Genomic DNA, 456,877 nt, shown 5'->3' on the forward strand with positions numbered 1-456,877 from the left:
CGTACTGCAGCAGCCACCACCCAGAAACCTGGTTTTTTCCACTCCAGAAAACAACATCCTTGTGCCCTGCCCCTATTCAGCAATGGGCAGAAGATAAGATGATTGCTTGGGGGTCTCATTTCCCTGCAAGTTTCAGATCTGCTTTTTATCATGCACACAGACGTGAGTGTTGGGATGGTGTTTGTGGACTCTAAGAAGTGTATGGGGAATGCCATGGCAACGTGGGGAACAGTCTGGCCTGCTAGAGGGAGGATTTGTTTCTCAGTCCAAGCTTGAGATAAGAGGCTATAGAACTTCCTTCTCTCTCAGCTGGCGGCTCTAAGGGAAACCACCACCTGTGTGCCTGTGACTCATGTGCTGAAGGACTGGGGTCTCTAGCTGAAAACTGGGAAATAATTCAGGCCTGCCCATGAGTTAGAGTGGGCCCAGACATGGCTCTGTTCCAGCCCAATCATTTCAAGTACAGGCCTGGCCATGGCTGAACATAAACCTGAGAGAGCAGAGCTGGACCCACCTCTAAGCTGTTCTAGAAGCTGGTTTGGGATGTCCCATTTCACTGTAGTAGCTATCAAATACCATGCTTCCCCCTCCCCTCGCTCCTGCAGCCAGGGCCTCAGAACCAAAGAAACATTCTTCAGCTCCGTCTCCCATAGGAAAGGACTGTGTTTCTTCAAACCCTGCTTGGCCCAGCAGAAAAAATGGTGCCTGAGAGACTGGCTCAGGTTCAGAACCAGCAGCGGTCTATAGGGCGGGAGGGGTGTCTGCAGGCACGAAAACCCACAGTTTGTTTCCAAGAAGAATGATCCACATGATTGCAAACACCGGTTCTCACTTGGGCATCCTGCTGCAGCCAGAGCAGACCAGGCAGCCCTGACTTGTATTGGTTGGTTTTTTAAAACTTGCTTATTTGTTTTGATTCGTTTGGAACAGGGTCCCACTATACAGGCTAGGCCGAGCAGGCTGCCTCTGGGGTGCCTCTTGGGTGCTGCGGCTGTAGTTCTGAACCTTCAGGCTCAGTGACCTTTCTGTTCTTTCGTTAAATTGGGCTTGTGGTGGGGAGGGATCTAACGAACCAGTTGGAGGGGCTGGAGAGATGGCTCAGCCGTTAAAGAGCATTGCCTGCTCTTCCAAAGGTCCTGAGTTCAATTCCCAGCAACCACATGGTGGCTCACGACCATCTGAAATGAGATCTGATGTCCTCTTTTGGCCTGCAGGCAGACACACAAGACAGAATATTGTATACATAATAAATAAATAAATATTTATTTATAAAGCCGGGCGATGGTGGCGCACGCCTTTAATCCCAGCATTCGGGAGGCAGAGGCAGGTAGATCTCTGTGAGTTTGAGGCCAGCCTGGTCTACAGAGCTAGTTCCAGGACAGGCTCCAAAGCCACAGAGAAACCCTGTCTCGAAAAACCAAAAATAATAATAATAATTAATCAATAAATAATTTTTTTAAAAAAGAACCAGTTGGAACAGTTCAGAAGCCTACGACATAAAGAACTTTCCGTATTCCTTCCCACTCATAGAGATATATGTTTAGACATTGTCTTAGTCAGGGTTCTATTGCTGTTTAGAGACACCATGATGACTGCAACTCTTATAAAGAAAAACACTTAACTGAGGTTAGCTCATCATTCAGAAGGTTAATCCCTTGTCATCATGGTAAGAAGCATGGCAACATGCAGGCAGACATGACGCTAGAGAAGGAGCTAAGAGTCCTATATCTTGACCTGCAGGCAAAAGGAAGTGGTCTGTGTCACTGGGTGTAGTTTGAGCATAGGAGACCTCAAAGCCCACTCCCACAATGACGCCACATCTCCTAAGAGTGCCTCTCCCTTTGGGGGCCATTTTCTTTCAAACCACCACAGACACTCACATTTTGTTCACATTCCTCGCACACAGATAAGCATGTTCAGTTATTCCTGTCTGACTGACCCTGGGTAATAACAATGTTCTCAGTGATCTGAACTTTGCTTGTAGTTGTGTATTTCAGACTTCTTCCTGATGGACACATTGAGATTCTACCTCTTCCTTGTAGTAGTCTTTCTCTGTACCACCAATCCCAAATCATGACAAGAGACTTATTGTTAACTATAAACTATATAAGCTTAGCTTAGACTTGTTTCTAATTAGCTCTGATAACTTAAATTAACTCATGTCTATTAATCTTCATGCTACCACATGGCTTGTGGCTATTACCTCTCCTTTTGCATGTCCTACTTCCTCTCCAGCTCCTCTGGCAACCCCTGCACTTAGATTCATCTCCCCTTCTTTTCTCTCTGCCAGGAAGTCCCACCTAACCTCTTCCTGTATAACTATTGGCCATTCAGCTCTTTATTAAACCAATCAGAAAGCACCTTGGCAAAGGCACATCTTCACAGTGTACAGAAAGATTATTCCACAACATTTCCTCTTTCAATGGTCAAGGATCATTTATTAAGTAACTACCCTGCGCCAGACCTTGTAATATGCATCCCAAGCGCCTACTTTGTAAGTATTCCCAGATATGTGCCGTGCTGCCTGGGGCTGCTCCACTGCTGGTGCTGAGGGCCAGATAAAAATGCGTATTTGGAAGATGAATCAGAAAGGGACACAAAGCAGGAATGTTCTCAAGTCAGGAAAAAACTCCAGAGATCATGATCTGCAGATAGACACCATGCAGTCAGTTCTCAGTGGGTTGGACCATTTCCTGATGGTCAGACTTCCAATCATTCTGTGTTAGTGTAAATAATACCACAGGGGACATCTTTATGCATTCATGCCTCCACACTACTGTAAGTGCACCCAGTACAGAAATAACTACAAGATAAATTGCCACATCAAGGATGTGTGTCTTTATACTGTATATATGTAGGAAGAAGTGGGAAGAGGCCATACATGTATTTAGGAAAGTGTGCATGTGTGTACACAGTGCGTGGAGGTCTGAGCAAAACCTCAGTTGTCATGCCTCAAGCATTGTCCACTTATAGTTTTTAAAACTTGCATGCCTATTGCTGTTTTGTAAATTGGCATACAAAGTAGGTTCATTTTTGTTTGTTTGAGACTGTCTCTCATTAGCCTGGAATTTTCCAAGTAGACTAGACTGGCGGGCCAGCAAGCCCTAGAATTCTGTCTCTACCTCCCAGCACTGGCACTAAAAGCATGAGCCACCAAACTGGCTTTGTTTTTTTTCATGTGAGTTTCAGTGATCAGACTCAGGTCTTTGATTTATCAAGTGAGCAATCTCCCCAGCACTGTCTTTATAGTTTTGGTAGATATTGTTAAATTTTCTTTGGAAACAGTTGATCAAATTTATGCCCCCATAAAGAATAGGCCAGGTATGGAGGAAAATCAGAAGATTCACAAGTTAGAGCCTGGAAAACTCAGCAAGATACTATCTCAGAATAGTAAAATCAAAAGGATTGTGAGCATAGTCCAGCAACAGAACCCTTGTCTAGCATGTGTGAGGCCCTGGGTTAGATCCCCACTTCCATAAGGAAGATGAAGGAGGAAGAAGAGAGGCTTCTTCATGTGCAGGTCATCCTGATCTTTAAAGAAGGCTGAGTACAAAGGGAATAAGCAAGAACCTTTCCGGCAAGAGCCAACAGAGAGCTTCTGGGTCATCACCTCCTTAAGGGCGGCCATAGGATCACAGCAGGACCACAGTAGCACAGAGAAAAGGCTGGAAGAGAGGGCTCCATCTTTTCTTCTATATCTTCTCCAGGTATCACATGGCTGATGTCCTCTCCTCCACAATATTACTCAAGCAGAGTGCAGTAGTCTCTCAGTGCCCCATGGGGACTAACTTCAGGCCCCTTCGCTACAACCCCAAATTGGCAGATGCTCATGCCCCTTACATAAGCTGGCCCATGGCAGCATCCTGTGTGTTTTCGATCCCCTCTGAATTGTTTATGATCCATAATGAGATATAAGTGTTGTATAAACAGTCACCGTGCTCTGCTGTCCCGGGATGACAAGCAAAAATAGTCTGTGTATATTGAGGAAACACCATTATTCCCTTCAAGGCTTTTCAATCCTGAATTCACAGACGTGGAGTCCATGAATGTGGAACCTCAAACATGACTGCTGACTGTATTTGTGCCAATATTCACTGTGTACTTGCTATCAGTCCCCAGGACCCTAGGTTGGCAGTACTTATGTTTCCACAGAAGACCAAATAAAATCTGCACTTCCTTCATCTTCATACCCTTACCAAGGAATCCTGTCCTCACCTCATGAAGTGTTCTTCATCATTCTGTTGTTTGTTGGAGAAAACCAGATTTCATGTGTGCAAACATTACTTTTCCTTTTTATTTGTAGAACTCCCTTCTTTGGGCCACCCAGATGGCTCAGCTGGTACAGGAAAAGCTCCTTCCTCACTGTTTGCTAAGCACAGGGCACAGAAAGATGAGGAAAAGCAGATTCAGGCCCTTCACCCAAGAGTGCTGTGAAGTGGAGGAAGCAGTCACCACTTCCATAAGCTGGTCGATAACTCTCCTCTGCCAACTGTGGTAGGTGTCAGGCCAGCCAGGGATGGATCTGGCCTAAATGGGTGGGGGCTGGGAGGTGAAGGCCAGGAGAGTGTGCCAGGCAAGCAGATATCCTGGTGAGAGGCGAGGAGCCATTGGAGGGGTCGGTGACATGAACAGATCTGGGAGACACTCAGGAAGGAAAATCCCAGTGGGGTGAGAAGAGACCAGGGTTTGGAACTCTTGGGTTCTGCTTCATTGCGGGGCCCTTTTCAAAACAAGGACGTGCTGGAAGCGCTCCAGGTTGCAGGCTCTGGGTGCAACTGCTCAGCTCCATATCTGAACTTATTTGGACTTTTCTGTCCCAGCTTTTCCATCACGCAGCTGCCTCACTTGAGTCACCCTCCTGGACTCAGGGTGAAGGTGACTTCCAGGGAGGTGTTTATAAATTCTTCTTTAAAAGCAGTGCAAACTCCTCATGGCTGGCTCTCACATCTGCAAAACCTCGTCCAGTTGTCCATGCATCTTGTCCCTGTCCCACTTTTCCATTTTATTCTGCTATTTTCTAGAACAGACAACTCCTCAGAGAGTCCAGGCCAGGAACCTGGAGTTTGGAGAGCACAGCTAGCTGTGCCTGGCTGTGACTGCCTAGCCAAGCAGATCCCATCTTACAGTGCTGGGCTCCTGGGACGCAAAACCTAAGAGTCACTGGAGAATATAGTGGATCAAAGTGAAAACAGCTCTGAAGAGAACATTCAGGAAGGGATTGCTTCTCCCTCTCATGTGACTCGTTCAGACCTGAAAGGTGTCCAGAAAACTTTGCTAGCCTAACATAAGTCTGAAACCCGAGCTGGTTTGGAATGCATGCCTACTTTATCTTAGGGGTTTCCGTCCTGTGTCTTCATCAACCAAGAGGAAGGCTCGCGAACACTGTGTCCAGTGGACGCTGGTGGATGGATGGTTTGAAGACGGTTAGTCTCCCATCTGCCCCTCATTCAGTTTCTTTGCCATAAGAGATTCTTAGAGTAGGTTCAGATTTTGTATGGTATGATGTGCGTGCATGCTCACGCACCGCCATATCTGGCTTTGTGGGGGTGTGTGTGTGTCAGGTGTCTGAACTTGGGTCTTCATGCTTCTGCAGCAAACAATTTGCTGCCTGAGTCATCTTCTTAGCCCCCACCTGGGGAGATGGAACTTTTGTTCAGGAAGGAGAGAGGAGAAGGCTGAGGGCCGGTGATGCGACTGACCCCTTGGCTCCCAGATGATTCAGTTTTAGCAAGCTGAGCTTCTGAATGGAACATTAAAGGTATAGTGCTATGCCTCCTGAGAGCTAGAATAAAGTCATCGGTTTGTCATTTAAGAGTTGGAAGTAGACTTATTTTCAAAGCTGTATCTCACCCCTTGCTTCATCAACCTTATGAGACTTCTGAGTCCTCCTAGGGTGGCAAGTTTGTGGTTCTAATGGCCTCCAACTCTTACTGCGCTGCAGGGTTATCTAGATGGGGCTGCGCTTCAGAATTCACTAAACTATGGTGGGAGCCTCCTCCACCTTGCCATGCGTGGGAGGAGGCTGAGACTGCTCTAGACCTCAGAAAGCCAGAGAACAAGGCAAGGGAGGAGGAGGCTGTTAATCTCATCAATGGGGAATGCATACATGAAGTCTGAGAAAACCCATGAGGCACTGAGGCACCAAAAGTCAGCCCTCTTGCTGATTCCCTGAGGATAGAAAGGCTCTATGGAGCCCTGGGGACACAGTGACATTCAGTGATGAATGTATCCTCACAGGCATCCTGGCCCACATGGCTCAGTTTTTCGCTCAGCCCCTAGGTGATCCTGGTTTCATCTGTGTAATGGCTAATTTTGTCACATGATTCCATAGACCTTCCTGCTCACGCTTCTTTTAATTTTGATTAAAAGAGTAAAAATCAAAAGATTAACTTTTAATTTCATTTAATTTTTACTTTCTGTGGTGCTGGAGGTTGAACCTATGCTAGGCAAGTGCTTTGCCACGGAGCTACCAGCCCTGGTTCAGGTACCTATAGCCGCTCAGGAGGACCCAGTATGAAAACGGCGCTGCTTCTTCCCATGTCTTCCTCCTCCCTCTCCTGTAGGCTGCGTCTTTGGCTGCCTCAGCCCATCGCACCAGTCCTTCGGCAGGTCCTGCGCTAGGCCCAAGGAGCTAGAGCTGTCCCCTCCTACAGGGGTGCAGGGGTGAAACTGAGTCACACCAGAACCCACATTAGAGGCGGAGGGACACAGATACCACTTCCTGTTTGGTCACAGCATCTCATACTGGCGTATCAACAGACACCTTGTTAAACCTTGTTAGCAACCACAATAAGCGGATGTTTGCTTTTCAGACTGTGAGCTCTGAGGTCAAACTCTGGCTCGGAATTCCAGCTCTGACACTTCCCAGCTGTGTGATCTTGTGCCTCAGCTCCCATATCTGTAAGCAGGAAGCGGTACCTGCTTCCGAGGGTTGCCTGGGAGATGGTTTTCATCGTCATGGGTAACACAGAAGACACACTGCAGTAGCATTTGCACATGGCACATGTCTGATGCCTGACCAGGTGGCTTGGACCACGTGAAGCAACAGGAGACTTGTGCCCCAGTCACAGCCATTTCACAGATGAGGCTCAAAGAGGGAGAATAATTTTCCCAGGTTGACAGCACTAGCACATGGCCAAGCTACGCTTCAATCTCATACGTGGTCCTAATCCCACCTTCCTGATGCTGTCTACAGATGATAAAGAAGAGTCCGAGGAGTCCTGCGGAGGCTGAAGGGAGGGCAGGCTCAATTGGCAACACGCTTACAGTGCAGGCAAGTCTGAAGACCTGAGTTCAATACCTAGCAAAAAAAAAAAACAAACCAAAACCAAAAACCAAGCATGGTGCTACATGTTTGCAATCCCAGTGCTGACAGGGTGGAGTCTGGCAGATCCCTGGACTCACTGGGATATTCGGTAGCTATTAAAAAAAAAAGCAGGAAACTAGATAGAAGTAAAAAAGATCATATTGAGTGAGATAACCCAGACCCAGAAAGACAGATAAATGTCAAATTCTCTCTCTCCCTGGAGGCTCCTGGCTCTAAAGCTTCAGATGTATGCATATAGCCTGGAGTAACTGCAGAAACCAGGAAAGAAAAAGGGGGCCATTTCCAGGATAGGGGGCTGGGAGCAATAGAGAGGGACTAGCAGGGTGTGGGTGGTCTGATAGGGGAAATGGGAAAGGGGGGTTCTCTAGGGAGAGGAAGGGAGGTAAATACTGAAGAAGGTGGGGGGGGGGAGTAAAAGAACAATACAGACCTCAGAAAAGGCCACAAGGAATCATGCTATTAACTATTTACCTAAAAGAGACTATAATACACACGATTATAACACACACACACACACACACACACACATCTATGTGTAAATACATATATATGGTTTTAATAAGCTTTCCTCATCTGGCTGACAGGATTCCCCCCAAAAGCTAAAGATCACCTAACAAAAATGCCAACACCAGACAGGAAAAGCCCTCTTTAGAGCTGTTGCCCAGGGCTGTCCAGGAGACTCTCAAAACATACAGCGCATTGCTGTTGACCTTGGTTGCACATAGAGGAGGGAGTTACATCTCTTCTGCTAAAGACACCGTGCACTTCTGAAACTGGGCTCAGAAGCCCTGAGCTAGAATTGACCTGAATGCCACCGTCCTGAGGGGAAGCTGGACCCTACATGATGTTTCTGGAAGTTGAGGCAACTTACATCATCCAACTCACAAATGTGCCACTTTGTGCCTGGAGAAGAGATGTGCTTACACAGAACACCTATGTGTCAGCCCAGAGCTGGGGAAGGTCTCTGTTCCATGGTCTCAGTTAATCCCTACTAGAAACCAATAAGGAGTGTGTGCGTTATATTTCCCATTTTCCAGACAAGCCTATGTAGTAGGAGCTGCAGGCCTCTTCCCACAGCCTGGCTCCCCGCTGCCTGGCTAGCTTATGCCCCGAAATAACAACACACAAATTGTATTCATTTAAACACTGCCTGGCCCATTAGCTCTAGCTTCTTACTGGCTAATTACATCTTGATTACCCATTTCTATTAATGTGTGTAGCACCCCAAGGTGTGCTTACCGGGAAGATTCTAGCCTACATCCATCCTGGGTCGCAGCTTCATCGCGTCTGCCCTGGAGAGCACAGGCATGGCGTCTGTCTGAGGCATCTTACCTCACTTCCTCTTCCTCCCAGCATTCTGTTCTGTTTACTCTACCGACCTATGTTCTAACCTATCAGAGCCAAGCAGTTTCTTTATTAATTAACCAATGACCTTCCTCCATCAAGCCTAAGACTCAGAGAAGTGGAGTGCCTAACCCAAGGCCACACAGCTCCGTCAAGGCAGAGGCAGGGCTCCAATTGGGGCCTTTCTTACTGGATTTAGGTGCCTTTTTCTTGTACTAATCCAAGGCCCACCAGTGCCCAGACACCCAGGGATATCTTCCCACAGCCTTTTAAAGTCTCAGCTTTTGAGACAGTGCTCCTCAGAAGCAATGGCTCCAGGTTCCAGGCCCAGGAGAGGCATCTGTGGAGCCTCCATCTAGGCTGCCTTCCTGTCAGCGCTACAGTTTGTTGGGTTGGGGGTGGGATGGGTGGAGCAAATAAAGCTCCCTCCCTCCCCAGGGAGCCATCCATCTGAAGAAGAAGGAACCAGTGGAATTCCTGGGGTGGCCCTGGGCAGAGCTGGCAAAAACCAGAGCATACTCAAGACTGTGCCTGCCCTCCAGTTCTCTGCCTCAAAGAGCTGCCAGGTGGCACAATTCTGGCCTTGTATGGACAAATTCTCCTGCCAAGTCTGGCTTTGGAGTGAGAGCTCTCTATTTTAGGCCCTAGGGTGGCACTGATCTCTGTCCTTGGTTCTCAGTGGTACAGTCACCAGCCAAGTTCTTTAATGCAGCCATGGGGTAAGGGGTAGGGGGCTGCTTAGCCTGTGAGCCCAGCCTCAGAGAAGAGGGGAAGAAGGAAGAAGAAAGAAGGAGGAGGAGGAGAAGGAAGAAGAAGAAGAAGAGGAAGAGGAGGAGGAGGAGGAGGAAGAGGAAGAGAAGAAGAAGGAGGAGAGGAAGAGGAGGAGGAGGAAAAGGAGGAGGAGAAAGAAGAAGTAGAAGAAGAAGGAGAAGGAGAAGAAGGAGAGGAAGAAGAAGAAGAAGAAGAAGAAGAAGAAGAAGAAGAAGAAGAAGAAGAAGAAGAAGAAGAAGAAGAAGAAGAAGAAGAAGAGGAAACCAAAAATGTTGTGTTTACAATAGCAATATCACAACTAGCTATGATTTTCCTGTAGGCACCAAGCTACTAAGGGCTTTCACAGGATGTTCTCTTTCAGGCTGCAGGAAGGGGAACAGCATCCTCATTTGCCTTCATCAAGCACCTTCTGGAAACTGGTTAACTGGCCCAAGGTCAACAAAGAGCTACAGAGGCAGTTGGCTCACTGCCAGTCAATGAGACTTGTTCAACTGGTACCTGAGCACAAGGGCTTCATCCTCCCTCAAACTAAGCCTTCCATCTCCACCAGGGAGCTCCATGAGGGGCTTCCTAGGTTCCCTGAGTGACAGGCTCAGGCCTAGATCAGTCACTCATGCTCCAAGGCCAGAGCTTGCCCCTTCCACCCTGCCTTGAATGTCCAGCCAGGCCTGGGGCTGCTGGGGGAGGAACCCTGGGGAGGTGGAGGTGGGGCAGGGACCTTGAGTCTGTGCTAGCAGGAGGCTGTGGGGAGTATACTGAACAGTCTCCCTTCCACTCCCACTCCACAGGTGGTCAGAGTCCATTCATTCCAGATTGAGGGGTTAATAACCTGAGTTCACATTCAGCATGAGTCCTCTTTCCCCTAGGCTTTCCCTGCTTCTCATGTAAAACAAGGGTAAAGAGGCTACTCTCTGGTCCAGCAGTTAAGAACATGACATATAGCCAAATGTCCAGGTTTGCCAGAAGCCTGGGAGTGTGGGACTTTCTGTGGGGGAAATGGGAGCGTCCTGGGAAATCAGACCAGTCGGTGAGCCCTGGCGGATGTAGTATGCAAAGCACGAACCTGGTCCTCAGGGAGAAGGAGATGACACCCCCCAGCTGCACAAAATCACCGTTGCTGCCACAGTCCCCGCCTCAGCTGCAGCTCCCTTGGATGCTCCTGTCTTCGCTGCAGGAGGTTTGCCACCCAAAGCCCCCAGCCTGTGAGAGCAAAGCCTGGGACTGCCCTCATTGCCCCCCCCTACAGTGGAGCCCCTTTGTCCTCGGAGCCCTTTCCTCCTACCCTGCCGTGCCGGGCTGGGTGCCAACGGTAATTACAGAATCACTTATTCACAGCCGGCCGCACGTGCAGCGGTAACTAGGCAGCTAAAGGGGTTGGAAAGCTTAGCAGCCAATCAGGGGGAGGGGTGCTGAATGGGACAATCAGCTTCACTAGGTGGGGGGGACCCCCCCAGGACAGGAACGATGGGGACTTGTGTGGGGGAAACCATTCAAACAGCTCCCCCACTCCCTCTACAGCTGCCAAGCACAATGGGGGATGGGGTGCACTCTGGGGTGGGGTGCAGTGGAAGGAGCAAGCATAGGGCAGGCCTACAGAGGAAAGCGCTGTACATCCAGGTCTTTGAAGATAAGGCCCGCCTCTCCATCAAGATGCCTCCATAAAAATTCTGCCGGTCTCAATGTCCTTTGGTTCAGGAATCCGCCCTTTCCAGGAAGCCTCCCCCTGACAGGAAACTGCACCCCCTGAACAGGAAAGATTTCTCCAAGTCATGCTTGTCCCCATGGAAAGCCTTAGCGCATTCCCAGAGTTCTCAGTAAAATGTAGGCTCCTCGTGCGAGGGCGCAGGGCAGGAGGGCCAGAAGCTCCCAGGGGCTGCTGATACTGGGCCGGACTTGCACCACAACTTGGTGAGAAAGATCCCTGTCCATCTCTGGGGACAGGGCAGGTTTAGACGGGAATACCCCGTCATGAGTCTGTTGTGTGACCTGAGCAAGCCTCCCCCCAATTCTCAGGTCCTCACTGTGCTGATACTAAAAAGAGGGGCCTTCCCACCTGCCCCCCAAGGTTTGCCTGAGGTGGATGAGGAAACTGCAGTGAACCTGACCTTGTGATGAGCAGAATAACCTCCTGGGGTGGGGGTGGGGGTACCCTCAGTTTGGCTCCAGAGGCCCACGAAGCCTGAAAGTAGGGGTAAGGGACACACGAAGTCAAATTTCCCAGCAAGCTGGTGAAACTAATTTTCTCCCCTCTTATGGTATGTGTGCAGGGGGTACGTGTGTGTGTTCGGGTGCACATGTGCACATGAAAGCCAGAGCTCAGCCTTGGCTCTTGTTCATCGGGAGCTGTCTACCTTGTTGTTTTAGTCAGGGTCTTTCACTGGGACCTGGGCTTTGAGGCTAGGCTGGCCCAGCAAGCTCCGCAGAGCCACGTGCGTTTGCCTCCCAGCGCTAGGACTGTGAGCATGAACCACCTCACCTGACGTTTCTATGGGTGCTGGGAGTCAAACTCATGTCGTCACACTTGCATGGCAAACACTTTATCTAGTCCTCACTTCTCTGACCTCTGGAATACAATCCATCCAATCCTGAGCATTTGCGGATGAGTGGGTGGAGCCACCAGCAAGAGGGCAGCCGGGGTAACCCAACTGCTCCCTCGGACTCCACCCCAGATGGCAGACTGACCTCTTCACTCCTAGCTCTCTAGCCGGAGTCAAGGCCCAGCCCCTGGCTTCCGGTTCCTTTCCACCTGCAGGGTCTGCTACACTCCATCCGGGGGCTTTACAGAGGTCGGAGGCTGTAGGGTGCAAGGCAGAATTTGCTCGGGGTCTTGGGTGCCGATTCTATTGTCCAGGGCATCTTCTAGGACAGGAGACCAGCTTTGATCTGTCTGCCTGCACCCCTCTCCTCTGGCCCAGAGTGGGAGCGGCTCCCCACTGTGGACCCAGCTGAGGTTCTTCCAGGCTTAGCACCCATAAGCCCTACTGTTTTCCCGGTGTACTAAGCTCTGAACGGAGGTTGGGTCAACTCCTGCGCTGTTCCTAGGTAGAACCTGAAGTTAAATTAGATAATGTGCAAAGGTTGCTGGTAAGGTGTGCGGTGGAGAAACCACGCCCACCTTGTGAGCAGGAATGGCAGCTGTGGACTTAGTCTTGGGGGGTCGGGAGATGGGGGCGTTGTGAGGTAGGAGGGAGAAGGTGCTGACAGCTTCCTAATGAAAGACTAAACTTCCCAGCTTCCCTTGCGAACTAAAGTCATTTCCTCTCCTATTCGATTTAACTTTCAAACCAAAAGTCACTACTATTTGGATTAAGGCTTCATCCCAGCCCCTGGGCACTCCTATACCCAAGGAGTCTGGAATGTTTGAGTGGAAAGTCCCACCCCAAACCTCCCTCCCCTGGGCAGTCCAGACTCCACCTCCGAGAAAGCCTGCCAAAAGGTGACCCCTCCCACAGAGAGGGTCAAGACCACTCCCACAGGCCATTTAAACTGCCCTCCAGAGAACCGAACATGTAGTTTTTCCGATCTTCCTTCCTGTTCCCATCTCCATCCCTGGGGGGGGGGGGGGGGGGGCACGTGGCTGGCATCCATTAAAACTGTGCTTTTTCTGATTCGGTTTGATTTGATCTGATTTGGATTATTGTGTCTGCGGAGAGGTTTGTTGGGCCATAAAAACTTTTCAGCTACTAGAGAGGATGGCTATCACCATTTTATTGGCGAGCAGTCTAAGGCTCAGAGAGGTTCACTACTGTGCCTGAGGTCACATAGCATTCAGAGTCACAGAAGATACCTGCCCTTACCCAAAAGTCAGCAAGGGCCTAGGAGTGCCCCTCCCCACCCCGACTGGCAGCTCCCAAGAACCAGTGAATGATAAACCTTAAAATCACCCCTGGGACACAGTCCCTCCAGCAGTGAAGATCAGTCAAGCAGCGAACAGGGGGAGGCATTTACTGAATGGTCTGAAGGCCGGAAACCCTTATGGCACTTTATGGTAGAAACCACCAAAAGCTTCTTCAAGGAACATCTCCCTGAGTGTAGATTATTCCTGGGGTTCTGGTTGTTAATGGGATGTAAGTGGGCATGTTGGCATGGGACTGGGGAGGTCTGAAGGGGATAAATCTTTCAGAGTCAGGCATGGGGCCTCTTTCTCCTGCTCCCCAGAAAGGAAGGAAGATCTATGAGGCCAGGAGCATGGGGGGAGGTTGAGGGGGGGAGAGCAGGACCCTTTCTCTAGCTCCTTGCCTACAGATGAAAAAGAGAGAGGGCTGGGCGGTGGTGGCGCACGCCTTTAATCCCAGCACTTGGGAGGCAGAGGCAGGTGGATCTCTGTGAGTTCGAGACCAGCCTGGTCTACAAGAGTTAGTTCCAGGACAGGCTCCAAAACCACAGAGAAACCCTGTCTCGAAAAACCAAAAGAGAGAGAGAGAGAGAGAGAGAGAGAGAGAGAGAGAGAGAGAGAGAGAGAGAGGAGGAGGAGGAGGAGGAGGAGGAGGAGGAGGAGGAGGAGGAGGAGGAGGAGGAGGAGGAGGAGGAGGAGGAGAAGGAGGAAAAGAAAAGAAAAACAGGACAAGGCTGGAATTGGAAACTCATTTCTCCCCCTGGCTGGCCACCAAGGCCCCTTCCTGAGCCATTAATCCTTGGAATGAGTCTTCTACTGTGGAGAATGGGTAAGTGTGTGCTGCCGGGAGAGGGGAGGTTGAGAGCCCCTACCCGTTAAAGTCCCTTGGGGGAGGAGGGGAAGGAGTGTGAGAAAGGGCAGGGCTCAGCTTCTTCCCACACATGAATTCGCCTGCACGCACGCACACACACACACACACACACACACACACAGAGAGAGAGAGAGAGAGAGAGAGAGAGAGAGAGAGAGAGAGATCTAACCTACATCAAAGAGGGAAACACAGTGTGTCCTAAGCAGCGCTGTGGCCCCATTTGATCAACAGTGGGCGCTCTCACTGTTCACTGCTGTAACAACATATGTGCCATCCTGACATGAACAATGGGTTTATTGAGTTCAAGTTTCAGGTGTTTCAGCCCACAGTTCTTTGTCTCTGGGTGTCACAGCAGGGGAGCATGGAAGAGTATCAAGGAGAGCAGGAAGCAGTGGGGGGGAGAGAAGATACTAGATTACTAGATGAGGTTTAACCTCCCAAGAAGAGTTCTAGTGACCCATTTCCTCTGGCTGGGTTCTACCTCCTCAAGTTCCTACCACCTCCCAGGTAGCAGCTGCAGACAGAGACCAAACATGCAATATGTGAGTCTGTGGAAACAGTTGTGGGTAAGCCACGGCATGCATGCCTCCTTGCTCTGTAAAGGATGGCCCACCTCATGCAAGAGCCCGCAAAGCCAACGAAGCTCCAAAGTCTAAGGTCAGAGCCCACGATGACAGCATCTCTAACATCCTGCAGTCTGCATCTCAGGCCTCACTCATACCCTCTTCAGGGCTTCCTGAAGAGAAGAATTCTGCCCCGTGACACACGGCCTGGCTCCCAGGCTTTCCTTTGAAATATTGGTAGAAGCCTCCATGACTCCATAACTTGAATTCTGCATTTGATGTGGAATATGCCAAGGTCTGTCACCAGCAACAACAACAGTTGGACCATAGTTTTCATAAGCGGCCTGGGGATGTCTGGGGTCAGTGTTGAGTACAGGGGAATGAACTCTGGGGGACAGCTTCCTAGTTGAACACCTAGACAAACTTTCTTTTCAAAGGAAGTATTTCAGATGAGTTTAGTATTTGATGAGTGGAGTCTATCCACTTCTTGAGATATCCTCAAGGTCTCTTTCCTACTCCCTTAGTGTCTGAATGCAAAGCACTCCGTGTGTGTGTGTGTGTGTGTATGTGTGTGTGTATGTGTGTGTATGTGTGTATATGTGTGTATGTGTGTGTATGTGTGTATGTGTGTGTGTGTCTGTGTGTATATGTGTGTGTATATGTGTGTGTATATGTGTGTATGTGTGTGTGTATGTGTGTGTATGTGTGTATGTATGTGTGTGTGTTTATGTGTGTGTATGTGTGTGTGTATGTGTGTGTATATGTGTGTGTATATGTGTGTGTATATGTGTGTATGTGTGTGTGTATGTGTGTATGTGTGTGTATGTGTGTGTATGTGTGTGTATGTGTGTGTATGTGTGTGTATGTGTGTATGTGTGTGTGTATGTGTGTGTGTATGTGTGTGTATATGTGTGTATGTGTGTGTGTATGTGTGTAGGTGTGTGTGTGTGTGTATGTGTGTGTGTATGTGTGTTTATGTGTGTGTATGTGTGTTTGTGTGTGTGTGTTTAGAGATTGACTCTAGGTGCCTGTTCTTTATAGGCTAACACTGACTGCATCTCTATCCCTTTTCTTTAATTTTGAAATTGAGTCTCATTTGGCTGCTCAGGCTGACCTTGAACTCACTCTGTAGCAAGCAGAGCTTGGCCCTGTGATCCTCCTGCTTCTGCCTTCCAAGGTGCTGGATTACAGACTTGCTCCACTGGGCCTGGATGGCTTTTTCTCAGTCTTTTCCCAAATAATGCCCTTGTCAGCCCCAACTTCACATAGCCTTTTCTTTCCCAACCACAATGTTCCTCTTTTTGCCATGATTTTAGTTCCTGAGTGTTATGGAACCTGGATAAAGCAGTCAGCAATAAGCAAGCCACGGTCTAGGCACTGACTAGTGTTAAAACTTCCTCCATCCATTCAGTTAGCTCACCATCTTTAAACTCAGCCTCCACAAAGTCTCAGGACACGGACAGAATGTGAACAAGCCTTTGCCCATCCCAAAGCTCATTAGCACAGTCCTTGCTGTTCACATTTCCATAGCCATCCTAATCCTCTTGGATACCGTGAGAATCACTCACAAGCCCTGCTCTTAATATCTCATGACTTTATAGTTTATGCCTCCCAGCTTCTTCATGTTCCTCCCACAACCTAGTCCCAAAGGCTGAAGAACTATATATATTCAGGTTTACCACAGAGATGATCCCACTTATTTGATACCAAGTTTTGGTGCTTGAGACTTTTATGTAGCTGTGACCGAAATGCACAGGGAACAGATGAAAAGATGGTTTACTTTGACTCACGGTTTCCGGGATTCCATGTCTTTGCCTCTGTGGTTCCGGGCCCATGATGAAGGAGGACATCATGGAGACAAGGCTGTGTGGAGGAGGAGGCCTCGCAGTATACAAAGCAGACAGAGCTGAGGGGACGAAAGAGCGGGCTCCCAAAGCATAGGTGTGACCTTTGCTCTAGTTATTTTACAGTTGCTATGATAAAACTCCCTGACAGAAGCAACTTACAGGACAAGGGTTTGCTCTGGTCACAGTTCAGGAGTAATAATGTCAAACTTCGGTTTCTGTTCCAATGATAAAATTACGACCAAATGCAACTTGGAAAAGAAAGGGTCTATTGACCTGCACTTCCCTGTCACGGTCCATCACTGTGGAAGTCAGGGCAAGAACTCAAGGCAGGAGCCTGGAGGCAGGAACAAAAGCAGAGGCCATGCAGGAGCACTGCTTACTGGCTTGCTTCCTATGGCTTGCTCATCCTCCTTTCTTATAAAGCTCAGAACCACCTGACCAAAGGTTGCCCCGCCCCCAGGGGTCTGGACCCTCCCATATCAATCATTAATCTAGAAAATGCTCCAGAGAGATGTCTACAGGCCAGTCTGATGGAAGCATTTTCTCAATGGAGATTCCTTCTTCCCATGTATCAAGTTGACAGAAACTTGACCGGCATAGATAGAGTCCATTAGGGTGTGGCAGACACGACAGCTGTCAAGGAAAGTGTGGTGGCAGGCAGGAGACTGGTTGGTCACATTGCATCCACACTCAGGAAGCAGAAAGTGAACACTGAGTGGGGCTGGGCTAAAATACGTGCCCCCTGCACCCCACATCCTCCAGTGGTTCCACAGCCTTCCCAAGCAGCGTCACCAGCTAGTGACATGGGAGCCTGTGGGAGACACTTCACATTCAAGTCACAACCTTCAAGGCTGGTCTCCAGGGACCTACTTCTCCAGCTAGGCTCTGCCTCCCATCGCTTCCTCTCAAAATAGCACCACCAGCTGGGAAATTAAGCATTCAACATTCAAGCTTTGAGGGACATTTCATATTCAAATCACAGCAACAAAATAACCATGGACAGACAGCAGAGAAGCCCCCCCCCCACTCCTGGCTGTAGTGAAGGGAGCTGGGCTTGCTGATCTGACTGTGCTCATTCGTTAAGCCATGCTTGACTGAGACAACCTAGACAAACCCATAGCCGCAGCTCTTCCTGGCCTACTGGGCAGACAGAGAGCCAGCTGTTGGTTAGTGTAAGTTGGGTAGTTTAGTGTGGCTGGTGGGGTTGATTCAGTATGCTTCTTGGGGGCCTGTACTCAGAAGCCTCATAAGTTCAGGTCCAGGCAGCATGGTGTTCCCTTTCTTAGCTGGGCTGGGATGTCTTGAGTGATGTCTGTGCTTCTTGAATGGTCGCAAATGCTCAAAGACCTGTCTGTGGCCTTGGCACCATCTCGAGAGCTACCACGATGCTCCTGGCTGGATTCTGAAAGGGCTCTCTGAAAACTGAGCCTCTCTTTCCCACAGCCTTTAGGCAGTAGTCAGACCCTTAGCTCTAACCCTTGTTGAATTCAACAGCATCATGCAGCCTAGGTAGGCACCCTGGAAAGCTCCCCCTTTGCCTGCCCACCCCTCTTCCTGCCCACCCTTCTGCCTGCCCACCCCTCTTCCTGCCCACCCTTCTGCCTGCCCACCCCTCTGCCTGCCCACCCTTCTGCCTGCTCATTCTCTTCAGCCACACATCAGACCCAAGAATCTCAAGAAACATAGGCAAGAAAGGATGCACCACCAACTTGCCTAATAGCCCTTGATGGGGATGGGGCGTGGGGAAGAGGGTAGGGGATGAGGGGGTCCCAGAAAGAGAGTTTTGGAGGTGCTGCAGTGATCAGGGAGGGAGCTGGTATATAGTGGACAGAAGTCAAGGCTGCTGCAGATTGTGACATGCAAGTGGAACCTCCCCATGCGTGGCACAGCCCATGCACTTCTGGGTTCTGTTTCGCAAACTTGAGCTAGGTTCTTCCCCAGCCATCCGGTCCCAACAGGCTTACAGCGAGCTGAAGAGACTACGTATCTGAAGTTCTATACTGCCAGTCTGGGAACCACACTTAGGAAAACACTGCGGAGGGAAGGGTCTATTCTTAAATATCTGAGCCTAGAATATCATTCTATTTTACTTCTAAATGTATTTAATTAAAACAAATCTGAGACAGTTTTGCTATACAGCCCAGACTGACATCACAAGTTGTGATTCTTCTGCCTGAGTGCTCCGAGGCCTAGCAGCGCATTCTTAGACCCCATCTTCCTGGTTTGTGTGCAGCAATGTAGATCAAGCCCTGCGTGCTCCTTAGCAGGAGCTGTTTCCCAGCCCAGAAAGCACAGTCGGGCCTCCCTGGGAACACAGCTGGAGACACTTGTGTCCTCAGTTTCACACTCTGTACTGTCTGCCTGTGTGGCCGGGATGGTCCCCAGAGGAGCTCGAGGGCTGTCCAGATTCAGACTATAGCAGGTCTTCAGGGCAGTCACGCTGTTCGTGACAATCTTCAGGTGACTTGAGTGGATTGCCTACTGCTGAGGATTAATGAAGGACATCTCTGGATGTGTCTGGGGGGACGTTTCCAGAGATGACTAACTCAAAGTGAGGGCCACGTCCCACGGTCTGGGAGCCTGGATGACAGACTATAGAGGAAAAAGAAGGAGGGGGGATGGCTCACTGAGCACAGCACTTGATGCACAAATACAAGGACCCCACTTAAGCCTGGATGAGGTAGCACATGTCTGTAATTTCAGTGCTCTTGAACTGAGAAGGGAGGCAGGCAGGAGAATAGCAGGCCAACTAGCCAGGTCTACACAGTGCCGAATAACCAGGGCCTCTGCTTCAGATGAGTTGGAAGCTGAAGTCTTGCTCCTGTCAGGAGATATATATTTTAATTATAGCCAAAGAAACGTAACACAGAAAGTGACCCAAAATTTTAAGAGGTGGGGTGTGACCGGAGGAAGTGTGTCACTGGTGGTTTAGAACGTACACGTTGCCCCGGTCGTGCCCTCCCACTGGGCTTTCCCACTGCTATGAGGACCATACCTGGAACCTCCGTACCTGCCCCATCTCTACGCTCCCTCTCACAGTGCCCTAGAAACGACAGCAGCAAGGAGTGGGACCAGGGTATCAGAGTTAGGTTTTCTTTTTTTTTTTTTTGGATTTTCGAGACAGGGTTTCTCCCTAGCTTTTGGTTCCTGTCCTGGAACTAGCTCTTGTAGACCAGGCTGGCCTCGAACTCACAGAGATCCGCCTGCCTCTGCCTCCTGAGTGCTGGGATTAAAGGCATGCACCACCACCTCCCGGCCAGAGTAAGTCTTAACACCCTTGATTTGTTCTTTTGGATATTTTAGTCATGGATATGCGGAAGTAACTAATACAGATGATCTCCACAAACCCCAGTGCATGGCCTCCTCACCTGGTGCCATTTTCCAGGTGGTATGTGTTAGCCAGCGGGGCTTACGTGGCCATGTAGGGCCCAGAGCCAGGCTTTAGGGGCTGCTGTTCATTTTCCACAATCCCACTTGCTCTTTCTGCCTCTCCTCAGAGATGGCAAGAGCCTCGGCCATGGTGCAGCCGTGAGACGGGGAGAGGCAGGCTTCGGCAACGGTTCCATGCACAGCTGCCTGACCAGAGGTGCAGGAAGTCCCGGGAGACAGCCTCTGCTGTGGATTCCATTTAACTTCTGCTGTATTAGAACCGCTCCTCATTCTGTGATCTCATTGCTGAAGCCCAGGCCAACCGATACATTCTATAACACTAGACCGTAGTGACACTCAGGTCATTCCCGATGAGGTGGCAGCAGGGACAACGGGGCAGGGCCTCTCTCTTCCAGGGGAATATGAATATGTTACCTTAATCACACCTTTCGCCTGGGTAACCTGAGGTTGGCCGTCAGATGTATCTCAGCACACACACTGAAATTTAGTCACCAGTGTACGTTATAAAACAGGGTCTCCAGGAGATGAAGCCTCCGCTGTCTGTATCAGGTGGCTGGCATCTGGGGAAGAGGCTGCGGGGCTCTGCTGCAGTTTGATGGGCATGGCCCCCATGAGCTCATGTTTTTAAATATTCAGACCCTAACTGGTGACACTGATAACTAGTACAACATCTCAGGCCCCCCTTTCCATCTGTCCCTTCTGTGTGACTGTGGACACAATGCTCATCCCTTTCAGAGGACACAGCAACCGGGTACCATATTGGAAGCAGAAAACAAGCCCTCAGCAGGTGCCCAACTTGTATCTTGCTCTCAGGCATCTCAGAACTAAGTGACTCCCTCAGAGGACATTTGCTAGGATGGTGGGGGCAAACTAGGACCGGAGGGCAGGGAGAGCCCGCTTCCACCTTCACCTGCAGGGACGCGGCAGCTCCAGTGATCCTCATCTCTTTTGCACAGATGGGTAAACTGAGGCACATAAGGAAAAGGCCACAGCCTAGCACAGAAGGAGGTGGAACTCCAAGTCAGGCGTGCTAGGGTCAGAACTCCTGCAGAGACGGGTAAGGGAGGCAGACAGGCAAGAAAGCCATCTGGATTTCTGGCTGAGTAGCAGACAGTTCTTGGGGCTTCTGTTTCTCCTTCTGGTCTGGGATTCAGACTGCAATCCAGGGGACAGCATGACCTTGACTTCTAGCGTTCTGGGTGGTCTGGTTTCTCTGCAGGGAGCTAGGTGAAACTTGAAACAAAGCCGGCAGAGAATGCAAATGGCTCCTGCTCAGGAACTGGCTGCCTTCATTTCCACTACTGCCTGGTGACAGGGTGCTGTGCCCCCTGGGATTGCAGGGTGCTGAGCCAGGACTACAGAGGCCTTGCTACCTGCCATTTCTGCTAATTGAGCTAAGATATCAGTGCCTGATCCACCTCCTTTGAGTCCCTGACCCTCATCTAGGCTGAGTGGGGTTGTAGCGCCTGAGCTTGGAGCCAGGATATAGTGGCCCATAGGGTTCAGACCACGGGGAAGGGAAGGGCAGTTTTGGTGAGCTCATCCTGTCAGCAGAGACCCATGGCCGCCACATGGCCCCAAGCAGGAAAGGAAACAGGAGGCCTCTCAAAATAGACCAGCTTGTGGTTCGGCTGCATTCCCCAGCTCCCACCATCTGGCCGAGCCTGGGCCGGAAGAGAGGCAGGGGAGGGGGGATCCTGTGTATGGATAGGTTCCCAACGCCTGGGGAGCAGATCGCCCACCATCCATACCCAGCACCTTCTCCTGCCAGGCTTTTCATCTCCTTTGACTCCGGCATCAGGCAATATCACCAACGGCTCAGTTAACGGAGGCTCAGAAAAGTCAAGAGACTCATCCAAAGCCACACAACCAGGAGGAGACAGAGCCAAGGTGGCCCGAGTCCAGGGCTGAGTTACCCTCACAGCCCCTGCAGGCTACCTGCTACTGTTGGTCTGACGCTTTGGGGCCGCCTCTGACCTTAGACCAGATCCAGGAGAAGCTGGAGTATGTGACTCACCATAGAGGTCAGTCTTTGGTCCCACTTGCCTTAGGAGTGTCTGTGACAGCCACAGCAGAAATGGATAGGGACAAGGAGGAAGAGGGGCTTGACTCTCCACAGGCCTTGCCGGGGTATCCCTGTGTGTATTAAAGTCCTAATACAAACCCTGCACCCCACAGGCCCATCTTCTACTCCAAAGCTGGTCCCAGCTAGACCCCTACTTCCACCCTTACCCATATACCACTGGCATCACCCAGACACCCACCACAATCACACAAGCATCCTCCCTCACCACCTAGGCAAACTGGGGCCTAGCTAGACTTCCAAGTTGCCCTGAAGGGATGGTGGCCAGGACTGTATTCACCGTTTTCCCCAAGGGGATCCTGAGGTTCAGGCAGCTGAAGGTTGTATGGACGTGAGACAGACAGCTAGGATACCAGTCTGTTCTTCATGCAGTCGCTCAGTTATTTACAGGGAGGTTGCTGCTCCCGGAACCGGAGCTAGGCTGGTCACACAGAGTTGTCTCTGTATCCCAAACCCCAGTGATCAATCCATGGCTCCAGCTTTTTCATGTAGTCACTGGCTCCATTCCCATGGGCTAGCCTTGATTCCACTACTGGGACCAGGTCAGGAGAAACAGAAGCCCCGAGAGCTATCTGTCATCCAGTCAGAAACCCAGGACCCTCTCCCCAGAACAATACTAGTAGCCAGGCCTGGCCAACCTCCCCAGGGTATCCTGATGGCAGAACTGTCTGGGCACCAGGCATCTGGAGGCTTTCTGAGAAGGAACAGGCCCCTCGTGGACCCAGATCAGAGGCAGGGAAGGAAACAGACGGAAGGAGAAAGGAGGAGAGAGATGAGGGAAAGGAGTCAGAAGACAAAGAGTTGCAAAAGAAGACGTACAAGAAAGGGAAGCAGGAACTGTGAGCTCATGCACTCTGCCCAGTCCTCAACCCAGATGAAAACCTGTCTTGGTGACCTGTCTTCTCAACCCAGCAGCCAAGAAGAGGCACTCAGAGCCCACAGGAACCCACCAGAAGCGGTGCCCTAAGGCTGGGGCAACCTGGGAGAGTTTTGGAAGGGAGAGTGGTGTTTGGGGATGAGACTCGAGGCTGTGGCTTTGCTTCTGTATGTCTGGCCAGGGCAGCTTCCCCTTCATGAGAGCTCTGGGCTGTACAGGAGGCTAGGAAGGGCAGCGGACTTGTGAAGAGGTTGGAAGGGAGTACCCAGGGAGCAGCACAGACTGGTTTGCACCTAATCCAAAGACCAGGTCAAGGAGCCAAGGAAGAGAATGGGACCGCAACACTGAACCAAAGCGGGCAGAGTCTGTTGTTTCAGAGAGGGTGCATGGAACACCTGGCTTGCTGTGGACACCTGTGCACTGTGGAGTGAGGTTGCCTTCCATGACTTCCATGAGCTTGGTTTTCTTCTCTATAAATGGGGGCAAAACAGTGCTCGCCCTGCAGCGTGAGGTTAGATGAGTTTAAAGAGCTCAGCGGACAACACTGTAAATGGTTTACCAAGTAGGGCATTAAGAAGGCAGAGGCAGACCAGCACATGATGAGTGGTCCTGAAAAGTTTAACTGGAGAGATGGCTTAGCAGTTAAGAGCGCTGTTCGCGGCCCGATTGTGCAGAGATCCCGAGTACCCGGGTTCGATTCCAGCTGAACTCACAGTGGCTCGCAGCCATCCGTTCTGAGCTCCTGCGCCCTCTTGTGGAGTGTATGGGGAAAAAAAAGAAGGCAGAGGCAGGAGAATCTCTGTGAGTTCAAGGTCAGCCTGGCCTACAGAGTGAGTTCTAAGATACACAGAGAGACCGTGTGTCAAACAAACAAAAACAAAACCAAGAAATTGTTTGCCATCATTTACTGTTGCTTAGCCACCATCTTTGCCGATGTTGACACAGGCCAGACTCGGTATCTGTCACTGGAACTGTACGAGTAGTAAAGATACAGTCCAGTGCTCCAAAACTTCACAGCCAAATGCTCAGAGCAAGTCGGAAGGGAGTTGTTTGCACTTTAGTATAAATTACTGTTACATCCTCCTGTCCCTTGTGAAAGGGACTCACACTGCAGAAAACTGCAAGAGAGGCCACTTGTCAGGGAATTCACCCATCCTGTTTCCTTTCATTGGCAAGGGATGGAGGAAGGGTTACCGATCTGACCCCTGAGCTTCCACAGAGACTCTTCCAGATTCTGGAAATTCCCTGCAGGAGCTGGAGGAAGAAGCAGCTGTGTAAAGTTCCTGCAAGGAAAAGCCTCGCTTGCCCAAAGTGCGCGCTTCCCACCTTGCCCTGTTTCCACCGTCTGCAGGGCTTCCACCAGGAGCCTTGAACCTGGGCTCTCTTGATCTGTTCTCTGCAGGGCTGGTTTGGGGGAATTGGCTAGGCCTCTGGGCTTTTCCCTGCTTGCTTCCCACAAATCAGAATAGTCCCTGGTTCTGGCCTGAGTGACCTTCCAGTCTCAGAGGGAGGCAGAGCCAGCCAGGGAACAGGACTGGTGACCCAGATTCCACTTCCTGCCTTGCCTGCCTCCATTCCCAGACACCAGCTGCCTGGCTGGGTCGGCAGGAAACCTCACACAGGCCTTTGCTGGAAGCCGTGGCATCAGCTGCATGCAGCCTCTGACCTGGGCACCTGCAGTTCTTTCCCATAGGCACTGGGTCCAGGCTGGGCCACAGCACAGGGCCAGACACCACGCCTCATCCAGCCACCACTCCCTTTTCACAGGACAGCAGCCCAAAGTGAAGCAACAGCTGGCCTAAAGCTACACATTGGGAGGCTGGCTGAATTCACATTTGCCTGGTCCAGCACCATCTGTTCCACCGGCTTTAGGGTAGAGATTAGAGCCCGGATGGCTGGTAAGGGAAAGACTCTCCTGCTGGATGTATCCCTACAGGTACTGAGGGATATGGCCATAGTTGAGTGTGGGCCTCTCTGGAGTGGTACTTTCTCTCGCTCTTCCTAGAGCCTTCCCACTTTCTCATTTTCCAGGATAGCGAGGCGAGGGGACACGGCCTGCTGTTCGGCCACAGCACCTTGTCATAGCATAGCAGACCTAGACAGGGTTCCTGCACTTGAGAGGGAAAGAACCAGCCGGCCAGCAAACAAAGGAACATAGTACACGGGTTGACAAAGGGAAGCAGAGCTGAGGTACATCTGGTGGAGAGAAAGGGGGGTGGGAGGCTGGGGTCTTCCCTGACTCTGAGCAGGTGACATTTAGGCTGAGCCCTGAAAATAAGAAAGGATGAGTGAAGCCTGGGGAAAGAGCTCGTCCAGGCAGCAGCAGGTGCAAAGGCCCTGAAGTAAGTAGTTTAACTCTGTCATCTAAGAGAGGCCAGTGGGTGTTCCAGTACCACGGGAGAGATCTGTCAGGCCAGGGAAAACTGGTCTCCTCCTGAACCAGAGGTTGGATTACCTCCTAAAAGCACCAGGAAGCTGGAGAACATTCATAAGAGAATTTCTGGGTCTGTGGGGCGGTGGTGGCGCATGCCTTTAATCCCAGCTCTCTGGAGGCAGAGGCAGACAAACTCTGTGAGTTTGAGGCCAGCCCAGTCTACAGAGTTAGTTCTAGGACAGCCAAGAGAAACCCTGTCTTGAAAAACCAAATCAAACCAAAATAGCAGTAACAAAAAAGAATTTCTGGGCATGGTGGTTGTCTTTAGATTATACCTTCCTTTGGATAAAAGGGTTAATGAGGGTGGATGAGAGGCAGAGGCTGAGAGATACTAGGGGCAGCTTGGAGGTGACTAGAAGCAGGCTTTCTGCAGGGAGCTTGAGCTGGTCGGGCGACCTGGCTTGCCAGAGGACTCAGTGAGCCTGAGAGAGGTATACAGATGACTCAGGTTGTCCCATGTGGATAATGGAGTGGATGCCTGTCCCAAGTCTGTGGAAAGTGAAATGAAGCCAGCAGATAAACTGAGTCTGGACTGCCCTGTGCCGCCCTAGGGTCTTGCTGAGCGAGCTAACTGCAGTCATCGCGTTATTTATGCCTTCTCTCGTTGCTGTGCCACCCCCCACACACACACAGCTGAGGTGCTGACCAGCAGGCACCAGCCTGACCTGACCCCTGGTTCTGTTCTCAGTGTCTACTGAGTCTGCTGGAAGGGCTGGTGAGTATTTATAAACAAACAATGTGCTCAGAAACCAGAACCAGAGTGATGTCCGAAGCCAGCCCCAGGGCCTGCCCGCTGGTCCCCTGGGAGACTCTGCCCTGGGATTGCACTTTCCTCTCCGCTGCTCCGGCTTCCCAGCTTCCTGCCAGGAAGCGCAGCCCCTGGGCATAAATCTTTAACTGGAACTACCTCTCCCAGCCAGCTCCTGTTTGCAGCAACACTTTGCCTCTATTATCTTGAAGGGTGCTTCAGTTCACCCTGGGTGGCACACAGACAGGCAGGAGGCATCAGAGAGGTGCTGGCACAGCAGGAGGGAGCACAGGCCTCCTGTCACCTGCTCCATAAGGACACACAAGGGTCTAATCACTGCTCCCCCAAGGACGCTGTATTTCAACAGTCCGCAGAAAAGTGTCTCAGAAGAAGAGACACAATGGGCAGGTGCTGGAAACATCAGGAAGCTATTCCTCACAGCTCCCCTCCTCCCCGGCTCCAGCAGAGGCCGCCTGCCTAAGCCTGCTTCCTGGTATATGTAGATGGGGGTCCTCTCAGGAGACCTCAGACTATGGAAGGAAGGATTCTGGCCTCTTGAGCATGTTGTAAAGACTGATCCATTCACAAGCTCCACCTCCAACCTAGTCAGATCTCCAAGGTCCTACCTCCTAGTCCCACACCCTTAGGGGGTAAAGTCCTGATGGAGGAATTGGGAAGGGGACAGGAACCAGCCTGGAGCTGAGACTCAAGGACGATTTACAGACATTGTAATCATTGGCCCAAGGAGAGTGCAGGGCGAGGTGGGGAAGGCCAGGGCACCCAGGCCAGGTAAGGAGTGAATTTGAACATACAGCCTTCTCGACCTTTGATTGGCAGTCCCCCAGACGCCTAGCCTCCTGTCTCAGCCTCCCAGGTTCAAGCATATTCCATGCTACAGGCACTTTCTTTCCCTGATAATTCCACAACTGCCAGAGGCCCTGATGTATGGTTCTCAACCTTCCTAATATTATAACCCTTTCATGCAGTTCCTTGTGTTGTGGTGACCCCAACCAGAAAAGTGTTTTCATCGCTGCTTCATGACTGTAATTTTGCTACTGTTAGGAATCATAATGTAAATATCCGAGTTGCGGGATGTCTGATATGGGACCCCCGTGAAAGGGGCATTCAACCCCAAAGGGGTTGCGACCCACTTGTTGAGAACCACTGCCCTATTGAAAACTGTTCACTGGGCTACACGGGCAACACTAGGGCATCGGTTTCCCCCTTTGACAAATGGGGCATTGGATACAATGTGCCCAGCCCCCTGCACTTCTACAAACCCGAGTCTCCCTCATCCCCGAAGTCCAGCTCTGACTGCCCACAGGATGATCCGAAGACACTGAGATAAAGGGGTTGCAGAGATATTCTTGGCAAAGAGCTTGCTATGCTTGAGCAAAGAGCTGAATTTGATCCATGCACCCCACATAAAAGCCTGGCATGGTGTTGCTTGCCTATAATTTCTGCACTCAGAAGACAGAGACACATGGAACCCTGGAGGTAGATGGCCAGCCAATCTGGATACATAGATGAGCCCCAGGTTTAGTGAGAGACCCTGCCTCAAAAACAAGGTGGGAAGTGATTGACCTCTGACCTCCACACACATGAATCCACAGACTCACACACATACAGTCATGAAGGTCTCCCGTATTTCTGTCACACCACAGCTATCCAGGGCCTCCAAAGTTGGCGGCATTGAGCCAGGAGACCACTCTAGTCATTTCCCAGCAGACACTTGCCACCTGCTCCCTTCACGCAGGCCCGTGGCCTCATGCCTAGAACAGTTTCCCTCAGTTGGGAAAGGCTGTGACAGGATCTAAATCTACTTGGAAAACCCATTGTGTAACTCTGTCCTTCCGTGGAAGGCACGTGGCCACCGGGAAAGTCAGTGTGAAGGAGCCAGGACTTTCTTTGAAATGAATATCTTGGCAAGACCTACCAAGAAATGTCCTTTGGAACGTCACTAACTCTAGGTCACCACTAACTAACTCAAGGCTGACAACAGTGTCCTGATCTAGTATCCCAGGAGACCAAGCCTCATGGGGGTCATTGTCAAGTGAACACAGAATTCTGGGACATGGTTGTCTACCCATAAGCCTTCTGTTTGGACCTAGAGGGGTTCTGAGTCTGTGGCCCACCACTGCGTTTCCTCCTGAGACCAGAAGGCCGTGTGCTTTCAGGAACTACTGAAAGATATTCTGAACCAAGTCTAAATAAAGCAAGCAGCGTGACAGGGAGATGGAAGGGAGGTTTCAATAGCGAAGCCACTCACAGCGATGCTTCCTTAGAGCCCAGGGTGCCCTAAGGACAATGCCAGAATTGTATCCTTGTCTGGAGTAATGGTCATATGTGACATATACCTACTGAGTGCCAGCCAGGAACAGGGCTGGAAATTTATGTTTTCTTAAGACTTTCATAAACAAGAAAATGAAGGTTCTGAAAGGGTTAGGAGGCAAGAATCCCAACCAGGACCTGGTGAGTCCTTTCCTGCCCCACACCCGTGATCTGCTGAGTGAGGACATTTGCAGAACTGACCCAGGCATGACAGCTCCATCTGCTCAGCATTCCTTAAAGAGGAACGTGCCCTTGTGATCTCAGACCAATAGCACACTGCGATTCCCTTCCCACCATCCGAGTGGCCATTCTCCCTGCCCGGGCCAGCTCCCTCCACCCCCTCAGGCTCCTAGAGAGCCTTTTCTGTCCCTCTCCACAGAGTGCAGCTCCCCAGCTCATCCTTCGCTAAGCCATCCTTCTCTTTCTCCCCGCAGCATTGGCCGTCACCCAAATGCATCTTACGTCTCCACTCTTCAGTCCTGTGTCTCAGACCACACTGGACCTCCATGAAGGTCAAAACTGCCTCTCTGTGCCAAGGAATCTGAGTATTCCAAATGTATGCAATGAAATCCTCCCTGCCCCCTCTCTATGTAGCCAAGGACGACTCCTTCCCCTCCTCCTCCCATATCCCAAGTGCTGCGAGCCCAGGTGTGTGCCACCAAGCTATGTGAGGGATCAAACCTACAGCTTCAGGCACAATGAGCAATTACTCTACCAACTGATTACATGCCTAGCCTCTCCTCGTGAGGATTTCCTGCATCCCCAACTCATATCATGGCCCCAGTAAAGGCAGAGCCCTAAACCCCTGACTCCCAAGCTCAGGTTAGAGGATGGAAGTCTGTATGCCAGGCACAGGTCTGCATAGGCACAGGTCTGCATAGGGCCCTGCAAGATGGCCAGAGGCACACACAGCAGTGAAGAAAGAAAAGTGACCCATGCAAGATATCTATAAAGATTCTGAAACCAGGGAAGCTGTCCAGAGGGCCAGGGCAGAAGGGTTGGGGGTTACCCTGAGAAGTCCTCCCTTCAAAGTAAGGAGCAAGGGACAGGCCAGCTGGGGTCCTTGAAGACTGCAACTCTCAGGTTACAGTTAGAGAAGGTAGGAACTAGAGAATTAGGAAGACGGTTTCTGAGGCCCCCACAGGGGAGTCGAACATGTTACTGACGCGAGGCTTCATCTGTGCTACCCCAGCAGATGGATTATAGCCATTGAACACTTTCCAAGTCACAAACCACCAAAACCCATCAGTGGAGATTCTGTCCATGCTCGGCTGCTTGGCAGAGGGAATGTTCCAGATAGAGGTGGAAATTGAAAAGATGAAGGTGTTCAGGACAGGGGGAGGGGGAGAGGAAGATGTTGGGCATCGGAATGTCGTCAGCCTCCCTCCCAACCTTGTCTGAACCCACCTTATGAAAAACACCATAGCCACCTCCTTTCCAGCCTGGGCAGCCTGCCAAGAGAAGATGCTAAGGAGGCAGGAAGCAAAGGGCCCCAGAGCTTAGCTCAGGCAAGCCTCCGGGACCTTTCCAGGAACACTTCCAGAAGGCAGAGTCAGCTTCCTCCCCGGCTCAAACCCACTGTGGAGGAGCAGGTAGAGAGGCAACCTGGGAGAAAGTTTCCCTTCTACAAGCAAACACTGACTGAAGGTGCTTGTGGCGGGGCTTTCACAGTTTGTTTTCAGCAAGAACTTGTCTATGGCAGCAGGGCCCACCCCTACGCATATGCCATGACTTTTAGATTCCGGCCACTGGGTCTGAGGGTCTCCGCCTTGGGCTCTCCCCAGCCACCAGGAGGGTCCTTGCCAGTACCTGAATCATATCTGAAGCCTGTTGAGTTCACACGTCCTCAGACCTGGTTCCTGTCAGTGACCAGCCACCCATTGACCAAATCTCCCCCACTTCTTGCCTTCAGGCAAGAGAGGCATTTATTTATCACCTTGTGTCCCAGAGCCACCCCTGTCCCCAGGGAGACCACACAGGAAAGACTTGTTTCTTTCCTGATGTAGGAGGTCCTTCTGTATATGTGTTGCTTTTATTGGTTGATGAATAAAGCTGTCTGGGTCAATGACTTAGCAGAGTAAAGCCAGGTGGAAAATCCAAAGTGAGAGAGAGAGAGAGAGAGAGAGAGAGAGAGAGAGAGAGAGAGAGAGAGAGAGGAGGCAGAGTTAGAAACACCATATAGCTGCTGAAGGAGTAACATGTCACACAGGTAAGCCACAGCCTCATGGAAATATACAGATAAATAGAAACGGGTTAATTTAATTGCTAGAGATAGCCAGTAAGAAGCGTAGGACATTGGCCAAACAATTATAACTGATAGTAAGCCTCAGAGTGGTTATTTCTAAAGCAACTTCGGGAACGGATGAGCAGAGAAAAAACCTGTCCCAGGGGACCAGCAGGATGGAGAATACCTCATGCTACTCTTTCCTGTCTCCATTCCCACCCATTCACTGCCTGCTGACATCCCATCCACAAAAGGCCACCCTCAGATTCCATCTTGGATTGCTGTTGGCACATCTAAAGCATCTGAGGGGCTCAGTGATAGAGACAGTGAGATCTGGTCTCATGGAACCCTGAGGCCACCCTCTGCAAGCCAGGTGACTTAAACATCTGAGTTTCAATATCACCATCTGTTAAATAGAAGCCGCAATAATAACACCTCCCTTGAAGTGCATTGCAAGGACTGAATGAGACGATTCAGATCAAATTTTTACAGGACCTGATACTTTGCACGTACTCAAAACTGAGGGGGGAAATGACAAAGGGCAATTATCCCTAATAAACAGTGATCATCAAAAACATAAATTATCAAAAACAAGGCAAAACTACCTTGAGGAAGTTCTGGAAAGGAAGCAAATGGGTGCTTCTCAAAGGTTAAGATGCCCAGTAGACACCCAAAGACACTTACCTGGGCATCAGCGGTCACAAATGAAACACTGAGAGAGAGACACTTCAAGCAGAGGAAGCTATCTAACTGGCAACATTTCTAAATTCTTCTTATTTTAAATATTCACGAGTCTCTTTAATTGGGCACTCACATTCCAGTACTTACAAGCAATGGGTAGTGACCAATGAGAGTAATTGAACTGAATCAATGTCCCCTGAGCACTGATCATGTCTTTGTATGGGGGCCACGGCCAATATTCTCTAACGCTCATGTGAAATTGCCAATGACCTATTACCAACCAGATTCCCATTTAAGCCTTGGAACACCCCACTATCCCTGCAGCCCTGTGTTTTTCCTTTTTATCTCTTTGATGTCTATGTGTATTCTGTGATTGTGTATTTGGTCTTGCAGGTATAAAAGTATTATGACAGGTATGTAGAGGTCAGGGGACAGCATCAGGAGTCAGTCCCTGCCTGCCACCTTGTTTTGAGGCAGGGTCTCTCTTAATTATTTTTTTCCTCTGGGTATACCCAGCTAAACTGGGCCATAAGCTTCCTATTTCTATCTCTCATATCCTCCGAGTTACAGACACACACTAATGCTTTAAGTGACTTCTCGGGACTTGAACTTTGGTTCTTATTCTTGCACAGCAAGCTCTTTACCCACTGAGTCCTAGCCCACCCCTATACCTTCAATGACCTTCTCTCTTTTTTCTTCCCGCATTCTCTCAGGCAGTGGTCACCATAGTTCTCTTTGCTTCTATGCGGTCAACTTTTTAGCTTCTACATGCAAATGAGAACTTGCAGTATTTATCTCTCTGTGGGGAATGTCTTTAATAGTTGACAATATCCTGTAATAATAAAGATGCAGGGGGAAACAGACAGCTAGGTAACATATGTATGATGGACTGAAGAGCCGGCCCAGCAGCTGAGTGCTGACTGCTCTTCCAGAGGACCTGGGTTTGGTTCCCAGGACACACATGGTGGCTCACATGTAGCTATAACTCTAGTCCTGGAGAAATCCATGAGCACCAGGCATGTAGATGGTACATGGATATACATGTAGACAAAACACTCATTCTTATCAAATAAATAAAAGTATATGATGTGTTTATTATATTATTTTATATATTATTACATTACATATACGCAGTCCTAGACACCATGGTGGAGTCTAGATCAACAGTAGAACTGTCAGTGAAGAAACATAGTATGTGTATTGTAAACTGACCATTCAAAGTTATTTATGTCAAGAAAAAAACTGAAAGAAGAAAAATGCAGGAGGAATACATTACTAGTTCTCGCACCCTCTCTTTCCCTGCCTTCTCTCCTCCCTCTCTCCCTCCTCTCCTCCCTCCCTCCCTTTCTTTTTTCCTTCCTTCCTTTCAGAGCAGAATTATCCCAGGTTCCTAACTCAAGCAATGCTCCTGCCTTAGCCTTATGAGCTGCTGATAAATATAGTCACAAACTACCATGCCTGAATACATTTAAAAATATTTTGGTAAGTCTCATATTTTTCATAATAACCAAATGTCTCACTTGTGTTTAGAAACAAATCCCTTGACATTTAAAGAGACAGTATCTTGGGAGTGGTCCCAATTAGTCCCAGTTCATCTTTTAGGGAACAGAGTGAGAATATTCTGGAAAATGTCCACTTTACATCAATATGACAGCATAGAGGGTCTGTAGATAGGTCAGTATTTCTGAATGATGGTAGCTTTTTCTTTTTTCTTGTAGAAAGAGCTCAGGACTCCACAATCACCAGGGACCTCAGCCCCAGCTGCCAGATGGATGCCATGGCATCTGCTTCCACTCACCCTCAGTCAGGTTAGTGAAGTAGATACCATGCCCAGTTTTACCTTGGCCGGACACAAGCTACCTTGAAGCCATTCACGAGACTGCCCTTGAACCCTTACCCCGGCTGAAGCACAAAGCAACTGAATCCATCCCTCTGCAGGAATAGCAATAAAATCAGCAGCACCCGATTACACTTACAACCTGTAGTCACAGGCTAAGAGCCGGGTCAGATCACAAAAGCCCTGAAACTCCTTACCGGACCAGCTGACGCGGGAGCACACAGAGGACACGCCAAAGGACACACATCTGGGAGAAGAGCAGCCTTCCCTTTTATTGGTAGAACACCCCACCTTCTCCATCCGGGAATTCCACCCATTTTGTGTGAGGCTTTGAAGTATCAGCCAACAAGGTATTTCTTCAAGCTCAGTGCAATCCAGGGAGTATGACTCACTGAGAAGAGATGGACAAGGAAACAGCCAGTGGAGACAAGCGCACCCTTTCTGGGCACAGGATCCCCTGGGAGGTGTGGGAAGAAGGGATCCTGAGCGTGAGGACACTGAAGAGGGCTGTCTCTGGGCCCCAGCATCTCAGAAGAGCCTTTGCTGATGCACACAGCAACATGTATTAACTTGTGGTGCATGAAGCCTTCTGTCTACTTTGCGCTGGGTGGTGCTCACTGGGTGCAGGCTGCTTGCCGAGCACACACAGTCTTGGGTTCCATCTCCAATACCACATAAACTGGGCATGGTGGGACATTCCTCTAATTCTAGCACTCAGAAGGTAGAGAAGAGCGGAGGTTCAAGGTCATCCTTGGCTACATAGAGATGTTGAGGCTGCTTGGGCTACCTGACACCTTACCTCAATAAAGTAAAATAATTTTCAAAATTGGTTGCCTTCTTAATGATTTTTCAAATTTTTTTATGTGCATGGGTGTTTGCTCATGTGCTGGCCTGTGTACCGGCTGTATGCCTGAAACTAGAGTTACAGATACTCGTGAGCCACTGTGTAGGGGATGGGGATTGAACCTGGGGCTTTATGCATGTAAGGCAAGCACTCTACCAACTGAGTAACATCCCCAGCCCCATTCCTATTGAATTTCAAGAGTGCCTCAGACAGGTGGTGGCACAAAGACAGTCCCTGACCAGCCTGAAGTCGAGCCTTCATGACCATCGTTACTTAACTCTTATGTGTGGAGTACATTCTACATGTTATTGATGCTTGATGTCACTAAGTCCCCCTACTACTCTGGTCACCACAGCCCAGTCTTACAGATATGACTTAGGGAGAGGAAGTGCCTTGCCCAAGGTCACTCAGCTGATTGGAATGAGATTGAGTTTCAAATGGGGTCTGTCTGAATTTTCAGAGAAAGGGGACTCCCGAAAACTCATTGAGATCCCAGTGAGCCCCATACCTTGGACTTGTCTGGCTAATGTGAGAGGGTACCACGGATTTCCGACTTCAGAGGTCAGAGGGGTTCTCACTGCACTAAAGACACTGGGTGCCTGCCCTCCACTCCCAGGCACCAGCAGAAACCCAATGCCTCACGTCTTTTGCCTCAGGGGCTGCATCTGTCTCAACACAGTCCCTTCTGTCACCTCCAGAGCCTGCAATGGCAGTGGCCTCTTAGCTGCTGTTCGACTCTTTGGTCCACGTCCTTCTGCCTGACTCATCTCCATATAAGGATCATCGTAGTGACATCGAGCACGGAGAATCTCAATTAGCTCTAATCCTACCTGCAACTTTAATTCCCCTGCTATCGTATGTCACATCACTCTTTAATTCCATCACTCACAGGTTCTGAGCACCAGGCCCAGGGTGTCTGGGACTGTTTTTCTGCCTACCACATTAGAAGTAGCACATTCTTGAGGCCCAAGCTAAGAGTCTGACTTTCATGTTTGAGTCAGGATAGAGAAACTGGCATCCTCACAAAAATGTCCAAGAGACTGAATCACAGGAGACACGTGACTTATCATGGTGGTAGAACTGCTTTTTCAACTCAAATAACTCGTGTCCTGTTGCTGCTGGCATCAGAAGAACCCAGCATGAGGGTTGCTTATTCATGAGCACCCATGCAAATGATAGATCCTCATGTGAGATCCTCAGACTTGACAGACACAACACTATAACCTGCTCATCAGAACACGGTTCCCAGGCACATTCCAGCCTTCTTGCCCTACCTCCCCTGTCTTCTGGGGTGGCCACGTACATTAGTCTCTTTTCCAACAGTGTAATGTAAAGCCTAGGGGACTTTGACAGAAAGGAGATCTACCTATGATGTGGGAGTGTCATATATCAATCTGTTGATTTCATTGGTTAAGTAATAAACAAACTGCTTGGGCTCATAGCTTAGAACATAAGTGGGGGGAGTAAACAGAACAGAATGCTGGGAGGAAGAGGAAGTGAGGTAAGACACCTCAGAGAGACGCCATGCTCCCGGCTCCTGGGCAGACACACGAGATGAAGCTCCGACCCAGGATGGATGTAGGCTAGAATCTTCCCGGTAAGCGCACCTAGCTGTGCTACGTAGAATATTAGAAATGGGCTAGTCTAGGTGCGAGAGTTAGCCTAGAAGAGGCTAGATGGGCTAAGCGCTGTTTAAAAGAATACAGTTTCCGTGAAATTATTTTGGGTAAAGCTAGCCGTGGGGGTGGCAGGGTGCAGGGGACGCAGCCCCGCTGCTCCTATTTCAACATACCTAGCTGACGGTTCTGGAGATCTGAAAGCAGGATGTTGGTCTCTGCTTCATTCTGGTGAGGACCCCATGGAGGATAGCAGCAGTGGTGGGACAGGAAATCAGAAAGGGGGAAGGGCCAGGCTTTCTCTTTTTCTAACCACTGATTCAGGAGAGAAGAAACTCGGGGTTTCACAAGAGCTATCTTAATGTCTTAGCACTTTCCTACTAGATTTCACCTCCTAAAGGCTCTGTCACCTCCTAACACCATCACATTGGCAACCAAGATCCTTGCTGACACACACTTACACATAGACACACACAGACACACACAGACACAGAAACATGCATGTACATACACAGACACTTAGTCACACAGTCACACACAGACACACACACACTCACACTCACATAGACACACACACAGAGGAGAGAGAAAGAGAAAGAGAGAGAGAGAGAGAGAGAGAGAGAGAGAGAGAGAGACTAGTCCCTGATGACTCTCTCACCATAACAACATATGAAGTCTGCCAACCAACAACCAATGAAGATAGGCATAAGCGAAAGACACCATTCCAGGACTTGCCGCAGGAAGCCACTTACAGATGGCATGTCTGCATGTCTGCCCTTTGCCTGGAAGAACCAAGCACCCCAACTGGAAAGCGGCGTGCTTCAGGATGGAACTGGAACTCCAGGTCACTGCTGGAAGGGGAGACTCATAGCAGATGTGGTTTTGACTACTGTACCAAGGACAGAATTCCACTGTGTGTGCCAAGGAGCCGTGGCTGATTGTTAGCCCAGTTCTCATTACCATAGGAGACCCTTAGTCTTCTAAATCCCGCTAAACTTTCCAGGATGACTGCTGTCATGGAGCTGAAGAGTGAGCATGCACTGCAGGTAGAGAAATGGTACCTTGTCGGTCCAAAGGCGCAAAGTCTCAGATGTGACACAAGAGGCTTCCAAGGTGCACTGTGATGACCACAGACAATGCCGTGCTGTGTAAGTCCCTACCGTGGGCCCACCTTGTGAGTTCTCATATATGCAAACATGGTACCCATGTGTGCTGACAGTTAATGTGAGCACATACTAGTTTCATCATATCCACATATGTCATATCATTCTGCTGTCAGCCTTTAAGGTACTTACTATCTAATTGTAATAAACCAAAGAACTCAGTATCTTGCATGGGCACTTATCACCTACATAAGTTCTCATGAATGAACGATCCTCATGCTAGGTCCTCCTGACCCCAGAAAGGATAGGATGCAGGTGTTTTGAATGGAAATGTCTCGGGGAAAAAAAACCTGTCTTCACACCATGACCATGCCTTTCCTGTGATTCAGTCTCTTGGACATTTTTGTCAAGATGCCGGCTTCTCTATCCCGACTTAAACATGAAAGTCAGACCCTAGGTCTGGGCCCCAGGAACATGCTGTTTCTCCTCATGTGGTAGGCACAGAAAATGTTCACCGACACTCTGATCCTGATCCTTGGAGACGGGTCTAAGGAGAGAGCTCTGTCAGTAAATTGCTTGCCTTGCTGTGTTCTCAGAATCTACCTATAAAAAGTCAGATGTGGCGGCACATGCTTGTCACCCCAGCAACAAGGAGGTGGAGCTGGTAGGATCCCCGGGGCTCATCGGCAGACCAGCTCAATTAGCCAGCCCCAGGTAAGTGAGACCCTGCATCAAAAACAAGGTGGACGATACATGAGGAATGACACTGGAGGCCACTTCTACCCTCTACAAGTACACACACACACACTTTTCACAAGATAGTAAAAACGAAAGCTACTTTGCAGTTTGCTCTGTCCTTGGAAGCAGACTGGCAGTGTCTCTGAGTCCTTCTAGATCTCCTCAGCCTTATAGATGACATCACATTTCCCCCAGGTAAGGCTGTCCCTCAGTTGACACTGCCAGTCAGCCCCTAGTGAGCATTTCTGATCACCCTGATTTCTGGTGATGTATGATGCTGTCACCAAGGTCACCACATACGTGTCTGCACAGCCCGTGCGGTGTGTGGAAGCTTTGCTGCTACAAGATGGCCTGCTTGGGACCAAAGTCTCACACCTGTCTTTATTGAAATGATTCCCATCCCTCCCAGAACAACGGCTGTGAAGGCTTGTCATCTAAGTGTCTTTTCTGAGTCTGTACCAATGTCACCCTCTGGGTGGAAGTGCCCATTTTCCCACTGCTGCCAATACTAGAACCAACATAGTTGTACCATCTGTCTCCACCTGAGAAAGTAGGAACCAGTGGTTCACTTGTGTGGGGGTGGGGTGACACCACTTGTGTGTCTGTGCGGGTGGGTGCCTACTCTTTAAGGGGGAAGAAGACTAGCAGATTGTATTTCGGTTTCCATCATCGAATCAGCGTTATTGAACCATAGATTGGTGCGTGGGGTGGTCATGAGGGCCATCCATACTAAAATCACTCAAAGGGCTATCACTGACCCATAGTGGAATCCACGGAATTGCATGGTCACTGCTTCCGGGACTCGGCCTAACTTTCCTGCTCACGGAGGTGTAAAGAAGGCCTTGCCCCCTTGCAGGTCTGCATCATTTGCAAAGCAACCATTTAGTGGCTTCTGTGTGCTAAGCACTAGCTCTGCACTGGGACAGAGGGACACTGAAGAATGCCGCTCCTTCCCTCCCTCCTTGTTAAAAGCCCATGATTCTGTTCCCCTTGCCATACAGCTCTGTCCTCCAGCCTTTTTCCTACCTGAGGGTAGGGTCCTTGCTTGGCCCTTCTAACCAGCATGGTCTTGTGTCCTGGGTGATCTACCCAGCAGGATTGTGTGGCCTGATTCCAGCCAGTGTCATACCTAGCGGATCCAAATATGAGGGTCCCAAGAAAGCTTACTTTGTGACTAAAGGGTGATACAAGATTAGCCTTCTCTAAACTGGTGCAGGAGCTTTGACACTGTGAGGAAAACAAGGCCCGTCTTCTGAAAATAGCAGAGGAGAAAGACAAGACTTTCTAAGACTTGCTTGAACCCCGACGAGCATCTCTAAGTCAGGGATTAACATGCTCCCACAGGGACCAACCCTAGACACGTGATGTGAGGTGGTAAGCAATTCTAGATAGCGAAGAGTTCTGTTCCCACGACTTAAAGCATGCTTCTTATCTTCTGGCCCTCACTCAGGTGGATCTGAACACTCTGAAGGATGAATCCGGGTCATCCAGGCAGACAGAACTGCACGTGACCACACACTGCGTCTTCTGAAAAAGCCGAACTCAGCTGCTATGGGGAGAACTAAGAGTAGGGGTGGGGCTGAGGTGAACAGCGGGGCGTGATGGAGAAGACTGCACAGAGGATGTAGTCTCTCATGGATGCTTGAACGCCATCCCAAGGGACTAGAGAACCACTGGGGATTCTGAAGGGGGACCAGTTGGAAGCCTTAGGTTTCTCTAATTTCCCTTGAGGAGGTGGCCTCTTTCATCTCTGTCCTTGATATCCAGGGGAAAGGCTCTCTGTGGCATTTCAGGTCATCTTATGTGGTTCCAGACTTTGTAAGGTGACCCTCTTTGATCTCACACACTCAAAGGTTAATAAAAGCAATACAAGTGTCTACCTACAAATGATGACTAGATAGACAAAATGTAGTACGCCCACTCAGTGAGAAAATACTCACCCCTAAAAAATATTTTTGATACGCACTACGAGGTTGATAAATGTTCAAGACATTATGCTAGAAGCCAAACACGCAAGGAATGGCTCCTGTCCTGTGAGGCTGCTAGCATAGTCAGCCCTGGAGACAGAGAGCAGAAGAACAGTTTGGATCCTAGGGGCTGGTAGGGGGTGAACGTGATGGTAGAGTTTCAGCTTTGCAGAATGAAAACTGTCCGAGATGGATGGTGAAGATGGCTGCCCAGTGACATGAGCGGGCTTGATGCGCTGCGTGATGATCAAGTATGTCTTCAATGTGTACATGCCCGTCCAACTTGGGACCATCTCTGGCACAGTCTACCTGTGGCTGTCCTCCAGTCACCTCCAAAGGGCCTCAGCCTTTCGTGGGGACACTTAATTAACTCCTAATGCCTGGCTTAGGTTGGGATGGGTCATTCAGCCTCCAGGTTGGCAGCCTCTGTCTTCTGTAAAGCTGCTGAGACAAGCCAGGCAGAGATAAGGCCCTTCCAAACACCACCCCTCATCTTCAGCCCAGGCAGGCCGACAGCCAGGCCTCTGCACACCACCTTGCCGCCTTCCCACCCATGCTCAACCTGCTTCCCTGACAGCCGCGCCTGGTTGGGGGTGGCCCGCTGCAGGGAGAACCCTTCTTTCCTTGAAAGGGGTCTAATAGCCTCCCAGGCAGCTAGGAGAGGCCACGCTATTCAGAGGTAACCCCAAAAAGTCTGAATATTGATGACCTGGGTCAGATATGACAGCAACCTGTAGCTCCAAACTAGGAGAGCATGAGACATGGACACTTCTACCACCTTAAACGGTTACTTCTCGCTCTTGATTCTGACTCATTTCAAACTCAGAAAATCAGGGAACGGTCACCTCTGTCTGTGCCCACTGCCTGGGTAACACGGACTTAATGTCCATTGCATTTCAGTTTCTCTTATTTCTTTTCTTGTGTGTGTGTGTTTGTTTGTGTGTGTGTGATGTGCTGCAGCTGCACATGCACATGTGTACATGTATGCATGTGTATGTGTGTGTGCATGTGTGTGTGTGATGTGCTGCAGCTGCACATGCACATGTGTACATGTATGCATGTGTGTATGTGTGTGCATGTGTGTGTGAGATGTGCTGCAGCTGCACATGCACATGTGTACATGTATGCATGTGTGTGTATGTGTGTGTGCGCATGTGTGCATGTGTGTGTGATGTGCTGCAGCTGCACATGTGTACATGTATGCATGTGTGTATGTGTGTGTGCGCATGTGTGCATGTGTGTGTGATGTGCTGCAGCTGCACATGTGTACATGTATGCATGTGTGTGTATGTGTGTGTGCGCGCATGTGTGCATGTGTGTGTGTGTGATGTGCTGCACACGCACATGTGTACATGTATGCATGTGTGTGTGGAGGCCAGAGGTATTTTGAGCCAGGGTCTCTCACTTGTTTGGAGCTATTCAAGTTGGCTAGGCTGACTGGCCACTGAGCTCCAGGGCCCTGCCTGTCTCTGCCTGCTTGGTGCCGGGATTACAAGAGCATGGTGCTGCCCTGTCTAATTTGTTCCCATGGGTGCTGGGGGCGGCACTTAGCTCCTCCTGCTTGCAAAGCAAGCACCTCACTAACTGAGCCACTCCTCCTGTGTTACAGAAACACAGGAGGAAAGTGATTTTGTAACCTCATGCACCTTCTTCCCAGGCAACTCCCCAGACACAATCTCAAAGGCAACGAGTCCCAGCCTGCGTATTCATGAGCAGCTTGCTCCGTGGTCTTAGCGCCTAGATTTTACTCTAAGCCTCTGTTTGACATCTGTCTTTCCCATCCTGTATACCGTACCTGCCTTGACCGTGTGCAACAGCTTCATTCATTTTGAGAACTGTTTAGTCTGTGACATGTCTGTCACAGCTTGTTATCTGAGGATACCATGGAGGTGGGAAAGTGCTGAGGCAGGAGGCTGTCTGGCTTCATCCTTTTGCTTTGCTTTGTTTTGTTTTGTTTTCTTTGTTACTTCTACCATATGCAATTAGCCTCCTTTTTAACATTTTTTTAAAGCACACACATACAAATTTGTTCCCCATGGATCCCAGAGGTCATACCATGTGACCATTTCCACACCGACCAGCAAGTGTGATTAGACTCGGTCAATTTTGCTAAATGGAAGGATGTAGAGTATTGTTGTTGTAGACTTGTTGCAGTACTTGGGGGGCTCAGCATCTTACCAACAAGGCAGACCAATAAAATTCAGGGAGTTTAGGGTCTGTCTTTTGGAAGGCTGGACTGCAAGGACCTACTTATGCTACAAATGTAACTGCTGCTCCCCCCACCCCCTCCCCTGCATTGGGACCTTCTGTAAACTATTCAAATCCCTTACCTATGTTTCTTGCTGGTTGAGAGATAGCCTGTCATTCTGGACATGATTTGCTAGTTCCCCAAATTTCTTTGCATCTGTGGTACATCTTGTTTTCTGGTATATGGTGTCTCTGTCAAATAGAGAGGTTTTTTTGATTGATTGTTGTAGTAGGAACTGCAGGCCACTTCCTGCCTCCCAGCTCCCAGCCACTAGCTAGCTTTACCAAAAATAATTACACGGAAACTGTATTCTTTTAGACACTGCTTGGCCCATTAGCTCTAGCCTCTTACTGGCTAATTCTCACATCTTGATTAACCCATTTCTAATAATCTGTGTAGCACCACGAGGTGGTGGCTTACCGGGAAGGATCTTAACCTGTGTCCATCTTGGAGAGGAGAGCTATAGCATCTGCCTAACTTCCCTTCTTCCCAGCATTCTGTTCTGTTTACTCCACCTACCTAATTTTCTGTCCTATCAAAGAACCAAGGCAGTTTCTTTATTAACCAATGAAAGTAACACATAGACAGATGACCCTCCTCCATCAGATCGTAATGCAAGAGTCAAGATATAAAGATAACCCATGTTATCTCCTGAAAAATTTTTTTTCCTTTTCCATTTTCATGTGTATAGTGTTCACACACTTATGTGTGCATGTATGTGTAAACATGTGTGTGCATGCAGGTTTTACATGTTTGGAAATGCAAATGTGCAAATGTGGAGGCCCAAGGTGGATGCCAGGAATTATCTCCATTGCTCTTCCAACTTATTGAAGCAGGGTCTCAGTCGAGCCCAGAGCTCACCAATGTGACTAGTCTTGCTAGCCAGCTTGCTCTGAGGATCCGTTTCCACCTTCTGTGGCTGGAATTACAGACAGATCATCATATCATCCCATAGTTACATGGGTTCTGGGGATCTAAACACCAGTCTTCACACACATGAGTCAAGAGTTTTAGCCACCAAACCAGCTCCCAAGCTCCTCAAAGGTTTTAAATCTGCCTGGACTATATAACTAAACGTGATCAGTAGGTAACAATTTGTATTGTGTGTTTCCACCTGGAGAGACACTTCTTTCCAACAAGACATCCCCCATCCCTACTACAATGTCTGTCTACCCTTCAAACCCTCCCACACTGTACACATCTGTTTCTAGGGTCCCAGCCTGGTTCTACTCTGCAAAACACAATGCTTAAATCTTCAGTAAATACTCGTGTCTTGTATACAATATCTCCATTTCCCCCCAGATGGCCTTTGATTTTCCAGGCTGACTGTTCTTCAGTATGACTTTTCACATATGCTGATATCAGAGACATAAACTGTCAGCCCAGCCGCAGGGCCCAGGCTCCCATCTTGCCTGTCTCCTCTCTGGTTCTCCGGCATTGAACTAGTTCCTCCACTTGCTTTTTCCCTGGTTTTCAGTTCTTAAAATAGAATCCCCCTCACAGGGCCACTGGGAGGGCTGATGGGTTAACAATGTAAATAATTCCCCATCGCTAGGTAATTTGTGAACACAGAGCTAAGGTGATTGAGGGTGTACGCACTGATGTCAGCCGTCCAGACCACAATACCCTCACCTTTCCCTCGTTGAGACAACAACAAACCTCCTTAGGATGAAATGTGACATGGGGAGGTCAGAAGCAAATCACAGCTTATCTTGTATCCAGCAAACCCAGATCAGTGCTGCCTAGTGAAGAAATCAACCAGGCTGGCAGCCAAGGCCCACCCGGCTCTCCCGAGTACAGCTTCCCCCCAGCCCCACCTAGGGGAGGCAGCACACAGACTCTCACAGCAGTCAAGATGCTTAGCACACTTTGGGAGCTGGTGAGATGGTTCAGCGGGTTAAGAGTGCCTGCTGTCGGGTCTGCTGTGGCGACCTGAGTTCGAGTCTGGGACCCACATGGTAGAAGAGGACCACAAGTTGTCCCTCACAGTTCTCTGTACACCCTCATCCACAACATCTCCCCCCCACACACATGTTCTCTGTACACCCTCATCCACAACATCTCCCCCCCCACAGTTCTCTGTACACCCTCATCCACAACATCTCCACCCCACAGTTCTCTGTACACCCTCATCCACAACATCTCCACCCCACAGTTCTCTGTACACCCTCATCCACAACATCTCCCTCCCCCCACACATGTTCTCTGTACACCCTCATCCACAACATCTCCCCCCCCACAGTTCTCTGTACACCCTCATCCACAACATCTCCCTCCCCCCACACATGTTCTCTGTACACCCTCATCCACAACATTTCCCCCCCACAGTTCTCTGTACACCCTCATCCACAACATCTCCACCCCACAGTTTTCTGTACACCCTCATCCACAACATCTCCCCCCCCACAGTTCTCTGTACACCCTCATCCACAACATCTCCCCCACACACATGTTCTCTGTACACCCTCATCCACGACATCTCCCCCACACACAGTTCTCTGTACACCCTCATCCACAACATCTCCCCCCCACATGTTCTCTGTACACCCTCATCCACAACATCTCCCCCACACACATGTTCTCTGTACACCCTCATCCACAACATCTCCCCCCCCACAGTTCTCTGTACACCCTCATCCACAAGATCTCCCCCCCCACACATGTTCTCTGTACACCCTCATCCACAACATCTCCCCCCCTACATAAATGTAATTTAAAAATGTTAATGTTTAGTATTTTTCTATAACCCTGTAATTCATGTTTCTGTCTTGAATCTGCTTTGTTTAATGTTAATACCACTGGAGTGTTCATACATTGACTTTATCCTGCATAGAGCAGGCGAGGCTCACAGAGCACAGACTGTGATATGACATCGCTTCACCGAAGAGCACGTGCGTGAAGATCAGGTGCAGGTGCCTGAAAACCTCCATGAGTTCTGTGCCCTAGCTCGTGCTGCCTCATCCGAGTTCACCCTGGCCCACGCCTGAACACAATGCGTGCGGTTCTCTCAGGTTCCAGCACTGACAACTTGATTACTGGAAACAGCCCGTGGTGTGGCCCTGTTTTTGATGCTGTTGCTTTGGGTGCCCTTTGTTCCTCCATAGCCCTCCCAAGGTGTGTAAAACTCACTGTGCTGATAGGGCACCAATTTACTATATAATTGGATCTATTTGTTTCACTTTTAATTCTAAGGATTCATTCTTTTTTTAAATATTTATTTATTTATTATGTATACAATACTCTGCACCAGACCTCATTACAGATGGTTGTGAGCCATCATGTGGTTTCCGGGAATTGAACTCAGAACCTTTAGAAGAGCAGGCAATGCTCTTAACCACTGAGCCATCTCTCCAGCCCCTAAGGATTCATTCTTGATTTTAATTTAGTTTGGAGTCTAGAGAGATGTCTCAGCATTTAAGAGCACATACTACTCTTGCAGAGGACCCAATTTTGGTTCCAGCCTATGCACAGGGTGGCCCACAACCATCTGCAACTCTGGTTTCAGAGGATGCAATGCTCTCTTCAGATCCCAGACATTGCATGTCACGGTTCACATACATACACTTAGGAGGCAGAGGCAGGTGGATCTCTGAGTTCGAGGCCAGCCTGGTCTGCAAGAGCTAGTTCCAGGACAGGCTCCAAAGCTACAGGAAAACCATGTCTCGAAAAACCAAAAAAAAAAAAAGGTTAATATCCCACAGAATTCCTTCTAGAGAATAGGGCTGAGGCCTTCCCCAGTCCTTATTTTTTTTTTTAAATATTTATTTATTTATTATGTATACAATATTCTGTCTGTGTGTATGCCTGCAGGCCAGAAGAGGGCACCAGACCCCATTACAGATGGTTGTGAGGCACCATGTGGTTGCTGGGAATTGAACTCAGGACGTTTGGAAGAGCAGGCAATGCTCTTAACCTCTGAGCCATCTCTCCAGCCCTTCCCCAGTCCTTATTGCTGCGCAGTCCTCCGTGGTGCGACATGCTCGGCTCCTTTTACAGCTGACAGACGTTGCATTCTCTTTTTTTTTTAAGATTTATTTATTTATTATGTATACAACATTCTGCCTTGATGTATGCCCACACGCCAGAGGAGGGTGCCAGATACAGATGGTTGTGAGCCACCATGTGGTTGACTGGGAATTGAACTCAGGACCTCTGGAGGAGCAGCCAGTGCTCTTAACCTCTGAGCCATCTCTCCAGCCCCCCAGACGTTGCATTCTTTCCAGCATTTTCTATTACACATAATACTATTTAAAAAACCAGACTTTTTGTCCTTTTTCAAAATTTTGCTTGGAAGATTTTGCTTTGATGATTCCCAATAATCTTTTCACAGGAGATACACTTCCAGGTGGACATCTGTTCCACTGCACCCCTTAAAGGAGTAATTCAGAGTAATTCAGTAACTCACCAGCTCTGGGGAGTCGACCACAGCCTGCCACGCCTTTTCCAATAATGTTTTTCTTTTTCAGTCGTTTTTGTATTATGAATACCTAGAGATATATTTGATCTCTATTTGTTTAGAATTACTCAGGCTTTCAATTCCAGGAGCATTTCAGCCAATAACTTTTCAATTCCCAGCACCCACATGGCAGCTCACAACTGTCTGTGATTCCAGTTACAGGGGATCTAATACCTTCCCACCAACTTACATAAAATAAATAAGTTAAATAAATTTTTTTAAAAAATTGATGAATTGGTTTTCTTCTCATATCTTGTGGGCCTGGGGATCAAACTCAGGATGTTAGATTTGGTGGCAAGCTTTTTATCTGCTGAGCCACTATCTTATATTTTGAAACTGGGTCTTCCACTAAACCTGGAGCTTACCATATTGGCTCGACCTGCTGGCCAGAGAACTGCCAGGACCCCTCCTTCCCTCCCTCAGCACATAGGCACTTGCCGCCATGCCTACTCTTTACATGCGTGTTGGGGATCTGAACTCAAGTCTTCATGCTTGCACGGCAAGCACTTTGTCCACTGGGCCACCTCCTCAGCCCATCTAACAAAGGCCTGTAAGAAGAAAGAGGCTACAGAGTACAGGCACCAGCAAAGTGCTTGCCTAGAATGCAGAAGGCTCTGGTTTCAACCCCAGTACAAGAGGAAGATGAGGAGGAAGAGGGGAAAGAGGAGGAGAATGAGGAAGGAGAAAAGGGGGAAGGGAAGAGAAGGGCAAACTAAAAGATACAGATAAAGAAAACCATTTGGAGATAGAGGTAGAGCCAGGAGTCTGCCTATGTGCCAAGGAGTGCCATGGATTCCTGGCATCCATTAGGAGCCAGGAAAGAATCACAGGGTAGATTTCCCTCAGTCTTCCAGGAGGCACTACCCTGCCAAGACTGGACTGACAGCAGCCATAGCACGCCCAGCAGCTGTCTGCCGCAAAATCAGCGTCTGTGTGAGTCTTATCAAGTTCACAGTCATGCATCCTGAGAAGGAGGTCTCTGCTTAGCTTTGCCTTGAAGAATCTCAAGATAGCCATTCCACAGATGCTTCTTGAGCCTCCGCCATGTGCTGGACACTGTTCTCAATGCTGTGGATCACAGTGAACAGGAGAAATGGAGCTGTCTCCAGGAGCGCTCATTCTAGTAAATGTCAGTTCTGTGGCCTAGAACTTCAGCTTTCTTGAATTTTTCATGTTACAAGGACTTTGTACATCCACGCAGAAAAACCATGGTCAGTTCTGGAGTGGAAGGAGATTCATTTAGTGAATAAAGAATGTAGCATACTGGTAACAAGCTTGCCTAGAATGAAGGAGGACTGGCTTTTAATCCACAGAACCAAGAAAGATGGCCTCAGGGGTGGGCTATCCTGGGGGACTCTTCCCCGAGTACCCAGAGATCTCTAAATTACGTGTGTGTATGTGTGTGTGTGTGTGTGTGTGTGTGTGTTAGAGTGCATGATGTATTCACATATGTAAGTGTGCATGTGTATTTGTGCACACACTTATGGAGACCAGAGCAAGATACCAAGTGTTCTCTGATAGTATCCTCCATATTTCCTTGAGACAGGGTCACTCACTGAACAGGAAACTCTCTGTTCCAACTAAGCTGACTGACCAGCAAACACTCAAGCTCCTCCTGTCTCTGCTCCTCAATGCTGCAGTTACAGACACACACACACACACACACACACACACACACACACACACACACACACACTTGGTTTTGTGTATGGGTGCTGGGGATTGGAACCCAGAGCTTCATCTCGCAGAACAAGTTCTCCTGCCCACTGGGCCATCTCCCCAGCCCCAAGACCTCATTCTTTAAGAGAAGATGAAACAACATCCTCATCCAACATCCCCAGAGATATCAAGGGCTCTGCCTCTTTTTCAATTTCATTAAGTTTCTTTTTTTCCTAGTCTGGGAGTTCCCTTTAGTACCAAATGCAATCAAATTGCCCTACTTTAGCACACACAGGGGTCAAGGGAAGATGAAAGTAATTTTTAGATTGTTAAGAGATGGAGTTTCATTAAGATTACTGTTTAGAAGTTATTATTTCACACGCTGAGTTTTCTTTCCCAGTCTACACATCAGAAGCCACTGAAGAGCAGGGTGTTTGTGTCTAAAAATACACGGCAGATAGACATAGAATCCACAAATGTGACACACAAGTGGTGAAGCTGCTACTCAAGAGTCATACTGTGCACAAGACACGCAAGTTCTCCACTGCCAGGATGAAAAGGGTCCCCACTCGCAGACTTGGCTCTGGCTGGGCTCCTCCCAGGCTGTGTGACATCGCCTTTTCTCTAAGACATTGCATGTCAAGGTCTAGTACAACTGGAAGACCTTGGATTAGAGTTTATATGAAATAAAAGAGCTGGGTGGCGGTGGCGCATGCCTTTAAGCCCGGCACTCGGGAGGCAGAGACAGGTGGATCTCTGAGTTCAAGGCCAGCCTGGTTCTACAGAGTGAGTCCTGGGACAGCCTAAATAAATAATTAAGTTCATCGTAACGTTAGGATTTAGTGTTGCTTGAGTCGGGCTGTGGTGAGAATGTGAAGTCGTCCCCCCATGGAAGGGGCACATGGTCTCGGCTCATGTCACTGTGTGCGGGAGGGAAGACTACAGAGCCTCATTAAAGGAAATGAGTCACCAGGGTGGCCCTGAGGCTTATAGCCTGAGTGTGGATGCAATGTGACCAGCCAGCTTCCTGACCTCACCGCCATGTCTTCTCCATCAGCCATAATAAACCCTTTCTCCCTTAAGTCGACTGTCTCCGGGTGTTTCATCACAGCCACAGAAACATAACTAAACGTATTGGAGCCAAGGCCCGGCACCTCACAGCTCATTCCGTGATTGGACATGGCCCTGGATCTTCCCCACCTGACCCCACCCCCGCTCTCTGCCCAGGGTACAAGTGGCCTTTAACTTTTAGTTAGTGTTCCCTCACTACTTGTCCCTGTGCTGAACCTGATATGGAAGCACTTGTCCTGCATTGACCAATCTAACCAAACAGCAAATGACCTGATTCCTAGATCTGTCTCCTAATCCCCCCGGGTTTATCCCTGACACCTGTCATTACAGGTGGGGTTAGCCGTCCCTGGAGGTGGAAGGTGTCTCCTCCAGATAGCCACAGGACTAGGCAGCCAAAAGTGGTTGTCAGTTTGAGCTGCTGCTGAGGCAGCTCCTCTATCTGCAGGGATCACCAGCAATAACTGATCTCATAAACCTCAAAAGCAAGGACAAGAATGTAAGCAACTTGTTGCAGTGAGCTATTCACCACCCAAAGATTCCCTTTATGGGTTTCCAGAATCCCAGGGCTCTGTCATGGAGCTGGGGATGTAACACTGAGCAAGGGACAGCATGGGATGCGGCTGCATGAAGCTAAACTGAGATCCATGTTGAACCCTAGTGTCACACCTAGCTGGTGTGTGACTTCGGATGAGAGCTTTCCTTTTCTCTGAGCCATCACGGCACTGAACTTTACAGTTAAAACCTCTGTATGGGACTCCTGGGAAAGCCAGTGTGGGGGACCGAAGCGAAGCAAAGGGCCGGCGACTCACACATGCAGTAGGCAGTGGGGCTCCAGTGAGCACCTCTTCAAGTCAGACAGATCCAGGAACTCCAAGAGAACCAGTAGCAGACAGCTGTCTGTTGTCAGGGACTTCCAAGAGCACCAGGGTAGACAGACGGGAACTAAGCCCGCCAGTGACCAGCTGTGGAATCGCAGCAGAGCTGACTTCTGAGGAGAGGGTCAGCGGTCAAAGCTATGGCCAGAAGCCAGGGCCAACCATGGGGAGCACTCAGGGAGGGGAACTGTGTCCTGTGCTATCTCTAGAATGAAGCTGCCTGGTGAGGAAGGTGTGGCAGAGGGATGGGTTGAAGGCAGCGTAGAGATAGACTCGAGTAGATGATGAATCCGAGTGTGATAATGTCATCCGATGAGATGACGCCCAGGGAGCCGGACCCAGGGAGCCGGACCCAGGGAGCCGGACCCAGGGAGCAGGACCCAAGGAGCAGGACCCAGGGAGCCGGACCCAGGGAGCCGGACCCAGGGAGCCGGACCCAGGGAGCCGGACCCAGGGAGCCGGACCCAGGGAGCCGGACCCAGGGAGCCGGACCCAGGGAGCCGGACCCAGGGAGCAGGACCCAGGGAGCCAGACCCAGGGAGCCGGACCCAGGGAGCTGGACCCAGGGAGCCGGACCCAGGGAGCCGGACCCAGGGAGCTGCTCACGGGTCTGCACCTTCACACCTCATACCCTGATTTTTGGATTACATCATTCATGCTGGTCCCTCTGGGTGCTTTACGTCCCCGATATGTCTCCCCTTTCCCTGTGTTATACTCATTTCCTCTGTCTCACTGTCAGTCACTGGGGAAATTTCTGTCATGTTCAAGTCAGAACTCAAAGTCTGGAACAAACAGATCTGGATTAAGATCTGGATCCATTGATTATTGTTGGTGTGACTTTATATTAGACATTTCCTCACTCGGCCTATTTCTTTAAAAGTTAGTTTATGTATATATGTCTGTCTCTCTGTGTGTGCACATGTATACAAATTATCACAGAAGAGTGTGTCAGAACCCTTGGAGCTGAAGTTACAGGAGGCTATGAGCCACCTGATGTGGGTGCTGGGAACCAAACTCGGGTCCCTGTAAGAGTAGTACGCACTCTTAACTGCTGAGTTAATCTCTTCAGCCCTAAACTTATCTCTTCTTCGAAATATAGAAATAATGCTAGTTATTGCACAGAATTAGTGTAATGAATTGATACATGTAAGAATTTTAAAACAGCGCCTGGCACTCACATGGTAAATGGACAATAAACATTCCTGGTGCCCCAAGAACTTTATATGCACCAGCTCAGCTACTTCCTGCAGAACGTTCTGGTTACCATTATTTCTGCCACCTTAAAGGTAAGTGTTCACAGCTTAGGGAGTGTTAAGTGGAAAGCTAGAAGTGAGGACTTGCAGACAGCGAGACACAGGCACAGGCTCTACTCACAGTTCAGGAAGAAATGGAAATAGCGGTGGGCGTCCACTAAGTACGAAACAACTTCAGCTTTAAGATAAACAATGATAAGGAGCTGAAGCGATGCCTCTGGTAAGGTGTTTGCCATACAGGCATGAGGACCTGTGTTCAGATCCCTAGAACCCGTGTGAAAACCTGAGCATGGCAGTTCAGTCCTAGCACTGGGGAGGCAGGGACAGGCAGATCCGGAGGGCCTGCAGAAATCAGTGAGCTCCAGGCTTAAGGAGAAATCCTGCCACAGAAACTGTGGTAGAAAGGCCAGCAAGGCAGCTCAATGGGCAGCCCTGCAAACCCGGGGTCCTGACGTCAATCCCTGGACCCACATAAAGGCGGAAGGAGAGAATCAGCTCCACAGCGGTGTCCACGCGCATGTGCGCGCACACATACCAAACAACAACGCTACGCACAAATCAACGATAGGAACAATAATATATTAAACAAGCGTGAATCATGAGCCCACAGTGATCTAAGTCAACAAATGAGCAGTCTTCACTGTGTCCGAATGCTAACTAGCACAGTGAGGGACTGGGGTGGGGCTTTTAAAAGATCTCTGGTTAGTGGCTGGAGTGATAGCTCAGTGGCCAATAGTACTTGCTGCTCTAGCAGAGGACCCAGGTTTGGTTCCCAGCACCCACATCTGGTGGCTCCAGTCCCAGGGAGTCCAGTGCCCTCTGGCCTTCAGCGGTAACTGCACACATGCGCTGCATATAAACTCATGCAGGCACCATCCGTGTACAGGGTAAGTGTCTGGCTAGCAAGTCTCATAGTAATAACTGAGAGAGAGAGCGGGAATTGTTGACGAATGCTAAAGCCAGGGGGTGGATTTTGGTGAGGACTGAGATCCTATACACTCCCCAAAATGCTTATTAGTTACACTGGGTAAAATCTTGACTTCAGAGTAGCAAGTCACAAAAGACCCCACAACTACAGGTTTAAAGCTACCTGCATCAGCACTGAACAAAGCTACATCCTGTGCCTCCGGCTTCAGCACAACAAAAAGCATGGGGAGTCCCTGCTGGATTGATTTTACTAAATCCACACCAAAAATGTAACTGTGACTAGTTACCATACGCACCAAAATCTAACTGTGGCTAGGACACGCTAATATGGGCCCATTACACCACATATAACTGGCTCACATTCCTCAAAGTTCACGAAGGTCAGCTTACCTAGCATCTAAGTGGTCATGTGATTCTGGGCCAGGAAAAAAAATGATATTTTGCTATATGAAAACATGAGTGGAGCAACCACCTCCTGGTGTTAGATTTACGCTGATTTCCTGACTCTTGGGTGACTATGGGGAAAAGTCCTTGTCTGTAGGAATACACTGAGGAGTGAAGGAGCCTCACCTCTGCATCTGCCCCTTCAATGGCCCAAGAACCAGGACAGTGATGCATGTGTGTTAAGATAGATAGGTAGGTGATAGTGGGGAACGGGCATTTGGAGATCTCGCGGCAGGGCCCACTTTTACACCCTTTAACAAATCCGGAATGATTTAAAAATGAAAAACTATTCATAAACCCAATCAAAGCAACTTCTTTTCATCCTTATTTGGAGAGGGAACGGGGAGAGAGGGGAAAGAGGGAGAGGCAGAGACAGGACTGGCAGCCCAGCCTCTGTGTGGACAGTTGTGTTTCCAGCAGCCCTGCAGGGTGTTGACAGAGAAGCCTTGCTGCACTTCTGGCCCTGTTCCAGTGAGGGAGGAAGCAAGAAGCGGAAACAGTGAAAGCTTGTACAGCCAAAGGGCCTGTTCCAGGCTCTGTGATAGGGAAGTGGGGAGCTGGCTGAGCAGAAGGGACGCTGGGACAGCTGCTGGAGTGCGCTTGCCTGAGTCCCAAGGACCAGGCCCCTCTCTCTCCCACCACAGAGGAAGGTAGCAGGAAGTGACACAAAACTCAGCTTTGAGTTTCTATTAAGCAAGCCCTGCTCTGGGTAATTTACATCCATCACTATGTAACCCTAGCCCACAGAACAATCACCTTAGAGATAAGGACACCGGCTTAGCTAGGGGAGGAGAAGGGGCTGTCCAGAGCAGGAGCATGGAAGAGACCAGCTCCCTGGCCATCATGCTGAGTGCCACTCAAAATGCTGGCTGAAAAAAGAATCTACAAAATTAACCAGTGACTATGGAACTCTCAAAAGCAAAAGCCAAAAGCTAAATGAAAGCAAAAACCCAAAGAGGTGGGGGTAGGGGTGGGAGTCTCGCGTCAGGTCCAAAAGAAATTCAGGACAAATGACAGTCTGTGGTGTCTATTAGAAAGCAGACGTGGACCCTGGCCCCAAGGATTCTTCAGTATCTTAACTACCAGTGGCTCCTCTCAGCTTTTCCCACCCTGTCCCCCATCCTAAACATCTCCAGTTCTTGGGTCTCCCTTCCCCTGGCTTCGCATTCCTTTATAACCCTAACATTTCAGCTATGTGCTGTCTGGGTTCCCTCTCTTTTTTGTCTTCCTCTCTTGCTCTCCCCCCACCTCTCCTCTCTGGGCCCATCCAGTCTGCTGGCCATGCTCCGTGTACTGCTTTCTCTTTCCGCTCTGAACTCTTACAGATGCCTCTGGCTGTACCCCCACTTTGTACATCTGGTGCCCGAGCCCTCAGTTTATACACCTGCTGACCTGGGGACATCAGCAGCATAAGGTGAGCCTTAGCTTTGTTTCCCGTGGAGATGAGGACACAGCAGCCAACAACCAGAGCTCATGAGCACTAGCAGAAGTCCCAGCCCTGACACTAGATCTGTAGTGATCTCAACTGCCAGCATAGAGACAGACCAAGGGACAACCCACTTCCATGCAGCAGCCCCTCTGAACTCTCCCTCCACAGGGATCTCAATACAGAACTGAGGGCAAAAGCCATTCTCTGAGGCTTCCTAACCCTAGCGGCTTTCAGCGATTTTGAAGTCTCCATCCACATTCCTTGGTTAAATGGAAACATCTGAAGCTGAATTCTTGGGTTTAAACAGCCCTCCAGAGACTTTTGTAAGAATGTGGAAGAAGCTAGACACTAATTCCCTCATTTCCTGGAAGATCAAAATGCACAAAAGTAACAGGACAACACAGGTTCCATTCTTTAAGTTAGAGAGTCAGACCCAGAGAGACTGGAGCAAATAGGGTCTCACAGAAAAGACATGATAATGGGATTATTATTCACACAAATTTGGGGCAGACAGTGAAAGGTGGGAATTGTAGCAAGCTAGCCCTGGAGGGTCCAATTAAAACAAAAACCAAGCAAAAAGCCCTCCAGCATATAGGCATGCCCTGTGGCTGGCAAGGAGCAGCTTTGGCGCTGGCACTACTGGCGCTTTGATCGCTATAGTTGCAGGGGTGAGGGTGGGGTTCTATGCACTGTAGGACACTTCACTGTCAACTCAACTGAATTTGGAGTCACCTAGGAGACACAGCTCTGAAATGTCTATTTGCAGAGAAGAAAACCCGGTGGCACCATCTCATGGATTGAATAAAAAGGACAAAAGAGAAAGTGAGCCAAGCATCCGCATTCATCCCTGTTTCCTGACTGCGGGGGACACGACCAGCTGCCCCACAGTCCCGCCACCACCACCATCTCCAAACTGATGGACTATATACCCTCAAACCATGAGCCCAACCAAGCCCTCCCTTTCGCAAACTGCCTTTGGCGGGTGTTTTGGTATCGTAATGAGGAAAGTGATCAATACAGCAGTGTTCTGCCCAGTAGAGACTGGCGGGGTGAGCCCCTATCCCAAACTGCAGCAAACAAACAGAAATGACTATACATTGACATACATCTTTGAGGATAAAGTTTCTCAGGTTGATAATCTCTGCTGTAAGATAAAAATCCAGGTCCTTTGGTAATGAGATCCTGTGGGATATTTGTACGCTGTGTGAAGACATATTGCTGTGGTTGGTTTAATAAAGAGCTAAACAGCCAATAGCTGGGCAGGAGGTATAGGCGGGGCTTCCAGGCAAAGAGGAAGTAGGAAGAGGAATCTAGGCATGCAGGAGAGACACCAGAAGACAGAGAAGTAGCAAGACATTCAGGAAGAGAGGTAACAGCCAGGAACTCTGTGGCAGCACACAGATGAATAGAAATGAGTTGATTTAATTTGTAAAAATTAGTTAGAAACTAGTCTAAGCTATAGGCGGAGCTTTCATAATGAATAAGAAATCTCCATGTCATTATTTGGGAGTTGCCTGGCAGGGCAGAGAAAGACTTGTTACAATGAGACACACTATAAATCTGTGAACACCAGGGAGGAATGGAGAAAACTTACTTTGGAGGGTAGAGTGAGACTGCAGGGGCACAGAGAACAGATCCCAGAACACACTGACTGCTCTTGCAGAGGACCTGAGTTCGATTCCCAGCACCCACATGACAGCTCACAGCCCTCTGCAACTCCAGTCCCAGAGGGTCCAACTGCCTCTCCTCTTCTCCACGAGTACAACACACACCTGGTGCACATACCTGAAAGAGCTTCCTACAAATAGTGAGCCGTGAACACACAACTCACAGGCTTTTAACTTTCTAAAGTGAACTAGCGTAGACTAAAGCCAAAGACACTAAAGAAAATGGGTGGGAAAGAGCACTGAGCCTAGCAGATGGAAAACATTGGCCAGAAAAGGAATCGTAACCATGGATTAGATGAAAGTTCCAACCAAATAGTGTTCAGTGAAGGAAAAAAAAAATCAGCCATAAAAAGACAATTGCTTCTGTGAGGGAGGGCCACAACAGAATTAGAAGCACAATCAAGGAAACAAGAGAATGCAGGGAGGTGGCTGAGGTGGAGAAGGTGCCCCTGGAAGAGATGTGAGGACAGATAAAGAATGGCACTTGGAAGCATTTAGCTACGGCAATGATATCGGGCTAGAAATAGAAAAGGAAATACAATGGGGCAGAATGAGGACAGTGTCTGTTCTTAATTCCTGTGAAAATTACACGCGCAGGGAAAAAAGGACAAAGAGAGTCAACATATACATAATTAGAATTCCTAAAGAATAAAAGCCAAACGACGAAACACAATACTTAAAATAGAGTGGAAAGAGATGTTCTTGAAACCAAAGATCTAAATCTACCTGAAAGGCACTGTGTGTGCCAGGGACTTTGACCTAGAACAGCCAATTCCAAGACTCTTCTAATAAAATGATCAGGCTTAAAGGGAAAAAAAATCCTTTGACCAGTCAAGCCAAAAAACCAAAAAGGGAAAAGATCAGGCTGGTCTCCACGGCAATCAGTGCTGCACAGGACTCCTCGGGTGTTCAACTATTGTACGTCTTCTTCGCGTAACGACTGCTTGAGTCCTTTATTTTTTTTCTTAACTATTAAAATACAAATTTTGTGTGTGGGTGTCTTGCCTGCTTGTCTATGCACCAAATGTGTACAATACCCATGGAGGCCAGAAGAGGGAACGGACTGTGAGCCCCGCTGTGGATGCTGGGAACCAAGCAGCCTGTGCTCTTGACCACTGAGCCATCCATCCCTGCAGCCCACTCCGCCTACTTTTACTAGGATTGCCTTTTGCTGCAGAGTTGTAAAGGTTTCCTAAACATTCTAGACACAATACCTTTTTAAATATATGACTCGTAAATGTATCTTCTCAATTCTGTGGATTGTCTACTCATCTTTTTTTGTTTGTTTTGTGTCAGGAGCCAATTTCCTCCTAAAATCATTACAGGAACCATCACCCTGGGGAGTCTGCAGAGATCCCCACACCCCTAATTGTGTTAAGAATGGTTCTATTGACAAAGCCTACCCCACACCCAAATTGGCTGTTAATGAGAGCTATCTGTTAGCGGAACCCACCCCGCATTCTAAACTATCTAGAGAACTAGGTGTGTCAACTTCCAGGCCTACTGTGACTTGACCGAAGATAACCTCCTGCCTACGTGACCAACGAGGACCATGTGACCAACGTGAACCACGCGGCAAGAGCCCAGAACCCTGTGCCCATCCCCCAACTCTTTACTCTATATAAAGCTATACCCCATCTGTAATAAACGGAGGCTTTGACAAACTTTGCATGGCCTTCTTCCTGTCTCCTAGCCCATATCTTCCAGGTAGTGCCTCTCCGTGACCCTGGAATAACTGAACTGCCAGGCGGGCTACTAACCCTAGACTAAGTAACCCGCCAAGGCAATCGACAGTGGCGCCCGAACCAGCGACTCGGAGCACGGTCAACTATTGGACGACAACGCGCAGTCCCGGGACAACAAGAAGAAAAGAGAAGGTTCTGCGGCTGTAGGACTCGGACAGATCTGCAGGACAAGGTAGGCGCAAGCTCACCGTCGTTCAAAAAGATATGGGACAGTCACTTTCAAAGGAAGAGAAATTCATACAGGAATTTAATCAATCACTCAGGGAGAGAGGAGTAAGAGTCAAAAACAGAGATTCATATGTTTGTTTCATGTGTTTGCTTTATGTGTTTGCTTGCGGGCTCAAAAGGGAGTCCCTCGAGATGCGAGAAGTTAGGGTACAATTCACACAGCTACGCCTGCCAAGCAGGCTGGCTGTTAGGGCTAGAGAGCCTATGTCTTTAACCCCCTGCCATATGGAGCAAAAGCTGACAGGCAGGTTTGCTATACAGGAATCTAGACTCAAAAAGCTGCAGCTTCATTCAGGACAGTAAATATGCTTCTTTTCCATTTTAAAAATCTTGCTTCTTGGTCAAAAATCTTTAGTTTGTAGGTATATAAGTTTATATCTAAGGTAGATTAATTTCAGTACTGTGTTTCTGTAGGAAAGTTTTAAAATCAAAGATTGTGATATATTCAGAGGATTTTTAGAATTGTTTAGGCTATCCTGAGTTTTTATTTCTTTCGTATAAGGTTGGAGATTGTTCTTTTGAGTTCTATATTGTTCTTTCGAGTTCTGTGAAAAGTTTTGCTATAATTTTAATGAATATTTACATTAAATCTGGGAGTTCTGTGAGGAATGTTGCTATAATTTTTAATGGGCATTTACACTGAATCTGTAAACTTCTTTCAGTGAAATTGTCATTTTTGTTGTGTTTCTTCTGCTTTCGCAAGAAAGTAGGGGATCTTTCAAGATTTAAAGTTCTTATCCTACAAGTTTTTCTGTCTGTACGGCCCACTCTTGGGTGGGAGTCGTATTGTTTCAGCTTGAGGTCCTTTCCTGCTGCCAGGTGTGGCTTCAAGGTGGAATGCTGAGACTCAGGCCTCTTAATTAAATTTATCAAGGGCCGGAGTTATACTCTAACAAGTGATAATGGTTAAAAATAAAAAACATTTCCGCCTTCACAGGCAGAGATGACAGGACCCAAAACTTCTGTCCTGCTTGCTTGGAGTTACTCCAAGATATTTTGTGGTATTCATGGATATTTAAAAGGATGATGTCTCATTTATCCTAGATGTAAAAGAGGTACATCTGGGTTATTTTCAGATTCTAGGCTATGATAAAATTGTTCTGCTATGGGCATGGCTGAGCACATGTCCTGTGGTTTGGTCAAACATCTTTGTATTTAGGCCCAAAAGGGGTATTGCTAAGTTTTGAGGTAGATATTTGCCTAATTTTAAAAAATAGACAGAATGGGGATCCCTCAGTGCTGGGGAGACTCTCACTTGGGTCTAGGGATGGCGTGGCCTGGAGACCATCCTTGCTGAGGTCGCACACGTGGCCTTGGTTGGTGGGGGAGGAGTTCGACCCCCAGTGACCAGGAGAAAGAATTTTTTGAGGAAAGGGGCCACACCGCAGTGGTCCGGGAGGGTCATAAATTCCAAAAATCCTGTGGTGGTCTATGGAGGACAGCTCCCTGCCTCTCGGGACCACTCCCAATAATCCGCTAGTTCCTAAAACAGTGCTGTGATAATTGCAGCTGGAAAACCTGTTTTTCCAGGTTAAGGTCTGGCTTTGTCTTCAGCTGGTTCCTAGGGCAGTTCCTAGGGCTGAAGCGGCTAGCCCTGGATTTTTGATTCTTCTCTTCCTGCTGGGAGAGTCTGGGTTCATCCAGGTTTTTCAATACTAGATATGATCCAAAAGTGGCTGTGCCAGTATGCACTTCCAGCACCAGTTTACACTTCCAGCAATAAAGTTTTTTCTTTACCCACATTTTCTTAAGCATAAATTGTTAATAATAATTTTTAATCTTGGTCATTTCTACAAGGATAAGATAAAATCTCGGAGTTTTGGTTTGCATTTCTCTGAGGGCTAAAGGTTGTTATGTTTGAGCATTTTTAAGTGTCTCTCAGTCATTTTTAAGTTCGTCTGAGAGTTTTCAGTTTAGGTCTATAACAAATATTTTTTGGATTAAAATTTTTATTAACTAATTTCCTGAGTTCTTCATATATTTTTGGAATGGATTTATGATAAGTAAAGATCTTTTCCCACTATATAGTCTTGTTATATAAAAGTTTCTCAGTTCAGGAGATTTATGGTTTCTCCAAATGTTTATGCCACTGAGGCTATGTTTGAGATGTGGCAAAGTGTGCTTCAAAAAATTTTTCTCTGTGAGATTCAACATAATTTTTATATGCTAAGGCCTTTGGCTCATTTAAACTTAAAAAGTTTTGTACATGGAGATGGATGTAGATTTATTTTCATTTTTCTACATGTTGGTGTCTAATGAGGCCAGCATTATTAGTCAAAAAATGCTTCATTTTTCCATTTTCCTATCTGCAAGGCAGACTTAAAACTTAAGAGGAGGATAGCTTATAAACTTTTAATTAGATATACAATGGTTAAAGCCCTAGTTATAATATTCTTATGGAAGACCTTGAGCCGCTAGGTAAAATTCTTACAAAAAACAGTTTCCAATAAAAAGCTTAAACAAGCTGCCTAACAGGTATTCAAGCAGGTAAAATATAAATCAACAGGTAAAGTATACAATAATCAACAGATACAGTATATTAATTATAATTCACCTATGACAAATGTGTATATTAAATGTAAAACTTATTCTACAACAGTTTTATAAAAAAATGCTGTTTATGGCTAAACCTTCTCAGTTTTGCCAGTTAAGATATTAAACTCTTAATTTAAAACAATAGCCTGTCTAATACAAAAGGGCAGGATAAAAGCTGGAAAATGGCTTTACAAAATATTGACTATGATTAATATTTCTTATACTAAATAATAGATTCATTGATAAATTTAAGATTGATTCCTGGACAATTGTCTTTGCTCAATTCAAAGGCAAAAACAATAATCTTTTCCAAGATCACTGCTACAATTCACACAACTGTATTTTGCTAATGTTATAGCAAAAAAATCCCTTAAAGGATTTTATGCTAAATTTTACAAATGGCCTTTCCAATGGAAAAATTGCATATATGGCTAATACAAAAAAAAATTGTGGAGTGTAACAAGGCTCCTTGAAAGCAACTCATAAAAAGTTGCAAGCAGATCCTAATGTAAACGGATCTGGCGTGATAACACCAAGCTAACCTTTGCTAAGGCAAGGTGGAAAGGTCCTTGCAATGCATTATGAAAAAACCCGACCTATTTATATTTGGGGTCGAGGATATGTTTATGCTTTTTTCACAGAAAGAAAATAAAAGCTGGATCTGATGTCGAGGCTGCAGATGCCCACAGAGGAGTTCCAGAGGAGACTGGGGAGAGGTCCTTGGTCCGGCCTTTCCTGCCCCCAAGGAGAGGAGTGACTGATAACAGAACCTGCTACCCCACTCTGCAGGGTGTCAATTCTGCCCCTAGAGAGTCTAGGGAGACCCGCCTGAGATAAGTGCCAGGATGTGCTTCAGATAGCTGAATCCTGCTCACCTCACCCAGAAATCCCACCTGTCCTGAAGCACTAATGCTGAGCTCCTTCTGCAGTTTGAATTCTGGTTTGCTTTAAAACTAAGATGCGGACTAAACATCAGACAGTTTTAATCTTTGGGACACAAAACTCATTTTAATTAAAATATTAACCTCTCTTCACTTAAGAAGGGGAAAGATTAGGGTTCCTGTCACTGTTGCTCAGAGACTGGAACTGGTGGTATTTGGTAACAACTATGTATGTCATTGTGCTCTTACTGCAATTGACCTAATGATATTTGTAACTGCTTATAGATGTTGGGAAAGGTTTGACACACGCTGTAAAGTGTTTGGGTTTAATGCATATGTTAAAAAATTTAGATTTAGATCCCTTTTACACTGCCCTAATTGTTGGCAGGCAGCACTCATAATCTTATTGTGGAGTAGGCATTTAGGAAGGAGGATACCTAAGGCCAGATAAAAAGGTGAATACTGGATTTGGAAAACGCCCTTTCTTGTCTGGAAGATGGAGTTATTGGTGCCCAAAATTATATCATTATATTTTGTTTGAGGAGCTACTCACAGTCTTTTCATTAATGATAGACACAGGGGCCCAATGACGGGAGTTAGTGTGGACCCTCGCCTGAACAGCACACCATACAGAGGCTGTACTGGCCGGCTCAACAATGGCATGGTGCCAGGCACGAGGAGTGCCCTCCACATGGCCTAAGACAGGGTGACCTGTGATCTGTTTACTTTAAATCTCGCTAGATACCTTTCATTTGAGGAGCTCCAAGGACGGGTGACTTGTGGCAGGAAATCCCCCAACCTAAGACAGGATACTGGGAATCCTAGGACGGGTAAGGGGGATAAAGACCTGGCCCCCACTCCACCTAAGAATCATAAGGCACCCCTCTGTTCCCAGGAGAGGTAAATTGCTTCACCATTCGAGAGGAGGGTCTCTCCTTGTCCCAGTCCCTTCTCCTTTAGATCTGACACCAGGTTGGACTCTGACCTGATGCCCTTCACTTAATAGCTGCCTGTCTTTATAAAAGAAAGGGGGATCTGTCAGGAGCCAATTTCCTCCTAAAATCATTACAGGAACCATCACCCTGGGGAGTCTGCAGAGAACCCCACACCCCTAATTGTGTTAAGAATGGTTCTATTGACAAAGCCTACCCCACACCCAAATTGGCTGTTAATGAGAGCTATCTGTTAGCGGAACCCACCCTGCATTCTAAACTATCTAGAGAACTAGGTGTGTCAACTTCCAGGCCTACTGTGACTTGACCGAAGATAACCTCCTGCCTACGTGACCAACGAGGACCATGTGACCAACGTGAACCACGCGGCAAGAGCCCAGAACCCTGTGCCCATCCCCCAACTCTTTACTCTATATAAAGCTATACCCCATCTGTAATAAACGGAGGCTTTGACAAACTTTGCATGGCCTTCTTCCTGTCTCCTAGCCCATATCTTCCAGGTAGTGCCTCTCCGTGACCCTGGAATAACTGACCGCCAGGCGGGCTACTAACCCTAGACTAAGTAACCCGCCAAGGCAATCGACAGTTTTGTGTTTTGAGACAAGATATCTCTGTGTAGCCTGGCTGTCCTGGAACTCACTCTGTAGACCAGGCTGACCTTGACCTCAGAAATCCAACTGCCTCCACCACCACCTGGCTTACTCATCTTCTTTTTAAGGCACCTTTCACGTGTTATTTATTGGTGTGTGTGTGTGTGTGTGTGTGTGTGTGTGTGTGTGTGTAGGTCAGAGGACAGTCTGTGAAAATCAGTTCTCTCCTTAAACCCTGCAGGTCCCAGAGTTGGAACTCAGGTCATCAGGCTCAGCGGTGTTGGTGCCTGTTTGCTTTCTTGAAGGAATCTTGGATATATGAAAACTTTTAACATTTAAGCCAAGGGCCTGCCATGCAACCTAGGCTGTCCTGAACTCTTGGTGTTCCTGTCTCCATCTCCAGCATGCTGGAATTATAGATACATGTCACGAGGACCAGCAGAAAGATTTTATTTTTGATTAAATATGAATTCTATGTTGTTTTCTTTGACTATTTGGACATCCTACCATTACATCTAAGACGCTCTTAGGCCATAAAGACTTGCTCCTATGTTTTCTTCTAAGAGTTTTATTATTTTAGTTGTTATATTTTGAATTTTGGACCCATTTTGAGTCAGGTTTTGTACATGCCATGAAGCAGGGGCCCATTGTCAATCTTTGGTCTGTGGATGTCCAGTTGTCCCAGCACCACTGATAAACATCATTTGCCAGTTGCGTTAGTTACTTGTCTTGTTATGACAAAATTCCTGACAGAAGCTGCATAAAGAAGGAAAAGGTTTATTCTAGCTCACAGTGCACAAGTACATCATGGCAAGAGTCATGGTGCTGGGAGCTGGACGCGGCTTGTCAAATTTCATCTGTAATCAAGACACAGAGAGCCATGGAAACTAGACAGCTGACTCTCTCCTTCTGTCTGGCCCGGAAGCCCAGCCCATGGGATGGTACTTCCCACAGGGAGGATGAGTCTGTCCACTTCAGTTAACCTAGTTTAGAAAATCCCTCATACATGCCAGAAATTGTTTCCATGTTGATTCTAGAGCCTGTCATGTTGACAAGTCAAAATGAACCTTCACACCCGTCCAATGGCCTTGGCACTTTGCTGAAACAATTGACCAGCGACATATGATTTTACTGTTGGTCCCTCAGTTCTATTTCCCTATGTTTATTCTACCAGTCTGTTTAGACTGCTGTAGCCTTTTGGTAATTTCTGGACTTGAGAATTGTCTTCCAACTTGGTTGTTTTCAAGATGGTTCTGTCTACTCAACACTCCTTGGAATTTACATGGGTCATGGGACTAGATTTTCCATTAGAGGGTAGGTATTAGAATGCTAGAGTTGCATTGAATCTATAGGTCAACATGGAAATTCTAGACGTTAACAATATTGGCTTTCCTAACCAATGAGCGTGGATCATCTTTCCATTTACTTAGTTATCCGTAATTTCCTTCAGCCATGTTTTATAGTGTTCGGTGATTTACAGTTACGTCTCCCTAGTTCAATTTATTCTTAAGTATCCTATGCCTTTTAAATGTTTTCTATAGTAAAACACTACAACCAAAAGCAACCTGAAGAGGAAAGGTTTATTTGGGTTTACAGTTCCAGAGAGACAGAGTCCGCCATGGGAGGGAGGGGGCGGCAGGCAGCAGAGATCACCCCACAGAGTCCGCTATGGGTGGGAGGGGGCAGCCGGAAGCAGAGATCACCCCACAGAGTACGCTATGGGTGGGAGGGGACGGCAGGCAGCAGAGATCACCCCACAGAGTCCGCCATGGGTGGGAGGGGCGGCAGGCAGCAGAGATCTCCCCACAGAGTCCGCCATGGGTGGGAGGGGGTGGCAGGCAGCAGAGATCACCCCACATGTTACACAGAGAGCGGAGTGCTATCACAAGGTAGGTTCTCCTCTTGGCTCAGTTTCCAGGTTGTCCTTTGCCAGTGTGTAGAGATGCACCTGACTGGGGATGTGGTCCATCCATTTTGCAGCTTTCCCACGTGACTCACTAGCTCGTAGTTTGTTGTTTCTGTAGTGTTTTCTACACAGGCAAGCCCGGCATCTCTGAGTGGAGATGGCTCACTGCTGCCTTTACAAGCTCAGTGACTTTTTATTTTTATGCTTAATGGTTCTAGCGAGAATGGTTCTAGCTGTTGTTCCTACTGGTCACACCAAGAGGCTTTTGGTGGCTCCTGGCTTTGATATTAGAGGTGGGGTTTTGATAAAGGCCTTGAGGAAGTTTATTTCCGTTACCCCTTTGTTTTGTTTTGTTTTGCTGAGACTGGGCGATGGATTCACTTAAGTGATCTTTCTGGATGAATGGGGAGGTCCCGGTGACATTTTTTCACCACTTTGTTCTCTTGCTGGAGTGTAACACACTGGTTGTGCTGTTCTATGCTAAGTCACCTTTGCATTCTGGCTGCTTGTGCCATGCAATTCGTTCAGTAGCCATCGGGTCTGGTTTGCAGGGGGCTTTTGCACGTAGACGTTGAATTGCAGTTTTCTCACGGTGGTTTGGCTTTGCTTTCAGGGTCTTGCTGGCCTCCTGGCTTGAGCTGAGATGTGTTCCCTGGCATTGTATATTTTGGGTGATTTTGAGAAAAGAAATGGTTTTTCTTGTTCTTCCCATGTTTGGAAGGATTTCCACGGAAGCAGACTTTTCTTCACTGGGCGTTTTTCAACTGTTAATTCAAGGTCCTTACTTGTTAGAAGTGTACAATTAGGTGGGTTTCTATGGCGAATGAGATTTTTTCAATTTATCCTAGTGCAAGGGATGCACCTGACTGACAAGCATTTCACTAAAGGGTATTTAAAAGGACAGCAGTTCAAGCTGGGGCAGGGGATACAGATGGAATTGAGTTTTGTTGTTGTTTTTTTTTTTGGTTTGTTTGTTTGTTTGTATTGAAACTGTGGTTTTAAAGACAGCTTAACTTTCTTATTGTTTTTTATCAAGCTATCCATTTTTTCCCGCTTCCCTTCTACCCTCTACCTTGACCCCCATGCTCCCAATTTACTCAGGAGATCTTGTCTTTTTCTCCTTCCTCTGTAGATTCATGTTTGTCTCTCCTAGGGTCTTCTTTGTTTTCTAGGTTGGTTTTTAAAAACACAAATTTCATCTTAAATCTCAATTTATTTTTAGTTTTGTGACACAGCCTCATTCTCACACACACACCCCAAATAAAGGTAAGCCAAACTAACCCAAGAGGTACCCCAATACTCTTAGGAGGCTGAAAAGCAAAGTCAACCAGACAGATAGAATAATTAGGAGGCCAGGATTTTATTGGCAAACAAATGTGATCCAGGCTAAAGAGCAGTAAGCACAAAGACAGGGATTTATGTAGTATTTCAGAGTAGCATCCAGATTAAATGCAAATATAGCTATAGTTGATAGCTGCACAATAGATAACCAAGTTATCCCACCCAACATTGACTTCCTGGAGGTCAGCAGCACACAGTATCCACCTCTCTCCTGCTGGTCACAGGGAGAAGAGAGAAAGCCAGTGTCTCTGGGGCAGTTTGGCAGAGTAAGAGGTTTCTGCCCCGGGGGAAAACTTTCATCTTTACCCTAAAAGAGCCCAGAAGAGCAGGTAGCTTATCTCACTCAGTAGTGCAGGGAGCCATAGTCCTTCCAAAGTACAGTTTGGTGAAGCCAGGTTCTCTCTGGTCAGGCTTGGTGGTGCACGCCTGTAGTCCTAGCATTTAGGACATGAGGCAGAAGTGTGAGCTCTAGGCTAGCCTGGAATACAGAGTGAGACCCTATTTTCCTTCCTTTTTAATTAAGAAGAAAGAGAAATGGAAATATATATGAAAAAGAAAGAGAAAAGGAAGTTAAATAGGGAAGGAGAAGAGAAGAAAGGAGAAGGAAGAGAAGAGTGGTGTTTTGAATAAGAATGGGCCCCATAGGCTCATATATTTGAATGCTTGGCCGCCAGTTGATGGAAAAGATTATGAGGTGTGTATAACCTTGTTGGAGGAGGTGTATCACTGGGTTGGGCTTTGAGGGTTTAAAAACCCACACCATTTCTCCCTCCCTCCACTCACCCATCCATCCTTCCCCCTCTCCTCCCTCTCTCTTTGTTGCTCCATCCCCTATGGATCAGGTGTAAGCTCTCGGTTCCTGCTCCAGCACCACGCCTGCCTGCCTGTAGCATGTTTCCTGCCATGATGGTCACAGACTCAAACCCTCTGTGGCCATGAATGCCCAGGCAATTTATTTTGTAAACTGCCATGGTCACGCTGTCTCATCATAGAATAGGACAGTAACTAAAACAAGAAGGAAAATGAAGGTGGAGGAAGATGAGCAGTCCCCAAGTTACTAACGCAGCCCATTGCTGTACTGGTGGAGGAGGTCATAGGCCTGTGTGGTGGCTATTCTTGGCTGTCAGTTTGACTACATCTAGAATAAACTGCAATTCAGAAATGGAGGGCACACTTATGATCTGGGTGTTGAAGCAGGAAGACAATACGCCTTCAATCCCGATCTTGAAACTGGATGACACAGACTTTTGATCAGGATCTTGAGGCAGGATGAGATACGCCTTCAATCCCGATCTTGAGGTGGGACGGCACACCTTTAATCTGGACCACACCGTCTACTGAGAGCCTGCATAGGGACAATGGAAATGGGAAAGGGTTGTTCCTTCTTCTCCTGTTTGCCCTTACTTCGACAGCTTGTCCATTCCTTCGCTGGCCTTGGAGCCTACTTTTTCAGGATTCCATCACGGACAGAAGACCAGCTGAGATACACATCCTCATGGGACAGAGAAATTACCAGAGTCTTGGACTTTCCATTGACAGCTAGCCATTGTTGGACTGTAGCCTGTAAGTCAGTTCAATAAATCCAGATAGATAGACAGAGATTCTGTAAGTTCTGCAACTCTCGAGTACCCTGCATGTCAGTGATCGTGAGCCTGGATCCAGTGTGGCAATTATCATTTGCACATATGTTCTAGTGAAGAAAATCTGCGATGGGCCAGGGTGGGCTGGGAGCAGGTTAACTTCATGACTCAGAAAAGAATAGAATAGATTTTAGAAGCCCACTATCAGTACCTACCATAGCCCCTGCCATGGCCTCTGCTTATCTGCACAAGTTTTTCTCCCACAAATAGGGTACACATGACCCTTCCCTATGGGCATCCAACTAAAGTTCACCCAATGAGTTAAGCCACAGAGTTGTCCATAGGCTCAGCTATGGTTCTTCATGAGGATGACTTATTTCTTTGTTTTATTGTGATTTATTTGTTTTTATTGGCCTGTTTTCTAAGTAGAAAGAGAAAGAAGGCATGGAGTTGGACGAGGAGGGGAGATTTTGGAAGAGACAGGAAGAAGGAACCATGATCAGAATCTACTGTATGGGGAAAAAAAATATTTATTTTCACTTCTAAAAACAAAAACAAACAAAAAGAATGATGATTGCCTTAGGGTTTCAATTGCTGTGAAGAGACACCACTACCACAGCAACTTTTATAAAGGAAAATATTTAATTGGGAAGGGGCTTGTTCACAATTTCAGAGGTTCAGACCATTATCATCATGGCGGGGAGCATGGTGGCATGAAAGCAGGCATGGTGCTGGAGAAGTAGCTGAGAATTCGACAAATTACAGGCAACAGGAAGTCAACTGACCCACTGGGCAGTATCCTGAGCATAGGAAACCTCAAAGCCCGCCTCCACAATGACACACTTCCTTCAACAAGGCCTCCACATCTCCTAATAGTGCCGCTCCCTAAGAGATTATGGGGGCCAATTACATTCAAACTGCCACAATGACCTAAAAGATAATCATGTGCCCCACCCACCTGCCAAGTAGACAATGGTGCATAGGAAAGGAAAGCCATGATAAATACTCCTGTTCTAAAGAGGAGGCATACATGGATGACACATGTTGAAGCCCATGTGGGTCCAACACAGATAATTATCTTCACTAACTGGACTGAAACGGAGTTGCGAGGAATAATCAGACACAACTTACACAGTCATCATGGAAGGACATCTCAGGGTCTTTCCTCCTCATGATCTCCCAAAGATCTCCCACGTTTATTATTCAAACAGTTTATAAACCATCACCTCAATTGAGCGGGGAAAATACATTAGGCTATTAGGTAACCAGGTGAATGGCCTTCTGTCATGTCTCTGTACGCTAGCTGTCACATAGGCCTCAATTAGCATCTCTATAAGACATCCTCCAAATTACAAAAGAAATAAGCACCAAAGATCCTGACCAGCTTCAGCCAACACCTCTCCTCAGGAGATCTACATTTATAACAAAAGAAAGAAAGGAGCAGTACATCCTTGCTATTGTTACGCAGAGACAGCTTGTCTGCAGAGCTACATGACCACCTCAGATCACCTCAGATGGGGCCTATGGCTTTTGTACCATACCGAAATATGGGCCTACAGACACAGGATGTTGCAGGAATGGTGGGGACCCTGCTGCCTAATTTTATCCCCTGGAAGGATCTACCTTGTCTGTCCTGCTCATCTAAAGTAGATATCAAGAAGCATGTCTTCCTTAGACACTGTTTGGGGACCCACACAATTGAGAGACTTGGTAATACAGTTGAGAAAACAATTTCCTAGACACTGCTAGGATCCACTCAGATTCTCTTCCACTCATTCTGCGAGCCAGGAGCCACACGTGTGCCTCTTTCTCACATAACTTTTATGCTGACTTCATTTCTGCACGTCCTTGCTTGGCCATACCCTCCCCCTCTCCTGACAGCTATTTTGAAAGTGCTGGAATAATAGGCTCACATAAGAAAGCCCCTAAACTATGCTTTGAGGCTGCATCCCTCTCATGCAAAAAAAAAAATGGTGGTAAATATCTTTGTCTATGTCACAATGACAGAGGCTATATTAATGATGTCATTTATTAGACAGATTTAGTATGCAAAAGTAATAAATTACAAATAAATTGTCATATTTCTTGTGACTTTCACCAGGTCATAGAGAATAATCTCAAAAACTTTCAGGAAGATAATTGCTATAGAAAACATTATCAGGCTTCAGTGGAATTGAAAAAAGAAATTAATAACAATCCTGTTCTGGTTATTTTTTTGTGGATAATTTGACACAGTCCAGGGTCATCTAGAAAGAAAGAACTTCAGTTGAGAAAACATTCCCATCAGCTTGCTGACAGTCAAGTCTGTGAGGTATTTTATTGATCAATGATTGATGTGGAGGACCCAGCCTGTGGGCGGTGTCACCCCTAGGTTTGTGGTCCTAGGTGGTATAAGAAAGCAGGTTGAGCGAGCCATGAGGAGCAAGCCCTCAGGCAGAGTTCCTTCATGGCTTCTGCTTCAGTTCTGATTGTGGGGCACATGCAGGGAAGATAAACTGCAGAGGCAGGAGGATGGGAAGTGTAAGGCAAGCCTGTAAACAAGAAGTTGCAAGAGATCCCGCGTTGTTTATTAGAGACCAACTGCAAGAGATGCCAACATCCACCTCACCCCCACTCTATCCACCCCACCCCCACTTACAGTGGTGGACTGGAATCAGAAAAGCAGGGCAAAATTCCCACTTGGGAAAGAAAATTAACAGGAAAATGGGGGAGTCGCTGGCAGAGCCGCAGACCAACCTGGCCTGCTTCCTGATCTGAGAAAGAAGTTGCCTGTTTGACCAACTCCATTCTGAGACTCTCCTTTCTCTGTCATCTTCTGGGGCCACAGCACCAGCAAAGAGAATGTTAGAGGACCTGGCCTCCTTGGGAGTCGGTGTTGGTCACTATTTCTTATTCCTTTATTCCTTCTTGGACAATAAAATTCAATCAATAAAAACATGAAGTGGCTCAGCAGGTAAAAGCACTGCCCACAGTCTAAGCCTGATAACCTGAGTCCAATCTCTGAAGATCATATTTGGGACAGGCAGTGGCCAGCATCTGTAATCTCAGTATCTCCTAAGGGGAGGAAAGCAGTGGCCTTGAACTCTTCCCAGGCACCTTGGAGAAGCCCTGCCCCCAAGACTTAGCTCCCTCTTCCGCTGCACCAGGCACCCGCATTACTGGCCTGCTTCCTCGGGCATGGCCACAGTGAGGCCTGTGTTTCTCTCCTAGCCCCTCTCTGGGTCAATGACTCTACAGCACATCTTTTTCCATCATCTCTCAGAACTGCTACTTAGAGACCAAACTAAGAACCTGGGGCAAACAGAATCTCAGTTCTGTGCCTGTAGGTAGGGACCTTAGCTTGAATCAATGTAGGTTCGATACCCAGTAGGGTCTAATTAAACTGTGATGCAGATCCATGTGCACTGACACTAAAGGCCGATCCGTTCTTCCAAAATGCCCGCCTGTAAGAGGGTGAGCTTTGCCCTACAGTGAACAAGTATTTCCTGAACAGTCAACATCAAATAGTCCAAAACAAGTAGAGAGGTGAAGCGTGCCTCTAGTGCCAGCGTGTGGGAAGTGGAGGCCTTGAGCGCAAGCTCAAGGTTATCTTCAGCTGCATTGAGATCTGAAGGCCACTGGGACAAATAAGATCCTCCCCCTCTTCTTATCACCCCCCGCAACACACACACACACACCACCACCACCAAACATATGAAGTTCATATGATGAACTCGTGGCTTCCCTGCTGCCTCCCCTCCATGTTCATTGGTGTTTTGCCTGCATGTATGTCTGTGTCAGATCCTCTTATCATGGGGTTGCAAACTGCCATGTGGCTCCTGGGAATTGAACTCAGGTCCTCTGGAAGAGCAGTCAGTGCTCTTAACCACTGAGCCATCTCTCCAGCCATCCCCACTACCTCTTGAGTCACTTAAGCCCAGTTAACATTAGCTGGCACTGGTTCCCGCCAGTGGCTCAGCAGAGTGCCAGAGGAATGGGTATGGATCCTCCAATATTCCTCCATGTGCATGAGGACCATCCCTGGAGACACTCACTCCAGGAAGGCCTTCAGTGAGGTAGATGGATCTCTCAGACTCCTGGAGTAAATGGCTCTTAGGGAGGAAAAGAAGACGTGGTTGAAGAACTGAGACAAGAATTAGTGGAGCTGTAACCTCCTGTCCTCAGCCTAGCTCAGGCTAGCCCAGCCTGACAAGGGCAGCAACTAGTATCAACCACAGTCGCCTCCCAAGAGTGAGGCCCTGGCAGCTAAGGGCGTGTCTGTTAGGCTTCCTGCTACAATAGAGCTATTTTGAGTGTCATGGTGTTCTCAGGGGCTGGGATGGGGATAAAAGCCCAGTCACTAGCACCCTGTGTCTGCCCTCCCGTCTCTGAGCCGGTAGGGAGGCATCCTTTCTCACTTGTGTGCATATTTTGTGTTTGCTTCGTTTCCTCTGCTTTCTGTCTTGCAGATAGTAGGGCTGCACCAGATAATGTGAGAAGAAAAGGGGCATTTCAGATCCTAAGTGGGCCATGTGCAGGAAGACAGACAGGCAGGCAGGCAGACAGACAGACCTCCCCAGACAGACAGACCTCCCCACACGCACACTTTCTAACCCCACCACTAGGAGGCGCCCGAGCACACAGATATGGCTACCTCTGAGCAGAGTTTGTATTTGTTCTCCGATTTAGCAGTCTGGCCCAGGTGAGCCATAGACTAATGAATTCTGCAGTTGGTCAAGGGCTGAGTATGAGTACCGGCTCTTCTACGCCGAATGTTGTTTGTTACCGCGGTCGCCCCCTGCCACCCGGCAGCACTGCTACATCTCTAGCTGGGAGGATTTCGGGTGTAGAGTGTGAGGCGGCGACAGAGGAGCCCTGGGAAGGGAAAGTAGACCCAGAGTCAGAAGAACCTGCATCCCTCGGCTCTCCCTGTGGTTTCTTCCTGGCTGCTGTGTTTGTTTCCTACTCTGTCAACAAAGAAAGACCCAAGCTGATAAAGGGTGGGGATGCGGTGGAACCTCGCCGCCCTGCTGGCTCTCCCTCCATGGTAGCCTGAGGAGCCTAGAAGGAAGAGACCTGATTCACCCAAAGCACAGGTGCACCGGGCACTGAGCTGAGTCAGGGCGGAGTGAGGGGGTGGGAAAGGGGGCAGGGAAGATTCGCTCACCCGCCGGGACAGCGAACGCGCACCCACACGCACGCTCTCCCTTAGTTCAAATATCCCAGTCCGACTTTCCCATTGTTGGTTCGGATTCGGTCTCCTACTGTCTCCCAGGACTTCCCCTCCACCACCACCACCACCACCACCACCACCACCACCACCACCACCACCACCACCACCACCACCACCACCACCACCACCACCACCACCAAGAAGTCATTGTCAGGAAAGGCCAGAGAGTGCTAGGTGACCTGGACCTCCCTGGGAGGTCAACTGCACAGAGAGCGCTCTCCATCCTCAGAGCACCAGCCTCACGTCTCAGGCCATGTGGAGAGCAGACCAGGATGGCAGGAGCACCCTTGGCCGGGTGAGGACCCACTTAGGTAGGCAGGTGCACCAAAGACGTAGCCTCACTCTGGAGACGGAAGTTTTCTGGGTTATCCCCACTTGGCCCTCCCTGCCCCTTCCTCATCCATATTTCCTTCTCCTCTGCTGTCCAAACCGGACCCCTAAGGTTCAAGAAGTCCAAAGGCTGGAAAAGTGCACTGTGTAAATATATTGACTTTATTTGTGTCCATTCGGACGCCTCACAGACAACATCCAAGTAAAAAGACCGTTAAATAAAACGCCTTCAGCTATTGCAATGCAAAAATAAATATCAATCCTTCGGCTGCAGCAGCAGGCGCGCTGCGCCCCAAGTCCCCTCTGCCAGCCCAACAATTATAAAAAGTGTTCAGCGAGAGTGTCGCGTGAGTGTGAACGGATGTGCGCTGGGGGTGGGGCACAGTGGAGCGGTGTGCAAAATCGGAGTTGCAAACCAAAGGCTTTGCAGCGGCGACCCCAGGGTCGCGGCGAGCCGACGCAGCGCGGGCTGCCTCCCGCGCACACTCACAGCAGAGTTCTTACTGGGGAAGAGTTAAAAAATAAACATTTACAAGGGCAAAGAAAGCGACTCCCCTCCCTGGCGTCCCCGAACGGGCTCCGGGGCTCCGGCGTGTCCTCGGCCGGGCAAGAGTCAGAACGAGCGAGGAGTGCAGATCCCCGGTAGTCCGGGCCGCCTCGGGGTGCGGGTCCCCTCCGGGTGCGCCCGCTGCTTTCTGGCGCGTGGTGGCGGAGCGAGTCCCCAAATCGGCTGCTGCCTCACAGGGCCGAGTCGGAGTCGCTGGAGTCCAGGCTGTTCCTCAGTTTGCAGCTGCCGAGAGGCTCCCTCTGCAGCGACAGGCTCTGCGTGCTGCGGCGCAGGCACTCCAAGCTCTGCAGGAACGACTTCTTGGCCTTCTCCTCCTCCATCGGGGACACCCCCTCCTCCTCCACCTCCTGGATCTCGTCGAAGGTCACCGGCTGCGTCTTGAAGCGGGACTGGCGCGGCCGCCGCAGCCGGCCCTTGCCCTTGGGCAGCTTGGCGGGCCGCACGGGCTGCGGGAACTCATCTGCCAGGCACACGAAGTGCGGCATCACCGCCTGGTAGTTGGAGCAGATGCCCATGAGCTCGCCAGGCTTGGCGGCTGCCATGGCGCCGTCGGTGGCTGCGGGGCCGGGGGGCGGCGGGGCGCCCGGGCTCTCCGGGGGCGGCCGCGACTCCGGGGTCCCCCGGGAGGCGGCAGCCTGAGGCTCTCCGGGCGGGGGATCCAAATCTGCTGCGGGGTGGCGGCGGGCCTCGCTGGCCCGAGCCGGCGCTGCCGTGGAGGGATGGCGGGCGGGCGGGCCCGTCGGGGGACGCGGGATTGTGCTGCGCTACTCCACGGCGCTCCTGGAAGCTCCCTGCAGCTGCTGTCGCTGTCGCCGTGTGCCTCGCGGCGGCCCGCCTCGTCACTTATATAGCCCGCCTCTGCCCACACGACTGCGAGCTCGGATGACAGCGAATGCCATTTAAAGCGTGCGAGCCCCGCGCCCTTCCGCCTGACGTCGCCCTCCCCGCCACTCTGGGAAAGTAACGGCCCCTTTCCCGGCCCCGCCCGCCGGGCCCCGCCAGCCACGCTCCGGAAGGCGCGCCCCGCCTGCCGCGGTCCATCCAGCGTGAACACCCCGCTGCTCAGGGACCCTGTTACCCGGACCCACAGAACTGGGCCACCGCTGTCGGTCTTGGGACACCCTCAGACTCATGTCTAGACTGACCCGAGTGGCCGCGGGGTTTCAGGTCGCTTCCCCGGCCCCCAGTTCCAATCACTCCGGAGGCGCAGACGAGGCGCAGACTTTTCTGCCTGGAACCGTGCCAGACGCACTGACTACAGGGCAGCTGCTGGTGTTCGCAGCCAGGACGCCCGGAGCTGAGCTCCGAGAAATGGGCAGGCTACTGAAGCCCTGCCACCCCCCTCCCCAGCCACCTTACAGTACGGGGGGGGGGGGAGGAGGGAGGGAGGGAGGGAGGGAGGGAGAGAGAGAGAGAGAGAGAGAGAGAGAGAGAGAGAGAGGCACGCTCACGCATGAATACAAACACGCCCCATTATTCCATTCCAGTTCTTCCCTACATGCTTTTCTCCTCACTCTCTCCACCCCAAGTCCCTCTGGCACCCCCATTCATGAACCGCAGAGTGGCACTTGGATAGGGAACTAACAACAACAAAACAACAATAATAGCTCCCATCTGGAGCACTCTTTCTATCAGAGCCAGCCAGCAAGCTCCCTGTACATACATTATCTTGTTCATCCTCCTAACAGCCGAGTGGGATAATTAGTATTCCTTCAATTTCACACGAGAAAAGGGAGGCTCGGAAGGGATAATTAACTAGTCCACTAGAAACGATGGAAACAGGTAGGGTGAACTCCAGAGCCCAACAGTATGGGTAGCATTTTCAAGACAAATCCCACCAGTGAGTGAAACAAGACCTTGGAAAGAAGGTCACAGAGCAGCCCTTGCTCAAGCTCCAAGGCCCCAGGAGGTAACTCTTTGCACCCTGCCTGCGGAACCAGGATGCTCATGGCCTCTGGCAATAGAGGGTTATCAGTGGGGTTTGGCCTGCATATATACCCACTCACCAGTGTCTTTTAAGAATTTGTGTGTAGGTGGTGGTGCACTCGGTAGGCAGAGGAGACAGATATCTGTGAGTTCCAGCCCAGCCTGGTCTACAAGAGAGAGTCCCAGGACAGGCAAAAAGCTACAGTGAAACCCTGTCTCCAAAAGAGGGGGGGGGGAGAATTTGTGTGGGAGCTCAAGAACTAAATGGGAGCAATGGTGAATGAGAGATTGAGAGGTGGAGACCAGAGGATCAGGAGTTCAAAGCCAGCCTGAGCTACATGAGTTTGTCAAGAGACGGAGAGAGAAAAAGAAGGAGCCCATAGCTTCCATCATAAAAGTTGCATGGGGGGGGGCATGAAAACACCAACAGAGCAGGTGGCTTAAAGGCAATGCAGAGAAAGAGGTGTTCAGGGAAGGCTTCTTCAAGTGGGGGGCACTCAGCCAGCACCTGACAGACAATTACAGTAATGCACTGAAGCAGGTCTGGTTGTGCATCAGCTCATGCCAACCACGCCATGTTGTCTTCTCAGCAGCCTTGGGAAACCAGAACCTCTACCAGGGTTGCGCGCATGCGTGAGGAAACAAAGGCACAGGAGAACTTAGCCACAGCTGGTCAGCAGCACAGCTGAGATCCAGGCATGTGGCTCCCATGTGCTCACTCTTACCCACCACACTGTGGGGAGGGGTGCCAGGGCGGGAAGAAAGAAAGCCTTTGGCGTCAGGATTCTCGGCATAAGGCAGCCCTGGGTGAGGGCAGCCTGTGAGACTGAGCAGGAGAGGATGAGAAGCGGGGACAGACTCTGAAGGTCTTGAGGCCATGCGGCAGAAGCGGAATTGCATCATGAGGGCATCAGTAGGGCATTGAAGGGATTTCCTCGGGTTGATGTTTTTCAAAGCTCACTCTGGATATTGTGAGGAGAGAGGCGTGGGAAGGAGCTGAGGAACTCACTCAATTGCCACGTGACCTCAGACTGAGACCACTAAAGCCTTGCATGAGGCCTGAGGCCACGGAGATGCAGGAAAATGTTTTGCTTTGGGATTTGTCTGAAGATGGGGTGTGGGGCAAGTCATAGGGATCAAAGCTAACTTCTCAGCATTTGGCTCCAGCAAGCGTTCAAGGGTACCGTCGACTGTCAGGGGAGGGGGAGTGCCATGGTAGAGTCTGCCAGCTGTCCATCAAAACTCACTTTCGGCCCGGGTGGGACTTGAAATTATATTATATCAGATCAAAATTATATCAGGTGAAAGAGCAAAATCAGTTTGCATAGTCCTTAAACTTGAGGCCACTGTTCTTTGCATTGATTTAACACAAGTTTAGCAATGCTCGAATATCAATAGGGGTACCAGGATGGGAAAACTGTCCCAGAGGAACCCCCTCAAATTCTAGTACTGGCTTAAACAGCTACTGAGGAGTGGAAAGCTGGGGACCTTTGTTATGATGATCACTGACATCATGTGTGGCAATTTGGAAGTCAGACCGAATGCCTACTGCGCCTATGTAATTCTAGAAAGATGGTTGGGAAGAACACACACAAAAGCCATTTGCATGAGTTGGCTGCTTGTTGCTGCTTTTAGCAAGATATTACAAGAAAGAGATTGGCTGGCTCGCAAGAAGAGACAGGCAGAAATAGAGCCCAGAAAACTGATATCCTTGGGTTGGAAAAGCCACTTAGACATCCAAAGGGGCAGTGATCAGACCTTGGCCCACAACCTCTTAGAGCCTTCCTGTTATGCCAAAGAATAAGGCTTCAGAAATGCCTCTGGAGCCAAGTATTTGATTAAAGGTGTATTCCAAGTCTGTCATTTCAGATGTCCGGGGTAGCGGGGTGACTGTCATTGTAAAACAGTAAGAAGTGATGGGTTGGCCCAGAAAGTCAGTGACTGTCAGGAAAGGAGTGCTGGGTGTGGCTAATGGTCACATGGGACTTTCTAGAACCAGATATACCTGAAGCCAGGTAAGGTTCTAAAGGAGTTGGTATCTGTGGGAGCCCAGGATGGACTGTTCTGCATAGTGTGAACAGGCAACCAACTGCCAGCTTGGTCAGTGGTCAGGGACACAGGGCAAAGGGGTCATCTATACAGAGCTTCCTCCAATGGTTCAGAGAGGCTTGGCCAGAGCCCTCTAGTTATCCACACAGCTAGGTACATCCCTCAGTGTCCTCCATGTCCTCCATAGCAGGGGTCACTCGGCTGAACTGCCATCTGTAGAATGTACCCCATCTGCCCAAAAGGAAATGCCTTCTGTGGCTTTTTTCTCCCTCTGGCCAGAACAGCAACGAAGATACCATGGGAACTTCATGTTAAAGGCAACAGTACCGCCATTAATCTGGGTCCCTCAAGGGTCCCGTGGCGCTGAGCTAGCTACTAGCATGAATGTTCCTCGGGGCTGTGAGAAAACAACTGCATATTTTAAAGCTCTTCTAAGGTGGAGTCTTTACATTGACATGGCATTGCTTCGGAGAGAGTCATGACCTGTCCAAGTGGAGATGCCAAGCAGGGATGGGGCTTAGGGGAGGCCTGTGGGGCGGGGGTTCATCAGGACTGAAGGTGTGGGAAAGGCCAGGATAGGCCTACTCTGGGAGCAGGGCCGGGGTGGTCAGTTGGTCAATAAACGGCTTGCTATCCAAGCGTGAATCTCTGACTTGGATCCACAGAACTCACGTCAAAGAGCGGGATGTGGTAGCATATGCTTGCAACCTCAGAACTGGGGGCGGGGTATGTGGAGACAGGCAGATGCCTGGGACTCACTGGCCAGTCAGCCCTAGGGGCGTGTCAGGTCAGTGAGAGACCCTACCTAAAACAAGGTAGATGACTGCTGAGTCAGACTACTGATGAGCTCCAGGCCAATGACAGAGACCGAGAGAAAATGTCAGAATCTAAGAGAAGGGTTCTCACCGGATGGGAGTCCAGGGCCTGCCCTAGCCTGGCTCTACCATAGACAGGCCACCTGGTAGTCTGCTTCCAGCTGCTGTGCCTCCTCCACAGTGTGAAGCAAGCCTTCCTCCTCACCTTCCTCAGGGCAGCCACTCAGCCACCCTACCCACCTTGCTTCGCCATGGACCCATCTCCATCTGGGAACTCTTCCTATTCGTTGTCTCATTGCTTCTCTTCGTCCCGGGCCTTCAGTGCTGGTCACTGCCTTTCTCCAGCACCCAGGACGGAGCTGGCACACAAAGGGGCACCTAGGTCTTTTTTGCAATGGACAACCATGCTTTCACCATTTCCTGTGGCTCCTTGCCTCTGCCAAGCCTTCCTTTCTAACAGGAAGCTCTCCTGGCTCCAAGTTCGCAGCCAGGGGCAGCTACCCTGGACTGTCCCTCTCTACCCTCAGATGGGGATTTCCTGAGCCTGGCACCGGCAGGGCAGTGACAATAGCGAGAGAGGTTTGTGCTTCACAGTAAGCAGCCCAAATTAGCCCCGAGGTCATCCTTCTTGCCTGGAGACTGCTCACATAAGCGTCTAGGAATAACAGAGAGGATGGACAGATGGGATTTTCCCCTGAAAATGAGGACTGTAGCATGGCTCAGTGGCAGCTTTTGCCCAGCATTCTTGAGTTACAACCAAACAGCAACAACAGTAAGCAGCCGTCTGAGCTCCCACACTGCCCTAACTCATCCACAACTACCTCCACCTCAGGATGGTGCAAGAACTAGCTCCACCAATGGTGGCCTTTCTGCACCCCCCCCCAACCAAGAGTCGGCTGCCAAGGGTTACTACCAGGTCTGGAGGTCACACAGCTAGAGTCCTGGTCCTGCTCTGCCATGGACTTGTTCTGTCCCTGGAGCTGGTCATGCTGACTCTTGGCTTCTCACCTGGAAAGCCCTAGTAAGTCTGGGGCCAATGGTCTAAGTATGGGCAGGTCCTCAGAGAGCCCCGCACGGGTTAGCATGAAGGCAACCCCCCACCCCGGTTATGATCTCATGCTTAAGTCTTTCCAGGCCTGTCTTAGTGAAAGATATGCCAGGGATCTGGGAAACCCCCACTGCACAAGACATCTGGGGCTCTGTGTCTGTATGTCCCTGCCTGACTCACAGCTTGGAAGTCATAAGTCACGGAGATCAGGTTTCTAGGGTGGAAGTCCTGGTGTTGGACTGTATATCGGGTGCTGCTGCCCAAAGCAGGGCCCAGGGGGCTCTAGGGACATTAACCCATTATTTAATACTCCCCAGCTAGCCATCCTCCACAGGCAAAAGATCCAATGCCTTCTATTAGTTCATTTTTTCTTAATTTTTCAAAAATTATGTGTTGGTGTATGTGTGATGTGTGTGTTGTGGGCGGGGCTAAAGGCCAACTCAGGTGGTATTCCTCTGGAGCCCTCCACCGTGTTTTGAGACAGAGTCTCTTACTGGACCTGGTGCTTTCTTAGGCTGACTGCCCGAAGAGCCCCAGGGATCTTTCTTTCTCCACCTGCCCTGCCCTGGAATTACAAGCATGCCCTGACTTTTTTCCCCCCATGATGGCAGGGATCAGCTTCAGGTTCTCGTCTTGTGTGGCCAGCACTGCACTGGCTGAGCTCTCCAGACCATTTTGGTTTTTTGATACAGGATCTCATGCAGCCTAGACTGGCTCAGGATGACCTTGAACTCCTGATCCTCCAGCCTCTGTTTCCCAAACACTAGGATTCCAGGCTTGTGCCAATGTACCCAGCGAAGCCTCCTGTTCTGTCACAAACATGGTGGCAAACCTGGGGGTGGGGTCGCCCACTGGAACTGCTCAGGTACTGGACACGAACATGGTGGCAAACTTGGGGGTGGGGTCGCCCACTGGGACTGCTCAGGTGCTGGATTCCTGCTGCCCACTGGGCTGAGTTTGGAAGGCGGGGAACTCTGGTAGGGGACATTGTCTAATTTACACATGGCCTTGCTTCGATGCTCTGGGATGGGGTAGTGATTGAAGAGGGTACAGGATAGTCATCTTCTTGTCAGGGCTGCAGCCCTGGGCACACAGGGGGACGCAGCAATGGGCTCAGTTGAGCATTTACCACGCGCAGACTCTGGCCCCTGCGTGGTAAGTTCATCATCTCACCTAATCCACCCTCCGGACTCCTCTGAGGGGTCCTAGCACCTTATCTGACTTACAGATGGAACCATGTGTGTGTGTGTGGGGGGGGGAGGACTTGGTATTCTTCCAGGGCCTGCAAGTCCTGAAGCAGGAACTCAAAGCCAGGTGGGTGTGCCTGACTCAGGAACATGCCCTTGGTTTGCCCCAGCTCACCTCTCCTACCGTCCTCTGCTGACAGAAACTAACACGAGACCAGAAGTCAGCTGTCTGGGCTGTGACTTTGAATCTGTTGTTTTAAGAATCTATTTCTAAGCTGCAGGGTCCCACCTGGGAGGTGAGGTAGCTACTAGGTCTGGAATCTTTGGAGGAGGGTACAGTGACAAGGAGAACCATTTGAAGAAGCAGGAGCTTTTTCTCAGGCCAGAGTGGCCAACAGGCCAGGCGTGGCTGAGGGAGAAGCCCCCGTCCACAGAGAGCACATGAAGTAAGATGGCAGCGCACAGACAGGGGCCTCTTCCTCCATCTCCTCCACTGTCCCCACCCACACTTTGGCTCCGGGGCAGAGTTAGCTTTAAAAAGCCCTCATCAGGTCTCCATCTATGCTCACTGCTCTGCTTCCAAGGAGGCTCTAGCATGCTGCCCCAGGGTGGTAGAGGGCAGGATGTGAAGGTATCTCAGGAAGCCAAAGCTTCCCAGGCCCTAAGAACACATGGCAGCTGAAGAAGAGGGCCAGAGTGACAGCTCCTGAGTCCCTCTTCTGGTTTCCCTGGGTTTGGGTGAGAGTGTCAGGTCCCTCCCAGTGCCTCCCGAACTACCCTGGCACAGACCTACTGTGAGCCATAGCCTTGGTAAGCTGCCAGATCCGCCCCGCTCCCACTTACTCTGAAGTCTTCTCAGAATGGGTCTCAGGGACCTAGGTACACAATGAGAGGCGGTATTTCAGATGGGCTGTCTGGGTCAGTCTGTACTTTGGGATTTCTCTAACCCAGCATGTGTGGGTTTGTGTGTCTCTATGCGTATAAGTGCTTGTGTGTGGGTTTGTGTGTCTCTATGCGTATAAGTGCTGGTGTGTGGGTTTGTGTGTGTGCACATGCATATGTTTGTGTTTGTGTATATAATGTGAACGGGACATAAGAGGAGTGAAAGGGAGCAGACAAGCAACAGACAGGATGTTTTGGACGGCCATGCCTCCCCTGGTCACACCTCCTCTCCCACTGGTGCCCACTCCACCCTGCAGCAGGCCCTTGGCACAAAGCCCACGACTTCAGCATCCCTAATAACTGCTTCTCTTCACTCAGAATTAGCACTTGTCTGGAACAATTGGGAGCATAAAAAGTGCTTCAATAATTTGGCTGGAGGGTTGCCATGACGATACTCAGCAAGCTCCAAGAGGGGGTGTGAGTGTGCCCTGAACAGCCAACAGGCAAAAGAGAGAGGGCAGAAAGACACAGAGGTTCAGAGCAGTGGGGAGGAGCTAGGGAGGCCTCAGGGGAGGCCTCAGGGGAGGCCTCAAGGCAGACCCTCAGTCCCCAGTGGTCCTCTCTTAACAGCCATGAGCTTGCTCTCTAATCTGGGCTGCACTGTTCCTTGAGCAGTGGGACGCCAGCTGCTGACAGGCTGCAGGGTTAGCATGCAGGGCAGCGCCCATCAGGTGAAGTCCCCAAGAACACCAGACTGGGGTTGAGAGTTGGACATTCTTGGGAATCCTGGGAGCGAGCTCAGAAAATTCTGAAAATCCTGCCCAGGCTGGGGTCCAGCAATGTTTGTGGGAGAAATGAGAGTTCATGTCCCTGCTAAGGGCCTCTTCCCACCACAGTTCATCTCAGTCCAGTCTCCACCCATCCCACAGGCCTGAGAACCAGTGTCAGGGATGAAGGGCTACACATTCTTGAGCTTTGCAACATGGTTTCCCCTCTGCCACCTCAGCAAGACAAGGGAAGCTTTGCTATCTTCTGAAATGGAGCCAGAGAAGCCTACAGAGGAGAGGGGAGTGGACCAAGTCCATACAACGTGCAGCAGGCAGGGTGGAGTGAGGATGGAGCCCAGCCCTGGACTTTACCCCAAACCCCACTGCTCCCTGGGAGCACAGGCTCCACCACCCCATCAGTACGGATGGGGACACTCAAGCCCTGGGACATGCCTCAGCTTCCTAAGGCGTTTCTCTGCCACTGTTGGACCGTGAGCCAAAAATATGTATTCAATAAAGCAAGCCCTGATGGCATTTTTATGTCCCCGGATGGAGTACTCAGGAGGCTGGGGCAGAAGGATCACTCCTGTCCATGAGGCCGGGAAAAGAAGGGAAACACGGCGAGATCCTACTGAGAGGAGCAAGGAGGGACACGGGAGGGAAGCAGTGGCCTTGCTTTGGAAGTCCCTTGGCTGTCAGCAAACTAAGCAGAGCGGAGCTGGAGCCAGGACCACAGAGGCAGAATATCAGAAGCTTTCCCAGGCAGAATCAAGCCCCTATTGTCCACGACAACCTTAAAAACAACTTCCACTGTCCACACAGTGGGGCTTGGTAGGTCCCCCGGGCCCTCAAAAAGCTGATGTAAAACTATGGCTATGTATATACCCGGAGCCCAGGAAGGGACCACCTTCCAAGGTGGGGAGAGGGCACACCTGCCCCAGCAGTGTGTAGATGACAGAGGTGTCCTCGGCACACAGCTACTTCCAGCATGCAGAAGGAGGCACAGAAGCCTGGTAGACACCAGCAAGCAGGACTCATGTGACCTTGGTACTGGGTCACAGCACAGGGCTGAGCTGCAGCAGTTCAAGCCGGCCTCCCCGCACGTCCTGATTCTAGTGCTCGCTAGAAGGTTCTTCTCGCTATCCTGCGATTGTGAAGCCTCTTGCCTGTTTAATCTCTGTTGGGGGGCATTTATGGGGATCAAATTAGGTAATTTATAAGAACACGCTGTAGAGAAACCTGGGCCCTTATCAAAGGTGCCCATCTTAATGGAGCCCACAAACTCGGGTTGGAAGGATGCCCTGCTGTGTGGTGTGCGAGGCTGACCCTGAGAGGAGACACTTGGCCAGCCTTGTACTCAGCGGCTGACACATCCCGGGGGCCCAGAGCTCCGCACCCCCACATGTGTTCTGCTCAGGCTATGGGCACCAGAAGCATCTGCTATGGCCAGGTCTCTGAGCTTTCAGGATGCAGGTGTTGGGGACGGGGCCATTCTTAGAACACCCAGCTGGAGCAGAGGTATATTCCTCTCTTATTCTCCATGCAGGAGCAGCTGCCACTGCTCTGGCCAGTCCTTTGGAAAGAAGAGAAATGAGGTTTTCCTGAGTATTGATCTCAGGTCTGATGCCAGTGCAGAACAGCGTGTGCCTGCCATGTCCCCAGAAATCTACCCTCCCGGGTGAGGAATATTACCCAAGATTTAAAAACAGAATCAGAGTTGGAGGAAACTTCCAGAGACTACACAGCCAGGCAGAGGTAGGGCTGGGGTTTGAATCCGGGCCTGTAAGATCCAAAGGTCTATGGTGACAACAGGGCCTGCCCAGGGACGGTGTGTGTGGAAGGTGAGGGAGAAAAGGGAGCTGGCTGGGCTTCAGGGAGGTTTTCGAATCTCACCTGTCAATCAACTGACATTGATTTTCTCATAGCAAGAATGAGAGTTCAGGGGTACAGTTGACAAGTGTCAAGAGTGGAGAATGGTGTGCAGACAACACCCACGCCCACTCCTGCCCTCCCACGGTTATGGGAGAGGGCACAGGGTTCACTCACGCTCAACATTGCAGACAGCCACCTGGTGGACAGCCCTGGGGACATCAGACAACAAATTCGGGTGGGAGAGTAGGCTCTTGGGGGAGTGCCGCAGCAGCTGCTCCATCTGGGGAAACTGAGACCCGAGATAAGCAGAGGACCGCTTATCAGGAGCCAGGGACAGGAGTTCACACGGCCTGGTTTCTCAGTGTTCTGTAGACACTATCTGCTCTGCTAACTACAGCATTGCACTGTTCCTGGTCTAAATGGGGACAAATCCAGTCCTGGACTGGGCGAAGGACAAGGTGGGAGACAGCTCTGGCTGCTGTGACACAGTGTTCTCCAGCATCTTCCTATCAGGACTGCTCCTTCCCAATCTCTGCTAGATTTTCCTCCTTCTTGTGGGTGCGCTCGGGTTTAATCTTCTCTTCACTTTCCCTCTATTGATGTCCATGATGTACCTTCCCCCTCCTGTGGCCACCACAATGTCCTTTCAACAGACCTGAGAGAGGCCTGTCCTAAACTAGCATACACAGCAGCTGTCCTGCGAAGGTGAACCCTTCCCAGAGCCCCACAAGCTCTGGCCACCCAGCCCCAGGTATGGGGCATCCTTTCCTCCACACCACTCACTGGTTCACAGAAGCCAGAGCAGCAGGCAACAGACAGTCATTGTTTCTCTCAGTTCCTGCCACCAGCCTGGCTCACAGCTAGAGAGGCTGCGATGTCCTAAGTGGGGGGGGGGGGGCGGCTGAGACTGGATCCCAGGCTGCTGGACGCTGCCCTCTTCACCACAGTTGCTGGTAGCCTTTCCTCCCAGGTTCTCTGATGACAGAGGACAGTTTGGGGGGAGGGGCTGACTCCTACTTCACACTGTAATGAGGAAAGATCCCTCATTCCCAGGAGGCAAGAAGATTTGAGGAGCACCATCCACCCCTCTCCGGACCTGACTTTATTGGAATTCTACCTGCTGGTAGAGTTTGGGAGAGGCAATCTGTGGGGTGCCGGGAACCCACCCTCTCTGTCCGCCTCTCCACTTGTGACCACAGAGAGGATGGAGCATTCTGAGAAGCAACTGCAGATATGCTGAAAGGCTTGGTTACAGGGAGGCTGCACAGTCCCCATACTAGGGAGAAGGGCGCTGCTAGATTTCCTCAGCTGTAAAGTGATGATAAACTAGCACCCTGGGGTCTGGGAGAGCACTCAGTGCTGGAGAGACAGAGGCGTGGGCTCAGGAGCCAAGGCCATCCAGCTTTCACACGCATGTGTACACGTGTGTCTACATGAGCACACACACACAATAGTACCTCGCGGCTGCTGTGAGGATGAGTAAGTCAAGGGTTAACACACACACAGACACTCGCACCTCACCTATGTAAGTGACATTAACACACGTAAAGCACTTCACAGGTGCCTGGTGTTCCAGACTCTGTGAAAACTGCCACTTGCTATGATGTCCGAATTGAGGTCTCAATGAGAGCAGCATGTGGGCTGTTTGCTGTCCACCATCCTGCTTCCCAGTGCCCAGCCCCACAATCTCCAATCAGAAGTGACTAAGAGGAGAGACAGCACCAATTCTTCGGGATCTCCGCTACCGCGCGGGAAGTGCATACATGTACACTGTCACCCCACACCGCATGGGAACTGCACACATGTACCCTGTCACCCCACACCGCATGGGAACTGCACACATGAACACTGTCACCCCACACCGCATGGGAACTGCATACATGAACACTGTCACCCCACACCGCATGGGAACTGCACACATGAACACTGTCACCCCACACCATGGGAAGTGCATACATGTACCCTGTCACCCCACACCGCATGGGAACTGCACACATGTACACTGTCACCCCACACCATGGGAACTGCACACATGTACCCTGTCACCCCACACCGCATGGGAACTGCACACATGAACACTGTCACCCCACACCGCATGGGAACTGCATACATGAACACTGTCACCCCACACCGCATGGGAACTGCACACATGAACACTGTCACCCCACACCGCATGGGAACTGCACACATGAACACTGTCACCCCACACCGCATGGGAACTGCATACATGAACACTGTCACCCCACACCATGGGAACTGCATACATGAACACTGTCACCCCACACCATGGGAACTGCATACATGTACACTGTCACCCCAAACCATGGGAACTGCACACATGTACCCTGTCACCCCACACCTCATGGGAACTGCATACATGTACCCTGTCACCCCACACAATGGGAACTGCACACATGTACCCTGTCACCCCAAACCATGGGAACTGCATACATGTACACTGTCACCCCACACCATGGGAACTGCACACATGTACCCTGTCACCCCAAACCATGGGAACTGCATACATGTACACTGTCACCCCACACAATGGGAACTGCACACATGTACCCTGTCACCCCAAACCATGGGAACTGCATACATGTACACTGTCACCCCACACCATGGGAAGTGCATACATGTACCCTGTCACCCCACACCATGGGAACTGCATACATGTACCCTGTCACCCCACACCGCATGGGAACTGCATACATGTACCCTGTCACCCCACACCGCATGGGAACTGCATACATGTACACTGTCACCCCACACCGCATGGGAACTGCATACATGTACACTGTCACCCCACACTGCATGGGAACTGCACACATGTACCCTGTCACCCCACACCGCATGGGAACTGCACACATGTACACTGTCACCCCACACCGCATGGGAACTGCATACATGTACCCTGTCACCCCACACCATGGGAACTGCATACATGTACCCTGTCACCCCACACTGCATGGGAACTGCATACATGAACACTGTCACCCCACACCGTGCGGCCACTCACCAATGCTGGGAATGAGAACTAACGTCTCACAACCAAGGGGCAAGGCTAAGTTCACTGTGAAGCACACAGATGTGCAGAAAAAAACCACTGTGACATGTGGGCTCACCATCTCTAGCTTATGAAGTTATAAAGTGTTTTCTTTTCTCTTTCTAATTTCTTACAAAGAGCACACACTCCTTTTGAGGTAAGGCGGGAACTAATTTTGCAAAAGAAAATACAAGCTACCTCGGTTTGTTTTCATTTTTATTGGAAGAGATTGTGTCTCCCTTTTATCTGTGCACCACCGCATCTGACAGTCTCGGGACATAAAGGCCCGATCGTGAACGAAACCCTTGCCTGACATTGTTGTAACTACCAGGCAGGCCAAGGCATTCAGTATAGGGTGTAGAAAAGGCCAGGCAGCAAGGAAAACAATGCAGGGAAGGGGGTTCATTAATCAATGGGTGACCTGCTTGCAGGACCGGCAGATGTCAAAGAGTGACCTTAATGGGAGAAGGCAGTGGGGTCCTGGGCTCCAGCCACAGGTGTGCACTAGACCAATTACCTGGGGAGCATGTGGTGGGGCGGCCAAGGGCCAGCTGAGCATCAGAGCCGGGCCACTTTGGCACCTGAGAGCCAAACCCTAGAGGGTTTAAGTGCAGTCAGATTTTAATATGATTAGTCCCACAATTTTCATTCTGGCCATTCTCTGAAAAAACCTCCCCACCCCCACCCTTGAGGACTCCAACAACAGCACATGCAGGGTCAGGGGACACCAGGGAAAGGGCACGTTGAGAGGGTTAGGAGGGCATGTGAAATGTACTTAAGAGAATTGCATTACAAACATGTATGTAGCATGTAGCACGTCTGATGTCAAGCCTTTCAAGACTCTAAGAGGAGGCTGAGGAGCTGAGGAGACTGAGGCGTGAAGGAAGGTTAGTTAGTTAGCTGCTCCTAGGAAGCTCTGGAAGGGCTGAGCTGAGACACAAACTCAGGTGGGAGTGACTCTCTTTACCTCACTCCCCACAAGAGCTCTGCAGTGGTTCGTGGTTCTATCTATCAAGAGGTGGATGTTGGAGTGGGGCTGAGGCTATCAAGATGCTCCCTAATTCTGCCCTTGCAGTCGGCACTGTGGCTGTGAGGCACACTACCCTGCGAGGTGAGATGGAGCCACCTGGTTGGTGCACTGTGCGCACCATCAGCACCGATCCTTGCAGGGCTGCGTCTTAGGCGCAATGCCCCATGGGGCTGCTGCGTGCTCCTTCACTAGATTACTGGGAGTGGCGGATGAAACCTGCTACATCCCGTGCTGCCTCATTCCCTGGGTGACTTTGGAGATGGCATGCTTTATACATCAGTCTTCTATTCAGTGGGGACAGTAGTCTCTAAGCTATAGTAGCATGACTGGCGCCACAAGGGGAATGCATATGCAAGAGCTCAAAGCTCTGGCTCACTTCCCAGAAGCCTTAGGGGCTTGGAGTTTCTCTTTCCCTCTCCCTGACAGTGAGGGAAGGCTGAAGGCTAAGTTTCGGGGGGGGGGGGGGGATGAAGTCCAAGAGGCAGTACCCCAGGAGGCTCCTAAGGGAGCCGGCCTCTGCTGTGAGGCTCTGCTCCTTTCCAGTCTTGCCCTGGTGGTCCCGCAGTAGAAACATCCCTGGGTCTAGTTTAGGGAGCCCGAGGATACTCTTCACAAATCATCCCATAGTCGCTCCTCAGGCAGGGAGGATACAACCTTCTTTTCAGATTGGCTCCAGCAGGGGCTTTTCTTCCGGCGCGAGTGTGGCGCTGCTGGTGAGGCTGGTACCGGAAGAAGCCCGGCAAAGGTGGAGCGCCTCCCCGCGCAGCCACTCGGAAGGGCGAGGTATTGCGTACTCCAACTGGGGACCCTAGCGGCGGTGAGCTCGTCACCACACACCCACAGCCTTCCTGCGGTGGGAGGCTAATTGCAGCACCGGTCACGCGGCCCTCCAGCACTCGCGTGGCCCACCGCTGCCTCCTGCCTGAGCCCAGAGTCTTCACAGTATGCAAGACACAGAAGGCAAGGACCAGTGACACCCTCAGGAGCTCGGCAATCACCTGACTCTGCCAGTGCACAGCATGCCACGGCCCCTGTGCCTCACTTTCCCAGGGCCTTTACAACAAATGAACAACTCACGGGATTGCTTTTAGTCAAGCCTGACGGAATGTGCCAGCAGCATACACTCTGAGCCCCCTTCCCCTTTCAGACTACAGGATTTGTCTACAGAGTCAAACCAATGGGTCGGACTGAGGACCAAGTCTCTGCTTCAACAGTGGCAAATTCATACTCCTAGACTCTGGCTTCTGCTGTGCTGGCTACAAGTGCTGCTTGCCATACCTGCTTCCTTGTTGGGTTCCCTCAAACCGCCCAACCCCCAAATTATTCATCAACACCGGGTTCTGATGACAGGCAGGGAAATGCTTTTGTAACAGTTCAGGCGTGGGACTGCTAACCCAGCTGGGGGCAGCACCATTATTAGTGTTCTGCCCTGATAAACATCAGCGTCATTTGCCTACCAGATCCAGGCCTCTTATCTAAGAATGGATTTCAGCAGCTCCAATCTGTTGGATGAAGTGTGTGTGTGTGTGTGTGTGTGTGTGTGTGTGTGTGTGTGTGTGTAAAGGGCAGTTGTGAACTAGTCCCTCGGTGAGAGCTTGTGGGTGGAATCATGTATAAGGATTTAAACAAACAGAATACATCACTATGGAAACAACAGGTTTTTTCAAAGGAACCGTTAAAAAATAAAGTAATCAAGACTTCAGATTCAACACTCCAAGTGTTTATGACCAGAAAAGGCAAAGTGGGTCTTAGATACTCTGCAGCCAAGAAAAAGCTGCCAGAACTCAAGGAAGAAATATTCCCAGCAGAGCAGGAACCCATCATCTGTCAGGCTTCCCCCTGAAGCCTCAGAGGGGAGCACTCCCTGCAGGCCTACTTAACTCTTTCAGGGTTGCTATGACATGGCTCAGCAGCCTGGGCTCTTTACTGATGGGACACAGACGGACCTTCCATGCATCAGAGCAGAGTCAAGGCAATGAAGGTAGCAGAACAGAGTCTAAAGGGCTTTTATGGATCAACTGTGACCCAAATCTGCTGAGGCCCTCAGCTGAGCTAGTGAACCTGGACCGAAGTGAAGGCCCTCTGCACTGAGCGTCACACTGTTCCCCTTCTGGGGTGAAGCCCAGTGGACCCGCCGCCTGACGACTGCAGAAGCGATGCTCTTACGATGCCTCACACTTAGTTTGGACATCATCGGGGTTCCCGCATGTACTCAGAGACGACAGGAGAAACAGCAGGGAAAAACACCCATCTGTGGAACTTCTGAGGCATATCTGCTTGGATATGGTTAGGAACCACTTGCTAGGGATGTTGTCCAAGGCTGTTTCTAAATTCACCACACCCAGCCCCCACCAAAATGAGTTTCCCCAGCTTAATGACACTGAGTTCAGTGGGCCACAGCTTCCAACAAGATGATCATGTGGGCTAAGAAGACGTGATGCAGGCATCTGCCCTGATGCACAAGAAGCCGGAGACCACAGGCGGCCTGCAGCTGGCCATGGCCAGCTCTGTGGGTTGAGGGCTCAGAGATTTCACTTCAGGTCAGCACGGGTGAGAAAGGGGACATCGGCTTTGGAATCAGCCTTTAAACTTGTTTCTATCAGCACAAGTCCTACTAAGACACTTCTCAGGGACTCTGCTTCTTGTTCCCACAGCAGAATCGGTATGGGGAAGATGAGGTGATGAGTAGAAACTCAGGACAGGACAGGGCCTGCAGGCTACTGAAGCTCAGAGAGCAACAAAGGCAGAGCCTACCCCACATGCTCAGCTGCATACTGGCTCTGTTCGTGTGCAGGATCTGCAAGAGGCTGCTGCGGCTCTGAACATCACCATTCCTAGCTACACCCAAACTCTCTAGTTCTGCTTGGCACTGCAGACGGCACAGGGTCCTATTGGTGAGAAATAGCTGGCACTGGGAGCACATGAGGTCTACAGGAAGGGCAAGCAGCTGTGACTTCTGCTGTTGGCCTGTGAAGCCCAGGTGGAGGCCCAGGCTGAGTAGTCTGACAGCGCTGTGTTGAGTGCAGTCAGGTAACCCTGAAGCTGGAAGAGATAAGGCCCTGCGATGAGAGGGGATGCTGGAAGACCCGGAGCCACCAGCCAGTCTTTTTATTTATAAGGAAGAGAGGAGGATTTCCAGCTTCAGTTATCAAATTCCTAATCCGAGCTGACCACACTAGGTTTTCTTGGCTTTAACTGGAGAACAGCTGGGAATTAGGGGGCTTGTGCTCACGGTGAGTCATCCCTTCTTCCTAGGAAGGCTTAGTATGATGCAGAAACTCTAACATAGCCGTTACAAGTTCTTATAGAAGGAACTATAGATATTAAAAAATCAGACTTTGATACAAGGAAGCAGGGAGCTGTGGGAACACAGCGTCTCGTCAGGCTGGTTTCATCTGAGCCCCGAGTGAGTCTGCCCAGCCTCTGGCACCCGTCCATGTCACGGGATCATCCATGGAATGGAAACAGGATAAAAACCCAGAGTAAATTTCCCTCCCAGGACGGGAGAGAAATTCTATCTAGCCCGCGTCCTACTTTCATCAGCGGACACGCACTCCTCCTCTGGGTTGAGTTAATAGGGTACATTGCTTCCGAGCCAAGGCCAAGGAGTCATGTGTTTTCATGATGCAACAAGGGGCAGCTACCCCTTTCTGTTTTGGAAACCTTGTGACATCACAGGCTAACCCCTGAACTTGGGCACCCAGTAAAAGGGAACACTGAGTCAGAAGAGCCTTAGTCACAGGCTTCGGAAAGCTATGGTAGAAAGACCATGAGGTCACCCAGGCTATTCCCTGCAGGGCTGATCTGATTCTATCTGGTTTGGGTTTAAATGGCTCAAGGAATTCTCCAGGGAAAGCGAATCTATTGGAACAGCTGTTACCAACTGGACATTTGCTGTTCTTCAACCAAAATTTCAGCCTGGTTTCCTGACATCCAGTTATTCATCACTTCCAGGAAACAGTGTTGTCTTTCCAAGTAGGACTGCCTGGAGTGTAGACAGGAGCATGCTGCCTCCTTTCTTCAGAGGCCTGTAGCCTGAGTGTGCCCCAGGAAGACTGACAGCTGGGAGACCCAGCTGAATAAACAGGGTTCCTGACCATGCAGGTTTCCATTACAATAACACAGAAGTCAAGGAAGACTTCAACACTGCCCCGAGAAGCCACCTCTGTTTGGGTTTCAGCAGCTGTCTGCCTGTGGAAGGCTCCAGAGTCGCTGACATGTATTTACAGTCTCCATTTGCTAACGTCATAAGGAACAAATATGTTCAGAGTTTTCCCAGAGGCACAAGGCCATTTGTATTTCTTCAAATTAAAGGGGGAAGGGCAGCAGGAAAGGGAATGATGGACCAAATCATCTGTGAGCACAGTTATAGCAGTGTTTAATTTGCCTAATGGTAGCCCTTGATTTAGAGATTTGTCTCAGAGTAACCGTTTCCTTCGTAGACATGCTGGCAACATGGCTCCCATCCAAAGGAGGAGGACCTGGGAAGCGAACTCCACAATTTCCAAACAGCCACATCACCAGAGTGCATGGAGAAGCTTCTCAAAGTGCTTCCAGGAATGGGGGAGGGGCTGCTAGGTGCACAGCCCCCATCTCAGTGGCAACTTTGCGGACATGTCCCATCACCAGGTGCTCCTCTGGGGTCTGGATAAATGGTCCGGAAGGTTAGGTTTACTCGCGGTTCTCTGGAGTGGTATTCTTTGGGCACGCGGTGCTAAATGGAAATATTAATAGTTGTCCGGAATAAATACACGTGCATTTTTTTTTAGTTCAACATGATTTACAACTTATTTATGAAGATATGGAAATAGCTCCATTTTATCCCTGTCTAAACGAGCAGGTGTTCTACAGTCCCGTGGGAAAAGGTCTCCTCCTTTGAAACAAAATTCCCTGATCCCTGGCAGCAAGGCATCTCCACCCTTTCTAATTGTGGCTTCTATCTAATGTGACCTACACTGACCTACAGTAGTTGTTGTGAGTCCCAAGATGGCAGCCACTAAGATTTTTACAAGTAAATTTGTGCTAGTCATATTTGAGTGGTCAGCACGCACAGTGGCCAGAGGCTGCAATGGCAGCACGGACGTGGACCCCTCTATCACTACAAAAACCAACCAGAAACCTCTGCTGAGGGGTCTGCTCTGACCGATCCCCTGGGTATGACATCACGTTATTGCTACTTGCTCAGTGTAAGCACTCGCTTCCCTCCCTACGTGTACTCTGAAACAGCTGCTCCTCAGTAGGGCAGAAGCTCCCTCCAGAGAGAAACTGGTGGTAGTTTCAAGTCCTCACCTGCCAGTCGGCTTGTGTGGCTCCTTCCATGATTAGCAAGGTCCCGTGATCCAGTGGTATCTTCACTCTTTCCACGTATGTATAGTCTCCATTCTCTTCCTAGAAGACAGCAGCCATTCCACTCAAGTGTTTGTTCATATGGTCAAAATCAAGAGAACCTGGAGGCAGTTCCTCCTCAGCCAGGCTGTGGGAGCTTGCTCTGTCCCTTGGCAGCCCCTTGGCCTTAAGGCAGCTAGCTATTTTACCTCTCTACTCCTTAAGGAACTTATTTGTGACATGGGAAAGAAGATAAAAGTAGTAGCATTTGCTACACGGGGCCAGTCTGTGTCTTAGATGATGTGTGTGAAGGACTTGGGGACCCGCAGCAGGAAGAACTAGGTAATATCGTGGAAGTCACTGCTCCCCAGGATGTTCAGTCCATCCTGACCTAGGAGGGAGGTTCAGATTCACCTACCTCTGCTACACAGTGCTACATTACATACTGGGAAGAAATTGCCTTTGATCAAGGCATGCTTCACCTGGCAACAATATGCTAATTTACTAATTCGTAATTATTTTAAAACAATGTTTCTCAACTCGTAATGCTGTGACCCTTTAATACATTCCCTCATGTGGTGGTGACCCCCAACCATAAAATCATTTTTTAAAATATTTATTTATTTTATTATGTATACAACATTCTGTCTGCGTGTATGCCTGCAGGCCAAAAGAGGGCACCAGACCTCATTACAGATGGTTGTAAGCCACCATGTGGTTGCTGGGAATTGAACTCAGGGCCTCTGGAAGAGCACACAATGCTCTTAACCGCTAAGCCATCTCTCCAGCCCTCCATAAAATCATTTTTGTTGCTGTTTATTAACTGTAATTTTGCTACTGTTATGATTTCTGATGGTCTTAGGTGACCCCTATGAAAGGACCGTTTGACCCAACCCCATAGGGTCGCGAGCCACAGGTGGAGAGCCACTGCTTTAGAACTAACCCCAGCTCTCCCCTTAGCTACTCTAGGTGTTTGGGAGATGTATTCTCAATAACAGGAATTTCTCAAAGAAAGGCGTTCTGGCTTGACTTGGTCAGTGCTGTCAAAGCAGCCTGGCTTTGACTATGCTTTTGTCTATGCTTTTGAGAACGGATCACAAATCCTGAGCACAGTGGAGAGTTCAGCTCAGTGCCTTACACTTATAGCACACCTGCGAAAGAAGTCAACAGGTGGTTTGCTCCTCTTTAAAGCGCTGGTGCAGCGAACAGCTTTCTGGCTTCCTGGCTCAGTCACTAAGAGTGAGAGTCAGCCTGGGTGAGAATGGGACAGACCTGAGCTTCCTGCTTTCTTCACTTCCTGTGGGCAGAGACAATGGGCCCATCCGGCCATCTGCCTCCCTTCCATGCAGCGGTTCTGTTTGGGTTACTGCAGGGTTTACTGTAGTGCGAGTCTGTTTATGTTTATTACTGCAGGGGTCTTTCTGAGAACTTAACTGTTTACAATGATTTCCCCAGGAAAATCTAAAATCAAAACAATACTGAACTTGTACAAACAGTCTACGTTCCAGGGCCCAACCCTTGGCAGTGACTTTGTCAAGGACAGCCAGAATTTTTACAGACAGAAGACATAAGCAATGTTTGAAACAACTTTCGATTGGTTGGCTGGTTTTGTGTGTCTGCCACCTTTTCTCTTCCAGGAATAAGTAAGCAGCAAACAATGACCTCTTGCTGCTCAGTCAAGCAGAGTGCACACTGGGAGTGGCCCTGCCCATGGAGGCCCATGCCCACCTCCACATTCACCTACCCTTCAGAAGGTAAAAGTTGGTGCTTGGAAAAAGTATGCCAGACACAGGACATAAATGCCTTGCTAGAGAAAAGAAAGCAAAAGAGAGGGTCCATTCTTCACGACATCAGAGGGTATCAAGGCTTAACAAAGACTGAAAGGCAGGTCTGCTCAAGTTAAAACTTGGCTGGAGGCAGAAGGATCTCTCCTGCTCTCTATAGTATCAGCGTGTGTGTGTGTGTGTGTGTGTGGAGGGGGTGGGGAAGAGTCAACATGGCATGAATCTGTAACTGTATAGACACTATGATGAGAGCGAAATGACACTCAGAGAAGACTTCACACCACATAGGGCAATTCTGAGACCTTCTAGAACATCCACAACACTGCGGGGAGGTAGAGGTGCTGAGAGCAATGTGGGGGTTGGGAGTGCACACTATAATTCCATCTGGAACCATGAAGTTGACTGCATCTGAGGCAAAAGAGAATTCTGCATGCAAGAGGCCAGCACCAGTACTGACAGGAATGAGCTTAGCACATGCGCTCTCCACTTGATACTCTATAATCTAAATTCTTCAAGGAGACAAAGTTTCAGGCATATTCTGAACACAATATTCAGCACAGCCACTAGCCACACCAAAAGACAGGTCCTTGAGGGTGAGCATTCACGTGGTGCTCAGCATGTGGTCAGAGAGGTAATACTGCTTCTTCCCTGTTTGTAATGTATCCCTCCTAACACCAGCGACTTAGAAAACTATTCCTAATTGCAGGAGATGGGCAGTAATTAAGGCAAGTGTGGTGGCTTGAAAGAAAATAGCTCTTAAAGGAGCAGCACTATTGGGAGGTGTGGTCTTGTTGGAGGAAGTGTGTCACTGTGAGGGTGGGTTTTGACGTGTCTTTTGCTCAAGCTTCCCTCAGTGTGACTGTTGCCTGCAGGATGTAGGGCAACTCCAGCACCATGTCTACCTGCATGCCTCCATGCTCCCTGTCATGATGAAACTGTAAGTGAGCCACCCCAATTAAACGTTTTCTTTATAAGAGTTGTAATGGTCACAATGTTTGTTCTGGGCGATTTGGGGAGCAGGGGCCTCATCAGAGAAGTTCGTTCATAGCTACCAATGGCTACATCACCTCTGTGACCCTCTGCTGTACCTAAGCAGGACAACAATGTGCAGCTTAAGATGAAAATGTCTATCCCTGCTATTAGCTAAAAGAAGCTTCCAGGCTAACAGTCCACCTATGGGGAATTATTGGTGACTGTAGATGTTCTGAAGTTTTCCCACTTATTGTAACCTAATAAATAGAAGGAAAAGCCACAGGTTGCTTATTTTTCTACCCTCACTGAAGAGAACCCTCACTCTCCAAGTACAGCAGTTCATCTGGATGCTCGGGTCCTCTTTCCTAAGGAATGCTGGGGCTCTGCACATTCCTGCCCTCATCCTAGTTATGTTCATTGCTATGTCATTGTTGACCACATAGACAGAAAACCAGGTCATTTCCTTCTCTTAAAAAGGTAATGCACAGGGCTGGAGAGATGGCTCAGCCGTTAAAGGCTAGGCTCACAACCATAAATATAAAAAGGTAATGCACAGTATAGAATTCGGGTTTTTCAGGTAATCACCTCTTTCTTGTCCTAAAGGGTGTTAGAAATTTCAGCCATCATTACTTCAAAACCTTCACATTTTCTTATAATAATACATCATGGCTCATGTTCTAACTTTTCAGCGTCAGTTTTGCCACTCACAGTTGGGGGAAGGGCTGTGTGCTGCTGTTGGTTAGAAACACTCGTACTAGGGCACATCAGTAGATGGATGCTAAGTGACGGAGGAAGTGCCAATGACACGCAGACCAGAGTTCACACGCAGTACTCCATCTATACATCACTTCCGCTTCTAATGGATGAGCACTTGGCTGTCTTTAAATAGTAACAGTTCAAAAATGCTGCCATGTAATATTGCTTTGCACAGCATCTTCTTTTCTTGACACTCACAGATAACATTTGACCATCTGTGTGCCAGGCACTGGGCACAGTAGTGAAGATTAATCCATTGTAAGACTGAGATTTTAATACCCCAGAGTTGCTGATCTGCTGCTGCTGCTCTTTGTAAAGGACTAAGAAAAGGTTACTCAAGCAGACTTGAGGCGAAGCATCACTAAACATAATACCTTGGGTAGAGTATTAAAGATGGAACACCTGGGCAAAGGTATGACCTTTAAGGAGCTTGAATATGGTGCCAAACTGCTTCCTCCAAAAGCTTCTGGCAGTTGGTAATTCTAGGAGGAAAATATGGCACTACTGATCTTCTGGTGAAGACCACCCATTGCTGGTGGTGGGGAATGAGGAAAGGACAACACAAGGAAGCAGCCAGCTCCACATTCCCCATGTGCACACCGCTGTCGCCTCCCCCACTGCAATCTCTGTCCGCTATGCTGTGGGGTTAACACTTTCTAACTCATCCGTGACTGCAGACACTGAGCTGGCAAACCGTTCACCTTGGCGTAAGTGTGGCAGGTACTGTCCTTGTACCCTTCTGCCTTTAAAACTATTGTTTGATGTCAGATAGCTCAAGAGTTTCTGGTCATGACTCAACTGACCTTTCTTTGGCCTCTTTCATTGGATTTTATGCTTAGAAAGGCTTTTTCCATCCTGAGGAAAGTTAAAATATACAACTGCATTTCCTTAGGAGAAAAAAAAGAGCTCACATTTTTAGACTTAACTCTTTAAACTACATTTTTGTTTTGTGAGCTTTTGTTTGTTTTCCATGCTTTTGGAGTTGGGGAAAAGGGGCGAGGTTTCATGCATGGCAAGCAAGCACTCTACCCCTGAATTACCCACTAGATCCAATATTTCTCATAACAATATCCAAGTACTGAATGGAAGGCTTCCTGCTAGGCTTGTAGACAGGTTTAACCATGCTGGTAGCATGGTGGAAGTGGGCATGTCGGGCACTACATACATCACACACAGCCATCACTAATCCTCAATGCGAACCCACAGGGAAGTTCTATCCATTTCTCATAAGCTCGGGGAACTAGAATGAAAAGCTGGCAGGAGGCAGGGCAGGAGGTGGGCACAGACCTGTGAGTGCCCAAGCCCATGATCACGTCCCTCACAGCTTTCACATGGTGAACTCCTATCCACAGTGCCTCCTCATGACATGGCACGTTCACCTTACAGGAGGGAGCCAGCACCTTCGAGGAGCATAAAAGACAGATGCAGCCGGGGTGACAGAGCAGGCAGTGGGGACCCCGAGGAGCCCAGTGTCTGCAAACTGGGGTGAATGCTGATGCGGAGCAGCCTCTCTCACTGTTGCCCAGCACTGGCTCATCCTCTGGCTTTTCTGGGGAAGAAGCTAAGTGGGGATTTTATATGAAATCTCCAATTGGAAACGTGGGCAGTTAATTTAGTCTCTTTAAATACACTGAAGGCCACACCTAGCTCAAGGTCTTCTCAGCGAGCTGCTGTAGGACCTCAACCTAACTGTCCTGCTTCAACACCAGTCGGCCTGACTAGTCTGTAACCTCCCAGAGCCAGCTGTCATTGCTGCTCTTCCTTGACCCCTTTCCCCGTGCCACACTCTACTCTGTCTTCAGATATATATCGCTGTATCCCCCACAGCAGAAAAGGCTCCCCAGTGTGTGCTGGGCTAACAGCAGAACGTCTGGTACTCTACATCTCTCTGAGCCCCCGAAGAGCAATTAAAGAAAACTCTCACTTGTTACTAGGACCCTAATGAAAACAAGACACAAATGAGCAGAAAGGGCAGTCAAGGTAAGCGCCTGCTACCTGCTTCTCCTGTCCCAAACTCAAGGACGCACTGGGCACATGGCAATCGCTAGTTAGCACACTGGAGGCATCAGAGGAGACTCACAGGCTCCAGCGGCCCTGGAAGTCCAGACAGTACTTAACAAGGAGGTACCAAGCATGCCTAAAAGGCAGGCAGATAATTCAGGAGAACAGAGACCCACACAAGGAATCATGGGAACACCGTGCAGGCCAGGTGTAGATAATGCGCACACCCGACAGCCTGGTGGTGGGTTCCTTCCCGCCCATTTGTCCTGGCAGCAGCAATGGCCTTTTCTGAGCTACTAAACCAAATGACAGAAACAGCTCAAGGTCAGCTCTGAGCTCCTTTCCCTCTGTTCTCTTGTCTTGGAAACGACAAATCCCACTGCTTTAGTACTCATTAGTAAACTATTACTAAGTTCAGCAGTTTCTAAGCCATCCTGCAATAAGGTGACGCTATGTCTGTCATCACCTTATTTGTACAACGAGCACAGTAACAGCAATAACTTGAGATTCAGGAAAGAAGGGCAAAACTTTTAGAATGTGGCCCTGTAGACAGGCAACATGATAAATGACATTTGTTATCAGAGCTTCAGCCGGTGGAACTCAGGATCTGGATGACGTCTCTGACAACTGAAGCCATGTAATGGCCTACTTTACATGTGTAAGTTCCAGGCATCATAAACCTAGCATGCAGGACAAGAATTCCTGGGGCTAGAGATTAAGAACACTTGACGCTCTTGCGGAGAACCTAGGTTAGGTTCCCTGCCACCCACATGATGGCTCACAACTGCCTATAACTCAAGTTTCAGGGGACCCTATGCCCTCCTCTGACCTATATAGGCTTGGCATGCCAGTGGCATGTGCACATACATGCAGACACTCAAAACACAAAAATAAATCTTGAAAGGACCTCTTTACAAAAGGATAAAATCGAATTAAGAAATCTTTCTTATACTACCTAAGTTAACAGCAGCACCTCCATCCACCAAGGAAAAAAGCCAAAACCATGGGAGCCATTCCTGATTCTTGCACCCACATCTGAAACACTGGCAAGTTCTGCTGCTTCATCTCTCCAAACATTCCTCAAATCTACTCTCTCCTCCTCCTCCCATGGCATCTGGTTCAAGTTAGCAGCCTCCCGTTGGGTCTACTGCTTCCCAGGTAGTCTATCTACTGCTATTGCCTGCCCCGCTGTTATCCACACAGAGCCACAGTTATCCTTAAACATGGGAACAGATCACGTCCCAGCCTGCACCGATTCCCACTGTGCACAGAGTAAAACCCACACTCCCTCCAATTGTACAGCTCCTGGGACTTCCATCTTTCTCCTGCTCAGTGTCATATCCCCAGAGCTAAGCACAGTGCCCAACACACAGTAAGTACTAAGTTAATATCTGGTTGGTGGGGAGGAGAAAGTTGGAAATGCCACCACTCCTAAAATTACTATCTGGCATTGGGGCAATGGGCAGAGGATGATACAGAATGGGGCTGAGAGCACCCAGGGAATGGCAGTTTTGGGCATTTGGATATGTAGTAAAAGAGCCTGGGATGAAGATGTCACCGGGAGATGGATGAAATCTTTAGACATTTCAATGAAGAACTAGCAGCAAGACAGGGCGGAGGATGGTGCATGCCAGCATTTTTGAGGCAAGAGGATCATAAGCTCAAGGCTGTCTTGGGCTACATGGCAAGATCATGTTTTAGAAAAGAAAGAAAAAAAGGAGAAGGAAAGAGTGAGAGAAGAAAAGGAGGAGAGAAAGAAAAAAAAGGAATCAGAAAGCCAGGACAGTGGCATAGTAACTATAGTCTTTTTGGGGGCGGCCGGTGGGGGGGGGGGTGTTCAAGACAGGGTTTCTCTGTGTGTCTTTGGATGTCCTGGAACTCACTCTGTTGACCAGGCTGGCCTCAAACTCACAGAGATCCACCTGCCTCTGCCTCCCAAGTTCTGGGATTAAAGGCATATGTCATCATGCCCAGCTGTAACTATAGTCTTAACAGTCTAAAAAGCTGAAGAACGGGGACTGAGAGTTCAAGGCCAGCTTGGGCAATATTTTATCAAAAAAGAAAAATAAGAATTCAGATCATTTAGACACTGATTTGATGAGAAACAGGGAGCAAAGAACTAAATATAGCATTAACCTGGCCAAGAAATTAGTGACACAATCAACAGAAATGGATTTCTATGCAGTGCATTGTTGGTTTTTTTTTTTTTTTTGAGAAAATAATGACTCAAACTTTAAGGCTGAATTCGGAACTTCCATGTGCTGTTATGAAGTAGAAACATCTCACAAATGCAGAGAAAGTGATAGCAGAACCTGGGATGAGAGATTGAGAAGCCGTTCTCCAAGGCTCAGTCGAGGCATGAGATCTGAGGACCTCCTATTTGTTTGCGTATTGCTGCTTAATCAAATCAGTGCTGTGCACTGGGGACACAGTGACAAGACAGAGGCCTCCCCATGTGGCATTTATAAAGCAGGAGAAAGATAACAGAACCAAAGATAAGCTCTAACATCCTTATTTAATCCATCTTAGAATGTCAAGAAAAACCCCAAAGGAGATAAGAAGTAACGCAGAAGGTACATGACTAATCCAGAGAGGACAGGATTGTAGAAGCCAGGAAGAAAAAGACATGGAGTTTCACACCGCACAAGGTGGACAGCACTGAGCAGCAGTGCGTGAGGCGAGGACAGCTGGGGAGAAGCAGTGCTTTTGGCTTTAGATAACGGCATCCACACACTTCTAACAGAGTAGGGCAGGGGAGCAGATGTTTCAAGAGGGACGACACAGACAGTTCATTCCAACCAACCTTACCTCACTTCTCTCTTCTTTCTTTTATAACCTCCCCCTTCCTCATTTAGAATTTTCTGTGTGTACAAGCGCATAGCCACACAGGTGTATGTGGAAGTCAAAGGTCAGTTTTCAGCTTTCGCCGTATTGAGGCAGTCTCTGTATCTGTATCGCTGTCTAGTTTCAGTCATTTCACTCCACGCTAGCTGGCACATGAGCTCGCCTCCCACCTCTGGAATCTGGGGACTGCAGATGTGCATCACTGCATTCTAAAGACAAGCTCAAGTTGTCTGCGGGTCAACCATACTGGTTGGTTCAACTTGCATGTTTGCTCTCTTGCTCCCCTCCCCAACAGCCAGCTCTCTGCCCCCAGAGGGGCAGTGTTGGGGGAATTAGTCCGGGGGCCCTGAAGTACTCTGCCACTCAACTACACCTCCATCCTTAAATCTGTGCTTCATAACCAAGAGCAGCCAAGGCGCTGGAACATGGACAGAAGCAAGTAGAGCTTCCTCGACATGACAGCAGATATAATGGAGGCCCCACCCCTACCAGCTCTCTGGTAAAACTGTTTGCTAAGTATATTAAAAGTTGCTGCTCCTTTTTTCCCCCCAATCTGCAATATTTTAAACAGTAAATGTAGCTACCTATGTGCTAAGGCCACATGTCCCCCTTTTGCCCTACCTCCCAATACATGGCTATGCCAATAAAGGCCCTTTCATCAACAATACCATTCCATTGCAGCTGGTTTCCCTACAGTGTTTGTTTCTATTACCTGTGAGCACCTGGCTGGCACTGACGCTGCTTCATGGGTCAGGCACACCAGCAGCAATACTGAATGCAGTGGTGAAAAGGGACCCCACAAAGACATCTCTGCAGTTATTCTGCTCACTCACCTCACAAAGGACAGTATCCTGGGCATTGATCCGAAGCACACTACTTTAAAAACAGAAGCAGCCCCTCTGAGATGAGATCTGAAAAAGCAGAGCTTTGGACCACAGAGTTCAGTGGTTCAAAACCAACCATTTGAAGTTCTCTTGCTATATACAAATGTCTGGAATTTTAGCAAATTTTTTCTTGGTTTTTGGCATCCGTTAGGTTTGAAGGGTTCTGGAGAGTAAGTGAGAAAAGTAAGCAGAAAGGGCAGTGGGTGCAACCAGTTACCCCACTCCAGGCACTGATCTTGCGGGACCACACCAGTGCCTTGATGGCTCACAAGACAGTCTGGCGGCCCGAGCAGTCCCTGGCTGCAGTACAGTTCTTTGTAGGCAACAAAGCAGAACACTGCAGCCCACACCAGCAGGCAGATCCCTGGCCTTCCTCCTCAACCAGCCATGCTAGAAGGGAAGCATTCGCTGATGGTGTTTACTATTCACATTTATTGTTGGCACAGTCCTGGGGGTTGGGTGGGGCAGGCAGTTATGGAACTGAAGCAACAGCAAGTTCAGCTTTTCACTCAGAGCTGTAGCCACTCGAGCTACTGGATGTTGCCTGGAAATCTGAAGTTAGTGATGAGGATGCTGTTTTTAGTGACACACACTTCCTAGAGATGCAGTCCAAAGGAAGTGCTATCAGCCCAGAAATAGCCTTCATCCTCTGAGAGCAGGAAAGCACACAGCTGCCCGGCATGCAGCTGACCACACCACTCCAGAGGTGACCCACCAATAGCAGAGTGCTTGTCCGCCCGGCATGCAGCTGACCACACCACTCCAGAGGTAACCCACCAATAGCAGAGTGCTCATCTGCCCGGCATGCAGCTAACCACACCACTCCAGAGGTGACCCATCAATAGCAAAGTGCTCGTCCAGGCTATTCCTGGGCATGACCTGACCACACACACCTCACACTTCCTCCTGCGCCTTCCATCACATCCTCTGGCATTCCTGTTCACAAAGAGAAAGGCTGCCTACATCCTCAACCTGAAGGGACCCTCTTCCTCCTCATCCTAACTGAGACCTAGCAGTCTCCAGAAACACAAACATCCCCTGAAGCCCTCTCATAAAGGAGATGGTCACCTCTCAATCTAGTAAGGGTAGAGAACCCCCCCCAACACCTGTGGACCACTGCTGCAATATCTCCTTAAACATTCCTGCTCCCTCCAACTCAAGTTTGCTCTCCTCTGTCTTCTTTTCCCTTGGCCCCAGCTGTAAACAACATCTAATAGGCTCCTCATTGGCCTTGCTCTGCTCTTGCTCCTTCTAGCTTGGGCTCCACATAAGAAAAGCACTGACCATTTACAGCATTCACCCAGAACAAGTTCTGTTCCACACGTTCATTGGCCTCTTCGTGTACTGAAATGTCCTCCTTGAAGTTCCCAAGAGTCTGCTGGATCCAGCCCTGCCCATCTCCCCTTCTCTTCACCTACTGTGCTCCTCATGCTGGCTCACTGTGCCCCAGGATGGGACTTCCTATCTCTTCCAAAACACTAAGTCCCTTTCTCCTAAGTTATACAGCCATCCTCCAAGAAAGAATCACCAGAACCCTCAGGAACAGAACAGTCTTAGAGTATTGCAAATAGTAGGAAAAAACTCTACTGCTCTGATAAGGCTTGAAGGACAAATTTGCTGGCAAACTTCATGCTTAACAATGGCATACATGGAAATACAATAAATTATTTTGGAAAACATGGTTTTAAATCCAGGAGTACAGAAGAGGAGATGACTGATAAGGCATGAGATACCAAGTCTGGATCCCCATTATCCATAGAAAAAGCTGGGCATGGCACCATGTGACTGCAATCTCAGCACTGGGGAGGCAGAGACAGAAGGATTCCCTGGGGCTTGTGAATCATAGTCTGGCTGAATCAGTGAGTTTGTGTTCAGTGGGAAACAGCGTCTCAAAAGATAAGGTGGAGAGCAATCAATGAAGTCACCCAAAGTCAACCTCTGTTTTCTCCACACATATATAGACACCCTTCCCCAACACTAAAAACCAAACCAAACTACTAAACCTAGGGTTGGCAAGATGGCTCCTATCATCCAGCCTGATGATATGAGTTTGATTTCCAGGACCCACATGGTGGAAAGAAGAGAACCAACACACTCCTAAAAGTTGCCACCGATCTCACATGTGTGATGTGGCACACACATGCCCTGACACATACACATATCACTGACATACACACATGCATATGAATGTAAATGAAAAGAAAACCTCTAAATCACTTCACTGGGCATGGTGGCATACCTATAATCAAACACACAGAAAGCTGAAGCAGGAAGATCCAAAATCCCAGGTCAACCTGGACTACACAGTGAGAGGCTTTACAGATAAACAAGCAAAAGAAAAACTTGGGAACTAGTTATTTCCAGAACATATCAGGGCACAAATTGTGGATGAGGCAAGGTCCCAAGGAAGCAAATGATAATTCCAAGTCTTCCAGAGCTTCAAGTCTGAAGGTAATGTATCAAGTCCTACAGGGCAATGCTTCTTTCTTTACTCACCCTCCCAGGCACCTTTCTTTTCCCACTCCCACCCTCCAAGGAGTTCAAAGCCCCTCACTATTTCTGAGCGGTGGCTGCCCCGTTCTTGGGGTCCCACTATACTCTTACCACGTTTACTTTTTTAAGCTCCAGCACAGCATTTAGAGTGGCTCAAATCCACTGACTACTCCAACAGCCCTCTTGGAAAGGCATTTCAATGATTCCCTTGAACTTCCTTTCACTGGATGGTGTTTGAGAAGAACGCGGTCATCAGGGCAGACGCCTGGGCGGTGGTCAGCTATAATGTCAGCCCCTGGGGGGAGGCTAACTGTGAGCCTGAGGCCAGGGGAGTTAAAACAAGCAAGATTCTGTCTCAAAACAATTAAAAGGACAGATTATGATAACTAAAAACTATAGCAGAGGGGCCACTGCCTGCGGTGGAGGCTCAGTCACTAACTTTGAATGCCACACAGTTCCAGGCTGTCCAGCTTCCAAGGTTAAGCCACTCAGTGCTATAACATCTTAGATCTCAATATCTTCCTTGTTTTCTAACGCTCTGGAAAAAAAATCAATATTTATGATCAAGATGACTTTTTAATTCTCCAGTATTCCCAGGAGTGAGTATATTATAAATCATTTAGTGAAGTGTGTTCTCAGAGACTCTACCATTAGTCTTGCTTTTGCAGCCACCCCCTCTGCTGTGAGGCACACCCTTCTTCCTTGCCGGGAAAAGGAATGGCCAGAGAGAAGCCTCTTTTGCCTCAACTCAATCATCTCAATGTGGAGAGAAACCCCTCCTACAGGCACGATTCAGCTGATCAGGAAAAGAGCTCATCCAAGGTAATTTGCTACAAAAACAAGGCTTTTGGCATCTAACCCTCCAGTGCATCACAAACTTCCTGCTATTATCTAATAACCCCCCAGCCATCACCGTTTCCACGGTAACCGACAGAGAAATAGCAGCCTGCCAAGCGCCTTTTGTAGCTCCTTTTCTAGTTTGCTCTTCTGTATAGAATTAGTTAGATGGGGAAAGAACCAGGCTAATCTTTGCAAACAGGAACATGATGTAGTCTGGAAAGTACAACTGGGTTCTGGATAAGTAGTGCAGAAAAGCTTTCAGAAACCCACTCTGATAGGGTACAAAAGGTCTTTTGACGTGGATTTGCTAAGTTTTCCCTCATCTTTGGACAGGGCAGGCTGGTACTGGCCAGTTTCTGATTTAACCCACACCAAAGGAAGGGACAGGATGCAGAACAAGACAAACAAAGACTACTGTGCCCTTTGTACCTTACTGCCACTAGAGGAAAAATCAGAGTCAGACTCCACAGGCTGGGAGCAGAGGACAGTGAAGGAAGGATGGGCACCCTGTTCTTCCATGTTTAATCCTGAAGACATGGGCTCCACAAATCAGAGGGTGTGTAGGGACCAGAGATCTCCTTCCATGTCAGCAAGGGAGAAACTGTTTGAAATAGTGTGTAGAACATAGGGCAGCTTTCAGAAGATCAGTAGCCAGGCTGATCTAGGTACCAGACTGCAAAGCAAGCAGCTGTTACAGGGGTGGAAGAGTCTGAATTTGTTATGAAAAAACAATTCTCTTTCTGGGCACGGTGGCAAATGCAATTACAGCACTGGAAAGATAGAGGCAGGAGGATCAAAAGTTCAAGGCCATCTTTGTTAAGTGAGATCCTGTCTCAAACAAACAAACAAACATGCAAGAAGTCTTTCAAAGTAGCCCCCAAAGGCCTCTGTCTCAAAATTCCACAGATAGGTGAAACACATAAAATCTCTTGGCTTTTATTTGCTTCAGATGAGAAAGCAAATCAATGACAGCTCTCATCCGATAGGTCAAAGCTAAGAGGAGCGTAGAAAGCTCCCTCCTACAACCATCCTGTTGGCAGACAGGAAAATCACAACAGCAGTGACATTCAGAGACAGGTCCTAAGAGTACTGCAAGTCACACTCCACGTGCCACACAGGAGAGTGACTGATCCTGTTTAACTTCGGGCTGTGAGTCATGAGTCTTATTCTCTGAGCCACCACCTGAATTTAGACAGAAAAGTAGACAAAGATTTGAATAGCTGACTCCCTTGAATCCTTCAGGAAAAGGCCTATTTGCAATAAGATGTATGCCCTGAAAAATATTTCCATGGCTGTCAACTCAAAGTAAGGCTTCTGCATTTGGTTACTTTTATGGGCTCCAGAGTTTTGTAATCTGTTAATGAAGTCTGAGTGAGTCCTCCAAAGTTTAAACATGTGCTGTGTTTACTCAAGTGGAACTTCTAGGCTGTAATCACCAATGTGTGATTATAATCTCGAAAACAATAACACTCAGCTTCTCCATCTTAAACAAAAGTCAAAATTGAGAGTATGTACAAGAATTATGCCAAATTCAATCCCAGTTGAAATCAGGCCAGAAGTCAAAACTTACTAGAGCCAGTAACCTGGGGTACTGACTGTTTATGTTTCTTCCCAAACTCATTTCCGCAGCCAACTTTATTTCAAGACCTCAGATAAATTTTCTCACTTACGAGATGTATTATGTTCCATTAACTCAGCTGGCACAGCTGGAGTCCAGGGACACCGAGGGGACTTGATCTCTTCCATCACTCCAAGACCTATGCTTTCCCCAGGTTCCTGAGAACAGACTTCAGAAAGCCTAAGGAGGCAGCCTCAGTGTGGGCAGTCTCTCTTAAACAGAGATTTGTTGCACACGGCCACACCCAAAAACAACACTGTATGTGTTTGTTGTATTTGCCGACCAACCTACAACATAACAAATTACTACCAAGACGGAATTCTAGGCCACCATGTGCTGGGCTTTTGCTTGGTTTGTGGTGCTGATAGAACCGGGGCCTTGCTCATGTGCTCTGAGCTACAGCCCTAGGCCCCGAGACAGGTCTTTCTATGAGAGAATGAGGAGCCCTGTGCTGGGAGGGCGACAGTCAGGGTGTTTCTGGGCACCAAGGCACTGTTAATGTTTAGTAGTTGGGAGCCATATGTACACTGAAACTAACTACCCAGAAAGCATACTTTGGGGATTCTTAAGTTCCCACCTATACATAGGCCCCTAATTTTTTTCATAATTGGGTGGTGCTGAATGTATGTGGGCAAACTGAAACACTTGGCAACAAAGCAAGTAACTGTGAAGAACCAAACAGAGAGTGACACCAAAGCTTCCAGTAAGAGAGCGAGGGGAGCTGCATATCCCCTACAGCTACACCTGCAGCCCAGGACCCACCGGGAAAAGGGATGGGGCTCACCGTCTGCTTGAGAAGAGGGTCTGAAACACCATCAGGCACATAGAGCTCCCCCGCTATCTCTAATATCAGAGTCTTACACAGGCAAGAAGAACTTTTCATATGTGCCCCTGGGATTCAAGCGCGGGCCCGTGTATAGAAGTGTAACCATGTGTAAAAGACACCAACAAAGGCCAGATACTTGGTGCTCAACTCACACTCCCTAGTCCCCAAGAAGGCTGCTCCCTAGTTTTCGAGAAGACTGCTGGAGAATATATGGTCATGGTTCTTACCTTGGTGACTGAGAATGCTCTACCAACAACAAGCAAAGTTTAGGTGGAACCAAACTGAAGCAAAATTGATCAATGGAACTGATACCAACAATTGGAGTTTGATGTTATATGTGCCAAGTAACTCAGTATGCTATAAAACAGCACGCCTGGAAACCCAATGGCACTGCAGCCTGCATGTCCTGTTAACCGCATTCTTACAGAAGTATCTAATGCAGAGGAGACAGGAGCTCTGAGCAAGTCAGGAGGACTGAATTAGGTCATAATCAAAACACAGCCTGCTGGCCTTCCACACTGATGGGGCCTGATTTAATGATGCGAGCTGAATAGCCGGAACTCTGGAATCAGAATGACTTAGTGAGTTTCCTCTCTTGGAGTTTCTTCTAGTTTTCTTTCTTTGTTCTAAGGTTCCCTTTTGATTCAAAACATTAGGGCAGGACTTGAGGATCAGTAGTTCTGAATCTTTCTAATGACATGTAATCTACATGAGAACTAGGGTGAAAACTGAAATTAAAGTTAGTTTAGTCACTACTTTCCAGCCTCAATTTAGGCACACTACTGCCTGAGAATCTGGGTTGAGCTTCCTCTCGCTCAAGAAGTCACAGGCTCACACACCCTTTCAGAAGAAGACTAGAAGACAAAGAGGATTTGCATGATGCTCCCTCCCAGAACAGAGGTATGCCACACAGTCAATTCAGGGCCTCTTTCTGGAGTTTCTGGAGTCTCCCCAACTCCGAGTCACCCTTCTGTGACTCTTCACACACAGCATGAGAAACAGGTGCAATCCCTCAGATGCTTTGCATAGGACTGGGACTGTCCCTCCTTTCCAGCAGTGGCACTGGGCCCACAGGACCTGGTGAAGGGGACAATTCCTGCTGGATAAACAAATGCACGAGTCGGTACTTTGGAAGCCACACATTTGGAGGAGGCAATCAAATGAAAATGTTTCACCAATGTTACGTACTCCTACTCCTAATCCCAGAAAGGGCGGCTTTTAGGAGGTCAGGGAGGAAAACATGTGTTTAAGGCAGAGAATACTTACAGGTGGGGGTTTCTTCCTCATCTCAAAAGTCCGAGTGGCACCAAAACTAAGTGACGCAATGACCGGGCAGCTCCCCAGCGAGGGTTCGTCATCACTGTGCCAGTCCACACTGTCCTTCTCGTCCCGGTAAAGATTGCACAGCAAGGAGTTGAAGGTGTGGCCAGTGTTCTCCTCAATGCGGCTCTTCAGAGTGCACAGCACAGGATGCCACTGGCAGCAAGCCGAAGCAAGTGCAGGGACAGGCACACAAGGCACAGTAGGCAGGCATGGGAGAACAGAAAAAAAAGGCAAAATGAGCCAAGCTCTGAGCAGGGCAATGTAATAAACAGAAGGCAGAAGAGTAGAGTAGTCTCCTCCCTCCGTCTCTATGCTGAAGCAAGTAAACCTCCTCCACTGGAGTAGGAAAGCACTAAATCTGAAGGCTGGAGCCTGTCCACCCTCTCGTCTCTCTCGCATCCTCACAAAGTGGCCAACGCCAACACGCTCAGGGTGGCTCTGGAAAGGCAGTGCCGTGCTAAGTGGAGCAGTGAAGTGACAGCCAGTGAGTCCACACACTCAGGCTCAAGTGAAGAACAGGAGCGCTCTCAACTGGGTGCCTTCCATCCATCCTATTCCTATTTTATCTCAACAATAGATTTGCTTTCTTGAAAAATAATTACTATTAGAGTAGCTAGCTTCCTAAAAAACAGAACCCAAATCTTTGGCATGGTGGTGTGAGCCAGTAATCTTAGCATTCGGGAGGCTGAGGCAAGTTTGAGGCCATCCTGGTCTAGGCTATACCAACAATCATAAGCGGTCCTTTTCTTTTCTCTAGAATGGGACTCAGAGCACACTCTTAGAACTGTAAAGTTACAGACTTAACCATACTGTGATGTAGTTTGCAGTGTGGCCACGTACACAGGAAGTTACTGTGACATCAGTCACAGGCTGTGTGCACTGGCTCCACGAGAGCTCTGTGTCTTACTAAATCTCAAGAGCCCAGCACACACTTTAGGACAGTGGCTTTCAACCTTTACACTACCAAAATGATTGATGTCCTCACTTTACTGTTGTTGATGGAGCCAGGAGCTCACTATGTAGCTCTGGTTGGCCTGGAACTTGCTATGTAGATCAGGCTGATCTTGAACTCACAGAGATCTGCCTGCCTCTTCCTCCCAAGTGCTGAGATTAAAGGTGTGCACCACCACACCCAGTCTGAGCCTTCATTCTTTTAGGTTATAATTATTGATATTTACTATATTAAAATTAAAGCTGAACTGAGAGGGGTGATACATGCTATAAAGCCAGGGAGGCTGAGGCAAGAGGATAGAGTTCAAAACTAGCCTGGGCCATACAGCAAGACCCTGTGTCCAGATAAATATACCATTGGCAATTCATTCAAAATGCAACAGCAAATCTGCATAACTGCGTATGGAAAATATAATTTCAATATAAAACTGTGGTGAGAGCGGCTCTGCTTTGCACACGGTCTACACGGGAGGCAGCCGGCTCCTCTGCTTCTGCACTTACTCTGCTAACATTAGCGCACAGCCCTGTCAGAGCAGCTCGCTTTGTGACTGCATCCAAAGCTCAACCGTGGAGGATCCCTTGAGGTAGCCCCACACGGGATCTGACGCTATCTCAAACTTTTCTTGTTTTTCCAGTGGTTTACATCAAAATCTGAAGGGATCTTTACCCTTGCATGGTTTTTGTCACCTGGGAAACAGCAGTCACTGAGTCACACAGACCTGCTAAACCTTCGCGCATGTCACCACCCAGTCACGACACTGTAAATACTGTCACTGAGTTCACCAAACAAGTCTAGGTCATGGAAAAATCCAGGTTCACAGCGATGGACGCTTAGTTTCCCCAGAGTCTGGTTCCCGCTTGGAAATTCAACTTTTATCATTGACAACAAACCCTGGCCACTGTTTTCACTAAAGTGAAACTAATTTCATTTACTGGTGAGGAAATATCAGTCAGATTCTCAGATCTGACAAAGAGGTCTGTTGGCCACCTGTTTTATATAAAAGCCGTCTATGGGGAGAACAGCTTACAACTCAATCACACTCAGTTTCTAGGAGATACGCCTTATGTATTCTTTCAGTTTTATCAAATGAACTACTAAGATGTACTTGAAATTAGTTTGTTTTTTTTTTTCGTCTGTCTGTTTTTTTAAGACAGGGTCTCTCTACATAGCCCTGGCTATCTTGAAACTCTCTCTTTGTAGAACAGGCAGGCAGATCTCGAGGTAAAAGCACTCACTACTCAGGCCTGCAATAGTATTTTTATTTTTAATTGGAAAAAAATTTAGATTTATTTTCACCTTGTATGTATGTGTTTTTATTTTATGAATGTGTTTTTGCTGGCATGAATGTATTTGTACTATCTGTGTGCCTGGTGCTCAGAGGTCAGAAGAGGGCATCAGATCTCTTAGAACCACAGTTACAGACGGTTGTGAGCAGCCACGAGCATAGGGAACTAAGTCCAAGTCCTCTACCACGAGCAACAAATGCTCTTAACCTCTGAGCTATCTCTACAGTGCCTTATCTTTAACTGTTGAGATGACATTCTTTTATTGTGTGTGAACATGTGCCCACGTGTGCACAGCAACCAGTTCTCCACTTCCTCCATGTGGGTTCATGGGATTGAACTCAGGTCACCAAGCTTGGGGGGAGGGGCGGTCAGTGCCTTTGTCCACTGAGCCATGTTATGGGTGCTAAACTGAGCATTTTGAAAATCCTGGGTAGGAATGTGCTGCAGTGGGGGCACAGCGGTCACTGGCAGTTTGTGGGAGGTGCCCCCCCATTCACCATTTGCATTTCTATAGCATCAGAGCAAATGCTACAGTTACAAACACACACTCTTCGTCCTGCTGTGAAAACAGTGCAGCACCTGCGAAAGCTTCCTGGACCCATGGAATGTGCTGCAGGAAGCTTCCGGAAGAGCCTGCAGTGACAGGATGGGCACTCAGAGGACAGTGCAGTCCTGGTCTGCCCCATCCCCGCCACAGAAGCACTGCAGCACAGCAGTGTGAAGCCCGCATGAAAGCCAGGCCTCTCTGTGCTTATCACATCACATCTACTAAGCAGAGGATTTGGAGAAGAAACAGAACTCAGGTCAACAGAGCAAAACAAGAAGGTTATTAAGTTGGCCCTTGTTCAAGAGAGCAAATTCTAAAGTGAAATCCCAGCTACGGCACAGGCAAGCTGTGCTTCCTGCCCACCTCCCAGCTAGAATCTACCTTCACAGAGAAAGAGAAAAAGCAGATGCCTGAATTACACATCTAACAAGAAAACAAGAATGGAAAGAAGATGGCTCTAGAATGTGACTGTGAATCTCATTAGCACTTGCCTGACTCGCTTGGGACTCAATACTGTGACAACATCAAGTTTGCATTATGTTTCTAAGTGGTATATGGTTTTTTCTTGGCTATTTTTGGTAGTGAAGTATAGAGAAAGGGAGACATGGGATGGGTAATGGAGGACTAATTTAGACTCTAACCAACTCTCTAAATAGAGATCCTTTAGAACTGAATGTCTAAATTAAAATTAAGCGTCATCTTGCTGCTCAGTAAAGGCATTGTATCCTCAGGAGACATCTGAAGGACAGTGGAGAACGCAGCAGTTTCTAGAGTGGCTCAGTGACACAAAGGTGGGCCTGGGTCTCCAGAAAGGTCATGTCGGTGGGACTTGCAGCTGATTAAGTTTTAATTTACTTTATACATCAGGCCCAATATCATTCAAAGATAAACAAGTTTCAAGACTTACATCTAAAGCTGGGCATTGTGGTCATGCCTCTAACACTATGGAGGCTAGAATATCAGGATTTTGAGTTTGAACATCTTTAGCTAGAGAAATTTGAAGTCAGCCTATCTATCTAATGAGGCCTTGTCTCAAAATAAATGTATATATACTAAATACATTAGCAATAAACATACAAAATTCCATGATAGGATTATAATTTGAGACTCTTTTGTGTGCATGTGTTTGCACATGTATATGCTTAGAGACCAGAAGATAACGTCTAGTTGCATCCCGCAGGTGCAGTCCGGCTCTTTCTTATTTTGTCTGATGCAGGATCTTTCACTTGCCTGGAATTCACCAAGTAGGCTAGACTAAGTGGCCAGTGAACTTCTCAGCACTGGGATTCCAAACAGGGATTACTGTGTTCTTCCACCTGAGACTGGAAAGTGGGTCTCAACTCGGGTCCTCAGGGCTGTGCAGCAAGCACTTACTGGCTGAGCAATCTTCCTAGCTCTGTTCTGGCAATCTTAATGTCCAACAAGAGGCTTGCTTGAATAAATTAATGTAGTCAAAGACTATGAAATATTATACAGGCATTAAATCCATATAGAATATTTAAGACTTGTTAATGATATATAGTTAAGAGAAACAGATAATTTTTCATTTTTATTCATTTAAGGGGCTTTGGTTTGGTTTGGTTGGTTTATGTTTTGTGGTGCTAGGAACAAAACCCAGGGTCTTGTGCTGTTCAACCAAGCCACTTTTGTTTCTCCAGAGAAGGGTTTATTTCAAACCCAGAAGCCCTCTTACATCTTCCTAAGTGCTGAGACTACAATTTCAATAAGGGTGAGATGACAATTTCAATAAGGGTCAAAAAAGATAGTCAGTGAAAAAAATTCTTTTGAAAAATTGTTTTAAAAAAATGACTCTAAAGTAAAAGACAATATCCAGGAAGGACCGTGTGGCTTCTGTGTACTCTAAAAATGGTGGTTATTACGCCTAGGAACTGCCCCCAACAGACATACAGCAATGTTGACCAAAAAGAAAGCTGACTGAAAGACAAGCTGGAACACAATGAAGAAGGGCTTCCCCACAGCCTGTTTAGCTCCCAGCTTTGCCACTGTGGTCATGGACAAGCAGGTGACGAAGTGGGGCAGCTTCTGTTGCCCAGGTCTCCAAGTCTACTCAGAGAGAGGAGTTTCCCACCTTCTGCAGTCACAGCCTGCAGCCTGCCCCAGGGAAGAGCCCCCATGGCAGTTTCCCACCTTCTGCAGTCACAGCCTGCAGCCTGCTCCAGGGAAGAGCCCCATGGCAGTTTCCCACCTTCTGCAGTCACAGCCTGCAGCCTGCTCCAGGGAAGAGCCCCATGGCAGCAGCCACCGCCTCTGCGCAGCCACACTGTGCTCACGTGTACCGGGGACGTCAGCACACAGGACTTTTGAGCTTACAAGTTGCTAGGGCTCTAAAACATGTCACACTTCTGTGTGTCCAAATGAATAAGCAAAACTCCACTTCTTCAAAGTCTCTTTCAGTAAAGCTGAACATTTTTGCCGAAGGCAAGAGTCCAAGAACTGAACTGGGAGCGCTTTCTTGGGCCTCGACTCTAGCCTTTGACAAGCTTATTTATAGACCAAAATATCTTTGTCTACTGACATGGATTTTTTTTTTTTATGAGATAGGGCTTTAGTGTGTTGTTAAGGCTGGCCTTGAACTTATGATCACTCTGCCTTAGCTTCCTGAGTTGTAGGACTGCAGGCATGTTAGTACCATGACTGCCTAGCTATCATGGAAAGCTTCAAAAACAAAAGGAGCACTAGAAACAAGGCCAAACAGCAGTAAGCTGGAAGTCTGGAAACTGTACCCACAGAATATAAATATAAATTTAACAAACCCCAGATTTTTTTTCACAAGTAACAACAGAGCTGAGAAATGGAAAGGTGCCCTACCCTCACTGGCCAGCTGTAGGGATGTGCTGCACAGCAAAACACGGCAGTGTTCACACAGGAGGGGCGGGAGAGGCAGCTCATCCCCGACCCTGCACTCAGTCCCAATTCCTCCCGTCCTCTGAGCTCACTTACAACCAGGAGCGCAGAGGACGAGAAGCGGGCGGTTTCTGAGCCAGAGCACTTTCTGAAGCAGGAGCTGTCATATGCTTCTCTGAGCGATGACTCTACTACTCAACACTTAGACCAGAAAACCACACCAGTGACATCATTTCAACATACGTGAGGATTTGGCTCCATAGTGATTCTTGAGTAAGTGTAAGGAAGCTCTCCATACCATGCTGTAAGTCTTGGTTGCGGATAAGTTATATCTAAGAAAGAAAATACAGGGCTCTTGAGATGGATGCCGTGGTAAGGTGTGCCCACACTGGAGGAGAAGTGTGAGGAACACAAGGAAGAGGAAGACTGACCCAGTCCCTTCCTCAGGATATGGGAGGTGGCTAGCGGACGCTGGAAGGGCTACACAGGAAAGACATGCTGGCAGGGACAGCCTGGGCAACAGCTCTGGGGAGGGAAAGTGTATGATCTGTTTGTTTCAGTCACAGAAAAAAAAAATCTCAAAAAGCAGAATATGGAGCCTGAGCCATGTGAAATGGATTTGTAGTAATAATCCGCTTGAAAAGCAAGAGAACCTAGTCATCTATATATGTCACGGCAACACTGTACATGTCCTTCTGATCTAAAACAGTGGAAGCAACTGTAACACAACCTGCTTTTGTCACACGTGGATGCTATCTAAACTGTTTTAGAGAAGTCAGGGGCTACCATCTCTCCCCAACAGACATCGGTCACAACAACAAGATTAACACAGGACTGAGGACATGCAGCTCAGTAGTAGAACTTTCTAAACCTCTAAGACTGCGTAAAGCCTTGCATTTGAACCCAGAATTGCTAAAAAAAAGGAGTTGGGGGAGCCAGTGTTCATTAAAGGACACACACACACACACACACACGTAGGCATTCTGTTAAGCAAGTATCATGCATCATTTTATTTAATTAACATGAATCTTATAATTTATGTACTATTAGATAAATTTTAAAGATAAGAAAACCTAGAATTACAGAGCCTCTGAACTGTAATTTGCTCAAAATTAACAATTACTTGGAAAGCTAAAGCAAGCACCCAAAGCCACACTGTGAAAACTCCTAGAGTAAGGAAGGCTTCCTTAAAAAGGCTCCTATTCTGACACCTGTGTTTAAAAAAAAAAAAAAATGAAGCCAGTTCACATGCACTTTGTCTCTTTCTTCACAAGCAATTCAAACTGGCTCCAAGTCCTAGGGAAGGAGCTTATGTCAGAGCACAGACGCCTCCTAGTGGCCATGTGAGGTAGCACAGGCATTGCAGGAGCAGGGAGAGCAACAGTAAGGGGCAGATCAGAGTAAGGTAATCAATGGTGCTGCATCTTCACAAGCTCAGGAGAGGGGACATTGAAACTGAAGGAGACTGGCTGACTCCAGTGAAAGGAATGAGAAAACACAAAGTCAGTAAGTAGGACTTCAGTAAAATGTGTGCCAAATGGATTAGCAAAAAGAAAGCTCTGGAAACTTCTATAAAGAAGGAACAAGCACCATCAGAATAGAGAAGCAGTTAAAGCGAAAGGGAGGGCATGTCAGGCTTTCTTGGCTCTCTGAGCTCTTGCCTCTCTCTTGTCCACTCTCCCTGACCTCTGGGTCTCTGCTGGGCATGACTTCTGCCCGGCACACTAATTCCTGTCTGTCCCTTAGGGAGTCTTGGCTTTTATCCTGTTTGAGACCAGCTATGTTAAGCCGATGCGGGGAACTGCAAACATTTGAACGGGGACTGTGCAGCAGCAGCTGTGCCCAGAGGCCTGCTTACCCTCTTTGATGCCCATCCTCTGTTTCCAGGGGACATCCTGACAAAGGCGCTCCAGTATCCAGTCAGCTTCCTTCAAGTCCACGAAGCCAGGATATAAACACACCCTTAATGCAGAGAGAGCGGTCATTAGCGGAACTACACAGAAAAGGCGGACTGAATACTGGCAGAGTTGACTAGACTTTCACTTTAAAGGGCAGATGGAGCTATTTTCCTTCCATATGATCTTCACATAAAATAACACACTCCATTTATGGCACCACTGAAGACACACGGCCGTAAGAGGCACACGAGGCTTTCTAGAGTTCTGCTTCAAACAGTGTTCAAGATACCTTTCTGCCCCGGAGAGAGGAGACAGAGAGTACTAGCATGGCTCTGTTTGGAAACATTGGACAGGCACTTAATGTCCCTCAGTTTCCAAAAGTGTAACCTAAAGATGACATCCATTTCATAAGGTCACTATGAAGAGGAACTAGTAAAACGTAGAGGTCAAAAACTATTTTTTAAAACTATATCCATTAGAAGACAGAGACTACCATGGCTATCAAAACAAACATACCCAAATGAGGTTTCCTTTTACTAAATACATTCTCATCCTGTTACAGATTCAGCTGAAAAAGTCATTTTGTATCTCTTCCCTAAGAAAAGCCTAGAAGTGCACTCTCCTGCAGTCTTGACAGCAGCAAGCCCTCAGAAGGTGCATGTGAGTTAGAAGACCCAGAGACCATCTAAAACTACCTAGTTAACACAAGACCTGGCTGACCAGGACAACACAGCTGGTCTCGCATCCTGGCTGGGAAAGTCTTGCTTCATAGGGCAGTGTCTCGGATAGATGGCTGGTTTGCTTTGTTGTTACTGTTTTTGTTTCTTGTCAACCAGACACAATCAAGGGCCATTCGGGAAGAAAGAATCCCAACTGAGGACTTGCTTCCGTCAGACTGGCCAATAGGTGAGTCTTGACTGACGATTGGGGTGGGAAGGCCCAGCTTACTGTGGGCAATACCATCCCTGGTCAGATGGTCCTGGGGTGGCTAAGACAACAGATTAACCCAGGAAGAGCAAGTCAGTAAGCAGCATTTCTCCATGGCCTCTGCTTCTGTTCCTGCCCGACTTCTGTGACCCGGGAGTTGAAAGGTGGAGCCATCCCTTTCCTTCCCACATTGCACTCAGGAATCGTATTTATCACAGCAATAAAAAACAAAGATTGGGAGACTCCAAAAGGGGTTTAAACAGTAGCCACACCAGCCAGTTTTACAGGGTGCTCTATATCCAGAAGAGGATCCTGTTAAGCAACTTTCATTTGTCATTTCTGATGTAATTGTTAATCTCATTGGTTTATGGTGATAGTTAATATACTGTGCATTAAAATATTTTTAAATAGTGACTACATGTAACATATGTATAACTTTACCTTCTTATATATATTTAATATATATTTAACTTTACCTTCAATTCACCTTAATGTGGCAATGTAACACTATATAATGAATATATACATAGTTCATGAAGTGCAGCAATAAATAATAAAGCACTCACTAAAGACTGGAGCCAGCTCTGGCACTAAGCTACTGTGAGTGGCGAGGGTGGAGGAAAAGGACTGTCTCTCTGGGCTTGGCTTCCTCGTGAGACTGTGGTCACAACAGTTGCTCTAACAGTCAGAAGCTGTGAAAATGTTCTGATGCTAGAAAGAGTTTGTAAAAAGGAAGTATTACCCGAGTCTTGTTCCTTAATAAGGGGAGGACAATTTCAAGAGCCTATAACTCAGTGACAGCTGCAGTCACCACCAATGAGGAGTCACCTACCTCGACACACCTGTGGGTGACAGGCTGATTTCATGCACTCCCTCCCTGCTAAAGAAGCAGAGGAAAAGCACGTGTCAGTGTGAGGCAATGGAATCCACCCTGTTTGTGCCCTCCCACAGCCCTGACTCGTTAGGATTGGTTACCTTTAGAGAACACTAGGAGGGGGGCATAATCTCCACCCTCCTCCTCAACTGCTAGACAAGGGGCAAAACGGTGGCACATCATTAATGGTACTGGGAACAGAACCCCGATGGGATCAGGCCATGGGGACAAAAGCGGGAGATAATAACCTCTGACTCTACCCCTCTAGGTTTCACGCATGATTTAGGCTGATAGGATCCAAGAACCAATGGAGAGTTTAGAATGAGGACTACAGCCCAGGGGGCAAGTGCACACACCTCAACACCTAGAGCATCTGTTACTTTCAAGGACAAATGTCTAGTGAGTTCTTCCTCTGGGTAGAACTCCTTCAGTGTCCCCATCACTGCATTCATGGTCCTTGAGACCTAGACCTCTCTTCTGACGACTCCCACAGAGCCACCATCCTCAGCAGCAACCGCTTGCATTCCTTTACTACAGCACTATAGGAGTTTCCAGCCCATGTTTCTGTACGCAGGAATACTTCCCTACCGGCCAGCAGCCCCTATCCAACTCACCTCCCAGTCTGGTGCAAGGAAAGCTTCTCACTTCCCCTACAAAAATCTCACTGCACCTCACCTCTAAAACTTCCCTGACCATTAATTTGTGCAGTAACATGACCCATCTCACCCTGTGCCAGTATTAGATCTTATGTACAAAATTACAACTTGTTTAAATGTCTATTCTATTTGTTAGATGTGGGTCTTTTAAGGGGCAAAGAGTGGCTTATTCTCACACCTTACACACAGCGGATGGGTGATAAAAGCTTGCTGAATGCTGGGCAGAGGTGGCACATGCCTTTAAGTATTTGGGATGCAGAGGCAGACAGACACATCTCTGTAAGTTCAAGCCCAGCCTGGTGGGCAGAGCAAATCCCAGGACAGGATCCAAAGTTACAGAGAAACCCTGTCTCAAAAAATAAAAACCAAACCAAACAAACAAACAAAACTTGCTGAATTTAATCCAGTGTGGAAAGGTGTGAAACACAGACATACAGGTGCAAGTTTCATGGCAGAAAAGCAATAGAGCACACAGATCATTTACTACTTTAAAGGTTTTCCTATCACCTCTCTCAGGGGCCAGTGGTTCCTGACCTCTGCACTAGGCTCCTGGGCAGCTGACTGAGCACAGCTAGCATTTATTTCTCAAGGACCACATTCTACTATGGAAGTTGTCTAAATAGATTCCGAGGATATAAATACTGTGCTTTAATGAGATATACAGAACTGTATCTAGAAACTCTCTCACTCCAAACATGGAGCACATTTCTGGGAACTGGCAAACAAAGCCTAGGCGAGTTAACTTTGGACACAGCAAGGCTGAGCCCCGAACACCTAGGGAGAGATGCTGTGACATTTCCCTCAACTTTCAAACTTAACGACTGCATCCCTCCCTTTTAATCCCAACTGTAATGGTTTCGTGGCTTTGTTCTCTCTACCACCAAAGGAGGTGATACTGCATAGGTACCGTTCAAACAGTCAAAGACTAGTAGACCTAAGCCGGATTTAAGTGACTTTACTACTAGTCCTTAACATACAAAGAAGAAAATCAAATTCTAGAGAGATGGAAAGAACTCAGGACTAGTTATATAGCTAACTAGTTGCAAAGATGTGTCTAGATAATTACTGAAATTATGTTGATATTCGTGTGAGTTTCAAATTCTTGTAAAACCAGTCTACAAATATCTTTATAGCATAATAGACTGCTCATAGGCAAGAACATCCATCTAATGCTAATTGCTAACATAAAAGTATAGCTCATACTGATAGTTTATTTACATCAGGTGGAAAGTGAGAGGCAGGAGAAAAGAAGCCAATATATCTCACACCTGCTTTGGAAAACATTCCAGACACAAATGAATATAAGAGGAACATTTAACATTGATTAAATTGCTCAGCACCAAGCCCATGGTTTTAGTACATGGGATGCAGGGTCATCTAGTTCACAGCAGTTTTCATAAGGACTGCTAGCAAAAGGGCACTCAGGGCTTCCCAGCAAGCCAGGCTACAGTGACTCAGGACAATGTCTTTTCTGTACCCAGTCTACTCTTCCAGAAACCAATGAAACGGGGCCAGGAAATCAACCCCAGAGTTAGAATTGAATGTGCAGAGATCTTGCTGTGTTTTCTATACCATCGGTAAACCCAGGAAGTCTCCTCAAAAGATCAAGTTCAACGACTGAGGTAGACTATTCCTTCCAGCCATGTTCTTTTTAAAGGGAAAGTCATAGAGGGAAAGACCCTGGCTATGCACTTCACTGTGGGCAATGCTTACTTACTCAATCACTCTGGGTTCTGGGACTGTACGCACAACCTGCAAGGAAACAGGCAGATCTGAACTCGGGGATGGTTCCCAAGGGTCAAGAATAGCACATACCTCTCATTTCTAGCCAAAACAAGGCAGGTTTACACCCATCCTTTTTCCATCCCACCACCACTACCCCAACAAAGCATTGTTCCTGTAGTTCCTAGAACTATGTCACACTGGCCAGATGACCGAAAATGTGATACAATTAGAACTAGTCAACTTTCCCGTTAGCCAGACACTCTGCAGAAACCTTTTATTAATAAAAAAAAGACTTTTTTTTAAAGTAGAAGATACATTCTAAGAGGAGTTTTGATAATTATTATATCAGCAGTTCTCAATCTGTGAGCCATGACCTCTTTGGGAGCTGAATGACCCTTTCACAGGGGTCGCCTAAGATCATTGGAAAACACAGATATTTACATTACAATTCCTAACAGCAGCACAGTTATGAAGTAGCAATGAAATAAGAGTATGGTTGAGGCCACCACAACATGATGATTGTATTAAAGGGCTGCAGCATCAGGAAGGTTGAGAACCGCCCATCTATATGTTTGTTACTATACCAAGATCCCTAACTTTTAAACTGTATTTTTTCATTTTATTATTCTTTTAAGTGAAGGGGCTGAGGAGATGGCTACAAAAGCATGAGAGACTAAACTCAAATTCTCCACACCATGTAAATGCTGAGTGGGTGCAGAGGCTTATCTGCAATGCAGAGCTCGGGAGGTGGAGACAGGGAACTCCCAGGGCAGGCCCGCTCATTAGAACAGTCTGTATTCAGCTGAGACCCTGACTGGATATAATGTGGGGAGCAACTGAGGACAATACCTGATGTCAACCTCTGGCCTCTGCACACACGTCTATAGGCACATACACATGTGTACCCATACATATAAACATGCATTTGCATAACACACACATGAAAATAAAAAAAGAACTGGGAGTTACTTCAAGAGAGAGCACTTCCCTAGCATACATAAGACTCTGGGCCCGCCCTGCAACGCCTTTGTCCCCCCAAAACTGAGTCATCTATGTTTTTTACATTTATTTCCTATGGGGCTGGGGGCTAAAAAAATCAGGCATTTTGGTATAATCACTGAAATTTCAGAAGGATTTTCTGTAACAATTCTGAAGAGAACATCATTATAGAACTGTTAAAACTTAGCTAGATAATGCAAGCTCTTGTCACAGTATACCATGAAGCGGTAGCCATGGTACAGCTTCCCTGCCTCTCCCCCCATCAAAAAAGACAGAGGGTTTGGAGGGAAACATGGCCATGCAATGAGGACAGAATACAAAGAATCTTCAGGCAGATAAGAAAACCAAAATAGTTCACATTTCATTATTATTAGACTCCTTTTGTTCTGCTACTCTTAAGTACACCCATTCAGCCACCGCTGCGGCACTGGCTCCAGAAACCCAGCTTTTGTAAGCACATCTCTGTTACCACTGAAGGAGAAACAGCAGTTTACCAGCTGAGGCTCTTGGAACACAAACTCTCTGTCAGGCAGCTGCTTCCTCCGCCAGGCCTGCCCCGGTGTCTGGGGAAGATGGCTCCTACCAGTAGTAGCTGAAACAAGAGAGAAGGGCCTCAAACAAGAGCCGATAAACCTCCCTGAAGATGACTTATGACCCCAAAATGTAATTGGCAAGGCAACAACCAGGCTCCACCCACGCTGAAGGTACTGACTAAACAGGAGGAGCCAAGTTAATGCCCTTAGCTCACCATCGACCAGATCAGACAAATGCCAGGCATTTCTAAAGAAAACTGTGAACAACCAGAGTGGGCGTTCATTACAGAGCAAAGGGTAAAAACAGGACGATGGCGGCTGTCCACACCCACACAGTCCCTGCAGGTTCTTGCCTGGCGGAGCAGCCCAGGCTCCCTGTACTCGGGCTCGCCGTCTTTTGTCATCCATACTGAACACAAAGCTTTCTGTTCTGAGATTTCAGAAGATTTCATTCCTGAGTCAAACCATGGGATGGTTACCTGTGTTCAAAAAGAAATGAGTGCTTTGTTAAAGACTGTGAGAGCCTGGCCTCCTAATGAGTAATTAAAGCCCTTTTGGTCAGAAGAGACAGCACAACAGCAGATAGAGCGCCTACATAAATCAACTGTCAGAAGCTGATTCACTTGGACTGCTGGCTATCACAGCACTTTCTCAGTAGGCAGTCAGTCTATCACACATAGACTGTGCTATTCATATTAGTCTCAAGAGCAGAACACGCCCCTTAACACGAATATTGAAAAACAGGCCAAGTCAGGTGTGGCGGTGCTTGCTTTTAGTCCCAACTCTCAGGAGCCAGAGGCAGGAGATCTATGTGAATTCAAAGGCCAGCCTGCTCTACAGAGTTCCAGGACAGTTAGGGCTACCCAGAGAAACCCTGCTTCAAAAAGCGGGAAAAAAGAAAACGTCAAGACCCAGCTTCCTCATGCATTACTGCTTACACTGGTTGTATGAGCGTCCCCAGAAGTTTTAAAAGTAGACATGACAGAGGAACCAGAAGGACTTTGGCCAAGTGTAAGAGAAGCACAAACAGGCAAATCCTACATGACCTCACACATAAAGACTGAAGAAAGCTGAGGCCCTAGGAGTAGAATGTGATTCCTTGTGACTAGGGAAGGGGGCTAAATGGGAAAAAGGACACTGTGGATCCAAAGTACAAAGATTCATTTGGACAAGGTGAGTTTTACTGATCTACTGCATGAATAATAACCATAAACACCAAATCCTGGGTATTTCATAGTTACAAAGAGTAGATTTTAAATATTTCTGTCACAAAATGGCATGTGAAGTAATAAATGTATTCATTTTGTGCTCTTTCTATATCACAAGCATGTATCAAAACGTCACAGTATCCCATAAATACATACAAGAATTTGTCCACTAAAATTAAATTTAAATTAAAATCTAAAATATTCATATCCCACTTTCAAAACTATGATTTAGGAAAGATTTCATTTCTATGCTTACAAGAAACAGAGAAAGGTAAGATGCTAATATATATGGGGAGCAGAGGTTTAGTGACTTACAAAGTCACTCAGAGAAATCAATACCGACTAAAAGTTCAGCTTTTATCAAGGCTCAGCCTTAAGCTAATCAAATCCCGTACATTTTCGCCCACTAATTATACCCTGTGGCAAATACAGAATACAGGAGGGTCAGGACACATGTTCTGAATTTATGAGCCACTTCTTTATGGGTCTAGGAAAGCTTCAAGTTCCCAAAGAGAACACAGTTATATTAACGCTCAGCCTACAGATCCCCAAGCCCCATCTCCTAGACCTTCTGATCCACAAGAGTAGATCTGGGTTCGGGGCTCCATGCTTATAAATCTCCTTAGGTGATAAGAAGTATGGTTTACCAGCACACTCCTGTAATCTCAGCATCCAGGAAGCCTGAGTTAAATACTGAGAGCCTGTCTCATCAACAACAACCTATATCAGGTAGAGACACGAAGAGCCTGTCAGCTGCCCCAAGGCGTTAATGAAACGATCAAATCCAACTCTCCAGCAGAGCGAGATGTGCGAAGGAAGCCCTCATCTCTGAGGTCTTAAAGGCATAAGACGAGGGTTAGCGGGGGTCCCCAAAGGCCTCTGACCAGAGCACCTTGCTGCTCATTCACACAGGAGCGATGTCATTCGTCTAGGGCAACTGCTGAAAATCAAAATTCTCAGAGCCGTCTGAGACTTACTCAGTCTGTGGAGTCCCTGCCACCCTGGCACCCAAAGCTTGAAACCCGTAAGAAGAACAAGGGCTCTGGCGGTAGCGGGAACTTGCTTTGAATGCAGATCTGTCCCACCTGCAAACACCGCGCCAATTGACGTTACCGTCTGAGCCCCAGCCACTCCTTCACAAGCAAGAGCTGAAGCCAGCACCGCCCTCGGGGTTGGGGTAAAGAACAGCGGGGAACAGCCTGCTGATGTGACGGGGAAGCTGGGCTCCTTTCCCTAATTCAGACCGACTCCCTTCCAGCCGGTGGCCTACGAGCAGTCCTCACACGCGCCGCAAGCCAGGGCTGGGCGCGCGGGACCGAGCCGGCTGAGCTCGCGGAAACTTCCCAGCTTTCCCGACGCTGGGGAACCTTCAGCGTGAGGTACCAGCTCCTGTAACGCCCAACCACAGGCCGCGCTGTCACCTACTTCCTCTTACGTTAAACATTGCCGCCGCTTCCGGTGTGTACCCCGGAGTCCGGGTCACCCCGTATTCCTGGTGCCTAGAGGGCCGGGTGGAGATGCTGAAGGGAACCAGATTAGAATTGTGGACAGGCGCGGGGGTTTAAGACGGCCAATGTGAGGAGGAGGTAGAAATGAAAATGAGTCTCCAAGGCCTATATCCCCAAGACGGAAGCTCCCGAAACTAGTGCTGGCATCTTTGGTTTGTTGTGGAAAGAGCAACCATAGTATTCCGGAACTTGGTGGACGGACCCGGGAGTTGGAAGGACTCGGATCATAGTGTGTTCAGCCATAGAATTCCCAAGTGCTCCATTTCCTTTTTAAATGATCATAGTTCCTGTTAGTGGGATTAAATAAGATCAAAATATCTAGAACACTATATAAATTTAATTATTCAAGATGGCTCAACGTGTCTCCTCACGCATCCGACCTCTTGAGAAGCATCTTTAAAGTTAAGCCCTTGTATCTTACAACGTAACAGTACTAATTGTAGCACTGAATTAAATATTTTCTGAAAGGTATTCTCTAAAATTTAGCCAAGCATGATCATTGCCACAATCTTTGAAATAAGCCTGATACCTTAAGAGTAGCAATAATGACCTTTTAAGGAAACCCTCGTCTGACTAAGAGAATAGAATCTCGGTCCTGGGGAGAACTAGCCTTGCTATTGGTTTGTGTCAATTACCTGGCCAAAGGACTGCCCCTAGGAAGGAAGGCTTGCTGTAAGCAACACTAAAGAGATAAGCGACTTTAATAAAGTCCTTTAATGAGATACTGTGCTTCACCCCTCTGAATTCCCACCCTCTACCACAGTCTCTTACAGAACATGGGCATAAACAAACATAGCTTTCTTTTTTCTTGCTCTTTCTGCTCTAAGCATGCTTCCTGTCACACTTCAGGCTTCCCCCAAAATTATGTGCATCTTCAATGCTTCTCTTTTGCCATGGTCTCCCCTCCCCCTTCTCCATTATCTTCCTCTGAGCCCTGCTGGATTTACAACTCACCTGCCCTCGGGTGTTTTTTTCTTTTTTTTTTTTTTTGGTTTTCGAGACAGGGTTTCTCTGTAGCTTTGGAGCCTGTCCTGGAACTAGCTCTTATAGCCCAGGCTGGCCTCGAACTCACAGAGAACCGCCTGCCTCTGCTTCCCGAGTGCTGGGATTAAAGGCTAAAGGCGTGGCTCAGGTGTTTTTCTTTTAAACAAATAAATTGTCCTTGAACTTCTTTTTGAGTCCATTCTTAAATTCTTTTCCTAATGAGACTAAAACACCAGGAGGCAACCGCAATTCCCCGGTATTGATACTAAATAGTGCTTGGCTGTAGCAAGCTCAATGTTCCTGAAACAATGTATTGATATTGCTGCCACTTTCAAGTACAATTTTCAGTGCATCTATTTTTTTGTTATACTCTGTGACATTGAGAGAAAAATGATTTATCCCAGAACTGAAAAGAGAGGCAGCTGGATTGTAATTTTTACTGTTTTTTTCTCCATCACCTAGTAATCATTTGATGCCTGCCTCTGGCTCAGGAACGCTTGATACATCTCCTAAAGGGTGTTATTTCTTTCTTTTTGATGATTATAGTTTTTGAACTGCAATAGAGATTCCTGGAATGAAGTGCTTCTGAAAATACTGATTAGCACCTAGTCAGCCTCTAATGGAATGTTTTTAAAAATCAGCCCATGACCTGTTGGCATCTGAAATCACAGCACTTTCTTTCATTTCTTTTATAATATATTATTTAAAACAATTTTTTAAATTAAAATTTAAATATATTTTGTGATGGTCTTCCCATCTCCAAAGTCCTTCCAAATTCTTTCCTCATCCCTACCCACCCAGCTTTAAGTTCTTTCTCAAAAAACAGAAACTCAATACAAACAAAACCCCCAAAACAAAAATAAACCAACACCAACAAAACAAAACAAACAAACCCACCCAACTGTAGCCAAAAAGCAAACAAACCCTGTAGGGCCCATAATACATTGGTTAACTATCACTGAACATGAGTTCATGATATACCCATTGTCACTTTATTGGAGAAAATAGACTTTCTTTCTCCCAGCATGTATAAATGATAGCTCAGTTGTTAACCTTTATCCTAGTGGCTATGTTTCATCCATCCATCCCTCCCTCCCTCCCTCCCTCCATCCATCCATCCCTCCATCCATCCATCCAACCATCCATCCATCCATCCATCCATCCAACCATCCATTCATTCTTTTGTGTGTGTGTGTGGGAGGGGGTGTTTCACTACATACAACAAAATGAAATATAATAAAACAAAAACTTTCACATGGAAGTTGGACAAGACAAACCAACAGAAGGAAAAGGACCTAAAAAAAAAACCCCACAAGAACCAAAGACCCACTCAGGAATCCCCTAACACTAAACTGGAAGCCATAATATACACGCAGAGGACCTGGTGCTGACCTGGACAGTTCCTGCCTGTGCTGCTCTAGTCTCTGTGAGTTCATACAATCTTTGATCATGTTGGTTTAGAAGACCTTGTTTTCTTGGTGTTCTCCATCCCCTCTGGTTGTTACTCTTTCCATCTTCTCTTCTGCAGGGTTCCCCAAGGTCTTCAGGAATGGATTTGATGGAGATATCCCATTTAGGACATCCAAAGTCTCTCACTCTCTTCATAATGACTGTCTGTGGGTCTCCCTCTGTATTTGTTCCCATCTCTGCAAAGGGAAGCTTCTCTAGTGATGGCTGAACACGGCACTGATCTATGAGTATAGCAGAATATCATTAGGAGTCATTTTATCTCTACACTTATTTTCTTATCTTAGACCAGTATTAGGTTCACCAGAGGTTCCCAGGATATCTAGTCTCAGGTTCTTGGTCACCATCTCATGGGGTGGACCTTAAGTCAGTTCAGGTACAGGTTAATTACTCCCACAAGCTCTGTGCCACCATTGCCCTAGCGAATTTTTTAGGTTGTGGCTGGCTTGATGTTTACCCTTTGCTTTTGATAGCCTGCAGGGTACCTTTCTGTACCAGAGATGCTGAAATGTAGGGGTGAAGGCTCACTGTAGATACCAGGTCAATATCTCCATGTCCAGTGAGTTGTGTAGGCGTTGTCTTCAGCAATGGGGTCTTGCTGTCAGTTTGTGGAGAACACCCTATAGTCTTGGCAACAGTTTGAGTTATTTGGGGATTCCCATTGGGCCCTGTTAGCCAACAACTCAATTAGATGTAACCACTTCTCAATTCTCAATACTGGAAGCTTCATTGGTAAGAAAAGATGGCAAATTGGGGTTCTATCTCCCCCATAATTTGGAGATTTCATTTTGATCACCTTCATATATGTATATATTTTAGGAAAATTTTACTGTATTAGGTTTCCATTCTGCCCCTTGAATGCCCCATAAGTTTTCAGTCTCTTTCAATATTCCCTTCCATAATTATTTCTTCCTGTCTCTACTTGACCTTCATAGTCCAGCCCTCCCCCATTCATCCATAACTATATATTCTATTTCTCTTTCCTAGTGATATCTATCTTTTCCTTCTAGTTCCTTAATCTATATCCACCATCTGTGGTTCTATGGATTGCAGCTTGATTATCATTGACTTAACAGTTAATATCCACATATAAGTGAATATAAACCATATTTGTCTTTCTTTCTGGATCTAGGATAACTCACACAGGATGATTTTTTTCTAGTTTCATCTATTTGCCTGCATATTCCACGATGTCATTTTATAATGGCTGAGTAATACTTCATGTTAAATGTACCACATTTTCTTAATCCATTATTCTGTTGAGGGACATTTAGGTTGTTTCCAGTTTCTGGCTATTATGAACAGAGCAGCAATGAACATGGTTGAGCAAGTGTCTTTGTGGTAGGATGAAGTATCCTTTAGGTACATGCCCAAGAGTGGTATAGCTGGGTCTAAGGTAGACCAATTACCATCTTCCTAAGCAGCCACCACACTGATTTACAATGGCTGTAAGAGTTTGCATCCCCACTCACAATGGGTGACTGTTCCTCTTACTCCATATCTTCACCAGCATAAGCTGTCACTTGTTATATTGGTTTTAGCTATTCCAACAAATGTAAGATGAAATCTCAAAGGAGTTTTGATTTGAATTTCCCTGATAGCTAAGAATGTTAAACATTTCTTTAAGTGTTTTTCAGCCATTTGAGTTTCCTCTATTGAGAATTCTCTGCTTAGATCTGTACCCCATTTTAAAAACTGGGTTATTTGTTTTCTTGATACCTAATTTCTTTAGTTCTTTATATACTCTGGACACTAGCCCTCTATTGGGTGGGGACTTGGAAAGAATCTATTTCCATTCTGTAGGCTGCTGCTTTATCTGAATCATGGTGGCCTTTGCCATGCAGAAGCTTCTCATTTTCATGAGGTTCCATTTATTAATTGTTGATCTTAGTGCCTGTGCTAATCGTGTTCTATTCAGAAAGTCTTTTCCTGTTCCCATGAGTTAAAGACCACTTTCTCTTCGATCAGATTTGGTGTATTTGGCTTTATGTTAAGGTCTTTGATCCATTTGGAGTTGAGTTTCGTGCATGATGATAAGTATGGATCTATTTGGATTCTTCTACATTCAGCCATCAAATTTGAAAAGCACCATTTGTTGAAGATGCTGTCTTTTTTCCAGTGTGTGTCTGGCAACTTTAAAAAAAATGTTTTTATTGAGCTAGATATTTTTCTCCCCTCTTTTCCTCTCACTTCCCCTTCTACCCTCTCCCATGGTCCTCATGTTCCCGGTTTACTCAGGAGATCTTGTCTTTTTCTATTTTCCATGTAGATTAGATCCATGTATGTTTCTCTTAGGGTCCTCATTGTTGTCTGGGTTCTCTGGGATTGTGAATTGTAGGCTAGTTTCCTTTGCTTTATGTCTAAAAGCCACTTATGAGTGAGTACATATTATATTTGGTGGTCAGATAGGATGCAGTGTGATATATCAATTTTCTTGTACCTGTTGAGATTTGCTTTGTATCTCAGTATGTGATCAATTTTGGAGAAAGTTCCATGAAGTTTTGAGAAGAAGATCTATTCTTTGTGTTTGGATAAAATGTTCTGTAAACACCTGTTAGGTCCATTTGGTTTATAACTTGAGTTAGCTCCAGCATTTCTCTGTTTGGTTTTGTCTGGATGACCTATCTACTGGAAGACAGTGGGGTATTGAAGTCTCCCACAATTAGTGTGTGAGGTTCAATATATGATTTAAACTGTAGTAGTGTAACATGAGGGGCTAGGCTGGCTTGTTGGGGTTTTTGTCCCACCCAGTACCCCACAACTGTTTAGCCCCAAAGAAAATCACACATAGGTCTCCATAAATTATAAGCTGATTGGCCCATTAGCTCTAGTCTCCCACTGGCTAACTCTCACATCTTGATTAACCCATTTTTCTGATCTATGTTAGCCATGTGGCTCAGTACCTTTTTTCAGTGGGGCAGATCACATCCTGCTGCTTTGGTGGTCTGGGCAGGAGTGTGAGGAATCAGCTTCTCCTTCCCAGAATTCTCCTGTTCTCCTTGCATCATTTCTACTTCCTGTCTGGTTTTCCCGCCTATATTTTCTGCCTGGCCAATCAGCGTTTATTTATAACATGATTGACAGAATACAGACAACTATCCCACACCATAGTAGTATTTCTTTTATAAACTTGGGTGCCCTTGTATTTGGAGCATAGATGTTAAGAATTGAAATGTCTTCCTGATGGATTTTTTCTTTGATGAGTATGTAGTATCCTTCCCTATCTGTTCTAACCAGTTTTGATGTGAAGTCTATTTTATAAGATATTGAAGTGGCCACACCAACTTGTTTCTTAGGCCCATTTGCGCTTGGAATATCTTTTTCCAACCCTTCACCCTTAGGTAATGTTTATCCTTGATGCTAAGGTGTTCCTTGGATGCAGCAGAAGGATAGATCCTGATTTCTCATTTATTATGTCTGTCTATGCCTTTTTAATAGATAATTGAGATCATTAATGCTGAGAGCTATCAATGACCAACAATTGTTGATTCCTGTTATTTTATTGTTGTTGTGTGTGCATGGAGGCTGCCCTTCTTTTTATTTTGATAGCCTGGAATTATTTATTTCCTGTGTTTCATTGGATGTAGTTTAACTCTTTAGGCTGAAGTTTCCCTTCTAGCACCTTCTGTAGGGTTGAATTTGTTGGTAGATATTTCTTAAATTTGACTTTGTCATGGAATATCTTATTTTTTCCGTAATTTAATGCTTTGTGGGATATAGTAGTCTGCGCTGGCATCTGTGGTCTCTTAGAGTCTGTAGCACCTTGTCCAGGCTTTTCTGGCTTTTAGAGTCTCCATTGAAAAGTCAGGTATAATTCTACTAGGTATGCCTTCATATGTTACTTGGTCTTTTTCCCTTGTAGCTTTTAATATTCTTTCTTTGTTCTGTATGTTTAGTGTTTTGATTATTATGTGCCAAGGAGACTTTTTTTCTTGTCTAATCTATTTGGTATTCTACATGCTTCTTGTACTTTGATAGGCATATTATTCTTTGGAGAAATTTTCTTCTATGATTTTTTGTTGAAAATATTTTCTGTGCCTTTGATTTGTGTTTCTTCTCCTACCTCTATTCCTATTATATTTGCACTTAGTCTTTTCATAGTGTCCTAGATTTCCTGTATGTTTTGTGCTAGGAACTCTTTAGATTTAACATTTTTATTGACCAATGTATCTTCTGTCATGTCTTTAATGCCGGTAAGTGTCTTTTCCATCTCTTGTATTCTGTTGGTGATGCTGACTCTGGGGTTCTTGTTTGAGTTCCTAAATTTTTTGTTTCCAGATTATCTTCATTCTGTTTTTTTCAATTTTATTTTCATTTTCAGGATTTTATTGAAAAATTTTATTCATTTCCTTCTACTATTTGTTTGTGTTTTCATAGATGTATTTAAGGAATTTGTTTCCTCTTTAAGGACCTCTATCATAAAGGCTGTTTTAAGGTCTTTTACTCATGCTTCAATTATTCTGGACTATTCAGGAATGCTTTGGTAGGGTTGTTGGTCTCTAGTTGGGACATATTGTTCTGGCTGGTATTGATTGTTAGTTTTTTGTTTTGCTTTGTGTGTGTGTGTGTTTTTAAAATTTTGTAGACCAGGTTGACCTCGAACTCAAAGATTCACCTCCCTTTGCCTTCCAAGTGCTTGGATTAAAAGCATGCGCCACCACTGCCTGGCTTGATTGTGGGCTTTTATTTGCTGTCTTTTAGGCTTCTGGGGTTGGGAAGATTGTAATTCTAGGTACTGATCTCTAGTCTTGTCTTTGTTGATTGGGTGTTTCGTTCCTTGGTTTCTTCTGTTTCCTCTCTTGTTCGTAGGAGGGCATGGTGACTGTGTTGCCTATAGGAAAAATTTGAAGTCCTGCTAGGTGTGGGCACAGAGTAAAATGTATTTCTTGGTTTTGGCACCTGAGACTTAGAAGTGGGGATGGGCTGAAGGCAATGGAGGTGCTTCATAAGAGGGAGGAGATCAGAGTGTTCCACCAAGATCTACTTATTTCCCTGGGAATGAGGTCAGAGAGTGAGGAGAGGCCACAGCAGAAGGCATGCTACAGAGCTTGGGAGGAGACAGCAGATTGGACTTGAAGAAATGAAGGGAGAGTTGAAGATCAGTAGTTAGCCTACTTGCTTCCTTGGTCAGAGTGGCCTGTGTGTTCCCAGGGAGTGCCTGCAGGAGCTGGGAGCTGGGCCACAGAACTTTAAAAAGAACAGAATTGACTTTAATCCAGGTACTCAGGAGACAAAGACAGGTGGATCTCTGAGTTCAAGGCCAGTCAGAGCTACACAGAAAAACTCTTTCTTTAAAAAACAAAGCAAGCAAGTAAACAGACCAGAAACACACCTGGATATGACAGCACATTCCTGCAGTCCCAGCATTTGGGAGGTAGAGGTAGCAGGATCATTCTGAAGCCATGTAGCTAATTTGAGGTCAGCCTGGGCTACCTGAAGGTCTAAGTCAAAACAAACCCAAACAAACAAAATGATTGCTTGAATTTTTATCAATGCCCACAGTAACAATGTCACATAGAAAATATGAAAACATCTGGACCACTAGTAAGATGAGTAGTCAGTTCTAGTTTGACCAAAACAGGCTTTCTATGCTCATAGTTCCTGAGCTGTGTAAGTTTATGGCATTAGAAAGATTTCTTCATGGTCTGGGCATTTTCCCCTGGGTTTCAGTTCCTCATTTCTATTTGAGTTATTTGTGTGGCATCTGAGGAAAGGTAAAAGAGGCTATAGGAGAGAAAATGAAGATGTGACCATTGCCATCTAATCCATCCTCTATTTCCTGGTCCAGAAGACCAGAACATTTCCCCCTTGTCATCTTTCCGGTGGGCAGAATGCTGTAGGAACATTAAAGGAGGCTGGGCCCATACCCTAGTCCTTGTTCCAGTGTGAGCGCAGCCAGTCATCTCCATGCCCAATGTTTGACCAATTATGATATTAGTTGAAACAAAGAACTTCTAGGAGTAGCGGCCAAAATCCTGGCCTCCATTTTCACAGTGAACAGACATGACCCGTCAGTTTCTAGACTTCATGTATATAATGCAAATTGATCTAAACGCCTATATTCAGTTAACGATTACATTTTTAAAAGATTAAATTCCCACACATTTTAGGACCTGGACTCAGGACTGAAGTTAAGGTCATCAAGATGGCTCAATGGGTAAAGTACTTGCTTGTCCAAGATTGATGACCTGAGTTCAATCCCCAGAAACAGCGTAGAGGTGGAAGACAGAACAATTTCCACAAAACTGTCTTCTGATTTCCACAAATATACCTCCATGTTCATTCATATCACACACATATTCACACAGGATTTTGATGTGGGAGTGATTTCTTTCTAATCTGTTGCTTTTGTTGGTTAATTAATAAAGAAACTGCCTAGGCCCATTTGATAGGCCAACCCTTAGGTGGGTGGAGTAAACAGAACAGAATGCTGGGAGAAAGGAGCTGAGTCAGGTAGTCGCCATGGTTTGCCCACTCCAGACAGACACAGGTTAAGATGCTACATAGATTATTAGAAATGGGTTAAGAGGCTGAAACTAATGGACCAGGCAGTTTAAAAGAATAGTTTCCATGTAATTATTTCGGGTAAAGCTAGCCGTGCGGGCGGCTGGGTGCCGGGAAAGTAGCCCGCCGCTCCTAAGACAACAGGATTTAACAAAAAAACTAAAGCTATTTCCTCAGAATCTAAAATACCTCTGTGGTCTAGTAATAAAAGTTAGTAAAAGCAAGAGATTGTGGTACTCATGTGAGAATTGGAATGACCCACGACTGCTTCAGCAACCATCAAAACCTTGGAAGAATGGGATGTGGATGCCTATCTCATCCCTATTTAAACCATCACTGACGGCTCACTCTGTGTTGAGAGATTGCTGTACTGAGTCATGAAGAGTGGGTACTGGGTTCCCTGGATAGTGAAGACACTTGACCAGCAATGGGAAGACTTGTGACAAGGCAGTCTGGGGGAAAGTGAAGTGGGTGACAAATAACGAACATGTTTGTGTACAGTGTGAAGGCTCAACAAAGGCCTTCCCGCTCCCTGTAGAGGAGGTTTTTATAATCACTTGATACAGTGACATGCCCTATCAATGCCAGCCTCTTCTCAGGCCTGTCCAATTAGTTGTCTAAACATAGACACTGTGACAGGGATGGAGGATATGTATGGACTCAATGACATGAATTCTCCCTGCCAACACTTAACTGGCTACTGCTACTATTTCAAACCTAATCTGCAAATGTTGTGACCCATTATGGAGTCCTCCACATGTCACCATGCTCCAGGCAGCCACCAAGTCACTTGGCGACAGAATGACTACGTGGCCCCTTTCCATTTTGATGAGGATAGAGGCTCATTCTCACTGGAGTGTAAACACACTCTGGAAACCTTCCTGGCCCATACTGCTTTAGCCAGCGAGACCATCTGTGGATGCCCAAATGTCTTATTCACCAACGGCATCCTCAGGGTATTTGCAGCTCCTGATCAAGGAAATCACCTCGCAGCAAAGGAAATACACCAATGGGCTCAAGTCCACGGAATCAAATCCCCACCACCTAGAAACAGTCGGGCTCTCTAAGAGGGTGTGGAGGAGTGAAACAATATTCCCATTGAGTGGGCATGTAAGACTGCCACCTGGCCATCTTGGGTTCTTTATGTCACTGAACTGAAAAGCAAGGAAAAGCTCTATTCTTTCATCTGAGGTGACTGATCCCAATTACTGGCGGAATTTATATTTGCCGCGTAAGTTTTTGGGAAGCACTTAGTATTTTAAGAAGCCATCCTGGTCAGAAAAGGATTACAGATATGCAATAGGGACATATTCAGACATAAAAGTCCTCTCAATAAGACACAGTGTGTTTAAAAAATGTACATAGACTTGGGAGAGAGAAGAAAAAAGAGTAAAGAGACAGTAAATGTAATATTATTTCGGGACTGAGCAGCAGGGAACTAACTAGCGGCCAGCTACACCATCAACTGACCCAGGGCTGGGCTGTGCCAGCTCTCAGCTCCAAAACCACTGTTCCCCATCTTGTGTGCACACTTCAGCAGCTCTCCCTGCTGCCTGGCCTAGGACTGAGCTTCATTAGTGGAGGGGCCTGCGGGAGAGGCTTGTTATGGTTTGAATGTGGAATGGCCCTAACCAAGCAGAGGTGTGCTTGAATACACCGTCCCCAGCTGGGGGCGCTGTTTGAGACGTAGTGAATCCTCCAGCAAGTGATGCCTCACCAGGAGACACAGTCTACAAGGAGAGGGCCCTTGAAGGTTAGTCCCACCTCCTACTGTGCTCCAGTTCTCTGCCCTTGGCTTTGGAGGTGTGAGAAGGCCTACACACACACTCCCAGCACTATGGAAGGAGTGCTTCCGCGGTCATGCCTTACCTACAGTGCTGACCTGAAACCCTGTGAACCAGAAAATTGATCCAGAAGAAATCTCTTCCCCTTTAAGGCATTTCTCTGTCAGGTGTTTGGTCTCAGAGAAAACTAGCTAATACAGAGCTCTCCTCTCCGGTCCTGGATACTCCTCTGTCCTTGGTTGAACAGTGTATCCCCCAAATTCACAGTCACTCAAACTGTGAGTGACCTTATCTCTGAATAAGATCTTTGCAGAAGTGCGGGATTTAAGATGAGGGCCTATGGGATCAGAGTGGGTCCTACTCCACCTACTGATGTTCTTTTAAGAGGAGACAGAGGAACAGAGAGACACAAGAGAGAAAGCCATGTCTTAGGGTCACCACTGCTGTGATTAAACATGATGACCAAAAACAACTTGGAGAAGAAGTGTTTAATTTGATTACATTTCCACATCACAGTCCATCATCAAAGGAAATCAGGACAGAATATGATGGAGGAAGGTCATTGGTTAAAATAAAAGAAGCTGCTTGGCTCTCATTGGTTAGGAGATAGGTGGGAGGAGTAAACAGAACAAAACGCTGGGAGGGAGAGGAAGTGAGGTCAGACTCGACAGCTCTCCTCTCCAGAGCAGACGCCTTCAGAGAGACACCATGCTGCCCGCTCCAGGGAAGATGCACGCTATGAAGCTCCGACCCAGGATGGACATAGGCTAGAATCTTCCCGGTAAGCGCACCTAGGGGCGCTACACAGATGATTAGAAATGGGCTAAATTAATATGTGAGAATTAGCCTAGAAGAGGCTAGATAGAAATGGGCCAAAGCAGTGTTTAAATGAATACAGTGTCTGTGTAATTATTTCGGGGCATAAGCTAGCCGAGCCGGGCAGGCGGCTGGGGTGTTTGGGGACGCAACCCTGCCGCCACCCATATTACTACAAATGGCGCCCACGTGATGGACTAAACCCACTTAAAAAACCTGAGAAGGCTTAAAAATAAGGAAGAGAGCATTTAACACAGATTTTTGCTGTTTGTTCGTGGCGTGCTGTAGAGAGATTTCCTGATTCGGCAACAGCAGCAGAAAAAATGCTGTGTCATTTCAAAGCGTGGCTTCCTGGGGCTGTGCCGCCAGTGCAAACTCTGGCTTTATGTTTGTGTTCCTGCTTGGGATCAGAAGGAGATTGCTCTGAGACCTTGATGATGACTCAGAGCTCCCCGCCTGCTCCTGGGAAGAAGGCAGAATCAGGCTTAGGCAGGCGGAAGAGCATGGCAGATTCCTGCTGCCATACAGAGAAGTGTTTTTAGACTGCGTAGTGCTCTGCGTGTCAGATTTGGATGTTTACTTGGATGAAAAGAATTTCTGTGCTGCACGCTCAGTCTCAGAATTAAAGTGCTGAGTGCAGCTCCTACCTGGTGATGGAGCTAGCACAAAATGGTACGTCCTCCATTTTGAAATTTTCCTGACTCAGCTTTAGCTGCAAAACCCTGCAGCTCATTAAGAGGTCCTGCCACGAAACACTTAAACGGTGTTGACGAAAAGCTGAACACATGCTTTTCGGTTTTCAGCCGTAGCAGGAAAAAAGCTGCACCATTTAAAAATGCCGGCTTTCTGGGCCACCCTGCCAGGGCAAACTCTGACTGTTTGAGGCAGGAGGGCCGGCTACTGAGAGAGGACTTGAGTGTTGTCTGTTGTAGCTCGCTGGCTGGCAGGGACCTTGAAACGCCATAGAGGTGTGGCTATAAACAGGGCTGCAGCCTGTATACCCGCCATGAGGCTGGAAAGCTAAGGAATGGACTGGATCTAGCTGGCAAAGCCATGCCTTTAGTCCTACTGATATTGCTTGGTAAATTAAAGGCTCTTGTGGTCAGAAAAAGAGAGATATACAGTAAAGAGAGATTCAAAGACAGAAAATTTCTAAATGGTTTAAAGTGTGTTAAAAATATATAAAGACTAAAAGTTAAAATTCTTAAAGTAAACCTCTGTGACTTCAAGGTGTGGTAGCACACGCCTTTAATCCCAGTGCCTAGAAGGCAGAGACGAACAGATCTCTGTGAGTTCAAGGTGTAGTAGCAAACACCTTTAATCCCAATGCCTGGGAGGCAGAGATGGGCGGATCTCTGAGAGTTCAAAGACAGCCTGGTCTACAGGTCAAAGATATAAGCTCAAAAAGCAAAAAGTTAATGTAGGAATGTCACAGCTTAGATTCTTAAGTGCCTAGTGATTTAAAGGCGCAAATCAAAAGTGCTCCTGGATAGTAAAAAATTGTAGATTCACAATAGGACAGATTCAGACCACTAAATGAGTCACACTGTTGGATGAATGTACGTAGGCTTGGGAGAGAGAAGAAAAAGAATATAGAGAATAAAGTTAATGGTTTAAAAAAAAAGGTAAAGTCTTTAAAGAGACAGAATAAAGTAAAGTGATAGAGTAAAAATAAGCCGCGTAAAGATGAAAAATTCACAGAGAGTCTGGATTCTTTGTATTATTGTGTTTTCTTTAAAATTTTTGACTGTGAAGGAGCTAAGTACAGAGAGACATTTCATTATATGGGCTGACAAGTGGAACCAGAACGGATATCATGAGGGTGTGATTTCGGAGTTTGGATCTAAGGATATGATGCTTTGTAAAGAAGTTTCTTATTTTGTTTTCACAGAGGATGAGACCCTGTTCATTTCTTCGATTCTGATTTGGTATGATGGACCACGTCCTCCTGAAGGTTTGCTGTGAACATCTTCAGAAAATTGCTTTGCTCAACTGCCAACTGAGATGAAACTAGCACACAGGTTATACCATGAAAGACCTAATTAACGACGCCCCCATTCAGCAGGAAGCAGTTTGGAGAGAAAAAACTGCGCCCATGTTCCCAAATATAGTTTATAAATGTTCTTTTACATTTAAAGGGGGATATGATATAGACATGAATAATTTGCATTAGTATAGATTTTGCTTTATTGATAGAGATTTACGGTCAATTTTGTTATATGTATAAATGTTTCTGATGTAACTTTTACTTGATAACTGTTTTGTTATATGTAATTTTGCTATGTTAAAGTTAAAGCCTTTTTTGTTTAAACCGAAAAAGGGGAAATGATGGAGGAAGATCATTGGTTAAAATAAAAGAAGCTGCTTGGCTCTCATTGGTTAGGAGATAGGTGGGAGGAGTAAACAGAACAAAACGCTGGGAGGGAGAGGAAGTGAGGTCAGACTCGACAGCTCTCCTCTCCAGAGCAGACGCCTTCAGAGAGACACCATGCTGCCCGCTCCAGGGAAGATGCACGCTATGAAGCTCCGACCCAGGATGGACATAGGCTAGAATCTTCCCGGTAAGCGCACCTAGGGGCGCTACACAGATGATTAGAAATGGGCTAAATTAATATGTGAGAATTAGCCTAGAAGAGGCTAGATAGAAATGGGCCAAAGCAGTGTTTAAATGAATACAGTGTCTGTGTAATTATTTCGGGGCATAAGCTAGCCGAGCCGGGCAGGCGGCTGGGGTGTTTGGGGACGCAGCCCCGCCGCTCCCCTTATTACTACAAGAATATTCAAGGCAGGACCCTGGAAGCAGGAGCTGATGCAGAGGCTGTGGTAGAATACTGTTTACCAACGTGTTCCTCATGGCTTGCTCAGCCTGCTTCCTTGCATACCCCAGAGCCGCCCGCCCAGGTATAGCACCACTCACACTGGGCTGGCCCATCCCACATCAATCACTAATTAAGACAATATTTCCACAGACTTACCTATAAGCCAATCTTAAGGAAGCATTTTTTTTTCAACTTAGTTTCCCTCTTCTTACCTGACTCTAGCCTGTGTCAGGTTGACATAGAAACTCACTCACTAGCATGCCATGAGGAGAGAGAGGCTGTTGTGATACCGCCACAACCTAAAACTACCAGAGGCCGCAGAGGGCAAGGAAGGACATCTGTGTTGAGGAGAAGCACCTCCCTGTTCTGGTCTCTGAATAATTAAACTTTGTTTCAACTACCCCACCTGTAGTAATTCGTTTTGGCAACTCTGGCACACTAGTGCCTTCCCTGAACTGATGCTGTGGGAATCAGTTCAACATCCCAAGTACCACTATGCATTTCCAAGGCTCACCTTCAGCAAACTTCTCTGCCATCCAGCAAAACCCGACCATATTATTCCCAGAAACCGGAGCCAAGCCTGATCTGTTTCTTTTGCTGTTCTGCCAGTTCTGACCATGTGTGCCCGAGTCTTCAGAGTTCTTCACCCTGCTCATTAAGCCCTATAATGGTTAAGGATGCTGATATTTGAGCCAAGTTCATATAACCAAGGCTTTGAACTAGTCCAGAATGACCTTGAACTCCTGGCCCTCAGGCTTCTACCTTCGCAGCGCTAACGCAACAGGAATGTGCCATCACGGCCAGTTTATATGCCTGGGATCAAATCCAGGCCCTGCATCTACTGACTGAGCTACTCACCAGTCCCTAGAAAATTACCCTCCAGTTACACTGTCCTGTCTGTCGTACTATTGGCTTCTATCTTCTGTCTGAGTATTCACTGTGACAATGACTTTGATCTCAGAGGTTGGAAGCAATGTTTAACAAGTGTCTGGACCAGAGCTGGATTTTGCAAGTAACTGTCTTGTCTGTGGCTGGGGTCCTCAGTTCCCACAGCCCTCACTGTGTGTTGCTCTGTTCCTCTCTTCCCAGTGATTACCCTATGATAGGTCACTTTGCTTCCTGCCTTGACCCTCATTTGAAGCCAGACTTTCTCCATATGCAGCTGAAAAACCATCTGCATCAGGGCCACGAGGGGAGGTGGTAAAAATGCGTATTACAGGTCGGGAGAGAGATGGCTCAGCAGTCAAGAGCACAAACTGCTCTTCTAGAAGACCAGAGTTTAATTCACAGCATCCATGTCAGGCGGCTTATAGCCACTTGTAGCTCCAGCTTCAGAGGACCCAGCACCTCCAGCTTCTGTGGGCACCTGCACGTATATGCATACACTCACACATAGACACATATAAATAATTTAAAATTATGAAAATATTTTGTTAAAAAATCCCTATTACCTCCACTCCTGAGCCCTAGATGAGGAGCTACTGGCAGGCAGTGACTGCTGGGAAGGGAGGCACTCTTCTCTGGGGGTGTGGCATGAGTAGGTAACTCAGACCTTAGTGTGAAGCACAATTAATAAAAACTTAAGAGAAATTGGGGTTCAACCTGAAGATCCAAAAAGCAAAAGTCAGTCACTGTCTCTTAGCGCAACCTCAATCCAAAAATGGCAATCCTACCTCCAGGGATCTTATTTTATAATCCTCTCTAGTTCTGGCGTAAAAGCGGGCACCACTGGGATTGAAGGCAACTAGCATGTTACCATTCCCTGGTCTGTAAGGCTGACCAGTGGGGCTGTTTACTCTCAATCTTCAGGCAAACTTTATTAAAATACATTTGAAATGCTACTACATTAGTGGATGTGCATAGAGCAGCATTAATTGAGCTGCTCAGTGTGTTTAATCAATTAGTTCACTTGTTAATTAGTGAACGAAAATGAGGCTGGAGAGGTAGGTCAGCTGTTAAGAATTACTGCTCTTGCAGCGGTCCTTGGTGTGGTTCTCAAAACCCACACCAGGTGGCTCACTACTGCCTGGAAGTCTAGTTCGGGAGGATCCAGCATCTTTGCAGATTTTGCACACACACATGTGCACATTTAGGCATTCATCACACACACACACACACACACACACACACACACACACACCACAAAGACAATACATATTTTTAAAAGAAAAGGAAAGACGGGTGGATTGCTATAAGTTCAAGGCCAACCTGGTCTACATAGCAAGTTCCAGCCAGGGCTCCACTGAGAAACTTTTTTAAAGAAAGAAAAGAAAAAGAAAGAAAAGGAGGTCATTACATTGGAAAGTAGTAGATATGATGACCCAGGGTGAAATGGATAGAGAGGAATGAGGAGTGGATGTAATTAAGATACATTGTATTCATGGATGAAGTACATTTTCAAATAACAAGTTTTTAAAACTTCAGAAAAATTGCCTATTCCAGGCCCTGTCACAATTTTGGTCAGTAGTTCTGGGGTGTACCCAGCAATCTGCATTTATGACACTTGGTGTCAGGTTGCAAGCACCTGCAGAGTGCTCTGTCCATTCTGAGGCTGCTTGGTTTCTGCTGCAGGAGACCAGTTTACTCAATTTCTATCCCAGCTCCTGGCTGGAAAACAGAGAGATGCTTCAAGGGCTGCTGGCTCTTACATATGGTTCAGAGTGCGCTACATACAAACCTATTTTCAGAAGCTGATTTTCACACCAGAGTCTTGCCAAAACTCCCTGTTTCAATCGCTTGTAGCATGCGGAGTGCCTGCTGCTGTACTCCTGAGAAGTCCAAACCAAGGAAAATAATGGCACACTATGTTCACAGCTGCCAGGGATGCTCCTGCATGAAGACAGCCCCAGCTCGAAGGACTGTAAGGGGATCCTGCTGGCTCGGGAGCAAGTTCACTGTGAGGCTTTCAAGTCTGCACCAACTGCAAGCAAGTGTGAGGGACTGAGGGTGTTTCCCCAGACTCCAGCAGGGAGTGGAGCTGCCAGTGCAGCACGACTGTAAATGCTGGAGAAACAGACAGAGCCCCAAGCTGCAGCGAGCAGTTAACTGTCTCTTTGGATGTGGAACTGTGGAGAACGGACAGGGAGATTCGGAGGGGTAACAGCGGTCATGAAGGTTTGGTGGAGGTTTTACTTATGTTTACTAAATTTAGTGTGTGCGCACGCATGCGTGAACACACATGTGGAAGTCAGAGGACAACTTGTGGCCAGCAGTTCCCTCCTTGTACCATATGGGTCCCTGGGATCATGCTCAGGTTATCAGACTTGGCAACAAGCACCTTTACCCACTGAGCCATCTCAACAGTCCCAAGAAGGTTCTAGAATAAGCGGCCCTAAGACAACTCAGAGATAACTCGGAAAAATCATCCCCCAAGACGTCACGACCGCTGGCCGAGCTTGCTGTAGGCTTGGAGACTGAACTATCAGCACATCCCCCATCACTCCCAGTCCAACCCAACAACTGTACTAGGAATTTTAATTGACTCCTATGTCTCAATATACTTACTTAATACACCCTTAAGTAATCTTTATTCACAAATTGGTCTCTTTTAGTGATTCAACCTAAAATTTTTTGACTTGAAAATGGTGTAAAAGTGGTACGAATACAGAATGAATGATGCTTTGGATTCTGAATTTTTACCCTTTTCAGCACTAGTGAATGTCGTATAGGATGTCATGAGGTTGAGCAGGGGTCACAACCCACAGCTGTGTCTCCAGGGGCAAACAACCCACAGTTGGTAGTGCACAGGTCAAAAGCAATAAAGATGTCCTTCAGGAAGTGGTGGGGCACCCGGAGAGTGATACCAAGCATGGCCTCAAAAGATACTAAGCTTCAATGCACGGTGATAAAGCGCAGCCAGGCTGAAAGGCTACGCACTGTAGGGTCCTGCCTACATAACACTCCAGGAAAGGCAAAATTCCAAAGACAGTAAAAGGGTCAGAACCAAAAAGTTGATTGTGGAGGAGGGGACAGATGCTTAGGTGAACCACAAGGGATGTTCAGGGAATGGAAACCATTGAATGTGACATGACAGTGGGGGGAACATACGCCACAGTTAGCTGGAATTTATAGAAAAGGGTGAACCCAACGGTGAAGTCCTTTAGTGTAACAACATAATGTTGTCCCTCGTCAGTCACAGTGTATCATTCTGCAATAACCCGTGGGAGGAAGGGGCTTTCTGGGAACTCTTCTTCTTGCTCATTTTCTTGTAGGACTAAAACAGATTTAAGATGCACCCCAGTAATTGTGGGAACAGGAACTATCTGCTGTGTATTGGGTAAGTGTACCCCAAAAGCCTATACTTTAAAGGCAATCTTGAGGGCTCAGGGAGGTTCTAGGCGATGGGCCTGGTTGTAAGTTTTCAGTCACAAGGGAATTTGGTGAGGGGTACATGGGGATGCTGGCACCTACTTTCTTCCTGCTGACTTCCTGAGGTGACCCCATTCCTCTCCACAGCCCCCATCATGAAAACTGCTCATCCCGAAAGCAATGGAGCCAAGATCACAGACTGTAACCTCTAGAGCTGTGACCCAGGGGCTGGAGATGAGTTCAGCCGTAGACAGCTTGGCTGGTGTGCAGGAAGCCCTAGACTCACCTAAAAGAGGCAATTCCCAGACCCACCTAAAAGAGGCAATGGGCGTGGTTGTGTATATCTGGAATGCTAGTGCTGGGGCCAGTGGCAGGATTTTCGGAACTAAGGCAATCAGAAATTCAAGGTCATCTTCTCACGCGGCTCTAGAGCAGCCTGAGGCACAAGAGAAAGATTGGGAGTGAAGCTCAGGAAATGGAATGCTAGCCTAGCACGCCCCAAAGCCCGGGTTCCACGCCAGCATCGCATAAACACGTCAAGAGAAGATCAGAACCTTAAAAAATTAAAAGAAAAAATTGTGGGGGCTGGAGAGATGACCTCACAGTTAAGAGCACTTGGGCTCCTTATGTAGGGGACCTAGGCTCGATGCTCACAACCACCTGTAACTCCAGTTCCAGATGATCTGATGCCCTCCTCTGGCCTCCTCAGGCACTGATTACAGTTCTACATGTAGGCAAAACATCCATACACATAAAATAAAAATAAAAATTATTAAAAATTGTGGGTTAGGTAGTGGTGGTGAATGCCTTTAATCCCAGCACTCGGGAGGTAGAGTTGGAGACCAGCTTGGTCTATAGTGAGAGTTCCAGGACGGTCTCCAAACCTACACAGAGAAACCCTATCTCGGAAAAACCAACATAAATAAATAAATAAATAATATTGTGAATGCAAATAAACTTTTCCTCTTTTCAAGTTGATCGTTTCATGTATTTAAAGTTATTTTTACAGTAACCGAGAGTGGCTAGCCAAACATCCAATCTGTAAGAACAAGGGCAGGGAGAGAGAAAAGAGGAAGAACTCCATGAGGCTTCTGGCAGGAGTGGCAGGAATCTGCAGCTTCCGCAAAGTTAGGCGAGGACGAAGGGAGGGTCTCAAGGCCCTGCCAGTGCCAGCTGGAAGCTCTTTCTGTTTCCCCTTCGGCCTCTGCAGAAGTCTCGTTTCCACGTGCTGTTTTTATTATATCTCTATCAATACCCACCAATTTAAACACAAAACAAATAATTGGTCCAGACCCAAATCCCTGCAAAACGAATTAGTTAACACTCTGAGCATTTTAATGCGAGGCTAGATTCACAAGAAACCAGTCAGCTCTCTAAGGGCCAGAAGACTCACTAAGCCAAAAGGGGAAAAACACATTAAGAAGCTGAAATCAATGGGTAGTGAGAATAGGAACCCAGTAGCTTCCCCTGAGAGTACTGCTGAAACCCAATGTGGGGACAGGAGACTAATTACAGAAATCTCTAGAAAGCATAAGAGCTGAGCCGAGACAGTTAACTCACACGGGGATGGAGTCGTGCCAGCTTGTCAGAAGCCCCAGGCTCAGAAAAAGAGAAAGGAAGCTTCGAGCTGCAAAGGAACATCCCAGCAGAGCCCTCGGAGTAACACAGTAAGCCAAACAGGACTTGGGACAGAAACACAAAATGATAGGGCTGGGAAGATCATAGCTTAGCCAGTAAAAGTGTCTTCTCCTCTTGCACAGGACCCAAGTTCCATCCCCAGCACTCACATCAAGAAGCTCACAGTCATGTAACTCCTCCTCTGGTCCCTGAGAGCACCCCCACACATGTGGTGTGTGTACATGTGCATGCATGCGGGCATGCTTGTGTGTGTCCCCCACCCCCCGACCACAAGAAAGACAAAACAGGACCATCAAGATGGCTTAGCAGGTAAAGACACTTGCCAAGCAAATTTAGTGACGAGGGCTCACCCTCTGGGAAGCACATAAGTGTGGAAGCAGACAACCAACACAGCAAAGCTGTCCTCTGACCGATGCACACGCCCTAGCGCCCACATCCCGATGTGTGCTTCAGTGCACCCCACCTGATGTGTTTCAAAACGCTTTAAAAGCAGCGCACACACATGCATACACAGCAGACACCCCCCCCCCCCAAAGAAAACAAACCATGAAAAACACAAATGCTGTATTTAGAGTGGGAAGCATTAAAGCTACTGGACCTGGCGGGTGGTGCACGTCTGCGAAATCAGAGGTGAGGACAGAATTGCTGTGAGTTTGAAACTAGCCTGAGCTACATAACACGCTCCAGGCCAGCCTGAGCTACATGCAAAGGTCCTGCCTCAAAATGCTAAAAGCCAACAACAGACATTAAAGCCATTAGAATTGCTAGACATAGGTGATAAGAGTACCAACATATTGTTACATACACAATGTACACTGAATTGCATTTGTTTATTATTTTTTTTGGTGCTAGGGATGGAACCCAGTGCCCCACCAATGCTAAGCAAATGTTCTACCACTGAACAGCCTCCCTTCAACCCCTGAAAACTGAATTTTTAAAAACTGAAAGATTTAAAGAAATATTTTTCACAAAATATATTTCAGTGATATATTCTCTACCCATTCAATTTTGTGTTCTCTTGGGAAAAAAAAACAAGAAAATTCAAAACAAACTAAAAAAGGAAAAATAAAGTCAGTGATAAATACCAAAACAACACACACACACACACACACGTCTATTTTGTGAACAAAAGGGTTGGCCTAATAAGGAAAGTAAATGTGGAAGAGAACCAACAGTTTAGAAAACCAGTGACCATAATTGGACTGAAAAGCTGTGACAATTAGATCCAGCGGCAGCAAGACGCGTGAGGGGATCTGAGAATGTGTGGACCAACGGCAGGAGGAAGCCTTGGCAGTGAGCAGGAGTCTCAGATGGACATAAGGAGATGATGACGTCCGTTCACCTTTCAGAAATGAAAAGAGGACAAGAAACTGGAGAGATTTCACACCAAGCCAGCTGATAAAAAATGGCACACTCTGATGCACCTGCATAAAACCTGGAACAGCAAGCAAGTCAGGTGTCATCTCTCTGATAGTGAATGCCCGACTCACAGCGGAGCTGGGGGAATCCCGGTCTTTTAAGATATTGTCAGAGATGTAAATCACACTACTGTTTGAAATAATACCAATAAAGAAAAAAGTGATGCCAATTTATTAAGGTCTGGGGTGACAAGGGAAAGGCATGTGAGGAGCTAGTAAACAAAGGAGTTTTTATTTATTTATTTATTTATTTAAGATTTCTGCCTCTTCCCCGCCACCGCCTCCCATTTCTCTCCCCCTCCCCCATCAAGTCCCCCTCCCTCGTCCGTCCGAAGAGCAATCAGGGTTCCCTGCCCTGTGGGAAGTCCAAGGACCACCCACCTCCATCCAGGTCTAGTAAGGTGAACATCCAAACTGCCTAGGCTCCCACAAAGCCAGTACATGCAGTAGGATCAAAAACCCATTGCCAGGCTGGAGAGATGGCTCAGTGGTTAAGAGCATTGCCTGCTCTTCCAAAGGTCCTGAGTTCAATTCCCAGCAACCACATGGTGGCTCACAACCATCTGTAATGAGGTCTGGTGCCCTCTTCTGGCCTGCAGGCATACACACAGACAGAATACTATATACATAATAAAATAAATAAATAAATATTAAAAAAAACCTCATTGCCATTGTTCTTGAGTTCTCAGTAGTCCTCACTGTCCGCTATGTTCAGTGAGTCCTGTTTTATCCCATGTTTTTTCAGACCCAGGCCAGCTGGCCTTGGTGAGTTCCCAATAGAACATCCCCAATGTCTCAGTGTGTGGGTGCACCCCTCGCGGTCCTGTCCTGAGTTCCTTGCTCGTGCTCTCTCTCCTTCTGCTCCTGATTTGGACCTTGAGATTTCTGTCCGGTGCTCCAATGTTGGTCTCTGTCTCTGTCTCTTTTCATCACCTGATGAAGGTTAATATTCAGGAGGATGCCTATATGTTTTTCTTTGGGTTCACCTTATTTAGCTTCTCTAGGATCACGAATTATAGGCTCAATGTCCTTTATTTATGGCTAGAAACCAAATATGAATGACTACATCCCATATTCCTTTTTGGGTCTGGCTTACCTCACTCAGGATAGTGTTTTCTATTTCCATCCATTTGCATGCAAAATTCAAGAAGTCTGTTTTTTACTGCTGAGTAGTACTCTAATATGTATATATTCCATACTTTCTTCATCCATTCTTCCATTGAAGGGCATCTAGGTTGTTTCCAGGTCTGGCTATTACAAACAATGCTGCCATGAACATAGTTGAGCATATACTTTTGTTGTATGATAGAGCATCTCTTGGGTATAATCCCAATAGTGGTATTGCTGGGTCCAGGGGTAGATTGATCCCGAATTTTCCGAGAAACCGCCACACTGCTTTCCAAAGTGATTGCACAAGTTTGCATTCCCACCAGCAATGGATGAGTGTACCCCTTTCTCCACAACCTTTGGTGTTTTTTATTTTAGCCATTCTGACAGGTGTAAGATGGTATCTTAAAGTTGTCTTGATTTGCATTTCCCTGATCGCTAAGGAAGTTGAGCATGACCTTAAGTGTCTTTTGGCCATTTGAAGTTCTTCTGTTGAGAATTCTCTGTTCAGCTCAGTGCCCCATTTTATAATTGGGTTGATTAGCCTTTTACTGTCTAGTTTCTTGATTTCTTTATATATTTTGGAGATCAGACCTTTGTCAGTTGCGGGGTTGGTGAAAATCTTCTCCCAGTAAGTGGGTTGACTTTTTGTCTTAGTGACAGTGTCCTTTGCTTTACAGAAGCTTCTCAGTCTCAGGAGGTCCCATTTATTCAATGATGCCCTTAGTGTCTGTGCTGCTGGGGTTATACGAAGGAAGTGGTCTCCTGTGCCCATGTGCTGTAGAGTACTTCCCACTTTCTCTTCTATCAGGTTCAGTGTGTTCGGACTGATATTGAGGTCTTTAATCCATTTGGACTTGAGTTTTGTGCATGGTGATATGGATCTATTTTCATTCTTCTACAGATTGACACCCAGTTTTGCCAGCACCATTTGTTGAAGATGCTCTCTTTTTTCCATTGTATACTTTTAGCTCCTTTATCGAAAATCAGGTGTTCATAGGTTTGTGGGTTAAAGTCAGGGTCTTCTATTCGATTCCATTGGTTGACTTCTCTGTTTTTATGCCAATACCAGGCTGTTTTCAATACTGTAGCTCTGTAATAGAGTTTGAAGTCAGGGACGGTAATGCCTCCAGACGATCCTTTATTGTATAAGATTGTTTTGGCTATCCTGGTTTTTTTGTTTTTCCATATAAAGTTGATTATTGTCTTCACCAGATCTGTGAAGAATTTTGATGGGAGTTTGATGGGGATTGCATTGAATCTATAGATTGCTTTTGGTAGAATTGCCATTTTTACTATGTTGATCCTCCCAATCCAAGAGCAAGGGAGATCCTTCCATTTTCTGGTGTCTTCTTTAATTTCTTTCTTCAAAGACTTAAAGTTCTTGTCAAATAGATCTTTCACTTCCTTGGTCAGAGTTACCCCAAGATATTTTATGCTATTTGTGGCTGTCGTGAAAGGTGATGCTTCTCTGATTTCCCCCTCTGCTTCCTTATCCTTAGTGTATAGGAAGGCAACTGATTTTTTGGAGTTGATCTTGTGGGACAGTTTATTTTTATGGGGTGACAGATGTGTGTCACTATGGCTGGCATTTCCACACAGTTTTTAGGGGGAGGAACTTAGGACCCTGGCTTGCAAGGCAGGCTCCTTATACTAAACCATCCTCCCTAGGCCAGTCATTTTTATATAAACATGTGTGCATATAAGAATCATGAAAATATCAATACATGGGACTTTAAAAACAGAGATTAGAATTTTGATTCACAATCATATATAATCACAAAAGGGCTGCTCTTAAGTCCTTATGATGCAATAGGGCATTCAGGGACCAGAAAACTGTCAGCTGGATTGGGCTCCAAAAAGAGATCAGGAAAGTTTAGGAGTGAACATCAGAGGGTACTACATACAACTTCCAAACTAGAGACAGAGACAGAACCTAAGCAAAAGTGGAATACGCTGCTGCAATGAAGTCAGCAGAGGATGGCTCAGCAGGGAAGGGTGCTTGCTGCAAAGCCTAAGGATCTGAGTTCAACTCCCATAACACACATGGTAGAAGAGACTTGATTTCCACAAGCTGCCTCTGATGTTCACACACACACACACACACACACACACACACACACACACACACACACACACGTAAAAAAAGAAACCAACAGCACAAAATCATAGGATTCTGTTGTGGGAATGACATTTCTAGGAGATAATCTCACAGAAAACTCCCTGCTCTTTTGGCTCTTACAATCTTTCCACCTCCCTCTGCATGATCTCAGCACCCAGGTGCAGGCCTCATGTTGTACATTTATAGTCCTGTCAGGGCTCCACAGCCCTATTTGGGTTGGTTGTGGGATTCTGTAATGGTCTCTATTTGTTGCAAGTGAAGTTTCCTTAATGAGGGGTGAGAACTATACCTGTCTGTGGGTATAAGGACAAGTATTTAGAATGGAGTCAGGGACTAGGCCAGTTTAATAAAGTAGTATTTGTAGGCACTCTTCCAAGATCCATGACTTGAAATAGCCCCAGGTTTCCAGTATCAAACCTAATGTCCCTCTGGTTGAGAGGCCTTAAATCCAACAGAGAGCTGGTGGTTCCTTTGGAAGCTTGCATGACTTCTTCAGTAATCATGAAAGCTAGTCCTCAGGGAAGAGGCTTTGAGGCCAGACCAACTTGGGTCCTCTGGTTCCCGTGTGTATATAGGGTGGGTATATGGTGACTTCAATAGTAGGGACCTACCCTTCACCTCCAGGGATCAAGTAAAGGCAATGTCAATAGCCTATGGTGTTTCAGGACTGTCACAGACCACTCTGACCAAGAACTCAAGAGGGATTCTTGTGCAAGGTGTTGGGGTTTTGTTGGCTTCTGGGGAGAACACTGTCAGTCTGGATGGGGAAATTCCACTTAGTTTATATAAGGGAAGCATACGGACTTACCTGTATTATAGGTATTTTTAGGTATAGTTAATAGTATGATTTCTTGCGAATTTTTCATATACCCTTACTGTTACTTAAGGCTCCCCTCCCTAATTAAAGACCCCATATTTTGATCATATTCCCCATTATCCTCTATGCTTTTCCAGCTTCACTGAACCCCTCTTCCCAAGTTGTCTCCTAATTTCATGTCCTTGTGTGTGTCTCACTGAGTTTAATTAGGGGCGCATGCATGAGCATGGATGGGAGGTATTTGCTTAAGAGCAGAAAAAAAAAAAAAACCTCCCTTAAGTGCATTCAGAACACTTAAAAAATTGGCCACTCCAGGACACAAACCAGTTCCAAAAAGTTTCTAGTGGGCAGAGATAGAGGGTGGACTCGACACTTGTATCCGTTTCCTAGGGCTACTATAACATTTTATCGCTCCCTAGAGCCAGAAGTCCCAAGCCAGTACTACAATCCAGAAATGAAGTTGTTAGCTGGTCCTTTATCTTCCAGAATTCCTGGGGCATCTCTGCTCTGCGGCTCCAGCAGGCACTCCGGCCACTGCCTGCACGGCCTCGCTGCCTCACACCCACCATCTGCTGTCACCCGTGTCTTACTGTGACTGTTCTTAGACACTCCCTCAGCACCCCACCCCCATCGCTCTAGCTCAATATTCCTTTTTCGTTTGTTTTGATTTTGGTTTTTTTCATGACGAGGTTCTCTGTGTAGTCCTGGCTGTCCTGGAACTAGCTCTGTAGACCAGGCTGGCCTCAAACTCACTTTAATTTCTGCCTCCCAAGTGCTGAAATTAAAGGTGTGCACCACCACGGCGTGGTTCCAAGATTTTTAACCACATTTGCAGAGACCCTTCGTGTAAGGTGACTACTGTTCAGAGTGGCTGAGGTGTCATCCAGCACACTACAGCAGTGACACACTCTATACCATGCCAGGTTCTTTGTACTCAAAGGTAGTGCTTGCTGCTCATCAAGACAGGAGAGGTGCTTTTTCCACGTCGAAGGGGGCAGGGCTGAGTTAGAGGCACCAGCAGCCCTCCTGAGCTTAGCAGTTTGCAGCTCCGAGCTGTTAACCGAAACTACTACTTAGCTTTCTATTTGAAATTCCCGATTTACAGGAAATTCACAAGCACAACAGTTCACAAATACTTTTGTCTAGATTCTCCACGTTAACAACGAACTCTGTGCTGCCACTCCCTCTGCGGGTTTCAGTGGGTTTTTGGGAGACCCAGCTACACATACCATGTTCCGTTCTCCTTGAAAAAGATAACAGCACACTTAAAAAGTTACCAAGTTACCAAAGTAGAATCATCCAAGCTCAGGAAGCTAACTTATGGACCTTCACTTAAATCTTACCTGTGGACTAGTGTTCCACTAAAAAAGAAGGGATGTAAAATAGGATCCAACCCCGGGCTACTGCATGCTGCACTCAGTGGCCAAGTCTCTCTAAGTCTCATTTGAAATTCGCAACCTTTGGCGAGTATAAACTCATGAGAATTGTCTGAGAGACATCATCTCTGAATACAGTCCAGGCTGGTCCTCAACTTGAGAGCCTTGTACCTCAGTACCCCATGTGCAGGGATTACAGATGTACAATACCATGCCTAGCTCGGGCCAGAATTTTGGAAGAATATTCCTTGACTTACTTTTCCTGCTACTTCTTGACTAGCTTCAGGTTATGCATTATGTAGGTGTTATGTAAGTCTTTGTGCACCACAACAGGATGAACAAATAAAAAGTTGTCTTAATGGGGGCTAGAGAGATGGCTCAGCAGTTAAGAGCAATGGCTGCTCTTCCAGAGGACCTAGGTTCAATTCCCAGCACTCACAGGGTAGCTCACAGCTGTGTAATACTCCAGTTCCATGGGCTCTGATACCCTCTTCCAGCCTCTTTGGGCACCTGGCAAACACAGGGTACACTGACATACATTCAGGCAAAATATCCATACACATAAAATAAAAATAAAAATTTGTCTTAATAATGGCAATATTAAAGTGTGCCCCCCCTCCTTTTGAGATACCTTGCAAAAATAAAAACTTGGGAGTTGGGTGTCTTAGGAGAATATAGGAAGACTTGGAAAGTGACAATAGGAAGCAGATATGATACTTCACGGGTTGTATGCATGAAATTCTCAAAATAAGAAAAGTAATCTTGCTATATAGCCAAGGTATAGTGCTAGGGATTCAGTTCAGTGGTAGAATACTTGCCTAGAATGCAAGAGGCCCAAGGTCAATCCAGTACCAGCCAGAGGAAAACTATAAAGAATTAACTCAAAAGAGCATTAGGTGTGGCAGTGGTAGTTCACACTTATGAGGCAGAATTAAAGATCAAGGCCATCCTCAGCTACAAAATGAGTTTGAGGCCAGCATGGACTACATGAGACTTAGCACATGTGAGAATACAGAGAATATGAAGCTGCCAACAGAAAGCTGGATACTGTAACTACAAAATGCGCTTCACTGTTTGAATGACTTCTAGTACATGGTTTTACTAAAACTTCTTTTCAAGGCACTTACTGGAGATGTATATCTTCCTGTCATACTGAAGTAGCTACAGCCAGAACAGGGGAAAGAGCTGCGAAGGGATTTCCCAGCTGGGGTTACAGCTACCTTCTACCTGGTTATAGGAGACAGATTTTGCACCCTGCAGCATATCCTGCGTGTAGATCAATTCTTTTCTCTGTCTACAGGTGCAAATCTGCCACCTCTCAACCAAAACCACCAGAACAGCCAGAGTGGAAGCACACAGAAAATATCACCCAGGCTACCAGTTCTATAGGAAATGATGGGGGGAAAGAACAAAGATATGTAAATGTACCACATTTTCTTTATCCATTCTTTGGTCAAGGGGCATTTAGGTTGTTTCCAGGTTCTGGCTATGACAAACAATGCTGCTATGAACATAGCTGAGCACATGTCCTTGTGGTATGATTGAGCATCCTTTGGGTATATATCCAAAAGTGGTATTGCTGGGTCTTGAGGAAGGTTGTTTCCTAATTTTCTGAGAAATTGCCACACTGATATCAAAAGGGACATACCAGGTTGCACTCCCACCATCAATGCAGGAGTGTTCCCTTTACCCCACGACCTCTCCAGCATAAGTTGTCATAAGTGTTTTTGATCTTGGCCATTCTTACAGGTGTAAGATGGAATCTCAGAGTTGTTTTGATTTGCATTTCTCTGATGGCTAAGGGTGTTGAGTATTTCCTTAAGTGTCTTTCAGCCACTTTAGATTCCTCTGTTGAGAGTTCTCTGTTTAGGTCGTTACTCTATTTTTTTTTTATTGGATTATAGAGTACTACACAGCAAAAAAAAAAAAAAAAATAACGACATCTTGAAATTTGCAGGCAAATGGATGGATTTAGAAAACATCATACCGAGTGAGGTAACCCAGACCCAGAAAGAAAAATATCATATGCACTCACTCATAAGTGGATTTTAAATATAAAGCAAAGAAAACCAGCCAACAATTCACAATCCCTGAGAACCTAGACAACAATGAGGACCTTAAGAGAGACATACATGGATCTAATCTACATGGGAAATAGAAAAAGACAAGATCTCCTGAGTAAATTGGGAGCATAGGGACCATGGGATAGGATTGAAGGGGAGCGGAGAGAAAGGGAGGGGAGCAGAGAAAAATGTAGAGCTCAATAAAAATCAATAAAAAAATAAAAGAGAACAAAGATATACTTTTCATAAAGCTAAATGTATCATATCTAAATAATTATCCTATATTCTGAGATTATTTGTTCCTAACTGGTCAATGCTAGAATACTTTACACAATGATTTTAAGAGCAGATAGCATTTTGTGTATGTATGTTGGGGGTGGGGACGTGTTTTCCTAGCTGGTGAAACTAACAGCTTGAAATACTGAAACACTTCATCAATTAATGTTTTAAAAGCAGGTTTGCTGGTCGTTCAAACGAGGAATTGCAATCTGTGCACACAATGATGGTCCTTGCATATTTCACAGTACTGAACCCTTCCTAGTGACATCCCTGTGTATATCTTGATGCTTACAGTCAGTCTTAGCTTACTTTATGGCAGTGTAACTGGGGCTTTAGTTTCCATCATCAAAAAATACTTTCATTCAATACCAGTTACATCATTTTTTATTAAAAGCATATATATGAATTCTAATGGAACACCAACTTAGAACAAGGCCATTCCCATGGCCCATCACTACCATAGAAGGAGTCTGTCGGGTGCAGCGCAGACATGAAGAAGGCTGGGTGTCCACGCAGGCTGCTCCTGGATCCCAGTGGCACCAGAGGATGCTGCTGGTCTTGATGTACACTTCGACCTATTTGCCTTTACATTTCAATCATATTATACAGTGCTCAGCATTTACATACATTTGAACAGAGAAGACATAAGATGTGTTACAAGGATGGCATGTGTGGAGTTATATGTCAGAAAGAACTCTGTACTTCGATTCTCTTGATGTCATTAGCTACTCTAGAGAACTTTTCCATATAAATACAAGAGCTGGGACTTACATTTAGAAAACCTTAATCTATGTAAACTGCATTGTGTCCACCCATAACAAATCAACAAAGCCCCGTTCCCTCTAATTTTAAAGAACAAAAAAGTAGCTAGCCCTTACACTCTATAGTAGGTTTCAGACAATACATAAGGTGATCATTGGCATGCTGTCTACTTCTGTCATTCTGGGACTTGTTCCTTTCTGTCAAAGTGTTCTCATTCATTCAGCAAGAGCATATATACTCAACTTCAAATTACTCCTGGATGTATCCAGAATTCATATTAAAAGCCTCTAAAAGGAGCTTGTTTTCCTACAATTATGCCAACATTTGGCCATGTTAGTAATTACTGAAACAACAGTGGAGATTCTGGGAGCAGACAGCACCCTGGGTGAACATGTACAGGTCCAAGCATCTGGCCAAGGGGCTCAATGACTCATCAACACTTAGTTCCTCTTGTTTTTCTTCAGATTGCGACTCCGCAAGGACTTGTTTACACCCATCACTATTTTAAAATAAATCCAACGAGGCAAGATTGAATTTATTGACCCCTAGGGAAAGAAATGGGGAGATACATAAGCACAGCCCACAACTGAGCTAAACCGAAGCCGCCTGTCAGCCATCTTTCATTTCTCTACACTATTACTTATAGAGATTTAAAGTTCTTAAATATACAGTTTGAAATAAAATATAAATTAGTCTATTTTAGGATTAAAGACATGTACCACCTTGTCTGGCAAAGTATACATCTTGATTCTAAGAGATCAAACAGAAAGAAAGGTCCAAATTGAAAAATATGTTTAAGATCCAAAAACATACATACCATGAGAGCATGGACCATATACCCCATGGTCCGCGACTGCAGACCCACCGTTTTGATTGCAGACTTCACAAACGTCTCTGCAGAGGGCTTATCCAAAGTTGGCTTCCGTATTTTCGCCAGTTTTGTAGCTACAAAGTATGGCAGGACACTCTAGAAAGGATACATACACACACACAAACAAAACAAAACAAATCATGCCATTAGGAAGGCTATCAACTCACAACCGAGGGTGATGATGCCTGACCGTTGGTGGCAACAGAAGAATCCTCATGACATCTAGAGTTTGTATCTTTAGAGAGAGGGAAAGACACACTGCTGTCTAAAGTTGCCTTCACAGAACATATAGCAGCAAAATCATCAACTGTAATACAACGACCTTGGGGCAAAATAGAATTGGAGGCCGGGAAATAGTAAAAATAAGCAGAAACAACCATTTCTGAGTCTTTAAAAGGAAAGCAGCGAACAGAGATATGGGAGCCGAGGCTCAAAACGCCTTTCCGTCCTGGTCAAGCGGGACTGTGCTCTGCAGTCAAGCATGAGGTTTCTGGTGTCTGACGGAGAGCACTGCTCTACTCCAGCACTCCTGGGGAATTAAGTGTGTTATCAGCTTTAGTCTCTCAGGGAAACATGTCACTTCCCTAGCTCACCACTTCTCATCCTTCATGTCCTCACATCCTGTTCCTCAAATCCCATAAGCTGCTATTGTTAAGACATCTTTTTTGACCCTAAGTTTGGGGAAGAGATAGTGTAGTAAGAAGAAAATACCCTGGATGACAAAAGTCGCACACCAGGACAGGTGTAGGGTTGTGAACATAAACATGAACTTTTCATGTACAAATGCTAGGTTCTCCATTACATATGCACCCAGTATTTTGGGTGTGACAGAACACAAGGGACCGCCATCATAATGACTCTTGGACCCATGATGAGAGGTACCTTCTGTGATCCAAAAGACCTCAGGAGTACAGTAGTTCACAAACACTTGTTGCCATCACGGTGTGAAAGAAGGGATGAATATCGCTATCTAAGAATCGCTATACCAGGTCAAGATGTGGTTAAAATGAAAAATGTTCATACCATAAATAAAGGTGAGGTCTCTCCACACTTTGGATTTCTTTCCTGCTGGGAGTGGAAGGAATGACCCTGCATCTCTTTGGCAGTTTGCATATAAATATATTTTTTAAACAATTTTATATTCTTCTCACTCCCAACTATAAGTCAAAGAATATAGCTTATAGTCCTTAATGTGGGAGTTAAACTCTAACCATACATTAGGAGTCCAATTCCTCATATCTGGTGCGACTCTCCGTCTTGTTCAGCCTCATAGACTACGTTACTATCACTAGAGCACATCAACAGCAGGGCGGCTCTGATTATGTACTTTGGCTTCTGAGGATTTATTTATTGGTATTATTAGTACATTTGTCTCTTTTTTCAACGAGTAAAGTGTTTTATCCATTTTGTTCCGTCAGTATGAAGATAGACTAGGCCGTCTCAGGCTGATGTGCTGTGAACTGTGGGTCCAATTGTGAAGTTCTTTGCTCACCACCTGGAAGAGCCAAGCAGGGCGGAACGGTGTGCATACAACTCTTGACACTAGGTGACAATATGCATGTGCACAGCTTCCTCATCCTCCTGACTTAGGCTTCCCGGTTAAAAGACTGAGAAGACAGTCTACGCGGGGCGCTGGGGTGTCTTGAGCTCCAGTGAGGCCAGTCTGTGACTAGGCCTTTCACCTGTGCATAACGCTTTGCACCTTTCTCTCATCTGTTTTTCTCTCTCAGGAGATGTAAGCGGCATTCACTGGACTATTTTGATAGTGCAGAATTCAGTTGCACTGCCTGAATGAACCACATGGTGGCACCACAAGATAATGCATGGATTTAGGGTTCAGTTAGCCTGTGGTGGGGTTCTGAAGGAGCCTCCAGCTACGGGAGGCAGGGAAAGACATGCGTACTTGGGAATTTCTGGTCAAGCTATATTTTCCCAACTAAGAAATGGAAATTCTAAGCTGGAAGGCTTGCTTGGGCACACACCTTGGATATACCAATGTGCCCAACAGTGGCCTTCTGAAGTATGAGGGGTGCAGAGGTGACAACCGCCTTGGGACTAAGCCCTAAAGGAAATAGAGGGTTTAAGTAAGAGATAAAGGAACAACAGGATCAGAAGAGTTGTGAAGAGCAAGGCACTCCCGGGGAATTGCAAGGACTCTGGCAGGGTCCAAAGAAAACAAATCCAAGCATGGGCGAGTCTAGCACACGATCAAAAAGAGTGCTGTATCCACCTCCGTTCTCAGGACCAGGCAGTAAGGAACAGCTCATGTGAGGAGCACTGAAAACACCGAGGCCCTGTCCTCTGAGCCAGCATTTGAAATATTCTGAAGCTTAAGCAAGATCATCTATCTCAAAAGCAAGCCCATTGATCTAGCTGTGAAGGATACTAAAAGGCACATGCAAAGTATAAAAATGGAAAAGTACAGTGTTTATATCAAACCACCACCAAGGTAAAGAAATGCCCAAGAAACAGTAGTTAATCCATCCTCTACCTATGCAGGAAAGCATTATGGGAAACAAAATCAGAAATATGACTGTACTTCTACAGAAAGTTTTTCAGCAGAATAAAACTGAAAAGCCACTTAAGCTCAACCAATCACCATTACAAATTTTTCCCTTCAGAAGCAGCCTGACCCTGACAGCCACAGCTGCAGGTGACTACCCTAGTCTTCAAATTAGAATCTCAAACTGGAAATAATTAGTTAGGCCACAAGACAGAGCTGATGATGCTATGGCTCTGCACAGCTTATTAAATAAAAGTCCCTGCAGACCACAGCTTGGTATATTTGTTCCCCTATTCCCTGGAGTAGATTGCTTAGACTGTGGTCTTCACAGAGCACATGCTCTAGAATCTTGGCTCGGGGCAGGAAAGACACTATAACCAGATGCCATGGATTGTGGAAAGAAGATGGCCTAAAGACACATGGCAATATGTTAAGAATCTAACACCGAGTCTTGGAACTTCACATGGCAGAGCCAACTGTGAACTAAATAAGGCTTCTCAAACCTAAAAATGGTTAGAACTTTCTGTGATAACGCTTTGGGAAAATGTGAACCAAGGGTAGCAGACTTTGCTCTTTGAATAAGATTCTACATGTGGCATCTAACTGTGTTAATGTGCCTTCTCCAGGTCCGTGGGGCTCCTCCCTCCCTGATAGGTTCCTTACCTTTCTTCTGGTCCAGCAAAGTAAAGAAAGTGCATAGCAAAGCCAGCTCCAGGGCAATTTCAGCATTAGGCTGACAAGAGTTGGCACACAGTCTTTTGTTTTATTTCTTGTCCAAGTTGTATATGATGTATGTACTTGTTAGAAGAGTGCATGTTCAGATGTCTTTCTTTGATTACTCTCCACTTTTACTTTTGAGGGCAGGGTCTCCTGTTAAGCCTGAGGCTCACCAACAGGCTTCAGGAATCTGCCTGTTTTTCCTTCTTTCCCCAGAGCCACCAAACCCAGCTACACTTCACACTTAATCACTGAGCTATCTCTCTATAGCTCTGGGGTTCCTATGAGTTATTTTTTAAATCTGTGTCTTCACCTAGAGAACCTTTAGGATCAGAAGTTCCCCAGAATACCTGAATGACTAAACACATATCATATAGTTCAGCTATTTACATTTCTCTACTGTGAGCTTTTCCATATAAGCCCTTTTGACTTAGTGGCTACAAAGAACTTAAGACAATTCTAGAAGATGTGAGGTAAAGAAATCTTTCTGATGATAGATTTGTCTGCAATGGAAATAAATTATAGCATTTCAGCCCAATATTTTGTGCACAAAGAAAATCTTAGATACACTCTGGGTACTACTGCTCCTACAAAGAACCTGCTTTCACACAAATGGAACGTGCATGCTAATTGTACAAAAATGGAGCCCCCAATTTTACAGACAAATGTGCACTGCACTGATGGCAGAGGCTTTATCTGAGTTAGGTTATCAAGAAAGACCGCTCAGATAAGGTCATATTTGTGTGATGTCCCGACATTCCACAGGCAGAGGCTAACCCAGGAAGATCTGACTGCAGCCAATCCAAGCACCGTGGGTACCAAAATGTAGAATTTTACTCTGAAGGACATGAGAAGCTTTGGTAGAATTTTAAGCAGGGAAATGAAATGACTGGCTTTGCTTTACCAACTGCCTACAGTGAGCAGACAACAGACTGTCAGCAAGGACAACAGTAGAGAGGGTGTTCTAGTTAGTGTTGCTATTGCTATGATAAACACCATGACCATAAGCAAGCTGGAGAAGAAAGCTTATTTCAGCTTAGTTATAGCCAGTCCATCATCCAGGGAGTCAGGATAGCAACCCAAGCAGGGCAGAAACCTGGAGGCAGAAATGCCGAAGTCATGGGGGAACACTGCTTACTGGCTTGCTTCTTATGGCTTCCTCAGCCTGCTTTCTTACAGCACCAAAGACCATCAGCCTAGAGGTAGCACTGCCCACTGTGCGGTGTCCCCATCTCCAGCCCCCATCAATCACCCATCAGGAAAATGCCTTACAGGCCAATCTGGGGGGTCAGGGGAGGCATTTTCTCAGTTAAGATTCCTTCTTCCCAAATGACTCTAGCTTATGTCAAGCTGACAATCTAGCACAGGAGGCCAGATAGGGAGGTAGTTCAGGGTAAGATACAGTGGCAGCTGAGATTAAAGGAGCGGCAGTGATGTCACACCTCCAGGACAGACTTGACTTGATACCCAGTCAGTGACCCGATGTCTTAGAGAGACAAAGAGGCAGTAGGGTAATAGCAGAGGAAATCAGACCAGCCTGAGCTCAAATCTGGCTTGCTACATCCTATCTACATGACCTTGATCCAAACTTTCAATCCCTATCCAAGTGGGAACAACTGCAGTTCTTTTCTCTATTGGGAAGGGAATCAAATCAATAGGCTCAGTGTGAGGGTTGAGCCCTAGCATGTACTAGCAATTCTCTTCTAAGTTTTCTAATGATCAGAAGCAATGATTTTGCCAGGCGGTGGTGGCATACACCTTTAATCCCAGCACTCAGGAGGCAGAGGCAGGCGGATCTCTGTGAGTTTGAGGCCAGCCTGGTCTACAATAGCTAGTTCCGGAACAGGCTTCAAAGTTACAGAGAAACCCCGTCTTGGAAAAAAAAAAGGATCCATCTCAATCACTGTACTCTATGAGAGGTATAGAAACAGGAAGTTCCAGGGGAAAATCTGCCTGTGGAGGATTCATCTGCTGAACACACAGTACTCCTTTCAGCCTTTGTTATGTAGATCTTCTGGCAAAGGGCACAGGAAAAGGGTCAAGAAAAAGGCGCATTGCTGGCAACAATGGAGATTTAACTGGTTGGAGTCCATTTTCTCCAAGCAGGCACAGCTGTGTTCCCAGTAGAGTCCTGTATCACTTTCCATTTCTACCGGACTCCATGTGCACTGAGAACGCCCGTCATGTCTTCTACCATCAGCAGTAATTACCCAGGAGGATGCATGCGGATTTCTGTTTTCAACTTCTGTAGCCATTTCTCAACATTCAGATTTTTGGCTCTTTGAAGCCAATAGATTCATGATTACTATAAGCAACAACAACAAAATCTGAAGTTTATTTTTTTATCTTAATTTGTCCCATTTGCTTTAAATCTCACAGAAGCCAAATCCTTTTTGATTAAAAACATGTTTTAAACTGAATTAACTATCAGCTCTCATCACAAAGACCAAAGCGCTGGAAGGCAGCAGCTTCATGGAGTATGGAGCCCAAAGGGTTTCTTCATGGTATTAAAGAAGATTTAAATGGTGTATTCTTTGGTCTTGCTAAGGATGAGAAAAGTCACTTCCACTTCAGGCCGGCTGAAACCCACAACTGTGCTCTCCAGGTTCGCAAAGTCCCATCCCACTTTCTCAACTTTCCTCTCATACAAGATCAGACAAAGTAAATCCTAGGGGTCAATTTCAGTTGGCAACCGATTTCTTGGTTTACAACACTTTAGGATCATTTTCCCGGGCACAGGGAGAAAACGTGTGTGGTGCAGACATCTCCACCACTGAGAAGCAAGGCCTGCAGACTCACAGTCTTGGGTTTACATAAGCCTGGCTCAGTAACTTCCTACACTTTCTGCACCTGCTGAGATGCACAAGTGCCATTAGTTTCCACAGCACTGTGACACCAGGGAACCACCACAGCCTGTTTTCTTGTTCCCCGTTTTTCTTGCTACTATATCCCCAACTGTCATTCCAAAACTCACACTCGCCATACTTCCTGACTGAAGAAATGTGAAACATAATACACAGACTCTTGCTTTGGGCCCACTGATGGGTGAGATGTTTAAATGTCTTCTTCCTCTGAGGGCCTTGAGGCAGGGGTTGTGAGTCTTATTTACTTTTGTCACCTCACTGACAAACAGCAGACACCCACTGACTTTAAGCAAGTCATACAATTGTTAATTTTTATTTTCCAATCTGCAACATGGGGTCAGGTTAATATCAAGTTCAAATGAGGAAATAATGAGTGAGCATAAGATATTATAGATACTGTATAAATTCATGTTTCTTCTCTATACTTACTATTACTTCCCAGTTTTTGATGTCTTTATATGTTACATCTTTCATCCCATTTGTCTTTAGAAATTAAGGCTTAAAGCAATAGAGAAATTTTGCATAGGTCAGATGACCACCGAGCAGTGACAGTGGACTGCTGACTCTGCGCTCAGTGTCTTTTCCTTCCTGTCTCTAAGTATACAGGTGATAAATGAGGTTTGCATAAAACTAGACTGGACTAAGAGAGTGTTGAAGTCACCGTGCTTTCATTTTGACTGTGGCTTTGAAATGACTAAATCCAGACGGATTATCTCTTCATAAGGCAAGTTTGTGAAGAAAGAGCATAGGGTGCTAAATCTAAGGTAAACTATGTAAGAAGTAGGATATTTGCATGTTTTAATGAGTCTCCCCACTGTTGGCTTATTAGTACCACAGACAGAGATTTCTGCTCTCCTGGGTGATATCCTAAGAAGGACACAACAGTATATTTCTTCTGTTGTGGGTAGAAAAGTATAGCCTGAATCTAGCCAGGTATATGTATCAGATGAGCCCCAAATAAGGGATACTCAAGACAGAAGAGTGGGGAGGAGTGCACTGTTCTCCCAAAGTGTCAGTGGCATGGAAGAAGTGACAGAGTCCTGGCTGAAGGAAACCCAAGAAATAGGAGAATGGAATACCTAATTCTAGACTGAATGCTTTGCTAGAGAATAAAACATTACCAGAGCAATGGCTGGGAACATAGCTCAGTGGCAGAGCACTTGTCTAGCGCTTGCCGAGAGCTTCTACAATCCCCAGCACCAGCTAAACACAAGAAAACGGTACAGAGGGTGACAGAGCTGGGCATGAAGATGCACGCTTGCAATACCAGCACTCCAGAGGTAAAAAGACAGGAGACAGGAGGACTGAGTTCAAGGTTGGCCTGGGCTATATGAGAACTTGTCTCAAAAAGTAAATAAATGAACAGGTAAAAAATCGACACAGATGATCTATTCAATAACATTATTTCAACATTCAATCACAAGTTGTTAATTCTATTTTGACAATCTTATTTTTAGATGTCCACTCATGAATTTGAGGCAAACTGAAACAATATATGCAACTTACTCTCTAATGATAGATGGAGTCAAACAATAACAAAAATGAAATATGGGCAAATACATGAGGGTGGTATTTCTTTGTCCAGTTTTTATTCCTATAATTTAAAAGAAAAACTTTAAAATTATCTATAAATCAAAATGACTGAAGAAGGAGACCAAGAGGACTGTGAAAGCTGAGTTTTGGTCCCAGGTATTTCACACTTGCTCAGCATTCATTGCCAGTGACTACAGGGCAGACAGGAGCCAGGGACTATGGCCCCTTCTTGTCAGTTAGACTGTGGGTGAGTTTTTTCTTTGAAGAATATATGCATTTAAGTTCCCTTTGCCCCTTCCCATGGGTCTTCAATTGTAAGAAAATAAAAATATTACCAACGCCGAGAAAGCAGCTCTGTTTAGGAATACACTGCAACCTGGCTTTAAGAAGGCAGAGGCAGGTACATCTTTGTGAGTTCAAGGCCAGCCTGGTCCATACAGGAAAACAATTCCTCAACAAACAAACAGCCACTTTAATGAGCAGGCCAAGGAAAGGCCATGAAGCAGCAGACAGAGGCATGAGAGGCCCAGGGAAGAAGGGAAACAGGTTGAGTGTCTTTGCCTGAGACACAGACTGAAGGCAGATGGGCTGTGATCTGAGCCTTGACAAGGCATGGACTCCTAGGGCTTAGGGACAAAGGGCACTTGGAGGAAATGTGGAACAGACCTAGGAGTTAGCCATGGGTCCTTCAAAACATGAAGAAGACACCACACAGTCTATTCTAGCCTGAACATCGGTAGGCAAGAATGCTAAGAGCCTTATGGGGTTTGAATTTAATACTAAACTTCAGGTACAGCCACCTGAGGCCAGTGAAAGAAGCCACCGTACCCGATCTGGGTGTGAATGAGATCACCCGAGAAACATGGGATGGAATCCAAGGTGGAATAAGCATTCAATTCCCCAATCTGGAAGACATATGCCACCCAGAGAAAAATGGGTAAGTTTCAGCAATGAGCTCTTTTTGCTTCATTCAGTGGCTTGGGACTTATTCCCACAGTAAGATAGTCATGCTTTTCTTCATAAACGTGAGTTTTCTTTTTCTTAACAAATTCATTCTAAATTTAAATCTTAAGAGAATCTTAGGAAGAAAGACGATGATGGATGAAATTAAATAATTTAAAAATCATGAATGGGAATAATACAAGCTCATCAAAATATGATATTTCAGAAGGCAAACACTAATGTACTTCGGGTGGTTGCTAGTCATATCAGGCTAGTAATATCAGGCACAGAATCCAAGGAAACTAGCTTTGAGGAAAATAGGTGTGAACCAAGCAAAGGTTACCCCCAGAACTGCTTTCTGTGTTCTCAAGGCAACACTACTTCATGTCACTGGAGTCTTCAGGGTACCAGCCAATGGACCTTTAGAATTCCTGTAGAGTCGCAGTGGGGCTTTAAAATGACTAAATTCTCCAGAAAGGCAGCACTGTAACACTGATGGCACAGGAACCTCACCTCTTATCAATGTTACTGGTTCCCCCCCACCACCAAAATACAATCTACAGGGTGATCCCAGTTACCAGTATTACAAATGGTATCAACATGGAAAGGCATAAAACTCAGGATTCTACAAAACCCTGTCCTCCCCAATGTAGCCTATAATTATGGGGAGCTGAAAATTAAACAATACCAAGTCAGTGGTCCGTAGATATCCCTAGGAAGTAAGCTAGGGAGAGGGCTTGGAAAGATGAAGGAACATTTGCCTTGCTCTTCCTCAGGATGGGCGGCTTAGCTCCAGTATTACTGAAATAAAAAGGCTTAGAGAGCACAGCTAGAGAAGTGTGAGGCCCCTCCTGATTATCTGGCAACAAACAGCCTAGCACTTCCTGGTTTCATCATTTCTTGAGCATAGATGGGTAAAGTAGCCTAGGGTGAGAACAAAGGCTTTAACAGCAAACAGACCTGTATTTTAGTCCTAGATCAACATGGAAAAATAGGTTAACTGTCTTAGCCTCTATCCCCACATTGGGCTATGCAAAAAGAACCTAAGATGCTACACTAAGTGATCTGATCACAGAAGACCAAACACCGAACGGTTCTATTCAGAGGATGGACCAAGAACAGGTATCACCAGGGAGACAGAAAAGAGAACAGTGGTTGTCAGGGGCTGGGGGAGAGAGAAGGGAAAGTTAGAATGGTGGCAGTGACGGCTCAACAGTGTGAATATGCTCATGCCACTGAACTGCATGCTTACAGATGCTGAAAATGCTATGTTCTATGTTATGTATTTCCTACCACAATTTTAAAGAGTCAGTCAAAATAAACCATGAGAATAATAATAATCATTCACAAAAATGATGCTTCAATTGCTGACATTTAGTTCTAGTTCAGATAGCCTAGTTAAAAATTTGAGAGGCTAATTTTTAAAAACCTAGACCTAGGAACATAAGGGAAAAGAAACCATGTCTCTAAGGGAGTGCTCACGTCACAATCGCTTACTGAGGAATGTGATTTTCTTTCGTTGCCAAGACAGCAACTGTTGCTGTGGAAACCACACAAAAACAGGGATACTTAACTGAAACAAACTCCACTCACCTGCACAAAGATGCCCTTGCTCTTATACTCCTCATGGAGGCACTGAGAGAAGAAATCTACAAAAGCCTAGGAGAGAGGTGGGAGTGAGAAAGAAAACACATATATTACATTAATCTGCCTGGAGTGTAGCCATAGAAACAACAAAATAATAAATTAACCATTTAACACTACTGTTTCTAGTCATTCCTTTCATTTCAAATGCAGAAGAGATAAAAATATCTTAAAACCTCAGGAGGTTTTTCTACCATAAATGACATTATCTTACCAAATTTAATATTTAACCAATTTTGACTTAATTATAAAAGGTTCCTCCCCCCAGAAAATTATCCCCCAAAAGGAAAAAATTCATTCTATAACAAAGGATATGCTTCCATTTTCTACTTGCCATTCTACCAGAAACCTAGAGTGAATTCTGTTCAGCTCTGTTTTGCTGCTGGGTCCTGTGACACTGCATGATTTGAGAAACCCATTTGTAAACTGTGCCAGCCACTTTTCAAATGTGGACTCAGTATCAGGCTTAAAATGCCAAGTTTAATGACAACCCAATGATGGTTTCTATTGACAACAGTCTACCTCTGTGGAGAACAAACCAAATACTGGAATTCTAACACAAGATGTCATGTAAACTGCTGACAGTGTGTGTCAGCCACAGAGAAGGCAGGCAGATCATGGGGCTGAGGGGCTGTACCAGAGCTCAGAAGACAGGAATGACTGATTTTCCTCATGTGAAAAGGAGGTGTTTTACACTTTTCCTTCTCTGACAAACAATAAGTTCTTATAATGTATTATGATTTGCTTATTTTCCCCTAAAGGCTTACTTAATTTCAAACAATTAAATGGTTGTTCTTTTCCCTTCGGAAATGTTTTCCATGCCTCAGTGAAGTATCTGAAGTTGAGGCTATTGGCCTGTAGGCAGGAGAAGATACAGTCAGTCTAAATTATGATCCTATCAGCAATGTAAGGAAGTGAATGACAATGATGTATGATGACACAGAGTAGCAGAATTCTAGAAAACATGGCAGAATATTCACACTGCTGTTGGTCTATTTCTTGTCTGCTGAGTATATGTGTGGTGCTGGCAGGATGCAAGTCCTTGTTCATGTTACCAACACTCTTGACTTTAGACTCATTAGTATTAGGTTCTATCACTTGGGCAGACTGGTTTAGGCTAGGTCTCTATGGAAAGCATAAGTGTCCCTGTTAAAATCAGCAAACTACCAGGGAACAAAATCAGTAGCTGTGATACACTGGTATTCCACTTATAAGTCTACATCTATCTGTGGTATTCCAGAAACCCATGTGGGGCACCTTGCTGTCCTTCTTGGTCCGCTGGAAAACTACCAAGCATAGCATTTCAACAAAGTTGAAGCTATAGTAACTGCTTGGACTAAAAGTCACCCCTCAGCCTTATACTGGCTTCATTGACTGCAATGCTTTTCACCTTGGTAGCAGAGTAGATGGTCAACAGTGGAACTGGGAGCATGCCGCTGGCAGATGAGATGTTGAGAATCACCCCTTTAGATCTAGAATTGAAAACACACTACATAAACAGACGGAAATTATATGCACATTTGCTTGGGAATCACAGTCAAGACAGAAACAGAGCAACAGGGCTGCTGCTCTCACACACGTCCCCCTGCCGCTCATGAGCATGTGGCATGTCTGGCTGGTGAGCGAAGCATAATCCCATGAGCTAAAAATAGCTCTTCTTTACGATGAGCTCATTTCCTAGTCTAGGAATCCAAAGCATGACTGCATCTGCGAGATGTCTCCTTTAGTTGTGCCTATACTCTCTGGAGTCCTCTGTGGACACAGCATTAAAAACTCTCATTCACACAGTGGGGATACTGCAGGGTGGAATGCTTGCCTAGCATGCAAGGCACCGCAGTCAATCCCAGCAGAGCCAAAGCAAACTGACACCCACACAGACACCTCTGCTCTGACATACTGTCACACTGCAACAGTCCATTGTGTATGTGTAAACACTTCCCTCTCAACAAAGTCTTGAGCTGCTAGACAGCAAAGCCTACTTTTGTTCCCACACAAATCAAGTATTTCATACACCTCTTTATAGCAAAGGTGACAACTTTATGAATTCCCTAGGCTGTGAGTTATCGGGCAAAGAGCTACCTTGAAAATTGCATCTCTGTACTTCATTAACTATATTATATTGCCAAAAGATGAAGTTCAACTTTTCCTGTTCTTTTAGAGACTATTGAAAGTTAAGTCAAGCACCTACCAGGAATGTTTCTACAGATAAACGAAATCAGTTTGTGAAAAGCAATGTTCTAGAGACCCCAGCTGTTAGCAAGCACATAAAGGTTCAGCAAGGTGTAGAATTATAACTTTAGGAATATGAAAACTAGCTACCAACTTGCTCTCTCAAAGGGACATTGGGAATGGAACCCAGGGTCTTATGGATGCCAGGAAAGTGCTCCGCCAGCTGACGTAGGCCCCAGCCCAGCCTCTCTTCTCTAGCTACTGAAATCTCACCCCACTGCCTCTTGCTCACACCTCAGCTTCCTTTCCTTCTACATAGTCTGCTGTTGTCCTCTGTCTGGCTTTCTATTCCTAAGTCCTGTTTTTTCACTATTTCGGGGAGGGAGAAGACCCCTTTTATGTAAAACAGCATAGGAAATATGATTAAATGGCATATATGAGTTATTTTGGACACAAATCCGAAAAGAAATAATCCTCAAAGGTCACGATTCCATCTGTCAGCCTTTAGGCAAGATGCCACTGCAACCATTGAAGGGACTGAGCCCTCTGTTTCATATGTATCACCAGAGACTAGTCAACTGTTTATACAACAGTCCTTATTAGTAACACACACTTTCCTAAGCAGCAAGACCCACTAACACCTTGGTGATAAAAATAAAATTTCAAATTTAAGAATGATATTAAGAATTTTTTAGGTTGGAAGTGGTTAATGTATTAGTACATCATCCTTATATTGATATCTTTTTTTAAAGGCAAAAACGGATTTTTTTTTTTTAAATCAGAAGTTAGAATTCAGGCCTTTTAGATAAAAATAATAAACTAGCAATAAACACCTAGTGTTTTCAGCTAAAAGAAATTCCTTTGATGAAAGTGGAGCAAAAGAATCTTTTATTACAATCAAAGATTGTCCCTTGGATAAAAATGGAATAAGAACTACATCTTCAAAATTATCATTTCAGTGTTGAAAATATTCTCAATTAGATTGCGGTGACAGCTGTCCAGCTCTGAATATGCTGAAAATGACTGGAGTGTACAATTCAGACAGATGTGTAGTTCACATGTAAAATAAGCCAACATATCTGTGAAACACAAGGAACGTCTGTTTCTAGTAGAACACATGGCCTTTAGGATGGGTGGGGTTCCAATGAGGTGGGTGCACAGGGCTACAGCTGCTCAGACAACCATGCTTCCTGGGTAGCAACTCCACCCTCACAATCACTCCACAGTAACCTTTAGCCAGGAACTTCTCCATCTCAACCACGCAGTGGAAGGGAGAGAATGCTTGTCTGCAGCAGATTCAGGCAATGCTGTCCTTGACGCTGCAGCCTGCCATCGCTGCTTAGAGCCAGACGTTCTGTTACAACCATGCTGGCTGGGGCGGCTGCACACCCTTGAACAACAGTCACATCTTTCATTCTGTTACCCACAAATGATGTGTAAGGTTGAAGGTAAAAGGTTAAAATTTCATGCTATGGCTTCAGTAGAGAAAAAGTCATGTAAAGATAAAAGCTCTTCTCCCATTTTATAAAATAACATCAACAACCTAACATGTCACAATGATACAATCATTCTTTTACTTACCTATTCTTGAGGTAACTAAGATCTTTGTTTCTCAAATATTCTACTCTGACTGAAAATGTGTAGGAGCCGAAGAGATGGGTTGGCACACTGGATATTATTGCAAAGACCCGAGTTCGATTCCCAGAACTCACATGGCAGCTCACAGTTATCTGTAACCCCAGAGCTAAAGAATCAATGCCTTTTCTGCTACATGTGGTGTACAGACTTACATGAAGGAAAAATATCTTTACATATAAGTTAAAAGTGAATAAAAACCCAAAAGAAGAAAAGGAAAAGGAGAAAAGAAAGAAAATTACTAGTGTGTAGAGCTACAAAGTCAAAATTTTCAAATACTTTCACAAAAAACAAAGTACTTATATTTCAAAATACAACAAAACATATTTAAGACTGTCAAAGTACTGTATAAAATGAGAATGCACTAGATGTGAGTAAATACACAGCCAACTCATAATTGTGTCTAAATGACAGCAAAGAAAGCACCCCACCTACCAATCTGCCACACTGTTGAGATTATGCATACTTGTCTACTAAAGACCTTCCTATGACTGCCAGTAACAGCATTCAGATCTCTCTCCTCCAGGGAAAAACTATTCTATTTCATTTTGTCTGCACCCCAAATCGAACACTAGTACACCCTGTCACAATCTTTGTAAGGTATCTCCTTATGCAGAAATGGGGTTGAATATTTGGGACTAGGGGGTATAAGGGCCTCATCTTTACAATCAACTACTTTGTCTAGCTCTAATCCTTCTAAGCAGAATTAGTGACGTTAAACCAGTTTCCATGGCACAGCCAGGCTCATGACAACTCTGTTCATCAAGCAGAAGGGCAAAATAGGCTACGCCTAATTGCACACAGAGACAAACATAAGTCAAGCTGGTTAATCTCTCACCTTCTAGAGGCTTGGGAATAATAGAAGGACACTAAGAATTTCTTTGAAGGTCTATTACTGAAGACCCGTCTTGCCCATACTTCGACACATTTCCTAGTTTGTTGTGACATCAGATAAACAAATGAAGAAACATTTTCTGTGGTGCAATATTCATATGTGACCGCGCCGCTTACTTGCTAGCCATCCTGTGATGGTGACTTGGAGGTACAGGCCTCTGAGAAGCTACAGGAACCAAAATGCTGCCGAAACAGCAGAACAATCAACTCCACTTAAAGACACACCTCTTCATCTCCACAGTTACCTCCTTTTTATTAGTCCTCCTAGAAGCCAGTCAATAGGCTTGTCCGGTCCTATAAAATTCAGCATCTTGCATTTACAGCTTCCTTACAGCTAAATTCCCTAGGATTCCCTTAGACTTCGGCACTTCCAACCCCCGCAAGATTCCCTTTAATTGTCACCTGGATTAAAAAAAAATTGCCAAGCTTTTGTTCTATAAATGCCTCACTATTCTGTCAGGCTCTGTGGCATCCCTGTCGTCACCTCTATGAGCACTGTGGCTGTGGAGGAATAGTCTCTTTTGAAAAAGTCAGATTCTGGCCTGACTCAGGAGAGCTCAGCATTGCCCCACTCTGCAGCAGAGGGAAGAAGGGAGGAGAGCCAGGGGTCAGTGCGTGCACACTGCTAACCAGTCACAGAATTGTGAGATACAGACTCCATCTCAGTCCTATGCAGTTCCACTACACATGAGAGAAGACAGAAGTGCACTCTTGCAGGGTCATTACAGAGTTTTCTAAGCTTAGACGGAAAATGGAAATTGGTGTAGACAGTTCTCTAATTAACTCCTAAGAACACAGAGAAACTATCAAAACAGAGCTCAATGTCAGAAAAGAATCATGAAACATGGGGTCAGGCATACAATTAGAACCAGCAATCAAATGCTCACACTATACAAATATTGCTTTGTTGAAGAAAGTTTGCAAACATTTAGCACATGAAAGAGAATTACCTGCCCTAAAACACCATAACATGTCATAATTCCACCTTAAGCAGTACAATATGAAAGACGCTATTTTTAGCCTTTCCACAGTTGTTATGGCAACCACCTCTTGGCTCCAGCTGTACACAATGTTTGTAATTCCAGGGAAGTAGAGAGAGCAAGTTTCCTGATAATGTAATTATGCACTTTCTCTGTGTGTCGGTGATAATGTCAGTCTGATTATTGATGCTTGTTTATTGATAGTAGGTTGGCTATAGTTCTAAGGCTTGGAAAAATCTCACACATCAGAGATAGAATCACTGAAAGGGAAGAGGGCAAAGAAACCACCAACAAAGGGCTCCTTCTAAAGGGCAGCGTTCCATTCTAGCTGCTCTTCACACCTCCCCAAAGTGGCCCGTCCTATGGTGGCTTCCATAGGATTGGTATTCTCACTGAGTAAGAGCACTTGTAAGGAGTCTGGCATTCCTTATGGACTAGGTAGAAAAATAAGGGAAAAGAAATCTTTACTATGATAAATCATGAAGTTACAAAGTTAGGGGTTAATCTATCACTCCAGTCAGAACATACTGACTAATATACCTATTAACTCCTAAAACTCCACTTGACATGGATGTCCCTTGTGCTAACACAGAGTACTGATTAATAAGCTTTACACATGTCTAACTAGTCCTTGGCCAGCACCACAAACACCACCACCCCCTCTATGATTCCAGCTTTCCACAGCTTTTATTGGCTTTCTACTAGGTTGTTTCTCAACGTCAGCATAAAAGCAACTTGAATTCTTGAAAGACAAGGATTGAACTCATTTGGATTTTCCAAGCTAAGCTCTGCTGGATGAACATGAATTCCCCTCTTCATGCTGGTCTTTCATATCCAATGTCAGCTGTAATTGGTGGCATTGCCAGGTCTAGAAATGGCCCTAGATCTCTAGATCAGTCTCTAGATCTGCCTCTGCTTCATGTGCTTCATGGCACCCCGTATCACTGAGTCCTCACCTTCTGCAGACCTAAACAGGGTGGAATTACTTTCAACTAATGCAATGATCTGGGCTTGCCATTCTACGGATACAAGACTTTCTGCTCCAGGAAATGACTTCAGAGCCACGACTTCCCTTTATATAGTTTTTACAGTGTACTTTAAAAAATTCTTTCATAACACTTTTGTGGCACACAACTTTGATGTCCTTATTTTGTTTTTTGTTTTTTGGTGTTGGAGATGGACCCCAAGGCATGCTAGGCAAATGTTGTATAACCGAACCCTACTCCAAGTCCAAAGATTTCTTTATAGTGCCATTGCAGATGTTAAAACTCAGATTAAGACAGTGGCTCAAATTTCACTTATTGGATTCTACTCTGTCCCTCTTAGAGTTCTGGTATGGTTTGATCACTGTCATTTTCATGTCCTATCTTTTGCCCCACTGTGGGTCAATACTCATCTTGAAGGCTTTAAAGGGAAACCTTACTAAAATAAGACAATTAGAATATACAAATCAGTACATTAAAACAGAATTAAACAGTTTCTTAACCAGTCACTGCACTGCACGTGATCAACAAATGGACTCCTAAACGGTGTTTCCTCACCCACAAGGTGGAATGCGGCACAACATATGGAAGGATTCGATATGCATATACTTGCTAGTCTTTTTCTGCTTGTTTTTTGAGATGGGGGTCCTCGCAGTCCTGGAACTCACTCTGCAGGACATGCTGGCCTTGAACTCACAGAGATCTACCTGCCTCTACCTCCCAAGTGCTGGGATTAAAGGCATGCACCACCACTAGCAAGCATCTGGTCTTTTAACAGAAGTGGATCCTAGTTTCATTCCTCCCCTGTCAAAGCTTTGACGAAGTGCTACAATAAAATGACAAACTGGCCCAACAGTCAAACCCAGCTCTCTTCAGCAGGTTTTCTTTGAATGCCTAGGCCAACATTTCGATTCCTGTGACAAGGAAACAGAGTTAAATTTTACACTCAGTGCCATCTATCTCACATGTGAAAATGCAACCACCCACTTCTCAACAAAAGTGTAGACATTTAAGGAATTCTCCAATTCCAACTGAAACATTAGTAATAGTGGACTTTGCTTTTTTCTCTAAGTGTCAGTCGGACATCTGGTCACTTTCCACCATGCCTTGTCCCTCCGGTGTCCACTCCCTCTCTGGAAATACTAGAGGAATACATCTTACTTCAGGATACTCTACCAATTTAGGCTCTAAGTGGCTACAGCTTTAAGGAGGCATTCCCGGGAATATCCCAGGAACTCTATCCACCCCCTCAGAATAGCAGGCAATTGAGTTAGTGATGGTGACTCAGACTGGCTTTTTAATCCTGATCTAAAGGAACCACCGCAACCCTAGAGAGGGAAATAACAAAGTCTAGTGGAAAAGGCCTCCTCCACCAATGACTCATGCTCCACGGTGTGACTCGCCTGGTGCTAAGACAGAGTTGGGTTCATTAGTCACTTTAATGAAATTCTCAAAGAAAGGGTTCTCCCTATAAATAATAATGAGCTCTGCATCCACAGTGTTTGTGTGCGAGCGTGTGACTCACCTTTCTACCATTCCAGGCAGCACCAAGCGTGTCACCTGCAAGACAAAACAAAACATTCATGATGGCTGAGGACACAAGCAACAAAGGAGTGAAGGACACCCGCCCACACCAAAGAGAAGGGAATCACGAATCCACGCATCACTCTAAAGAGAAAAGCTTATTTTATACATACCATTTAATTTTACTGTGCTAGGAGTACATAAGGAGAGCACACCGAGAAAGTTCTCTGTGAACGTGGCAAGATTAAGCCTTGTCTGAAAAGTAAGGCTGGCATGGGCACCTTCAAATAACAAAGACTCTATAGTATGTGGACATCTCTACGTCCATCCCAGAAGAGAATGATGTTGTCACATGTAACATTTCACCTACCATGATGACTTAGGCTTTCTAATATTAAGACCTCAAATCTTAATTCGATCTTTTCTGATCAAAAAAGGCTTTATGGAGGCGAATGATAGCAAATTTGGCAAATAGTAAGTGCATTCTTTTTTCCCTGAGGTCCAGCTAGCTGTGAGCAAAAAAAATCGGTAACTTTAACCATTTGTGGTCTGTAGTAACCAACAATGAAAAGGTGATATGTGCAGTTTAGCAACTTCATCATTACTGGCCAAATATACGCAACGATGAGATAGGCTACAACTGAACTGTTTGGGGATATTATTCTTCAAGAAAAGTTCGAAGTGCAATCTTTGTCAGGATGACCTCACAGTTAATTAAGTCCTGACTCACCTTGTGCTGGTTTTCTAAGCGACATAAGAAACTGAAATGCTTGGCAAGCATAGACATTTTAAGCTGTTTATATTGAGCAATATCATGCACCAATTAAAATGACAGCCTATTGATAAAAGACTCTGAAGAAAAAGCCATGAAGACTTTCTGCAGAGTGTGCACTGTGGACGTACAAAGGTTAGCTCCGGTCTGGTCAGCACTCAGCAACAGCACTCAAGCTCTCACCATATCAGAAAATGGACTGACTATCACCAACTTCAGAGCAGGGACAGGCTTCAGAGTTTAGGGGAAACATTTCTTTTCTTTTTTTTTTTTTTTTTTTTGGTTTTTCGAGACAGGGTTTCTCTGTGGCTTTGGAGCCTGTCCTGGAACTAGCTCTGTAGACCAGGCTGGTCTCGAACTCACAGAGATCCGCCTACCTCTGCCTCCCGAGTGCTGGGATTAAAGGCGTGCGCCACCATTGCCCAGCCTAGGGGAAACATTTCAAAAGAAAGATCTGACCAAATCTTCTGGCCCAGGTGCAAAAGGAGAAACTGTAAACCAAGTATAGACAAGAGCTTCCCGTGTTCCCTCCTTAACTTTTAGCTGTCTTCCAGCATTTGCTCTTTCCTTATTAGACTGCAGATAAAGTTTCAGAGCCACTCTTGGTGGTTCCCATAAAAAACATGTTTACAATTTCTCTGACAACTGCATGTGGCTTATAACTACTTTATAAGAAGTAGGACAAACAACGTCTTGATCATGGACTCAGAAAAGGAAAATAGGTTGTCTTCTCTGCCATCTTTTCCTCTTCTTTATATATAGAAAGTGGATGAAGGGAAGGAGTCATCATGGCATCAGAGTGAATGCCATATGTGGTAGGGTGACAGGCTAAGGATCCCTAGGGACAGAGGAGCTACTGGGTAGCACTCTCAGCACCCGTTCCACTAAGCACCTTGATTTTTAACTTGCTCTGAACCTGACAACCCATTTTGATTCTGTTTATGTTGTGAATGCATTTGTTACAAGACTTATCCAATATTCTCTTTTGTTTGTTTTACAGTACGGGCATGAATCTTGAGGCCCTTTTCCCATGTTAAGCAGGTATATACTACTGCCCTAGGTACCCAGTCTTTTACCTAAAACTCTAACTACCAAGATTGACCATTTACGTTGGTAAAGACTGATCAGTGTTAACATTTCACGACTCCTTCCCCAAAAGAATAGTTCCACAAGCAAAAGATTAAATACTTTACAGTTTTGAAAAGGCAATCCTCTCCAATTTTCTCAATTTCTTTGACCCAATTCAAAATGTCCCTACTGGGCTTCAAACTAGAACCAAGTCAAAGTAAAGGTTGACTTCAGAGTTTGTCTTTCCAACACAGTTACTTTCTCTTTCCTTTTCAGGTTAAATATGAATTTTAACTTTGCTCATGTTTTTCCAGAGATTTGCCTTTCCAGAGGCAAACAACAGCTATTTAATACATAACCAAAGAATGTTAAGGCAACTGTGCACTCAGGCCCTAATTCCAGCCCTTCTTATGACAGTGTGATTCTGAGCTACGTCCTTCTTCTCTGAAGTCCTAATATGTTAAACGAAGATTTAAATACACCATACGGTATTACATTCTTGACTTAAAATAAAGATGTGTGTGTGTGTGCATGCGAGACCCTACAAGCAACACACCAAATACCTCTGAAGGGACACTGATGTCCCCCACAATCACACTACACTACCCTTTAGCACCCAGTGCTACCCCTAAGCATTACATGCCCCGTAGTTTAGAACCAAGGTCAGAAACACATTTCAAGGTCATCCATTTCAACTGACCATACAAAAGTTTCTAGACATTTCTTTCAGTATTTTAAAATATTTCATTTGAGATCTCCTTTGGATAGTGGAATAATTCTAAGATTAGGTTGTAGTGATGATTAAAACTCTATATTTACCCAAAACAGACAAACAAAACTTGAACACTCAAAGCAGAAGAATTTTGCAAATTCATAGTTTTAGGGGAACTAAAATCACAAAGTACTCTTGATGCAACTTTACAAAACCCAGGAGACAAAGACACTGAAAATATTCTCTGCATATCAACTGAGGGCTGGAGCAACACTAGAGGTAAGGAGCCGTCCTTCTCTTTTCTCTGCAGTCACCAGCGTGGGTGAGAGGAACTCAAGACCCACAGCAGGATACTCCTAGAGTAGACAGGGCACTGGTGCTTAGAAAAGGGAGCAGCTACAGCTAGGAGCCAGGTAGAGTTTCAGAGATTATGGAAGTTCATGAGAAAAAAAAGTCAAACATCATTAACACTGAAAAGTTACAGAAAAGTTAATTTGAACACTTCATGCTTTTATAAAACCAACTGAAGCTCTGACATTACCTTTCCTGCCAATCAGACTCTAAGTGATAAATCCAACTCCAGGCCTTCTTTTCTTGAGCACATATATACAAATCATTTAAAAATATCCAACATTGATGTGGGAGTGTCATATATCACTCTGTTGATTTCATTGGCTAAGTAATAAACAAACTGCTTGGGCTCATAGCTTAGAATATAGGTGGGTGGAGTAAACAGAACAGAATGCTGGGAGGAAGAGGGAGTGAGCTCATACTGACAGCTCTGCTCTCTGGAGCAGAGACGCCATGCTCCGCTCTCCCGGGCAGACGCGATTCAGCTCCGACCCAGGATGGACGTAGGCTAGAATCTTCCCGGTAAGCGCACCTTGGGGTGCAATACAGATGATTAGAAATGGGCTAAATTAATATGTGAGAATTAGCCTAGAAGAGGCTAGATAGAAATGGACCAAGCAGTGTTTAAAAGAATACAGTTTCCGTGTAATTATTTCGGGGCATAAGCTAGAGCTAGCCATGTGGGCGGGGACACAGCCCTGCAGCTCCTATTACTACACAACATATAAGTAGACAGACTTCACTATGTTCACATTAAATTCTCTCCAACATCACAATTACATAGGACATTTTAAGTTGTTAAGTCTCATTTTACTTTGCATTTATTGACTAGTATCTTAATATAAGGGTATCTATTCCCATATACCAAGTATTGTTATGAAATTTCGCCGTGCATCTGCACTCTACTTCACAGCTCACAGGGTGTTTCTGTAGCTAATTCAATATGCTAATTTTAGACCATCTGCAGGTGATAATCACTGTTCCAGGAAGTCTGTTGTTTCTCCTTACATATTTCTAAAATGATGTTATCACAACTGTGAGCTCAGTGGTTAAGAATATTAGGTACATAGTAATAATAAATGTGACTTCCAGCCTTTTTTCTTTTCACTTGAGGTTGCCTCAACAAATGCACAGCTAGTAATTTTAACTCCATTCTATGGTGGTTGGAATGAGAATGTCCCCCACAGGCTCTGTATTTGAATACTTGCTCCCCAGTTGGTGCTATTCTTTAAGGAGGCTTAGGAGGTGCATGCAGCCTTGGAGGAAGCATGTCACAGGAAGCAGCTTTGAGGGCTTAAATACTCGTGTTATTTCCAGTTGGCTCTGGGTGGGGTTCAGCGTGCAACTTGATGCCATGCTTTCCCACCATGATGGCCTCTTACTCCTCTGGAACCACAAGCCCAAACAAACTCCTTCTTCTACACGCTGCCTCCATCACTGTGTCATATCACAACAACAGAAAAGCAACACACAGTTTTCCCCAAAGACAGAAGTCATCACAAAAAGAACTTTTACAATAAGGAGAACTTCAAAGACTGCAGGAAAACGCAAATATTTCATAATTACACATAAACATTTATAGTAATGTTTTCACTAGTCCACACTACTAAAATAAGACAAAGACACTTTAAAACCTAAAAAGTTAATATACATTGTCTCACATGTAGCTCTAGTATCACTTCATAAGTGGCACACAGTACATAAATGTACACAGATACATGAAGGGCTTCACAACAGCTTAAACTAGAATTCATGGGAGGAAGCTGCATTTTCAAGAGTAAAATATTTACTGGTACACATATGCATAATCAGGCTAGGAAAGAAATATGAAGTTTATTTACCCCATACAAAATCACAATCACTATTATTGAATCATTTAGTTGAAATACATAACTCTAAAATTAACTTGTTGGCCTAGAAAAATCCTTGAAAATGTATTAAAATGTAGCAATCTGTGGCCAGGATTACACAGGATTTATTTTCTTCTTAGTGTTCATATAGCTTTCAAATATTTTTGGCAACAATCTTGCAGTGCTTTTATAATTAGTAAAGTTCTCACAATCTTATTTCTTTTTTCCCTTACTTCTAGAGGGAAAAAAAAACAGAAACAAAACTGTCAAAGCCTAATCTTAGTATTTTTCCTTTTATTTCAACAGCAGCACTCCCTGCTGCTGAAGGAACTACATGCCCAGGTGGCTGTCTCGGTGTTCCCACTCTGGTATACAAATTGATATAATACACATATTAGGCAGCTTCTGGTACTTGGTCGTGTGTCCCAACACTCCTATAGTACTCAAAGGCTCTAGGGAAAAGACTGTAATAGTACCCAAGGATCCAGGCAACGCTGTGCAGGCCTTTAATCACAGTACAAGAAGCTGAGTCACAATCTTGAGTTAGAGGATAGCCTGGCCTACACCAAATTCCAGGGCAGCCCAAGCTACATAATAGGGTCCTATCTCAAGAAAAAGACGAATCAATCAAATTTAAGACACTTGATTTAATAAAATCTGTGTCACTACTACATGTGACTGTGGAATAAAGTAGAACAAGTCACCCATAATATAGGCCCAGCTTCATGAATCCAGGCAACATGAATCCAGGCAACATGAATCCAGGCAACATGAGCAACATTAGGACATCTCCAATGGCCACTTTGTTCACCTCTGCCCTAACTCTAAGTCCAAAGAAACCTGCTTAAATTAATCAAGTCTGGATTTAGGGAACTGAGAGATGGACCTGTACAATTCAGAAGGAAACAGTTTCTTATATACAAAACTCTGAAACAAGTGTTCAAGTGAAAAAGGAGCAACTTTAAAAAAAATCATAGTACAGGTTGTGAATTAAAAATAATGATCTACAAGCCCCGCCCCACACTTTGAGAAATGGAGATGAGAACTCTACTGGAAACCACACCAGAAATGACATAACACACACTTCCTTTGGCAAACTGTATAATCTGAGCTCCATGGAGGTGAGGAAGTGAGAACACAGCTTAATTAGAAATTCTTAGAATCTCACCTGTATAACTAACCGAGTATTTACTGCACAGGGGGTGAAAAGCTTAATTAGATACAGTTTTTAGAGCACTCTGCCATTTCTCAGTATCATTTGATTTTGCCTTTTCTTGGTGCTTAAGTCTTTGAGAAAGTTCAGAATCTTAGTCTGGAATGCTGCCCCAGGCCGTAAATAGAGTTTTTTCCCTGTCCAACAAATCCTACTTGGCTCTACATTAAAATAATTTAACAAAATGGAAAAAAACTTCTCAGAAGAGAGTTGCTTGCTAACAATGCCAAACCTAAAGCCCTAATTCATGCATTCTCAACAAAGATTATAAAGACTGGGCGGAGTATCACTCAGTGTTTCCCAAGGTACAATACTTGAATATCCTAAGTACTTTTTTTTTTTGGTCGGGGAGGGTTACACAAGAGTTTCTCTGCATAGCCTTGGAACCTGTCCTGGAACTCACTTTGTAGACCAGGCTGGCCTCAAACTCGCAGAGATCCACCTGCCTCTGCCTCCCAAGTGCTGGGATAAAGGCATGTGCCACCACTGCCTGGTACTTCTATTATCTCCCCCACCTCCAAACAAGGTGACAACTTCTTAAAAATTACAGATGTTGAAAGGAGAAAACAATTCCTAAAATTCAAGATACTCCCATATGAAAGGCATTTCCCTATGAACTAGGTTCACTAAGAGCTAAAGAGAACCTCAAAAATCAATCTACAAAGGTGTCTTCATGTTTGGAAGAAGTGCTGTCCTGCAGTTTGGAAATACTCGCACTCCACTGCGTCTGAGGCAGTCATCCCTAAAGGCTAAATGTACCAGGAATCTGAATATTTAAAGTATCAGGGAGATTCAAGATGAATTAAGACTCTCATTATTAACTTGGAATATCTTCATCCAGAAAAGCCTCAAATGGGGGAAATCAGTGTTGAAGTACACAATCTACTTAGGATTTATTAATTAATTTCCTAATGTTATATGGGAGAATATCAGGATACATTTCTAGCAAATTCCTAAATTAAATACAATTAAACTGAGGAACAAAACTCTCTCTCATAGATTTCCAAACGAATACGAGGCTCCCCCTACTGGCACTGTGTTACCTGCTTGAGGCACATCCACATGTAAGAAAGAAAATGAATGATTTGGTGCTTTCCACCTTTTGACCACTCATCCAAACATTTACATCGTGGGCAAGGCACAGCATTAGGTGCTTCTGGTAACTGGCCTACCATGAAGACATGGTGGCATGGAGAAAACAGCTTCTCAAAGGAGTGTAAAGGACTCTGACGGGAGCGGCAGTTCAGGCAATGCTGTTTTGTCAGCACTCACCTGAGAGAGAGAGAGCCACTCCTCAAGGTTCTATTTGGGTTTCAGAGAATCATAAGAATGCTTGTGTCTCCACAAAGTTCATAGGTGGGTTTCCAACAGTACACTAAAGGTGGGTGCTTGGGGCAGATTAATCACATCATGAGGACAATCTCATCACAATGGGGACTGATATCCTTACAGAGATCTGATGAAACCTGTTTACTTCCCCTTCACCTCCATGTGAGGACACAGGAGGAGAGCACCAGCTATGAGGAATGGGTCCTCTTCAGACACTGACTTTATGAGCATTTCGATCCTGAACTTTTCACCCTTCCAATGTGAGAAATATATGTTGGTTCTTTAGATCCAGCACAGTCAGAGGCATTTTTCTTGTTATACCAGCAGCAAATGGACTAAGACAGAGGAGTTGATTTGGCCCAAGCCTCTCTGTTCCTTCAAGTTCACTAAGCAACTGCTCAGTTTGAGTAGCAGGAAGACCTGGAGTCACCTGGAGGGGCACTGACACTCAGACATCTAGAAGCACTAACAGAGATCAGTAGGGCTGCTGTGAAGCCAGGTAGAAGTGCTCACATACTCACTGCTACGCAGCTCGTGAGGTCTGTGTCACATGATTTCCAGATTTTTCCCAAGAGAAGCTATAAATCTGAATGTGAAGCTTTCTGCTTTTGGAAACTGAATCAACCAAAACATGCTGGTAGCCATATCCAGTCACAGACCACCCATTGCCTGTAACCTCTGACCTAAGAAATTTTTACTTCAACTGACCCTTGTTCACCACTGGAACGTCACACTTAGACTTAGTGTGATTCTTTAAAGAACTAGAAGCTTTAATGTTTAATTGCATTCATCTGTTTGTAGAGAAAACATCAGCTGTGAACTGCTTAGCGTAAGGCAGGGAACAAGCATGACTAGTGCCAATGTTCACAGTGCCAAAGCTCACACGGAGAACTGCAGAGGGAAGAGAAGCCATGCAGTGTGCCATGGGCCCACGTGACTCCAAGCTTAATAGTCTGGAAGAGACAGAGGTCCCTGCCACTCCAGACACACAGTGGCTGAGTGTTTGACAAAGGAACAGCCGACTTTCTATTCTTGACTTAAGACTGCTCCTTTCTATTCCTCAACAAAGCAAATACCAAAATGCAATAGTCTTTACTCAAGTGGAGGTGTTCATGAATTTTACCTGGGCTATAGCACCGTACATCTTCTTCTCTGTTCTAAGGAAGGTAATTACAAAGGTTAGAATATTCCCTCTGTGAGGATGGAAGCCTTGATTTTCTAGCTTTTACTGTATTTACCAAGGCCCGTAGGAGCTTCAGGGGTGAGGACCATAGGAAGGAATGTTTCGCCTTCCTTACGCAGGGACTGTGAGGAGTTAAGGTTTATCATGTGGACAGTGCTCATCTGGAAAGGAGAGAAGTGTCCATCTTTTCTTGAGGTCCTAAGACGATGACTTCAAGAATTAAGGACAAGTACAGTTTGAAAGAGGAAGAGAACCTCAAATGGGAGATAGTGAAAATAACAGAAAGAAGCGGTACAAACAGGATGAGTTTTGCCTATGGATTGCTGTAGAATCCCATACAGTCAGAAGCTAGCCTTCCATTTGCCGGACTCTGGAGCTGTGGCTCCACTCCCATTTTCCAGGCAGTAATCAATAGCAGTTGAACAATTTCATTTGTAAACTCTCCATATTTAGGGAAGGAAATCCCACCAGGCACAAAACAGGAACTATTTGACATGAGGCAGGCTCAATATCCTCACGTCTGTTCCTAATTCACCTATATTTGGAATGAAAGTCATTATTCTGATGAGGTTTACCCAAGATTTTAGTCACAGAACATCGGAAACTGGGGGAAACACTACCTGGTAGGACTTCTCTTCAAGTCTGATCTATCTGCCATACAGGCTACCTCTCAAGAATTTCTACCACTTACCTGCTATACAGGGAACAAAAATAAGGCTAAATTTAATCCCTAAAGGATCTGAAAGCAGTACTAGAAGAGCAAGCAACAAGACTTTAAAGACTAATGAAGTGAGCCACATGGAAAAACACCCAAGCAAGTCATGGAACAAGATTTAAAGAAGAAGCAACCAGGACTGAGAGAGGGCTCAGTGGTTGAGACCACTTACTGCTCTTGCAGAAGACCTAGGTTTGGTTCTCAGCCCCTACATGGTGGTTTACAACCATCCAGTGCAGAGAATCCAGCACCCTCTTCTGGCTTCTGTGGGTTCGTGCATCCATGTGCACGGATGGGCACATGTGCGCGCGCGCGCGCGCACACACACACACACACACACACACACTACAAAATAATACTTCAAAAATAGCCTGGGAGAGCTGTTTACTATTAAACACGAGGGGTGTGTGGCCACAGCTGCTCTGGTTGATATTTCTTCCCCAATATTCGCCTGGATCATCTCTTTATCCAGCGATAACCTGAAATTCTTTTGAGTTCAGGATTAATTTACTATTATAATGCAGGGCTTAAATGATCTTTAAACCTGACCTACTCCCACAGGGCAGGAACACAAGTCCTAGGATTAACAGGTAGGACCCCTGGTGTTTGTCATCATTTTAAAAAATGGGCTAGACACTTTGCAGGGCTGTTAGATTTGTGCTATTTTATCCATGACACACGCAAGCACTGTTTGGTCTTTAAGCAAGGATGAGATGGATCACATGCTGATATGTGCTAGGAAGCCGTGTGAAGGACACAGTCTGTGGCCACGGAGTAGAACAAGCTCCAGAATTAAGGGCAGAACCTTGGCCTATTATCGTTAGTATTCTACAGATGGCCAGCCAAAAACTTCATGGTGTGGGAAACAGGAGGCCAGCATCTTAAAGCAGTGTCACCAATGAAGTGTTAGCGGGCAGGACTACAAGAGAAAAGATGGTGATCCAGAATAAAACCCTACACAGCTGACTGAGTGGAACAAGTCCAGCAGACAAGCCCATAGCTGGAACTAAGAATTCTACAACATAAAGCTTAAGCACTCGCACAAGGCTTTCTCATTAACTTAGGACTGCATCCTGTGAAACACCTCACACTGCCTTCACAGTCATTAGTTTCAAGCACCATAAAAAAAAATCAGAACAGCAGCAATACCATTCATTTTAAAAGGAAACCCAGCACTTGGGGAGCAGAGGCAGGCAGCTCTCAGTGAGTTCAAGGCCAATCTGGTCTACACATCAAGTTCCAGGACAGTCAAAACTGTTTCACTGAGAAATCGTGTCTAAAAAAACTAAGAAAAGAAGAAAGGAAGAGTCTTATATTAATTTCTATTTAAAACCTTTGTTTTCTAAAAAAAAAAATAAGACCATTATTGCATGTATTTAACAATTAGTATCAGTTTTGAGTTTAAAAGCAATAATAACATTTTTAGGTTCTCTCTAGCTCTCCTTTCTTTCCCACCCATTCTGTCTGTCTGTCTGTCTGTCTGTCTGTCTGTCTGTGTGTCTAACTCTTTATTCCTCTTTGACCTTCTCTCCAGGGTCTCATGTAGTTCAACCTGGTCAAGAATGACCTCCAGTTTCTGGTCCTCCTACCTTTTATTCTGCTTCCTAAGGTACACACAAGCATATCTGGTTTTATGAAGTTCTAAGGACTGAACCCAGGGCTTTGCGCCTACTAAGCAAGCACTCTACATCCCCAACTCTGAGTTTTAGAGCTATTACCTTGTTTCATTCAAACAAGTCACTGAGGTAAAGAAATATCACCTCCAATTTACAGATGAAAAGTAAAGTGAAGAGTAATTTACCCCAAGACTAAAACGGCTAAAAATGGTAGTTCCTTAATTATACTGAAATCCTAGAGAGGTTGTTAAAGAATGAACATTTATATGAATCTGGTAAAGAAAATGCCCTTAAAACTATTTAATATATTCCTATTAGCAAAAGCACCAGTTTGACAAATACGGGTCTTGGTCTTCATCTACTCACATCTCCACTGGTTAATCATCTGCATGCTTAAACTTCAGTTTGTATAAAAGCCAACACGCACGCGCGTGCACACACACACACACACACACACACACACACACAGAGGAGTGGGGGAAGGAAGGACCCTTGATCATAACAAGGGAAAAGATACAGTGTAGTATCGAACAAAAAATATTTGCCATTTTGCCACATAATACATTTGAGTGATCTTTTAAGTAATAAACCAACATTCTCTATCTGTAAACACTGAATTAACACATCTAACCATTTACATTACATGGGGAAATCAAAGTCATACATGAAAAGTCAGGCCAGGTGTAATAGTACTAGGTTCTTGGACTTAAACCTGTCATGTGAGGGTCATTGCTTGTTTCTCGTGGGATATGAAGACATGGAGATAGTTTTTCTAGAAAATTCAGAATAGAGAAAAACACTGTTTTTCCCACCACAAAGTGAAACATTTAATTCTTACTTATATTTTTCACTTTGAATAGTTCTGACTCAAACTATTTTTTATTTCCTTACCTAAACTAGTATATATACGAGTTATTCAAAGTGTAGTGGCTTTCTACAAGAATTTAAGATGTAAGAATTAGTTAGTAAGAAGCCTGAGGTAACAGGCTAACCAGTTTGGACTTCCTACACAGCAGTGAACTACTACATACGTCTGGATGGAAACAAATCAGCATGAGCAAGTGGCTCAGGTGAATCAGTCTTTAACCTAAACAAGGTTTTCCAGTCAGTCCTGGTACCTATCATGGTGAATGTGCACAGAAGACATGTGAGAATTGTTAGGGTGTTGGAAAGCAAACTAAGATGAGCAGGTTTGGGGTCTTTTTTTTTTTTCTTCCTGGAGACAGATCATATTCTCCTGGAATACACACAGTAAATAAGAGTTGACAGAAGTGAGCCAACAGACTCCATACCAGTTTTTTTTTTTTTTAGACAGAAAGAGCTAAAAAACATGACATATTTCTAACAAATTTGCTTACCTTGCAAACAGAAAGAACATTAATATTTATCAGTTTCTTGATGATCTGTAAGAAATGGAATATATAATTTTATTAAGTAATGATGTTACAAATATACTTCGGGGGGACACATCTGAAGTTTCTTTAGATATTGCAAAAAACTATAACTACAGTAGGAGCTGGAGTCAAGAGACAGATTTTTACTTTATCTCAATGTTATAATATGTGTAACAAAAGCAGCAATCCATACTAATATGGAACATGTAAGGTAAATGAGCAAGTCAAATCTGAAAGTGAAGAGACACATTAAATCCAAAATAAAACACTTAGTAATTTCCTCCCAACTAATAGGGAAAGTGGAGATGATTGGAGTTAAGAGTTTCACTTGATTTTAAAAACTGTCACGGTCCTTCAAGGATGTGACTTCTTAGTTCTCATTAAAGGATTACGCATGTATCAAGGGTGCAGCAGCTTTCATTTTGGTAAAGCTAGTTTACTTCAATCAACTATGTTCTATATATTAACATATTTATTAGTTTTTAAACTGATTTTTGATGTCCCAATACTTAAAATAGAGCTATCTTAATCTAATAAAAATAATAATAATAAAATTACAGTTATTATTGATCCTGGCAATGTATAAATGACATTATATTTTTCATTCAATCCTTCTAGCATTCCTATGAAGCTGCCTACTTTACATTTGTGGGCGAATAAACAAACTACCCCACAAGAGCCAAGCTATGAGCTGTAGAAAGCTGGATTCTGATGCTCAATCTGAATCAATCTTCCATACTGTCTCACCGACACTTTCATGTATTTCTTTGTTACCATAATAAACAAAGAAAGACTCACATTGTCCAAGTCAGGAATTTCTAAAAAGTATTCCGGATACTCGTATGACATCCCCACATTGTTCACTGAAATAAGACAAGATTGTTAGCTAGCACGTTTATTTTAATAATGTACTGAAATGTTGAGATTAACTTATGAGACTAAAATGACACATTTAAAGGTATATCTAAAATACTCATTACTCCAGTTTAAATGCTCTTTCTTTCATGAAGCCTTTCTGTACTTACCATCTATATGTCTTTCCCTGTCCACACTAGCTCTTGGGAGCGTGTGTTCTCCCTCTGTACTAGTCATCTGTAGACAATGCCAATCAATTCTACTCTTTACATCTTCATGTTGTCTATAGAGAGCAGAGAAGGCACAGTGCAGAAGACTGGAAACTTGGGGTCCACTTACAGCCATGGCACAAAAATGTGTGACCTGAATAAGTCATATCCAGTTTATATCTCAGGCTGCTCAATGCTAATGTAAGAGTTTACTCAGTTATGTGACAGATATTTGCCACAAGCTTGGAGGCAAGGTATATGCTGCTAGAGACCAGAAAGGGCAGGTTCTCATATCACATGGTTTACAACCTGATAGGAAGAGAAAGGTTCCCAACCCAAAGAATCAGTTATTTCACAACCAAGTGTCCAGTGTCCATTTCTAGAGAGCCTGACTTCGAGGCTTCCTTGTGGTAGCTAAGAGGGCAGATCAGACCAAGTATCTCTAATAAACGGTCCGTGGAAGGCTTTCCTTGAACCCACCCTGCATGATCATCTAACCTCAGCCTGGCACTGTAAGACTACAGATTATTTGGACACTCCTATATTTGAATACTCAGTTATTAATGGTTTCTCTAGACCCAGAAAGTCAAACACGAAATAAGGAACATTCCCAAGATGGATGAAATATCCCCGACTTTACATAAACTAATTAACTCATTAAATACATTATCTATTTCTCTACATTTATTTAACTGCTACAAGCCCACTAGGTAATTTCTAAATTATACCCTAGAAACGGAAATCCACAGCATTTACATGGAATGTGCCCAAGATCACAGGGCAAACTATGCCAGAATTCAAATTCAGAAGTCTGACTACAGAGCCTCAACTTTCATCACTGAAGCCGCCATACACCTTCACCAGGGATTCACTCAGGAAAAGCGACAGTGGTAACTGGAGAACAAACAGGGCACTGAGAGCAATGTTTAACAAAATCGAATTACTAGATCAAAGTTTCAGGTACAAGAAGATAACAATTATGGTCAGTTTGCTACAACCAAATAAACTGATAGGTGTACCTTTTCCATATTAAATTAATAGTTGGAAGGATAGGGATAGTGTTCTCTATTTAACTAAGTCTGTCACTGGAGTCTAAGCCTTCAGATATTCCTTGCAAAATCCTGTAAAGGTGGCTTGAACTGCTCACGGATACCCATCTGAAAAGATGAAAGTCCATGGGTAGGAGTCATGCCGACCTGAAGTGGGAGAATATCTAAAAGGCCAATAACAGTAGATCTAAATTAATTTTTATCCCATTCCTCCCTCCACCATGTGTCTTGGCAATCACATGTATAAAGGATGTTAAAACTTAAACCAGAAAACCAAGGTCTCAAGTGTAGTTGACTTTAGTTTAACCACAACAGTTATAAAGAATGAATAATTTATAATTATTAAATAGTATAATTGTAAATCTTTTAAGGGCCAAAACTGGTCAGCTATTTTTGTTATTGTTCTGAAATCTAGAACATTGTAGGTAGAACAACTGACTTGCTATCATAGCATGTGCTACAAGCACAAAATTGAACTAAGGTAGCACAAAAATAACTCAGCAAGCTGGGGAGCATTATTCTGGTTAAAGTATCAACAACGGACAGCTTTCTGATCTGCATCTTCTAACTGAGCAAAGGCAAGTAGCAATGCTGTCTTCTCAAACAATGAAAACCGGGAACTCTTTCCAACAGAGTCATATTAAGAAATAATATACTTTGGTCCAAAGTAATAAACTATCATGCAGGAGGACTATTTAGTATCTTAAGTGCCTAACAAAAACTGTGAAATCTAGAATGGGATTTCAGAGCATCAAGTCTAGGCTTATGAGCTGGATGAGTAAAAACAAATATCAAACTCATGATGGCAAATGCACAGCAGACACCAGGACTCTTGAGCCCTCACTGCTTCCCAGTGTACATCTTCTGCAATAGTGTGCAGGCTAGCTATCATCTTTCCCAGGGCGTACTCAGTTCAGAGTGCTGTGAACAACTGCTGCTCCTCTCAACACTGAGGAAAGAGTAGCTCTAAACTCTTGGGATGCTGAGATTTTATATTCAAGTTACTTCAGATTCAGCAGATACTGAATGAAGCTCTGAAGTCATCATCACTACTTAAAGAGCGAACCACTGAAGATGGAGAGAATCACCTTCTACCTTCTTACTAAAAGTTAAAATCACAAATGAGACTGAAAATCAGGCATCATGCCTACGGCTGGAGGAATGTTATCACAGGCCATTAGCTCTTCTCTGTACTACACATCACTTCTAAAGTCATTTCCTACCCCTCTACACCTATATTCCTCCTACATTCCTCCCCTATGGGGAGTGTAGTAAGCTTTAACCATCTGAGTTGAACTGCCCATTTGTGGGTTTCAGTGCACGTGTGTGTTAACAAATCTGTCTGCCATTTCTCCTGCTACTCTTATTGTCGGGCCATTTCGGAAGGCTGTACTACCAAAAATCTTCTGAGGAAAAGTTTGAGTGTCATCACACTCTTCAATAACTGTTTCTACTTAAGTGCACAACACTGGGAATCTCTTGGGAAAAGGCAAACCCACTGCAGTTTTATTTCAAGACAGTAGGTGACAGCAATAACCAAACAGCAAATAGGAAGCTTTCCGAGAATGCTGAAGGAAGAAGTGCTTTGAGTAGGAGGGAAAGATGGAAATATTCCTATTACAGCTTAATCTCATTAAGAACGGGTGCAAGCAGTGCCACTGCTTTATATATTTATTACAAGATGCTTTACAGCATTCACAAAAACAATCTCTCAAGTTGTTCTAACATTATTAGAATAGATAGTATCTTAAATAATCATTAAACTTGCGCTGCCAGTGAGTTTTGTAGTTTCTTCCCTTCAAGAACCACAGTTCTGTGTTGCTGCTCCCAACCCCAGGGCCTGTAAAACCCTTTCAGTAGTGAATACAGAATCTCATTCAGAAAGCAAAGAGCATCTGTGTAACTTCAGAATTCTCACCGTTCCAATAATCAGTTCAAGACCTTTAACACTGAAAATCTTCCCGACACTCTTTCTGAAGTTACAAGACTGGGAGAAGCTTGTCGTTATCTCTTGTTCCATTGCTGTGATAAAACACCTTGACAAAAGCAGTCTAAGGGGGAAAAGATCCATTTCTGCTCACCATCTGCGGTCATCCTCCAGCAAGGCAGGAAAATGAGTGTAGGAATAGCTGGAGGCGTCCGTCACATTGCATCCACCCATAGGTAGGAAGCAGGATGATGAACGTCACGCTCACCTCACTTTTTCCTTTTTAAGCAGTCCAGGACCCATCCCAGAGAAATAGATCCGCCCACTTTTAGGATGGCTCTTCCCACCTCAATTAATTCCCCACAGACATGCCCAGAAGCTAAATAATCCTTCAATGGTATGCTTAAAGGCTTGTCTTCTAGATGATTCTGGATCCCATCAAGTTGCAATTAAGTTCAACCATCACAGAGTCCAATAGGAGAGGTGGGGCTGAGAGAGTAGTAGAGACAGACTGAGAAGGAAGGGGAAGAAGAAAAGCATTGGTGATGTCAAAGGAGCCATCCTTACAGACCAAATCCTCATGGAGTTGGTCCTTGCAGGAAGGACTGGCAGGAAGCACTTGGCTATATTCTCGCGTGCCTATTCTGAATCCCAAAGAATACTACTGTCAAAGTAAATACTACATTTAGAAAGAAGACTTGGAAAATCCAGAGTAACTCTGGGTGTTATATTAGTATTTTAAATTATATCATAACTGCTTAAAACCATTTCTACATCTCATTCTTTAAAACAAGATTTTGTTCCTTTAAGGTTCATGCGCTGCTGATCTTCATGGGCCTAGAATTCTCCATCACAGTCAGTTACCAGAGGAGGAATGATGTCATTAGAAAATTAGATTTCTGGTATCTGGGTTGGGCATGAGGGTGGAGCAAACAATAATAAATTGCTAGAAAATGAAAATCCATTCATGCACTAACCTCACACAGACCACTTTTAACTGGCTTCATTTTTTACATTAACCAGAAACATAAGAAATTAATGTGGTTTAAAAATACTTTGCCTAGTGGTTGGGCTTCTAAATATAAATTACATAACACAAAATATCTCTGTTTCCTATTGATGACATCAAGGCAGAAAAGGATAAGCTTACACTTTAGCTACATTCATAGTTTTATAAATATATATGAATCCTGTCTCAGCACTTCAGAGTTTATTAGTAAAACCTGCTTCAAACAATGATGTCATCTCACTGTATTTTGAAATAAATGTTGTTTTTTTAAAATGTGGGCTTCAAGAACAGTCAATGTACCAAAGACTCAGAGAGTGTCTATGAGGTGTGTGTGTTGGGGGAATAACACTTTCTACCTTACAATTTGGTAAAATGGTCTGGGGTTCGACCTCGGTGGTAGAGCACTTGCCTAGCATGTGGGAGGCTCTGAGTTCCATCTCTAGCACCATATAAGAACAACTGTACAAGGCTACAGAACTCAGAATCCAGCTGAGCTAGGATTCAACCCTGCTCCATCATCACCACTTCAAAAACTGGGGCATAAAATAAGTCTGCATCCTTACTATTCTTCCTACATGGAATAGGAACAATCATTTCAGCAAATTTACTGTTTGGAGCATGGTTAAAATGTCAATAAATGGAGGAAAAGCTACTGCCACATGGCCACTTAACCGACAAATATTTACTGCCCTCCTATTCTGTGCCCAGTACCAAGAATCTTGCTTTTATTATGTATGGCCAGCATCAACACAAACAGATCCCTCTGCCAGGCAGAGCTCAGGGCAGTTCTCAACACAATAGCTGTTTATACTAGGTAAATTCATCCCAGCACCTCCTCTGTCCTCTTCATTACATTCAACAGACCTAGTCTCACAGTTGTAGGGAGATAGTGACAGAGATGCAAAGAAATTTCCTTTTTTGCCTTCTTAACATATTGCTAGAGCTAGCACATGTTCATACACTGACAGATGATATTTGGAACACGATGTAAAACATTTTGCAAACTTTACAGTTTTCATACACTTGTAAGTAGCAATTTCCAAATAAAAGAGTTTACAAGGCTTTAAATTTGCAGTGCCTTTAATCAGAAATTAAAAAATTCAAGATTGGGCCAGAGGCAACAGTACACACCTCCCTTTCACTGTTTGATTACAAACTGCTACGTGACCAATCCTCATTACAAAATTAGGTAGGATTTGGCACACACACAATTGGAGTGAGGCTACAGAAAGAATAACTAACACAAGGCTGATGGTTCAAAGTTAGCTAATAGGGGGCTATCTATCAATTTCTATTTACATTTCTGAAATCACAGAGCTAATTATCCACATTTAAGTTAAAGGTTCTGCTTTAATTAATGCCATTAGCCGAGTCTGAGTGAATGGAAATAAATCTGAATTCTAACAGTCTTATGCTCACTTTGGAAGTCTACTCTCCTGGACGGTGCTCCCAGGATTGCCCCCATATAAACGGGCCCCATGCCTTTGTTTCCAGGAAAGCCTTTTACCAGGCTTCTCATGCCAGGCAAAGGGTCCCTGCAGGCAAAGGAGGAGATTCTTATCAGTCAATCCTTCTGGGCACATGGTCTGCACTGAATTTCTTTCAACCACTGGAGGCAGCAGAGCTCCAAGTACAGTCATCATTTTGCTTTACAGAATTTTCCCTGCATCCAGTCTCTTGTCTAGAAAAATATTTCCCTGTTGTTGAAGACGAAAGCTGAAAGTTGCATTGGGTGGTTACTAATTCTGAACAATGCACTTAACCTCTCTCCATTTGTTCCTTGCCTGTCAAATGGGCGGGGGCTTTAATTTATTTATTTATTTGATTGCTTATTTGTTTGTTTAGAAAAGGTCTCTCTGTGTGGCCCTGGCTGTCCTGGAAAACTCTATGTAGACCAGGCTGGCCTTAAACTCATGCAGAATCCTCTGCCTCTACTTTCCAAGTGCTAGGACTAAAGTTGTGCACCATTCTGCCCAGCTTGGGGCACAGGAATGTTCAGATTTAGTTTCTTAGTCACTTCTACCTGTTCCCACTGCTGCCCTCCTAATAGTTGCCTTCACCATCGTATCTGCTGGAAGAGCCTTACTGGTTTCCTTACATTCCTTGCCTTCTTCCAATGGAAGTCAGAAGGACTCAATAAAAACGTTATCAGTTTCTGCTTAAAATTCTACTGTGGCTTCACAAAAAAGACTCTTAAACTAAATTTGACCTGAGGATACTTCCATACGTTCACTCCTACTTAACAAACTATAACTTTACTTAGCAAGTAAGCTAACTGAAAACCTAACTAAGTCAGGTCCAAAAGAAACTGGGACAAATGGCTAACTGTGGTGCTTATTAGCACGAAGCACATGCTATCTGAGCTATCTGAGCATAGTAAGTACCTGTTACAGAGTTCTTGTTGGCATCCTGGCTGTTATTAGCTCTTCTTACCACACCCCCTTCCCTAAATTTCTCCAGTTCATCGGCTTCCCTTCCCTAAGCTTCTCATTCTATACAACCCATGGGCTTTCTTGGTCCTCCTCTCTCCTCCCACTTCTCTCTTGCTCCTCCTTTCCTGCTTTCCTGTCTTATGACCAGTAAAGTTCATTGGCCATAACTTCTCTCCCTGCTATGGACCCTTCCAGATGCCTCTGGCTATATGCTCCCTCATATCTACAATAAAAACCTTCTTAACCATACCTGGGAGCAGTCATGTCCTCAGTTTATACAACTTAGGAGCATCCTCTGAGGCAGAGAGGGTGAGTGATACTACAGCAGCCAAGTCAACCCCAGGCAGACAATGGCTCTGATCATGCTCAAACAAAGCAAACTTGGCAGAGTAAACAAGCCACCTCTGTACCTCACCTCCATTTTCTGCCCACATCGCAGGGCAATGTGGTTTTTGAGACTCTGCTCTCAAGGTAACTCGAGGTATGAACAGTTCTTTGCTCAAATACTGTTAAGTTTAGTTATTTTAAACTATTTCCTTCAACAGCTCCGTATTTAGGAAGCTAGCTTTCTAAGCCTTCAAGATCTGCCTAATTACCAGACTCTTCTGCTATGGTGTCCTCTAAAATCCTGCTCCACGTTTAAAGATCAACTCTGATGTCCTCTAATATATAAAGACACAGACTTTAAGTATTTGCACACGATACTCCTTCTGCCTGGAAACCCTTCCCACACCTCTTTTTTGCCCTTTAGTTTCAATTTAAACATTTCTTTCTTGGGAAGATCACATGTGATGCACATAACTGTCTCAACCGCTTTCTCTTTCACTACATGCAACATACGTTCAAGTAATTGCTTAATGGCTATATTTCATGAAAGCAGAAACAACTTAAATAATTATGCAATTTTACTGTTTTGTCTAATGCAAGGGTTCTAGAATTTTAATAGTTTAACAAATTAACATAAAACTGGTTGAATGAATCAATTAACAAACAAGTGTAGAGAACCAAATGATGGTGAGCTATAGGTAAAGAGCAGTGTAAAAGAAGAAGGATGAAGAGAATAGGTAAGAGTACAGGAGTGCAGCGGACTAGAAGGGAAATGTTTAATGATCTACAGCATTGTGGGGTAACTATGATTCACAGCCATCAGTTGTAGACTTTAGTATAACTAGTAGGATTTTCACTGTTTTTCTAAAACGAAAGTAATAATGAAGGTTTGAGATGACAGAAATTCCAATTACCTAGATTATACCAACTCATATTATTTCCTGCATATAAGTAGCATACTGTACCCAAAATACGTTTTAAATATAAGGAAAAAATAATAAAATAGAAACAGCCTGGCTCTTTAAAAACAAAATCTGATTTTTAGATTATTTTACTTTATGTGTATGAGTACTTTGCCTGCATGTGTGTGTGTATCACATATGCCTGGTGCCTGCAAAGGTCAGAAGAAGGTACCTGACTCCTGGAACTAGCTGCCTAGTCACAAGTGTAGGTGGCCTACAGACATGCAACTTGCAGTTGGCCTTTGAAACAGACACATGTTGGGTACTGACTTTGTATCTGATAAAAGCTCTGCTGCCTCTGGGTGGTTGTGAGAAGTTTCACCTGTCCTGAACTGCTAGAAAGGAAAACTACTCCCTCCCCACACAGCCTTCCTGATATACTCCTGGGATCCTGTCCTACACACCTCACCTAAGAATTCCTGCTAGCTCTTAAGTCTCAGTCATTTATAGCTGTGCTTCATGAAAGGCTTATCTTTGCTACCTCCCAAGGATCATGCTCTCCTGCTCTTCCCCCATTTTCACATCATGTTGACCATCCAACTCTAACTACAGCTTCCTTCAATCTAATCTTCCCCATTTCAAAATGACTCTTCCATTCCTTTCACTAAATAAAACAACCATCTTTTTCAAAGTGACTGGTGTTTTGAATAAGAATGCCCCCTCAATATCTTTTAACACACTCAGCAGTTAGTGGCACTACTTGAAAGGACTAGAATAGGAGGTGTGGCCTTGTTGGAGAAGTATGTCACTAGGGGTGGGCTTTGCATTTGAAAAGCCCATGTCAGGTCCAGAGTCTCTCTCTACCTATGTGTCAGGATATACCTCTCCGCTACTGCTCCAGCAGCTGCCTGCATGCCACCTGCTCCTAGCCATGATGATAATGAATTAAACCTCTGAAATTGTAAGCAAGCCCAATTTAATGTTCTCTGTTATAAGAATTGCCTTGGTCATGGTGTCTCTTCACAGCAATAACAATGACTAATTAGCTAAAAGCACAAAAGTAATAAAATGAATAAGCCAGATAAGAAGAAAATGACAGAGGTATCTATACTTCAAAAGAAGATAACAAAACAAAAGTTTAAAGTTCCTGAGAATAGTGATAGAGGAAGGTCATTGGTTAAATAAAAAGAAACTGCTTGGTCCTCATTGGTTAGAAGACAGGTGGGAGGAGTAAACAGAACAGAACGCTGGGAGGAAGAGGAAGTGAGCTCAGACTCCACAGCTCTCCTCTCCAGAGCAGACGCCTCAGAGAGACGCCATGACCCGCTCCCGGGCAGACACACGCGATGAAGCTCCGACCTAGAATCTTCCCGGTAAGACCGGTGCTCACAGATTATTAGAGATGGGTTGATTGGGATATCAGAATTAGCCAGTAAGGGCTAAAGCTAAAGGGCCAAGCAGTGTTTAAAAGAATACAGTGTCCGTGTAATTATTTCGGGGCAAAAGCTAGCCGAGCAGGCGGCCGGGGTGCTGGGAACGCAGCCCCGCCACTCTTAATACTACAATTGGCGCCCACGTGGACAACTGCTTCCACATAAAGCCTGAGACAGCTTGGGAAGTAATTCTAGAACAAAATGACAGCTTTGTGCATGGTTTCTTGGTAGCAGCTCTCTCGGGTCTACTCTGCTTGCCAGAGGCAAGCAAGTGCCTCATCTAAGAGAGGCTTCCTGACTCAGCTTTAGCTGCAAAGCCTGCAGCTCATTAAGAGGTCCTGCCACGAAACACTTAAACGGTGTTGACGAAAAGCTGAACTTATGCTTTTCGGTTTTCAGCCGTAGCAGGAAAAAAGCTGCGCCGTTTAAAAATGCCGGCTTTCTGGGCCATCCTGCCAGGGCAAACTCTGACTGTTTGAGGCAGGAGGGCCGGCTACAGAGAGAGGACTTGAGTGTTGTCTGTTGTAGCTCGCTGGCTGGCAGGGACCTTGAAACGCCATAGAGTTGTGGCTATAAACATGGATACAGCCAGTACCTCAGCCATGAGGCTGGAAAGCTAAGGAATGGGCTGCATCCAGCCGTCAAAGCCACGGCTTTAGTCCTACTGAGATTGCTTGGTAAATTAAAGACTCATGTGGTCAGAAAAAGAGAGATATACAGTAAAGAGAGATTCAAAGACAAAGAAAATGTCTAAATGGTTTACTGTGTGTTAAAAATATATGCAGGCTAAAAGTTGAAGTTCTTATAAAAAAAAGGAAGAGAGTTGTTGTGTGTGGTAGTACACACCTTTAATCCCAACACTTGGAAGGCAGAGGGAGATTGACTCTGTGACTTCAAGGCGTGGTAGCACACGCCTTTAATCCCAGTGCCTAAAAGGCAGAGACAAACAGATCTCTGCGAATTCAAGGTGTAGTAGCAAACACCTTTAATCCCAATGCCTGGGAGGCAGAGACAGGTGGATCTCTGAGAGTTCAAAGACAGCCTGATCTACAGAGTTATTCCAGGTCAAAGATATACTCTCAAAAAGCAAAAAGTTAACCTAGGAATGTCACAGCTTAGATTCTTAAGTGCCTAGTTATTTAAAGGCACAAATCAAAAGTGCTCCTGGATAGTAAAAAATTGCATATTCACAATAGGACAGATTCAGACCACTAAATGAGTCACATTGTTGGATGAATGTACGTAGGCTTGGGAGAGAGAAGAAAAAGAATATAGAGAATAAAGTTAATGGCTTAAAAAACGGTAAAGTCTTTAAAGAGACAGAGTACAGATAGTTAAGAGATTAAAAGAAATAAAGAAAAATAAGCCACGCAAAAATGGAAAATTCACAGAGAGTCTGGATTATGTACATTGTGTTTTCTTTAAAATTTTTGACTGTGAAGGAGCTAAGTACAGAGAGACATTTCATTATATATGAACTGCCAAGTGTAACCAGAACGGATATCATGAGGGTATGACTTCAGAATTTGGGTCTAAGGATATGATGCTTTGGAGAGAGTCTTCTTTTGTTTTCACAGAGGATGAGACTCTATGGATTTCTTGTATCCCAGTTTGGTATGATAGACCACGCCCTCCTGAAAGGTTGATGTGAACACCCTCAAAAAATTACTTTACTCAACTGCCAACTGAGATGACCCTGGCACACAGGTTATACCATGAAAGACCTAATTAACGACACCCTCATTCAGCAGGAAGCAGTTTGGAGAGAAAAAACTGCGCCCATGTTCCCAAATATGGTTTATAAACATTCTTTTACATTTAAAGGGGGATATGATATAGGTATGAATAATTTGCATTAGTATAGATTTTGCTTTATTGATAGAGATTTATGGTCAATTTTGTTATATGTATATGTGTTTCTGATCTTGATTAAGGTATTGTGATTGTGTAGTTCACTTAAAATATAATATATATAGCTTGTTAATAGATAATCATAATAGTCAAGCTTGTAGTCATGTTAGTTAAGATTTTCTAGATGTTTATAGATATATTTTAGATAGGCATTCTTCATATTTTTCAAAGATTATAGAATATGGCATTTTAAATGTTTTAATAACTTAGGACTTTTCATGACAATGAGACACTCTGCTCCTGGCAGCACCAATCTACTTCAAGAGGAAGATGGGCATCGAAGAGGATCCTTATGGAGTTTGATAGCCATTTGGGACAGAAACTGCTCTTCTCTGGACAATTGCATAAACTGGACACAGAGAACCCACAGAGAGAGGACTACTGAACTTGCCTAAGGTGAGATGATCTTTCGGGGTTCCTGATTCATGAAAGAGTCTGCGAGACATTCTGCAGGACACAACAGATAGTGACTGAACTGACTCTGAATTTTCCTGCTTTATGGAAATGTCTGCTGTATACCATGGGCCTGAAGGCTGAAGATGGATGCCCCAACGGTACAGAGGAACTTTGGGTGACTGTTTAGGCAGCGAGATGTCTCTGTCGTTTCTAGAGTTTTAAAAGTTGCTTTTTTCTTGTTTGCTTAGGTAGTATTGTATCTTTCTGGAGTCTTTGATGGAGTTAAGAATAGTTAGTTATAGTTTTCCTTAGTTATGATAAAGATTATTGTAACTTTTACTTGATAACTCTTTTGTTACATGTAATTTTGCTATGTTAAAATTAAAGCCTTTTTTTTGTTGTTGTTTAAACCGAAAAAGGGGAAATGATGGAAGAAGGTCTTGGTTAAATAAAAAGAAACTGCTTGGTCCTCATTGGTTAGAAGACAGGTGGGAGGAGTAAACAGAACAGAACGCTGGGAGGAAGAGGAAGTGAGCTCAGACTCCACAGCTCTCCTCTCGGGAGCAGATGCCTCAGAGAGACGCCATGCCCCAGCTCCGACCCAGGATGGACTTAGGCTAGAATCTTCCCGGTAAGACCGGTGCTCACAGATTATTAGAGATGGGTTGATCGGGATATCAGAATTAGCCAGTAAGGGCTAGAGCTAAAGGGCCAAGCAGTGTTTAAATGAATACAGTTTGTGTGTTGTTATTTCGGGCATAAGCTAGCCGAGCAGGCGGCTGGGGTGTTGGGGACACAGCCCCGCCGCTCCTATTACTACAGAATAGGAAGAAGATAGGCTACAAATTTATAGATTTCTAAACCGTCTAAAGAAGTAAGAGTCTTTTATTCCTAATTTCCCTAGTCATCCAGGACTACAAAGAGACATAATTTCCTGTGTAGCTTAATCCCCCTTCCTTCCACACAACTCTATAGCTTTCCTTTAACACAGTTTTGCCACTACTTGGTTCCTATGACTAGTCCTCATTAGATGTTTCCGGAACTGAAACCTAAAAAAGCCATTGCCACCAACAAGTTCAGAATTTTCCTAAGTCCTCTTGGTCTTATGTTAAGAAACTTGGAAAGCGGTGTGACTCTGGGACCTCCAAGGGAGTAGACCTGAGACAAGACCTCTATAGGTCCGGGCATGAGTCTGGGACCTCTAAGATAGTAGACAGGAACAAAAAACCTCTGGGAGTCCAGGTATGAGAGTGGGACCTCTGAAAAGAGTAGGCCCAAACCAGAACCTCTGCAGGTCCGGGCACACATGAGTTGGGACTCCAGGGGAGCAGAGTGGAGCCAGAGACCTTTGTGGAACCAAGCCCAAGTCAGACACCTCCACAAGAGCAGACCCAGACCTCTTTATGGAAACAGGAGCACCAAGCGACCTCCAGGAACATGGAGTCACCAACAGGGTGACTGAATCTGTGGCCCTGAATGCACCATGAGGAGTAACCATTTGAGCCTTGGATCCACTGGCACCTGGAAGATTGATCACCAGAGTTACAGAGGGAAAGATGTAGACAAAAGACCACAAAGAGCAACACAGCACCAGTAAAAAGTAGTGACCCTACAAGAGCAAGAATTTAACAACCAAATATAGATGAAGCAGAAGAAATGACCTAAGAAATAACTTCAGGAGAATGTTTGAGGCCCTTAAAGAAGAAATGAAAAATTCCCTCAAAGAAATGGAGGAAAAGATGAACAAAAATTGGAAGAAATCAACAAATCCCTTTAAAAAAAAACAAAACAAAAGCAATCAAACAGATGAAAGAAATAGTTCAAAACTTGAAAATTAATAAAATAGAGACAGTAAAGAAAACGCAGACTGAAGAAATTATAAAACAGAAATCATGAAAAGACAACCAGGAACCACAAATGCAAGCATAAACAGCAGAATACAAGAAACAGAAGAATCTCAAACATTGAAGATACAATAGAGGAAACAGACTCATCAGTCAAAGATAAGATTAAATCTAACAAAAGCTTAACACAAAATATCCAGAATATATGGGACAACATGAAAAGATCAAACCTAAGAATAATAGGGATAGAAGGACAGAAAGTCCAACTCAAAATCACAGAAAATATTTTTAGCAAAATCATATAAAAACGTTCCCAACCTAAAGAAAGATATGCCTATGAAGATATAAGAAACTTACAGAACACCAAATAGACAAAAAAAAAGTGCCCTCACCACATAATAATAGAAATACTAAACATACAGAATAAAGAAAGAATATTAAGAGCTGCAAAGGAAAAAGGCCAAGTATAAAGGCAGACCTATCAGAATTATACCTGACTTCTCAATGGAAACAATGAAAGCCAGAAGGTCCTGGTCAAGCATCATGCAGACATAAAGAGATCACGGATGCTAGTCCAGACTACTATACCCAGCAAAACTTTTAACCACCATAGAAAGACAAAACAAGATGTTTTATAACACAGCCAGATTTAACCAATACCTACCCACAAACCTAGCCCTACACAAAGTACTAGAAGGAAAACTCTAATCCAAGGAAGTTGGCTACATCAACAAAAACACAGACAATCAATGATCTCACAGCAACAAATCCCAAAGAAGGGAAAAACACACAAAATAACATCACCAACAATGAAAACTAAAAAAAACAGGAACTTGCAATCACTGGTCATTAATATCCCTTAATGTGAATGGACTCAACTCACCTATAAAAAGACACAGGCTAACAGATTGGATAAGAAAACAGAATCCATCCTTCTGCTGCATACAAGAAACACACCTCAACTTCAAAGACAGACAACTCAACAACACAATTGCATTCATGTAAGCAATCCTAATTAAAGTCAATGGGTCTAATCTATTTTTATTTCTCTCTCACATACAAAGACATTAGAGTGCAAGGAGGATGAGTTGGGAAAGGTGATTTAGGAGTGAGATGGGACAAGACAAGGTAACTGGATGTGAATATGATCAAAATACATTATTCACATGTATAAAATTGTCAAAAAAAATAAAAATAAAAGCTATCTATAAAAAGTATTAAATACATTAGTAGAGTAAGTATTTACTTATAAAGGGTATAGGAATAAAAGAAAATAAGGTTCAGCCTAGGTAGATATATATGTGTGTATAATAATGATATACATGTATTTCATATGTATAAAATTTCTATTATTATACATAACATATATATGTATGTATATCATTATTAAAATGAGGCCACTTAAAATTATGGGCAAGTTGTATGAACAAAACCCAAAGTCAGTTACTTGGCTTTGGCAAATTATATAACTGCGATGTATTGTGCAGAGTCCTCCAAACCAATCTGGAACACAAATGAGTCTCCTCCTAGATCAAGTAAGCATGACAGCAATCATATTTGGTTAACCAGTTGCTTTCTTAGTAAAAGAACGCACTTTTCTCTAAATGGTGAAACTTCATAAGCTTTCTGGAATCTGGACTTATTGGCATTTGCCTGGAAGACAACAGCACCTGCTAACTTTTTTATATAACAGACTATGGATCTAACTTCTCAGCCTATGCATTTTTAGTCTCATCAGTTTATGGTGACCTTTCAGTATAAATTTGCACAGTTCAGAGCTGTTTTTTTCCCACTTACCTCATTGAAATCTTAACGTTTCCTTCATTATAAAAAGCTTTACCATTTTCCTTTCTAATTCTGAGAATACTAATTTTCCTTATTAAGTCTTGATTATAGTTTTGTGCTTATTGCTTTTCAAATAGTATATCCTAGTGATATTTTTATTTCTACTATTACTAGTTATAATTAATACTCAGTAGGAAAAACTCTTCCTGTAACTTTAATATTAATTGCTAGGTTTGGAGGTCTGGGGAGATGCTTAATTGGTAAAGTGCTTGCCATGTAAGCAGGAGGACTGAGTTCAGATCTTCAGCACCCACATTAAACAAAGAAACAAACAAGAACAACAGCAAAGAAAAGCAACGCTAGGTCCAACTGCACATGCCTACAATCCCAGTGCTGGGAGGCAGGAACAAGAGACCTGCTGACCAGTAAACACCAAACTCAGGAACAGACCCTGTCTCAAAAACTAAGACGCAAAGCAATAGAGGAAAACAAGTCCCACCCCAAACAAATTCACACATACATGTACACAAACTGCTGCGTCATTTTAGAAGTCAATTGATACTTAAGAGTAAGCTGGGCGGTGCGGGGAGTACACCTTTAATCTCAGCACTCGGGAGGCAAACGGATCTCCATGAGTTTGAGGCCAGCCTGGTCTACAGAGTAAGTTCCAGGACAGGCTCCAAGGCTACAGAGAAACCCTGTCTGGGGAGGTGGGGGGTGCTATCAAGATCAGAAAAAGGAAGGTAAAAAGAAAACTAAGAATCCATGAGAAATAAAACAATGAGAGACTAATCTCATAAGTTTTAGAGGGTTGCACTGAGCCTGCACATTAGAGTTGAAATATAACATAGGAGTAAGATAAAATTGAGCCTATGAAGGTGCTTTGATAGTGACTTCAAAATTACAATGCAAGATCCAGGTAACCCATTTGCTAGAAGAGTCAATAGCTAAGGAGATAATACAGAATACAAAGCAACTTGAAAGCAAAGCCCAGCTAATGAGAACATGCGTGCAGGTACTGCAGTGATTTTCAGTGCTGATGAAAACATCAGCTGTAATTATTTTTATTATTGACCTGAGTTCAACTAGAAATCAAAACCAAAGCTGTATTGTATTTCAGCAAGTATTCAATCAGTAACTTTACGTATGTGTGTGTGTGTGTGAGAGAGAGAGAGTGTAAACATGCATGTGTAGTTCAGAAGACAATCTCAGGTGTTAGTCCTCACCTTTCAACTTGTTTGAAGCAGGGTCTCTTGTCATTTGATGTTGCATCTGTAAGGCTAATTGGCCCAAGAGCTTCCAGAGATTCTCCTGTCTCCATCTCACAGTAGAAGGTTGAGATTATAAATGCAAACTACTGCATCTAACTTTACATGGATTCTGAGAATCTGAACTCAGGTCCTTAGAATTGTGCAACGGATGCTTTAACCACTGGGCCCTTTCGCCAGCCTCGACCAGTAACTTTAAAGTAGGGTTTCTTTGCCTAAACTCTACTGACATTTCAGGCCAGTCTGCTTTTATGTGATAGTGTGCTCAATGGCATCCATGGCCTTGACCTACTATGAGCAAACAGAACAAATAGACTGAAGTGACAATCAGAAATGCTGAACATTGCCAGGTTGTCTTTAATTGACAATACAGCTCCAGAATCTTAAGAAAAACGTAGCAGTTGCATTTCTGGCTCTCCATATAAACTGAGAATTAAACATGGCAAATGGGAGCCGAATACCTGGTAGACATATGTCACAAGTCCGAATGAGTACTTAAAATATGGCTAGTAAGAACTGAAATATAATGTAAGATGTATTTAAGATTTCAAAGATTTAGTATTTAAAAGAATGTAAACTATTTAAGTAATTTTGTTTATCTATTATTAATTAATTAATTAATGTCTTTTGAGACAGGAATTCTGTATGTAGCTTTGGAGCCTGTAGACCAGGTTGTCCTTGAACTCACAGAGATCCACCTGCCTCTTCCTCCAGAATACTGGGATTAAAGGCGTGCTCCAGTACTGCCCAACTCTACTTAAGTATTTCTAAAAACACTTATTTTATTGATTACTGTGTGTGAATGTCAGTGCAGGATGTGAGGGTCACAGGTACGCGTGGAGATCAGAGAGCAACTTTTGGTGTGGGAAGTCCTGTATGTGTTGCTTTTATTGGTTAATGAATAAAGAAGCTACTCTCAGTCAATGGCTTAACAGAACATTGCCAGGCTGGAAGAGACACGCACACATTGAGAGAGAGAGAGAGAGAGAGAGAGAAGGCAGAGTCAAAGAGAAGCTACGTAGCCCCGCCGGAGACAGACACTGGAACTTTACCTGGTAAGCCACAGCGTCATGGCAATACACAGATTAATAGATATGGGTTAAATTAAGATGTAAGGGGTAGCCAATAAGAAGCTAGAGCCTATGGGCCAAGCAGTGATTATTACAGTTTCTGTGTAGTTATTTTGGGAGTCTGAGAACCAACAAGCAGCCTCCTTACAACAAACTTTCAGAAGTGTTTTCTCCTTCCACCATGGGATAAGGTAGTCAGACTCATGTAATCAGGTTTTCATAGAAAGCATTTTTACCTACCGAAGCCATCTCACTGGCCCTATTTTAATAATTTTTACACTGGTTATAGGTTAATGTGTTAATGTTCTGGATATACTTAAGTTCAAATAAAAGATATTATAATTAAGTGCACCTGTTTACTTTTATCTTTTTTAAAATGTGGGGCTACTCCCTGGTAGGTTGACCAAGCCCCAGTAAATGTCCCTATACCCATGGTCAGCACAAATTAGGATGCATTGATTATTATTTTTAAAAAGACATGAAAATGGGAGCGGTGGGAGATGAAAGGATATGGGGGAAATTAGATGAGGGGAAGAGTAGGGACAAATATGATTAAAATACAAAGTAGGAAATTCTTTTTTGAATATTTATTTATTTATTTATTTATTTATTATGTATACAGAGCATTCCTTCCATGTATGTCTGCAGGCCAAAAGAGGGCACCATACCCCATTACAGATGGTTGTGAGCCACCATATGGTTGCTGGGAATTGAACTCAGGACCTTTGGAAGAGCAGGCAATGCTCTTAACCTCTGAGCTATCTCTCCTGCCCTGAAAGTAGGAAATTCTTAAAGAATAAAAATATATCTAAAATGTGAGCTTACTGAAACAGGAAGGCATATGTAACTTATATTACAGCTCTACTGAACAGAGCTGAACTTATACAAAGAAAATTCATCCTCCACACCACTGGTGGCCTTAGATGAGGGAAGAGCAATCCACAGAGCTCTGTCTTCAGCTATCTTCTTGAATTATCTCAAGTCTTGCTGCTCCATTAAAAAACTATTCTTAGATAATCAGACTCCAAACTCTATCTCCAGTGAAACCTGGATATACTTTTCCAACTATCTACAATACCACTTGGAGCAGTGGTTCTCAACCTTCCTAGTGCTGCAACCTTTTAATACCTCATGCTGTGGTGACCCCCAACCATAAAATTCCTTTTTTGATACTTCATAACTGTAATGTTGCCATTGTTATGAATGCAATGTAAATACCCATGTTTTCCAATGGTCTTTTGAAGGTCATGAGAACCACTCACTGTCCTAGAGGCACCACAAACTTAAATGAGCATCTTCCTAAAAGGTTACTCCTCAATAGTTCATTTTAGTATATGGTGCTTAATAAATGGGTGTGTCACCTACAGATTTCCTTCCCTGTGCCATCTGAAATCTGGCACCACCACCAGCTTTTTCTATTTCCTAAATATTTCTGGACTTTTCCTTTTGCTGACCCCACTGGCTAAGCCAAGTCATAATTATGTCCCCTTTTATCAACTCCCCCTGGCTCTTGTTATAGTGTGCCCTATCCCAGATAAAACAAAACAACTTTGCTCATTGTTGTCCTTTCTATAGAACACTACCCTACATAAGGACATATATATCTTTCCTTATTCACTGTCACACCTCTACTTCACTCATTTATAAATTAACAAATGAACAATCAAATACAAATTACTACCTCACAGGTTTCCACTTACTAAGGAGCTGGATTATGCTGATTCAATTAGCATGGGAGGCACGGAAAACATCTGTCCTGTGTATATATATCAGTGCATATGTACTAAGGAAAGTACTAGAATTCTAGAAAGGAGATCAGGAGGAGGAGTGGGGGAAGCTAAGGGGTGCTCGGGGACCACATGCCCTGAACTCTTATCTCTAACAAATTTACTATGCCTGAACTCAAACTGAAGCCTTTCTTCAGTTCTGATACAGTCTAGATGAGGAAAGAGTGCCCAAACAATCCCCCAGTCCTGCACAAACCTGATGTCCAATATCTCCAATCTCAAATTTCATGATCCTACAGTATCCACCATTTAGCAATGACTCAGTGAAAAGTAGCTGAGATCTACAAAGAACAATTACAATAACACAAACTACTTCTAAAAGCAAGCCATTCTCCCACAACATGATAACTGTTTCCCAGTCCAGTCACCTTTTATTAGGGATTACCAACCATCTTCCTGCCTAAGATAGCCTTCACCATTCCCAGTCCATCACTAGTCTGAAGGTGGGGAGGGCCATGAGCATCTCTATTAACAAGCAAGTTTAAGCTTCTTTTGCAAGCTTAAAAACACTCAGAACTTTCCCTCGTGTTGGTGGTATTTAACTAATCCCACATTTAGGGTAAGGAAGAAGAACTTTTAGAGATTTCTCCCAATGTATGTATTTACAAAAGAACAGATAGACACAAAGGTGAACACTAGTCCTCTGTTTTTATTCATCTAGTTAGTTCTACAGAAAGTGAGGCAGGAGTATAAATTATACAGATGGGACAAGCATAAGGATGTATGGTATAGACTAGGCAGGCCAGGTTAGCTACATGTCCAAGAATATTTAATGGGATTATACTTGGGTAAATGACTTTACAAACAGCTTTATTTAGGAGGCCAGGCATGGTAGTGTACGCCTTTAATCCCAGCATGCAGAAGGCATACGCAAATGGTTCTGAGTTCAGGATCTGTTTAGTCTATAAAGCATGTTCCAGGATAGTCAGAGCTGTTACACAGAGAAAGCCTATCTCTAAAAAACAAAAAACAAACAAACAAAAATTATAAAAAGGCCATCCTAAAGGGACTGGGAAGAATGGTCAGTGTGAGCCTTGTAACCACAAGCAAACAAGTTCAATTCCCAGCATCCTATAAAAGAGACAGGCATGATAGTGCCTAACTGTAATTCCAGCACAGAAGTATCCCTGGGCCCCAGCCTAGCCTAATTGGTAAACTTCAGGTTCCAATAATTGGTCATCTTAAAACACAAGGTGGACAGAAAACAGAGACACCCAAGTTTGAACTCTGGCCTTCATGTGCATTTGCACAGAGACAAGCACACACACGGTATCTCATGTATTTTTTCACTCTTAGCCCCACAACCCTCCATCGCTTTATCCCTTTTCCCCTTTTCCCTCTCCTTACTGATTCCCTTCTTTCTCATAGTTTCTCTTTCTGTACTAGTAACTAGTATCATATGTGTGTATGTGATTGCTCTCTCTCTCTCTCTCTCTCTCTCTCTCTATATATATATATATATATATATATATATATATATATATATATATATATATATATATATATATATATATATATATATATATATAAAACGCAGATTCCACTCCACACATGAAAAAATGTGATATTTGGTCTCTTATTTTCCCGTCAGTACTATCTGATAATTTTTTTTCATATCACAGTTCAATACTCCCATGATATCAGCAAAATCATTTGGTTCTCTAGGAACAGCAAGCAACTGAGGTAAAACAAAACACAGCAATAGACTTAGAGAAAACAGAAGAGACAGGCTGGCCTCGGTCTTTCTGTTACTTTAGACAAAACCCAAGGCTCTTGACAGCATGCATTTTAACTGCAGTATTTCTGCGCAAAGAGATGAAACATGGAATATGTGGAGGTTTGAATGTGTATGGCCCCCACAGACTCGTGTGTTTGAGCACTTGGCCTATAAGGAGTGGCACTATTATGAAGTATAGCCTTGGAATAGGTACTGCCTTTTTGGAGGAAGTGTGTCACTGTGGAGGCAGGCTTTGAGGTCTCATAAAAGCTCACATTATGCCTGGTATGGTACTCAGTTCACTTTCTGTTGCCTGCAAATCAAGATGTAGAACTCTCAGTTCCTTCTCCAGCACCAATGTGCCTCACACAACCATGAAGATAATGGACTAAACCTCTGAAACTGTAAGTCACCCCCAATTAAATGTTTTCCTTTCTAAGAGTTGTTGTGGTCATGGTTGCTTCATAGAAATAGAAACCCTAACTAAGACACAGTGTGTATGGAAGAGTTCTTTTGTGTATAAAGCAGATAAAAATATTTTTTTCTGCAGTGTTAACATTTCATGAAATTAAGACTGTGGACAGTATCTACAAAGGCTTTGCAGGGAACAAGAGTTAACAACTTTGGCAGATCTCCATCTCCTTAGCCATGAATGATCAGCATCATGCACCTTAAAGGACAGTTACCATAGAAGCATGCCTCTGCCTCCTGAATACTGGGATTACAGGTGTCACTACCAAGCCCAGCCTTTCATTGTGGCTAATATATACAGAGAAGCTGAGACTGGACATAAAGTAAACAAAACATAACTGAACTTTAAAGTCACTGATCTACAAGCAAAGCTTCAAGTACATACAGGTTAGCTATCAACTGGATCAGTAATAATCTTACCACTAAACACCTAACCTCCAAAGAGAAAATAAACACACAGTAAAAGCCAAAGAATGAACAAGATGAGTCATAAATATGGCAAAAATACAAACCTAAAACGCCAATTTCAAGACCGTCCAGGCCTGTCTTAATTTTATCATAAATATCATCCAGTGTAAAGTCAACAGCAATGGTCCTTGTTTCCACTTTGTATTTTTCTTCTGGAAGGAAAAAAAAGGACAAATGATGAGCAAAAAGGAAAATTAATACATGGCAATTATGATTAAATCACTGGATAACATTATCCTTTCAAATTTTCTCCCCCCAATTTGATATGACATTTAGAGCAGGATAATTTCAAGCAATCAAGACTATGTAAGAAATGATAGAGAGTCAACAAAACAATAGTTCAGCAATTAAAAGTCCCAGCATCCTTACTGAGTTGCCTGAGTGTGCCTTGTCAATTTTCCTCTTGTGAATCAATAATGGTAACCACTTTTTCAAAGTTAAGCACAAATAACACAATATGATTCATATCACATTATATACTCTTTAAATATCACTTCCTTTGTGATTTTAGCTGTAAATTGATGTCTCTTAACCTCAGGAAGAAGTCTCTATGGTATAAAGTAGCTTTTAAAAAGATTTATTTTTTTTATATGCATTGGTGTTTTGCTTGCATGTACGTCTGTGTAAGCACACCAGATTCCCTGGAACTGGAGTGACAGACAGATGTGAGCTGCTCTGTGGGTGCTGAGAATGGAATTCAGGTCGTCTGGGAGAGCAGCCAGTGCTCTTAACTGCTGAACCACTTCCCAGGCTCTGTTGTAAAGTATCCCAAAGTGAGAAACATTAAAAGAAAAAGTTCATCTTAGGAAAAGGAATATGATCTTACTGCAGTTTTTGGATTGGATAAGTTAGTTGAATCACTACACTTAAAAAGCAACATCAAGTGCACAGCAATAAATATACAAAATGACTTAAAAACGACCTCAGTGCTTTCCTCAAGATGATTAAGATCCCAAGAGCTGGGGATGTAAACAAGAGTGAGATCTACAAAAACACACTCATCAAGGATAGCATACAACTTCCATTTCCTTCTATCTTCGCTAGCCAAACCCTTTGAAGAATGTGGGCTCTGAGGTCACCCAGACATAGACACCAATCTCATTCCTATACTTCTCTATAGAATGACTATTGAGCAAGACAGACATCCTCTAGGAACCTCAGCATCTTCTGCGACAATGAACTAACCTCTATCCAGCTTAGTCCACTGGCTCAGATGATGACCACTGGTGCAGGAGGCACTTCACAAATGCTAGGCCTTCCCTTCCTCTGCCACTTGCAGTGATATTTCATTTCTTTTTTTTTTTTTTTTTGAAGATCAGAACACAAAACAGCCACACTGGTCAGACATACAGGCCAGGCAGCAATGGCATACACCTTTAGTCCCAGAAGTCACACTAGCTAGCCACAAAGGCCCGGTGGTGGTGGTGCTCGCTCGCCTTTAACCCAATACTAGAGAAATATATAAGGCAGTATGAGACAGGAACTCACTCTCTTTTCAGTCTGAAGATTTAGCTTTCTAGAGGCTTGGCTGCTTTGCTTTTCTGATCTTCAGGTTGAACCCTATTATCTATCTCTGGGTATTTATTAATCGTGATAAAATTGGTACGAATTCACAGAAAAGCCATTTGCCTTTGGCATTTTAGCCACCAGCACTTGGCTTAGCTTTCTTTTCTTTTTTTCTCCAAGCCTCAGAGCAAGTTTGGGATTTTCTTGTTGTAGCCTCTCTGAAAGTCTCCAACTGCCAGCCAAACTCCAGAAGCACCTGAGCTCGAAAGTCATAGAACTCATCCACCTTAGAGAACAATCCCCACATATTTTTCAGACAGTTGGCTCTCTCTCCCTCACCTTCCCTCCCTCCCTCCCTCCCTCTCCCTCGCCCCTCCCCAATCTCCCTCATGAACATTGCTGCAAAAAATACTCAATAAAATAATGGCAAATCAAATCCAAGAACACATCAGAAATGTCATCCTATGATCTAACATCAAACTATACTCAAGTTGGTTTCATACCAGAGATGCAGGGATGGCTCAACATATGAACATTTGTCAATGTAATCCACCATATAAATAAACTGAGGGAGGGGGAAGGGGATGGGAGGAGGGGGGAGCGGGAGGGAAATGGGAGGAGGTGGAAATTTTTAAATAAAAATAAATTAAAAAAATAAAAAATAAACAAACTGAAAAGAAAAAGATCATCTCATTAGATGCTAAAACGCCTTTGACAAAATACAATATTCCTTCATGATAAAGGTCTTGGAGACAGCAGAGATACAAAGAACATATCTAAACATAATAAAGGCAATATACAGCAAGCCAATAGTCAATATCAAACTAAATGGAGAGAAACTCAAAGTGATCTCACTGAAATTAGGAACAAGACTAGGTTGTCCACTCTCTCTGTATCTATTTAATATAATACTTGAGGGTCTAGTTAGAGCAATAATACAACAAGAGGAGATCAAGGGGATTAAAATCAGATAAGAACTCAAACTCTCGCTATTTGCTGATGATATGATAGTTTATATAAGTGACTCCAAAAATTATACCAAGGAACACCTACAACTCATAAACACCTTCAGTAATGCAGCAGAATACAAGATTAACTCAAGAAAAAGAAAAACATCAGAGAAACATCACACTCCACAATAGCCACAAATATCTTAGAGTAACTCTAATCAGAGGAGTGGAAGACCTGTATGACAAGAACTTTAAATCTTTGAAGAAAAATATTGAAGACACCCGAAATGGAAAGATCTCCATGCTCTTGGGTAAGTAGAATTAACATAGTAAAAATGGCAATCTTACCAAAAGCAATCTACAAATTCAATGCAATGCCTATCAAAAATCCCAGCAAAATTCTTCACAAACCTTGAAAGAATAGTACTCAACTGTAAATGGAAAAACAAAGAATACAGAAGAGCAAAAACAATCCTGTACAAAAAAGGAACTTCTGGAAGCATCACAATCCCTGACTTCAAACTCTACTACAGAGCTACAGTACTGAAAACAGCCTGCTAGTGGCATAAAAATAGACAGGAGAATCAATGGAAGTGAATCAAAGACCCACATATCAATTCACACACCTTTGAATACCTGATTTTTGACAAAGAAGGAAAAAAATATAAAATGGAAAAAAGCATATTTAACAAATAGTGCTGGCATAATTGGATATAAACATGTAGAAAAATGAAAAATAGATCCATATCTACCACCATGAACAAAACTCAAGTCCAAATGAACCAAAGACTTCTACAGAAAGCCAGCCACACTGAACCTCATAGAAGAGAAAGTGGGAAGTACACTTGAACGCATTGGCACAGGAGACCACTTCCTAAATATAACCCCAGCAGCACAGACAGGAAGACAAGCAATTAATAAATGGGACCTCCTGAAACTGAGAAGCCTCTATAAAGCAACGAACATGAGCAACAAAACAAAACAGCATCCAACAGATGGCAAAATATCTTCACCAATCCCACATTGGACAGAGGGCTAATCTCCAAAATATACAAAGAAATCAAGAAATTGGTCATCAAAAAAAAATTCCAATAAAAAATGGGTATAGATCAAAACAGAAAATTCTCAATAGAGAAAATCTAAAATGGCTGAAAGAAACTTAAGGAAATGTTCAACATCCTTAGCCATCAGAAAAAAAGCAAATCAAAACAATTCTGAGATTCCATCTTACATCTGTAAGACCCAAAGAATGTTCTATCATACCCCAAGGGCATGTGCTCAACTATGTTCATAGTAGCATTGTTTGTCATAGCCAGAACCTGGAAACAACATAAATGCCCCTCAACCAAAGAACAGATAAGGAAGATGTGGTACATTTACACAATGGGAGCACTACACAGCAGAAACAAATGACATCTTGAAATTTGCAGGCAAATTGATGGATCTAGAAAACATCATACTGAGTGAGGTAACCCAGACCCAGAAAGACAAATGTCATATTCCTAAGTGTCTTTGGACAGAAAGTAAAGCAAAACCAGCCTACAATTTATATTCCTAGAGAATCCAGACAACAATGAGGACCCTAAGAGAGACATACATGGATCTAATGTACATGGGAAGTAAAAAAGGACATCTCCTGAGTAAACTGGGAGCATGGGGACCATGGGAGACGGTAGAAGGGGAGGGAAGAAGAAGGGAAGGAGTGGAGAAAAATATATAGCTCAATAAAAACAATAAAAAAAGAGAGAATAGAACAGCTTAAGGTTTTCAGACAACCACACTTAATATAACCAGTAGCTTTATGGAATTTCCAAATGGTAGAGGTTTTTTTGTTTTACAGCTAAGTGGACTCCTGTGCCAATGTTAGAATTAAGTTGATTCAAGGAAGCCGTAGTCTCATATGACTTAGAGTCACCTTTTGTGAAGCAAATGTTAAACTCGAGGTCTGTCTGTAATAGAATTATATCTGAAAATGGATAGAGGTTAAAGGTGTTTTAGAGCCTGGTGCGATAACAATGGAGTACCAGGTTCAGTGAAGAGGCTAAGACTATTGAACAATGGAGTAATGCTAGAGGTAGGAAAATCCCCCTATATCAAGTTCTTAGAGATGATTATGCTACTATAGAATGGCAAGCTGTATATGATGACTATACCCTGGATTTATATCATGCAGGACCTTTGAATGCTAGGAACAGAATTGGAAAAATAAGAAAGAAAATGGAGTCATTTACAGAAGTTATACAGGGTTCAAAGGAAGTCTTCACAGATATCTTACAAAGATTGACTGCAGCAGTAAATAGAATGATACTAAATTCAGAAGTCAGACAAATAGTAATTGAATCTCTGGCTTTTGAAAATGTCAATTCTCTATGCAAAAGGATAATTAGGCCATTAAAGGCAAGGTCACCTTTGGAGGAATGGATTCGAGATACTATTAATATTGAATCTTATGAACATGACAATCCATAGAAAGGTGAGTTCTAGAGGTTTGAGGGAAAAAAATCAAAATGTCAAATATTATAATTGTGGCAAACAAGATCACTTTAAAGGGTATTGTAAACAGGGCATTCCTAGAAACACTCTTTTTCCTAAAAATAATCCATTCAAAACACCTGGATTATGTGTACACTTTACAAAGATAGGGCAAAAAAATAAGGAGAAACCACAAAGCGAGTATTTTGTAAAACTTTTATAAATGAACATACACCAAAATTAAAAATACAAATAAATGGCATTGTCATTGAATGTCTGGTAGACACAGGTGCAGATGTAACAATAGTTTCATAAGAATCTTGGCATTCAAATTGGCCTCTTCAGGGCTGGAGAGATGGCTCAGCAGTTAAAGGCTAGGCTCACAACCAAATTGGCCTCTTCAGGATATAAATGTTCAGTTTTTAGGGATTGGAACTTTATCTCAGGAAAAGCAGAGCACAAGATAGGTTGAATATCTAGGGCCAGAAGGACAGAGGGTAATTTTAAAATAAGAGGCTAACATAGCAATGAATTTGTGAAGAAATGATTTTTTACAGCAATGGAATACCCAGATTAACATTCCCTCAATCTGAGAACCAAAGCATAAATTAACATATGCTTCTGGGGAAACTATTAAAAGGCTTTATAAAGAACAGTTACCAATCCATTCAGGTTGTACAAGAACAGGGCACAACAGCTGCTGGTATTTCAAAGGCACCAACAGCCCTACCTTTAAAATGGTCCACAGACAAACCTATTTGGGTTAAGCAATGGCCTTTAGAAACTGCAGGCTTTAGAGCAGCTGGTACCGAAGCAACTAGATGCTCAGCATATTGAAGAATCAACCAGCCCTTGGACTGTATTTATTGTTATAAAGAAATCTGGAAAATGGAGAATAGTAAGAGATCTAAGAGCTGTTAATAAGGTAATGGGCTCTCTACAGTCTGGCATTCCTCTGTCTTCTCTATTACCTAAAGCATGGCCTCTTACGGTTATTGATTTAAAAGGTTGTTTCTTCACTATACTCTTACAAAAAGAAAAAAGAAAAAAATTCCCTTCACAGTGCCTACTTATAATAATCTCAGCCTGCTAAGAGAGATCAATGGAAGGTTGTCCCACACGGAATTTTAAATAGCCCCACCCAGTGGCAATATTTTGTAAGTCAACCATTTGAAATGATATGTAAGCAATTTTTCAACTATAGTTTACCATTACATGAACAATATTTTACCATCTGATTTAAATGTAGTTACTTTAGAAAGAATGTTTGAAAAAGTAAAGAAAATTTTGCCTTGGGGAATTACAGATTGTTCCTATAAAAGTACAAAGAGGAGATTCTATTTATTGTGTAGGTTATATAATAGGTTTACAAAAAATTAGATCCCAAAAGGTACAAATTAAGAGATATTGACTGTAGACTCTTAATGACTTTTTGTAGAATTTGGAAAACTAAAACACATACGCAACAACATCGATACCTATTCAGGTTTTCAATGGGCAACTGCTTTGAGTTCAGAAAAGGCAGATTAAGTAATCACCCATTTGCCGGAAGTTATGGCCATGATGGGTATACCTGTACAAATAAAGACAGACAATGCTCTAGCATATGTTGCTAAGAAATCAAACAGTTTTTTGTAATATTTATATTGTAATATAAAGCATATTACAGGTATATCACAAAATTCTACAGGCCAGGCAGTTATAGAACTAACAAATTGAACTCTAAAGAATGTTAAACAAACAGAAATCTCGCCAGAAACAGATTGCGTAAGCATTATTAACTTTGAATTTTCTAAATGCTAATGAGAAAGGAACAACTGCGGAGAGACACTGGACAGGAAAAAAAACTACAGAAAAAAAAAGAATTAAATCAGCTCATATACTTTAAAGATTTGCTGACTCAGAATGGGCTATTTCTGTCATTTCTCATATTTTTTTGAAAGTTGATTGCTTGTACTTCCTGCTTACTCAGTTAATATTAGTTCCTTCTTGGGTCTCTGAGGGAGTTGAAGACTAGGTAGTTAAGGTTTTCTTTGTTTATCAGGTGCAGGAAGCAAGTTATGATAGAAGGTAAATTAGGTACAAGACTTTGGACTCACCAAGATAGAATACATATGAAGTATTTTCTCTTTATTTGTAAATGCATATGAACTAGACATTGTTGATTATTTACTGACTGGATATATTGCATATTATTGTACTTATTGTATATAGCTTTTCTTATATTAGTCATAGCCATCTTATTATCTTTGGCAAAAAAAGGAAATGTAGTGATAGTTCATTTGTATTTTAATAAATAAAGCTTGCCTGAAGATCAGAACGCAAAACAGCCACAGTAGTCAGACATACAGGCCAGGCAGCAGTGGCAACACTCCTTTAATTCCAGAAGTCACACTAGCAAGCCATAGACGCCCAGCAGTGATGGTACATGCCTTTAATCTCAGTACTAGAGAGAAATATAAGGCAGGATGAAAAGGAAACTTGCTCTCTTTTCAGACTTAAGATTTCACAGAAGTAAGAGTTCTCTCATGGCTTGGCTGCTTTAGTTTTCTGATCCTTCAGGTTGAATCCTAACATCTGTCTCTGGGTTTTTGTTAATTGTGCTACAACTTCTTCCCAATAAGGCTAAGAATGTCCTTCTTTGACTTAGGGTAATACAAAATAATCCATTTAAAAACTCCTGCTTCCAAAAAATAAACCATTCTTCAGTGGAAGGCAATGTGAGCTCATCCTGCAGTTTTCACAATGAATCTCAGAGGAAGTATCCATTCTTGATCTCAATGGATTTGTTGCTGAAACTAAAGAGCTGGTTTGTGACAGATTAGATCTTTAGTTAGACTCAACGAAAAGTATTGACCCTATATAGAAATCAATGAACAACCTAGAAAGAAGAACTAAACAAGAAACAGCTTTCCTGGTGTTAAAGGTAAACACAGTTCCTGTACAGTCAGTAAGATGTGTGTTCATGCACTGGAGAATAACTGTCACTTATTGCTGGTCCAATTATGTCTTACTAGAACTCCCTACCTCTCCACTGTACTTAACACTGACTTTAAAACAGTTCCAGAGTAACATGGAAAAAGAAGACCCAAAACAAAACACTAAAAGATACATTATATTCAACATAAAACTTTACTCAAGAATAAAATAAAATACTTATAGCTACTTGATTTGAAAAGCAATGCATTTTTTTTTTCCCACATAAGCACTGAGAACTAAGTAAATGTCTCTAGAAACAAAAGCCCAACACACCACTCAAATTCACCCTGCATATCAAACAGGATTTGGTGAAGGCACCTGCATTAGTGTACGTCATTGGATATACATGAGGCTACAATCAATTTGATGGACTTTTGGAAAGAAGGCTCTGGGTGAAGAACTCTATAAAGCTTTCTTTGCATTCACACTGTAACAGGCAACATGGCTCCTGCAAGTTTTTCAAGATAATTAAACATTTTTAAGTTATTCCCGGGTAACCTCAAATCATGTTCTCGTCCAGGAAGCACTACTACTTATCCGTTTTAACTTTTTTCCATTGCCTCGACTATAGGCCTTCTCCTGTTCCTCCAGAACTTCTACATAGTTCCACCTCTTTTGTAGTAAGAGCTGGAAGTCCTTGGCAAGAAGCCTGCTACTTCTCTTGCTCATCTCCAGCTATTCTTCCTACTATTCCCCAGTTCTAGGCACAGGGTTCCTCATAGTTCCTTGAACACAATGTGTTCCAAATACATCTAAGGCATTCATACCTCCTTTTTCTTCTGTCTGAAATGTTCTTTCAAATTCCTTATCTCTGTTGGGTCCTTGAGCAGACAGATATTACCTTCTCAGAGAAGCCTACTTGCCCAACTTTTAAAGCATAGAGCTCTCTCCCTTAGCACCACTGACACCATTGCTTTTAATAAAGTATGTACTCATTTGTTTATGTTTAATCTGCCCAGATAGAACTGAGTTTCTGAAAGACAAGGTCTAGGCTCTGTTTTGACACATGTGATCAAAGACTTCCCCATTGTGTTCTCGTCTTCTTAGGTTCACTCCCCTTCTTGATTTAATGAGGGCCATTCCTGTATCATGCTGATGACAATGTCCAGTGGAAGAAGATGGGCATTTCTTGGTAAACCCCTTTCACTGACAGGAATCCTGGAGATATCTACTACAATTCCTTCCTAAGATCATGTTCTTGCCCAAGCTCAGGGACAGGCCATGAGGATTCCATGAATGGGTTCCACATCCTCCAAGCTGAGGGAAAGGAAAACAACAGTGCACATCAAACCTGGACAAAAACTCTTCTCTGTGACCAAACACTCAAGACGAGAAGTAAGTGCTTATGTCCTTAAAGGCTGATATGGTAAGTGGCTAGCATTTGTTTGATTTATTTTTTAAGACTATAATTACATAATTTTCCCCTTCTCTTTTCCTCCCTTCAAACCCTTCCACATATCCCTCTGTGCTCTCTTTCAAACTCATGGTCTCTTTTTTACATATATATATTCTTAAACACAACCTACTAGGTTTGCATAATGTTATTTTATATGTATAATTTTAGTGCTGGCCATTTGGCATTAGATGACCAATTTGTGTACTGTTCCCCAAGGAAGATATTTCTCTCACTCTCAGAATGTCTTAGTTGACTGCAGTTCTTTGTACAGAGTTGAGGCTTTGCGGGACTTACCCCATCACTTTGGCACGTGTACTGCTGTTGTCCTTGTTCAGTCATGTTGGTGAGACTTCATGATTAGCTTCTGATATTACTATAGATACACTCTCACGGCAAATTCCCTTATCCTCTAACTCTTACAGGCTTTTCACCTCCCCACTCCACAATGCTCCCTGAGTTAACATTCCGGAGTTTGTTTTTGTAGATATACCCACTGAGAGAAGTGGGTAAGCTTCTTAAGAAACTAGGGGAATAATTCTAAGCTAGGCACATCATTCCCTTACTCCCAGCTTTGCTTCTGACTCCACCGCATAATTGGCAAGAATTATCTAACTTTAAATAACACAAGGGTGGAGTAAGCACCATGAACAGAAACACTGACCACTGTATATATACAAAATAAAGTAACCCTTAACGCCACTTTTACTTCACTAAGACACCAGTCGACAACCAATTCAGCAGCAGCCATCTGCTGGGGAAGACTAAGATACACCAACACCTTAGAATGACTTGTGGCCAGTCTGATCCTTGTCCCTTCTCACCCTACAGAGACCTAAGGAACAACACAGCTTCTATTAAATCTCTTATAGTAGAAACTATTATAGAATAAAATCAAGGTTCTATGGTGATATGCAAGATATTCATCAGTGTGGCTATGGGACAAGGCCAGTTCAGGCACCCTCTCCTCTGCTGCCCAAGGATAAATCAATCAATAGGAACAGACAAGTAGAACAAACCTACAACAGAATCTGGAGACTGCTGTGGACCTGAGATGAGCCATGTCAGTTGCTTCAACAAGAATATTTTGTTGTTCCTAGTGTGGCAGCCGTTCAGTCCCTCTGGGATTGCCTGGCCCAAGGTCATACCTTTCTGATGGGTCCACATCCAAGGAATTATCATGGCTGGAGTACAAAGCCATTGAAAAACTGTACCTTCCAGGCTGATTCTCAAATTAGAACCAGGAAACAGATGAACATCATGATACTGGTCACCTGTTATTTTTCTGTCCTTTCTTAATAGCCTGCTTTTAGTTATTCAAGTTTCAAGATAGGTTTTATTTTTATTTCTTTTAAATATTTACTTATTTATTTATTATGTATACAATATTCTGTCTGTGTGTATGCCTGAAGGCTAGAAGAGAGCACCAGACCTCATTACAGATGGTTATCAGCCACTATGTGGTTGCTGGGAATTGAACTCAGGACCTTTGGAAGAGCAGGCAGTGCTCTTAACCGCTGAGCCGTTTTAATATCTTCAGCTGGACAAATCTCTTCAGTTGGTCTTCTCTTCCAAGTTTTTGCTTATTCTCATCTGTTTAGTTTAGTTTTTATTAAGTTTCATTAAGTATTTCAATTAAATTTACAAAGAATAACTATATGGTATTCTCTTTTAAGCTCTCTATTTATTCAATGTTTTATTTTTTTCCATTTATTTATTTATTAAAGATTTCTGTCTCTTCCCCACCACCGCCTCCCATTGCCCTCCCCCTCCCCCAATCAAGTTCCCCTCCTTGTCAGCCTACAGAGCTATCAGGGTTCCCTGCCCTGTGGGAAGCCCAAGGACCACCTACCTCCTTCCAGGTCTAGTAAGGTGAGCATCCAAACTACCTAGGCTCCCACAAAGCCAGTACGTGCAGTAGGATCAAAAACCCATTGCCATTGTTCTTGAGTTCTCAGTAGTCCTCATTGTCCGTTATGTTCAGCGAGTCCAGTTTTACTCCAGGTTTTTTCAACCCAGGCCAGCTGGCCTTGGTGAGTTCCCGATAGAACATCCCCATTGTCTCAGTGTGTGGGTACACCCCTCGCGGTCCTGAGTTCCATGCTCGTACTCTCTCTCCTTCTGCTCCTGATTTGGACCTTGAGATTTCTGTTTGGTGTTCCAAAGTGGGTCTCTGTCTCTGTCTCCTTTCATCACCTGATGAAGGTTAATATTCAGGAGGATGTCTATATGTTTTTCTTTGGGTTCTCCTTATTTAGCTTCTCTAGGATCATGAATTATAGGCTCAATGTCCTTTGTTTATGGCTAGAAACCAAATATAAGTGAGTACATCACATGTTCCTCTTTTTGGGTAAGATAAATGGCTCAATGGGAAATCTTGTGATTGTAAGTCATTAAGAGAAAGAATTTAAAAATTCCATTGGGAAAACTGGAGATGGCTCAAATGGTCCTATGATGCTGCAGCCAACCCATGATCTGCTAAATATGGGTGCTCTCTGATGCTGCAGTCATCTTATGACCTGCAAGTACGGGTATTCTCTGATGCTGCAGTCATCTTATGACCTGCAAGTACGGGTATTCTCTGATGCTGCAGTCATCTTATGATCTGTTAAATACGAGTACTCTCTGATGCTGCAACCACCCCATTATCTGTAAGTATGGGTACTCTCTGATGCTGCAGCCATCTTATGACCTGCAAGTACGGGTACTCTCTGATGCTGCAGTCATGCCATGACCTGTAAGTACGGGTACTCTCTGATGCTGCAGTCATGCCATGACCTGTAAGTACGGGTACTCTCTGATGCTGCAGTCATGCCATGACCTGTAAGTATGGATACTCTCTGATGCTGCAGTCATCCCATGACCTGTAAGTATGGGTACTCTTTGACACTCTAGCCATTCCATGACCTGTAAGTACTCTGATGCTATTTTGTCCACCTAAAAAACTTATCTGCCAATGGAAACACCTGAATTATTTGTTTGTTCAGACAAGAGAAAAAACAGAGAGGAGATTTCATTACTGTGCTTCAGTTACAAGATGATATTGCCAGGAACACAGAAAGAGAGCTCACGGGGAAGAGAGGAGATGTAAGTAGAAAGGCAGGACCTGAGTGCTAGCTCCAGTGGGGTAGGCAGAGGGCTGCTCACTCAAGATGCTCAGCTTTCACCCCATCTCTTGGCCTGTGATGCACAGGCAAAGTTCTCCATCCTGCATGGCTCCTGTAAAGACACTCTGTGATGGCATGTTAAATGTGCCTTATGAAACTCTACAGCCAAGGAAGTGTATTCTGATAATACATAAAATGGTGCTATGTCTACAAACACAGGTTGCTATGGGGATTATTTATGCTCCCCCATCCCAATGATGATCATGAACATCCAACTCTACATTTTAAGTTGACTTATTTATTGTGTTATCACCCAGGGGATATGTGTCATAGTATTCTATTTTCAGCTTTCCCTTCAGTATCCAGCTAGTTCTTTGACTCAGTCTGCTTTAAATTAGACTTTTGAATCACTATATTTATCTAATCAAAGACATACATTTTTATTCATCTTTGATCTTTGGAATCATAAAATATCACAACTGTTAGCAAGTCTGCTTTCTCAGTGCTTGACTTAGTCACTGTTCTGTTGCTGTGAAGAGACACCATGACCAAAACAACAGTTTAAAAAGAAAGTATTTAACTGGGGCTTGCAAATAATTTCAGAAATTTTGTCCATAACCATCAAGGCAGGAACATGGTGGTAAACAGGTGTGATACTGGAGATGTAGCTTAGAGCTACATCTTTATCCACCAGCAGGCGGGAGGGAGGGAGGGAGGGAGGGAGGGAGGGAGGGAGGGAGGGAGGGAGGGAGGGAGGGAGGGAGGGGAGGGGAAAGGAGGGGAGGACAGGAGAGGGAGAAACTGGACCTGGCTCAGGTTTTTGAAAACTCAAAACCTACTGCCAGTGTCATACCTCCTTCAACACCTCCTAATCCTTTGAAACAGTTCTACTCCCTGATGACTAAGCATTCAAAGATATGAGTCTATGGGGGCCCTTCTTATTCAAACCCCCACAGTACTTACAAGTGCTTACATGACTACTTGCCATCAACAGTGTCTCAGATTTGATAAAAGCCCAAGACATTGTTGACATCCACAAGACGGCACTAAGGAGAACAGATCACAAACAAAAGGTTTTGGACATCTCAGAGCTTGTAACTGGCCATTCATCACTAGAAAAGGAAGCAGAAGACCCCTGTTAAGGCCACGGCCTGAAATTAAAGGCAGGAGGTATTTGCAGCCAGCAGAGCACCTGCTCTGAAGGTGCAGAATGAGTGCGAAGTCTGTGTTGTCTGTTTTTCATCTTTGTCCCTCAGTGTTCAACAGTACCTGTGCATGTAATAAGAGTTCTGACTGAATAAATTCAAGAAACACACTGAGTAGCACCCACATGCCAGACTTCGCCCTGAAGACAATAGTTAATACCCTCAATTGGTGAAGGGGACATATACTGTTCTAATAAATGCGAACAGATTATCAAAGAGAAAGCAACATGCTCATTCTGAGTACAATTTTCAAATAGGACATGACATTTGCATGAAGTGTTTTGAAAGGAAAAACAGGAAGTAGCCATCCAGAAAAGTAGAAAAAGGCAGAAACTGGAGAAGAAAAAAACATGTGTTACGAAACCCCTGTGGATGCCATGTGGATGCATGGAGAGACCTGGAAAGAAAAAAAAGAGCACTGTAGAAAGAAGCTGGTGGAGGTTGCAGGTGTCAGGACAGCAGGCGGAACCTGCTTCAGAATTTGTGGGACTCAGTAGGAAATAATGTAGTCTTTGTTCAAAATAGATTAAGATTTTCAGGATAGTAACAGCAGACCATTAAACAAGAATAGGCCCTTCCAAGGGTGGGACCCTGTACCTATAAGATGTTTCTATGGCAAGTTAACATTTGCCTGGTATTGTAAGCACTTGGCATCCTGTATGTTGTAACTAGCAAGCTAGGAAGTGACAAGATCACATCTGTTTTTCAGGAAGGACATGATGTGAAAAAATAGAGGACCCATAGCTTATTATAAAAAGCAACAGGTAGCCGGGCAGTGGTGGCGCACGCCTTTAATCCCAGCACTCGGGAGGCAGAGACAGGTGGATCTCTGTGAGTTCGAGACCAGCCTGGTCTACAAGAGCTAGTTCCAGGACAGGAACCAAAAGCTACGGAGAAACCCTGTCTCGGGGAAAAAAAAAAGCAAGCAACAGGTGACAGAGAAAGGACTAAACACCTGCTTCACTGGTCTCCAGAGAAGAGAGATCAGAACAAAGACAGGCATGGAGGTAGGAGACAGGCCAGGGCATGAAAGACTTTGGAGTGGGTGTCTGCACGATTTCATACTATTAGCTGCCCAGCTTTAGGGAAAGAGAACATAGTAGTTTTATCCATTTGCTTTAGAAAACTGGCTATTATCATATTTTACAGCTAAAACAGTTCTCTTGGTCTTACAGATTCTGTGATTGCATCTCAGGGTTTTCTTTTTTTTCCTCTTATTTATTTATTTATTAAAGATTTCTGCCTCCTCCCTGCCACCGCCTCCCATTTCCCTCCCCCTCCCCCAATCAAGTCCCCCTCCCTCATAAGCCCCGAAGAGCAATCAGGGTTCCCTGCCCTATGGGAAGTCCAAGGACCACCCACCTCCTTCCAGGTCTAGTTAGGTGAGCATCCAAACTACCTAGGCTCCCACAAAGCCAGTACGTGCAGTAGGATCAAAACCCATTGCCATTGTTCTTGAGTTCTCAGTAGTCCTCATTGTCCGCTATGTTCAGCGAGTCCGGTTTTATCCCATGCTTTTTCAGACCCAGGCCAGCTGGCCTTGGTGAGTTCCCGATAGAACATCCCCATTGTCTCAGTGTGGGTGTACCCCTCGCGGTTCAGGGTTTTCTTAAACCATGTTAATACAGCATTTCTGCTATGTTTTAGAATAAATTTTTCTTCTCTTTGTTGGCCAAATGATGATGATGATGATGATGATGATGATGATGATGATGATGATGATATGATGATGATATGAGCCATGTAGGGTAACTGAACTAAAAATCAAGTTAGATGACAATAAAAGTTATGTTTGTAATCTACCATAATACTCTACAGATAAAGGAGAAGGCAGAGATCCCCAGCACCATTCTAACCTGTGTAAGTTAGTATGCTTCTAAAAGTAATTTGTCTTGTAGTACTACTTTGTAAAAGAATCCATTCTGGTTTTGTGAAATCTTGCCTGGGGATATGCTTTTCAAGATCTGAATTTGTTATTTTGGTTTGGGGAAGGCTCGGCTTTAAGGGGATTGTTTTGTTCTGCTGTGCTGGGGGTCAAACTGAGGACTTGGCAAAGACTGTTCTAAGTTAAATTACTAATCTCACTGAGGTAGTCAGAAGGAAGATGGCTTAACAATTGCTTTCACTTTCAGTTCTTTTTGTTGTTGTTGTTTTTGAAAACAGGATTTCTCTGTAGAGCCCTCTTTCATCTCAGCACTCAGCAGGCCGAGGCAGGGGGATCTCTGTGAGTCTGTTCTTTTCTTATAAAAGAACTTAGATAAATTTAATCAAAATCACGAAGTTAAAACGTGTGTTTATTACTTTATCACAATAAATACCATGGAATACCAAGTAACTCAGGATAGTTTGGAACTCACTGTGCAGCCAAGACCTTGCTCCCCACCCCCCACACCATGGGTTTCACTATGTGACCTGGAACTCCCTATGTAGACTAGGCTGGCCTTGAACTCTGCCTGCCACTGCACCCTGAGTGCTGCAGTTAAAGTCACGACCACCTCACAGGCTGACCTTGAATTCCTGGTCTCCCTACTCCTACCTCCCAGGTATGTAATTAACACTTTTGAAATGATACAATTATTTATTTTTACATTCATTAACTGTGTGTGTGGCCTAAAAAAGAGGGGAATTTGTACAAATCAGTTCTCTCTTTCTACTATATGACTTCTGGAGAATGAACTCAGGCCATGATGTTCGGAGGCAAGTAGTTTTACTTGCAGAGCCATTTCACTGACCACTTAAACAACATTTGGCCAAGAGTCGAACCACCTTTCTGCTCAACACAGAACATACCCAATACCCATTCTCATTTACACTATTAAGAACATCGCTTTCATACAGTAAAACAAAATGAAAGCAAAGGTAGATGATGTACAGGCTCATTCTTTAATATCAAGAATAACAACTCGGTACACAGCATTCTGATCACAGGGTGCCCTACAGGACACACAGTACCACGTAAAATGTGTGGAGCTGAAGTTAATATACTACCATCAGAACAGTAATTATTACAGCAAACGGTTACTTAAAATTAACTATGTGCCAAGAACATTATGTCATTCATTCTGTATAAGACTTACTGGCATATTGCTAAAGTTTGCAAATGATTATTCTCAGAAATATCTGTTTTCAATGTTTGAAAAACCATTATATATGTATTTTTACAATAATCTCAGATTTAAAGTACTGTACAGTGAATCCCCATTCCTGAGTCATTTTAAACTGCTGCCATGATGCTCAGTATCCAAAACTACTTCGATGTGATGTTCCTCAAAACCCATAGTCAATGACAGTCAAATACCAAGGCACTCTGCTGTCTTCACTATTAACAGAGAGCAAGGTGGGTGAGGTAAATCAAAGCAGTGGTAGTCAAAGTGGAGGTCCCTGCATCCTTCACGTGTTTATATCAAAAAGACAAAAGTCAATTCCATTTAATAATGCTCCCTGATCAAGCACTAAAATTATTAGTTTTAATGCATGATTATCCTTTATATACAATTTTCAAAGTTCTATATGATAAAATGGGATGTATACATTCTTTCTGTGTATCTAATACAATGGCTACATGGAAGTAAAAGATTTGAGTCACTACCAATGTGCTAAATTGATTCCCTTTTCATGTAACACCACTTAACTATGAAAAACAAATAGTAAAACAATATTTACTCAGATTTGGCAGATACTGTATCAAAGATGAATGAGCAAACCTGCCACTTCAAGAAAAGCAAGCAACATTATTTTTGTCCACAATAAAATTTTAATATTTTAAATAACAATTAGTTTTGGAAGACATATCACCACAAGTCTGAGAAAAAAAGATTTTTCTGATGAGAAAGGGTTGATTCTAACATCTGTGATTAGTCCCCAGATTGATAATACTGGGGTAAATCTATAAAACTCACAAATCTGCAAAGGTATTTTGATACAATACTTTGCAGAAAAATGTACCTTGTGCTATGCTAAAAACCTCTGCTGGAACATTACCAGGAGCACTGTCCCTTCCCCAGAGGCCCTGAGGATTGGCCTGGGCCACCATAACTCCACAGGGTCTGAAGTTACATGGTAAAAATTATCTCCCCCTGGAGCTTCCCTGATGGTAAGACTTTCAGGACAAGGCAAGACTCGTGGATGGTTGGTTCCTGGAGCTGCAAGAGTATGTCAGCACTCCTTCACTGTGGGTTGCTGGTGTAGCTCTGCTGCCATGGCTGGGTCTGTGCACCACTACCTTTGGATCCCTCTGTACTGGAGAGAGCAATGCAGAGCCGCAGTTGCGGCCCTCTAACAACAAGAAACAAAACACCAGTGTGACACTCTCTCCTCCACACCTCCCTTATTTATTTCCTTACTCATTTCTAGACAAGGTCTGGTCTTGAATTCCCAATCCTCCTGTCTTCACCTCCCAAGAGCGCCCAACACCACATTGGTTCCACAGATTGTTCATCTGTGCTGGTGGCAGAGGTTTTGAAGTCTAAATCTTTCTGTCTGGGATGACATTTTGAGCCACCTGTGGCTTCTGAACACCTTCAGTGTGGCCAGTCAAGCCTGGGTCTCAGACACAGTACAAACAATTATAATACCAGTGAGATGGCTCAGTGGGTAGCTCAAGTTCAATCTCTGGAATCCACATGGGAGAGGGAGAGAACTGGCTTACACCAGTGGTTCTCTGAACTCCACATGTGTGACATGTGTGAGTGCACACACATATACAAATAAATAATACATATAATAATTAAAACGAATTTTAAAAAAACAACAACTCATTCAAGTCAACATTTCCAAGAGCCCAAATGGATAAAATCATGGCAGATACAACAGCTATTCCAGGTATAAGTAGACAATGAATTTTAATGTGACCAACTATGAAGATTTCATTAGTATTATTTCTGAACCCATAATGAAAGAAACTTGTAAGAAGCCTCCACCTAGACTTTTAAAAATCTGTATGCATTTATGGACACTTGTGTGTCACAGAGTGCTTGCGGAAGTCAAAGAAGAAGTGTGAGAGTGAGCTATCTCTTTCCATTATGCAGGGTCTGGGATTCAAACTCAGGCCTTCACGCTTTGTATGTAGTGGCCATCAAGCTAGGTTCTAGTTATCCAGTTTTGATATATCAAAACAATACCAAAAATTACTTGAAGAGGCTATTAAAATTTTTGATATGTATCTATGTAAAGCTAGATTTTCTTCTTACAATTCAGTCAAAACAACAAACTGTAGACATTGATAAGCAAATCCAATTACCTTTTATTAAGTAAGACACTAAAGAGATTTTTTTTAAAAAGTATACCAATGCCATTCTATTCAATTTTGTTTCAAAAGTTATTCCCCCAAAAGTTTTCTATTACCATGTAACAGATTTACTGTTATTATTCTTAAATAAATATTATTCTTTTTTTTAAATATTTATTTACTTATTATGTATACAATATTCTGTCTGTGTGTATGCCTGCAGGCCAGCAGAGGGCACCAGACCTCATTCCAGATGGTTGTGAGCCACCATGTGGTTGCCGGGAATTGAACTCAGGACCTTTGGAAGAGCAGGCAATGCTCTTAACCACTGAGCCATCTCTCCAGCCCCCTAAATATTATTCTTTTAAATCTCCCATTTGACTAAATAAGAAAACAAACATTAATGGTTGCACTGCACACAAACACAGACTTTCAGATCCTCAGTAAATGTTTAGAAGCTACAGTAAAACGATCAGAAGACTATAGCATTTGATAATGCTTGCTTAGCATGTACTTACTCAAGATAGTCCCTTAATAAAACCAACCAGATCAAGAAATAAAACCTGATGTAGTACTGGAATCTTCAAAATCTATTCCATATTTACCAACTTTTTCAACAACTGCCTCTGATGTGGGCAGTTGCCTCTGTATGCTGTAAATGCCATTGGTTAATAAAAAAAACTGCTTGAGCCTATGACAGGGCAGAATAGAGCTAGGTGAAAAAACCAAACTGAATGCTGAGAGAAAGAAGGCGGAGTCTAGAGAAGCCATGGAGCCTCCAGAGGGGAAAGACCAAAGCTACTAGCCGTGGTAAAATATAAAATAATAGAAATGGGCTAATTTAGGATATAAGAGTGAGGAAGAAATATGCATAAGCCAATAGGCCAAGCGGTGTTCTAAATAATATAGCTTCTGTGTGATTATTTCAAAAGTCTAGGCGGCCAGGAAACGATCAAGTGGCCTCCAGCTGCATGCCTCCATAGCAGACATACTGAGTAGCAAACCATGTGCTGACAGCCGCCACTGCCAGCCTCGCCAACCTGGAACAATGTTCTCACTGCTTTGGCTCTTCATGCTCTAGCCCTCCAGAAATTACAGGCCAAGGGCCTTTGGTGCCCTAGATCTGGGTGTTCACTTCCCATGGTAGCTTCAGGCCCTGTATGTGTGGAAGGGAGAGCACAGAAGCCATGCTGTGCTTCTCCCTGCATCCTAGCAGGCAACACGGGACTCTGACATGTCCCACTACTCTACCTTCTTAAGGGGTGTCTGCCAGGTTCTTCTCACTACAAACTTGCTAATTTCTCTTTTAAATTCACAAGAACTTTGACATTTTGTGGGATTTGCCACCATATGAAAATCCATTCTGCCTCAAAATTTCAACTCATCATTTGTCTGAACACATCAACGTATGGAGTGGTGTGAGGGGATTTCTTAGTGATCATGAAAAAACTCCAAGAAAACAAGAAGATTCTTGTGACCTCAGTTTCTTCAAAAAACAAGTTGTTCTTGGAATGCACTTTTATGTCCCTCACGGGTATAGTGGAGTGAATTTGTTTTAGATTATTCATTACAGATGACTATTGTTATTTGTTTATTTGCCTCTATGAAAAAGATGTTTCTGCCACATACAGTTTGTCCCCACCAGTGGCTTGCCCTTGTGACTATATGCTTTGCTCATATGACTCCTCTTAACCCTCAGATTCTAAGTTATCTGATGCTCTGAATAAAGTTGACTATTGCATGGAATTTATTCTGCTTCATTTTTAGGTTCCTTTCTCCCAAGTTGCACTGCCTTTAGAGTGGTAAACAATTATTAGGTACAGGGGTTGATGATTTCACTTGTTCATTTAATGGATTATAATTTGTTCCTATCATTTCCATTTTAATGCTCAATTTGTCTCTTTAATACAACCTCCTCATTCCTTGGATTTTCTTTACTAAAGGGGTTAAATCAGCTCCCTTTAGAGGGCGGGGTTTGCCTCAGGCAAATCCCTGCCAATAAAGAGTGCGCGGAGAGGCGGCTCGGCCCCTTTTGTTCCTCGCTACCTGTGCTACGCTGGAACTTTGGTTCAGTAAGTTTAACAATAAACTGGTAAATATTCTTTGATATCTGCATTGCCTTTATTCTGTGCCGGTACATCTGGCGCCTCCCCCGTGGGGCTTTGCCGAGAACCGGCCCCGAATTGGAGTCTCTTGCACCCCGAGCCGCTGCAGCGGTCTCTCTGGGCGCACGCTGAAACGGCTGAGATTCTGAGCGGCCAGATTTCCCGTGCGCAACCGCCCGCCGGCGCGCGCGCTGCCTGTGTCTGCTCCCCCTCCCACCCCCACCGCCGCCAGCGCTCAGGTCACGTGACAGCGGCCTGAGAGCCCCGGCAAAAAATACTTATCAGCTTGGTGTCTGTTTCAATTTTGTTTTTGAGTCCTTTTATTTCAGATTTAGGACACGTGGATTCAACTGGGCTCTTTCGCCACCACTGGCAGGAACCAGTTATTACAGGTAAGAGAACTTTTTCTTTTCTAAATAATGTCTGACAACGTGACCTCAGCCTATTTCAATAGTTCTTTTGAATGCACCATTTGGGAGATCTTACAAGAGGTGTCTACCACACCACATATATGGATATTCCTGGGATTCTTAATTTTCCTTAGCACTATTTGGTTTGATAATAGGAAAATGATCAAATCTCTTAAGGCAGAGGTTGAACGTTTAAAAACTATTGAGAATGACAACAATCTTCTCAAGAATCAGTTTGAAGTTCTCCAGGAAGAAAACAAATCTTTGTTTAACATGACTCGGTTAACTGAGCAAAATCTAAAAAAAGTACAGGTTGATGTTAAGGAGAAATTCATTACTATGGAAGAAGGAACAGCTGAATTGGATCGTAAGTTTCAGCAGTCCCTTTCTGATGTTAAGGAGAAATTCATTACTATGGAAGAAGGAACAGCTGAATTAGATCGTAAGTTTCAGCAGTCCCTTTCTGTAGGAACTGAAACGTTAACTGAGAGAATCAAAACTGCTGAATGTGACAATCGAATTTTGTCTAAAGCGTATGACAGATTGGCGGAAAGATTGTCAATACAAGAAGGCACGGTTTATGCCATAAAAATTATGTCCAAAGATGACAAGTTATCTCTACTGGACAAATTTCATACTCTAGAATCCTCAATGAAGGCTTTAGAACATAATTCTGGGCAGGAGATTCAGACATTACAAAAAGCAATGGTGAATAGAATTGAAAAGATTGAGGAATTTCTAAATTCTGATGAAGAAGAGCAAAGGGTAGAGAGGCAAATTTTAACTACATCTGTGGATAAATCCCTCCGGGACAATTTTCACAAAGCTCTACCTACAGCTCTACATGCCTTTCCTGTAATAACAACAGAAAAGGTGGTTGGTTCCAGAAACCCTAGGGTCATCAAGGAAGATACATGGGAGCCTGTCCGTATGAATGATCTCAAAGAAATTAAACAGGCCATCATGTCTTTTGGGATGCACTCCCCTTTTGTTAAAGAGATGCTAAAATCTTGGGCCACAACAAGCAAAGCAACCCCCTTGGACTGGCTCCAGCTGAGCTCCGCGGTCCTTGAGAGTGGACCGCACTTAAAATGGAAATGCTTATTCAGGCAAGAGGCTAGACTTTTAGAACAGCAGGAAAAGGCGAAGGGAATTGACGTTTCCCTAGATAAAATTCTAGGTGAAGGGCTCTTTTCAGACCCTCAGGAACAAGCTAATTTGGATGAAACCATACTCTCCATGTGTACTACAGCAGCCTTAAGGGCTTGGGACAGAGTACAAGACCCAGGACAGAGAATGGAATCATTTGTCACAGTTAAACAGGGTCAGAGAGAACCCTTCAGTGACTTTTTACAAAGATTAACTAAGGCTGTACAAATGGGGATACCTGACCCAGAAGCAAGACGTATAATAATTGAGTCTTTGGCTTACGAAAATGCTAATGTGGAATGCAAAAGGATCTTGAGGCCTTTAATGTTCAGATCAGCGTCCTTGGAAGAATAGGTCTTGCATACACTAGATGTTGACACATTTGACTATGGCACTGAAGCATGGGTAGAAGAAGCAATTTCCAATGGTAAAAGGAGACACCAGAATACCAAATGTTTTAATTGTGGCAAAATGGGTCATATGAAAAGGAATTGTAAACAACGGGTTTTCAGAAATAATAATAATGTGTCTTCTAGAAATAACAGGAATAGAAGGAATCAGCCTTCAGGTTTATGTAGAAGATGTGGGAAGGGCAGACATTGGACGAATGAATGCAGGTCTACAAGAGATAGACAAGGCAACCTGATACAGACGGGAAACGTGAGAGGGGGGGCCTCTCAGGCCCCCATGGCAAACATGGTTCAGACATTCCCAGTTTCTGCAGAGAACATGCCTCGTCAGGACAATTAGAAAGCCACATGCCTACTGTTACAAGCAATAGTAATCAGAAAGATGAGTTACGTGTGTTTTGGCAAACTTCTATAAATGATCAAAGACCTAAGCTGAGAGTGTGTGTAAATGGCATTTTTATTACTGGCCTACTGGACACAGGTGCTGATGTAAGTATCATTACCCCAGAATCTTGGCATCCATATTGGCCTCTTCAGAATGTAAATGTTCAGCTCCTGGGAATTGGAACCCTATCTCGAGTAAGACAGAGCACGAGATGGGTTGAATGTATAGGGCCTGAGGGACAAATAGGAAAATTAAGGCCTTATGTAGCCAATATTGCAATGAATTTATGGGGTCGTGACCTATTACAACAATGGAATACTCAAATTAACATTCCTGCTACTTCTAGAGCCCATATTTCTGAAAGGAATATTAAAAGTTATTACAAAAGGACAAAACCGGACATTAGGGCTGTGCAGGAACAAGCAATTGATGTCCCTTCAGAAATACCAACAGCCTTGCCTCTAAAATGGTTGACTGAGAAACCAATATGGACAAAGCAATGGCCTTTAGCTGAGGAAAAGCTACAGGCTTTAGAACAGCTGGTACAAGAGCAACTAGATGCTGGACACATAGAAGAATCTACCAGCCCTTGGAATTCTCCTGTATTTGTGGTTAAGAAAAAATCAGGTAAATGGAGAATGGTGACAGATCTCAGGGCCATCAACAAGGTTATTCAACCTATGGGCCCTCTGCAATCTGGAATTCCGTTGCCCTCTTTATTACCAAAAGGATGGCCTCTCATAGTTATTGATTTGAAGGATTGTTTTTTCACTATACCTTTGCAAAAAGAAGATAGAGAAAAATTTGCCTTCACAGTGCCTACTTATAACAATTCTCAACCTTCGAGGAGGTACCACTGGACCGTCCTCCCCCAGGGTATGTTAAATAGCCCCTCCCTGTGCCAATATTTTGTGAACCAACCATTGCAAAATATACGCAAGAAATTTCCCAAATCTATTGTATACCATTACATGGACGACATATTGTTATCTGATTCAAACATAGATACCTTGAACAGGCTGTTTGAAGAAATACAGATACTGTTACCTAAATGGGGATTGCAAATTGCTCCTGAAAAGATTCAGAAGGGAGATTCTGTTAATTATTTAGGTTATAGAATAGGTTTGCAAAAAATTAAGACACAGAAGGCACAAATTCGGAGAGATCGCTTACGGACTCTTAATGACTTTCAAAGACTGTTAGGAGACATTTCCAGTTTACGACCAACTATTGGGATAACACCTGATCTAATAATTCATTTGAACAAGACCTTGGATGGTGATAAAGATTTAAACAGTCCCAGAGAATTAACAGCTGAAGCAGAAAAGGAACTGACAATGATTGAGGAGAAATTACAACAGGCACATGTGGACAGAGTGAATCCAGAGCTTGATTGTATTCTCGTCATATTACCATCGAAAATTTCTCCTACAGGAATTTTAATGCAGAGAGATGATATTATCTTGGAATGGATCTTTTTACCACATAAACCAAGTAAGAAACTGAAAACTTATGTGGAAAAAGTCTCTGAGTTAATTATAAAAGGCAAGCTGAGACTTCGTCAACTAGCAGGCATAGACCCAGCAGAAATTATAGTGCCTTTCACTGCTGATGAACTAAAGAAATTATGGGAAGATAATGAACCATGGCAAAGAGCTTGTGCTAATTTTTTGGGAGACATTAATAACAACTATCCAAAAAGCAAGCGGCTCAACTTCATAAAGAAAACTTCTTGGATCCTTCCTCGAATAGTCCGTGATGCTCCAATAACTGGAGCCCGTACATTCTATACTGATGCCAATAAATCAGGGAAGGCAGGTTACAAATCAGAAGACTTGGGTAAGGTGGAACAAAGTCCTTATGATTCTGTCCAGAAGGCAGAATTATATGCCATTCTTATGGTACTAAGAGATTTTAAAGAACCTATTAATATAGTTACTGATTCACAATATGCAGAAAGAGTTATTTTACATATTGAAACTGCTGAATTTATACCTGATGATACAGAACTAACCTCATTGTTTATCCAGGTTCAAGATTTGATCAGGAACAGGCTTTGCCCTATGTACATAACACACATCCGATCCCATACGGGTCTGCCAGGTCCTCTAGCACAAGGTAATGCAGAAATTGATCAATTATTGATTGGTAGTGTGCTTCAAGCCTCTGAATTTCATAAAAAACATCATGTTAATAGCAAAGGTTTGAAGAAAGAGTTTTCTATTACATGGCAACAAGCTAAGGAGATTGTGAAGAAATGCCCTACCTGCTCTTTCTATAACCAAACGCCACTGCCAGCAGGAGTTAATCCAAAGGGCACTCATAGAAATGAAATCTGGCAGATGGATGTGTTCCACTTTGCAGAATTTGGCAAATTGAAATATGTTCATCACACCATCGACACTTATTCAGGCTTTCAGTGGGCAACTGCTTTAAGTTCAGAAAAAGCTGATTCAGTAATCACTCATTTATTAGAAGTCATGGCTATCGTGGGTATACCTACACAAATAAAGACAGATAATGGTCCTGCTTATGTCTCTAGGAAGATGAAACGGTTTTTTGATCATTACAATATCAAGCATGTTACAGGTATACCATACAATCCTACAGGTCAAGCAGTCATAGAAAGATCAAATCGAACTATAAAGGATATGTTGAACAAACAAAAAGGGGTGGAAAACACCCCTAGAAATAGGTTACATAATGCTTTGTTAACCTTGAATTTTCTCAACGCTAACGAGAAGGGAACGACGGCTGCAGAAAGACATTGGATAATGGAAAAGTCTGCTGAACTAAATCAACCAGTTTATTTCAAGGATGTACTAACCTCACAATGGAAGCCAGGAGATGTGCTGCGTTGGGGAAGGGGTTTTGCTCTTATCTCCACAGGTGAGGAAAAATTATGGATACCGTCAAAATTAATAAAGGTTCGGTTTGAGGAAGAGAAGTCACTTGGAAAAGATAAATAACAATTCATTCACAAGGATGACCGACATACAGATGGTAAGGATTACTAATAGGATGGGGGCAGGGTTCTTTTCTTATCTCCACAGGAAAATATTCATCTCCAAAGAATTTGAGGGACCCTGAATATTTAATTACTGATGGATGGAAAATAGATACGACCCATTAAACATCAACAATAAAATTCTATACGTATCGTAAGTATTGGTTTTATATATATTTATGTATATTTATATGTTTTATTGAACACTTCTTTATAAATGTGTAGAGCTGGTTTTGGAGTTGGACTATGGCTCAGTCCTTCTTCAATTCCAAGCCTGTTGATAAGAGATATTTCAAAGTTTCTGTCTCAGGTCAGGAGCCATGAAATGGGACAGAATAAGAATAATTTTATACTTGATAAACTTTCTTTGCCTTCCCTCACATCTGTGTCTTTCTTTATATGTCAGTATAAGTCCTTGTTGTTAATGTTTAAATTTCCCATAACAAGCAACATATTTTCCTACAGTAATTTTTGAAGTTTCCAGGATGAAGATGGGGCCCCACAACACCAACTCAATCTGGTTTTTATGACGTCATGAATTTTTTTTTTTTTAAGCACTAATTTTGGATCTGTTTTTTGGTACCAATTGCAAGAGACAATTTCATATGATGCACATTTTTGACAACGCTCTGGCCGGACCTTCTCGAAACACACAGAGACTAGTTATAGTCTTCTTAAGTCTAAGGTTAATTTGGGAATTTTACCATCGTTTGCTTTCACAGGGGCCCCTAAGAAGAACGTCGCCCCCATGTCAGCTAGAAGCAATCTAAGAGGACGACGTCCCCTCTCCCAACAGAGTTTGCCCACAGGGTTAGGGACATCTTTTAGTGGTTGGTTTAGGGGTGAGGGGATGGGGAGATATTGTATGGAATTAGGGATATATATATAAAAAAAAAAAGAGGGGGATTAACTGGGTTGATGGGATGATTGGTATTTGTGACTTACTGTTTTTAGAAAATTATGTTGGTACTGTTTCTTGTATATTGATATATTGAATATTGAATGTGAGTGTTCCTACCTCTATTTTGGTATAAGAGTATGCTTATATTGTATGGATACATCTATCATATCACAATGTACATTTCTACCTCTGGTCCTATTTATGTAATAACATTGTTTACATTTGATAAGTAATGACATTGTTTACAAGTGAAGATCATTGTCTTCATACATTGCACAATTGTTTATTCCCTTAGTTTTCAAATTAGATAGGTATTGAGAATTACATGTTTGTCATATTATTTTTAGGTTAATCAGGTTTTTTAGATACATAGAGATTATTTTCAGTATAGATAGTATAATCTTCAGCCTCTTTGAAGAGCTGTAGAAAATGGCCTTTAATCTAACCTAGAATTATGTGCCATTGAGACACAATTTACTCCTGGCAACACCACTCTACTCCCGAGAGAACGTTGAGCACCAAAGACACTCCACTGGGAGCTTGTCTTCCTGGCAGAACTGGCCTTTGGGTTAAGAAAAACCCATACCTCAACTACTGACTAAGATATAAACAGGATTGTCTTATCTTGCCAAGACAGGGTAGGATAATCCTAAGAAAGTTCCTTGCATTTGAGAATGGTATGTCAGTTATGTTAGGCCTTAGCCAAAGTTGGTTGACTCAACATTGCAAACGAGATTTTGGGTGATTGCCCAGGCAGTCAGTTGTCTCTGTCATTTGTTGCACATTTTGGATATCTCTTTTTTGTTAAGTAATATTTACTCCCTTCTCAGATCTTTGATGGAGTTGAAGATTATTTAATTGTAGTTACTCTTTAGCAAAACTTTTGCTCTCAATATTGTTTGTTATATTTATCATTTGTTATTATTGTTATAGTTATATTTGGTTTAGTTGTGTCTTATTTAGACAAAAGGGGGAGATAAAGGGGTTAAATCAGCTCCCTTTAGAGGGCGGGGTTTGCCTCAGGCGAATCCATGCCAATAAAGGGTGCGCGGAGAGGCGGCTCGTCCCTTTTGTTCCTCGCTACCTGTGCTACGCTGGAACTTTGGTTCAGTAAGTTTAACAATAAACTGGTAAATATTCTTTGATATCTGCATTGCCTTTATTCTGTGCCGGTACACTTTACTGTTTTCTGTCATAAAGAGATATTCTAGGTTCTTCTTGTTCTAGCTTAGAAGTAGTGATTTCTCTCTCTCTCTCTCTCTCTCTCTCTCTCTCTCTCTCTCTGTGCAAGTGCTAATTCTGCTCAGGAGCATAGGGTGTTATCTCTACAAAAAGGCTCATAAGATTAAGTTTTTATCTTCTGCATGGCACAGGACACACTGGATGTCTCTCCAGGCATTAGTTACTGGCTGGGACATTAGCTAGAATCCTCAAGAGTAACCAAATATATGAGATAGACTTGGGGTTTGCCCTAGCTAGGGAATATCATCTTATTAAACTCACACACTTACATGGTGAAAACAGATTAGTAAAATACTCCACTTTAAACTCCAGTTTAATGAGCAACAGTTTTATTCATGTGAGTAAAAGTCTAAATATATATTAGCACTCTAGCTACAGTTCACCTCTCACACTCATGATGGGAATATATAGCAAAATATATTTTTGAAAAACTTAAGTCTAAACTTACAAAAATAAAATAATAAAATGCAAACTACTTTTTCAGTGTTTTTAAAAGTCAAAGGCTGAGCTAATTAATCAAATGCAGACATAAGCAGTTCATACAACAAAAACTTGATATCTAAATTTATCCCTTACAAAGTACTGTGCAATCTCAGCTCAGCTGAGGGCTTCAGGTGATAATGACATGCCAGCACAAGACCATCAGTCCGGACAGTACTCTGATCCAGACCTAGACTGAAGGGAAAGCACCCAGCATGTGATCCAGATTGTGAAGAGGAGTATCAGGCACTTAGATCTGGAGGTGGTGGTGGGGGACACGCAGCAGGAATGTGAAAGAGTTCTGTACTTTTTATTCAATTTTCTATAAATTCAAATAGTTCTTTAAAAAAAATGCCTAGAAGTTTGGATGCTCACCTTACGAGACCTGGATAGAGGTGGGCGGTCCTTGGGCTTCCCACAGGTCAGGGAACCCTGATTGCTCTTCTAGCAGATGAGGGAGGGGGACTTGATGGGGGAGGGGGAGGGAAATGGGAGGCGGTTGCGGGGAGGAGGCAGAAATCCTTAATAAATAAATAAATTAAAAAAATAAAAATAAATTGAAAAAAAAATGCCTAGAGTACACAGCAAAATTGTTAGGTCTTAAACCTGTGGCAGCTGAGACGCCCATTAACATATCAAAGCTGACTTGAACTCCAGTTTCTCCCAGCATCCCTCAGTTCCTACTCATTACAGGGTCCACCTAGCTGAGCTGCCCTCCTCCCAGCTACTCCTTTCTATATAATCCATCCATTTTGGCTATGAGGTCTTTTACCCTTTTACCTTTAAGCCTCTCTGGCACTCTCCTTCCTCTGGACCCTCTCCTCACATGGCCTGGCTCGGGGTCATGGTCACTGTGGCCTCTTCTAGGTGTCTCTGGCTGTGCTCTCCTTCTACAATAAACCGGCCCCGCCATACCTAGGAGTAGTCCTATCCTCCTTTTATTCTTTTTTTTATTCAAAAACATTCTTTAAATCTACAAAGACAAAACTTTCTCCGTAAAGCATCCCTCAAGAGATTTCTAAACATTATGGAAGTGGCTTAGGAGCTTCTTATTTTACTACCCCATACCATTCATAATTAGAAACAGCCTATCTTCCCATGAGGCTTTGTTCTACCCAAGAAAAAGTAGTCGCTACCACGGCTTCATTCCCATCCACAGATGGTCAAAAAGCAGCACTGTAGACACTTAACTCTTAGACACATTTGCACCCCTTAGATTCAGTATAGTGGTACTTCATTTCCTTCATCTACCAAGAACAGCCAGGCACCTTGCAAAAGTCCCAGAGAATATGCTGCTATGTAATGATCACTAAGCCCTTCTAGAAAAGTCAGTTATAATCAGGACAAGAAAATTTTAATTAACAGCACTTCAGTACTCTACATCAATGTGTGAGGGCACAGTAAAGCAAGCATGGAAATAGCACTCCACCGGGGGAAGGTTTTTATTCTAAGGAAGAGAGAGAACATCCAGAGGCATCTGGTAGAGTCCAGAGCAGAGGAGAGAACAAAGAAGCAGACTGCACATGGTCGGGGCTTCTGTCAGAAAAGAGAGAACAACAAGAACAGTGGAGAGGAACTCAAAAGCCCCTGGACTGGAGCAGTCTGGGAGTTCAGAGTAGAAGAGGTAAGAATGGTCACAGTGCTAGTATGGGCTTTGAGATGTACGGCAAGTACATATACTAGAGACCTGAGGAGTCTGCGGACTAACAATGGCTTTGGTAAGCACCAAAGGTGCATGTCACTAGGGAGCCAGATGCCTCATCCACCAGAGAAGAGATAGGGAAGTAACTTTTCCTGGCAGACAGAAACTGTTTCACAGGTTCCTGAGGAATGTTGAAAGTATCCACCAGCAATCTAGTTTAGTGTGAGCTGAGCCAAGACTGTCATTATGGACCAAATCAGTTTTGGAGTGCTTGGGGTTTCCCTTCAGACCTGACAGAATGGTTGCTGGAAAGAAAGCAATGCAAAAAACAAACAAAAACAAAACAGAAAAAAAAAACCCACAAAAATAATGTAACTATCAACATGCATCTGTTCTATGACATTTTCAAGAATGAACTTTAAGAGAAAACTGGAGCTGTCGGCTTGCTGTAAATTGCTTTTATTATATTTAGATATGATCCTTGTATCCCTAATCTCTCCAAGACCTTTATCACGAATGGGTGTTGAATTTTGTCAAATGCTTTTTCTGCATCCAATGAAATGATCATATGGTTTTTTTTTCTTTCAGTTTATTTATATGGGCCACTGATAGTGACACTGGGATGTGTCTCTACTGCATATACCAGCTTCATGGGACCCTATTCCCTTTGGATGTAAACCTTGCTCAACCTAGATGTAGTAGAGAGGGCCTTGGACTTTCCACAGGGCAGGGTGCATGGCACTCCATTAGGGTTGGAGGGGTGGGGTGGGAGGGTCTGTGGAGGGAGAGGGAGGGGACTGGGAGGACGGAAGGGAGTGGGAATTTGGATTGGTATTTTTTTTTTTAAGTAAAACAAAAAAAAAATAAAAAGAAAAAGGAGAAAACTGGAATAGGAGAAGGGGGATTAAAAGATGGCTAACTTCCCAATTAATGAACAACGTGCAGCATATTCAGCCTCTGCCATTAACATAGTTTTTTAGGATGCACAGTGAAGGCTCTTGCTGTTGGTGACCCAGCATTTGGAAACATGCCAAACAAAGGGACGCTTCCTGGTGAACCAACTCACAGATACTTCATAGAATGAAAATTCAAAGCAGATAAGTAAAAAGGTTGGTTGTGAGGTTTTGAAATATCTATATCCTGTTGAGTTTAAAATTCTCAAAAGGTGCCAGAAGTTAAGACATAAAAATAGACTACTAGTCTCAGATATCATTGTTGTATCTGGTTCTGCTTTTAAGATGACTGTACACAGAGAGACTTAAGGTTCAGGAGCTGATTCTGGCTCTGTTGCTGGACTTGCACACCATAATCTTCAACACTGCACTTGTTACCTATGTACCAAAGAACCTGAGAGAAACAGCAACATCATATTCTTTAGAAAAGGTTGTCACTACACTTCAAGCATATGAGTCTACTCTGGATGAACTAAGGCCAATAACAGAACGGAACATGTTGCCCCTAAACAATAAGATTGCTACTGTTAGTGGTATTAAACTGGGATGAACTCAAACGTCAGCAAAAGAAATCTAACTAAATTATGGCATATCTGTAAACCGAATAAAATAAATGAACTACAGCTACATTTAAAAACATGGAAAATTTCAAAAACGTAATTCTTGTTAAAGTCAAACATCAAGATAAAAACTATTGTATCATGCAATGTGTTATGAAGCTTAAAGAAACCAAAAGTAAACAGTAATATGAGCAGAAGCTAAGCAGCTGTAGGGCTTGGGGAGACAGCACAAGTGACTGATGAGACTACTAGTCAGTCACAACCAGTCAGTGACTTCCATATGCATTCCACAGGTCTCCAGGGTTCTAAGCATATATGGTAGTTGTAGTACTATTTCTAGGAATGCTTCTATTATGATCCAAAAGCAAAATTAATGGAAAATGTGTATATTGTATTAAGATACCCTACTAGAAGTGAAACCAAATTTGACTATCAGACTATTGAAATAATGGAACCTAAAGAAATGTCCATTTTCTTAGGACTCTCATGATAGGAGAAAGAAAGGGTATCAGTTAGAGGGGAAACTAATCTCCCTGAAAGAGATTCACACAGCTTTAACAATTTTACATGATGAGACTGAAGCCCAGAAATGATGGGGTCAGAGGTAGGCAGGCCACACCTTGATGGTCTGCTTAGATTAGATATGCATATCATTGTCAGTCTATTTAAACTTTTATCTTATTTAAGGACTTGGAGCATCTTCAACACATCTCCTGGTCCCACTTTCCAATGCAGCCATGCTGATTAAACCTCCTTTTTCTGTTTTTCACTTTTAATTTCACTCTTTTGATTGTCTTACTAAGAATGGGTGGTTGGACATGGTTAGGAGCACAGTTAATGACCCCAAGTTTAAAAACAGAAGAAATACATCTTACTGAAAATAAGGTAAATCCTAAAATGTTTTTTATCATATAAACAATGCCGAATTTCTTTTTATGCATGCCAAGAAATCTTAATAGCTGAAAGGTTGCACATTTAATACCCTCTGGGTCAAGTATGTTACTGAGTAACATTGAGTATGAGGGGCTACAGAAAACATGATGTGATGTATTCCATCTGAAGGACAACTCGGTCATATCTCCAGCTGATAGTAACCCTGCAGGAACATTGGGCAAATGGACTAGACATTGTTGATATATTTATTGACTGTATATATTGCATATTGTTATTGTACTTATTGTATATAACTTTTCTTATATTAGAATGGCCTTTTTTATTTTAGACAAAAAGGGGAAATGTAGTGGCATTTCATTTGTATTTTAATAAATAAAGCTTGCCTGAAGATCAGAAAAGTAAAACAGTCACACTGGCCAGCCTTATAAACGAGGCAGCAATGACACACACCTTTAATCCCAGCAGCCACACTATCTTGCCATAGAAACCAGGTAGTAGTAGTGGTGCACGCCCTTAATCTCAGAAGTAGGCTTATAAAACAAGAGGAGACAGTTCTCGGTATCAGTCTCATCTTCACATTTCCTGGAGGCAGATCATTATTTCAAGAGTGAGGTAGAGATAAGAGACAGTGGCTGGCTATTTTGTTTTTCTGACCTTCAGGCTGAGCCCCAATTTCTGTCTCTGGGTTTTTATTAATCGTGCTACACAAGAACAATGGGCCCGCCCAGGAATCAAAGATCTTTACATTAAAAAAAAAAATATTTTTATTTATTTATTTATTATGTATACAATAGTCTGTCTGTCTGTATGTCTGCAGGCCAGAAGAGGGCACCAGACCTCATTACAGATGGTTGTGAGCCACCATGTGGGAATTGAACTCAGAACCTCTGGAAGAGCAGGCAATGCTCTTAACCACTGAGCCATCTCTCAGCCCAGATCGTTACATTTTTAAGAAAAAACTATAAATTAAAATTTATGTGATGACAAAATACTTGATTTTTTAAAATAAAAGGTAAGCCATCTACAGAGTATTAGTTAGAGATATACCAAGAGACTGCTAATATAAACAGTTCCCCAAGGACCCAGGCAAGAGATAGGAAAGAGATGCCAAGAGAGGGCTGTCTTTTTAGAGAGGCAAACACATCTTTCTCTGAAGAGAAGGAAAAGTAAGATATACACAGACATGGGAGCAATGACAGCGGCACAGCAATGTGGGGGCTCTTCCTAACAATGGCTTCTGAAACTCCTCACCACGGGCCCTTTTCCAGGAGAACACAGAACTTGCTAAAGCACCCTCAGCAGAGCCTGCACGTGGCTGTGCTGATGGTGCCGTCTGCTGCCCACCACCAAGTGTAATCAGAATACATTGAATGCTAAATTTCAGAAATAATCTGTCCTCGAGTTTTAAATTGTATACCTTGTGAGTGGCCTAATAAAACTGCATTCCATCAGGCTCTGTCATGCATGGGATGTGTGTGACTCAGAGCTTGGTCCAGCATATCCATGATGTATATGATCCTTAACCCTTAGCCCTTTAGTTTTGTTACTCTGACCAACTGTGCTGATACTGTAGTGCTTAAGTTTAAGTAACCCCATATATAAAGAGTACGTATATAAAGGTCATTAAATATGGAAGGCCAAAATAATAACTATGTTACTATGCCATAGCAGCAGGACAGATAGGGAAAGCACTGTCCACACAGAGTTCAATATTACCTGGGACAGGTGACTATGTAAAAATTGATCAAAGTGATCAACAGTAATTGAGAAAGATGCAGAGCCCTAGCCAGGAGAGTGCCCTCACATTGCTGGCCCAACATCTGTTTATACAACCACTACTAAATGGTACACAAAGATTAATAAAGAATTTCTAGCAGAGGTCAATGAGAGCAGCACCCACCATTAATTCAGAATCATAAGCTCTGACTTAAATGACAAGGCTAGAAAACAAAATTCATACTAAATGAGCTTTTAGATTAGAAAGTAACACCATAAACTAGAGGGTTGGAAGGCTTAAGAACTGTCAAAAACAGGAAAACTAAACTGGAGCTATGACTGAAGTCTTCATATGACTTCGCAAGCCTATGACCGAAGCTTAGTTTCATAGCCTGCTAAGTGGTCCTGGGTAATCTGAATAGGTCTCTGTCTTCACAGTTGTTCTAAGGGTTAAAACACAGCTGCTCATTTCACTGCACATTAGAAAATGCTGCAATGGTTAGTGCAAGACCATCTGCTTTTAAAAAAAGTGTAACAGACACAAAGTTGTCTTTAGGTATCCCTTACTAATCCAAAACGGTAAGACAAGGACAAGTGACCTATTTTAATCAAGATGTGTCTGTCTCTTAAAGATGCAATGATACTATCACAAGTCAGGCTGCATTTCTCCTCTTGATGTTGCATTTTGAGCTGTATCTTACAGAAGTTACCAGTTATCCAGCTAACACATTTTCAGTATATTTCACAATGCTGAGTAACGGAAAGCACAAAATGAAGTATGAACTATGTCTACTTCTGCCACTAATTTACGTATTACTTGGTCTTTCAAACTTGGGTTTCTGGATATATAAAATAAATTAACCTATCAGATGTTCACAAAATAGAGAAAATTAAAATAAAATCATGGAGCAGGGGCTAGTAAAATTGTTCAGCAGATATAGGCACTGACTGCCAGGTCTGTCACCCACATGAAAGGAGAGACCAATGCCCCCAAATTGTCCTCTGACCTCCACGCATGTACGCATACTCATACAAGTAACATTTTTAAAAAGCATTTTAACACAAGAGGAGTATGTTTTCCAAACTATGTACGTATATAATAGAATATTCAGCAATGGGGATATAGCTACATTGTAGCATATATGTTTTGAAACACTCCAGTAAGTCTGCCTTAGACTGGACATTTCTACAGTATTAAACGTAAGGGAAACACAGTGAAAACTTATACATATCTGTCCTCTCAATAGTAATGAATTGTTTTTACAAATGAGAAGGAACTAAGTAAATCATGTGTGAAAGTTCCTCATAGTTTTAGTTTATAGTATTGCATACTGGACTAGGTCATTTAAATCACCTCAGTAACTGATTTTAAGTTTAGTATCTAGCAAAAGCTGCATTAATAAGTAATGGGCAAATGAGATTAACTGAATAACTGGTAATTGAAAAGAACATATATAATTTCATTTTAAAATAACCATTTATATTAAAGTTTCAAAGTATTTTTCTCTTTCTGATGAAAAATTAAGCAAGTCTCATATAAAATTACTGCATTCTATGAAAATTTCAAAGAATATGCCTTTCTACAAATTCTTTTAGGTGTAGACTGTACAATTACAATTATCCACTGAGAGCTCAAGCCTAGAGGCAAGAGGAGAAACATCAACCATCCACTTAGTTTAGACTAACTTCAGAGTATCTTGGTCCCAAATTTCCAATCCCCCAAAAAGAGGGCCTTTTTATACAAAAGTCATGGAACCATCAATAATCCAATTGCAAAGACCACTTGCTGTTTTACAGAAACATAGGCAAACATTTTAATTAAGAGGTGCAGCCAGTGTCTGGCCATGATACAGGGCACTCCCACATGCCTCATGCCAGCTGCAGAAGAGCAACATTCAAGCAGCTGACTTAATTGGAGATGCAAACCAGCACATCCTAATTTGGCTGGGTCGACTAATTGGGAGGTCTGCACGTTTCTAACAAAACCCACCCATATTACAGATGTTGTTTTCTCTATCAGTAAATGACTGGTAACAAGCACTAGCGGAGCTGAAATAAGCTCTACTTGGTGAAGTCAGTGAGTTCCACAAGAGCACCATAGCCAGGAACACAACATCTGAGAAGTGCCCACATCCTGCTGAATGAGGTCAAGTTTGCTGCAAAAAATGCAGGACTTGGGCCTTCTCTCTTTAGAATCTGATGTAAACCAAAACATTTATAGCCCTGTGCAAAAAAAACCAAACATTTATCAGCAATGAATGGTTTAAAAAAGGGGGTGGCAGAGAAGGCCCATACATCTGCTGCCTTTCGCAGCATTAGACAAAAATTACTCTTTTGTTTCAAACTGGAAAAATATATGAAGCAATATTTTCTCATCTAATAACAGTGCCCCCTTAAAGAAATGAAACAAGTGGTTGAGCCCCATGACTGTCATCACTACAGCCTGGAGAGATTCTCTGAGGTGGTGAAGAGAAGTGAAACTCAGCCTAGCTATCCCTTCTGATCTGAGGATCCGGTGCACAAACATCAAGTCATTACAAATAGTTTATATGTCTAAGGATATAGATGACCACTTAAGAAATAAAAATAAAATAATGATTTATTAAAAATTGTAAAAGAACATGATTAATAGAAAGCAAAGAATGAATTAATAGATTTTAACCCAGCAGATTTCAATTCAGATTATTGGCTCCTTTACATGTAAAAGAGAATCTGAATAGTTTATAGACACTAGTTAATGTAAAGCTAATAAAAGGAAATGAATGAGAATTATCAGACAATGGCAACTGTTCTAATGCTTGAAATGGGCTCACAGTTTCAGAAAGGTCAATTCTTACAGAAATGGTGAGTCTGACTACCTTAAACCAGTTGTGCAGCCCAGGCTGGCCTTCCATCCCTTGTACTCACTCTGCCTCTCGAATGCTGAGATTACAGGGATAAACAATCACTCTGTAAGTTAATTCTAAACTTTCGTGCTACAAACCATTTAAACTCAGTAACTTTGCACAACCTGTGGAGAAATCAAATGCCATCTGTTTGACAAAGGTGGTGCCAATGATGATTCGACTGCTCTGTAAGGTCAATCTAAATATAATCTCTATGGTTCTTAACTATAAAATACAGCCACAAATCAAGGTTGGTTAAATAATGAAGCATCTTTGGTTATGCGGACAAATTCTAAAGATAAAAGTTCATAAAGAAAACTCAAATTAGGATGGCAAACTCAACGTGACTGTCATGTGTACCAACTTACAGCAACACTATGTAAAGTTAACATATTTTAAGGCAAAATTGGAAATGCTAACTTGTCTAAATTTATGTAAAATTGGAATATAAGACATTGAAATAAAAAATGCTCATGAATTAAACAGACTGAAACCAGTTGTTGATGGGAAATTGATCTTTGAGAATATAAAAAAATATCCTGTCTTGTCATTCTCCACCCTGGCAAGTCAAGGCTCCCGATTTCCTCAGAACACTCCCTTCCAAAACAGTCTGTTACCTTTTTTGAGCTGCTATGTTGACGCTGCCACTTGCTGCTGAACATATTTTGAGAAGTTTGTTTCTTGCAATGGCTCTTTTTTTGACCTCTGTCACTCTAAACTAGGCGCACAGCCACCTCTATTCTTGGCCACCTATGACTTAGGCTTATACTGTGATATAACTAATTTCCTAGCAACTCTTTATGTTTTTTAAAATCTCTTTACAAATTTGGACCCAATTTAAGAATAAAATTATTTGCTAGAATACATTTTTCACCATATATATATATATATATATATATATATATATATATATATATATTCCTAGGCAGACACCAGGCAACACTACTGAGCAGGAGACCACATACGCATACATTCTCCATACTTTTCTTTAACTCTGCTCTCTGCTGAGAGTTGCTCTATTCAATCACTGAAGATGGTCAACATCCTGGTCAACTGTGTGTAGGCAAGGTGTAACTAACAATGAATACAATCTGATATGTCACACTTCTGAAGATGAATGAAACAGATCTTTGATCCTCTGCAATGACAGACTGAAAATAAAATGTTTTCTAAGATTATGTCTCTAAATACAGAGTACTCTTGTTAAAAGGAGCAATTTTAAAAAATAATTTATGAAGGTCTCTAGAGAGTTTCCAGTACCTTTGGTATACTAATAAGGCTCATGCCCCCAGGATAACCATGACTAAATCATATTAATTGGTTCTACATTATATTCCACCATGACAGTGTTTTAATTACAATAATAAAATTTTAAAATTTAAGCGGTTCCTACTTTTCCTAAGGTTATCTAATATCCCTAACCACACACCAGAGGTCAAAAACCTGAGTCCCAAGGAAGAAACATGAGAAATGGCCCAGTGGATAAAGCACTTACTGTTATTTCCAAGAACCACAGTTTGATTCTTAGCATCCTGTCCTGAAACTAGCTCTTGTAGACCAGGTTGGCCTAGAACTCACAGAGATCTGCCTACCTCTGCCTCCTGAATTGAAGGCGTGTGCCACCACTGCCTGGCTATACTTTCATTTCTTTTAAGACACAAAGAACCACAGCAAACAAGACACAACCAGAAACCAAATTTTTCCTTACTTCTTACAAGTTTACTTAAAAGTTTTCAAGTATTTTATATTTAATCTTAGTCAAGCAAATTGGAAAGGAATTTCTGTGAGAACTTATTTTTCAGAGCCAGCAACAGTCTTTAAAGAAATAACCCTCCTTTTTACAATAATACCTCATCCTTTCAGTATATGAACCCCAGTGTAAGTTCACAGACAAACACAACCCATTCTTAGGTAGAAAGCAATGTGACTGAAACAACGTATAAACATACAAGCATCACATACCACATCCAGAAGCATGAGCACTACAGATAGTTAGCACACTGATTTACCAAGGAAATGAACAGCACTGATTATATAGCTGCAAGTTTAGGAAAGTCAGCTGAGAGACTGTTCACATGTCAGAATTCAGGTACAGACCAAGTGTAGCTAACTAACACAAAAGACTGAAGCAGCGTCCCTGTCACACATGCTAGTTCCTGTTCCAGTGGCTCTCAATCACATGTTTTATGTGTTGAAAAAGACTGAAATTCAAAATATTTCAGGATATTTTTAAAATAAGTAATTTATTTTAGTAGAAAATGACAAAATAGTTACAATTTAACTTTTATTTTAATTAAATGTCTCATTAAAAGTCATTTTAGTCAAATCACAATAATTCTAAAATGAATTCATGAACTTTTGAGAAGAGTAATAAAAATTTCTAAGTTAAAAAAAAAATCATAATCTTAGCATTCAGGATGCTGATGTAGAAGGATCCCAAGTTCAAAGCCAATATGCTATGTACAGAATTTAAGACTATATCTCAATTTTTAAAAATTTTATATTAGACATTTAAGACATGTTGTTAGCAATATGGAAGGCAGATTCAGCATTTATAGCATGAGAGGAGTGTGCCACTTCAACTGGCTACACCACCGTGATGGTCTGGATTTAGAATGTGAAACTTACTGATTGCGCTGGAAACCTGGTTCAGTTTATCCTGGGACCTGCTGATTAGGACAATCTTCATTCCACGCTTTGCTAACTGAAAACAATAAAAGAGACCTGAATCACATCTGTGACGTTTATTCTAAAACAGAAATTAGATATATTCCCATTTAAGAAAACCTGACCAGGTGGTAAGTCAAACTTAAAAAAAAGTATCAAGAGCTGGCAATCCACACAGAACACTGATTTCCCAGAACCCTAGGTTTCTAACAAAGCACTGGAATCTCAAACCATTTTGGAAGAATGATGATTTGTACTTTTTTTTAGGCCTAAATACATGGTGTGGGCTTTTTTTTCACATTGTTAGATGTCCACAACTTCTGTAATTTCAAATTTAGGATTTGAAAAGCTGTCATAGGCTAGATACATAAAACAGGTATCAGTGGGCCAACAAAGAAAACTACAGTCAAAAATGTCATCAGTTCCTATAAATACAATCAATCTTAAAATATGTATTTGGGGCTGGATAGTTAATCTTCACTCTCAACTGCATTTGGAATCCCCATGGAAGCATATTTCGGGGTGTGTCTATGGGAATGACTCTGGAAAAGTTTAACTAAGGAGAGATACCCACAGGAAACATGGGCAGTCCATCCCTTGGGCTGGGGTCCTAGGACCACTGTTAAAAAACTGAGCACAAGTAGTGCTACTTCTTGACTAAAGATATAATAGATAATAGAGGTGTAAGATAATCAGCAGCCTGGAGGTCTTCTGTCATGACTTCTCCGCCTTGAACTGGAAACCAAACTAAGCTTTCCTTAGGTTTTCTTTGCTCAGGTATTTGTCACAGGAATAAGTAACACAGACATTAAGATTAAAGGGCAATCAAGATAAAGTACATTAACTATTGCTAATGAATACATTAACAAATAATTTCTTGAAGAGAATCGTCTATATACATATGTACTTAACACTATGTAATGTTGCACAGAGTGACAAACATTCACAGTGATGTACCCTGTCCCAGAGACAAATAAATACAAAGGTAGTACAAATAAGTACAAAACTTTGTACTGAACTATCAGACAGTTTACAAGTGAGCAACACTCTGGGTAATATGAAACAGAAGTGATTCAGTACACTAATTCCCAGTTATAAATCCGAAGTCAGCTTTTATTAAGTAACAAGTAATATTGCAAATGAGGCTGCAGAAGATCATTTTTTATAAAAATAACAAGGCCTGGTAATTCGTTAAATTAATCTGCTATAAAACCACTAAAGAATCCATTAGTCCACAGTGATACTTTAAGAAAAAAGAGAAACAATTAACAAAGGAGGAGGAGCAAGGAAAAGCTCTTATTTATAGAAAACACCAACTGAGCATGATGGGTCATGGCTGTAATTTTATAGGGATTATAGAATTGAGGTCAGCCTGAGGTACATAATAAGTTCTAGACTAGGTTAGGCTACAGAGAAAGATATATTAGAAAAGCACTATTTAAACTTTACAGTAAACTAATTCAGGCAAAATCAATGGGTGTGAAAAACCCAGTAGCTAGAAATTAGCTAGAAAATATGGTATATAGTCCCACAGTATGCATATATTCCCTATTACTAATATAATGAAGAATTGTGATAAACAACACCGTAATGAATTGTCTGCCTTAACACCATCAATACGGAGCACATCAGTGTGTTGAGCCTCTTGGTAGGATGAGGTCAGAAGGATTAATATCACTTTTATTACCATTTTTGCTAAATATGTTTGCCCTGAATTTAATAATAAGGAGACAAATTCAATTTTGTCTGCCAAACAACAGCCTTGCATTTTTCAAAGTGTCACTTTATAAGGAGCTGAGAGTACACCTCGGTAGTAGAGCCACTCCCTAGCACAAGGACTGCAGCCAGCAAGACGGCCCAGTGAGGAAAAGCACCTTCGCAAACAAGCCTGCTGACTTGAGTTTGATCTCCAGGACCCATGTGTTAGAAGGAAAGAAACCCGCAAAAGTTGTCCTCTGACTTCCACAAGTATGCTGTGTGCATGCATCTACAAACCTACATACACAAATAAATAAATGTGGGCTAGAAAGCTAGCTCAGCAGTTAAGAGTATACTGCTCTTGCAGAGGACCCAATGTCAGTTCCCAGAATCCACATTAGGCTTCTCACAACTGCCTTTAAGTCTAGCTAGAAGATTCAATGCCCTCTTCTGCCGTCCTGTGTGGTATAAACACACACACACATGCACACACAAATAAAAATAAATTAAAGTCTTTAAAAATATGTACTCAGGAGGCAGAGGATCTCTGTGAGTTTGAAGCTAGCCTGGTCCACATAGAGAGTTCCAGGCTAGCCAAGGATACACAGTGAGATCCTGTCTAATAAATAAAACAAAATGAATGTAATAAAATGTTCATCAAAACTACTATTTGAGAGATTATTTTTTTCCTTATTTTTAAAACAGACTCTAAAAAGCACTTACCTCTTCTGCATATGATTTTCCAATTCCATCAGTGCCACCTGTAACAACTGAGAAAGAGAAAAAGAATAGTTTAGCTTAAGAAATATAACAAGGAAGTGATCCAGCTAGAAAACACCAGCATGCCCAAGAACACTAGCACAATATTTGATGGGAAAAAGCAATATCCAGGGCTGGGCATGAAGCATAGTGGTAAAGCACAGGACTTCTCATGCACAAGGCCCTAGGTTCAATTCCTGTTGCAGAATACTTGACTGCACTGTGACACTCTAAAACTGTTAAAGTTAACCTTGAATCAGAGGGAAAAGACAAGCTGACCATAAAGAATTTGGAGGACCCACGATATGATACAATAGAGAGACGTAGGAAAGGGGAGCAAGTGGCTTAGAAAGATTTACTTGGGGCGGCGGTAGTGCACACCTTTAATCCCAGCACTTGAGGCAAAGGCAGGTGGATCTCTGTGAGGTCGAGGCTAGCCTGGTCTACAAGAGCTAGTTCCAGGACAGCTAAGACTGTCCACACAAGAAACCCTGTCTCATAAAACAAAACAAAAACACAGAAACAAAACAAAACAAAAATATACACTTGTGTTTCAATCTGGGAAGAAGTATCAGTTGGTGATTCCTCTGCCACTTTCTTGATCTATCAGGTTTTTACCCCAATATCTGACTCCTAAGTTTTTATGAACAATAAAACTTAAACACTTTAAATTACTAGTGAAATAAATAAATATATAAATAAGCAATACCAGTATTCAAATTTAGAATTAACCGCTCATCACATCTCAAATTGAAAAGACCAAGACCAAAATATCAAGTGCCGGTGAAATATAAAGAAACTGACAGTCTCCCACTTTCCAGAAGTACCAGACCGGCACAATCCTTTCAGAAAAACTATTCGTCAACAAGCTCAGTACTTCTGAGGCAGCAATCCTCAAGAGAAGAGTGGCTGGCGCTCATGGTGGCTTTACTAGTGTTTGTGCTATCTGGTAGTAAAACATAAACATTAATCTACAGGAGAATGAGCAAGTGAACTGGCGCATAGACAGCGCATAACTGACAGCAGCGAAATGAACTGAGACACATACAACACACGAGTGTGTACACTAAGTGAAGAACATAGAGGACACTCTTTTCCTAGTTCCACTGAAAGGAATGTACATTTATCAAGTGTCTGCTCAGTCACCATTTTTCCAGAAGTTTTTAAATCTTTTTAGAATAAAAAGTAAAAAAAAAAAAAAAACAGGAACAAATCTTCACATACCTATGGCCCAGTGAACCAATGATCAACTTCATATTAATCTTAGTTTGTCTATAACTGCTTCCTCCCACCTCAGATTTTCTATCTGATTTTTTAAAAACTTTGTATGTGCACGTGTGTGCATGCATGCATGAGTGGAGAGGCATTGTGTCTGTATGTGTGAGACAGAGAGAGACTGTGTACAGATTGCTCATGGTACCACAGTACATGGATGGAGAAGCATGTGTCTGTATGTGTGTGAGACAGAGAGAGACTGTGTACAAAGTGCACATGGTACCACAGTACATGGATGGAGAAGCATGTGTCTGTATGTGTGTGAGACAGAGAGAGACTGTGTACAGATTGCTCATGGTACCACAGTACATAGATGGAGAAGCATGTGTCTGTATGTGTGTGAGACAGAGAGAGACTGTGTACAGATTGCTCATGGTACCACAGTACATGGATGGAGAAGCATGTGTCTGTATGTGTGTGAGACAGAGAGAGACTGTGTACAAAGTGCACATGGTACCACAGTACATGTGTGGAGGTCAGAGGACAACTTTCAGAAATCAGCTCTTTTCTTTAAGGGTACTCAAGTTTGAAGTAAAGTTTTTCAGGCCTGGGGGAGGGGGCAACCAAATGCTTTTACTTGCTGAGCTCAGATGTCATCCACCCCCCCCCCCTTTGTTTTGGTTTTTCGAGACAGGGTTTTTCTGGAACTATCTATATATATAGGCCAGGCTGACCTCAGACTCACAGAAATCTGCCTATGTCTGCCTCCCAAGCACTGGTATTAAAGGTATGCACTACCACTGCCCAGGCTAGATTTCCAAGTTAGTCCCAAACATATTAATTCATGTCAAAATATACATAAAAAAGCAAAATTAGTCATCAAATTTCTGCAGTGTCTCTCTGTTTCTTCCCCTCTCTTCCTTCCCCCCAACTCAATTTAATGTTGGACATCCTACATGTGGGTTTCTGCTTTTTCAGTCTGTCATTGCTGACTGCATTCCCCTGATATAACATAACATGTTCTTCTGTTCTTTGGAAGTTAGTGGGAGATAGATAGATACTTGATCAAGTTCAGGTTTAGTATCTATGTGTATGTGCTCATGCGTGTTTCATTACTTCATTAGGTTGAAAAAGTGGCATCTAATTCCATAATTTGTCCTCATCTACCAGCGGAAATATCTCCACGGCTAATTGGTTGCCATAACATAGAACTCGGATGTAAGCACAAAACTTATACTTAACTTCTCCCATTATCAATTCTCAAAAGAGACTGCCTGGTAATTAGCCGGGTAATCCCTCTTTTCTTATTGATATAGCTTTGTAAAGAACATTCACTCAGGCCGGGCGGTGGCACACGCCTTTAATCCCAGCACTCGGGAGGCAGAGGCAGGCAGATTTCTGGGAGTTCGAGGCCAACCTAGTCTACAAGAGCTAGTTCCGGGACGGGCACCAAAGCTACAGAGAAACCCTGTCTCGAAAAACCAAAAAAAAAAAAAAAAAGAACATTCACTCACGGGATCTGCAATGAATGCTTAAAACTCTCTATACGAAATGGCCAGCATATGAAAGTCTCACCCCCTGTCTCTGGAGACCAGGGTTCCAGACTTCATCCTGCAGTGTCTCCAGACACCAACATAACACAAGCCTAGGACAAGCTAATGCTAGATTTTTCAACTCTCCTCTTCTCCTTCTCTTTCAGACTCTTCTGTTCTCTTCAAGATCCCAACCCTCACTTTTACCTGGTACCTTTCAAAGCCTTCTTCAGGCTCTATCAACCGCACTGTTCCAGAATACTGAAGGCAAAAGAGCCCGCTCTCTGCTCGCCGATGTCTTCTCTACTTTGCAAAGCTGTATGCACTACCGCACTTTACCACAGTCAATCTGAATTGTACTGCTGCATTTCCTTGTATATTTTTGTTGTGAGTGCACAGTGGAAAGCCTTCTGATTACTGGCAATAGTGGGACTGCAGCCACTTCCTTTTCCTCTGTTTGCAACTGGGTCACAACGATTTGAGAGGTTTGCTATGCTACATGTCCTGCTATGGGGTGTGCTGCTCTCCCTCCAGAGCCCTAAAAGTCATCAGACCACACAATCATAGCCAAGAACCTTCACACTGTGAATTAAAATAAACCTTTCCTCTTTTAAGATTTATTTTGTTTTTTATGTGTATGTGTGTATGCCTGGTTCTCTGAATGTACACCATGTGCAGAAGCCAGCAGAGACCTGACGACAATGTCAGATCCCTTAAAACTGGGTAATTGTGAACCGCCCATTATGGGTGCTGGGAACCTGGGACTGTGCAAGCACAGCAAGTGCTCTTAACCAATAAGCCACATCTCCATCCACCATCCCTCTTTATAAGCTGATCATATCAGGTCTTTTGTTCTAGTAAGAGAACGCTGATTAATACAGTCAGCTCCTCCCTTATCCATTCAATTGTCAAGTCTTACTTGCTGTCAGTTTTTGACCTACTATATTCCAGTAACTGCCCTCATCCAAAGACTACATGCCTAAAATATGCAGGCATGAAAGTTGGGCTCCTTGCCTCCAGCATCTGAAGGACCAAGGTCTCTATGACTGCTAAGCCTACAGCTATTTCACTTCTCTCTCAGTTCAACTCTGTCTGCCTCACTTTCCTTACAACTGCCATCCTGGACAGCATTCCCAGGACCCCCCCCACACACACACACACACACGCACACATCAACATTCAAATCTGGTTCACCATAAACCGGCCTTTGGCAGAGGTGAACCAATGGCAGCATGCAAGGAGGCTCCTTTCTTTTTCAAACTGATTTTACTTATATGGAAGAACACAAGCAGTGTTAGAACAGTTTTGAGCGGTTCAAACTAAAACAGCACTACCTTATACCATTTCTCTGGGCCCTATTACTCCACCCCCGGAAGCAACAGCTGTCACGTTTTTCCTTCTGTCTGTATGCACATTCTAGACCCTTTCTGTCATCTCCTGACCAACTCTTTTTAGTACTATACTTGCAGCTGATGAAAATTTCCCCACCTTTCTCATTCTCCATCCTCCCAATTAAGTTATATTGCAATGTTCTGTCAATAATGGGCATTTATGTTACTGGAACACTGCAAATACATCCCCCTAGTAACCACAAGTTGGTACAAAGCTGGGGGTGTAGCTTACTAACACTAAGCTAACACATGAGGCTCTTGGTTAAAGCTCCTGAAGTGTAAAAAGAAAAACTGGGGTAAGACAGAGGTATTATCTCTCACAGGTCCTCAACAAGACTACCCTCACTTCAGATACACTCCAATTTCAGAGGTCTCTGGCTAGCTTAATCGAATGACTATAATTCAGGGGATTTCCAGAATCTTCTCGAGTTGGATAATTCAAAATCTTCTAATTCACTTTACTGCAGAGCATACGAGTCAGTACCAACTGAAGGGCAGGCTGGGTAAGGTCTGAGAGGGGCTCACATGCAGTTTCCATCCTACCCCTGGGAAACAAATCACAGCAAGGACATAGTCTTCCCAGTACATACATGGCTTTCCCAACCAGGACTTCCACTCAAGCTCAGCTTTTATCATAAATACACAGGAGGGAATCTACTCCTTAACTCTCCTCCAGAAACCAGCAACCAGCAGGCTGAGCCATTACCACTAAGCTCAAAGCTTCAACCTCTAATCACACAGTCTTCCTAGAATGAACAGTTCATTAGCCTCAACTACCGATGGCCCACCTATAAAATAATAAAAATATAAGAATATAGGTGCTCCAACAAGCCGCCCCTCAACCAAAGACAAGAGCCAGTCAAGGTCTTTGTTACACCATTATTTTGGTTAAATATTCACAACTGAGCCAAATACTAGTCTGTAATTACAGTCAACCTTCTATCTTTCCTGAACACAAATTTGTCCCTCCCCCTTTATGTGGTCTTTTTAAATCCTCTTCCATCCCCCTAACAACCTCACTTTTGCTGCTGCTGCTGCTTCTTTAAGACAGGGTCTCATGTAACCCCAACCGGCCTCACACTTGCTATATGGGAGGACTTTCTCCTCCTGGTGCTGAGATTGTAGGTATATACAGCCCTGCTTTAACAGCCTCTCGATACAATGCTCCACACAATCCACCCCATTCCAGACTTCAGGAAGGACCTGCCCAGAGCACTCCAGCTCATCTTGCACTGCACTCTGGACTACTTCTCTTAACCTGTTGCACCAGAGGTAGATACACCGTCTTGGAATCATCTTCCTCCCTCCTGTACTGAAGCTCATATTTTATAGATCATGGCTTCCTGCCTCAGTATAATAGTAGACTTGGCAATATCTTCCCAAGGAATAAATGTGTTGAGACACTTTAATAAACATGTTTTAAAATACATTTAAAAATTTTCAGATAGTTTTAGATGCACAGTTTTTAAAAAGTGAAGTTATTCAGTTATCTCTTCTCCTGTCCCAGTCTCCTGCTAACAGCCTACTTGACTATGGCAGCAACACAGAAACACAGCATCTACAGTCCATCTTTTAGGCAGACTTCCTTACTTGTCTCTAAATGTCTTCTTCCGGTCCTAGTATACCATCCTGGGTAGTATTACACTTCCTCAACATGCTCCTTATGTCACAATGGAAAGCAATGGCTTTACCTTGCATTATCTGTCCTTTAATTAATTTAAAAAGTGTGTGTGCGTGAGACACAGAACCTGGAAGTGGAGTGTTGTGAGACATTTCAGTGGCGCTCTGACACTCCCAAGACTGCCAATAAAGTTAAGCCTTAAATCGGAGGGTGGCATCAACATTCAGTTGGCCAGAATTAACCATAGAGATTTTGGTAGACACAGGAAGAACTAAAGGAAGGGGTTAGAAAGATCAGAGGGCCTTTCTGATTTGCAAGTGTGAAGAAGCAGGATCAGGGGCTCATTCCTCTGTTGCACTTTGGATCTATCAGGTTTTTACCTCAATATCTGACTCTGGAGTTTTATTTAATAATAGAATAATATAAGTAATCACTTCAGTGGAGAACTCTGTTAAGACACCTCAGCTCTTCAATAACCAGTGCTGTATACAATGGCCAGACAAATGGGGGTTAAATTATCATTTTCACACCAGAGCTAGCACAAAATGGTACGTCCTCCATTTTGAAATTTTCCTGACTCAGCAGCAGAAAAAAACTGGCTGTTTTAAAATGCCGGCTTTCTGGGCTGTGCCGCCATTGCGATCTGTCTCCTGTGGGAGACAGAGCTTTTGAATGGAGCATTTGGAGTAAAGTGCTACGATTTGTTTGATGGCAACTAGACTGCTGTGTGCCTAAAAGGGAGACACTGCGTGCTGCAGCTCAGAGGCACAAGCAGCTCCGCCATGCTAGTGGTGCAATGTGCAAGGATCAGAGGCACGAGCGGCTCCGCCATGTTGGACTGGGCGGGGCCAGCAGGCAGTACCTGTTTTTGACCTAGGAATGTCACAGCTTAGATTCTTAAGCACCTAGTGATTCAAAAGTGCTTCTGGATAGTAAAAAAATTGCAGATTCACAATAGGACAGATTCAGACCACTAAATGAGTCACACTTTTGGATGAATGTACGTAGGCTTGAGAGAGAGAAGAAAAAGAATATAGAGAATAAAGTTAATGGTTTAAAAAAAAAAAGGTAAAGTCTTTAAAGAGACAGAGTACAGATAGTTAAGAGATTAAAAGAAATAAAGAAAAATAAGCCACGTAAAAATGGAAAATTCACAGAGAGTCTGAATTATGTACATTGTGTTTTCTTTAAAATTTTTGACTGTAAAGGAGCTAAGTACAGAGAGACATTTCATTACATGGGCTGCTAAGCTAAACCAGAATGGATATAAGGGTATTACGATTTCAAAATTTGGGTCTAAGAATATGATGCTTTGGAGAGAGTCTTCTTTTGTTTTCACAGAGGACCAGACCTTGTGGATTTCTTCTATTCCAATTTGGTATGATAGACCACACCCTCCTGAAAGGTTGTTGTGAACACCCTCAGAAAATTGCTTCGCTCAACTGCCAACTGAGATGAAACTAGCACAAGGTTATACCATGAAACACTTAATTAACGACGCCCCCATTCAGCAGGAAGCAGTTTGGAGAGAAAAAACTGTGCCCATGTTCCCAAAATATTGTTTACAAATGTTCTTTTACATTTAAAGGGGGAAATGATATAGGTATGAATAATTTGCATTGGTATGGATTTTAAGGTCATTTTTGTTATATGTATATGTATTTCTGATCTTGAATAAGGTGTTGTGATTGTGTAGTTCATTTTTAAAATGTAATGTATAATTAGGAAATATAGGTTGTTGATGGATAATCATAAATAATAGTCAAGTTTGTAGTCATGTCACTTAGATTTTCTAGGTATATAGAGATATATTTCAGATAGGCATTCTTCATATCTCTCAAAGGCTACAGAATATGGCATTTAAAATATTTTAATAACTTAGGGTTTTTCATGACAATGAGACACGTCTGCTCCTGGCAGCACCAATCTACTTTGAGAGGAAGATGGGCATCGAAGAGGATCCTTATGGAGTTTGATAGCCATTTGGGCAAGAAACTGCTCTTGCCTGGACTGTTGCGTAAAATGGACACAGAGAACCCGCAGAGAGAGGACTGATGAACTTGCCTAAAGGTGAGACAGTCTTTTGGGGTTCATGACTCATGAAAGAGTTTGCGAGACATTCTGCAGGACACAGCAGATAGTGACTGAACTGTCTTTGAAATTTCCTGCTTCATGGAAATGTCTGCTGGATACTATGGGCCTGAAGGCTGAAGATGGATGCCCCAATGGTACAGAGGAACTTTGGGTGACTGTACAGGCAGCGAGATGTCTCTGTCATTTCTAGAGCTTTGGATTTCTTGTTTACTTAGGTAATATTATATCCTTCTGGAGTCTTTGATGGAGCTGAAGAATGGATAGATAGTTATAGTTTTCCATTGTTATGATAAAAGATAAAGTAGATATAAATATTGTAACTGTAATTCTTACTTGATTACTGTTTAGTTATATGTAATTTTACTATGTTAAAGTTAAAGCCTTTCTTTTCTGTTTAAACAGAAAAAGGGGAAATGATGTGGGAGTGATTTCTTATTAATAAAGAAACTGCCTAGACCCATTTGATAGGCCAACCCTTAGGTAGTCGGAGTAAACAGAATGGAATGCTGGGAGAAAGAAGCTGAGTCAAGGAGTCGCCATGATTCTTCCACTCCAGGCAGACACAGGTTAAGATCATTCCTGGTAAGCCAGCTCGTCACAGATTATAAGAAATGGGCTAGTCCAGGTGCGAGAGTTAGCCGAGAAAAGGCTAGATATAATGGGCCAAGCAGTGTTTAAAAGAATACAGTTTCCATGTAATTATTTCGGGTAAAGCTAGCCGTGCGGGCGGCCGGGTGCTGGGGACGCAGCCCCACCGCTCTTATTTCTACAAGCATCTACGTGGCAGCTCATAACCATCTGCAACTCCAGTTCCAAGAGATCTGATGTCCTCTTCTGACTTCTACAAGCTCTTATACACAAATCGTGCATATACATACAGTCAAGCACATACAGATACATGCACACAAAATAATATGTAAATAAAAACTTTAAAAATTATCACTTTTAGGAACAGTTTATACTTTATAATTTCAGTCATTTGCCAAGAAGTGACAGTGTCCCTCCTGTCAACTATATAAAACCAAAACCACAAATCCACTCACTTCTTCCCACTGCCACCACCCAGAGTTCCTCTCCAGGAACTCCAAAAGCATCGAAAGCATTTGCCTCACTTTATTCTTATCCCCCGCTGCCGTTCATTCTCCACACCTGGGCCAAAGTGATTACTCCAAACTACAAATCTGAACATCATTTTCCTGCCTAACACCTGTTAGTCAGTGTCTGTCTATTTCTCCACAAAGTACTAAGCCAGTGGCTCCAACACGAGACGATTAGTGAAGTTCTGGTGGATGGATGAATGAATGAGTGAATGACTAAACTCCCCCACCTTCAGCTTTTACCAAGCCCTTGGTAAGTTGACCTTACCTCCCACCAGGCATGCTAGAATGTGTCCACTCCCTCCAAGGCAGCACTCTCTTTATGAGCACAATCCTATTTACTCCCAATATATATTATTATGGTTTGAATATGTCCTTGCTAAAATTGAGATGTTAAAACTCAATGGTCAATGTGATAACAGGCCAAGGTGGGGCCTTTAAGAAGCATTTATGCCATGAGGTTTCTACCTTTTTGCATGAGATTCATCAAGACTTTATAAACCATGCAGCCTTCACTTAGCCTCCCAGCGCTCTGTCCCTGTCATTCAGGAAAACCGCATTCCAGGGGTACAGCAAGTCACTGAACTGAAGAACACTTTCAATTACAAGCAAGTCTGTTAGCATCTTGATCTTGGACTTTCCAGCATGCAACACAATGGGGACTTAAGCTTCTGGCTGTCTCAATCTCTGCAGCTGTTCTGGCAGCTCAAACAGAGGCACACTCAAAGCAGAATTCTGCTTTCTATCCTGTAGGTTTTCACTTGAACATCTGCTCTCCTTGCCCCCCTTTACGAATAGACTGTTAGAATCTCACAGTCCTCTATACTTCCCCTCATGGCATTAATTACATAGGTTTCCACAGCACGAGATCTGTCTGGGTCTCCACAGTCTATCTGCTAGGGCAGTGACTGATTTAAAAAAAAAAAGTAACAGAAAGACAGTTCAGTGGTTAAGAGCACTTGTGGCTCTTGCAGACGACCTGGTTTGGTCTCAGCAGCAACAAGGTTGATTTATAAACTATAATTCCAGTTCCAGGGAACCCAATGCCCTTTTCTGACCTCCATGGGCACTATGCATGTACATGCATACATGCAGGTAAAACATTCATACACATAAAATAAATATTTTTTAAAATTATTTTAATGAGACATTCTTGAGGCTTTGTTGAAGAATGGATGAGAGAATGAGTAAGATTCTGAATAGAAAGGTGGCCTTTGTAACAAGACTTACTGCTTTACTCACTCCTTATTTGGAAATCACACCTCAGCTCCCCTCAACATCACACAAGAATCAATAACCCAAAATGAGATTTTAAAAACATGTTACTCTGAGATGCTTAACTTGTATATACTTATAACTTGTTATATATATATATATATATATATATATATATATATATATATATATATATATATTTTAAAGGAGTCTATGGATCTCTTTCAAAGAGCTGGTTTTCACTGGGTACTAAGGTACCGGGGTTGGTGTGCAGTGACACAGTTCCAACAGGTTTAGAAGAGGGAAAGCAGCCACTCTAGATTAGTTAAGAAGTCCAAGTTCACTATCCTCATCCCTAAGATTTGCTTCTTGGGTTATCAGTGGGTATCCTCAAATCCCATTTTGGGAGTAAGGCAGTTTTCCACAGCATACACAAGAAAACTACCTTGTGGGTTGGGGAAATACAAGTGATGGCTACGAGCAGAATGAGAATGAGAAAGGAAAGGGGGAGATGGGGAAAGGAGATCTTCAAAAGGCTTACATCTGTACAGATAAACATAACACCAGACCCCATATTTTCAAAAGGCTTACGTCTGTACAGACAAATATAACACCAGACCCCATATCTGCAAGCGGTTGAGAAGATGAGAACTGACAGTTATAAAGAATATCCCAACTTGGCATCCAGAAGTGTTTCACTTGTTACGGATTATATAAAACACTGGCAACTGACCAGGATTCTACTTTCAGATTTTATACAGTCAACAAAAAGTACTTTAGTCTGTGTAGGTTAAAAATATTCTACTCTTTTTGTCCTCAACTTGCTAGGAATAGATATTTTTAGTAAGAGCCCAATCAACCTTATCAAAATCAAACATCAAAAATAGACTAGAGGAACACTGGAAGCAAACATGCTATTTTTAGCTCTCCCTTCTCTTCCCTGCTTCTGCCCACTAAAGTCTGACTGCAGAGCCCATGCATAAGAGCTTAGTTATTCTAAGCAAGTTCCTTTTGTGACTCCTCCCTCCCCCATAATACCTGAATGCAGAAACACTCGACTGATTAAAGATTAAAACTGCCACAAACCATGACAGCTGCCTTTCCTGACTGCTTGGGGCGGTGGGAGAGATAGAAAGTGACAGAAAGCTTGGATCAGTATTCCTCCTGGGGATCTATTGCATGGAAAGAAAATTGCTATTTCAATTCGCTTTTGTTGCTAAAAATAGCAGTCTCCATTGATTCAAGCAAACAGTCTACAGGCTTAGCAGAGCTGAATTTAGAAAGCACTGAAGTCCCTCAGAGCAAATGCTAACGTAGTCTAACATATGCCAGCTCATATTTAACAAAGAACAAAGAAGAGAAGCATGCAGGGTGCAAGTTCATAAAACACCAGTAACTTCCTGCATTTTTATTTAAAAGAAATAGTGAAAGTAATACAAAATAGGAACAGGCAGTAAGAACTTCTTCTCCTACTCATAACTTAATTAAAAATTATTTTTCAGAAAAAACTAAATTTATGAATAAACCTAAACATGTGGACATATCCCACAACTACAGTGTGGGATCATATTTTTTTTTTCCATACAGCAGAGATCACTATGGAATGAGGATGCCCACTTTACTACGGCACTAATATACCAATATAATGCCACCTGTCTCCCAGGCAGTTCTTACAGGTTTCCCATCAAGCAATTCTCTCCCACTTTCTACTACCTCTCTGCCTGGTAGATACTGTAGAGAGCTATAGCATGCCACTTAAAAAGAACACAAAAACCAAAATCAAGCTGGGTGGAGGTAGCACAGCCCTTTAATTCCCAACACTTGGGAAACAAGCAGGCAGATCTCTATGAGTTCAATGGTCTCCGAAGTGAGTTCCAGGATAGCCAGGGCTGTTACACAGAGAAACCCTGTCTTGAAAAACCAAAGCAAGCAAACAAACAAACAAATAAACAGAAAATATCTAAGTACCCAGCACTAGTGCACCTATGGGTTCAGAACAAAGGTAAGAATTGAAAAGCAGGATCCCCTTACAGAGACAAATCCCCTGGCCAACTTCAAGGCAAGGTTGTTGTCTGGTTTTTGTCCCTTTACTTGGTGAAGATCTTTCTAAGCAATGATTCATTTCAATTAATGCCGTGTCTTCTTTAAAAATGCAAACACGATGTGAGAATTAAATGGCTATCAATCCTCATGCAAACATGTGACTTCATTAAACCAAATGAGAGGGGAGAGCAGCGGAGGCTGCAGAGTGAAGGCATCTGAATGATCACCACCTATGAGTCACAGAACTATTAAGACACCATACGGAAAAGACTTAAATACAAACTCAGTAAAATAAGTCAATAAGCTCTTCCAATCAGATCACAACAGCAAAGGTTCAAGGCCAGGTTCAAACCCTGACTCTGCCATCTTCTATTGTTTATTTGTAAAGTTAACATTGTCTATGAATGTCTCACAGAATCATGATTAAGAGTCACAACTACCAGTAACCACCATACTAGACTAGGAAAATATTAAACGGGGCAATGTATATCATGTGCTTACCGAAGTACCTGGACACAGTCAAGTTCTCAACTACTGTTAGCACTGAGATGAGGAGTATTAGGAAAAAGAAACAAAGGAAAATTGCTATTAATATTCCTTTTTTTTCCCCAAAGGAAATTGCAATTAATCTTGCTTCACAGTCCCTTAAATTAGAAATAAAACTTCAATCAATGTATCATTTTCTTTACACTACTTCATAATGTGAGGTCTGCATTTGGACTACTCTCTTGGTTAGAACAGGTCTTTAGGGAAACTAGAGTTTCCTGACTACCTAACATGTGCCAAACAGCAGCAAACACTTTACAGATGCCATCTTAACAAGTTGTTGCAATTACGAACTGCCCAGACAACACTATGAAGAAAAAGTTAAAAAAAAAAAAAAAGAATGGTACCTTGTGATAGTACCTAATTCTACAGATGAGGAAACATCTCTAAAGTTAAACAAGTAGCCAAAAGCCATACCGTGCCAAATCTAATGACTAGAACATGAATCTCCTATACTAGAAAATTTGCCTTACGAACCCTCACAGTTGGGTTTAGCAACAGTATACTATATTTACATGAATACGCCAGTGTCTTTCTCATTAAACTGATGATGCTAAATCCATTTTTTTCTCTGTTCCTTAATCAGCCTCCCCTCCAGCCAAACTGCTTCATGTTTCCCATACGGAACACAACAGGGAGTCAGCTCCATGTGTGCCTGACACTCCTCAGACTGACAGAAGCATTCTTTATTCTCCATCCACATCAACTACTTTAATAACTTAAAACTTCTAAGCTTTATGGACTACAGCAATCATCCAATATGGCTGGCTACTGGCTTTTAGGATTCCAATCCCAACTAATTTCCTAATAAGAGAGGCTAGATAATGTTTTCACATTCAAAATAGCCACACAGAACCAGAGTTCTCCAACTTGTTAAATCTGGTTAACACTAATAATTAATTAGATCATAAAATATGCTGGGGGGGGGGAGCTGGGAAGATAACTCATCTGGTAAACCACTGGTCAAGAACACCCGAGCTTGCACCCCAGATGGGTGTGCTGTCAAACATCCGTAATCCCAGGCTGGAGAGGCAGAGACAGGAAAATCCCCGGACCCAGAGTCTCCCACTGAGTTCTTTAAATATTAAATATGCCATAGTTAAAGTTACTTTGTGGACCAAAGTCTGGAGCTCATACTTTCTAGCAAGAGCAGGCTGTAGGTATGTGTTCCAGACTGAAACTCTGTCCCACCAGTTGCCTCTCTTCTTATTGTCCTTAAAGACAAATAACCCTGGTCTAAGCTACTGCTCTAAACTAAGTTCTTTTGTCCACAAAATAAGAACAATGGTTGCAACTGGGCAGCAAGTAAAATACTAGCAAGATTAGAAGACAATGAGCTGGAGCTCTCCCTCATAAAAAACAACTTGCAAAACTCAGGCCTAGAGGGTCAGGACTCTTTAATGATCCGAAGAATGGGATGGGACTGAATCCTTTCTCTCGCCTGGGAGAAGATGTGACATCATGAATGGATAGGAAGGTCATTAACTGGAAACTATCTAAACCTTACAAGATCACTTACTAACAAAGATACACACACCACTTCCTCCTCCCATGGGCCTGTCAGTCACCTAAACAGAAAATGGATTTCAAGAAAGCTGCAGCAGAGGGAGGGGGGAGCACAGAGGTTAAGAGCACTAACTGCTCTTCTAGAGAAACCTGAGTTCCGTTCCCAGCACCCATGTCAGACAGCTTAAAACCACCTGTAACTCCAGCTCCAGGGAATCCAATGCCCTCTTCCAGGTCAGCTGTTTGTTCTACACAGCACTAGAAACAATTCAAAGACTTCCTAAAATGTAGAGTTGTGTATAATGGCCCCTATGACCACTGCCCATTCTCACCTTGAGTGTTCTATTCTGCAGTGGTCCTGTGGTCACTGTTCACGCACATCTTGAGAGTTCTGATCTGCAATGGTCCCTGTGGCCACTGCTACTCTTAATCCTGAATGTTCTGCTCTACAGTGATCTTGTGGTCACTGTCCACAGGATTATGTGTGTGTGTGTCTATCATCATTAAGTACTTAGGATAATTACTATATATTACAATCAATGATTATTACAGTATCTGTTAACTGTTATAACGTAATATGAAATACTTTATCAAATTTTATCAAGAATAGATTTGTGGCTCTTGATTGCTTAATGAATCACTAAAAGTAATTTTGATAGAATAACTCATTCTTTCTTATAACTCTTTCTTTGTTAGTCTTCTCCCACTTAGCCCACACTCCAAAACTGCGCCATTTGGTTACAACCTAACGTAAATGGTCCTCCTGTACAAAGCTTTTGATGAGTCCACCTTCTAACATAGCAATAATTTTTATGTTTTTTTAATCTCTCTCTTTCTAACTAGATCATAAACTTCATGAGGAGAGGCAATGTTGTGCTTTTACTGACAGATGAATACCTGTGCCCTGAGTAATAACTGGCAAGCAAATTATCAATAAATATTGAATAATTAACATTCAACCAAGGCTACCCGGGCTTCTCTGATGTTAGATAAATTCTTATCTGTTCAAGCCACCAGTCAGCTATTCCAACCTAAAGCTGGAAAACTCCTAACTGCCGCAGAAACAAAGAAGACTCAGAACACCCACTAGCTCCTCACTTCTGCTACTGTTCCAAACTAGAACACGCTCTGTGTTCCAAGCACTAAACTCGGTCATGGGGTGGCAGGACGGTGTCGTTTTCTGTTTTTTGGGCCAGTGTCTTAGCATATAGCCTGAGCTGGTCTTGGACTCATGATCCTCCCACGTTGGGATTGCAGTTGTGCACCACGATGCCTGGCTAACTAACGCTAGGTATTTTCTCTACAATGCTGAATAAGCAACACCTTTTTAAAACTTTTACAATAACATTTAAGTTACCTATCAGTTTTTAAGATGAAGTTTCACAGATGGGTTTCAGAAAATCTAAAGAACTTGCCCAAGGTAACAGAGCTAGGGGAGAGGAAGCCTAAGTCACAAATCCAAGCTTCTGACTTTAGTGCACACAGTCTGACGGAGAATGCTATACTGCCACCACTGTGAAATACCCACACAAAAGTCTTTCCTTTTTAAAATGCCGTGTGCTCTGTAAGTCAGCAGTCCTGCTTTCCAAACCACTACATCCAAAGTAACTAGTGCACTAGGCCCTTAAGCTGACACTCGGTGGATGTGTTAGACAGACACGTGAACTCCAGCCCTAAATTTCATGAAAATGAGACACTGAGCTGAGTGTGAAGCTAGCTTGGCCTATATAATAAGTAACAGGTCAATCTGGGCTACACAGTGAAACCTTGTCTCAAATAATAATGATAATGATGATGATAACAACATAATAATAATAGTAAATAGCTTATATTACTATCATAATAGGATGTGCCCCTTGTCTTCCCTTGGTTAATAGAGACTGTCTTCATGTTTTTTTATCGATTATATCACTCAAGTATCTAGAATCAAAATTCAGTGTCTCTGGGGTCTGGATGTTTGGTGTCTTCCCAATTTACACACATGTTAAAAATGGTCATCCTTGTGGTAAGGATGCTCTGAAGTGGACCTTTGGAAGGGGATGAGGACATGAAGACAAAGCTCTCATGAGACAAAGGGCTTCCTCATCTGCTTCTTCCATGAGAGGACACTGGGATGTCTTCTATGAGTCAGGATGCAAAGCAAGAAGGCACATCCATGAACCAGAACCCAGGATCCAGAACTGCCAGATACTATGCCTCCATCTTGACCTTTAGAATGATGGGAAGTATATTTGTATTTTCTCAACCAATCAGTTCATAGTCTTTTGTTGAATTCTAACCTATAAAGGATAAAGATGGATTTATGCACACCCCAATGGGTGGGGAGGACAGTATTGCTCAGGAGGAGAATGCCTGTTCAGCATGTGCAAGGCTCTGGAGCTGACCCTCAGCACCATTAGAAAGCAAACTGAGCTACTGCCAAGACCATGTGTGAGACAAGCAAGTATAGGAACATATTATACATATATACACAAAGCAACACATCTGGAGAAGGTAGGCAAAAACTGCATGTACCCTTATGTACACAGCTTTCTCTTCCTTGACTTCCACAATGATCTGCAACACCATTCCATATTCAACAGGAAGCAGAAATGAGTAAACAGCAGCAGCTAGATGAATGAACTGTGTGATGCTGAAAATCTCTCAACTGAAGTATCTAATAATGAATTGAGAAAAAAAGAGAAAACTCTCCTCCTCCAAACAGCTGTACAAACAAATCAGAGAGAAAAGAGGAGTTGGAGGGAAAATGAGTTGAAGAACAAAATCTGGTCTGGATGGCACATTTATAAAACTGATGGCCTGTCAGCAAGAAACTGATGAATATTTCTGCAGGATAAAAATGGCAACCTGAGTCTAAAAATAAAGCAGTGTGCTGCAGACCTGTCTGGTTCAGCTACACCACTGGAATACAAACGCCTTGCTAACCAGGACATTTTCACTCCTGGCTTCACAAAGAAGAAAGAACCGATCGTTTTGCTAGCAAGATAAGATATTTTATAAGCTTTTAAATCAGATGTTTTCTATATAGTATATACTGAAGTTTAAATTGTTTTCATTTTCTAAAACTAGGTAAAAATAAATGGTGAAAGCAATAACTATTAACTCATCTTTTATAAATGATTACTTCTTCCCAACCCCGTTATAATAAAAATAGACTGGTATTATCACCATTTCAAGATAATATCCCTTTAAAATATAAATTTAAAAATAAATGTAAGTTATTTCTAAGCCAAATGACTTGAACAGATGAGCTCGTCCAAATTCTGTCTTCATCTAAATAACTTTGGGTTTTGGGAAGGAGTTTAAAAAAATCTATTATCTCATTTTATACCCAATTTACAGTAAACAACTGACGGCTAAAATACAAACATGACTAAGACTTCACAAGCAGAGTATTTATTCATCAAATTCAACCCTACCTTACAGATTATTCTGGTCTTAATTAAATGGTGGCTTGAACTTTGCCCAGGCTGGTCTCAAACTTGTTCAAGTCATTTTCCTGCCTCAATCTCCCAATTAGCTGGGACTACAGGCACACACCTCTAGGAAACCATTTTTAACAATAAAACTGAATTAAATTTCCATAACAACAAAGTATACTACTGAATTGTACTTAACACTTTATAAGCACACCCAACCAGAAGAGATAGAAAACAGGAAAGTGGGTGAGCGTGCCAGGCCCAGGCAAATGCGCACTACAGAATAACAAGCCCTTCCTAATTACTGATGATGTTCAACAGCAAACAGCCGCACATGAAAACATAAGCATGTCCTCCAAGATACAGCCACGTGCTTTCTCCACTTACATACTGCAAAGTTTGCTATGGTGAAAAAAACACATTAAAGATCATAAAGTGAACAAAATTTCTTTGTGAGTTTTCACCACTAATCTTTTTTTATAGAAGTCTTTGCAAAGTTAATAATGATCAGGATAATATTCTTGCTTTCCACTCCAAGCTACTGTCAAAATGGGTTGTAGGCCCACCTACTTATCCATACGCACAAGTCAAGAGCCTCAAAGTTGATTTGATTCTTCTTGTTCCTACATGCCATACCCAAATTATCCATCCAGAAGACCTGTCTACAGCCTCTCAACTTCACAGCAAATATAACCACTTCCCATCCTCACAGCACACATTCAATGTTGTAAGGAGACACTTGTTGGTTCCCAGCTGCTCAGCCCTGAAATAATCACACAGAAACTGTATTATTTAAATTACTGCTTGGCCCATTAGCTCAAGCTTCTTATTTGCTAACTCTTACATCTTAATTTAACCCATTTCCAGTAATCTGTGTATCACCACGTGGCTGTGGCTTTATCGGCTAAAGTCCGTCTCTGGCGGAGCTACATGGCTTCTCTCTGACACTACCTCCTTTCTCCCAGCATTCAGTTTAGTTTTCCTTGCCTACTTAAGTTCTGCCCTATCTACAGACCAGGGAAGTTTCTTTATTCACCAGTGGTATTTACAGCATACAGAGGGGAATCCCACATCAATTCAAAGCACTATTCATATCCCCCTACATGACTGCAAGGCTCCTATGAGTTCATCCCGCTTCTACCCTTGGCCAGTACAGCCTATGCTAACACAACAGCAAGGAAATAAAGGACCACATCACTGTGCCTTTTGAGTTCTCTCAAATGACTTCCAACACCCAGCAGAAACCCAAAGCTGCATACATCCTACAGTGCCTATGTCCACCTTTAATCTTCTGCCATCACTCTCCATCTATTTGCAGCACAGGTCCAAATACACCAAGTCCAGGCCCACTTGTGGTCTTTCCACTTTCAAACTTTCTGAAATGATTTAATGACTGGCTCCTCACCCCTCTATTGGCTCCACTCAATGTCCTGTCTTCAAAAAGGTTTCCCTGCCTACACTGCTTAAAACCCCAACTCTACCATTACATACCAGTTATTTCCTATCCAGATCTTTGCTTTGCTTCATCTCCTCTACTTATATCACCTGTCCATCTCCGCTGCTTAGTCTTACCTTAAAAAGCTAATGTGCTCAATCTAATCCCTTAGAGCGCAAAGAATGGAAACTAAGATACCTACAAGGGCCAGCTTGGTAATAAAAGTTTACAAAGAGGCAATTCTAGTTTAAATGGTAATGTAGGTCCAAACAAACAGAATTTTTCAAAATATGACATATAACACAAACTTTTGGATGAAATCTTCCAACTGTTTAATGTTGAAAATGCACTGGTTTTTCTTTTAAAAAAAAAAAAACCTATAAGGGTCAAACAAGCCACATCTATAAGCCAGATAAATGAGAGGCACCACTTATTAACTTCTCACCTATAGTAAATCCCAAGTTTATAGTTAAATTTTATTCTAAAGATCACCATAACAATCTCTCCCACTCCACGTGTCCTTCTGCAATGTTGTTTTGCCATTCCTCCCATCAAAATATAGAATCTATTCTCCTTCTTAGATGTGTAACTTGCTTTAATTAACATGTTTCAGTTTCTCTAATATTGTCTAGGCCTTAAGAGGCCACATAAGGAATGTTCATTCAAAACAATTGGATAAAGTTGGGCACAGTGGTTCAGGCCTGTAATCTCAGCAAGTGGGAGGCTGGGGCAGAAATATTACCATAAATTCTTAGCAAAGCTGAGTACACAATGAGATGCTGTGTAAAAGCCCAAATGCTTCAAAATTTGGGCTGGGTTCACGAAGCTCTCTCACCATATAGGATCAACAAAGATGACTTTGCTGGGGCAGGAAGATTTAACATTTGACTCTACTTTTGTAGGACCTACTTCTGATTGCCAGAAGACCTAAGATATCCTTATTTATATCTGGAATCACGACTCCCCTCCACAAGGCTTCTCATTCAGTAGTTTGGCCTCCCGCAACAAACTATCAGGCATGTTCATTCCAGGTAGAATACTGAAAGTAAAGTGGCAATTGGTTATTTAATCTATACATAAAAACAGGAAGAGAAAAATCAATGAAAAAAGAAAACTTTAACTCCTAAGCAGAATTAAGAGGACATGCAGGGTGCTGTGGTAGTCTCTTCAACCGGCAAGGATTCTCAACAAGAAACAGGTTTCCAGTAAAACTCAAAAAAGAGTGTGTCCATACAGTTTCTTGCTGAGAACCTGAAAGGATTTAAGGTACTTCCTAAAAGGATTCATCTACACAACTGACTTCCAAGAATCTTAAGGACCTTCTACAACAGTCTAATAAATCCAAAAAGTAGTCTGTCTTGGAAATGAATTATGGACGTGGGTTTTGGCACAGATAATCAATTCTCAATAAAATTCACAGAAATTCTCAAAATATTTAAGAAAAGTGTAGTCACTAAAAGTACTACCAGCTTGTATTGAGACAGAAGCATTTCAAAAGATTTCAAAACCAAACAGCCACAAAAACTCCAGGACATGGGAAGTTGTTATCCTATAGGTAAAAGCACACCCATTTCTCGTGAAAAACAAGAGAGTACCAGCAGAGCGAAAAGTCCAAGTGATAGAGAGAAGTCTCAGAAAACAACATTTCTAAGCTAAGAAACATTTCCAGGAGAAAACAGGGCACAAATCAGGGAACATTCCTGGTAAGTGCAGTGGGAGAACTATGGACACACTCCCCATGGATTTCAAAATTGCTGTGGACCAGTGATAAATGTGTTTGAGTTCTTGAGTAGGAGAGTTCACTGTTTCCTTGTTCCTTTCTCAATGCTGTATGGTGGATGGGGGTGAAGAGGGTTAGATAATTTGTCTTTGGTTCTGATAACTTAAGGAGCTCTATCATATAACTGCCTACGAAACCTCATATGCACCTGGATTTTAGTTAGCTGATTAAGATACTAGATTCCAAGTTGATATCACAATGGACCACGACTTCTAGTGGAGTGGTAAGTATATTCTGCATATAGAGGTGTGAGCAGAATGTATCAAACCATTTCCAAACATGGCTGTAACAATAACACCCATCTTCTCCCACTTTAAGAATCTGTCCATGTCCTATGTCCCATCAAAAGGTGGTATCTCTTTCTTTCCATTTAAATATGGGCTGATTATATCTCCATCCAATGAAATGTGGAACTGGCTTCCACCCTGTACCTGCACCAGTGAATGGCAGTAAATGAGGAGAGCCATGGTTGCTCAAAATATTGAGAGTAAGTGATGGCTGAGGGCTCAGCTCTAAACAAAACATTTATACTACTCTCTCTAAGGTTCAGAGAGTGCTGTGGAAGAGGACGCAAGTATGTAAGAACCAGAAGCTGCTGTTGAATGGCTGTGAAATGCCATCCTCTAAACTCAACACAACCTCTGCAATCAAGAACTCTCAACAACTACGGTTACCTGCACTGAGCTGCCACAAAAATGGTCCTAGCAACAATCAGTCATGTACAAGGGAAGGACTTATGGGAACCTACCCTTACTGCTGAGCTTTTGGCTACTGTTCTAGGGAGATGGAGAGTCTTGTCTTCAGGTGTGCTCCAACTGCTGAGTTTATCAAGCTCCCAACAGCCCTACACACAGGTGACACTGACTAAACTCAGTAGTTAACAAGATAAAACAAGCAGAAATGGATGTAAGGAAGAAATTTGTAGGGGCATGGAAGAAAATGAGTAGCAGGAGACAGAAGAGGGTGATGGGAGAGAGGTCAGGTATGTATTAAGTACAGATGTGAAATTGTCAAAGAACAACTTTAGTTTGAAAAGAATGCAGTAGGACTGCCTTGATACAGCTTAAGCCAAAGCCTTAAGAAATATACTTTACAACTTTTGTCTTCACCCTCTCCAAATAATCTCAATACCATATAAGGATGCTATCTAGACTAGTGACTAAGCAGAGAATGGAACATTGCAAATTAACTAGCTGCAACACGTGGACATGGAGGAGATGCCATCATGAGTCTGTTGGCTGCAGCGAGGAAATCCTAGCCAAGAGAATAGAGAAAAGCTGTCTTCTCCTGAGCCCCAAATTCATGATCTGTAAAATTCTGAGCAATACTATAGGTGATCAGAATAATAACCTAGGACCCATCTCTTCTTTCACAACCACCAACTGTATACTGAGTTCCAGATAGGTACCAAGCACTCTTCTAGGTCCTGAGAAAACAAGAGTAAAAAACAAGGGTAAAGCTCCTAGAGTTTATATTTTCATGAGGGAAACAAGTAAATAAGATGTTTCTCTAATTTTCCAATATTCTAAGAGTTACTGTTTGCCAAGCAAGTAAATCTGGTTTTAACTTTCTCCTTGAAATTGTCACTTAGATATTTCATCACTGTGCCAGGAGCTATTTTTAGCTCAGCTTTTTCTTCAGACTGAGCAAGAAGAAAAACAAGGTCAGGATGATATAAGACCACTAATAAATTTGGTGCACCTGAATCTTCACTAAGTAATGCCTCTGCTTACTTGGAACATGAACACTTTCTCTCCTCTTCCCACATCCTCTATTAACAAATGCCACATGCTTACCCTGCCTGCTGTACCTGGGGACTCCTGACCACTCAAGTCACCCTGCTCACCTGCACCTACAGAAAACACATTGTGAGTACACCATATTCTAATTTTGTGTTCCATTGTTTAACTGTCCCCATAGATTACTAGTCCACCATGGAAGGAACTATCCTTCCAACATAATGTAAAAATTTGCATATAATTTTAAGTGATCAACAAATGTTTGTTGACTAGATGAACCTTAACACCTTGATTACAGCTTGAGTCTCTCATCAATAAGATGAAGCTGACAACCCAAGAAAAATGGAATTACAACTTCCTAGGAAAGCACAAAGCACGATTTTATCATTACTGACCAGATGTAAGAACAAACTGCTCCTTATTAATAGTGAAGTTACTCTTGTGTAGCACAAACCCAGAGTCAGATATTGGGGTTCAACCGGAAAACCAGGAAAGCAAAGCAGCCAAGCCACTAGAGAAGTCTTACCTCTACCAAGGCTGGGCAACTGCAGACTAAGCAGACTAAGCAAGCTAAGCAGACAGAGCTTCTCTCTCCTCTCATTTTATATTCCCATTAGTGCTGGGATTAAAGGTGTGAGGCACCACCATCTGGATTTGTTTCTGCACTGATCTTGTGTAGCCCAGGGTGGCCTTGAACTAACAGAGATCCACCTGCTTCTGTCTCCCAAATCCTGTGATTAAAGGTTTGTGCCACCACTGCCTGACCTCTAGTGGCTTAGCTTTGCCCTTCTGATTTTTAGGCAAGCTTTATTTATTAAAATGTACATAAAATCTCACTATACTCTCAGAGCATTAAGATCTACTTGATCACTTAAGGATATCTGGGTTAGCATATCAACTCCTCAATAAAGTTCCACACAGGTACATGCAAGTATTGCTTCACTGGCGCTGTTGTTGTATTTTCATTGGTCACTTTGGCTCCTGTCATTTGTCATAATCTGTCTCTTATTTTTTTTTAAAAGGACAAAAGTAAACCGCCAGGGTTCTAGGTTACCAAAGAGTAAACACAGTTTGTAGGGTTTGTGGTTGGTTTTTTGTTTAAGTTCTAGAATTCTTTACCTAAGCAGACTTACCAAATCAGTTTCCAGAACACTACAGTAGTCATTTGAAAACAGGACCATAAAAGATGGCACAGAGAGTGGAAGGGATAGGCACAAACATTATCAGAGCTTAATTCAATCCCTGATGTACATGAAAGACTTAAACTACATTATCCACTATGGTAGCCATAAGACACATGTGGCTATCAAAACTTCCAATCAAAATTAGAAATTTTTTAAAAAATCCCATTACCCACACTCCATGTGCTCAGTGGTTCCTGACTACCAAACACTACAACACAGAGATACTATTTTCATCTTCATCACCTCTGAAAGTCGTACTAGTCAACAGCGATTCAATGAATGGAACCATCTTCATATCAAACTACCGAGAGAACTCTAAAATGGCTTTCTGCCTGCAATAAGGAAAACTGTAATATTTCACAAGAAATAAGCAGTCTGGAAATACATCATTTTCATAAACTAATTAATGCAGTTTCTATTAAAATTCGTTGAAATGACTAATATTCCAATTACAGACAATTCACTGTATTTTCACTGTAACAGTCCTTTTCTTTCATCTCACTCATCTCAGTTCTGCAGCTGGAACCCATGGCTTCCTGTCCCGGGCTGAATGCTCTATACACACCATGCCCCGTGGGCCTAAGAGCTCTGTGGGCATCTTTAGCACTACCTACCACCTTCGCAGTCTAAGTTAAGGAAGCAATTTTTTTACCCATTTTAAAAGCTTGAATATTTTCTTCAAATTAATATACCACACCTTAGTTTTAAAGTATTCAGCCTCCTAAATATATCATGTATACCTTACTTGGACTCTAAGAGCTAGATATTGAATTCATAACATCTAATTGCAGTATAAACTTTAGTATCTTCTTTTTGAAGACAAAAATCTGCAAAATTAAATTTAAAAGAGGTATTACTCGATGGCCCAGGCAGGTAGAAGACACCCACAGGCCTGCCTGGATCCTCATAACCCAGGCTGGCTGAAAACATCCACAGGCTCACCTGGCACCAGAATGACCAAATCAGTTACCACCCAGACCCACATCCAGGGCTTTGAGTTGGCCCATCCCAACCCCTACCCCATCTATATGACCTGTCAGTGTGCATAAAGAGACTGGAACCATAGCCCCAGAATCTCATACGTCAAGGCAACAACAGAATATCTGAGAGGAGTTTTGATGAGAGTCCAGTATTGATGGTACACCAGAAGCAGAGGACTTGAACCAAACCAACAACTCATTGCAATGAACATCTGCAAGCAAAGCTTAGCAGACAAAAGGGTATGCTGTAGGACACACCACAGCTCCCAGTGCCACTAGGATGAATGAAGGGTGTTGGAGAGGCAGGAAAGACAGGAGTGAAGTGGGATTTTTTTTTGTTTTGGTTTTAATTAATACTGTTTTAATTTTCTTTTTTGGGAGATGCTATGGGATGAGGGGCAGACATGGTGAGACTGAGAAATAAGCAGGATTGGGGAGCATGATGTGAAATTCCCAAAGAATCAATTTTTCAAAAAAGATAAATTACTCTATCACTAAGAGTTATATTTTAAAACCAAAAAAAAAATGCTTTAATATTGGATGCTTTTAAAAAAGGATTCAAAGATGTCTTAGAGTTTTTATGCTGCAACGGAACACCATGACCATAAACAAGTTGGAAAGGAAAGGGCTTATCTGGCTCACACTTTCACATCACCGTCTATCACTGAAGGAAGTCAGGACAGGAACTCAAACACAGCAGGAGCTGATGCAGAGGCCATGGAGGGGTGCTGCTCACTGGCTTGCTCAGCCTGCTTCCTCATAGAACCCAGGGATAGCATCACCCACAACAGGCTGGGCCCTCTCCTATCAATCAGTAATTAAGAAAATGCCCTACAGGTGGTTCTTACGGAGGCATTTTTCTCAGTTGAGGTCTTTCCTTTCAGATGACTCTAACTTGGGTCAAGTTGCCACAAAACTAGCGAGAACAAAAGATAACTTATAGAAATTCCACAAATCCAACAGAAGCCTTAAAGAATTTCAAAAGACAGAAGTAACTTAATCAAAAAACAAAGTATTTTGCACGGAGGGCAAAATGAGTGTTTATTTCTACATACTAGCTAAAATTCAAAAGAAGCTTCATCTGAATAGATGTCATCTTCCATGTAAATTCTAAAAGTCTCCCATGTTCATCAGCCTCTCTAGAGTATATTATTATAGTTCACTTAATCTTACAAAACAAAATTTCATCATTTAAAAATAAAAATACAGGTAAAGAACTTTTTATAACTGAAGTCATACTGAGCCTCCTTTAGTGAGCCAGTTCTCTCTCCCTTCTAGAAGGGCAGAGAAACTGGCAGTGCCCTTGGACACAATGTGCACACCACCATTCTGTAGAATTCAGCATCCTGAGACCACAGGGCCATGTACACCAGACCAGACTCTGTCAGGTACTCCATCACCCACAGTCACTATTCGCATCCACGAAGTCCAGTATCACCAAGAGGCTATGCAGCAATCACATCATAGCACAAGACACAGCCCTTTCTCTTCAGAACAGGGAATAGTAGCCAACTGCCCATATTCAAAGTGCTTTGAAAAAAACACAGAAGTTCAGCAAAATGCAAAATATTTCTTATTAATATCCATTGAATAAAAGAAAATTTTTATGTTGCTAAAGTTACCATTTGAGTTCATTGTAAAAGGGGGAAAAACTTACTTTCTGTTAACTATTCAGAGTTGATTAATGTCTCATAAACTATGTCATTACACAGGACAAAAGGCCACAACACACTGTGTAAAAGACATCAAGACAAAGCACTGCTTCTCAGTCACTCTTTAAGAGTTAACAAACCAACAAAAGATGACCTACCATCATATTCTGGGATGCAAGAAACAGTCACAGGCTTGGTTGGTACATGGATTCATTAAATCTGTTCTTTCCCAATTGTTACTTGAATTGTTTCATTGCCCTGTGTTTTCTCCACTGGAGGGCACAGTGAGCTAAAAGAAAACTTAGCAAACCTAATCTGTTGTGTCATCCCAGAGAAAATGATAGGTAAAAATGGTTAAAGCTGTGGTTGGAAGAGTCTTGGCGATATTTAAGGATTTCACTTCTGTTCCTGAAAACCATTACAAAGGGTGCTCTTTAACTAGCAAGCACCACTATCTATAAAATATATATAAAAGATGAAGGGAAAGCAAGGAAAGATAAACACTATAGTAGAAATGGCAGAGAGAACACCAAGCCTGCAGTAGCATTCGTTCAGTACACCAGCTGCAGCTGTGCCGGGAAGACATGGCTGAGACAAGATGGTGCTGAAACATTCCATTTTCTCATGAAGACATAAGTCACATGCTCAACAATAATAAGGTTTACTTTTATTTTTTGTATAATCATTTTAGAGTTTCACCAGTAGTTTGCTGCTCGGCAATTCAGAGCTATCTTTTCTTTGTACATTTAGAATTGATTCGGTTAATAAAGAAAAATATTTTCCACCTACTTAGATCAGCAGATAAGCACATAAATACTATACTCATATATAATCAATAAATGTGCTGTTCTCAAAGAAGCTTAGACAACAATATGCCATTTTATTGCTTTTAAAAATTGCTTTAGAGAGTGGGCTTGGTCGCACCTGCAGAGCAGAGGCTAGTAAATCTCTGTAAGTACAAGTCCAGCCTGGTCTACTTAGCAAATTCCAGACCAGCGAAGGCTACGTAGTGACCCTGTCTCGAGAAAAGAAACAAAAAAGTTGCTTTAGAATAAAATTGTTGCAGAGATGGCTCAGAAGTTAAGAGCACTGGCTGCCCTTCCAGGTCCTGAGTTCAGTTCCCAGCAACCACATGGTGGCTCACAACCATGTATATTGAGATCTGGTGCCCTATTCCGGCATGTAGGCATACATGCAGGCAGAACACTATGACATAATAAATAAATGAATCTTTTTTAAAAATAAAACTAGACTTCTACTTAACCACAAAACTTTCAATCTTTTCTTTATGGTACAGGTAATGTGGTAAGATTTTTATTAGTTTAGTGGAGAGAATGTTACAACTGTGCTGTAAAACTAAAGGTATCATCTCTCTCCCCAAGCTCATATATTGACATCTGTGCATGAGATCTGCGGTTATCGGGGAAGAGGCCCTATCTGAGACTGGGGTCCTTTTACAGGAGAAGAGCAGATGGCCACTGGCACCCCAGGAAGTGTCCTCTCCTGGCTTCCAAATCTCCAGAGCTGTGAGAGAAATGTCTGTTATTCACACCAGCCAGGCTGCAGTGTTCTGTTCATTTGGTTCAAGCCAAAGAAGATTATTTAGCTTTTTGTTATACTTAGTCCAGATTAATTTTTTTATAAGAAGCAAGTAAAGCAAAGTAATTTTAGTGGGACTCAGTCTTCAAAGGGATCCAAACACCATGTATATGCATGTGACGGGCCTCCGTTTAGATGCATTATTTCAAAATGATTTACCAAAGAAACACAAAAGTCTCATCAGGGGTTATCCATGTAACTCAATAACAGCCAGGTTCAGCCTGTGCAGTTCTAAAAGAATTCCATTTGCCTGATAAGAGTTAACCACAATCCTCACCCCACACACACACTAATTTAAATTATGGCTACCTATTAAGAGTATTCAAGGCAAAGGAATAAACAAGTACAAAAGTTAATTGTTAGCCAAATTTGCTACAAACAATGAGGCCTATATGGTTGGAAAGGAATGAAGAAATTTCATCAGATCTCAGTTTAGCTGTCACGTGAGTGGGAAAGTCTGCCCAATCCTACATAAAAGGGCAGAGATAAACTCTCTTCCCACCCTTCCTCATCTCTCTCTCTCTCTCTCTCTCTCTCTCTCTCTCTCTCTCTCTCTCTCTCTCTTTCTCTCTCTCTCTCTCCCCCCCCTTTGATCTTGCCAAATATTTACTTATTGTCTGTCTTCCCATATTAATATGCAAGCTCTATGAAAACAATCATTTTTCCATTTTGTTCAGTGTAATAATACTCACAGCACACTGCAAAATACAACACCCCAAAAGCAATCAAATACTCGTATCTAAACTGGGCGATGGTGGCGCACGCCTTTAATCCCAGCACTCGGGAGGCAGAGGCAGGCAGATCTCTGTGAGTTCGAGACCAGCCTGGTCTACAGAGCTAGTTCCAGGACAGGCTCAAAAGCCACAGAGAAACTCTGTCTTGAAAAACCAAAAAAAAATAAAAAATAAAAAAAAATACTCGTATCTATTAAGACTTCCAGTACAGTGATTGTATGGGATTCCTGAGTGTTCGAATAAGCAAACTCTGATTTTTGGGCATTCTCTTGGTTGTTTCCTTCTGTTTGTTTCTCTTGTCTAACACAGATGTGATAATTTTTTTGTTTTTTCTACTCTATTTTATTTTTGCTTTATTTTATTATTCCTTAGAACCCTATTCTTTTAAAAGATAAAAAGGGAGTGGGTCTGGAAGGAAGCAAAGATGGGACGTAACTGGGAAGAGTAGAGGGAGGAGAACTCAAAGAAAGAAACAGGAAAGAAGGGAGGGAGGGAGGGAGGGAGGGGGAGAGAGGAAGCGAAGGAGGGAAGAAAAGGAACGAATAAAATAAAATAAAATGTAACAAAAGCTTAGGACTTCCAGGTGAGGTGCCTACAAGTGTCAGCTGAAGGAGAGAGTGAGAATAAGAAAAACTAGATTTATTCCAAAAGCAAACAGGAAAAGATTCAGGAGTCACAAAGCAGGTGAAAAGACACCTGAAAAGTGCAAAAAGATAGCAATGCACCTAGCTCAGGTATGTTGGAATTGCAAAGCAATTTGCTTTCTCTTTGCTGAGTGGTACTGGGAATCAAGTCCTCAAGAAGAGGCTGCTCAGAGATGGAGAAATGGCTCAGGGACTAAGAGAGCTGGCTCCTCTTCTAGGGGACCTGAGTTCAGTTCCCAAACACTCACATCTGTACTTGCAATCCTAGGGGTTCTGATGTTCTCTTCTGGCCTCCTTAGACACCAATCACAAATGTGGTGCACAGGCAAACATCTATATACATAGAAATACTATAATTTTTAAAAAGAATAAGCTGCTCAAGTAAAACCAGAAGAGACAGTCAAGGTTACAGATACATAAAACACAACACAAAGCCCAAGAAACATGAAAGAGAGGCAGTGTGACTCCTTCAAAACATCACATTCTGAACTCACTTACTGAACTCAAAGACCCTAAAATAGGTAAAATGCCAGATGTATACAAAAGTTAATTGATAAAAAAAATTATCAGAATCCTCAAGGAGGATACAAGCAAGGTGCCGGAGTAATGCCTCAGAAGTTAAGCGTGTACACTACTCGTCAGGACCAGTTCAGTTCCCAGCACATACAACAGATGGCTCACAACCACCTGTAACTTCAGCTTCCAGGTATCCAACACCCTCTTAAAGCCTCCGTGGGCACTGGACAGACGTACACACAAAAACCCACATTCAGAAACACTCGTGCGTATAACTTTTTAAAACCTTTTTTAAAAGGAGAATACAAACAGGGATACAAATCCAATCTAGTACCTGGGAAGTCAGCAAATGAAAGAAAAAAAAAATCAAAACTGATGAGAGTCAGCAACATGAACAAAAACTCAGCAAGTGAGGCACGGCAATAGCACAAGCAAGCACATACAAACTCACAATGAATAAGCAAAATTGGCCAAAACAACCTGTCAGCAGACCAAAGCACAGTAACTAATGGCATGCACTCCTAGCCAATCACAAGCCAGCAGTGACTGCCCATAGTACTCCCCTACTCCTCATGCCCTGACCCCAAAGAAACAACAGGCAGCAGCAACAAGCCCACAACTGGCACCCAGTGTGGATGGACCTTTTCCTTTTGCTCACCTTCTGGGTCCTCCTTAATACTCTTTTCTGGGCATTTTCCTTTGCGTTTGCTGCCCCGGCTGCTGTACCCATCCCGACTATCTGCCAGAGTCTTCAGTTCATTCCCTTCTGTTGTTTTCGGTGAGTTGACCCCTACTTTTGTTTTCTATGCCCTTGGCAAGCTGGGGCTTTCTTTCCTATCTCTACATTCCTTGTTTCCCCATTTTTCTTCCTAGTTAGAACACTCCATCGTGACTCGGTGTGCCCCAGTACCTCCACATAAGGGCTGACTACCCTGGAGGTAGAACCAATAAAGGACCCTCAGTCTGGTCCTTCTCACCCGGAGACACTGTGTGAGCACAGGGACGCGGCCTAACAAACCGCAGAAGTCCTCACTATAAGCAGCACACTGGGTCTGCAAGCAATACTTTCCCTTCTGTCCTCATCCTTGTGCAGACTCCCTCACAGCCTGAGAACAACTGATGACTTGTCCAAGGCCACTCTCCAGGATTCTCTGAAGGTTCTCCTTGCTTTACAGGGAGTCCCGACTGCTCTTCAGAGTGTGGACTTTTGGATCTTTTCTCTCCACTTCTGTCCCTTCAAAATCCAGTTACGTGACCACCATTTAAGAGCCATCAGGGCAGTGACTGGTCTCTTAATTCACTGGAAGGCTTTAGCTGTTCGACTGTGGTTGAATCTCCTTTCCCTTGCAGGCCTAGAACGTTCTCCTCAGACAGTGGCTACTTCCACTAGCTTAACCCTGGGGCTGAGCACACGGACCAAGATGCAGTTGTTGCCGCTCACCCCGTGTCTTCTGGCTGCTTTCTTCTTTGCTGCCCCCTCCTCACAGGCTCCCCTTGTCCTCCTCCTGGGACCCATTATGAATGGCACCCCTTCCCCGGATGACGAGGCCTTCCATTCTGTGCCAGCACTGCCACCACCCCCTCTCACAAGTTGGCAAGAGTTCTGTGAGTCCCATGGGAGGGCTGCTCTCCTGGATCTTGCCCGCCGTTTTCACCTCAACCTGGCCTCCCATCCACAACACACAGAGCCGGGAGCACAAGTTGCCTTTTCTGGCCGCTTTCCTGAGCTATTCCGGCAAAACTTCAAAACTGAGGTGAACCAGGCCTCACACTCACTCACCCTACCTGTCTTGGCCCCGTCGAGCCCTGTTTGTGGAGATTGCACCACCACATGACTTGCCCCTTGAAAACTGCAGGGTTGTTGGACCCACCTCTATCTTCTGAGGACCTAGCTGGCCCCTTTCCTTCCTCAGTCTCTTCCTACTCTACAATGTCCTCAAAGCTGAAGCTCAAGAAATGCTTTTTCCTCCGTTGAGTGAGTCGCTCAGTCAGAGGCTCTGTATGAGGCATCCGGCAGTGGCGAGGGGCCCTTGACTCTTCCTCCCCAGCTGGACCTCTGGAGACGACATCAAAAACTCCAACTCCTCTGGTGATGCTGGGACAGATGGTAGGGGAATGGCTAGCGATGGCACATTCCCTGGGGAGAGATGGGCTCACCGCTTTGAGAGGGCGAGACTGAATCGTGGAGGAGGAACCTTGAAAGACGGGGCAGGAACGGTACAGAGAGAAGAACTGCTCAGTTTTATGGGGGCTGAAGAAGGTGACCTCGACCCAGCAGGAGTGGGTCGTGGAGGATGGGCGGCTGGGCTGACCCGGGGTGAGGGTGGGAGGCAGCCTCACAGGCAAAAGTGTTGCCTACTGCTCCAAAGTGAAGGAGGAAGAGGAAGTCACTTGGAGTTCGTATAAGGCATCCTGGCCCCGACTCAGCATTCTCTGCTCTACTATCACTGATGTCCGCACAGCCACGGCCCTAGAGATGCCTGACAGGGAGAACGCGTTTGTGGTTAAGGTACAAGGCCCTTCAGAGTACATTCTGGAGACGACTGATGCGTCTGACGCCCAGAACCTTGCCCTGCTATCAGCCCTCCCCCCATGAACCTTTCCCTGGTCCCTGGGACCTCCTTCCTCACAAAGAATAACACAGACAGCCTAGAGCTGCCTTGCCTGAATCATTCAGAGTCTGCCCAGCCAGGATCTGATGCTGGGACCCTGGGAGAGTAACAATTGCCTGTCACAGGGGACTTACCGGAGCCTTTCTTTTTTCTTTTTTTTTAAAAAGTCCTAACTCTTTAGTATGTATGTGAGTATGTATACAATATTCTGTCTGTGTGTATGTCTGCAGGCCAGAAGAGGGCACCAGACCTCATTACAGATGGTTGTGAGCCACCATGTGGTTACCGGGAATTGAACTCAGGACCTTTGGAAGAGCAGGCAATGCTCTTAACCACTGAGCCATCTCTCCAGCCCACGGGAGCCTTTCTGACTGGTCATCAGCATCCTTCTCCTCTAATTGTGCCTCCATTGCTGCCTCACACTTTGACCCAACAGAACTTCTTCCTCCAGAATTGCCCCCACGCATTCCCATTGAGGAGGGGGCCTCAGCAGGGACAGTTCATCCCCTCTCAGCCCCCTAGCCTCACATGGACACTCCAGACACAGTCACAGGGTCATTCCTACTCCAGTGGGAGTCAGAGGGCACTGGGGGGCAATCAGCCCCTCTCAGGATATCCTTGGTTCCATGGCATGTTCTCTTGACTCAAGGCTGCCCAGAGGCATTGGCTCCCATGGTGTCTTCCTGGTACATCACAGTGAGACAAGACGTGATGAATATTCCCTTACTTTCAACTTCCAGGGCAAGGCCAAGCACCTGCATTTGTCACTGAATGAGAAGGGTCAGTGCCAGGTCTAACATCTGTGGTTCCAGTCTATCTTCAATGAGCTTGAACACTTCCACGTACACCCTATTCTTCTGGAGTCTGGAGGTTTCAGTGATATTGTCTTTGTTAGCTATGTGCCCTCCCAGGGGCAGTAGGGACAGGAGCAGGCTGGAAGCCATGCAGGGGTGTGTGAGAGCAACCGACGCTACCCCAATTCTCCTTATTTTGAGCAAATACTCAGACAATGGGCCATGCAGCACCAAACCCATTACAATTGGCACTCCATGCAGAAGGCAGTCCTTGACCCCTCAGTTTTCCTCCAATGACACTCTGTTAATGATGATGTAGCAGAGAGCCAAGCCCGAACGAATTTGTAATTTGGACTTAACATTACCCTCAACATGCTTACTGACCATGAGCAATACACTGACCTGTCTCACAATCCATGACTGGCCTACATGCCTATTGACAACTGTCCAACCTAGCTTTCAACACCCTCAAAGTCTGTATACCCCAGGACAGTGGAGGCTATTTCCACAATCTTCTCCAGCAGGCTGTGGAACCATTTCCTAAATTTCTGACCCATGTCACCAATGCTGTTAAAAAGCACGTCCCATCTGGCTCTACCAAGGATATTAAACAGCTAACCTGGGAGAGGCTCAGACCATCACCCATAATGCCATCACACCTGTTAGAAATAAGGATATTCGTAAGTGGGTGTTGGCCACCCGTGATACTGAAACACAGAACAGGTACATTTCCGCCCTTAGGGCTTCCATCAATGCCTTGGTCAACGTAAAACTTGACAAGGACAATAATTCCACCCTGCCAGACTGTACTTGCTGAGGATGTGGATAGTCTGGTCACTTACATAACGATTGTCCCAGGGTTCATCCAAAGACCTAATGTCCTAAATGACAAAAGGGCTATCACTGGGCATGAGACTGTAGAAGCTCCCAATGGGTTCTGATATGAATGATAGAGTAGACAATGGCTTCATACTCCTGGTACATGAAGTAAGTGGTGTGCCTTGGTTTGCAATGGTTAAGGTGAACTGGTTCTCATCCACTAGGCAGATCGCTAGTAGATGTCATTTAAAAGGACAAGTTGCACCAATACTTTTGTTCTCTCTGCTGAGATTACTTAAACATCAGTAGTTTCTTATAGACTTTGGTGTCTTTGTGAGTTAGCTTGAGAGCACTGTGAATACCTTTAGGTCCTCTTCCAGAGCCAAGGTGGCAGCAGGGAGTTTCTGTGGCTCATATTCTATGTGCTCAGCCAGCTTCCTGGAACAATCTATGAAAATAAGCCATTTGCTGCCCTTCAGGCCAGTCTGCAGCTACTTGTAGTACTTGGTATACTCCCTGACCCAGGAGTTACAGTTAGAGACTGCAGAGACATTGTCATAAACAAAGCCAGAAAAAACAACCAACCATTTACAGAGGAAGTCTGTTTTAAAGTGATTGCTAGGTCCAGTATGAGCATGCTGGATAATCATTTCCCTCAGGACAGATGACTTTCTGCCCTCCGCCTTTTAAAATTAAAGATAAAAAGTTAAGCCACACCATCAAAAAATGTCATCCCTCTGGTCATTATAGCCTTTACAGATGCCAATAAAACTAATTTTGGGTTAATAATAATGGGAGTTAATCATACAGAAAGAGCCTACACCCAACCAAATCCTGGATCAGTACAACTAGGGAAGTTATTGGTGGTCCTTAAGGTATTAGAAATGACTCAATCAGAACCTGTAAATATTTTTTCAGTTAGCCGCTATGCCACACAAGCATGCAAAATATTATCTTTTGCAAAATTAAAGTCCCAAAATGACTTCAGCTCCAAAACCATGCAAACTATTCAAGACTTATTACAGTCCAGAATACAGCCCTGGCACATGTCCTACGTCATGTCTCAGACAGGGCAGCCAGGAATGTTAGCAACAGGCAACCAAAAGCCTATGACAGTGTCCTTCCCTTGCTGGAACAGGCTAGACTCCTCTATCAACAATTTCATTTACACAAGCTTTTATCTGGTTTACCCTTGCCCAGCTGTAAACATTTAATCAGAACCTATACAACCAACTCAACATAAGTCCATTCACTGGACCTATCTACTATATTCTTTTGCCAAGTATGGGATCACATAAAATCCCTGCTAGACCCACCTAAACTTGTTGCATGGTGCCTTATGGGAGGGGTGGTGGTGGCTGTAATATTTCTACTTAAGTGTCTCCTACAGCTAAGATCCCAACAACAGCGGGTGAACACGGCAACACTCCAGGTGTTAATGGCTATGGAGCACACTGGACCAAACCTCCAAAAGAGGTGATTCATGCTTGGCTAACGCAAATATAGGAGGCCATTTAAAGTCCTAGTTATTCTAAAAGTCTCCCCTTGTTTCTGACTTCTTGGGACCTTCCAGGGAGCCAATCCTTAGAGGACTAGTAGCCCAAAATGCTGGGGGAAAGGGTCCCCAAGGCGGCATTATAAAAATCCTTAACTCCCACAAAGTCACCCAATAAAAATAAAATAAAAAGGGTTAAATGAGACAGGGCAATAGTGCAAGCACAAGCAAGAGCATGCTAACTCACAATGAATGAGCAAAACTGGCCAAAACAACCTGTCAGCAGACCAAAAGCACAGTAACTAATGATGCACATTCCTAGCCAATCACAACACACCAGCAGCGACTGCCAGTTTCAAAAGGACAACCAACTGCTGTAGTTTAATTTCCCTAACCCCATAAAAACCCCGACCCTTTCATAATAAAGAACTTTTACATTGCCTTAGTGTCTCCTCAATGCCTACCCGCCCAGGAAATGGGAATTGCTCAACAGGCAGCTGCAACAAGCCCACAGCAAGCAAGGAAACTGAAATTAAAATATACATATATATACAACAGAAATTAAGAACTCAATGAATCAAATATATATGAAACCACAGTGGAGAGCATCACCAACTGACATGGCTGGGCAAGCAAAAGGAGGAAGATCAGGAAGAGAGAACAAGCTCACTAATGTACTACATCCAAACATCACTAAGAAAGGAATAAATGAACATGGCCACAATCCAGGCCAGTTCCATTTCCTAGCTACGGTGAGTAACACAGTCGGAAGCAGGCAGAAGAACCTCCGTGGTACGCTGTCTTATCGGTGGCTGCATGTATTTACCTTTCTACCAGCAGTGAATAAGAGTTCTTTTCTCTACATATCCTAGCCAGTATTTATTTGCTTGCTTCCTTCCTTTCTTTCTTTTCCTTCAGTCGCATGGGCTAGTTAGAATTTTTTTCATTGGGTTTTTTGAGCAGGGTTTCCTTGTGTAGCCTTGGCTATCCTGAATCTCACTCTGTAAACCAGGCTGACATCAAACTCATAAAGATCTACCTGCTGCTGCCTCCCAAATGCTGGACTTAAAGGCGTGCACCACCATTGCCCAGCTTCTTACTTGCGTTCTTGATGGTAGCCATTCTGGATGTGATGGAATAAAATCTCATAGCAGTTTCAATTTGCATTTCCTTGGTGGTTAGAAATGGTGAACAATTTCAAATATTTGTTGGCCATTTTTATTTCTTTTAAAAATTGTTCGACTTGGGCTGGAGAGATGGCTCAGTGGTTAAGAGCATTGCCTGCTCTTCCAAAGGTCTTGAGTTCAATTCCCGGCAACCACATGGTGGCTCACAACCATCTGTAATGAGGTCTGGTGCCCTCTTCTGACCTGCAGACATACACACAGACAGAATATTGTATACATAATAAATAAATACATATTTTTAAAAAATTGTTCGACTTATTAGCACACTGGACTTTTGATGGTGACAGGAGTCACAGACATCACACAGACCCTAACTGCCATAGGACCACAGACACACACCCCATCTCCCACAGCTTGGGGCCACAGGAACCCAGAACTGTATGGCAGCAGCCTGACACTCAAGCATCAACATGGCCCCAGCTGTAGGCCCAGGCCCTAGGCATCTATCTGCACAGCCTTTGGGGGTAAAGGGAGTCACGGACATCAAAGCAGACCCTGGCTGTAGCAGGGCCATGGATCCAGACATGACCTTCAGCAGCAGCTTAGGCAGGGACAAGACCCAGGTCCTGGGTGGGATTGTAGGTCAGCATGGCCCTAGCAGCAGCATGTCACTCAGACTCCAACATGGCAACCCAGAACCTGAGCTTCCTTGTGGCCTTTGGTGAATACATGGGCCACAGACATCAACCCAGACCCAGCAGCGGTACAGACTGAGACATGACCCTAGGCCACAGCTCAGGCCTAAATGACACCATGGCCCTGGGTGGCAGTGCAGGACTGTATGGCCCAGTAGCAGCATGACCCTCAGATGCCAACGTGGCCCCAGATGTCAGTTCAGACCCCTGGCATGTACTCAGCCTCTGGCAGTCATAGGAACCACAGATATCAACTCAGACCCTAGCTGCAGTAGGGCCACCGACCCAGACATGACATTGGGCTACAGTCCAGACACAGAAGCCTCCATGGCCTCAGGGGGCAGGACAGGTCACTCAGATCAGCTCCTGTTGCACGGCCCCCAGGCACCAATATGGCCACATGTGGCAGCCCAGACCCTGGGCGTCCTCATGTCCTTCTGTGATAACAGGAACCCCTGACATTAAAGTAGACCCTGGCTGCAGGGCAACAGATCCAGACATGGCTCTCAACAGCAGTTCAGACCCGGATGACAACATGTCCCCAGGTGGCAGTGCAAGCCACTCAGATTGGCATGGCTCTAGCGGCTGAATGTCCTTCAGACTCCAAAATAGCCACAGGTGGCAACCTAGAACCCAGGCATCTTTGTGGGCTTTTGGTGGCAATGCAGGCCATCAACATCAACACAGAATCTGGCTGCGGTAAAGCCACAGACCGAAACGTGGCCCTCGGCTACAACTGGGGCCCAGATGCCTCCATGGCCCCAGGTGGCAGTGCAGGCCACTCAGATGGGGGAAGGGACCTGTGGTGACATGGCCATCAGGCACGAATGTGGCAACCTAGACCCTGTGTGACCTCACAGGGTTCCATGATAACAGGAGTCACAGACGTCAACAAAGACTGTCTTGGCAGCAGCCCAGGCCCTGACATCAGCATAGCCTCCAGTAGCAAACAGGCCTCCCCTCCCAGTCTGTTCCTCACTGCCTTCACTTCTTCAGATCTGCCACTCTCAACAGAACATAAGCCATTCTGCACCCCCCTCTCTTTCCCAAACCCCACCATATATTGGCTTACCATAATGGCACCCTACCACCCAGTGCCACAAAGTGCCAAACTGGCCTGTGGTTTCACCTCTCTGCCCAAGGTGAGTGACCCTGGGCAGACATGTAAGTGTCCTTCATCCACCAGGCCCTAATAAGATTTTTATTTTTGAAGTTACTATTTCTCCCTGATTTCATTCTTGGCAAGTTTGTGCTTGCTATATACAAAAGCTACTGTTTATTTATTTGAGGCAAGATGTCATGTAGCCTGGACTGGATTAAGATTCACTATGTATATTAGGATGAACTTTTTGGTTTTGCTATTGTTTGTTTGTATGTTTTGGTTTGTGTGTTTTGTTTTTTTACCAGTATTATGCAGTTTTTGTTATTATATCTCAGTAGTATAATTTGAGATCATGTATTGTGATTTATCCAGGACTGGTTTATTGGGGGAAGATATTCTTTCGTTCCTGGCTGCTCCAACCCAAAATAATCACACAGAAATCAGTATTAATTGCAATACTGTTTGGCCCATAGTTTAAGTGTATTTCTGGCTAACTCTTATATCTTAAATTAACCCATTTCTATTAACCTGTGTACTGCCATGTAGGTGTGGCTTACTGGCAAGGTTTCAGTGCATCTAACTACACTCTCTACATATATCTTTTCCAGTTCGGCTATATTCTGTTATGCCATTAGTTGAAAGCAGCTTCTTTATTAACCAATACAAGCAACACATACACAGAAGGATTTCACACACCATTTCCCCTTTTCTGTTTAAATACAAAGGAAGGTTTTAACTTTAATATAGTTAAGATTACATGTAACAAAACAGGTATCAAGCAAGAATTACAGTTACAATATTTATATCTATTTTATCTTTTACCTTAACTAAGGAAAACTATAATGATAACTACCTATTCTTCAACTCCATCAAAGAGTACAGAAGGATATATTACCTATGTAAACAAGAAGAGAATTGTAAGCAACTTCCAAAATTCTAGAATCAATAGAGACATCTTGCTGCCTGGACAGTCACCCAAAGTTCTTCTGTAATGTGTGGGCATCCATCTTCAGCCTACTGGCCCATAGTATCTGGCAGACCTTTCCATAAAGCAGGAAATTTCAAAGACAATTCCACCTATGTTGGCAGTTTTTCAGTCCCCTTCTTCTGTGTCCTGCAGAATGTTTGGCAGACTCTTTCATTAAGCAGGGACCCTGAAAGACTGTCTCACCTTTAGGCAAGTCATTTGTCTGTGTGTCCTGCGTGTCCAGTTCATGCAGCATAACATCAAGCAGTCCAGGAAAGAGCAGCCTCCTGCCCAAATGGCTAACAAAGTCCATAAAGAGCTTCCCCAATGCCCATCTTCCTCTTGAAGTAGATTGATGCTGCCAGAAGCAGATGTGTCTCATTGTCAAGAAGAGTCATATAGTGTTGAAGATCATCTTTCTGTTGAAGATCATCTTTCTAACTGAAATATATCTCTATATAACTAGAAACCCTAACATGACTGCAAGCTTGACTATTAGAGATGACTGCCTATTAACCTGTGTTTCTTAATTATACATTACATTTTTAAATGAGTTGCACAAACACAATACCTTAATCAAGAGCAGAAATATACATATAACAAAATTGACCTTAAATTTGTATCAATAAACCAAGATCCATACCAATGCAAATCTCTATAGCATATCCCCCTTTAAATATAAACAAACATTTATAAACAATATTTGGGAATTTGGGCATAGTTCTCTCCAAAGTGTTCCCTACTTTTTGCTGGGCAAGGTAATTTTTTAGGGGTGTTTATGGCGATATTTCAGGGGATCCTGGTCCATCAAACCACATTAGTCTGGAAGGAATCCACAGGTTCTCATCCTCTGTGGAAACAAAAGAAGAACCTCTTTTCCAAAGCAACAAATCCTTAGACTGAAATTTTGAAATCAATATACCTTTAAAATACATATGTTGGTTTAGCTTAGCAGCTCATACAATGAAATGTATGTACAATGAAGCTGTACTTAGCTTATCACAGTCAAAAAATTTAAAGAAAATACAACATGTACATAATCCAGACTGTATACATTCCATCTTTACATAGCTTTTCTTACTCTATTAATTTTTTAATCTATGACTGTCTGTACTCTTTTATATTACTTTTACTGTCTTTACTCTTTTTCTTCTCCCTCAAGCCTATGTACATTTATCCAGCACTGTGACCAATTTAGAGGTCTTTTTTATCTGAATCTATCTTTATTGTGTATCTGTAATCTTTTTCTGATCAGGACTGCTTCTTAAAATGCAAACTGGCATAGCTAGGGCTAAGGCTGCTTTGCCTTTTGGCTCCTCCCAGTCCAACATAGCAGAAGTCCATTCATTGCCTCTGAGACTGCCAGGTGGGAGCCACGCTCACCACCTCAACTCTGGTAACCAGTTGGCCCATGATGCCACTGAGTAACTTGCAGCATGCTATCACAAACCCCATTCAAGTGCTCAGTCTCCTGAAAGAGCCAGAGTTCCTGCTGGCAGCATAGACCAGGAAACTGCCCTTTTGAAACCGCTCATTTTTCTTCTGCTACCACTGAATCAGTAAGACTTCTCTTTAAGGAGCCACAGTGCTCTTAATTGTTGCAAGCAAACAGAGCCCATCCACCCACCTTGGCACCAATTTGTTGAGGGAAGATGTTCATTCATTCCCAGCTGCTCTGACCCAAAGTAATAACACAGAAATTTGTGTTAATTTCAATACTGTTTGAGCAATAGCTTAAGAGTTAAATCTTTTATCTTATATTAGCCCATTTCTATTAATCTGTGTATTGCCACATGGCTGTGGCTTATTGACAAGGTTTCAGTGTATCAGTCTCCTGCAGGCGGCTACATGGATTCCCACTGACTCTGCCATATGTGTATGTATTTACATACATACATACATACATACATACATACATACATACATACATAAAATCTTCCAGTCTGACTATTCTATTAAGCCATTGGCTGAAAGCAGCTTCTTTATTAACCAATAAAAGCAACACATATACAGAAGGACTTCCCATACCACTGGCTTTTCTACCAAAGATTACTTTGCTCAGCATCTTTTTTCCTCCTCCATTTCCCAAGAGCTAGGATAGCAAGCAAAGACCACTACACCAGGTTCAGAAAAGTTACTGACTTTTATATCTAGATATGGAGCACTTTGATCAACTATGAAATTGCATTCAAATCAAGAGCAGTTTTTCCCTTTCTCCTCAGTCTATAGCTTAGAAGTTCTCCAGTGGCAATCAACAGAAGTCTTTTTCAGGACAGTGGGATTCATCATCTCAAAGTCAAGAACACTGTAGGTTTCCACCAGCATCAGAGGTCAGCAGCTTGGTGCCAGGCTCAAAGAACCCAGTGCCTTCCATCTTTCTACTCTACACCCCAGGCTTAGATCTTTCCCAGTGTTTCCTCTAATAGCATGGATGCCTGCTAACATCACATTCTCACATAATACTCTTGACTATCTTTTAGGCTCCGGAGAGCATCTGAGAAGCCCTTCTTCCAGCAGACCTCTACCTGCATTCACTGCTACAACTATCCAACCCTAACCAACATGCAAGGCGAAGATAAAGCAAGCACTGAAATAACTGAAATTTAATCCCTGCAGCAGAGGAAAGGCCCAACCACCACCAAAGTATTCACTTCTTATACAAATTTGAGATTCTGTCAATAAGCAACCTACTCTATGTGCTACAACTTACCTAAGAGTTGTAGCTAACCTGTAGGGGACCAGTAAAAATCATTTTCCATATCATGAATCAGTATTAAATTATGAAGAGGAAAAGGTTAGCTCATACACTTAAAACAAACTCAATATTTAGTTAATGGTCACCTATATGTATAGAAATTAATATATTTATATTACCAACAGTTAATTACCAGTAGTAAATTTTGTTAATTCAACCATCATGATATGATAAAAGCTCCACCAACAAGACTGTAACACACATCAACTCATGCTTCATTCAACTGTGTTTCTTTTATTACCTAAAGAACAGGTTTTCCATCCTCACACATTGCTTTGTTTAAAGAAAATGGAACCAAATGCAAATATTGTGATGAATATTGCAGCTATGTTAGTAGTATCCTGCCCATATGCCCTCTGACAATCCCACACTGGGCAGCACATTCTGTTGGCATCTCTCCACCCATGACCTTCCTCTCATGGCTGAAACTAGCATCACCCAGGTGCACTGAAGAATAGTTCCATTAAAGGGATGTTCCTCTCTAATGAGACTTCAACTAGTGACTAGTGGCCTCTAGTGTATAAATACCAAAACTTCTGGCTCCTGCCTTGGATTAACTGAACCATGAGCTCTGCACTAGTGCCAAGACTGCAGTGACATTAAGCTTCAGCAAGTCATTTAACAGGTGCCCTCTAAATCCAATTCAACTCGTCTAAAAAAATGCTTCTGGCAAAATCCAAAACACAAAAAGTAAAAAGTATTTCCATTCACAGTAATTTTAATAAATAGTATGGATTTAAAAAGAATTCATTCATAATCTCTATAACAAAATAATGAATTTTCAAGTAAATATTTCTAAAAGACTTGATAATCTTCAACATACAATCCTAACCTTGATTTTTAAAAGAAGATTCAAAGCAAATTCTAAAAAATATTTCATTTCAAAAATGATACTTTGTTCCTCCTGTGTAGTACTGGAACTTGAATTCAGGACCTCATAAATGGCAGATAAGTCTACCACTGAGTTAAATCTCAAACCCAAGAGTTGATGTTTGCTATAAATAGGTACTGTTGTGTCATAATAGCATAATCCTAAGAACCTAATTTTGAACTATGAATAAAAATCTATTTTTTAAAAAAAAAAGCATTCCTAATTTCCTTTTAACCGGAGCTGTGAACAGTAAGGTACTGAAACAGAGATGACGTGAACTCCTATCTCTTAACTAATGCCTATAATAAAATAATGGGAGTTATGTCAAGCTACAAAAATCTTCTAATTATATGGCAGTTGAAATGTCACTGCATTAGTAATAATTTCACTATATTCTTAATTCATTTCCATACTTTTTATGCCTATTAAGATCAAAGTTTAAGGAACGTCTTTAACACCGTGATTAAACTAAGTGAACTTTTGAATCAGAAATAGAGCTTACGTTGATAAAATTGTAGGGGGGAATCTATTTTAGCTACCCTCTAAAACTGACATGTATTAGATAATCACATCAAAAAGAGAATCAGATGTTGATCATGACAAAGCTGCAGCAGAACCCAAAATAAGCCTAGCAGCAATATGAACCTCACAGTTTGATTGAATCATGGGATGATTCTATTTCCAGGTATCTAATTGAAAATGGAAGTGGGGAAAAGGCCCAAGGTCCAGAGGCTGCACAATGCTTTGCACTTCTACAGTGCCTCCAAGGACTCAAATGTCTCTGAAGATGGGCAAGGTGAGAGTTTTTGGATAAACCTAAAAAATTGGTGGTGAAGGACCAACATGGACAGTTGACCAAAATAAAGCTGAGATACTGATTCAGCTCTTGTACTTCCTGTCCAAAACTGATTTGCCAACCTACAGTACAAGGTGCTTTGGGAGATACATGCAGACTGATCAAAAATAATGTTCTCCAAAAAACTAACAACAAACAGTATTCTCTCTTTCCTAAAATATTATGCACTAAGATTCAAACTCTTCTAGACTAGAAACTACAGCAGGTAATTTTGGACACCCAACTGTTAAGCCAAAGGATTTAAGCACAGAACACTGGGCTCAGCCTGGGGTTGACCTATGGTAAGACCGCATGGATATCACCCAGAACCTGACAGCACAGTACTTATTTTCTCAAAGACTGCTCCCTCTTTTTGCATTTTACCAGTGCAGAGCCCCAGCACTGCATAGTTCCCTGAACTCTGCTGTCTCCCTTACCCCCATGAACATACATTTACCCCCCCCCCAAAAAAAAAGGCACCTACAGTCTTTGCTTCCTTGACCACCACCAACTGCTATACCTAGTCTACCACCAACAATCCCCCAGGTTTCACCCTCAGCCCCATAAAAGCTTTGAAAAAAATAAAGTCTAAGGGAAAAAACTTTAAATACCACCACCTGTGCTATCCTATTCAATCTACTGCCCTTTTGCTGTTTGTTGTTATTGTAATTTTTTATACTGGGTCTCATGCAGCCCAGGCTGGCCTCAAATTCACTCTGCAGGGAAGAATGACCTTAAGCTTCTAATCCTCTTGCCTCTACCTTCCATTTTGATCCTTCAAAGACTCCTCCTTCAGGGGCTAGAGATAGCTCAGCAGTTTATCATATGCTGTTCCCAGCACCCACAAGGTGGCTTTCATTAACTCCAGTTCCAGGGGATTTGGTGCCTTCTTCTCATGTCCAGGAGCACCTGGAATGTACATGGTACATGTACACAGTACACATACATATAAGCAAGTCAAATACTTATGTGTTGGGGAATATCATTTTAAGGTGTGTTACTTTTGTTTATGTTGCATTTGTTTAACACTGAGAAGCTGTAATTCTTTGCCTGTCAAAAATACCTGATGGTCTAATAAAGAGATGAACAGCCAAAAGTAAGGCAGGAGCAAGGATAGGTGGGGCTAATGGGCAGCGAGGATAAACAGAAGGAGAAAGAAGGAAGAGAAACAGCAAGAGAACAAAGAGAAGAGAATATCAGGTCCAGCCATCCAGCTACACAACAAGTCACAGAGGAAGAAGTAAAGAAAGGTATACAGAAATAGAGAAAGATAAAAGCCCAGAAGCAAAAGGTAGTGGGATAATTTAAAAAAAGAACAAGTCAAGGTAAGACCAAGTATTCATAACTAAGAATAAGCCCCCATGTGTGAATTATACTTGGGAGCTGGGTGGTGGAACCCTCAAAAAGAGTAAAGGAATAAAACATCACATTAGACTCATGCACATAAAATAAATCTAAAAAATAATTTTTATTTAAAGAATCGTCATAACAGTCTGGAGAAAGAGTTCACTCAATTGGTAAAGCAAGTGCCTTGAAAGCATAAGGATCTGAATTTAATTAACAAAACCCACATTTAAAAAGTCAGTCAGGGTAGTAAATTGTTGTAGGAAGGTCACCTGTTTGTTTCCGGCTGCTCAGGCCCGAAAATAATCACACAGAAACCATAGTATTTGCAACACTGTTTGGCCAATAGCTTGAGCGTATTTGCTGGGTGGGAGCCGTCCTCACCACCTCAACTCTAATAACCAGTTGGTCCATGCTGACACCACGTAACTTGCAGCACACTGCCCACAAATCCAATTTAAATGCTTGTCCTCCTGAAAGAGCCAGAATTCATGCTGGCAGCACAGCCTAGAAAGCTGCCATTTCAAAACCACATGGCTTTTTTCTGCTACCGCTGAATCAGGAAAACCTCTCTTAAAGGAGCTAAGGCATTAAGCCATGCTTAACTCTGTTTTGTTTTGGTTGGTTGGTTTTTGCTTTATTTTGCCTAGAATTTTCCCCCAAACTCTCTCAGGTTTTAAGTGGATTTTACTTGGCCCCATGTTGGCGCCAATTTGTTATAGGAGGCCGCGTCTTTGTTCATGGCTGCTCAGCCTTGAAATAATCACACAGAAACCATATTATTTGCAATACTGTTTGGCTAATAGCTTAAGCGTATTTCTGGCTAACTTACTAGGTAAAGTTCTGGTATCTGTCTCCGGCAGGGCTACATGGCTTCTCCCTGACTCTGCCTTCTTTCTCCCAGTATCCAGTTCAGTTTTCCCCACCTAACTCAGCTCTGCCTTGCACAGGCCTAAGACAGTTTCTTTATTAACCAATGGTATTCACAGCATACAGAAGGAAATCCCACATCAGTAGACACTGTAATCCCAGTGCTGGGGAGGTAGACAGGGAAATCCCTGGGGCTTCCTAGCTAGCCATCCTATTCTACTTGGTGAGCCCTAAGCCTATGAGAGACCCTGTCTCAAAAAAAAAAAAAACCTGAGCACACACTTGCACACACAAAAGAATCAGTACCCAGAAGGTTGAAACAGAAAGGTCACAAATTCAAGGCCAGCTTAGGTAACAGTAAAAATGTCTCATAAATAAAGAAAAAAGAATCTTCGCCAAGAAGTAACTCATATTAGCTTCACGATAAAGGTAATCTTTTAAAAGATTTATATTTTTTAATTATACATTTGAGGGAGGGAGATGCAAATAAGTAAAGTGCCCAGAGAATCCAAAAGAGTTGGATTCCCTGGATGATTATGATCTGCTTCATGTGGGTGCTGGAAACCAAACTCCAGTCCTCTGGAAGAGCAGAAAGCACTCTTAATCAGCACGCTATCTCTCCAGCCCCCACAATAAAGGTAATTTTTAAACATCTACCTATAAGAAAAGAAAATATATTTAAAGTTTTCTTTCCTCTAAATATAACAAAAATAAACTAAGATTTCTGAGTGAATAAAAAGTCACCAATAAGAAAAAATAGCAAGTACTGCTTTTTCAGCTCTTTACATTTAAATTTTCAATGTCTTCAGCTGTGTTTCTATGGGTCTATCTAAAATAGCAAAATTTAAAACTTCTATTGTATCTGCCCAAAATCAGTTTTACTGACTACCCTCTCTCCTCAAGCCCAGCTTCCAACTAGGGACAACTGAGACACACTGAAGGTGCTCTGAGCACATAGCAACATACTGAGAATCAAATGTTTTCCTTCGTTTTTAATCTGTCCTAAGCACACAAACACAGAATTGGCCAATTCTTCTTAAATAGAGAATTTGGCCAATTCTCTAACATTTAAAGTTGTGGGCACATAATAAATACAGAAAACACTGGAAGTTTTAATACCATTATAAATCAAACCCTGGTCTGAAAAATGGATACTTGGCTTAAAAGTTTGCATGGATCGAGGAGACGCTGACCACAATAGTGTTTCCTAAAATAGTGTATCCTAAGAATTCATTTTTAATGAATACATACACACATTTATTCTTTGTTTTTATTTGTTTTTTTGAGACAGGGTTTCTCTGTGTAAGTCCTAGTTGTCCTGGAATGCACTCTATAGTCAAGGCTGGCCTTGGACTCAAAGAACACCTGTCTCTGCCTCCCGAGTGCTATGATTAAAGATGTGCACCACCACTGCATGGCTATATATTCTATAGGCTCTGCATGCCTGTATCTGGGTGTGTGTGTTGAATGTATAGCTATGACTATGTGTGGATGCTTGCTCCTGTATGCATGCAGAGGGCCAGAAGAGGGCACTGGGTGTCTATCTATTCCTACTGAGTCAGGTTCTCTCCCGTCTTTTCTTCAGCTAGGCTGAAAGTCTCACAAACCTAGAGAGGATACTGTCTCCACTGCCCCCAACCTTGAGAGTTGGGGTTGCAGGTATTTGTCAGGACATCCAGCTTGTGTACCTGAACTCGGGTCCTCATGATTACAGAGCACGTGCTTTTAGCTGCTGACCTATCTCTCTAGTCCCTTAAGAATCTTTACCTGTGGACAAGATGGCTAAGCAGGTAAATACATCTATTGCCAAGCCTGATAATCCAAGACTCCCATAGAGGAAGAGGAGAACTGACTCCCTCAAGTCTCCTGATTTCCACAGGCACCATGTTACATGTGCATCCTGGCCCCAAATAAATGTAATGTTTTTTTAGGAAGAAATTTTTGCTGATAAAAAATAATTTTTCAGGACAGGTGTGGGTGACACATTTATAATTCCAGAGTTCCAACAGGAGGCTTAGACATGAGTTCAAGGTCAGCCTGGGCTACACAGGGAGAAAAGTGGAGGAGGGGAAAGACACACACTTTACATTCTTTTCCTAAAGTTTTGGACTCAGTAGGTCTGTACAAGTCCTACAATCTATTTTGAACAAGCACACCTGATTCTTTAAGTCTTGCAAGTTTAGATATAGCCATGACATAAAAAGACCTTTCACATTTAAGCAACATTTGAGGAATGCTTCAACTCATGAGCTCCTGTGCCTGTATTCGATTGCCTTAAAATCACCCTTACTCAGGAACTTGGAGAATAAATTGGAAAGAACATGAAATTTGAAGTTAAAAAAAAAACAAGATTCAATTTTTTCTGACATTTGAAAGCTGTATAACCCTTATACCTACCACTGTATCGCCCCCTGGCATGGATACATAACGTGGAAATAGCAAACCAGCACTAGCCTTCCTCACAGGGTTGCCGTGGAATCATTTGAGAATACTCAAAAAGGACTCTGCAAAGATGTCATCGTTACAATAACATCTCATGAAGTCAGTGTCCTTTAATTCAGAATTCAAGAATGTTGCTGCCCGGCCTGCTATGGAGCTGCTGTCTCTCCACATTATCTACAAGCAACATTGCTCCTTTCACATGACAAGCATTGGGTACTGGGGCACAGAGAAGCTCTAGGGTTGGATTGCGGGATTAGGTGCCTGTTTACTGCAGCAGCACTGTTTATGTGACAGGGCTGGAGTCTCAGCCATCATTAGGGCTTGGCTGGCAGTATTTCTACTGGAAGCTAGCTTGACTGTGAGCAGTTAATGTCAGTCATTAGAGAAAAACCGATCTAGAGAATGAGTTTTCTACATACTATAAATGCTAAGGGGACTTTAAAACTGATTATTTAAATTTCTAAAAGAAACTGTCCCCTTTCCTGACTGCCTTGAAGCACTTGAAGTACACTAAAACTACACAATATTTCTCCGGCAACTCATTGTCATTCACAGAATTAGTGGACTGGGTTATGAGCACAGCTGAGACTCTAGAAATGTTGGATCCACCAAATTAACTTGCAACACTACACAAAAGGAACAAATCCCTCCCCCATTTTTAATGTGCAGGGAGGGTCTACCAAGTGGTGCAATGGTGCCCTCAGGGCTAGAGGTACCTATGCTTTCTTTACAACTTCAGGCTCTTTTGCAAAAGGGGCCATCTTTTTCCTCACACAAGTTGCAGGAATGTCTGATAATGCTATCCAGCACTCTTTCTCATTATTACAGATTGGCTATCCAAAATGTGCAGGACCAGAAGTGTTTCAGGATTTGTTGGAGTTTTAAATTTTGGGACATACACATAGACTTTATCAGCTGAACACCAAACCACAAATCTAAAATCCTAAACTCCCAAATCTGAAACTCTGGGGACAGCACATGCTCAGGGACATTAGATTCGGGGGAATATTTCAGATTGATGATGCTTGCCAGGTACCACAAATTGCTGTGGAATAATCCTTCTGTACACTGTGTGAATTTGTCACTGTGATTGGTTTAATAAGGAAGCTGGCTGGCCAATAGCTAGACAGGATAACTTAAGTGGGAGAACCAGACAAGGACAATGGGAAGAAAAAGGGTGGAGTCAGAGGAGTCACCATCCAAACAAGAGAGGAACAGGAGGTATAAGATGAAAGAGAGGAAACTCCTTGTCCTCAAGGGACAGGAGTGTCTCTTACTGTGTGTTAGGACCCCTCTGCCTTGTCTTGTAGAGGTGAAGTGCCCCTTGATCATGTCCAGGGTTTTGTCTTTCGCTGTCTGAATCATGTTCCAGCTGCTTGACCCTACCATGTGGGTCCAGAACTTGTTTTGGGCATACTAAATCTTCTTTTCCAGATCAGTATAATAAAGGAGTGATGTGCAATAAAAAAAAAAAAAGATGAAAGAGAGGTAACACCAGGGGGCAGAATGTAGATTAATAGAAATGGGTTCATAATTTAAATTATAAGAGCTAGTTAGTAATAAGTTTGAGCTATTGACCAAGCACTCAGAAATAATATTAAGTCTCCGTGTTGGTTATTTAAGAACTGGGGGCAGGAAAGGACAGTCTGCCTACAACAAATCATCTCTCTTGTTTTTTGGTTTTTTTCTCTAACTCACCTCAAGAATTTTCATTACTCTGCCATCGTGGCCTGCTTTCAACACTCCCATTGCTGCTTTTTGTCAATCTACCTCAGCTGTAGCTAACTGCCTTTGAACACTGAATTATCTATCTTACCCGACCCTTCTCTAAACACATTCATAATCTTGATTGTATAACTGTTTTCCTTGCTGTGACCTGACAAGAACCAACTTAAGCCTGTGAACTGATACACAGTTTAACTTTCTTGCAGTTACTGTTTCTGTATACAGTCTGTCTTGGAGCATTTTCCAGTATTTTAAAATAAACGTCTAAAAGTTACACCAGGCATGATGGCACAAGCCTGCAATCCTAACACTTGGGAGGTGGAGGAAGAAAGATTCAAAGTGCAATGACACTCTTAGCTAGTTCAAAGTCAGCCTGGGCACATGAGATCCAAACAAAAAGAATTTCTTTTAATAAGAGTTGAAGGTTCTAGAAGGCATGGATTTATTTCACCAGAAATCCAAAATTTTTAAGAAACTATTTTGGCCAAATATACTAGAATTTCAATTTCCACAAATTTATCTTAGCTCTCCCAATTAGCAAGATTTTATTCACTTTAGTTGAAAAAACTTTCTTGATAGGAGAAACCTATTCAGAGCAACTTTATAAGGAAGATACAAGCATGAATGTGTTACCAAGATTCTATTAATATTCAAATAGTTACTAAATGTAATCGTGTAAATATATCCTAAACCATAGAAGAAAAACTAACTTGTCATCATGCCACTAACGAACTGACGGAATTTCTCAGTTCAAAACAATTGGAGCTGAAGAGGACCAGCATGCAACAGGGCCACTGGGCACAGGAACACATGACAGCTGCAAGTGAATGCACAAGACCTGCAAAAATCAAGCCAGCCAGAATCCCAGCTCAGGAACTCCCACCGCTAGCTGAGGAGCTACTGGGAACTGAAGGCTGCAGGAAAAGGGAGTTGGTTTTCTTCAGGGATGCAGCCTCTGATGGGCTAGCCATGCTCCAATGGGTGACCAAGTCTTAGTTTCTAAGGCTGTGATAAATGCCATGACCAAAAGCAACTGGGAGAGGAAAGGGTTTATTTGGCTCTCAGGCCAAAACCAAGGCAGGAACTCGACTCAAGAACCTGGAGGTAGGAACTAAAGCAGAGGCCAAGGAGAAATGCTGCTTACTGGCTTGTTCCTCAATGGTTTACTCAGTCAGCCTACTTTTTTCACCCAAACCACCTGCCCAAGGGTCACGCCGTGACCATGGTGAGCTAAGAATGCCCACATCAATAACTAATTAAGAAAATGCCCCATAGATTTCCTGCTGTCATAACTTTGTAACCAGTCTTGTTGGAACAGCCTTGGTTAATTTCAATCTAGAGTTTCAGAGGTATGTGATACGGTTTTAAAACAAAGAGGGAGAATGCACAAATTATTTTACAAAATGCAAAAATAAAGTTAATCATCCCACTTCCAAACAAAACACACTAGTCACTAAATAAATTATAATGAGCTCTTGAAGGGCTTACAGTTTAGAAAAATGAGATAACATTCACTCAGATGTGTAACTGTTGCACACATACGATGTATCCACACTAAGGTGACAAATGCGCAAACACACAAAGTATTGTAACTGCTCTGAAGTGTTCAGTGATGTCTCCGTGTAGACCTGGAGGGAAAAAAATCATAATGTATGTTCTAAAAAAGTAGAAAGAATTTACAAGCAGAGAGTGTAAAGACGAAAGTGGAACAGGAGAAAGACTATCTCAGACAATAAAACCAATTTCAACACCTGATGAAACTAGTGTCTCTGCACAAATAAGATAATCAAAGAGGAAGAAAAAAGCATAAATAAGTCTGGGACACAGAAACCCATGAGAGATACAGTCAAGAAAGAATGCACAGAGGCTGGAAAGGTGGCTCAGTGGTTAAGAGCATTGGCTGCTCTTCCAGTGGCTACAGGTTAGGTTTCCAGCATCCACATATGTGTGTGTGTGTCTATATTACCATGTATGTGCCTGGTTGGTGCTCAAGTAGGCCAGAAAAGGGCATCAGATGCCCTAGACCTAGAGTTACTGATGATTGTGAGTCACCACGTGGGTGCTGGAAATTGAACCTAGGTCCTCTGGAAGAGCAGCCAGTGCTCTTAATTGTTGAGCCATTTTTCCAACCCTCAATCTTTTTTGCTAAGGATGCAAAAACAGATGATGACAGAAACATACGTGATAAAAATTCAAAAATGTGCCAAGAACTTGAAGTTATCATTAAGTTAAACTTTGTGCAAGTGTAAGGAACAATTTGACTGCAGGGTTTATGCAACAACAGACCTTTTCAAAGTGTCCTGTAAGGAAGAGGCACTTGGCAACACAGATGATGGGGGACTGCGATAGTGTTCAGTAAGAGCTGGCAATCTCCAGTCTAGATGCTACAAGGACAGTGTGCTTCTAGCATTTAATTAAATATAGGAAAGAAATTTGGTTGAATTTGGCCCACTAGTCCACAGAAAAGTGAGAAATTTTCAAATCCTTAAAAATTAAACTTTTTACATAGTAATCTAGAGTTAGACTCCTGTGAAGACCATGGCTAATGGGTGTTGATAAGTGACTGGCAAAGCCAGCAAGCCACATGTGGTTTACAGGACATGTTAATATGTTCAAAGTCCACGGAATCAGTAACATCTGCAAATTCAGCTATTTCAGGGAACCCCCAGAGCTGTCAATCAAGCAGCCACTCCCTCTGGATCTTTGAAATCTGGATCATGACACCTCTGGCTGTTAAATCTTCCATCAGCCTAGGGGACTCTAATCCAGTCTTTGACAATCGGAGAAAACTCAACCACTGAATCCCCAGACAGCCATCTATCCAGGTGTCAGAAGCGCTGATTGTCATAGCTATTGCTCCAGGAGTCTTTACTTGAGTTATGAAAGGTACAGATGACCTTTAGCTGACTGGCCACCCCATAGTCACCCTGATCTCCTTCCTGTCCTTTATCTGGTGGGTGAGGCCTCCCCCACCCATAAATAGCTAGTACACTCCTGAGATTGGTGAGATTTGGATGAGCAGCATTCACAGAGCATTCTAGATCTTTATCATGGGCAGAAGAGTCTGAGCAAAAAAAAAAAAAAAAAAAAAAAAAAAAACACACACACACACAAAAGCAGTAACCCCCTGGGGCCCTCAGCCCTAGATACACCCAGTAGCAAAAGAATCCCAGATTAGAGCCAGGAGCAGGGGCTTCAGAGAGCTGAGGCTATGGGAAAGCAAGAGCTGTGAAGAGCCAACAATGCAGTTGCTGCAAGCTCCAGACACCATTGAGACTCTCTAGCTTCAGAGCATTGCTAAGGAGCTGACTGACAGTCCCCATTCTGTGAAGCCCAGGCCTGTAGCACCCTAACCTCAGAGCTCCACTAGCTGGCCCCAGCATCCTAGGATCTGAGCAGGGACACTAAGAGACGGCACTTTGCCTACTTAGGCATTCCATTTAATAAAACAACCAGGACTGGGCTGGTGATGACACAGGCTTTCCACAGGTCATATTCAGGGGGATCTGGAAAAACACAGATTATCAAGGCTTAGAAATGATAATATCTGAGTATTGTGAAGTTAGAGTCAAGGGAATTTCCCAAAAGATTAAATCTGGAGAAGGACCAAAGACGACTTAAAGGTTTTTCAAATGTACTCGAAAAACTGAATTTCTCTAAGTCTATCCTAGCTTGAACTTATTAAAGGGAGCCAGACACAAACAATTGCCTAGCAAATTTTTACCAAGTACAGAATTCTCCTGTGGCCAGGCTCATTACTTTCTAATGATCTTTTTATAACTTCAGACTGTCAGCATGAAGTTGGCTATGTGGACTACAAATGTTTCCTCATGACAACAATCCCTACTAATCAAATCTGTGGGCTGTGTATGAACAAAATATCTTCAATGTTACTTATTACCCATGAAAATGCAAGAGACTGCATTAGGAACTCACTTACCTCATTTAAAAGATGAAGTTATACTTAGGTTAGCTGTCTTTGTTCAAGGTCAGTTTAGTGAGCAAAACTGCTTGCCCTTGCCCAGATAACTCCAAAGCCAATCTGTTAACTATATACTACGATGTAATACAATGTAAGAGGCCCTCATTGTTAACGTCTTTAGATTGTCCACTCTTTCCTCCAACCCTCCTATGACTAGGCTGTTGTACTTAATGGTGGTACAGATAACTTTTTAGAAAGTAGAGTCTTGCTGGAATTCCCAGTTGGAGAGAAGACAAAATTTGCCTTGTTTTGCTGCGGGGGGGGGGGGGGAGGGGTGAATCAGAAAATAAAACAAAGCTGTACTTCTGACAGGCTTTTCAATTCACACTATGGTGTTACGGGCGTCCTTGAAAAAATGATAATCCAGTGCCTGGCATTCAAAAACCTTATCACTCAGACCCTGCTAACAGAATTCTCACACCACAGTGGTTTGATTTTTCCTTCCCTGTCTGTTTGGGGGTGGGGGTGTCTGCAAGGTTTTCTTCCCTCTGTTTTCTGACACCCTTCATCAGGCTAACTCACAAGGGCCCTTCAGAGCTCTGTTTGGGAATCACTTCCAGGGACAGCTCTGATCTCCCTCACAGGCTTCCCTTTAACACTGTTTTCCCACCACAATCCTCTCACCGGGTCCCATTTGCCATACACTGGCCCTCACTGAAACAGAAACTTACAAACTGCATTTACTAAACAGCACTGGCTCCCTGCTTGGGCCCATAAGGTAACCAAGTGGAAGAGGAAAGCCTAGCATCTCTGTCTTCATTTTGTCTCTGTTTTTCTCACTCTCTGGCTACTGAAATCATGTAACCGTGCAGTCTGCAATTCCAGGAAGGGCAGTGGAACAAACCCTCCATCCCAGGTGTTGACTACTAGCTATGAAACCAGAGCTATACTCTGGAACAGAAGTGAACACCCACTAGGAACCAGAATGGTCCCTTCCCAGAAGGACAACTAAGACAGGATGACAGAGACGAAAACACTTCTCAGACCAGCTAACGGGACCGGAGCTGAGATAAGAAAGGGTCAATGGTGGTCAAGACCACACCTTGACTAGAGCTGCACACCACTGATATGGGATTTCCCTCTGTGTGCTGTGATTACCATTGGTTAATAAAGAACCGCTTTGGGCCTATAGCAGAGCTATAGGGGAACAGAGCTAGGTGGGGAAAACTAAACTGAATGCTGGGAAAAAGAAGGGCAGAGTCAGAGAGAAGCCATGTAGCCCCACCAGAGATGGATGCCCGGAACTTTAGCAGGTAATCCACAGCCATGTGGCAACACACAGATTAATAGAAACGGATTAAACTAAGATGTAAGAGTTAGCCAATAAGAAGCTAGAGCCAATGGGACAAGCAGTGTTTTAAGTAATATCGTTTCTGTGTGACTGTTTTGGTTCTGGGCAGCTGGGACAAACAAGCAGCTTAATACAACATACCACATGCCTTTTGCCCAGTTCTTCCTCTATTGAATCAACAGTTTTTGGCAGAAGACACATGGGATCACTGGACCCTGCATCCAGTCTTTTCCCAGTGTGGTCAACTGAAACAAACTTTCCTCTGCTTTCACCATCATCTGGAGACAGACAGCTGAGCCTAGCCTGCTAAAGATATCAGAACACAGGAGTTTCTGCCCTGAAAATTCACACTAGATTCCATGGCCCCATCCAATAGTGTTATACCATACTAAGAACAAGAAAAGTAAAATAAAATGTTAACTTTCCAAATGTATCCTTATCTAGACACAGCATTTAGTGGCATTGGAACTGATATATACAAATCCATTTGCTTAGTTAACCTTACTAATTTTATTATGCTATTAATTCAGCAACAATTATGTCCTAGTTTGTCTCCACTACTGTGATAAAGACCATGACCAAAACAACTTAGGGAGGAAAGGGTTTATTTCACCTTCTTTTTTTTGTTGTTGTTGCTGTTTTTGTTCTCTCTCCTGTCCCAAAGTTCAGCTCAAATTTCTTTTTTAAATTTTACATAATAAACTCTCCCCTAATTTACCAATTTCCCGTCCTGTGGAGCCAAATCTAAGAGCAAATGTTCCTTTTCCAACAGCAATGTCACCTCCCTTGATGTTCACCATGGATCTGTGTGTATGTGTGCATTTACCATGTGAATTTTAGCCTGTATAAACATTTTTAAAAAGAAAAACTAAAGTAACACTAGGCTTTCTTTGCAAAAGTATCTTATTGGACAGCTGATTCCCTATGGCATTACTGTCATAATGACTTTTAAAAAAAAATACAAACCAGTTTTTCAAGCTGAAAACAATGAATACGAGCAAGCCAATTGGGAAATTATAATGTAGCTCTTAGTAACACTGAACACATTTTCCCAGGGACTGTGAAGAGATAACAGGTGATTTTGAAAAGCTGTGTAAAATCACTATTTGCCCCACATCAAGGAACGACCTCACAAACTCATTTCTACTTCAAATATTCCCTTATAATATTAGGTCGTTGTCCCAAAAGATTATGGGACAACGTCATGTCTTTCCTGTTAAGTTGTTCAAATGTTCTTTAATCAACAAAACAAAAAACCTGAAAAGTAACATGATGTGTTTTGCACAAAGACAACAGGCAACCACATCCCAAAAGTCTATAAAACGTTGAGAAGTAAACAATGAATTACAAAACACCAGAGAACCACAAATACGTCACAAATAATTAGCTATTTTTTTCAAGGGTCAATAAGAAGTGAAGAAACAAAGGGGGTGGAGCCGAACCACCACTTACTCAACTTCTCTGGTACGACCTTTGTTCTAGTTTTTAAAATCTGCCACGCGAAAAGCACAAGGTTCCCGTGTTTTGTTCACTTTTTGTGAAAACACTTTTTCTCAACCCTTTTGCAAAAAGTACTGCCGATTACGATATGAAGACTTGCCGTTTTCCCAGCACAGCGCTTCTTGCTCATAGGAACTCCAGAATAGTTTAGCAAGAATTCCTCTGACCCCTCCCCTAGCTCCCAAAGGACTTTGTAAATGACATGAAAGAAACCCAATCCACGTAACTGGAGAGGCAAGTTTCGCAAAATCAGGACTTCTGAAACTCGCTGTCCCCGCACCCCTTCCTCCTATCCTCACCTATGCTTCTCATCCATAGCACAGGCCAGTTTTCAAGCCAAGTGAGAAACTTTATTAAAAACACTGCAAGGGGCAGAGCAGACAAGGCACCTGACTCCGGCCGCCAACTCAGGATGGTTTCGACGGGACAAGCCCCAGGGAGTTAAGAAAGGTTTTCCTTCGTGCCCACAAGGCTGCAGGTCAGGTCCTCCAGAACCCGCCAATGCTCGCAGGCAGGGTCTGCACAAGTTAGCGCGCTGCAGAAGCCGGCTCGCGGCGGGAGGACCACCCCGGGGCCGCGAGGTCCACTCACCTGCCCATTCTCCGAGCCGCGGGCCGACGGCGGCCTCGTTGCCCACGCACCACACCTGGAAGGCCCTGAAGAGCGAGTACGAGGCGCGCAGGGCCAGGTAGGCCACGGTGCTCGCGCCCACCCAGTACAGGAAGCCGGCCGCCGGGAGAGTGCGCTCCATGGCTCGCGACTAGGCCTCACTACCACCGTGAATGGGGAAGAAAAAAAAAAAACGAATGAATGGAGCGAGGAGGCGGTGCCGGCCGTGACGCCGAGGACGCCGCTGACAGACGCCCCCTTGGGACCCAAGGCCCGCCCACAGCGCCATATCCATGTCGCCATTGGTGGCTTCACCTCCCTTTGAGCGTACTGTGTCTACCATTGGTTAGACTCCTTTTAGTGGCCCCGCCCATACGCCCCGCCTTCTCGCTCAGCACCCCATTTTCTATTAAGAGAGTGGATCGCTCACATGCCACTCAACATTTGGCCCCGCCCACAAGCTCACATCGCGCCACCGAAGCTCAGGGATCTCTCATTGGCAGAGGCGACCCTCACGACTGCGCGTTGATTGGCCGATGAGACCTAACCTCGTATTTCAGGAAGGAATGGAACCGGAAGGAGAAAATTGTGGTGGAAGTGTGCATGAAGCGGCGCTTACGTTTACGCCTTTGCATTAAACACTTTTAGACTCCTGTTAATCCCATGAGCTTCTCGGATGAAGGGTTGCGGTTCCCCGTCTTCGCCGCACGCTTTCGCTCCAAATTCTAAATGCCTTCCTTAGCTCCCAAATTGAGCTTTAGACTCGTGGTTCCCAGTAATTTGGAATTCCAGACTACTACATAGTAGCTTTAACAGTTGTAATATGAATAGAAATACAAGAACACAGCTTGTGGAGCAATTCTACTTGGAAATGTTTGGTTTTTGAGTGGACCTTGAAGAACCAGAATCACATTATTTCTGGTTTTGTGGGAGGATGTGGAGTGAGGAGAGTGGGTGTATTTGTCCGACTTTGCAGGAGTAAAGATATTCTAAAGAGACGTTCATGTTCTTTAACTATCAAGACTATTAAAACAGTGGACTCAGAAGAGGAACCTATCCACACCTCCCCGGCGTTTTATGCTGTGGTAAAAGGAAAGCCTAAAACCTGGGCAAACTCTTCTCCCGGAACACCTTACAGGAGAGGCAATGAGGGGTCAGTGGTGGTGGCTGGCACACTTGGGCTGGGACTGCTTAGATATGCGTAACTCTAGCCTTCTTCTTAAACCATAACCGCTCTTCAGAACCTGAAACACAGCCTTGGTGGTCGGTGCCAGTTCTCTTTTGTACTTCTTCCTAATGTGGCCACAGTGAATCTCTCTCTCTCTCTCTCTCTCTCTCTCTCTCTCTCTCTCTCTCTCTCTCTCTCTCTCTCTCTCTCTCTCTCTTTCTCTCTCTCTCTCTCTCTCTCCTTCCCTCCCTCCCTCCCTCCCTCCCTCCCTCCCTCCCTCCCTCCCTGCTCTTCACTATCAATTCGACTCCATTAATTGACTGTTCAAGGACAGGTGGTATATGCCTTTATATATGAGAGTGTACAGCCAGAGGGTGACATGGGTGTAATTTTTATTTTTGGTTTTATTCTGGCTTGGAGGCAGTCTCTACAAAGCCCTGGTTGTCCTGGTGATAACTAAGTAGGCCAAGCTGATCTCCAACTCAGATATCTGCCTGCCCACACCTCCTGACTGCTGGAATTTAAGGTGTGTGCCACAATGTTTGCCCGACTTAGGGTGTCTTCACCTATTTCTGCCTTTTTTTTTGGGGGGGGGGGGGGACAGGGTCTCACAGAACCTGGTGCTCATCTATTTAGATAAGCTATGCTGTCACTGCCTCCCCGGTGTTGAATCACCGCACCCGGCTTGCACATGGTGCTAGGGATCAAAACCCAGGTCCTTACACTTGAACAGAAAGCATTTTACCTACTGAGCCATCTCCCTTGCCCCTGAAAGGAAGTTTTAAGGGGACACAAAAGTGTCCAGTAGAGCATGGAAGTACTTCAGCAAAGTTCCCAAGGTGGGAATAGGGATGCACACGTGTAAACAAATGGAATCTCTGTTCAGGGTCATCTTCTACCTTCTGCTCATATGTCCAGGTGCCCGTTCAACGTCTCTGCTCAAGCTTAGTATATTTATTGGTTGTTAGAGGATGTCAAGTATCCCAATCTGGTCTGGAATTGGCTATGTAGTCAAGGATAGCTTTGAACTCCCAATCCTCCCGCCTCTACCTCCTAAGGAATGGGATTACAGGTGTGTGACACCACGTCTGGTTTTTCATTTCAGTGCTGGGGATTGAACCCAGGGCTAATTAAGCACTATATCAACTGAGCTACATGCCAACTCAAACTTAATATATTTAAAAGTAGAACTCCACAGGTGCCCCCGTATACTGCTTGTGGTGGTTTGAATGGGAGTGTCCCCTCATAGGCCCCTCTGTTTGAATGCTTGGCCTCCAGCTGGGAAGGATTAAGGAGGTGTGGCCTTGATAGAGAAGATTCGATCTTATTGGAGGAGGTGTGTCATTGAGGGTCGACTTTGAGGTTTCAAAAATCCACGTAAATCCAATTTAGCTTGCTCTGCCTCTTGCTTGTGGATCGGATGTAAGCTCTGCTTCTCCAGAGACATGTCTGCCTGCCTGCTGCCAGGCTCCCTTCTATGTTGTTCATGGACTTGCCTTCTGAAACTGTGAGCAAGCACCCAATTAACTGCTTCCTTTTATAAGTCGCCCTGGCCATAGTGTCTCTTCACAGCAATAGAACAGTGACTAAGACACATCTTTACCTTTCCTATCTCCTTAACTGGACCAATACTCATGACTGTTCTGGGATGCAAAACCGAGGGGTCAACCTTCCTTTCTATTAAATCCTCATATCCAATTATTCAAATGTGTCCACTCTATGACTAAAATGTAACCTGAGAGATTTCTTAGCTCTGCTACTGCCAACTAATGCAAATCTCAAGTGTTTTCAACCTGTATGACAAGAACTTCATAATTAGTCTTTCTGAAGCTCTCTTGGCAAACAGATATTGTTGCTGTAGAATTTGTTTTATACACACACACACACACACATATATACATATATGTGTATACATATATGTGTGTGTATATATATATATATATATATTTGAAGCTGGGCATAGTGGTGCATGACTTTGATCCCATCATTCCAGAGGCAGAGACAGGTAGATCTCTGTAAGTTCAAGACCAGCCTTGTCTACATAGCTAAATGAGTTCCAGGCCAGCCAAGTCTACTTAGTAATTAATAACTTGTCAGGGAAAAGAGAGAAAAAGAGAGAAAAGAATCAGACACATCAAATTGGTCTTCAGAATAATTTATTTAAAAGATTTCAAGTTGAGAGTAATATTTAATGTAAAAAGTGTGATTTAACAACATTGTATTGTAGTCATACACACAGATTTCCACTGAAGTTCATTGGCAGTTTTTCTACGTTTTGATACAAATATCTACAAATTCACATCCAGTCTTCACAGCAAATTGGGAACAGTTCATTGTATAAAAGAAAATTTCATAATTAGGTAATGTTACAGATGTCAGAAGTTTTTTGAGAATACCATCATAGCTAAACCTTTGAGACAAGCACCAGACCCTTCCTAACCTCTTCATTTCATCATTGTTCAACACATTACGCTTGTTTGCTTTTTGGCATGCTCTCATGTAGCCCAGGTTGGCCCCAAACTCCCTGCCCTTGAGCTTCTGGTTCCCTCCTCCCTCTGGTTCCGAGTGCTTGGATTATAGGTGTGTACAACAGAGCCATTTCCTCCGTGCTGGGAAGCACACTTTGCACCTCCTAGGCAAGTGCTCTGTCAACTGAGCTATAACCCCAGCTGGACACATTGAGCTTTGATTCCATTCTACATCCAGCTGTCAAATCCTGGGTAGGAAAAAAAATGTTCTATGAATAACAAACTAATTTAAAATAAATAGAATCTTTAGCATTAGAAACTAATTAGAAGTTACTATTTGATTTCCTTAAGTGATAACATTACCATAATAAAAGAATATTGGGTTTTCATGTTAAGCGTTTTCCTGTGCATAACTGCATCCAAACACAATAGCCTCACTCTTCTTCCAAAGAAACCAGCTTTTCAGTAGACCTTCTACTGCAAGAACCCCTAAGTGCCATGGTCCTAGATCTAGAAACAGGCCATTGTGAGAGCTTGTTTGAAAGTCCAGCCGGGATGGGCTCATATACCTTTGACCTCCTTTAACAGGGAAACTCAGCTTCTTCCAAAAGCAAAGAAGGACATTAGCCTGGCCAGCTAGATCAAGCGAATCTACCCTGGCACTCAGTGGGTGATGGAAGTCACAACCAGGTCGCCCTGCCAACAAGTTGTTCTGTACTTAAAAACTCCACTTCTACACACACAACACTTGAACTCACACTCATGGTCGCTTCCACAAACACAGTTTTCAAATAAAACTGAGATGGGGCCTGGGGAGGTGAGCTCGTGGTTAAGAGCACTGACTTCTCTTGCAGAGGACCCAGGTTCAGTTCCTAGCACCCATAAGGCACCTCACAACAGTGTGTAACTCTAGTTCCAGGGGATCTGACATCCTCAGACATACATGCAGGCAAAACACCAATGCACATGAAATAAAAATAAAATAAATAAAAATTTCTTTAAAAAAATAGAAACTGATATTGGCCAGCTTGAAACAGATTTAAGTATACAGCTTTAAGTTTAGTGAGATGGCTCAGAGGAGAAATGTGCTTGGCACCAAGCCTGATGACCTGACTTAGATCCCTGCGGCCCACATGGTAGAGAGAACCAACTCCCTCAGGCAGCCCTCTGACCTACACAAACATGCCACGAGACACACATGCACACCCAACACAAATGAGAGCAATCAATAATTAAAAGTACAGCTTCAGTGCTCCCTTACATTTCAATTCAAAGGCTCACACAGACTTATAAACACCAGAAAAGTGTGCCAAGCCATTTAGTACCTTCAGGGGTTAGTGGCTAACACATTAGCCTTGCCCCAGTAACTGCTTTAGTTCATTGTATCCCCTGACAGAGTAATCACTCCAGCTATCTTATCCAGGGAACTTTCACCTTTAAAAAACAATCAGAGCCATAGTTAAGCCAGCTCCAACTAGGTAAAGGGAAAGCTAATTGGGATGTTTTATCAATGTCTTGCTACCAGAAAGAAACCTGCAAATATTAGGACACTTCCACAAGAAAACACAAAGGAAAGAATACAGAAAATGCCTTCATGCATTTTCTTTATCTGTATGCTTATGTTTGTAATGGACTCAGCATTTACTAATATTATTCATGGATTTTTCTCTCCCAAGGAATCTTGTTAATTTGATTTCTACTGTTATTGCCTACATCTGTTTTTTTCCTCTTCATTTTCTTGGTAAATATATTTGATGTATACAAAAAGACTACACAAAATACAAAGTAGTTATAAAAGAGCACAGTTATGTTTGCCCAGCATTGGGAGGTTGCAACAGTGTTGCATCTGGGCTGCCAGCTTCCAGGAGCACAGGCCTCAAAGGCAATCCACGGAGTCAGCACATACTAAGACTTTTTTATCTGAGGGGGTTAGGGGAAAAGACACTCACATTCTTTTTTGAGGGTTTCCTTCTTTATTCCTTATTCTTCTGTGTTCTTTCTATTGTATACTTTTTTCTACAGCTTATATACCCCAACAAAGTTTTTCAGGCAATATAGGAATTCCAATGTGGTTACATTCTGTAAATGATTACAATGAATACAACACAAACAGTAAAAAAACAACATGTTTTCCATATCCCTTACATCATTAAACATTTTATGTTTTACAGGTGAAAAACAAATTATCCCAAGAGCCCATGTACATTCATACCCAAGCACACCCATTCACAGTTATAAGTTAACTTTGTGGGCAACAAGGTATTCTTCTCAGTCAGATCTTTTACTGGCAGGCTGCATTTTGCAGTTACAAAGAAAGAACCTATTCCTTTATTGCTTTCCTTTAAAGGTAGTATTATAAAGAATCTAAAGGAATCACAAACCTAAACTTTTATATATAAAAAAAAAATCAGTCAGCTCTACTTTAAATCTTTAGGGTGCATACCCATGCATCATTAGTTGTTTTATATCAGGAGATTAAGAGCAAAAATGGATACAAAAACTTAGTCATCATTTCTGGTCATCAACCAATCCTAGCAAGAAAAGCATGTCAAATAATGATAATTGGCTGCTTTGTTCTTGCTCCCTGACCTTAATGCGTTCTGCACTCAACTCTTGTGTCTTTCTAAAACTTTAGATTGTCTTCTTGAGTTTTTCACCTCAAAGTTATTTGACAAGAACATCTAGTATAATCTTATTTTCAAATCTTTGTTTCAGCACTCCAAAACCTGTGAACACATCTCCCAACATTAAGGTTAAAAGAATTTAAGCTAGCTGGTCTTCCAGGACTCAGTTGTTTTTCTTAATTGTTAACCTAAATTCATGTGTTCTAGTGTGTGACACGTCCTTATTTATTTCTTGAACCATCAACCCTCTTAACTTAAAACTTATTATTATCAATCAGACAGTACAGCTTAGGAAGGAATCGTCTTCACAATAATCCACAGGCAAGAATGCCCAGCAGAATGGAATTTTTCCATGAGCTAAGCACACTATATTACAGGCAGTGGGAATCTCCCCACATCCGTTCACACCATAGCAGATACCAGAGAAAGGTACAGTAGAAGTGAGACACATTCTAAGGTCTGTGGTCTCAGGGACTTGCTATCCAAAATTCACCCACCAGGGAGTCGCCTCCTGGTGAGCTGGCACCTTGAACTTCAATGACACCTGCTGCTCCTCTGCCGTGGCCACCAGCAATCCAAAGTTCGAGGACAGTTTGAGCTAGATAGTCGGACTCTGTCTCAAACAGATAAAAAAAAAAGTGATTATAAAGTCAAAATGTATAGAAAATGGCAAACTAACCACCCAAGAACTGTCCAAAACACTTTTATCACAAATACATGTACATATATTTAGATATCAAGACATATAGATAAACAGATACTGTTTAATTTGTCTTATTTTTAAGCCCTGCTTCATAAGCACCATGCAGTGGATGCTGGGGCATCAGTTTAACCTTCCTTATAGAACTTAGACATTTACTCTCCTATTAGCCAGAGCACTGGCTGCTGAAGGCACATGGCTGTGTCCCTCTTTGGGCATTACCCTTGGTCAGGGGAGCCACTTCACTTCTTCTGCAATGGGAACTTGCACTCTGTGACTAGTGGGTACAGACATACCAAAGAGTGGACCATTTACTTTATGTATGAACATCTCTGAAAAGTCTTCCCAGCCTCAGCACTCCTGGGACATTGCCTGAGGCCTCTATTATAAATGGTTTCAGTTCAACTTAACCCTCTTCCCTCACTCTCTTCCAGATGCTGTCCCTAGAGTACTCTGTAATAGACCCTCAGCAAAGAAACCTCAACCTCAGCATTTGTTCCCCCAAAACCTGTCATAGGCTGCAGTGTGTCTCCCCAGAAGACCTAGTCACCCTCCAACCTGTAAAAGACACTCCTATTTGGCAATAGGGTCTTTGTGAACATAAAGATGTTATGATGAATTTATACTGGGTGGGGATGGCTTTAAATCCAATCAGCCCTCGTAGAGAAAGTCAGATGTGAAGCGATACAGAGAGGTAGAGAGAAAAAAAATCCAAGTGCTGATAGAAGGTGAGTACAGCAATGTAGACTCAAGCCAAGGGAGGCTAAAGATTGCTGATAACTACAAAAGCTAGGGAGAGGCAAAGAAACTTCCACCAGCCCCTCAGATACCGAGCAGCACTGACATCGCCCCCTGGACTTTGGATAGTTGGATTCAGAACTGTTATATTCTCTCTCTCTCTCTCTCTCTCTCTCTCTCTCTCTCTCTCTCTCTCTCTCTCTCTCTCTCTCTCGTATTTGCATGTGTATCTGTGTGTGGAAGTCAAAGGTCATTATTAAGTGGTTTCTGCCATTGTTCTTCAGCTTAGTCTTTGAGACTGGGTCTCTGAGGTTCACGCATTTGGATATATGGCTGGCTAATTATCTCCAGCGATCTGTCTGACTGAACCGGTTTCTCATGCTTGTACAGCAATCACTGACTCATCTCCCTGGCCCAAGAAATGTCTACTCCCTAAAGTTATATCTTTAGAGAGATGTGTGCCCTTCTCTTGCCTAACAGACTATTGAACAAAGGTCCACGGAACTATCGACCAATGAAATAATGGTCACCAAGAAATTGGAGTCATCCCTGGAATATCAGTTAGAAAGAATCAGCTGGAGTGTAAAGCCAATCAGAAGGGAATTTGTCTCCTAGGACAACTTGTCAACCTTGCAGCAGAGACCGGAGTAGAGATACCGATGGGTCAACACTGGGTAGGACCAAGCTTTGACTTGAACTGCTTAGTTATCCACACTTCTTGCTTTCTATTTAAATCTAACCCTCAGGGCCCCAAAGGTGGACTTGGGGGTCAACTAGACCACTTTGTTCCTCTTCCAAATATGCCCACATCAGATGAATCTTCTGTTTTTCATGGTTGCTTGTCTCTTTAATCAGAGCATTGACCATGGGTTGCTGACCCTTACTTAGTTGTGGATGCCAGGCCCCCAGTGCTCTCATCAGAACACTCTGGTAACATAGTGGAACTAATCTTTCAAAGTCTAGCCAGAGTAACCCCAACTTGTAGCAAGCCATCATTTGCAGCTGTCCCATGTACCCAACTGCAGCACACAAGCGACTCTTGCAGCAGCTAGAGAAGTCACTGAGAGATCTGATAGGGACAAGGAGGGAGCAGTTAACATAAAACACACAAATAACAATCCCAGAGTCAGATATCATCTGCCTTACAGTGCCCCAGCTTATAGCCACCTCTACTGCTTTAAGAATAGAGTTCTAAACCCAAATTTGCATTAGTTCTCTGTAGCCTTAGAGACATATGAAATAGTAGTTTGGTGAGACCCTTTCAATAGTGTGGTTGCTTATCAGCTACTTATGCTTCTGAAAGTAATCCTAATAAACTCATGTATTCCATCAACTTGGACTGCTTATATGTTCCCTTCGTCTCTCGCTGTGTGATCTCTTCCACTTGTGCCCCTGCTGGTTTGTCTCCACTAACATACAGAGGTGGTGGCTTGAGGTCCCTATCATACAAGGTTACATCATCTAAGAATTCAGAACTGTGGGCCAAATTAAACCTCTTTTCTCTATAAATCACCCAACCTCAGTCACTTAGTGACAAAATGGACCAAGGCAGCTATGGGTCTCTAATTTGCTCATTATCTGGGGAACTAACTCTCCAGAAATATATAATATGCATATTTTAAAAACCTTTATTCTCTCTAAAATGACTGCATCTGCTTGGTCATGCACTGATGTTGTTTATATTCCTTTAACATTTGGAGAAATTTTTATGTAGATTTAAATGTTTATTATTATATTATAGTATTATATTGGTTGCCATGTCAGGCAGAATAATTACCCCCTAAATATCCGTGTCTTAACCTCTAACCCCTGCGTGTAAGGTGTTGTAATTAGACGATAGACTTAAGTCCACAAAATGGTCTTATTTTTGTGGTTATGCAGTTCTATTATGTTATTCAGGTACACCTAATCTAATACTGCAGGTCCTCAGATTGGAGAACCTTTCCTAGTTTGGGTCAGAAAAGACAATGTGGCAGCAGAATGTCCAGAGAGATGCAAAGCTGCTGGCCTTGGGGATGTAGAAGGGATCCAAGAGCCAACAAATACGGGAATCCCCCAGCTTTAAGCTCTTAGAGACAGAGAAATGAACTCTCAAGAAACCCGCAGGAAGAAATGAAGTGCAGACACCTTCGTTTAAGTCGAACGAGACCCATACTGGGTTTCTCTAGACCTGCACTAAACACAGGTGGTGCTGGTCTAAGCCATGCACCTGTGATCGTCTGTAACAACAGTGTTGAATGTCATGTGTGTTTGTGTGTGCTCAAATCATAGGGTCCTTTCTGTGAGGTCCCCTAAGTCTATTCTATGACAAGATTTATTTTTGTTTAAAAACATATAATTTTTAAAAAATTCCTTTTGTGTGTCTAAGTGTTTTGCACACACATGTGAATGTGAGCCATGTCTGTGCTGGTGCCCTAGGAGGCCAGAAGGGAGTACTGGATTCTCTGAAACCAAAGTGACAGATAGGTGTGACCACCATGTGGGTACCAGGTCATGACAGAGTTGATCCCAGTGGAAAACCTGCTCATGGCTTTGGCTATGAAGGAAAGAAAAAACAAGAGCACATGGACAATACCTGTTAAATACTTGGAAATAAAGCTTTCTACACATTCAGCCAGGGGAAAGTTCTTTTTCCTCATGTTCATGTGTGTTGCACACACACATATATAAGTATGTGTGGAGGCCAGAGGTCTACATCAGGTGTCTCCTTGATTGTTCTCCAGCCTATATGTTGAGGCAGGGTCTCTCACGTGGACCCAGAGCTCACTGACTTAGCCTGTCTAGCCAGCCTGCTTGCTCCAGAGATCCTCTGTCTACACTTCCCACACACTGGGATTCAAGGCTGGCCACGGCACCCACTAAGTGTTTATGTGGGTGCTGAGGATCCAAACTCAGGTTCTCACATTCACACAGCTGCTTTAACCACTGAGCCTTCTCCCCAGCCCCTAGAGAAACTGCTTTCTATTAATATCTAAGTAATTCTAGGGAATTGGTTTCTATTTCCAACCTCTATGCTGTCTCAGACATTGCCTGGGAACTGTCTTACTGGTGACTAGTTCCATACCTCATTGTCCCTCTGTATCATATGTGTATACTGAGACTGTGACTCTTTGGGGGAGTCCTATGCCATGGGCCTATTTTGGGCCTGATTTACAGGAAGAGCAAAAGGCCTAATGTCAATGTTTTTACCTTCTGAATAAGTCCTTCTGAATAATCTACTCATTTATCATTTTGTGAATGGGATATTTTAATCATTTAAATGGCAATGTTCAAATGAGATTTGCTTTTCAAAGACTATTTCTTATTCATTGAAGAGGGGAGATAAGCTGGCTTTAACACATAAAAAGGCACTGTTTATAGAATTCGAGTTCCCTGCAAACTTATGTGTGTGTGTGATGGGGGGGAGGGGTTGTGGACAAATTGACAGGTCACAAGTTTAAATAGTTTGCAAGTACATAGAAAACACAGCTCAGTGGGCATGCATGCCTGCACAAGCATAAGGAATGAGTTCAAATCCCCAGCACCCATCTAAAAAGCATAAACACCACACACACACAAGAAAATAAAAATTTGAAATCTACTAGCAATACTTAGATTGAAAATTTTAGGTGATACCCAAGAACATGTTCACTTGCTTTACTGTTTCTGATGCTGTTTACACCCCTTCTTGCTGCTCTAGGGTCTGCCAACGTTAGAAAGGCATCATCAGACTCTGTTCATTCTGAGCCCAGAATCCCTGAACTTCCCAGGCTTTTGTTGTGCACAGGCTGGATGTTCTAACACCATGCGGAAAACTTTCTTTCCCTGCATGCAGGGAGAACATTCAGTAAGCCTTATGATCCCAAAGGCCTGCTCAGGAGTAGCTCAGGCAGTATCTGGGAACATTAACCTGCACACTGGGTGTGGCATTCTGACCTGGTTCATTACATTCCCCAGAGAATCTACTGCAGCTCCACGTTTGAATTTAGTCACAATGCTGCCCTTGGTCAAACTTCATATCCACTCTCTGCTTTGAGACATAAATCAAGTCTCAATCTAAAGGGGGGAATTTTTTTTTTAAGATGGTCTTACTATGTAGTCCTGGGTAGCCTGAAACTCACTACATAAATCATGCTGACCTTGAACTCAGAGATATACCTGTCTCTGCTTCCTGACTGCTAGGATTAAGGTTATGACACCAGTTAAAATTTTTGTATACATTAGAATGGGTTTTATAATAAAGGAAACCAGCTACCTTGTTGCTAAAGAACTTGGGTCTAAAAATTTAATCTCATCCATTTCCCATGGGAAAAATTATATATTGATGTCCTATATCTTTAAATATTTATGTATTATCATAAATCCCACTTAATCCTTATTTATTAATGAAAGAATAAATTGTTTATTGGTCTGTGCCAGTTTGAAAATAAACAGAAAAGCAAAAACTAGGTCTAGGAGGAAGGCTTAGCCATGTGACCACTTGACAAGCATAAGAGCCTGAACAGATCCCCAGAACACACAAAAAAGCAACATCCCCACCCCCACCCCCTGTGGTACACATCTGTAATCTGTAACCTAAGGACTTCTGGTGGGGGCAGGCAGATCCCTGGAGCTCATTGTCCAGCCAATCTATTTAAAAGGAAAAACAAAATTTTTAATTTCTTTCAGTAAGTAACACTGAAAGGCAGGGGAGAGGGGCGGGGTATATAGTGCTCAGTATTATAAGAAACTACCCAGAGCGTTGGTGCCCCTTGCTACACTCACTCCGCATATACGCTACTTGGTGCTGTCAGTTTTGTTGTCTAGCTGCTGTGTGGTATTTCAATGCGACCTAGTTAAGGTTACCCTTTCCATAAAAATGAACATCTTTTAATGTGCTCACATAGAATCTACTTATCTTTGCAAATTGTGCAAATAATACAAGGCTTGAAGACTTTGGAGATTACCAAGGAAAATGAAGACATCTTCGGCTCATTTTGTATAACAAGCAGGGTCTCACTGGGCAGCCCTGACTGGCCTTTCAGGAAGGCTTTGAACTCGGGCAGATCTGCCTCCCAAGTGCTGGAATTAAAGGTGTGTGCCAACACGCAAGACCCTTCACTATTTTATTGAACTGTTTTGTTACTGGATTATAAGCCCCCTATATACTCTAGAAAGGAGTTTTTGTTTTAGAATATTTTAAAACTATTTTTATCATCTTTGAGAATTCCATATACTGCATCTTGCTCATACTCACCCCATCTCCCAGATCTACCCTTACTTCCCTTCCCATCCATCCTCAGTTTCCTCAGTTTTTTCAACCCATCAAATCCATTTTGTGTTGACCAACCACTCTTGGAAGTAGGCATACCCTGATGTGTGGCCACACCGATTCAGGAAAACTGACTGTCAAAGTTGGGCAGATGAATCTCTGTGAGTATGAGGCCAGCCTGGTCTACATAGCAAGTTCCATGACAGCCAGAACTACATAATAGAAAGAGCACCTCTCAAAAAAAAAAAAAGTCTCAAAGTAAGAAAGAAAAAAGGGAGGAAGGAGGAAGCTGGCTCCATCTATTCCAACAGCTACCAAGTGTCAGCATCTCCAGAGCCCATGGTGGGCTGTCCTGTCCACTTCCCTCTCTGCTGGGTTTTGTCTGGCTTGTGCTTGAGCAGGCCTTCGGAATGCTGCCACAATCCCTGAGTTCATATTGCATCCACCCTGTTGTGCCTGGAACACAATTTTCCTGACATCAATCACCCCTGGCTCTCATAATCAGGATCTGGACAGTTCTTCATCAGGTATTTTTCCTTATATGTGGCTTGCCTTTCGTGTTCTTAACAGAACATAATCAAAACATAATTTTGATTGTTTTTTTAAATGTGCATTGGTGTTTTGCCTGCATGTCTGAGGGCGTCAGAAGCCCTGGAACTGGAGTTATAGACAGGTGAGAGCTGCCAAGTGGGGGCTGTGATTTGAACGCAGGTCCTCTGGAAAAGTAGCCAGTGCTCCCAACTGCTGAACCACCTCTCCAGCCCCAATTTTAATTGTTTTAACTTTGATAAAGTCCAATTTATTTTTCACTATAATTCCAACTGTCTCTGTCTTATTGAAGAAAACTGCATTGTTTAAGTCCACAGATTTAAAATTTTTTTTGGCTCTTACAATTTAGGAATATGACCATTTCTGTGAATACAGTACGCAGAACAGGACAGGGATCCTGTTCTTTACGTGGTCCAACCTCTTTTTAGCAGCATTTGTTCTTCCTCTACCGACTTGCCTTCTCATTTTTGTTGAACATCCTTCAGTGTTGTGTATCTCCATTTTATAATGACCTATGGGTTTATACATCCACCATCCTGTGAGAACCACAGTGCCTTAGTTACTTCAGGTTCAAAGGGAGCATTAAAACCAGGTTAACTTAAACCTCCAACTTGTCACCCTTGTCTTGGCTGCTCTAGAGGGGTTTTTGAATGTTACACATATTTTAGAACCAGCTATTTTATTTCATAAAGACATTTAGAGCTTGAGGCATTCTTATTGGGGCTGTTCGTGTGAAGAAAGCTGAAGCCTTCACAGGGCTGAATCTTAAAATCTATGAGCACAGCATGCCTTTCCTTACATACGCACTCTCATTCCTCTTGGCAAGTTTGCACTTTACTGAACAGGTCGTGGGCATACTTCCTTCTATTTGATCTGAGGAATTTTACATTTTCGTTAGTGCCATTTTAGTGGTTTTGGTTTCTTGTGAGATTTTAAAGAACTTCGACCCTCAGTAAAGGGCATAGCAATTTTGACATTGAATAAAATGAGCATCTTTGACCATGCTTTTCCTTCATTAGCTGTCCATGGACCTTTATGTACCTGTTCCAATGTGTCTGATATATCTACTGAAACATTCTCTTGCCCAACACTTTATGTACATTTAAAATTTATACTGATAGTATTAAGCAATAGGTTCCATTATTTATTATTTCTGCTAGACACTAATTTTAAAATACATATTTACCTTGTCTGTATGTGTGTGCCTGAATGTATGGATGTTTACCACATGTATGCCAGAATCTGCAGAGGCCAGAAGAAAGTGCTGGATTTGATGAGTTTCATGCAGTAGGTAGCTGTGGGATGTAGCATGTGGATGCTGGGGACCAAATTCAAGTTCTCTGGAATAGAAGTCAGTGCTCTTAACCACTGAGCCATTTTTTCTAGTCCCAATATTTCATATTGTGAATATATGGGAAACTCTTGCACAGTACTATACTACATCCACCATATCATATCTACACAACTTCACAGTGATGGATGTCGTGCTGGACGTCCTTAAGCCTCTGCTAGCAACACCATGATGGTTATTGTATTTGCTTCCCTCCCACACACACTTTTTTGGGTTTGTTTAATTTTTGCTTTTGTTGAGACACAGTTTCTCTGTGTAGCCCTGGTTGTCCTGGAACTAGCTCTGTAGACCAGACTGGCCTCGAACTCAGAGATTCCCCTTCCCCATCTTCCCAAGTGTTGGGATTCAAGGTGTGCACCACCAGCACCCAGCTGTGATTGTTTCATCTAGAAGCAATATGTGTATCCATTGAATTCTATCCCACCAGCCAGTCTTCAGAATGGCTTTGCCACTTTACTCACAAAACCCGAGTCCTTCCATCATTCATCTTTCCAAGTTTTTAGTCTACTGAGCATAGAGAATGTGGTCATTTTAACTTGGGTTCTTCTGGTTACTAATGTGTGAGCACATATATTTATGTTTTTAGCTCATTAGACTTAATCTTCTAAAAACTGCCTGCTTATAATCTTGGACAGTTGTCCTATTAGAACCTTTATTTAGTTATTTTTATGACCTTGGCATTCTTTGTCTCTTGCAAAGACTAGTTATTTGTGAACTTTAGAGGTTATGAAATATAAAGTCTTCCCTCCAGAGGCCGCATGGCTGGAAGCCTGCAGGTCAGCTATCCTGGAGAATACAGCACAGAGGAAACAAGGGCGGTCTTTCCTCAACACACTGGAGAGAGAACTGGCTCCTGAAAATGGTACTCTATTCCACACACACTCCACAGCACACATGTGCCCGTGGATTCACTCACACGCCACACATAACAATAACAATCTAAAATTAGTATGAAACAAATTGTATGAGCTATACAGGATCTTAACTAGGAATAGGGCATTACATAAATATTTAAAAATTGAGTTCATTATAAGATATTAAAATAGAAAATTTAAAAGGAAGCAGTTCATTTTTTTAAAAAAGTATATATTTGTGTGTTGTGACTCTGCAGAGGTCACGGAGGGCATCTGGTTTTCTTTAGCTGCAGCTGCTGTGCTGGCCAGCTGCCCAATGCGTGGAGTGCTGGGACCCAAACTCCGGGACTTTGAAGAGGCAGAGTTCTAACCTGAGTCATCTCTCCAGACCCCCAAAGAACAATTCTAGCAAATGGTACAGAACACTTAAAAATCACTGTCTTCGTGTTAGTCCTTCAGTCCCATGGGCCTCTTCCACTATACACTGCACACACGCTGCCCTTTGGGCCCCAATGAAACACAGAAATAAGCTGACCACTCTAAGTGAAGTTTCACTGAAAATATATGGCTTCCTCATTAAAAACAAAACAAAAACTCAACCAAAACTCCCAGGAAACTATTTCAAACACAGAAGTACAGACTTGGGAGTTTCCACTAAATTACAAAAGAAGTTTACAAATATTGTTGGGTTAGAAAAGCATCCAGGACCACTTTATCCTACTGTGAATTTGGGATTTTAATTTTATTTTAAATTATGTGTTCACAAATATAGGTGCTCACGGAGGGCAAAGGAATTACAGGTGGCTAAGAACCGAACTCCAATTCCTGTAAAAGCAGTGGCCGCTCTTACACACTGAGTCATGGCTTCAGGCCCATTCAAGGATTTAAAAACTTATTTTTTTTTATCAGCCTGTATGTGTGTGTGCATATCTTAGCACATATGTGTTGGTCAGAGGACAAACTGTGAGTCAGGTCTAGCCTTTCACGAAGTGGGTTCCAGGAACTGAAATCAGATCATCAGCTTTGGTGGCACATGCCCTTCCCCTACACTGAACCATCTCGATGACTGAAGTCAGGAATTTCTTATACAATCCTGATAAATTTCATAAGTGTTGAGTCTTTTCGGGTTTTTGTATGTGAGTATGGCATATTGAGTGACCTGTATGGAGGTGCACCTGCCCCTCTGAGTCCACGTGTACACAGGCAAGGCTTCGTGAGCCCTTTCCAACTTATTAAGACAGAATAGGATTTTTCAATAAACCTGAAGTTCACTGTATCTCCGTGAGCCTAGGGATCCGCCAGTCTCTACCACCCCAGCTTTAGGATTACAAACATGCTATTGGCACTGGCTTTACATGTGGGTGCTAGGTATCTGAACTCTGGCTTTCCTGCTTCTGCAGCGGGTCCTTTACCCAGAGAGCCCAGTGAGCCATCTCCCCAGGTCTTCAGACTTCCTCTGAAAAAAGGCAAGCCATACCTCCGTCTTCACACTGCCAAGTCTGCATCACAGAAAAAGAAACTACAGCTTTCGATCCGGAATTTTCTTTTCTTTTTATAGACCAAACTGTGGTAAGATTTTAAAAGTCACTGACTCATTTTTTTCCCCTAGAATAAAACACTTAAAGCCTCTTAAGTGTAAAACATAAGATGACAAGGGTTCCTTATTAATGTCATGTTCCTATGATGAATGTTTTTAAACAGTCAAATCACATGATTTTGGAGGGAAAAAATCGCAAACAAGAATATCATTTAAATGATGTTTTGTTACAATGATGCATTCTGAAATCCAGGCTGACCTCACACTTGAGGCAATCGTCTTGCCTCTGCCTCTACAGAGCTGGATCACAAATGTGGGACACTACACCCAATTCTCATTTAAATTCTAGAACCACACAAGTGTACTAAGAGAGAAAGTTGAATGGAAAAATCAATTAGGTAGAAACAAAGCAAAATGATCTTTTGTGGTTTTGAAGCTGTAGGATATAAAACCTTTAGGTGGTAGTACTTACGCACATCACCCCACTTTCTTACCAATGGGGACACGAATCAGTATCTTTTATCTACATTCAGTATTTTGAAGGTAACTGGTGGTTTGCTCTATCCTGCCCATTAAAACTATATAATTGTTTTGCCTTTTAAAAATGATAAGGCCTTTGCTAGAGTGGTGGCCTGTGCAGGAGGATCTCGAGTTCAAGGTCAGCCTGGTCTACAGAGTGAGTTCCAGCACAGCCAGGGCTACACAGAAAACTCTGTCTCAAAAAACCAATAATAATAATCATAATGCCCATCAGACCAAAACTAATTGAGTTCTGTCCTGGAAATGCATATAGGTAGGGCCAACAAATAAAATGCATCAGAGAAAGGATGGAAAATTTTAAAGACTTTTCAGGCTTGACCAAACCTTTGGTGCTGATGGGATTCATTACTGTCATCTACAAAGTTTACACTCAAGAACTGCAAAATTGAGCACACCCCCCCAAAAGAAACTTCATAATGTTTTAAGTAAGTCTATAGGTTTTTTGTTTGTTCTTGGTTTCTCCATGTAGCCCTGGCTGTTCTGGAACTCGCTCTGTAGACAAGGCAAGCCCAAACTCACAGAGATTCACCTGCCTCTGCCTCCCAAATGCATGTGTCGGCACCCACAAGACTACAGTTTTGTGGTGGATCACATTCACAGCTATCTGAGGCTGCACGATGCTCACAGGTGACACTGGCCAGTTCTGCATCCCTTTCTTTCAGCATCCTACAGAGGGAGGGGCTGATGATACCCTCCATTTTCAGACTACTGCCTTCTGGGGCCAGCTTAATATCTCACTGGGTATAATGCTTGTTGTACAAGCCTGCTGACCCACGCTCAATCTGTGGAAGCCACATAAAGGTGGAACAAGAGAGCTAACTTCCACATTATATGTGAGCCCACTCCTACACACACACACACACACACACACACACACACACACACACACACAAGAGAATTGAGATTTTTAAGTCAGATATGTTAAACTTAAGAAATCCAGACATAAGTATACAAATAGCATTGACCAATTACTTTTTAAATAATATAAATGAAAACTAAAGATAAAATTTTAAATGGATAACACATGATCTTGTTATGCAGTTTTGACACAAATATTCACAGATGGGCTGGGAAGATAGCTCAGAGCTTACCACACAAGTTGAAGACCAAAGGTTATATTCTTATGGATCCAAGGGGTGACCTGCCTCTAAGTTCAATGTTCTAGGGACAGAGAGAGAATTTGAGGGACACTGACTAGCTAGACTGTCCAATTCAAGAGTTCCAGGGTTCACAGCGATCTTACCAAAGTGTGTAAGGTAGAAAGCAATGGAGGAAGACATCTGACATCAACTTCTGGCCTCCTCACACTTACACACCCACACACATTTGAACATGTGCACATATACATGCACATAAAATGTTCACGGATCCAAAGATACACTAATAATCTGCTTATTCTTAGTAAGGGAACCACTGCACACAGGAACACAAGGCATCATGAAGGACCTGACTCAAAGTCCCAAAGAGATATTCTTAGCCAAATCTCTCTCTATTGCCCCTACATGTTGGTGACAGTGAAAATTAAAAACTAGGTTTTTGTCATCATCCAAAGTGTCAAGGCTGGTGGTGGTGACACACGCCTTTAATCCCAGCACTCGTGAGGCAGAGGCAGGTGGATCTCTGTGAGTTCAAGGCCAGCCTGGTCAAAAAGAGCTAGTTCCAGGACAGGCTCTAAAGCTACAGAGAAACCCTGTCTCGAAAAACAAAAAGTTTCAATTTCTTTTTAAGATTTTACTTTTAAAAAGTATAAAAATATATGTGTGTGCATGTGCACACACCCATGTCTTATGAATACAAGTGCCCATGGCGGCCAGAAGCCTAAGACTGCCCAGAGCTGGAGTTACAAGCTGTACATTGTTGGTCCTAGGAACCAAAATTAAGTACTCGGGTCCTCCGGAAGAGCAGTTAAGTGTTCTTAGCTGCTAAGCTATCTCTCCATATCCTATATTTCTTTTTTGAAAAACACTAAAATTCTCTAAATCTTACATTTATAAGATATTTCTTAAGAAAATTATCCTTTGGGAGCACTGATTGCTCACTGGGTGAAGATGTTTGCTACCAAGTCTGATAACCCAAGTTTGAACCCTGGGACCCACGTGATGGAAGGAGAAAACTAACTTTCGTACATTGTCCTGACTCTGCTTTGAATACACACACACACACACACACACACACACATTAAAATGTAAAAATATAGATAAATAAATTAAACTTTGGTATTACTTCACACTTAAAGGAATTTCAGTGACATCATGCAAAAACGTTCCAAATGACAATTTTTGGCACATCTATCAAGCATGTGTGTACAACCTTAGAAATATAAATAAACAGAAAATGTAAGTGGGTCTTACCATATTTTCTCTTCTGAAACAACTACCACCGCTACTGTATAACACAGAAGACATTCTGCAGCAGTTACAGAACCGGAAGGCAAACTGTGGAAGGCACAGCACCACACAGAGGCTCCAGGAATTAAATGCCAGCATTCTCGGGTGTACAAATCTCACTGTTTCAGAGGGAAATGTTATCTACCTATATAAATATCCAAGAATGCTCTGTGCTCTCGCAAAGATTAAGTTCATCCCTAGCCTTACTAAAATCAGCACCTCTCCTCTCCCAAAGCACCTGCGGAGCACTTCCTAATGAATTGTTTAACAAGTAACAGTAACTTCCTTCAGAGCAAATTAACCCTGCACTTGTGACGCTTTGGAGTGACTTTACAAACCCACCAGTTCTGGGCGTTCGCCTTCCCACAGAGCCAGTTTGCTAGCATGCATGCATTCTGCCACGTCACCACCCAGTAAGACAACTGGACAGTATAGCTCATTTTCAAAGGAATTTCTCAATCTTTACTCAACTGGCAAAGGAGTTAAATACAACAGTCAGGACAAAAGAAGGGGAGAATTCTGGCTGACTGGCAAGGCAACACACTACGAAACTGAAACCAAATCAGACAGAACTGCATACAATTCTAGCCGGTTCTTTCTTTTCTCTACCACACTCAATGGGTCAGGTACAAAGTAAATTCAAAGATGGAAAGAGTTGGGAAAATCCCACACACATCAAAACCTTAAACAATATACAAATGTGACTTGACATGAAAAACAACAGAACTGTTTTTACAGGTTACAAAATACCAAACACAGCGAAACATATTTTCCCTTTCTCTGTTCAGTAGTGCCTTTAAATTTAAAAATTGATATCAGAGTTCCAAAATTACAAACCCCTTCATCAAATGTGAGTGGTGAAACCTCCTAACACTACTGAGAAATGGTTTTCCTGATCAGTCATACCTCACTAGGTAGATAAATCCAGATTATGGAAACAGAGAGCACGTATGTAAGAGTATATACTGGCAGTCACATGAAGATCCAAATTCGTATGGACAGGTAAGACAGGTACTGGCATGCTCAGCAAGTGTATGTTAGCATTAGGGTAACGTATTACACCCTAAGATTCTGAAACCATGCCACTTCATGTCAAAACACAGCAGTTCATTTTGTCTCAAGTGTTCACAGGGCCCAATATCAAAGATCAAAGTTTCAACATGCAGAGGAACACTGTGAGCCAAATGTAACACAGGCAAGAGCAAACCTGGGTTCCCCCAAAGAATCCAAACAACTTTTCAGCACCAGGAAAGCCAAGGAGGCTTGATCCCTAAAGATAAAGTTACTTATGATCCTGGCATCTGCTTTCAGTTAAGCTTTGTACACATACGTTTCCACAATTACAAACACACACACACACACACACACACCCCACTCCTTGGGACTTTTGTACAGATTTAAGAACACACCCATGCTAACAGAAGAGAATTTCACAAGCTGGAACTGCTTGACAAGCAAATTTTGCAAACAAGGACTAAGTTCAGCACAAGCAAAAGACAGCCAAATACCCGACCACACCCACGCTGATAAAATCTCTTACACACACAAAAAAAAAACTAGACAGACAACACCCTCGTGAACACCCTTGCTAAAATTCTGACTCTTCCCTGAGCCCCACTACCCGGGGAGGGGTGAGGGATAAATCCTGAACAACTACGATTACAGACTATGCTAAATATAAGACAAGACGGCCGAGCAGAACACAAACCATAACAGCAGAAAACACACCCGGACACCCAGGCACAGGCCACACAGACAGTTCAAAGGCAGAAGGCCAGACCACCAGGATGTGGACGCCTGCGACCCCTCAAGCAGTTCACAGATCTCAGAGGCCTCCTGGCTCATAGAAACACTGCAAACCCAGCATGGACCCTCTCAGGCCGCTTGTCCACGCCCGGGACAAGATTGCCAGGTCTTTGGCCACCCCAGGGGGCTGCTGCTGGCATTCTAACGAGCCGGACAATCCCCCAAGACCCTCAAAAAGGCAGACAACCTCTTACAGCCGTCTTGGAGGCGGCCATGACAGCAAAAAAGAGCGGATTTTTTACGACAACTCCCACAATGCCCCTGGACTACAACTCCCAGAGTGCAGCGGGCGGCCCCACTGTTAACCCTGTAGTGGCTCCAGGGCTGGCGATCCCTGGTCCTTGCCTCGCCCAGAAACCAAACTGTTGCACCTACTTTCAACTCTCACAACTCAAAAATAACTTAGGAATTTTGACCAACAACTGCATTTACGCTATCTTGACTCTTCCTTTTACCATAAAAACAATCTCAGCTTCCCAGAACATTGTCCCTGGCAGAGTACTTTTTGTTAATCTCCAGAGATGTCAAACTGTCAAATAGTCACTATTACACGGGTACATTTAGGTTCAATTAATTTTCCCTTTAACCTTTATAATTTTCGAGGCATTTTCTAAATTATTAGAGTTCCCAGAATCTTGTACTACACACTATCTTAATTTAAAATACATTTTCTAAACTTCTGGGACTCAAGACAAGGACCATCTTGTAACTGCTACAACGTCCTAAATCTCTCCATTTAATAAAACATTTTTTCTTCAAATACATTAATTTACAAACTTCGTGCAACTCAAAATTAGTCTTAATAAAAAAAATAATTGTGGATAACATACATTTTCAATTTCATGCTAAAATTTTAGGAAGAAAACCCCATGTGTTAAAAACATTTCCCTTTCCCTACAGAAAAGCTATCAATGCTTACAGCATATAATGCTAATTTTTCCCCCTGACTTTAGAATAACAAGAAAACAACAAATGGACATTCTTAGGAGATTTAAAAAACTATACTGAGAATTCATTCTTTCTGGAAACTGTGCAATTGTATATTCTATTTATGAATGACGTTTTTCAAAGTCTGTTTCAATTTAATTATAAATAAGAGTTTTAAATGCATTTTCTTCAAATATTTTGGCCATATTTTCAGTAAAGAATGACAGGTAACATTTACAGGTTAATGTCTCATTAGAATAACTTAAGAAGTCCATGATGCGCATGCGCAGACTAATGTTCCCAGACAGGTAACTGACTGAGGGGCAAAGCAATTGTCAGGGATTTGATGCAGGCACTAAAATAACTACTAGCATTCTTCCAAAATATCCGGTGTTTTTCTATTCCTAAATATGAAGCAAAATGTACACGATGTCTATTTTTTCTACTGAAGTATTTTGCAACTTGAAAGGGCACTCAAAATATATCATGAATTTCAGATCATAAAACTCAGAAATCCTACTAGACATAAAACCAGCCCCCCCCCCCATGGCCTTGCTATATAAATGCATTGTCAGTAAAATTCTTCAAATTCTATTTTAAACGATTCCCTACTTAGTTACAGTTAGCTTATTAATATATTTTACATCTAGCAAACTACAATGAGAAAACAATCCTAACTCACTCTTTACTTTCTTACCTATTTCATTTTGTACTTTCATAAACAATCACAAGTGCTGCACTACTTACCAGAATATAAAAATTGGAAATATGTGAGTTTTTGAAATTTTAGTGTGATATACTATTTCTATTTTAGATTTTATGTCTCTCTAATTTTCACTTAGAACTTTAGTTAGTATTTAGCTGGACAAGTTTCATTTTCCCCTATTTTTAAATAGCCACCAAAACATAGACAGTTGATGCATATTTTATATATCATTCTCTTGCTGTTAAGTATTTGATTCAATTCATAAAAAGGGCTCAGAAACAAGGGAGAAATGAAATTGATTCCATATAGTTACCCATGCTTTTATCTTTCCTCTCAGGGTTATGAAACTATATTTTCTATTATATCAAATCATATTTTCTTTACTTTAATTGTAACAATAAAATTAGAGTTATTGTATTAAAGAACTTTATGTAACAATTACGATAGAAAAACTTTCTAATTGTTTTCTGTTTACAATAGTCTTTCTTTGAGAAACAATTTAGCTCAACATATCTTGTCTAAGTAATTAAAATAAGCTTATACTATGTATCTGATATTATTAAAAATATTTTTATAGGAAGAGAACAATTTTATTGTGGAAATGAAGTTTTTAACTTGAAAGCAAAAAATTTACTATTTCCTACCAATTTTCTTAAATTCTATTTTACTACATTAATTTTTAACATGTATGTTTTTGAAACCTAAACTCTCTACTAAATTTTTTCAAAGTGCTTATATTTAATTGTGTTAATACATTTGAAATTACCATATATCTTGTGTGTTTTTGAGAATATCTAGATCAATTGAAGACAGACATGGATACCTATTTCTCTCAGATGTGTTCTGGTGATGCACCTAAAATATGCAGCTTTTCATGGTTATAGGAAATTCCATGTGTAATTTCTATAACCACTTCTTTGTTATTTTAATTTAAAATAATGCTTAACAGAATCTTAAACTGTCTGTTTAAATATTGTAACTGCAATTTTAGGCTACTTGCTTTTAAACATCTGCTTTTTGTGCATGGAAGCACAAAATAAATTGTGCAATAAAATAAATCATGCAAATAAATCGTGCTAATAAAAGTATTAGTAAAAGTAGAAGGAGTTGCTAATATTACAATATGCTCTAAAGTTAGACTATCTGTTCTTATCCTACATTACTACTGCAACATAATCATCAAGTTCTGAAAAAAGGCCACACATGAGGCGCAGGTTTTTTGACAGATTAAGCAAATTGTTTATATTTATATTCTGACTCTTCAAAAACAATTATTTCCTAGCATGTATTTAAACATCTCCCCGGTTGCTGCTCAAACCTTAACTAATTTGAATTTCTTGGCCTTATTTTCAAGCAAGGACCTGCCTTTCAAATTCACCCAGATAGTATTTTTATTATTGGAGTGGTAGATACTTATATATAGGATAATTTATCTAAAAATCAAACCCTTTGCTTTTGACTTTGCATTATAAATATAACTTTCATTTTAATTATGTCATGTTTTAAATACTTTTCAAAGCTTCCTCTTGAGAATCCTCTACTGGCAGCCTATGACAAACAGAAAGCAGAATGCATATTTTTTCTTTCCCATTAATTAACAAACTGATCTTTTTAAATAAGAATTTCGAATTAAGTACTTTAGCTTAATATTTCTCCTTTCTGTCATTTCTGTTTTCTCTATCAGTTAGGATGAGCAAAGTGGAAGTTCTTGTTACTTCTTATGCTGTGATTAAAATGCCCTCTTGTTGACTAACAAATAATAGAAAATATCTCCTTACCCAAAGAAGGAAAGTTTTAACTTAAAACAAAGTCTCAAAAAAGAAAAAAAGGGAAACTAAAGAAATAAGAAAAAATAAAGAAAGGAAACTGTCACAGTTTTTTGTTTTTGTTTTTTTAGGATCTAAAACTAATGATATTTTTCTATAGAAATTTAAAAAAGAAAACCTAAGTATGATTATGGTTGTCCCTGTCCTGTGAAAAATCATAATGGTTTGAAGGATATTTGAATTTCTGAGTTTAATGTTAGGCAGTAAAGGCTGTAAATAATATAGTTAATGTTGGAAACTTCTTAAAAAATTTCGTTTTAGATTTTCCGACAAATGGTCACAATTACACAGCCCCTCATATCCACAGCTGGTCTGTGTTTTATTTTGCCACTAACATGTCTGGGGAGTGAAGGATCTTACTTATAACCTCACAGTTTAAAAATCTTTTTACTATATTTTATTATTAACTAACCTTATCTGTCTTTAATTTTTTTCTAATACATAAGAATGTCTATTTAAAACATAACATTTATATTTTAAACTTCAAATAAAAATGAAATAAAAAACCAAAGCCTAAAATGTCTAACTTTTAAAATGTCTTTGTAGATCCATATCAGTTTCTTCCCTTGATTTGACTTAGTCTAGGTTTCTTAAAAACAAGTATGCTGTTTCTCCAACCTCTTCCACCCCATAATTTTCTCCCTGAATCTGATTTATAGTCACTAACTCACTTGCCTTCCACGCAAGAAAAAAATCTTTCTGTTCAGAAAACTTTCAGACTCCTTCCTTTCTCCTTCATTTCTGGGATGTACTCACTTTATCAAATTCTAGAGAAGGGAAATGATTATTAGTCTGGTTTTCCCCCCTCCAGATGATGGTTCCAGGGCTTGTTTTCTCATCCTTCCCTCCGTACAACTAGACCACGCACCAGTCAGCTCCTTAAAAAAAAAAAATAGAGCAACAAATTTTGCCTAACAACTCTCTCCCCCAAAACTTGATGGCATATACCCATTCTGTTCGGGGATTTCTATATAAAATACAACCTGGCTAAGATTCTTTTTCCCTACTCTGAAAATAACCAATTTCCAGTCTCTGGCAATTTCTTGTTCACCTTGTCTGCCACCGCATTCTATGTGAGGGGTCTCACACAGATGAGCAGATGAAAGACCACAAGAAAGAATGTCCACCACAGCCTTGACCCTGCCCAACAGAGATGACAGGTGGGTAAGAGCACAGGAAAGAATGCCCACCACAGCTTGACCCTGCCCAGCAGAGATGCTATGTTGCTCAGCACTGACCTGGATGTTTCAAGAACAATCTAGAACATGTAAATTCTGTACAGATAGGACATGGAAAAAAATGCTGTTTCTATATGTCACTCTTTGCAACCTTGGATGATCTCAACTAACTTTTCTCAAAGAATATGACCTTTATAAAATAATTTTGCATAGACACAGCAGAAGTGTTTTTCAAGGGTTGACAAGTTGGCCACTCACAGGCCCAACTAGGCCTCCGGCTGAAGCAGTATAATCCACCAAGTTTCTCTAGCCAAAATACGTATTTAAATATTGCTACTTCTATTGCCTGGTCGCAGGTTCATGAGAGGCATTTAACCACAATGCATCTCAATATATTAATTTCTAACTTGATTCAATCACCCAGCACAACAAGCAGACCCTAGAGTAAGAGCAGATAGGAAAGACACAATCCAAAATCAAGAAAAAAAAAAAAAAAGACTAAGCCAAGATGGTTTTATTTTTTAACTCTGTCCATTTCCCCAGTTTGCCCTTATACAAGGGCAAGGGGTACAATATGGAAACCAGAAGCAGTCCCAAACTTTTACAAAGTGCCAACCGTAAACTAGTAAATTGGTGAAATAATATTATTTTTAATAAAAAATACTAAATTAAAAGTCTCCTTTAAATTTTTTTACAGATATAGTAGGTAAATGATGTTTTACAAAGAATAAGATCTAAGTGGGTGCAGAGCCACAAACCCCTCATCTCTGCTTCGTCCTCAGCACCACCAGCTTCCTTTTCTAAGGAAACAGACAAACTAGACAAGCAGGCTAGCACAGTGCTCCTCATTCAGGAACCCAACGCCATTGTGTGTGTGTGTGGGGGGGGAGCGGGCACAGCAGGGAGCCTTTCAACCTTCAGAAAAAAGCCCTCCAACCCAGTCCTGAGCAGCAGAATTGTAAAGGAAACTAGGCAGAGAATGCCCAACCTTCTGAAAAGATTCCTGCCTGCTAGGGACTCCACACCACACTAATCTGACTCATTAGTTCCTATCGAGACAGTCCGCAATTTAAAGCAAACCACTAAGCATACACTTGGTTAAGAGTGATTGTTTAAAAAGCCAAACTAACTGGTCCTAAGCAGCAACAGATCAGGGCGAACTACTTACCGAGTCCAGCACCAGCTGCAAACAATTCCTTCAGTTGCTTGATCCAGCAGAACCACTGAATTCCCAAACTTCCTTTCCATGTAAGAAATTATGTTCCTAGAAATAATCAGAGTTTCCCTTATTAACTTTTAAACGTAAACTAGAAATACAATCTATGATTTTGAATCATTACACAATTTTCCCCAAGCCCCTCCACAAAATCCCTCTTTTAATTCCATCTCTCTTTAATTAATTTGGCAAAATTGCCTGCCTTCTCTTACTCTGCTTTCCTATCTGGACATCACTCATAAAAGGAAAAATCCCCTTCCCCCTTCCCCTGCCTCCCTGACACACACACACACAGACACACACACACCACAAAACCCTTCCTTCTTCCTCACTTAAAATCCTCTGGGAGCATACCACCAGCTTCCCTGGTTTCACTATACTGCAATCCTGGCCAGTTCTCACGAAGCTTCTACCCCCTTGTAAAATGTAAAATGAGGGGGTTGCACCGGACAAGCTCCAAAGCTCCATTTAGCTCTACCGTTCTATAAGTGGCCATGATGCTCCAGAGAAACTGGAGTATTTCCACAGAAGCACCCACATTTGGGCTTTGTTCTATATGTGTTCCTGCTGTCTCTCTTCCTTCTGCCTTCCCTCCCCCTCCCAAGCAGTGATGATTTAGCAAAAGGCTCCACTGAAGGACTGACTTTCTGACTAATTCCACAGAGCCCAGCCCTATGGTAGCTCCACCAGAGATCCTGTAAGTGTACAGAGGGAACACCTTGGGTCAGCTTTGCTAATTATTCTTTATCAACCAAATTGAACCTCCTAGTCATAACCTCATCCCCTACCCATGACATATTTATATAAGAATTCTTCCTTTACACGTCATTTAACTTTCACAAAGTTTTTTTTAAAAAAAACATGCAGTTGATGAACATTGTACTTCTAAGAAAATTTTCCTGTGTCATAATTTAATATCCATTTTTCTCTGCACTGAGTCCTGCCTTGCTCTCCCCCTTCAATCTAATTCATTTCTTTCTCCAAGAAATCATCCAGCATCTCTATAAAGATAACTTCATTCTTCCCTCAGAAACCAGTGTTTGAGAACATGGCAGCTCATGTTATTCAACAGGGGTCATCCAATTTGCCCGCGAGGACACCGACATCAGTAATTAGTGGCAAACCTATGACTGGAACCTGAAAATATCATAGCTCTTCTATGGAAAACACCATTTATTAATGCTCCAGCGGTTTGGAGGATGTGCTCAAATTCAAAACTTTAAGACAGCCTTATCTTGTGTGTCTCAGTCTATGACTTTTAGCCATAGAACCCATGCTTCTCTGGCTAAAAGTCAACTCACAAGGAGTCAAGGATGCAATTCCCTCATTCTTTTTATCTAGCATGCAGTGGCGCTTTGCTACCAGAAGAACAACAGTTTAGGAAGAACAAGATCACCAGTAGCCTCAGCTCATCTGAAAGCATCTCCAGGTTGAGGGCAAGTTTAAAGTCTTTTCAAATGCTTGTTTTGAATCTGTGAAACCGTTTCCTACCAGAGACAAACACTTCAAATACGCTCAGTTTACATTTATTAGCTGAGAAGTAAACAGGTGTCTGGAAAAACACATCATCTTCCCTATATATCCAAAAGTGAGGCTTGGAAGGATCCCCAGCTGCCTTAGGTTTATGCAGGTAGCCCCTCCTTATTCCCCACCCCAGTCTTGTGAATGCTGAGCTACATACCCAGTCCTAATATTTTTAATTTTGTAAATTTTGGCAGCATCTTGTTACAATAAGGAATCAACTCCACTGAATTTGGACTCTGCACCCGAATATTACCCAAAAATAACCCTTCACTTCTGGAGGTGTTTTTATCTCTGTCTCTCTCTCTCTCACACACACACACACACGCACACACAAACACACAATTGTGATACAGCTCTATGACTTCGAAAACAGCTGCTGTAGTAATAACTATTCAAAACACAGGAGGATTTTTAAAAGCACACTATTCTGCTAATTGAAAGCACGCTACAAGCCAGATCATTACACCTTCTCTTTGAGGCTCATGCGACCACCTTTAGACTGTACTCAACTTCTCCTTCCCTCCCTCATTCTTTATATTCTTTTTTCTTTCGAGGCAGATTTTTATTCTGTAGCCCTGACTGGATCAAATTCACGTTGATCCCCCTGCCTCAGCCTCCAGAGTGCTATAATTACAAGAATGCCACCATACCTGGGTTGTCTACTCTAATTTCCTCTAAAGTTCTCACCTGTGAATCCCAGGCCCTCAAATAGCTTGGGATCTAGAAGCCCAAAGTCTCCCCATATTTAACTGGGTAAAGATAAATGATGCTTATTTTGATGTTTTTGGCTTGTTTCTTTTTCTTTTGGGGTCTATTATGCTTTTCTTATAGATTTACTTCTATAATTTAAAACAGCAATAAAAATAAAATGAATAATCTTTTTACACAGGATTTCCATTACATGCCCACTTTTAAGTTAGTCTCCTAAGAACCAAAACCCTGCTCTTGAGTCCAGGGAAACTTTGCATCTGAGCCCTGTCTAGCAGATGCAGAGAACATGTCATGCTAATAAGATTTTATAGGCATATGTAGCATTTTTAGTATTAAACTAGTAGATCCCAAGGTTTTTAATATTTTTCACTATTTATTACAGTTTCGAATGAAGGAGGACTGCTATAACAAGCACCCAGGCATACATCACTACTGGTTAATAATTACCATTTCTCATATTTGCCCCATTATCTTTTTTTCATTAAAATACTCTAAAGGAAATTGCTGATATCACATTTTCCTCCCAAATTTCATTTTTCATATGATAAAAAGAAGGCTCTTTTTCTACATAACTACAATTTCATCATTATACCTACTCGATTAACAATAGTTCTCTAATCCCAGGACCACATTCTAATCATTCCTCTCAGAATTAGAGTTCCTCAATAATGTTCACAATTCTCTGTCCTGTTGTTAACAAAGTGCCCAGAAGCCAGCTCTAAGCTCATTCTGCGCAGCTAGCAGCACCCGTTGGACCTGCTCTGAGCAGATGCCCTGCTACCCCTGCAAACCATCCAGTCATGCACTTGTATCTGCAGTCCTTAAATCAAACATTGATGAGAAATAGACAAGAGAAACTGCGCCACCTCTGATAGATGGTTTCCTCCAATGATTACTGTTCATCGAAGAGCAAAGAGGAAAAAAAAGATGGGGGAGACCACAGACCCAGGTAGAGTCACGTGGGTTTTAGTGGGGTTGTTTCCCTGATATTTCACTACTGGTCTTTGTGATCAAATTAAACAACATGTAAAATGGTAAACGGAATCAAAGTCATTGAATCCCAGATTTGTTTTAAATTCACATTGCGTTTAATCATTTATTTAATTCATTGAAGGCGGTGTTCTTGTCATCTATAGCGATAAAATAACTGAGTTATTTCAAAGTTGGATAGAGGGTAGGTAGGATTAGAGATTGATCAACTAAATATATATAAATTTAAGTAGAGTTCAGTATAGACACTAGAATAAAAGACTTATCTTAACCCTTTTGTAGAAAATAGAGGCGTAGCTGGGCATGGTGGTGCATGCCTTTAGTCCCAGCACTCAGGAGGCAGAGGAAGATGCATATTTGTGAACTCATGGCCAGCCTGGTCTACATAGTAAGTTCCAGGACAGTCAGTGCTACAAAGGGAGACCCTGAGTTCAAAAAATGAGAGAGAGAGAGAGAGAGAGAGAGAGAGAGAGAGAGAGAGAGAGAGAGAGAGAGAGAGAGAACAAGGGGGTCATAAACAGAAACCTAAGATTGCTCTTTCTCCTCATCTGTAGTTTTCTCCCCTTTTGTTTTCTTTCACTTTATGAGGTGCTAAAACCTCTTATACATGAGTTTAAAAAAAAAAAAACAAACAACAAACCCAAGAGGTTTGCCATGCCTATACTTGATGCCGTCTTGAAAGCTTTTCTTCTCTGTCATTTAGGTAGAACGTTGCTTGGAAAGCTAAATGACATGCTTCTCATCTTTACCTGGGTCATTTTCCTGTTTCAAGAATCCACAAGGCACCCTATGTGGTTGCTTTTAAAGGGTGATTACATAGGATTTTTTTGTTTATATTTAATAAAATTGTATGGGGGAATATATTAAGAGTTACCTCTTTATTCCATGATAAGAAAAGCAATCATGCTATAATTTAAAACTTTGTAAAGCAAGGAATCTATACTACAAGTTTGGGGTAAAGAATTGGTGCTGAAAGCATGAAAATTGAGTATATTTAAGTCTCAAATGTATATCCTTTTTTATTAACAATATTCCAAGCAACACAACAAACATGCCTAGATTTACATACACAAAAATAAATGTATAGAAATGCTTATGTTCCTATAAATAATTTAGCTACAAAAAGACTACATAGAGTCAAAGTGAACTGTCAGGCAGAAGAAAGGTAACCAGATCTAAAGTCCTCAGCATTTTCCTTCAGTCACAAAGAATATTCTAGGAAAAAAATAAGAATTAAGTTCATTGTTAGCTACTTTCCAGAGTAAAACCTGAAGCCAAGAGAATGACAAACAAGTAAGGAGTGAAAAGGCCTCTACAAGATCCCTGATGATGTAAAATCTAAGATGCCTCCCTTGATCATGACTACAGTGCCTCCTGACAGGTAAGTAAATGGACAGGTGGGCTGTATATATTTCCCTATAGATGATTCGTCTGGTGCAGCTGGCCACCACTCAATAACAGCCACAAGGAACAGACAGACCCCCTCTCCACGCGTGCGCGAGTGCGTGTGCGCAGACACACACACACTCACACACACACAGGGATTTTTTTAAAGGTGCCTCTAAAGATTAAGTTCACAGTCTATATTGCTTTGTTGCGCCATCCTTTTCAGGGCTGCTGCCGTCCAGAACATAGAATGCCAGTAGCATCTCTTACGCATCTAATAGCTCTACACCGGTGGTCTCTATGTGTAGCTACAACAGTCCTACAGCGAGAAGAGTCTCTGAAGAGCAGCTAACTCAATTCAGGTCTTCTATCAATGAGGACAAGAGAGGTTAAACGATTTACTAACATCACTCAGATTTTTGGATTGTCTTTTAAAATATTCAACAAAGACCTCAAAAGAGGGAATTGCCAAAGTATAAACCATGGACATGCAAGAACAACTGCCCAGATGAAAAGAGGCATCATTGTACCTTTGTTTCTCTCTCTCTCTCTCTCTCTCTCTCTCTCTCTCTCTCTCTCCCTTCCTTCTTTCCTTCCTTCCTTCTTTCTTTCCTTCCTTTCTTCCCTCCTTCCTTCCTTTTTGGTTTTTGAGACAGAGTTTTTCGGTGAAACAGTCCCAGCACTCCTGGAACTCGCTCTGTAGATCAGGCTGGCCTCAGACTTCCTATGTAAGCTAATGTAAGTTCAAGCTATGATCTTGAACTCCTGATCATTGTGCCTTTGCCTCCAAAGTGCTGGGGTGACAGATGTCTATTATTATACCTGGTTTATGTGGTTCCAGGAATCAAACTCAGAGTTTCAGGCACACTGGGCAAGCACTCTACAAACTGACTTATACTCCTAACCCAAGAATTGTACTTTCTGACAATTGTTCAGAAAAAGGGAGTGAATTCAGAAATTTGTCCCTAGCCCTTAACACGTTCCCCTGCCTTTTTCACACATTGATAGGCAATTTCAAAATGCCTTACATTATTTTGAGTAACCCAGCTGTGGTTAGAGCGGAGGGATGGGAATGAGAAGAGTAGGGTACTGTCAATAGGAAGTGAAAGTTGGCTGGGACATCATCATCATCATCATAAAGACCAGACCCTTAGACCCTTAGCCAATTCTAAACCAAAGTCCTTCTATTGGGATCTGTATCTCATTGGAACAGCCAGAGAATATCTTTAGGTCAGAACTAATAACAGCTGAACAAAGAATAAATTAACGAAAGAAATAAAAATAAGAGAGGGCAGTTGGAGAATCCGATCTTTTCTTTGTCTCCTCTTTCTCCTCCTCCTTTTACCCTCCTCATACAGGACCTTACTGCAGTATTTACTCTGCCTCTTCCTGTTAGGACACAGAGAGCCTTGAAGGAGCCACTTAGGATTAACCGTTCTCAGGACAAATGAAGAGACACCTTTAGGAACTTTGAGGGAAACGTTCCGAAGACCCTTTGCTTACTTGGAGCCATCTTCTTAGATTCTTAAGAAGAAGCACCCAAGAACTCTTACTTCCTGCCCAAACTGCATTTTCTCATAAAACCTTGCAGATTCTTTTTTTTCTTCTGGCTAAACTATCACTACCAGATTTCTGATGACCAAACTTTAAGCTCCTTGTGAGCCTAAGTCATATATCCAAGCAGCCAACATCTCACAACTTTGTAAGACAGAACGAAGTTAAAGTCATTTTCAGCTGCATAGAAAGTTGGTGGTTGTCCTGAGACACTGCCTCAAAATAAAATTTAAAAAAGATTAATTTTAAAGCAATTTAAAATGAGATGACATATTAATAAAAACAGTAAAAACTCAGCTACCCCAATCCTTCATCCTTTTCACCCTTTGATGACAAAGCCACACAGCTAAGTTCTTGGAAGAATGATGAACTTCACAGGTACTCAGAAGTTGAGGGTACCGACTAGCCAACCTTTCCACACAGCATTGTCTGTACCAGCATTCCTCACTGTTAGTCACTAAGGTAAGACAGGCTTTCAGATACCTAAAGGCACTACTTTATCTCGTCATGCTCTGAAGTCCTATCATTGAGAATAGAGATGAGAAGCCTTAGCCTGAACTTAGAGAGCATACCCATTAGAATGGGGTGTGGCACCTTGTTGACCGACACCACCGGAAGCTTGTCGTAACAGCCACCATCAGCCCCAAAGACAGGTTGTCCGAGCATCATTTCATGCAATTTTAACGTTTTTGTGAATAAAAACACTAGGGTCCAGAGAAAGAAAGTGATTTGGCCAAAGTCACAGAATAAACAAGCTGGGGACCTAGCACTTTTGCCTACTCTTCCAGCTTGTTTACCATGTATCGCAATTTTACCTTTTCAAAATGTTTCTCCATAGAACATGTCATGTGAGAAGATAGGGAACCGTCTGGGGAGGGCGGGCAGAGTACAGACGCTGTGCTCTAGATTAAAGAATCTATCAAAGGAAGTCACACCAACAGCCACTACCAGACCTAGGGGCAAAGCTGCACCTTCTGACAAAGAGTTGATGCTTTATGTATAACCATGTTGGGCTGAGGAAAGGGCTTCACCAGAAGGGGATGACCAGCTCAATGGACAAATTCACTGTCAATTTTTTGAATATTTTTCTTTAGTATCTCAATAAACAAGAAAACAAAACAAAAAATGAAATTGGAGATAAAGTAAATATAGTTACTTTGAAGAACCACAATTTCAATGGTGCATTCCCCCTGCCTAATAATTAAGAATGGAGTCCATACTGATTTATAAATTCCTTTCCAGACCAAACATCAACTTTTTACCATGTCTGGAAGTCCAGTCTCACGGTTTTTCTATTTCATGTAACACAGAACGGAAGCTGCAGTCGTCAGTATTCACTAGAGGGGAGACTGCTAAGACGCAGTGAGTCTGGGACTAAGCAGGGAGGAGGGGACTTCCTCTGGCCAAGGCAATGGCCCACAGATGAGACAGCCAATGTTTTAGCCCCTACCATCGGAAAAGTCCAGGCTAACCCACCATCACCTGTGTTGGTTAGGGACATTCAATATACTTAAATGTGAGAATCAGAGAAAAAACAACAAATGCCAAGGGCTAACAAAAATGTAATAACTTCTGAAGATACATGCCAAGAAATGAATCTTCTTACTGTTATCATGAAAAAGTCTGCGGGGTGGCCACCCCTTAAAATAGTAAGCCCTCACAGGACCCAAACAGAATCATTTGACACTTACTGAGTATTGGAATACAGGGATGAGTATCCAAACACATTGTGTTTTGTCTATGGGTCTGCTCTGTTCAGAAAGAGGGATTGTAATGTTTCCTTTCCATATCGCGTAGGTAGAGAGGAATAAGAACGCTTTCCAGAAAGACCGTGCCTTGAGTAAATCAACTACCACATTTGCCAATAAGAAAATAACTCATTAAAACTAGAGGAATCGTGTGTGGCCAATTAAATGCTTTGTACTACTGACAGACAAACCCAGAAACTCAGTAAAGGTGGGTTTCAAGATCATCAATCATTTCAAGGAACATTTTGAATTTCCCATGATGCTTTAGACTGAGCAGTCAAATGACACTGTGAAGTCCGCAAAGCTTGACTGAAAATTACAGTAGTTTTTCAAATTTGGGAAACACTATTTTTAATGGTATGGACTTTTGTTTTTGAGATAGAAACTTGATTGGTGGCCCAGGCTGGCCTCTTAACGCTGATCCTCCTGCCTCAGTCTCTTATGTGCTGGGATTACAGACAGATACCATTATGCGCAACTAAAAATAATTTCTTTTTTTTTAATTTAAGCACAACTGATAACAATGCTATATTCATAGTGGATATTGTGTTATTTTGATATTGCTAGCTTCTGACCTAGCCATCTAGGTCAGAAGCATAATGAATTATAATGGCTTAGCTACAAAACCTATTAGATTAAACCCATCAGACCCTAAGGATACAAAAGCATGTTGGCTTCTAATTTTTGGTCTGTTTTTATGATACAAGTTTTTAAAAAATGTTATTTTTTAAAATTAAAAATTTAAGTTAGCATACAGAATAATGGGTTTCATTATGTGATTTTCATGATATGTATCATTTATGCTTTGCTGATAAGAAGGTCTAGAAAGTTAACCCAGCTCTGCCAGGCAGCATTCACCTGGCCAAAACTACACTAGGGCGGAGTCATTGAAAGAGCCCCAAACTTGTGCAGTCTTGGCCATTTTTAACATTTATATCTGTTCAAAATCCTTTTGGATTGCTGGATCTCTTCTGCCTGCAAGTTATGAGCAAGGAATCATCTGAATGCCTGGTAAAACTTGAGGATCAAAAATCCTGTTTAAAATTAGCAATTATTAGTAACAGAGAAAAACAATCAAGATCAGAGGGTTTATTGTGTGGGGTCAGGAGTTTTTATTTTATGTTTTTAATTTTGTTTTAAGTAAGAGCTGGAGAGCAAAAGAGATAGATTTGGGCGTTGCCAAGAAGACTGACAATGAAGTTATTGGGGATGCTTAAATTAAATGTTTTGTTTTGAGTGGGTCACAAATAGAAAGTCCTTCAGCAAAGTGGGAAATTATTCTAAAAATAAGACAGGAAACAAAAGAAAATAAAGAAAAAAATTTGTTAATAAGGGGATAGTAAATTTCACTAAGATGGAGATAAATTTCTCTAGTAATCAAAACAGCCATTATTTAGTGTTACTTATTTTATTTGACATGATATAAAACATGCTAAGCCTTAATGTTAGGTTTCTTATGTAAAAAAAAATCACAAAGACAAAAATTCAGGGTTGAGAGTTGAAAAATCAAACTGTTATTTATATTAAAAGTAAAAAAAAAACAACCAAATTTTTTCCCAGTGCATTTGGATTCTTTCTAGTAATGTCTTAATATTTTAAGACATAGAAGATTCATAACATTACTCAAAATCAAAACTTTAAAAAGATTTATTTATAGTGATCAAGACATTAAAGCTCAGAGTTGGATAAGAATTCTTCAATCAGGATCTAAAAAAATACTATTTAAACACTTGAAAATCTATTTTATGAAAAACTACAACTTTAAGCTTTCATTACTACTACCATACTATTTTAAGAGAACAAAGGACAGATTTCTTAGTATTAGGAAATCTTAAAGTTAATTAAAAATTACATGGCCATCTAACTCCATCCTTTAGAGAAGATAACATCTAGTGAATGTCTAACAGTAATTGCTAACAAAACAGCAAATCCATCTTAATTTTAATCTATTGCTCCTTTGAAATAAAGTAACTCTACATTTTTTGTTAAATTATGTTACTTTCATTCTAACTCAGAAACATTTTTGCATTTAAAATGAATATGTTTTAAAATGTTTATTATTAACGATTTATTTCATACAAATGTAAAATTATTTTCTTAAATGTAGTTCATTGTAGTTATTGCTTTTGTTTTTAATAGAAGGGTACCTGAGGCAGATAACAAGTTCAGAAGACAGTAGGGCTTATCTCTAATGCTTTTTTTAATGTCAGTATATTAATGTGTATATTATTAGTATAAGAGCAATCTTTGAATGTCAGCTTGTCTGGGTAAAATTTTAACAAAGCACAGGCGTCTGCTGCTTGTACAATGCCTAACAACTGGATGCTCGTGCCTATCAGGTAGACAGGGCTGACTCATATACTCCTTTGTCACTTTCTAAAACCAAGCTGACCCTCCTCAACTTTCAAAATTGTGATTTAATTAAGTAAAGCAAACATAGCTATTTAGTTATGGATTGGGAGATTTTAAAACTGTATTAAAATGTCCTTTGGTTTGATTCTTTCTGTAATATACTTTCTCTTTCTCATGCAATGCTACTCTTCTTTATAGCTAATCCTCAGGCTGTATAACATTTATTCTATATAAAAACAAATAATTATTTTAGTAGAATATGATCATAAGCCATGTTTAATTAATTTTGAATCAAAATTATAATTAGTTGTAGCTGTTTCATTTTAATCTAAGACTTGACAAAATAAAAAGCTTGTAGAAAATATTCTTGGTTTTCTTTGAAAGTATTATTTAAGATACTATGTGCTTCAGATAGATTTTTAAAAATCATTGTTTTGGAAATTTAAAAAAATTAAAATTAAGCAAAATTTCAATGTGCTAGTTGGTTTCTGTTTCTTACTCCTGGTTCATTTATTTATATGTAAAAGTAAGGATGTAGTTTTTTTAAATATAAATTTCCAAACAACAAATGAGAATGTGACAAAGCCTCAATCTGTGCTTGGGGTTTAGAATTTAGAAACAATTCATAAACAAAGTTTCATATTCCGAGGAAAAGGTGCAACAGTCTGAGGAATAAAAGACCAAGTCACTAAGTGGTTGGTACTGAAAGTAAAATTCTTGCTGTTTTGCCTTACAAATCTGAACTGATCTTAACTAAGAGGATTAGAAATTGTTGCTTACTAACAATCACGTTTAGATTTTAGAAAATGTTCTTGAAAGTGTTTCCTCTTCCTCTCTGTCTTACAAACAGATTAAAATGCACAGGTTTAAAATCCAGTATTCCTTCTTGAAATTAAAAACATCTTCAACAACAAATCCCCTATTACTAGTTTCCTCTCCTCTTCATGGAATTGAAAATTTTAACTAATGAAATTGACTTTTCTTTTAGTATTGCAAATTCCAGTATTTTATCAAAACCAAGAATTAAAATGTGCTCAAAATAAAACTTTTCAATCATTTACAGTAAAAATATCAAGGAATTAGAATTGAGAAGTTGTCAATAATTTATTGGGAAAAAATAATTGCTTAAAGAAAACAGCATTTCAGCATAAATGTTAAAATGTTTGTTTTGCTTTTTTTAAAACATTTTTCTTAATTACAGACCCAGTAATTGGACTGAACTGTGATCAATTGGCCTTCATCAAAATATTCCTAGTTTGCAACATTTTAAACAGTATAACTTGCAGGATACCATAGTCTTTATAAAATTTTGTTCTCTCTCTCCCTAAAAAAAAAAAAAGATTCGCATAAACATGACAAAATATTTTATATGCCTACAATATGTTTTTAAAACATACCAGTTTTTTTTAAAAAAACATTTAAACATATCTGCCTTTTTGAACTATAAATCAGTTGCCAAATTGTGTTTGATATTAAAAGCTTTGTTTTTCAGTTGATTCTAGAGTAATTTATTTTTATATTAGTTCTGAAAAGAGAATGAAAACAGTCATATTTACAACTGCATATGTTTTTATTTGCTAAATTGTTAAGCATTTTTCCCACAAGACCATTTAGTGATTAAGGCAGACTGTTGCCACAGTCTTAGGTTAAAAACTTAAAATACATAAAGATGCCATTTAAAAAAAATAAATATTAAAAAATTGTAAGGCATGTGCTGAAAGGTTAAATGTGAGGAGAGTTCAGTTTTTGGATTTGTTTTGGTTTTGTTTTTCTGTCAGTTCAACTCCACAACGGTCTGGCTTCTCAGGATCAGGTAATAGCAGATCATGTCTGATACTTGAAGATAATGTTTTAATAATTCTGTAGAGGAACTGTCCTTTCAATTTTGTGCCTGAATCTTTATTTAAAGCAGTACTACAATTAATATGATTCTGTTGGAAGTATTGCACAGCCTACATTTGAACAGCAGTTGGGATAAGCTTCATTGATATGTTCCTGTACCTCTCCTGTTTTAAATACTATGTTTCTAATTTCCCAATAGGCCATAGGCCAGGCCTCAGTAGTGACCACTTCTATCCTGAATGCATTTTAAAGTTTGCTGGGATATTTAATGGACCATTAGTCTACCTGATTTTACCTTGAGATTTGTAATCCACTTTAAAGCATATATCATAATGTTTTTATTTTTATTTTTTTTATTAAAGGAAACCTAGGTGCCTTTATTTTAAATGTGAAGGTTTTTTTTACTTTTTATTTATTTTTATTAGATTTTTTTTAAAAAATCAATCCAAATTCACACTCCCCCGTCATGTTTTTAAAATAATGGTTTTTCAGAAATATTTTCAAAAGATCTTCTACATTGAGATGAGAATTGATGCAATTACGTCTGAATTTTAGAACTTTATGACTAACTTCATAGTTTGAGTGTCATTTTAAGGTTTATCAGTACCTACCCTACTGTGAACAAGATAGGCAGAGAATCACTCCTTTCTTGTTTAAATTGTTGGAGTTATAAGAACATATATACATGCGATCGGCACTGCAAAGCCTCATAGCCAGTAGCTTAACCAGTCTTTTTTCTCTTTGGTTAAGTCTTGTCATCTCATCTAAAAAAGAAAAATGCTTTGAAGGTTAGCCTTCAGGGGGAAAAAAAATGGGAATGAGGGAAGTCTTTACCAAAACATCTGCCTGTCCCTTCCCAAAAGAACTTACTTTTTGAAAGAAGACTGATTTTTCAAGGTATTTCTTTTCCTTTATATTTATACATTCCATGAAGGTTGAATGAAGAAGGAAAAGAAAATGAAGATGAGGAAGATAAGGAGAAAAAGGAAAAGGAAGAGGCCAGGGAGGAGGAGAAAGAGGAAGAAGAGGAGGAAGTTTTCACAAAATTTCTCCCGTCTCCAATCTTCGGGTCGTCTTCAAAATCACAGAAAACACAATTATCTATAGAATCGATCAGTGAAGACAAACAATCCGGGTAACTCCATCTACCCGGATCTTTGTTCACTGAGGAGATTTTCCTTTCTTTGAATTACCGAATAATTGCTTCCACTCTTCAGTTCAATTTGCATGTCTAGACAGATAACTAGACTGAACAAGGCTGGGGAAGACCATGGTTCTTGAAGCTGCAGGATTCTGAATTGTCATTCTTGCTGTTTCCCACTGATGACAGCCTCACTGGGACCTTAGGGGCTTTGAGAAACCCCGTGGTGGTTTAGGCGATCGCCATCCGGAAGTGCAGGCACGTGTTGTTAGTTAAGCTCACCAGGGTTTTGGTCCATCCCAGACCTTCCTAAGTAGGCAATCACACACAGGGAAACGCAGGCAACTGTCCCCTTCTCCCCCTGCATTTATGAACATACATACATTTTTTACCTTCCATCTTACAAAACTAAAAAGTAAATAACCACAACAGCAAAACAAACAAAAACAAAAACAAAAAAAAGCTGTTTTGTTAAAGGCAACGCTGAATAACTAGTCTTTCAAAGTAGTTATTTTTCCAAAAAGAAACTGGAAGCAGGAATGTCTTAATTTATAGTTGTAAGATTTGTTCAATGACATAAATTTTAGAAATTTAATGATCATTTTACAAAACAAATATTTGTATGTGTGTACCTGTCTATATGTAGTCTACCTCCTTTAAAAGTTACATTGATAAATATAAAAGAAGAAAAACTAAAACTTTTTTTAAAAAAGTCTCCCAAATATCGGTGGGTAGACTAGAAAGGGTTAAAACATGATTGACCTAGCATCTTTAGTTACTGTTGGCATCTTGGTAAGGAAAGACCTGCATGGAATTCTTCACTTTCTACCACTTAAGTGAATTATAGTCTCTATTCCTCCACATTAAGATTGGGAAAGTAAAGCAAAGTTTTAGCCACCTGATTAACAGTAATTTAAAAACTGAAATTTTATCAATTGACTGGGTTTAAAATATTATTTATGAAGTATTACTTTCTTTTTATTGTTACTATTTTTTATTTTGTTGAGGTTCATGCAGCAACTGCTGGGAAGCCTACCCTTTGGCATCATGAATGCATCTTGTCCACCATTAATCAAATTGAACAAACAAACAAAAATCCCAGAAGGTTTTTGTTTTGAAAACTGTGGAGAACGACAGACAAGGTTCCAAAGCTGAAATAGTACTCATGATGGCCTCCTCTTCAGCCATTGGTTAGCTCTCACCCAGAAGCATTCTGATGATGCACCACCAAAAAAAAAAACCCAACAAATCAGAAGCAAACTAAAACCAGGACAAAGAACAAAATGGGGGAGAGGAACTGCTTTCTTTATTTTCTCTGTGACTTTCCCTTGTTCATACTTCCTTCTGAAAATGTATATACAGTGATTCTTAACCTTCCTAATGCTGCAACCCTTTAATACAGTTCCCAATGTTGCGGTGACCCCCAACCCTAAAATTATCTCATTGCTACTTCATAAATGTAATTCGGTGCTGTTATGAATTGTAACATAAATAGCTAATATGTGACCCACTGGTTGAGAACCGCTGGTGTATAACCACATAAATCTATGGAAAAGAGGTTTGGTTCATAAATCCACGGTATTCCTTGTCTTAAAAAACTCCAAACTGTATCTATTAGTTGCAATTCTCTTCTTTATAAAAATCTTGCCATGGTGTTACCACTTTTCCTTCCCTAATTGCACCTCTTCCATTTCTCTTTAAAGCATAAAAGTAATTCTCAATACTCTGCCTCATACAAAGGACTCCAGCTTCAGATAGTGAAATCCATCTTTGATCGGTTGGGGACTACCACCAGGCTCTGAGAAGTGAATAGGTGTGTAGGGGATTTGTGAAGTCTTCCCTTTTCTCTCCAAATGTTGAGGAGCACATTCAGCACCCCTACCTCTCCTACCTCGAGGTTCTCTATCTCTGCATTACCCTCTTCACAGACAGGCCCTCCATGCAGATTTATGAAAAGGCACTTCGAATATTTAGAGTGCAAACACACTCGTACTTTTGGACAAAGGGGAAAGCCTGGAGAGCCAGCTTCTTAACTGCTCCTGAGAGTCAACCAAACCTGTAGCAGGAGACTCGGGCTCAGGAGGGTGTCACCTAGGACAGCCAAAAATGGAGCTAGTTCCATGGTGCTCAAGTTCCAATTTCATTCTTTTCAAGTTTATGGTGCAAGTTTATGACTCTGAAAGTTGTTTTTTGGTTTTGTTTTGTTGTTTTTTTTTTTTTTCCTGTCAGAGACTACTTTGGGCGAAAAAAGTATACATTTCACCGCTTCTGTTTGAGGAGCCGTAGTGGTCACTCAATTTAAGAATTTGAAAACTATTTCTTTCTAAGTATGACTTCTAAGTTTTCCGTTCCCAGTTTCTCTAAAAGGGATGCTATCCAGAGACCAGGGCAGGAAATTATCTTTTTCTATTGAGTTACTCCAAGTGACCTCAATCCCTTTTCTCTTGAGTCAGCTTCTCCAAACCCTCAGGGGTCTGCGGACTCCCTGAGGCTGATGTTTGTGAGGAGGGTAGGAAAGACCTCATGGCCCTCTCGGGCTACACACATCTCCTGACAGGAGAGGCAAGAGCAGAGTGCTGAGGGCAGGCTTCATACTGCCTGTGAGAGAATGTTAGTAGCTTAGTGCCCCAGACACTGGGATCTGACGCACTGCTGAGGGGTAAACCACAGTTGATGGGCTCCTACTGTGTAGTTTCCTTTTTTCTTCCTTCCTTCCTTTTTTGTTTGCTTGGTTTTTTTTTTCTTCTATAAGTCTATAAAATCTGAGCAATGTAGTTCTAATATTTTCATGAGGCAACTGTCAAGAAAGCTTATCAGGAAGTTTTGATTTGGATTACCAGAATTGATTAGCTCTGGTTCACAGGCATTTGAAAGTCCTTTCCCTGACCATGCCCTGGGTTGTTTTCTTGGTTGTTGCCTTTCTTAATTGTAACAACTGGAACATCTGACATGTGTATATGACTTCAGCACCTTGAAAATGTCGTCTCTCTTGACTGTCAGAGCATCAGTTATGATGCTATTATTAGCTGAACTTCAGAGTGAAGCACTCGGCTGCACTGAGCCTGAGGAGAATCTGGACCTCTTCACCTTCCTAACTCTGTGGCCTTGACTGAGCCCTGCAGGCTCAGTGTCTTCCTCTGTGAAATGGGGATGAAAAAAAAGGCTCCCTCCATGGAATTGTGAGACTCAGTGTCCTGTTTAGTGCATAATGTGTGCTTAGGATAGGGGCAAAAGACATTCAAAGAGAAAGCCAACAAAGCACAGAATTGTCGAGAAGTCTGCTGTCTTCCCAACAAGAGCCAGCACCCAGGTTTGCTGACTTCAAAGCTAAGGATGAACCCCACCTTGCTCAGTGGTGCCGGCCTGCTTGCCAGGTTGCTGCTTGAAAATGACTCAGCATAATTTCCAGCTACCTTCCATCCTGGTCAAACACAAACACAAGTATATTCCCCAGCCTTCCAGAGATGCCTTCCGGGAAGTCATGAATAATTGGGCCATGTCCTACCACAGGCAAAAACAGCACAACAGGCAAACACAGGTGAATTTCTGGGCATAGTATTCACTACCAGCTTCGACAACTGCACCTTGGCCTCACAGGAAGTTTCCAAGAGGCATGCGGGGCTGAGGCAAGTTTTGAGGTCCCTGCATCAACCCATCAGTCCACCATTACAGCTAACATTCTTATCAAGTATGGCCCAGCAATTCTGTTGATTTCAAAGAAAAATTTTGTTGGTTTGAATGCCCAAACATTCAGTGTTCAGGAACTCCCGAAGTGTAGATGGCAGTGTCCATAAGTCATCTCCATACATTCTCTTCCATCTGTTGCAAAAGCTTATAAAAGAAAGTTATCTTCGATCTACAGTTCTTCAATTTTTCTAATGAGATTCTCTCCCTTGAGTTCTAAGTGGGATTGCTCTCAGAAACGAAATCCCTTCTTACCTCCGCACGTCTTTTGTTCCCTACGTGCCTTCTGAGTCACTTCTGTTTAATTTGTTTACCCTTTGGCTGCACTCAACGCACATTTGAGTCTTACTGACGTTGGTGAGGAATATGTCATAATCAGACAATAAAACTATGGTTCTCTATTTTTAAACTGGGAGCTGATAGGGTTGAAGCCCAGAATTTGTTTTCTGAGGCCCTTGAGCCCTGCACTACGAAGCTTTTGACTAACTTTTAGACCTGGAATCCTCAGAAACTGATGGTAAGGTTTCCTGATAAGTTCCACAAAGTTCCACATGGAACTTTGCCAGCAGATTGCTGGAGGGAGCGATTTGATTGCTGTCTTATTCTTGCAAGAATTTAAAGGGCGGAAAGACCCCAACCCACACTCTAGGACCCTTCAGGAGTTGTCTTTAACTACCAGAGGTGATTCTCAGCTGCCCAAAAGTTAGTTAAATATCATATATATATAGCGCAGGGTTTATCAACTTCTTCATGTGAGGAAATGTCAGTCAGAAGTTATCTTTAAAGTATATTGAGTAATAGGATACTTCTTGTTTTTTTTTTGTTTTGAGTTGTCAAACACAATCTAAAATTTTTCACAAATCAAACAATTGAACAACAGCATTGGAGGTTTCAGGTTCTTCTTCAAACACCACCAGAAAATGCCTCTAACCCAGGGTCTTTGAAGAAGGCACATATTTCTTATGTGGCAAATTATGAACAAGCATATATGACATTAAGTCAAATTTGGTGTTATTAGTCTTAGAGGAATTTATTCAGCTCTTTAGATTCTTTCTTCAGCAGAAGATTCCTTCCAAAAAGAAAAGAAAAATAATTATACACAGTCATTACAGAACTGTAATTGATAAGATGGAAAAGACACTAATTTTCTGAAATAAGCTTGGGTATGGCTCTCTAAATCAAGGTTTCCCAGTAAATAGGATGCTGTGTTTCCAAACACAAACTCTGCCTATTTTGTTCCATAAATCATAATATCTAATACAGTTTCATTAGACATGGCAAATAAAACATGATCTCCATAATACATGCTCAATCTGTGTTAAAAGATACTTAGGTTGATAACTCACTAACCCTGCATCTTGGAGATAGAGGAGGGGACTCACAATGGTAATTTCTGTCTATGAGGACATGAGATTTTATGATCTGCAGTGGTTTCTGTGGGGATATGGGTGCTTGAAGGGTCACTCCTGCAAGAGCTGGGTCCTACCACTGCTTCTGACCCTACCTACTGCTGTCTGCACGCTGTGTGCTAGGTGACTCAGGGGCTTGGTTTTGGCACATGCTCTTCTCTGATTTTCAAAGGCAGTTTAGTTCAACAGTCACTGAGTTGAGCAGTTCATGACTCAGGGAACAACTGTGTGGTAGCCAGAGAGAAACGATATTGCTGTAATAATAGCCTGCACTCTGCTGGCTCCTTCCTTCCTGCAGCCTCAGAGATCAGAGGAAGAACTCATCCAAGAGCAATCACAACTATCAGATGCAGAAGTGGAAACAAAAATTGTGTAGAGACCCAGTGCCCCTGGTCTGGATTCATATCCGCTCTCCTACTCTCTCTCACCTTCCCAAAGGCAGAAGGAAACCAAGGTTGAAAGTTTCCTGATGTGAATTAATTAGAAAAAGGATTTTATTCAAACAACATAGTACATTTCAAACATGTAGTATGGGTCACCACCTTGGTGCCCTGATTTACTCAAGAGTTCCAGATAAGAAGATACACACTGAAAAATCTCTCAAGTGACTCAGCAACTTTTCTCCATACTTGAAAGTCACTTGACCACCAAAGGAGAATATTGGTGACTAAAGTCCATGGAATGGAAGAGGGTAAAAGAGGCTAATGGGAACTATTTGTGGACCAACAGAATGTTTGTCTCATCAGTGACCAAGCATCTCACCCCATGTCCAAATCCCAAGGCGGTATTCAAAGATCACTCAGACCACCGTGCAATTTTCTTTAGTTTGATGCAGGGAAGTGAAGATGAGATAGTGTCAAGATCATCATCTAATATGAAGGCTGCTGAGATGTCTAAAATGTATAATTTTTTAAATTCAGATTACTTTGGATCACCTCCCAATTCCTGTCTATTAGTCATTAACCTTAACAAAGTTATACCTTGTCTACCATATCTCAGTTTTATAATCTGTAAACTAGATAATCCAGTTCAGATCACAAAGGACAGCTGTGAGGATGGCCAGTTAAATCTGGAGCTGCTGGTTAGTGACACACACTTCTAGTCCTGACCCTTGGGAGGCTGAGGTAGGAAGGTCACAAGATCAAGGTATCTCAAAGAACTGGAGGGTTTCTAACTATGGGAGATATATGATAAGTATTAAAAATGTAGCAAATTGCTAATCATTTTTTCTAAGTTTTAAATGACTTTAATGTTGGATATTCTTTCAAAAAAATAAAAGTTTTCTAGGTCATCTTTCCTGCTTTGACAGTGATTTGATCTCAGGTTGGCAGTGGTGTGCTGTCCACCATGGGTGCCTAGATTCAAACTCCAGTAGCAAGGCTCTCAACCTCTGAGTTACTCCTCTAGCTCTTGTCCTTCCATCTGCTCCCCCTTCTCTTTCACACAATTATATGAAAGTGCATGACCACGCTTTAGGAAAAACATTAAATCAGAGTTTCTAAAAAATAATTTGAATAAACACGCAACCTTAGTCTTGGCCTTCACATTTATGCCTTTACAGGGACATCCCATTTCTTGAGGATGGAGCTGCTGCTATCTAAGTTAGAGTGATGAACTAAAGCCTTCCACTGTCAGCCATGATGAAGTAACCCTCTTGCTATAAACAAACATAAATCCAATGCATTTTCATGATTTAAATATAGTTCAGAAAATAAAAACTATGAGAAAAGGAAAAAAAACAGTAATTGTCAGAGGCTTCTCTTTGTAACTTCTGGAACAGGGTGCAGAAAGGGAGCAATGATCCCACTAAGTCATGAGGTAGAAACAGGGGTTCAGGGTTGTTGAGGTGCTGGGTTTGTGCAGTAGGTTCTGAAAAGAATAATAAAGCTGTTTCTAGAGAAACAGCTCCAGAAATATGCATTAAGATCTCCTTGACCTGAGAGGTATGCTGTACTAGAGCACCTGACTTTGTAAATAAAATACCCAGGTTCTTTCCAATGCCATTTTTTTTCTTTGAATGTTTAGCTGAATGGTAGATTCATAGGAAGAGATGGTAAGTCCCAGCGTGGATTAAAATCAATCACTCAATCAATCAATCAATCAACCAACCAAACAAAAAAATCAGCTATGTGGAACAATTGTGACAGGCTAGAAAACACTGAGGATCTAAGCATCTAGAGTAAGGTCGTATCACTGTACATTTTGGGCACGGAATTACAATTTAATTAAGGTATGGATTTTTGCAGGGATAAGTCCCGCCCCTTAGGGGGCGTGTTCGCCTCGGGCTAATGTTTACCTATAAATCTGGTGAGTGTGCTTGCAGCACTTGCTTCTGCTTTCCTGGTCTCCGCAGGAACAGTGGTTCTGTAAGTCTATTTCTCTATTAAAGCTATATATATATATTTTTTTTACAATCTGTCTGCATTTGTTTACGCTGTTACAGATTTTTGGGGTAGAACCGTTCCATTTTCGGATCAAGAATTTCTCTATATCTTCTCTCTATAGATTTAAGAACAATCCCTCAAAGAGTAAAGCTACTTTGTGAGTAAATTAATTATTGGACAGGAAAAAAAACTTAACACCCTCCAGAGTGATATAATGTGAAATTAAAAATGTTCAGTATATGGAAAGACAAAAACTAAAACAAACAAACTAACAAAAAACCCTCACTAGATGTGCAAAGAGACATAAAAATGTGACCAAGGATTTTAAAACATGTTAATTCAGGCGTTTCAGCACATGCCTGTAATACCAGTACTTTGGCTTCAGAGGAAGGAGGATTGTGAGTGTGAGGCTAGCCTGGATCCCATAGCAAGAGTCTGTTCAAAAAAGAAAAATAGAAATTGTAAAATATAAAAAAAAATTAAAAAGTCAAAAACTTAAAGCAAAACCAGACAAAAACAGACTCTAAAATTCCCAATACTGAAATAAAATAAAATTTAAGATGTCCAGATTTTTAAACAGAACCAGATGAAAATTCTAAAAGTGAAAATGATAATCTATAAAATTTAAAGTTTGCTGAATTGGTCTAACAACAGTTTAGACACTGCAAAAGAAGCATAGAGAGTAAGATGTCTGAAATAAAGGATATGTCCCAGAAAATTTAGGGACAATAAAAAAAATGGTTTAAAATAAGTATAACTAAAGCTCCAGAAAGAAAGATAGTGAGAATAAATCAGAAAAAAACCCTGAATATCCAATGACTATCTCCCTTCACCATTTGATAGAATAATCTCAATCCTCAGATCCAAACTCAGCAAATGCATAGAAGCAAAGTCACAACAAAAACCACAACCAGACACACACAGAAACCATATTTTAAAGCTCCAGGATAAACAGAAAAATCACTAAAATTTAGGCACTCATGGAGGGAACAAAAAATAAAAATGCCAATGACTTTTTATTAGAAACAATGGAAGTCAGAGGACAATGGAACAGTATCATTCCTGTACTAATGGAAGTCAGAGGACAATGGAACAGTATCATTCCTGTACTAAGAAGAAAAGTCAAGACTGTCCAGTGGGGGAGGGGAGACAAATTAAAAGCTTTTTTCTTGGGAGAGGTTGCCAAGTAATCCATAACCAGAAGATTTCACCATAAGAAATGTTAAAGGAAGTCTGTCCTCTGGGCTGAAGGAAAGCTATACACACAGGAGCAAAGAATATCCAGCTAAGATATGGGTCTTCTGCAAAGTGCCTATACAAGCATGCGGCTTATGATATATTAAGACTAAAACATGAAAACATCATATTGTAAAACATACATTATAGATGACACGAGGGAAACTGAGCATGGTGGTACAGGCCTGTAACTTCAGCTACTTGGGAGGCAGAGGCAGGAGGATCACACATTTTACACATGTCCTAGCTAGAGGGTAAATTTAAAGACAGCCTGAGCAGCATGGTGAGACATTGCCCCCCCCCACAAAAAAAACGGAAGGGGAATAAGGATGGACCATATGCTTAGCATGTATAAGGTTCTGTGTTCAAACTCTAGTTTAAAAACACCATGGGAGGTTCTCATAACTGAGGAGTGCACATAGCGACTACTAGGTCTACCAGGAAAAGTAAAGATGAAATACGTAGGCCTTCATAGCTTACTATTTCTTTATGGCAGGGTTTTACAGGAGATCCCAGGTCCTTCTGCCTTAGCCTCCTGAAAGCTGAGGTTACAAGCATGCTGTGTTTAGTCTTTGCATTCGCCGAGACACTCATCTCTCTGGAGAAGACAGGCTCTGTTTGCAATGTAATAATTATTGTTACCAAAATATATAAAGCTTAAAGACTATGTTAAGGCTTTCAAAGTCCTTTTTTATGAATTTTATTTGTTACCAAGAGAGTATTAATCTTTGCTGATATCATTTTCAGCCAGAAAAGAAATAAAAGGAAGATAGGATCTTGACATAAAGGACTGAATGCTGAGTTTGAAATTTCCTGGGAAACCTATAATCATCACCATGAACATCATAGTAACAATAATAAAGCTAGATGCATCAGAACATACCCATGACTCCATCACTTGTGAGGTGGGGACAGGAGGATCAGGAGTTCAAGGTCATCCTTTGCTGGAGTACATAGACTTTGTTTCAAAACCACAAACTACTAACATTAGTAATAATAACTATCATTCTTAAGAATTTATTATGTCCCAAGAAGAAATACAGTATTCTATACAGTTAATTTTGAGTCGCTATATAGTGATTCACATAGGAAAGTATCATGACTTCAGCCTGAGGTTCTCCTCTCCAAAGGGGCAGAAATTTCCACAGTAGTTATCAGAACTTCAAGTAATATCCAGCGAGTGCATGAGAAGTTTAAAGCACTCTCTAGGCTTTAGTAATTGCCTCGTCACCTTAGAGGAGACAGTGGCTGCTGCTCCAAACAAGGGCTATTTTGCTTGCTGAGAAGACCTGTTTCCTCAAAAAGCTAGAATCAGGGTGGCTTTACACAAACATCTTGAAGTCTGCAGGTCAGGAATGAAATGAAACAAGCAAAATGATGTCAATACTGCCAACCACAAGCTTTGTATGACAAATTCTTAACTGTATGTTATATTCATTTGATGACTAAAATAATGTCATTGAGATGCTAGTCCTTGCCAAAGCCCATGGGCCCATCTGGAATTGGAAATAAGAGAGGGCTCGTAAAGGGGTATTGTTTAAATGTGATTTGGAGGATGGGTAAAATTTGCCTTGGTTGGTAATGGAATTACCCACAGCTGATAAGTCTTTGTAAAGCTCATGAGGAGGACACAAGATACTTGGGCTCCCATGAACACATTTCAAAATGAGTTTTCCTTTTGTAGCATTTTGCTATTGAAAGTGATCTATCTTTTCAAAAAGCAGTTTTAAAAAGTACTTGAATCTTTGCTTGCAAGTGTTCGCTGTGTGACTCAATGGGCCATACCATGGTTTCCAGGACATTCTCAAGATTCCTCCTCCTCCTCCTCCTTCTCCTTCTCCTTCTCCTCCACCTCTTCTTCCTCGTTTGTTTTGTTTGGTTTTGAGAAGGTTGCAGATGTGAGGGGACAAGGAGATGTATAGAATTGGAATGCATGATGTGAAATCCACAGAGAATCAATAAACATTAATATAAAAAGGAAGAACAGGGGAGTAGAGAGATGGCTCAGTGGTCAAGAGCACTGGCTGCTCTTCCAGAGAATCCGGGTTCAATTCCCAGCACTCACATGGCACCTCACAACTGTCTGTAACTTCAGTTCCAGGGGATCTGACACCCTCACACCAATGCACATAAAATAAAAAATTAAAATAAATAAATGACAGTAGTTGCATTCTCTATCACTGGGATCTGAGAGGGGGCCTTTTCTTAGGCACTAGGAAGAAAATAGGCTGGACCCATGATGACCTATCTGTCAAATGGTCAGTATTCATGCAAATCCCAGCAAACTAAATACAAAGTTTCAGGAAGGACCAAATTCAAAATCTTAGAACACTAAATATCTCTAATGAATTTCCAAGGAAATGTGCTCATTGCCAGCCAGGTGGAAATTTCTGAGGTGCGTTGAGTATTTCCACGGGAGAAAAAGCACCGTATTCCTCTAGACACCCTTGAGTCCCACCAATGTTATTCACAGAGAGAAGCTGAGAGAACGTATCTGTGTATTCACACGCCCCCCCCACCCCTGCGCATTCCACTGCTGGAGCCAGCAATGGAAATCTCAGACCTCAGTAGGGTGGCATTAGCTTAAAGAATTCCAAGGACAAAACTTTCCTCAGCTCTCCCCTATTGCTCATGGTATCCCAAAAGCCTTTTATATGTCTTATTTCCTGAAACCGAACTCAGATGGAATGTGCCCCTACTATACATTATGCATGCTCATATAACACTACTGTGAGCATAAAGAACCGAGTAGTCACCATGCACCTGCCCTTCTCTCTGGACCTCCCTCTCCTCATTACCTGCCTTAAGCAACAATGATAATCAGTTACCACTTTTGTGCGAAATATGACATCAGATTCTGGAAATATAGATTGTAACTCACCCTTCGTTTCAAAGATCACATGATGTGCCAAGGAACACAGTTTTATGCTGGGTCTCTGTGACACTAAATATTTGTTAAAATATCTTTTTACCTGAGTCATTGTATCTTAACAGTACTAAAACCACCCAAACAGCTAAGAAGGAGAAAGACACCATGCAAAGAATTCTTTAGGAAAAAGGCATAAGGGGAACTATATTTCAGCTTTTCTTTCTAGGAACAGTTAGGAGATGTGGCCCCCACTACCCCTCACTACCACTGGAGAGAAGCAGATGCAAAGATGGAAAAGCAGGCTGCGGATTTGGCTCAGCGGTAGAACTCTTGCAGAACATCCCCGCACCAGGAAACCAAACTAAAACAAACCATAGCCCCTAGAGCACCGAAGTTTTCTATTTAGCACGTTAGGTCCTCCCTTCTTGGCACTAGTGATTCCTGTCCTGAGTCTATCTCATAGCTTCTGCTGAAGAGTAAGCTAAAATTTTGATAAAAGAAATTACATGGTATGCTGTCTCTCATTACGAAGTTCCAGAGAGGAGGAAGTCACTCGCTGTTGAGGATGTCTGGTCTAGGGGTAGAACCTGTGTCCACTTGCCAAGGTGGCGATCCACTTCCCTCATCACCAGGGCAGGCTCCGAAAGGGACAAGGTATGCATCCGTTATAGTCATCACGGCTTACATGGGTAAAGGTTTCCAGTGCCCTCAGATGGGTGGCGTATCTGTTATCTGACTTGGAAATTCTAACCCTCAGAATGTCACTATGAGAAAGTTGAGATACGGTCGTTCCTACTTCACTGATAAGGAAAATGAAACTCAGAAAAGCTCTAAGATTTTTCCAGTGTCACACAACGTAGAGAAGAGATGGAACCTTGACATGGATTTCTTTTTCACCTCATCCCACTGCTCTGGTAGGTCCTACGCTGAGCCTGGGCAGGACAAAGGAAATAAGAGTCCAGAGCTGCTTGCTGAGAAGCTGTGCGAGCTCACACACCGGGCCTTGTGGAGAAAGGCTGTCTCGTCAACTGAAGCAAGCCCACTCACCCAGCCAGCATCCCTCCTGGCTTCCTTTAGTTCTCAGTTAACTGATTTTGAAATGCTTTCCAAAAAGCAGCTTTATTTGAAACAACTTTTCTGCAAAGCAATTTGGCATTAATTTAGCCTAAGAAATAATTATGGATGCTCATGAGAGTTTAACTACAGTGTTTTCGTTTTAAGTTGAAACTCTTCCAAGAATGTGGGATGGTGAAATCCATCAGGAGGCACGCATACGCTGGCATCACTGGGCACTTAAAATCATGTCGCATGCGGCTAGGCATGTGGCTGAGCAGTAGACTGCATGCCTCGAGTGTGTAAGACCCTGGTTCCATCTGCAGCATTCGGAAAGAGTGCGGCGATAGATAACTACATGAAGGACTATTCTCAACTTGTAAGAGGAAAATGTATGTGTGAAGCTGCTTTGTAAAAAAGCAAACAGCGGGGGGTGGGGGATGACACACACCTTTAATCCCAGCCCTCACTCAGGAGGGAGGCAGAGGCAGGAGGATCTCTGTTAGTTCGAGGCCAGCCTGGTCTACACAGTGAGTTCCAGGACATCCAGGACTACACAAAGAAACCCTGTCTGGCAAACCAAAAACCAACCAAGCAAAACTGTACACAGAAGTACACACCAAAATGTTATTTCAGAGCGCGGAAATTGTGGGCATTCTTTAAATTGTGTTTTCCAATTCTAAAATTTTTCTTTAAATAAGGTATTTTTCCTTAAGTCAAGGAAAAGTTTCATTATTACTTTTAAGTGTTTTGCTTATTTATTGTGCTACATTTGAGTCTCATGAACCTCAGACTGGCCCCAAACTCGATGTGTAGAAGATGGTTTCCGGTCTCCCTGCCTCTCTGTCTGGGGAACTGGGATTTCAGAAGGCATGCTAGGCAAACACCCTGCAAACTGAGTCACACTTATAAACCTTTAAAACCTTTCAGAATAGATTTTTAATTTAGTGCTTGTATGTATGTGTGTGTGCATGTAAATAAAGATCAGGAATCAACTGTGGGAGCTGATTCTCTCCTTCTACCATGTGGGTTGTGGGGACTGAAGTCAGGTCATCAGACTTGAAGACAAATACCCTTACCTACTGAGCTATCTCGATGGCCCCTAGTCTCCAAAGGGATGGCACCTCCTCTTCTTGACAGCCTGGCCATTAGCATGAGCCAGACCAGAGCAGCCCTCTGGGATGCCCTGTGGTGTGAGGGGTACAGTCTCCTACCACTGCTCCCTCTGAACTTACTGTTCAAATAGCAGGGTAAAGACAGCACAGATTCTGTATGAGGTGTGAGAGACTTGCCACAAACAAAGAGCTCATGCCTTGCTGAAGGATCTCCTGATTTCTTCTAGGAGACTTTTCTGCTTTAAATCATTCTTCTCAGGCCTTTTTAAACAGGTGATTCTACACAGTACACAGACACACACATCCCACATACATACACATACTCCACATACACAACACACATATACACATTATATACACATATATAATATACTACACACATACACAGACATTCATACTACATACACAATATTACCCACATACAGAGACACATCACACTCATACACACACATATACATACCACACGAATACGCATATATAATACACACACCAGACACATACACATATTCACATGCATACCACACATATACACATCACAGAGACACTAATATATACACACACACCACACACACAGACACACCACACATACACACACTAAACATACGCACATACTACACATATACAAATTCACACCACATATACATACCACATACACACACCACCATCATCATCACATTATCATCTTTCCTTCCTGTACTAAGGTCATTGTCCTATATATGACCAGACTCTCGCAAAAGGAGAAGACAGTTTACGAATATGTTGGTATCCCACCTAGGACATCTCTGCAATGAATAAAAGACCTCAACACAGCAATAACTTACATAATACATTTCATGCATTAAACTCACCCCCATCTGCCCTAAGCATTTTATATATGAATCCACATAACCTCCCCACAAGTATCTGAAATAGGCTTTACTGTAGTTGCTCCTTTTCAGACTCAGTAAATAGGGCCTGGAGAAGGTAAATATCTTGCCTAGCATCCCCTGAAGCAATTCTCATGAGCTCCCCATGTGAAGCTGTGATTATGGGAAGGCATGGACTTTCGGGGTGCCCTGTTATCCCAGGTGCATGAGATCCCCTAGAAGAGACACAGGCCAGGAGGGCATCAAATGGCTGGCCTCAATTTAAAGGATCTGGTGATCCAACTCTCTTCTACAAAGAACATGGCTATCGTAATTCCATTAAAGGAACAATGGGAACATGGGTGAGTTCTCCGGAGAACGCTGGGTTAGTGCTCTGTGGCCTGAGGCCAGGGTTTGACTCCTATTTCTTTTGGTTTTGCTACACTCTTCAAGCATCAGGTTCTTTACATTCCAAGAGGAAACAGTGACAGTTGAGCTTGTGAGAGCCAAATTTCCAGTCTTAGGAAACCCCAATGGACCTCGCAGACAAGTTGAATAACTGGTGGGAAAAGCCTCCTGATCCTCCACAGATACAACCCCACACTGATTGGTGCCACCACTTTCACAGACTGACAGACTTGGCCAAGCCGCTCAAATTACAATGAGCTGTGCTGCTTTGGGGGCGCTGCTCCCAGCATCAGACTCCTTGGGGAGGCAGCTGCATTGTAAGCCCTCTGGACTGAAAGAAACATGCTCCAATTGTGACAATAATGGATACAGCCAACAGGAAGGACTTTACTAAATAGATTAAGTTGATTAAATACTTCAGCTTTCCCGAGAGCTCCCTTCATGGTGATTCTTAAAAGCAGGTGCTTTCACTGTGAATATTTCAGGACTTGGGCTGGTCATAAGGGAGGTTAATAATCTTAAATGGTGTTACAGTTTGAATGTTGAGTGTGCTCCGTAGGTTTCTGAGGTAAGGGCTTGGTCCCCAAGTGGTGTTGTTAGAAGATACTGTAGGCCTTTAGGAATGGCTTAGGGAGTCCCTTAGACCATTGAGGCTCACACCTTTGGAAGGGATGTGGGGCCTGGCCTTACCGTTGTTTCCCGGGCACAGGGATGGCAGTTTGCTGGAATATATGTTTCCGATTTTGTCATCTGGCACACTGACCAGAGGCCCAAAACAATGGGTCTACTCAGCCTCAGACCAGAATGTTATGGAGTGCTTTATATCATGCACTACACCCATTCAGTCTCAGAACAATTATGACATGAATTGGCCATTATTATGGTCTATATTTTACAGAAGAGATATACTTGTTTAGCAAGCTGTCTGAAGACAACATGGCTCGTTGGTAACTAGAATCTCCTTCTATTCTATGGACCATCTCAGTAAGAACTAGGGTAAGAAGGATCAAGGGATTTGATGCCAATGCTCACAAGGCTACTTATTTCCTGGTCCCCAGAGAGCCTAGGTTAGACCTGCTTTGTGTTACAAGTCACTCTGCCTATCCTAATCACACAAACCTGCCATGTGTTACTTTGCCCTGGCTGGGTTTTCCATACATGGTGGCTCCTAACGGGAAACCTGGACATTTTCTTGAACTTCCACCCTCAGACAGATGACCTAATTCTGTGAAACTTCAAGAAATTAGCAACCTACTGTGGTTACAGAGACAGTTGTAAGCCGACTTGTTAGACAGAAAAATACCAAACTACATCACTGTGAAAGTACTCTGCACCCAAGTTCCCAATTTTAAGCATTTTAAAAATCACATCTATGAGACAGGCAGAAGGTCACATACGTATCTGCCAAACGAAAAAGTTGAAATTCCCCTTGCAGTGTGAGCCAGTATGAACCCCAAGAACAAGGAGCTTGTGGGATCATTACATCAGGCCAAGTTGTTAAAACAATTCTGCATTCAGTGCTAGTAACGAATGATGATGGGGACCTTAGCTCTAACTATTTTCCCAATTTTGTGTTTCATTTTGACACCATTATTGTGTTAACAATAGGAGCTGCCTTCAAAGTTACTTCGGGGGGCTTTAAAAAAAATAAGAGAATATTAAAATTCACAGAACAAGCTAAAGTACACAATTTTCAGATAGCTGAATCAACAAAACAGCAAAATCCTACAAATAGTTTCTAAATAAAATGAGCCTTTTTCATATAAACCTATTAATGTTATTTTCAGTGTCCTCCTTTATGAAATAAAAAATGGCTGGTTTAAATGAAAATTATTTGTTCAGATGATTTTGAGCATCACAAAATGAACCAGTGTGGGGCAAGATAAGTACCTGCTTAAGTAGGATGAACTCTTGTTAATTTGAAAGAAGAAAAATATATTATTCAATGGTCAGAATTATAGTTTATTTTAAATGTGTACATTTTTATTTACATTACATATAACATTTAATATTTGGGAAAATTAATGAAATTAAATAGGTATTTGAAATGTTACAAATCAAAATAAGATCATGATGTATAATAATAAATTTTAAATACAAAGTTTCCATGTTATTTCACATACATTAAAAATATTTCTCAAATAACACAAACATTTTCAAATGCCAGCCACAAAATTATGAAGTTAAAACATATCAGTAGGATGTCATTTTTTAAATTAACAGGACATTAACAGGTTATATTAACATTTTAAGAGGTAAATTTCGATTGAATTCTTATACAAGTTTACCACTGTGCTAAGAATAAACTGAAAAATATCTTGAGCTGTTTTTTCGAGGGTATTTATATTAGAAGTAAGATATTAGGATAAAGTTTTATGAAAAGTTCTCCTACTTTTTTTTACATGTATTGGGTGTGCACATGGGAGTGCACATGTTTATGTGTGAGAATTACGAGTGCACATGTTTATGTGTGAATTATGAGTGCACATGTTTATGTGAGTTATGAGTGCACATGTTTATGTGAGAGTTATGAGTGCACATGCTTATGTGTGAGAATTATGAGTGCACATGTTTATGTGAGAATTATGAGTGCACATGTTTATGTGTGAGAATTACAAGTGCACATGTTTATGTGTGAATTATGAGTGCACATGTTTATGTGTGTGAATTATGAGTGCACATGTTTATGTGTATGAGAATTATGAGTGCACATGTTTATGTGTGAGAATTATGAGTGCACATGTTTATGTGTGAGAATTATGAGTGCACATGTTTATGTGAGAATTATGAGTGCACATGTTTATGTGTGAGAATTATGAGTGCACATGTTTATGTGTATGAGAATTATGAGTGCACATGTTTATGTGTGTGAGAGTTATGAGTGCACATGTTTATGTGTGTGAGAATTATGAGTGCACATGTTTATGTGTGAGAATTATGAGTGCACATGTTTTTGTGTGAGAATTATGAGTGCACATGTTTATGTGTGAGAATTATGAGTGCACATGTTTATGTGTGTGAGAGTTATGAGTGCACATGTTTATGTGTGTGAGAGTTATGAGTGCACATGTTTATGTGTGTGAGAATTATGAGTGCACATGTTTATGTGTGAGAATTATGAGTGCACATGTTTATGTGTGAGAATTATGAGTGCACATGTTTATGTGTGAGAATTATGAGTGCACATGTTTATGTGTGAGAATTATGAGTGCACATGTTTATGTGTGAGAATTATGAGTGCACATGTTTATGTGAGAATTACGAGTGCACATGTTTATGTGTGTGAGAATTATGAGTGCACATGGCTGTGGAGACTGGAAGTCAGTCTCAGGTGGCCTCCTCAGTTGTGTGTCCCTCTCTTTTATTTTTATTATTTTGAGCCAGGGGCTCTCACCGGAACGTGGAGCTCACGGGTTAGGCTGGGATGACCCTGGATATCTGTGATTCTCTGAGTCCGCAGCTTGCTATTCTAAACATACACCCTGGCCCTAGCTTTTACATCCCTGCCAGGGATTGGTTTCACAGCCTCAGACTTGGGTACTGACTAAACTACCTCCTCAGCCCCAAGTCATAGCCATGTTTTATAAAAATGTAATATAGTCGGGGGTGCAGATTGCCTCTCATTCCAAAAAGGCAAAATGTCAATGAGCAAAAATGAAGTAGGCTTTTATTTTTATTTACTCTTTTTTTCAGTGCTGAGGTTTGAACTCCCTAACATAAGTATGTATTAGGCAAGTGTACTAATCTGAGCTACATCTCCAGCCCAAGATGTTTTTTTTCTCATACTAATCCACAGAATATTAAAATATAAATGATCATTCCAAATCCACTTCTAAAGCCTGTCATGGTCAATCTCCATCTTCCGGCTTGCCAGCTTGTGTGAGTACCTCAGGAAACCAAATACACACAAGTCTACTTGTGTATCAGTTCTGCTCCAAAGGGGAGTTTCTCCCTCAAACTAACACAACAAAAACTGATTGGATCCCCTAACAGGGAAAAGTGCTTGGGAACTATATAAAAAAACAAACAAACAAAAAAACTTACAACCTAAAGTTTTCTTTTTCAATTTTAAATTAATCTTAAAATTAAGTTGTGTTTGTGTAGCAGTTTTCATATCAAAACCATATCATAGGTTCAGGCCTATAATCCCAGGATTTGAGAGGCTGAAGCAGAATTGCAAGTTTGTGGCCAGCAAGGGACTACAGGTGCAACTCTACAAGATGAACCCTACAAATACCAAACCAACCTTAACCAACACCAGCAACAGAACCTAGAAAGCTAGTCCAAGGGCCTCGTCTATGGATGAGTCTGCTTGCATACTACCATCAGTCTCTCCTATCAGAGAGCTTTCCCAGTATGCACATGGCCCTGGGTTTCCTCTTCAGTGCTATCACAGTGTGGAGGGGTGGGCATCATTAAATGAGGTTGTCCGTCAGTAGCTTGGAGGGGAAGTTGCATTACATGGAGTTCAGTGACAGACAGCCTGCTGAGCGTGTGTAGAGCTGTGGGTTTGTACCTTAGGGAAAAAAAAGACAGCAGGAAGCAACAAAGGAGAAAAAGAGGAGAAATTGAGAAAAAAGGAAGGAAGAAGGAAAAGGTAGGATAAGTTGCTTAGTTAAGGCTGGGGATATACCTCAGTAGTAAAGTACTTGGAAGATAGAAGCAGGAGCAGCTAGCCTTGGTTACATATCAAACTGAGACCAGCCTGGGCTGCATGAGACCTTGTCTCAAAAGAACATCAAAAACAACAACTAAAAGTAATAATAACATCAAAAATGAAATGTGGGTAATAGTGAAGATATACTGCAGGCATTAATGGTTTTCTTAACCAAGAGAACGAGTATCTCAGAAAAACACATGAAGGGAAGTCGGTCCCTGCCCATCTTGCTATGCTATGATTCCAAGCGTGTTTTTGGGCGTACACAAAGCCACGCATGATTCACACCCAGCTGCTCAGAGGCTTTGGTGATGAGCATCTGCCTTTCACATGAAACCTATCCAGGCTAAGACCCAATGTGCTCATCTTCAGGGCTGTGTTGGAAACACAACAAACCTAAAGGCCCAGCCAAGGAGTGAAGGCTCTCCTCCACCTGCCAGACCACAAACTCAACCTGTGCCTGATGCTGTCTGTGTTCCCTTTGGTTCTGAAACCCACAATTAGCTCAACCAAGCTATCGGTAGACATAGCTGTCACTCAGATTGCCCACCGCTTCTTCCAGCTCTTCCCTACCACCCTCAAAACAACAGGGGCAGTGTAAACAGCTTTCAAAATAAGCGCACCTAAGGTTTGTTAGGCATCCATTTCCTAATTCAATCAGGGCACCAAGGAGATAGCAGGGGACTGAGTTGCACTTGCGCACTAAGCAAACCTAAATCTCTGCTTGCATAACTCTTGAATTTTTCTTCTTTCAATTATTGCCTTCCAAGACCACCCTGGGAAGGTTCTGCCAGATGTCCTGACTCTTTGGAAGGCCTAGATTGGCCTGTGCACATTAGTGGAACTGTAATTTAACTCTAAATGTGCGCTTGAGTTTTTAACCCCTCACAGATGTTTTCACATAGAAATGGAGACCTGAATATGATAGAACGCCTGCTTAGCATGTGGGGCAGGGTTCCATCCTCAACACTGCTGACAGAGAGAGAGAGAAAGAAGGAGAGTGAGAGGAAGAGGGAGAGCAAGAGGGAGAGGAAGAAGAAGAAGAAGAAGAAGAAGAAGAAGAAGAAGAAGAAGAAGAAGAAGAAGAAGAGGAGGAGGAGGAGGAGGAGGAGGAGGAGGAGGAGGAGGAGGTGCTTAGTGCAGGGTGTATATGTATATGTAGAATTTAACTGTTTACAAAGTTCATGTATCAACTCCTGTAACTAAACGTAATGCTATGAAAACTCTAACATATTACTGTTGCCCTCCAATTATTTCTGAGAGATTGCAGCAAAACAGATGGGAATGAAGGAGACCTGAAGGAAGACCAAAATCACAAGGAAACACTAGTATGGCCTCAAAGAAAACCCTGCCCATTCTGAACGAATACCAGGAGTTCACTAACAGCAACTAACAAGGAAAGGCATTCAGCCAAACCAGAAGCTTGGGAAGCACTCATGAGGCGAGAAGTTGGTTCTGTGGCAGAGTTGGGCAGCAGAACGACAAAGCTCCCATTGGCAAATCCAACTGTTCCTCACACCTCCAGAGCTCTGGAAAGAAGTCAAGCCCACCCCGAGAATTCTCACTGAAAATTATAAATCCCGTGGGAAGAAAACTGCAAGGATTCTGCATCTGCTTTTCCCTTCCCACCATAAAACATCTGGAAACAGCTGCTGAGAGAAGCAGAGAAATGTACCAGGAGGCAGAGTCTGGCAGAAGGACATAGAGCTCCAGCTAGATGTCATCTGTCTATCAAAAGGAGAAAGGAGATAGAGCTGCTACCAAGTCAGTGGTGATCGCACCGCACTGGGTACCCAGAAACATTCTCCAAAGGAAAGGGCAGAAGCTGAGATGCCTAACAAAGACCTCTGGAGAGGCCACCTTCCCTCCTCATCCTCAGTCAGCCCTCAACTTCCAGAGAGGCCACCCTCTGCCCTCATCCTCAGCCAGTCCCAACCTCCAGAGAGGCCACCCTCTCCCCTCATCCTCAGCCAGTCCCAACCTCCAGAGAGGCCACCCTCTCCCCTTATCCTCAGTCCCCAACCTCCAGAGAGGACAGCCTCTCCCCTCATCCTCAGCCAGTCCCAACCTCCAGAGAGGCCAGCTTCTCCCCTCACCCTCAGTCAGCCCCCAACCTCCAGAGAGGCCAGCTTCTCCCCTCATCCTTAGTCAGTCCCAACCTCCAGAGAGGCCAGCCTCTCCCCTCATCGTTCTTAGTCAGTCCCCAAAAGAAAAGAAAAACCAGCTCTTTAACTATGGTGCCTAAGGAAAAAGCCAGATGACATTGGGAGATGGGGTGAAAAGGTCACAAACACTGAAAACAAGTACATCCAGGCTGGCAAGATGGCTCAGCAGGTGAAGGTGCCTGTGGCACATATCTGTAAATCTGTGCTCCATCCCTGGAACCCACATAAAGGTGGAAGGAGAAAGTCCTCTGACCTACACACACACACATGGGGCTGTGGCACACACACCAACACAATCATCATGCATGCATACACATATACACACACAATTAAATTTTCTAAAAATAAAAATACATGGGTATAAAAATAATATAAGAGGCTCTGTCTCGAAAAACAAACAAAATATATGTAAGAGGGAACTGCCTAAGCATAATCATGATTTTAAAAAAAATGAAATGACATCAAGGTAAGACATATCTACTCACCACCACCTCCCCTCCCCAGAAAGCAACACACACAGAAAGAGACAGACCGAAAAATAAATTTCAGGACCATGGAGATGGCTCAGTGGGTAAAAGGTGCTAGCCACCATGCCTGAGAACTTTAATTCAATCCCCAGAACCCAGGTAAAAAATAATTTAAAAAAAAAAATCAGAGGTGGTGGTGTGCATCTGCAATCCCAGCACCCCAAAGTTGAGATGGGAGGGAGCCAGGAGCATCACCTGGAAGTCCTTGGGCCAGCTGGCCTGAAGTGTGTCGCACAACCATAGGAAGAAGGTAGACATGGTGAAGGGTCTCCTGAAGGTTGTCTACTGCCTTCTATGTCTGTGCAATGGCACACATGCATCCTCCCAAGCAACAATAAATAGATAAAATGTAAGAAACGAAAGAGAAAAACTTGATATGTGCATTTAACTGAAGATTAGCCCAACGCAAACAAGAGTTCATAAAATGACAAAATAACAGGATGAAATGGGGGGAGTGGATCTGAAGAAACAAACAGATGCCCAAACAGTGTCATTTCAAAAATTAACAAATAAAAATGCCAAAGGGTACAATCAACCCAGTGTAATAGAGAGGATAGTCACAGACTTTTGGACTAAAACAAAATTATGTAAATGAAAAGGGCAAATACATTAAAGTAAATCAAGGAGAAGCCAGTAGACAGGGAAGAATAAAGATGAGAACAAAACAATATTTATGATTATAGGTGTCATTAGAGGAGCAAAATCAACAAATAAGGTAGAAAAAGTATTTAAAAAGTAACAGAAGAAAATTTTCGTTAAAGTAACCACCTCTAGGTAGTGTTTCTTATGAAGCAGGCATGATTCTGTGCACTCCACTTACAAACAATCCCAGCAGCTCTAAGAGATATGTATATTATTCTTACAGATAAACAATTTGGTCTGAGATATTCAGAACGTAAGCTTGGAAAACCTTCCATCCCCACCTCACACACTCTCACTGTGTAGCCCAGTCTTTTTTTTTTTTTAAGACTTGAGTTCTGGAAATATTAAATTATAAAGCCCACAGCTTCAAAGTACAACATCAGGGCTAAAAACAAAAAGGACTTTTTAGGTATTCAGTCACAAAACGTAGATGTGAAACCACGAGAAATAATCACGCAGGCAGCTTGCTTCCCAGCAAAACTCAAAACCGAGATGCAAAGGAAATTGCTTGCTTTCTTCAAACAGTTTGGCCCAAGAACAGGAGGCTTTGCAATGCTGAGGCAACGTCTCTAAATGAGCTCAATGAAACAGGACCAATGAGCGCTTTTAGAAGAGCATTGTGTTTACAACGAAACCTAGCCAGTTAAACAATAAAATAAAATAACTCAAGAATGGAGAAGATGAGACAAAATAATACAATAGAAGGAATAAGTTCTAGAGAACAGCTATGAATTATGGATATGGTCAAGAATGACACAAAAATTTGATAATGCACAAATAAAAATAATATTACTAGACACCACTAGTAAAACGTCTGCTATAACAACAGAAGCAGAACGAAGGAGAAGCAGCTCAAGGAAGAACCTGGGAAGCTCCTCATTTACATAGCATGAAATAAATCAGTGCCCAACACCAATCCTGGATAGGGAAAGGCCGCCTGACACCTGTTAAAGCATTTCCTAACCCTGCAGGGATCCTTTAAGAAAGGATGTGCTCAGAGATAAGAAATGCTTACTTGAACATTCTTGACCCATTTTCCTCTTTGATTTTAAGTAATACTGCATGTCATATTTTTGTTTTAAAATAGCAGGACAAGCCCGATCCTATTTTATGTGAGGCTAATAATACCTTGAGGGTCTCTATCTCTCCATGAGCGCTCACTCAATTCTCCATTTATTTACCTGAACCTAGACATGCAACGAACTACTCTTTTACTTATTTTACAGTGATGGGAGCTAGAACCCAGGACCTTGTGCAGACCCAGTCAGCTCCCTACCCCTGCATAGTGTCTTCCCCTACATGGTGTCCCCCTACATAGTGTTCCCCCCTACATAGTGCAAACTTGAGATCCTCCTGCCTTCCTCTCCTCAGTACTGCTGTTATAGGCCACTCCTGGCTACTTCCTAAAAGCATAGTCACTAAGGCAACAAATAATAAGAGGACTTTTATATAAACAAGGAATCACAGATTGGGGAGCTGGACAGGACTTATTACTTCTTTTGTTTTATAAAGTAAATGAAATCAGAGACATAGATACGCAGACACACAGACACATACCCATCAATGGGAAGAGTCTTGTATTCTATTCCAGCGATACTATATTTAGTAGGTAGTCTATTTTCTTATCAGAAAATTAAATAGTACATAGTACAGTAGACTATTTGTAAAAGGAAGGGCTTTGTTTGTTTGTTTGGTGTGTGTTTTAAAACATTACATCCCCTCCTTTCGCCAGAAATAACTAATCATCTCAGCCATTAGATAAACACCATTCCAGGCTCCCCTTTGCTGATATAAGAAGTAGCGGATGGATAGATAGAGGGTTGAACAGTGATATTATATATACTATTTTAACTAACAAGATACCGTTTAATTCATAAGCTGTGGTATTGTCTAAAGTAACTTAAGAAATCAATGGCAGAATCATCTATAAAAGCAACCCTTTAAAATATATACTTTATATATTCCTTTGAAATATATACTTTAGCATCTACATGCTGATGTTTAACTGCTTTCTGGAATGCCACCTCTGCTGCTTTGGTATGTATATATAAGTTCTACTTCCAGGTCCATGTGCGTGACTGACCCACCTGGTGTAGCTACTCATACCGTCTTTATCTGCACCCAGAGGAGGGAGCTGTGCCACTCTGACGTGGAAGGCCTAATGCAGGGATGTCAGAGCAAAGGAAGTGTGGATGGAGTGGAGAGGATAAGAGAGGAAGAGCACTTAGGTGCAGCGATCTGGGTTCCAGTGTGTGGGCAGAAGTGGCAAACAGGCAGACGAGGCCTCACAAGAAAACAAAGCTTGAAGAGCAGAGGACTGCAGGCTGGGATGAAACCATAGCAGGATCTGCTCTGCAAATGCTTTGACATACACCGCTATGAACAGAATTGGAGGTGTGAGAGGGGTGGACCAACCTCCCTTTCCATCCATTCATAGCGAAAGGGCCCAAAACAAGACTGCAAAGCAGTGTTTAAACAGGGGGTGATGGTACATGCTTGCAACCCTACTGCTGGGTCATCAGAGACAGGAGGAACTCTGGGTCTCACCTGTAGGCCAGCCTGGTCAAGTCATGAGCCCCTGGCCCAAGGTTAGAAAACGTGTCTCAGAGAAACAAGATGACTTCCAAGGACCAACAACCCCTGCCCCCACACACATGTGCACTCATGAAAACCCAAACACATCACACACACACACACACACTCGTGAACACACAAACACACGGCACACAAAAAGTATTCTTAAAGAGGCCTACACCTAATAGACCTGTGGCTAGGACACTTGGCAAGGTCCAGGTGGCCAAATGAAAAGATTTTCTATTTCATCTGGGGATGCAGTTCAAAGGCCTTGAGAGTAACTCACCGAAGGCATAAGACATGTAATTGTGAAGACATCAGATATTTATTTATTTATTTATTTATTTATTTGGTTTTTCGAGACAGGGTTTCTCTGTGGCTTTGGAGTCTGTCCTGGAACTAGCTCTGTAGACCAGGCTGGTCTCGAACTCACAGAGATCCGCCTGCCTCTGCCTCCCGAGTGCTGGGATTAAAGGCGTGCGCCACCATCGCCCGGCGACATCAGATATTTAAAGGCCATTTTTCTCCCCAAGCTGTGAACATTTTTCATACCAGGAGGGACACACAGTGCATACAACAGCAGGGGACCAGACACACAGTGACTACAGCAGCAGGGGACCAGACACACAGTGCATACAACAGCAGGGGACCAGACACACAGTGCATACAACAGCAGGGGACCAGACACACAGTGCATACAACAGCAGGGGACCAGACACACAGTGCATACAGCAGCAGGGGACCAGACACACAGTGACTACAACAGCAGGGGACCAGACACACAGTGCATACAGCAGCAGGGGACCAGACACACAGTGCATACAACAGCAGGGGACCAGACACACAGTGCATACAACAGCAGGGGACCAGACACACAGTGCATACAACAGCAGGGGACCAGACACACAGTGACTACAGCAGCAGGGGACCAGACACACAGTGCATACAACAGCAGGGGACCAGACACACAGTGCATACAACAGCAGGGGACCAGACACACAGTGACTACAACAGCAGGGGACCAGACACACAGTGCATACAACAGCAGGGGACCAGACACACAGTGCATACAGCAGCAGGGGACCAGACACACAGTGACTACAACAGCAGGGGACCAGACACACAGTGCATACAACAGCAGGGGACCAGACACACAGTGACTACAACAGCAGGGGACCAGACACACAGTGCATACAACAGCAGGGGACCAGACACACAGTGCATACAACAGCAGGGGACCAGACACACAGTGCATACAGCAGCAGGGGACCAGACACACAGTGACTACAACAGCAGGGGACCAGACACACAGTGCATACAACAGCAGGGGACCAGACACACAGTGCATACAACAGCAGGGGACCAGACACACAGTGACTACAGCAGCAGGGGACCAGACACACAGTGCATACAACAGCAGGGGACCAGACACACAGTGCATACAACAGCAGGGGACCAGACACACAGTGCATACAACAGCAGGGGACCAGACACACAGTGCATACAACAGTAGAGGACCAGACACACAGTGCATACAGCAGCAGGGGACCAGACACACAGTGCATACAACAGCAGGGGACCAGACACACAGTGCATACAACAGCAGGGGACCAGACACACAGTGACTACAACAGCAGGGGACCAGACACACAGTGCATACAACAGTAGAGGACCAGACACACAGTGCATACAGCAGCAGGGGACCAGACACACAGTGCATACAGCAGCAGGGGACCAGACACACAGTGCATACAGCAGCAGGGGACCAGACACACAGTGCATACAACAGCAGGGGACCAGACACACAGTGCATACAGCAGCAGGGGACCAGACACACAGTGCATACAACAGCAGGGGACCAGACACACAGTGCATACAACAGCAGGGGACCAGACACACAGTGACTACAACAGCAGGGGACCAGACACACAGTGCATACAGCAGCAGGGGACCAGACACACAGTGACTACAGCAGCAGGGGACCAGACACACAGTGCATACAACAGCAGGGGACCAGATACACAGTGACTACAGCAGCAGGGGACCAGACACACAGTGCATACAACAGCAGGGGACCAGACACACAGTGCATACAACAGCAGGGGACCAGACACACAGTGACTACAACAGCAGGGGACCAGACACACAGTGCATACAACAGCAGGGGACCAGACACACAGTGCATACAACAGCAGGGGACCAGACACACAGTGACTACAACAGCAGGGGACCAGACACACAGTGCATACAACAGCAGGGGACCAGACACACAGTGCATACAACAGCAGGGGACCAGACACACAGTGACTACAACAGCAGGGGACCAGATACACAGTGACTACAGCAGCAGGGGACCAGACACACAGTGCATACAACAGCAGGGGACCAGACACACAGTGACTACAGCAGCAGGGGACCAGACACACAGTGACTACAGCAGCAGGGGACCAGACACACAGTGACTACAGCAGCAGGGGACCAGACACACAGTGACTACAACAGCAGGGGACCAGACACACAGTGCATACAGCAGCAGGGGACCAGACACACAGTGCATACAACAGCAGGGGACCAGACACACAGTGCATACAACAGCAGGGGACCAGACACACAGTGCATACAACAGCAGGGGACCAGACACACAGTGACTACAGCAGCAGGGGACCAGACACACAGTGCATACAACAGCAGGGGACCCAGGAACGTTGCTGCTTTTCAGTGCTGTTGTATTTTGTTTTGTTCACTTGGTTTTTTGTTTTTGTCTTGTCCCCCTCCCCGAGTCAGGAGTTTTGACTAGTTGTTTGGATCCCGAATTCCACAGGAGTGCCTTATTAGTGCCTAACACACCGCTCCTCACAGGGATCCAATCTTCTAGAGATTGTAAAGCATCGCCACTGTCCTGACTGGACTTGAAGCCATGAGAAGGAAGAGGAGAGAATAAATAGGAAGTGAGGAGGAAATGAAGAAAGGAAAGGATGGGGAAGAGGAAAGGGAAGGACAATAACTACTTCCCTTAATGATCAGGACCAATTGAGTCACCTGCGGGCTCTCTGCTCCTTTTGCTTGCCCTGCCAATCACTCTTCAGTGATGGAGCTGTAGCTCAGTTGGTCATGTATGCCAAGCATGCATGAAGCCCTGACTTAGACACATGGAACTGCACAAAACAGCATGGTTACAGGGGCATGCTTGTAACCCCCGTACCCGGGATGAAGCAGCAGCATTGGGTCATCCTTGAATGTACAGTGAGTCTGAGGACAGCTCCGACTGCATGAGCCCAGTCTGGAAACACCTCTTCAATCCTGTCACCAGAGAGCTACTCCTCTGGTCGGATTCTTTGGTGGCTCTCCGTGGCCCCTCAGAGTTGATACCAAGTCCTTTGCTCAGGACACAGCTTCCTCTACAAGCTGGCACCTTTTGGTATCCCTTTGATCCCTGTTTCTGTTCTCGTTACCTGATGTCCCAGTAACAAAGCCCCTATCCCCCCATTTGCAGCATACAGTGTGCACCCACCATTGCAGGTTACTGTGGAGTCCAACAGCCAGGCACGCCTGCGCTCTTTATCTTTCTATCCAGATCCCACTCATAGCACAAGCCCGAGCTCCCAATGCTCCCCACCCCTTGAGCTCCCTACAGCATCAGCTTCTGCAGACTTTGACCTCGAGTTCTTACCCCATTCATTTTGCCTTGAGTTTTGATTTAAACCTGCCCCTGTAAGTGGCAAGTGAGCGAACATTTGTAGACCTACTATGAGACTTTCAGTCAGTATCTAATGTATCCTGGGTTGCTGTGTTGTCTCCAGGCCTGTCTGAGTTCCACCCCCCCCTCAGAACCAGCTGGGTGGAAGCAGTTAACTGGCTGCCATAGGTTATCCTCTGACATTTACATGCGTGCGGTGACACGAGCACCCACATACGACACGCAGATATAAATACATATGAATGCTTGTGTTATACTGAAAAGAGAAGGGGTCTGTTTGAAACTTGAACTTCTGCAGATAAGAGATCCCCAAAATGTTTCCTTTAAGTGACTTGGTGGTAGCATAAGAACAAGTTAGCTAGATTAATCCAATTGGATAACCTAGAGACAAGACAGACAGAAAGCAAGTCCCTGATAAACCTGTCTTAGGAAAATGCCGTAGCCAGGAAATGGCATCATCTGCTTTCCTTCCTCCTTTATTTCTTTCTTTCTGATCCCTTGATGCTGCTTCTTCTTGTTTACTCCATTCAGCTCAACACCCCAACTCCAGAACACTCCATCCAGGATCTCAACACCCCGACTCCAGAATACTCCACCCAGGAACTGAATACCCTGACTCCAGAACACTCCATCAGGATCTCAACGCCCCGACTCCAGAACACTCCATCCGGGAACTCAACACCCCTACTCCAGAATACTCCATCAGGATCTCAACACCCCGACTCCAGAACACTCCAGCTCAACACCCCGACTCCAGAACACTCTATCCAGGACCTCAACACCCCAACTCCAGAACACTCCAGCTCAACATCCCGACTCCAGAACACTCTATCCAGGACCTCAACACCCCGACTCCAGAACACTCCAGCTCAACACCCCGACTCCAGAACACTCCATTAGGAACTCAACACCCCGACTCCAGTATTCTCCATCCAGGAACTCAACACTGTATCTCCAGTCTGCTTAGAGTGAGTTCTCACTAAGCCAGTAGGTTCTTAGTCCAGACCAGTTATGAGTTCACTAATATTCTGTGAATATTTGAGGCAAGATGGACTATGTGTGCTTGCCCAGTTTTTCCTGGCACAAAAGAAGGACTCTGAACTGGACAGTCTTGGGGGCCTCTATCATTTCTAGAAAGTACTTAATGGTTTATGACAAATGAGCATATGCAAAATGAATAAAGAATGAATTCATTCTTCAGATTAACTTGAGAATCCTGTGACAGGGCAGTGGGGACTCTCTCTTCCTGTCCCTCTCCACTGTCCTCAGTTTGTTTATGTGTGAACTAACGCTCTGTGTGTGTCTTCTTGTTTGAGAAAAGGGAGGAGAGATAGAAAGCTGTAAATCTATGAGAGCGCATTATTAAAATTGTCTTTCATTTGTGCAATTGAATACCTACATGCAAATGAACATTTCTTGGTTACTCCACACTTAGAGTTACCATGTGTTTTTTTTTGGTCAATGTTAATGAGAAACTAGTGAAGACTAATTTTAAATAAATTAATCTTATGATAGAAGATCACTTGAAAAATCCACAGTCCTACAGAATCCAGCAATTAACATCAAGAAGTGACTTGCCTTCATATACATCTGAAAACATCCTCAAGGACATCATGTCGGAAAAATGAGTGATCGAATTAACAGGGCTGCCGGGATGGCTGCAGCAAGAAGAAGCACGTGACAGCTGATTTTGGTTAGATAATCAATGGAGGCTTGCTACTAGCCAGTTGATCCAAATACAGCTATTTTTTTTTCAAAACTATCAATTGGACCTTCCCTTAGACAAGCGCGTATGAGTCAATGCAGCATCTGTACAGGCACACTGTGATCTGCCACATAAACTCCACGTCAGGGGCCCTCATAAACAGGCGACTCCCCCCAACACCACAAACCTCAGATGCAGAAAACCCTGTGACTCTTCTGCTGGATTAGGGAACTGAAAAGAATCTCAGGGCCTCTGCACAGTGAGGGTCAGCGAAGGTCAGGCTCACACTCACGCTCATTTACACAAACAAGATGCTGACTGAGTCCTGGGAGTCCACCAAGGCCATCTCACCCAAAGCCATATCACAATGGCAGCAAATTAGAACTGCTACAGTAGGCCCCACAAAAACGGCTCTGACTCCAGAGGACTGTCAGTTTGCTCGAAGGAAAAGGTATGTGCCTTGGACAAAGAGAATTCTGAAATTAGGAAGAAGGGATCTATTCTGATCAGAGAGTTTGGGCAGTGTAGGGAACAAGATGATAATAGATTTGTGAAGAACAAGGAAGTGTTTGGAAAGAAAAACAAGCGACTAATGAGCGCAGGTGAACTGTTACTTAGGATGCTAACATAGAAACAGCAGGGTGAACTTTTTGTTTGACAGTGAGGACCACCTAGCAAAACATGGGCGGTGCTCGCTCATAAGAGCTCACAAAACAGCAAGCTTTGAGTTCAATGCCATTACAGCAATACAATTAAAAAAAAAACAAAGAAAACCAAAATGATTAATACATATTTTTTTGCTCAAAAATTTCAATGCAATATTTTGAAGACTCTTTTCTCAGGAATTTTGTTTTTGCTCTATTAAATGCCTCTCCTAAAACCAAATACATATTTTTCTATTGATTTCTTAGATATTTTTGGTAGAAATTGCTAGCATTTTGTTTCCTGAGAGAACCTTTCCTAAAGATGTAGTTTTTAAAATCCATAACATTAAAAATGATTACTACTTCTTCCTGAGAGAACCTTTCCTAAAGATGTAGTTTTTAAAATCCATAACATTAAAAATGATTACTACTTCCTCAAGAATTGAGTGGTTATAGAGTAGTTAAGATTCTAAAAAGTTAGCTTTCTTTATAGCTCTCAGAATGTTTTTAATTATCAGACAGAGTGCGCTGACTTTTCTCTTCTTATACTTGTCCTTAAGTGAGAAAGGAAGTGGCGAGTGTGGGTCATGTACTCCACAGAGTATCAGCTTGGATGTTTACAAAAAAGAGGGTAACAGATTTAACAATAGTGGGGTTTCAAAATAAACTTAATATATCAGCTCTAATGTTTTTGTGCACAGTGCTTGACTTTAGGCAAGCATATTCCTTCAAGAAAATAGTGGCATGAAATGTCATTTGACATGGCATAGAGTCGGCATGTTTAACCCTCTCTCAGATGGCACAGAGAGAGACTACATGTTTAAATCTACCTCCGATGGTCCTCTAAGTCTCAGTGCTGTGGTCAGGCAATTTTCTTTTCCGTTTTCATTTAAAATTTTAGTTTTGAAAATTGGCATTTCTGGCATTTCTCATTCTTTTTTCCTCAAATTTCTCACATGAATAACAAAATTATCAGTAAATAATAATTGAAGGCTACAGATATACAATTATATCACCAACTGTTCTCCCATCGATCTCAAGGTACTCTGCAAAGATAAAATCAATTTCTTTTTCTTTTTACAAGATTTAGAAATTTGACATTTGTGTTTTTTTAAAGCAGGATATTCTACAAAGGACTTCTCCTAGGCCATACTTTGGTGTCTCCTGTATTCAAGGCTAGAGACTGAAATTTTATTCGAAGGTATTTTGGTTTACCATTGTTAGCTATAACTGTATAATACTATAATGAAGGTTTTTAAAGAATCAAAAGGGTTCTCACAATTACATCAGATTTGAGGGTAACTTACTTTTGAATAAAAGACTACCTCATGTCAGAATATGGCTGATATTTAGTTTGTTATGTGACAGGTCTCTTCTGATTTAAGTGAATTTTAGAGTTTCTCTCTTCTAATTCACCCTGGGCTCACACTGAATTTTCCCACGCACGAGGTTAAATTCCCATCTTCTAGATGGGGAATATGAGCTTGGATCTTTGTCTCTGTGTGTGTGAAAGAGAGCGAGAGGGCGCAAGCATCTGCACAGTTGTATACTTGTGCATACACAAAATAGCCATTATGAAATTAACAACATGGACACCCACCCTGCTTGCACAGTTTCAGAGGTTCCGCCATGTCACTGAGCTCAGCTGAGCTGTTGAAGTCAGCTGCCTGTACCTGCCTTTGTCCTTTCTGGTATGGCTCCTGCTGGGTGATGTACTATTCTCTCATCCTTGCAGAATTTTATGAGACCTCATTCTCCTTAATCTAGTCTATTCTCAGTAAATGTACATTAGTCTTCAAGAGCACATAACATTAAAACAAAAAACAACAACAAATAAAAGAGCTCCAGCCCCTTAAAGAGAAAAGGTAAGCAGGAGTCGACTGCCCTCTCTATGACAACACTTTCACTGGGAAAGAAATCCTCTTTCTAAGACACGATTTCCCCAGGAAGGGACGTGTGAACGACAGACAGAACGATGGGAAAGACTCAGGTAAAGAAAGATAGTGCCCCTGCTCATGCTATCTGCTCAGAAACGGCAGTCCAAAAGATCCAGCAAGTTTACAATGATCTCCATCTCCTAATTCGCTTCCTTTCATTTTCTCTCGGCCACAGCAGAAAACATATTTAAGTGCAACAAGTGGCTGGACACATTCAAGGAAGAAAATAATGAACAATTTGTGAAATTTTGGGAAAACTTAGTTGGAAAAAAATCTGAGATTTAGATTTTTTATTTTGTGTTTTTAAATAGATTTTCAAATTTATAATCATTTATGGAAATTTTCTTTAAACTTCATTAATTCTGGAGTGTTATTTCTGAATAACTTTCAGAATTTGGCAATTTAATTTATTACAAGACTTTCTTGCATTTAGAGCGAATATAAACATCCTCTAAAAGCAAAACTGGAGTTACTATTAAGTGTCATTTGTAAGTATAAACATCATGCATAAAACAATTTGAATATGTCATGCTAAGGCCTATAGACTTATAATTTATAAATATCAGAAATAAATTCAGAGTGAAAATATAAATTTAAAAACTATGGTGTTAAAATATACTCTCAGTTTAAGATTTTATTTAGAAAAATATTTGATCAGTATCTATTTTTCTAACTCCCCAATTTTTTTGGTTTTTATTATTATTATTATTTTATTTTTAACTCCCCAATTTTTAACTAAAACAGAAATAGTAACTTCAAGTTAAAGAATGAGTATAAGCATCAGAAAATGGCACATTTCCCTCAAACAGGAACATAAGTGAACAAGCATGTACTCTGTGGAAAGCTGTGTTTCCTTAGATCAGGTGAAAAGTTACTATTTTATAGTCACAAAAAAATAACTTATGAAATATTTGAGCTCTGATAGAAAAATAACTTTTACTAATTTATCTTTAGTATTAAACAAGTTGTCAATGCAGAAAACAAACACACAAAAAAGAAGAAAAAAAACAGCAAATAAATAAAATTCCCTTTTAAATCTCAGATTAGCTAAGAGGCATCTGACCGAGAAACACAATTTTAAACTGAAAATAAAAATCAATGATATAGTTCAATTTTGAGGGCTTCTTTCTTTCAAAAATGCTTCCCTTTCTCCCAGAATTTTAAACCATCACACACAAAAAAAGAAAAGCTGCAAAGCTAACAGCTAATCCTCAAAGAAGCACTGAGCCTGTTTATTTATTTTTTCTTTGAATATCATTTGCTTGTTATTTGGCAGTTACTGTTTTCCTGACTCCTCCACATTTCAATGCAGCTATGCTTTGTGTGAAACTAGCTGAGACAGGTTTTCTTCTTCCTACTAGCTACCTGAGGGGTAACTTTGGGAAGAAGCATCTACGATTTGAAAGGATTTTTATCTTTGAAAATAAAGAAAGATGTAAGATGGAATATTTATTTCTATGACAGCTTTAAATGCTTTCTTAAACTTTTGTTTTATAAACAGCTTGCAACAGATTTAAATTTAGAAAACTATCCATACAATTGTTTTTTTTTCAGAGTTTTATTACAAATGATAGTTTCTGTTCTCTGTTGCCTATACATACATTTTACTTTTAATTTATAAACTAAACATAAAGACATTTACTGATTGGAAATTACTTTCCTTTTTTCATTAAACATTGCCTCCTTAACTGCAGTGTTACTGCTCAGATAAGGCAGGAATAAAGGAATTAATTTTAAATGTACAGGAGGCTAAATTACTTCCTGGCCTTTCCTCGACTGACAAAGACAGGGTCTTCAGAAGATTTTATTTGGGTTCCTCGACTCTCCCTGTATTTCACAGGCTTTCTGTTTTGCTTTTATTTTTACCCCTGGCCCAGTTGCTCTGGTTAGCTCCCATTAAAGTTGAAAGAAATCTTTTTAATAAAAAAATATCATTCCCCTCAGTTGAAAAAAAAAAACAAAAACAAAACTAAAACCAAAAAGCAAACAAACAAAGAAAATGATAACAAAAACCAAGGTGCTGCTATGTAGTTAGAACTAGCCTCTAATTCATAAGCCTACTCCAAATGCTAGAATTACGGGGCATTTAATTTGTTCACTTAGGGCCAGAGAAGCCCTCCCCGCCTCTCTCTCTGTCTCTCTCTCTGTCTCTCTCTCTGTCTCTCTCTCTGTCTCTCTCTCTGTCTCTCTCTCTGTCTCTCTCTCTCTCTCTCTCTCTCTCTCTCTCTCTCTCTGTGTGTGTGTGTGTATTTATGAGGACTGAACCCAGGCCTTGCACAGACTAGGCAAGCTCTCATCACTAGGATACATCTCTGGCTTTTATTTCTTGTTTTTATTTTTAAAAAAAACAATCCTCAAATCTGGACCTTAAAGACGAATTACCCCTGGAGATTACAACTCACTTAAAGAGTTAGCTTAGACAATCATCCAGATGAGACCTTAAGCATACAGTGGGGAATAAGTCATTGTGATTTAACTAACCAGAGTCTATGACATAGAGGCCAGGAAGCTCTGGGCAGCATGACCCAATGAACAAAATTTGAGAAAGCTTGGTCTAGTTGAAACACTGATAGAGACCACAAATTCTAGAGTATTCTCTTCCCTCATGACATCTAATGACTTTCTAATTACTTTTCTGCTTGCTCATTCCTCATCCAGTACCTCCCTTATGTAGTTCTGGGTCTGGAGGGACCTGTCTCACCAATATAAACAGCCTATATTGATTGACAGCATAGTGCAGGCTGAAGGTCTAGACCGACATCTCATTTCATCTTTCCAGCAATCTCATGAACTAGGTACTTTCAATGTCTGTGTTCTACAGGTGAGGACCTTAGGATCAGAGATGTAAGTTCCAGCCATGCAGTGGATCGGGGCTTTGGCAGGAAACCTAATCCTTGATCTTCCAAGTTCATTGCTGTAGACCGTGAACCCTGTTTCCCCCAGCTACTACCTACTGCCTCATCCTCCAAAGGATGCGCAGAGACAACAGGACCACTCCTTAGGCTGTGCTTGACACATCCCCGAGCTTCTGTTTACACTGTGCATAAAGAAAAATGACTGAGCAGAAGCAGTGAGGATGGACTCTGTTTTAAATATAAAAAAAGCAATAATATGGCCAGGTCTGTGAGAGAAGATGCCAATATGTATGCAAACTAAAATGAAGAAGAAAATAGTCCTCGAGGCTCCAAACCAAACCCCTGAGTATCTTTTTCTTGTCTTTGGAATGTTTTAGCTGTACTTGACAGGTTTGAGGTACAAATGGAAGCCTTGGCCCTTAGTTTTCTAGAATCATCCAGAAAATGTAGAGTCTACATTCTATTCTTCCTGTAATCAACACTAATATTTACAGCCAATATGCAAAAAAAAAGGAGGACAAATAATGTGGACCAACATGAAGAAAACAAAGATTCAAGGGGAGAACCAAAAGATCATAGAAGTCACAAAGGTTTCTGAGACTCTGAGTAGTGAATTTAGAAGAAGAAAACACTGAAGAGAAATCATTTGTGGGAGGGAGGGAGAAATCGCATTCACAAAAGCATGACTTCTGTTATTCCTTGGTAGAAATCGTGCAGACTTTAATCATTTAGCCCTAGCACTTGACTCTGAGGGTGAAAAGCAAAAGCCTTAGACTGGCTTTCGTCCTGATCAAAGGGTGGATTTGCTTGTTTGTTTTGCTTTTTAAGGTGAAAGAGGGGTTTTCAAAAACAATTGTGATTAAATTCAGTCATTAAAAAGAATAACAGGAAGTCAGAGCATTAAGTGGGATGAAACTGGAAAATAGCTTCTGAATCTATGAACTAAGCCTTTATGACATTTCTACATGTATCAGTTGGGAGGGAAAAAAACACAACTATTATAATAGCAATAAGAATAGGAATAGCTATTCTGAGTACTACATAGAAATTGCTCTATGTGCACAATCTTATTTAATTCTTGCCAGAATATGATAGCTGGTGTCATTATAATCCCCATTTTACAGATGAGGAAATTGAGAAAATAAAAACAAGCAGTTTATCTTCTATGAGTTCTTACCGTTTAACTTCACAGCACCAACTCACTGCTTTCTTGTTTAAGTTCAAGGACTAATATCGAATAAGAGCATCTAACCCCCCTAGAACAGATATGTCAACATCTGATCAATACTAGAGTCAGAAAATGACCTGGTCTCCTCTCTAAAAGGCAGAATTCTGAGGGTCCTAAAAGAGAGATGAAAAAAAAATCTCTTAAAGACCAGAACTAGTATGAAACCTTTGCCCTCTGACCTTTCCATGTTAAGTTGAGCCTTTAGCAGGCCTGATTTCAAGCTGGGTGTAGCTTAGTGGTAGAGTACTTAAGCATCAAACAGAAGGTCTGGGCCTCAATTTTCAGCACCACAAACAAGTAAATGAACAGCCCTCTTCATAACATCATTTTCTTCTTCTTCTTCAAGACATTAACAGAACTGTGTGCCATAAAATCCATAAAAATCTCAAGCTGTCAGTCTCCTAAGCTCACAGGGCTGTACTCCCCTTTCAAGGGACCCTTTGAGAGGCTCTGGCTAGCTGTGACTTTTCCTAGTGGTCAAAAGCACTCAAAGGAATCTGTCTTGTTGCAAACCATAAGGCTGTGGTTCACTGCACAGCATCATATAAACTTGTCTTCTCTTCACCAACCCTCAAACTTGGCCAAAAACACTGCCCGAAAGGTGGATTATCTCTTCAAGATCCCCAGAACTAGGCTGGTTTGGACATCAGCTTCCCTCTTCTTCCACATCTTCTTTGTTTCTCGGTTATTGGATGTCAGGACAGGCCCATAATTGATCTAAACGTGCACTAGTAAGTTCCAGATGCTTGTTCTCAAAAAAGAAAGGACCAAACATCACAACACACACCCACACACACCCACCCACCCACACACACACACACACACACACACACACAGAGAGAGAGAGAGAGAGAGAGAGAGAGAGAGAGAGAGAGAGTAATGGTGAAGCTAAGTTAGAAAAAAAAGGAGAAAGGGAAGAAGGGGAAGAGGGAAAGAATTAAAAGCAAGATTTGATCATGAACCCTAAACTCAAAGCTTAATATCATAAAATGAAGGTCTATGAAGACCAGAGAAACATGGGGCCCATGGAGACCAGGGGCATATTGAGATCTCTGAAACATTTATAAAGTGTTTATACTTTTCTTTTCGGGAACGTAGAGTCTATTGCTTTCATCAGATTATTACAGGGAGAATACTTATTTTATGTCTCCAGTGCTTTAGAAGACCTGATACACATTGTGGGGACCCAGAAAGTCTTTGTCAACTTTATACTCAATACCAGCAGAAGCAGTGCATGGAGGAGAGGTGTGTGAACGCCCAGCATCCATGGGTCTGAGAGAGCCCACATGAATGCTGGTCCCACATGCTGAGGATAGAAATCACATGGCATCAGAATGGCTGTTATTGGTGAAAGAGCATGAGGTGAACACAGTGAAAACAGATCTGGGAGAAGTGCTAAAATTTAAATTTCTAACTGACCGTGGCAAATAGCTATCCCATTAGCAGGTGGTCTTCAGAACTGACTGGAGAAAGAAGAAAGAGGGAGAAAAAAAGAAAAGAAAAAAAAGAAAAGAAAAGTCTGTGAGATGGCCCAGCAGATAAAAGAGTTGAATGTGATTCATGAAACCCAATGGTGGAAGAAGAGAACTTCTGATTCCTATGCACATGGGCTGTAACATGTGTATAGCCACACACACAGGCATAAAAAATAGGTAAATATAAAAAAGAGAACACAAGAATAAGAAAGAACAAAACAGAGGAACAAGAATCAAATAGATCTCCTAGTGGTGAGAAGGTTCCTAGGGGAATTCAAACAAGGCCTACGATGCTATTTGCCAGATCACAATGTAGCCATCAGGCAAGACTGCTAACCAAGCTACTCTGCTCCTGGAGAGAAAAGTGTGGGAAAGAGGGGTATTTCCCTCATCTGGTTTCTCCTTCCTGCTGGCAAAGGCTTTGAAAATGATCAACCCTGGGATTCCATGACACAGTGACTTTCTTGTGCTGAGACTTGCTCAGAACCTCAAAGTAGTGTCTTGGAAAAGAAGGTTAGGTTAATGCCTATCCTTCTATCAATGCCTTCAAGATGTTCCTAGCTACAGAGACTTGCTATAAACACTCCCTTTGAAACCTTGCACCCTAAATGCAAGTCATTTGTTGGGGAAAGAAATCCGTTATGACATCCTATATTATATTTATGAATAATTTCTATGGTTTGGTAGTGATAGGTATTATTTAGTGTCTGATAAATGAACCCAGAGTAGACTATTTGGGTTGGAGTCCAAAGGTAAGAGATCTAGCTAAAATTACATAAGCCACTTGTTTCTTAATTTATAAAATGGAGAGACTGGCATGTATGTTTATATTATATGAGACTTTCCATCTTTTACATACCAAATACTATATCTAAGTTTGAAGTTTAACCTATCAATGGATTCTTCCAACGTCATTAAAACAGGTTAATGCAAGAAAGCCATATCTCCCTAGTATTGCATTTTTAGCTGTCCTCACAAGGCAGCTGGAATATCAGTTAAGGGGAAAGTGGATTGATCTTAACTTCTTAGAATTAACATAACCTATTTCCCAATGGTAGATTCTGAGAACCTCAGGTCCTTATATGTAAAAAGGGGGATTCGAAAGAAAGTAGGACTACCCAGCAATCTGACAGCTTTAACCTCAACCTCAAATTATAAAAAAATAAAATAAAAATCCCTAAGACCACCATTGAATTAATATAGCAAGTAAATCCATGACTTAACAACCTGAAAATTTTCTTCAGCCTCCTCTGATCTTTCAGTCTCCCTCTAAGATTTAAGGCAGCGGGCGATGGTGGCTCATGCCTTTAATCCCAGCACTCGGGAGGCAGAGGCAGGCGGATCTCTGTGAGTTCGAGACCAGCCTGGTCTACAGAGCTAGTTCCAGGACAGGCTCCAAAGCCACAGAGAAACCCTTGAAAAACCAAAAAAAAAAAAAAAAAGATTTAAGGCAGCTTCCTAGCTGGGCTCATGTGACACCAAAGAATTAGCCTAGTAGGTCCGATTCTCCCTTCCTCTAAATTCTACCAGCCCCAACTTCCAGACTCTTTCAAGCTTTGAACTGAATTCCCTGGTAAGAATGAAAGTATGATTCCATAGCTCGGAAAGCCAGCTAAGTGAAAACTCAGAAGAAGGAGATTTTCTGGTTGCTTTCCCCCTCCTTACCACAGAGGAATCATTAGCCTAAAAGTTTTTCTATCCATCTTAAACTGAGCTCCACTGAGATGTCACTTAGTTTATTGGTATCTTTGACCACAGCAAAACACTCCTTAACTCCCTTTTCCCTTAGATGGCCTGAAACAGCTTAGGAGATGGAAGAAATGATAGACTCTTAGGTCTCACTGAATAAAGCCATTGTCCCTCAGACCTGGTTGTTGTGGGAGCTTCCAAATACACCGAAATCCTGCTTCTGGGATCAGAAACAGGTTTGCCTCTTTGGTATTGTCTTTCGGTTTATCATCTATGATGGATGCATTTATCTGAGAACTGTTTTCAAATGCTGGACCCTTAGTTGCTGCCTTCTCGCCATGGAAGGGCATGTGGAAGCCTTGAGGCTCCCAGAGAAGGCCACGCATGGGCCCTTCACTCACCTGGGACTCTTGAGATCCCTGTCAGGCTTTTCAGCATCCATAACCTCTGAGACTGCCTCCCTTGGGTGGTCACCCTTCATGCACCGCCATCAGTATCAGGACAGGCTTGACCACCTAAAAGGTAACGAGATGGGCAAAGTTACGTGGCTGCCTGGGAAGAAAGTGCGAGGCTGTGCACTGGGGTATATTGCAGGCAGGCAGGGTATGGGCAGCTGGGAGAAAGGGAGCGAGCAGTCAAGGCAGGGGTCGGTGCTGTTCAGGAGGAAAGCTTTGCAGAGGTAACCACTAAGTCTTGCTGCTGGGAGGGCAGAAGTCTGCTTGGAATCCAGCTCTGTCTTTGCCTCTTGTCTGAGACAGGCAAAGCAGAGCAACTTATAGCAAGCATACATCTTCAACAGAAGACTGAAGGGGAGAATACAAAGTGTGTGTGTGTGTGTGTGTGTGTGTGTGTGTGTGTGTGTGTGTGTGTTGGGGGGAGACTTTTAAAATGAGGCAGCTTGAGAGGTGAACAGTGATGACTACAGTAGGTAAATTGGGCCTGAAATGCGACAACTAAGCCTGGCTTGGGTCACTTGCTTCTTCTCATTGTAGACAGGGGCCGTGGAGGGGACTCTATGACTCCTTTACCCTATTTTTACCTCCAGAGACAATCACTGGTCTTGATTTTTAAGATGGGGACAAGCTCCGTTAGTGAGTTGGCTTGAGGGACTAAGTCTGAACTGCAGTTTTCCTAGTACTTAACACCGCATCGACCTCGCTTCCAGGGAAAAGCAGACGGGGCCTGAGGCTGCCAGCTCTTCTACAGGCCCCTTCAGGGGTTGGCGTCAGATGCAAGTGCCTAGAAGTTTCCATCAGGCCCGTGACTCACTAGGTGAGGGGTTATGCATAAGAACTTTAATGACTAAAGTGACTATGCCCCCTCCCTTTGCCCACCTCCCTCAGCAATGACAAACTGAGTTTAGAAGTGAAAATGGGCTAGAGCTGATGTAATCTCCATACGCAGGAGAGGAAAGATGCAAAAAGCCTCTGATTTTCACTTATTGAGGAGGGGGGGGGACTCTTTCCACCTTCCCTCTCTGGAATGAGAGACGACCCCCTTCACAGGCCCCCAGCAGGACCCAAAGTGAGCAGCCTCCGCTGTGGGCTGCAGCTGCCTGGGAGCAGCCGCAACAGCAGCACTGGCGGCGGCTTTCAGACAGCAACAGTTGTCAGGCTGAGGCGAGGCGAGGCGAGGATTTGCTGCCGCACGACGCCTTTCGCCGGTGCTCTGGGGCCCTGGAACTCCGGTCCTAAGTGTAGCCCGGGTGGGAGAGATGGGGAGACCGGGGACTCAGGAACTCTGAGCAGCCTGTGCTCAGGTTATTCAAGCCTTTTTATGCAAGTTCACTTCTCTAAGGTCACCTTGCTCCCAAATCTGGTGATGGTCAGGCTTTTGGAGAGAGAAGGGCTTCCTGGCTGGGGGTGGGGGTGGGATACAGTAAGCAAAAGACAAAAGAGTAGGTGAAAGGACACAGTGTGAAGCTATTTTTAATCTAACGTGGCTGTTTTGCTTCTCTCTCCGAAGAGCTATCGCTCCACAGACGGCCCCAAGTGAGAGGCAGGAAGAAAATCTCCCCCAGCTTTTGCTTCCTCTCCTCTGCCTGTCCAGATCTTTGATACCCTTTTACTCTTTCAGAAAATGCGTTGGGGGAAGGAAAACGTCTTTTATCTGGGGAGGGAGAGCCTGATTTAGTCCTGGAGCCTGGAGTCCTCACGTTCAGTGCCTTCTCACGTACTGAGCTCTTGCCGACTGCCTCTGTCCAGCATTCTCAGCATCCCTGAGCCATTCCTCCTTTTCAGGAGAGGGTAGGGAGGGTATTGTCTAGGTGGCTAACTATGGGACTCAGAAATGGTGGTGCACAGAGTTTGTTGAAGCAGAAAGGTTAGGATGTGGGGGAAATTCAGGCCCTCCCTGAAAATAGGTAGTTTCGCAGCCCTGGGGTCATGGTCTATCACACCCCTAGACCCATTCTCTATCTATTTTCATCTTCATGGGCACTTCCGTGTGTCTGTGTGTCCTTCTGGCCCAGTCCCTAAGGGCAAGGGCGTCTAGCAGTGTTTTTAGCTAGCGAAGGGCACGGGGCACAAAACGTGTTGAAGGCCTGATTTGTGCCACTTGTAACCGAAGTGGTCACGACTGCAAAGAGTGGAAGGGGAGGAGGGGGGCCCACGGGCTCTCCCCTCTGCAGCTTGCCTCCCTCCCCAGGTCCGGGCGCCTCGAGAGGCCAGCGTGGGGCTGCTACAGCCGCCACTGCTAACCAACCGCAGCTCCCAGAAGCGCTTTCCCTGCGGGGTTTTCCCTAGTTTCCGCCTGTTTTATCCTCTTCTGAGCTACTTAGTTTTGAAAAAGAGGAGATGGGTGGGTACTGGAGCCTGCAACGTGCCTGAAATTAGGTTGGAAGAAGAAGGTTCAGGAGGAAGGCTCCGGGGAGCGGGCGGTGCCTGGGTGTTTTCCCCTCTTTTTCGGAGCTACCGGATTCACGGAGGTTCATCTCACCTCCTCCAGGTTCTGCGCATCCTAACCAAGGAAGCTTTGGGCTTACCGCCCCTCCCTCAAGGGCTTCCCCTCCCTACCATTTTGCAGACTCCTATCCTTAGTGTCAAAAATGACCGTAAAATGTCCTAAACTGATCCATATTCCACGTACTGACTTGGCCCTATAACCATGCCCCCCCTACATTTATTGTGTGAGTGGGAATATTTGGGATGTGGGGTGTGGGGGAACGACACAACTTCTGTAAACTTTTATTACATTTTAGCTTCTTCTCACTTCTTCGATAACACACGCACGCCACCCGCTCCGATTTCCCCTGTGATACAAAGTCGATTAAAAAGTTGGGGGCGGGGGGACACGCCGCGGGAAGGCGAGTGACCAAAGCCTCGCGGGGCGCGAAAAGGACGGGAAGGAAGAGCTGATTCTTCCGTGGAAAACGGGGAGAAAGACTGGGGAACTCTCGGATGGAGCCGCTTCGGGAAGGTGCCGGCTTCGGCGGTCTCTGGTAGCTGCAGTCATGTCGCCGAGCGCGCCCTCCGCGAATGCTTTTTGGGGTAAGGGCTTCCGGCTTTTGAGTTATGTACAGCAAGCCCAGACCGCAAAAAGATTCGCGAAGGGCAGTCTACCCGCTTCTTCGGTCCGCCGCCGCCGCCTTCAGCCCAGCACGTCTCCGAACCCCGAAGCCGATGAGGCTGGATGTCACCGGTGCGCTCCTCCGCGGCTCAGCCTCCCCACCCAGCGCGCCGCGCTCCCCTCCTCTTGTCCCCAGACCCATCCCTCTCTCTCTCTTTCTCCAGACAGTCCGAGATTTTCCGACTCAACCCTGCACAACCTCAAAGAGGTAGCGGAGGGCGAGAAGGGTGGCTCGGAGGGGGACCCCAGATCCCTGAGCCCAACCTCCACCTTTCTCGCTCCAACACCCCGAGCCTCCGACCCTATCTAGTCTAACACCCAATTCCCACATCAGCGTTCTGCCAGCCCTGGCTGCAAGGTCGTGGATCCCTGAACAGGTACAGTCCAGATTTCCCCCGAATCCCCTCCTATCCTTCCTAGTCCCCCAGCAGAGGTTCCAGCCGTGACTACAGGCGCTGCGTAAAGAGAAAAACTCCCCCAGAGCACTAAATAAATACAGACAAGGCCGCCAGCTCATTGGTGTAGACTAAAATCGTCACCCACCAATCAGAAGAGAGCTCACATTTCTTTTTTTTTTCCAGAAGGGGGAGGGAGAAAAATATTTCCATTTCTAATTATTCAACAAAACCTAGACTAGAACACATTAAAATATTGTTGTTCCAAAAACTGTCCATAACTCCCTCCCATTCTAGCCCAGGTGAGGGGGTGGCAGTGTATATTGGGAAAGAGGGATTCAAGAGAGCGACCTCTTCCATTGGGACTTAAGCCAGAAGAACCAGACGGAAAATGACTGGCAAAGATGAACATAAAATAAGCTCAGATCCCACCCTGGTTGGCCTATTTCTAGAAAATGAGACTTTCTCGACTCCCCCTACCCCACTCTGCCCCTCAAAAGTTCTGAATGTTCACTAAGAGTGAAGCTCTTCCCTCCGCGCGACCCCCCCCCGTCCGGATTATGGTGTGTGATGGCCCATTCGCCTCGGGTGCCCTTTCACTGCTGCATCTCCCCCCCCCCCCCGCCCCATTCTGCAAAATGTTGGGGGAATAAGAAGGGGTGAGCTGGGCATTGACTGCCACAGCGACAGGAGATTCCAGCTTCTGCAAGAGGGAGGGGAAGAAAGATTGAAGAGGAAGGAGGGGGCATAGCCTTTCCTCTTCCCCCTTTCCTTCCTTCCCTCTAGGCCCCTCCCCCATTCCATCTATCCTAACTTTGAGCAGATGCTCTTTTCTTGACAGTGGAGTGTCAGTCCCCTCTTGCCTAGCCCCAGGAATGTCAAAGGAAGAATGCCTGACTCCCTCCCATTGGGGAAAACCTAAGTCTGGGTTGTTACTGCAAACATTGCAAGAACTTGGGTGCAAAAGTTTTTTTTTCTGTTGTTTTCTTTTTTCGCCACCTGGGAATCGACGTGTGCGCGCGCGCGTGTACACACACACAAACACAAACGCCCTTGGCCCATCATACCCTCAGTCTTGGTCCCTTGAGTTCCTGTCAGCCTACTCCAATCCGCCCATCCATTACCCTCCTACATTTCTGCGACCCACCCACCCTCCCACTGCATCCCCTTTGCTTGGTTCAGCTACGGAAAGACGCAAGCACACACCCTCCCAGCGTCTGCGCGCCACGCCAGAGGGGGCTCCTTAGCCTGCGCCTGCCGCTGGTGTGGCGTGGGGCAATTGGGGGGAAAAAAAGTTCTGCTCGGCCGACCATTGAGCATACCGACCACCAGGCGGCCAGAGCTCCAAATCTTTTCTTCTTACCTGAGTCCGGGAGTCTTGGGAGTGCAATGGTTCGGTTTGTGCTTCAGCCGTCTGGAAGCGGCCCTCTCTGGCCAACTCGCTTCCCTCGTGCCCCTCCCCTCCCCCATGGGTGTCTGCCCAGCGGCAAAGCGGGCGCTTCCAGGTAAGTATATAAGTTACTGTACTGTGTGGGAGGGTCACGATCTTGGTAATTGCAGATCCCCGAGCTTAACCCCTGCGCTCCTGCCTCTCTCCAACTTGTTGAGGACTCGTCCGGGGAGCGGGAGAGGTAAGCCAGCGCGGCGGAGAGCGCTGGCCCTGGGGGTGTGTGTGTGCAGCGGGCAGAGAGGGGACAGCGGCACCGCGTGCAGTGGAGTTCAAATGCAACACCCCTGACAGAGGTTTTCATTGGATAGGTCTTCCCCCCACCCCCGTTCACCCCTGGTTTGGTCCCCCCCCCCAGCTCCCATGTAGGGGACGTCTCCAGGCGAAGTCACGATTCCTTCTCAGTTCGGAATGAACTGTGACTAGAGCCATGACGCAGCCAGCGCGCATTACTCACTTTTTTCAGTCACGACTTGGGAATCCGTGCTGGTTCCAACCAAAATTGCACCACTACCATTGAATTATTTAATAGACTCCAGTTTGGGGGTAAACTTGTGCATTGTGCCAGGCAGGGAAGAAGGGCAAGGGAGAGAGGGCTGGAGGGACATAAGGACGTGGGGTATCCCCCCCACACTTCATGAATCTTGGAAAACCCACCTCCATTGCTTCTTGTGCTGCAGGTGTTTTATTGCCCCCTGCCCCGCCCCGCCCCGCAATTTCCTTTGCAAATGAGGCAGAATTTGTAAACACAGGGAACTGGTGGAACTGAGAGGGGTGAGGCTTGGAAACTAGTATCTCCCCTTTGTATGACGAGGAGGCCGGGTGGGCCAAGAGATTGCGAGCAGCAGCTTTGTTTCAAGCTTGGATTGTCAAGACAAAGTGTGGGTTGCAGTGTTATTTGGTTATTCTGCACCTCAGTAACAGCCCTTGTTACTATTAGGAGCTGACGAAGACTCAGCATCAGCAATGAAACCTGTCCAGAAAGGGACCTCTTCGGAGCTAAAATTAACTCAGCTCAACCTCTTTTCCCTCCAGGGGCTGCAATCCAGTTGCCCTGCATAGAGGATAGGTCGGTCACTCTTGGCAGGACTGTTGCCAGGTGGATCAGAGACTACCTGGTCTCACCCTTTCCACCCTCTCTATCCTGTGCCCCCTCCTCACAGACAACCTCACTGACCAGAGCTTTAAGAAAAAAAAATGTGTATATATATATATATATATATATATATATATATATATATATATATAATTTCTGCATGCATATAAGCTTAAGGCAGACTGCGAGAGTGCTTCATTTTCCCCATTCTACAGTTCACTCTTATGGGTCAGTTTGAGGAAGCATTATCACCCTACTCCAAAGAGTTAATCAGTATGGATGTCTTTGTGTGCAAGTGATCCCCTCTCCCAATAACTTTTCTCCTTCCTCACGGGTCTTCCTCACAAGTTCTACCCAAGTATCTGGAGCTCATTCCAATGAATCTCACAACTCTCCCCCAGGGAGCTGATGGTTTCCCCAGTAACATTTGTCAACCTTTAGAACAATCCTCCCTAATTTCTCCTGTTAGTGGTTTGCAATGCTGCCTTACAGGCGCCAGGCGATGTTCTGAAGCCTGGATTCTCTATGCATAGTGCCAGCAACTCCAGTCCTTTGGCTTCTAATACTCCCAATTCCAGAAAGTCATTTAGAGCTCTTGTGACTAGGATGCAAAGGACGCGGGAGTAGTAAGTGGCATAACACCCATCTTTACACCCCTCCCAGGAACTGCAGAATGTGGGTATGTGAGGAGACACGAGGTGGGAGGGGAACAGGGTCAAAATAAGCAACCTATAGCCTCTTATTTTGAGAATCATCATCATCAGAGAGAAATATTTCAAAACCGCTGGCGGGAAGGTGTTGGAGCCATAGAGACTGGAGACCCAGCCTCTGCAGGAAAAGATGGTGAGCCTCTGGCTTCGGTCGTGGGTTCCTGGAGCACCCGGCCTTAGCTCATCCTTGAATCTAACACTTCGCTCCCTCTCCTTTAATTTTTTTCCTTTTCCTTCCCACTCACCCCTCCTTTTCCCAAAGCTCTCACCGAAGTCACGACTATCCCCTTTGAACATCCTTAACCCCCTCCATTCCGGATCGCTGCTTTGCATTCAGGGAGGGGTTAGCTTCAGTTGGAGTCAATCCTGCCCCCTGGCGCTCAGAACTGAACTTGCTGCGGACCAAGGAATTTTCAGCACCTATATTCGTGGACAGCTACCAAGGGCTGGCTCTGTCGGGACCAACCCGGAGCAGCCAGGACCAGCCAGGACCAGCGTCTAGGTGCTGATTTCCCAACTCAAGCAAGTAGAGAGGTTTGTCCCCCGAATGGGGATCGCTCCCCTCTCTTTATTCCCTTTACCCCATGCAGTTATAGTCTATATTCCACAGCCTTCATCAATCTCGCGTCGAGATGGCACATTAAATCGTGTCTGGCCACCCTTTAAGACGGAGAAAATAGGGAGGGGGAGAGGGCAGTAGAGAGAACCCAGCTCAACAGCGCCAACCCATAACGAGAGCGCGCGTTGCAGCTCCTATTGATTCAAATTTGTCAGGGTGATTCCCAACTCTGCAAGAATTCCTTCTCGGTTCCTTTGCATGCGACCCCCAATTCATTATATACAGACATACATACACACAGAGAGCGCCACACCCTCACCCCTACTCAATCTCATTCTTCCACTTAGGAAGGGGCAAAAAGGCAGCCAAAAATGCATCCCGAGCATGCACGAAGTAAGCATCAGCTTGTACTTACAGTCTGCGGCATGCACATGACATAATATTACTTACCCAAACGGGAACTCCTTAAGAGAGAGAAAGAAACACGGGAGGGGGGAATTGGGTAAAGAAAGGAGAGAGGGAGGAAAAATCCAACAATTAATTTCCAGACATGGGGGGGGGATGCGGTGGTGTTCAGGTTTTCTTCCACCCTCGCTGGCTTTTTATCCCAGTACAGCCCTTGGTCTATTTCTGGAACACGATCAAACCCAGATGCTATTTTTAGCAAGTACTGAAAAAACCTGCACACACAAAGGCATTTCGCTGGAACGTTGAGTCCAAAACATTAAAGGTGCACCAAGCGCCCCCTCCTCACTTGTTTCTGCACCACCAGACCCTCTTGCGTTTCTGTAGATGTTTTTCAAAAAAAAAAAAAAAAACCAAATATTTCTTATATTCTCCCTCACATTAACTCTCGTATGCCTCTGCCTGTTGCAAGCTCCTCACAGTCTCCCAAGCAGAAGGCGTTGGAGTGGTTGTATTCTCAGAGCTTCAGGTCTCCATTGACCAGATCTCCTACATGTTGGGGAACCAGGAGACACTTAGCCCCTTTCCCCAGAAGAGCTTCCCTGGAAAGCTCTAGAGTCTAACATTATCCACGATGGACATCCCCAAATAGGTGGAGGGAGCGATCATTCATACCCTTCCCACATTCCCCACACATGCTTTGCAAAATCGCATGGTGTTTGCAACACACCGCCTTTGGAAATGTAAATTTTAAAAGCTGCAAGTGTGTGTGTGTGTGTGTGTGTGTGTGTGTGTGTGGTGAGTTCTAGTAATTCACTACGGGAGGGGGAATGGAGAAAATAGACTCATGAAGACAGCGCGGAGCAGCCGCCTCGAGTCTCCTTTGCCAGCCTGCGTCAGTCATCAGCTGCTGACGTCACGTGCAGATTCTCCTCTTTGGTGGGTCTGGTTCAACCTAGAAGAGGCTTCTGCTCAGAGACAGCGCTTTGTGTTCAGCGCAGCCACTGAGCAGGCGAAGCTGCCGAGGTGGGCGCCAACTCAGACTTGGGCTGACCATCAGAAGAGGCACTGGGCATGCTGAGGGCCCCGAGGGGCGTGCCTAGCCAGACTGCCCCCTCCCCAAACATCCCGCCGCCCATTGCAAACTCGGCGGTGCACAGACTCTGGCGCGCGCGTGCTTTCCCCGCCCTTTTGCATCTGGCCACAGTAACAGAACAGGCTATGGCTATAACTCGGATTAATTCTCTGTTTGTTGGCCAGATAGCCCCGGCTCCTCGAGTGACGCAAATAAGAGATTCTATGCCTCCCCCCGCCTCTTTCCAGCTCTCGATCCCTTCCCCCTCCTCTTTCTTTCTCTTCTTTTTACTGCGCCCACGCATTCTGCTTGGTCTCCCACGGAATCAGCCAGCTACAGCTTCCCGGAGAGCAATGACCTGAGTTACAGAGAGACCTACAGACTCACAGTGCAGGGACGGATAAGCCTGAAATTGACCTCAAGCGTGCACAACACACACACACACACACACACACACACACACACACACACACACACCAGCACAGATAGCTTTTTGCCAATGACTAGTGCTGATGGTGGCAACGCCTAGAGGGGAGGGCCAGACAGTCTTTTTCCCTTCACCACTAAGGAGGGAATCCGCCCCTACAAATAGATACAGCGGGGTATTGGTGAATATGAAACTTTTCTTTCCACATGAGGCGGCAGAATAATTCAACAAAGGCTGCAGATGCTGTCTCTAGCCACATTGTCAGGCCCTTTGGAGGCCAGGAGAAGCTTTACTCTTAAATACTAGCATTTTTTTTCCTTCTTAAAACAATGACCCCAAAAATGCCTCAGTGGAGGCATTCTTTGCAAACCAGTCTGAATGGCCCTTGTTTCAGGACAGTCTCTGTGTGCCTCAGTGTGTGTGCCCGAATGGGAGGTGCTCTGAAGAAATGCCACACCTCAGCATGACAAAGGGTTTCTTGATCGATGGAAGTGGGGAGAATTCTTAAACACTGGAAGGTCGCATAAAATTACACACACTCCCCTCCTCAGATGCACACAGCACTGGATCTATCTGAATGGATCTCTGCTCTGAGAATGGGAAAAACTAGGAAGCCAGAAGCTACACAGAGACTGAACCATCTCCTTTCTTAACCATAATAATCAACTTTCCTTTTGCTGGATGGCAAAAAACAATTATCCAGAGGTCACCAAGAGGATTTGGGTCACGAGATTTGGAAAAGGAGGCTGTTGAGACATGGGCTATTATTGCCCTTCCCCGGCCCTTCTAATCTTTGTAACCTGCCCCACATTTCTGTTTAAGCCCCTGCAGTGCCTTCCATTTCTGTCTGTGCCTTACACTTGCCTGCTGGAGTGGGCCAGAGGACTTCTGCTCCATGCAGAGGACACCCTCCAGCGGCCCATCAGCAGCTGTTATTTTTAGCTCTCTGAATGCACGCATGTATGTATGCATGTGAGAGAGAATGTTGCTGCAGCAGGCTGGTGTGCAGCCAGAACAGCATCAATGGGAGGGAGACAGTGGTTCTTGTGCTGGGGGTGGCTTATCACATGGGGCTGTCAGATGTTACCAGGCAGACATGAAATGCAGGCAGTGTTTCAATGAAGTAGTACTGGATTGATAAAAATGTCAGCTAAGTGTGTGTTTAAAGGCACAGAGGTATGTTTTAAGACATAAGATGTGAGCACAGATGTGAGCTCATTCACAGAAACTATAGGTTTCTATGTAGATGACAAACCATAGAGAGATGCATCCAGCGTTGTGCTCTCTATGTTCTATGTGGTGGTGGTATGCTGACATGTTTGATTTGAGATCACAGAAATTTCATTCATAAATTCCTAATAGTTTTCAGGAAACCCTGAATAATAAGGAGGTAGGGGTGGTCCTTAGGCCACGACCATCACAGCTTTGAGGGCAGCAGCTGAAAAATATAATCTAACTGGGGCCACCTGGTGGAGTCTCCCAGAAGAGAGTGACTCTGCCTGGTTCTGCAGTGCTGCAGTCACAGGACGGACTAGCTTGCCTGAGTAGGTGAGGAAACACAGAAGCCACCACTGCAGAAAGTTGGTCCTCTACCATTCCACTTCTCCGCTCTCTTTTCCCTGGTCAGGTCCTTCGGTGCATGCCTGGGTTGGAGTGGGTGACCTTGGCTTTCCCAGATGCCTCATCATTCTTTGTTAAGGGCTCTGGTGCCCAACTCCTGCCTAAGCACTCAAACTAAAGACTCGGGGAATTAATAGACTGACGTGGAGCCTGTCCAAGATGAAAACCACTCTGCACTTTCAACCCATCCCTGGGATCATGGGCACAAATCGGACTCCATTCCCCTGATGCTCCCCTCAGAGACCGTGTAAGAGTAAGCTGTCATGCAGCCCTTGAGAAGAACTGATTCTCCTCTTTCAGGATCAGTGAAGCCAATAGATATTTTGCCTAGGTCTCTTCTCTCCTTTCCAAACACCAAGGAAAATGGCAGTAGGTAAAGTACTGTGTATGGAACAGGAGAGAAAAAAGAGGGTCTCAGAAAACCAAGGGAAAAATGACAGTTTTTAATACCGACTATACACCAGACGTTGTAATGGGCGCTTACACTGAAAAGATGTTGTTTAATCCTCATGGAAACTCTATGGGTGTTAGAATATTGACACCTGCCTCATAGGACCATGAAGTAAAGAAATCACTCTCAAACCACTGGTTATTATTACTTATTTTAAAGCCAATGAAATAGAGGTCAAAAGTTTAAATGACATGTCCAAAATCCTTTAGAGCTTGCATCTGCAAAAACCAGTCATCAGATCCGATTCCCATCTGTGTGGCTGCAATGTGTAGTGCCCGTGCTCAACTCCAACTCTAATCTCCAGTATTCAAGTTCTAGACTCCATTATTCGGGGGTAGATGTGTGTGAAGCTTTCTCAGCCATTACTTGATTCATAAAACTGTTTTGCTCCTTCTAGAGAGATCTTTGGAACGTATTTCCCTAGAGTCTGAGAGATGCTCTGCTGGGGAAAAGAACTACCCCAATAGCAAAGGAGGCTCCAGCTAGCTCAGCCTCATCCCAAACAGGAGGGGTTTGTCTGAAAGCAGAGAGAAGGGATGGAGACACACCAAACTTTCCATTCCATTCAGGATGCCTCACTTACATCTGTGCAGGGAAAGAAACAAGCCCCTTGGGTAGTGCCGGGAGAAAGTGGGAAGAGTCTTCCAAGACAGCTCTCTTGGATGAGAGCCTTGAGTTGACCAGCCATCACAGCTCGCCTTTAGAGCCTGGTGCCCTGATCACTTTCCTGACTCTGAAAACTTTAAAGACTGAGCCATTAGCAGGGAGGAAAGTGAGGGGGAATAAGTCACACCATGCGTAATATAAGTTTTCCATGATCCCCTTCCTCTGTTAAACACATATTTTTCACCACTTAACCTGATCAAGAGGTATGTTCAAGCGGTGGGAAAAATTTCTTAGAAGCCACTGTATTTGGAGGTTTGAGGGTGGATAGTTTAACGCTGGGGAAGTGATTGAGATTCCACACCCCTAACCACCTTTTCGTTGTTCTCATCAGTGGTAAAAGAATCCCAGTTTTCTGTTCACAAGAGAGTATTGAACATTATCCAACTCAGAACAGTTACAACAGTCTCTGCACACAACTTCACTGTCAAGAGGCAAGCCCCTCCTCACCCTAATCCTAACTGCAAGGCACCTTGGAGAACCAGATGGTAGGGTTTCCATGCTTTGGCACTGAAAGGCACTTGTTACAGAATGAGGAGAGGGTCATCTAGAGTAGGTTTCATGGCGAGAATCTGAGCAAAGATTAAGCCAGAGCAAGCATATGATAAGGAATGGAAGCTGAGGGGGCGGGGTGGAGCTCAGGAAGCCAGCATATCTTAGAGGCCAAACAGCAAGGTATCAGATCTTCAGAAGCATAGACCACAGGAAGAGAAAGGAATGACCCTAGGGAAGCTTAAAGACACCTGTGAGAATCTAGTTTATGATGAACAGTGGTCTATCTCCCAGAATTCAACAGGCAGAGTCAGCACCACTGCGAATTCATGGGGCTCTAAGTGAGTCAGAGTTAGCAGAACATTGTAGCCGTAAGTCAGCTTTGCCATCAGCGGTTGATCTACTAAGGTCTGATAGGCCAGTAATAATGAATTGGGGTTGCACTTCTGTAGTTACCACCCTTAAAAAGATCTAGGCTGTGGAACAGAGAGGAAGCCCTGGCCAATAAATACCTGCTGAACGCTTGCACTTGTTGGCAAGAATCTATTGATTAATTGTTTTGAATTGTGTCATTAAGGGAGAGTCAGCTTACATATGAAAACCTAGCATCTCCTAGCAATTCTGTTACTCCTAAATGTGGAAAGAAAAGGGATGAAATACATTTATGTTTTATTTTGGTACTGGGGATAGAACCCAGGGTCTTACACATACTACATAAATTCTTTACCATTCAATTATAAGCTCTGATTTTTTGTTTTTCTAAAACATGTCTTACTAAGTTACCTGGGCTGGCCTTGAACTCATTCTGTGGGCCAGGTAGACCTTGAACTGAAAGTCCTTGTGCCTTAGTTTCCCATGTAGCTGGGCTTAGAGAAATATGCCACCAAGGCTTGACTTTCTTTTTGAACTAGTAGAATGGTATTCCCAACTCCCGATTTAGTCAGTCTTCAGGGTCTGCTCTGCTTTCCAGAATACTGTGGAGACCCACTAACATTTACAGCTGTTCTACGTTCCCTGGCAGGGATCAAGCCAAGAAGGACTCACCAGAGGACAAATCTTGCTGTCTCATAAGGTGGGTCTTCATCAGCACTGGGTTTCTGAGATCACTACAAACCACTCTAGACAATGTCACTTACCTCGTCGTCTGGTAGCCCGTGGTTTGGGTCTCCAGGGGAAACCTCTATAGTGAAGCCATCACAATGTGGTAGAATGAAATGCACATTTAATTGGAGAAAAAAAATCTAGGGGATTCCATTCTATCTTAAGGGGCAATCCAATTCAGAACATCTTTCTCCCTCTCCTCCTCCCTGCCCCCGTATCCTTAATCAATCCCAACAGTCATGAATAAAGCTCCTGCACTAGGTCTCAATGGGATTAAGGGATTTCTGGTCTTTCCATCTAGTTTCAATGACATCACACTCAGCTATACTTTGGGTCTCTTCCCCGAGTGTGATGGCTCTGGCAGAGCATCTTGTGACTTCATTTAAGAAGAGGGAGGTTTTTCTCGGGTTTTCCTGATCACGGGACTAAGTGTTAGCTGAGTCTGGAGTGAGGAGGAGACAGAAAAAAGGGGAAATAATGGTAGCCACCTGGATATGATTCAAAGGGGAGCTCGCCAGAGACAAAGCCATGTCCCATGGGAGGGACACCTCAGAGAAAGAGCTTGAGTGGATGACAAATGGAGAAAAGGCGGTCAGGAGGAGATAATTATGGCGAGGGTTAAGAGGAAGATGAAGGTGAGCAGCAACATTGCAGAAAGCGTGAGGCAAAGGATGACATGCGTCCTGGGTGTCTGAGCACTGCTCTGAAAACTCATCTGGTCTCCGCTTGGTCGTTGGTGCTCCTACAACAGTGAGAGGAAAGGGACATGGTGTCAGCAATCAGCAATTCATCGCTCGCAATCCCTGCAGGTATTCAGGGCTAGGGCAGCCTCTCCCCCTCCTTCCCTGCCTGGCATTATTTAGACTTTCCTAGAGACAGAAGGAATCCAAGGGGGGAAGTGTTCAAGGCTACTAACTGTTGGGCAAAGGGACGGGCACCCTTACCAGCAGGTGGTCAAATACGTGTTCACTCCCAGCTGGCAAAATCTGGAACTATTCATCAGAAAACCCCATTTCTGGCAAAGTGGAGTTCATGGTTTTAGCAAGTCAAACTGAAACAGCTGTTTCTCCCACAGCCGCCAAAGGCTGGGGTAGTTCCATCATGGACAAATAGTTTTAGCTTGGACACTGTTTGGGCCAATGATACCAAACCAGTCACGAAGAAGGTACTACCTGTCAGCTCTATATTCTTAGTTGGCATCATTCTGACCCTGTTATGACATCATGGCCTTTGGGGAAAGGGTGGTTAACGGATGGTCTTGGGTTGGAGGAAGGAGAGCTGGGTGTGATTTGGAGCTGGGTGTGATTTGTCCTTGTATATTTGTGACAGAGCCTATGAGACTAGAAGCCAGCATCCCACCCAGGGCAGAAACGAGAACCCTATGACTTACCCACATCTCAAATATCTGGGAAGAATTAGTGTGGACATGCTCTGAGATTCTCTTGGATAGGCTGAAAATGTATACATCTTCTTCACACTCATACCGCCAGGAGCACTGAAGTAATATTTGAGTTTTTCCCAGGATCTTAGATAACTCTAAAAGTTGGACTGGTAAGAGATCTGCTCCCAAAAGACAAGTGCCCAGTGAAATTTCTAGTTCAAATGCTTAGTGCCAAGGGAGGTAAGTGAAGAACTAATCTGAGAAAGGGGAAATTCAGGAAAGGGTCTACATGTATAATAAGAACATTTTACAGCCTTTATTTCCTGAGATTAAAAAGCTCAACTTACTGGGTCTTGGTGGTTGCTTGATCAAAGGACAAAAACTCAGATTCCATAACCCACATTTTTGTGGCTTATGGGCATCTCTAACTCCAACTCTAAGGGATACAAAGCCCACTTGTGGCCTCCATGGGTACCGATATCCACACAGCAGTAGAAATAACCCACCCCCTGCAATATTCTTTCCAAAAAAAATGAGTCTTAGACCTCAGTCCCAATCAACACCAAGTAGAAAGTCAGGGCTTAAGCTAATGTTGACTCCTAAAACAAACCCCAGATTTCCCTCGGTTGTTTAATTTCTCAATTTGTACATGTGCTGTGCAACCTGCTAGTGTTTCCTCCACAGACCTTCACCTGCGAAAACACTGCTGTGAACATGTTCTGTAGGCTGGGAAAATCCTCGTCTCTGTCGTGGAAGTTCTTTCTGGACAGCCTGATGTCTGTTCTGCCTTCTTCAAGGTGGTGTAATACAGGACAGACTAGATGAACATAGACATCTAATAAACTGCCTCTTGGGCTGATATGTTTTCAAAAGTGGGGCTGAAACGCTCTGATACCCAGAAAGGTGATGGAGCACTCTCAGAGCCCAAGTCTACCTACTTATATTAGGTGCTGAGGGCAAACTCCACTTCCCACTTCTTCCTTGGTTCTTGCTTCTCTTGAGTTTTCTCCTCTAAGAATAATGAAAATCTCAAAGACGGAAATGCCAGGGGCTTGTTTTATACAATGTTGAATCTCAGTCACCTAATATGTAAATCTCAGTCTTGGAGTTTGGTAAGCATTAAATAAAATTTTGTAAGCAAAACACTTAGCAATGAATTGGTGCCCAGTAAACAGCAGAATAAATTATGAAGGATGTAGAAGAAATCAGACCAAAATGCTCAGAAGCTTCAAGTTAATACCCACGGGGCAGGGCGGGTACGGCTGCTATGGCGTTTCACCACATGACCAGTAGAGGGCACTCCTGAGTAAAATGGATTTTGTCTACATTTTCTTCATTTCTTCATAAAACAAATCTCTGTTAAGAGGCTTTTTCTCCATCAGAAATCTTCTTTTGTTTAGAGAAAATGAGAGACTTTAGGGATCCGACTCGGGTCTATTTTCAGAGAACATGTGGGTCTTGAACTTTGGTTCAGTCCCCTGTCAAGATTCAACTCTTATGTTGAATGGAATAAAAAATATGGCTCCTCTAAGGCTCGTCCCCAGAGATTCTGGACTGAGACTAGGAGCTAACAAATCTCTGGCCCTTGGAGTGTTGAGGATTCTCTCATTTTCTACTCGGTCTCCTTCCACAAACAGCTAGATCACAGCTGCAAAGGGTATTGACAATTTAGAAACAACTTGCGGCAAAGTTATCCTAAAGTCTAAACATTCCTCTGCTCCCCAGAAGATTTATACCAAGGCGGTTTTGTAGCTCAGAGAAGAGCGGCAAAGTGAAGGAAATGATCACTCCTACTTTGGGGAGCCTTTAAAGGGTGGATGCAGATCCCTTTCAGACAAGAGACCTAAAATGGCCTCCCAAAGCAGGAAGGACTGTCCCCAGGCTTCTGAGCCAGGCTTTCCCACACTGGTTTCCTTTCTGAGATTCCTGCCAATCAGTTGGTTGGCTTCCCCAGGCACAAGCTATTTGTCCACACTTAGTTTCTAACTCACAGTTAATCGGTTCACTAGTAGTAGCCCAAGAGATGAGGAGAGATATTTCTGTCTCTTTTACAAGTCACATCTGCTCACCACCTGAGTTTGATTAACAGTGGCCTCATTTCCTTTAGGGTACCCGAGAGACTCGGCTCCTACCTACTTACAGGATGATACAGAGCTTGGAAGGGACTCAGAATGAGACATAGACTTGCTGTTCACAGAGGTTCAAAGTGTGAAATGAGCATTCTTTCTTTTCTGCTGGCATACCAAAAGTAGTGATAGGCACTGAGCACCTATGAATTTCAGGACTTGTACTAAACCATGTATGCATCATCCCATTAAAACTTTAGCCAACACTGACACACGGGTCTTAATACAATGTACTTTTTCAGTTGAAAAACAAAAACAAACAAGCAAACAAACAAACAAAAAAAACAAGGTACAGAGAGGTTAAAATACTTGTTTAAAGCCAAACAACTGTCATGATGCATAGTACTAGTATTTGGAAATTTGAGCACTGGCTGGGCTCTCTAAAACAGACAATAATGAGATATGCTTCAGGGTCAGGAAAGGTTTCTAAGGCCAGCAGAGGCTGTGCAGGTGAGGACACACTGGCTTAAGGTCAAACCAAGACTGATGGCAGCATGTGATATCATGTCTTGCTCTACTAGAGCAAATGAAGCCTACCTCAGAGGGATGCCTCAGTAGGGTGAAGTGTTTTCTCCCTCTGTCCTTCTGGTGGTCTCTGAGATACTTGACCAAGGCACACAGACAACAGGACTCATTATATTTTGGTTTTGGAAAATGCTTTGTATTTTCATAGTTTGGGAATGAACTGGAAAACCGACAACTGGGCCTTAAAAGAAAAGGTACTCTGTAGAAGTTCCATCACGAAGAGAATGGGAGCAGGTCATGGATGATCATCTTCCACCATCCCTGTTACTCCACGTACCCTTATCCTTCTCTGTGTCTTTACTGCGGTCTGCTTGCCCACTTTTGGTCAAGTGCAGTGTGGACGTCTTTGGTACGGGGGTTGTAAAGCTAACATCTCAAGAGGCACAGCTCCTTGATCACAAATGACAAAGAGTCTGCTTTCAACCACCAATGAGCTTGGCTGCTTATACTCATCCTCTACTTCCTGAAGTCAACAGAAGGGAGCTGTCCAGTAAGATGGTGAGTTTCCGAAGGTGTGGAGGAAAGGAAAGGAACTCCAAGTGCCTGAGGACCACTGACTACAGGAAGAAAATAGGGACCCAGACTCGGCCCTCATCTACAGAGTTAGCACCAAACGGCATCGCCATCCTCATACAGGATTCATGCCGATCACATTTACAGGACATGTACAGCTCACACTAGCACAAGCATCAGATATTCTGCTTCATGGGATAATTTGTTACCCTAGCTCACCGGTGTTAGTGGCTATGTGGGGCCCCATCGGATTCAAAGAGTGGTTAGGTGAGCAGACAAACCACAACTTTGGTTTGGATTATAACTTAGGATAGAGGTTCTCAACCTTTCATATAGTTCCTCATGCTGTGGTGACCCTCAACTATAAAATTATTTTTGCTGCCACATCATAATTGTTATTTTGAATCATACTGTAAATATTGTTGTGGATAAGGTTTGACAAAGGGGTCACAACCCACAGGTTGAGAACCACTGACTTAGGAGAATCAGTGTTCTGATGGGATATGAGATTTGTTCTGCTGAGGGACTTGTAGTGCAGCGAACTTCTGGCTTCTTCTGTGAATGTAGCATGTCTTCAGTGGGGATCAGCTTTTATGATGCCGCAAATTTTAAAACAGAGATGCCTAACATTTAAAAACAATATGAAAACTTGGGGCTGGAGAAATGGGCTAATGTTTACGAAAACTGTTCTGTTCCCAGCACCCACACACATTGGGTAGCCCACGACTGTCTATGATTCCAGTTTCAAGGGTTCCAATGCCCCCCGTTAGCCTCTTAGGGCACCCCCACATATCTATCTCCCATACATTTACACAGACACACACACACGCGCAGAGAGAGAGAGAGAGAGAGAGAGAGAGAGAGAGAGAGAGAGAGAGAGAGAGAAATATGCACCCTTTTTAAACTCTAAAAACTTAGAAGCCAGAAAACTAATGCACAGTAGGAGAAAGTCTTGATTTGGTGACCGTATCTAGGGAGATGCTGAGAAAGGATAGTAATTACTTTGATCCTCTCTTCCCGTATATCACCTATTCTCATCATTCCCCTTTTTCCAAATGTGTCCAGACAGAGTATGGAAAAATAACAGGTAGGAGCAGATAGTCCTTGCCCTACACCAGGATCCAAAGTGCTGCAGCCAGAGGCAAGGTTGAGGCCACTCTCTGCAGATGTTGTGGCAACTTCTGACTCTACGTTTCTATTTTGATTGAAAATTGTGTGAGTATGTGCATGTGTGCATATGGAGGTTACAGCACAACTCACCCACTGTTCCTCAGCTGCTGCCTACCTTGTTCTTTTTGAGACAGAGTCTCTCACTGGCCTGGCGCTTGACCAACAGGCTAGACTGTCTAGTCAGTGAGCCCCAGGGATCCCTGTTTTCTCCTTCCCTATGCTGCAGTTATTACATGTCACCACCACACTCGACTGTTTGCTGTTGTTGTTACAAGAGTGCTAGGAACACCAAACTCAGGGCCTTAAGCTTGCAAAGCCAGAAACTAACCAACTGAGCCACCTTCCCAGTCTCTGGCTCTGTGGTCTTTAATACCAAGATATAGGGTCAGAGTAAATCCTACATTCCTGGGATGCCTGGTATAGTGAGAATATGGGTTTCTAGTAAGAAGGCTGTCATAAAAGTCTAGCCTTTCCACCAAGAGTATTGCCAAGACTCTGTGGTCTTACTGCATGGCCCTTGCTCTTCTCTCCGAACTGGCACCGGCACACCATTCACGTGCTCACATCAATTAGCTCAGGAATGAAAGGAGTTCTGGTAGCAGGATAGCCATAGGGAAGATGAATTTGGAACAGAAACAGAGGCCTTTGATGGCTTATGGTCCACACAAGGACTCTCGAATTGTCTAGGGACGCAGAGTCAGTAAGGGGCTCATCTGAGGAAGAATGAAGACTATTGAAAGGATCTTCCTTCTCTTGACTACAGGTGCCATGGTGACATGGATTCGTGAAGCCCAGGGCTAAGCTTCCCTCACCTAGTTATTTCCGCTTTAAAAGTGAAGGCTGCTGGGATAAAAAGAGCGCATGGACTCTGAATTGCAGTGAAGGCTCCATGACAGTGGCTCAGGCTATGTCAGTAAAGAGCAATTCCTTTTAGTAGGAAGTTGGGAAGACACACTTTACCTAGTTCTCTCAAGACCAGAGTCCACAAGTGAAGGCAAACGGTAGCTTCAGAAAAGTCAGCCGGAGAACTGCTACCCAACACACAGTACACCTTAAGAGACATTTTCCTAACTCACTACTCCAATAGTTCACCAGTGGCCACAGACATAACAGTTAAAACTTTGAAGATAACATATTAGATACTCAGTAATCTTTAGGCCCTGTGCCAAATCACATGCAAATAACAAGTTAATGAATTATTATAGTTGCTCTTTGAAATACGTACCTAGGTTAACAGCCAAGAAATGGAAGCTTCAAGAGTTGAAATAATCTATCAAAAGCCACATACCCAACCAAGTATAGGAGTCAGTATTTGACTCCCAGCCTGATTGTTCGCCATTATACTGCTCACAGGACACTGTCTGTCAGGGTCCTACGTCTACCTTTATTGAGTGACTGAGGAAAAAGAGGAAGGCCAGATTTAAAGACACTGTGGTACCTACCTCTGTGTATCCATGTATAAAAAGGCACACGTCACATGTGCTAGAGTGATGTCGCATGAGCCATCTCATTCTAGTCTCATAATAACCATCCAGGGCAATGGTTCCCAACCTGTGGGTCTCGACCCCTTTGGACATGTCAGTTATCGACATTATGATTCATAATAGTAGCCAACTTACAGTTATGAAGTAGAAATGAGATAGTTTTATGGTGAGGGGGTCACAACATGAGGAACTGTAATAAAAAGTGACAGCTTTGGGAAGGTTGAGGACCACTGCTCTTGGGTATGGATTATAAGGTGAATACTCCCACTGTTCAGGTCAAGTGAGCAATGCAGATAAATAATTTGCTTAAAACACACCCACATGGCTACTTAAAACCTATGTAGTGGGGCTGGAGAGATGGCTCAGCAGTTAAGAGTACTGGTTGCTCTTCCAGAGGTCCTAAATTCAATTCCTGGCAAACAAATCTGTAATGAGGTTTGGTGCCCTCTTCTGGCCAGCAGGGATATATGCAGGTAGGATACTGTATACATAATAAATAATATTAAAAAATAACCTAGGTAGTGTGCTCCAAATCCATTTTGGTATCATTAGAACAGTGATGACACATACTCAGAGCCATCTATCACTAATTCCTCATGACGGGCCTAACTCAGAACTAGGCTAATTCATAAACAGTAAATAATAATTCACTGATTGGTCTTCCAGCCCATCAACTGGACTATCACTGAAGCTGCCCCAAACCTTATAAAAGTTCCAGGAAAGAACAAAAAAGAGTAACTCCGTTTTCTTTTCCCTACACAGTTTCAGTAGTAGAGACTAAACTAAGTATTTCCCAAAAGGGCATTCCTGTCACCTAAAGGCAGAAAAGAAAAGTCAGATTAAGGCTGAAACACACAACCCTCCACTACCCTGAGCCAATGCTGCAGGTTCCACAGTGTCTTCATTCTCCAGGTTGGAGGCACTTTTAATGCTGTCTTAGTCCCTCCCTGGCCACCATATGACTTCCGCCTTGCTCCCTAGAGTGCTACAAACAGTAAGGCATTTGATGGAGGAAGGAAAAATTCCTTTCTTATTGGGATCATCAGGAATACAGGACCATCTTCCCTTGGACCCTTTAAGCCTCAAGTCCTCTTACTTCTTCATGTCAACATGAATTGACTATACTGCCAAAGTAATTTCTGAAAACCTGTCATCCCAAGCCAGGAAATCTCTCGATAGACTTCAGAGGGATGGGGAAATCAATAATGACTAATAAGCATTAAATCACTGGCACAGTCATTCATAGAGCATGTTGAGCATTATTTTATTTGCCTTAGATGGTAAACTCTAAAGGTGTACCTGGGTGGGGTATCTGATTAATATAGTCAAGCTTGGGTATGACAGGTATGAACCAGAGTGGATGCTTCATTTTCAAGGCCTGGTCTCTAGGGCAAGGCATCAGTGGGTCTGGGAGACATCAACAGGTGGGCTCTGTCTTCAAAACTGAGACACCAATCAACACAAAGTGGTGGGGTTTTCAAGGTAGAACTTAGAGAAGATGAGTCCTCCAGTCAGTTAGTAAGGAGAATGCTGAAGTTTTCTGCTGTAAATGGAATTATTTGCTTGATGGAGGACGGTGAACAACTGAGCTCTTGGTCCGGGAGCTGGGTCAATTTTCATCCATGCCCGCCGAGGGTATCTTCAAATGTTTGTGACTGTATAGTTATTACGTAGGGTCCTGTGCTCAGAAGAACTGGGTGCTTTGTAGGAGAACCTAAAATTCGTGACCCTGGGGTTGTCAATCATCTCATCTTTGAAGTTGTATTCTGCAAGTCTGTAGGCCAGTGGAGTATGAAGTGAATGAAGAAGACAGGTAGGATGTGTTCCTGCTCTGTTTTCTGGTGGCAACACCCTGTGAAGAATGCCACTGAGAGTTCAGTCACACTCAAGGTAGGTGAGCTGAAAGTCTAGGATGGAGGGGGCAGGGATCCTACAGTTTGAGAGGTCACGTTTGTTGTCGTAAAGCTGCTTTGAATGTAAGAGACAAGCCACGGAGCTCTAAACATCACCAATGACTACAGGACCCTAGCATAGAGCCTGTCACTCATGGGCCTTGTCCTAGTCAGGATTACTAATGCTGTGATGAGACACTATGACTAAAAGAGAGTTGAGAAGGAAAGTGGTTGCTTGGATGACACTTCCACATCATTTGAAGGATGTCAGGTCAGAAACTCATACCAGGCGGCAACCTAGAGGCAGGAGCTGATGCAGAGGCCATAGAGGGGTGCCGCTTACTGGCTTGCTCATCAGGGTTTGCTCAGCCTGCTGTCTTATAGAACCCAGGGCCACCAGCCCAGGGATGGCACCATCCACAATGGGCTGGATCCTCCTCCATCAATCACCAATTGCAAAAACGCCCTACAGGCTGGTCTACAAGCTGATCTTCTAAGGCATTTGCTCAGTTGAGGGTCCCTCCTCTCAGATGACTATTACTTGTGTCAGACTGACAAAAGTAGGCAGCACAGCCCTTCTCTGTAGTTAGTGCCCACGTGTGGGATGCTGAAATCCTTAACATTGGAGGGGCAGAGAGAACGTGACCCATAGAACTTTTCTTCTTAGACTTTCTCTGCTCAACAGCAAGCCAGAGAGCATTGGCACTGGGTACCCTTACCAGGAAGTGAGGAAAATTCACTTTGCTTGATGGACCATCATTCTGCTATGAATGAAATGCCTGGGCATGCATGAGGTGTGTTTTTTCTGGGATTGTGAGAATGAGTTAGATGTTCTTTTGTCTATATTTAAAGCCAACATGGCAGAGTATAAAGATGAATAGTAAAATTCATGCTGACGAAAATAAAATAATGTTTATTTAGCACAACACTGAATGGCATGCAAGCAGCTCCATAATGAGCCTAGAGAAATGAGTCTAGAGAGGCTGAGGAAAAAAGGGAAAACCTTTTATCTCAGTATCTTTAATGGAATTATCTTCGTGCTTTCTGAACAAGGGGTCTTACATTTTCATTTTGTATTGGGCACCCCAAATTATATAGTTGCCCCTCCTTATCCCCCTAATTTTGAGAAAAAGAGGATAGACACCAGGGTTATCCAAGGCTGAAGAAAAAGTTGGAACTTCATTCTTTTCATTGAATGGCTCTTTTCTTGAGGTAACTCTCTCCAACGTCGAGCGAAGAGGCAACTGACACTCCTGAATGAATATGAGGAAACCCAGGGCAAATTCAGGTTCACCACATACACTCAGGGATGTCAGATTCACCCCTAAACCAGCCGGAGCATTTCTTCACTGGCATCTTTGGACTTCTCAGAAGAGGAAGGAAGATTGTATGTGGCTCATGGGCTTCCGTACGGTGAGAACCCTGGGCATACTCGCATGTGTTCATGTTGTCTTGACACATACAGATGCATATATACCTTGCATGCATATCTGCACTTGACAAATGCCTCGGCATGTTCAAACCTGATAAAGATGGATCCTGGGTGGGACGGCTGGTGGGCATTGAATGCCTTTGGCGAAAAAGAAGTGTCAAGGAGTATACATTGGTCTAGTGCCTTTCTGAAATTTGGTCCTTGGGAGACCACAGCTGAGAGTAGAGAGGGATTTATAGGTTCAGGGGATGACGGAGGCCACACGACTGGATTTCAAGACCAGACCAGTTTCTCTCCGCTCTACATCAAGAGAAACATTTGCTAGCCTAAGTAAAGAATAGGGCAATTTTCTCGCGAGAAGACTAACCCAAGTGACCTTATCTTATAGGCTGTGAAAGACATTGTTGTTCTTCCAGTGGCCAGAAAGTGATCAGAGCAGTTCCTTAACCAGAACCCAGAGTGATGCTGGATGCATATCAGACATGCTGGCCTGGCTTTACTCCAGGGTGGAGTCTCCATCCGCTGCTCTCCCCAGCCAGAAAGTGCTCACATTAACTACAGCCTGTATCATCTCTATCTCTTCCCTTCTTTCTTTTAATAATTTTATTTATTTGTATTTTATGTACATTGGTGTTTTACCCACATGTATGCCTGTATGAGTGTGTTGGGATTCCCCTGGAACAGGAGTTACAGACAATTGTGACCTACCATGTGGGTGCTGGGAATTGAACTCGGGTTCTTTGGAAGATCAATCAGTGCTCACACTGCTGAACCGTCTCTCCAGCCCATTCCCCCCCCCCCCCCCGTTTTTTAAAGATGGGCTCCCATCCTGCAGTCCAACCTGGCCTCTAACTCACTATGTAGACCAGACTGGCCGCAAGCCTGTGGCCATTCCCCTGGCTCTGCCTTCTAGGCACAGGGATTGCATTCATGACTCTCCATGCCCCCCGCCCCCACCCCCACCCCCGCCCCGCGCTTCCCTGCATTTTGGTTTTTCTGGTTCCAGAGGGTGAGGCAATGCTGCTTCTAACTTCCAACTTCCCTTCCCTTTCTACAATTCCCTTGCTCTTGTTGGTATTCCTTATCAGTTGCCTTTGGTGATTCAGCCACTACCCCCCCACCCCCGCTTAGAAGCGGAAAACCCCCCAAACCACCACTTTCCTTTGACATGTCACCCAGCTGATCTTCCATCACCCCAGTGCAAGGATTCATTGTCTTTTCCCTATTTCAAGTTCAGTTTAACCAGACAGCCAAACGGCAAGCTCCTATCTCTATCTAAAGACAGCAGGCACCCCCTCCCCAGGCACAGTTGTACTACATCTCCCAGAACAGGCTGCTGTCCAGAGAACAGGCGATCTAGGTTTCCTAGAAGATCCCTATGCAGGGGAGAGAAAACACAGCCCTTGAGCTGATAGTGCTGCCTGCTTCCCTGGATTAAAAAAAAAAAAATCCTGCTTTCAGACCCATGGAATCCCCATTGACGAGGTGTGGCCAAAAGCAGGCGTTAGATTTTTCTCTGGGTACCTGTCAAAGCTCGGGATAAAAGATGAGGATCATGATCCTTGATCTGTCTTTTCAACACTCCGGAGGATTCGGACCCTGTTTCCCAAGGTCAAATGACTGACGTTAAAGCCCCCTACTCAACTCCGCCACTCTTAAAAGCTCCTACCTAACAATGCTCTCTCTACAACACACGATACAGACGGTGGATTTACCTCGATTAGAAAACCCTCCAAGTCTTTTTAGAACTAATCTTGGGAGAGACACTTGTTGATTACCGCCTGGCTTTGTGCAGGGGTAGGAGGCAGGAGAGACCAAGGCGGGAGGGAAACCCCGGACTCAGACCTTCACATTGCCACAAGGTACTTGACAACACATCAACAAAACCTCCCAGGATGCTCCCCACCTAGCCACATACCCTGCAAATCCCTGAGCCTGGGCTTGCCCATCTCAACGCTCCTCCAGCCCCCACCCATCCCCCACCCTATCCCCACCCCAAAGCAAGGGAGGCCAACTTTGCAGCTTCATAGATGACTCCAGTGAGCTTCCGTCCTTTCCCTCCCTCGCTGCCCGCCCCCGAGATTTCGCCCTTCACCCTGTGGGGGCCTGCCTCTCTTCCTGCAGCAAAGTTTGCCAGCCGCCTTTCCGGGCGATTTTCCTCCACACAACCGGCCCTACGAAATTGTGCATAAAGATTTCCCTCTACAGGTGGTTGTGAGCTGCAGCAGGTTTTTCGCTCTTCCAATGGAAACATTTTTTTTCTATTTTACCAACTAATAAGTTTTTTAAAATCATTTTTGCTTACACTCACTAAAGACAGCATCTTTTGCCAGATACTGTGAGGAGAGAATAAATTCTCTATGATGGAAACATTGCCACAGCCACGACCAGCATGCCCCAACTCTCTTTATCACCCTATACTCCCCCTCAATTTGTTCTCACTTCATGAAACCTTTTTGGAACTAGATTTTCATGTGCAAAATCATTACCAGGATAATAAAGACATGTAGTGAATGGGAATCAGTCCCAAACCTGGCAAACTGGAAGGAGCAGTTGCCCCCTAGAGAAGCTCCCGGCACCCGGCCACCCCCCCACCCCCCACCCCACAACACAGCATCTCTTTCCCAGGTCAGCATTACAACTGACTCCTTATAGGCATGCCTCTTGCAAGAATCATACACACATGACCCTAGCAAAGCCTGCTAAAGAAGTCTAGGCAATTTGTACAGATATTGTTCAATGAAAAAAAGACAGTGATCATGGACAGTCATAAAGAAATACTCTCCCGAACATTCACCAATTGACATCATAAACTTTGCAAAAGGCAAACACAAGGCAGTGCATGGTATAACCTACCTTGGCGAGCTCCTTCACTTTTTATGCAAATGTTTTCCCCTCCACGCTCTACACAGATTTCTAGGGAAATTTGGAAGGGCTGGTGAGGGGGTGGGAGAGGGGAGGGGATGAGGGTAATATAAATAAGGAAGCATTTGAATTGCACCACGCAAAGAGCTCCGGATTTCACGTCGTGTCTGCACTCTTCCCGGAGCAAAGCAAAACAGTTCTCTTTCAGTGCCAGACTTGTAGGGAGAGGGAGAAGAGAGCGGGAGGGGGAGAGAGGGAGGGGAGCGAGGGAGATAACAGAAAGAGGGTAGGGGAGATGCTGAAAGAGGAGAGGGAGAGAGGGAGGGGGAAGAGAGGGGGGAGGAGAGAAAAGCAGCCAGAGGGAAAGAGAAGAGAGGAGGCAGCCCCCTCCCATACGCCTACCCCCTCACATTCAGGCACCTCCCGAGTAACTAACTGATCAGAACCCAGAATTCACCACCCACGTTCGAAAACCCCAACCAGGGACTAAGTCCCAATGCATACACACTGGGGTCTATTTATAGACACACCCTAATGATATGCCTTGCATTCTGAGTGTAAATGTGTGTGCACGCTGCCTGAATTACATATGATTCCTTTGACAGGTATGATTTTTTTATTTTATTTATTTATTTATTTAGTGCTGCAGTGCGCCTGCTTCTATCTATTTAGCCTTTCTTTGAGTCAGGAAAAGATGCATCGGTTTTGAATAGGCTCTGGAAAAATAATGGGGGTCTTGATGTTTACAAAACCCCGGCTTTCCCCCACCTCCTGCAAAGCTGAGATATTTGCAGAGTTGGGGCTGTTTGGAAAGGCTCCAGCCCTGGCTCCGTGTAGCACGCCCAGTTCCAGCAGCGTGTGCTATTGACCTGCATTGACGTCAGTGCGTCATTAGGTCTCCCTTAGAAACACTGACTTTCAAAAATAGTATCAAATTAATTCAGCTGGAGCCTGGTGAAGAAAGGCTACTAGCTAGAATCAGCCATAAAACTCCAGAATTTTCAGCCCTAGATCTCTTCTTCTTTGCTAGGAGCCAAATAGAATCAGATTGTATGGAAATTGCCATCGACGGGATTTTGTTTTCTTAAGAAAGGGGACCAAATTAGATTGCAAAACCCAGAAGTGCTGCTTCTTCTCTTTCTCTTTTTTCTCCTTTTTTTTCCCCCTGATCTAAAAATAACTCCCTGCCTGAGCCGACTGCGGTATCTTTTGTGTTGCAGCCTTGGTTTTTTTTTTTTTCTCTTCAGTCTGGACCCCGTGAACAGTGGCACACAAGCATAAACTACTGATATATGCAAAGCCAGGAATTCATTTTGATAAAACAGGTGTGCCTTATGAGGGTGAGGGGCATTGTGGTGGAGGGGCACCACGGGAGAGACTTATGCCATTCATAGATTCTCTGTTTCATTTCTTCCAATTCAGTTTTTTCCAAAGACACAATTCCCACCCCACGTGTCTCACGTGGCCTCTGACCAGCACATGCAACCCCCATTCATGCAGAGACACAGAGTGCCGGCGCATTCATGCTTCGTGGAGGCAGTGCATTCACACAGTACATTCACAGACAAGGACTCTGGGATAGCCTTCCCCTTGTGGTTGCTTGGCAGAAAAGGTACAAAATTCATGCCTCAAAATAGAAGGAGGCTTCATCTGAGGGGAACTTAAATACGTAACCTGATGCCAAAATTGCATCATTAAAATCTGCATTTATTAAACATGTGCTCGTTACTGGGGACAATTATATCCTTTCCATAGCTAAACAGTGTAATTTCCAAAGGTCTGTTTTACATCCAGACATTTTCACATGTACCTGTGACTTCTTCATGGGAACACTTATTGCCTCCACCAGACACATAGATGAGATACATCACTTTCGGGTCTTGGAAAGGGGGTGTGGTTTTGTTGTTTGTTTTGTTTTTGGAAGAGGGACGTGGTAAGCATCTGGTGTCCTTTATTTCTTACATTTCTTGCTCCTCAGCCCCTCCCCCGAATCACCCTCCTCAAATGGGCTACACTTGTATCCCTAGATGAGGAGAGATTTGGCTTCCCTGTCCCATTCAGTCCTTAGCATCTGCCAGACGGTTAAAGAGGGGACTAATTAGGACTGTTGTGTACAGGGGCACTCTCAGAGACCACTTGGATGACAAAGGATGTATGAGGCCTGGGGTGGAGGAGAAGTTAAATCATATGACTTAAAATTATGTGGACCTTCCTTAATTTTTAAAGACATTCATCAGGTCTGATTTGCAATTCTCACCTCCCCTCAATCATTTCTGCTTATCTCTATATCCCCAAATGAGGAAGTTCCTCCTTCCTTGAAAGCTTTTGGGGAAAGAAAAGGGAATCAGATGTAAATCCCAGTATATCAGACAAGGACCCAATCTGCATAATTCTTCCTTGCCAGGCTGGTGGGGAGGGGAACACAGGTCAGAGAAATCCCTACTTAGCCACTACTCACCTGTCCTTTGCTAAGCCCCTAAGCTAAGGAAGAGTATCAGGGGCTATACAGGAGGCTATGGGGCTAAAGTTTTTTTTGTTGTTGTTGTTGGTTTTTTTTTTTTTTAAGGACAATTCCTAAAGTGACCAGAGGCACGTTCAACTGATGACAACACAGACTGCCTGTTTCCCCTTCTCTGGGACTTCTGGGAGGACCATACAGTTGCTAATGGTTCATGTTTTAGCAGCAGCAGCAACAGCACAAAAGGCAGATGCTATGAGAAAACCATATACTCCCCCAACATATCCCCAACCTAACCTCACAGACTTCAATAAGGATACTTTATTCGTGGGTGCTTCCAGCCAGCCAGGCACCTGCAAGCCACTACCCCAGCTTGCAAGGGTTCCCATACACCCTTCATCACAAATGCATTCATTCATAGAAACTACAGTCATTCATGCACCTGCACACAACCACATTCATTCATATTTTAGCCACAATTTTGCCTGCAAAGTCTGAAAGTGTACACAGCAGGAACGCCATTGGAAGGCTGCAGTGTATTTCTCTTTTTTTTAACCCCATCCCCCATTCTTTGCCCTGCTTCTTTTTCCTCGAGGGGGTTCAAGTCTGAGGCATATGAGATCCTGGCAGGAATAAATTTCTGCCATCCAGACAATCAAATCCCCAGCCCGTAAAAAGACTCGCTGACCCCTGGCCATGATTAGATCATGGACAAGATGCCAGAGTGCTGGCAGAGCTGCTGGTACCTAGGAGGGGGGTGCAGCTATTTTCCTGGTCTGATGTTTCTCCCTGGGAGTCCAGTGACTAAGACAAGGCCGAGGGAGGGGCTCACGTGTGGCCCATGACAGCACAGTGCCCCACTTGTTCTTTGGGTAGAGGTGAGGGCTGTGGTGAGCTGTCAAGTCCTGCAGGAGCCAAAACTGTATCCCAGGCCATCCTTGGAGACTTCTTGTTAGCTTTTGTTGGTGCTTGGATGGGAAGCTGAGGACTCTGCATACACCCTTTTAGATCCTCTGAGCATTCTCCCCACCTGTTCTGTGCCCTAGGAGAATGACTTCAAAGGAATGCATCAGCAGACCCCCCCATCCCTGACTGAGCTGGTGGGGGCGGGGAGCTCTCTGAGGGAGAGTTGAGACTTCAGGAGAGCATGGAGAAGATATTCACACGTGTGCCCCATCTTTCTCCTTGCCAAGCTACGGCTCCTCTTCCCTCTCTACTAAAACCATAGCTTCTGACAAGCTGCCCTCTTGAAAGTTGCAGTTATGGGTGCTTCCAAAATGAGTATGTGTGCGTGCATGTGTGTTTATGTGTGTGTGGAGTCCCTGTCCCCTGTGCACATCTAGACAAGTAATTCTCAGGCTCTCTCTGTCTGTGGAACTCTTTTTTGTTATTGCAATCGTTTTGTTTTGTTTTGAGGCAGGATTCCTCTGTGTAGCTCTGGCTGTCCTGAAATTCACTGTGTAGACCAGGCCTGCCTTGAACTCCTAGATCTGTCTGGCTTTGCCTCCCAAGTGCTGGGATTAAAGGCGTGCGCCACCATGCCAGGCCATCTCTGGAACTTTTAAGCAGGACAAAATCCATGCATCTCATTGACAACTACTAGATACCTAAAATAATTCTCCCATTACAATGCCAGTTAAATAGTGTTTTATTTTTAAACAGGAACCAAGGAGAACGTTTTCAGTGACTAGATGGCCCTGTAATGTATGACAGAGTAATGATTAGCAGGACTCTAGAAGTAGGCTGTCTGTTTAGCTGTTTGTTAGCTTTGTGTTCACGGCAAGAGATAATTCGAACAAGAGCACCCTGATCTTAGACCTACAGTGAGGTCTGCATGAGACAATGCATGGAAGGCTGTGTACCATAGTGACTAGCACACAGGAGCCCCACAGTACATGCTACTTACCTGTGAAGAGCATCCATTCATTCTGAAAATGACCATCTATGAAGCATGTAGAGCTTAAAAAGCTTCGGAACCATGACCAACAATATTTATATCGTGATACGAAAATATCCACCCAGCTGAAAGTAATGCTTAGCTTTAAAATCCGCTCTCCACTCTGAATTTCCTCAACCATTCTATTCCATCAAAATCTATGGATTCAAAACATATTAACCAACTGAGATACACCGCTGGAGAAACAGATCTGGTGGACCTTCTGAGAGCCTATGATAAAACGTGGATCATCTTTGGGAATGGAGGATATAGGTTAACATCATTTCCTGATGTTTTCTAAATAGCCTGCTCCCCTTAGCTGTAGTTTGCTTTCTTTGGTTTCAGTTACCCACAGTCAACTTTGGTCTGAAAATATTAAATGAAAAGTTTCCCAAAATAATTCATGACTCAATTGGTAAAGAAAGACATTTGCCATGAAGTCTAACTTGCGTTCAGTCCCTAGGACTCGCATGTTAGAAGGAGAGAACTGACTTCTTAAAGTTGCCCTCTGACCTCTATACACATGCCACATCATGGGTGCATACTGACACCCCTACCCCCATGCATACTAAATAAATAAAAGATAAGCTTTTAATTTGTAGCCATTCATTCTGGGCAGCATGAGGAATTTGTGCTCTAGATATGAATCATACTTTGTCCGTGCGTCCACACTATTGATGCTACCCACCCTGTAACTAGTCAGTAGCGTCTCAGTATTGTGCTTCCTAAGCTGCATCATAACATTGACACCATCCACTCTGCTTCTCTCACCACACAGACACTGGCTCTTCTACCCACACAGCTGTGTCTGACATCATAAGAAGGGTGGGATTTTGAGAAAGAACACATCAACTTTATTGTATGAATTATTGCTCTATTTTTATCATTGTTGTTGTCTTTTTTAGAATTTTATTTATTTATTATGTATATAGTGTTCTGCCTGCATGTATGTCTGCACACGAGAAGAGGGCACCAGATCTCATTGTAGATGGTTGTGAGCCACCATGTGGTTGCTGGGAATTGAACTCAGGGCCTTAACCTCTGAGCCATCTATCCAGCCCCATCATTGTTGTTCTTAATCTGAGTCAATCTACAAATTAAATGTTGTTATGGGTATGTAAGTGTTGAAAATTATAGTGGATCTTGGAATTTAGTACTGTCCATAGCTTCAAGTATCCATTGGGTGTCTTGGAATTTACCTCCCACAGAGGAGGACGGACTACTTCAATTATATAAATGTGGGGATATTTGCCAGAGAGAGATTCTCTTCAGACCCTGAGAACATTTGAGTAGACTTGTCTATAAATAACAAGGGATGGAGAAGGGAATTCAAATGTTTGAAACATGTGCTTGTCCTCAGGGAATTTATGGCTTACTCCTAGAGTTAAAATCTCTCTACCCAAAAGCAAGCTAAAAGTCCCTGACCTTGCGGGGCTGGCCTTCTATGGTGGTGACAGATAATAACTAACTGATAACCAATAAGCACCCTTGTTTGGACGTGGTCAAGTCCATGAAGAAAAAGGAAGTGAAAGGAGAGTGGCTGGCAGAAAGGCTTATTCACATGAGGCTGCCAGGAGCGATTCTCATTTGAACCAAAGGATCCGCACGAAGTAAGGGAGAGAGCCACATCAAATTTAAAACACAAGTACTCCATTACCAGGGTCAGCAAGCCCAGAGTCTCCGAGGAAGACTTATATTATGATATTCCAAAAACAGGGAGGAAGCCAGGGTGGCCAAAGAAGGCAGAGTGGCCTGTATCAGTCAGGGCCAGATGCTGTGAATCATTTCTCCCTCCTCCAAAATTCTTTTCTTCTTCTCCGTGTGTGTGTGTGTGTGTGTGTGTGTGTGTGTGTGTGTTATGTGCATATGTACATGTCACAGGAATAGTGTAGAGGTCAGAGGATAATTTGTGGGACTCAGTTCCTTTTATTTTTGACTCAGATCACAGATTTGGCAGCCAGTGCCTTTACTGGCTCAGGCATCTCCCCGGCCCCAGATGCAGTCGGTTTGACTAGCACACTGAATCTTGAGTCATGTCTGGAGGTGATTACAGGATCATGAGGAGGGGGAGTGCCTGATCTAATGACTACTTTAAAAGGATCCTTCTAGCTGCTGTAGAGGTGACCAAAGAGAGCAAGAAGGAACGGATGGATCTGTTCTGGATGCTGTCACACAGTCAAAACATGGGATGATGATGGTTGGAGCACGGTGTGTGGGAGCTGGGAGCCTATGGGTTCACTGATAGAGGTGAGCAGCCATCTGATCAGCAAGAGATCCTTACTCAGAAGGACCGTGTCCTCTGCACCCCTATAACATAGCACAATATGTGAGATGCCAAGCCAGAGAACACAGTGTTGTGGGAACTCAGGTTGCATGTGGCTGGCTGATGAGCTGGCACTTGAGTGAGCTGTGTTTTCAAGGATGAGTGGGCAGACATGGCAGCGGAGGAGTGGATCCTCCTAAGAAAAAGGAAGCATGTGGGGGAAGACATACAAGCAGGGTTACACAGGCCATGTTCCCATCTGAAGGTCACCCAGTAGATATGGTACGCAGGAAAGGATGCCTGGGAAGATAAAACTGAAGAGGGAGGTCTGTGAAAAACCATGAAGGGCCTTCTGGTGCCACAACAGATACAGGCAAGGACAGCCACTGCTGTCTGTCTGGCAAGGGTTCTTCTGTGACTACAGCTGAGCTTTAGGGTATGCTGGGCACCCTGGGGCTGGGGAACCTAGAAGCCTATGACTTACCCTCAGTACACTCATTTGTTAGCCAGATCTTTGCCTCTCCCTGGTCATGAATTCTTTCCTTTGTTCCAGACAAACCAGCCTAATAATGCCTGGTCAGTGAGCTAGTTAGTCATCACCACCCCTTCCTTTCCGGTGCCACCTGCTGTTGGATCTGTCTGTCTGTCTGTCTATCTATCTATGATTTGTTTATATTTTAATATGCATTGTTGTTTTGTGTATATTGTATCTATGTGAGGGTGTCAGAGACCTTGTTACTGGAGTTACAGACAATTGTGAGCTGCCATGTGGGCGCTGGGGATTGAACCCAGGTCTTCCGAGAGAGCAGCCAGTGCTCTCTGAACCATCTCTCCATCCCCCAAGGTGTTGGTTCTTAACATCACATACTGCATGTAAGATTCTCCTGTAATAGAGAAGTTCCTTTGGAAAGGTGGGTGGGGCTTACTTGCACTCCCTTTGTTCTCCATGTAGTGGCTGGCACTTGATCACCGTTCCATTACATTGACCACGTCCATGAGTATACAGAGCTGAGCAGCCTTCTCAGAATAGGATGCAACTCGTACTGGCTTTGTGGGAGCCTAGGCAGTTTGGATGCTCACCTTACTAGACCTGGATGGAGGTGGGTGGTCCTTGGACTTCCCACAGGGCAGGGAACCCTGATTGCTCTTCGGGCTGACAAGGGAGGGGGACTTGATTAGGGGAGGGGGAGGGAAATGGGAGGCGGTGGCCGGAAGGAGGCAGAAATCTTTAATAAATAAATAATAATAAAAAAGAATAGAATGCAACTGCTCAGACACACTGGTATCCAAAGGCATAGCCAAATGGGACTCAGGACACCATCCCACCCCGTTCTCATTCCCTCGTTCCCTGGCCATACTGGAAAGAGACGTACCACAATCTGGACACAGTGAAGCTTTGCCTTGCCTGGAGCTGCTTGTCCTGGGGACAAAAGGCACACGCAGGCAAGCACACTGAGGCTGGGATTCTTAGCGAGACCGGGAACTGGGCCTGCTTAGGTCTGTACTCCCCATCCCCTGCTCTTCTCCAGAGCTTGGTTATTTCATCTACACATGGCATCCCTTCTTCCTCAATTCCAGGCTCTGTGCTTCACCAAATATGGCTTTCTTTGACCTTAGGAGCTTCAGCTCCAGATTTCTGGTCCTATTCAGCCCCACTTTCTCTATTTAACTGACCAGTAAAAACAGCAACCAGAAGACAGAGGTCTCAGGATAGCAACAGGGCTGTACGGTCTACCTTGATACCTGATACCTCAGAAAATGGGTCACTTAAGGACACAGCGCCAAGGCACAGATGGGTTTCCATCTACTCCGTTGCTGTGGCTACCCAATTGTGCTTGGCCTGTTACTGTCTTCATTCCTAATTGGTTCTTTCCAACCTCCACTTGCCATTTTGGGGTTGGGGAACCAGAGGTATCAGTGAAGCCAAAGACACAGGAAAGATGAAGGTGCTGGATTCTTGCTCATGCATTGAGCGCAGTGCTGCACCCAGCTTCTGGTAACTCGTGATACCAGGTCCAAAGGAGCACAGACCCTGGTGGGCCAAGTCTAATACTGGTGTTGATATCATGTCAGGGTCACAGTAATAGAGGCTGCAGCGTGCCGGGGACACCATCCCCAACTTCCTATCAAAAGCTCACCTCCCGCAGTCCCTTCCCAAGCTTCAGCTTAAATGTGAAATTAAGTCTTCCCTTGAGATAAGAGTCTCCTTTCCAGTCTCCTCCTACCACTAGCGGGGCGCAAGGCCAATGACGTATGGAGAAGGGAGACCAAATCTGCTCCCCAAACCTAGGCTAGTAGACAGGCCTGGTGTCTGTACCTGTACCTAGTACCTGTCGCCCCCGCAACCACTGGGCAGAGGGGAGGGTCCCTAACCCGGAGACGGTGCCGCTGCAGATGGAAGACTTTTCTCCAGCCGCAGCGGCCTCCCTCCCACGCGTGGAAGCGGAGCTGCAGTGGGGGCGGCGGAGGCACGCGGCGCGGAGCGGCGCACACGTGAGGGGGCGGGGCCGCGTCCAGGATCCCCTCTTGCGGCCGCTGACGTAGCAGCCCGGAGTCCACCCAGCCCCACCCGGCCCCGCTGCCTCTCCCTCCCCTAGAGCCCAGCGCGGGTGCGGGGGCGGTGCGGAGCCCCGGAGCCCTGGCGGGGGAGGCGGGGGCGGGACGCCGGGTGGAAGGGGATGCAGGGGAGGGGGGAGGGGAGCTCCGAACTGCTTCAGACCTCCTCCCCGCCTCTCCAAATCCTTGTCGGGGGGAGGGCAAGCAGGTGGGGGAGATGCGGAATGGAAATGCGAGCCTTGGGAGGCACAGGGAGTGGGCGGCTGGATATGAGGCCCCTGCCCCCGTCCGCCCACGCGCGCGTGCTCTCCCGCGCTGACGATGTCCTCGCTCCAGCTCGTGACTCTGCTTCTTGCTGGCAGAATTCCGCAGCGCAGCGTGCACTGGACGGAGGGGGAGCTGCGATGGCATATAAGGGTGACCCTAGTCTATCTAGCTGCTAGCCACCCCACTTACCTTCCCTGCCCCCATCCTACTTTGACTTCCCAAAGGACATTGTGTCTTCACTCCTCTAACTCCCCTAGTCGTGGTCCAGTCCTTGAGACTCCAGTCCTGGGTCTCTGTACTTCCTCCAGCTTCCTCCCAGGCTATGAAAGATCTGTTTCAGGGCTGGATGTGTAGCTCCTTTGGTAGAGCACTCGGTTGTCTAGCATTCACAAAGATTTGGGTTTGAACCCCAGCGCAGTATAAGCAGGTCGGGATTGGTCAAGTAATCCCAGCAGCTGAGAGGCAGAGACGGCGAGTTCATGAGTTCAAGGTCGTCCTTATTGGAAGCCAGACTAGGATCCCTGAGATTTTGTTTTAAAAGAAAAAAAAATGCTCATCTCCTCCTTGGGCTTCCTGATCATCCCTTCCACCTCTCCTGAGGCTGTGTTTGTGCTAACAGCAGAGGGGCGTGGTGGGGTCTTGGGACTGTGCCCAGACTTGTACACCAGGGCCACTTCAGCGACCTTGGACAGGGCAATGGAAAATCAAACAGGAGTGAACCTGGTCAGACCCAACCCTAGTTCTTTTATCCCTTTCTGTTGATGTCATGACACATGCTCCTCCCTGCGGGAAACACTGTGGTTTGGTTCTGCTGAAACCCAGAAGATGCACTCAGTGCCCTTGATACCTGGGCAGCAACCTTGACCTGGGGGCTTTCTTCTTAGGGATGCAGTGAGGGAAGGCAGATGCTGAGACAGGCATATCCAGCGTCTGCGAACACACAGTAGGTAAGAGAATTAAGTTGAAAAGTCGGAGAGCCTCAGAAATCACACCGGTTTCGGTGCTCTGCCTTAGGGGGTGCCTGCAGCTTTTAGCTAGCTTGAGGCAGAATAGGGGTGTGCCTTGACAGAGACACCTGCTTCCATCCAAGGTGTAGTGGCCAGGTTGAAATTTTCCTAGAAGACAGGCAAGCCAGGCCCAAGCTTCGGAGTTCTGGGTTCCAGTAGAAGCTGTTTGAGCTTGACCAGCCTTGCACACAAGCTGGGCAGCTTCAAGCCAGAGTTTATCGCTCAGGGCTTCTTGCCTCCCTGCACAGTCGTAACGAATCTGTTGAATCTAGTTGTCGCTAATGGGGACTCATCATTCAGAAAGCCCCTGCACAGCACTGGCTGCTCGGAGTTCCTGCTATTTGATGCAGTTTAGCACCAACTTGAGCTTTCTGGGGTTTTGTTTGTTTATTTGCTTGCTTTGGACTTCCGTTAAGTCTTGTCACCTGATACCTGATGTCACCTCAAAGACAGGGGTTTATGCACAATCTGTGGTGGGTTGACCTCCTTTGTTAAGACTGTCATGGATTAATAAAAATGCTGCGGATTCCCAAGTTGCTGCAGTGACAGAAACACTACAGGTCAAGAAGCAGCAGTGGGTAGCAGTTCCTCCAGTGGGGACAGGCCGCAGGCAGGGCGTGCTGAGCTGAGAGCAGCCAGTCCCAGGCAGGGATGGCACAGTTCCCCGAGTGGCTGCAGCAGGCCATGAGGAGAGACAGATAGATGGGCATGCCACAAGACCACACCACAGGTTTCTGAAGGCGGCTGGTCATGGGCAGGGAACCATGTGGTGGACAAGACAGATGAATGGGCGTGCCTTGAAGAGTGAGGTTGGATATTTATTTAGTGGGTTATGGAAGAGAAGAGGGAGGAGAGGAGAGAGAGAGAGAGAGAGAGAGAGAGAGAGAGAGAGAGAAAGAGAGAGAGAGAGAAGACAGAAGGGAGAGACAGAAGCTGCCTCTTCCAGAGGGAGACAGAAAAAGGGCTGCAAGCAGGAAGAAGATCTGCCTGCCTCAGTGGATGGGGGGAGTGGGCGTGGCTTGTCTCTTAGACAGGAGAGACCATTACAAAGGACAGAGCATTTGGCTTCTTTGGCCATTCATTTGTTTTCTTGTTTCATGACTTGAGGTAGGCACCAAGTGAAAAGTCAAAACGACGTGGGCTTTGAGTTTTGGATACACAAGGAGGAAACAAACCAAAAACCCAGTTACATCACAGTGAACTCAGAGAACCGGATTGTTCAAGAGGCAGAATGAGAACATATTGAAGAGGCTGCAGATAGCTTGCCTCAGGGAGTGCATCAATCAGCTTGAGCTGCATGTGCTGCGGTAACAAATGAGCTCAGCATCAGTGGCGAAAAACAAGATTTTACACACACACACATCATTAATTTCCCCTAGCTCTGTGGCTCAATTTTTACATATCTTCCTTCTGGAAGGGAGAGCAATGGCTGAGCCTCACTCTGAGCGGGAAGACATAAGAGGTGGTGGAATCACAGGATTACTTCCCCAAGGTTCCCTATGTCACTCGCATGCACATTTTATTGGCCAAAGTCAGCTGATTTAAGTCCACAGTAAATGGAGCAGGAAAACAATCCTTCCACATGGTCAGCAGCTCTGGCGGGGGTTTGGCAAATATCTCGACTAGTTACACAGGCTACCACATCTCCTTGGCGGAGGTGATGATTAGGCTAATTTCACACTCAGACTCAAACTGAAGGAATTCCTGCAGAGAGAGTCTTGTTAGCCACAGACATAAGGGACTTGCCCCATTCCCTACCCACTGAAAAGTCTTTGCTCTTAACTTCATCTTGTCTGCCCTTGGCCACTGTGTTTAGTTCCTCCTCCCCTTTAAAGACAGGGTCTCACATCGCTCTCAAACTCACTCACGGAGCTGAGTATGACCTTGAATTCATTATCCACCTCCCAAGCACTGGTTTTACAGGTGCAGGGTAGAAGGCTTTCTAACTGATGTACTTAAGTGCCCTGGAATATCCCCGGCAGAGAGGCATCTTTAGGAGGTAGTGGTCACCTGGCTGCCGCAGTATTTTGATCCCAGAAGCCTTGCAGCCTGACCTGTGCTGGGGCTGGATTGCTGTATGTGGGTCACCTGTAAGTGACCCCAGCAGGTGTCCCACCTGCTTGGAGCAGCTGAGAGCTATAGAGTCTGCCCAGACCTGGCCTTGTCCCTTGGTGTCACCTTCTTCTCTGCTTTAACTTTCTGCCTTCCTCACAAATGCCACAGAGCAGCAGCAGATTCGTACTGTTAAGTCCTGAGCTGTTAGACACTGTGCTGAGCTGTCCGTCACGATTTATTCAGGGGCGGGGTGTAATGTCCTCCTTCCCTCCTCCTCCTCTGCTTTTTCAGGTACTCCAGGTGCCCCAGGAAGACTGGTTAATGTGACAGTTCTGGGTGGGGATTCGCATGTGACTGAAAATCCAGCTCACTGGCTTAAGTTAAAAAGCTGGGGTTCTTATGTGTGCCCCCAATCTTTCTTTCCTTGGTTTTTAGAGACATAGTTTCTTTGTGTGGCCCTGGCTGTCCTGGAACTCACTCTGTAGACCAGACTGACCTCAACCTCACAGAGATCCATCTGTCTCTGCTTCCCAAGTGCTGGGATTAAAGGTGTGTGCCACCACCCAGGGATTTTGTCTTTTTAATTCACGTAATGAAAACATCTGCAGAGCAGAGGCAACTTCGGATGAGGCTTTGTAGCATCTTAAAGTGCACATATAGAGGGACCTTGCCAAGCATCTGGTCTTGAAGATGCTGGTGACAAGTGCCACACACTCAGCCTCAACCAGAGAAGGCTGTCTTTGCAGTGAAAGGCAGGGGGTGCAGGGACTCATGACTGCTCACCGTGTTGAGAATGAATGAAGGCTGTGTGTTCTGTGCTTTAGTAATGGTGACAAATAACCCCCACGCTCTGTGTGTGTCTCTGTGTGTGTCTCCATGTGTGTCTGTGTGTGTCTCTGTGTGTGTCTCCATGTGTGTCTCCGTGTGTGTCTGTGTGTGTGTCTCCATGTGTGTCTCCGTGTGTGTCTGTGTGTGTGTTTGTTTCTGTGCACCTGCACAAGGAGGGCAAAGGTCAATGTTTTGAAACAGGAACTATCACTGAGTCTGGAGCTCACTGATTCCGCTAGACTGTCTGGCCTGTGAGCTCCAGACATCTTCCTGTCTCGGTGCCCTCATCCTGGGATTCTGGGCATAGGCCACTGTGCCCAGCTTTTCTGTGGGTTCCCAGGGTAGCACTCAGGTCTAGAACTGGAAACACAGAGCAAATGAATATCTCCATCCGGATTTTACCCATAAGGTATTTTGTTTCCACAACATATTAAAAACAAAACAAAACAAAAAAACAAAAGCAAGTCACCAGCTGACTAGACTGCTTAGGGTTTTTGTCTATAGACTTTGGACATCTTCGATTTGTTTGATTTCTGCTGAATTGGAAGACTCAGCATCTCAGGGCCAGCTGCCCTACTTGTCTTTCATGGAGGTGTTCCTTAAGATAGAGGCCAGATCTCAGGGTCTTTCAGTTTTAACATGGCAGCCTGGCTGTGAGGGGCTGCTGGTCAGCCTATCATTTTTATCAGAAAAGTTCCTTGGAATGAGTGAGCGGAGAGGACACTCTGCTGAGTTTGGCCATGTAAGAAAGCACACAGTACACTTTGATAGAGACCCTGGCTCACAGAGGCTTGGACTGGGTTTAGTTTTCACAACAAGAAGAGCTTCAGAATGTGCTACAACAGAAAAACTGTGTTACTGATGGAATAAAGATCCATGTTCAAGCTCAGAAATGAAAGGGTTTGAAAGAGGACCAAACATCTGACAGGGAGATAAAATGATTAGTGTAATATCCATCAAATAAACATGCTTGAAACTTAAAAAAAGATAGAGGGCGTTTGAAATCTAGCTGTGTCTCCCACTCTTTTTAGGGTTCATGTCGCTCTTCCTGGTTTTGAGTCTGCAGCAAGAGATTTGAAGTGTTGCAAAGAGATTTGAAGACAATGGAGGACTGGAGAAGATGGGATTGCCCCCAATGACCTGATCCAAGATCTGCTCCTTATTCTGAGATTCTGTGCTTGTGTTCTGCAATACTGTCCATTCCTGGACCTGTTCCTGGCTGAGCTTGGGGTACATGCTGGGATTTCCATCAAGCTGAGCTTCAAGACATACTACATGTTTGTGTATGTACACAAACACATGTGCACACACATGCACACATGAATCCATATATAGACAGTGTGTGTTGCTGTAATATGAGCGGCGGGGCTGTGTTCCTAGCGCCCTGCCGCCTATATTACAGCTGAGTGGCGCCCGATGTGATGGACTAAATCCATTTAAAAACCTAAGAGAGCTTAATTTTAAACAGAGAAAAAACAGAGTTTAACGCAGAGTTTTGCTGTTTGTTGGTGGCATGCCATAGAGAGATTTCCTGATTCAGCAACAGCAGCAGAAAAAAAGCTGCGTCATTTTAAAGCTCGGCTTCCTGGGACTGTGCTGCCAATGCAAACTCTGGCTTTAAAGCACTTCAATGGCTTTTATGGGACTGAATGTTTGTGTTCCTGCTTGGGATCGGAAGGAGAGTGCTCTGAGACCCTGCCGATGGCTCACTGCTCCCAGCCTGCACCTGGACAGACGGCAGAATCAGGCTTAGGCAGGCGGAAGAGCATGTGTTTTCAGAGACGTGTTTTCAGACTGCGCAGTGCTCTGCGTGTCAGATTTGGCTGTAACTTGGATGAAACCAGTTTCTGTGCCTCACGCTCAGTCTCAGAATTAAACTGCTGAGTGTGGCTCCAATGTGGACTGCTGTGTGCCTGGAACTGTATGTGGCTCAGGCACCAAATGGCTCTGAGGCAGGAGCAGCTCAGCTCCACCATGCTGAACTGTGCTGGTCTCAGCCAGGAATTACCGTAATTACCATAATAACAGTGCAGTTAAAGTTTAGACTGGGCAGGACACAGGCGGTATCGCATTGCCTGTACATGGTGCAACTTAAGTTTTTAAGAACTGCTTAACATTTTAAGAAATGGATAGTAAAAAAATTACAGATTCACAATAAAACAGATTCAGACAGACCACTAAATGGATCACAATGTTGGATGAATGTACGTAGGCTTGAGAGAGAGAAAAAAAAATATAGAGAATAAAGTTAATGCCTTTAAAAGAAAAGGGTAAAGTCTTTAAAGAGACAAAATAAAATGATAGAGTAAAAATAAGCCACATAAAAATGGAAAATTCACAGAGAGTCTGGATTCTTTGTATTATTGTGTTTTCTTTAAAGTTTTTGACTATAAAGGAGCTAAGTACAGAGAGACATTTCATTATATGGGCTGCCAAATGGAACCAAAACGGATATCAAGAGGGTATGATTTCAGAATTTGGGTCTAAGGATATGATGCTTTGGAGAGGGTCTTCTTTTTTTTTCGCAGAGGATGAGACCCTGTGGATTTCTTCTATCCCAATATGGTATGATAGACCACGCCCTCCTGAAAGGTTGCTGTGAACACCCTCAAAAAATTACTTCACTCAACTGCCAACTGAGATGAACCTGCACACAGGCTTCACCATGAAAGATCTGATTAACAGTGCCCCCATTCAGCAGGAAGCAGTTTGGAGAGAAAAAACTGCGCCCATGTTCCCAAAATATTGGTTATAAATGTTCTTTTACATTTAAAGGGGGAAATGATATAGGTACGAATAATTTGCATTGGTATGGATTTTAAGGTCAGTTTTGTTATATGTATATGCATATTTCTAATCTTGACTAAGGTATTGTGATTATGTAGTTCATTTAAAAATGAAATGTATAATTAAAAAATATAGGTTGTTAATGGATAATCATCAATAATAGTAAACCTTGAAGTCATGTTAGTTAAGATTTTCTAGATGTTCATAGATATATTTTAGATTGGCATTCTTCATATCTTTCAAGGATTATAGAATATGGCATTTTAAATGTTTTAATAACTTAGGGTTTTTCATGACAATGAGACACTCTGCTCCTGGCAACACCAATCTACTTCAAGAGGAAGATGGGCATCAAAGAGGATCCTTATGGAGTTTGATAGCCATTTGGGTAAGAAACTGCTCTTGCCTGGACTGATGCATAAACTGGACACAAAGAACCCGCAGAAAGAGGACTGCTGAACTTGCCAAAAGGTGAGATGGTCTTTCAAGGTTCCTGATCTATAAAAGAGTCTATGAGACATTCTGCAGGACACAGCAGAAAGTGACTAAACTGTCTTTGAAATTTCCTGCTTCATGAAAATGTCTGCTGGATACTATGGGCCTGTAGGCTGAAGATGGATGCCCCAACAGTACAGAGGAACTTTGGGTGACTGTCCAGGCAGTGAGATGTCTCTGTTATTTCTAGAGTTTTCTTATTTCTTGTTTACTTAGGTAGTATTATATCCTTCTGGAGTCTTTGATGGAGTTGAAGAATGGATAGTTATAGTTTTCCTTAGTTATGATCAAAGATAAAATAGATATAAATATTGTAACTGTAATTCTTGCTTGATAACTGTTTTGTTATATGTAATCTTACTATGTTAAAGTGAAAGCCTTTCTTTTTTGTTTAAACAGAAAAAGGGGAAATGATGGAGGAGGGTCATCTTTCTATCTGTTGTTTCATTGGTTAAGTAATAAAGAAACTGCTTGGCCTCTGATAGGACAGAAAATTAGGTAGGCGGAGTAGACAGAACAAAATGCTGGGAGAAAGAAGCTGAGTCAGGGAGTCGCCATGATTCTCCCACTCCAGACAGACGCAGGTTAAGATCTTCCCTGGTAAGCCACCTTGTGGGCTACACAGATTATTAGAAATGGGTTAGATCAATATGTAAGAGCAAGCCAATAAGAGGCTGGAACTAATGGGCCAAGCAGTGTTTAAAAGAATACAGTTTCCGTGTAATTATTTCGTGTATAAAGCTAGCCGTGCGGGCGGCTGGGTGCTGGGAACACAGCCCATAGCTCCTATTACAACAGTGTGTGGTAAATATATATAATTAAGTTGATTTGTGTGCCTGTCTGTGTGAGGCTTGGACCCGCCACAGCACGTTTGTGGAGGTCAGAGGACAGCTGGTGGGAGGAGTCTCTCTTTCCATCATGTAGATTCTCGGTATTGAACCCTGCTCATCAGGCTTAGCAGCAAATTCCTTTACTCACTGAGCCACCTTGCCAGCCCCAGATCTAAGTGCACAATCCAGTTGCAGTGAGCATGCTCTCAGTGCTCTGTGTCCTTCAGCACTGTTCATCTCCTGGGTGTCTTCATCCTTGGGAAACCCTGTCCCACCAGTCACTCACAAGTCTCAGTCTTCTTTCTTGTTCTATGGATTTGCCTATTTTAGGAGCCTAACATAGGAAGAACCGTACACCATGTGTCCTTTCATATCTGACTGACTTTATTTAGCAGCGTCTGCCAGAGTCGTTCATGTTGTAGCGTGTGTCAGAATGCCATCCCTTTTAAGGCTGAACATTTTACAGTGTGAACACACCTATCCTTTCTGCATCCATCTGAGGATAGTCACCTGAGTTGTATCTAACTTTGGCCGGTGTGACTAATGCTGCCATGACAGGGACATTCAGGTTCCTTGGAGTCCCACTTTCTGTTCTTTTGGGTATATTTTCCTGTCACATTTTCTTTTAAATAACCAGCCTGCAGCTCTGCTCCGAAGTGGTGAGGTGCCCCTGGTACTTTCCAGATGTCCCCATAGCAGCAGCTCTTGGACAGAAGCTGGAAGCAGAGCCAGGTAGGTGCTCCTGTGCACAGGCTGCCATGCTAGGCTATCACCGCCCTAGGAGCAACAGCTTCCTCTCTTGATGTGGCTGGCACATCTTGAGGGGACAGGCGACTGGAACGTGCTGTGTTTTCAAAGAATGAGCAGAGTGTGAGCTTTTGAGTGAACTGGCACCTGCCCGTCTCTTTTTTCTCAATTCCTCCTCTCCTTTGAGCACCCCCATGACATGGGCCTGGTCCTTACCTCAGTAAGAACAACTCCAGGTCAGGCCTTTCCCTCCATCCCTGGTCACCTCCAGCATGCTGACTTCTCCTCAGGGAGCAGCTGGCTCTGGCTTGCAGGAGAAGCACCCTGGGGCCACTGGTGGAGAAGAGGGGGATCCAACTTTCTCAACAGTTTGGTCAGAAAAGCACTGCAGTGTGCCTGAGTGTGTTCCCCATTCCACAGTCCTGGGAGGGAGTTGGGAACCTCAACCCAGATTCCTTTTTCTGTTTTTAAAAGAGACTAAAATAATCTCGTTGGGTGTCGAGAAGGCTGCCCTTCGTAAACCACACTTAGCCCTTGGTTTAGGAATTGGGGGCTCTAAGATGACTGCCCTGCTCTTGTCAGAGCTGGTTTCTGCCCTTAGAGGACCCAGTGAGGATGTAGTTTAATCACTGAGGTCTTCTGTCTCGTGTTTGTGATTAACAATAGACCCTGTATCAATGGCGTGAAGGCCTGATGCAGAAGGACAGCCACTGTCTGCTCCTGGAGAGAGTCCATGTAAGGAAAAACAGTGAGCAGGATCGTACCCAGGCTTCTGTTTCATCTGCCCCCAGCTGCTCAGCTCTCAGGGGAAAGGCTAAGTGGTGCAGGAAGAGGGGAACAGAGAGACAGAAGACCGGCAGAGGTGGGAGGGGTTTGAGGTTTAGCAAGAACCAGAAGAAAACCTACCTACAGACAGACAGGCTGAAGGTCACTGACCTTCCCTCTGTCTGAGGAGGAGACCCAGGCAGAGTAGGGAGGTGGCGTTGGGGTTAGGGTTAGGGTTGACCCCGGGATATCCAAGCTTTTCAATGCCGGTTCTTATCTGCATCTCTCACTATTGTGTGTTTATTTTAAGGATTTTTATTCATTGTCTTTTCATTTTCATGATTTGGCACTTTCTTTTTAATATTTAAAATATTCATTGGGGATGAAAACAATTTCACTCAAGCGTACAGACAGTGACATGGAGACAAACTGGGGCTTGAAGGCCAGGGATTGGAAGGCTCTCTGAGTCTCTGATTCAGCACAAGAGCAGGGTAGCCACTTTTTTTCCGACTCCTCCATGCCTCTATCCCCCTGACCCCTGACCCCTGACCACTGCTATGAGGACCTTCGCCTGTTAGTCCACTAAGAGGACAACTGTCATTCATGAGGAACCGAAGGCTGCGGTTGCTCCTATGATGCACAGCTCCCTGCTGAACAGCATTGTGAACCTCACTGGCTCTGGGACAGGCAGATCCTACCTTTCCTGCGTCCTTTCCTCCTTTACTGTCCCCATGAGTAATGGTGTCGTTAGGAGAGACAGACGCTGGTTCCCAGAAAGAGTGTGTCCCAGAAGAAGATGAGGGATCAGGTTAGAGAAACGAGGGCTGAAGTTGCCTGGGTACCTGGTGACAATTTAGAGAGGGGGGAGATAACTTAGTGGGTAGAGAGCCAAAACACTCGCCACTCACAGTTGCCAGAACGCTGTCCAAGCAGTAGCATGCCTCTGAAACCCCAGCTTCCTGTGGAGAGATGGGAGACAAAGACAAGAGAATTCCCTAGAAGCCCCCCAGCCAGCTAGCCTGGTGTACACAACAGCAAAACCCAATAAAGATACTTTCTCGAACAAGATAGAAGGTGACAGCACTTGAGATTGTTCCTTGACTTCCACATGTGAAATCAAGTGTGATATGTAATGGCTGCTTCCATTCACACACACATGCATGCACACATGCATGCACACACACATGAACAAACACACACACACTTCATATACACATCCATGTAAAGAATTTTATAAAGGAATCTGTGGTTGTATGGTAGCAAAATGTCCAGGGCCAACATATTCCATAGAAAGAGTCTGAAGCATACCACTACGTGTGGCTTGGGCCCTTAGGAACGTGTGGTACAAACAGGCTCAAAAGAAAACAAAAAAGAAATCAAAGCATGGAGTTCAGGCAAATGAATGCAGCAGTAGAGGTGTTTGTTTCTAGACAGGCTAGTGCTGAGAGGTTAGTATAAAACCTGAGCTAGGTTCAAGGTACAGAAGGAATTGTGGTGGCACAAAGGAAAGTGGTCCTTCTCTGCTTGAGAGGACCTGACGGCTTCTTAGAGGAGGTGAGGGAGATGGTTCCCAAGCGTGCTGCTGAAGAACTGGAGGAAGAGCGTGCCGCAGAGGAAGCCTGTGGAGTGACCTGTGCGCCGATGGGCTCATGGCAGCAATGCAGTCTATGGTCAGTGGAGGGAGCTAAGGTTAGAGAAGCCACATGGCAAAGGGCTTCCTGTCTAGGAATATGGACTTCGTCCTTGCCAGCTGGGATCCTTGGGATCCAGGAAGAGAGTGGTGTGATGAGGCTGGCGTTCCTTGTGGGGAATGCACTGACATGGTTGGGAAAAGAGTAGGGAGTGGGCAAATGTGGTGGGAGAACGGAGAGGCGTGGGAAGAAGAGGAGGGGAGGGCAGAGTGGAGAGGCATGGAAAGAAGAGGAGGGGAAGGCAGAGGAGAGAAGAAGGGAGTGGGAAGAAGTGGGAGAGGAAAAGAAGACAGTCCTCAGGGGACCTCCACCATGACAGAAAGAATGAAGAGAGAAACCATTAGAGTGTTTGTGATAGAACTGAATCCTGGGTGACAATCTAGTGGGTGCAATAAGGGAGAAGGAATTAAGAAGGTTCTTGGAGTGTCTGTGTGAATGGTGGGGTTGTTCACAGGACAAGGATCTAAAAGGAAGCATGTATTTTGGGAGATCAGTTCTGTGCTAGGCATATTGGGAACGAGATGCCTGTGAGAAGTTCCAGTGAAAATAGATGCCCAAAATTTTTGGATGAAGCAGGAAGTTACAGAAGGAGGGGAAGTCAATAGACACGATGTGGAAGTTGGGAAAGGGATGGCTGTATATCTGCTGCTTGCCAGGAGTTGAAGCAAAGGGCTTGGATGAGATTATTTAGGGTGAACCACTAAAGCAGGGGCAAAAGGAGGGCTGAGGGAGAGAACGTTAAAGAAATAAGCACTCTGCAGAAGAACATGGAGCCTCCAAAGGAGATAAAGACCACGCAGAAGTTCCTGTGGCAAGGCCTGGAAATGTGCTGTCATGGTGGTGATGGTGCTGTCTGCTGCCTCAGGGGATGAGGTAAGGAAAGGATCTCAAAATGTCCATAAGGTGGACATGGGTGCGGTCAGGGTCAATGGGATGAAGATGAAAAAGGCAAAATTGCTTGGAGAGGGGAGTCAAAGGAAAGGGAGGAAGTGTGGATGGTTCCTTCAGATGGCTTGGTAGTGTCCCTAAGTGGAAGGATGTAAAGAACTTGAACTTGTTGTTGTTGTGGTAGTGTTTCTCTAAGGGATACACAATACCAAAAGAGCATCACCACTCATGATGTGTGTTTGGGGAGATGTGTGCTTCCGGAAAACGAGTGGGCTCCAGAGGAAGGATAAAACAAAGCTGATGATGGTGGTGCTAGCCCCAGAGACCTCAAAGAGGCGGGGGCTGGGAAGGTCCCCCACAATGTCACACATACCCTTCCCCCCAAATAAAAAGCTCTTCTTTGGGGATTAAATGGGGATTAAAAAGATCTAATAGCAGATTTGTAAAGTGAAGAAAGAAAAGCTTGAGAAAGAGGCATATATTAGAGTTTGGTTGCAGATAACAAAATACAGGAACGTGAATCAATGCAGGAAGTAATCAGGCATTGGATGCTCACAAAGTCATTGGGGGGTTCGAAGACCCTGGGATGAATCCAGGCGGATCGCATCACTGATTTCTTTAAAGAGTTGCTCACTACCTCAACCACCATCAAAAAAGGGATGTGCCGGGTGGGGCGGGGGGGAGGAAGCTTGGAACCCATAGAGACAAATGCTGAATCCAGGGAACCCTCCCTTGGCTGTGACACAGGAGTCAGGAAGCCATGACTCTGCTTTTGGATACAGAACCAAGTTTTCAAATTCAAGTCTCCTCGAGAGTTGTTTGTCAGAAGAGCCCGAGTGTCTCTCCAACTGTAAGACAGTGGAGCCTGATTGTTCAACGCTATAGAAATGCCCATCTTCGGTCCCGTATTTAAACTCCAGTAAAACAAGAGCAATATCAATGTACTCCCGACGCCACTGTCCCTCTGTACGAACAGCCCCCTCCAATGACGCAGCCGTGCTGTGCCCATTCATCTAACCACAGCGGGTGTCAGAGGCTGTGTCGGTAGGGTTCAGTAGACCACATCTGGAACCTCAGCTCTAATTAAACTCGCAATCTAATTACCCTTACACACTGCCATCATTCTCCAAGTGCAGGATAGATATGCACCAATGTGCAGTAAAGGAGAACGTGACAGGCGTCATCAGTGGCTTGTGGGTAAACTGGCTCTCAGGAAGGAGAGCAAGGGCTCGACCCGATGCACGTTTCCTAGTTTCTATTTCCTTAGTTTAACTGGTAGCCAAGTCAGACTGCAAACATCCAAAGTGCTGCCACTGAAGACATCTGAGGTTATGGGAGATGAGGCGATGGTATTGGTAAAGCTCCTGCCTTGCTAATATGAGAAAATGAATTTGGAAGCTCAACATCCATGTAACTACTAGGCAGGTGTGACTACCTGCTTGTGAGTCCTATGCTCCAGAGGGAAGACAGCAGATCCCCAGGGAAATCTGGGTAGACTCTGGATTCACTAAGAGACCCTGGCTCTCTCTATAAGATGTGCAGTCTACCTCTGGCCTTCACACACACGCACTGGCTCACATACATGCGAACATACACACAGAGAACATACAGACACAGACAGACAGACGGACAGACTAGACAGACACACCTCATGAGAACGGTTCTCAGGAGTCTGTGTCAGTTGGCTCCAGCTTGCCATCCCTGCCTTGGTCCTCTCCGGTGGCACAGATCTCTGTGATTAGCTCCATCGCAGAGGACTGACTTTGACTTCTTTGTAGGGGACTGGTGTCCTCAGACACTCTCTCTTGATTTCCATATTCCACAGGTCAGGCTGGCCTATATCTGAATGTGTATTTCAGCTCTGCATTCACGTAGAATGTAGGAACACTTACAAGGCAGAAACAAATCTGTTTGTCCCACCCTCTTTTGGTCCCAACTCCATGAGTTTCCAGGATCTTATTCCTTACTCAGCCCCTGACCAGAAATTCTCATTGACAGATCTCTGAGAAGCCCTGAAAGCGCTGGAGCTTCTCTCTTGTCTGCGCACGGTCACTCCACTAAATGACCACAATTCCCTTGGGGGGAATTTGGGAAGAAGAGCTACAGCATCAGCTTGCAATGTCACATGCGACAGAATACACCGTTTTCTTCCTAACCTTATGTGGTCTGGGAATTTAGCAAAGATGTATGCCCCCTTTGATATCCTCAAACAATTTGTCAGTTCTCTCTCTCTCTCTCTCTCTCTCTCTCTCTCTCTCTCTCTCTCCCTCCTTTCCGCCCTTCCTTTCCCCTTCCTTTTTTCATTCCTTCCTGTCTCCCTTTCCCCTCTCTTTCTTAACTATTCACATAGAATCTTGATGATGGAATTTCCCACATATTTTAGTCCTTGCTATCCACAATTGTTCAGCAACTACCTTTATCTGGTTCTGGTGCTGTCTGTGTCTATTGTACCTGTGTTTCTTACATAGCCAATGGTTTGTTTGTGGCTTTACGACATAACCAAAGCTGGGATCTCTACGCAGAAACAGGGTCATAGAGACAGCTCAGACAGTAAAGTGCCCACTGTACCATAAGGAACTGAGTTCTACCCCAGAACTCACATACAAAGACAAGCGCCCGAGAGCCTGTACAGCACTTAAGAGCACTTGTTTCTCTTGCAGAGGACCTGGGTTTGGCTCCCAGCACACACATGGCGGCTGCAACTACCTGTAACTCTGGTTCCAGGGGATCTGACCTCCACAGGCACCAGGCATGTACGTGGTGAACATGCATACATACAACCCAAACACTCATACCCATAAAATAAAAGCCATTGAACACATACAGTTCCAACCCTGGGGTGTGGAGACAGGAAGATTCACTGATCTCACTGGCCGGCCAGCCTACCCCAACTGGTTAGCTCCAGGATTATTGCGATGTGGAGGCCCAAAAATGTGAGCCGATTTCCACCTTGACCAAAGGTCAGAGAGTTGGAACTCACCTCTAATCCTTCAAGGTTACTGTGTTTCTACCTCAAACAAAGGTCCTACCTAGATTTAGAGCAGAGAATTCTGCTGTCTCAAGGTTATTGTCAACAGGTGTGGCTAATATCCAACCCTTGTATTTCAGGAATAGAGAAGTAGATATGTTTCTATCTCAAACAAAAGTCTAAGGATCCAACCACTGTTCCACTTCCCTTAAGGAGATAACATTGGATTCCACTCAGGGAGTGGTTTGCCTACAGAATGTTTTGGTCTGGGGTGTGAGAGTGACTTGTTTTGTTCTAGCAACAGAATGTTTAACTATGAATGTAGCCCATGACCTTCAACTGGCCTGTTTATTTCCTTGTATTATGTTAATTCAGTTTTTTTTAAAAAAATCTTACTCCTATCTCTTGGGATGGGGTATTTTAAGCAATTGGAAATTAAACATGAGTGATTTCAGTATTCACTGGAACCCCCTCCTGGTTCTATTTTATGCTTTCTGTCTTATTATTTTTACACATGTCTTTGTATTCTTTTATTTCTGATCCCCATGCTCCGACCTTGGCAAATGGTATTTTTGTCGAGGCTGGTCCCCAACATTGAGAGACCACTGTCTGAAAATTAGAGTGACAGAGAAAGACAGCCGATACCCACCTCTGGCTTCCTCATACACATACAGAACATGTGCTTGCACCCCCACATATGCATGCATCTGAACACACACACTCATGCTTGTGCATACAGACACCTGACCTGCATACACAGATCTACCTTCTATCCTTTTTCCCTTCCCCCTTCCCTTCTTTTCTCTCCTCAGTTTTCTTTTTTTCTCTTCTCTACTTTCGTCTCACTTACATACAAGTTACAAACTTTCTGACTGGCTCTCAGAACACAGAGATAATCTTTAATGGTGATCTGGAGGCTGCAAGTGTTAAGGCCAAAGGACAGTCTCAGCAAGCAGGATCAGCTGCCTTGGGGAGGATGGGAGAGGTGGGGGGCTGGGGGTAGCATAGGAAACCAAAAGATGCTGCCCTTCCCTAACCATCTGCGTGGAGTAAACGGGTGAGCTGTATCAGTGAGCTTTGTGCATAACCAGCCTCACCAAGGAATTAAACACCTACAAATTGCAATACTAGAGAACTTAGACAACAGTGAGGACCCTTTGAGAGACATACATGGATCTAATCTACATGGGAAGAAGAAAAAGACACAATCTCCTGAGTAAATTGGGAGTATGGGGACCGTGGGAGAGGGTTGAAAGGAAGAAGGAGAGGAAGGGAGGGAAGCAGAGAAAAATGTATAGCTCAAAAAAGGAAAGAAAGAAAAAGAAAAAGGAATTAAAAAATGAACTCTCGCCAAACTCAGAATTAGCAAGTGCTAGTTCTAATTATCACTAAAGTGAGTGGTGGATAGAAGGAATCGGGTGGGTGAAGAGTGGGCACATCTGATAATTGCAATAAAGATGCAAGAAGGGCAGTGGTGGAAGCTGATGCAGGGGCCTGCCCTCCCTTCCCCTTCTCCTCCTTGCCCTCCTCTAATGTCCTCTTTTGGTAACAGCTTCAGGGTACAATTCGCATTCCATACCCATTTAAATCATATAGCTTAAAATGTTCTTATCTATATTCCCACAATGGTATAGTTAGTCATCATTACAAATGACTATAGGACATTTTCATCAGCTCAAAACCAAAACAAACGTTGGGGGTGGGGTGCAGCTTGGTGGAAGAGCACTTGCCTAACACCATTGACTCCATTGACTCCATTGCCTAACACCATAGCTCCATTGACAGCTCTGCAGGCAAACAACCCCTCTGTCTTCTTCAGTCATCATCCCCAAATTCCCATCACCCCAAATCGAGGAACCCACTAATCTATTTCCTATCTCTGTTTCCAGGTTAGCCTGCTTTGGCTATTTAATATAAATGAGGTAAGAATGCATACTCGCCAGCCTGCTTTCTGAAATGACCTTTTATTTCAGCTGGAAGAATCCTTCAGCACAGCAGAGCACCAGTGGTAGACTATCAGACAATAGTTACAGGTGTACACATGTGTACGGTGTGCATGTGTACACATGTTTGCGTGTGTGCGTGCGTATGTGTGCTGGTGAAGGAGCAGGATTTGCAGGCTCAGATTTCACATCCTTGGAATGTAATAATCCCCTGCCTGTTTTTTCCCCCCTCTTGCAACGTGCTTAGAAGGGAAAATGCCAAAAGCCAAGAGAAAACAGAATCCAGGAGGTTGCCAGTGAGTCACTCAGTGGCTCAGGCCTGCTGTGCAAAGCAAGGCTGGGAAATCTCCGCCCTTGGGGCTCCCCTCTGGTGGAGTGAAGGCACTGGAAGAAGAGACCAAACCGCGCTGATCTGGGGGGGAGGGGCAGGTGGATGGGAGAGGAAGATGGGAGTGGCCCACAGCAGATCGCCACAGTGGAAATATTGAATGGGTGGCGATGAGAAGCACACAGAAGACGGTGTAGAGAGGTCACTGGGAGGGCGGCGGCCTGTCTTCTCCGCACAGAAATGTATGCAAAGGAGATCCAGGAGGCATCTGTGTTTTTAGTGTGAGCATCACCGAGTGGCAGAGAGATGGAGTTGGGGGCTCTGGCATGGCAGTCCCATGACAGAATCAAAATGCCTACCAAGGACCACTCTTGCTTTTTGCATTCTTTCCCATGCCTTCTAAGTCAAAGAGAGAAAATCCTCCTGGTGGCACGAGCCCACCAAGTCCTGTTTATGCAGTGCATGAGGCCGGCTCTGTGCATGCGCCGTGCTGGCTGGGTTACCTCTCCAGACGCTATTTTTAGACCCTAGTCAGTGTAAAGAAAATTATTACTTGAATAACAGTAGGTGGTGCACAGATATGACAAAGACGGTGGTGACTGGATGAAAACGGAGCTAGAGGAGTGTCAGAGTCATTGTCAGCCCAGTCCGTGTGTGACTCATGGCTTTCCGCAGGGGAAACTCCACTGAACTCAGACTGAGTGGCTCCCGGCCCTGCAGACCTCAGTTGCAGACACTATGAATGGGGATGCCCCTAGTCCCTGCATTTCCTGTTGGAGGGCAAAGGGCAGTGTGCACATCTGTCTGTCTCAATACAGTGTCTGTCCTGTCCTCACAGCACACAGGATCCATTAGCACTTATTAGCTGAGAGCATGAATGAGCAAACAGTTGTCATCTCATTATTGCCCTAACACAGAAGGTAGTCACGCTGCACATCCACTTGCAAATTCATTGCAATACGAAGCAGCTGCAACCTTGCAAGGTGCCCTGCCCCTAACTTCCTTGAGCCAGCTTCATTTTTAGTCAATAATCAATTTCCTTGTTGTGCACAGTGGGAATGAAGATGCTGGGGATGCTGGGGAGATGTGATGGCTTCTCAGCCTTGAAGGGGGCGCGGGGGGGGGGGGGGGGGATGCTGGAGACAGGCAGACCCAGACTCCTTCCTCCTCCGAAATCTTGGTGTCTGGGACACTTTTGACCATTTCAAGTTTGAAGAGTCTCCCCCAGGTATAAATTAACCAACAAGATGGTCCTGAGTCACCTTGGTGAATGTCGTGAGTGACTGCAGTAGGGAAGGAGAGAGTAAACGATGAAGCAACCCGCTCCAACTCAGGGAGCCTTGCTCTGGCTCCTTTGCCTTAGTTAGCGATGGGCTTGCCGGCTGGCTGAAGATTCAGGTCTGCCAAGGGAAGTCCCTAGCCCCAAGCTTTGCTTAAACATGCAAACATGGAGCAAAATGGGCAAAAACACGTATGCTAGGAAAGCCCTCTTCTGCTGTGAGCCTGCAGGCTGGTGGCTGGGCCAGCAGCAGGGGCCCTTTGGGCAGGTGACCTAAGGGACTAAACACTCGCTCTCTAGACTGCAGAGACCCTGCCGCTCCCTCCCTCAGGAATGTGGGCAGTGCGATGTTGGCATGGTGACCAGCTGGCCGATCTCCCCCTCCTCTGCATCTTGAGGAGCAGAATGGGGGCCCTGCTAGCTCCACTGGCTCCGAATGGCAGGGAGAGCCCAGTCCAGGAACTGAGGGGGCCTACAGCTCCACTACTGCCCGGGAACAATGAAACTGTTGCCCTGGCAACAGAGAGTGGCCTCTCCCTGGGCCTCAAGGCTGAGTCTGGGAATAGGTGTCTTAAGAACAGGAGGTGGGAAGAGAGGGGTCTGCGCTGTTCTCAGAGCTGGGAGAAGGATGTCGCTAAGGACGGGAGCCCAGCTTCTCCCCAGAGAAGATGATCGGAGCCCTGTTGGCCCATTCTCCAGGACCATTGTTGGAGGCGTTGCCGTGGAGTCCCTCAGGAAGGGAGAATAACAGCAAACAGTCTAGCTCTCTGAGTAAGGACTCACCCCCTCTCCAGCTCTCACAGCTTCCGAAAGCCGGTCAGGGTCAGTGGATGGTGAAGTTGACACACAGGGCTGACAGGATGACAGCTGTAACTTTGGGGTCATCCTGAGAACTCTGGGCTGTCTGTGGCTGCGGAGGGCACAGATTGGAATGAGGTGCTGATACAGGCAGGTCAGGGCCAGGTCCTCTGCTCTCTGAGCCTGAAAGCTAACAGACCCTTCTAGGGACCCTGGGGATTTGTTTCTGAAGTTCTTTCTTCTTGGGCAAGACAGTTCAGCTTCAGATCTAGCTGCCAGGCCCCAGGGAGTCATTCCAGTCCTCAGCATCCGGTCTCCCCAGCTGTAAAGCAGGCCTCACCAGGGTGCCACATTGGCATTGAACAGGGCAGAAGCCCCTAGTCTCGGGGACACAGGAGGCCCACTTGTTTCTCCCGTCAGAATACTGCAGCTCAGGAGCTTCTTGGCATTACACAAACTGTCCAGATACCCATCTGCAGTGACCCTGGTTCTTCCCGAAAGCCCCCGCACCTCGGTACTTATTAACCTTCTGGGGAGCCGTGTTTAGGAAGAACGTGGCTCTGTCGTGGCAACGGCTGGCTCTGAGAAGGGGCCGTTGCAGGTTCCCCTTGCCTACCTGCATTTCCTATTCCCCCTTTTGAATTTCAGTTGATTTCACCAAGAAAATGAAGAATTAAGAAAGGGTGAGGTGCTTCTTGAGAAAGGCCTGCAGGCTCAGAGGCACTGGGGGTGGGATCTTGTCCCAAAGGTGTCCCAGACTTTGTGAACATTGTACCTCCCAGGAGGCAGGTGGCAGGGGAACACCTGCTCAGCTACTGGCCCACCCACACCTTGCATCCTATGGCTTGCCCACCTCCATAATCAGCACCCAATATCACGATTAGGAAGCCTGCGTGGGTGTTGGGGGAGAGGAAAGCGGGAGCCAGGCTCATAGCCAGACTGTCCCCTTACAGAACTCGTGGCTCCCTCTTGTGGCTGTGAGGCCTCATGATGCCTGGCGTCCTGTCCAATGCCCTTGGCAGCAGCTCAGAGTTATCCTCCTCCTCAGGAAAGGACACACCAGGCCAGGCTGGTTGTGCAGTCAAAGTAAAATCATGCCTAGCTCAAGTCTAATTGGAACCCCAGGACTCTTTTCTGCTCCCTCCTAATCAAGAACCTTGCTGGTAAATCAGGGGTGGTGGCGCGCACATTTAACCCCAGCACTCGGGAGGCAGAGGCAGGTGGATTTCTGTGAGTTTGACGCCAGCCTATTCTACAGAGCAAGTTCCAGGACAGGCTCCAAAGCTACACAGAGAAACCCTGTCTTGAAAAACAAAGAAAGAAAGAACCTTGCTACCTTGCTGGCATCTACTGTTGTCCGGAATGCAGACCGCCGGCTGTGCTTCTGAATGAACCGTGGGCCAGGGGCAGCCTCTATCCAGAGACCTTGTCTGGTCTGAGAGCAACTAAGACTGTATGAGAAGCTCATGGACAATTTAGGGATCTCTGTAGGTCACACGACGAGGCTGTGCCCATCGTTGTCTCCGTGGGCAGAAACTGAGGCACCAATGGCTGCTCTCTGGTGCCTCCATGTAGGGCTGTGTGCTCCTTCCAGTCTGAGGTCCTCCAGGTGAACCCATGGCCCCCTGAAAGAAATGATGTGCAAACATTGGACTCACAGACTTTTCTGGAGAGAGCTTCAGGGCTGGCGTCATTTCTCAAGGGACTCAGAGACTTACAAACCCCAGCAAAGCAAAGGGAATGTTCTTCATCACCCTGTGCATCCCTCCCCACACTCGCCACTGTGGGAGGGGCACACACTGCCTTTGTATCTATCTAGAGCTCCTTTGGGCTGCCCTCAGGGACAGATTGAAAACTACAAAAGAATTTCAGACTCATTTCTTCCCCAGCACATTCGTTTCTGCCCCCAGAATGACCCAGCTCAATTGCCCTCCTTAGTCACCGGCTTGGGATCCAAAGAGTGTTAGCCGTTTCCACAATCTCCTTCCCCTTAACAAGGCACAGCGTGTCATCCTCAGGAGTATTGGGATGAATGTGACTGTGGGTGGGCAGGTGGCATTGCTGCAGGGGCTCTGTGACTTCCCTCCGCATACAGAGGGGAAAGGGAACATCACAGGACCGTTTTCTGGGGAGGCTGCTTCGTAGAGTTTGATGATTCAGTAGCTAGACCATGATGAGCTATTACACAGCTGACTGAGGGACAGCCACAGGGCTAAAAGATGTATAAGGCAGAGAACAGAGATGGTGTGGTGGCCAGGGATGTGCTGTACAACACTTGAGACACTCAGGGCTGTGGATGCAACTCACTTGGTCCAATGCTTGTCCTGTGTTTGATCCCCATTGCCACATAAATGGAGTGTGTGGTACACGTGTCTAATCCCAGCACTCAGGATGTAGTATCAGCAGCGTCCAAAGGTCAAGGCCAGCCTGGGTCACATAAGGTATGTTGGGGGTGGGTATTCAAGATGTGTTTTCACTTGTGCTGGAGTTGGATAAGACAGGAGTGCCAGGTATAGACTGAAATGTTACAGACGGAGAAACACAGGACCGTACTCACCTAGTGATGCCCTTAAAGTTCATCTAAGTGGTACCAAGTTCACTCCCAGTTTTAGGAGTTTGTTATATATTTTAGTCTCTGACTCATCCCTCCCCCTCTTTCTGTCTCTGTCTGTGCATCAAGTGTTTTCCTCAATAAATCTTTGCTTTACTCTTTGAGACAGGGGCTCTCACTGAGCCTGGAACTCACCTGCTATATAATGACTGGTCAGTGAGCCTCCCCCAACCCCATGAGCTCCAGAGAGCCTCCTGTCTCTGCCTCCCAGTGCTGGAATTACAGGTGTGTGGCCACGCCCAGGTTTTCCGTGGTTCTAGGAATGGAATCCATATCCTCCTGTTTGCACAGCAAGCACATCACCCCCTTGACCCTGGGTGTTCTTCTATTGATGGATGTGTGTGATCTGCAGGAATTTTCTCCCATCGTTTGGGTTGTGTATGACTGTTGACCATCAACCAGCCTCTCCATTAGGATAAGGGGATGTACTGATGTCTGTGAGCAAGACAGGGTACAGCTGGTAGAGGTGGGTAGTTGTGAAGGAATCACCCTCCCGGTGCTCCCTGCTGCCGTTGACTGCGGAGTTCCTGTATGGGTCATATGTGTAGCTTGATCCATAGGAGGGAACTGTGGGTACCTGGGGGAGGGTCCTAGCCCAGGTTCCCATTGTCGTGGGAGTCCCTGACTCCCTTGGCTGTTCTCATGCTATTTCTCTCTCTAATCCAGCCTGGCATGGAATCCTCCTGCCTCAGTCTCCTAAGTGCTGGGATCATGGAACTCCTCAGTTCCTCTCTAGAATACTGTTATAAAGGGTCAAGCATAGCCCTGCCTGTTCTCATTCTTTGCTGTCTGGGTCATGATGGGACCCTGTGTTCTTGCGTATGCTCCTGGTGTGCCACGGAGGCCAAACCTCCTGGTCTCGGCCTTGGAGCCTCCCAAATTGTGATCTAAATGAACCTTTTCCTCCTCATAAGAGAGTGGTCTCGGGTATTTTGTTGTAATCCTACAAAGCTGACTAATACGTACGTGTTCCTGTTATAATCCATTTCCCCATCCTCCGTCATGAAGGCTGAGCCCTGAAGCACAGTGCCATGGGGAAGGAGGTAGGTACTTCCCAGAACAAAGCTCCCAGAAAGAGAGGGGAGACACACTGCAGGGAGGGTTATTTGCATACAGGAAAATAAAATAGCAGTTCAGAGATGAAGATGAGGCCAGGACTCAGAGCCAGGCAGTGATGGCAAGGTATACAGTAGTCGGTGGCAGAAGTATCTTTCCTGTGATGACGAGCAGAGATGGCTCAGTGATGAAGAGGCTGATGAAAGAGAAGGGCTTCCCCATGAGCCAGTACCACCGTCACCTGTGTCTCCTGGCCTCACAGCCACCATGGTATCCTAATCATCTGTTGTCTGCAGAGCCTTTCCTTCTGACAGGATACTGCTCGCCCTCCTCCTCTGTTGAACTCCATTCCTGCCCACCCTGTGTTTACTATCTTGTTATTTTGGGGGGATTGAACCCTGAACACATATCAAGCAAGCACTCTACTATCATCAAGCTACACCCCTAATCTTTGTGTGTGGGTTATATGTGCATGTGTGTGCGTGTGTGTGCACATGGCGGCTGGAGAAAGATATTGGCTGCTCAAATCCCACATGACCCCTTGCCTCCATTCCCCGTAGTGCTGGGGTGACAGAGCATGTACACTCACACTAGGCTTTTTACATGGGTGCTGGAGATTTGAGCTCAGATCCTCAAACTTGCATAGCAATTGCTCTAAACTATGTCCCCAGCCCCTTCCTGTGTTTAGACCACAATTGCTATTCTCTGAGAAGCTCCTTTGACCTTCTCAGGTGGAAAGGGCCCCCTCCCCTTCATTGTACCTCTGTTTAAACTGCCCCCCAAGTGTGTGTGCACACATTTGTGTGTGCATGTGATCATTCACTAGTGACCATGCATTTGTGGAGGCTCGAGGTCAACCTCAGATGCTGTCCACCTTGTTTATTGAGACAGATTCTCTTCCTGGCCTGGAGCCAACCCAGTAGTTGAGCTTCCTGTCTGGCCAGTGAGTTCCTTCTGTTTCCACCTCCCTAGTGCTGGGATCACAAGTGCAGCCACCATGCCCAAGCATGTGGGAAAATCCCACATGGGTTCTGGGGGCCCAGGATGCTCCCTGATGAGCCATCTCCACAGCTCCCTCCGCAGTTCTTTCTGAATCTCACCACCATGTCTTCTCCTGAGACCCCTTTCTGGTCATCTGACTGGTATTCCTGGGGGCAGACCCCTAGTCTCACTGGTCATCTGACTGGTGTTCCTGGGGGCAGACCCCGAGTCTCACTGGTCACCTGACTGGTGTTCCTGTGGCAGACCCCGAGTCTCACTGGTCACCTGACTGGTGTTCCTGTGGCAGACCCCGAGTCTCACTGGTCACCTGACTGGTGTTCCTGGGGGCAGACCCCGAGTCTCACTGGTCACCTGACTGGTGTTCCTGTGGCAGACCCCGAGTCTCACTGGTCACCTGACTGGTGTTCCTGTGGCAGACCCTGAGTCTCACTGGTCACCTGACTGGTGTTCCTGTGGCAGACCCCGAGTCTCACTGGTCACCTGACTGGTGTTCCTGTGGCAGACCCCGAGTCTCACTGGTCACCTGACTGGTGTTCCTGTGGCAGACCCCGAGTCTCACTGGTCACCTGACTGGTGTTCCTGGGGGCAGACCCCGAGTCTCACTGGTCACCTGACTGGTGTTCCTGTGGCAGACCCTGAGTCTCACTGGTCACCTGACTGGTGTTCCTGGGGGCAGACCCCGAGTCTCACTGGTCACCTGACTGGTGTTCCTGTGGCAGACCCTGAGTCTCACTGGTCACCTGACTGGTGTTCCTGTGGCAGACCCCGAGTCTCACTGGTCACCTGACTGGTGTTCCTGGGGGCAGACCCCGAGTCTCACTGGTCACCTGACTGGTGTTCCTGTGGCAGACCCTGAGTCTCACTTGTCACCTGACTGGTGTTCCTGTGGCAGACCCCGAGTCTTACTTCGTTTGGTGTTCCCTGTGTTTTCCTGGTGCTTGTTTCTGCTTTACTGGCCTATGGACTTTCACCTTGTTAGTTTCTCTTGAGGCTTGGGTCCCTACCATCCACCTGTCCACGGGTCGCTCATCAACTGTCTGCGGGAACGACTGTTCACATGTCTTCCGACTTCTTGGCTCTGCCTGGTGAAATCAGTTTGGCAGTAAAGATAGGAAACAGTGTGGTTCTTTACACCACTGGCGTAGGCAGACACTACAGCAAGGGCTTCCCTCCTCCCCTGCAGAGCCAGGACAGCAGCACCGGGGACAAGAGGGTTCGTTAGCACTCACAATAGTGGACCCACCAGAGCTCCTCATTCTGGAGCACCCGAGAGTGTGTGTCTTTCACAGGTTCGCAGAGCACTCTTGGTCTGGGGACCATCGTTTGAGATCCAGTAATCACGCTGACCACAAGATCAAGTTCAACCCCAGCCCTTCTTCCTTTATTGCCATATCATCCGCCTGCTTTCCTAGGCCAGAACCCTGGGACCCTCTTGATGCCTCACCTCTGTCTCAAGCCCCGTAGCTAAGGATCGTGGGTCATCGGCTTCTCTCTTCCTCGGCATTCTCTCCTGTCTGTCCTCAGTGCAGGGGCCCTACCTCCTCCCCGAGTTCTCTCCTTATCAGCACTTGGGCACCAGTCTCCTGGGCCCATCTGACCCCTCAGTCCACTCTCTAATAGACCTGCATCAGTGCAATCATATTATGCAGAGGGTGGAAGATGGCAGTGGCTCCTTTTCGCTGTCTGCCAGAGGGCTCTGTCTAGAGCATGCGCCCCTCCCGCTCGCAACACTGGGTTAATGAGGACCCCTCCCACCAGAACCGCTCCTGCTCTTCTCCCACCGCACCCGGGCTGGACTCTTCTCACGTTTCCTTGCTCTCTCTCAGGATTCTAAGCCCAGTCTTCTGGCCATTCCTTCTGCAAACTCACCCAGGAAGAACTGAGTTTCTTTGCTTATCTATTGATGTAGAAAGGGAGCAACCGAGCAGGAGAGTGCTCAGACATACGCCACTGTGCAAAGGGCAAAGGAAAACTTGCAGGAGTCAGTTCTCCCCTTCCACTTTGGGTTCTGGGGACCAGCACCACAAGTACTTTCATTCCCTGAGCCATCTTATCAGAACCATTATTATCATCATCATCTTCCTCCTCCTCCTTCATCACCACAGACAAGGCTCCTTATCTCCCGGGCAGACAAGGCTGGCCCTGCCTCCTGTGTGCTTGGATTACAGCAGTGTTCCACCATACCTGGTTTATGCTGTACAGGCAACAGCGGGCAGGGCTGGCTTCACGCATGCTAGACAAGCACTCTACCTGCTGAGCTACACCCAGAGCCTGCCCCACTTGAAAAAGGAAGGAACAGTCTTCTCAAACTCTGCATGCTACTGTGTCTGGCATGCATAAGTCTTTCAGGTGGGCTTAGGCTGTTCCAGAAGAAGACTAAGAATTCACACATGTCCTTTATGCTGTTAAGTGAACACAGCATTAAACTGACACCTAATGTCTTTATATTAGTTGATGACCAACATAGAGACCCATAACTGGTGAAGATACAGAAAGTAGAAGACTGAGGAATGAACACACATCCTGCACCCCCACACCAAGACTCAGGGATCATTATGGAAGAGTGGACAGAAAGATGAGGGCCAGAGGCTGTGCGTGACTACAAGGAAGCTGTCTTCTGGATGCAGCAGGGCACAGGACCTGAACTAGCTCAAGCCAGACTGAGTGTCCGCATGAAAGGCAGAGTGAGGCGTGAGAGTCCACCCTCAGCTGTGCAGCTGTTTGTCAGCTGCTGGGCAATGAAAAGTCAGCTTCTCCAGGAGCACAGCCTCTGGTGAGGTGACCACGCTCCAGTGCATCCAAGAGTATTTGGGCAGCACAAATACTCTTAAAAGCGTAGAAAATAAAATTATACAAAGTTGGGCGGGTAGGGAAGGGGGTAGAATTGGGGTTTAGAGTTGGGGGAGGGGAAAATATAAGCAAATATCTTCCATGTATAGCAAGTCTCTCAAAATAAAATGATGATGCTGTAGGGACAGAAGGATGGAGAGACTGCTCGGTGCTTAAGAGACCTTGCTGCTCTTGCAGAGACCCATATGGGGGCTCGCATCTGTCTAGAACTCCAGTTCTAGTTCTTTGGCCTCCATGGGCACCAGGCATACACATGGTTCACAGACATACATGCAGGCAAACCCTGCCCATCCCCAACAGGGATAGGGTAACTATCAATCCTGTGGCCTCCAAAGCTGAACCCCATGTGGGAGAGATTCTGAGAGAAAAATGCCTGTCTCAGTGATCTCAAAGGTGTTGTGGCAGAGAGCCGCTCCTGGACACTGGTTTCCTGTGCCAATGAGCTTTGGCATCCCTTCCTTGGGGGAATCTTGTATGGTCTGTAGCCTTGGTCATATGGCAGCCACATTTGGCACCTATAGCTGGTAGGTGAGTAGACTTGAAGGGTAGGACACACAGGGGA

General features: G+C 43.9%; 3 protein-coding genes, 1 long non-coding RNA gene and 1 pseudogene across 9 annotated transcripts; 1 reads left to right on the forward strand and 4 right to left on the reverse strand.

Moving 5' to 3' along the window:
• Positions 1 to 72,902: 72,902 nt before the first annotated feature.
• C2H11orf96 (chromosome 2 C11orf96 homolog) lies at positions 72,903 to 74,356 on the reverse strand. Its single transcript, XM_075961498.1, has one exon. It carries the CDS (start codon positions 73,869 to 73,871, stop codon positions 73,500 to 73,502), a length of 372 nt encoding a protein of 123 aa, XP_075817613.1. The 5' UTR covers positions 73,872 to 74,356; the 3' UTR covers positions 72,903 to 73,499.
• A 15,293-nt stretch (positions 74,357 to 89,649) lies between these two features.
• On the reverse strand, positions 89,650 to 125,483 carry Alkbh3 (alkB homolog 3, alpha-ketoglutarate dependent dioxygenase). The gene is given in 11 exon segments (XM_075961499.1): positions 89,650 to 92,570; positions 92,573 to 92,665; positions 93,241 to 93,339; positions 109,561 to 109,770; positions 115,511 to 115,599; positions 117,126 to 117,229; positions 118,925 to 118,972; positions 121,340 to 121,374; positions 122,841 to 122,938; positions 123,233 to 123,358; positions 125,065 to 125,483. Coding segments are annotated over 10 exon segments (876 nt in total). The 5' UTR covers positions 123,288 to 123,358; positions 125,065 to 125,483; the 3' UTR covers positions 89,650 to 92,525.
• A 29,980-nt stretch (positions 125,484 to 155,463) lies between these two features.
• Positions 155,464 to 310,886, reverse strand: Hsd17b12 (hydroxysteroid 17-beta dehydrogenase 12). The gene is made up of 11 exons (XM_075961500.1): positions 310,643 to 310,886; positions 252,848 to 252,894; positions 250,388 to 250,463; positions 210,226 to 210,333; positions 188,120 to 188,184; positions 187,286 to 187,330; positions 175,120 to 175,154; positions 168,324 to 168,405; positions 166,883 to 166,948; positions 156,677 to 156,826; positions 155,464 to 156,404 (listed from the first exon to the last, which is right to left on the reverse strand). The coding sequence occupies exons 1-11, from the start codon at positions 310,800 to 310,802 to the stop codon at positions 156,300 to 156,302; spliced, it is 939 nt and encodes a 312-aa protein (XP_075817615.1). The 5' UTR covers positions 310,803 to 310,886; the 3' UTR covers positions 155,464 to 156,299.
• LOC142845222 (SH2B adapter protein 1-like) lies at positions 284,343 to 288,427 on the forward strand (annotated as a pseudogene).
• A 3,081-nt stretch (positions 310,887 to 313,967) lies between the features above and the next one.
• On the reverse strand, positions 313,968 to 398,321 carry LOC142843689 (uncharacterized). 6 transcript variants are annotated; one of them, XR_012909681.1, is made up of 4 exons: positions 397,837 to 398,321; positions 392,913 to 393,026; positions 338,418 to 338,513; positions 313,968 to 317,533 (listed from the first exon to the last, which is right to left on the reverse strand). It is a non-coding gene; the product is annotated as an uncharacterized LOC142843689 (long non-coding RNA). The 6 variants fall into 6 exon arrangements; XR_012909682.1 differs by lacking the exons at positions 338,418 to 338,513; positions 392,913 to 393,026; positions 397,837 to 398,321 and adding exons at positions 330,771 to 330,925; positions 332,800 to 332,860 and having other exon boundaries at positions 313,968 to 315,730; positions 316,246 to 317,533; XR_012909677.1 differs by lacking the exons at positions 338,418 to 338,513; positions 392,913 to 393,026; positions 397,837 to 398,321 and adding exons at positions 330,771 to 330,925; positions 332,800 to 332,860.
• Between the last annotated feature and the right edge of the window lie 58,556 nt (positions 398,322 to 456,877).

Source organism: Microtus pennsylvanicus, chromosome 2 (assembly GCF_037038515.1).
Source record: "Microtus pennsylvanicus isolate mMicPen1 chromosome 2, mMicPen1.hap1, whole genome shotgun sequence".
Classification (NCBI taxonomy): Eukaryota; Metazoa; Chordata; class Mammalia; order Rodentia; family Cricetidae; genus Microtus; species Microtus pennsylvanicus.

Bases quoted from the DNA above. Each gene is read 5' to 3' on its own strand.
- Hsd17b12 (XM_075961500.1), bottom strand. From the start codon at position 310,802: ATGGAGCGCACTCTCCCGGCGGCCGGCTTCCTGTACTGGGTGGGCGCG. The intron at 188,185-210,225 runs GTTTGTATTTTT...GTCTTATTTCAG, and splicing joins TCTTGAAATTGGCGTTTTAG to TGAACAATGTGGGGATGTCA. The intron at 175,155-187,285 runs GTAAGCAAATTT...TTTGTCTTGCAG, and splicing joins ATGTTCTTTCTGTTTGCAAG to GTGACACGCTTGGTGCTGCC.
- C2H11orf96 (XM_075961498.1), bottom strand. From the start codon at position 73,871: ATGGCAGCCGCCAAGCCTGGCGAGCTCATGGGCATCTGCTCCAACTAC.